Source organism: Balaenoptera borealis (assembly GCF_965194805.1).
Source record: "Balaenoptera borealis genome assembly, chromosome: 17".
Taxonomy (NCBI): Eukaryota; Metazoa; Chordata; class Mammalia; order Artiodactyla; family Balaenopteridae; genus Balaenoptera; species Balaenoptera borealis.
Genome location: NC_138876.1, coordinates 14310384 through 14765368, shown reverse-complemented (window position 1 = coordinate 14765368; position 454985 = coordinate 14310384). Strand labels below are relative to the sequence as shown.

Sequence of the window (454985 nt, the reverse complement as noted above, 5' to 3'; positions counted from 1 at the left end):
TCGGTTCTAACCAGTTTTTGTCATATCCAGTTTTTCTCAACGGCTATGTCATCCTTTAAGGGTTGTGACCTGCCCACTTCCTTCCTGTCTCACTGGGACCTAATAGTCCCCTTCCTTTCAGAGCCATGTGGGTGATAGGACTTTAAAGGGAATAAGCATTTTTTTTTTTAAACTAAAAATTGACTTTATTTTTTTTTCTATTACAAGTGCTCGATTTCATTGTTGAAAAAGTTAGAAGATTCAGAAAAGCCACTTTACCACTATGTGACTGAGGGCAAGCCTCATTGGCAATGAGCCTCAGTTTCTAGAAAGTGTCAAAGGGGATCAAAAATATGTATCCGGAGTGCATGGAGTTTGTATCCACAGATCTTTTTGCAGCATTGTCTATGCTCTTGAGAAATTAGAAACTAATTGCATGTCCATCAATAAGGGATTGGTTAAATAAATTTGGTACATCCAAACAAGGTCCATTAAAAAGTATGATGTCAATCTATCAAATATATTTGTTGAGTTAGAAACGTCTTGGCTTACCATGGAGTGAATAAAAGCAGCATTATAGTGGATGTAATACATATTTTCTCCTTGCTTCTCCTATCTACTCTCCACCAGTCTCCACCCTGCTTTGTGCCCTGGAGTATCGGCCTGTCTGGACTACTGTCAATGGGCTTCCATGCCTTCTAACTCTGGCTGGGTTGGCCAATGGGAGCCACCGACAGTTGGAGGCTGGTGGGGAGTGAGGTCAGAGTATTTATTCCTCTTGCTCCATCTCTGTTGGTTTTCCGGAGCTGACTGTCTCTCCTGACGGGTGCAGTTCCTAACTGGCAACCCTCTCCATACAGCTCTCGTTTGCAGTAACCACTCCCTTCCCTTGGCCTTCAGACCTAGGGGTGACAGTGGCTCTCCCCTGTTGTTGGGCCTGATGTACTGCACTGTTCCTTGCTGGTGTTCCTAACCTGTGTCCCTTTATTAAACTCTCTTCAATTACTCACATGGATGTTCCATCTATTTCTACCAAGAGCCCAACTAACACAATAATACAATCCCATGTAGGTAAAAGTATATCCACCTATAATCCAATAAGGGAGGTTTGAAAGGAAAACCTCCATGAAAACATTGTTGTCTTAGTGTGGTGTGATCTGGATGGGACTTTTTTCTTCTTTATGCTTTTCTGAAATTTTTAAACTTTTCAACAATAGGCAGGCATTATCTTTGATACCAGTAAAACAAATGAGCAAATAAAACAGTTGTCGTAAAGGTCAGATAAGAGCAGAACCTGAACAGTGCTTTGTGTGTTGGGAGCTGCTGCTCAGTCTTAAAGTCCCAGTGAGCGTGATGATGGGTACAAAGATATCTAAGAGATTTGCATTGAGACCCGATTTCCTTCACATAGAGATAGATTTCCCTCTAGAGAGGGGCTAGAATATAAATGGACCAGGCCAGCATCCCTGGATTTTTTATTTTGGAGCATCTCAGCAAACAGTCAAGTTCAGAGCAGCTCTCCTCTGCCTCGTCCTGCCCTCAGGTCAGTGACCCATCAGACTTTCCCTGGCCCCCACCGGTGCAAGGGGCAGAGAGAGCCAGATGAAGCCCAGGGCGATAAACCGCAGCAAAACTGCCCCTCGGGTCTCCTGGGTCAGCATGTCTCTGCCCAAATGAAAGAGAGGACTTCCAAAGGAATGCCTCCTTTTTTCATAGAACTTGGTAATGAATTAATCATTGTTCATCTAGGCTGTGTGATCCTTGGGCCTAGTAATGGTGCTAAGACAGAAATCACAGCTCTTTGCAGGTGGGGTTGAGGAGGGGCCCCAGGATAGCTGTGAAGAGCTGTTCTTCCAACACAGGAAAAAAATATCCTTGTTTTCAAGCGGCTGGGAGGGCATTCTGGGCTATTTATAATCTGCTGCCGAGCTAAGGCATTTTTGCAGCTGGGCCTGGGAGATAATCAGCACAGTTTTCTTCTCAAGCCAGGTCTGCAAAACAGACCCGTCTCCTTCGGTAGCCCACCCACCCCATCTGCCCTGGGCGCCCCCAGCCTGGCCTCCCTTTCTCAGCTTCAGTTTCCAAGAAAGCAAGGAGTGCATTTAAAAGCAGAAAGGCCAAAATACCTCAGCTCAGAGATGAAGGCAAGGATTGTGACCCACTGGCAGATGGATTTGCCTAGAACAGGCCTGTGGAATGTCCATGGAACTTGGCACAAAGGGCCTTTCAGAGCTTTGGGGAAGGGGCACATGCCACGGGCTCTGCTTCCTTCTCCCAGAATTTGCTCCAGATAGAAAAACAGGGTCCCAGGGAGAGCAAATTCCAAAGCACTCCCATTGTATGTCTTGGCAGGAGAGCGAGTGTAGAGGCAAAACTTCTGGAATGGGGCTCAAAAGACCTGATTCCTAGTCCTACCTCTCCCATGACTGCCTGGTGACCCGAAGCAAAGCCCTTCATGTCTCTGGACCTTGGTTTCCTCATCTATAAAATAGGGGGCTGGGCTTGGTGTTTTTTCACACTTTTAATTAAAGCTCATTTATAAAACAATATTGCATAGAAGTGGAGTATATAAAACAGATACAAGCAGGGTAACTGGTTGAAGTGGAGGGGGTACGGGGGTTGAGACTGGAAGCCCACTGGCTTGGCCTCCTTCTCAGTCTGACATGATGGATGAAGGATGTCCAGGAGTTTAGGGCTCCACGAGAGTTTGACCATTGCTGGCTTGGTGGTGTCTAATATTCTAAGCTTTGAAATTCATTCATTCATTCATTCATTCATCCTCCACACATATTTATGGAGCTCCTACCACATATCAGGCTGGACTTGGTGTTGGGGATAAAAAGATGAGTAAGAAAGCCATTGCTCTTCCTCATGAAGCTTGCAATCTAGTTAGGGAGTTTAGATCTTGGTTAAATAAATAATTTATTCAATACTGATATTGATTAAATATATATATATATTTAAGTTATGTATATAAATATAGGTAATATACAGAATAAATATGTATCTGGGTTGAGTGGTGTCCTCTCCCCAAAACTGACATCCTTCCCAGAACCTCAGAATGTGATCGTATTTGGAAATAAAGTCTTTGCAGATGGAATTGGTTAAGAGGAGATCATACTGAAGTAGGCTGAGCCGCAAATCCAATATGGTTGGTGTCCTTATAAGAAGAGGAGAGGAGACACGGATGGAGACACACGAGGGAATGCCGTGTGGTGACCAAGGCAGAGATGCAGCTGCAAGCCAAGGGATGCCAAGGATAGTTGGCAACTAAGAAACTAGGAGGAGGCAAGAAGGACTCTCCCCTAGAGCCTGGGAGGAAGTGTGGCCTGCTGACACCTTGATTTTGGACATCTGGCCTCCAGAACTATAAGAGAATAAAATTCTGTTGTTTTAAGCCACCAAGTTTGTGGGATTTGTTATAACAGCCCTGAAGAAACTAATAAAGATACAGTTGATTCTTACTGTTTGCGGTAGTTATATTTTATAAAGTCTCCACAAGCGCCAAATTGTGAATATTGAACCACTGCTCTTAGGGGAGATACAGGGTTAGGTTCCTGTGAGCCTCTAGTCACAACATTTTCATCAACCAATCAATACATAACCTTATTCTATGTGTGCTTCTGTTCAAAGACGTCTTATTTAATAAGTACTGTTGAGTCATTGACATTGAACTCATACCAACAGCAACACAACTCTTACCTGAATGAATCTTATCTAACATGCATCTTTTCTCCCTAAGGCACGTCATGGCCTTCTGTGCTTAGGACACTAGACAGCACTTTGGCATTGTGCTTGGAGGCCATTTTCAACTGGGAAACCACCAACTGAAAGCTCCCAAATGCAAAAAACATGGCGCAAAACTGACTGCAGAAAAGACCAGTGCTTAGAGTCTGAAACAAGAAGCAGAGTGCCACCTTGTTGGACCTCAGCTGGGAAAGTGTGCGTTGGGGGACTCAAACTTTTTACTGCTCTGCACATACCCACAAATGACTTCAAAAGCACTGGGAGTATTGATCTGGAGGTTACAAATATATTTTAGGGAGAAGGCAAATTTACAAATACAGAATCTGCAATAGTGAGGATGGACTGTGGACATACACACACACACACACACACACACATTCAAATTATAAGAAACACTGGGAAGGAAAAGAATAGAGTATTTGAGAGACGAGGGAACACTTAGCTGGTATAGTCAGATAAGTGGTGGCATTTTAAGCCGAGGCCTGAAGGTAGAGGGGAGCCAGGAGAGGAGGGAAAGATCGACCAGCAGAAGGGGCAGCTGGTAGGAAGTCTGGGGCATGAAAGCTTGGTGCATTTGAGTGAAGTGGGATGCATGAGCAAGATGGTGAATGGTATGGGGCGAGGGTTCTTCTTAAAGTGCAGTGGGACGCTCTTGGAGTGTTTTGAGCAGAAAAATGAAATGTACAAGGCAGAGCTGATGTTCTCTCTAGCAGCTCCATGGATTCACCGGAACAAGTTCTGGTTCCCCCCGCTGGCTAATCTGAGAAGTAGATTTGTGATGCTCTCAGATCCTTCTCTGGATTTATGCAGGCATATATAAATGCCAAACAAGGTGTCATGGCATGGTCAGACCTCAGATTGTTCTGCACATAATGGTACTTAATTTTTAAATCAGATCTACTAGGAATGTGATGCCTCAAACTAAGGGAGTAAGACTTCCATGTGGCCATTTCAGCTTGTACCGCAGGAAAGGGGAGGGAGATATTTTTAGCAGGGAGACCTCTCAGTGCCCCTAAACCACGCTGGAGGCACTGCCCTGCCCCAGCATTTGGTGGGCCTGACCTATCAGCTTTCATACTGAGGGTGTGGGCAGGCCAAGGTAACTCATGCTGACAGGAATGCCTGACCAGAAACTGCTCTCGGGTGTGTCCTGGAGCTGCCTCCCCTTCCCTTGACCCCAGGACTGCTGGCTTCCTGGCCTTGTGAAATCTTGTAGAAGCAGGAAGGAGCCTGAGCTCTGTGCAGGGCTGCTTGAGTTTGACTTCACGGATTTGCCACGTGCTCTTGAGCAACTTGCGTAACCTTTCCAGGCCTCACTTCATTATGTCCATCTAACATGAGTTACCATCCCCCTCGACCCCCACCAAACCCTACCAGAAGAAACAGGATGGCGTTTCTATGGAGACACTTGGAACTCGTTGGCAAGTTGTGCTCTGTAAGTGGGAAGCCCCGTGGCTGCCATTTTCTCTCCTTCCTTGAGGAGAAAGTCCCTTGTTAATCATGGAGACAATCTGAGTAAGCTTGTTCCTTGGCATTTGATGACTGAGAAAGCCCCTCTTGCTATCTCATCATATTTTCTTCCTCTTCTCTGCGGCTTACCAACACTCCCTTCTGTAGGACATGCTGAGGAATGATTATGAGTCAAAAGGAAGAATGACCAAAAAGTTATTTTTCTGGTCTGGTATTTAGAGAGAAAGTTCAACTCAAAAGTGAGCTATTCCAACCCTTGAAAGGTGAAGAGGCTCTTAGCTGAAAACACTTGGTCTTTTAATATGAAAACTGCCTGCCTGCCCCAGAGAAACTGCCTTTGTTCCTCAGTTTACCTCAACCTTCAGCCTTTTCAGTCCGCAGGGGTTTGTAGGATCCATCCTGGCCAGGAACTGAGCTGTTGTCCCTGTCCTGACATCTTCGTGTGAGACCCTGGGCCCGTCACTTACCCGCGTGGGGGCCTCCCTGTCTGCAAAGGGTGAATACGGGCAGCCCAGGCAGCCTGCTGGGCAGCGTCTCCACTTCCTTGGAGCAGGTATTTTATTGCATTCTTTTGTGCTTAAGGAATCCAGAATTAGATCCCCCAAATATGCCTGAGAAACCTTTACTCCATGGGAGCTCAAACCAAGTAATGAAAACCATCAAAAACAACTAGGCAGCCTGTGTCCTGAAGTCACCTCTTCCTGGGAGGTCCAGGAGCATCCTTTCTACTTTCCCTGAATTCTACTTCCCTGCCGTCCCCACAGGGCCATGCCCCTGGTCTGCAGAGCGCGTGTTGGCGCAGGGATGGACAATCAGACCCTTGTGTGAAACTGCACTGGGGAGAGGACACCTCTTTATAAAGCAGGGCCAAACCGCTAGCTTCTGACCTCAGAAGCAGGTCTCCTGGCTAAAATTCTCCAAAGGGTTGCTTCAAGCCTCCCAAACTCAGTTGAGGTCAGCAGAAATTAACAAAGCTGCCTCTGGGTGTGGGTGCTGGGCTGGGTGCTGGGACGTGAATGTAGGAGGACAGAGTTCCTGCCCGAGGGTCCCAGTCAGGGGAGGCAGAGAGAGGCCTCTGAGGAATCTGCTCCCGTGGAAGGTGACAAGTGATGTGATGGGATAGACACAAAGTGCTAGGAGAAGGCAGACAAAAGGCTCAGCTAAGAAGTGTGCACAGACCCAGAGCCAGACACGATTCCTGACCCAGCTGTCTATCCCACATGCAGCCTCAGTAAGAGACATCATTTCCCAGTGTTTTTTCTGCAGCAGTTTATGAAGCTTTTTCACACAAAAGAGCCCACTTGTTCCTCACAAGCACTTGGGGAAACAGACGGCACAGCAGCAGCGACTTTCTCCGCTTGATACGTGGGGAGGCTGAAGTCTCACCAGGGATGGTTCCCATGGCAGACGCACAGCAGTTAGTGATAGTCATGTAATGAGCAACACGTCCATCGATTAACTACTTCCCCCGGGCCAGGCCTGTGCTGAGCCCTTGACAAACACGATCTCTTTTAATTCTCACAATTCTGCAAAACAGGTCTTTTTTCTTTAAAAAAAAAAAAATTGCAATAAAATACACCTACCGTAAAATTCACCATTTTAACCATCTTTAAATGGCATTAAGTACATTCACGCTGTTGTGCTATCATCACCACATCGATCCACAGAACTCTTTATCTTGCAAAACCGAAATTCTATATCCATTCAACAACTGTCAACCCTCCCTCCTCCCAGTTTTTATCTTTTTGTGACTGGCTTATTTTACTTAGCATAATGGCCTCAAGGTCCATTTATGTTGTAGCATGTGTCTGAATTACTTTCCTTTCTAAGGCTGAATAGTATTCCTCTGTATATACATACACTACATTTTGTTTATCCATTCATCAATTGATGGACACTTAGGTTGCTTCCACTTTTTGGCTATTGTGAATAATGCTGCTATGAACGTGGGTGTACAAATATCTCTTCAAGAAAACAGATATTATGAATCCCCTTTTTCCAGAAGGGGGAACTGAGGCTCCGAGATGTTAAGTAATATTAAGTAATTGCTCCTGGTTCATGAATAATAAGTGGGAGAACCAGAGACAGGGTTCCTAACCATTGAACCATAATGCCTCTAAAAAACATGGATTTTAACGTTAAAAATATCTGAGTTCACATCCCAGCTCTGCCATGAACTGATTGTGACATTGGGCAAGTCACTTAGCCTCTCTGAGCTAAACTGTAAGGATACTGTTGTAAGGATGACGTGAAGTGATTTGCTAATAATAATGCTGTCACACAGTAGGTGCGGAATAAATATTGGCTTTTGTTATCACTGTAACAACACGTAGCAAGTATGCAGGAGAGCTAACCCAAGAACCCGCACCCTCTGATCCCTTGGCTAGAACCTGCCAGGTGGGCTGCATTCCTGGCCAGATGCCAGCTCTTGCCAGCCTGGCTGTGAGTTGTGCTTAGACTACTTTTGTTACCTCGCACCTGGGACAGGCCAGGTCTGCAGCCTGGACCTGCCACCCGCACCCTGTACCAGCCCAGGGCTGAGGATGTCACGGCACTTGCGTGACAGCAGGTACAAAAAAGAAAGCAGTGTCTGGGAGTCAGGAGAAGGGGGTCCTAACGCAGCGTGGCCACTAAGCAGACCCCTTCCCCTCCCCTCTGGGCCTCTATTTCCTCACTCATAGATCAAGGTTTTACAGGTGATGATTGCCATGGTCGGCGTGTTCTGGAAATGTCTAAGCTGTGACCTCAGTGTGGTGTTGTGAAGGCTTTGGGTTGAGCGGTCAGACTGTCTGGGCTCAAACCCCGGGACTGCTGGCTTCTTGCTGTGTAACCTTGAACCCGGGTCTTGTTACCTCTCCAGACTTGGTTTTCTCTTGACTAAAAATGGAGCATAAGAGCAGAGCTTGCGTCATGGGCTGCTGTGAGGATTAGGTGAGAGTACGTGCCTGGCATAACTAAGTGCCCACTAAATGCTGGCTGTTAGTTTCCTCTTATGATTATGGGAACAAATGCTTATTGGCTTCTTGACTTCTAGATGAGAGGCCAAGGGTAGTCAGAAGGGGTGTGGTGGAGCCAAAGGTCCCTCGCCTGTGAACCTCGGGTTTCCCCGTGGCAGCAGGAACAACCATAATCTATCTCAAAAGGTTGTGATGGGGATTAAATGAGATCATAACTGTAATTCTCCGAGCACAGTGCCTGGCACATAGTGAGGGCTTAGTCAATGGATATTGGTGGTAGAATTATTCCTATTTTAAAGTTTTAGAAACCTGTTTCTTCTCATAGATTGTTGGGAAGCATGTAAATTCATGTACCACCTCTGAAGGATGATTTAGCAACAGCTTTCAAAACTAGAAGTCCATTTGCCCCTCTACCGAGCAACACCACTTCCAATTGCACGAAATAGTCAGGAAATGATATATGTCCAAAGTTATCCATTGCAGCACTGATTGCAAATGTTCCCCAGTTGAGAGCTGACTAAAATAAGTTATGGGTTGGAAAACTATACAGCTATGAAAGTGATAGAGGAAACTCTTCATGTTCTAATATGAAAAGATTTCTAAGATATATTAGTTGAGAAAATTAAGGAGCAGAACACTGTGTACCACTATACAAGGCTTGTCACTTGCATAAAAAGGAGGGGAGGTATATCATCATATAAGCACATAAATGCTTGTTTATGCATTAAAAAAAAAATCTGTGGAAAACTACACAGCAGGCACTGAGTTCCTGAGAGATAGTTAAGAAGAGGGAGAATTTTCACTGTATCTTCTTATAATTATTCTTGTAACCTTGAGAATGTATTAACTATTCAAAAAATTAAGTAGAGTGAAATTTTATTAAGGAAAGAAGAAAGGGGGAGGCAGGGAGGAAGGGAGGGTGGGAGGGAAGGAGGGGGATGAGGGTGAGAGAGGGAAGGAGGGAGAGGAATTTGTTCCCAGCATCCTGGGCGGAGTGGAGTCATCAGATAGGACAGGAGAAGAGCAGGCCTGCCCAGCCAAGGAGGGGCCGGACGTGCCGAGCATCGCAGTTCACCGCATCTGGCTGAGCCTGAATGTTGATTATGATAAGGAAGGGGACGCTCACTTACCAAATAGTACCTGGCACTGGGAGAAGTCTGGCAGCCCTACAGGCAGGCTGTCTTTCAACAGGGGTATGACAGAAAGGGCTGCGGCTCGCCCTTCTTTTCAGCAGCTGCTCCCACACTCATGGCCCCCTTCTGGGGTCCCCGCCACTCCCAGAGAGGACAACACAGGCTTAGCCTGTTGACACTCCTTCTCTCCTGAGAAAAGAGCACAGACAGAAAAGGAGGAGCCTATTGCCATGTTTTCCCCTTTCATTGTCTGATTTCTTAAACTCATTTACATGGCAAATGTAAGAGCCAAGGGTACAACATTTCCTGGAAACAAAGTCTTAAGCACAGGAAAGGCAGACATGGTGATATTCATTCCCCAGACCAGCACCCCTCTGCCCTCTTGGACGAATAACATAGAGATCTGACTGTTGTCCAGGAGTTACAATAATTTCTCGTCATTGATGGTATGAATTTGGAGATGAATACAAAGTTGTATATATAGATGCATATTTCTGATTGTTTTCTCAACATTTGACTTTGTACACATCTTTTTGCCTAGGTTTTGGCACACATTACTATTATAATAATATATACACACGATATGAGTTTGTATAAAATTCATAAATACTGTATATCCATGGAAAATAATTACAAACGTAGTAGTAAATTTGTTTGTTTTCACATTCTTTATCTCACTTGATTTTCCAACACCCCTGTAAGTTAGGTATTTATTCATCACTTACTGAGCACCCATAATGTCCAAGGTGCTGTGCTAGGTCCTGGTGTTTCAGAAATAAAATGACACGGCCATGGTATCTAAAAGGTCTAGTCTAGTCACAGAGACCAACCAACACACAAACAGGTATGCAATTAATGAAATATATACAAGATGATGTGGGAGCCCTGAGAAGGGGCACCCAACCCAACCAAGTGGTGGGCAAAAGATCAGAAAAGATTTCCAGGTGAGATGTGGTCTGAACTGAGACTAAAAAGATGAATAGGATATAATCAGGCAAAATCAGGGAGCCGGTTGACCTTGGACGGTAAAAACAAGTCTTCGTGCTCTGGGAGGAGGGCATAGGGAAAAAGCAAGGGAGCGTAGGGGAAAAGATAGATAAAAAAAGAAGTTTTTGAGGGAGCGTATGGGGATGGGGAAGAGAGAGAGACCCATTTTATAGATGAGAAAACTGAGGTCCAACAGAGATGGATACTGACCACCCTTCAGTTCCCAGGTCAAGCTGCCCTTAACCCCACCCTTTCCCATTTGAGTTGAAAGTAAACCACTTAGATGGTAACTAGACTTAATGTGGTGATCATTTTGAAATGTGCAGAAATATCAAAACACTATGTTGTGTAACAGGAACTAACGTACTGTTGTAGGTCAGTTGTACTTCTTCAAAAACAAACAAACAAACAAACTCAGAAAAAGAGATCAGATTTGTGGTTAACAGAGGCAGAGGGTAGGCTTGGGGATTAGATGAAGGCAGTCAAAAGGTACAAACTTTCAGTTTTAAGATACGTTAAGTACTAGGGATGTCATGTACAACATGATAAATATAATTAACACTGCTGTGTGTTATTTGTGAAAGTTATTATAAGAGTTCTCATCACAAGGAAAAAATATTTTTTTATTTCTTCGATTTTGTATGTATACGAGATGATGGATGTTCACTGAGCTGATTGTAATAATCATTTCATGATGTATATAAGTCAGATTATTCTGCTCTACACCTTATATCTCAGTAAGACTAGAGGAAAAAATTTTTTTAAATTAAACATTTTTTTAAAAAAAGGAAAGAAAGAAAGTAGATCAGTTAGGCAGTCAAACATGGTGGTTGCAAACAGTGCCTGGTGACTTGAAGTCTTGAATTGTTATTCCACTCAGACCAATATATGGGAACCATTGGGTCAGCCGTCTTAAAGGGACCACTAGGTTCCTAACATTTTTCTTCCGTGAACTGCAGCCAAATGATGGGAAAAATTTGACTCAATCTTAGGTGGCTGTGCCTAATTTCATGTTACATATTCCTCGGGAAACTTGTCATCCCAAGACCTATTCTTTCGTGCAGGGCCTTTATTTACTGGTTTGGCTCCCTTCCCTGGGGAGTGCTCTGGCTGGTTCTCTCGCCCCAGACACACCAGGGTTGATCCCTCACACATCTGGCTCAGCACCACCCACAAGTCTGAACAAGGCCCTGCAAACCACGTCTGACTTCACGGCCCAGTGTCCCACGCCCTGGGAGATGGGCTGCGTCTGGGCTCGCTCAAGTCTGGGAACTGCAAGATCTGGGTGGATGGAGCTGGCCCAGTTCAAACCCTGCTCAGAGTTGGGCACAAGCCTCGGACATTGGGCTCTGGCTGGGAGGTGGCCCCCGGAATTTCCAGAGGAGAAGCCCTGTGGAGCGTGCAGGCAGCCGGAGAGGGGCGGGAAAGGAAAGTTCGTCTCAGCTCCCTGGGGGAGTGTGAGCAGCTCTTAGAAAGTGAGGGTGCTGAGTGAAAACATGGTGCCCAGGCTGGTGGTTAAGAAGCTAAGGGGTGTCCTGGGTGAGGGTCTCCAAAGTAGACCTTGAGAAGAGGGTTCAAGGGCAGGAGACTCATTAAGGAAGTGCTCCCAGGAAAAACCAGAATGGGAATGAAAGACATGGGACAGGGAAGAGGAATAAGCTAAACAAGGAGAGGCTGACCTTGAACCCAAAGAACCTTCATCCTTTGGAAGGATGGAATGATTTCCCGCAAAGTCCCAGCCTCCTTCTGATCCCAGAAAGAGAGCTCTGGAGAATAAGTTATACTTTCAGAGTTTGTCCCACAGGAGAAGCAGGGCCCTCACACTCCCACACTTAGGCATTGGCTAAGGGCTGCCTCAGGACATAAACTCCCAAGCACTTCCTGTGGGCAGAGTAGACTCATAGCCCAAGGGCAGGCCTGGGATGAGAGCCTCCAGTACAGACAGTCCACAGCAAAATAGGATAGAAGCTGCGGATCGGTTCTCAGAAACTGTAATAGGGAGTCAAAGGGATCTGGGGCAGGTAGCATAGGACTAAATTATATTCATGTCCCAGCTCTGTGTCTACCTTTGTGACCAAGGGCAAATTATTTGACAGTTTCTCAACTGTAAAGTGGGGACACTCATATCTCTTTCACAGGGATGTTGTGCAGGGTAGACAAGATAATGTGAACAGTGTTTAGCACAGGACCCAGTGTGTGTTAAGAATTGTGATGTCTGGATGCAGCAGATGCTCTTCTGAGAGGATTTTACTGTGGAAATTCTGGCGCTAGTCAACCTGAGATCCAGTGCCTCTGTTTCTGCTCTTGGTGTTCCCCTCCCCCTGCTGGGAACTTCTTCCTTTCCCTTCTAGGAAACCCACTGGCTCCACGGCCTCTCCAAAGCCTGGTCAGGTAAAGTCTCAGGACCTCCCACCTGATCCCATCCACCGCCTAGTTGCTATCTCACCTTGGCCTTGCTCCCCGGAAGCATCAGAGCAGAGTGCTTAAGAGCCCAGGTTCTGGAGCCAGACCGCCTGGGTTCCAATCCTTACCCTAACACAGAGTGTGCAACCTGGCAAAGCACTTAGAATCTCTGTGCCTCGCTTTCCTCATCTGCCTAATGGGATAACAATCACCGTCCCTCTTAGCTGTTGTGAGGCATTAGTGAACTAATGCATGCAAAGTGCTTAGAGCGTAGTGCTGAGTGCCTGTTGGCTAGTGTGGCCATGGGCATAAAAAAGTCCTCGTGAGTCAGATCCCGCCCTTGTTTACAGCCCCCTGATTCTTGGGTTTATAATTTCCTGATCAGCCCCTGCTATTTTCACCCTCCGGCTCTGGGTTGGGCACCCACCCTCATTGCTAGCGCTCCAAGGCCACTTCCTGTTGGAGCCCCAGATGGTCAGCACAAGGACAGTCACAAGCGTGTGCACAGCACTTTCCCATTTTCCACGCAGCACATGGCTGATTTGACCCGTGGCTCCTTTTTAAATGAGGAAACCAAGGCCAAGAACGATTAAACAACTTGCTGAGTTTGCCCAGCTCCTAAGCAGCGGAGCCCGGATTACCACCTACCAGGAAGAACCAAGAAAAAGAAAGATTTAGGGGGCCACACAGGCTACCTTCAACATGTAAAGAGCTGTCATGAGGAAGGGGGAGCAGACTTACGGTGTGGCCCCAGGAGGTGGGACTAGGGCCAGTGGGCCCTGGTGGGATAGGGCCTCCTGGCACAGGCAATGAGCTGAGGCGTTGTCTGGGAGAACTTAAAACAACGGTAAAACTCATGAAAAGTTGATATGCTTTTATTAGCATCGCACAGTAGAAATTCTAAGCAACTTTAGTGATAAAACATTCTCTTGCCCCAGGACAGACAGCTCCCACTGCCCCTCTACTGCCTTGATTGACTACTGCCAATGAGGAGAAATTATAGGGAGTTAAGTTTCAACTTTGGTAAAGAAAGATCTTTCCAACAGGTGATAATGGAGTGTATTATCTTGGGTTTGATGAATTATCCATCAATGGCAGTATACAAATAGAGACTGATAACCGCTCTTCTGGGATACCGTTCAGTAAACTACTGAATTCAGTTGCAGCGGGGCCGGTGGGAGGAGGGGGGGTTACCTTAAATGACCTTGAAGACACCATCCAATTCCACGAGTATCTGTAAGGAATGACAGTGGAGTGATTGAAGCAACTCTGTTAAAAGTTAGAAAAGGGTCTTTGAGTGAGAGAAGGATATTTGAGGTCTCCCCCACTAGGATGTGAGTAACAATAAGATAGAAATATTCCAGGGCCATCTGAGGACTGATGCCCTCATGAGCATTGGAAATGAAACCACTAATGGTCAGAATCTGGAAGGTCACAGAGAAGAGGACCCAAGTACTAGCAACGAGACCCCCGAAGGGAGCATAAATAATCCTGTCACACAAACCTAGGGCAGATTACTTAACCCCTCTGCATAGTTACCATCTTATTGGATTATAAATATTAAATAAGTTAATATATATAAAGCTCTTAGCACAGTGCTACATAGATATTAGCTATTATTATCTTTTCTTAAAAGGCCTACCCTAATGAGCTATAAGCTTCTTTCTGCTCTATGCATTGCTGTGAGCTCTCTCTTCTAGGAGGTCAGGACGAAGTTATTTATCCCATCCAAATTCCGTTCCTGCTCCTTAATAGCTGTTAATTGACTTCTCGGGGGCTAAAAGCTTTTATTTTTTTCCAGAATAATACCTCAGTGTCATTAGAATATGTTTAATATTACATATTATTTATTCATTTGTTTCTTCATTCATTCAAATACTTACTGGACACCTACTTGGTCCTTAGAAATTGATGTCCAAGGGATAGAATGGTCAGTAAAAATAGGCCGGATCCTTGTCCTCACAGAGCTGACAGTCTAATCGGGATGGGGTGGGGGGAGCGGGTGGGGGACAGAGGTCAGTTATAATAATGGGATGGATGCAGGTGAAGTCACAGCTGTGGTGGTACTATCAAGAAAAGCATACAGTGCTGTAAGTCTGTGAAATTAGGCAACACCCTGGTCTGGGGTGGAGCTTCCCTGAGCAAGTGACGCTTGAGCCAGGTCTCAAATGCATGTGTGTTAACTAGGAAGTTAGGAGAGTTCCGAGCAATGTCCTAACATCCATAAACTATCATTTACAAAGCACTGACTTTTGTGTCAGGCACTCTGATAATAACGTTATGTTGTTATTTCATCTAGCTATCACCTCAACCCTTTGAAATAGAAATTGTTTGGTCCATTCTACAGATTTGGAAAGTAGGACTCAGAGTGGTCCATTAACCGATGAAAGGTCACATATCTTATAAGCAGGATTTAAATTCAGCTTTAACTGCAGTGCCTGGGCTCTTAACCCTGAGGGCAGAACTGTCTTTGTATCTAAAGCCTAAACTATTCCTGGCATGTAGTAGATGTCGATAAATGCTGTTATATAAACGCTAAACTGAATAAAATTGTATTGAGGGGGAAGAAAGACTCCCATGGGTAGGAGAGAAGCATGGCTAGATTGTATATCGGCAGCGGGTAGAGAGGGAAGGGTTTCAGGAAGAAGAAATTTCAGTGGCAAAGCCTACAGGGGGCGCTTGGCTTGAGTGAGGATGCTGCTTGAAAGAATTCTCTTCTTTGATAGGTAGTGAGCTCTTTGGTCATTAGAAGGTACTGAAGTGCAGACAGGATGAACACTTTGCCTACCTCTGAAAATGCAGTAGGTCTAAATTATCTTTCTTACATATTTCCGTTCTGGGGCTTATCTAATATAAAGTATTCTTGCAAACAAGCACCCCAAATTCACCAGTTCCCAAAGCCTCTTACCTAAGTGGAAACCTAAGTTGAATGAGGGTAGAAGGGTGAGCTGGTAGCCACTGAAGGAAGCCAGACAGCATGACAGACATTAGGAAAGACAGCCACCACCTGAATATCAAATGACTTTCAAACCATGGCCTTAGACAGAAGAGGTGGTTGTGAGCCGCTGGGACACTGCCTAGATTCAGCATTCAGTAGGTGGTAGATTTTTTCTTATTGGGCGCTCAATTTTTTAAAATTGTTTTTTGCCAGATCATTGCTTTTATTTCATAAATGAGGGCTTTTGGTCAAACTGGTATCTGAGGGGTTGAGGAAGGAAAGATTATTTTCCTCTCCTGCCAAGAGATTGTCCTTTGGCTCTTGCAAGAGTGGATCTTGGCAAGCCCTGTGATTTCATTCCATCGTCCTCATGCAGGTTAAGTGAGCGTTGCCAGAGGCCGAGGTCCCAGGCCTTCTGTGGACTGCAGAGTCTGGAGATATGTGGTTTCTGGGAAGGGATGCCTGAACCTCCGTTCCCCTTTCCTAGAGTTCAAAAGGTAAATGTGAATATTCAAGTCACATTTGCAAATCCCAGGTCTTCAAAGCACAGAACCATAAACCTTGTACATTGTGGGCAATATCTGATCCTATCCTCGCACTACTGCATGAGGGGTACCTACAGGTGAGTAAACTGTGGGTTAACTGTGCCTGAGGTTATACAGCTGGAAAGTGGTAGAGGTTGTAGTTCCCTTCTCCTCAGAAGGAAGCTAAATGTAGCAATTAAGAGGACAGTTCTTCATGTTGTTAAGAACTGGTTCCATCAAATTCTAGTTCCATCACTTTTTGATTGTGTGGCTCTGGGCAAGCTTTTAATCTCTGTAAGGCTCTCCCTTCGGAAAAAGTCTTCATCTTAGTTCTTGGGATACTGTGATTCTCAGGGTCTCCCTTCTGGATACTGTTCTTTCTCTTCTTTTTTTGTTGGCTTGTCTTCTTGTCTCATACATTGGATGTTGTCAAACAGTCCATTTTCCTTCCTCTTTTCTTTCCTTTTTCTCTATATTCCCTTCTCCTTGGCAGTCTCAGTCACTGTGGCATGGAAAAGAGCAAAGAGAGACTTCACTCTGGCCTTTTAATCTTCCACTTGGATGACACACCACTTGTGCTCACATTTCATTGGACAGAGCAAATCACTGGTCCATATCTAACTTCAAGATGGATGTACTCTTGAATGAGAGGAACCCCAGGTGAGGAGAGCATTGGGTATCTCTTTTGGAGCCGTCTTATAAACACATCAGAGTCCTCAACTCTGCCTCTGTCTAGAAGATTTACAAATATGTATTTTTTTGTTCATTAGAAATCTTACAACTAATCATGCTTCCTTCTTTGCTTTGGCTGCTAGTAAGTTCAAAGCCAAATTTGCTGTCCACCTCTAGCAATTTTACAGGAACTATGGCATAAAGGTTATATGTTAACCTTATGGCTTAAATTTAATTTTATTTCATGTCCTTGTGTTTTCCTTTGTCTACTATAGTATTTTTAAAAATTTTGTTGTGTAAATTTGTGTATGCCACTCAGATCATTATTTGAATGAACCAGGGTAAAAACAAATGTATGCATATACACCTACCACACATCCGTACAATAGTTCAGCGCTCATCTCTCAGAAGAAATACTATTACTTCATTTCTCAGAAGTAATTTATCACTGGGTGTCTCCACTGGATGTCCTACAGTTACCTCAAATGCAGTATGCTCTAAATGAAACTTATCATCTTTCCCCTAAATGGTCTCCTTTACTTAAATTCCTCTTTCCACGAATAGCTTAACCATGTGTGGACGACTGAAAAAAAATCTAACAATCTTTCACCCCACCCTGTACCCTCATCCTATTGGTTTATCTTTTACAACTTCTTGACATCCAGTCAAATGAGTCATTCTATGCTCTCCAAATATGCCGTGTGTTTTTCCATTACCATGTCTTTGCTCATGCTAGTTCCTCTGTTAAAAATGCCCCCCACCAACTCCCCACCTGTAGGAATGCTTCCCATGCTTTAAACCTCATCTCAGCTGTCTTTCTTTTATAATGTCCGGCCCCATCAGCCAATGAAATGAGAGTATCCTTTCCTTCCAATCTCACTGATTGCATTTGACTTAATTGACCTTACACTGTGCATTTCTCATATACTTAGTTTAGCTTCGTAACATTTAGGAGCTCCTTGGGGGCAAAGACCATGCCTTACTTTGCTTTGTTATTTGCAGCACCCAACTCTTTCTGGCAAGGTTTGAATTGCCTTGAGCCTGAAGTTCATCACAGGTGAACTTGACTTCATATCAAATGGGAGCAAGTGTATGCCTGGCTCCTCCCTCTCCTTCACGCATCACACCTACAAGCTCTTCAAGCATCTCCTCCCAACGTATCCTACACCTATTCTCTCTTCATAACTTCTGCTCCCTTGGCTCAGTCTCCATCATCTCTCACAGGGGCAATTACAGAAGCCCCCTAATACCGCTTCCTGTCTTCAAGGCTGGTAACTCTAAAATACATATCCCTCCCTCGGCTTAAAACTTTTCAGTAGCTTCCAAACGGCAGTGAGATGAAGTCCAAGCTTCTTTCATGGCATAAAGCGTTCTACATAAGCTAGCCTTGCCCATTTCTGCTGTCTTGATGCCTCTCAGAATCTGTACTTTTTCTGGTCATACATTCCGTCCCAACCCTACTTAGGAAAATAGGACCAGCCATGTGTTGGGCATTTATTGTTTTTGTCTGCTCACTCCTTCTCTCCTTCTTTGGGTAACATATCCTACCCTTCTAAGAACATAGATGGCATGTGACCTATGCTGACTAGTTAGAGGATTTCACTCTCTTCCCCAGCGCCCAGTCCAATGATAGCCTTTCCTGAGATTTTCAAAGTGGAGTTGAATGAGAGGTTTAGAGCTCAGAATTGCCATTTTACACCCTGTGAAGATAAAGAAACCAACTCAGAGAGACAAGTAGAAACAAGATACTGGGAGCAAGTCCTCCACACAGCCCTGAACACCCTGGCTCTGGTTTCCAGGCTGATGCCAAGCCTGTTTGCTCAATTCTCCTTTCTGTTCCATGAGCCACCCCATGAGCCTTCATTACATGTAAGCATGTGGTTATTCTTTATCTTCTCCACTAGACTGTAAGCTCCATGAGTGCAGGAACTATATTTATTTTGTTCTCCACTGTCTCTCCAACACCTAAATTAATTGAAGGGCAGGTCTGTGGAGGAGAGTAGAGGGGTACGAACTACCAGGTGGGCTCCCAGAGGCCCATCCAAGGTGGACTTTGCATGGCCAGATACGTGATTCAGTAGTAAAAGAAGGAACTGCCTCATCCTCCTCTGTACTCTGCGTAGACAAGTGATCAGCTCCAGGTGAGACTTTCTTTCTGGTAACGGACTGGAACTTTGCACTTCCATCCGTAATGGGCAGACATCATCGTGAAAGTATAATTTTTGAGGGGAGGTAATCTCATTATTTATGAGACCTGAGTTTAGTTCCTCAGAATCCTTCTCCAGCTAGGCACCAAGTTCTCAAGGGTAGGTATATATATCCAAGAGAATTGAAAACATATGCCCATGTAAAAACTTGCACGTGAATGTTCATAGCACCTTTTATTCACAACAGCCCCAAAGTGGAAGCAGCCCAATGGCCATGAACTGATGAGTGGATGAACAAAATGTGGTATGTCTATACGATGTAATATTATTCAGCATAAAAGGAATGAAGTGCTAATGCATGCTACAACATGGATGAACCTTGAAAACGTGATGCTAGGTGAAAGAAGCCAGTCACAAAGGACCATATGTTATATGATTCTATTTTTATAAAATGTCCAGAATAGACAAATCCATAGAGACAGAAAGTAGATTAGTGGTTGCTAGGGGCTAAGAGGAGCAGAAATGAGGAGTGATTATTAATGAGTATGGGTTTTCTCTTTGGCGTGATGAAAATGCTCTGGAATTAGATAGTAGTGATGGTTACCCAACCTTGCAAGAATACTAAACCCACTTAATCATATGCTTTAAAGACTGAATTTTATTATATGTGAGTCATGCCTCAGTTTTTTAAAGATCTTAAGGGTAAAAGTCTGACACTTTATATTTTTTGTATTCTATATAGACTCTCATATCATTTCCTATTTTGACTGGAGCTTGATGCTAGATTTTTGACTTTTGGTCAAGACTCTCTAATGCAGCCTTGCCAGACTGAATATGTGTTAGGCCTAGGAAAGTGTCAGGGAGGAAACTGGAACGAGGCACTGTTTAGTTGTCCATAAATAAGAAAAATAAGACAGCTTCATTGGAGGGAGTGAAAAGGGGACCCAGAGCTCTCATCATCTCCTCCCCAGCAACACTCACAGCCTCAGCCCCGTGGTCTTAGGATCATCAGGACTCACCCATCATGTTCTTAGCCCTGCCTATTAGAGGCCCTACACAAAGGTCCAAATTCCCAGGTCATCACCCAGACTCTGTACAGTCCTGGATTTTGCCCCATCTCCCATCTTCCCGCTTCCCCGTGCATCTTCTGAAATCCATTGATCATAATCAGCAAAATCTTTTTATCACTGAACCTCTTCTCTCTGTTTTCATTATGCTCTTGCTCTAACCATGACCTGGTGATTCCCTGAGGACCAGCAACTCTGCAGGTCATGTGAAGAGATAATACCGTTCACCACCCTCCTGGTTGCAGTCTTCACCAGACCCAAGTGACTTCCCATAATTTCCTGAGGATTCTAGTTCTTAACCCACTGTCATTCTCTCCATCACTACTCCTAACCTAACTTGTGGTGATTTCAGTGTCCATGTAGATAAATAATGCTTCCAATGCCCTTGGCCTCTCAGTTTCTTGATTTCCTCTCCTCCAAGGACCTTATATCTTAGCTACCCACTGCCATGCTCATACCCTAGACCTTGTCATCATCAGTATTTGCAACCTGACTACAATCTTAATTTTATCCATCCCTCTTCCTGATCACCACCTCTGACTTTTCCAGCTCACTCTGTCTGGTATCCAATGTCAGCAACTTTTCAGCATTTTCAGCATTGTCAGGATAGGGATTGGTCAAATAAACCATGGTCTGCTGAAAAGTACAGCACTTGCAAAGATTGACTACAGGGCCAGACAACCTGGGATCTTACTTACTCCCGCCCACTACTAGCTCTGTGACCTTGGGATAACTATTTAACCTTGATAAGCTTCAGATTCCTATAAAACAGTGATGACAGCAATGGCCGCAGACTCATAAGATTGTTTGAGGATTATTATGAGATACTGTAAAGTGACTAGCATAGTGCTGGACCTATATGGAATTCTTAGTAGAAGAGAGTGATTATGTGGTAAACATCACATGTTTTGGTCAGTCTAGCAATCGTTCTTTTTCATACAGGAATAGCACCCCAACTTTACTTGAGAATCATCTCTTTTCCTGGCGTTGGAAGGGACTAATCCCTAACCCTACTCCACGGGAAGTCACAGGAAGCCAGTCCTGGCCAGTGGGAGCATTCCAACCCCTGACCATAGTGAATAGTGACTGATTCAGGGATGGGCACATAACTAAGCTGGGTCCATGAGAGTCTCTTCAGGGGCTTTTTGTTGGAACAGTTGGGACAGAGAGGTCCTCCACTGGATGTGGGGCTGGTAGGACCTAAGCAAAGCCCACCTGAGAGCAGCCAACACAGAGGCATGTGGAAGAGAGGGACTGAGGGAGGCTGAGATCTGAGTCCTTGTGTCCAGCCATGTTTAAAATCTGCCTCTGGACTTGCAGTTACACAGGGCAATAAATCCTTTCCATGGTGCTTAAGCCAGTGTGAACTGGGCTTCTATCTCACCCAGAGTTATGACTGTTAGATTTTATAGGGAAATACTAGTCTGCCATCAAAAATGATGATATAAAGCCGTACTGGGACACACAGAGATGCTTATTAAATATTTTTAATTGAAAAAAAACAACTTAGAGAATAATAAGATATCAATAAGAATGAGAATCAAGGAGATTCCATTTTATAAAAAATATGTAACTATACAAAGAAGTCTGGAAGGCTCTATGACAATAGGTTAGCAAAAGATATCTATGTTAACAGTTATATATGCTACATAGCTTAACTCTGGATTTCTGTGGGTGGTGGGACTGTAGATAATTTGTATTTTCTCTTCTTTTTTGCCTGTATTATCTAATGTTTTAACCATGTGCATAGATTATTGGTTCAATATTTTAAAAGGAAGTTTCCCAAATGAGAAAAAAAAACAGCCCTTCCTTGCCACACCTGTAATCAGAGCATTAAATTCTGTCTTTCCTAGGGGCCTCTCTCAGGATCCTTGAGGGTGTCTGGGACTAGGTGAACCTGTTCTGTGGTTTCGTGGCTCCTAGGTGTGCCAGGCCTTATAACCTTGAACTGATGAGAATCACAGAAGCACCATTTACAAGTTTAAATGGTCTTGGGGCAGTTGAGAAATCAGAATTAATCAACTGTGCCCTCTTAGGAAAGGGGCAAACAGAGTGATATGTGTACAGAGCTTTCCAAAGGGATTAATCGTGGCTTTGGGAATTGTGTGTGGCGGTGGGCGGGACTATGGGAATATTTACATGTGGTATTATTATCCGGCATGCACGCTGCAGCCTCTTCACTGCTAAATGTTGTATGTCATCAGTTTCCTAGAAGAGAAAGATAGTTTTGCTCACACTTTGAGGGTGGAGATGCTCGGGACCTAGAAATCTTAAGTGACTCATTGAGGGGTGCACAGCAAGAACTGAGTTGTGATTTAGGGTTCTTGACTCCGTGCCCTATCTGGGTGCCAATCATTTTCTTTACGGGCTGCTTCAGACATGCACAGGACAGGCCTCCCTCCCCTTCTGTGAGCATTTTTTTTTTTTTTTTGGTCACACCACATGGCATGCAGGATCTTAGTTCCCAGACCAGGGATGGAAACCATGCCCCCTGCAGTGGAAGCGAGGAGTCTTAACTGCTGGACCTCCAGTGAATTCCCCTGTGAGCGTTTTTTTTTTTTTTAATTAATTTATTTATTTATTTATTTATTTTTGGCTGAATTGGGTCTTTGTTGCTGCACACAGGCTTTCTCTAGTTGTGGCGAGCTGGGGCTACTCTTCGTTGCGGCACACGGGCTTCTCATTGCAGTGGCTTCTCTTGTTGCAAAGCACGGGCTCTAGGCGTGCAGGCTTCAGTAGTTGCGGCACATGGGCTCAGTAGTTGTGTCTCGCGGGCTCTAGAGTGCAGGCTCAGTAGTTGTGGCTCACGGGGCTTAGTTGCTCCGCAGCATGTGGGATCTTCCCGGACCAGGGCTCGAACCCGTGTCCCCTGCATTGGCAGGCGGATTCTTAACCACTGCACCACCAGGGAAGCCCCCTGTGAGCGTATTTTAAAAAGTCATGTCAAAATAATTTTCCCCGGTTTTTCCTTTTAGAAACACTCAAGTTCTCTCCTAGAGTCTATTCCTGTCTATGCCCTAACTCAGAAAGCTAGATTCTCATGTGCCTGCAAATGTCTCTGGCTCCAAATTGGGATTACTGCCTAGAAAAGTTGCTACATTGTGTACATGGGGGAGGTTTCGCATTCTGGGGGTGTGGTGAGCCCTCCCCCAGTGGTTTAGCTCATCTCCATCCTATGCGCCCCCCGCCCCATTCCCACCTCAGACCACTGCTGTCACTCATTCCCTCCTCCGTGCGCTCAGTGCTCTAGCTCCCTGGATCCTGCACTGTCCCCACTTGCCATGCACACCTCCTAACACCGAGTGGTGGTTCCATGGCTGGGATACCATCCTGGGTTCTTCTCTACCTGTTCATCCTACATTTTAGCTTCTCACAGAGTGCTCGCTCGGTGTCAGGTTGCTGTTCTAAGACTTGACAAATGTTGACTCCTCACAGGAACTGATACTGATACCATGCTGATACCATGATTATTAGCCCATTTTACAGATGAAGAAACTGAGGCACAGAAACTTGCTCAAGAGCCTAGAGCTAGCTGGTGCTGGAGGAAGGATTTGAATCCAGGCAGCGGGCTCCATAGTCCGCCCTCTTAACCCCCCTGCTTTGTCACTCTCCTATAGATGCTTTTAGCCTCCTGCCCTGTGAAGTCACCCTGATATGTGTTTTGGGAATTGCCCACATCCTGCTTTGTGCTTCCAGAGCACTTTGTTGGTCCCTCAAGGATTCCTTTGTCTTTGGCAGGGTTTTCATTAGCCTTGGTCCCCTACCAGCAGAGAGCTTTGCAAGGACTGGAATTTGGTGTGTCCATCTGTATATCCATGGCATTTTCACTTCCAGATCCTTTCCAAGTCTTTTTTAAACACTGGAGATGTGAAATACATGTGGGCTAAAATGAACTGAAATTTAGCGAATTAGAAGGTCCCATAACAACTAAACCCTTGAAGACAGTCTTGGTGAGATGCTTCCATAAAAAGTTTAACTTAAGCACAAAAAAATGCATAATTCTTATCCATCCGAGAGCTCGGTATTTTCTTTTGAGGATTACTCAGTGTCGTACTTTTCCTTCCATTTCTTCCAACCTTTTAGACATTTCATGACATGAGAGAATCACCCATAAGTAGATAGAGAGTAATGAAAACACATCGAGTCATAGCATCTCCATTCTTGCCAGTTCTGTGACTTTCGGAAAGTCACTTGAGCTTCCTGAATCTTGGTTAGGACATAATTATACTTAGTGACCTGACACTGCATGTCAGGCAGCTGGCCTAGGGCTTGGTTGACAGTAAAAGCTGTATAAACGTGACTGTTGTCATCATTATCTCCATGGCCTGGCTGGCAACACCAGGAAAAAGAAAAGGAAACAGCAATCTCTGATATGTTTCTTAACACTCTGGAAAAAGGGTGAAGGAGTATAAAGTGAAGATGACTGGTCAAAATGAGAGCACCATAATAATGAATTTTCTTTTCCCTTGCAGTCTTCAGTTCCTTCCTAAATCAACAGAAATGGGAGAAAAATATCTGCAGCAGTGTAATGTCCTGAAAGAAACAAATGCCTAAATTCAACTAAAACCACATTTACTCATTCAGTGCACAATTACAAAGTACCTATACTATGTGCCAGGTACTGAGCTAGGTGTGGAGTTACAGAGCCACCTAAGACATAGTCCCTGTCGTCAAGGAGCTCCCGGTCTGGTGTGGAGACAGATATGTAAGTGAATAACTCAAAATCAGAGCCAACTCCAAGGATTTGCTTTTATGTTAGAGAATTTATGGGAATGTAGAAGAAGGGCTATCTTGAAGGAAAGCTTTGTGTGGGAAATTGAGGTTTAAATTGGGCCTTAAGGGGAGTATGTCAGTCAGAGTTGTTGGTTGCAAGCAACAGAAAGCTTCTCTAGCTAGCTCAAACAAAAAAGAGGAAAGTGTGGGAAGGAGACCAGGGACTCAAGGAATTGTCAGGAGGCTGAAATGACCAGATTTGGAAAACAAGCAGAATCAAGGGAGCTGTGGAAGATGAAGAATACGACCCCCAGCAGAGATCACACAGAAGGAATGGGCTAATTTGGCTTTGATGCTGCTGAGAAGATCCTTTATCACTCTCCCAAGGTCAGAGTCCCAGGACAGCATGTATGACAGGCTGAGCAAAGTCACATGATCAGCCGCTGGCCAAGCCAGGGTAGGGGTAGAGAAGGCTTTTTAGTGGGAGTTGCCCGTTCTTTTCCATCAAGACCATCCACGTGGAGAATTCCCCTGGGGGGATCAGTATATATATGTGTGTGTGTGTATATATATATATATATATATATATTTTTTTTTTTTTTTTTTTTTTTAATAAACAAAACTTCTTTAAAGGTAAACAAAATCAGAGAGAATCAGTATTCTGAATGTAAGTGATGCTGGGAACCAGACAGCAAAAAAAGACAACCGTCCTTTATGGGAGGTAGGATTCCAACAGTAAGTGGCCGGGCAGCAGAGGCAGGCCGGGAACAGAACAGAATCTGCAAAGGTAAGGGAGGAATAAAGTTCATGGGAGGCACTTCAGGGCCGTCAGGGTGTGGCGCAATGCGGTAAGAGTTACATTGAAAGACAAAGGCAGGTAGGTTGCGCCCAAATCACAGAAGGTCTTACAAATGCCACGATTAAAAGTCGAGACCTTATGCTGTAGTCAAGCGCAGGGGCAGAAGTCTTTTGAGAAAATAAGACATGCCTGGGAGAGAAGATTAGTTTGAGGCTGTGTTTCTCATCTGTTTTCTCTGCGCGCTTGCACCGTGCTGAGTGCACTGTAACGACAGCAGCGAAAACTACGGGAGAACTTTGAGGGAAGGAAACGAAGCAGCGCAGCCTGCGGAAGCCCCCACCCATCAGACTCTAAGTGCGTGAATTTTTAGGAGTTGGCCCTATATTCTGGCTTGGGGGGAGGAGGGGCATGTAACCCAGCTTTAGCCAATCAGAGTATCCCCCCACCCCCCGCCATAGTGATTGGCTTAGGTGTAGACACATGTCCTAAGGCCACAATGTCAGCGGCAGTAATTTGGGGCGCGTTGGGAAAGAGGGCACCTCTTTCTGCAGAGTTGCTAAGTGGGTATAAGTTACAGTGGAGCTGCTGCAGGCCGCCAGGCCCGCCTCATTGGGAGACTCTGCCAGATAATGACGCCAATGCAGAGGAGCGTGGAGCTGGGATGGAGAGAGAGAGAGTGCTGGGGTTCTGGATCCAGCCGTATCTGACCTAGATTTCCCAGAGATCAGTCTTCAGTTTCTGGAACGAACACGTTCTTTCTAGCTCCTCCTCCTTTCGTTCTCTCCTTTCTCAGTGAGGCCACTTTGCGTTGCTTTTGTTACTTGCAACTAAAAAAAAATCTGAACTCATAAAATTCTCTCTCACAAAAAAGGGGTGGAGTCAGGTGAGTAAAGGAGGGAGGCCTGAGGACTAGTTGGGCGCAGGAGAGGTCTTTGCCGAGAGATGTCTGAGGCACCATAGCCAAAGGCAGCGTCTGGTTCCTTTGGCCCCTCAGTCCAGCGCATTTAGATAGTTTTAAAAATGGACTATGTCACCTTCAAAAGGGGGTGCTTGAAGTATCTGATCGCTTTTTTTCATAGTATGGTGATGGGACTTGGCAGGTTCTCTCTCTCTGCCGTAGTTTTTTTGTTTGTTTTTAATTTATTTATTTACTTATTTATTTATGGCTGTGTTGGGTCTTCGTTTCTGTGCGAGGACTTTCTCTAGTTGTGGCAAGCGGGGGCCACTCTTCATCGCGGTGCGCGGGCCTCTCACTATCGCGGCCTCTCTTGTTGCGGAGCACAGGCTCCAGACGCGCAGGCTCAGTAGTGGTGGCACACGGGCCCAGTTGCTCCGCGGCATGTGGGATCTTCCCAGACCAGGGCTCGAACCCGTGTCCCCTGCATTGGCAGGCAGATTCTCAACTGCTGCGCCACCAGAGAAGCCCTGCCGTAGTTTTTTAATGAACATGGAAAACTCAATGTCAACATAGAGGATAAGTTAATAATAGTGGAAATTCAGGCCACGCTGGGGGAGATATTTAGAGAAATGAGGTCACGTCCCCAGTGCTCCTCAATGTATAACACTTGGGAGACCACCCTCTCAATTTTCATTCAGGTCAGAAGTTACACAATGGCGGCCTATGAACCATAGCTGGCCTACAGATGGATTGTTTGGCTTGCAAAATATCGCACACACACGCACAAAAGTTCACCAGTGTTTAAAAGTCAAGATATTTTACATTTCTGGATTCCCTTGAAAAAAAACGGGAAGGTCTGTGCGCCCTGGACGCATTTTGCTGCCGGCAACTCTAGGCTGGGTTGAGGAGCAGCTCCCCCTTTAGATGGTATGAGCACCCCAGTCTGCCCCAGCCTCCCCCAGCTGCTGTGTTCACTTAGGTCACCTGCCCGTCTCACCTGTAAGCATAGGATTCACTGGAAGTATCGCAAATTCTCCCGGACCCTTAGCTTTGGCTGAACACCTGCTTGTGAGTTAATTTCACTACTGTTGGTAAAATAATTCCCTGGAGCTATGAAGAGACAAGTTCAAAATCCTGGGGGGTGGGGGGTGGGGGGTGGGGGAGGCGGGGGCTTCATCCTTAACACACACACTAGTAAACATCTTTGAGCTGGAAGCAGAAGTGAAGGACGTGAGGAGAAGAACAACTAGGAAAATGATGCCCTTGTCTTCCTTTGGTTGTGTAACTCTACAGCCAAAGAACAGAGACCTCTGGGGTCAGAGTGCCTGACTTTGAAACCCAGCTTTGCCAGTCATTGCCTGTATGCTCTTGGTCATGTTCATCAACTTTGCTGTGCCTCAGTTTCCTCCGGTGTACAAAGCCCTATATTCTCTGTATCTATAAAATGTAATACATTCTCTTCTCATAGGATTTATGAGTTATTATCTTTTGAGTTATGAGTTTATTTATGAGTTATTTGAGAGTGAGGATTAAATGAGTTAACACACTTTGGAACAGTGCCTGGCACACAGTAAACACTCAATAAATGTTAAAGTATATGTATATATTATATAATGTTTATATATTTATATGTAGATTACATATTAATTTTAAGGCTGTGTTAATTGAAATATTTATCATGCAAAATTTATATGTTCTACATATATTTGTACAAAGTACATTTCTGTGAAGTAAATCCTTTTTTAAAAAAAATTAATTAGTTTATTTATTATTGGGTTGTGCCGGGTCTTAGTTGTGGCAGGCAGACACCTTGGTTGTGGCATGCATGTGGGATCTAGTTCCCCGACCAGGGAATGAACCTGGGCCCCCTGCAATGGGAGCGCAGAGTCTTAACCACTGCGCCACCAGGGAATACCCAGTAAATCCTTTTTAAAATCAGCTTCCATTACAAAAAAATAAAGTATGTTTTTGTTTTTGTTTCTGTTTTTGTTTTAAACATCTTTATTGGAGTATAATTGCTTTACAATGGTGTGTTAGTTTCTGCTTTATAACAAAGTGAATCAGTTATACATATACATATGTTCCCATATCTCTTCCCTCTTGCATCTCCCTCCCTCCCACCCTCCCTATCCCACCCCTCTAGGTGGTCACAAAGCACCGAGCTGATCTCCCTGTGCTATGCGGCTGCTTCCCACTAGCTATCTATTTTACATTTGGTAGTGTATATATGTCCATGCCACTCTCTCACCCTGTCACATCTCACCCCTCCCCCACCCCATATCCTCAAGTCCATTCTCTAGTAGGTCTGTGTCTTTATTCCTGTCTTGCCACTAGGTTCTTCATGACCTTTTTTTTTCCCCTTAGATTCCATATATATGTGTTAGCATACGGTATTTGTTTTTCTCTTTCTGACTTACTTCACTCCGTATGACAGACTCTAGGTCCATCCACCTCACTACAAATAACTCAATTTCATTTCTTTTTATGGCTGAGTAATATTCCATTGTATATATGTGCCACATCTTCTTTATCCATTCATCTGTCGTTGGACATTTAGGTTGCTTCCATGTCCTGGCTATTGTAAATAGAGCTGCAATGAACATTTTGGTACATGACTCTTTTTGAACTATGGTTTTCTCAGGGTATATGCCCAGTAGTGGGATTGCTGGATCGTATGGTAGTTCTATTTGTAGTTTTTTAAGGAACCTCCATACTGTTCTCCATAGTGGCTGTATCAATTTACATTCCCACCAACAGTGCAAGAGAGTTCCCTTTCCTCCACACCCTCTCCAGCATTTATTGTTTCTAGATTTTTTGATGATGGCCATTCTGACCGGTGTGAGATGATATCTCATTGTAGTTTTGATTTGCATTTCTCTAATGATTAATGATGTTGAGCATTCTTTCATGTGTCTGTAGGCCATCTGTATATCTTCTTTGGAGAAATGTCTATTTAGGTCTTCTGCCCATTTTTGGATTGGGTTGTTCGTTTTTTTGTTATTGAGCTGCATGAGCTGCTTGTAAATCTTGGAAATTAATCCTTTGTCAGTTGCTTCATTTGCAAATATTTTCTCCCATTCTGATGGTTGTCTTTTGGTCTTGTTTATGGTTTCCTTTGCTGTGCAAAAGCTTTGAAGTTTCATTAGGTCCCATTTGTTTATTTGTGTTTTTATTTCCATTTCTCTAGGAGCTGGGTCAAAAAGGATCTTGCTGCGATTTATGTCATAGAGTGTTCTGCCTATGTTTTCCTCTAAGAGTTTGATAGTGTCTGGCCTTACACTTAGGTCTTTAATCCATTTTGAGTTTATTTTTGTGTATGGTGTCAAGGAGTGTTCTAATTTCATACTTTTAAATGTACCTGTCCAATTTTCCCAGCACCACTTATTGAAGAGGCTGTCTTTTCTCCACTGTATATGCTTGCCTCCTAAAGTATATGTTTTAAGGAGAAATAATTTGGTAGAAAACTTTTGCTTAGAAGACAATAAGACGATGACAAATCTCATGAGTCCCTGGGCATTGCTATTATCTGCATCAATTTTTTTTCCTTCATTAATTACAATCCCTATAAATACCTACTTTTGATGAGAGTGTAAATTGCTACAAGTTTTTTAAAAAATGCAATAAAACATTTTCTTTAAACGTAATAAAACACTGTAAGCCAGTAGCTCCTGAACACCAGAGCTTCACCATGTGGATAGTTATTGAACGGGATAATATTAAAGCCCATCACGGGTGTTACCTCTCTATCAAGCCAGAGTTTGAGTAGTTGAGCCAGATTCACAGAAATAGCATTTTTTACACAGAATTGGTATGTTCCAGTGAACAAGAATGTAAAGTAACTTCTGTAATGGAATCCTTTTCTTTTCCTATTAGTAGTATCTAATAAAAATAAAGTATGTGTTCCTAGGGTGTAAATAATTCAGATAGAAGAGTTTGGCTTGGAAAGGAATTAGACAATGTAATGCTTAGTGCCCAGGTGTCTTGGCGTTTACCTGTGTGGAGGCAGGAGAGCCTCTTGTAGCCCACAGGCTCAGAAATCAAAGTCTGGGGTTCACGGACTCCACCATTGATTGGTTGTGTGATTTTCGACAAATGGCTTAACCTTGCTAAGCCTCAGTTTTCTCATCTGCAAAGTGACAGTGACTGTCTTACCCACTTCCAAGAGTAATTGCAAAGACTAAGTGAGATGATTCGGGAAAGAGCCTTGTTCAGGGCCTAGCCCTCAGCAATTGGTTGTTTTCCATATAGAGCCTGTGTTGCTGTAATTTTCCTTTGAAGCACTTTTATGATTCCAGGATCATATCAGTCATGCATTCCTTTCCCTCTTTTCAGGGGTAACAGAAAGGTCTCTCGTGCCTGGTAACATGCTGGCAATGACATAACTCCCTGCACTCTCCCCACCCCTGCTTTTTCTTTGTTCTTTAAGTGCCAATAATGGTATACTGTATTACCATATGATGGCATTAGAGGCTTCTCATTCATATGTGATGTTTGGGGTTTTGAAAAGCTGAAGTTTCAGATATTTTTTTAACATATCTTTTCTTACAAAAAATTAGATGTGTGAGATTATTGTGTTGGAGGTTGGGTTCCATGGGAAGCAGAGTCTGAGATGGAGAATTTGCATGTGGGATGCTATGGGGATCAATGGCTGTGGAAGCGTGAAAGCAGCAGAATTGGGCAGAGGGGAAAGTGGGTCTGTGATCCAGTCAAAACAGAGACCTCCGCCCAGCCAGGGAGACTCCGCAGCTGAGGGTGGCACTGAGGAGTTGTCCTCAGTTGGGGCAAAGGACCCAGCAATTATAGCCCTGTGTTAAGCAGTCATGGCATGCAGGCCGCTCGGGGAAGGAGCTGTGACCTCGGGTGAGGAGCTCTCTCCACCTAAGGACCATTGTGGCAGTCAGGGGGTGGAGTGGGGAGCCCAGCGGAGCTGTCTGTTATTAACACTCAGCCACCAGAGAAACGATGCTTCAGTCCCGAAGGAGAGGGTCTGGATGGTGTAACTCAGAGTCCCCTAAAATCCACCCTGTGCCACTGAGACTCTTTTATTTAATATAAAGGAGAAGTGAATGGGGTGAACTTCAGGCCCTACTACTGTCGCCTGTCCCAAGGTAGCACCTAACACTCGTAGTTCCCTTTCTCCACTACCCATCCCAGATCACCCTCGCCCTCAGCTAACATCTCTGCTGATCCAGTTGGCTTACCTGGTGGAGTGACAGACCCTCGTGCAAGTGGTCTGAGCCCCTGGACACCCTGCCCTTCTCTGTGACTGTTGTATTTGTCCACGTGCCTTCTAAATTGGGAAGTCTTCCCTGACGGGATAGGCCCCTGAATCTTCACAGAACTTATTTCCTGCCTTCTTGACCACTTGCGGCTTACCAACATCTCCCATGTATTTGCCACTTCTTACTCATCTGGTCTGATTAACACGATGTCATCAGTACCGTGAACCAGTGTGACACACTTTGAAACGTCTAGACGGTCCAGGTCACTTTGGCGTATATTGGCTCAGTCCTGATGCTCATTTGGCATATAGTCTCATTCCTCCCTATGAGGCCAGATTGTAAATGGATACTGCTGTCCATTCCAAGTGAATGCAGACTGCTTTTCATTCTCCTTTCTAGTAGGGATCAAAAAGAACGCATTCACTAGATCAATGGCAACATACTGTGTGCCTGAGAGCATGTAGTCTAATCTAATTAAGATCCTATTTCTGACATGGCAGTTGCAGTTGAGGCCACTGTTTTGCAGAAGGCCACTGGCATCCTCCGGGATGCATCTGGCTTTGGAGGCGTCATGGTAGGGATCACTGCCTCTCAGCCTTTGGGTCTTTAAGGGAGGCACTAATCTCTGCTCACCTCCCGAGGATACAACGATATTTTGGATTATTTTGGATTAACCATGTTGGCTGTGGGGAGGGCCAATTTCAAAAGCTTCCACTGGATCTTTCCCATTATAATAGCTCTTACCCCACAAACCAAGGAACCAACGTGGATGCTCAGTGAACTGCCAAGTATAGCTATTAAAATTACATATTTGGGGACTGACCGCTAGGTTTGTCCATGGACATACTGGACCCACAGTGAGCCAGACTCAATTTGTTACCTGGTCCCCATAAGCCCCTAATATCCTGAGGGGCCAGCTGACACTTCAGTTCTCAGATACCAATAACTTAGACCTGTGTCCAACAGTCCTTGAAATATTTGGATATCTGCCTTTCCCCAAGGTAGGATTACTTGAGTAAATGGCCATAGGTCTCCATAGCTCTATATGGGTCACCCCTCGTATGGTCAACCATCCTGGTTTTCCCAGGGCTGTCCCTGTTTAAACACTGAACAACATCCTGCATCCCTGGAAATCCCTTAGTCCCTGTGCAAAACAAAATAGTTCGTCACCCTAGACTCCCCCAATTCCCGAGGATGAACTACCACCTTGCCACTCATTATAACAACTGCATCCACCTTCCTTTGTTGGTTAAACATTACCTGGCCTCTATTATTTTCGAATCGCTCACCCCCAGGGAGCCCAGTTCTGTTACTGCATCTCCTGTGGTCAGCTTGGGTCGTCAGAATAAGGTCACCACCGAGCTTCTCAGAAATGCCAGTGACCCTTACGCCAGAACATTTCCTATCACTTTGCTAGAGTTTCCTCTCCTCAGGAGGTTTTCAGACCTTAAGAGTAGGTCCCTTCTAACATGCCCACTTCTTGAAATTTTGATTCCTTCTTCCATACCTGCCATGGTGATTTGGTATTTCTCTGTCACTTGGTGTTGGCTATTGCTTTTTCCAAGCTTCCAAGGGCTATTCTAGTGGTATGCTAGCACCATCTTTTATAGTCCTTGCCAGGATATTAAATCCTGTATCATGATAGAGTGCTCTCACATTGATAAACTCCACCTTACCCAACCTGATATTCTGACCCCCTGGATCCAGGACCCTCAGGATCCAGCCCCCACGCTCTTGCTTCTGCCTGTACATGTTGGCTGCATCATGCAGTCAGTTCATTGAGTGGATAATTCCATTTCTCCCCTAGTAGACTCAGGACTCCCCTGTCTGGTTTATGTTGTGACTTAACCCTAACAGCTACTGGTCTAGTGCTAGGAGGAAAGTGGAGGTAGATCCCGAGGAGGGTGAGTTACAAGACGGGGAGGCCTCTGAGTCATCTCCTAGGTTGGGGGGATAGCCTTTAACAGGGAGGAGTGGGCAACTTCTGCAGGCCAGAGGGCTCCGGGGTATCTGAGGATTCCAGATTTTCAAATGCGTCAACATCAGTGTCCCTGTCTCGTCTCAGGGTCCCATTCTTTCTTATCAGAGCCTGACTTGGGCATAGCAGACCTGCCTTATTTGGGAGTTTAACCTTCTTGGGAGCTTGACTCCTCTTATGATTAAGCCCTGGTCCTCATCTTCAGCTCCATATTCTCTCCTGGCTGTGAGAGATGAGGGTTTCTTATTTGCTGGCAAGAGGCTCTCTGGCTTTCACACTTAGCCTTTAATTGCTAATAAACCACCACTAGCGTTTTATCATTTTTTTTTCTTTTCTAAAGCATCCATTTTCTCCATCAATAGCTACCCAATTCTGTTTTATTATACTTATATAAAATATAATTGTCCACATATTTCTCAGCCTGATATATTGTCCCCATGTGGTGAACCATCCCAGTTCACAGCTGGGACTGTGTTAATAATTGCACTGGTGCACATGTGCCAGGGGGTCATGGCTCCACCCACCCCCAGGATGGAGTTCTCAGAGCCTGTTTCCTAAGACCATTCCTCAGACTATTCTGGCACAGGTTGCCACACGTTCAGTTCCATGGGAAGCAGACTCTGAATTGGAAACTAATTGAAGAGGGCTCTCGGGGTCAAGGGCTTCCAAAGGGAAGAGAAGAAAGTGGCAGCGGGCAAAGGGAGGAGTTGGTCTGTGTTGCAGTCACAGCACATGCCTCAGCAAATCCCACAGGACTCGCAGGAGCCGAGATGGTCTTGTACTGGGGCAAGGGAGACAGGCATTTATCCCTATGCATTGACCAGTCGCAGGATGCAAGTTGCCACCAGAAAGGTGACCCTCTTTATGGAGGAGGGGCTCTCAACACTCCCAGTATCTCTGGGAGTGAGGGTCTCAGTCCCTAAGGGAGATCAGGATAGTGCATCATGGCGTAGTGTTTACCGAATGTGCTGAGGATCGGGTGGCATATTGAGCAAATCTGTGAAATGTGGAACTCGATAGGTTCTCAACTGGATGGGGCATCCAGGTTCATTTACTTGCACTAATGCTTGTTGGGTCACTGTGGATTTAAAAGTGAAAAGGCTACATCTCAGCTCTGGAGGTGCTTTGTTTGGATCTGGTGGCAGACACTGGCCATAAAAAGGTAACTTCAGTGTCACAGAGGATTGCTGGTTCAACCCTCTCATTTTATAGAAAAGGAAACTGAGTCTCAAGGGTGCAACATTACGTGACAAAGGTCACAAAATGAGTTGATTGCAGGTGTGAACCAGGACCCACACCTCCTGATTCTCAGGCCAGGGCCATCAACCCTGCCCAACATTGTCCCCATTAATTTGCTTTGAAATTGTTTAAGGTCAGTCACATTTGCAAATGCAAACAGTGGAAAATAGTTAAAGCCAGAATGGGGAGGATTCCTCATTGCAGTTGAGGAAAATCCAGTTATTGGCTGGGATTTTCTATTTGGGTTCTCAGCATTGACTCAGTTTGGATTCCCCAGAGCAGGGGTTTCCCTGGTCATCTTGGCTGCCATCTTGGAGAGGTGAGATTACTGAACAGTGGGGGCGAGGGATGTAGGTGCTCTGGGCAATAACAGCTTTGGAGAATATCCTGGATTGAGGTAACGGGGTCAGAAAGACACCTGTGGGTAAACGCCCTGTCATGCATGTACTGATAGCATCTCAAACCCTCCGGTGGTCAGGTGGAGCTTGGAAAGCCTCCGCTGGCGCAGCAGGACGCTGATGCTGTTACATGACAGGTTGATCTCATCAGCCTGCTCTTGAGGTTGGCTTTGGGGTGAATCATCTCAATGGCCGGAACAAGCAAGTAAAGCCAAGTTCACCAGCTAATTGCTCCATCTTCATCTGCATCTTGCCATCATGGATGGAACTTTGCCTTTCACCCAAGAGATTTGAGGTCTTACCACAATCAGTCCCACCAGCCACTGTCCCTTTCCTCAAGCTGTTGACTTCTTAGGCTCTATCCTTCCTTCACCCTCACAAAACCCTGCCCTTCTCTACAGATCTCAGCAACATTTAATAGAGTGACGAGACTCTAAGAGGAAGTGCTTCCCCATGTTAGGCTTAATTTTCTACTTACAGTTTTTCTATGACCCCACATTTATATATAATATGTATTACACACATTTATTATATATTTATAATAGATATATTAAACATATTTATATAATATTAGAGCATAACATGATTCTATATTAAACATATTTATATAATATTAGATCATAATTTTCAATACATATAAATTATATTTTATTACAGTACAAATATATATTACATATAAATAATATGTAACAAATATCTATATATTATATATCATATATTTATTTATCATGTATTTATTGGGGACCCAGTGACAACACTCAGCTGAACTCACCCATTAAGTCCCACCCAAAATGTCACTTCCTCCTCCATGAAGATGTCCCCCAACACCCCCAGACTGATGTATCCTCCCCTCTGTGTGCTCAGTGCACCTTGTGTGTACCTTCCTGAACACTTATCTCAGTCTTTGAATCACTTCCTTATTTTTCTATCTTTTTATCACTGGACCAAACTCTTTCCAATTACAGTTGTATCATTTCGATCAGATGATCCTTAGTACCAAGTCCTAAGTCCTCAGAACTCTAATGACACTCAGTAGATGTTTGTAGAATGAATGAAGTTAGTACAATGCCCAGCTCATAGAAAATGTTAAGCAAACACATGCTGAATGAATGAAGAAGGAACAAATTGATAAATGAACATAGTCTGGGCTGAAAGCAGATCTGTCCCTCACAAGCATTTGCAGGGCCTGGGCAAGAGGACAAGTTGAGGCCCACATACCATATGTCTAAATAATTTCAGAAAACAAGCTGACTAACAAACTTAAATAAAATGCTCCCTTCCTCCTACCTTGGTAAATACATCTTTACAATGAAAAGTCAAAAGATACATGAGAAGTTATGCATTTTGTGTGACTAAAAGTAGGCAAAATATCAAAGATGTCCTAACTATAATTAATATTGCAAATGTTTAGATATTTTGTTGAGGAGCTGATGGTGTTGAGATAAATAATACAAGCATATACATAATTCATAAATTCTTATACAGCTGGTCTATACCATTTATTTTTCTTGCCTTCATTTCAGCAAAAGCACTGGGGTTTTTTGTTTGTTTGTTATAATCAAGTCTTTCACATAATATATGTTCTGTTGACAGTAATGGCAGATTGCATAACCTTTCTTGGATCACTGAAGTTTTTAGATCTTTTTATATAGAAATTAATTTCAACTTAGAGAAGCACAAATATATAAAGTCCTATGTACAAGAATATTATGTGCAGCAGCAGCTTATTGCAGTTAGTGGTTTACAGTGACAAAAATAGAAACAAATGGGCCCATCACTATGGGAATGGTTGAATAAATTTTGGCATAGCTGAATACATTATGCAGCCACTTAAAGAAATAAATGAGTCATATCAGTTGACTTGGAGGGATTTCCATGAGATATTCCCAAGGAAAGCCATATGTAAAGAAATGTGAATAATTCATCTCATTTCTATAAATAGACAATGACAGAAAGCTATGTGTGTATGTGTATTTTTACATATTTATATATGGTTTACTTGAAAATGGAGAAGAATATAGAAGGAACCACATTAATTGTTAACCTGGATTTTCTATACGTGTGTGTTGGAGGGGGTGATGATGCAGGTGTAGAAGAGATGCAGATATGAAAAGAAAACGTAAAATCTGGCTAAAAAGAATACTCCATGCTTGATTTGATCTCAGTTGTTCAATATGCTGTATGTGTGTGTACGGAAGATAGGATATTGGGGGAAATTTTTACATCTATATTTACTGATATGGAGGTATAATAGATATGTAATTGTCCAGAAAATACTGAGCCATCCTTCTATTTCATTCATAGCAAATAAACAAAGTAAAAACCCTGTCTATATGTGTCTGTGCTTTTAGATGGATGAACAAGGAGAGAGATGTCGAAAGACATGTACCAGGCCATGGTATATGTACTAGGGACTGGAATAAAGGGTGGAGTGGGAGAAAGATAGTTTTTTCTTCATACATCTGTTTTTTTGTGTGTTTTTCTTTTGTTTGTTTGTTTATTGAAGTATAGTTGCTGTACAGTATGTTACAGGTGTACAATATAGTGATTCACAATTTTTAAAGGTTATACTCCATTTATAGTTATTATAAAATATTGGCTATATCCCCCATGTTTTACAGTATATCCTTGTAGCTCATTTTATACCTAATAGTTTGTATCTCTTAATCCCCTACTCCTATATTGCCCCTCCCCCTTTCCCTCTCACCACTGCTAACCACTAGTTTGTTCTCTATATCTGTGAGTCTGCTTTTTTGTTATATTCACTAGTTTGTTGTGTTCTTTAGAGTCCATAGATAAGTGGTATCATACAGTATTTGTCTTTCTCTGTCTTACTTATTTCACTTAGCATAATGCCCTCCAAGTCCATCCATGTTGCTGCAGATGGCAAAATTTCATTCTTTTTTATGGCTGAGTAGTATTCCATTATATATATCTATATCTTTATCTATATCTATCTATCTATCTATATATATAGATAGATAGATATAGATATATATATATGAAACTACTTCTTTATCCTTTCATCTGTTGTTGGACACTTAGGCCGCTTCCATATCTTGGGAATTGTAAATAATGCTGCTATGAACGTTGGGGTGCATGTATCTTTTCAAATTAGTGTTTTTGGTTTTTTTAGATATATACCCAGGAGTGGAATTGCTGGTCATATGGTAGTTTTTAGTTTTCTGAGCAATCTCCATAATGTTTTCTACAGTGGCTGAACCAATTTACATTCCCACTAACAGTGTACAAGGGTTCCCTTTTCTCTGCATTCTCACCAACATTTGTTATTTGATCAATGGAAGAGGATAGAGAGCCCAGAAATAAACCCACACACCTATGTTCAATTAATCTACCACAAGGGAGGCAAGAATATACAATAGAGAAAATACAGTCTCTTCAGTAAATAGTGCTGGGAAAACTGGACAGCTACATGTAAAAGAATGAAATTAGAGCATTGTCTAACACTATATACAAAAATAAACTAAAAATGGGACTTGCCTGGCAGTCCAGTGCTTAAGACTCCGCGCTTCCACTGCAGGGGTCACGGGTTCGATCCCTGATCAGGGAACTAAGATCCCACATGCCGTGCGGTGTGGCCAAAAAAACTAAAAAAGAAACTCAAAATGAAAGAAAGACCTAAACGTAAGACTGGATACTACAAAACTCCTAAAGGAAAACATAGGCAGAACACTCTTTGACATAAATTGCAGCAGTATTTTTTGGGATCTGTCTCCTAAAGCAAAGGAAATAAAAGCAAAAATAACCACTTGGTACTCAATTAAACTTAAAAGCTTTTGCATAGCAAAGGAAACCATCGACAAAACGAAAAGACAACCTACTGAATGGGAGAAAATATTTGCAAATGATCTGACCCGTAAGGGATTAATATCCAACGTATATGAACAGCACATATGACTCAACATCAAAAAAACAACCTGATTAAAAAATGGGCAGAATAACTGAGTAGACATCTTTCCAAAGAGGAAATGCAGATGGCCAACAGGCACATGAAAAGATGCTCAACATTGCTAATCATCAGGGAAATGCAAAGCAAAACCTCAGTGAGAGGGCTTCCCTGGTGGCGCAGTGGTTAAGAATCCGCCTGCAATGCAGGGGACACGGGTTCGAGCCCTGGTCCGGGAAGATCCCACATGCCGCAGAGCAACTAAGCCCGTGCACCACAACTACTGAGCCTGCGCTCTAGAGCCTGCGAGCTACAACTACTGAGCCCGCATGCCACAACTACTGAAGCCTGCGTGCCTAGAACCCGTGCTCTGCAACAAGAAAAGCCACCGCAATGAGAAGCCCACGGACCGCAACGAAGAGTAGCTCCCGCTCGCCGCAACTAGAGAAAGCCCGCGCACAGCAACGAAGACCCAATGCAGCCAAAAATAAATAAAAATAAATAAATTTATTTAAAAAAAACACACAATGAGATATCACCTCACACCTGTCAGAATGGCTGCATCTGTTTTGTTTTACTGGTTACAAGAAGTATGCAAACTTTAATATATTGCTTTTATAATTTGAGATATAACAAATCAGGTCTTTTCTAAAAAATGGAAGTCCTTGGAGACCTGGGCTTCATCCTGATACTGCCACTTATTACCTCCATTTCCTTAGGCAACTTCCTAAACCTTCGCAGTCCTCAGTGTTCTCCTCTGTAAAACAGGGACAATAACACTATCCAGCGCATAAAGTAAATAGGATTAATTCAAGGAAAAACTTAGCATAGTAGCCAGCAAACAGGAAGCACTTCCTTAAGTGTCTGCTATTATTACTACTACTATTCTCATTATCACTCCTCCTCCTCTTCCGCCTTTTACAAGAAGAGTGTTTGAACCAGATGTAGGGGGATAGCAGCTGGAGAGCACAGCAGAAGCACTGAAGTGTGAGTAGCTAAAGAGGCTTTTTATACGACGTCTGTAACCACACTGCTGGGTGGAAGGAAGCTGTTAAAAGCCCCAAGGTGGTCACATAAAACTGAGATTAAATAAATGAAAAATCAGTTTTGCACATTTGACTTTGGAACCATGTAAATATTTTATATTATTAAAGAATTAAAATTTGAAATTTCATTTCATAGAAAACTAAATTTAAAAAGCAGTGTATAAATGTCAAAAGTGAAATGAAATAAATGAACCTAATTGTGCATCTGGCTGGTGTTGTAATCACTCAGAAAGGAACTAGTTCTTTAAAACTCACCGATTTGACTCTACATCACTAGTGAGATACACTCTAAGGACAGAAATAACTTCAAAAAAATGTTTTAGCTGCTTCCAGTGACCATGTTATTGGTGGTAGCATTTGAATTGATATTCTGAGCCTCCTAAAGACAAACAGGAACTCACACTCAGCCACACCCTCTCCCACCCACCCCAATCCTGTTGCATATTCACTAGTTGTTTTATTTGGATAACATGATCATCTATGTCATTTCACCAGATCATTTGACAAGTGTTACCCCCAGAAAATTCAGAATAAGTCTATGTGCAACCCGTAAACACAGTCCCTAATATTCATGGCATATGCTTACAGGGGCCATGATTTCAAAATTAGATTGTTTTAGTTATGGTTTTTTTCCCTTGGCTGTGTGATGACAGGGTAAATAATGATTGAAATATGAGTGTTCTCATATGTTTTCCCACCCTCTGCTCATTAAAGAAGATTCTGACTTGGACTACTTAGGTCCTTGTCCGCCTCCACCCTCCACGGAGGACCTGGTCTCGCTAGACCAGCTCTTGGGCTTTTGTGATGGGTAATCATAAGACGATGGAGAAGACAGGAAGACGGTAAGATGCACATGGGAAGCAGAGCTAGGAGTCATTCATGGGGGATTATTGAGAACATGTGCAGCTGTAGTGTGTGAAGACAGTGGGCATTAGGGGAGAAAAGTGTTTGATAAATACAGGTTATTTTGACATTCATTTTTTGCATGAACTATGTTTCTTTAACCATAACTCTACTGAACTGGACCACATGGATCATGAATTTATAAATGATACAGTTGCAATGAACAGAGACTTGCCCAAGTTTCTCAGAAAAGTTGCGGAGAGGATTTTAAGGACACAGAAGGGCTGTGATTGGGATTGGGGCATGTCTGAAACAGAAGCAGTTCCAGGGATGATCTTCTCATGGGCTCCATTGTCTCATTCGTATGGCTCCTCTGCTTCCTTCATTGTTCTGTTTTCCTCATGCCTTTGGGTAGCCTCTCGTTACACCTGGCATCTGCTCCCACATTGCTTCTGTTCGCCCATGGCTCACATGACGGTCCTGCTCTACTACTGAATTAATGCCTCACGAGGGGGAATCTGATGAGCCCAGCTCATCTTTTTGAGTTGACCCATTCCATATGTGATAACTTACACTACAATTTGGCTGCCTTGGGTCTGGTACATACTTCTAATCTAATCAGGTTCATTCAGAAGTGACAGGCTCAGTTGGAGGAAAATTTGGCCTCGGTGGCTCTCCCCTGAGCAAGTCTGTTGGTGGCACAGATTCTCCTTGAAGTGGTGTTAGATGTTGGCAAAGTGAGACGTGATGGTCTGGTCCCGGTATAATGGAAAGTGCAAGCCTGGATTCTGGTCCAGGCTCTTGTCTAGTGTTGTCACTCTGAATGTCATTAACTTCTCTGTACCTCAGCTTTCTCATCATGATACCTCCCCTCTCAACAATCACAGAGTTGTTAGGAGGACTAAGTAAAGTCATATGTGAAAAGGATTGGAAAATATTTTGGTACTTCACAAATGTAATAATACTGACATGTTTCTTTAATACCAAGATACACATTTTTTCATTTTATTACTTTTAAATCAGAATATCTTTCAATTTATGCCTTATAATTGATTGGAACATTTAATGCTGTAGTTTTGTTGTTTCCCCAAATGTTACAAAGTCAATGGTACGTCTTAGAATCAATGGCATGTCTTACAGTAAATACAGTCTCTGTTAGTTTTCTATCACTGTGGACCACAATTTAGCAGTTTAAAACAATGCCCATTTGTCCTCTCACAGTTCCTGTGGGCTCGCCTGGGTTTCTCAACTCAGTCTCACAAAACTGAAATCCAAGTGTTTGCAGCCAGGGCTGCTGTTTCCCCTGAGGGCGGGGGTCCTTTTCTAAGCTCACCAGTTGTTGGCAGAACTCAGTTCCTTGCAGCTGTAGGGCTGAGTCCCTCAGCGTCTTGAGGCCGCCCACGGTCCCCTGCCATGCGGCCCTCTTCAAACATGGTAATTTGCTTCTTCAAGGACCATGGAGAGGGTGTCTGCTGCTTCGAACCTCTCTGAACTCTTCTGCCTCACTTAAAGGGTTTACCTGATTGGGTCAGGCCCACCAGGATAATCTCCCTTTCGATTAGCTCAAAGTCAACTAATCAGGGACATCTGCAAAGTCCCTTCACGGTTGCCACGCAGCAGCATGACCTAATCACAGGAGTGAAATGCCTCATACTCTCAAGTCCCGGCCACCCTCAAGGGGAGGGGATTATCCCTAGTGCGGACACCTGGGGGCAGGAATCCTGGGGGCCATCTTAGAATTCTACCACAGCATCTAAAAGTCTAGGAAATATGGCAGTGTGATGAGGAGACTTTCCTTTTGTGTCTTCCTCCTCCACCTGAGCACTGAGTATCCAAAATGACTCTCAGATGCCCCTAGTGGAAAACTTATTTCTCACTCTTTTTGTAGCCTTTCCTACATTTCCCTCAGAGAGCCAGGTGTCCAAGGGGGCGAATAAACTTCAGCTGCTGGGATAGACAGCTGGTGCCGAATGCTGCCCTTTGAGAAGGATTGCCCAGTTGCATTTGGGGTTCCTCAGAGAATTAAGTCCCGATGCCCCAAGGCACTAATTGTAATGAATTCACTTCTTTCTTGTGCATCTACAGTGGGACGAGTTGTGTAACATACTTAGGAGACTCTGATGAGAATCCTCATCAGAATCAGAGAACAGTTGGTTCTGATGAGTAGCTCTGGTTGAGATCAGGTGGCCTGACCAGTTGCTGTCGTTCGCCATGGGTGCTGGCGAGGGGAGTAATAGCGTGGGTGCCGTGAATTTGCCATCCCTGCTTCCCTGCCTTCGGGATTTGGTGCATCGCCATCGCAGACCAGCTCCTGTCCTTCAGTATCTCCCAGGTGGGCGATTGCACTGCACTCCACTGCAGCGTACACAGAACATATAAGGGGGGGGGGGTCCTTCTAATGGCTGACGGCCGAAGAAGTTTCCCACCTTGCACTCACTTCCTAACTTTACTGTGCTTCTTCCTCCTCTCCCTTCCTCCTAGTGTTAGTAGAAGGAGTCAAACAAAGATCACATCCCTAAAGCTAAAACTGAAGGCACTGGTGATCTTTGGGCAAATCGTGACTATACATCAAAGCCTTGCTTTGCCTTTAGAGGGTCCTTAATACGTTATTGTTAGTAATGAAAATGCCTTGACAACTTCAATCAAATCAAATCAACAGAAATCATCCCACTTCTTTCTTTAACTAAAACCAACAGTAACAGTCAAGCTTATTCACACCACCCTGTCTTGTAAATACCTGGAGTATTTGTTTTGTCTGCACGTTCCACTAGAGTGTGAGTTTCTTAAGGGAAAGGGACTATATCTTGTTTTCTGTGTCATTCCTACTGCCTGGCAAATGGCCTATGTATAGTAACCTCTAAGTAAGTTCTCGATGGGATGAACAAATGAGTGAATGAATTTACTAAACTCCTTCCGGGTACTCAGGACCAAATAGCTTCGTGTTTGTTTGTTTAATAAAGTCCAAAGGTGCCACCTCTCTCCTCCCTTCATCATCATAAGACAGTTTAGTCTGATGGCAAGGACAAAAAAAAAAACAACAACCGTGGGAAGAAGGTAAGTGAATTACACCAGGATCTGAGAGGAAACAGATAATGCTAGTGATTGTTCTTGTCAGCTTATAACAGGCAGGATATAAATACATGTTATAGAAGAGGAAATTCAAAAGAGACACAGGGAAACAGATTCGAGATTTTGAAAAATAGCATATTCAGGACCTGCTTACTCAGAGGCAGTTAGACTATGACCCAGGGCAAATCATGCTTCGCTTTGCTGTTATTGTTTGAATGAGTTGAAATTTCATAAGCCTGGGAGCCCCACCCCTTCCTGCCTATTTCATTGGAGCATAAACTATTTTTCAAGGGGTGAGGCTTGGGTTAAGGATGAGTGCTGTCCCCTCATCATAAGCCCAAATTCACAGAGGCAAGTGCTGTCTTTCTTCTCGGGGACTCCACCCCCCCATCTAATCTTTTTTGCTAAACTTTAATTTTCAAGGCATTCATGGGACATAAAACCCTCAATTCCAGCTTTTCATTAGACATACCACTGACACATTTATTTTGTTTTTGGTTTTTTTTTTTTAAAGTAGTTGCTTTCATCTAAAAAAAAAAAAAAGTAGTTAACACGCAGACAGCTATTTTGAGTTCAGGAAAATGACTTCCCTTGCCCATGGCATCTTGCAAGCAGAAGAACTCAAAGTTCTTTAGCTATCATGTGGGCTAGGTGGCTGCTACCCTAGATGACAAGATGGGGTCTGCAAATTGTGCCTCCAAACACTCCAGGGATTCAGAGGCCAAAGCTCTGCAAAGGAAACTGTGGGCCTGATGGTGGTGTCTGATTAAACTCCAGACCAGACAGATGGGGTCTACAATGGAAACCCAAGTGCTTGGCCACCGGGGAGCTAGCAAGCTTGGCAAAGCACAGGAAGAAGACACAGAGAAGATTCTCAGCTCACTCCCTCGAACCTTCCACCTCAACATGTCCCAGTTGCTGGACCTGCAGCCTTCTAGCTCTGGAAAATGCGACTGCCTCCTGTTCCTGAAGAACTCCAGGAAAGAACCCAGCCTGTTTGGTCTTTCTTAACTTGCTTGCAGGGTGCACATCCTGGCTAATTCACAAAGCAGAGTCCTTGCCTACAAGCGTTACCCTCTTGGATAGGAGAAAGGTCTGTGCACATTAGATGGCAGATATCTAAAAGCTTAAGTCAGTATTTAGGCTCCCAGTCTCTGATGCATCCCAAAGTGACTGGAGAAGGGCTCAGGAAAACTTGCTCAACTGACTTCTGGGGCTAAAGAAAGGTTTTTCTAGAATGGAGGCCACATTGACACTCAACTGCCTTTGGGACCAGGCAGCCAGTAAACGAGAGAGTAGTGGGGGAGATTATGACAGATGCAGACTGTTCCCTGCCTACAGGCTTCACATTCAGTGGTTTGTTTGTTGGTTTAAATCATTGGCCGGAGAAATCGAACACAGCTGCAGCCCATCTTTGGTTACTAGGCCAAGAGTCTGCAACACTCTGCCCAAGTGCTCTTCTGGACAGATTGGATGTGTTGTGTTCCCCTGCATGGCCTTGAGTTATAGGGGGATCAGACAAGCCCTCGATCCACCCCCACCCCAGGCCCCACTACCCACTCAGTGACTTTGGACAATTATCTTCTCCTCTCTGAGCCTCAGTCTTTTTATTTGTGAAATGGAGACAATGCCCACCTCATAAACTCAGTGCGTGAGGATGAGGTGAGATTCTGTACTGAGAGCATTTGCTGCTGCGTCCAGCCCACACTTAGAAATGGCAGTGAACCCACAAGCCACGCTCATACATCGAGCCCCCAGTACAAAGCCATCCTGGTGTCCAGCCAGGTCACGTCTGAAGTCAGCCTTGGAGCCTCAGTTTGCACACCTGTCTGGCTCCTCACCTCCTGACCCATTCCTCTTCCTGCTGGCCTCATACTCGCTCCTGGGCCCCAGCTGCAGATCCAGCTTCTTGGCTGGACTTGGGGCTCCCTCCTGGAAGAGGGTTTGTATTCGTTTGTATTGTATACCTCAGCCATCCCTTCAAGAGGTATTTGGACCAGAATCAGCTATGCTGCCTCCCGTCTAGGTTCTGAGGTGCCCAGGCTACATCACCCATGGGTGGGGGACACCCATGGTGAGATGGAGGATTGTGAGATGGAGGACGGACTGAAGGTTCAGCACAGAGGGGCTCTGCTCACATGACCCTTCTTGAGGTCCCAGCAGTGGTCAAATTCTCTGTGGCTCAGATGCTCTCTCCTTGTTCTTCTATTTTTCCCTGACCAAAACCCTACCCATGCCATCGGTCTCAGCAAAATCCCTTTCTCCGAGAAGCTGCTGTGAATGAATATTTGTGTCCCCTGCCCCCAAATTCATATCTTGAAGCCCTAACCCACAAGGTGGTGTTATTTGGGGGTGGGGCCTTTGGGAGGTAATTAGGTTTAGGTGAGGTCACAAGGGTGGGGCCCACGTGATGGGATTAGCACCCTTATAAGAAGAGGAAGAGACAAGAGCCCTCTTTCCCTCGTCATGTGAGGACACAGTGAGAAAGCAGCTGCCTGCAAGCCAGGGAGAGGGCCCTCATCAGACAACAAATCTGCCAGCACTTTGATTGTGGACTTCCCAGACTCCAGAACTATGAGAAAGAAATGTTTGTTGGTTAGGCCAGCCAGTCTATGGTATTTTGTTACAGTAGCCTGAACTAAGACAAAAGCTTTCCTTGGGTGACAATTATTAGCCCCCCTTCAATTATATTCTCTCAGGAAATAGTCTATGTGTGTCTTTTTCATTGCATTTATTATAATTTGTATTTATACAAATTATATACTTGAGTGAGGATTTGTTCAATGTTTTCTTCCCCTATATTTTTTAGGCTATATTAGGATATAGAGATATATTATATATGAGAAACTCCAAATGATGTAACAGAAGTTTATTTTTCTCTCAGGTAAAACTTGAAGTTGGTATAGTGTCTCTGCTCCACAGAGTCACCTATTTTGCCATCCCTAGGTGTCACCTCATTTATATGGCCCAAAATAGCTCATAGCCATATCCTCATTCCTGCCCGTGGAGGGGACAGAAGGGGAAGGGGCAGTGACACCCTTTCCTTTGAGGGCTGGAGCACAGTGCCTGACGTATATTGAGCATCCAGTAAATCACCTGTGGCCCTTATACTGCTGTGTCACCCCTTACCCGTCCTAGAGCCCAGCGCAAGGAGTGTCAGTCACTATTTGTTAGTGGATAGCTACATAAATAAGGAAGTATCTATGCTCTGAAAAAGCCACACAACATTTTCTAAAGAAGAACTGGTGTCTGCTGGATCTTCTTCCGGCTTCTGGTTCCTACTGGTGCCTTCTCCACGGGCTCCTCTTTCCCAGGAAACAGCCTCTTCTTCTTGGATTGGACAGGCTGACATCTGTGAGATGACCGGTGGCTGATTTTCAGAGCCCAGCATCCACACCCAGTTCAAATGTCACCTCTTCTGTGAAGCCTTCCCTGACCCTCTTCCTCCCACTCGCTTCCTGCCCAGGAAGGCCTGGAAGAATGAATCACTTCCTCTGTACTCTTGCTGCTCCCTGCCCATTTCTGTTTGAGCTTTTATCCCACTGGAAATGGAGAGAGCTTGGGCTGCTTCCATTTGGTATCACTGAGGTACAAGCCTATGAGGCTTGTCCTTCTACCCTCAACTATTCAGAGCCTTTGGCCATTAAAAAGAAGGTTTTCTCTACAAGATTATCAGAATGCGATTGAGCAAAGTCTTGAGGGCACACATGGGCACCACTTTTGCTGATTAACAGAGGACAGTATGCTGGTTGCTAGTAAGAAGTTCAGAGGCCAAGGAGAAGGACAAAGAGTATCGATCCCCAGCACTGGCGATCTGTGGTGCTCTGAGGAACAGAAAGGGCACAGGCTACAGACACTGCTCAAGTTTCCAGGAACTCCCTGGTTCTGATGTTGGGTGCTGTTTGCTGGATGGAGACCAGCTGGGTCTAGAATGCTGGCTCCTTTATATGGTGCCTCTTGGTTGAGAGCTTTCATCTTGGGCCCCAGAGGCTCCACTGACATCTCCCTTTCAGGGTGCCCCCAAAGACTCGTTTCTAGGCTGGGAGGAGGAGGGGGAAGCTTTACCCTGTTTCCCTTTGGATTTCTAAACCTCCAGTTTCCTCAAGGACAGGCTTTTGACAAAACACTCAGAACCTTTCTCTCTAGTTCTTCTGTATCATCCCTGTGCTGAGGCACAGATGCAGCCCCATCCGTTTTAGAAAGGAAAAGTGGTCACAAGGCAGCAAGAAGCTTGAGTGGATGCTTGGGGGGAAATATGGGTTAAGATGTCAAAGATCTTCTACCTCGTCACACTGTTTCGCTATTGTTTATGCTCGTCTTCCCCGCTAGACCGAAAGATGCAGGATGCAGGCTAGAACTGTGCATTGTTGTTTTTGCATTCAGGGCCTGCGTTAGGCCACATTTTTGCTAAATATTAAATGAATGGCCATAAATCTACATGACAGTTCTTTGTTGGAAAGTGGTCATCACTTATATTTATAAGCACTTTCCAGATTTGTCTCCATTACTTTAATCCTCAAAACAATCTCAGTAAGGAAAGGTGGGCACTATTCTTACTTGATGGAGAACAGAGAATTAAGAGACTTGCCTAGGGTCCCCTTGTCGGCTGAAAGCAGGGCTGAGACTGAGACCAAGGTCTGCTTACTTCAAGACCCACGTTCTTTCCAGTAGGAGAGTGAGCAGGAAAGGGAGACAGAAAGGGTATGGGCCATTATCGGAACCCTGGGTCCCCTGTTAGCATGCTCAGCTGTCCTTTGAAATAAAGTCCCTTATTTCAGGGTCAGATTGAAGCCTGTGGTCAGAGAATAATCTAGAAAAGGATGCTCATCCTGAATAATGCATCACTTGGTCACAGTGGCTAATAGGAGCCTTCACCAATTTAGCATAAAGCAGTTCTTCTCCAACTGTTTGGTCCCCTTTACGTTCTTAAAAATTACTGAAGACCTAAGAGAGCTTTTGTTTATATGGGTTGTGTCTATCTATATTTGCAATAATAAAAATTGAAGCTGAGGAATTTTTAAAATATTTATTAATTTAAAAATTAAAATTTAGTGTAAAGATCATTTTACAGTTTTATATCTTTAATGTAAAAGATGCTTTTGTCATTGTTGTTAGTTGTTTTTCTGTTTTTTGTCTCCAACAAACATCATCTTCCTGTCCCCGATGGGAAATGAGTCCCAAGTGAAGGGGCCCAGAACCCACTTTGGGAGTTGGAGGCAGAGACTTGGGAGGTCCTCAAGCTCAGACTCCCCCACTGGATGTGAGATACATTTGAAGGGCCCATACCCGTCCCCCAGGGTAGGTTAGATTTCGTCTTCTTGGCTGCAGGACCCTGGGACCCCTGTCCTAAGACAGAAGTTTGGAGGCACCCCTGACCCCCTGGGAGCCAGCAGTGATTAGGGAAGGCTGATCCTCACCCCTAGGAAATGTTAGAGATTTGCTGGGGTCAGCGGGGTCAAACTGGGACCCCAGTTTGGGGAGGGAGTTGTTAAGAGATTGAGGAAACTGAGAGCCCCACCAGACAAGAGCTGCGAGTGAGGGGAAGCCAGCGCTGGCTGGGGCTCAGCTGTCCATTACACTGTCTGGCTTAATGGAAGACAGCTGGATTCTCCAACCTGCCTCTCCGTTTAGTCTCTTCCAACATGTTTTTTTTTTTTTTTTACTTGAAATGCATTTAAGATGTCCAACCTCTCACAGCTAGGTAGTGGGAAGGGAGGAGTATTTTAACAGCCTCTTCAGATAACTGTGGACATTCCTCTTCGATACCCACAAAACTCGACAAGTGGAAGTTTCCTAAAGATTAGTTGCAATGTGGAGTCTGAAATTATATCAATGAATTGTTCATATTCTGTCATATTAAAACCCATTGATTGATCTTACACTTTGAATGGATCTTTGACCCGTGCTGATTTGTGCCATCATGCATTGGTCACTTGGAAGCTATTAGTGTACTGAATTATACAACTCCTCTACGTGTAAGCACATTTCTTTACACAATATCAAACAAATCACATTTATTAATATTACCGCTGATATCATCAAAAAAGTCTTTAAGTATTGGAAAGCTGTCAGGCTCATAGCAGCAAGTGAATTTTTTCCCCCAAAATTCTGATTTTCACTCAAAAGCTCAAGTTTTATCATTAGCAACAAATATTGTCAGTTGCTTTCCTTTGTGTGATGGGCTTACTTTGTTCATTTGTTAAGAAAATGTCCGCCAGATACCTAAGTCTGAATAACTATAGTTTGTCAGTCATTCTCTCAAGTACAAAATTGTATTCCACGGGGGAAAAAAGAGAGAACAAGTTAGCTTGCAACTCATATATTTGCAGAAGATTTTTCCTTAAGACAACCATCTTATTTTGGTATGCAGCAGAAATGCTCTTTGTGTAGTTCCCATTTAATTACACATTAGTGTGAAACTGGCTGTTTTCTCCCCTGTGAGTGCATGGGGGTGAAGAATACAATGACAACCAGTATAGGTTGGTGCCACTGCCTTGGTTCGTGCTAAGATACCAGCAGTTTCACTGTCCCCCACCCCGCCTTTGCTTTTGCACCATCAGTTAAAGTGTCAACACAGCAAAAAGCAAGTAACATCTTAGTTTTATTAGGGAAATAGCTTTGACCTTGAAGACCCTCTGAAAAAGGTCTTGGGGATGCTGGGGGTCCATGAACCATCATTTGATGGTTAAGAACCACTGACCTCAAGCAATAACTAGCAGTAGAAATTCAGAGTCAGATGGTAGAGGAGAATAATCATTCCTCTTGATATCAGGAGATTTGTGTTTAGTCCCAGCCCTTCTCTGGGTCTCAGTTGTATCTTCTGTAAAAGGGGGTAATAATATCTTCCTTACAGAGTTGTTGTGAGAAGTAAGTCATGATGATGTAGTGAAAGTACATTGTTGTGAATAAAAAGAACTAGATTCTTTCAGAGTCTATGAGTATCCTTAGGGAAGGGAGAAGCCCAGGCCTTGGGTCATGTTGCCAAGATGGCCTCTGCTGTGCTCACGTCAGTCAAGCTAGAAGGGAAAGGAACTTCTACCCCATAGTGTACTCTCCAGGGAATAGAAAGTACCTTGAAGCCTCTTCCCTCTCTCACTCCTTTGCCCCCCACGCTTGAATCTCAAGTGGGCCCTCAGTTCTACCCAGCAACCCTACATTTATTTCATCAGTTTACTCTTCCACTGTCCAAGACAACCACAGGAGAAAAACTATGGGCTCTAGGGCTAAGCAAAGAGTTCTTAGACTTGACACCAAAAAGCACAATCCATAAAAGGAAAACTTGATCATTTGGACCTCATCAAAATTAAAAGAGTTTGCTCTGTGAAAGACCCTGTTAGAATGAAAAGACAATCTGTACCCTGGGAGAAAATATTTGCAAGTCACTTATCTGACAAAAGACTTGTATCTAGAATATGTAAAGAACTTTAAAAAATGAACAGTAGGGCTTCCCTGGTGGCACAGTGGTTAAGAATCCGTCCGCCAATGCAGGGGACATGGGTTTGAGCCCTGGTCCGGGAAGATCCCACATGCCGCGGAGCAACTAAGCCCATGCGCCACAATTACTGAGCCTGCACTCTAGAGCCCACGAGCCACAAGTACTGAAGCCCACGCACCTAGAGCCCGAGCTGCGCAACGAAGAGTAGCCCCCGCTTGACACAACTAGAGAAAGCTGCGCGCAGCAACAAAGACCCAATGCAGCCAAAAATAAATAATAAATAAATTTATTTTTTTAAAAAAAAGAACAATAAAAGTGTTAGAAAATAAAACAGAAAATGAGCAAAAGACCCTAAACAAACATTTCACTGAAGAGGATATATAGATGGCTAACAAGAACATGAAAAGATGTTCATCATCATTACCAGCAGGAAAACACAAATTAAAACCACAATGAGATACCTTGGTTGTGATGTTGTGCTATAGTTTGGCAAGATGTTACAACTGAGGGAAAATGGGAAGAGGGTCCACAGGATCTCTCTGTGTTATTTCTTACAACTGCATGTGAATGTATAAGTATCTTGAAATAAAAAGTATAATTTAAAAATGAATAGATAGATGATGTCACAGCCCTGCTCCAGACCTCGAAGAGTTTCCTGTCACGCTTGGAAAAAATCCAAACTATCCAAATCATGTCTAACAAGTCCAATAGGGTCTGGCCCCTACCTTGAATTTCATCTGCTACCATTCTCTTCCTTAACTCACTCTTTTCTTGGAACACAGGCTTTCTTGTGATCCTTTGAGTTTCCAAGCTTATTCCTACCTCAGGGCCTTTGAATGTGAAGTTTCCTCTGCTGGGAGCCCACTTTCCCCAGATCTTTGTATGATTTTCCCTCATCACTCCGATCTTGATCCGATACCCAATAGCGTGCCTTAGAAAATCCTTTCTCAACTACTCTATCCAAAATAACACCCATATTCTCTCTCTCTCTCTCTCTCATGTTACTCTGACAGTTTATTATATATGTATTTGCTAACTTGTATACTGCCTGTCTCCCTAACTAGACTGTAGCCTCCATGTGGGTAGAGTCCTTGCCTATTATATTTCCCACTGCAACCCTACAGGCATGGCACATGGGAGGTGCTCAATAAATCTGTCAAATGAATGAATAAATATAAAAATGGTGAGTTGACATAGGTAAATGTTTGCTTTGCCACACATTATTCTGTACTAAGCTCTCCTTACATTCCTTGCAAAGCAAATCTGCTGAGGCCTGGGACACTAATTTTTCCATAAATAGAAAGACCTGGGTTTGAGTCTCACCTCTGACAATAGGGTGGCCATGTGAATTTGAGCAAATCACCTCAGCCTTTGGAGTCTGCTTTCCTCACCTGGAATAAGGATTGCCCTAAGGAGCCTGGGGATAATAGATGTCAGTATCTCTTTCCTAAACCTGCTCCTCCTCCTGATTCCCATCTCAGCACATGGGACCACCATCCACCCATGTGCCCAAACCAGGAAGCTGGATGACTCAGTCTCTGTGCCTTCCTTCTCCACTGCCCCACACCCAAGCAGGTGCCAAGTCTTAACTAGTCTTCTCATAAATCTCTCCCACAGTTCCTCCACCTCTGTCTGTCTCTTCTCCAGTCAGCATCTCTTGCCTAAACCATTGCAATATCCTCCCTAATTGGTCTTCCCCGTATCATCCATACCACTGATGAAATAATTTTTCTACTATGCAAATCTGATTATATCAGTACCTTACCTAAAACACTTAAATCATTCTCCGTCGCTTTCCGGATAGAGAGCAGATTCCTTACCTTGGCACAGATCTGGCCCCTGCTCATCTCTTTTTTTTAAATAAATTTATTTATTTTATTTATTTATTTTTGGCTGCGTTGGGTCTTCACTGCTGCACACAGGCTTTCTCTAGTTGCGGCGAGTGGGGGCTACTCTTTGTTGCAGTGCGTGGGCTTCTCATTGCGGTGGCTTCTCTTGTTGTGGAGCACGGGCTCTAGGCGCACAGGCTTCAGTAGTCGTGGCACACGGGCTCAGTAGTTGTGGCTCGTGGGCTCTAGAGCGCAGGCTCAGTAGTTGTGGCGCATGGGCTTAGTTGCTCCGCGGCATGTGGGATCTTCCCGGACCAGGGCTCGAACCCATGTCCCCTGCATTGGCAGGTGAATTCTTAACCACTGTGCCACCAGGGAAGCCTTGGCCCCTGCTCATCTCTTAATTCTGTTGCTCATCGCTCCCTAATACTTCCTGTAAGCTCCAGCCACATGCTGAAATGAGCCATTCTCAGCCCCCTCTCCCTGACTTTGCACATGTTGTTCCATCTCTCTGCTGCCTGGCACCTCTGAGACGGTCAGGGCTCAGCTTAGCATCACCTGGTGGCAGCCCTGACTTGCCAGTCTGTTCAACATCCCTCTCTATACTTCCATGATAACCCATGGGCACAGGGCTTAACACACTAGGCACTTAATAAATGTTATTCAAATTAATCATTTGTGTTAGGCATTAATAAGAACGTTAAACGCAAAAATCACCCATTTTCAGAGCTCCTCCAGCTCAGTGGGTGCTCTTGGCCAGAGAATGAAGTCTGGCTTCAAAGAGACATGGGATTGAATCCCAACTCTGCCATCTAGTAGCCAAATGACCTTGAGCCTTAACCTCAATGAGGAAAATAATGGGGCTTCTACAAAGTGTTGTCATGAGCATCGAATGAAATCATGCAGGAAAAGCACAGAGAATATGGAGCTTGGCACATAGTAAGCATCCAGTGAGTATTAGTATACCTCCCTCTAGTGGTCTTGGCACAAGAAAAGAAGGCCAAAAAAAAAAAAGAAAAAGAAAGAGGATCAAGAGGCGCCAGGGGAGTGAGGATGGATGAGGAAGAGTGGACAGGGGGAGCTTGGTCTGAAGAGCAGGAAGGGAAGTGGGCAGGAAGCAGCTTGAGGGAGTGGATGTCACCTTTTATAAACAACCAGAGCAGCTGACATTGAGGGGACCGGGTGGATATTCCCAGCCTGCCGGTGGATCTGAGTGCACCGTGGCATTTTCCAGAGTTAGAAGAAGTAGAGGCTGAGGCTCACCTCCAACTTGAGGTAATCCTATCTAAAGGCCATTTCCCTGCCTTCCTTCCACCAAGACATCACAAGCACCTGGCTGATGTTCAGCACTGCCGCGCTGAAGGGTGAGCGCCAGGTTGAGCGCTGAAAGGGAAATCCACAATGGTCAGCTTGGGGTACTGCAAAGAGCACTGGCTTTGGAGTCCTAGTGGCCTGGGTTACACTCTGGGTGAGCCAAATACTAGCTGTGTGACATTGGCTTCATCATCTAACTCTTCTGACCTTCAACTTTCTCATCTGTAAAATGGGGATAAACTACCTACTTTGAAAGGTTTAGGGGTATTGAGATAAAGATGGAAAATGTTTAGTATAAAATAGTCTAAATTGCAGTTCCCTCCCTCTCATCCAACTTGCTCAGTTTTCTTTTATTCTTAGCACTCTGATCTACTATTTCATAGGATTTACTTGTTTATTTTCTTTTCTGTCTGCAATAGAACATAAACCCCAGGAAAGCAGGGACTTTGTCCAGTGTCTTGTTTGCCACTGTAATTCTAGCACCCCAGCAGTGTCTGGTGGTGCTGAATAAATGAACAAATAAATTCTATTCATTTAATCTCTTCCACTAGAATGTAAACTCCCTGACAACAGGATTATATCAGTTATTTATTGCTGTAAAACAAATCACCCCAAAACTTAAAACAATGAGAATCATGATATCTGTGGATCAGGAATTTGGGAGGGGCTCAGTAGGGTGGTTCAGCTCAGGGTCTCTCCTGAGGTTGAACCTCAGATGCCAGTGGGCTTATAGTCATCTGAAGGCTTCACAGAGCCTGGAGGATCCATCTCCAAGGAGGCTCACGCACGCGGCTGACGGTTTCTGCCAAGTTGGTTCCTTTCCCCATGGACATTTGTCAGGGCTGCACTGACTGTCTTCCTGACGTGGCAGCTGGCTTCCCCTAGAGCAAACAATCCAAGAGACCATGAAGGAAGCTGAAAATGCCTTTATGACAGAATCTTATGCTACAGGGCATTAGAGTCACATGTCATCCCGCCATGCTCTATCGGTCACACAATCCAATCTCAGTTCAGTTGGGAGGAAACCATATGAGGACGTGAATCCCAGGAGGTGAGGACCATTGGGAGCCATCTTGGAGATTGGCTACCACAAGGATAGTTTGTCAGTGTGACGCCAGTGCCTGATACATGCTCGGCATTCAAAAAGCATGTGTTGAATCTGTGAATGGACACTTCTGTTGCCATGCTAGGCATTGCAAGGAACTCAGGCCATGCCTTCAAGGAGCTGGCCTTCTAGTGGAAGAGATAGATACATAAAGAGATATTTATAGCTCTGTGTCCCACAGTGGAAGATGATCTAAAAATTCCAGGGAGGTGTCTTCAGTCTGCTGCAGGGCAGGATGAGGGAAGAGTTCCTGAAATGGGTGATGTGGGCAGGGTTCTGCAGGGTGAGTTGAAGTATCCAGGGGAGGAATGAAAGGAAGGAAGTTCCAAAGAAGGGGGAGAGCAGATGCAAAGGTCCAAAGAAAGAAAGGGAGACAGAGGGAGGGTGAAAAGGAGAGAGAGAGAGATGTATCATCAGAGTTGTGTTTATTCCCCCTTTTATATCCATCAGACTTTCATTAGTGCCCTTGCCTATAGTAATAATAGCATTATAGAGAGAGTCATAATAAGAATATAATAATAGATACTATAATAATAATAAACAATAATGAGGGAAGAGTTGAAAGCAAATGACGGAATGACGTCTTGTTTCACTATCTCGCAATTGTGTCTAGTCAACACGTGTGGAGCACCTACCAGGGGCCAGGCTCTATGCTAAGTGCGGGGAATGCAGAGATTAATAACGTGGATGGCTTTGGTTTGTAAGCAGCTAAGAATATGAAAGGATAGGGCAAAGGCACATGCCTTTGTAAGTACAATAGTTTGTAAGTATTGTGATGCGTTTCAGAATACTGTAATATATATTCCCTGAGAGGCACATGGCAAGGACTCAGAGAGCCAAAAGAGGGCGCTATTGCAGACACTTGGAGGAAGAACCAGCTGAGAAAATCTCAGACCAACCTGATCCATTGTCAGCATGGTACAGTTTTTTTTCTAGACGGATTCAGTCTTTTGCAACACCTTTCCTGCATGCCTTCATCACCCCTCACCCCCAAGGGGCTCAGGGGAGAGCCCCTGACCTAGGGTCGGGGGGTAGTGGCAGAGGAGTTACACGGGGTCTGGACGCCCCTCCGGTTTGCTGGTCTTCTTCAGCAGTGTCAGATGTTGCCCAAGGGGTGGAGACGTGTGAGGAGGAAAATAGGAACGGCAGCAGCCGGGGTCCCCGAGCCCCAGCTCCCAACATCTTGGGCTAAAATGATGACTTCATATTCATTCTCTCTGGGGCTTCCTCTGCATCCTTCGTCCTAAGGAAATGAAAGTCCTTCTCACATGTTCTCCCCTGGCACCCATTGCCAAGTACAGCAAGTGCAGGAGCAAGCAGTTGCTTCATTTTAAAGTGAAGTGCATTGAAGCCAGGAGGCAATGGCAGACTTGTTCAAGCAGTGAGCTGGGGAGGGAGGCAGGGCTTCCGTGCACCAAAGCCAGGGTGAGGAAAGGCCCGGGAGATGGCCTGGGAACAGAGTCCCGAAGGAGGAGCCCGAGGAGGGCCTGGAGGAGCAGATGCCTGCCCCACAAGGAGGGGACCGGCCGAGGCTGCGGGGCGTTAGAGGAGAGCCTGGCAGAGCCTGGGCTGCAGTCCCACCTGGTACGTCCCACCCCATCCTGGATAGACTCTGGTCTCACAAGACTCCTTGAGGAGTCAAGGAATTTAGAACCCAAAGGACAAAGGCCAGTTCCTCCCACCTCTCCTGAGCTCCCTGTGGTCTCAGGGCAACCACTCCCCAGGCTCTGAGGGCCCCCAGCACCGCCCCCCATAGCGCAGCCCAAGGATATCAGCTGGCCCCCCGTGAACTCTTCTTTACACTAAGGGACACCAACTTCACCCCGGTCACTGTCGCCCACACCACTGAGACAGTGAGAAACCCCCCTCTCCAGGCGGCATGAATCAGTCAAGCCACAGTTCCCACAGTAATAATCTCCATGGAGCACGGGCACACTCTGTCCCTGCCCTCACCCATGGTGACAAATGAGGTCATCGTATGTGGGCCCGGCTACAGCAAAGCTCAAGGGAGGAAGAGGTCAGTTCTCCAAGAGGTGGGGGCAGGATGCACTCTGGAAAGGCTTCATGGAGGAGGCGTCCTTTAAGTTGAAACTTGGGAGATGTGTCTGCCGAACAGACTGGATGGGGAAGGGTCTTAGGGAAGGAAACAGCTTGAACAAAGAGCAGCAAGACACACTGGCACCTTTGAGTAGCTGTAGGAGACTCCACTGGGGGGCGGGTGTCAGAATGGAGCACGGGGAGTGATAAATCTGGAGAGAGGCAGAGCCTAAGTCACAAAGGACCCTGTGACCAAGTTGAAAGTGTGCACTTTGCCCTGAAGGTCAAGATTTGGGGAGTCATTGAAGGGTTCTAAACCAGAGAGTAACATTGGAGCAGGCTTTCCCTTTTAAAGGCTGTATGACCCCAGACAAGATGCTTAACCTCTCTGTGCCTCAGCTTCCATATTTGTGAAATGGGGATAATGAGAGTATCTTTTTCATAGGGTTTTAGGTTTTAAAAGAGATTATACGTGTAAAGAGATTATACATGTATAGAGCTCAGCACGGTGATTAACATACAGTAAACGCTCCAGGAGTCATAAACTCTTATCATTGATACATTTTTGAAAGATCACTCTAGTTTCCAGGTGGAGAACGAAGTAGAAAAGAGCAAGAATGGACCAGGGGGACCACATAGGAGGCTCTTGCTACAGCCCAGGTGTGAAGTGATGATGGTCTGAGCTAACACGGAGGCACTGGGGAAAGACCACAATGAGCTGGAACGGGAGATGTTGAGAACCTTCTGGAACGTGTGGCTCTTGGTGGTGAAGGAGAGATGTGGATGTGGATTTGCCTGCTAGTCACCGAGGTAGAAAATACAGCTTGGGAGACCAGGAAGGGGAGCGGGATAGTGGTTGTTGGTGTGTTGAGTTTGAGGATGTTGACTCACTGGGAGACCTCAGCTGGAGGAAGGTCACCCAGGGAACAGAACTGAGCGTAGGCAGCACAGAGCTGGCATCTGAAGCGACCAGAGAAGACAAGATGGCTCAGGGACTGTGTGTAGCCTTGGAGAGAAGCTTGCCAAAATCTTTGAGGAGGTGGGCTGACTCCTCTTCTCACCCACAACCAGAGTGGGAACTAAAGAGACGCTTGAAGTCCTTGGCTGTATCGGCCGTTAAGAATGCTGGGTTTTCTGCAAATTAAAGTTTATTTTCCAGGCCCTAGAAGTGGTTGAAAATAAAAGTGAATCACGAACTTTTAATGTGGTCTATTTTCCACATACAGATCTTCATATCTTGGGGAACAGGACCCCTCTAATATTTGAAATTTGAAATGGGGCATTGCCACATCCCACAGTTTTAACCCCATGCCCTCTGTGGTCAAGGTCATGAGAGAAGTGCTTCCCTACTCTGCTGAGCCAGAGCCCACCTGTCTTTCTAAACCCGACACACATGCCATTCTTCCTCTCCCACCCAAGGCAGCCAACGTGGAAATAGTTCTGAATTATGTTCCACAGCAAAAGCAGTGAGATGTGATTTTTGGTAAAATAAATCTCTCAACTCTGCCTGCACATTAAAATTACCTGTGGAGTTAAAAAACAAAAACAAAACGAAAAACCCTGTCTGGGCCCTTTCCTGGAGCTATCAGCATCCCTGGGTAGACTTGCTGTGAGGCCAGGATGGAGAGCTACCAGGGACCCGTTTTCCTTGACTGACTAGCCTGGTCACTGATCACTGGGGAGATAACAGCACCACAGACCTGGGTGAAGAAGGGCAGCCCCACTGCACACCCCAGTCCCCAGGTTCACGGAGAAGCCACTTCTCTATGTGGCAGGCCCTCAGTGATAGCAGCTCGCTCTAGCTCCATTTGTCAGGCCGGATGGAGCTGGCTCGTGTTAGCTCTCCTCATCTTTTCTAGACCACTGATGTCTGAAATTACATGGAAAGGGCTAAGAGCTCAAGTCTCAGCTCCTCTTTATCCCAGATCACATCCTGCTGTGATGAAAACCTCCCAGGAATCTTCTTTCTGGCTAGAGTTTCCCTCCAGGGATCTTTGTCAGATGAGCCTCTGGCACTTCCTTCTGCCTTGCTGGCAGTTTTCATGTCCCACCCTTGTCACTATTGACATTTGGGGCCGGATCATTCTTTGCTGTGTGGGGCCGTTTAGCAGCATCCCTGGCCTCCACCCACTAGATGCCAGTGGTCCCACCCCCTCCAGTTGCAACACCAGAAATACCTCCCACCATTGCCAAATGTCCCCTGCACAGCCAAAATCTCCTTTGCTTGTGACCCACTGCTCTAGGGGAAGAACTCTCTGAGGGCGGGTTTCATGTCTAGTTCGGCTCCTTATTTCTTCCAGTGCTTCGCACAGTGCCTGGCACTCCGTGGGTGTTTGCTCGGTGACTGTGAGATGAACTTTCTTTGTGATGGTTCATGTTTGTAGATGCAGAGGATGGAGAGCTTTGTGAGCGTTTCCCTCTATTGTCTCTCCTCCTCCCATGCAAGTATGTAGCAGGCCCTGTGCTTCTTTGTCCCTGGAAAGACTTGTGCCCGAACTTGTTACCAAAAATCCATGAAGGTGAACAGTCTTTGAGAACAAAATGATTTCCTCCAGATTAAGAAGAGATTTCCAGAGACTTGGGCAAGAGGTAAGAGAAAAGTCAGTGTGTCCTGAGGCTGTGGCTGGAAAGGATGTACCAGGAGACATGATCTTGGGCAGAGGCCCACGGCTTGGCCAAGACCTTGGATCCCAAGTGTGGCACAGAAGCGGCAGAGACCACCTGGCCTGAGATAATAGGCATCTGAGTGGAGGTAGGGGTACTGGTGACCAGCAGGACCCTCTGGAAACCTGGGCACTATGTAAGATCTCAGATCCCTGGCACAAACTCTGGAGGACTCAGGGAAGAGAAACGCCAAGAATGACTGAGGCAGTATGAAGCTGGAGATGAAATCAAGTTGATTTATTGAAAACAGAGAGATGCCAGTATTTCTGGCACACAGGACTTTCGGGCTTGAGATTTGTACCATGGTTAAGTATGGAGTGCCAAATTAGTAATAGCTAATATTTATTGAATGCTTATTATGTACCAGACACTGTTCTTTCAGGTTTTAGTGAATTGTCTCTTTTAATTTTCACAATATTCCTATTAGGAGGTTCCACTATAATCACCAATTTAGGGATGAGGAATTGATGACATAGTCTAGCTGTATGACTTGCTCCAAGGTCTGGTTATAAGTGGTGGAGGCCGAATATGTAATAACAGTAGCAAACACAAGTTAACACTTACTGTGTAAGGAACCATATAATGGGCTTTACATGTAATGATTTATTTAATCTTTACAACAACCTAATGAGGTAGGGTATTATCACCATCCCCATTTTATAGAGAAACAAATGGAGAAATAGAGATTAAATAACTTGCCCAAGTCTTCCAGCTCATAGTCGGCAGACTTGGAATTTGAACTTGGAAAGCCTGGCTGCAAAGTTTGTGCGTCCAACCACTCATTAGTGCTTCTGAGACTCCAGGAAGGACCCATGCTCTTAACCATACTCTGCTGGGTGGGCACCTGGATATTCGCAAATGATCAAGTGGTAGAACAGGATTTTAGTAGGAACCAAAGGGTGGTTAGAACCAAAATGGCTTGTTTATGTTCCAAAGAGAAGAATTAGGCAAAGCTATGAGCTGTTGGCTGAGCTCTGGAATTTCCAACTAATACTGAGCTGGAGACCAAGGCACCCACCCATCAAGTCATTAGCTTTCTTTATCTCTACAATGGGGACATCAGTGCTGATCTGAGGCTTGGTCACTGAGGCTAGCAACTCCTTGTAATATGCCTACCAGAGACATTAACCATCTGGAGCCTGTTAAGAGGAGAACCCATGTCACAGAGGAACAAAGGGAGGAATTGAGAATGTTCAACTGGGAGAAATCCGAGGGGGAACACAGATGTTTTCAACAACACCGAGGATCTGGGGTCAAACCAAGCAGGAGTCTGGATATCTCCCGATGCTTGACGGTTTGCCCTCAGCCACCTGGAGTGTTTTGGGTCATGCTTGATCCCTTCAGGTTCCATAGCAGGCTCCCCAAATACAATGAGCAGACTTTGTTTAGACCTTGATTTTGAACTAACAATAAAGACAGTCATTGGGATTTTTTTGTTTGTTTTTGTTTTAGATAACCAGAGAAATATAAATTTGGAAATGATATTGGGTGATATTAACAAATTCATGTTATTTTTTAATAGGTGTGATACTGACATTGCAGTTATGCAGGAAAATGCTCTGTCCCACTCCCACCACCTACTGTTTTTTTAAAGATCTATTTAAGAGTGAAATGACCTATTATGTAGAGTTTACTTTAAAATACTTCCAAAAAAATCGGTTGGGCTAGATAAAACAAGTGTGGCAAAAGGTTGATGGTTGTTGAAACTGGGTGATGACTACGTAGTGCATTGTAGTCTCTATTTTTGATTATGTTTGGAAATTTTTATAATAAAAAGGAAATTTATTCATGTGTCATTTTTACCCATAGATATTTTGAATTAAGGAATACAGAGGTCAGGGGGCTAAATTTGACTCTGAGATTTCTTGATGATTCATTTAATAGAATCCAGTGGCCAACACACGTGTAAAGGCAGAGGTCCGGGTCTAGGTCACTCCTACACTCATTTCTGCACTTGCTTAAGCCTCACTTGAGGTGTTTTATGCACACATCCCAAGCAGGTTAGGGAACATTCTCTAAAGGAACTTTGTCCCAAGCAAACTGCCTCGCCCCAGTTATTTCCTTATCAAGGACATCCTCATTCACGGTGACATGAAGGCTTCTTGGCAGGCACGTTTATCCCCAGAGATGACCCCTTCATCAGAAGTCAAATTTAGGTTGGCCCTCAATCACACGGGAGAAGTCAGCCATAGGGTTGGAGATCTTGAAAACTTGGCAATGAGTCATGTCCTGCGTCAGTCTTTCTTCTCCATTGACTGCAGAGACTCTTAGTGCCTGGGACAGAGCTTTGCATGTAATAGTCATTCAGATACTTCAGTTACTACAGATAGAAGTTCTTGATTTTAGGTATACATAACAGTGTTCATAGTATGGTAACTTTTGTATAAGAAAGGGGGTAATAAATATAAGTAAATATGCATGTAAACATGTATAAACACATATTTACTTATTTATTTATATTTCCAAAAAGAAACAATGAAAGGATAACCCCCAAACTAATGAAAACGGTTATCACAGAGGAAGGGGAGGGAACAGGGTAGAGAGATGAAATTGAAACTTCTTTGGCAGTACCAGTTTCAATGTTATGTTTTACATGATTAAAAAACAAAATTGAACTTAAAAAAAACCCCAACTACCTGGCTACCTGTTTTGACTTTGGAATGATGTAAATGTTTTACATAAGTTTAAAAACTATTAAACAAGTAAAAAGCAATCTCTAAAAGCTGAAAACCACTGAAATAAACAAACCTAACTATATATCAAGTTGGTGTCATAGTCACACAGAGAAAAGAATAACTTCAGAAGACTTTAAACTCAGTGCTTTGGCTGTATATCCCTTGCTCAGTAGTCTTTACCTTGGGGCACTTTTGCTCCTCCCCGTCCAGTGGATATTTGGCAACATCTGGGGACATTTTTGTTGTCACAACTGAAGGGTTGCTACTGGCCTCTAAGTGGGTAGAGGGTAGGGGTTATGATGCACAGGGATATTCTAAATAAAGATAAAGAATATATTGTAAAGGCAAAAAGAACTAAAAGTTGTCTTTTCAAGATCACCATATCCATGTTCTACTAACAATATAGGTGTCGAAATGTTTATAGGTACACTGTAAGATAAAGCACGTAAGTGATTATGTCATTGTCATTAGGTTTCAAGATTTTGAGCATAAAAGAAAGAGATACAAGTACAAAATCAGAGATATTAAGTTAAAATGCTATAATCTTAAATGTTCCTGTGCCTGGTGCCTCAGTGGTCCTTGGCCTTTCTCTCTCCACTGGGCAGCTCATCCTCCAGGGCCCCTCTCCAAAGTGGGTTTTGGGTTCACAGCAGAGCGGTCTCAGGGTGTAGACAAACTTCTTACAAAGTGGCTGGCATCCAAGAGGCAGACAGCAAAGCCCCCAGGCCAGTTAAGACTATGCCTGGGCGTGCCGCAGCTTCTCTTGCACTGGGTTCTATTAGTCAAAGCAGCCCCAAGGCTTCCTGGTTTCAAGGAGGTGGTGAAACACGCTCCACCTCTTGATGGAGGGGCGGCAAGCTCGTGGCACAGAAGAGTGTGCAGGATGGGAGATACCGTGTGGCCAACTTTAAAAAAACACGATCAATGATGACGAGGCAGGGCCCAGCCTCCCCACTGGTGGCTACAAACAGGGCTTCTGAATCCAGGCACCTCAAGGAATGTCAAATTCCCAGCCCACCTGACCAATTTCCAATCTACCTGACAGCTTATCAGCCCTTTCAGATTCATCAAGAATCTTCCTCAGGCTTCCCTGGTAGTTCAGTGGTTAAGAATCCGCCTGCCGGGGCTTCCCTGGTGGCGCAGTGGTTGAGAATCTGCCTGCCAATGCAGGGGACACGGGTTCGAGCCCTGGTCTGGGAAGATCCCACATGCCGCGGAGCAACTAGGCCCGTGAGCCACAATTACTGAGCCTGCGCGTCTGGAGCCTGTGCTCCGCAACAAGAGAGGCCACGATAGTGAGAGGCCCGCGCACCGCGATGAAGAGTGGCCCCCACTTGCTGCAGCTAGAGAAAGCCCTCGCACAGAAACGAAGACCCAACACAGCCATAAATAAATAAATAAATAAATAAAAATTGTATAACTTTAAAAAAAAAAAAAAAAAAGAATCCACCTGCCAATGCAGGGGACACGGGTTCGAGCCCTGGTCCAGGAAGATCCCGCATGCCGCGGAGCAACTAAGCCCGTGCGCCACCACTACTGAGCCTGTGCTCTAGAGCCCGCGAGCCACAACTACTGAGCCCACAAGCCACAACTACTGAGCCCACAAGCCACAACTACTGAAACCTGTGCGCCTAGAGCCCGTGCTCCGCAACAAGAGAAGCCACCGCAATGAGAAGCCCGCGCACCGCAACGAAGAGTAGCCCCCGCTCACCGCAACTAGAGAAAGCCCGCGTGCAGCAACAAAGACCCAGAACTCTGAGTTACTGCTGATTTCCAGACACGGCTCCATTTCCTCTGAGGGCAGTGTCGGGGGCCTGAGAGAGGAAATCCACAGCAGCCTGTGCACTGGAGGATGCTGAGCTTGGAAATCCCAAACCAGGTTTTCTTCCTGATCTGAATCCTAACGGTGAATGCTGCCTGCAGGCTGCTGATGAGGGGGAAGGGGCAGGGACAGAAAACCATCTCTCAAAATCACTCAGCGACTGTACTGCCCCTGCTCCACTCTGCCTTCTGGCCCACATCTGCCTCTCAATCATCCTGCCAGTGGGAGTGGGGAGAGAAGACAAAACACTGGAAAACTGGAGCAAGATGGGTACTCGGGGAACTCAGGAAAGGTGGGTGCAGGAAGGATGGTGGGACGGAGGGACGCAACTTTACAGGAACAATGTTGTCCAAGTGCTTTATCATCCCGGCAGCCACTCAAACCCGTGGAGACCAGCAGCTTTGCCTGTGTAGTGCTCATGCTGGGAAACTTCTAGGGGTGAATATATGGGTGAAGGGAAGAGCCAGCTGGAGAAAGTGGGATCATTTGGGGGAGCGGAGGGACTGTCGACAGGAGTGGGGTGCAGGCCGAACACTCCCCAGTGGGGCTGGTGTGGAAGATGGCCGGCCTCTGCCCTTCACCCGTATATTCACCTCCCTCCAGGGCTAAAAGATTTAGCTTTAACCGTGCTTATTTCCTGCCAAGCCCAGCACCTCTCTTCCAGCCCCACACTCAGAGGCTCAGCCCTGGCCCTGATCAGAGTAAGCACAAGAGCGTGAGAGACTCTTTTGGAGAGGGAGGCAAAGAGAAAGCAGATGAGGAAGAGAGAGGAGCTTCAGTCTGAGCTTTGTCCAGCTCGGGGGCAGGACCAGGGGCAGGACCATGGGCAGGAACATAGCACACAGAACTGGACCAGCATCAGTTTTGGAGAGTGAATGATGCTCTTTTGTCTCCATGTGGTTTCCACCCTGGCCTTCTCTGGTTCTCTGTAGTAACAGTGAACTCTTGGTAAGGGGAAGTTGAAGAGTTATAGCCTGGGTTTTAACAAATATTATTAAGTGAAACTAAAAGTAGTAGTTCCACCCACCCAGGTCCTGAAGAGCACTGTTGCCTCAGCTTGTGGCCAGATGTCCCGGGCATCTTTCATTTTTTGGTTGCCAACTATACCTTCCCCTTTGCACCTGATAGCACCTCCCTCAGTTTCTTTTGGGAAGCTGACTCTTTCGCCCTTTATGTGGTCCTAGCCAGGTCCCCTAATCATGATGCTTTACGCTTTGGTACATAAATGACTCAGGCTAACCAAAGAGCTCCATCTCCTGGGCATAATGACTGCTTCCGTGTGGGCATGTGACATAATCTGGGTCAATCAGGAACTACCCTAAGATTTTATGCATGGATGCTGGAAGAGATCATGTGCGTCCTCCTCCAAAAGCTGTCAGGACTCTGTACGCTTAGGAAAGTTGGTGAAGCTTGCCCGAGTGAGAATAAACCCAGAGGACTGCACAGCTGAGAGATGCGAGAGTGAGAGAGGGAGAGGAATCTGACGACACATGTGTGTCCCTAGTGGGGACTCTAAGGAGCTTTAGCAGAAAACTAAGACTTTGTCCCAAGCCTTTCTCAAGCACCACTATCCAGAGTTCTCTGCCAGAACTAAGGATGTTGCCTTTCCACTTAAGCTTCTTTTTTCTGCTGGATTCAGGACAGTTGCACTTAGATTGAGACACGGGGGCTAGGCAGAGCATGGGGGTCAGTAAACAAAGTTTTCAGGCTAAACCTATGCTAAACCAGATCATGGCTATAGTTATTTGCACATGAAGAGAATTGGAAGGAAATAGACTAAAGCCTACTTGGGGTTTCTTGGGGAATTTTATTGCCTGGGAAACTACCATTCTGCCCTTTACAAAGCCCTTGACCCAGAAGCAGGTCTAGGCTCCAACCCCACACCTGCAGGAAGGAACTGTGTCCCCAAGAGGGACATGACCTTGAACGCTGTTTCACATGAACCAGGCAGACGCTTCCAAAGGGAAAAGTCAGAGGCCACGGAGCGTGTCAGCCAAGGGAGGTTCCCCTGAAGAGCAGAACCAGGGTTGCCAGATGGACCCACCAAGCGACTCACTCACTGGCAGGGATGACAGTCTTTCCAGTCCCTGCCTGGTATGATTTGATCATTGCTATGGCCCAGCGACTCGTGTGTTTTCTTTTCATCCCCCTTCTGAGTGGGACTTATTATTGCAGTTTTCCTCTTCCTCTGCAGCCATTGTATATTGGGTGTGGAAGAGTTGCAGGGAGATCACTTGTCTCTTCAAGTTGTTGTGACACCAGGAGCTACACCTGGCCCTGACTGCTTATCACTCAGGAGCTCCTGGTCTTTGAGCTGAATCAAAACACTTGGGATTTGGTGCTTGTCTCCCTTAGACAAGGGGTAGATGTGTCTGTGTGTGAGGAGTGCCTGCAAACACTTGGTGGCCAAAAGCGTGGGTGGTGGCAGAACCCTTAGGCACCACCCCGTGCTCGTTCTTCCCTTCTTTTAGACTCATAAGACTCTTGATTCTTGGGTGCCTGGCCAGCATATTTCCAGCCTCCCTTGCTGCTAGGTGTGGTCAAGTTCCCAAATGAAAATGAGCGGAAATGATAAAAACAACTTCTGGGTCATGCCCTTAAAAGGAAGAGGCGTATCTCCCTTCCCCTTCCCTTACCCCACCCTGCTGCTGGAATTCACATGTACCTGGGAACCATTTTGGACCATGCAGAGTAAGGGTGATCCTAGGAACAGCTGATTCTGTGTCAAAATTTCAGAACCTATAAAAACTCAGCTGACCAGAACACAATCTTTTCATTTTTGAGGCTTTTATAAATTCAGCAACTCTGTCTGGGAAAGTATAGAAATCATATCCTATAAAAATTACTGTAATACTGGAAAGGTATAAAAGTGTTAGCCTTGGGAAGCTGTAAAGTTAAAAGTAAAGATTACAATGAAGAAAATAAACAAATTTAAATTCCTGGTATTAGCTCTTTTACTACTGGTTTTAATAATGCAAGTGTATGCAGCTTTTCAGATGGGCTACCTATGGGCTACCAGTAAGATACCTTTCTTGTTCTCACTCTTGCTTTCCATCTCTCTGTAACATTCCTCATAGAATTAGCCAAATATACTGAATGTTATCAGAAGTCTGGGGCCATAAAGAGCTGGATATGTAGCTAAACACATCTGTAGTGCAGCTCTTACCCCCAGAACTCCAAAAAGAAATGTGTCCCTTTGGAAGTACTATCTCCAGGGTAGGAGACTGACAGAGTTAAGGAGCTCATTTCCAAGGCACCACAGCCTCTGCTGTGGGAGTACTTTGCTATGGGATTATATCATCATTTCAAGAAGAATTTATACCAACAATCCGTGCACTCAGTTGAAAATATGCTCATAGACCTCCTCTTAGTTTTTGAGCCATATATCAGCAGCAAGTCCCCTCCTCATACAAGAGGAGGAGGAAACAGTAGTTTCCCTCACATCTATGAGTAGTGTCTCCCCTCTGGCTTTCCAATGTCTCAGAAAACATTTCCCTGGAGTATAATTATTTCTGTAATCAAAGTGACATGCTGTGCGTGTGCTGTCTCCTTCATAAGGTGTTTAGAGCACGTAAAAGAATCTGATTTATTAGATTCGTAGTTTTAATTATTTGTTTATATAACAGCTTGATTACAAATTTGTAATCAATGTTTAAAAGTCGGGGGAAATTTAATGTTAATTTTTAATGCTTTAGTCGATTATGTGTAAATAGTGAATAAATATTTAGAAATGTGAATGCTAAATATTAAAAGAAATGTTGTTTTAGAGGTTAATGAGTTAGTACATGCATTAAATAAAAGACAGGTGAATTTTTCTCTCTATTAATAGCCACTCAGACATTAATGCTATGCCTAGCCAAGATGAGGTGTTATAAAAGCTAGTTTATTAACTTTTGAATTTCAGTTTCCTTATCTATACAGGCAAGGGGTTGGACTCCATCATTGCTAAGGTTTCATCCATCTCTAAGATACTGGATTATTATTAAAATTCAGGAACTCTTTTGCTCATGTTTATACCAGATTTTTACCATCCCAGAACAATCAACCACACAGATACATGGAAGTCAGATCCTCCACAACAACTTACACCTCCAGCATGCCTTTCATTCTTTTATAATATTACAGCTGCCTCTGTGTAAATAGACTGTCAGCATTTCGTCAAGGCATATGGCTCATTGATAGGTTTGCCAGGCACACTCACAATCAAAACTCAGCCGGTCTCGTGACCAGCTTCAGCACGTCTTGGCTGCTGTCAGTAAACCTCTTATCCTGTGCACTAGCTTCCCACAGCAATGGAATAGAACAGAACTGCCCACTTCTTCTGACATTTTCCATCAAATTTTTACAAAGGTTGAACATTTGAATAGTGCTTCACTGTTTACAGAGCAACTTCCCTTTCTCACAATTACCCGTGTTTTATAGATGAACTAAAACTCAGAGAGGTCAAATGACTCCTCAAAATCTCACAGCTAGTAAGTAGCAGGGCAGGACTCGGACCCAGGTAAGTCTGACTTTAAGCCCAATGGCTTTTCCGTAAAAATAGCCCCAACTGATAGCAACATCTGTGGACCACATAGGGTGGTCATGAAAGCTGTTTTCCCGTTTGCTAAAATAGAAACACTGAGTAACACTCATTCCAGTACCTTCTCTCCACTATATTAGTTCTTGACCAAGGTTGTCTTTAATTTTTTTATTTTTTATTTTTTTATTTATGGCTGTGTTGGGTCTTCGTTTCTGTGCGAGGGCTTTCTCTAGTTGCGGCAAGTGGGGACCACTCTTCATCGCGGTGCGCGGGCCTCTCACTATCGCGGCCTCTTGTTGCGGAGCACAGGCTCCAGACGCGCAGGCTCAGTAGTTGTGGCTCACAGGCCCACTTGCTCCGCGGCATGTGGGATCTTCCCAGACCAGGGTTCGAACCCATGTCCCCTGCATTGGCAGGCAGATTCTCAACCACTGCGCCACCAGGGAAGCCCAGAGAACAGTCCTGATAGAGTTGGAAAGACCTTGATCAAACCTTAATTACGCTATTCACATAGCATTGACGCCGTTTGGAACTCTGGAACCATCAATAGAATGGTCCTTCAGGATTGTCCCAAGTTCAGCCAAGATGAACAGGCCAGTGTAGAGAGATCCATTTCTTGAACCCTTTTTTCCATCTCCAAATTCCCATCACATTTACAGCCGTTCAGCCTGTTTGCTGTGACCCTGAGCTCAGGAATGTGGCGGGACCATAGTCTGGGAGCTGGAATATGCAAGTTGAAAGAATTTTTTAGGAGACTTCTCTTCTTGCTTCTTCTCCAGTTCTGACAATAGATCAATGCATTTCTCCAGAATCTGCCATGAAAAACCTTACCTGAAGCTGTCAGGATATCTGTCAGGATCAGATATCACCTGCTATATCATAAAAGTCCTTCAGAGTTATCAGGAACTTTTCTTCCCTGGCACCTGCCTCCTAAATCATGACCCAAACAACTCTGTCTGCTGTTCACAGCGGAAGGAGAAGCAGCCATTCATCCCATTCTTTTCCTTCCTGCCCCCAAATGATCAACTTCCAGCCCCTTTTTCTCCTCTGGAGCTTTGTTCCAGGTCACAGCCAGCAACTGTGGGTTCAACCACTCCCTTCCTCTGAGGAATCCTGTTGACAGAATACATACAAGATGATGCACCCTAACAGCACAATGACTAGGTGTTCTTTGTGGTTTGACACCTTGACCTAAACTTTGCGTTAACTTTCTCAGATTTTGCCTCTTTTCTAGGACGGTTCCACCAAGCTGCTAATGTACTCGGAAGCTCTTCCTGCAGAGCCCCTAATAGGCTGCCCCCTACTGGAGCCTGTCTCCCTCTGGCTCTGTCCTGACCCCTCTCACAGGCTACATCCACTGTGGACGGACATTCTAGCAACTGGGGAGGGGCTCAGTGCCTCACCAGCAAACACCACCCTCCCTAGGAGCCGTGAGGAGTCATGCCACAGGTTGGGAAGTGGCAGGAGGGATGGGTTGGTGAAAAGTAGGAGAGTACAGAAGGTATGGCTGGTGGCCTAACACAAGTCTGTTCGTATAAAGCTTATTCAACTTAAATTTCCAGTAACTTCATTAGAAATTCTGATGACGACAGTGGTTTTCTAAGGAAACAGAAACACAAGTGCAAAAGGCAATTCTCAGGAAGGGAATTCCATGACTTTTTTCTACATGAATATTTTCATGTGATTTCATGCTTAGAAACATAGGGAAGTCCCAACATGGATGCTGTGTCCAGCATTCTGGGGACAGGAGGAAGAAAACCTAATGTATTTACTGTATGCCAGACCCTGTTCTCAGCACTTCCCCCATGTTAATTCCTTTAAACCTCCTAACACCCTATGAGATAGGTTCTATTACGATCATCCCCACATGATTGATGAGGAAACTGAGGGATACAGGTGTTAAATAGCTTGCCCAGGTGGCAAGTTTGCCAGGTGGTTACAGAGTGGCAAAGCTGGGTGTCATATGATATCACTATTTTTCTGTATGCAAAGTAATGTCCATTGAGTACCTAGGTATTCAATCCTCTAATTCTCTAATGAAACTCTCAAAAATCCTAGGTAAGTATTATCAACTTCTGTTTTACAGATAAGAAAACTGAGACTCAAAAAAAAAAAATTTAGTGACTACCAATGTCACAGAGCTAGCAAGCCAGGATTTGTTTCTTTTTGTTTGTTTGTTTTGGGTTTCTACTTTTTATTTATTTTTTATTTTTAAAAATTTTTGGCTGTATTGGGTCTTCGTTGCTGCGTGCGGGCTTTCTCTAGTTGTGGTGAGCGGGGGGCTACTCTTCGTTGCGGTGCGCCGGCTTCTCATCGTGGTGGCTTCTCTTGTCGCAGAGCATGGGCTCTAGGCGTGTAGGCTCAGTAGTTGCAGTGCGTGGGCACTAGAGTGCGTGGGCTCAGTAGTTGTGGCGTGCAGGCTCAATAGTTGTGGCACACGGGCTTAGTTGGTCTGTGGCATGTGGGATCTTCCCGGACCATTGTTGGAACCTGTGTCCCCTGCATTGGCAGGTGGATTCTTAACCACTGCACCACCAGGGAAGTATGTGGTTTCTACTTTTTAAAAAAAATTTTATTGAAGTATAGTTGATTTACAATGTTGTGTTAATTTCTGCTGTATAGCAATGTGACTCAGTTATACATGTATATGTTCTTTTACGTATTCTTTTCCATTATGGTTTATCACAGGATATTGAATATAATGCCCTGTGCTATACAGTAGGACCTTGTTGTTTATCCATCCTATATATACTAGTTTGCATCTACTAACCCCAAACTCCCAGTCTTTCCCTTCACCACCCCCCTACCCCACCCCTTGACAACCACAAGTCTGTTCTCTATGTCTGAATCTGTTTTGTAGGTATGTTCATTTGTGTCATATTTCAGATTCCACATATAAATAATATCATATGGTATTTGTGTTTCTCTTTCTGACTTATTTTGGCAAGCCAGGATTTGAATGCTGAGATGGAATTCCACCTTTTAAGGTGGCTAAACAACAGAAAGATACTACTTTCCCAAGGAGATGAGAAGCAGTGACTGTTTTCTGTACAATTGTTCTAGGACAGGCTTGTGGCCAGAAGTGGGAATGAGCCTGGACAGTGAGGGTGGGCACTGCCCAGTGTCCCAGCAGATGGCTGCCTCCGATTCCAGAGCCTTGGCCAGCAGCCTGTCTCTCTTCACGCCATGACCTATTTTTGCTCACCCACTTAGCTCTCTGGCCTATTTCTTTCCTGAAGAATTATTTCATAACCTTCGCTGAGTAACTATCACATGCTGAGCATAGCATTCGTTAACTTGGAGATGAAAAAAAAAATGTACCTTCAAATGATACAGAGCAATATTCTCAATCCAGGTAGAAAAATCAGAAGGAAAATTAAGAAGATTCTTGGACCTTCCCTTTCCCTTGCATTCAGGTTGGCTTCCTTTTTACAACATCTGACCCAGATCATTGGCGATTGGGGGCCTGGATTGCTAGACCCGCTTTTCAGCTGGTTCCTCTGCATCCAGAAATTTCCACAACCTATTAGGTTAAAATTTTTTTCGACCCTGCTTTTCAGCATTGCATCTTAAGTACGTCAAGCTGTTTTCCCATTGCCAATAAAACCCACTGTCCCTGCCGGGTCCTGCTGCCAAAATCAAAGAGTGAGTCAAAGAGTATTGGTAAGTGATATAGAGGTGTGAATTTGGCAATGTGATTGGATACTGTTGGAAGAGCTGAGCTATAAGATGCTAGGACAGAGGGGCTGCCTATACAACTAAATGGGTGTAATTAGATGTAAAAGCTCCCTTTTTCTCTCCTTTCTGTTTCTCAAGCCCAAACCTGCTGGTTCTGGTGTTTCTTCCTTTTTTGTTTTTTTTTTTTGTTTTTTTTTGCTGTAGGCCTCCTACCCTACTCCTCAAGGTGTCTTATCTCTGGCTCCACCTTATTGCCTCATTCTCCAAAGAGAAATCCATAAATCTTAGGATTTTATACAACATGAGGTTACAAAAACAGCAAACATAGGGAAGTTAAAAATCTCACAAATTTCTTATGGACATGGCCTCTTGTCATTAGCTCTTGGCTCCCTCACAAATGTTGATTGGAAGCCCAATTGGACCAGGGCTCAGCTCTGAAGGTGGGGCTCACTCACAGTCACTCTCCTGGCCTGACTCCCACCCTGGGATTTCAACATCCAAATCAGAATGTCTTACTCCCCCTGCTGGAAACTCTCCCCAGGCTTCCCGGTGCTTAGAGCAAGCTCTGCGCTCCTTTACCTGGGCCTCCAGGCCCTTCAGGTTTTGGACTCTGTTCCTCCAGCCTCATCTTTACCACTCTCCTCTTTATCCTGTACTCCACCCGATCTGGTCCTCTCGCTGTGCTTTGAACACCTCCATGCCTCTCCACCGCAGGAGCTTTGCACAGGCTAGTCCTTGCTCCTAGAACACCCCCATCTGTAAGGATGATTCCTTCTCATCTGTGGGTCTCAGCTGAGACAGCTAAATGCAGTGTGTGATTCTGAACTGGATTCTTTTGTTGGCATCACTGACATAACTTGAGTAGAGTTCTGAGAATTAGATAGTAGTCATTATCAATGTTAATGTCCTGATTTTAACGCCTATATTTTGGTTATGTAGAAAAATTACTGAAAAGTCATACTGACAAAGAGAGGTGATTGCGGTAGCTTGTCTCCAGCATGGCTGACCACCACGAATTCTTTCTCCCCTATACACGCAAGCCACAGTTGCAGCCTGCTCCCTTAAATGTGTCCTGACTTATGACTGCTTTGATCAACAGAATACTACTGAAGTCAGGCTGTGTGACTTCTGAGGCTAGGTCCCAAGGAGTCTTGCAGCTTCTGCCTGTGTCTCTCAGAATGCTTGCTCTGAGGGAAGCCAACTGCTATGTAAGAAGTGTGAGTACCCTGAAACCACCATGCTGTGAGGAAGCCCAAGCTAGTCACATGGAAGGATCAGGTAGAAAAAGATGCCCTCTGACTGTCACCATCTGAGGCATATGAAGTAAGAACTGCCCCACTGAGCCCATCAGGCCCAGGACTCTGAAAGATAATAATAACTTGTTTTAACCACTATGTTTTGGGTTTGTTACACATTTGTATATAACAAGAACAGTGGTTATATTTGAATGATAATGGAACTATGATATATATAAGCTTCTTGTTTCTCTCTCTCTCTTTTCTTTCTTTCTTTTTTTTTTTTTTTTTGCATTAAGCATATGTTAAATTTGTAATTAAAGAAAACACTTATTTTCCCCTAGCACTTTGGGTTAAGAGTAGCATTACCTAGTGTACCTCCCAAGATATGGCTGTATCCACTAGGCAGAATGAATTACTCACCGTGATATCCATAGCATCTAACACAATGGATGGATACAGCAGATGCTTCATATTTGTTGAATAATTGATGTATGGGGAGCACACTGAATAAATTCCTTCAGGATAAAAGGCTGTTTATTTATTCATCCATTTATTTACTTAGAGAGATTTATGTTAGTCTGGCATCATGCTTTTTTTTTTTTTTTTTTTTTTTTTTTACAACTAGTTCAGTGCTCTCTTTAAAAGATCTCTTTCAAGGAGCTTAAAGACACCAAAAAGTGAGGCCATGTGTTTAAGGTATGATTTATCGTCTTTTCCCCCCTATACATTTATATCTTCATGTGATTTTTCTCCTCTGCTTCCTTCTGTAACTTCTAGTCTATGTGGACATTTTGCCACCATACCTCTCCCTTTGTACATGCCTAAGAAAAGGTAGCACAAAAAAATAAAATTATAAACCAGTATCTTTTAGGAATAAAACTTAGATGAAATACCAACAGCTCAATTCAATCAATATATAAACAGACTAATACTTATGATCAAGTAAGATTAATTTCAAGAATACAAGGATAACATAACATTAGAAAATTGGTTAATATTAATGAGTATGTTTCATAGATCAAAGGAGAAAAATATGATCATCCTAATTTTAAAAAAAAATTCTTAGTAAACTGTATCTTGAGGAATACTTCCTTAACATCATAAAAATTAATATTAAATGAACACTTACTGAGATATAGTACAGTGCATTAAGTTTTAGGGACTAAAACATTAATAAATAAGACAAGTTTCTGCTTTCAAGAACCTGAAACATGTACTATTGATCACAAAATATTACCAGTCTCCTTTTCTGCAAGTGGACCTTTGATCTCATAACTGGAAATTAATCCAAAAGACATATTTCAAATTAAGATATTTTCATAATGTTTACTGCAGTATAATTTTTAGTAACAAAATCTCTTAACCTTAATGTCCAATCATAGGGGGATAGTTATGGAAATATCTTTGTATTAGCTCAATGGAATATTATGCATTCATTAATAAGTTTCATTCAGTACCCACAATGTGCCAACAACCTACCACATAGACTAAATTAGTTCAAAGACAATGTAGTAATGTTGAACACTGTCTATGCAGTAAAACTAGCTGTAAAAAGTATAAGAGAGTTTCTCAACATTTTGGATCAGATAATTCTTTGTTGGTGGGTGTGGGTTTGTCCTGTGCATTGCAGGTTGTTTAGCAACATCCCTGGCCTCTACCCGTGGGTCAGTAGCACACCCTCCTGCTTAGCTTTGACAACCAAAAATGTCTCCACACAGTGCCAGATGTCTCCCGGGGAGCAAATTTGCCTTTGATCAAGTATAATACATATTCAACATATAACACAATTTTCCATATATAGTTTTGTCTACAACTATATAAAAACCTATATGTAAATGAAAAAAAAAGTGTAAGAAACAATGAGGGAATAATATTTGCTGTGATTATTGATGGAATTCTGGTTATAATTTCTTTTCTCAGATTTTCTAATTAAATTTTAGCAGTAGATACAGCCCATTTTTTCTTTTTAAACATTTTTTTGGGTTTATTTATTTAGTTATTTAGTTATTATTTATGGCTGTGTTGGGTCTTCGTTTCTGTGCGAGAGCTTTCTCTAGTTGCGGCAAGTGGGGGCCACTCTTCATCGCGGTGCACGGGCCCCTCACCATCGCGGCCTCTCTTGTTGCGGAGCACAGGCTCCAGACGCGCAGGCTCAGTAGCTGTGGCTCACGGGCCCAGCTGCTCCGCGGCACGTGGGATCCTCCCAGACCAGGGCCCGAACCCGCGTCCCCTGCATTGGCAGGCAGACTCTCAACCACTGCGCCACCAGGGAAGCCCCCAGCCCATTTTTAAGATGTGCCTTTTGAACAGATTTAGGAAGAGCTTTCAGTCCAGGAACAGCAGCGGTACTCGGTGGCAGTGCCAATTCACCTTGGTGGGTGGATGTGTGGTCTTAATTTCCCTTATGTATCCTCTGAGTTCTAGCAGTCCGCAAAGTGCTTTTGGCTAGCTGTGCATCTCCCTGCATGTGTGTATCAGGACCACTGATTTCTACTTATAGCAGTTCCCAGATGACTTGGTCTATAATTTCTGGTGCACCTTTGATACCAGCTGTGATGGTTAGTTTTGTGTCAACTCAGTTGGGCTACAGGGTGCCTAGATATTTAGCCAAACATTTTTCTGGGTGTTTCTGTGAGGGTAATTTTGGATAAGATTAACATTTAAATCAATAGACTGAGTGAATCAGATTTCTCTCTGTAATGTGTGTGGACCTCATGCAATCAGTTGAAGGCCTGAATTGAACAAAAAGGCTGACGCTCACCTGAGTAAGAGAGAATTCTCCTACCTGACAGCCTTGAACTAGGACATTGGTGTTTTTCCCATCTTAGACCCAAACTGAAACTTGGATGCAAACTTGGGTCTTCCTAGGTTCCAGGCCTTTGGACTGAGACTGGAACTAAACCATTGGCTCTTCTGGGTCTCCAGCTTGCTGAATCCGTCTGCAGATCTTGGGACTTGTCAGCCTCCAGGACCAGCAGGAGATAGTTACAGAGATAGATAGATAGATAGATAGATAGATAGAGAGATAGATAGATTTGTTATAATATAAGGAATTTATTTATTTATTTGTTTTATTTATTTATTTACATACTATTTGCCCTGTTTCTCTGGAGAACCCTGACTAATACACCAGCAAAGTTTCACCTCCAGGTCCAAACTGGGCCTTTCCAGAGAAGTCCAAACAAGATGTCACCAGCCTTGTAAATCCATCAGAATCAAACACGAGCCCCCACTAGTCTGGTTTCCACGTCTAATTCTCAAAAGGCTTTGAACTTAGGGGATTTCCCTGGTGGTGCAGTGGTTAAGAATCCGCCTGCTGTCTGGAGCCTGTGCTCTGCAACAAGAGAGGCCGCGATAGTGAGAGGCCTGCGCACCGCGATGAAGAGTGGCCCCCGCTTACCGCAACTGGAGAAAGCCCTCACACAGAAACGAAGACCCAACACAGTCATAACTAAATAAATCAATAAATCCAAAGTTTAAAAAAAAAAAAAAAAAGAATCCGCCTGCCAATGCAGGGGACATGGGTTCGAGCCCTGGTCCAGGAAGATCCCACATGCCACAGAGCAACTAAGCCTGTGTGCCACAGCTACTGAGCCTGCGCTCTACAGCCCACGAGCCACAACTACTGAACCCGCATGCCGCAACTACTGAGGCCTGCATGCCTAGAGCCCATGCTCCACAACAAGAGAAGCCACCGCAATGAGAAGCCCACACACCGCAACGAAGAGTAGCCCCTTCTCGCCACAACTAGAGAAAGCCCGCATGCAGCAACAAAGACCCAACGCAGCCAAAAATTAATTAATTAATTAATTAATTTTAAAAAAAGGCTCTGACCTTGGGCTGGCCCACCATGTTGCTTATCACTACTCAGATCTGACCTTTCTCAATGGGTGAACCCACACTAAGCCTTTGTGCTCAAGGGGAAAGGTGACCTTTCCCTTTGCTTCTTCTTTTACTCTAAAAGACATGATTTTGGCAAACTGTCTACATATACCCTAGAAACAACTTCAGCTTGCTTTTGTATTGATTTCACTTCTCCACTTTCAGTGTTGGGAAACGATGGAAATCGGAAATCAGCAAGAGACAGCAATGCCCTGCTACGTGACTGAGAGAGGACAATTCTTTCCTAGCCCATTGAGCTTTTTTTTTTTTTAGAAATGCAGCAAAAATGTATTCTGACAGGTGCCTTTGGCTCCCTTTGCAAACACAGCTATATAGAGTAGGCTCAAAAAAGTGACAGGATGTTGCTTTAACTGCACTGGTGATGGAGAACGAGTTAGACAGGGCACAGCATACACTGACACAACAATCACCCAGTCACAATTGTGGCCTTAGGATGCCCATGAGCTTTTGGAGGCAGGCAAACTTGCTTCAAGTTTCCATATATCTAAGTGTTCCCAGACTATGTTACTTTGTGACACAGGAGGGAGTTGTTACCAACCAGTCTCCTTTGCCCACCTCACAGCAAGCCAAACGCTGAGATACTGAAATTCATAGCTGAGAAAGAGTTTATTCACAAGGCAGCCAAGAGACGAGACAGGAGAACAAGTCTCATATCCACCTCCCCGGTGAGGAACTTGAGATATTTATGGAATAAAGAAGCAGGCTGGTCTTAGGCACAGGGAAAGGGGATTGGAGGTAGGGAAAAGGTAAGATAATTGGTGTCCTAAGCAGGCATACCTGGGTTACATACTTCTTCATGGGACACATGTTCAAAATTAGAGGCACTTAGCATGATCTGAGGGTGAAGTTTTCAGCCCTCTGACTTCAAAAGGTCATTCATTGGACAGCTGCACAGGCCCAGTTTTGTGGTCAGTGCGCCCAAGCAGTGTTGGCTGGCTGGAACTGGGCAGCAGCTGATTCCAGGTTCCTGGAAAACAACTTAAGTCTCCTCCCGCCCCGTTACTATAGTGACCCATACATCGGAGGCATTGTCTATAAGGGTGGTTAAGAAGTCTGGTGACCTCTTTGACATAAATCACAGCAAGATCTTTTTTGACCCACCTCCTGGAGTAATGGAAATAAAATAAAAAATAAACAAATGGGACCTAATGAAACTTAAAAGCTTTTCCACAGCAAAGGAAACCATAAACAAGACAAAAAGACAACCCTCAGAATGGGAGAAAATATTTGCAAACGAAGCAACTGAAAAAGGATTAATCTCCAAAATATACAAGCAGCTCATGCAGCTCAATATCAAAAAAAAAAAACAAACAACAACCCAATATACAAGCAGCTCATGCAGCTCAATATCAAAAAAAAAAAAACAACAACCCAATCCAAAAGTGGGCTAAATAGACATTTCTCCAAAGAAGATATACAGATTGCCAATAAACACATGAAAAAATGTTCAACATTACTAATCATTAGAGAAATGCAAATCAAAACCACAGTGAGGTATCACCTCACACCAGTCAGAACAGCCATCATCAAAAAATCTACAAACAATAAATGCTGGAGAGGGTGTGGAGAAAAGGGAACCCTCCTGCACTGTTGGTGGGAATGTAAGTTGATACAGCCACTATGGAGAACAGTATGGAGGTTCCTTAAAAAACTAAAAATAGAACTACCATATGACCCAGCAATCCCACTACTGGGCATATACCCTGAGAAAACCATAATTCAAAAAGAGACATGTACCACAGTGTTCATTGCAGCACTATTTACAATTGCCAAGACATGGAAGCAACCTAAATATCCATCGACAGATGAATGGATAAAGAAGATGTGGCACATATATACAATGGAATATTACTCAGCCATAAAAAGAAACAAAACTGAGTTATTTGTAGTGAGGTGGATGGACCTAGAGTCTGTCATACAGAGTAAAGTAAGTCAGGAAGTGAAAAACAAATACCGTATGCTAACGTACATATATGGAATCTAAAAAAAAGGGTACTGACGAACCTAGTGGCAGGTCAGGAATAAAGACACAGACATAGAGAATGGACTTGAGGACACTGTGGGGGAAGAGGAAGCTTGGACGAAGTGAGAGAGTAGCATTGACATACATACACTACCAAATGTAAAATGAATAGCTAGTGGGATGCAGCCACATAGCACAGGGAGATCAGCTTGATGCTTTGTGACGACCTAGAGGGGTGGGATAGGGAGAATGGGAGGGAGGCTTAAGAGGGAGGGGATATGGGGATATATGTATACTTATAGCTGATTCACTTTGTTGTACAACAGAAACACAACATTGTAAAGCAATTATACCCCAATAAAGATATTAAAAAAAAAAAAAGGAAGGATAAACTCAAGAAGTCTGATGATATATTACCTAGGCTTCATGAAGCTCGGAGGGTATGCACTTAAAGAAAAGAAAAAACAATTAAAGCAGGCTTAATGAGTAAAGGCAGGTTATAAGCAGAGTAGTTTTTAACAAGCTGTTCCATTATCTGCTGTTCTGTAAGACACACTTGAGGACTTCTGTTAAGGCACCAGCTTCTGTTAACCCTATGGGATATGGTTCCAAAGTCTGTACTTACATGCTAAAATTATGGGATCATAGGACTGAAGATATTGTTCTTAGCTGAACCCAAAGAATTCTGACCAGGGTCATGCTGTTGAAACAGGCTGGGTAACAATGGAAAATAAACGTAGCCAACCCATGCTTAATTTTCTTCTCTGTCAAATCTGGGCAACCTATTTTGTAGGGTGTTTGTGAGAATCAAATGAAATAATGATAACAATGATAATAGAAAATACTTACATAGTACTTATTACATCCCAGGCACTGTTTTAAGCACTTTTACGTGTATGAACTTATAATGGTAGTAAAAAATTAAAAATTATAAAAGCATTCTGCAAAAGTAATGTGGTTAGTATTAGAAACATAATTACTAATCAGTGTTATCTTGCACTTTTGCATAAGTAACTATATCCAGAAGCAAGTTCTTGCCATAACAAATATTGCAGTGACCACTGAGATATTAATGGTGACCAGGAAACAAAATGATCTAGCCAGCCAGATGTGGCAGCCTATCCTCACTCTAGGAAGCCTCATGGCCTTAACCACATGCTAGAATCTGCCTTTCCCAGCAGAAGGGCATGGACACTGGTAATACCCAAGCTGCTTGCTGCCCAGCTGTCAGACCATACATTGTCCAGGTTGTCCTTTCTGACTATTTTCACCAGCTCTTACTCTCTGTCCTGTAGAAGCCATGTCATCTTTCCTTTCTTTATTCTTCATTGCATCTTCCAAGTACTGGTCATCTTTCTTGAGCTTTGGGGTCCAAACTGATCAGACACAGTGGCACAAAACAAAGAGAGAACTGGTTCCTCATTGACCCAACCAGGTCTGTTTTTTGAACTGTGTTACTCAGAACTGAAAAGGCAGTAACTTTCAAAAAAAGAGATGAAGATTTATGTCTCTTGCTGAAGAAAAAAAATGAGCAGGGCAGTGTGCAGTATACCTGTCCCCTCTGTCTCTTCCCACTGATTAAGGTCAACATTCATCCAAGTATTGCTGAGACAGTCCTGGTTTCCAGTTATTGTCTCAGAATAATTATTCATAGAGCTTCTCTCACTTTCTGAAGTGTACTGGTTTGGGCAATAAATCATATGGTTACTTTATTTATGAACCACCGTGGAGTGCTGCATCCTGATGTAGCACAAGACACGCTAAGAGTAGGGGCTGGAAGACCAGGGCTCTAGACCCACCTACACCACTGGGCCATGGGCTTGGGCAACTCACTTACCCTCGCAGAACCTCAGTTTTCCGGTCTGCAAAATGGGCATGGTTCCCGCTCTGTTCTCTTCACAAACTTGCGATGAGGAATAGGTGGCATTTTGGTATGAAAGCACTTGATCAGCTTTGCACTACCACACAGATGAAAGTTCTTTTTATGATGACAATAGAGATCAGATTATTTCATCCTATTATCTAATACCTCACTAGGAGTTTTCTCCTTCATGCAGATGAAGAGAATCCATTTTAGAATAGGGACTGTCATAGGTAACAACTGACTTGTTCTGCACATGAACTTGACATTATGCAGGTGTCACATTGTAAAGTGCCACACCCTTTGTGGATTTCCCCTCCCCCCTTTCCTCTCCCACCCTAATAAAGAGTCTCCATGTAATTCATCCCAAAGGAACATGGTTGATCTTTCTGGATACTAATAAACAAAGAACTTGATGGTCCCAATCCTTTGTGAAAATTCACATTCTTGGTCATTTGGCCTGATGTTTCCTAAGACATTTATTCTTTTGTGGCAAAGAAAAATCTCAACACTGATTGCCAAACGTTGGTGATCTGAATACACAGGATTTCCTGATAGAATTGTTTTCTAGTGCAGAATCCTATCTTCACCTTTTCACCCATATGCACTTCCCACAGAGATGGTGGACAAAGAGGTATGACTTCCTTCAGGGACATGACAGTCTTGTCTGGGCAGCTCCACTAGGACTTAGGACCCATGAGGTTCCACTAGTGAGAAGGGGTCACCATTCATGGAATATATCCCCAGCTTTGCTTGCCAGAAGCAGGCAGGCACCCAGGGCATCAGCTTTATTTTATCTGTACTATCTGAACAATTAGTGGCCCAGTGCCATTAGAGATGTCATTTGTCACACTATAAACTTTGCAAAAGAACACAAAGGAAGCAAACATGGAGAGCAGAACAATGAACAGTAAGTCAGAGATGCTCTTTCCTTAGATCTTTCAGGATGCGATTTAATGAAGTCATTTCTCAGGATTTCATCTACAAGTAGAGAAATCCAGTGAATGAATTCAAAAGCTTTAAAGATAGCCTCTCAAATTGAAGTATTTATTCTTCTCCTTCTTTAGATGTGAAAGAGAGATGAAGAGGAAAGAAAACGCATTCATTCATTTAATAAATATTTATTGAGCTTCCAGGTACGTTTTCGATGCTGGGAATACAGTAGTAATTAAATAGACAAAGAACTGCCTCATGCAGTTAACATTCTAGTCAAAGAGAAGGGGGAAAAGCAAAGAAACAAGTACAAAACAGAATGTCAGGTAACCGTAAGTGACTGGGGTGCAATTATTAGACAGGGGTGCCAGGGAAAGACAGAGTGGGTAATAAATAGCTCCCTGCTTCCAGTGTTACCTTTGCCTTCATCCAAAGGGCTTCATCTTTCTGCAACTCCCTGAGGAAGAGGTCTTTGACTGAGTCCCAAACCAGGCCCTTGATATGCTAAAGGACTTTAAATAATCCTCTCTCAAGACAAAAGCTTGGTAAAGAACGCAATTATTGTCTTGCAGCAAAATCTTATTTTTGAATGTCAAAAGCTAAATATTACCCCAGTCTGTCTCTTTGTAGTCCCTCAATAATAAGTTGTGATATCCCCCCCAAGCAGATGAATGGCTCAGGTGAACTGAAAAAAAAGGTAAAATGCATAAGCACATGAATAATTTGCATAAGCACCCTCATAATTACTAAGCTCCTACTGAGCCACAGACACTATGCCAGCTCCTGACAGCACAATGTAAATAAGATACGATGCTTTGCCTCAAAGACAAGTCCAATGGAGTCATCTATAAGATGACGATCTGGGACCAGATCGGTGTTTCTGAACAGGATGCTTTTGCATTTGGGACAGGACAATTTTTTGGTGTGTAGCATCTACCATCCTGTGCTGTGTAGGGCATTTAGCATTCCTATTCCTTGCAGTCTTAGTTTGCTAGGGCTGCCGTAACAAAATACCACAGACTGGATGGCTTAAACATCAGAAATTTATTTCTCACCGTTCCTGGAGTCTGCAAGTCCAAGACCAAGGTGTCAACAGGCTTGATTTCTCCTGAGGCCCCTCTCCTTGGCTTGCAGATGGCCGTCTTCTTGCTGTGTCCTCCCATGGCCTTCTCTTTGTACACTTGCATCCCTGGTATTTTTTCCTTCTTCTTATAAGGACATTAGGATTAGGGCCCCACCTTTATGACCTCATTTAACCCAAATTACCTCCATAAAGCCCTGTTTCCAAATACAGTCACATCAGGGGGGTTAGGGTTTCAAAGCATGAAATTTGAGGGGACACAATTCAGTTCATAGCAATTGGCCAACTAACTACTGGTAGCCCCAACCAAAGATAACCAAATATATTCTCACATATTCTCAAATGTTTTCTAGACTCCTAAGAGGAATTCCTGTTCTATGTTCTACAATGCTGAGAATTTCCACATCTACTTTACATAGTTACAAATACCTGTTTGCCTGCCAATTTTGGCTGTCATTTTCTGATGACTGGGAGATGGTTCTCCGAGAAAAGTGCTTTCTTCACCAACTCCAGTAGAAATGCAATGCAGTACTTATATCATTAGGTAAAACTGATAATATCAACTCTCTTTCAGAGTTTGCTAGCCCTAAATTAATATACTATTAAACACATGCAGATAGACTTAAAGTGTTATTTATATAGTGCCTCCCTAGACTGAATACATTTTTTTTGACAAATGAATATCATAAAAGTCAATAGCATCTGTTTTGAGATCTAAAGCAAAAAGTATTTAATGAGGAGTGTAGAGGGAGGAAGAGTCTGAGGGCAATAACAGGTGAGTTCTAGATAGAAGGAGAAGACAAAGCATGACCCTCCAGCCAGCTGAAGTTAAGACATTAAACACGGTAACCAGGAAGTCTTTTGCATGTGATTTCCATATTAATACCAGCCCCATGTATCGAGTAGTTATAGTGCCAAGCATGGTACTATGAACGTTCCATATATGCTATTATTTGATTTAATATTGCTAAAAGCCAGTTAAAATATAAGGATATTTCTGCAGCTCTTCACTCTTCCTCAACGTCCTCTTTCCCCCTCCATACACACACCTCTTGATCCAATTTGGAGACAGAGATACCGTGAATGAGAATGATGGTGCAGTGGCCTAGGAAAGTGACAGTGGGAGAGCTGAGAAGTGGACATATTTGAGACTTATTTAGGAGGTGGGATCAGCAGAATTTAGTGACTTCGGGTTGATTACGGGCTAAGGGAAAATGAATAGTCAAAGATGGTGCCCGGGGCAACTTTTTGCCGGGAGATGGCATTCACTGCAGAATAAAATACAGGAGAAGGAATGGGTTCAGGAATTCAAAAGAGATCTATAGGGCTGCCATTGGGCAGGAAAGATTTTTGTTGAGGGCCTTCACTCCCTCTGCTTCCTAGGGGCTTTGTAATTATCTTAAGCTCTTTGTGTCAGTTTCCTCAAAATGCGAAAAGCTGGAATACTCATTCCTACATCATACAGGATGGTTGTGAGGATGAGGTGAGAGAACATACGTGACAGTGTCTGGGGCACGGAAGGCATTGATCAAATATTCTTCTTCTTCACCTTCTTTCTTCCTGCCAACTCTGGGTCTGTGATTCTACAGATACCCTCGAGTACATCAGCATCTGTAGGGATGGGCTGAGAGACAAAGGGTAAAATGCAGAGGCTGGATGAGGTAACATCTGGTATATTGGTAGATCAAATCTGAAATTAGAGTTCAGGTGAAGAGTTGGAGATAGGAGGCTGGTATCCAAAAAGAGCAAGTGGGAAAATGTCCCAAAGAAATGATGCTGCTTTCACAGTTCTGACTGGTAACCACTCTGCTTTCCAGAATTTGGTGTATTTAGAAATGAATGAAGTGCCCTTAGCCACAGACCAGGTTTCATAATGTGTACTCACACCTCACATTTCCAAACGGTGTCCTTCTCTTCTGGCTTCCTGCATAATTTGAGACCAGTTTTCAGCTTTCTACATTGTACAGCTCTGTGGCTCTAAGACATAGAACTGGCCCTAAGAACTAGCATCCTCCTCCATAGCCAGGAATGAGGCCTGCTTCATCTTGATCTTCTGTCTTCTGGAGGAAGATTGGTTTGCAGTAGGGTAGGTGCCAAGATGAGAACACTGGAGACAACTAACCTTAGAGAAAATCTGGCCAAAGAGGAGAGGTGACCCTTAATATTCTGGAGACTCTCTCCCTCTCTGTCTCTCTCTCTCTGCCTCTCCCTCTGTCTCTGTCTGTCTCTCTCTGTCTCTCTCTCTCTCCAGTATTTAATTCCAAATGGTTCATATTAGAGAGTATCCATGCTCATAATCCACTCAGGTTTATTTTTGTTAAATCTAATTGTTACAAATAGCACCTTATGTTTGCACAAATAGTCTTTGAGATTATACAGGGATGGGTTAATCTGCAGCATAATTTATATTTTGTGGCAGTCTCACCAAACAGCTGCCTCTGGAGCCACCTGCTGACACAGTTTAGGATCCGGAGCATTTAATGTGACTAAGGAAAGAGTCATCCGGGCTAATATGAGAAAGGCACAATCTACACCCTGCTCTGTTGATCCCCTTGACTTACTGTAACACCAGAAGCAAATCCCTACAGACATTTCTTTCCCCTCGCAACCCACACACCCAATCCTCCCACCCACCTTCAAAAAAGATGTTGCAATTTCCTTGGTATCTATTTCAATAAGGCAATCCTCTGTATTGGGAATCTATGGTTCTTGGGCTTCTGATATCTTTGGTGCTCTGTGCCAGCTCCTACTCCTTCCCTAAGCTGAGTCTCTACTCCATTAGACTCCACCTCAGAGGTGCTGAGTCACAGGTACTTGGAGCAGTGATTGTTTCAGTAGAAATTCTCTGCACATATTCCCAGGCCAAATAATGCCAGGAGAAGTGGAAAGGGGAGTGACAAAGAAAAGGAGCCAAAGATCTGCTGAAAGCACCAGAAAGCCCACCACTAAAAGTAATGAGGATAATCCTCAGAATGGAGAAGATGGTACCCAAGTTACTTCGGCTTAGATAGTAGTTCAATTTCTTACTAAAGAGTCACAAATCTTGTATGTGAGGCAAAGAATTTAATGATTAGGACATCACACTGCTACTCACCACATGGCTGTGTACCATCTACCAATCAGTGATTCCATCATTTAAACCACCTTCTCTTTTAAAATGCAAATATCCCTGCAAAGGCTAAAACCTGGCAGTGGACAATTTAGATCATACAATCAGATCAGCACTGTATTACTCAACAAAATACCAGATACTGAGTGGTTATGGTTCTGGAGGTTGAAAGTCTGAGATCAGGGTGCCAGCGTGGTCCGGTTCTGGTGAGAGCTTTCTTCTTGGCTTGCAGGCGGCTGCCTTCTGACTGTGTCCTCACGTGGTGTGGAGAGAGAGGGAGTGGGGTGGGGGGAGAGAGAGATATCAATCTTTGGTGTCTTATAAGGTCATTAATCCCATCATGAAGGTCCCATTCTCATGACCTCATCTAAACCTAGTTACTTCCTGAAGGCCCCGTGGCCAAATACCATCACATTGGGGGTTATGGCTTCAACATATGAATGAAGCCGGGGGGGGGGGGGGGGGGGGGGGGGGGGGGGGGGGGGGCGGGTGTGTGGCACAATTCACTCTATAGCAAGTACCAAGTTTATCTCTCAGGCACAGGATTATTCGTGGGCTTTGGAAAAGAGGAGAGAGGATTTTTTTCCCCTGGTGGTGGTGGCGGTGGTGATGGTGATAGTGGTGGAGAATCAGCAGTGGTGGGACACTTTTCACCATCTTAGGCAAGCAGGAGGATGCAGGGAAAGAGGGTGGGATTGGTAGGTAGGAAGGTTCCTGTTGTATAACAAAGAATTTGGCTGGTCTTTGTCCCCAGGTCCTGGGAGGGAGCCTCTAAATACTTGGAATTTCCCAAGTGATAGGAGTGTCCCCTTGGACCACACCTGGGTTTATGCTAATGAGGAAACTCCTGGTGGGACCCTAGAGAGCTTATGTAAATGAGATGATGCAGGTTGGGGTTTGGCACACTGAGGAAGACCAACTATGTGATTAGAGGGGTAGGGCTTTTAACAACATGATATCAGTACAACCTCAGAGAGGGGAAGGGGGCTGAAGATTGAATTTAACCACACGAGCACTAATTTAATCAGTCATGTCTACATAATGAGATGCCAATAAAACATCTGGACACTGAAGCTCAAACAAGCTTCCTTGGTTAACAATACTCTGTGTATTTTTACACACTGATGTGTCAGGAGAGGGATGTGTCCTGACTCCACGGGGAGAGAACACAGAAGCTCCATGTCTGGGGCCTCCCAGAGCCTCACCTTATGCATCTCTGCTTTTGGCAGGTTCTGATTTGTGTCCTTTTGCTATAATAAAACTGTAATAGCAAGTATAGCTCTTTCCTGAGTTCTGTAAGTCATTCTAGTGAATTATTGAAGCTGAGGGGATAGTGGGAACCCTAAATTTAGTCAGGAGTGCTGGTGACCCCCTAATTTGGGACTGGTGTCTGAAATAAAGGCAGTTTTGTGGATGACTAAGCCCTTTACCTGTGAACTTTGGCCTGACTTGTAACTATATTCTGTGTATTACAAGTGTCAGTATTGCAACTCCCCAAGCAAACAATGGCCAATTTTGCAATTTTGCTGAAGGCCTCAATGGGGCAGGTGTTTCACTGGAAATGAGCCTGGGTGAAACTCAAAGGTGCCATTGACCACACCTGGCCATAAACGTCAAACTCCCCTAAGAGAGCCTCCTTCCCCAGTCTGCTTCTCAGGTTAGTCATTTTCCCTTTCCCTTTCCTCTCCAACTCTGCACCACACCCAATGGGAGAGAAAAAATTTGATGAGAAGAAAAAAGGGAAGATATGGGCAAAGCCCTAACCCCTTTCCCCTACCCCATGCCTCCACTACTTTCACCCTCCACTGCTAGGTTACAATGTGTTGGCGACTGTGGTGTTAGTGGATTCCCTATCAAACAACAAGAGATCACAAATGTTCACAAGGATGTGAAAAAAGGGGACCTTTTTACTTTGTTGATGGGAATGAAAACTCGTGGAAAACAGTATGGAGGTTCCTCAAGAAATTAAAAATGGAACTACCATTTGATCCAGCAACTCCACTTCTGGGTATATATCCAAAGTCAATGAAATCACTATCTTGAAGACATATCAGTACTTCCATGTTCATGGCAGACAGTTTCAACTGTTATTCTCATTGGTTTTGGTGCCTGGAAACAGCCACAGTTTAAGAAAGGCAGAAGCTCACTTGACTAGTCCCCTGTATCAGCCAGCCAAGGGTCAGGGCAATCTATTCAAACTCCTGTTCAAGTTGACCCTCTCAGGAAGTCAACAGCAGGTAACACTAAATATTTGTTGAATAAATGAGTGAAAGAACAAAGGAAATAAGAGAAATGAGAGGGGAAATAAAAGAACTGGATGAGTTTTCCAAGCTTCAAAATAGGATATGCCCTCAATGCCTTCCAGATCTTGTATCCTAAGGAGTTCATTTAACCATTCAATATTCCCTGCCTCCTACTATGTGCTATGTGCTTGGAATATAAGAATCAGACAGGATTCCTGTGCTCAGAGAGCTCACCTGTTCACCTGGGTAAAGGTATCTACACAGCCTGCTGCATCATAAGACAATATGGTAAGCAAATTCATTCATTTATTCATTCTTGAATCCATTTAAAGATGTTTACTGGATGCCATCCTCAAGAAGCTTGTAGATATAGAAGAAAAGCCATTCTTTTCTGCTCCCCACATTCCTGCAGCCCCATAAAATAAGAACTTCCATTTTTTGTGGAAATAGCAGAAAGTATCTTCTGCTCTTTATTCCCCTGCCTCAATCCTTACCCCTTACTCATTTATGGGGTCAGGAAAAGCAACTTATTTGAGAGGTGAGATAGGGCAGAAAAGACTGAACATGTGTGTGTGGTTCAATCCACCATGTGCTAAGATTTTCCAGTTCATTTTCCACTTGCTCTCTGCTTCTTGTGCATATGATCAGTAACATTTCTGGGCAGGGTTTTTCTGCCCTGCAACTGGGAGAGTAAGCCCATCTAATGCATGGGAAGACATAGAAAACCTTGGACCCAAGGCCAAAGTCTTGGGTCCAAGAAAGTACATGATAAGAGGTCTTGGGAATCCCCAAATTTTACTGGCAGGAAACAGGCTATGAAAACTCCTCAGCCACAAACATGGGCTACTGTTGAAGGGAACCAGAATATGACACCCCAAAATATGCCTCTTTGACATAAAAATTGTTTTAAGCTGAAGGCAATTAAGAAAGAGCAAAGGTAGGAAAAGCTCTCTCTACCCTCCTCCTTTTCTGCTGAAAGGCAGGATATAAATTCTCCTTCACTGGAGATGACTCTAGACTCTTATCAGTACCAGAGGAATCTACAAACAAACCTTACTCCATTAGGTTCCTCCCATATATTTACTTTTTCACAGTTCACTGCCCTTCGAAGCCTAAACTGCTTTCCTTTGTCTTATCATTTCTCTACTGATTTATTGTGCTTTGTTGAAGATGCTATGTAAGCCAGAGATCTATGCCATCTCTTTGAGTTACTCTTTCCCTGAGTCTCTCCCATGTATGTATGAAATGTACATATTAATAAACTTCTATTTATTTTTATTTTGTTAATCTGTTTGCTTTTTTGTTTTGTTTCATTTTTGTTTTTGTTACAGAGGCCCCAGCTGAGAACTTAGAAGGGGAGAAGAAAAATGTTTTCTTCCCCTCTCCTACACTGGCAACAAGATAATATCTAAATTTTAGGACCTTTCTGTTCAGTCTTATTTCTGGCCACCATGCTCTTCCTACTGGATGCCAAACTGTTTGTGGTTCTCAGAGCACAGCTTGTTCTTTCACACCCATGTGCCTTACTCTCCCCCACAATGTCACTGCTCCTGGCATCCCTACCCTCATCACTCTCCCCAGCTCCCATCTGTCTGTGCAGAAAATGTCCACTCCTCATTTCAGCTCAAGTTTCATCTCCCAGGCTCAGCCTCCTCTGACTCTGTGCCTTTCAGTCCCGGATGACATAATACTTTCAGAAATCTTGAGGCTTTTGTTATGTCAACATATATTTCGCTCACACTATTAGACAAAAGCAACACCCACAAATCATGAGATAACCTGTTTCCACCTTGGCCTCTTTGATGGTTGCTGTGGGAAAGGCCCTAGAGACTCTTTGAGAGAAGCTCTTCCATACAAACCCTTAAGATCCTTAAAAGGTCTTTTGTAATTTGCTGACCCTTATTTAGACCATTTTTTTCCCCCTAGGAGCACGTGATATTTGAACGTTTCCCAGAAGCTATTTCTTAATTTTAACATGTTCTCCATCTGGAGAGGCTGAGATGAGAAAAGAAATTTTTTTCAAATACAGCAGGTTCTAACTCCTATATATTCAAGGGCTGGTACTTTAATTTACCTCTCTTCTCTCACATTTTATCATAGGCAGCAAGAAGAGGCCATGTGGCACTTTTAATATTTTATCTTGAAATCTCTTTAGCTAGAACAAGGGTCAGCAAAATACTACTGATGTGTAGGCTGTCCATTTCTTTGTAACTAAAGTATTATTGGAACACACTGGTGCCTATTTGCCAATTTTGTAGACTCGTGCCTTCATGCAATTATGGCAGAGTTGAGTAGCTCCTTGAACATGAAATAATTACTATCTGGCCCTTTACAAAACGAGTTTGCTGACTCCTGACCAAGATTGTTTAGTCCACTAGGTATATTTCTTATTTTCGATGTTGGCACAGATGACAGTGTTGCCAAATTTCTTCCACTACATAACAAGGACCTCTTTCCTCCATCTTCCACTTCTCCTCACTTTCCTTTAAACCCTCACTGACAATCTCCTCAAGATCCTTAGGCTTCCACTGACACTGCTCAAGAACCTTCCCTTTCCTGCTTGCCACCTGTTTCCATAGGCAATATCGCATGTTTTAGGTTTTTGTTAAAGTAGTACCACTCTTCAATGTACAAATATATTCTGATTGTCCATAGTTGCATAACAATTCATTCCAAAACCTAGGAGCTTTGAGTAAAAATGATCATTTTATGATTTCCTCTCATAGTTCTGGGGGAAGACTGGACTCTGCTGGCTGTTCTCATTCGGGGTCTCATGTGGTTGCAGTATGATGTTGGTTGGAGCTGAAGTCATTTAAAGGCTTTCTCACTCAAGCCAGAATAGCTTCACATGGCTTCTCCAAGTGACCTGGGCTTCCTTGCAGCATGGTGGCTGGGTTCTAAGAGCAGGCATCACAAGAGAATAAGAATGAGTCACATTTCGTCACTTCCCTCAGACTCTACAGTTTGAGACAGTTGTACAAGATTACTCAGTTCAAGGAGAGGAGACACAGAAGCCATTACTGGACATAAGGAGTGTCAACATCACCTTGCAAAAATAACATGTAGATTGGGATACACTGTGGTGACCATCTTGGGAAAATACAGTGCTACACACCCTGCCACTCATCTACAAGAAATGTCATATTTCTCTACTTTTCCAAATCGTGGTTTGCCTTGGTGCACCCCACTGACAAGGGTTGGTGGAAAGTTCAAATTCACTCCTGTTCTTGTCTTCCCTTGAAGTTAAACTAGAGCTCTGAGTCTTTGTACAAACCAGAAATTTTGAGTAAAGTCTTTTTCTGTCCAGTGGTTGGTGTTTGACAGTTTACCCATGGCCAGAGTATTCAATTTGAAGACAAGCAGCAGTATTCATTCGGCACCGAACTCGGACTGTGGTGCTGGTCCCAGCCACCTTACTTGTATCACTCAGCCATTCTCCCATTGGGAATTCTGTCTGCAAGCTAGCCAAAGGTCTCTGCCACTCAAGGGAACTTCTACAAACTTTGTCCATGTGTCCCCAACCTTAAATCCATCTCTGTAGCTTCCTTAGTAGTAGCTTTCATTCTTAGTTAGTTTCCATTGCAGAGAACAGAATCTCCTTGATTTGACATAAGGAGAAGAAGATTTGCTATAATCATTAAATGGCTTTTGGAATCCTTGGGAGGGCTGAAGAAACAGATTGGGGGCTGAGCTTTCAGGAATGCCTCTCAAAACTGCTGCTTCGGGACTTCCCTGGCGGTCCGGTGGTTAAGACTCCCCCTTCCAATGCAGGGGGTGCAGGTTCAATCCCCGGTCGGGGAGCTAAGATCCCACATGCCTTGTGGCCAAAAAACCAAAACATAAAACAGAAGCAATATTGTAACAAATTCAAAAAAGACTTGAAAAATGGTCCACATCAAACAAAAACAAAAACAAAACCCTGCTGCTTCAGCTACTGCCATTACTTCAGGTAAGTCTGGTAAATGTAATTTTAGCTTTCTGACTATATTAGTTTGCTTGGGCTGCCATGAAAAAAATACCATAGGCTGGGTGGTATAAACAACAGAAATCTGTTTTCTCATAGTTCAAGATCAAGGTACAGTCAGTGTTGGTTTCTGGTGAGGTCTCTCTTCTTGGCTTGCAGATGGCCACCTTCTTGCTGTGTCCTCACATGGCCTTTCCTCTGTACACATGGGGATAGAGAGATCTCTGGTGTTTCTTTCTCTTCTTATAAGGACACTAGTCCTATTCAATTATGGTCCCACCCTCACAACCCCATTTAAACTTAATTACCTCCCTAACGGCCCTATCTCCAAAAAAAAAAAAAAAAAAAAAAAAAAGTCAACTGGAGGTTAGAACTTCAAAATATGAATTTTGAGTGGACACAATTCAGTTCATAACATCAACTCTCCTCTACAGGGAGCTGTGATCAAAGAAAGTTGGAATGGATATTGAGCACCAAATTCGTGTTATTCACCACAACTTTTAAAAAAAGACTAAGTGATTTATTGCAGCATTATATGTAGTAGCAAAAGTTTGAAGCGACATAAGGGCCCACGGATAGGGAACGAAGTAAACAAATAATGGTATATTCAGACAATGGAATACTAAGCAACTGTAAGAAAGAATAAGGGAGCTCTATGATGAATATCTGGAATAGAAAACTCTGTATGACATGTTAAGTGAAAAAACAAAGCTTAGAACAAAGTAAATAGTTTATGCCAACATGGAATTACATATATATACACACACAATTTTATATATCTACATGATTTTATATATATATAATTATATATATATAAAATCATGTATATATACATGAATATTTATCTGTTCTCATTTATTACCTATGTGTGTATGTATGTATGTATGTAGGTACATATTTGCTCATATGCATAAAATATCTATGGATGATGAACATGAAACAGACAACACTGGGTGCCAGTGGAGAGACTTGGATGGCTGGGGTCCAGGATGGGAGAGGACATTTCATTGTGTGCTTTGTTTTGTTTTTTTGAGAAAGCAGATTCTGAGGTAGTGTTTAGCGTCCAAGGCGTTGCTTATGGAGTGCCTCTGGAATCTACACCTGTGAAGGGAAGGAAAGGAATCAGGAATGAGCCGAGGAGGTGGTTGAATTGTGATCGGAGGCTGACAATAGCTTCTTCTACCCACTCTACCAAGAACCGCGGAGCTGAAATTGTTCATAAGAGTTGTCTGGTTTGGGCCAAAAGAGCCAGTCTTTTGTTCTTTTGCCTTGATCAGTCATTGGATGTGGCTGCCCTGGGAGGATTGTGAGCTTGAGAGAGGCTGTTCTCTGCAACGGAAGCAATCCCTGAGGCGGCCTCACAGCTGTAAGCTTTCTGCTTATAGCGCTTACAGGGGTTGGGCAACAAGTCCTTCCTTAAAAGGGGATCTGAGTGATGCATCTCTGTGTCCGTCAGTCAAGGTCTATACGAATAAATTATATGTACAGTTGTTGTTGTTGTCATTCACTGATGGTCTCCCCCACACTATTTTGTGTATTGTTGCATCCTCAGGGCCTAAGATAATACAGTAACAGGCTCATAGTAGGCACTCAACAAATATTTGTTAGAGTCGACACTGTGCCATGTTCTAAGACAGAATGGTGAGCAGAAACAGAGATGAACTCTGTCCTAACGGAGCTTGACATTTGTTGGGGAGGCAAAATAAGAAATCAATCATGCAAATAAAGTTGCAGTCATAGGATACGCTACCGCGGAGAGGAATATGGTGCTAGAAGAGCACAAAATAGGTATCTGACCCTGTCAGGAAGGGTGTAGAAAGCTTTTGTGAAGAAGTGATGTATGAGCTGAAATCTGAAGGATGCATAGGCTTTGACAGGGTAAAGGAAGGTGACAGAATCAGATTTATGTTTTGAAAGATTACTCTGGATTCACTGAGGAGATTGGAGGAGAAAGGGCAAGGATGGACCCCTGTAGGACTGTTAGGAGGCTACAGAAATCCTACAGCTGAGGGGTAATGGTTGCCCCAACTGAGGGTGGCCCTGGTGGCTGGGAGGAGTGTCTGGATTTGAGAGCTACGTGTGAAGTACACAATGGATGAAGCTTAGTTATGGACTTCTGTATAAATAGATGGGTGGTTGAGAGAGAATATTGGAAGAGAAACAGGTTTATTTTATTTTATTTTGGATTTGTATGTACGTGTGGGAGAAGAAAGTGAGAGAAAAGATTCTGGGTTTTGATATTTTGGTTTAGAGATGTTACTGAGACGTGTAATATGAGATGTCAAGTGGGCCATTAGTTATAAGTGTGAAGAGCTCAGAAGTGTAGCCTGGAGACAGACATTTGTGAGTTGTTTGTGTAGGGGGATTATAAAATGTGAGAATGAATGAGATTGCCTAAGCAGAGAACATTCCAGAAAGAGGAGAGGGTCTAGGATGGCCTTGAGGAACCTCAACATTTAGTGAAGAGCAGGCTTGTACAAGACACAAACAGGACTGACTGGAGATGTTGGAGGAAAATGAGAGTGCAATGTCCCCTCAAAAGAGTGTTTCTAGAAGAAAGTCAGCAGTGTCAAAACTGAAAAAGGACTTGGGAACTAAAAAATACTAATGTGCTGAGAACACAGAAGTCATTGATGATCTTAGTGATTTATTGTTTTTACTGCAGGAGAAATGAGTTAAAAGATGAGTGGGAAATGATAAAATGGAAACGTCGTGCGTTAAAAAAAAAGGAAAACTGAAGGACTGTTTTGGTATGGAGGTGGGAGAGTCAAGAGTTTTGTTGATAGTGTAAGGCAGGGGTCCCCAACCCCCGGGCCGCAGACGGGTACCGGTCAGTGGCCTGTTAGGAACTGGGCGGCACAACAGGTGAGAGGAGGGCGGGCAAGCAAACAAGCAAGCTTCCTCTGCTGCTCCGCATCGCTGCCATTATCGCCTGAACCATCCCTCCCCCCAACCCCGTGGAAAAATTGTCTTCCACGAAACCAGTCCCTGGGGCCCACAGGGTTGGGGACTGCTGGTGTAAGGATCCCGTGAAGGTGGGAAGTAAAGTGACTGGTAGTAGAGGACTCATTTTCAGTGCCAAGCACCAATGCTCTGTTGTAATAGGAAGGAAGGAAGAGATGGTTGCGGTGCAGACTTAGTAGATTTGCATGTTTGATGTGTGGGAGATGAAGGCTTCCGTTTTCTCTGTAATGAAAGAGGAGAGTTTAACTGCTTCTCTAAGTGTTATTCATAACGTTGCCTCGTAAACTAATTGTTTTATTTGTGGATGGATGCCTTAGCTCTCTCACTGTTTCACAGATAGCTAAATATACCTCCCAGTTCACAGCAGTGGGAACACACAGAAGGCGCTTAAAATACTCGCTTCATTTTAATTCTAATGATGATGAGAAATCTAATGATGGCAAAGAAAAGTATAAGCTCCAATTGGGCCCCTATGATAAGGCGCCTGATAAGCGTGAGGGATGAGAATCAGAGTTAGCAAAAGACAAAGGCCACAAGGAAGAGAAATCCACCAGGACGCTCCTTCTTGTCCGGTACCCTAAGGGTTAAGATCAACGAGAACAGGCCATCACTGTTTCCTAGAGAGGCCCCGGCGAGCCCGCTGGGGGAGATGGGGGTGCTTCCTGTTTCTGTCTTCCGGGTTTGAGAGGTTAGGAAAGTGGGTTGGTGGGGTCAGAAGCACAGGGGGCCCTTAATTCCGGGACGGCTGGGCTTGCTGGGGGTGCGGGGCGCCTTGTGTGTAGCCCCCAGCACAGTGAGTTCCTTCTCGGGTGGAAGGGAGCCGAGGGCTGCGGGCAAGAGGAGCGAAGCTGCGCCGCCCAGGAGAGGGATGTCAGTCCCGGAGAGGGATGCCGCTGCTGTGAGGGGCGAAGGCCCAGCCAGCATTTCTCGCTGCACGGGCCACTGCACCAACCTCGCCTGCGGGGTCCCTTGAAGGACCGTGTCGACTGGAGATGATCTGCTCCCCCGGAGCTCACCCCGTAGTGCACCCCATCCTGTGCTCCCTGCCAGCGCTTCTTAAAGCTAAGCTTCAGACAGTGCATTTTCTTTGGAAGTCTTTTTAATCCAAAGCACCGCCCCATCGTAATCACCTCTTTGCTCTAGGACAGTGAAAACAGCCTTTCTCTGTGGAGTGACATTTTTTAAAAAATTAATTTATTTTAATTTTTTTTGGCTGTGTTGGGTCTTCATTGCTGACCGCGGGCTTTCTCTAGTTGCGGCCAGTGGGGGCTACTCTTAATTGCAGCGTGCGGGCTTCTCATTGCGTTGGCTTCTCTTGTTGCAGAGCACGGGCTCTGGGCGCGTGGGCTTCAGGAGTTGCAGCACGCGGGCTCAGTAGTTGTGGCTCGCAGGCTGAGTAGTTGTGGCTCGCGGGCTCAGTTGCTCCGCAGCATGTGGGATCTTCACGGACCAGGGCTTGAACCCGTGTCCCCTGCATTGGCAGGCGGATTCTTAACCACTGAGCCACCAGGGAAGTCACTGGAATAACATATTAAGGACAGCCTCTTAATACCATTTATGGCCTTGAGTTTGCTACCCTTTTGCTGAGAGGAACCTGAGGGCTCCTGTTACCAAAATTAATAGTTTCTTAGCAGGGAAAATGGTAGCATGGGTATCTGTTACCCAGACTCTTGCTTCTTTTGTAAAGACTTAGATAGAAATACGTAACTCAGACAGCAAGACATATTACTCCATTTGAACAACTTTCCTTTTTTTTTTTTTTTTTGCATTCAGGTATATGTTTTTTTCCCCCACCTAAACACTGGGCATATTTGTAATTTAGACTGAGGGTGCTTAGAGAATGCCAGCTTCCTTTGGCATAAGGTCTAGGGATGTGAATTGGCTTCCTAAAAACACAGTCAATATAGGAATTCCCAGTGGTCCAGTGGTTAGGGCTTGGCGATTTCACTGCTGGGGCCGGGTGTGGAGAGTGGTGGTGGAAATCAGTATATTCCAAAATAAGGGTCCTGATCATTTGCAGGTTGGGGTTATGCCCAGCTCTGCTTTCTGCTCTAGTTGTTTACTGTATCAGATAAGAATGTTGAAGTCAGTGTCCAAACAGGTTTGGGACTGAATCCTGCTCTACTACTTTCTGGTTGTGTGCCCTTGGGAAAGTTTCTTAATGTCTATTTTGTTCACCTACAGCATGCTGGTATTTGTTTATACACTTCAGAGGGCTAAGAATTAAATGAGACACGTATAAGGTATTTAGTTCACTGCATGCCACATAATAGGCAGTAATAGGGTGAAAATTATAAGTACACCATCTTTTGTTTTCCATATGTGTGCCTTCTGTTAAGCTCCCATTTTTCCTGAATTGTGCTATTCTTTATATCCTGAAAGGCCAAGTCCATATATAACTGCCTTCCAGTGAAAGGTCACATTTCCAGTCCCATAAAGTAGCTCAGGGATCGTAGTTGGGTCCAGAAGATAAAGTTTAGGCTGAAAAGGATATTGTGATTATGATAGAGAGGAAGAGGCAAGGAAGAGTTTCCTCGTTGGCCTTCCTTTTATGTTTAGAGATTATTGGCTATAGTTATTCTAGCCCTACCTTGTCTTAATTTCTTGTTACTAGTTAAGTAAATCCTAACTTTCTTTTGAAATTGACTTCAAAGGTTTCATCTTTATGTCAAGGACCCACTTATTCTTTGTAAACTAAACAGGGTGATTTCTCTTTAGCTGCTGCTTATACCTACATATTGCTTCCTTAATGTCTTATTATTGGTGCCTTTTCCAAAAAACTACTTCATTTTTTCAATTAAGAGTGTTTCTAAATTCCAAGTGGACAGTGAGTATTAGTATTCATTCTGTTTTTGAAGCTTGATCCTCAGACTTTAATGTGAAGGTTTAATTTTTAAATTATTTCCCTAGGAAAGGTAAATCAGGTAAACTCGTAATTCTGAATACTTGCATCTGAGATAAGATTGTCTAAAAGGATTTCTAAGGCCCATGTTTCTTATTTTTAGTATGGTCCACAGAACATTCTATGCTTAACAGTTGTTATGTTGCAGTGGTTGGAGAGGAAGGAAGAAGGAGAAATGTTAACAAATGCCTTCAAGCATAACCTGTTTCCTTCCACAGGATTTCTGATCCCTAACCTGACTGTGACCATTGTGATGGAACAAGAGCAAAAACTGTTGGTCTCAGATTCTAATGGCTTCACAGAGAGGGAGAGTTTGAAAAGCACTTTTACAGGTGAGGGATCAAGAAGATCTGAATCCTTTGGAAATTCGTTATACAATGTGCTGTAGAATGTGTAGAAAGATCAGGGCATTAGAATGAGACAGACTTTAATTTGATTCCCTACTCTGTCACTTACAAGCTATGAAAACTACAGCCTCAGTTTTCTCATCTTTAAGAAAAGTGAATAATAATATCTGTCTCACATATTTTTTAGGATTAATGATACACTACATGTAAAGCTCCTGTTCTTGCTAAGTAGTGGGTATCATTGTTATTTCTATGTTTGCTCAGATTTAAAAAAAATTTTTTTTTTAATTAATTAATTTATTTTTGGCTGCGTTGGGTCTTCATTTCTGCGCACGGGCTCTCTAGTTGCGGCGAGCGGGGGCTACTCTTCATTGCATTGCACGGGCTTCTCATTGCGGTGGCTTCTCGTTGCAGAGCACGGGCTCTAGGCGTGTGGGCTTCAGTAGTTGTGGCGCACGGCCTTAGTTGCTCCATGGCATGTGGAATCTTCCCGGACCAGGGCTCGAACCCGTGTCCCCTACATTGGCAGGTGGATTCTTAATCACTGTGCCACCAGGGAAGCCCCTGTTTGCTCAGATTTTAACTAAGGTTTTATCTAGTTTTCACCTCAGATAGTGTTCTATTCATCTTCTCCCTTACTTTTTTCTTTTAAGTCTTTATTTTTAGCTTGATATCCCCTGTGGCAATTGGTGAGAACTGTTCAGATACCTTATTAGTGTTGTTGTAAGTACAAAACGTTCGTCTACTTGATGAACACATAGAGTAAAAGAATTAAAACTAGCTATAAAAACTTTTTTTTCATATAAAATAGTTTACGAGGTTTGAGTTTGTTATTCCCTCTCTTTCACCGTGATTCAGAATTTCTTTCCCCTGGCAGAGACTAGCGAATGTGTTTAGACTATTTGTTTATTCTTGCAGGAGATGAAAGTAAGAATAATTTGGAAACTGTTCAACACAGTAACTCTAAGGCAGATAAAGAGAGAGCCTCAAAATGGTCTAAAAGTGACGGCCCACAAAATTGTAAGCATGAGGACACACAAAAAATGCCATTGACATGGTCCCAGGGACGTGAAACTGAGTGTGATGATTCCTGTGAGAATGATGGCAACTTGGAGAATCAGGGAAATTCTACAGGAAAAGAGGAGGAAAAACCCAATCACTGGGCATGGGACCCAGGACAGCATACCAGGGCTGCCGTCCAGCAGAATTCATCCTTCAGGGACAAACCCTACAAATGTTCTGAATGTTGGAAAAGCTTCAATAATAGTTCTCACCTTCGAACTCACCAAAGGACCCACTCAGGAGAAAAACCTTATAAATGTTCTGAGTGTGGGAAATGCTTCAGTAACAGCTCTCACCTGATTCAGCATCTGAGAACACACACAGGTGAGAAGCCCTACCAGTGTGGCGAATGTGGGAAAAGCTTCAGCAACACCTCCCATCTTATTATCCATGAAAGAACTCACACGGGAGAGAAACCCTATAAATGTCCTGAGTGTGGGAAGAGTTTCAGTAGCAGCTCTCACCTTATTCAGCATCACAGATCACATACAGGTGAAAAACCATATGAATGTCCAGTTTGTGGGAAATGCTTCAGCCACAGTTATGTCCTAGTAGAACATCAGAGGACCCACACTGGAGAAAAACCTTATAAGTGCCCCGACTGTGGGAAGAGTTTTAGTCAGAGTTCTAGTCTGATTCGCCACCAGCGGACACACACAGGTGAGAAGCCCTACAAATGTCCTGAGTGTGGAAAAAGCTTTGGTTGCAATTCTACTCTAATAAAGCATCAGAGAATACATACAGGAGAAAAACCTTATCAGTGTACAGAATGTGGGAAGAATTTCAGTCGAAGTTCAAACCTTATTACACACCGGAAGATGCACACAGGTGAGAAATCCTATGAAAGGTCTGAATATGAAGAAAGTATGAGTCAGAACTGCAGTGTGATAGACGAATGCAGAATCCAGCCAGGAGAGAAACCATATAAATGTTGTGAATGTGGAAAGAGTTTTGGCCTTAGCTCCCACCTCATAAGACATCAGAGAACACATACAGGAGAAAAACCTTACAGATGTTCTGAGTGTTGGAAAACTTTTAGTCAGAGTTCCACCCTGGTGATTCACCAAAGGACGCACACAGGAGAGAAACCTTATAAATGTCCTGACTGTGGTGAGTGCTTCAGTCAAAGCTTTAACCTTATCAGGCATCGGAGGACCCACATAGGAGAAAAACCTTACAAATGTATTGACTGTGAGAAATGCTTCAGCAGAAGTGCCTACCTCATTCAGCATCAGAAAATTCATATAGAAAAGTCTTTTGCGTCTCCTGAAGTTGAAGATTTTCCTCATGAATGGACTTGGAAAAACTGTTCTGGGGAAATGGCTCTTATCTCTTCATTTTCAGTCCCAAATTCATCTCCCTCCTGAGTCCCAAAGTCTGTTTTTTTTTTTTTCCTTTCTTTTCTTATCGGAGCATTACAATTAAGGTGTTCTCTGATCACAGGGTTATAAAATTTCTTTGGTTTGTTTGCCAAAACATTTGGGAAAAGTCAACCTCCCAGCTTAGAGGTTGGGAAGACCCAGATCATCAGGTCATCAGATCTGCCCAGTGAGAGATACTGTCAATGTTGGAGAGAAAGAAGAATATTTTTTATTTAAGGTAAGATAGGAATAGCTCCAAAGAAAAACATGGAGAGAAATCCTGGGAGACTGAAGATGAGATTGTCATTGAATTTCCTTATTTCCTGTTACCTGATTGGGTGGCAACAAATCATTACTGTCCTCGGGGATTTACCCAGACAAAGATTCCTTTTGAACAAATAATGTGATTTCCTGGCTATTTTGTTGGGTCTTAAGGAAGAAAAGACTAATTTTTTTTTCAAATGTGTTTTTATTTGCTGAAAATTAACTTTTACAGTATCTGGAACTGCACTGTCTGGTACAATAGCCATTAGCCACGTGTGGATATTTAAGTTTAAGATGAAATGAAATTTAACATTGACTTCCGTAGTCACACAAACCACTTGCTGAGTGCTCAGTAGCCACACATGACTGGTGGCTGCTGTATTAAATATCACAAATAGTTCTTTCAAGATCATCATTCTTGACAGATCTAGTTCCTATAAGACTGTAAGAAATGTGCTCTGGGGTTTCTGCTCTCCAAGAGGAATTTCAATATAGAATAGAAATGGTATAGAGTTGTTTTTATTTTTTTAATTTTGGCCGTGCTGTGTGGCTTGTGGGATGTTAGTTCCCTGACCAGGGATTGAACCTGCCTCCTTGGCAGTGAAAGCGTGGAATCCTAACCACTGGACCGCCAGGGGATTCCCTGGGATAGAGTTTTGAAGGCACTCAGTCCAACAGTTGGCTATTCTGATGATTGTATGTTTTATATTCGGCCATCTCAGTCATCTAGTGACATGATCCCATTGTCTTGGCCAAAGCCAGATTAGGACATAGGATTCTTGAATTCTTTTTTAAGGTTTTCTGTCAAATGGTCCTTTCCCCTCAGTTTTACTATTCTGTAAGTCCCCATCAGATCAGAAACTGGGTTCTTTTTCTAATAATTAACTCACTGAGTCTGAGCCAGTGTCCAGGGACAGTTTGCCATTGGAGCCCCAAATTCCTTAGTTCCGACCTTGATAATTTTCTTTTGCCCTTTGGCTTATGTGGTGTGTGGATCTGGTAACTGAGACATAATCCTCCCTGCTCGTCTGTCCAATGGGAATGGTGCTTTGTAAAGTATTAAGACATTCCCTATGCCCCCACCTCCAGTTCTTCCTGCAGTGCAAAAAGTAGATGTACAGGAAGGTCAGGACTTGCCTAGGATTTCATCTTTTTTTTGGAGTCAAAAATATATTTTATGAAGAATAGGTAGAGATGCATATTAGGAATGTGGAGCCAGAAGGGGCCAATTACAGCTGCTGCAAAGGGCTGTAGATCACTGGTGGGTAGCTGAATTGCATGGGGATTATTTCTTTCGTGATTGTGGTGCCCCTGATACTGGCGAGGCAACTGTGTCTTTCTATATTGTGATAGGATTTAAAAATGAAGCAAAAGCTAACAAAGGTATTCAAGAAGTCTTTGGGGGTGATTTTCTGCTTTCAGAAAGGGGGAGAACATTATTGGGCATCATTGGCTTTAATGTGACCCTTACCTAAGCATACTTTTACCTATGTATGTTACATAGTATTACCCAAATTGTCTTAAACTGTAATATCTGAGGATAAGTGTTCATAGTATTTTTTACCACAGACAACTGAGAGTTTGATTAATGTTTGATAAGAGTTTGATTAACGATCAGTTGCAAGGCAATAGCTGATGAGGTGGTGTGCAATCATCGATCCCATTATGTGTGGCAAGTAACCACTCTGAACCTGTTTCCTCAACTGTAAAGCAGAGATAATGCCTACCTTGTGGGGTTTCGGTAAGGGTTAAATAAATGTAAAGCAGCTAGCACAGTGCTTAAAATATAATGGGTCTAAATAAATGGTAATTGGTTATTATTAATGGAAACAAATTGAAAAATATCCTCCACACATTTTCAGAAGCAGCAATACAGCCCCAAGCTTTCCTACTTGGGGATTCTTTATGACAAACCACAGGAACTCTGAGGAAACAGGTAGTATAAAAACAGAAGACTATATTGTGTTTTAAGTTTGCAGACTGTTGAAAACACTTTTATTTGATTCAGCTAATTGAATTTTTTTTGTTGTTGTTCATGAAACAAAGGATTCTCTTTAAGTCAGGAAAGAACAAAACAGCAAGTTCAATTTCAGTTAATTTGCATCTGAAAGAGATTAACAATTGGTACAATTTATGTCTTATCACCATCCCTACACTATGTTTTATGACTGCCCACAATTATATAAAACCTACTGCACAAACCTCGATGTCTGCAGGAGCATAGACATTCACATTTTAGATGGGTTAAGATGGGCTTTATTAGTAAAACAATTAGTAAAACAATGATTCTTACAAGAATCATTGTCTCTTTGGATTAGAAATTAGGAAAACAGAAGAGAGATTTGTCACCTACAATGGAGAATTTAACATAGTCAAATTTAATCCTATTAGATGCCTTTGCCTCACTTTCATTAATCAGCGAATACGTTCTTTGTTTAGCTCCCGAAGAAGTAAATATTCTGTATTCTCTATTTTTCTTGCCAGCACACAGGATTCAACATCTGATTAAATAAAGCATTCTTTTTTACAAGTGATGTGTTTCATAGTTTCTTTTTAATTAAAGAGAAGACTCCTTCCTGTATTCATTTTTTCCTACTCACAGTGAGGGCTTATATATTTTTTCCCTACAGTGGAGTGGGGAAATTCATGTTAATGCATATATTCACAAATGTAGCAGGGAACTCACTCCCCAGCTGCTTTATAGCCTACAAGGAGGTATGTAAACGTATGTCTCTATTAAGTACCTGAGATAAAAGTTTGCTTCCATCATTCTAAGCCATTCAAGTTTGATCTACCAAATGGTCTTCTCCTTGGTGCTGTAGAAGTTTCCTTATTGATGGTGAGAGGTAGTAGAGTATGGTATGTGACAATTGCTCCTTATACATTAGTCCCACATATTCACCTTTGCCCATCTCTCAGTTTCTGGTAATCATTGTAGTGATAAAACTCATTGCTTTTTATTCTGTATTTGAGTTTGTGTAATTCCTTTCAAGCAGCATAATCATTCATTCAACAAAAATTTACCTGATGCCTAATATGTGTCTAGCAGAGGTCAAATGACAGTAGGAGGGACAGATGTAAAGATAGATTAATAGTAGGAAAATGTGCAGCTTTTCAGATGACTCCTTTCTCCTTGCCAACTCCTAAATTATATTTATTATGCTGAACCCTCCATCTTCAGATTTAATAATTTGATAATCTGAGGAGCTAGAGGTAACTGTAGATTAAAGTGGGTTAGGTTTGCTCTGAAAATGCAAGCTTGGTGAAGTTTGACACAATACTTTCTTTGCACATAGTGGTGCTCACTAGTTACTGAGTGGGTGTCATGTGCTTATATGTTTTATGGTAACGTCCAAGAGTATGTCCTTCCAGGATGTGTGTTTCTACTAGACTGTCAACTCCTTGAGTCAAAGAATGGATTTCATTTTTTGTAATCCCAGAGCCTGACACAAAGCCTGGCATGTGAAGTGTTTGTTGGTTTTGGTTGAGGGGTATTCACCAATGGATAAAATCTACTGGATTAGGCTGTATAGTCTCAGTGTCCCCCTGGGCCCTATAACACCATTGCTTGCCCAGTCCACAGAGGCTGGGGCTGACTTGGAAATGAAAGTGACTGTCCTCGGAAGCTGGGCCTATCCTTACACTAACCCTAGAGGACCCTAAAATGTCCCAATTGTTCAGAATCTTATGGAAGTAAGACCCTGGGCTTTTGATTCAGACTGTCTAGGAGAGGTTTAAAACTTGTTTCAAATTCATGTTTCAGTCACTTAACTAGCTTTGTACTGTGTACTCACCTTGTAAGATTTGGTAAGCAGTGAATGAGGTGAGGAACCTGACATAGAATAGGTGTTAAGGAAATGTTTTTCTTCCCTGTTCACCCTCATTTGCTCATAATTTTGCCAAGTATAGGCTCTAGGCATGGAAATGTTTAATCGTTTTTTGGATTGATTGTTTCTAGGTTTCTAAAATAAAGATATTAAGAACATTTAGTTCATGGCTTTGTTGTGAGGGTCAGTGAGATAATGTATATAATATGCTTAGCATTGCTGATACCTAGTAATCACTCAATATTAGCTATTGTTACCATCTTAAAGTGGCTCGAGACCACAATGGGTCTTTGGATTATCTTTGAAGTTAACCTCAGAGACAATCAAGTCAAGGCTAAGGATGGTCCGAATGCTTGCTTGTAAAGATAACAGATGGAAACAGAATCTTGGTAATCATGACATCGTGGACACATAGTCACTTACAAGCAGAGGTAGCTTATGGGTGCTAAGATAGCTAGCTTGCTGATCTAACATTGCTTAATTGGTAAAATCAGTAGATCTTTTAGGATCTGACACAGTGAGGAATGAAGTGGAAGCTTGGGTTGAAAAGGGATCATGATTAATTTTGACCCATGCTAAGTCGTATGGATAAATGGTCAGATTAAAGAAAATATTGACTAGACTGACAAACACAGGTGAAAAAAATTTCCCCTTAAAAATAGCTTACTTTCTGATCATTAAATTGTACTTCTTTGTATATTTTACAATTAGCAAGTATTAATGTAGGAAATACATAAAACTATGAAGACCAAAATAAAAATGACCCATAATCATTTTCTCCAGAGATCACTCACCATGGAAGTTCTGGGATCTTTCCCAATAACCTCTTTTCTGAGCATGTATCTGAATAAATATTTTTTTAAAATGTATAATATGGAGTATGTATATAGTATTGTCTTGATTTTTCCCTAATCATATCATTTTCCAACTAATTGTTTTAAATTAGTTATTAGGTTTTTAATGGCTTGATAATATTACACTGAATGATGTACCATAACAATTTAAGTGTTCTGACATTGGATGTTTATATTGTTCCCTGTAATTTGTTATTAAAAATAACACTTTTTTGAATAGGGTTTTTTTTGGCTGTTGTTTTGTTTTGGTATTGTGGTTGTGATTGTTTGGTTTTGCTTTTTTGCTTTTTGTTGGTGTACAAGTCTTACTGTCCATCTCTGTTTTCTTAGAGTGAATTCCTAGAAGTGAGATATTGAGTCAAAGGGCATAAATTTTTTAAAGGTATATTACTTAATTGCTTTTCAGAAATGTGTATCAATTTAAATTGCCCCAATAAAATAATTTTGTTAAACATCTTATGGAGGTAATGGGGGAGATAAACATGTAATTCAGGACAAATACATCTAATTGATGAAAACCTTTTTTTAAGGCAGCTTCTTTGGATATGGATAATCCTTTTCCTTTTTTTTTTTTCTCATCCCTCTTACCCTGTCTTGGGTTAGGATCAGCTGAGAGTCACTTTGGGTTGAAACACTTTAAGAACTGCTTGGCAGTATGAAACTGGAAATCAATTACAAGAAGAAAACTGGAAAAAAAAACCACCTCACAAACACATGGAGACTAGAAACATGCCACTAAACAATCAGTGGGTCAACAAAGAAATCAAAGAGACAGATGAAAATGGAAACACAACTTCCTGAAATCTATGGGACACAGCAAAGGCAGTTCTAAGGGAGAAGTTCATAACGATACAGGTCTACCTCAAGAAACAAGAAAAATCTCAAACAATCTAAATTAACATTAAAGGAACTAGAAGAAGAAGAGTAAGCAAAGCCTAAAGTTAGTAGAAGGAAGGAAATAATAAAGATCAGAGTGGAAATAGATGAAATAGAGACTAATAAAACAATAGAAAAGATCAATGAAACTAAGAGTCGGTTCTTTGAAAAGAAACAAACTTGACATATCTTTAGCGAGGCTCATCAAGGAAAAGAGAGAGCCTAAATAAATAAAATCAGAAATGAACGAGGAGAAATTACAACCAATACCACAGAAATACAAAGGATCATAACAGAATTCCTTGAACAATTATATGCCAACAAATTAGACAACAAAGAAGAAATGGATAAATTTCTGGAAATATATAATCTTCCAAGACTGACTCATGAGGAAATAGAAAATCTTAATAGACCAATTACTAGTAATGAAATTGAATCAGTAATATAAAAACTTCCAACAAGCAAAAGTCCAGGTCCAGATGGCTTCAATGGTGAATTCTACCAAACATTTAAAGAAGAGCTATTACCTATCCTTCTCAAATTATTACAAAAAATTGAAGAGGAAGGAATATTTCCAAACTCATAGTACAAGGCCAGCATTACCCTGATACCAAAACCAGACAAAGACACAACAAAAAAAAGAAAATTACAGGGTAATATCCCTGATGAACATAGATGCAAGAATCCTCGACAAAGGGACTTCCCTGGGGTGCAGTGGTTAAGAATCCACCTTCCAAGGCAAGGGATGTGGGTTTGATCCCTGGTCAGGGAACTAGATCCCACATGCATGCCACAACTAAGAGTTTGCAAGCCACAACTAAGGAGCCCACCGGCCTCAATTAAGGAGCACACGTGCCACAATGAAGGAGCCAGTGAGCCACAACTAAGGAGACCGCCTGCTGCAACTAAGAAATAAATAAAATAAATAATTAAAACAAATCCTCTACTAAATATTAGCAAACCGAATTCAACAATACTTTAAAAAGATCATACACCATGATCAAGTGGGATTCATTCCAGTGATGCAAAAGTGGTTTAACATCCACAAGTCAGTCAACATGATACATCACATTAACAAAACGAAGGATAAAAATCATGTGATCACCTCAGTAGATGCAGAAAAAGCATTTGAAAAAACTTAACATCCATTTATGATAAACACAAAGTGGATATGGAGGGAACATACCTCAACATAAAGGCCATATGTGACAGACCCACAGCTAACATCATACTCAACAGTGAAAAGCTGAAAGCTTCAAGAGCAGGAATGAGACAAGAATGCCCATGCTCATCACTTTTTATTAAACATAGTATTAGAAGTCCTAGCCACAGCAATTAGTCAAGGAAAAAAAAAAAAAAAAAGGCATCCAGATTGGAAAGGAAAAAGTAAAACTGTCACTATTTGCAGAAGACATAATACTATATACAGAAAACCCCAAAGACCCCACCAAAAAAACTATTAGAACTAGTAAATGAATTCTGTAAAGTTGCAGGATACAGTATTAATATACTGAAGTCTATTGCATTTCTATGCACTAATAACAAACTATCAGAAAGAGAAATTAAGAAAATAATCCCATTTATAATTGCATCAAAAAGAATAAAATACCTAGGAATAAATTTAACCAAGGAGGTGAAAGACCTATGCTCTCAAAATTATAAGAAATGAGGAAAGAAAGGTAACACAAATAAATGGAAAGATATACCATGCTCATGTATTGGAAGAATTAATATCAATAAAATGTCCATACTACCCAAAGCAATCTACAAATTCAATGCAATCCCTATCAAAATACCAATGGCATTTTTCACAGTAGTAGAACAAATAATCCTAAAATTTCTGTGGAACCACAAAAGACCCCAAATAGCCAAGCAATCCTGAGAAAGAAGAGCAAAGTTGGAGGTATCATGCTCCCAGACTTGAAACTATACCACAAATCTATAGTAATCAAAACAGGATGGTACTGGCACTAGAACAGGCACATAGATCAATGAAACAGAATAGAGAGCCCAGAAATAAACCCACACTCATATGGGCAATTAATCTATGACAAAGGAAGCAAGAATATACAATGGGGAAAAGACAGTCTCTTTGATAAATAGTGTTAGGAAAACAAGACAGCTACATGCAAAAGAATGAAATTGGACCTCCTTGTTACACTATATACAAAAAAAAAAAGAAAGAAAGAAAAGAAAAAAAAATGGATTAAAGACTTAAAGGTACAAACTAAACCCATGAAACTCCATGAAGAAAACATAGTAATCTCTTTGACCTTGGTCTTAGCAATATATTTTTTAAAAGTATGCTTCCTCAGGCAAGGGCAACAAAGTAAAAATTTAAAAATGGGACTACAGCAAACTATAAAGCTTTAGCACAGAAAAGGAAACCACCAACAAAACAAAAAGGCAAACTCCTGAATGGGGGAAGATATTTGCAAATGATATATTTGATAAGGGGTTGATATCCAAAGTATACAAAGAACTCACACATCTCAACGTCAAAAAAACAACAACCCAATTAAAAAAAAATGGGCACAGGACCTGAATAGACATTTCTTCTGAAGAAGACATACAGATAGCCAGCAGGCACAAGAAAAGATGCCCAGTATCACTAATCATTAGGGTAATGCAAATCAAAACCACAATGAGATATCTCCTCACACCTGTTAGAATGGCTATTATCAAAAAGACAAGAAACAAGTGTTGGTGAGGGTGTGGAGAAAAAGGAACACTTGTGCACTGTTGGGAGTGTAAATTGGTGCAGCCACTGTGGAAAATAGTGTGGAAGTTCCTCAATAAACTGAAAATAGAACTACCATGTAATCCAGCAATTCAACTTCTGGGTATTTATCCCAAGAAAATGAAAAGATTTTCTTCAGGGGCTTTGATTTGCCTGAACAGGAGAACTGCTTGAACCTTTATTGAAGCCATTTTGGTTTGCATAAGCAACCAGTCAAAGAGTTTGCCCAGAAGCTGGGCAAGTCTGTGCAGAAGATCAAGAGTTTCACCAAGTCCTTGGATTTGCTGCAAATGACAAGATTTCATTATTTTTTATGGCTGAGTAATATTCCATTGCATATGTACCACATCTTTATCCATTCACCTATCAATGGACCCTTAGGTTACTTCCATATCTTGGCTATTGTAAATAGTGCTGCAGTGGACATAGGGGTACATATATCTTTTCAAATTAGTATTTTCATTTTCTGCATGGATCTGGAGGGTATTATGCTAATAATACAGGCATACTTCATTTTATTGTGCTTCACTTTATTGTGCTTCACAGATAATTGCATTTTTTACTAATTGAATATTTGTGGCAACCCTTCATCAAGCAAATCTATCATCACCATTATTTCAACAGCATTTTCTCCCTTCATGTCACTGTGTCCCATTTTGGTAATTCTCACAATATTTCAAACTTTTTCACTATTAATATATTTGTTTTGGTCACCTGTGATCTTTGATGTTACTGTTGCAAAAAGATTATGACTTGCTGAAGGCTCTGATGACGGTTAGCATTTTTTAGCAATGAAGTATTTTTAAATTAAGGTATGTACATTGTTTTTTTTAGACAATGCAATTGCACACATAACAGACTATAGTATAGTGTAAACATAACTTTCATATGCACTGGGAAACCAAAAAGTTCATGTGACTTACTTTATGGCGATATTTGCTTTATCTTGGGGGTCTAAAGCTAAACCCACAATATCTCCAAGGTATGCCCGTAAGTTAGAGAAAAACAAATACTATATGATTTCATTTATATGTGGAACCTAACAAACACACAAAATAAAACATAAATAGACTCATAGATATAGAGAAAGATCTGGTGGTTGCTGGGGGTTGGGAGGTGGAGGACAGATGAAATAGGTGAAGAGGATTAAGAGGTACAAACTTCCAGCTATAAAATAAGTCATGGGGATGCAATGTGCAGTGTAGGGAATATAGTCAGTAATATTGTAGTAACTTTGTATGGTGACAGATGATAACTAGACTTATTATGGTGCTCATTTCATAGTTATAAAAATATTGAATCACCTGTATTCTAATGGCTTTATGAGCAATATTCAAGGAGAGAAAGAAAATGAAAACGAAGTTCCAAATTCATATAATTGGCTCCATCACTTGCAACTAGAATTTGCAAAAGATTACCTAAGTGCTGAGGGGATGTAGAACAATTAAATGAGTGGTGCAAAGTCTTTTTGGACAAGGTGAATGGTGAGCAAGAAAGTTTTGATCTAATGTGTTTCTATGTGTTACAAATCAAAACATCAGTGAAAAGGGAATTGCTCAGTTTGGTACCAAGAAAAAAAAATGAAGTAAGGAAAGGTTGTATTCAATACATTGAAAAATGTGTACTATATACCAAGTGCTGAGTGTACAACTGTGAATAAGACATGGTCCTTGCCTTAAGAGTTGAATCTCTTGGAAAAGGTGTATGTAAGTCGATGATTATAATACAATTGGTGGCTGCTGTGACAAAGAAGTGGAGTTATGAAAACTTGAAGAGAAAGAGATGATGATTAACCTGGGTCTTAAAGAATGGACAGTTGAAGAGAGGAGGGAAAGCCTTTTCCCTGCATCAAGAATAGCACTTCAAAAGGCACAAGTTTAAGCCTGTCAGGCCAAATGAGACCAACGGAGACTACCGAGGTGACTAAATGATGGAATGAAAAGACCAAATGTGCTTTTTGTTTGTTTTAAAGGTTAACTGAATCTTTACCTTAAAGGAGAAAAAAAATGCATTCTAGTCAAACATTCCTAAATTCCTGAGCCAGATTTCCTGGGCTTGGATTCAGGCTCTGCTATGTATTAGCTGTGTTACCAGTTCTCTGTACCTCAGTTTCCTTGTTTGTAAAATGGGGCTAAAAATAGTACCTGCCTGATAGTGTGGTTGTGAGGACAAAATTAAGCTAATGTATGAAAAAAAGTTTTAGAATGCTGCGCATACTATAAAAGTGTCAGCTCTTGTCATGATTACGAAAGTATTATTACTTTCTGCCAGTAAGTGGGTGATTTTGTGTCATATTTCATTGCCTTCGCTTCAGGTTTGAGTGACAGATTTTTGTTTTTGAATAAGTGCAGCCAGGCCAACATTCAAACATACTTAAGTGATGGTTTTATAGCATTTAATTCAGTTCAGAAAGTATAGGCATTCAGAACGTGCCTTATGCTAGGTATCACAAATGCTCTTCTTGCCCCCAGTTTGGAAGTGGATCTTGGACTGTACACACATGAAGAAAGTGACTTTCAAAGGATTAAAAAGTTATCTACTTAGGGAATTCCCTGGTGGTCCAGTGGTTAGGACTCTGCACTTCCACTGCAGGGGGCACGGGTTGGATCCCTGGTCAGGGAACTAAGATCCTGTGTGCCATGGACAAAAAAAAAAAAAAAAAAAAAAAAAATGTTACCTACTTAATATGAAAAAAATCCTCTTATGATAATCTCTAGTACAGGGTAATCAAGTAACAATCATCCTGGTGATAGTTGTATTCTCTTCTACAAGAGTCAGCTGACCAAGCCGTCTGTCATTTTAGCAGTATAGGAACTCACAGATACCAACAAGCAGTTTATTGAAGAATTATCTTCAGGAAAACGATTTCCCACACGTTAAATTGATTTTCTTTTCTTGAGTTGTTTTTAATTTGATGTGTATTTCAAGCAGCTGAATTTGTTGATACCAGTGAGGAATGTCAAGGAAAGAATCAAAGTCTTGGTTTTATAATGGAGAAAAGTTAAAGAAGTTATTGATTAAGAGTATTGGGGAAACACAAGATTTGGAGACCAGGAGTTTAACTTGTGGTTTCATCACTTATAAACTGTGATTTGGCCAAACCACTTAACCTCTTTGTTTCATATTTGTTATTTTTTAAATCAAAGTGGTTTTGAGTGTCAAATGATGCCTTGAAAGCGTTTTGACACATAATTATTTCATTAGCAGATAAAACATAATATTTGGGGTAAAAAATGATAAGTACTACACTTACATAAACTTAGTCAACTGCAAGGAACTTTAGATTTCATGAAGACCTTGCCCTCTCCCTTCAGAGGTTGACTGATTTGACTTGTCCAAGGTCACAAAGCTGGTTAGTGGCAGCCAGAATCTAGGTCTCCTGATACTAGTCACCTGGCCTTCCTACTACACCACTGACATTCATCATTCATTCATTTTTATGGATGATAAATTAAATGCAAAATACTGTGCTAGGTGCTGTGGGTGATTCTGATTTATCAGACACAGATCCTCCTTCTCTCAAGGAACATAGGAACTAGTGGGGTAATAACCGTAAGTGTATAGTCAGAGATTGGGATGATAAGGTATGAATAAACTATTATGTGACCTGGTGAGGATCAATGGAGACTTGGTAGAAGAGGTGACAATTCAGCCGTGCTCCAAATGGCACAAAGGATTTGTACATAAATCTTAGGGTTTAAAATAGGCAGTCCAGGGTTACAATAAGGTGAGCAAAGGCCTCAGTAAATTCTAGGAAGTTTCATGTTTTCATTACAAGGGCCATCTCTCACCCTGCGAATCTTGTAGATTTTATTGTTCCCTCCAGAATGCTTGTCCTGGAAACAATTCATGTAACTTGCCTGGTGGCCTTGCTTGATTCACTCCAGGCCGAGTGAAGGACTGCTTCCCGTTTCCATGGTTCCCTGCCCACCCACTTTCTCAGGGCACTTATGACACATCTCTAGTATTTTACTTCTTTGCCCCGCACCCTCCTCCCTGTTTCTGATCTTGAGAGAACAAGGGCTACGCGCACAGTGTATCCTCAGCCTGAGTACAGTGAGAAGTGCACAGCTGCCTGACAATTTGGGGTGAAGGAAGGGAACACCTGGCATATCCTCTCCTTTCTTCCTCCAGCAAACGCCTGCCTACTCCTTCCAGATTCAGCTGTGAACATCACGTTCTCCATGCACCTGTAGCTGTTTCTACCGCCTCCCAGCACACAGTAGGCACAGGACAGAAAGCCTGTGTCTGATTCCTCTCTGTGACACCTGGGCCTGGCACGTAGTAAGCGTTCCACAAATGCTCGCCGGATGAATGGAGACCTTCCGACATTAGGCGGCGGATCTATGGCGGGGTTTCCTTGGAACCAGCTCCACCTCTCTCCGGGTAGAATCCCAGCGGCTGGGACCGCGGCACTCAGGGCATGACCCCCTCCAGCCACACTCCCTCTCGAACCAGCCAATGTCTTCCCATCCGCCCAACGGGCGGCGGGCCCCCATCCCCACGCCCCCACCCCACTCCACGCAACCTCGTCCCAGCTCCTCTCTGGGCGGCACCTCGCGGGCCGCGCCGCCTACGATTGGCCAAACACGGCATAGCGCCATCTCGGCCTACGGCGCGGTGCGCGCCGTCATTGGTTGGCGGAGGCGGAGGGCGGTGACGGTGGGCGGGGCCCCGTCCTCTGGTCCCTGGCCCAGGCCTAGCCCATCCTCCGCGGAGGCGCACGGGGCCTGGCCATCAACTCGGGCTCCCGGCGGTTACTCTGGTTACTGCCGAAGCGCCGCGCTGGAAGGCTGCCGCCGCCCGCGAGGGATGCTGCTGAGGAGTCGGTCGGGAGCTCCCGCCGCCGCCGCCTCTGCCCTCTAAGGGTAGCGCTGTGGAAACTGCCGTGCAGCAGCTGGAAGGTTCGGGGGCTGGTTCCTCGGGAGCCGCGGTGAGGTGGAGGTCTCGAGGTAGGGGCTGCGCTTCCCTGCCCTAGAGCCGCAGTCTCCAGTCCGAGGCCATCTTTGGTGGGCGAAGGCGGCCCCGGCGAGAGAGGAAGCTCACTCCTCACCGCCGCAGCCCTTGCGCTTTCCGACCCGGCTGGGCCATCGCTGTCGGACGAGGCGAAGCCGCGTTTTTCCCAGCGCGAGATATTTCTTTGATGTTTCTCCCCCTGTTCCTCTTCTGAAAGGGCACCTGCTGCTGGTGAGGGAGAAGAGCAATTTTACTGCACGACGAGCCAGCAACAAAATTTAAAACATCATCTGGAATAGCCCCCAGGACCCTCCTCGCCTTACAAAAAAAAAGGGGGGGGTGGGTGGGAAATACATGGATTGCTTGAAAGGGGAGAGTCTGGTCGGGAGCTGTTGGAGCAGGAAATTTTTAAATACTGTTTTTTAAATCCTGGAGAACGTTCCCCTCTTCTGATACTTTTATACTAACTTTATATGATTTTGTAAATTAGTCCGATTTGAATTGTAATCCTGTGACGGTGTTTACTGGACTTTGGCCGGTCCCCCGCGCTACTTTTGGCAACACATTTTGGGGAGAACATCTAAACACCAAAACCCTACCAGAAAAGATCGGATCTGAACATTGACCCCGTGTCACCGAAGAAACCTTTAAACCATGTGGACTTTTCTTGGCATTGCCACTTTCACCTATTTTTATAAGAAATGCGGAGACTTCGTCTCTCTGGCCAACAAGGAGCTCTTGCTGTGCGTGCTGGTGTTCCTGTCGCTGGGGCTGGTGCTGTCCTATCGCTGTCGCTACCGGAACGGGGCCCTCCTCGGGCGCCGGCAGAGCGGCTCCCAGTTCGCGGTCTTCTCGGATATTCTCTCAGCCTTGCCTTTCATTGGCTTCTTCTGGGCTAAATCCCCCCCTGGATCAGAAAATAAAGAGCAGCTCGGGTCTAGGAGGGTAGGTTGAATTCAAAGTGGGCAAATGAATGAGTGTCTTATATTAAAATTCGGACTGGGGTTACTCAAATGTAAATATTCTAATTTAAAGGGCGAGAGGCTGCAGGTTAGATACTGTGGTAGGAATTCTCATATAGCTGGTTTTTTTTTTTGTTTGTTTGTTTGTTTTAAAAGCTCTTGACTGTTCCTTGGCTAAATCCTTGAGGCTCTTAGGAATGATTGAAAAACCTTTGTTTCATTTAGTGTTGGTGGTGCCAATGCTAAATAAAATTGGTTTGATTATGGATGTTGATTTGATTATGAAAGTTGAAGTGTTTGCATCACTAGGACAGAATCACCATCTGTGATGGAAAAAAATTTTTTTTCAAATTTAAATCCTTTGGTAAGGATTATGTTTGAACCTGGGAAGAAAGAAACCCGCTGCAGGTTAAGTCTGAGGCTTATAAGAAGGGACAGCTGCCTGGGGAAAGTCACAGAACAGTCGGAAGAGCTGGCAGAGTAAAATGCTCAGTGTTTTAAAGTCTTGGGCAAAACACCCTGCTCTCCCCACGTCGGCGGAGCCTTCAGTAAATCAAGGGCCTAAATCAAGAGACTAATTAGTGTGTGCAGTTCAGCCATGTTCCTAAATCAAAGGTGGGTCTTCAAATACACGTGAAGTTATGACGATCCCTGCAAAGACAGCAGAGGAGGACAGTGGTGGGAGATGAGGGGGGAAAGGTTGTCGAGGCCAGAACATTTCGGGTTTGTTGCCCTTGGGTGTTTATACTTTTTCCCAAGAGCACTGGAGGATTCTAAGTATGGGAGTAATGCTATTTGATTTTTACCTTTTAAGAAGCACATTCCAGTTTCTGTGTGGAGGATGGATTGTAGGAGTATAAGAGTGGAAGCAGGGATGTGGGGTAAGAGACTCCAGCAGTAGGCCAAGTAAGGGACGACAGTGACTTGACGTTAGGGTGTGTGGCCTACAAAATAATTCACTCTTTGAGGGTTCTGGATCCCCATCATTTTCCTGTATCTGCAGTACAGATCAGCACGGTTTGCAGAGGAGGTGGGGGCTCGGTTTAGGAGTTTTGCTTCACCACTGCTGACTGTGAGACCTTTGGCAAATTGCTTAGTTTCTGTAAGGATCCGTTGCCTCTTTTAGGTGGGAACAGCACTAACCTGGCTGGTCGTTAGCGAATTGAATGATTTAATGTTTGCAAAATGCCTGGTTCATAACCGTGATAAATAGTAGCTATTAACATTAGTCTAAAGGTAGTCTCCGTCTGTTAGGAACCTTTGGAGTGGTGCTGAATTCAGTGATAGGGTGGGTGTGGGTTGGAGGAATGGGAGGGGAGGGAGAGGGAATCTTTAATCCTCAAATTGACGTCTTTGGTATCTTTGTCTGAGATAACGTCCCTCAAGGTCACTGAGCACTGGTCCAGGTGGCTGGAATGTTGTCATACCGTAGAGAAATTTGGGGGTAGGAAATTGGATTACCAGCAGTCACTGTTGGTTCCACTTTGTGAATACCTCCGGGTTTCTGCTTATTTCCTAAATACCTGGGAGTTGGTAGACTGTAATGAGTACTAAGTTCCCATTAGTGGGAACTACGAATCTACTGACCAGGCTCTGAAAGGCGTAACTTTCTCCAGAGTTCCCCTTCCAGGATTGTGTGTGTGTGTGTGTTTAACAGGGAAAATTTAGGAAGAAAAACTAATAACAAATGGGTAAGATGACAAAAGGGGCTTTTCTTGCTCTCAGAACAGTAATTTAAATATAGACAGTTGCTCTGGCCGTTAAGAAATACTGAGAGTAAGAGTCGACTCTATTGTGAAAAGATAATTTCTCTAAGAGAAATTATAAAAAAATAGAATGGACAGGAAGGCCCCAGTCCATTATAGAAGCTGAATGAATATTAGAATCACAGAGAATTAAAATTCTAAAGGATTTTAGGTTTTATCTCCTTCCTTTTTTATTAAAACCCTGTCAAAATGGCATTAAAACCCTGTCAAAATGGCTTTTAGTCTTAATCGATAAGGTCAGAGAACTCAAGGAAGATGGTTCCTTGCAACTCTGTATCTGAAATGTATTCATATTTGTGAATCCACATACCAAGAAAAAGTACTTATTACAGTATTGAATTGGTACTGCCCTGGCGGTCCAGTGGTTAAGACTCTGTGCTTCCAATGTAGGGGACGAGGGTTCAATCCCTGGTGCAGGAACTAAGATCACACATGCCGCGCAGCGCACACGGCTAAAATCAAAACAAAAGAAACAAACAATATTGAGTTATTCATTAAAAAAAAAAAGTAACAGGCACTGTTATGCTCAGTGGGCATAAATCTCTCAAAACAGGCCTTTTTCATCTTCTTATAATCAAAGTTAAGGTTTTTACTGTCAGCCCAATGAGTGATAGGTTTAATGTTTGTCCTTATTCCTAAACTGGAGGGCCACTTGTTTGACTAGGCTCTCTTAAGAGTATCAGGATAGGGGAAAAGGGAGGTAAATTAAATATATTCTTATATGTAAGGACTAAAATTGTGAACAGGTCGAATCCCAAGGGACAGAATGAGTTATTCTCTTGGAAGTTTAAGTTAAATGTTCTCAATTAATAGATCAATAGCCAGGATTTGACAGTTTTTGTTATATAAAAGTGATTTTAGATTAAGGTAGATTTTTCAGATGAAAACCCAGAGGGAGAAAATAAAGATGAATAGTTGAAATATCTACAGGGTGCTGAATAATTTGCAACATGAAGTCATATCAGAAATTGTGCATGGGACTTCCCTGGTAGCACAGTGGTTAAGAATCCACCTGCCAACGGGACACGGGTTTGAGCCCTGGCCCGGGAATATCCCACATGCCGCGGAGCAACTAAGCCCGTGCGCCACAACTACTGAGCCTGCGCTCTAGAGCCTGCGAGCCACAACTACTGAGCCCGTGTGCCACAACTACTGAAGCCCGCGCGCCTAGAGCCTGTGCTCTGCAACGAGAAACCACCGCAATGAGAAGCCCGCGCACCTCAACGAAGAGTAGCCCCACTTGCCACAGCTAGAGAAAGCCTGCGCGCAGCAATGAAGACCCAACTCAGCCAAAAATAAAATAAAATAAATAAATTAATTAATTTTAAAAAAAGTTGTACATGATTTGCATCTGGTAGATGCTCAGTATATATTTGAAGCATTGAATAATTAATGATAGAATTTTCCCTGTAAGTCTTTGAAGCCCCTTGTAAACATTTTTTATATTTGGCCTATTATGGATTTATAAATATGTGACAGCATTTTCTAAATATGTTTGAATGATGGAATATAATTTAATTTTATTGGGATATTACTATATGTTTTTGTTTAACCAATATTTTGATATCATTGTTTTTTATATATGATCTGGATTTAAAAATGTAACAGTTCATTTGGTTTGATAATGCTTAGGGTATAGTTTTTACCTAAGATGCAGATGTCCAGTGTGTCTATATAGTAGTAGTATGATTTAAAGATAACAAATGTGGCTACATAATTCACTTTTATTTTAAAAAACAGTGCAAAAAAGGAACCAGTATTTCAGAAACAACCTTAATAGGAGCAACTGCCTCTACGTTGATATCTTCTCAAAATGATCCAGAAATTATCATCGTGGGATCTGGTGTACTCGGCTCTGCTTTGGCGGCAGTGCTTTCCAGAGATGGAAGAAAGGTGACAGTAATTGAGAGAGATTTAAAAGAGCCCGACAGGATACTTGGAGAATTTCTGCAGCCAGGTGGTTATCATGTCCTTAAAGACCTGGGTCTTGAAGGTAGGTTCATAGTGATTTTTAGGAGTTATGTGGCATAAGCAAGCACTCTTTGCTATGACTGGTAAAAAGGTATTCCATTTTATTTTCATGCGTAAAAGTTACTCTATTCATTTAGCAACAAATTTGCATGAAAATGAGAGCAAAGGAGAAAATAAACATGAGGAGATATGAAGTAGCCTTAGTGAGATAAATGAAGTGGCTAAAAAATTGTAATGGTCAAAATTGAAGACTGGAAAACCAGAATGAGGGCATGAAATTTAGTGAAAGGTGAAGGGAACTATCATTTGTAGAGTGCATATGGTGTACCTGTTATAGAACCTTTTTTTAAAGCATCATTCATCCATTAACCCAGTGCTTTTTAAATACTACTCATTTAGGAAATACTTACATTTGCTGTATGCTTTGTATGAGGTGCTGTACTGGGTGCCAAGGCTATACTAGTGAACAAGACAGATCAGCTATCACTCTTGGGAATCAAAGTATAAGATATAGGCCCAGGCTGTGAATTGAGAAAGAGCTTGCTTGGCATGTAGGGTAGGCAGTATGTTGTAGTAATTACCAGCATTGATTCTGGCACTAGATTGCCTGGGTTTGACTACCACCTCAGGTACATAAAAAGCTGTGTGATCTTGGCTAAGTTACTTAACCTCCTGTGTATTAGTTTCCTCATCTGTAAAACTGGCACACTTAAAAGAGTCCTTGTCTCATAGTTTAAGAGGATTAATTGAATTCATAAAGACAAAACATTCAGAACAGTTCCTGGTGTGTAGGAAGCACTATGTAAATGTTTGCTATTTTGTTCAATGAACTGAAAAGGAGACCAGTGTAGCCAGAAAGTATTGGGTAATGGGGAAAGGAGAGTGGCTTGAGATTAAGGTTGGAGAGGTAGGCAGCTGCCAGATCATGCAGGGCTTTGAAGGCAGTGGAGCAGGAATATGACAGGATCCTGTTTACGCCTCTATAAAGGCTTCAGACCTTTGACAGCTACTCACAATGACAAACACATCTTATATCCTGACTCAGTACCTACAAACATACCTAAATCTGACTGCAATTTTACTTTTTAAATACTTGTCATGATTTTACCCAAGTATACAATTCACAGCTCGAAAGTCATTTCACAATTTACCATTGAGTCACATCCTGCAGTTTGTAGAATGCTGTTTTAAAAGAATGTGTGGATATGGTGTGGTGAATAGCCTCCAAGACTGTGGTGGTGGGGTAGCAAGAGTCAACTCAAGGAGTCTAGTGGGAGCTCATTGCTAAGTCCAAATGACAGATGATGGTGTTTGGACTAGTATGGTAGAGAGGATGTAAAGAGAAGTGGACAGATTCATGACCAAATTAAGAGGCAGGAATGGCATGACTTACTAAAGGATTGATGTGAGGTATGAGAGAGGGGGTGTTAAAAAATGATTCCTAGGTTTTGATTTGAACAACTGGTAGATGGCGGTGCTGTTTGCTGATAAGAAGACCTAGAGAGGAACAGGCCCTGGGAGGAAGTTGGGAGACCTGTTGAGATATCCAAGTGGAGATGTTAAGTTGAATATATGAATCTCGAGTGCAGAGGAGTGAGTGATTTGAGCTGGCTGGAGTAGACATTTCAGAGATGTCAGCATATTGGTAATACTTAAAAGCCACAGCAGTGATGGAGACCAGCTCAGGAGAGTGTGCAGGGGGAAAAGAGAAGACAGAATAAACCAAGTCCTGGGAAACTGGTGTTTAGAGATTGGGCAAAAGAAGATGAGCTTGCCAGGGAGACTGAGCAGGAGCTGGCAGAATGGCAGAACAGAGCCAGGAGAGTTTGGTGTCCTTAATCCAAGAGAGGAAAATGTTTCTAGCTGGAGGGAACGGGTACGTATCAGGAAAGGAAAGGAGCCATGTCATGGTTTGCTAATGAAGGGTCAGGTAAGATGACCCTCAGGTAGAGAAAGGGCCATTGGATTTGGCCATTTGGAGGTTGCTTGTGACATTGACGATGTTTCAGTGGAGTTGTGTAGACGAAACCTAGACTGAAGTGAGTGGGAGATTAAAAAATTTGAGACTAGAAAACTACTCTCGAGGAGTTTTTCTCTAACAGAAAACAGAAATGGCAGAGGTGAGATGCAGATGTGAGGATAAAGGAGGGTGTTTTTTTTTTTTTTTAATAAATTTATTTATTTATTTTTGGCTGCATTGGGTCTTTGTTCTGGTGCGTGGGCTTCTTGTTGTGGTGGCTTCTCTTGTTGCAGAGCACGGGCTCTAGGCACATGGGCTTCAGTAGTTGTGGTGTGTGGGCTCAGTATTGTGGCTCTCGGGCTCGAGAGCACAGGCTCAGTAGTTGTGGCGCATGGGCTTAGTTGCTCCGTGGCATGTGGGATCTTCCTGGACCAGGGCTCGAACCTGTGTCCCCTGCACTGGCAGGCGGATTCTTAGCCACTGTGCCACCAGGGAAGTCCCCAAAGGAGGGGTATTCTGATACTAGATAGAGCATGTTTGTGTGGTGACAGAGAAGATAAAGTTGAGAGGGAGGCGACTAAAGGGGTTACATTCATTCCTTCATTTAACAAATATTTATTAAGCATTGGCCGTATTGTAAGTACTGTTCTGGGTGCTGAGGCTACAGTAGTGAACAAAACAAAGATTCCAGCCCTCATAGAGCATACATTCTAGTTGCTAGTGTAGACGGTGGTGATAAAAGATGAATAAATAAAAATTAGAGTATATGTTATGGTTATAAGGGCTTTAGAGAAGAATCAGAAAAGGGAGATAGGGAGTTGAGGGTGGTGTGTAATTTTTAAATAATGAAGTGGGAGAAGGGAAAGCCTCGCTGAGAAGATGACATTTGAGTAAAGGACTGAAGGTGGTGAAGGAGTAGCCCTAGGGCTATCTGGAGGAAAGGACTCTCTCTCCAGGCAGAGAGAGAATCAAGGGGAAAAGCCTGGTGGGAGGAGTGAGCCTGGCCTCTTTGAAGAGCGAGGAAGGAGAATCGTGTTGACTTGAGTGGTGTGAGTTATAGAGAAAAGGTCAGATGGGCAATGGGGGCTGGATTCCATTGTGGCCCATTATATGGATTTGGCTTTCACTCCAAAGGGAAGCCACTGGAGAATATTAAGAAGAGGAGTTATTAGATTTCACATTTTAGAAGTATGATTAGAAATATTATTTTAAAATATTCTTGTTATTGTGTAGACAAAAGAGTAGATCATAAAGTGGCAAGTCAGAAGCAGGGAGACCTGTTAGAGGATTATTGCAGAATCAATGAGAGTTGTTGGCTTGGACCAGGGTTGTAGCCGTAGAGGTGGGGGAAGTGGCCACATTCTGGGAATATATTGATGTTTGGAAGGAAGAGTCAGTAGGACCGGCTGATGGATCAGATGTGAGGGATGAGAGAAAGAGAGGAGTCATGGTATTTAAATGAGACGAGACAACATTGCCCAGAAGAGGTCCAAGACGACCCCTGCGGTCAGTGAGGTGAGCAGGAGCCAAAAAAGAGGACCGAGAAGGAGCAGATGAGGAGGACAAGCAAAAGACTGCAGGGCTCTGGACCCACGTGGAGAGAGTGCATTGTGAAGAAGGGAGGTCCGCCTCTGTCCTTTTAAGTTTCCTAACCATCACCCTCCATGAGAGGGTCACTTGAGGCAGATGTGACAGTATCCTGAGACAGGATTTTGTTACCTTTATTGTTGAACATCAGGCAACTGGAAATGCCCTCAGACTAATGACTGGATATAGAATCATTTAGAAATCTAGCCTCAGGGGATATGTCCAAGGTTGTGGCAACAAACCTCAATGGGTTCTTATAGGTAGTTCATGTAAGGGTGAGGAGAGCCATGCAAGAGGGAGGGGAGCCACTGAGGTATTTTAGCCAGTCCACGCATCATGCATACCTTTAATATCATAGCAAGAGTCCTTTTTAACATTCATTATGCTGTCAGTTCCCCCTCAGGTGTGATGAGCTATGGATAATAGAAGCCCTTGAAATAGTTACTTTTTGGAGTGTAGACTTTTAATATAATACCGACTGACCCATCCTGGTGTGTGGGTTTTTAATAAGTGAATTGATTGCCCTTTGGCTTAAGCTTAATATCTAGAACTCTTCAAATGAATACATTATAATTTAAATGCTATAACTTTATAATAAGTCTCATTATCCAGTGGGGAACCTCCTCCTCACCTCACTTTCTTTAGGATTATCTTGACTTTTCTTGGCCTTTTTGCTTTTCTATATATAAAATTTAGAATCAGGTTTCAATTCCCATGAAAACAAACCCTGTCAAGATTATGACTGAAATAGCACTAAATGTCTAGCTCAGGTTTAGAAAAATTGTCTTGGACTTCCTATCCATGAATGTGGTATACTGTCCATTCAGTTAGGTCTTGAGTGTATTTAAATAAAATGTCATAAATCTTGTTTGTCTTTTGTTATATTTATTCCTTGACTCTGATTTATATTTGGACTTCCATAAGCGATACCTATTTTATTATGCACTGTATACTCATTTTGAGGTTCAGACTTCACACTAGGTCATGGTACAAAGTTATGATTGTTTTTCTTATGGATGACTCCACCCATGGCCTATGGTAGATGGCTTACTTCCATGCCATGTCTCAGGGCGTTGAATTGAGTTTTTCTGGTCTCTGTCGTATTGACAAGAAATTTACGTATGGTGCCAAGTTCCAACGTCCATTGCACGTGGGGGCCCCTACCTCCTATCCAGGAGTGGTCCTTATAACTCCAGCCTTTTAGGCTTGTGGTTCTGATACCCTTATGCTGTTGCCTTTAAAACTTGCTCACTGGTTTGACTTTGAAGTTGCTTTTCATTTTTAGCATATGCAGTTTTTTTGTTGGTTTTGTTTTTTAGCTTGCCTTTTTATAGAAAGCAATTCTGCATTTTTCAATGTGGAAGAGTTTTCCATGCCAGTTTATCTGATATGTTGATAGTAGTAGTCTAATATTGGAGCTATGTGGTTAATAGTTAGTGACAGCTCTAAGTCCCATCACTGTCTTCAAAGTTATTAACTAGTATTTGTGAAGCCTGAATTTCATTAAGGTTTAGGGTGCCATCTTCTTGCCTGCTTAAGAAAGTAAAAGTGCCAAAGTCTGTCATATTCGATTTCATCAATAAAGTAGAAAGAAAGATTTTTCAAGAAATCTTAAATTAGACCTTATTTATATACTTGACTTAGGATAATTTACCCGAGGAAAAATTTTACTGTGCTACTATATGCTTTTCACATCGTCTATATACTTTTCACATTGTCTGTTGTGTTCTAAATTGGACTGTTTTAGCATTTAAAGTTCTTCCATAATATAATTATGGCTTAAGAAAAACAAGCTATCTCAGTAGCTGACAAAACAAAAGTAGAAATACTAGATGGGCTTTAAACATTTAGGTCAGTAAAGACTGGCAAAGAGATCCAAAGTGAATACACTGCTAATTGGCAGCTTTTAGGATATATGTGTACTTTTCTCTGAATGAATTTTAACTGGAATAATTTAGAAACCATACCAAAAAACTAACTTACTTTGGTCCTAGGTCAGATGTGTGACAAGTATTCATCCAGCTTGTCCCTGACTGGACTTTAAGTGTGACTAAAAAGCATATCAGAAACTATTTATTTTGATCTTAGCATAGATAGATATGTGATAAAAATTGTTTATTATAAAGTTTTCCTATCATCAGAAATGAAGTTATTTTAATGTACTTAATCCCTAATATATTTTAATGTATTTAAATATATATTATGTGACTAATATACATGCTAAAGTCCACTTTTTCACAGAAACATATTTCCAATACTGTTAACCATTCTTTATCATAATTTTAAGCCTGTACATAGTAATTTCTCGGTTCATACTTAATAATATACTTTACCTAACTTAGATTCATATTTAGGTTATTTACAGTTATTCTTATTAGAGGTAACACTGTAGTGAACCTGTTTTTGTATACACCTTTAATAATTATTAAAAATATGAATTATACCTTTAGGATGAATATCTTAGATGGATTACAAGACTAAAATTAGGATGCTAACTTCTTCGTGGTTCTTGATAATTATTGCTGTACTTATTTTCTAAAATGTTATTACTTTATTAAATGACCAGTAATATATAAATTTATCCATTTTATCTTTATCTCACTAGCAATTTTGAGAGATTTGGTGTCTTATTGTTTCAGTTTTATTTCATTGATTTTTTTAAATCAAGTTTTGAACATTTTTCCTGATACGTTCAATGTTTCTGTACTACTTAGTGTGAATCATCTATACACTTTTGCCCATTATTGTTAGGGTCTTAATATTTTTCCTATGAATTTTAATGAGTAAATTTTACATGTAAATATTTACCTTTTGTGATGTTACGAATTTGCTAAGCCTTGTCTTCCAGAAACATTAAGATTTCTGAAATAGTTATATTAATGTCCAGTTCTCCAAATGGTATCATAGCTTTATGAACACAGAAACTCATTTTCAATGGTCCATGTCCTCTTGGTGCCTGGTGTAACTCTGGGCATATTACAAAATTGATTTTTTCGACCTGAATTGTTTTGCAGATACAGTGGAAGGTATTGATGCCCAGGTTGTAAATGGCTACATAATTCATGATCAGGAGAGCAAATCAGAGGTTCAGATTCCTTTCCCTTTGTCAGAAAACAGTCATGTGCAGAGTGGAAGAGCTTTCCATCATGGAAGGTTCATCATGAGTCTCCGGAAAGCAGCTATGGCAGAGCCCAAGTAAGACTACAGCTTCAAATACATGATGTTAAAGAAACACATTTAAACTTGGCCTTCGTACAAATACTATTTTATACATTTTCAGAAGTGTTTGGGTATGGGTTAGAACATAGCTATTATATTAAAATAAACCATAAGTTAGCAGAATGTTAGCTCTTCAATGCCTTTGTTAAGAATATCATATAGATAACTTTCCTTTGAATGACATAGAACTATTGAGAATTTTCCTTTGACTAAATATATGTGATCTTTTATGTGGTTGGAATTTAGAGGGTATGGTTGTTGTAATTAAGGTTTAAGTTCATATGTGCCCATTTGGGAGTTGGGGTTTGTGGTTATGGTACTTTTTATTAAAAGTCAGAGTTAGAGAACTTCAAGAGAAGATCCCTGTTCCATTCATATTAAGGACCTAGACTGACAGAACTGGCTGCTTCTCTCTCTCTTTTTATTGAGTTATAGTTGATGTACAATATTATGTAAGTTACCGGTGTATAGTATAATGATTCACAATTTTTAAAGGGCTTCTCCTCTTAATTATTAACTTATATTTGTCTCTAGCCCTATGCATTATAATTGAGGTTTAAGTTTTAAACATGAGAACCCTCATGTCATTGGCAAAGGCTTAAGTGTTGACAAAGCAAGTGAAGTGAGTGGATTATTCTTAGAACTGAAAGAATTTGATATCTATGGAAGTAGAATATGTTCATTGTAGAAAAATGGAAAAATACTCAAAAATATAAAGAAGATTGTAAAAATTATCCATGATCCTTCTAACTAGAAGTAACTACTCTGAATAATTTGGTAGATAAATTCCAATTCCGTGTATGAATTTGTGTGGGTATGTAAAATTTTTCTGCATGCATTTTATTTTTTAATGAATGAGATAAAACCTGTTACTTTTTAAAATGATTTTTTTAAAAGCATTACATTAGTAATATGTATTCCATTTTAAGAAATTAGAAAATTAAGGGCTTCCCTGGTGGCACAGTGGTTAAGAATCCGCCTGCCAATGCAGGGGACACGGATTCAAGCCCTGGTCTGGGAAGATCCCACATGCCACGGAGCAACTAAGCCCGTGCGCCACAGCTACTGAGCCTGCGTACCACAACTACTGAAGCCCGCACGCCTAGAGCCCGTGCTCAGCAATGAGAAGCCACCGCAGTGAGAAGCCCACACACCGCAACCAAGAGTAGCCCCCGCTCGCCGCTACTGCAGAAAGCCCACGCACAGCAACGAAGACCCAACACAGCCAAAATTAAAATAAATTAAACAAAAAAAAGAAAGAAATTAGAAAATTAAAACCACACCAATTCTAAAATCTATTAATGATCTCTTTGCTTTTCATCATTCCAGACCTTTTTCTATGTACATGTGTGTCCATATTACATGGGTAAACTGGAGGTAAAGAAAAGGGAATTTTTCATTCCTTACTTAAATTGTTCAGTTGTGCTACCAGAGAATTTATTTCTGTTTATTTATCTTTTAGCACAAAGTTTATTGAGGGCACTGTGCTGCAGTTACTAGAAGAAGATGATGCTGTGATGGGAGTTCAGTACCGGGATAAGGAGACTGGAGACATCAAGGTGAGATGTATCAAATATTAGCTCTTCCTAAGAGATTTTTATTTTCTTTTTCTCCTACTCCTTTAAGAAAGTAGGCTCACCAATTTATTATTCATCAAAGGGACTGAGATCTCTCTAAGCCCTCTGCACCAAATTGAACACATTGTTCTTTAGAGCACTTCAGAATGCTGTTCAAATAACTTCAGAAACAAACACCATGATTTTAACTGTATTAAAAACTGAAATGAGAAATGTACCCTAAGAGAGAAGCAGAGGGGAACTGGAAGATGCAAAAAGGAAGGATTCAGCATAAAAGAAATAATTAGAATAAAATAAACTATTGTTTAAGTAAGAAAGGCAAAAAGTAAGAGAATGTCTGGGGAAATAGCAGAATAAAATAGTTTGCTCCTGTTGGTTTAGTAAAGAAGAGAAAGTCAAAGGCTTATCTGTTGATTCTTCCCAGCTGCTCCATAGGGTAACCACGTCCTAGGAATTATACTCTAATGGGGGCAATTACAAGATAATATAAATACATACATCCACGTGTACAAAAATTCTTCTAAGCCCTAGCCACTAACTGAAAGCACTATGTGCAGTTAGAAAATTCTAGAATAAAAGAATGTGGTTAGTCCTTGGAATTTGTAATGAGATTCAGTCCTCTATGGGCTGTGCTTGCTTTGTAGCAGTTTCCCCCAGTGTCCATCAAAGTAGCTTAATCCCAGATGGTTTGGATGGTAGGGCTTTGGAGGAAGGTGATCCTCAGGGACTCAAGGGGAAGGGTCTCTAAGGATTGGTTGTGCATTACCTTCAGCCCATGTAACAGCTCCTTCAATAGCATTATCTTCAAATACTCTGTAATGCCCCATAATGTATTTAAATTTGTTCATGTACCTTTTAAAAGAATGTCCTTTTCACTGTGTATTTCTAACCATTTAGCTGAGTATTCTTTGTTTTTGTTGTAGGAACTCCATGCTCCATTGACCGTTGTTGCAGATGGACTTTTTTCCAAGTTCAGGAAAAACCTGATTGCCAATAAAGTTTCTGTTTCTTCACATTTTGTTGGCTTCCTTATGAAGGTACCATAGGAATGCAATTGTAGGAAATAAAAGCAACTTGAAACTTGAAAATTATTAAAATATTTTATTTATTTATTTTTCTAGAATGCACCACAGTTTAAAGCAAATCATGCTGAACTTATTTTAGCTAATCCGAGTCCAGTTCTCATCTACCAGATTTCACCTGATGAAACTCGAGTACTTGTTGACATCCGAGGAGAAATGCCAAGGAATTTAAGAGAATACATGACTGAAAACATTTACCCACAATTACCTGGTAAGAAATAGTATTTCACTGCCATTGTAATCTACTGTCTGCAAGCAAGTCTCACAAAAGGCCCTTCATTTCCAGTTCTCACTGAAGCTTTGTCTAAATTAGGCCAAAGATAAGGATGGCAGGTGAAAAATTCATCCAGTCAGTCAGCTACACTGGAGCTGAATGAACTATTTAAACTAGCACATAAAAAAAATCTCCAAGTAAAAAAAATAGTTTCAATGTATTTTTTCTTAGTAATAATTATAGTTTTCTGAATAATCATTAATAGTGGCATATATGGTATTTTTTAAGGTAGTCTGGATAGCAGTCTAGGTATGTGAATTCTTGAAATAGCTCTTATACTTAATTACTTCTTGTGCTTGGTTTTTGTAGAAATGATAGCTACCATATATTGAATGTCTACCATATAAGAGGTGTTTTACTAACATAATTGAATGTCTACACAACTACCCTGTGAGGCAGGCATTATCATGATCCCCATTTTACAGATGAGGAAACTAAGATTCAGAGAGGTTACTTAGCTTCTCCAAATATAAACCTTTAGTAAGTGGCAGAGCCAAGGTCGAAAGCAGGTCTGTCTGGCTCATACATCTCTGCCCTCAGAACATGAGGGCTATAGGGGTCTTTCAGACATCTTTGTAAAACACTCATTAAAATTATTATTTTTTGAGAATAGGAAGATGTAAGAAAGAAATATAAACAAATTATTAAGAATATTGATAAAATTGAAGGGAAACCCTGCTTGCCAGTTATGATATGATTATAGTAATAGCACATTATCCTTGGTATGAGTACGTTTTGTTTTAATATTCTGTTTTTTAAGTTATTTTTTAAATTAAGCAAAGTTATTTTTTAAACTAAGTGAAAGCACTCTATTTAATAATTAACAGAATATTAACAGAAATTAAGGTATACATGGACCAATTTAGATTTTTAACAATGACATTTTCAGCACTTCAATACATTTTCACTCAGTTAAGCCATTTTTGAAGCTTTCAGATGGAAAGAATGAGTTATGCATATTTATGCATATTTAGGAAAAGGATAGTTCATAATGTGATATTTTTAGCATTTTTTTTTATGTAGATTTTTTTTCCCCAATCCGAAACTTAGTTGCAGCAGACTGTGTAGTTTTATGCTCATATTAGTTAAGTTATGGAAATTCTACTCATTGTAGGAAGGAATAGTTTCAGCATAGGCATTCTGCTCCTATATTCCCAGATTACGAATTGTATGAAAAGAAAGTTTATTTTCTATACAAGTAGAAGCACAAAACTTTAAAACTGGGATCTCAGTATCTCAGAGATAAGCTAATCCAGCTGTTTCATTTCTAGATGAAGAAACTAAAGCTGAGAAAGGTAGTGCTCTATACATCTTACCCTTTTTCTACTGTACATACCTCCTGCTCTTTGTGAATTGGTGGTATATTTCATCTGATCTTATAGAATATGGTGGTGACAATAAATTAGGTGTTAAATATATGATACCTAGCATTTAACATTTGGAAGAGAGGTGGGTGGTTTTTCTCCCTGTCTCATCTCATCTGATTTGCTTCACTTTTCCTCAAGTTTTCTGGATCACCCAGCTCTATGTTTATCTATTTACATTAATTTTCTCTTAGATTCCTTAGTAATTCCTTAGCTTGAATAACTAGGTGCTTAATGAACGATTTTATTAATAATTAGTTCTTGAATTTTTGCAAGGGATATATGTAACAACCATAACAGATGTGTAGTAGGTATTTGTTTATTCTTGATAAGAAAATGTGATAACTTGAAATTGGAATGTTATAAACCATTTATTTGGTGGGGTGGGCTTTACTGCAGATCACCTGAAAGAACCATTCCTAGAAGCCACTCAGAATTCTCGTTTGAGGTCGATGCCAGCAAGCTTCCTCCCTTCTTCACCAGTAAACAAACAAGGTATTATTTTATTGGACTGATTTTATAAAAGATATTCCAAATATTCAAATTCATTACTCCAAATGACATGTATGTGGTACAGTTTGTAACATGTGGTACGGAAACTTGATTACTGTGGAGTAATGCATTAGTAATACCAAAATTAGTTTTATATCTATTATTTAATATTGAGTACATATAGGTCACTGTTCTAGTTATTGGAGATACAACAGTTAATTAAATACAGTCCTTAATCTAGAGAAGGCAGTTTTCTAGTGAGAGATATAGACAGATAATTTCAGAACACTGCTGATAAATGCTGTAATGAAAGCCCACTCATGGTACCCCCGATTCACTGTGAAGGGGTGGGGTGTACAAGGCAGGGAGGGGAGCCTGTGAACTGGGAAGGGTGATTAGGGAAGACATTGCTCTGGAAACAGAGCTGGACTTGGGGCACGGAGGGTGAGTGGGAGCTCATCAGGTGGACAGTGAGATGAGGGGCTTTTTCTTTTTGGCTGCGTTGGGTCTTCATTGCTGCCCGCGGGCTTTCGCTAGTTGTGGCGAGCGGGAGCTACTCTTTGTTGCGGTGCGTGGGCTTCTCACCGCGGTGGCTTCTCTTGTTGTGGAGCACGGGCTCTAGGTGCACGGGCTTCAGTAGTTGCAGCACATGGGCTCAGTAGTTGCGGCACGTGGGCCCTAGAGCATGCGGGCTTCAGTAGTTGCGGTGCACAGGCTCAGTAGTTGTGGCACACGGGCTTAGTTGCTCCGCGGCATGTGGGATCTTCCCGGACCAGGGATTGAACCCACGTCCCCTGCACTGGCAGGTGGATTCTTAACCATTGTGCCACCAGGAAGGTCCCGAGAGATGAGGGACTTCTAAGTAGGCAAAAGCTAGGATGGCCGAGAAATGGTGGCACTTAAGTGAACTCAAGTAGCTTCCTATGGCTGGAGCATAGGATAGGTGTCAGAGTGGTAGAAAGGTAAGATATTTATTTAAAGTTTAGTTTTAATCCTATAGACGATGGAAAGTCATTGAAAAGTTCTTTTTTATAATAGCTTCATTGAGATATAATTCACAAATCATATAGTTCACCCATTTAAAGTGTACAGTTCACTAGTTTTTAGTGTATTCATAGGTCTGTGCAACCATCACCACAATTAGTTTTAGAACATTTTTATCACACCAGAAAGAAACCCTGTACCCATTAGCAGTCACTCCTCATTTCCTCCCAGTCCCCAGGCAACCATTAATTTACCTTCTGTCTCTATAGGTTTGCCTCTTCTGGATATTTCCTATAAATGGAATCATACAATGTGATCCTTTGTAACTGGCTTCTTTGAGGTTCATCCATGTTGTAACATGTATCAGTCCTTCATTTGCTTTTATGGCCAAATAATATTCCATGTATGGATACGTCAGTACTACATTTTGACTATCCATTCATCAATTGATGGACATTTGGGTTGTTTCTACTTTTGGTTCATACCTGTGTATGAGTTGTTGTGTGGACATTTATTTTCATTTTTTCTTGGGTATATACCTAGGAATTGAATTGCTGGGTCTTATGGTAACTCTGTTTAACGCTTTGAGCAACTGCCAAACTGTTTTCCAAAGTGGCTGACCCATCTTACATTTCCATTAACAATGTATGAGGGTTCCAATTTCTCCACATCCTTGACATGTTATTATCTGTCTTTTTGCTCATAGCATCCTAGTAGATGTGAAGTGATATCTCACTGTGATTTTGATTTGTATTTCTCTGATGGATAATGATGTTGAACATATTTTCATGTGCTTATTAGCCATTTGTGTATCTTCTTTGGAGAAATGTCTGTTCAGACTTTGTACATTTTTTAAGTGGGTAAATTAAAAAAAAATTTATTAAGTTCTAAGAATTCTTTATTCTAGATATAAATCCCTTATTAGATATATGATTTGCAAAGTTTTTCTCTCATTCCATGGATTGTCATTTTGGTTTCCTTGATGGTGTTCTTTGAAGTTTTTAATTTTCATGAAGTCCAGTTTATCTGGTTTTTTCTTTTGTCACTTTTTTTTTTTAATTTTTATTATTTATTTATTTTATTTTTTAGCTGTGTTGGGTCTTCGTTTCTGTGCGAGGGCTTTCTCTGGTTGTGGCAAGCGGGGGCCACTCTTCATTGCGGTGCGCGGGCCTCTCACTATCGCGGCCTCTCTTGTTGCGGAGCACAGGCTCCAGACGTGCAGGCTCAGTAGTTGTAGCTCACGGGCCCAGTTGCTCCGTGGCATGTGGGATCTTCCCAGACTGGGGCTCGAACCCGTGTCCCCTGCATTGGCAGGCAGATTCTCAACCACTGTGCCACCAGGGAAACCCCTCTTGTGTCACTTTTGATGTCATATGTAAAGTCTTTGCTCAACCCAAAGTCATGAAGATTTACTCCTATATTTTCTTCTAAGAGTTTTATAGCTTTAGCTTTTACATGTAGGTGTTTTGATTCATTTGAGTTAAATTTTATGTATGGTGTGAGGAAGGGGTTCAGCTTCTTTTGTATGTGGATATCCAGTTGCACCAGCCCCATATGATGAAAAGACTATTCCTCATTGAACTGCCTTGGCAGTCTTGTCAAAATTTGACTGTAAATGTAAGAGTTTATTTCTTTCAACAGTATTTTGTAGTTTTCAGAGGGTAAGTTTCACATTTCTTTTGTTAAATTTATTCCTAAGTATTTTACTCCTTTTCATGCTATTGTAAGTGGACTTATTTTCATTTTAAGATTCTTCATTGCTAGTGTATAGAAAAAAATTGACGTTTGCATATTTAACTTGTATCTTGAAACCTTGCTGAACTCATTTATTAGTTCTAATAGTTCACTGAAAAGTTTTAAACAAGGTAGTGGCATGATTAGAGTTTTGTTTCAAAGATATTACTCTGATATGTTGTGGAAGGTGGTTTGGAGGAAAGTTCAGACTAAAGCCTATAGTAAGGCTATTTAATTATTCCATGTAAATGATGATGAAAGGCCTGAATTAAGGTGTGGCAATAAAAATGGAAGGTAAAGAATGGATTTGGGTAACATCTAAGGTGAAGAATGCATGAAACTCAGTGATTAACGGTAGTAAGAAAGAGTGAGGTCTCTTGATGGGTCCCAGGTTTCAGGCTTAGATAATTTTGCCACCTATTTGCTGACATTGGAAATACAGGGAAAAGTGTGTAAGTTTAGGGAAGTGTGGAGAGATGATGAGTTCACTTTTGGACATAGTGTGAAGGGCTGGTAGGTCATTTGAGTGGCCGGGTGGAGCCCCATTGAAAACGGGAGTGTGGAGCCCTGAGGAGAGGTGTGAACGGGAGCTGTCGCTATACTGTGGTTCCTGAACATAAACAGCTATCGTTTGCTATGGAAAAACATGCATCATAAAACTACCAATCATATGAACAAACTATACTGCAAAGCAGAATGAAAGCCAGTGCCAAATCGATATAAACAGCATGCTGTGGGAACATACCCTAGTTGGTGGGATTGGGAATGTTCCATGGAGAAAGAGGAATAAAAGCTGGTTATAGTTTGTGGTTTTTAGTGAAGGTATTAGACTAATACATAAAAAACTTGGATTAATATTTAGAATATACCTTTTCATAAATATATGTGTATTCTATAATTAGTTATAAATGTAGTATATTGTGACATTACAGAAAAAAATTATCCATAATTCTGCCACATCGCCACTATTATTATGGTTGGCTATTGCTCTCAGAGACAAAATTAAATAAATGCTTTGTTTAACTGTCCCTCTAAGTCATAGGTCATTTGCCAGGCTGACAACTGATGGGAACCTTAGTCAGGAGCTTGGTCAGGAGGTGTATCTCGAGTCAAAGTGCGGAGCTTTCTGCTTCTGTAGTTTTGTTTTAAGGGGGCCTAATTTTCAGCTAAGATTCAGTCAAGGCTTATTCTCTTAAATTAACTTCTGATGGTTTTGGAATATCTGCCTATTCCCTTAGAACCATACAGACATCTCTCTATAACATGCTGGCAGCAAATATTACTGTGAAACGTCAACGACCTCTCGATTTTTTTCCCTCGTGGAAGGCTTGCTTTTTATGCGTGGATGCCTGTACGTTCTGGTTTTTCATGGAAGAGGCCTTATAAATATTTTGACATTGACTTAATCTTAGGGTCACATGTGAGCTTCTTGAGGGCAGGGACCATGTTCTTGTTCTCACTGTATCCCCAGGGTCTGGCACGTATTAGTTACCCAATAAATATTAATTGAATCAACTCTTGAATTTTTGCCTGAATAAATTTTAGTCATGATTTAGTCCCTTGTATTTTCACATTCTCATTTACTAGCTCACATTCAAAATGTTTATAAATTAACAGAGTAGTCTTTTTGTTTGTCTTAAAGGATGCTCCAGGATGATGTCATAATCTACTTTCTCTCTTTTTATAGGTGTTCTTCTTTTGGGAGATGCATATAACATGAGGCATCCTCTTACTGGAGGAGGAATGACTGTTGTTTTTAATGATATAAAACTATGGAGAAAATTGCTAAAGGGTATCCCTGACCTTTATGATGATGCAGCTGTTTTCCAGGTAAGATATTATCCTTTGACAAAAATGTCACAAAACAGATTTCTTTCTGGGGCCTAAGAGGAATGGGGCTTTGAAGGGGAGGTCTGTACCTAGGAGCCTGGTCTTTAGTAAGTGATTCTTAAGCAGTCTTATTCAGGAGTAAGAACTTGACTTGTCACCTATGAATCTTTTAGAATTTCTGTACTTGGATATTATATAACATTGGATTACATGGGCCACTTAGCTTCAGAGATGTAACTCATTGCTCTGGAGATGTTTTTTTTTGGTGGGTGTGTAAATGTTGAACAAGGCATAATTACTTGTACAATAGTCCTCAGGATACCTATCATCAGTTTAGGGGATTATAAACATTAGTCTGTGCTCTTTCTTTCTCTTTCCCTCTACCCCCTTCCCCTTCCTTCCTTCTTCCCTTCCTCCCTCCCTCTCTCCCTTCCTTCCTTCCCTTTACCATATAATAAGTGATCTTTTTTCTTTTTAGGCCAAAAAATCATTCTATTGGACAAGAAAAACGTCTCATTCCTTTGTTGTGAATATCCTTGCTCAGGCTCTTTATGAATTATTTTCTGCCACAGATGGTAAGTGCAGATATTTTTAAAAGAATATTGCTGAAGTGCAGATTTTTAGCACAGGAAGGGAACTTAATTACAAAAAAGTTAGTGATTAGGCCAGAAATAGAAATGTTTCCTGAGTTTGCTAACTTCCAAGTCGGTAGTCCTTTTTAACTCAACCCTTGAGCAAGACTTTTTCAATCATCATGTATCCATCACTTTGTGTGGAAGGCTGTTACTTCCGTAGACAGCCTTAATAGCAATACCTCAATAATGTGTCGTCATTCACCCCTCTGGTCCAAATCAGATGCATAAGATTGTGATGCAAATCTTATGCAAATGTATGAGACTGTGACGGAAGATCTTTCTGGCCATGAATTAAAAGGCAATATAGTTGTTAATCTTTTTCTTCCTGAACACTAGTTTCAATTTCTTTTCAAAGTCGTATTTTGTAAAATGAATATGAGCTTCATATCAAGCCTAGATTTTGTCTCCTGTTAAAGTGCACAAGCAGAAATGTTCCCACGCTTTTGTTTTTGTTTCCATATGAGGTGATGGTCAATCTATACATTAAGGAAAACATGATTTAGCAGAAACAGTGGCAGAAATGGAGGAAAAGGCATCTGTGCCACCTCCCAACCATGGCCGTGTACAAATTAGTGAGTGGTAGGTTAGTAAAACTAGACCTTTAGGTTTTCAAGAATAAATGTAACTTGAATCTCATCACCTCAGGTGTTTACAACAAAGCTGTTTCTATGACCTGGCTGAGGCCCTAGCGATCCACACTTTGGTGATCTGATTACAAAGGACGATGCAGTACAAGTGCTTCCTGCAGCGTCTCTAGCCATCATTCTTGCTAAAAGCAAAGACAACTTATTGTGATTTGCCAAGCAAATCTCTCTTGCTAGTTGAGCATGGAAGTTACAATGGCTGGTTGGGCAAGAAAAGAACTAAATTTGGAGTGTTTCTAAGCTCTTCTTTCTAAGCTTTTCTAAGCTCTTGAGTTTCTTACATGATGAGTTTGAATCTGCCGACAAAACAACATTAAAAAAGTTACGGAATAGTGGAGGAGGAATGAGCTTTATTGGAGTAAAAGGTTACCTGTCGTATCCTTTTTCATCTTTTGTAAAGAACAATCTAGGCATACTTGAGAAGAACATTGGTTCTGTACTATTAAAAAGGTTATTGATTGATTATATTATGTTGTGAGGGTTTAATGAATTATTTCGAAAAGTATAAAAAATGTACACATATAAGGCATTATTATTTACTCTTCACAGCTGTTCTTTTTACTTGATAATTTACTGCTCAGAGATATGGATCAGGCATCTTAGAGACTGGGGATCTGGTTTCTAGAACTGTGTATTTATAAGAAAAGTTTACAAAGTAGTTTGCATCATTTAATGAATTTACAACACAGTCAAGGAAATAGCTTTTAAATAACTCTAAGACCTACATGTTTAGTAATTATTTACTAGCAGAAAAAGTTTATTCACACTTAAATTACTATGTGTAATGTTACTTATGAAATTTAAAGGAAGTCTTGGGTTGCTGAAATGCAACTAGATTTTTTAGAAATTATCTGTAAGGTGTAATAAATGTTACACATTCATTTTTTCTGACATTTCATTAATACCCAACATAAATGTGTGGATAATTTGATCGGGAGTAATTTTTAACTTTTATTTTAGATTCCCTACATCAACTAAGAAAAGCGTGTTTTCTTTATTTCAAACTTGGTGGAGAATGTGTTGCTGGTCCAGTTGGGCTGCTTTCTGTGTAAGTTGTTTCAATGACACAGAGGAAACGGATGTTCCAGGTTTTCTTAGGACAGTTGGGTTTATGAATGACTGCAAGTCTCTCTCCCTTATGCCTTTTGCCATTTTATCATTCAGTAGTATCCCAAACAAAACGCAGCCCAGAGAAATGAAAAAAGGCAATATTTAGTGCTGCATTTTTGTTCTAGGAAACAGGGTTGATTCTATGGGAACCATGATTAATAGAAGTTTATATTTAGAATTTAATTTTGTTGGGACTCATGAAACTCAGTAACAGTTCTGATGGTGCAGACATATGTAGAATTATTCTTGGAAAGTCTGCAAAATGAAATTCTTTTAAGATTTTTCTCCCTCATCTGCTATCTTAATGTCAACACTGTTATCTTTTGAAAAATCTAGACTCAACAAGCCAGGCCATCCAGCTATTTCAGACTGAGATCTCAAGATTAGTGAAAGAAAACAGCTCAAAACATACAATTTAATAAACTAAGAGGAGTTACTGGCTTCTCTGACAGGGGTGAAGTCTAAGTAGTTTCTTGTAAGAAAAAAAAATTTTAATTTGTCCCTTAGCTGGCAGATACAAGCTTGTAAAGTCTCCTAAAATATAGAGTGTGTGTTTACCTTTACAGATGATATATAATTGGAACCTCTTTATGAGTCAACTTTCATTTCCAGGTCTTACTAATATATATGTATATATACTTTTTATCTTTCCTATTACAGATTGTCTCCTAATCCTCTGGTTTTAATCGGACACTTCTTTGCCGTTGCAGCCTATGCCACATATTTTTGCTTTAAATCAGAACCTTGGATTACAAAACCCCGAGCCATTTTCAGTAGCGGTGCTGTATTGTACAGAGCGTGTTCTGTAATATTTCCTCTAATTTACTCAGAAATGAAGTACTTGGTTCATTAAGCTTAAAGGGGAACCATCTGTGAATGAATACTGGGAACTTCCCAAGTCTGAAGAGACTTGGAAGAGATGTACATAGCACAGTACTATACCGCTTCTAAAGTGGGGAACTCTTGGACCAAGATTGGGATTAATTTGTTTTGAAGTTATTTGTACATAAACATGTAAATATATACTTTAATTTGCAATTTCAAATGAAGGGTAAAATAAGATAGATATGTAAAAGAAATGATTGTTACCATAAATTAGTGCTAACACTGAGGAAGTGCAGTTTGTCTTTTGAATTCAGTATTTGGGATGAGTTATTATGGGACATGCAAATAAAATGAAGAACGAACTCTCATGTCTTTTTGTCTCGTGCTGTGGACTTCTTTACGTAACTTCATGAAAAAGAAACCAAAGTGGGATGGAAAATGCGGAGGGAAACCTATTCTGTTAAATAACTCCTGACGTTGGGGAAGTTGGCCTTAATATCTCTGGACCTTATTTTCCTCATCTATCCACCTGTCTTTCCTCACTTATCCAATTGGATAAGGTTCTCTTCTGAGTTCTTGGAAAATATCACATTTATATGGAAAGGCAATCGAGGGCTTTATATAAATTCCACTGTGTAACATTAATAAGCCAGGCTAGGCTTATTTCAAGAAACAGTGAATGAACAAATAAGCACTTGCAATATCTGGCATAATGCCTTAAAATCAGTTAGACTTTACTGAGTTTACAGTACATTTGAAGAGATTATGGACATTCAGAAGAGTATCATGAGACTTAAGTAAATCCCCAAATATCACTAAAGTAAATTGCTTCCATTAAAAGAGCAGTAAAATACGACCGGGAATTTTAAGTAACTACTTCAGATTCTAATGATCAGGGCTAAAATTTTATTTATAAAATAAAGCTTTTATAATTAACATTTCTCTTGTTCAACTTTTAAGTTGAAATTTTTTCAGTTGAGGAAATTTTTCACTAGCCAGATCACTTTGCCTTGTTTTAGCACAGTGTATGTGGACTCATTTGCTTGGTTTTGTGAAATTCCCCTCTGATAAATGGTACACTTCAATCGTCTGGTTAAAAATACACTTTCTTAGATCTGGCCTTTTTATTAGCAGCTGGCTTTCTTTGCGGGGGACATTTTCACAGAGAACTAAAGCTCTCACTTGATGCAGTTACTGCAGTGCATCTGATTACAAATGAGAAACAGCAAGATAGTTTTGAGAAGTGGACGTACGATGGCCACAGACTTACCGGCCGAGTTCATGTGTCAGCTTCGGTGGGTGAGACTCCCAGACTCCTTACATGCCAGGCAACTTTCAGTTCACTTTTAAAATTCCTCCCTGGGTTTCCACCAAGCTGGGCTGATAAGCCTTCTGCTTCCCTCTGCTGACTAGATGCTTCTAAAAATCCTTTCTACAATGATGGTGAAATGAAGCATATAAAGTCATTTTTTTTCTCCTCCAGTATCTTAGGATTTGAGACCTTCTGACAAAAGAAATAACTTATCATAAAATCAGAAAACTGAAGGGAACCAGAGAAATGATTAGCCCTGATTTTATAGATGATGCCAATAGGCTGCCTTGGGACAAAGTTTAACTAGTGGCAGAATCAGGACTCAAGCTTTGCCTCCTGACTACAAATTAATGCTGCTTTTCTTACTACTTGCTAACTGACTGTCAAGCACATTTCAGATACTGGGTGTTTTTTGTTTGTTTTCGCTTGTTCCTCTCCTCCCCAGAGGACACAGCTATATGGTCAGAGTTAAAACACCTTTCTTACTCTTATCCAAATTGCCACAAGAGGATGACAGCCCCTCTTTCAGGGTAATTTTCATTCAGAAGTGATTTAGGATTTTGGAGGAGTTAAAAGCTAATGGCTAAGCTGTTACTAAAAAAAATAGGGGGTGGGGACTTGGGGTGGGGCTCAGGGCTTGCTGAGGAAGGAGCAGCTGAAGCTGGGGAGTCCTACAGAAGGGCTGCAGGGAACCCCCAAGGTATCTGGATTGGAAGAGGACATTGAGCCTCAGACATTATTAACAAACTTCCATGGTACGTGGTCCACGGATTGCACGGTCTCTGCATCCGCTACTAGTGTGTCTGTCACCATGTGCCTGCCAGCCTGTCGTGGACGTGACCATGGACACAACACGACCTACCGGGCTCCTCTCTTACCTTCCAGACAAGGTTTTTGCAGGGTGAATATGTGGTGTTTGAATCATAGGCTGAAGGATGACTTTGGGTACTGGCAGTACTATTTTACTGAAAATCTGGAGTTGCACAAATAGTTCTTTAGAACATAAAACTAAATGGATTTATACACAACAATTACACTCAGCATTTATAAGAGGCAGTACAAAATGTGTTCTGCTTCTACATGATATAAGTTGCATATAATACCATGATTTAAATAATATTAATTATATTAATTAGTTCCGTGAAATACATCTTACTCAGAACGTCTGATGTTTCCCACAATAAAGGGAAAAAATGCAGTTCTTGGAGCAGTTGGGTTTCTTTTCATTTCCAAGTTCATTTTAGTGACGGTGGGAAGATTTAAGGATAATCCTTTCACTGAAGACGCAGAAGTCAAAAAAAGTCACAGGACTGTTCTGAACTCATCAAAAATGAAATTAGGCACGTGTGCTTCAGCAACCTAAAAAAAATAAGAGTTAACTGTTTCATAGTGTTATAAGAAGCAATTCAAATTTTTCCATATGAAAATTAAAGACATGAAGACATCCTTTGGAGCAAGGTGAATCACAGGGAAATACTGGACCACTAACTGAAACTGCCACCTTCTGCTTCTGGTGTCCTACTGCTGGTGTCTAATTTCTTGGCACTGCTGACATCTGAAGGGATGCTATACAGCTCCCTGTCCCCCCAACCCCGCCCCAGACGTGAGCTCCTTGGCTGTTAAAGGCACTTGGATCTGCAAGGATGCACACGCCTCTGGGAAGTACTAAGAAGTAGTCTCAGGTCACCTCATAATTAACTGATGGCCAACCTCAGTCACTTGCCAGAACGGGACATCTGGCAAGTGGCTGAGGCCAGAGGGGGAAGAGGAGGAAGACCCTCAAAGGCAAGCATTCCTTAACTGTGCTGGGGAAGCCCTCAGAGGGGTGGGACTGGGTAAATGGGGTGGAATGTAGAACTAGGTGATCTCCAAGTGCTGTAAATTGGTAGTCTTTAAGAGCAGTGTTTAATTTTTTTCTGACTATAAAGTTATCACCTGCTAATTAGAGGAAATTTAGCAAATGTAGAGAAGTATAAAAAAGGAATAATCTCTAATCTCCATTCCTTAAGAGAAAACTAAAACTCCTAATTATTTTGTATCAAATTCTTCCCGTTTACACACACACACACACACACACACACACACACTCAAAACTAGAATCACATAATCTTGTGTCCTTTACCTCTGCTAAATTTTATGTTCTCAACATCTTTACATGTACATCTTGGTGAACTTTTGCATATATACCCAGCAGGTAAATTTCTAGCAGTGGAATTGCTGGGATCAGTAAGATATTACAAAAGTTTTTTTAAATAAAGTCAAATTGCCGTCTCCAGAGATAAGCAATTTACATTCCCATTGATAGTACTGAGAAGTCCCATTTCTTTGAAACTTTCCCAAGCACTGGGGGCCCAACATTTTACTTTTTACCCATATGATGGGTGGAAACAGTAATTTTACTGTTATTTTGATTCATGTCCCTTTAATGTAAGGTTGAACATCTTCACAAATGTTTACTGGCCACTTGTATTCCTTTTTCCTGAAAACTGCCTGTTTCCTGAAAACTCCCATTTTTTTTTTTTTCTGTTGGATTGGTTATCTTTTTCTTATTGATCTAGAAGAGCATACTGTAAGTTAGAAAAAAAAGTTCTTTTGTTAATAGTTTTCCCAATTAAAAAAAAAAAATTTGAGACATCTGACAGAATTGTTTCATTACATTCAGCACTTACAAGAGATGAAATCTCTAAATCCTTTGTGGCTTCCTCCTTTGGTGTTACATATAGGATGTTCTAAGAGGTGATACATATTTGTCTAAAACTTCTGCTGATTTATTGGTTTCATTTTTCATGGTAACTATTTGTAATCAATTTTGATACAAGGAAGATGTGAAGAGACTAACTTGCTATTTTTTAACAACGTAATGAACTAACTGTCCCAGCACCACTGACTAATATTTCCTATCTCCCCTAATTTGAGATGCCACTTTTCCTTATACACTGTTGTATGTGTTAGGGTTTGTTTCTAGGCTACACATTCTAGTCAACAGAAGATCTACTGAGTTTCATACCAGGACCACATTATTTTGATTTTTGTAGTTTTAGAAAAGTATTTTAATATACAGTATAATATGTTTTAGTATCATCTTTAAAAAAAATTCCACTTTAGCCTAAGTTCTATGAAATTTTAAAAAATTCTCACCCCCCCCCCCAAGTTATAAACATTATCTGGGATTTTGGTTATAACTGCAATAAGATTATAAACTAGAAAGAACTAATACTTGAGTTTCCTCATTCAGAAACATGGACTTCAAAATTTTATAGTTTTTTCCTAAATATTCTTTCATATTTCTTACAGAGTTTATTATTCCTGGCTATGTTATTTCCTTGCTAATTCTGTCAATAGGATCTTTTTCACATTATACTTTTGAATTGATTAGTGTATTTACTTAGTATATTATGTAATCAGCTTACTTTCTGAATTCTTATTGTTTTAATAGTTTTTCACAAGTTTCTATCGGGTATTCAAGGAAGACAAATTCACTCTCAATAAAACAAATTTGTCTTCTCTTCATTGTGTGTTTTAAATCTTGCATTTCCTATTCTGTTGTCTGGAACCTGTACAACAAAAGCAGCAGTGAGAGTCAGCATCACCACGTAACTACTATAGTCCTGACCTTGATGAGAATGCCAGTAGCATTTAGAATTAAGTCTGACCTTGCTAGTTAATTTTAAAAGCATCATCTTTGGTTTTTGTTATAAAAAAGTAACTTTGATTCCTAACCTACTAATTTTTCAAAATCAGAATGGCTTTTCAGCATCTATTGAAGGTTTTTTTATATTTCAGGGTCAAGCTCTCCACTCTCAGCTAAAACTTACCAAAGTGGAATTACTACTGAGAAAAGAAAAGAGTATCTTAGGAGGTAGAAAGTAATCTGTCATTTTTGGAAACGGTGGTTGTATAGCACTTCAACCATGGTGTGAACTTAGCCAAACTTGCTGTGGGAACCAGGTTATTGTGGAGGTGAAAAAACAAACCACACAATCATTCTCTACCCTGACCCCTTAAGGAATTCTCCCCTGGAGAGCCCATCTTAGCTCCTCCTGAACAGGATGAGTTGCAGACCGGAGGAGGGTGCGGTAGCGGGTGAGAAGAGGAAGGAAGCTGTGTTCAACCCTGTCTTCTCGCAGAGCACTGAACACGTGGAGCGGGGGGAACATCTTAGAGCCGAGCCGGGGGTAGAGCAGGGCGAGGGGCTCAGAAGTGTCCACTGGGAATGAGCCCCTGGACTTCACTCCTCATGGGCCCAGGGCCATGCTTCATACGATCTTTCTACAAAAAGGGCATTAATATTGTTCTTTATCTACTGCTTACCCTCCTGGGTAGCTTTGTGTACCGAACATAATCCTCCAGAAATAGAAGGGCACCCACAACGTCTGCAGGCATTTCTGGTATCTTCTGGCTGCAACAGAGAACAGTCTGGATCGATTAACTGCTTTGTACACAGTGGACCCTCAGTCAAAATACTGAAAGACTAAAAAAACGACAGATGACTAAATGAAGCCAAAGAAGAGACAAATCTACAGCACCTCCTCCTGAGTCACAGCAAGCCAGATATTGCTGGCCTATCTTCAGAACACAGCCCGGAGGATGGAATCTAAACTTCTCTGAACGGCCTACACGGGCCTTCACCACATGGTGCCTGCTGACCCTTTAGGGTAGCAGAGAAGGAGACTCAGGGCCCAGCACCTCATGCAAATAACTTGTTTCTATCCCAGAAAAGCCACCTTTGGGGTGGGGGAGGGGAGAACTAAAGGTTTACAAGCTTTATATCACGTAGGAACTTCCGTGCAATTTGTTCCATTACACACCAGGAACTCGTGCTATGCTGCCCACGAGGTGCCCCCTGACGTGCCACTGAAGGGTGGAGCCGTCCCTGGGCAGCGGCCCAGCGGCAGGACACGGGCTCACTGAGGTCTGAGCACAGCGCCCAGGATGGCAGAGGGGCAGGCCTGTACTTCCTTCCCCACGGACCTTGCTGATGGTGGTTATGACTCATTCACAGTGCGTGCTCCCGGGGCTCCTCGGCAGAGTGACTAAGGATGGGCACACCTTTAATTGCCCCAAACAAGGAGATGTGCCCCGACCTGCTTTACAGAGCAAGGTGAGCAGTCAGTTCCTGTCTCTACTAGGGGGATAATAAGAGGAATTTGCCATGAGAGGTTCCCAGCCCACTCTGTAACATCAATTCCATTTTTTCCTGGTTGGCCTTCTGTACCTTGTACACTGCTCCACTGTGGAGCGGATAAACTGGCCGATCAACGCCAGGAACTGTTCTGTGTACCGGGAGTGAAACTGCTTCAGCAGGGTGAGCAGTCCCAGCACGAGTGGAGGCCAATCCACGGGGTCGGCAGGTTTTCGGCAGACCATGCCTGCAAGGACCAACAAATTACAAATTACCACCAAGTGAACTGCTTGCCTTTGGCAACATTCATTTAGTATGAATGTTCGTGAATGTCAAAATGTCTAGGGCCCACGTCATCACTGGCAGATGATTATGTGAGGGAATGATAATCCAGGATTACATTTTGAATTAGGCCCAGGATTTGGTGGAGGTTTCTAGTGGTCTGAAGGATTCAACACCCTAAAATGGGTACTAATTTTTATAATTACCATCACTGTTTCTTTTGGATTATATAATTAATGGATGCAACTGTAGAAAAATTTAAAGATATAGGTAAATGTAAATGAGGAAGTAAAAATTACCTAGAATCGGCTTCTGTTAATGGAAGCATGGCATACTAAATACCTTGAACTACTCTCTTAAATGAAAACATTCAAAATGCTGGATAAAATTTTAAAAGTATCTTTAAATACAAGGTTAAATGTTACACAAGAAAAGAATGTGCAGAAATCAGGACAGTCGAAGAAGGAAATATGTCAAGTGAGTGAGTGAGTGCCAAAGCTGGCCTTTTCACTAAGGATTTCTGCCCAAATCTGGAGACCTTGACCTTCTGCCTGAATGGTTGCATGGGGAACAGGAGACAGACCACAATGTTAAAAAAAAAAAAAAAAAAAAAAAAAAAAAGTTGGAAGACTTACATTGCTAGATTTCAAGACTTATTATAAAGTTACAGTAATCAAGACAGTATTGGCATAAGGATAGATAAATAGATCAATGGAACAGACTAGAAAATCCAGAAATAGTCGCACCCTTAAAGGATCAACTGAATTTCCATGAATATCCAAACAATTTAATGGAGAAGGAGAAGTCTTTTCAAGAAATGATGCTAAAAATGGATATCCTTATGGGGGAAAAAAATGAACCTTGACCCCTACTTCACACTATACATAAAAAGTAATTTGAAACAGACCACAGACCTCAACTGTAAAAGCTACAAGTACAAAGTTTCTAGAAAAAAACATAGGACAATATCTCTGTGCCTTTGGGGTAGGCAAAGATTTCTTAGAATACAGAAAGGACTAATCATAAAGAAAAAAACGGATAAATTGGACATAATCAGCATTAAAAATTTCTGCTCATTAAGGTCACCAGTAAGAAAATGAATAGGTAAGTCATTTTGTGAGAAAAAAATTCACAACATGTATATCAAAAAAGGACTTGTATCCATAATACATAAATAACTCCTACAACTCAGCGATAAAAAAGCAATCAGGGACTTCCCTAGTGGCACAGTGGTCAAAAATCTGCCTGCCAATGCAGGGGACGTGGGTTCGAGCCCTGGTCCTGGAAGATCCCACATGCTGCGGAGCAGCTGAGCTCGTGCACTACAACTACTGAGCCTGTGCTCTAGCGCCCGCGAGCCACAACTAGTGAGCCCGCATGCCACAACTACTGAAGTCTGCGTGCCTAGAGCCCGTGCTCTGCAACAATAGAAGCCACCGCAGTGAGAAGCCCGTGCACCACAACCAAGTGTAGCCCCTGCTCGCCACAACTAGAGAAAGCCCGCGCGCAGCAACAAAGACCCAACACAGCCAAAAATAAAAATTAATTAATTAATTAATTTTTAAAAAAAGCAATCAACCCAATTTAAAAATAGGCAAAAGACTTGAACAGACACTTAACAAAGAAAAATATAAAGAAACAAACAAACAAAAAAGATATAAAGAACAGCCAAAAAGCACTTGAAAAAGTGCTCAACATCATTAATCATCAGGGAAAGGCAAGTTAAAACTATAATGAGATATCATACACACCCATTAGAATGGTTAAAATTAAAAAGACTGAGATGGCCAAGTGCTGATGGGTTGTAAAATGGTACAACCACTTTGCGAAAAGGATTGGCAGTCGATTAGAAAGTTAAACTGGTCAGACAGACACACAGATCCCATATTTGGGTTTTTGTGAAGACTGGAAAAAACTTACTTAAGATGCCAAAACAAGTTATCTTGATTTACCTAACCCAGGCCTTGGCAATTCCAAATTACTCAGTGCCCACTGTAAAAGACTCTAGCCATACTCAGAACATGGAGAAATAGTCCTTTCCAGGTGGAGAACAAAAGTGATGTTTACAACAAAAACTTCCTCTGAATGAGCACCACAGAGATTCTTCCTTAAAAGACAGACCAAAGCAGGCGTGCGTTTCTTAGATCAGTCTTGAGAACAATGCTTACAAGGTTAAATAAATGTTTTTAGGGTCCACAAACATGCTGATGTTCCTTCCTCAGTCCTTTTCTTTAATTTGATCCCCGACTTAACACATCAGCCTAATTCATGAAAAGAACTGTAGCCAGGGGACTTCCGTGGTGGTAGAGTGGGTAAGACTCCACGCTCCCAATGCAGGGGGCCCAGGTTTGATCCCTGGTCAGGGAACTAGATCCCGCACACATGCCGCAACTAAGAAGTCAGCATGCCACAACTAGAGTCTGCATGCCGCAACTAAAAAGTTCCCACATGCCACAATGAAGATCCCATGTGCTGCAACTAAGACCCAGAACGGCCAAAATAAATAAAATAAATAAATAAATATTAAAAAAAAAAAACCTGTAGTCAGATATAGATACATTTCTAAGACACTTAACAGTTTTGTTTTGTTTTGTTTAAAGATCTGGGAATTCTGATCTTCCACTATCACTATCCCATTGGAATAGTGACATGTTTCCTTCCCATAAGCAGTTGTATAATCAAGGAGCCTGACCTTAACCATACATGCAATGAAAGAAATATTACCTAAGAACGAGACCACTGAACAAACCATCTTAATGAAAACAAGGTATCTTCATGCACTGACAATTCACCATTATAAAGAAGCATATATTCTTATTTTGTAATAACACAGGGACAAGAGAGGGAGGTCATGAATCTCTGAATCTTGAGATGAACTTTTAAGTCCATCTTGGGATGGTTCTTTACATTGATTTTGACCAACATACAGAAAAGGATCCAGCATCAGATAAGCACCTGCTCTGTGAGAGGTACTGTCATAGGTATTTTTGAAATCTGATTGGCCTGAGAGGTTAAGTAACTTGGCCAAAGTCACACAGGTGATAAGTCATGAAGCCAGAATCCAAACACACATGTGTTCCCTCCCTCTTATGGCAAGGACTTCTGGGCGCCACCATGCCCTGCATTCTGTGGCTGTAACAGGTATTGTTATTGGGGCTGTGTCTGGAATCAAGGAATCTTTTTGAATGAGGGAATAAAAACCTTATAGAGAATCTACATCTTTATCCTAAAAAAAACCTTTTGGAATAGGAAGGGAAATACTTGAAGGAAGAAATACATTTTGGAATTGCTGGTTAAAAAAAGTATATGGTTACATTCATGGAAAAGCTCTTACAATACTTTTAAAGTAAATTAAACTCTACAGCAGACTCTAAAAAATTCTACTTAGATATAAAGTTTGGAGACACAGGAAATACCCGGGAATCTTATAAAAATGTTCAAGATAAAGTCAATGACAAAAAAACATTGGGTTATATTCTTGGACAGGACGAATATACTGATAGCCTTTGTTATCTATTGTTTGTATCAAGTATTTTCAAAAATAAAGTACTAGATATCCCTGGATTAGTCTCCTGTATGTAACTATATTTTTACTCTTCATACCAAAGTTCCAGATACACAGTAGGCACATGACACTTGTTGAAAGAATAGGACATTAACCAAAAAGAAGTTTCTTTCCCACCATAATCAGCTCCTTAAAGAAAAGAGAGAAGCAAAGGTCCCACACATTTTACAAGTTGGATAATCAGCCACTGTAAATTAAAGGTGGATTATACTTGGTTGATATTAAATCCACCGTCTGCATCATATTTCAGAGGCCCAAAGACACGGATTTTATAAACACGCAATTAACTATGAAAGACCCCATGTGTGACATAGCATTCTATACCAAGAGTTGTTTGGTTAGATGTTAATCTACCGTTATTGTTTCTTACTGCAAAGAATAAATGTCATACAGTACCTAGGTTTTTGTTGTACTGAAGTTTTGGCAACTGGGCGATCAAAAATAGAAAGTTGACAACCGGGAAGTAGGGTAAGCGCTTTGTTGTTATGTATATCTGGAAAGAGAAAGGGAAGAGATGGTTTCTTCACATCACACAATACCACAGAACACATTTTCAAATGGAAAGCTGCCATTTTATTTCAGTTTGCTCTTCTGACTACTGAAAACTAGGATGGTTCCATTAACTTGCTGCCTTCAGAGTTTTATTTAACACCACTGACCGTTCCCCCACCAAACACAGATACCCACTTGACAATTAGCCCTTTTGGGATGGGAACAATTTTGCTTAGAGATTAGCAGTTACCTCCCCCCTGAATCCTGTTCATGTCAGCAACAAAAGGAGGGGAAAAAAAGGCGATGAGCAAGAAAGTCAAGGCAAAGCTGGAAGGAGGGCAGAGGGAGGGGAAGAGAAAGCGGGAGAAAGAAGGAAGGAAAGAGCCACATAGCAGCGCGTGGCAGCGCGTAAGCAGAGAGCACGCAGCTGTCTCTCTGGCCGGCGGCTCTCCCCCAGGCAAAGCCGCACGGCAGTGTCTGGACGCAGCATCATCCCCGTTCACGGGGCAGGAAGCACAGTCAGAACACTCCCAGCCGCCTCCCTCCTCCCAGTCGGACTGGTTCCCTGGGAGGTGGGGTGGCATCCTGGCCAGGAGCGCCAGCTCTGGTCAGACTGCCAGGCTCCGTCGCTGGCTAGTGTGGAGCCCTGGGAAGCTATCAACCTCTGAGCCTCAGGACCCTCCCCCAACAAGGGCACATTTAATGGGACCGCTTTGAGATCAAGTGACAGCACCCACGGTGGGGTTAACACAGTGCTTGGCACGTAATTACAAAACGTTAGCTGCTATTTAGGTTCATAATTTTTTACCCCAAACCCAGGGGACTGTATAGATTTCACAATTTCACATTACAATAAAGATTTTAGAAAGGTAATATAGAGTCTAGGGTAACAACCTGTAATGAAAGTTATCAGTATTTCGGCATCAAAACATGAAAATTCACAGGAGTATAAACAGCCTCAAGTCAGTTTGGGACAGGTTTTGGCACCAAGTGAGATCTGGCACCAACTTGTGGAAAAAACTTTCAGTTCTCAGAGGTTTATGGAGATCAGAATTGCAGAAAAGAACTTGTGGCCCCAGACCGTGATTATGATTACTGTCAGCCACAGAGGGAAGTATCTTTGGGCAAGAAGCATCAATGCCACCATTTAGTTGCAATTCAAATACCAAACCGCAGAGAAACCTAAAACGAATCTCCTATAGATATAGCACTTTTCACTTTTCAACGAGTTCTGACAAACACTGTATCACTTGATTCCCACAGCCCCAAGTCAGGCAGGGAAGGTGTGATCTTCCTCGTGTTACACGTGGGAAACGGGAACCCAGAAACGGTGGGAACACAAGAGAAGGGAGGCTCCAGGATGGGAACCAGGTCCTCCCAGTACCTGAGCACAGTGATCTGGGCCAGATCGCCTTAGGTACACCCTGTCCCCCAACGCACCATCATACATTTTAATCGCTAACCTTGTTCAGTGGGTTGTGGATGCCAGCTGCCTCCAGGTAGGCTGTGATTTCATATAAGAGTGTGTTATCTTCTTTGGGGTAAGGAAGTGAAGGGTCCTGATAGTGGGCTTCAATATCTGCTAGGAGAGCCCTAGATGAAGGGAAAAAAAAACAAAAACAAAAACAACAGTGATAAATATTAGAGATAAAATGAATCTAGACAACAGTTAATACAAGCTATGATCTTCCAGGGATTCAGTGTCCTCATTTGTAAAACAAGGGCTTGATCCTTCTAATTCTCAATTTCCATACCTGTGATTGGTTATAAATGGAAAATTTGACCTAGAATTACATTAGCTTTTGGAGTTCACCCAAATCAAATGCTTTCACCATTCCAAGTTTCATGAATTGACTGAACTATTTTCACTACCTACTTTGTCAGAAGCACTGACTTTGTGACCAAGAAGCACAGATTATTTATCTTTAAGCAGGAGGCTCAAAATGAGAGCAAGCTGCTGCAGAGGCAAAGGGTGCGGCTGTGCACCAGGACGCGTTCTCACAGCCACACCTGGGCATCAGTGCGCTTCCACCCGCCCTCAGGAGAATTAGTGACTCAGACCTGTGGAAAGCCAGGTGTGGATTTTGGTAATAACTGCCTTCTCAATCTGTGCAAGTACCTAGCATGGTGTCTGGTGTGTATTAAGTGATCAATATATGTTGGCTGAATAAACGAATCTATCAAAAAAAAAAAAAAAAAAAGTGAGAGACAGGCCAAGACAGATTTGATTACCTATGGGAAGAAAGCCTGTAAATTCAGAGAGCATTCTCACTCAAGAAGAACTTAAAAGAGTAGGTATTGAACAAGAAACTGGAATGCTAATTGATGATGAACAATCCAGGCCCACAGCTGGCTGTTTCAAATGCCGGCACTTACTTATTGAGATTCTCCAAAGCAGCTGCCAGATGTTTGGAGTCAAACCGACACGAATAATTTAATTCATTGGCAATCTGCTGTCTCAGAATCTGCATCTGCCCAACCTGTGAACAAGCAAGAGAAAGAACAGGTAAAATACATAAGCATTTCAAAGTGATAGTGAGGAGACAAACAAAAAGATGACAATTTTTTATTGGAAGGATCACAACATTCTCAAGAAAAATTCAAGGATTTCCTGGACTGGCTTTATGGCTAAGGCCAGCATCATCCCTAATGGAGCAGAGGACCCTTCAAGAAATGTCTGGAGAGATTCCTGTACACCAACTTCAAAATAGCCCTGACATCTAACAGTTTACAAAGTGATCCATTAATGCTCAGTTGTCCATGGATTAAAGGTGTGTGTTTTGAAGCTCTATTTTTGATCTTTTGGAATAAATTCTCCATGTTCAGTAGCCACTAATGAGAAGCCCTACTTCCTTTATTTGTCCTAAACTGAAATTTCTCAAGTCCTAAGGATGTCCTTTCACTCTAATATTCGGTCAATATAAGCCTGTCTACATCACTCAGGATTACAGATCAAGAAATAGTCTAGGTAATAAAATAATCTACATACAATCTTCCAAGAAGGCCCTTCTAACAATGATAACCCCAAATCCAGAGGTTCTTAACCTTTTGTTGGCACCTTGGACCTCTTAAGGAATCTAGTGAAGACTATGGACACTGTCTCAGAATAATTCTTTTGAATGTACGAAATAAAACATACAGGATAGGGGGCTTCCCTGGTGGCGCAGTGGTTGAGAATCTGCCTGCTAATGCAGGGGACACGGGTTCGCGCCCTGGTCTGGGAGGATCGCACATGCCGCGGAGCAACTGGGCCCGTGAGCCACAATTACTGAGCCTGCGCGTCTGGAGCCTGTGCTCCGCAGCAAGAGAGGCCGCGATAGTGAGAGGCCCGCGCACCGCGATGAAGAGTGGCCCCCGCTTGCCGCAACTGGAGAAAGCCCTAGCACAGAGGCGAAGACCCAACGTGGCAATCAATCAATCAATCAATAAAAAAATAAATCTTTAAAAAAAAAAAAAAAACAAAAAACATACAGGATAACAATGGAAGCCAATTGTAACAAAATGTAATTCGCAAGCTATTAAAAGAATGGATTTGTGACCTGGAGTTATGCTAACATGGTGGATCAACCATTGTAATTTCCAAGTAGTGATGAGCATAAAGGATATTTGGAGGTATCCATGGCGACTGTCAGGTGTTAGGGAACTATCTTTGGGTCAGTTTGAGGTAAGAGTTCAGCTGGCTCTGACAAGTTCAATTTGTTGGTATCATAAAGTCAACAGTATACCCTAACTTTTTATGCAGTAAATTCCTTTTCTTTTCTAGAAAAGCTATCCCTAAAAGATTAGCAAAGGGGAGAGGAAGAATAGGAAAGGAGGTTGTTTAGTAATGACGGCAACAATAAAGAAGATACGAACACATTTCCTCTGAGTTGTTGGGAGCAGAGAAAGGAAAGAAAAAAAATGGTCTTCTCTAAGAGCGAAGAAAAGGTATCATTTAGATAAATGGAGCTTATAACAGTTAAAAGTGTCAAACGACCTCGAATGTACTACCTTCGACCACTGTTCTTACGAGGCTATTCTACTTATGTCAAGAAAATAAAAGTCAATCCAAAAAAATGTTATTTGTAAGTAAGAAATCTTTTATTAATAGCAAACTATTATTATTTAAAAATCGGAATAGGGCAAGGCCACGAAAACAGTGGGTTCTTCCAGGCCACTCAAAAATGTCCCTCCAACCTTGTATCTGCCCATATAATTCCTTGCTTAATTCTAGATACTCTATGTCAAGGATTCCCTAGAAAATACCAATCTGGAAATGGAAACAGAAATAAAGGCAGTTTTATGTAACTTGTTCTTATTTAAATAAGATCCTGGAGAGGTTAAGGAGCCTAGGAGGTGATAAGCTCATTCTACCTATTTGTTCGCCTATTAGAGAGCTTTGGACTGTCACTCTTTCTCTGTGATTTCTCTAGAGCTGCACTGACCAAGACAGCAGCCACTGGCTGCCTGTGGTTGTTTAAATTTAAACGATTAAAATGAAATAAAATTTGAAATTCAGGCCCTCACTCCCCACAAGCCACGTTCTAAGCGCCCAACAGCTCCATGTGGATAGTGGCTGCTGTCACTGTTGAACAGCACAAGTATTTCCATGCTGTTCCAGATTATTATGCCCATTTAGTGACTGCAGGTTCCCTAATTCAAGACAAAAAGACAAATTGGTCCTTGGGGGTTTTATGTAAAGATCAGTGATTTAGACACAAGACTTGGCTACTACTGAATTACCAGCAATTATTGATACAACTAACAGTGGTCCATAATAGTCACTGGGAAACCTCCGAAGCCTCTTCTAAGCATCTCTGTAATCTCTCTTGGCTTCCTACAGAGGTGAGACGCAGGCCAGTCCAGACTAGGGTGGCAAACTGACAGCAGCTCATTAATGAACTTGTTACATAAGGATGGAGTATAGCTGAGGGAGGAAAACTTCTATTTCCTTCTGTGAAAGCACCTCTTGCCAAAAGTCACTTCAAAATGAAAGTTTTCTTCAGTGAAAGAAAAACAATAAATAGGCCAACGAAAAGCATAGTCAAGAACAGCCAAAGATCAAAAGAACTTAGAAATAATGACAAACTGAAGTGTTGTGTTTTTGTTTTGATGGCCAAAGAAAGAAGAGTGGCTTTCTTTGGGCAACCAAGTTACAAGAAAATAATAATTAAAAAACCATAGCCTTGCTTCTCCCCTCTCTCCCACGACATACCTTCATGATAGCTTCCAGATAAGCGGTCCATATCTTCTGTGTTTTGGCAATGGCGGAAAAATAAATTTTATTCGAATTTGCTGAAAGGTTAAAATATGATTTTTCTATTTAGTAACTTTGGAAAGGCTACAGAGTTCTCTCTACCTCAGCCTCGTTTTAGAACACTTACCTACAATGCTTTTTAGGGGGCTGAGGGCATTCATGAGGGTTTTTAAAGTATCCTGCACAGTTCTGTCTCGCAAGATAATTTTCTGAAACATGCTGAGGAAATTCTAAAACAAGAAGGCATGATCGAAGAGCAAAACATAATGAATAAATACTCCAGTTAACTAAAATGCTATGTAGAACACAAACTAGCCTCATTCACACAATGCTACAAATAGGATGATGGGGAAGCAGCAACTTCCGGTTCCCATCAGAAACACCCCGTTAGGAGGGGCTGCTGGTTCCCAAGATGAAATTCACAAGAACAGTCCACCCATAAAAATACTGTGCTGGGGGCTTCCCTGGTGGCGCAGTGGTTGGGAGTCTGCCTGCCGGTGCAGGGGACACGGGTTCGAGCCCTGGTCTGGGAGGATCCCACATGCCGCGGAGCAACTAGGCCCGTGAGCCACAACTGCTGAGCCTGCGCGTCTGGAGCCTGTGCTCCGCAACAGGAGAGGCCGCGATGGTGAGAGGCCCGCGCACCGCGATGAAGAGTGGCCCCCGCTCGCCACGACTGGAGAAAGCCCTCGCACAGAGGCGAAGACCCAACACAGCCAAAAATAAATAAATTAATTAATTAATTAAAAAAAAAAAAGTTACTTAAAAAAAAAAAACTTTCTGTGTAGTCTAGATTTAAAACACTACTTACAAAATTTGATTTATAAAAAAAAAAAAAAAAAAAAAAATACTGTGCTGGCCAAAGAAACTCCAGTTTATTCTCAGTTCTTATCTATTTAACAGGAGTCATATATACATGCCTGATATCAGTCTAGGAAAGCACAAAAGAAAGGTTAAACCATCTACTCTCTTCTCCGCCGGGGTAGAAGAAAACATGCATGAATGCCAAAAGGCTCACCTGTAACTCTTTGACAATCATAAAGCACAGAAGCCTGTCTAACCCGTTCAGACCGAAAGTCCCCAAGGTGTTCTGGATTTCTGAGAAGAGGCGGCTGCTGGTCACCTCTTGATGGGTTTTCATATCATACCAAGTGTTCAGCTGGTCAATGTGGCATGTCGTTCTAAAACAAAAACAAAACACACTCAAAACCCAAAAGCAGCTCAGAATTCATCCTGAAGGGATGTGGGATGCAATAGGATTAGGGGCACTGGATGGGAAGAACAATGGTTTCATGATTTGCGCTTTAATAACCTCTGCATCTAGGCACCCAAGACATCTCACGGTGAACGTTCACTGGGCCAGGAAGGCAAAATTCAGTTAAATCACCTCTTCCTGCCCTTGCTATGTCACCAGCTTGACCGCTTCATTTCCACTGGGTTGGGCTGTTGTTTGCAGTCATGTCTTGAGGACAAGGCTAGATTCGGCCATCAGGCTGGAAGGCTTTAGAGCCCCGTTGTCTCTCTGGAGGGTCTTTCTTTAAATATCCAGAGACTAGGGACAAAACAGAGCCTTGTGTCATTTCCAATTTGGTAAGAAAGGAACTTTGAATCCTTGTGTCCTCACATCTGAGACTATGATGACAAAGCCATTTCCTCTTTCCTCCCAGTTCTGGTCATTGACCAGCGATCCCCTTTTAGACCCAGGAGTGTGACGATGGCAATGATAACAACCAAAATCATGTACCGAGCGTTTCCTATGTGTCAGGCGCTGGGCCAAGGCCTTTCCGTGCGCTCACTCTTCATCCTCAGAATAGCTGTGATGTACGAGCTGTCTGACCTTCATTTTATAGATGAAATAACCGACGCTTCCAACACCATGCCCATAACCACCATTTTAATGGTTCTCAAATGTTGGCATAGGGACCTTAAATCACTGGTAGAGCATGTTAAAAAACAGACGCCCAGATCCCGTTTCTGGAGAGTTGGATTGGGTAGGTCTGGGGTGGAGTCCCAGCCTCTACCTTCAACAGCCTCCACAAAATGATATGTCCCCAATCCTAAGAGCCAATACATATCTTTACTGAAATGAGGCTTGGGAGGGAATTAAAAGGGGCTCGGGAGCTAGGGGATTTTAAATTTGGAAGTCAACGGAAGAACAAGATGACTTCCAGAGCCACAGCCTACTTTCAGGCTTCCAAGTGTCCTGCTTCCACCACTCAGTGCTGGCACTTTGAATGCGTCAGTTGAGAGGCTCCCAATTTTGATGATGAAATCATATATGACATGGAAATCCCAATCATGCTTAATCCTTTCTGCCAGTATTAACACGGCACTAAGTGAGTTAGGCAGACAGTTTCTAGGAGGGCTTCGGTGATCAACCCATGGGTGCCCAAGAGGAGTCACAAAGCGTTTCGGATCATTTACACTTTCTGGCCCATGAGGCATAGACAGAACTCATTTCTGCTGAAGGTGACATCTGGTTTGTCAAGCTTCATAAGTTTCGAGAGACAAAATCAGCCTGAATTTGAAGGTAGTATAAAAGAAGACATGTGATAAGGGCATTTAACTTACACAAAGTCAACTATGCACGCACAGCTGAACTGAAAAAGAAGAGAAATCATCTTTCCCTGGGTAACCACACCAGGCGGAATGACTGAGCAAGCACGGCCCAGGGGTGAACATAAGACAGCAGGCAGGAGCCTGCTTTCCCCTTGGTTGGGCTTAGTACCAACTGCTTCATCAGAGGCTCAACTGAAAAAACATGAGGAAAACTAGCTCAGCTGGACTTCTGAGACAGGCAGCGTCAAGCCTCCACTGTGGTGCCCACCTGAAATATTCTCAGGGCTGTTTTGATTATATGAGATTTTCACCCATGTGACTGTATATAAACTGGGAGTCACTGCTGCAAGTCTGCCCTTGAATGACACATGCTTTAACAGTTGGGCTCCGGAGTCAGAGCACCTGATGTGTATTCTGGGTCCACTGTTTATTAACTTCTGGGCAAGTGATCGAGCTTTTCTGTGCCTCAGTTACTTTGTCTTTAACATGGGACGAATAACAATGCCTACCCCTTAAGACTGTTGTGATGAGTAAGTGAAGGGATGTGTGCCAGGGGCTAGGAAGAGTGCACAAGGTGAGTGCTCAAGAAATGCTGGTCCTGGGACTTCCCTGGTGGCGCAGTGGATAAGACTCTGTGATCCCAATGCAGGGGGCCCAGGGTCGATCCCTCGTCAGGGAACTAGATCCTACGTGCACCGCAACTAAGAGTTCACATGCCGAAACTAAGGAGCTGGTGAGCCGCAACTAAGAGCCCACATGCCACAACTAAGGAGCCCACGTGCTGCAACTAAGGGGCCTGCCTGCCACAACTAAGACCTGGCGCAACCAAATAAATAAATATTAAAAAAAAATTCTGGTCCTTACGCAAAAGTGCCTGGGTGGGGCTAAGAAACAAGGAGGTCATCTTAAAAGGTCAGGGTCTGAGCTGGCAAGTGCAAGAGCCAGTGACTGCAATGCAGGAGTGTGTCATAGGTACACAGGCACAGAGGAGCAATTTGGGATTTTAAAAGTTTTAATAAACCAGAGAGTCCACAGACCCAAGTGAGTAAAATGTTAGCTGGAAAGCAAGAGAAGCATAGACTAAAATAAGAGGTGGCCGAACAGACCTTATAATTGTTTACATCTATATGTCTTTGGACTGGGGTCTTCCTCAGTCACACTGAGGAAAATATGCAGTCTCAGAAAAAGTGAAGTTAATAAACCCATTAGAAAGGCTCCAACTGTGGCAGGAACAAGGGTGTGATCTAAGTAGATGTGATATACGTTTAGAGACACTGTCCATGGCGTTCAAAGCCCAGTGGAATTCAGATACACCTACTTTGGGTCCGTGATCCTCAAGATTTCTCTGCAGAGTCTACCAATAAATGTTACGGACTCATCCACAGGGGTAAACTTTGGTATTGGAATGTGTGTGGACTGGTACATACTTTGCCAGTCTTGAATCTAGAAAAAAAAAAAAAAAGAACCCCAAGAACATAAATATTTAGTACATCTTTGATAAGGTAACCTACTTATCCTTTTCCCACATAGTTTTACAAAGACAATATTGCATGAACAGTGAATATAAATGTTCCTTGATTTTGAAGAAGAAATTTTAAAAATTGTATTAATAGCCTCTCAGAAATGCCACATATAATATATATAAAAGAAAGAAATATCTGTGAAAAAGTGAAGTGATTGAGGAGAAGTGGAAAAAGACAAGAATTCCTGGCCTTCTGTCTCATAAGTTAACATGTATCAATGTAATAATAAAATCAAAAATATAAGGCTGGAAGATACATAATCTTTTGAAAATGTCACCTGAATCATGTCAGTCACCTAATTAAAAACTAGCAGAGTGGCTCCTTGTTAACTACCAACTAAAAATCAATCTTCTCAGCAGTGACACTTAAGAATTTGGTGCTCAAATAACCCAATAAAAAAATAGGCAAAGGACGAGTAGACATTTCTCCAAAGAAGATATATAAATAGTCAATAAGCACATGAAAAGATGCGCAGCATCATTAGTCATGAGGGAAATGCAGATCAAAACCGCAATGAGATACCATTTACACACACTGGGATGGCTATAATTAAAAAAATAAAAAAAGGAAATTAACAAGTGTTGGCGAGGATGTGGAAAAACTAGAACCCCCAGACACTACTGGTGGGAATGAACAAATGGTGCAGGTACTGTGGGAAACAGCTTGGTGGTTTATAAGTTAAATGCAGAATTACTAAATGACCCGGCAATTCTGCTCTTAGGTATACACTCTGATCAAACCCAGCTGACCTCCTAAGTCTTTGGAACTCCTGATCACTCGAGTTTTAACGACTACACCAGACAGCTTCATTCTGAAGCCATTTAATTAAGTCTGCTTTCTCCTTAGGACAGTAAATTCCGAGAGGTGAGGTGTCATATAAACTTTTCTGTGACCCTCACAGCTCCTGAAGGTACTCTGAAGGTATTCGTGACTGTGTAGTGGTTATTGATTTTTAGTAACTATTTAAATCAACTTTGTTGTTGGCACTTCTGAGGTTTGGGGCATGTATGGGACATGTCAGAAGTAACAAATAGAGTCAAGAATATTAAAATCTATTTAGATACCTTTGTTCTTAAGAAGTTATTACACTCTTGTTCCACATTGTAATTTATAATACGAGATACTTCTTCCTGCCAAATCTTCAGACCGTAAATGTTGACATAGTCCTGAATGTATTCAAAAGAACGATGGAACCCATCCATGGTAGCTCCCAGCTCTTTCAGCTTTGGCATCAATTCACTTGGCTGGGCAAAATAAGAAACAGAAACCTATTATATTGGCATAGACTGTCAACCCCTAATACCTACATTAGACTTTAAAGGATACCCCAAGTGAGAGACTGCAGTGACGGTTTGGGACAGCTCTGGAAATACTCATTTCCTACCTCATCTAGGAGGAATGGTAATTTATGCCAGACATCCAGCAAAGAATAGATTTCATTCATTTGGAAAGAAAGCCTCATATAAAAGAATGTATAAAAACTGAATGTCAGTGACTTCTCTCATATCATTTGATGACTCTAATCTTAAGAGTTAAAACATTTTAAATTGAATTTACTGACGTGAAAGGTACTCTAGATGTAAATTTCAGGCCTATTCTTTTTCTCTTGAGAAAAATGACCATATTCCCAAAAAGATCAAGCAAAAGAAAAAATTACAGCCTTTATAGTGCCAATCTGTTTTAGGTTTAACAAATTCTTTTCGCTATGAGAAGGAACCCGGAATCATAAACATCAGTTTAATTCTTAAACTTGGGGATCAACAGGTGAAGGAAAGGACTGGTTTTAAAAAGGATTTTCTTATAATATGAATGGATTATAATATAGGATCAAAAAGCATATCAATTGATTGTACTGAACATGATATAGTAGATATATGTTAGAAGGTAGGAAAGGTCTTGTTCATAACAGTTAAAAATGGTGTTCTAGAACATTTTGCAAGCCGAGTAGAGGGAAAGGACAGACCCACTTTGGTGATCTGGTACCTTGGCTCGAGGGTTGAAGATCAATCCCCTATGAAGAGCAAAAGCCACCCGCTTAACCAGCTCCTTCCTTATTCCATCCTCCAGCAGTTGTTTTGGGTCCACCTAAGTGCAAATCGAAAAGCAATAAATGCCAGGAAGGAAAAGCTCAGTCCTGAAGAAATCCGGAGGAAAGATAGTTTCCAGAATCCGTAGGGGAGCACTTTCCTATCTCATTACTTGACAGTTAGGATTTCTTTTTTGATTTTGTGCAGCTTGGATGGAATTATTAAAACCTGTCACCTCTGTAGGACTTGGTTTATCTCAGTAAAATTCATGATAATTTTACAACATGACATTTCAAAGATGGTGGGTATGGAAAGTTTTAAACTGCCTCACATTTTAATCATTTCATTAAACGTTAAAAGTGCCTCATCACCAGAAGGAGGTGGTAGATTGAAGGGCCTGCATCTGAATTCAGTGCACATGTCTTCTGTGGAAGTTATCTAAGGGCATCTATAGTCATATGAGCAAAATCAAGTTTGGGGTTGGACCACTCTGAAGATTTAACAATTCTCTTTTCTTTCAGCATTCTTGGGATGCTGTTTGTAATTAGGGAGATAAAATAGGAAGGCAACTCTGCTATCTAACTATACAGCTTATTTTGCTGATTCTTTTTTTCTGTAATGAGAAAGCTTTCGTTATTCCCTAAAAAACAGTCTCCTGTCAAATCCATAAAACATCAAATAGTTTTAACACACTCCTTTGAATTCCCTGAGACTTGTTTTACTTTTAAATTTGTCAAGAGCTATTATTTTAAAAGTTATAAAGACAATTGATGTGTTCCATCTGGGTTTGATGATATTTAAATTTCAAGGAAGATAATTGGAATGAAAAAGTTGCTGAAAATACAAAAGCCAGAGGAACCTGTTGGACTACAGCATGACCATGCAATCAGTAAGAGCCAGACTGTGTAGAAATAACAGGTCAAAGGCCTTGGGTTCTTCAATAGACAAACTGTAAGGAAAGAAAGGAATGAGGGAGAAATCTGAGGAGTAAATCAGCCTTAAAAGACGTATATTTTTTGAATGGCAAGTGTGAACTAGAGTGTCTAGAAATTTATTTTTGGATAATAAAACTAAACAGAGAGACTGGGATTAGGTCAAGGCCCATGAGGAGGATCCTGTGGTGGGAGCTGGCTGAATTATATCTCTGGGCTTGAGCGGTGGTGAGAATGAGTGGTCTTTACCTTATAACAACCAATCAAGCTACATAATCGTTTCTGTAGTTTTCAGCATCTGTGCTCTATTTTACAAGAGAAAGGTAAATTATAAATAAACACAGTCAATGAGAACAAAATCAAAGAAGTAACATGAAGTTTCCAAAGAAATATTCCTTATAAAAACAGATTTAGTGGAAAAGAGTTAAATGTTTTATGAATCTCATGGTCTTAAATGGCTCTACCCAATTCTTCCTAGACTTCCACCAATCTGTGGAGTGCTCCCAGGGAAGGGAAAGACCCCTTCACACAGCCCCTTCCTCACAGTTCTGTCCACACCCTCTGTGGTTAACAACAGTTAATAGTTTTCATATGGATCCTCCAGACCTTCCTCTATTAATTTATATACGTATATGTCCTTAAATATATTTAATTAAAAAAACTATATGGGATCATAATACATACATATACATACACACACTGTTCTGCAATTGCTTTTTTCACTTTACGTTTTGGAAATCTCCTAGTGGCAAGTTACTTTTGAATGGCAGCAAAGCAATCCACAATATGAATGCACCATGATATATTTAGCCATTCTCTTACTCATAAAATGTCTAGGTTAATTCTATTTTTTTGGCTACATCTAACAATGAACATTATATGTATATCCCTGTGTATATCTCACTTGTTTTAAGTCATATTAACTAAAGTGAATTTAAACTCTTTGTAAGGGTTTGAAATAGATCCTCAACATTCAAAGGTTAAAGATTAGTGAAAGCCACAGGATCCCACAAAAAGCCCTGAGTTGTTAAACTGGCAGAGACAGTCTACTAAGTTTGAATGAGGTCAAGATGATATTCCCTCTGCTTTTATTATCTGAAAGATTCTGGCAAAAGATTTACATTTTTCTTAAGCAATCCTTTCTTTGATAATTCTTGCTAGTTACTAGGTTTTATTATACCCTACCGGTCACTCTGCATTTAAGACTAACCTGGTCCTAGGATGTATCATCATTTAAGGATGAGTTAGGAGGGATAACCTGTGTGTGTACTCTCTGAATGTCAACTGAATTAAACTGGCACCAGGCCTAAAGCATGTTCAATAGATTCTATTAATATTCCAGGGCTACAATGGTATTTCTTTAACACATTTCCAGAAACCACATGGTAAAGTTCTGTTTCTATTTAGGTTCATTTCCTATATTTTCTTGGATTTCATTAACACAAATGTTATATCGATGAAAATTTTTTTAAAAATCAGAAATGTTAAGATTTTGCTGATATCAGACAAATGGAAAAATGAACAAAAGCACCATGAACTGTGTGAGTGGGCACATCACTAGTCATTTTAGGATTACAAATTAAAACCGCAATGAGATACCACCTTAGACCCCTTTGGAGAACAAAAATTAGAAAGTGGATAATGGCAAGTATTGGCAAAAATGGGGGAAGATACACAGGAAACAAGTCATGTGAGGAGGCACTCTGGCATTATTGAGACAAATTAAGTACAAATGTGCCCTAAGACTCAGTGACCCACTCCTGGGCAAGCAGATTTCAGAGCAATTCTTACACAGGTCTGTGCTAGGAACATGTTCAGAGATGCTCATCTTGACATTGTTTACGATAACAGGAAGCACAGGTGTGAAAATGAGTGGCATAGGTGTCTGTGCCCTGGGGAACAGTTAAGTAAAAGGTGGAATTCTCTGCAGCAGTAAGAAGTAACCAACTACCAGATCCACAGCAACATAAATTAACTTCAAAGCAGTGACTAGTGAGAAAAGTTGTAAAAAGAATGAGACTTAGAGAAGAATATGATTTAAATAAATCAAAACCATGTGCATACATAAAATAACACCACTTGCTAAAAATAAGGATACTTGCATATTTATGGACAGAAATCAAACATATAGAGTGGATGTTATGGGGCATGGGAATGGGCGTGGGCATCCAGGAGAAGAGAAAGAAAAAAAATAAGAGAGTAGCTTGCATGCATCAGTGATGGCAACGGCCTGTGGTCAGAGGGGTACAATGATCTCGGCTCTCTGCACCTGGGGTGCGGTATAAAAATACTAAAAAGAAAGAAAGGTTGCAGGCAGGGAGGGGAGAAACAGTGACTGAGCAAGCTACTTTGCCTAAGGGAATTGAACTATTTTGTTTTCTTTGTTATTACAAAAATTCAATAAAACAGATTTTTATTAGAGTTAAGGAACTCCTGGGTGTTATGAAAAATAAGGATTATAATGCTGTCTCTTCCTCTGTCAATAAATGAGTAAAGTGAAGATGTGAAAGCTGCATGTGAAACAGCGAGAGGCATAAGATGGTAACACTACCCCCACAGGATAAATTCTGCAATAATCCAAAGGACGAAGACTCTTACTACGGGGCCACAAAGGCCAGCATTAAGGCCATTACCTTGATGATGCCGACCAAAGTTGTTTTCATCATTAAGATGCCTTCAGTAAAAATGGAAATAGCATGAGTAAGCTTGGCAACCTTTAACAAAGAAAAAGAGGTTAATGAAGTACTTCTCATAAACGACCCATCACTTCTATGGGAAGCTAAAATAATTGACTAACAGTTCTGGAATGGGCAAAGACAAGAGAACAAGCGTGCAGCTTTAGGACACCTGTGTATACACGTCCCGGTCAGAAATGAGGTTCTGCGGTGTTGACCACTGTTAGACATACTGGGTGACTGAGTCAGAAGATGTTAAATCGTTCTTTACCCTTTGACCAATCATTTCCCCTTCTTTGGGCCTCAGCATTTCATGCATAAGATGAAAGCAGGACTCAGTGATACGGATGATCCCTTCCAGAAAGAAAAGGCTCAAGGAGATTCTGAGAAGGTAATCTCCTTCTGCTGGCATCTACATTCTTTTCAAACAACACCAGGAGACATTGGTAAGGTTGACTGAGGCTATACTTTTGAGTTAGAATCAATGTAGAAATTCTGAGCTTGACAATCTCAATTCCTGATGTAACGTTTGGAGTTGTGTCAGAGGATATGAAACTGATGCTTGTTATCACATTTTCAAATTTCACTTGATTTTATTTTTCACATCTTTAAGTTCAGGGAAAAAGAAAAGCAGAGGTGTTTTGGGAAGAACAATTTCTAAGGCTGCTTAATTGTGGAGTGGCCTTAAAAGTCTGGCTGCAGGAAGTGGTTCATGGAATATGGATCATTTTGAACCACTGATTTTGTGTACAAAGCAGGAACTTGAATGGGAAAAGTCTAGGCAATGTAGCCCAAAGAGAAAAAAGGTTGATGTGCTGAGACTATTCAAAAGAAAAGTAACCCGCTGAGCTCTACTCCCTCTGAGAACATTCTGGCAGGCGAGGCCGTGAATGACACCAGGACAAGTTAACCAATGAAGGTATAATTGCACTGAAATGGCAAAACCTGGTTATTGTTGAGAGTGTGGAAAAATATCAATAAATCAGAATTGATCCGGTGGTCCTGGGGATATGGCAGGTGACACAGAGCTGTGCTATTTCATGGTTTGGGGGTTTAAACATCAAAAGGCAGAAGTCAAAGGGACACAGCACCTCGTATCGTGGGCCGAGCTGGGCATAGTCCCTCAGCTTGTCTTTGTCCAGCCGGGTCGGCACTTCAATGATATCGTGGGTCTGAAGCTTTATGATCTTTAGAAGGGAAGTAAACATGCTTTCCGGAATTATCTGCAAAACCTTTAATGAAAGGGAAAAGAGGAAAAAAACAAATGAACCTCTATTTTATTTCTTAGCTGCTAAATGGTATGGTGACAGTAGGCACGGTGCCCGTGTCTATGAACAGCCCTTCGTCTGCAGGAAGGGATGCTAAGGGCCTCACAAGAGCTATTTTAACAACTGCTCTCAGGCACAGGGCTACTTTCCTTCAAACATTAATTGCTCACAGGATAGAGAGCTAATTCTCATAGAAATGATGCAGAAGATGTATCATTTCCACATTACAAATTTCTAAAAGGCTGAGGTTCAGAGATGTTATTAAGTAACATGGCTGTAGAGCCCTCAGCTAGTATGTGACACGGGAAAATTTTGAATCCAGGCCTGTCTGGCTCTATGCTACACCATAAGTTGTTGAAACAAGGACCAAAATGCTCCTGAAAACTTTGATTAAGTTCCAACTAGAATGTGCTGGATCTAGATCTGGCTCTTTTACCAACTATGACTTCAAAGAAGTCACCAAGATCTCTGTTTCTCAATCTCTACACCTATAAAATGGGGGTTAATACCATCAGCATTTAAAAAATAGGTATGAAAGTTCTTTGAAAGTAAAAACACAGCTGCACACCCACAGTACCGGTAAGAATAAGTTTATTTTCAGGTACTGCAAATTTCTGGAATTAAATTAAGAATAAGGGAAAGGTATACAACACTATTATGTATAAAATAGATAAATAACAAGGACCTGCTGCAGGGAACTATATTCAATGTCTTGAAATAACCTATAAATATGTAAAACTGAAGCACTTTCCTGTACACCTGAGGCTAACACAACGTTGTAAATTAACTATACTTCAATTAAAAAAAAAAAAGGATAAGGGAAAGGAACACAGGTGTACTTTTTTCAGGGTCCCAAGCACATCGTTTGTATTTAAAACAGCAGTCAGTTTGCCCTTAAAATAAACATCACCTTGATGCATTTCTTACCTTTCTCACATAGGACACCAATTCGCCAGAATAATATTGAGAAACACTGAGAAGGTCAGGGCTATTTGCTTGATTAATACGGAGAAGGGGCAGGTCAAGGGCAGAGGCAAGCTGGAAGGAAAATAAGATATATCTGTTTCTCTGTTTCAAAAAGTCCTAGAGGGCTTCCCTGGTGGCGCAGTGGTTGAGAATCTGCCTGCCAATGAAGGGGACACAGGTTCGAGCCCTGGTCTGGGAAGATCCCACATGCCAGGGAGCAACTGGGCCCGTGAGCCACAATTACTGAGCTTGCGCATCTGGAGCCTGTGCTCTGCAACAAGAGAGGCCGCGATGGTGAGAGACCCATGCATCGCGATGAAGAGTGGCCCCCGCTTGCCACAACTAGAGAAAGCCCTTGCACAGAAACGAAGACCCAACACAGCCATAAAAAAAAAAAAAAAAAAAAAAGTCCTAGAAATCTCTCTTTTTCCAGAAATAGTAACATACAACAAAACTCTTGGGCTTTGCCCAAAAGAGAGCAACAACTACTGAACTTCATCAGTGTCATTCATAGTTTCTGACAAGATACAGTTTTTAAAATGAGAGTCACCTGCTACGGCAGTGGTTCTCAAACTGTGATCCCTGGACCAGCAGCAACAGCATCGCCTGAAACCTTGTCAGAGATGCTGATTCTCTGCCCCGTGCAGATTCACTTAATCAGAAACGCCGGGGCTGGGGCCCAGCAATCTGGGCTGTGACAAGCCTTCCAGGTGATTCTCCTGCATGGTCAAATGTGAGCCACTGAGCTACAGAAGGCAGCTACTCCTCTATGGAAATCAGACATTCTGATTGATGGACTACCATATTGAGTCTAAACTAAGATGACATGGCTTGTAAGAAGTGCCATTATTTTATGCACTGCTCAAAAAGAAAAAACATGCTGACAACTAAACTATGATATGCCATCAATTATACAACACATCCCAATTACAGAGATGTTAAAATATGAAAGTGCACCTCAGAATTGATACATATGGTAATTCCATCAGAAGACATTGAGTAAATTATTTGTTCATTTATCACGAAATGAAATTACCTTGAGAGAAGGGCCAATCTATGCCTGTGTTGTTTAACATTATTCCCTAACCTTTAGAAGAGATCCTAGATTGTAGCAGAGGCTCAACAAGAATTTTTTTTAAATGAATAAGTAAAAGGATTTTATTCATGTCTAGGGAATAAAGGACCCATAGGACACACATTTTTAGTATCCTGTAAAACTTTAAAAACATCTATTTCTTCATTTAAAAACAATTTTCTCTAAGACACTACAACTTCTATTATTAATTCAAACTTTATTTCCGGCATCTTTTGCAACTATGCTCTCATGAAAAACTTGCTAACAATTTTCAGTCTATAAAAATACTTAAATTAACCAACTTTCTAAAAGGGTGAAATCTTGAACTGAATTAATGAATGAGGTAATAATGAAGGCCAACTCTTCCCTAGTAACTGAGAATGCAATCTTACTGTTATCTGCTTACCTTTAGGAATGTAGCTCTGAGTTTAGTGACCATGGATGGGTTTACCCTTATGCTCTCTTGCATGATAGATGTGAAACTGTAAAAAGAGATAAATGGTAAGGAAACATTCATAATGGCCTTCATTGAGGACAAATGCCAGGCTGTCCACATTACCTGTCAATTAACTGCCAAGCAAAAGAAAGGTCCCCAACGATCTGCATTGTGATCAGGACCTCCTCTTTAATGTTAATGGTTCGGATCATTTGGTGGAGAAACTTGCGAGTATCAGCAAGAAATTGACACACTTGAAGATTTGATTCCAACTGGTGAAATTCTTGAACCTGAGTTACATAAACACACTGGATTTTAAAATTCTGAATGGCCTGTATAGTGTTCACTTTTCCTTGAAAACACTTCCAATAAAGCACACTACTTACTAAGAATGTCTTGGCAAAATTTTAATTTCAAATTATAATTTCAGAAATGTATAAGCCAAGTCAGAAAACAATGCATAATTTCTGAGATTAGAAAATGTTCCACTATTTCTTATCCTGTACATGTATGACGTAATAAGCGAATACTCCCATTTTCCATTTCAGTATCAATAAACATGTATTGGAAAGTCCTTCTAATTCTGAAGATTTGCAGGATTGTTAAAAAACAAAATAAGTCACATCACAACCAAGGTGCTGGCACTTGCACATTTTTAAGTTCTTTTGATGGGCTCTTTAAAACAAAATAATGATTCCACAGCGTTTTGACATTTTAAGTACATAATTCAAGGGGCCTGGGCTGTATGTCAAAAGAAATAATGCAAAAGAGAAAAAGTATCAGAGATTTACAAAGTTGCTTATAGTGGTACTATAGACTAGAAAATCCAAAAAACAACCAAAATAGAAATAGCACAAGTGAGCAATTGTTCTGGAATAGCTAGGGAAACTGGCATGCTAACAATGGAGCATTATACTGTGTTGCTATAATAGTGGCCATCCTAAAATCCTTGCAAAAATAAGAAAGAGCCTATAAGAAAGTCTTGCAAGTGAAAAAAGTATTAATGTACACTTATATCAATTGGAAAGGGTTCCAGATGAGGGTGGATGATGTTTCATATAATATATATGTTTATTGTTCTGATGCTTTTATTTTCCTGGTTAAACATACAATTAAACTTTTAAGAGTGTGGAGGTATAGGAATTCCCTGGTGGTCTAGTGGTTAGGACTTGGCCCTTTTACTGCCGTGGCCTGGGTTCAATCCCAGGTCGGCAAACTGAGATCCCGCAAGCTGCGTGGTGTGGCCAAAATTAAAAAAATTAAAAATAAAAAAAAGGATATTATAAAAAAAAGGAGCGTGGAGGTATAATTCCTTTTTTTTGTACAATCATTTTTAAGTAGATAAAAGAAAACTTTTTTTCAGAAAAAATACATCACTTTAAAGCATATGATCGTTATACAACTATTCTCATTTTTGTGTATCCATCCCTTTCCAGGTTTTCTCCCCAAGGCACACACTTTTTACAAACCTAAAAGTAGCACATGCAATGTAATTTTGTTTTTGCTTTTACCTCCTTACCACAGTTTTCCCAATGTTTCTATACTGTCTTCATAATTTTTTTTCCAAGACTGCATGTTCCCGCAAATTGAAGTATCATAATTTTTACTACCATTCTCTTTATTATTGTCATTTAAGTATTTTCTCAATTTTAGGGCACTGTATATAATATTACAGTGAACACATTAATTTATATTGCTTTTGCTTCTGATAAAATATTCTCTTAAATATATTTCCAGCAGACTGCTGGGTAGGTCAAAAAGTATGATTCATGATCCGAGAACTGTCATTTAAAAAGACTTTCCTTACCTCTTCCAAAGCCTGTATTAGTTGCACAGTTTTTCTGCCCGCAGCAGTAGAATCATCATAATTTAAAGACAATATTTGTTTTGAGATCTCTCTGAACCAAGCTTGAAGATTTTCTATTAATACAGAAACAAGAAAAGACTGAAATTTCTACTGAAATCCCAGAATTCCTGCAGTGGTGGCTTTGAATTTAATTAAGTAATCCTTTACAAATCTAGCTCTTAGTCACAGAGCTTTTACTATGTACCTAACATTGGTCTTAGGAATTTTCCAAACAATAACAACAAAAATGCCTCCGGCATGTGTCCTAGTAGAAGAGATAAAACTTTCTATATAAATAGCTTAGTTTATAACACCTGGCAGAAAAGGGTTAAACGCCCAAGTTTTGGGTGGGCCAAAAAGTACCTTTGGTTTTTTAAGTAAAAATAAAAGACACATTTTTCATTTTCACCAAGAACTTTATTGAACAACGTAATCACACTTTTGTTCCACTACTTTCTGCCAATTTTCAGGCAACTTCATAATTCCATCTTCCCAGAACTTTTTATGGTTTTGAGCAAAGAACTGTTCCAGGTGCCTTTTACAGTCTTCCAAGGAACTGAAATTTTTTCCATTAAGAGAATTTTGTAAAGACCGAAATAAAGGGAAATCCAAAGGTGCAATGCCAGGTGAATACAGCAGATGAATCAGAACTTCCCAGCCAAGCTGTAAGTTTTTGCCTGGTCATCAAAGAAACATGTGGTCTTGAGTTATCCTGATGGAAGATTATGCATTTTCTGTTGACTAATTCTGGACGCTTTTCGTCGAGTGCCACTTTCAGTTAGTCTAACTGGGAGCAGTACTTGTTGGCATTAATCATTTGGTTTTCCAGAAGGAGCTCATAATAGAAGACTCCCTTCCAATCCCACCGTATACACATCACCTTCTTTGGATGAAGACCGGCCTTTGGTGTGGTTGGTGGTGGTTCATTTCGCTTGCCCCATGATCTCTTCCGTTCCACATTATTGTACAGTATCCACTTTTCATTGCCCATCACAATTTGTTTTAAAAACGGAACGTTTTCATTACGTTTCAGTAGAGAATCGTATGTGGAAATACGGTCAAGAAGGTTTTTTTTGCTTCACTTATGTGGAACCCAAACATCAAAGCGATTCACATAACCAAGCTGGTGCAAATGACTTTCAACTTTTTTTTTTAATTGATTTATTTTATTTATTTTTGGCTGCCTTGAGTCTTCATTGCTGTGCGTGGGCTTTCTCTAGTTGCGGTGAGCGGGGGCTACTCTTCGTTGTGGTGCACGGGCTTCTCATTGCCGTGGCTTCTCTTGTTGCGGAGCATGGGCTCTAGGAGCACGGGTTTCAGTAGTTGTGGCACATGGGCTCAGCAGTTGTGGCTAGGGGGCTCTAGAATGCAGGCTCAGCAGTTGTGGCGCACAGGCTTAGTTGCTCCACGGCATGTGGGATCTTCCCGGACCAGGGCTCGAACCCATGTCCCCTGCATTGGCAGGTGGATTCTTAACCATTGTGCCACCAGGGAAGCCCAGACTTTCAACTCTTGATTTGGATATTTTGAGTATGTCGGCTATCTCCCATGTGGTAAAACGTTGATTGTTCTCAATTATTGTTTCAATTTGATTGCTATCGAATTCAACCGGTCTACCTGACTGTGGAGCATCTTCCAGAGAGAAATCCCCAGCACGAAACTTTGCAAAACACTTTTGACACGTTCGATCAGTCACAGTACCTTCTCCATAACTGCACAAACCTTTGTGTGTGTTTCAGTTGCGTTTTTTACCTTTCTTGAAACATAATATGTCGAAAATGTTGCTTTTTTTCTTCCATCTTCAATATTAAAATGGCTATTCAAAAATTCACCAATTTTTATAAGTCTTTTTTTAAATGCATGCTGATGTGACAGGTGTCACATACAATCTAACAAAATTGTTTCGAATGAAGTTTAAAGACAACTAAGTGCTACTAGAGCCACCTTACGGAAAAATCTGAACAAACCTTTTGGCCCACCCAATAAATGTTGTAAACTGATGTGTGCAAAGACGGTAGTGCAGGTGGGGAGGAGTCAGGAAGGAACTGAAGGATGTGACACAGAGTTAAGAGGATGGGTAGAGGTCAGGACAGGCAGAGGAAGGGAGAGGGAAAATCTGTCCCTAGATGAAGAGACAGACATGAGCAGAGTCTTTGGGGCAAAATGACAATGGCGTGTCTTGGAGGGCAAAGAGGGACCAACATGCAGGCGGGTGAAGTGTGAGTGGTGAGTTGTGGGGAGTCTGAATGGATTAGGTGGCGCCATTTGCGCTCACAAACCAGCCAGGCATTTCTCAAGGCAGAGATGGGGAAGGCCATTAACATGCTCTGAGGACCCTCAGTGAATCAGGCCAAGTTTTAAGCTTAGTCTCATTTAATTTTCACAAAAATCTATGGAGTAGGAATTAAAAGCCATTTCTCAGATGAGGAAGCTGATGCCCAGAGATAATTAAGAACCCTCTGCTGCGTCACACAGTTACTAAATGGAAGAGCCAGGACGTGCAAACCGTCAAAGGCTTCGCTATTTTCACCTCACCAAGTTGATTCTGTAAAGGTTTTTTGTTTTATCAATGGAATGATTTCACTTTAATAAAAGCACATAAGGGCTTATAATCTAAGTTATTTTAAGAATTGACATAAAGAACTAGCTATAATTTTAAAGATTTTTTGTAGGACCGAGGGACAGCTACGGAGTAGCTGAAAGGACACACGAGGTAATGAGTGAGATACAGGCTCTGGACCTTTGTTACCCTCGGCAAGTGATTATAAAATAATAAAGATGTTTATCTCACAGGGTTGTAAGGATCAAATGAGAAATATCTGTGAAAGTACTTCCTAACTGAAATATGCTATAGAGCCAAAAAAGTATAAGATATTGTTCTGAATAACCTTTGAAACATTGCTGGTATTTATAAGAACTTAAAAAAGACTAGAATACAGATTAATGTGTCTGATTAGAAAACTAATCTGGTTAAATTGGTCCTGGTGGTTCTTTGTTTTTTAGATACAATATGCTGACCTGCAAAACATGTTGCCAATTTATATCACACCATTAGAAACTGCTCTAGTTTTTCCAATAGGAATATTAATGTAATTTGGAAATATTTTTTGACCAGCAACAAATAAATCAAATACAATAGTCATAAGCTTGTATTGATTAACAATAGTGAAGCTATTTTAAATAAAAATCTATATTATTCATCAATTCTACTATATAATTAACTTTATCGGAAATAAATTTGACAGTTAAAACAAATATTAAGCATCAAAAAAAAATAGTTTAATTTGTCATCTTAAAATTCAGAATGGTCTTTCAGGGGCAATTTGAACGGATCCTATCTATAGGAAAGGATCCTTCAAAAATTTTAAGTGATACCACAATTTTCCTATAGATAAAATTTCCTAAAAGTAGCAAGATTAAAATTGTTAAAGTAAAACTTGAGCTATGATGTTTCAGAACAGTCTGCAGGTCCCCTCTTGTGCCACTAGATGGCAGATGCTCCAGTGAAGAAGAACCAAATAGGACTGGAACACAAGACTCTTAGATATCATTTATGTTAGCAGTCATTAATATTCTTGGGTGAAGTAACCTTCTGAGAAGATCATGAAAGTTATGCCCCCGTCCCCATGCACATAAAATTACACACTAATGACACACCAGTTTTGCATACTATGGCGGTGGGGGGAGGATATGACTATAAAATACTATTTTATTTATGAACCAGAGTACAAGAACCCATGATTTAGCCCAACCTCCTACTTCAAAGATAAGAAACCTGAAGTCCAGAGAGAATATGAGATTGCCCAAGGGAGCACAAGGCTAGAGCAGCCAAAACTAAACTTCTGATCTTCATTAGCAACATCCCAGCATACAATGAGGACACAGTAATGACTTTTTACTCTGCTGGTTTCTAATAATCTGTGTATACTTTTCAAACACACCAATAATTCCTCTTCAGCAATTACCATTTTTCTCCACTCTGGTTAGGGGTTTCACTCCTGAAAAGACATCAGCAAGCTCCGTCATCCGCTCTGAGCCCTCCTTCTTGTAATATTCCCATTTGGCCTGCTTTTCTGAAAGCATTTGCTTGAACATCTGTTGAAGAGACAGAAGAGATTTACCGATTTAAGAGAAAATCCAGCTTAGGCAGTTTACTAAGAAAGCCTGAGCGAAACCCAATTTATTATAAAAATAGGTGCCTAACATCAGTCTGATGCCACCTCTTAAGCATTACTACTTCATACAAATTGGGGGGCAAAAGCTAGACCATCTCTAAGACAGTGGCTCTCAGACCAACTGAGGCAAGGCGAGTGTTGGTTCTGAACTGGCATTAATGTCTGGGGCTAGTTCCTGAGGCCACCTGATCCAAACACCCAAAGTTACTTTTACAGAACCTGGACATTCCCAGGCATCTGTGATTTTTATTATGTCCATAGAGGCTTTTTTAGGAGTAAGACCAAGCCCAGAATTTCCTTGACTGAACTCAAATCCTCAAGGTCCTTAGGTCAACCTTGTTAAAATGCAAACTACCACCCTACTTAGGCCCTTTTCAATAGGTTCTCATGGCTTTTAAGATGAAGACTAACACCCTGCAAGGCCCAGCGCAGGCTGCCCACCTGTCAACCTTACTTCCTACCACCTTTCTCTTGCATTCTCTCCCCTGCAGCCAACTGGGCTTTCAGATCCTTGAACTGGCCAGGCTCTTCCCTACCCAAGAAGACTTAGACATATTCTGTCCTCTCGCTGGAATGTTCTCCATCACGCTCCCCCATCTTTGTCTTAGCTAACTCTGACAGGTTCCTTCCTCAGCTCCCTTCTGAAACTCTTGCTTCTCTTCTCAGGGAAGTCGTCAAAGCTAGGACAGGACCCTTTATTTTAGGTACCCAGAGAACTATGCTCCTCTCCTATACAGCGTATACCTGTTTCTATTCATTTTCATTTGTGTAATTCTCTGATTACTGTCCGCATGCCTCATTAGACTGTAACTGCCACCATCTGGTGCATTTTTTCTATCACTGTATCCCTAATGACAGTAGGCACTAAATGCTTGTTGTTTAATCCTGTCCTTTTCCTGTAAGAATGATCTCAGACAGCTAGAATCTGTAGCCTGAATCAGAGACACAGCTACAAAACCCTAATCTTTAAAAAAAATTTTAAGCATAAAATACTAAGACTTTGGTGATCATTCATTCAATATTTTTACCTCTTTGAGTATAAACTCAAATTGTGCAGTATCCAACAGCAATTGAAAGAGGATCTTGGGATTGTACCTAGAGTCTGTTAGAATCTGGTCCTTGATTTGACGAAGGCGTTTGTTGTTTGGGTCACAGGCTAGACATGGGAGAAAAGAGTTTCCAATTTATTAAATGTGTAGAAAATATCTATAATAAATAAGATGAATTCTTAAATACTTTCATTTCCCTTTTAAGCATTTAAAAAGTAATAAGCAAAATGTATATCAATAATAGGTAGTAAAATAAATTATATTACACCCATGCTATGGAGTACGCACAATTGAGCTGTTAAATATGACACTGAATCTGACATGGAATGTCATCGTGATGTACTGTTGAATGAAAAAAGCAAACTGAGAACAGTGTTTCCAAATTCTGTAAGCATCGTGTGGGTGGTTTGTTATCGACTGTCCAGTATGATGGGTTGAGCCTTTCGGCACCATTTCCTAAGTGTGTGGCCTCCTTGTGTCCTGCTTGAAGCTGCTTTTGTTTTAAGCATTGATCTCTGCCATTCAACTATGGACAAGGGTGCAGAAAAGATTTAACACAGCAGGCCCGAGACTGCCATCTTCAAAAAGCCTTGTTTGCAAGGCCGGCTCTTGGCTGGCATTAGGGAATTTGGATTTTGGAAGAGTTCCCACCATTTTGAGAACTGTAAGAATGGCCCACCATGCTTTAACTCTTTGTACAATGTGGTTTATTATGAACACCTGCTTTCCTCTGGGAGTTTGGAATTTTGTTACCTGCCAGGTAGAGGCTGCCTTGATGAGCCCCCAATAAAATCCTGGGCACTGAGTTTCTAATGAGCTTCCCTGGTTGACAACATTTCGCACATACAGCCACAACTCATTGCTAGGGGAATTAAATGCATCCTGTGTGACTTATCAGGAGAGAACTCTTAAAAGCTTGTGCCTGGTTTCCTCTAGACTTCACCTCAGGCACCTTTTCCCTCTGCTGATTTTGCTTTCTATCTTTTTCCTGTTACAAATCATAGCCATAAATACTACTATACGCCAAGTCTAGTAAAGCACTGAACCTGGGGTGGTCTTGGGACCACTGATACAACAGGGAAGCAAGGCTACCCACACAAAGATGTGGCACCTCCAAACAGGAAGAACCAGACCTGAGACCATTCTGCTCTTTGTAAAGGCATGACTGGCACTCAGAGCTTTCTGGATTATCCACCACCTAGACCCAGAGAGGTTATGGCTACAAGGCCAAGTTCACAACATTAGGCAGTGATGACCCAGGGATAAGACACCAGATGTCTTGATTCCCTGGTCAGCCTCTCAGTTGCCAAGCTAAATCATTTCAAATAAAATAAACATTATGTTAAAAACGTATATAGGATAAAAAATACTGATATTTGCTGAAATTGGTTTACGGGGTCAATTATTTATGTAAGAAAGAAAAAGAAAATAGGATAAGGTAAAATGTTTACAAGTAAAAGCTACTTAGACTGCAAATAAAGTCAAAATAAAAACTTTAAGACAATAAACATTGTCAGAAAGTTCACAGCTGATAAGGTACAAGGACCCTGATAGTTGCTCTAGTATCACCTGTGTTCACTCCTGCTTTCCAAGCCCTCCCATCAGCATCTTAGGAAGTCCGGCATGTACAGAACGACCATGCTTTACAAGCACATGTCAGTGGTGTTTTTGGTGCTTCAGTTACGGTGAAGCCTGAGCAAGGCTATTTTACATATTGATTTCCAAGTTACTCCATCAGAAGGAGACTCATGACAACCTGGAGGAGGGCTCAGTTTTCATGGGGAACTGCAGAGTTCTGAATTACCATGCGTTCTCCAGAACTCCCTAGGAAGAAATATATTGGCACTGATGACATTGATCACACAGAGACAATTTTTCAGCTTCATGATTGCCTAACTTAAAAAAAAAAAACAGAAAAAAAAACGAACTTGGAAGGAGTTCCACTTGTCTTTATGTTAACTCTAATTCAACAAGAAATCTTCTGATATTAATTTGCTTTCATTTTTGGATAGGAGACATCACCGTGCATTAACAATTAGCTCCAGCAAGTTAACAGGAGGGAAAATGAGAAATCTGCGCCTTCCTTTCTGCACGCCATGGCCAAAACACCATAAAAGCTAAATAAGCAGTTACTTTTCCCACATATGACTCACAACCAGATAGGCAAATCATTTGATTCTTGTAAATTCTGACCTTGTGCGATCAGGTCAGACAATTGCCAGCTCAGAAATGGAAACAGATGTGGCGGATGAGAGAAGCAGAGAACCCTGGCAAGCCGAGGCTGTCCCTGGCAGGGGCACAAATCCAGGAGACCACTGGCTTCCAGAACGTAGGCACGGCTGTCAAGCACAGTCGTCCAGAAGACGAAGAGGAGGCTGAGTCACTAGAAACCCACAGTTGCCTTTATGATAGGATAAAGAGAGGGCTCGAGTTGTTTATATGCTTCAGAATGTAAGACTTTTGGTAAAGAAGATTACAAGCTGAGTCAATGTAGTAAAATCCTCAAATTAGGACTGGATTTTATGTTAAACATAAACTCGACTAATTAAAGACTAGTCCATTAGATGATTCGGCCCTGTATTCATGCTGAGAGTAAACTGTAAATTGGAGAGAGATCTAGGCCAAGAATCGAAATGATGAAAACAACAAAACAAAACAAAACTGGAAAGCAGCATTTGTGGGAAAGATTTAAGAAGCTGGAGATTTCTGGCGTGAAGAGGGAAGGCTGAAGAGCAACTCCACGTTTTCAAAGAGATGAAGGATGAGGAAGTCCACCTGCTGTTCTCACTGCTGACCTCTCACAGGATGCAAAGACAGGGGGCAGCTAGAGGAAGCGTCAAGGGCATCTTGCCTGGAGGGTTTGGGAGACGGGGCTACTGTGTTACCGAGGGAGGCTGCAGGATTATCCGGCGTGGACAGTTTTTCTTTGAGAGACACAGTCTTACTTGAAAGAACAAGGAGGTGTTGAAAGCGGGACCAGGGTAGGTGCTCAAGAAAAGTTAGTTGAGTTAAAAACAAAAAGCAGAGGCTTGGCTTTCCAGAGCTGCTGAATGACACCACTCTTAGGGGAAGGAGTATGCAGCTCTGGATGAGGGAACTCTTTAGTAATTAATATTGATCGAGCATTTACTAAGTATGAGGACTGCGTCAGCTCCAAATAAGCTCAGGTATTAGTCCAACCTACTTAATTTTCTACTATTAATCCAGGGGTTTTAAACTCATAGGCTTAGGGAATTCCCTGGCGGTCCAGTGGTTAGGACTCTGCAATTTCACTGCCATAGGCCCAGGTTCAATCCCTGACTGGGGAACTAAGATTCTGAAAGCCGTGCGGCAGAAAAGCTCCTGAGCCTGATGGCCAATAGGGTCTCAGAGAGGATCATGACCCAGAAAAGATTAAGACCCCATCTACCATAATTAAGCACCAGGGTCTAGCCAGTTCCTCAGCAAAGTGGAGCCATGTTTTTCTGTCCTTCCAAAATCATACTTTTCTTCCATCATTGCCCCAGACTAGACTTTCTTCTGCTTTTTACTATAAAATCCTATCAAGGGCTCGTCAGCTCCTGTCCCCTCTGTGGAGCCTTGTTAGACCGCCTCTGCCCTTCCACCCCAAGCAATGTTTCTCTTCTGCTCTGGGCTCCGGACTCAAATCCTACCAACTATTTTACACATCTGGCTGTTAGGTGCTGCCTTGGCCCTTGTATTAGTTTCCTATTGCAGCTGTAACAAATTACCATAAACTCAGTGGCTTAAAAATGACACAAATTTATTCTCTCATAGTTCCAGAGGTGAGAAATCAGAATGGGTTTCACTAGGCTAAAATCAAGGTAGCAGCAGGGCTGTGTTCTTTTTTGGAGGCTCCAGGGGAAAACAGTTTTTTTGTCTTTTCCAGCATCTAGAAGCTGCCTGGACTCCTTTGCTTGTGGCCCTTTCCATCTTTAAAGCCAGCAGTGGTCTACTGAGTCTTTTTCATGATGCCATCTGTCTAGTTCTGACTCTTCTGCTTCCCTCTTCCCAGTTTAAGGATACTTGTAACTATGCTGGGCCCACTGGGATAATCTCCTTACTTTAAGATCAGCTGATTAGCAACATGAATTCCATCTGCAACTTGACTCCCCCTTTGCCATGTAATATAACATGCCCACAGGTTCCAGGGACTAGGCCATGGACATCTTTGGGAGGGTGGGGTGGGAAGCCATTATTCTGCCTACTACAGATCTGCAGCTATACTTTTTCACATGTAGACATCTGATCTCCTCAGTCTGACCAGTGACAAGCTCCTCAAACTTGGGAGGTAAATTTCCTCATATTCCCAAGCACCTAACAGGACATGACACAGGGGCTGTTCAAGTGGGCCACTGCTTTATCCAAATTGACACAAAAATGACTAACTTAGAAAAGCAGCTTGATTCTCATCCAAGGGCTAAACCACTTTACATCACGCAACAGATCTGGGTTCGGAACGCCTTTATATGGATGAGTACAGATGGTCACGCCTTTTCGTGCGTTACCTGAGTCTGCGGTGTGAAGCATCAGCCATCGAATGGTGACGTTGCAGTCTCTCAGGCAGTTCAGAAGCCTTGGGATGTTATCCAGAACCAGATCCTCCCTCAGACAACCTTCTTTCAGGAACTGCTGCGCTTGTGCGTGCGCCCTTTCGCTGACAGTCGCGTATCTGCTTGCCTGTGAAAAGAAAAAAAAACCTGAATTACATTTCAAAGAAAGAGAGAATCACTTATCTTGAAAGTGAATCACACTCAAAAGAATCCCTCGACAAATAATAACATTTCTGTATGAGACAAATAGCACACAGACTGTAGTTGATAAGGCTCAAAGGCAAGTGGCTTATTGGACATTTTTGAAAAGAGCACTGGACTTAGAACTGAGAGACTAACATCTAGAAATATTGGTGTGATTTTGGATTTAACCTCTGAGTATTGGTCTCTTCAAATGTAAACTGGAGAACTGGAGTGGGTGGTTCCTGGTGTCGCTTCTATTCGTAACTTGGATGGAAAGAGACACAAAGGCAGAAGCTAAATTGACCGTTCTTCCTGTTAATATCGACAAACGAGGCAGAGCAGAGCAGAAATACTCAAAAGGTGAGTTTCTACGTATAAAAGCTTAACAAAAGAAATACATCTCAGCATATCAAAACTGACCAGCCTTTTTGGAAATTTGGTCATTCTGCTTTACCTAAAGCAAGAGTTAAATGGTAAACATCATTAACCTAGTCAGGTTAGTTTAAAACAACCACAAGATGTGGCATTGGAAGCCTCTGAAGAACTTCTTGCAATGTCATGAACGAGAAGATGTGATTTTGGAAAGGAATTTTAGTCATGAAAAATTAATGCTCTGAGGCCAGTAAGTATGGAAGCGCCACTTTCTCTAATATATTTCTAGGGGACGTGCCAAAATTGAAATTATTTTGTGCATTATTTATGAAATTCAATTTGTTTGAATAAAACATGCTGAAGTTCCTTGAGTATTATTCTATGCACATTTGGAAACTCAAAAACTCAGACAGACAGGTTGAGGAAGATAATCACTGTTTAGAAATATCAAGTATGCTCCCCAATAAAAAGATTTTATTTTGATTCTTACTCAGGTATTTATTTCCTTCTGCCCTGGGTTCTCATCAGAGAGACAGAATATAGCCATTTCAACTTTAAGGAGATGCCTGTCTTTAGTCTTGTTGCTTACTTCACACACCAGAAATGATGAGCTTCAATTACAGTGAAAGGGTATATTGTCCATATCCAGTTACCATCTTCAACACTCATCCTACTGATGAAAACATTAAAATTCTAGCTACTAGTGAAGGGAGCTCTGTCCATGAGGACACAGTCTTTAAGCAGGAGTAAATGAAGTCACCTGGGGCCAGATGTCACACTGGTTCATTTTAGGGTGTTGAATCTTCCTCAGGATCCAAGGCTCCAATTTATACAGCCCACATAAATTAAAAATCTACAATTACCTCTCTTATTCCAATGTGCAAAATTCACGTTTCATTAATCCTTGCACTAAAATGTCTATGTGGGCATCTTCCAAATCGATTAGGAAATCTACTTGGCTCATTTCCTATGCCATTAAAGCAGGTGTGCAGTTGTTTGAGAATCCTCCCAATTAGGCAGAACCTACCTGTTCTCTGACGTTTGAAAGGTCCAGGGTATTGTTTAAAGCAGTTTTTGCAGCTTTGTAGGGTTCCCAAGCATCTGCTAGATTAACTGTGATCCCCATGTAAATACTAATTACCTGAAAGAGGAGACAATCGTTCAGTATTTGTTAAATATCTACTCACTTCAAGGCAAGGGGCTGGGAAAATACAAAGTTATAGAAGACATCACCCACTCCTTCAAGTTTAAATGCCATTCCAGTGAAAAACCAAGATTTTCCAAATATTCAGGGAAGTGTTTTTCTTATGAGCACTTGGGAAAAAGAGTGACTATTAAATGTTGCTATTCATGGGAAAATAACTAAAACAAGGTTTTCCTTTCAAACTGCTGTGTGTAAGATTCCTAGATGAAGAAAAATGAAAGGGGAAAGAAAAGTAGACACTTTGACTGGAGTAGTGGTTTTCCCAAACATTTTCATCTCACCTTTATACTCTTAAAATCAAACTAAACTTGTCCCCCAAATTTTTGTGAGCAGAGTGGCATTGTGTTTCACATTTATTCTTTTTAAAATTATATGCAATCCCTCTTTATCCCTATTAATATTTTCCTTTAAAACTCTTTGTGGTCTAATATTTTCTCACTAGATTTTTATTGGTTGGCATTTGTCTGGCATATCATTTATTTTATTTATTTTTTAAAATTCCTTTATTTTCAGTGTGCCAGGGTGCTTTTTCAGGAATGTATCTTGTAAGTATCATGTAATTGGACTTTGACCTTCCTTAATACTAAACGTGTTTCTGAGTACAGCATTATGGACAGAACCTCTTTGTTAAGCTTAGGCAAATGAAGCCAGACTCTCAGAACTTTCCTCTTGGCTACTCAACTCCCAGCACATGGCTATGATTCATCTGTGGATAGGAAGCATCACCTCCTAATTGTAGGCTGCTCTTCTCACCAGTAAAGCTCCTCATTCAGGTCCCTCATAATAGCTGGTAAGAAGTGAAATAAAATCTGCTCCCTGAGAATGTGATCCAATTCACTGTACTTTGTTAAAACCTCTATGTGCAAAGAAAACATTTCATACATATTAAGTACAATGTCAGTTTTAAACCTTTAAGAATTAATATTTTTAAGTGAAATAATGTTTAAAAAGTTATAAGCACATCCTTGCAGTAATGTAAACCTTGGCCCCATCAACATTAGCTTATAGATAAAACTTACTATAAATGTGCAATTCCTATTCACAAAGTGACAAATTAGATAAATTCTGCTAGCTTAGATTCATAAAATAGAAAAGAATAAAGAAATGCTTATGTAACTTCGTTGCAATCTCAGTAGCTAAAGCGAGATACATTTTAACACGAGGTTTTACCTTGAGACTATACATTTAAAGAAAAAAAAAAACACAAATGGGAGCTTCAGGAAATTTTACTGACTGATTTATTCCTTCCTGATTTATGAAATACTCAACAGACTTAAAGTAATTTTACTTAAGTGAGTTTATGTTTCATTATTTCAACATTATGACCTTTGGATTACAGGCCAAAAGAATGGAAAAATCAGTTCTCCAGCAAGTTTATCATAGAGAAAAAAAAAGACTAATAGCAATACTTGCCCAATTATCTGGAAAGTATTTATCCACTATCTCTCTCATTTTTGCTTGATGGGTATGAAGAATGGAAGGCTCAAAGTAGAGAATTACATACAACATGGCGGCCTGATTTGCCAGAGCTGTGCTCCGATGTTCTGGCAATGGATACGCTGAGACCTGCAAGACAGAGACCAGACCAGGAGAGGCAGATGTTAGCAACAGCTGAACTTACATGTGCCAAATAAATGACCTAGTTCTAGGACACATCAGCCTCTCAAAAGTCCGTCTCCTTTGAGGATCCTGGGCACTGGAAACAATTCTCAGATTATGGCATTGGGAACCAGGACCTTCTTTCTTATCTCTAGCCACATGACATTCTCTTGACTATCCCTGACTCTGCTGCAATTCTAACTCTTTTCCCTAAAAAAAGAAAAAAAATTTAACCCTGCGTCTCCCACTAGTTGTCCATTTCTGTGTCTCTCCCATCACAGACAAGCTCTTAGAACTGGCAGATTCCACACTCACTGGTGCTCTCACTTCCTGTTTATTCTTCAACTCACTGACATTTGATCTCCACCATCACCTCAATGGAACTCCCTAAGGCCACTCATAACCTCACAGTCAGCTAGTTCAATGGACTCTTTTTAGCACTCTCACTTAAATTCTCTGAGGAATGAAATTCTCTCCTCCTTTGGTTTCCCAGACACCACTCTCTCTTCTCAGTCTGCTTGCTTTGTGTTCTGCTTCTCTCTGTCTTTTACATGCTGCTGAGTCCCAGGGCTCCATTGCCTCACGTATTAGGAATCTCTGGCTCCACGTAGTACACAGCGCCTCGAGGACCGTGAGCAGAGAGGGAGGAAATTATTACAAGGACAGACACAGCAACGTCTCATGGAGCCCACAGGCAGGAATGTGGTCAGGTCTTGGGAAGCGCCTGGAGCTTCGAACCAGAAAGGCTTCACTGTTTCTCCCCTGGATGTGTTTGCTCAACTTTTCTCTCTCTCCAGACTGTTCTCCATCACATGGCAGAATGAGGCTGCCCAAACTCCAAGTCTTGCATGTTGTGGGTAAACCCCTGTCCAGAAATTGTTTCTCAGGCCCAATTCCAAATTACCTGGAGACAGGGAATCTAATCCATCTTGGGTCAAGTGACTGGCCCTGGTCCAATCAGCTAGGGACAGGGGAGGTGGAGGGCAGAGAGGGGGTGGACAAACAGCACAACCACAGCTCAACCCCTGTGCTAATAGAGGTCACGGGGCAAGGAGAAAACTGAAACACATTGCCTTGAGACATGGACAAAATGGACCGCCTAAGAGGCAGAAGGGTTAATAGAAGAGTTAACGAGAGGCAGTAAAGAAACAGCGTGGGCTTTGAAATCATACAGGCCTGCATTCAAATTATGGTTCTGTTGCCTACTTATGTGATGTTGTGAAAATTATGTAAGCTCTCTAAGCCTTGTTTTTCTCAACAGCAACATGAGGATAGTGCTGTCTATTTTGAAAGATTATTGTGAAAAATAGAGAAAGCAGTATTCGAAAAAAACCTCCTATGATTCTGGTTCATGTTGAATTCTCAATAAATGGAAACAAATATTATGGAGACCTGGAATCTGCAGGTAGCTCCTCATTTTGAGTTGTCTTAAAAAACCAAACAAAACAAATAACAACCAAAACCTCTTTATTTACACTTAACATGTTCATACAAAAAACTAGCAGGCTACCTAAGAACTGTACAGAACAGGTGTGCTCTGTAATAAATGATATCCAGTTATCATAGGTCCAACTCTTTACTCTCTTTTAGTAAGAAAAAATATATATAATACATAAAATTATGTTTTCTTTAGGAAAATGAAGTCAAATGGTAACTTTCTCTGGTACCATTTTGAGTGAGTGAATGATACACATACTGGAGAGGAAAGTGAGCCTTTCCAACCCTGCTCATGCTGCCTCATTTGCCTGGGCTGCCCGGACATCCCCTTTGTCACCTGTTGCAATCTTGCTGCCCCTGTCACATGCTTCACGACACTCTGCGCTTCCCCTAAGATAACACCCATCTTGGTTTACTGGAATTCTTTTGTCTGTCTTCCTTCTTCAGCTACAAGCTCATTATGAGTAGGGACCAGGGCCTGCCTTCTTCAGCAATGGATCCCCAGCACCAAGCACACGGACAGCCACATACTGCACACTCAGCAATCATTTCTTAACTGAATGCCTAAAAGAATGCATCTTCTTTCCAAATATAGCTCAAATTTCATCTCCTCCTTGAAATCTCTAATTCTGCCCTAATTAATATCCCTCTTTCCTTAACAATTCCAAGGCACAACTCAGAAAGTTTTAAATCGTTTCTAGCTGCTTTTACTCTTTTGAGGAAGGAGAAAAGAAAGGAGCAATTGAGGAGGAAGGCGAAATCAGTCTTTTAAACTATTAAGATAGATTTAATAATAGACTTAATCCCCACCTGGTTGTAAATATCATCAGATCTTAGCCGACCGATGACCATGCTGATGAAGGTCTCGTTGATAGGCACCCTCTGGAAGTAACTCTCAGGATAGTTGGGTGGTCTTTTGGCTCCTGGTTGGCTCGAATAACCTGTACTTCGAAGCAGCTTACAAATATCATCCATATTCGAATCAGCAGAAGATCGAGCAGCACTGAGCCGTGTTCACGATGGGAAATAAAGGGCCAAACAAACCGCATATATTAGAAATGCAAAGTCCAGCAAAGCAGAAGAATTTCAGTATAACTTGACTTTGTATAATTTTAGATATGACTGTAGGTCAATTTATATCCCTAAAATTCAAAATTATATTTTCAAAAAGTCTGTTGTAATATACCAAACTGATAAGATGGGTTCCTGTATGTATGTACAGTTTTATGTGAAGGTCCATGATCCATTTCCCAAAATCCTTGGGGCTGGATTTGTTTCAGAATACAGCACTTTTCAAATATAAGAAAGTAATATGATACATATATCATGTATGATATAATACTCCAGCAGGGTCTTAGATGGCATTCCATGATCAAGATATATTAATATTTCTACAGTAAAATTTATGAACATTCACACAAGTGAGATAAATAAAGACTGTCCATAGCCTCATGTCTGCTCCAGTCAGGTGCTGACTCCAAAAGATTTCAAGTTAGGTCAGGTTTTGCTGCCAACGTAGTTACTCTGTATGCATGTTGTGCATGTGTGTATGTTCATATATTTTTGCCAGAGTTCTTTGGATTTCAAAATTGTGGATAAAGAATGTGCACCAATTTCCATAAACTTAAACAATAATTTTAAAAAATTCTATCAATTTCAAGTGGGATATACTAACTGCTTTTTTTTGGCAAGATGTACCTTCTACAGAGATTTAAGCAGAACATCTGTGATTTTTCTGGTGGCTTGAAGTAGTAATCCCCCAAAGAGACTCAATCTTAGACTCGAAGATGACCTCCTATCTGATGTAAGAATCTCCTTTACTACTGCTCTGACTTGTAATTGTTCAGTGTCTCTTCAGTAGTGGATCCTCACATTCTAATGAATTAGCCATTATACCCTAAGGGACAAAGCCGGATTGTCAAAGCTGGGCTTGATTAGCAAATTTTTTTCTTCTTCTTCATGTTGTTTACTGTTTTTGTTTTTCCAGGTACTTTCAGAAATAGAGGCAAGACCATTCATAGCCCATTTTAAAAAACATGGATGGTAAAACTGCTCATGGTCAAACTGATGTGAATGAATTACACATGTTGGTGGATACTCTCCTCACATCCTGATAAAGCTAAAGGAACAGGCTAGCTGAGCAGCCTAATTTACTGCTGAGAAGGCAGCAGTACCAAGTGTGGCTGAAAATACAGCATCCCCAAACAATCCCTCTCTGTTGAGGATCTGCCTCTTTGCCCTATTTATTTTGTCCTAATTTGTAAGTTTGAAAATGTTAATTCTAGCCTGCACATCTGTAGCCCAAGTTCCTGACTCCTGCTTATTGACTGTTTCTTCCCCGAATCTTGACTATTTCTGACATTGACCTTGTATCCAGATTCTGACTCATTTATTTAACAAACTGAAAACTGTACATTAGGGACTGAAATCACAGTTGGTTAAGGTGGGTCCTGTTTTTAAGACCCTGCTTCTTGAAGTCATAGCTCTGTAAAGACACATGTAACACATGGTTGGGATGCGTGTTACTGTTTGTTCTGTTGTTGGTTCTACATATACATGGGTAAGAACTCACTTTCAACCTGGCCCTGAATGATAACTTTTCAAAATGTATCAACCTGAAAATGATAACAGAAAACTCATTCATTTCCTTACATCTGCCAAGGAGTAGTATTTGAAAACCTGAAAACAAAATTCATTAGACTTCCAAAATTCCCAAATTTATCTTTCAGGTAAGGAAAATTCACATTCCTTTTAAAAAAAACTGAGGTATTATGATGGACATGATAAGCTATATATCTCTAATAATCTATAATAAATTACTCTATATATACTAGATTATATGACATATAATCTATTATAATGATGATATAAAACACAGATTGTTATATTTCTACATTATGTATTATACTTAGAAGTGATAAGAATCTTACACTTTTGCATTCTAGATCATATTGCTGCTGTTCACAATAAAAGGAGGATGGAAACCTACACTGTACTTTACCAATGGCAGTGCTTTTGGAGGGTGTAGTCTTAGCCCAGGGATACCTGTATCGATAGTAAGAAACGAGCATTCTCTCTCTGATTTCTCCTTCAATCTTTTGGTCGATGACCAGGAGCATAACTCCATATAAGTACAGTGCTTCACACTATGACGAGAAAAAGACAACAGCCAAGTTCACAGGAGTACACATGCTTATGGAGTGAAGCTGATAATGTATAAAAGGAGAACTCTGCTCCGGTTCCTCCTAAAAACTTTATATTGCAAGGAGAATGCAGGTTCCCCCCAAAGGGTTCTCACCTTCTGTACAGAATGAGCTTTGAAAAGTTTATGCAAGATAAAGTTTAATTTACAATGACTATCTTTCAGTTGGTCTATTTTTCATATTTTGCTTGGGATACCAAAATGGATTCCCAATATTATGAATACATAATAAGTCATTCACTTATTTAACAAACATTTCTTAAGTGATCATGATGTACTAGGTACCAGGCTAGATGTCTGGGATGCAGAAGATAAAAGAAGATAGTATTGTTACACTGAGGAAGCTCATAACCTGCACATAATCTTTATTCACTTGTAGCTCTGCTCAAAGTCTACTATGTTCTAAATTCAGACAAAGACCTGCCAGTTAGAAGATAATTATCAGTTTATTTTGCTTCTCCTTAAAGAAGGATACACTGTATGTATTTGTGACTTACAGGAAAAAAAGTAACGCTAAGTTTGACATTTTTGATTTTTTAATTTTAAATGGTCACTACTACTTACTAGAAGTTGTTTTCCATCTTCATTGAGAAGCACCGTTTCTAAGGTTTGCTGAATATAAACACCTTCATTGAGATCATCTAGATATCTAGAAATGAAACCCCAGAGCAAGTTATTCATTGATAATAAAAATGTTAATTCCTTTGAAGAAGGACAGTAAAGATTTTTAAAAGATTAGGCAAGATATCAGGCATTCTGGCCTTCAAATACTTTGTGGCCATTCATGCTCTTAGGAACAGATTTGTGAGCAGGAACTCATAGTGATCAGGGCCACAGATTATTTATGGCCACTCCAAGTAAAAGGAATATTCCATAGTCTTGATTTATGAATTACAGATATCTTGGGAATAACGGCATAAGAACATGGACTAGTTAGTTTAAAAGCTAATGAGTAATGAATTCTTAAGGGCTAGAAGGAAGACAATATTGTCTGGTGAGGGATAAGAAGGAAGGCTATGGTTACCAATGCTACAAAAATAAGTTCCTTTTTTTTTTTCACTTCTCATATATAATAAACTAAATTAGGATCAAGATCGAAAGCCAACTGACTTGGTACAAAGCAAGATGATTATAATACTTAACAAGAGCAGGAAATTATATTAAAACTCTAAAATACTTAAGATGACCAGTGCCACAGGAAGGAAAAGACAATTATCCACGGTATAAGCTAGTAAATTTCTTAGTAACTCAGAAAGACATACACGTTCTAGTCCATCCCTTCTCCCTCTCCACTATTTACTATCAAAATAAGCTATGACTAAATTAGTCAATACCTGTTTAAGTCTACAATATATTTATGCACACTTTGAAATGCTAAATAAAATCTGGTCACAATTTCTGTGTTGTTTTCCCGAAACTCTTCATCTAAATCCTGTAGCTCTGGCTTAGCTTCCAGTTTGCTTTCCCATAATTCTGGACCCTAAGAAGAAAAACACATTTATGTGAAACATCAAGAAAAGAGTCACAAACCAATAGAATTATTGGTAACAATTTCAAAATAGTCTTTTAAAAATTTGTTCCTCATAGTTTTGAACTTCAGCAGGTTATTAGCATAGTGGATTTTGGGAAAGGGGAAACTGAAGTATAATTTTCAGCAGCTTATATGAAATCATATTCCCATTTTATAGCTAAATCTACCTGCAAATTTCATACTCTTGGGGCATGGTCTAAATGGAATCTACCAATGGTCTGAGGCTTACAAGTTATTCTGGACTTAAAGAAAACTTTATTTTTGAAATATTTGAACACAGGAAATTGTATAAATTTTTTATTATATTCTGTACTTATACCAATAAAAGTTAATGCATCTCAAAAAAAAAAATTTGTTCCTATGCCTCAAAAGGGATACCAAAAATTGAAAGCAGAGGAACAGAAAGTAATGAAGATATCAGAAGCATAGATATAAAATCCCTTTTAAAGAAATGGACTTGAATTGCAACCACAATTGACATGCTTTTAAGTGTGGGGTACTTCAATGTGAAATACATTATACCAAAGTCATCTTTTTAAAATTTGATTATATTGTGTTAGGGCTTCCACACAGTATGTTTATATTATTTTAAAGTTAGCTGATACTAAATTTGGTTGAAAAGCTTTTCTTTTTAACTCCTCCTCCATAATTATTTAACCTCTCAGAGTCTCCTGGTTTCCAAAGAAAGCATGCTTTTTGTAGAAAAGACTGGTAAGAAAAGCTGTTGAGGAAGATTACCTTAAAATAGCTGAAATCAAATATAATATCTCCATATTTCTGTTGATCAGCTCGGTCTTTTAACCTGAATACAGCAGGAATAAACTCAGAGAGCCTCAGAAGTTCAGCAATGATGGCATTGCCACAGGAAACAATCCTTAGGATTGCTTGGCCACAGAGGTTATTCTCAGCCAAAAAGTCCAACATCGTGAGGATAATCAACTACTCTGTGCCCAGCCACAGGGAAATGTGTAACTGGCTTCAGAGCAGGGGTCTGTAAATCATCAGATGAAACCAGGTCTGCAGAAACACAGGCCGCTCCATTAAAGGACCTGCATCCAAAAAAAAAAAAAAGTATGAAAATCTCCATTTTTTTAAGGAACCGTGTGAAACACACACACAATATTTTTCTTCCAAACTCACTGAAAAAAAATTATAACACGTGAGTTCTGATATGGAGGGAGGCATTTATTTTCCACCCTTCATGTTTTCCTTGTAGAGGGACTTTGCTAAATTGCTACTTTTGGCCTCTTTCTCAACGCTTTATTCACTTCTCTCCATGAGAAAAGACCTGATGTAGCTGATCCCTGAGCTTGGGAGAAGGTTCCAAGGTGCCCTAAATTGGGAACAGATTATTAAATTTTCCTTATAGGAATTGTACCACTTCTTTTACCTTTGGGAAAAGATAACTATGTCCTAAAATCTACTAGAATTAGATGAGGGAACAACCTTTAAAAATGTTTTTTCAGGGAATTCCCTGGCAGTCCAGTGGTTAGGACTCCGTGCTCTTACTGCTGAGGGCCTGGGTTCAATCCCTGGTTGGGAAACTAGATCCCACAAGCTGCGTGGCACAGCCAAAAAAAGAGAAAAAAAAGTTTTTTTCATATGTCAAGTATGGGAGGTCCTGTTATTGAGACTAATATATGCCTGAGAAATGTGACAGGGTGATTCTAAAAGTAAGGACAACTATTTCACACTAAGCAGTGGAGAAGTTCTGATTAGGAATGTATCTTCAAATGATACCATCAAAACTTCTGACAGTAAGTTTTATGCTTAACAAAATTGAGAGTAAAATTGCAGAAACTCTGTATTCAGTGGACAAACCAAGAACGAGTCAAAAGCTGACTTCATCAAATCGTGATTTCGATAATACAGTGTTTTGTACTCCACAGTTGTCTTTCATAGTATGATCTTTAAATGGGTAATTTTTGCAAAAAATTTCTAAGGCATCATTCATTTTTCCAAAGGGCTCCCCCAATTCTTTTTCACCTCATTATCTTTTGAAGTGTTAATTGTGTCATAATCTTTGTTGCATTTCTCTCCTCTAATTGTTAATTTAGCTAGGTCATCATTTGTGAACTTCATGGAAGCCTGAATTATTTTTCAACTTCATAAAGGCCTGTGACTTCCCAACATTTGCACTTTCACTTGGCATTGGGATCCTGCTCTATCAACATGATGTCAACAATTAAGAAAACTGACCAAGGGACTTCCCTGGTAGCCCCGTGGTTAAGACTCCGTGCTCCCAGTGCAGGAGGCACGGGTTCGATCCCTGCTTGGGGAACTAAGATCCCCACATGCTGCATGGCCTGGCCAAAAAAAAAAAGGAAGACTGACCAAAAAGTAAGAAAAGTAAGAATTTACTGACCGAATAGACAGTTTTGGACAAGGATATCTGAATGAGGACTAATGTTACAAGTGGTCAGTTTATTAAGATGTCAACTTTTATTCTCATACGTGGTCTAAGTTTAGAGACTCAAATAATGAAGCCCTCACTGTACATGAAACCAGAATGTGGAAAGACTTCTGACTTCCTCTGTAGCCACAGCAAAACATTCCTCAATGCCTGTCACACATTTTTAAAGTTCACCCACGTGATGAGCTACCTACTGTAGTTATCTATTACCTGGAAGCTTTGTATAACCCTTAAGGGTTTTCTTTTTTCCTTTTGGAAGTTTCTATCATTGATTCAAAATTTAGAAATGTCTTAATTTACTGGGATGTGTGGCAGCAACTGTTGGCTCCTCAACAGTACTTCCCACTCACCTACTCCTTTCTTATTCTAGAGGACAAAACAGTCAGATCCTCAGTTTCCCTCCCTTGAAGCCAGGTTAGACACGTGACTCACTTTTGACCAATGAGATAGAAGAAGTCTATGGTAAACTTCTAGGAAATATTTTTTTTTCTCCAGCTACAAGGAGAGAGGCACGTCAAGAGAAATTTCTCTTGTTGCTCTGGCTATCCCTTCTTCTTGCCTTTGAGTGTGGTCCAGTGAATATCTGGTGCCTGAAGCTGCAGTAGCCACCTTGAGACCATGAGGTAACAGGCCTAAGAGAAAAAACGCCAAGAACCTGCAGACTGTGGTGTGGAAGGAATCTAAATTCTTATCGATGTTACTGATTCCTTGATTCAACTGTGGCACTACCTACCTCTGTAATCCTTGTTAAATGGACTGCTTTTATGGTTTACCTAATGTTAATTGGGTTCTGGATTATATGCAGGTGAAAGCATTTCCAATGATACAGATTCACTTATTCAGCAAATATCTACCCAGTGCCTACTATGTGCCAAGCACTGTTTTAGGACCTGAGGCTACCGTAGTGAACATAACTAAGTCCCTGCTCTCATGAAGCCTACCTACTATTGGGAGTGGGAAAGAGATAAACAAATAAATGTATTACATATCAGGCTTTGATAATGCTGTAAAGAAAAGCATGACAAAGGGATGGAGCGTGTGTTATTTTACATACAGGAGTTTGTAAAAGCCTCTCTGGTAAGATGATATTTGAGCAGAGACCAGAAGCAAGTGAGGGACCAAGCAGTAAAGGTATCTATAGCCTCTAAGATGGTCCCCAATGACCTCCACCTTCCTGTTCATTCCCTGAGTGCGACTTACTGTCTCCCATCTAAAGAAGGGAATATGGTAGATGTGAAAGATACCATTTCTGAAATGAGATTGCAAAAAAGACTGTGACTTCTGGCTTGGGAGCCCTTTCCAGCATGTGTGTCTTGGGAGAAGCAAGTTGTCAGGTTGTGAGACAGCCCTGTGGAGGAGCCCTTGGGACGATGGAGAAGTCTGCCAACCACCACTTGAATGAGCTGGAAAATGGATCCCCCCAACCCCAGTTTGTGTTCACAGCACAGCAACCTCCCAAGAGCCCCTGAGCCAAAGGCACCCAGCTAAGCCACATAGCTGATTCTTGACCACAAACGTTAATAAGACAATAAATGCTTATTGTTTTATAGCCACTAGGTTTGAGGGTAATTTGTTAGTTTACCGATAGTGATCTAAGAGAAGGGCATTCCAGGAAGGGGTTACAAGTAAGTACTAAGGGACAGAAGCAGAGGTAGGGTAGGTGGAGTTGGGTCCCATAGCAGAGATTACTGAGAAGCCACTACAGTTGTCCATAACTCTCTCTCATGAGGGTTGTGTATAATACACATTAAGGCATAAATTAGTAACAAGTCTGTTCAGTTTTCTCTGTGATGCTTGCTTGTTAAGCCACGTTGATCTCTAACAGGCTGAATTTCAGATTATTTCATTCCATTTTTCCCACTGAAACGGCCTGCCTTGGAAAATAAGACAAGTGAGAAAATAAAGGAAAATGAGAACAAAAGTCACCTGAAGTCCTCTGAAGACCACTAAACTAACCCACGTCTCAGCAGGATGAAACTTTAGACTCAATTCAGAGGAGGGCAGGCTATGATGAACAGGTCTAACTGCTACCATTTGGATACCAAGATAGGACAGACAATGTGGCCAAAGAGAAAACAGCTTAAAGCAAGGCAACATGACCTGCCTTCTTTCCCAACAAACAGACAGACAGATATACTCGGCGCCTGCACGCACGTGGTCAGGGAGGCTTAGGCCTGGGATAATGACTTAAGTCAAAATTCTTGTGTGTCCAAGTCTTATTTTAATCCTTTTTACCTAAGAGTTACACTGTAGGCAACTTTCAAAATATTATTTGGCTAAAGTCTTTGGTAAATAGCCTCACTGTTGGCTGAAAAACTGGTCCTAAAGAACAGAATCTAAGAAGCATAATTAAAGATGCCTAATCATGTTGCAGTGAACTCAGAGGTAGGTGGCTTTATAGAAGATGTTAAGACTTAGTTGAGATTAAAAAAAAAAATCACTCTAGAATGAGATGCAAATAACCATGGTAGAAGAAGCTATATTAAATCTTCCTTTTTTTTGTTTTAAATTGGGGTATAGTTGCTTTACAATGTTGTGTTAGTTTCTGCTGTTCAGAGAAGTGACTCAGCTATACGTATACATATATCCCCTATTCCCTCTTTTTTTGGATTTCCTTCCCATTTAGGTCACCACGGAGCACTGAGTAGAGTTCCCTGTACTATACAGCAAGTTCTCATTTGTTATCTATGTTATACATATTAGTGTATATATGTCAATCCTAATCTCCCAGTTCATCTCTCCCCCGCCCCCAACAAATCTTCCTTTTAGAGGTTCTCCTGGTGCTAGGGATGAAGACAACTCATGAAGACCAGCTTTCTCAGTACAGCCTCTCTTACTATTTGACATGAAATGAAACCAAGAGATCCCACTCAATTTCCTAATTTTGTTTTTACAAGGCACCCAGAAAAGTGGTTGTAACTTCATTTTCAAGAATTTGGTACGGAATTATGATCTTTAGTTTGGAAAGTAATCCTAGACAAAAGACAACATGCTTTCAAGGATAAAGCATGGCAACATCATACCAATTACCCAATGAGTACAGAACTGAATTCTGAAAATTAAATTGCCCTGGGAAGAACCACTCTTTATCCTACTCAGAGGACAAAAGAAGACTGATCTATTTTAATCCTTTTATAAAACCTCAGTTCCATAAAGAAGGAAGCACTGGTCTCCACCAATCCGTTATCAGGAACAAACTATAGCGGTTGTTGATCTAAAGTGACTGGCATATCTCTTCCAGAAAAGTTCTAAAATGAGCCTAATCACTCTAGTCTGAGAATCCTGAAAAAGAAAGAAGAAAAACCGGAAGGTGTTCCTTGTTGTGGGCAAAGGCAGTAAAGCCTCTCCCTCCCGCTTCTCCCAGCCATCACCTAAGCTGGAGGAAGCTCCACGCACTTGGAATCAATCAGGAGACCCGGTTCCATTACCGGCTCTGTGTTTTTTTGTTTTTTTAACTGTACGACCACAGACAAATTAGGACCCTCGAAACTCTTTTTTGAAATCCAAAGGACTTTGGCATGTCATAGGTGAGGGAGTTAAGGTGCAGAGAGTAGCAATGACTTGCCCAAACTCACAGCCCGTGGTAGAACTGGAATTCAAACCCGGGTCCGTCAGACCGTAAAAGCTTCCACCAACCACTCAGGTTTCTGGAGAGTAAATGAAGAAATCACGACGTCCACAGAGCATTGCTCCCGGAAACTTGGAAGGATCAGATGCGGACTAAGCAGCTGAACATCACTTCCTAAAGCGCCAAAGAGGCGTGGAAAATTGTTTCCACCTGAGTGGAGATGCAGAGCCTGGACTGCAGCAGCAGCTCCAGGAAAACCCTTAGTCCTCCACGCCAGGCTCCCTCATCCAGACCCCACCCCATGCCGCAGAAGCCCCCACCACGGCCAGCGCGGCCCAGCCCTGGGGCGGGGGAGGGGACGGGGGACGTGAAGGAGGGGGCGCGCGCACACCGCCCCTACTCACCTGTCACCCGGGCCGCGCCAAGGCGCACGCGCAGGGCCGGCGGTCGCGCGCGGAGTCAGCACCCCGGCCCCCACTCCTCCGTCTCCGCAGGGGTCCTCTTCCACCCCCAGGCCTTATCCAGAGCCGGCCGGACCCCGGCTTCCGCCCCGAGCTCCCTCGGCCGTCACATGACAAAGGGGCGGAGAGCGGGGCGGGGCGTCACGTGACCACTCGCCGGCGACGACTGATGACGCCTGAGCCCGCGCTCGCCGTTTCAGCGACAGGATTAGGGAGTTAAGGAAGTAGTTGGGGGTCTTGGTGTGGGGAGTCCAGGCGCAGCCAAACGGAGCTACATCGGGCAGCCAGGTAAGGCAAGAGCGGGGCGTGGCGATGGGGAGGGTGATGGGGGGTGTTGCCTCCCTCTCGGGCTCTCCGCCGGTGCCCCGAGCTACGGTCTGTGGACCTGTGTTGTGGTCCTGGTTCTTTTCACGCCACAGCAATGAGGCTGGGGCGGTTTACCTCCCTCTCCAAGACGCCATCTCTCCATCCTTGGGCTCTATGTGTGTGGGGCAAAGATCACGAATTCTTTTTTGATTTTTTATTGAAATACAGTTGATTTACAATGTGTTAATTTTAGGTGTACAGCAAAGTGATTCAGGTAAATATATATGTATAATTATATATATATAGAGAGAGAGTGATTCAGGTAAATGTATATATATATATATTCCTTTTCAGATTCTTTTCCTTTGTAGCTTATTAAGATATTGAATATAGTTTCCCGTTCTATACAGTAGGACCTTGTTTTGTCTATTTTATATATAGTAGTGTGAGATCACGAATTCTTGATCTAAATAAATCTGGTTTGAGCCGGCTTTCAAAGCAGGGCCTTGGGCAGATCCTTTAAATAAACTCTCTGGGCGTCAGTTTCCTTTTCTCTCCTAGAAATGGTTGTGAAGATTAAGGATAATGAGAACGAATTGTAGGGGCACCAGTTTATGGCGTGCTATAGGGAACCTAGAAATGGTGGTTTCTGTTACTGATGTAACTCTCCTAAATCTTTACTGGTCACCTATTTCGTGTGAGGAGCTGTCTTATGTTATGTGGAATCTGTCAGAATTCTAGTTTAAGTTGCTCCCAGGGTGAAAGAGTGGCAGATATGGGAGCAAGTAGTTATGATGGTTTTTAAAATAGAAAGGGAGAGGGAGAGAGAGAAAGAGGGGGATAGTGGTAGCATGAAGGAGAGAACAAGCAACTGAGAGGGCTTCATAAAGATGTAACCTTGCGTACTGAAAAAGAAGATACAGCTATGGCTGAACTTGTATAGGGCCCTGTGGATTTAACGGAGGTCAGCACAGTATCTAAATTATTTGCTCTATGCTTACCACTTGTTGTACAGAAGGATGAGAGGAGTATTTTTATTTTTACATTAGCTAATAATTGGCCTCACCTACAGAGAATCTTATAGACCTGCTCTGGTCTGAATGTTTGTGTCCTCCTCCTACCCACACCCCCCAATTCATATGTTGAATTCCTAAAGCCAGTGTGATGGTATTAAGAGGTAGAGCCTTTGGGAAGAGCTTAGGTCACGAGGATGGAGCCCTCCTAGTAGGCTTAATACCTTTATAAAAGAGGCTCCAGAGAGCTCCCTTGCCCCTTCTGCCATGTGAAGACACAGAACTAGAAGGCCCTGGCCATGAATCACCGGATGAGGGCCTTCACCAGAATGCGACTATGCTGGTGCCTTGACCTTGGACTTCCCAACCTCCAGAACTGTGAGAAATGTTTCTGTTGTTTATACGTTATTGTGTCTGGTATTTTGTTACAGCAGCACCAACAGACAAAGGCAAGGCCTGTTAGGGAAGGCAACATAACATGCTAGGGAAAAGCTCAGGAAGTGCATAACCTTGTTTTAAACTTTCTTTGAGACCATAGGTACAGAGAACAAAACAGTCACAGTTCCCTGGGGAAGGCTCCAAAGGGGGTTAGTTTAAACCAGTGTTTCTCAACCACTGCACTGTTGACATTTGGTGCCAAATAATTCTTTGCTGTGGGGGGCTGTCCTGTGAATTATGTACTTAGCTGTACTTAGTGGGAGAAATAGGGAGAAGTGCGTTTAGTCCATCTTTCGCCTCCAGCCATTCTCTTTGCTTCTCGATCTGAATCGTTCCTCTTGATAGTGCAGAATTAACAGACGGACGTTTTCCCCACCTCTCTGCAAGTGTAAAGTTTCATTGGCGTAATGTGAATTTTGCATTCATATAATAAGGATGGCTACCATGCAGTAGACACTTTCCATTTATCCTGGATTATATTAATCCTTATATACGTTGTGTCTTAGTCAGCTCAGGCTGCTATTAAAAAAATACCATAGACTGGTGGCTTAAGCAACAGAAATTTATTTCTCACAGATTTGGAGACTGGAAGTTGGGGACCATGGTGCTGGTATGGTTGGATGCTGGTGAGGGCTCTCTTCCTGGTTTGTAGGCAGCCACCTTACTGTATCTTTACATGGTGGACAGAGAGAGCAAACCCTGGTGTCTCTTCCTCTTCTAATGACACTAATCCCATCATGAGGGCTCCCCCCTCACTTAAACTTAATCAACTCCCAAAGGCTCCATCTCTATATATCATCACATTGGGAGTTAAGGTAAACATAAATTTGGGGGGGACAAAGTTACCTCAGTGTTCTCCATACTTGAATTATTTGGGGTGCTTCATAAAAATAATAGTTTCCTCCATGTCCACTAGAGACTGATTCAATAGGTCTGAGATAGTATCCATTAATAACTATATTTTTAGTAAGTATTTCAACTGATTCTTAAGATCAGACAAGTTTGAGAAAACTACAAAATTTAATTTCGGGGACTTCCCTGATGGCGCAGTGATTAAGAATCAGCCTGCCAATGCAGGGGACGCGGGTTCAAGCCCTGGTCTGGGAAGATCCCACATGCCGCGGAGCAACTAAGCCCCTCCTCCACAACTACTGAGCCCGCGTGCCACAACTACTGAGCCTGCGCTCTAGAGCCCGTGCTCCGCAACAAGAGAAGTCACCGCAATGAGAAGTCCGTGCACCACAACGAAGAGTAGCCCCCACTCACCGCAACTAGGGAAAGCCTGCGCACAGCGACGAAGACCCAATGCAGCCAAAAATAAATAAATAATAAATAAATAAATACATTTATTTGAAAAAATTTAATTTATTCTTACAATAATGCTGTGAGATAGATGTGATTATCTCCTTTTTACACGGGAGCAAACTGAAGATAGAGAAGTTAAGCAACTCAACCAGAGTGATGCAGTTTTAAGTGGGGTGGACAAGGTGGAATTTCCAGGCATTCATGTCCAAGGTCCGTTCACTTATGCGCTATTCTGTATTGCTGCTCACAGTATTGTATGAGTAACTTGATGGTAATATTTGCTCTCATTTTAAAAGATTATATGCCAGACATTATTCTGAGTGTTTTGTTATACATATGAACTCACTCAGTCCTCTCAGTAATCCTTGAAGTCAGCACTGGATCATGCCCATGTTGCAGAAAGGAAAAGTGAAGCATTGAGAGGTTAAATAACTTGCCTAAAGTTATTCAGCTACTTAATTGGCAAAATCAGTCTTCGAACTCATGTAGTCTGGCTCCAGAGGCTACAGTGTTTAACCCCTACTAGAGTTTTTAGTCATTAACCCCTACTAGTATCACCTCCATATTCTACTCTATAACGTAACTGATGTTTATTTTTAATATAAATGTGTTTCATGTTATCTTTAAGTAAAATTAATATTCCAGGAAGATATATCATGTTCATACTGTGGCTTTACTCCGTCTGGCTTACCCCCTGGTGTGTGTATGTGTGTGTGTGTGTGTGTATACACTTTGATAATTGTGTTTCCAGAACAGTGCTATCCAATGTAGTAGCCATTAGGCACATGTGGCTATTTAAAATTTGTTTTGATTTTGCATTATTTTAATATAGCAAAGCATTGACAAGAATAATAGGCAACTTATTTGATAAATTTGGTTTTATAAAAATATTTGTTGGGCTTCCCTGGTGGCGCAGTGGTTGAGAGTCTGCCTGCCAGTGCAGGGCACACGGGTTCGAGCCCTGGTTTGGGAGGATCCCACGTGCCGCGGAGCAGCTGGGCCCGTGAGCCACAATTGCTGAGCCTGCGTGTCTGGAGCCTGTGCTCCGCAACAGGAGAGGCCGTGATAGTGAGAGGCCCGCGCACCGCGGTGAAGAGTGGCCCCCGCTTGCCACAACGAGAGAAAGCCCTCACACAGAAACGAAGACCCAACACAGCCATAAATAAATAAATAAATAAATACTTAAAAAAAAAACAAAAAACAGAGGTTTCTCTCAGCCAAGGGCAAAATAGGAAATCAGAGAGATACAGCAGAAGTCAGCCAACACCCTGTTTAAAAAAAAAAAAAAAAAATTTGTTGAAAAGAGGCAAAAAACGGTATGTAAAAATATTAGTGATGAAATATTTACATATATCTATTTCAAAAATTAGAATAGAAAATATTCTCCATTTAGAAGCATTACTTCTGAGATTACCAGGTTCCCTGGCACCTGTAGTGTTTCACAATTTTAAAAAAATCATGGTCTTCAGAGAAGAGTCATTTGAAGGTGTCAACAGTTTCACATTCATAAGCATGACATGCAATTTTGAAGAGAATCGCAGGAAATTCTATGAAAAATTAAAATAATAAGACCACATTGAGATAATATATCTTCAGAAAAATACTGGTGTCATAGTATTAAAGACAGATATGGCTAATAAACTGATTAATGAATGTAAATATGTACCAAGAATAACAGTTTCTTTTTTTTTAAAGTTTTGGTAATCAATATAAAAAGATTTCTAAATCTGTTTTAATGCATGTAGATATATGTTACTATTATTTTTCAAAAGTGTAGTTGACTTCCAATATGGCTATTTAAATTTAAATTGATTAAAATTAAATAAAATTTAAAACTCAATTCCTCAGTCATGCTAATCACATCAATAGTCATGCTATTATGACTCTCAGTAATCACTGCTAATCAATAGTCACACGTGCCTAATAGCTTCTGTATTGGACAATGCAGATTATAGAACATTTTTGTCATGGCAGAAAGTTCTATTAGACAGTGCTGCTCTAGACAGTTTAGACTTACACTAGAATCAAGATTGACTAGAAAACTGAATACTTGAACCATATCGTTTGATCTTTGCAGGATTGTGTTTTTTGAGTAACAGTTGGTGTTATAATAGGTATACCCCCAAATCTAAATGGCTTTGCACAATTGAAGTTTTTTATTTCTTTCATGCATGGAGCCTGATTGGTGGGCAGTTTTCCTCCAAGCAGTGAAGTAGGAACCTAGGCTTCTTCCATTTGGTGGTCCTCTGTCTTCAGTATGTGGCTTCTAAGGTCATTGCTTGTCTGTTTCAAGCTGACAAATGGGAAAGAGTGTGGAGATAGAGTGCCGTTTTCATGGACAGGGCCTGGAAATGGCTTCTCTTTCACTGCCTTGAATTCAGTCATACGGCCACACCTAACTGCAAGGAAGGCTGCAAACTGTGGTCTAGCTGTACAAGCAGGTTGAAAAGGAAATGGGTTTGGTGGGCACTGAGCTGGAATCTGCCACAAGTGTCCTGTCCTTAGCTTACCCTGAGACATAATCTAAGAAACAGTCCTCAGAAGCTTACTATTGCTGTATCATAAGAATATTACTAAGGACATTTTTCAGTGTGACTCTTACTATCTCATACGTGATGATCCATGCTGCCTTGGTTGCCATGGAAAGCCTTATTTTTCTTGAGTTCTTGGCGTACTTTATGGAGAAAGAGAATTCTGTAATTTTCACTTTTTGTTTTGCTTGTCAGGAAATCTCATAGCCGAATTTGTATTTACAAATATAGTGCTGTGTAGAATCAAAGAATCCTAAAGCTTATATGATTACATCCTAAATTTTCTCATGTACTTGGTTTTCCCTTTAATCTGTTTTTTGATCCTGATTTTTATGAATTTACATGTTTTCCATCTTATTGCATATGTTTGTGTTTATATTGTGTTAACCATCCCAACTTGTTTGGTGTAATAAAGTGAGATTGTAAATAAATACTGTCTTTCACCAAAACACACATATTCAAAACACCATTATTGTTGTTTTTTTAAAATTTTTTTTTATTGGGGTATAGTTGTTTTACAATGTCATGATAGTTTCTACTGTACGGTGAAGTAGAGTTCCCTGTGCTATACAGCAGGTTCTCATTAGTTATCTACTTTATACATATTAGTGTATATATGTCAATCCCAATCTCCCAATTCATCCCACCCCCACTCCTTTGTCGTTATTGGTTTTTCATTCATATACATGGTCATGTCTTCTCTCTCTCAGTGTGAAATTTTAACACCACAGAAACTCCCAGAAGATAACATAATGAGAACCCTTGTTCCATCATCTGGATTTTAACATCTGTAACATTTTGCCATATTTGCTTCAGGTCTTGATTTTTAAGATCATTTAAAGAAAAAAAACAGATAAAGTTAAAGTCCCCAGGTCTACCTGGACCTTTATCCTTCATTAAGACTGTCTATGCTATGTTCCAAAAAATACTTACTGAATATTTGTTAATTGAATGATTTGAATTGATGATGAGTTGTATTATGGATGTTTGTAGTAGACTAACACCTCAAAAATAGAAATTAACATCTTAAGTGCCTTCTCTGTGACCTTCCCTTTTTATACCCTGTGTCGTTTTCAATGAATCTAATGATTGACAGGCCTATTTGTTGAATGAATGGATGAATTTAATGAAAAGGGACCAATAATTGAGAAACTACTGTAGTAATCCAGTTGTGAGGTAAACATGGTGGCAGTGGAGAGGATTGGAAGGGCCACAGATACTAGACAGCTCAGAGACAGTTAAGCAATCTGTCCATGGTCACTCAGCAGTACAGTGGCAGAACCTGAATTCACGCTGTATCAGTATGATTTCTGAGAAAATACCTTTTTTGCTACCGTACAGCCTTTCCTCTAAGCCTGTGTAAATTCTCTCCACTTTTCTGGATGGTTTCAGTGGACTGAATTTCAGGTGGTTTGTGAATTAAGCAAAGATGTCTTTTTGTAGGGAGCTTTACGTAAGTAGTCCAAAGCTTAAAGAGTTGGTGGTTGAAGATACAGATTAGGGAGTGTTTTAATACGAAGATAATAATTGAAACTGTTACAGTGGGTGAGCTACCAGAAGATAAGAATTTACAGACAAATTCTGTTTTTTTCTGAAACAATCTGGGATCTCACCAAGTCTATAAATCTTAGAACCCAGAGGAACTGTCAGAAATAAAAGTTTTCTTATAATTTTCAGAATTCAATATGTATATGTGTCAGATAAGTTAAAAATTACAGGTTTTCAAAATTCTCCCTTATTAAACTATTTTATTGCTACTATTTTCATTTTTTGGAAGAATGCTTTATATGAGCAGTGTGCTTTTTCTGACACACTTATGATACACTTATGTAGGAACTGTGCTGTTGTTGAATTCTTTAAAGAATCTGGGAATCTTTTGGAAGACGATGTTCCCCCTCCTTTATATATTGAAGTACATCTTCTTTATATATTGAAATGCATCTATTATGTTTGGTGGCCCAGATGATGGGACAATGCTTTGATATCGTTTCAAGTGATATAGAATGTAGATAATTGTGTAGCACTTGTGGGGTACTTGATACATTCATATAGATGTTTATAGTGGTTCTGTTTTCCTATGCAGTTATTATTCTTATTCATAAATTTTGTTTCATTGTGTTTGAAAACTTAGGTAATAATTTCAAGATGCCAGGGCGTTCCACTTCAAGTTCAGGTTCAACTGGTTTTATATCCTTCAGTGGTGTAGAATCTGCACTCTCCTCCTTGAAAAACTTCCAGTCCTGCATCAGCTCTGGAATGGACACAGCTTCTACTGTTGCTTTGAATCTTGTGGAAACTCAGAGTAAGTAATAATTAAAACTTATTTCTTTTGTGTCTATTTTGACGTAACCCTGAGTGGTGGCATTGCTCTAGGGATGCAAGATACCGCTCACCTTTTGGGTAACCTTGGGACAATCATTTAATCCCTCTGGACATCTGTTTTCTCATCTTGTTTTACGTACCACATAGTGATGTACTGCGGATGAGATGAGATTGACTCATTCATATGTGTTCAAACCCCCATGAGCCACTAGAGACTGCACTAGAAATTTATGGGCTGAAACATGAAGGTATCTGACCTCAAGGAACATACAATCAAAAGTATGTGACATTTGTGGGACTTCCCTGGTGGCACAGTGGTTAAGAATTCGCCTGCCAATGCGGGAGACACGGGTTCGATCCCTGGTCCGGGAAGATCCCACATGCTGCGGAGCAACTAAGCCCGTGCTTCACAACTACTGAGCCTGCGCTCTAGAGCCTGCGAGCCACAACTACTGAGACCACACACCGCAACTGCTGAAGCCTGAGTGCCTATAGCCCGTGCTCCGCAACAAGAGAAGCCACCGCAATGAGAAGCCCATGCACTGCAACGAAGAGTAGCCCCTGCTCGCCGCAACTAGAGAAAGCCTACGTCCAGCAACAAAGACCCAACACAGCCAAAAAAAAAAAAAAGTATGTGACATTTGTGAACTGTACAGTATACAGCATTATGATAGTTATTTTCCAGTAATTTAACTATATTTTGTTCATGCTTAATTACTCAGTAGACAGACTAAGCTGATGCTAGGGGTACTGGTAAAGGAAGGCCTCTACAAAAAATGAGAGAAGTTCAGTTTTGCTGAACTTGACCACAATTTTTTGATGAGAAGATCTAGAAAGATGTTATTTGCTTTGTTTGGATTAAATTTGTTTTTATTTTATATTATATATGGAAGCAGGGGAGCACCATAATCTTTTTGTTTTCCTTTTAATATCACTGTTTTTCAGCAATTTGATTGTGATGTGCCTTGTTGTGATTTTCTTTGTTTATTCTGTCCAGTGTTCTTCGAGCTTTATGGATTTGTAGGCTTACACTTTTGATCAAATTTGGAAAAAAAATTCTGCTGCTATTTCTCTCCCCTCTCTTCTCCTTCTGGGGCTCCAGTTACATATACGTTAGGCTGCTTGGTAATGTCTCATAAGTCACTGAGGCTCTGGTGATTTTTTTCAAGTCTTTTTTTCTCTCTGACTTTAGTATGAATAGTTTCTTTTGCTGTGTCTTCAAGTTCATTAGTCCTGTCTTCTCAAGTGTCTAATTGACTAAATCTATCCAGGGAATTTTTAATTTCAGAGACTGTACTTTTCAGCTTTAGAAGACATGGAAAAGAACTAAATGGAATCTTATTTCTCTCTTCATTGTGCTCATGTTTTCCTCTGTATGCTTGATCACATGGAGCGTATTTATAATAGCTATTTTAGTATCCTTGTCTGCTAATTCTGTCATCTCTGTCTGTTGCCACTTGTGTGTATTATGTTGTTGAGTTTTTGGATTTTGTCATCTTCCTTTAAAGAGTATTGACCTTTGTTTTGGTTGGCAGCTAAGTAATTTGCGGATTAGGCTGATCCATCCCAGGCTTGTTGTTACACTTTGTTAGGGCAGGTCCAGTGTAGCTTTACTTGAGGGCTAATTTAGCCTTGTTACAAAGCTTGGTCTTTCTGGAGTCTCTGTTGATTGCCCAGAGAGTTCAATGAAAAAGCTCTACTCTGCTGGATGGAATTTGAATGTCTTCCAGTCCTGCGTGAATTCTGGGAATGGTTCACTTCACAGCTCACAGCAATTGTTCCTCTTCAGCTTAGGATTCAGCATCAGACTCAAGGGGATCTGTGTGTAGATTCCTCAAGGGCTTTCTCTGCGTGCCCCCTCCCAGTGCTCTGTCTCGCAAAACACCTGCTGCTCACCCTCCCTGAACTCCAGCCTCTGTCTTCTCAGTCCTTTAAGACTGCTGTGCTCCGCTTGGATTCCTCCTCCCTTGTGCAGGGAAGAGGGCAATTGGAGGACTTAACCTCGCTTGCTTTCCTTTTTGCAGGCATCCCAATTCTGCTCTGCCTATTGTCCCACTGCCTGAAAGCAGTTGCTTCATATATTTTGTCCAGCCTTATAGTCACTCATGGCAGGAAGTTCAGTTCCATACTAGATATTCATTCACAGCTGGCAGCAGAAGTCACCCATCATCTTTAGTGGGTGGCCTCTAAAGGTCTTACCTCTGTCCAGCCTGGTTTGTAGTCTCCTTTTGATGGTGATGGATATTTGGCTTTGGTAGGTAGGCCTGGGTGAACTCATAATAAGATCTTAAATCATAAGAGAGAAGAGCTGGTACATAACCTCCTGGAGGATTGTAGTCAGTTTTTTTCAGGATTTGCTTTGAAGGCTTCTTAGTATTTTTGATACAGAGTTCATTTTTGTTTGTTTTTGTTTTATTTTTTTAAAATAAGAAGTACATTTTGATGCAAAATGCAACATCTGTTTCATTTAAAAAGAAATATAAGCATCGTTTTTTGAGAGATTCATGCTCTAAAGCAGGGATTGGCAAAGTTTTTCCATAAGGGGTCAGATAGCAAATGTTTTCAGTTTTGTGAGCCATGTGGTCTCTGTTGCAACTCCTCTGTTGCAGGTCTGACAATTATTATAAAAATAGTTTTGACCCTGTGGACCTTGTGGAAGGGTCTTGGGGACCACATCCTGAGAACTGCTGCTTATGAACCTGAATTGGAGTGCTTATGAGTAGGACTTTGGTGACAGGAGAAACTCCCTACAGAGAGGATGCCTAGGATGACCCCCACTGGAGTAATAGAGCAAGAGCTTGTTAGGAGAGCAGTTTTCACGTGACGCCCGACTGAGGTGCCGTCTGAGGACCCAGAGAGTAGAAAAACACCGGGTATTTAAGTAAATTTGAAAGTAACTCAGCCTCTAACAGTAGATGAAAGACTTTTAGGAGAAGAGCCAATATTGCTACTTAATTGCAGGACTTGGAATCAACCTGATATGGGCTCTAGTCCCAGTTCCAGCTTTAGTTCTATAACTTGCTCAAAGATAGGTAATTTCTTTGAACTTCTAATTTTTTATCTGTGAAATAGAGATAAAAATGCCCATTTTATAAGGTTGTTGGAGTTAAATAAGATAGTATATGCAAAGTGCTCTTAGTGTAGTGTTTATTCAATAACTATCAAAAAGTATAGCCAGCAATTAGAAATTTAAGGGCCAGAGCTTAGAAGGGCCTGTGATGTGAAGAGGGGAGCAAAGGTGGATGAGTTTGTAGTCTATTTAAGGCTTTTGGTTTGCATGCTGCTAAATCAGTAATTCATGTTAGCCAACACTACAATGATTAACAAAGGTTTCTTCCTTTAGGTTGTTTACAGTTTAGCTGGGAAGGAAGACATATACATGCTATTCGAACATTAAGTGAACACTGAGGGCCTAAACATTGAACATTAAGGGCCTAAAAGAAGTTAGGACTTTATTATTGGATGGTTTAAAGTAGAGGAGGAATGTGGCAAGATCCAGGTCTAGAAAGATAACCTCATGGCAATACTGAGGCTGCTATGGAGGATGGAGATACCTCAAGTAGCTAATGAAGTTATTTCAGTAGCTCAGGTGGAAAAAGTAAGTTCAACTAAGATATTATAGTTGAGGTGAAGAGGATTCGATTTGTGTGCTTTGTATCTTATATTATGCCCCTACATTGTGATATAGGCAGGATAGTGTAATGTAAGAGTGCAGAGGTTTGTGTACAGAATGCCTGGGTTCTTGTCGAAGCTCCATCACTTATTATTTTTGTGTCCTTGGACAAGTTTTGTAACCTCTGTTTTAGATTTCTGATTTGTAAATGGCATTATTGTGGGGATTAAATGAGATAATACAAATTACATAGAGCAGTCATTAATACTTAATAAGTGCTCAGTAAATGTTAGCTATCATTTAGTCATTTGGTTTGCATTTGAGTTGACTATTTTCTTGGGCAATAGTCCATGGACTGGGAGAAATTAAAGTGCAGAAGAGCAAGTGGGAAAGTCCATGAACTATCTTCAGAGCAGAAATATTCCCTTTTCTTCTTAGCCTTATAAGATTAGACACACTTTCTGTTGACCTTTTGGGTTGCCCAGTTTCATCACAAATTAGAATGAATTTTGACAAAATAGGTGGTAACAATCACTTAGGGATCATTTTTTCACTTTGCACTGCAATTCTCTTGTCACTATATTATTAAATTATTGGTGGAGGGGATTCCTGCTGCCAAGAACTTGGGTGGTGATGTGTTTTGTTTTGTTTCCTGTTGGTTGCATATTCCTATACAGGTGCTTGCCCCTATTCAACTTTCTAGCATATTTGAAATTATCACCTTTTCCCGTGTTACGTTACAGCATATGGTGTCTGGGCAATTAGACTCTTGCTGCCACCCTATCTATTAATTTTTCTCTAAATTTATTGGTATTCTAGTAATTCTTTATTTGAACTAACTGGGAAATGAAATTTGTTACGTTAGGAGATTTTTCAGGTAACCGGAGCTTATTTTTCAGATTTTAAAGTTTATTACGTACTTTTCTGTCTTCTTAAGCAGAATGTACCGACCTAATTTATCAGAGCTGTAGGTATCAACATCATCTTTAAGCAACTGAATTTTCATAAGCCCTTTAAGTTTAGTCAAGTAAACTTGAGGAATGGCCCTTTCCTAAAATGTTAGTGTACCTCAGGTTGCGTCCTCTCTCTTCCTGCCCGTGTCAGGGTGTGTCTTCAGATGGCCTTCAGAGGTTTGGTTAATGTTCTGCGATTCCGTGGAAAATGTATGTGCCTGAGGATTGACAGTTCTTATCAGATTCTCGCTGAATATTTGTGAGGAACGTTTGGAAGAAAAGAGTAAAAGGATGTATATTTAAATTGCCCAAGGGTCCAGCAGATGAGAAAACTTTGTTGGAGAGCTTCTGGATTTTACTCTCTATATTGCTTTTCTTTCTGTGACTTGCTGAAAGAAACAGAGCAGAAAGACTTCAGTTATTATGGTCAGTCAGGTAATTGGATGTTTGTTGAACTATTCTGAGGTACGGTGATGATAATGATGGCCATAATGATCAAAAGATGATAATAGCTTGATTGGTTACACACGTCTAATGTATGCAGGCACTGTGCTGTTTTCACAAGTGATATCTCACTTGGTCCTAACTAATCCTTCAGAGTAAGGACTGTTGTTATCCCCACTGGGTACATGAGCCACTGAGGCTTAGCGAAGTTAAGTGCTCTCCAAAGGTCACACAGTTACTAAGTGGTGGGAGTTGAGATTTGAGCATAAGGGATTTGATTGCAGTTTCTGCCCTTAACCATTACACTTTATTGAAAATTGATTGTGTTCGTCTGATGGCATTTGCAGCAGTTGGATAATATTGAAATAACATTTAGTGGTATTTAGCTCAGAAAATTTTGGTTATTTTGTTGAGGTTAACATTATCTGATTTTTCTTTTTTCTCCCTCTTCTTCTTCCTTTCCTTCTTGCTTTTGAATTCTGAAATGAGGTTGCATGCTTTTTCTTAAACAGCCCATCAGCTTTTGTCCTATTCTGCTAGTGAGGTTCTCAATGACTTGCCTTGGACATTCACGTGTTCCCTGGACTTTGGTGTCTTCTACTTGTAAAGGCAGAGTTGAGTCTGGTCGTGGAAGGAAGAAGCTGGGACCTTTTGGGGTCATTGTACTGACCCTAGTCTGTCTATTTCTGGACTTGTTGTAATGGCAGGAAAATCAGTTCCTTTTTGGTTAAGTGATGGTGGTCAGGTTTCCTCTCCATGCAGCGAGTTGCGGTCCTGACTGATAGAAGTGATACAGTGAATTGATTGCATGATAGTCTGTTCTTTCATGTATCCAGAATTTGTACTCTCGTTAAGAGTCATCATCTTTTTTTTTTAATTATTTATTTATTTATTTATTTTAGTTGTGTTGGGTCTTCGTTTCTGTGCAAGGGCTTTCTCTAGTTGTGGCAAGCGGGGGCCACTCTTCATCGCGATGCGCGGGTCTCTCACCATCGCGGCCTCTCTTGTTGCGGAGCACAGGCTCCAGACGCGCAGGCTCAGCAGTTGTGGCTCACGGGCCCACTTGCTCCGTGTCATGTGGGATCTTCCCAGACCAGGGCTCGAGCCCGCGTCCCCTGCATTGGCAGGCAGACTCTCAACCACTGCGCCACCAGGGAAGCCCCGAGAGTCATCATCTTTTTAAACCTGATTCCTTTTTTTCTCACCTTGATCTCCACCTTGGCAATAAACAGAACTTTCACTTTGTGACAGTTACTTTAGAGTTAATGATGAATAAAGAACAGCCATCAGGGGCTTCCCTGGTGGCGCAGTGTTTGAGAGTCTGCCCGCCAATGCAGAGGACACGGGTTCGAGCCCTGGTCTGGGAGGATCCCACATGCCGCGGAGCAGCTGGGCCCATGAGCCACGGCTACTGAGCCTGCGCGTCTGGAGCCTGTGCTCCGCAACAAGAGAGGCCGCGATAGTGAAAGGCCCGCGCACTGCGATGAAGAGTGGCCCCCGCTCGCCACAACTGGAGAAAGCCCTCACACAGAAACGAAGACCCAGCACAGCCAAAAATAAATAAATTAAAAAAAAAAAAAAAAAAAGAACAGCCATCAGAGTTAAAAATTACATGGCCTTAGAAATTTGTGCTTCTTATGAATAACTGAACTTTCAGATTTGCAAACCTTAAGCATTCAGTTGAGTGCATACTTCTGAATCTGGATGCTTAGGTGGGTAATATTCTAGTTTTCCCCCTGATATAAGGCATTCTAAAAATCTAAAAATTTGAGGGATAGAGAGAAAAAGAAAAAGAAAATTATGAACACCCATAACCCTATCACCCATCACCTAATTTTATGAAAAAGGAGTAATTATTTTACTTAAATCTTTTATGTTAAATTTATTTTGAAAATTACTTAATGGTTTGAGAAGCCAGCACGTACTGACCTCACATTCTCAAGACCTATTTTCTTAGGAAGATCCACATTATGGATTTTCATTATGCTGTAATAAATTTCTCCATCTAGAGAACTGCTTCTTATAGCCAGGACTCTAGTTAAGTGGGAAGGTTTCTTTTTGGCCTTGCTGTTATACTTTATTCCATAATTATGTTATTGAGTAGAAGCAGAAATTAGAAGAAAGTAATAATAGTCGGGTGGTGGCCACAAAGACAATAAAAATAACAACCATAAGAAGCCAATGTTTGTATTTCTTATATAGCTTTTAAAACTGGAGTCAATTATAAAAGCAAAATATTATTATAACTTAAATAAATGAAGGCCATTGAAAATTATGGTATCTGTAGTGTTAAAAGTATAAAGGCATTGCCTACAGAATAGTAAAAATCCAGCTCTCTCAAAAAGCTCAGTTGTTTTGCCTATATCTTCGTATTTCCCAGGTGTAAGGAAAAACTGCACTGTTTCTACTCTGCTACTCACAGTGCTTGTGACACTTCTAGCTCCACTTCCCACTCCAAGCAATTCTCCAATTCTCCATTTCTCCAACTGGGTGTCCTACAATTCAATTCAGTTCTGAGACTGTTTACCTGGAGTTAGTGTCAGATCTCACAGGTTAAGCGCTCAGTCCTATAAGACTGCCCCTACTGCCCTTGGGTTCTATAATTTGCTAGAGCAGCTCACAGAACTCAGGAAAACAGTTTATTTACTAGATTACCGATTTATTATAAAAAGGTGCATCACAGGAACAGCCAGATGGAAGAGATGCAAAGGGCAAGGTAAGTGGGAAGGGGCACAGAGCTTCCATGCCCTCTCCAGACTTGCCTCGCTCCCAGCACCTCCGTGTGTTCACCGACCTGGAAGCTCTCTGAACCCTGCCCTTTTGGGTTTTTATGGAGGCTTCATTAAGTACCCACGCACGAGCAATTAAATCATTGGCCATTAGTGATTGAGTCAATCTCCAGCCCTCTAATCATGTGGTTGGTTCCCATGGCAACCAGCCCCCATCTTGAGACTATCCAGGTACCCCTAGCCACCAGTCATCTCATTAGAATACAAAAAGACTTTTATCACTTTGATGATTCCAAGGGTTTTAGGGGCAGAAACCAAATATATATTTCTTCCTATTATGTCACACCAGGACTGTGTGTGTTTGTTCATTGTAGTGGCATATTTGTAGACTCTACAGTTAATCAAGTGAAAAGAACTTCCGATGAAATACATTTTTGGAGGAGATTGAAATATGCTAATAAAAAGAATCACAGGGAAAATTTTCACAATGATGTATATATTAGGGCAGTGCAATAAAGTGAGAAAACAGCCTTGTAACATCAATTAAGGTCCACAAAAAGATTTACCAGAATAAAATTTCCTGTTCCTTTTCCTCAATCCCTCTCCTTTGTCATCAGCAGTATTCATATTGATAATCCATTAATGCCATTTTGAGGCTGAAAGGAACCTTAGCGGTTAGGTGATCTCTGATGCTTTTACTCACTGGTTCTTACTTCAGGGAATGGGAGCTTTTCAGAATGAGTGAGGTTTGTCAGCCTCTAGGGTTGGGCAGAGAATAGGAATGAGGAAATGGGGGGGTGTGACAGCCCTCCATTCTTCTCCCCTACTGGTTATGAGTACAAAATGAGTACATTCCCTCTCTTCTTAACATTAATAAAATTTAGACTTGCTTTCAGATTGTGTGCTCAGGAAGTTGCCTATAAGCACATGATCTGAAAATCTGAGCATGTGTTTTGTCTGGCATGATTAGGTCCTTGAAATTTAGAAGGGCAACATGTCCTCTTCTCAGAATCTCTAACCCTTTGCCCTGCTTGATTTTTCTCCCTACTACTTACGTCACCACACCTTCTCACATACTATATCATTGGTATAGTTATTTGGTTTGTTGCCTGTCTGCCCTGTACGTAAGCACCGTGACTGCAGGGATTTTTGCCAGGTGCCTCTAACTCCCCCGCCCTCGCCCCTGCTGTTGCCTCTATCAGCACTTGGTATATAGGAAGCACTCAAGAAGTGAATGAATATATTTAAAACCTAGTAGGCAAATTAATATAAAAATTTCCTCTAATTGAGTATCTAGCTCATTTATATATGCACACAGGTTCATATCCATGGGTCCATAGATCCACTCCATCCCTGTATAGACCCCATCTATATAGCCGTATATGCGTAGTGTATATACAGTAGTGGGTGGTTTTGCCCTCAGGGCACCTTTGGCAACGTCTGGAGACATTTCTGGTTGTCACAACTTAGAGGCAGGTGGTGAGTGTGCTACTGGTCTCTACCAGCCTCTAGGTGTTTAGGTGTCGCTAAATATCCTACAATGCATAGGACAGCCCCTGGGCAACATCCAGCCTAAAATGTCAGCAGTGCTGAGGCAGAGGAACTGTGATATACACATATGCACATACGTATTCATTAACTCTGGTAAAAGGAAAATATTGTTTTTTGTCCAGAGAGGTTTTGAAATTTGCCTAGTAGAAAGCATAGGCAATACTAGGGGTTCTTTAGGTAAATAATACCTGAACTTTTATTGTATGTACTGCTTGCTATCAGTTAGGGATTTTTCTCTGTTTTCAGAGGTTCTTCATGTTCTCCTTATATTTTATATTTCTTTTTTGTGTTTATTGTATTTCCCTGTCTGGTCTGTAAGGTCCTTGAGGGTAGGATTCATCTGTAGTCATCCTCATACCCCACCTTCAGAGCCTGGCAGAGGGCTTTGTACATTTTAGGTCGTCTGCAAATGCTTATTGAGTGAATCAATCAATCAATCAATCAAGTAATTAAGGAATTTGGGTGTTGGGTTGAAGCAGCCATAGTAAGAGAATTAACCCCACTCACAAAAATGGGCAAATGCCACAAATCAAGCTGTTCTCATCAACTGGAGAGCTGGTCTTTCAGGTTACCAGCATGCCACGGCGCATTTCTCACATTGGAACGTATTTGCATTTGGTAGATATGGTTGGTAAAAGACTGACCTGAATGCTGGGGGAACTTCAGGGTCAGCCTTTTCCTCAGCTGGTGAGATTCCTGGTACTGTTGACTTGTGTCTTCGAAATACGTGTGAGATGTTGCTATTAAATGTATCACTACCATAATTGTATTGTTTAGTCTTGACCTGGGAACATGCCTCACCTTCTGATGTAACCGTTTCCCAAAGTGTTGAAGTGGGTGAGGAAAAGAGAGCCGCCAGAGCTGACTATAGGCAGATACTATTAAATAAAGGTGCATGCGGTGAAAATCACTGAAAGGGGTAGTCTTATCCTCACTCTACAGATGGGAAAATGAGGCTCATTGAATTGAAGTAACTTACCATAGGGCACGCACCGAAGTGGCAGCCAGGGAATTTGAATTTGAAACCAGTTTGGCCTGATTTCAGCCCCTTGACCTAGATTAATCTGGCGCCCCTTTCTCTTTCTGATGGCCCTCAGTTGATGGCAGTAATCCTTTCTAGCTGTTAGTGATGTGAGAGGCATTTTTTGGGTATATTTTCTCTACTTCTTATTGCAATTATATGAGGTTTTACCTCTTTTTTACAAATGAGAAAATTTTAAATTCAAAAAATTAATTAGTGAACAGTAGAGCATTTGAACTGGCAAAGTAGTATGGCACTTAGCCCCATACAGTGGCTCAACACAGATTCGTCTTTGCAATGATAGCGACAACGAGGAAAGTTCTTTTTAAAAAATCAGTTCAAAGATCTTTTTCTCGTGTTTAAAAAATTATTATTATTATTTACATTTTACTTTTGACCCATCTTTCTGTGACATATTTTTATGAACTCACCTGTGGGTAGAGGGAAGTTTTGAAGAGAAAAAGGAAAGAAGAGTTTTGTCAGAAACTCATCCTATTACGGGCATTTGCTCTTAAAACGTTAGAATTAAATAGTTGGTCTCTGTGGATATCTAAATTTGTATCTTGAAAGGACAAAATCAAAATTAATCAATAGAGCAAGTCTTTGAAATTTCTTTATATTTTATGCCGCCGATATCAATGTCTGTGATGTTACCTGTCATATTGGAGGCTTGGTTTGGCATGGTTAGCCTTTCAGAGTTGATTTTTTTCTGTTAACTGGTAAGTTTGCCGTTTAAGCCATGGAGTAAGGGATGGTATATACTTAATTGTGACTGTGTGGACCAGTGGCCATACAGGGCATATATCTCTTGACCCAGTTTTCTTACTTCAAGCATATAACTTTTTAATTATGAATAAATAGATATTTATTAAAAGGGTTTTTTTGTTTTCTGAGGAAGAGCATAATTTCAAGTTGAATTTAAAGGAATGCAAACATCTAGGTGCATTATGGGACTTCTCTTACTCAACCCCAGTTTAAGTTGTTATTTAAAGTAACCTAGTTCTCCTCTAAGACCTAAATAGAAAATAAACAGTTTAGCAAGTAATCAAGAGAAAGGTTTTTCTCTTTTCTCTTGATTACTTTATAACATAGTTGCACAGGAGCAAATGTAAACATTGGACCCTATTATCATTAGGGTAGGTGACTCAATTTAAAAATCACTAGTGTTCTACCTCCTTGGCTTTTCATGTGTTCCCCCTTTTCAGGTGAGCCCCCTTAAGATGCTGTAACCTGATATCCTGATACCAATAAATGCCTTTTCTTTGTTTCACAGGGCTTTTTGCTTTTTTATTGTATTTTTGTTTTGTTAATGTGTTTGGTCTTTAGAAATTAGAAATTGAGCACTTTTGTTCATTGATGAACCTAATTTTTTAAGACTTTGCACTTAATTTTTGTGTAAGGACTGATTAACCCAATGGTTCTTTTTTTTTTTTTAATTTTATTTATTTATTTATGGCTTTGTCAGATCTTCGTTTCTGTGTGAGGGCTTTCTCTAGTTGTGGCAAGCAGGGGCCACTCTTCATCGCGGTGCGCGGGCCTCTCACTATCGCAGCCTCTCTTGTTGCGGAGCACAGGCTCCAGACGCGCAGGCTCAGTAATTGTGGCTCACGGGCCCATTTGCTCCGCGGCATGTGGGATCTTCCCGGATCAGGGCTCGAACCCGTGTCCCCTGCATTAGCAGGCAGATTCTCAACCACTGCGCCACCAGGGAAGCCCCCCAGTGGTTCTTAAACATGGGAGGGAACCACTTAGAGGGCTTGTTGAAACAGATTGCTGGGCCCCACTGCTAAAGTTTCAATAGGTCTAGAATGAGGCCAAAAATTTGCACTTCTAACAAGTTCTCTGGTGATGCCAATGCTACTGGTTCAGGGACCACACTTTGAGAACCCTGGTCTAATCATTATTTCCCCTTTGACAGGAGAAACCTATGCCACTAGGTGGCACCAAAACACTTCTTATGAGGTAGCCATTGAGGCCTTACTGATCTGTGTGTGTTGATTGCAGGGTTCAGGATTGTGTAAGAAGTACAATCACTAAATTATTGGAATCTAGTAGCTTGGAGCCTGAATTATTCCATATATCTAAAAATACAAAAATTGTGCTGTTTCTATCAGACCAGAAAAACTGTAGGGCTATTAGGATCACAACATTTTAAGATCAGCTCTTCCAGGAATGAGGACTAGACTGCTCATTTCCACTAGCTTTATTTCTAGTTATCCAGGTTACTCAGTTCATTTACCAGCGATAGATGCAGGCCCTGTCACAAAAGAGAAAGAAACATCTCATATTTATTATTTATTATTCTGAGTTAGTGATCTTGATTTTGTTGTTGATAACATTTAAAAACCACTTTAAATTCTATCAGTGGGCCAAATGTATGGGGCACAGTTTTGGGATATTAAAAAGTGTGAAATGTGTTTTCCTCTCCTATTGAATTCCTTAGTCAGAAAGTTGAGTAGTTTCCTTTTTGAGAGCTATGGAGAGGAAAGTTTGAGCTGTGGTTGGCCTCACCTCACCTCGTGTTATGGTGCACTCTCACTCTGTAAATTTCCAACCATTCCCACACCTCCAGATTTTCTTTCTTCCCCAGACTGTAAAAACCTGAAGGTTGGCTTGGTTTCTACACATGATGGAATGTGTGGAAATAATTGCTTGCTGTACTCTCCTATTTGCTAAGCTCTCCCATCCACATTGGGATGTCACTTTTTGAAATAGTAAATGAGTCATATTTTAGTTTTTAAAACAGAATACGTATAGTACCTAAATACTGCCTGGGTTTTTCTAGATGCTTGAGAATAATCTTTGTGTTGATTCTATTTTTTCTTTTCTTTTCTTTTTCTTTTTTTTTTTTTTTTTAAACCTTTGGAGCAGAGGCATGGGTTAGGTTTCAATGACCTAATAGGTATGAAAATGACTACTACAGGAAAAACCGAAGTGGAGTCACTCGATCAGATTTTAAAATTAGACTAGCACTTTATCATATATCTTTGATCATTGAAAAGAATTAAGACTAGTTTAATTCTAGGCAAAGATAACAATTCATGGCAGAAGTAGAACAGGCTTTAGGATCGTTTTTGAAACATCAGGTCCTTTTTAAAAGACATAAAAGTTTGTCTTTGCCTAAGCAGAAAGGAGCTTTTATTAGGTTGGTGATTAACAGGTGAAACCAATTTGATTATTCCAGAGAAGATTTTTTAATTATCCAGACCTATTTCTCCCTCTTCCTGTACTTTACACCTGAAACTAAATGTGCGTTCTGTATAAATGTAAAGTGTTATTTGTGTGTAGCAGCACTGTCCAATAAAAATATAATGTGAGCCGCATGCGTAATTTAAAATTTTCCACTATCCTCATTACAAAAGGTAAGAAAAAAGAGGAGGAATTAATTTTAGTAATATATTATTTAATCTAATGTGTCTAAAATATTATCTCGACTTGTAATCGTTATGAAAATTGAGTTATTTTTATACTTACGTTCTTTTCTCAGTCCTGACTAACCTCATTTCATATGCTTAATAGCTACAGTGGGAAATGGCAGAGGGCATTTCACTTTTCAGTGACTATCAGAGGAGGGCAAAAAATTGTAATGGTAGTTAGATCGTTTAGTTTTGCAGCTTTTTAGCCATTTTGGTGAATATTCACATTGAAACATTGAACCAGTTGGTAAAACAAGATAATACTATCTATTGATTTCTTTTCCTTTTTTTTTTTTTGTACTTGTCAGTCCTTTACCACTGGCATGATTGGTATTTTAGGTTTTTCCCAAAATTGTTTAACCCCCTTAAAATCACTTACTTCTCCAGAGCCTATTAATATTTGCCTCTTTTCGAAATGTCACATCCTAATTTGACTCCATACCTACAGTACTTCCATATTTTGTAACTGATGTGGTAAATTAGTTTCTTGCTAGTGTTGAGCAAGCTAGAGAGGCTAAGCCTCTTAACTTCAGCCAGAATATACTGGTTGCTGTAAACAATTAGGCCTGTCAGCAGTTGACCTTGGAAATGCTAATTTGCTTATCCCTGGGTTCTGCTTCAGGCACTGCCTTTCCCTCTGTGGGTGGGAGTTATGAACCCAGTTTGGAGAAGAACTAGAGGCCCTTGGGGCAAGCTCCAAACGGATGTGCTTCTTGCTTCACTTCTGCATGTGACCAAGTTGCAAGAGGCATTCCTTGCATGAATTTCTTTGAAGACCTTTTAAAGTCGGCACTTATGCCTAGACAGAAATTGAGAGGAAGCTTCATTGACATTTGGATCTACCCTTCCCCTGCATTCTAGCACCATCTGCCATAATGAGGTGGATTAAAAATGATTCCATTACTATTTCATTATATCCCTTGATGGGATTTTACTTATGATAACTAACCTAGCTTTCTTTTTAATCCCTCCCGGTTAATTGGTCCATTTTTTATGGCTAAATAATATTCCACCCTTTGGATATACCACATTTTGTATATGCATTCATCAGTTGATAGACGCTGGATTGTTATTATTAATAAATTATTTTTTGGATATTATTAAGAAATGCTACTCTGAACAATTGTGTACAAATTGGAATCTCATTGTGGTTTTGATTTGCATTTCCCTAATGGACAATGATGTGAAGCTTCTTTTCATGTGCTTACTGGACATTTGTGTATCTTCTTTGGAGAAATGTCTATTCAGATCCTTTGCCCATTTTCGAATTGAGTTATTTCTGTTTTTGAGTTATAAGAGTCTTTATATATTCTAGATACAAGTCCATTATCAAATATATGATTTGTAATTTTTTCCCCTTCTGTGAGTTGTCTTTTTACTTTCTTGCTAGTGTTCTTTGAAGCATAGAAGTTTTTTATTTGAGGAAGTCCAGTCATCTGTTTTTCCTTTTGTTCCCTCTGTTTTTGATGTCATACCTAAGAATCCATTGCCAAATCTGACGTCATGCAAATTTATTCCTAATTTTTTCCTAGGAGTTTTATAGCTCTAGCTATTATATTTAGATCATTTTGAATTAATTTTGTATATGGTTTGAGTTAGTGGTCCAATTTCATTCTTTTTCATGTGGCTGTGCAGTTGTCCCAGCACCATTCCTTCCCCACTGAATAGTCTTGGTACCTCCTTGTTGAAAATCAGATGACCATTGACACACAAGTTTATCTTTGGACTCTCCATTAATTTTATTCCATTGATAGAATTCTGTATGCCTATCCTTATGCCTGTACCACACTGTCTTGTAGCTGTTGCTTTGTAGTAAGTTTTGAAGTTGAGAAGTATAGTCCTCCAACTTTGCTCTTCTTTTTAAAAATTGTTTTGGGTCTTTGGGGTCTCTTGTAATTCTGTATGAATTTTAGGATCAGCCTATCAGTTTCTAAAAAGAAGCCAGCTGGGATTCTGATGAGATTGCATTTATTTAGATCTTATTTAATTTCTTTCAACAATGTTTTCGGAATATTAGTTGTACATTTCTTCTGTTAATTTATTCTAAAACATTTTATTCTTTTTGATGCAATTGTAAATGGAATTATTTTCTTAATTTCGTTTTCATATTGTTCATTGCAAGTGTATAAAAATACAATTGAGTTTTGTGTTTTGAGCTTGTATCCTGCAACCTTGCTGAACTCGTGTGTGTGTGTGTGTGTGTGTTTATTTTTTTTAGTGGATTCCTTAGGATTTTCTTTATGCAAGGTCATGTCATCTGTGAATAGAGATAGTTTTATTTTTTCCTTTCCAATCTATTTGCTTTTTATTTCTGTTTCTTGCCTGGCGCTAGAACCTGCAGTAAGTTATTTACTTAATACTGAATACAAGTGGCAGGAACAGACATCCTTATCTTGTTCCTGATCTTAGGGCAAAAGCGTTCAGTCTTTCATCATTAAGTGTAATGTTCTCTGGAGAGCCCTGCAGTGTCCTTGCAGCACCCTCTATTGAGAAAGCTTAACATTACGCTCACTGTAAGGAGAAGTGCTTAAAACAATTTCATTCATTATCACAGAGCATGTATAAAAAGATAAATTTTGAGCTGAGAGGCAATAAATTGATTAACTGGCACAGCACACAAATAAGCAAGCGGAATAAAGCTTTAGAAGTGCTGTGATAGAAACCTGTGTGCAGGAATCAATGGCGGCATCATGGAGTTAATAGTAGATTCTAGCTGAGGACCGTTAGGAGAAATTTCATGCAGAAGATGATGACAAAAGATGAATAGTGCCTCCTATAGAATGGGAGAGGGTATCTCTGAGGAAAGCAAAGGTGAGAAGTAGTCCAAAGAACTTGGTATCAAGATCTGTGATGGATCTGGGGTTTTTACCCTACTTGGACGCTATCAAGTTAGCCTGCCACAGTTTCATGGATGCTGGCGGAAGACAGGAGACTCCTAGGTAAGAGACAAAGGCCTTTCTTGTTGTACATCAAGCCATGTGAGTATTATGGTCCTGTAGGTTCACTCCCAATCCGAGTCCTTACAGGGGTGATATGGAAGAGCCCAGGGCAATACTGCGGTGGCCTTGGGTTGGAGCTGAGGAACCTTGAGCTTGGGGAACCCAGATTTTTATAATGGGCAGTAAACCTGCCTGACTTTTGCTCTGGAGGAAGACATTATCTTTATTATACTGCCCTCTGCTTTGGAGGGAGACACTATCTAGTCTTCCAAAGCTTTGTTCATTATGCAGACATCCTTGAAAAGATAGTCTGGAACAAAAGGGCAATTCATGCTTCTGCAAGATGTGCAGAGATGTGTGAGACCCATGAGGAATTGTTTCCCAATGCCTGGCAGATTCAGGGAGATACAAGTAGTTCAGATTGAAGATTATCTTCAGTTTGGGCCTTTCTAAGATTTTTACCACCATGTGTTATAGCTTTAGTACTATTACATCGAGAAGATGTAGTACATCTCACAGTATAGTAATAAGGCCTTGGTTACTGCCAGGTTCCTTTCATCTTTCCGTTTCTTCTTTCCCTTTTTTCCCTATTGGGCAGCAAAATACTTTGGTTGGCTAGGCGGAATAATTTAGGACTTGAAGGACCAGTTCTGGAATCAAGTAAACTGGGCTCAGACTCAGCTATGCTAGTTAATTACATAGTGACTTTAGGTTTTGGTTTCCTCATCTGTAAAATAGGGGATAATATTGTAAAATAGGAACTAATATCTAATGAATATTTAATTGTGTGCCCACAAACATCTCCCTTATTCCCACCTTATTTAGGGTTGATGTGAGAATTGAATAATGTGTTTAAAATGCTCTCCACAATGCTTGGCACATAACACTCACATTTTATTGGTCAATTACCTTTTTTTTTTTTTAATTAATTAATTTATTTATTTTTGGCTGTGTTGGGTCTTCGTTTCTGTGCAAGGGCTTTCTCCAGTTGTGGCGAGCGGGGGCCACTCTTCATCGCGGTGCGCGGGCCTCTCACTGTCGCGGCCTCTCCCGTTGCGGAGCACAGGCTCCAGACGCGCAGGCTCAGTAGTTGTGGCTCATGGGCTTAGTTGCTCTGCGGCATGTGGGATCCTCCCAGACCAGGGCTCGAACCCGTGTCCCCTGCACTGGCAGGCAGATTCTTAACCACTGCGCCACCAGGGAAGCCCAATTACCTTTTTTTATTAAACACATACTAACTCTTATTTTTATTTATTTATTTATTTCTTACTATCAGCTATAGTTTTTATTCAGTCTCCAAAGAGTCCAAAGAGCTATTTTTATTAGATCTTTTTTTTTTTTTTAAACTGAGGTATAGTTGATTTACAACGTGTTAGTTTTGGGTCAATTACTTTTTGACCAATACAAATAACAACAAAAAAATGTTTTTGTTAGTAGTTATTTGGGCCCTTTGCAGAATAGAAAGATGGATCCTTTGGAGCTCTTGGTTGAGAATTAGTATTGTATAAAACTAGTATTGTACAAATTTAGTATTGTAGAAATAGCCCTGAGTTAAAAATGCAAGTTCTCTTATCTACTAGCTGTGTAAGTTTGAACCAGTTACTTCACTTCTTTGAGCTTCCTTTTCTTTGTGTGTAAAATATGGCCAATATCTCCTTTTCACGGTTGTTCCTAGTTCGAAACAGTTTATATTCTTTGTCATGCCGGATTTACTTCTCACCTTGGCTGGTCAGCCTGTAAACACTTACTTTGACTATAAAGAGAATGAGTGAAAAAATGACTTTAAAGTATATACCTTCCTATTGGGATGGAGAATGGCACTGAGAGCCTGTGTTGAGTGAGGGCCAAGTGTGGTTGTGAGGGGGAGGGGGAGAGGGAGTATGGGCATTACCTTCTTAGTAGGAAAAAAGTGACATCTATGATGGTTTCGGAAGCAGAAATGTGTTCTAGTTTCAGAAAAATTAGTATGGGATTTAATTTCAAGCAAAAAGGATCAGAGCTCCTTTGGGACAGACTAAAATAGACATTTAAACCAGTTACAAAGAAAGATTATGTAATCTGTTACCTAGAGGATGCAGTTTTTGTTAGTGCTCTCTACTCCCTTAGAATGGAGCCTTCCAGAGTCCTTAGGTAGTTTTGGAGTTTGTTGAATTTGAAAGAATTACTCTATATCTGCCTTATCTTTCCAAAGAGCACTATGCACTTGTGTTTAGATACTTACTAATTGGGAAGCGAAATACCAATGCTAGTCCGGTAACGAATCCTACCAGATTCACATATCAAATTCCTATAATACCCAGAAGGCTTCTCATAGACCCAGATGGGTGTCAGAGATTACCATGCAGGTCTAAGAGATGTTTCACATGCTCAACTGTGAAGCACTTTCTTTTCTTTACTGTTTTATTTTTTGGTTAACTGATTGTATGTTCCATTAATTTACCTCTCATTCAGGTATTTAACGAATGTTTGCATTTTCACTCCAATGATACTGTTTTTGCTTCTCATCCTTACCATTCTTGGCAATATCACCGGTGGGGGAACCTCTCAAAACATAATCAAAATCCTTCACATAATCTGTCCCTCACATTTTAGTACAGTTATAGCACAAGTGGAGCAGATGACTGCCATGTGAATAGGGATTTCAATATACTTTTGTTCTATATTTATTTAATGCTTTTAATTGGTCACAATTGAGCACCATGGGAGTAGATTTCTCAAAAGAACCTTCAGAAAATATATTTGCCCAGATTTGAATTTATCAGTTACAGTTAAACAGGTGACTGATTTAACTTCTCTTTTTCATTAAGAGTACATTTTAACTCTGGATCTGGAAAAGAAATGAGGTTTTAAGGGATAGGACAGGCACTCATACATTTATTAGAGGTATTGAGTATTTCTCATGTGCTGTATAACTGCTCTCCAATGATGGCCCCCAGCAAGTCTTCCCATCGTTGTGCTTGCATGCTATTCCTCGTATCAAGAGATGGAGCTTACTGGGGTAATTTGTTAAGGAGCAAGAGATGAAATTGGTACCAGGAGTAGAGTTTAAACCCACGTTGGCATATGCCCTTATTGCTGTAAAACAAACTACCTTGAAACTTAATGTGTTAAAACTGTAAACTTTCTTTTGTTAATGTCTCACGATTCAGTGGGTTGACTGAACTGGGCTGGGAGGTTCTTCCACTCCATGTGAGGTCAGTTAAGATGGCAGCCATTTGGGGGCTCGACCGGGTTAGAATTTGCAAGGTGGCTCCCATAACATGGCTGGCAGTTGGTGCTGACTGTTGACTGGATGCTCAACTGGAGTTATTGACCAGAGCATTAGGGTTCTCCTTCATGTAGCCTCTCCACATGGTTTGGGTTTCTCCCAGCACAGTAGCCGTTCCCAGGGGAAGGAAGCAGAAGCTGCCAGACCTGTTAAGATGTGGGCTCAGAAGTTCCAGAACATCACTTCTACTGTGTCTAATTAGTCAAGAGCAGTCACAGGACCAGCCTCAATTTATGGATAGAGAAAATAACCTCTACCTCTCAGTTAGGGGGTAGCATTCATGTGAGGACCAAAAGGATTAATACTTCCTGTGCTAGGTGTTGGCAGTATAGCAGTGACTAAAATAGACATGGCATTTGTGTACTGAGCAGAGGCTGGAGAGAATAGGAAAGGGCCAGAACAGGAATAGAAGGCTCTCATAAGTCAAATTAAAGAGTTTGGACTTTATCTTTCGGGCAGTGAGAAGCTATTAAAAAGTTTTTTAAATCGGAATAAGATAATTTGTATTTTGCATTAATTCTCTGGCTATAATGTGGGAAATGGCTTCCTAGGAATGAGCCTAGAGGTAGACCAACCAGTCAGGAGGCTGTTGCGGTCCCAGGCATTAGATAGTAGTGACTTGGACTAGGAAGGTGGCGTGGGGTCTGGGCAGATTCGTAAGAGACAAAGGAGGGATAATTGATGAAATTCAGTGATCTACTGAATATGGAGATTAAGGGAAAGGAAGGAGTCAACAGTGATACTCAAGTTTCTGACTGAAGCATCCCCATTAAGAAAGGCCCGGTTTCCTAGCCTGGTGGCCATTATTTTGCTATTGCTGTGGGAACAACTTACCACAAACTTAGTGGCTTAAAACAACACAAATTTATTATCTTACAGAGCTGGAGGTTAGAAGTCTGAAATGGGTCTCCCTGGGCTAAAATCCAGGTGTTGGAAGGGCTGTGTTCCTTAGTGGAGGCTGTAGGGGAGAATCATTTTCTTGTCTTTTTCAGTTTCTAGAGGCTCCTCACATTCCTTCCATCTTCCAGGTTAGCAATGGCCAGTCAGGTCTTTCTCATCCCGCATCACTGTGACATTGACTCTCCTGCTTTTCTCTTTCACTAATAGGGGCCCCTGTGATTATATTAGGTGCACCCAGAGTAACCCAGGATAATGTATCTCCCCATCTCAAGGTCCGTTGATTAGTAACCTTAATTCTCTCTTTGCACGTAACATACATACTGACAGGTTCTGGGGATTAGGAAATGGACATCTTTGGGGGGCTGTTATTCTGCCTCTGACAAATGGGAACTGGAAGACAAATTTTGGGGGGGAAATGAATTCAGTTTTAGACATGTCTCCAAGTGGAGATGACCAATAAGCAGTTGGTCTTTGAGTTCAAGGTAAAGGTAGGATTTGGAAGTAGCCTACATGTGGGATTTGAAGCTGTGAAATACATATTTGTTTCTGAGAACATGTTAAATGAAAAGAGGGCCTGGGCCAGCATTCTGGGGGGGTTGGTGCGGACAGAGGAGATTGAGGAGGAGCTACTGGAGGGTAGGAGCAAACCTAGCAGGATTTGGTTTCAAGGAGGTTGTTGTATCTTTGCCTGGAAAGGATCCTTAAACATCTTTTTTAACCTACTTCTATTACAGATCAGGAAACTGAGGCCCAGAGAGAGGAAATAACTTGTCTAAGATAGTTGAACTAGTTGACAATTTGCTTCTTGATTCCTGCTTCAGTATGTTTGCCACACTGCAACCTGAGTCTGTTTAATCTTTTTATTTTGAAGATGGTGTTGAGAAAAGATTTCGCCTGTGTGTGTGTGTGTGTGTGTGTGTATGTGTTGCGTTGGGATTCTGAATACCAAGAGAGAAAGTTGCAGTAATAATGTTATCTAGCTAATGCCTTAATTATAATGCAAGTAAATTCTTTATACCAAATAACAACAGTTAAGAATTATTTTTTTAATCATGTAGACTTTTCTCAGTGTAGCTTCACCTCTTTTGGCTGTCTCTCTTTCACCTCATTTTGTGTGTACGTGCTCGCTCTCTCTAAATAAACTTTTTATTTTGGAATAATTTCAGGTTTACAAAAAGTTGCAGATAGCGCAGAGAGTTCCCATATACACTCACCCAGGTCTCCCAGTTGTTAAGATCTTACATTTCCATGGTACGTTTGTCAAAACTAAGAAACAACATTGGTACATTACTATTGACTAAACCAAATAGGAAATTCCAGACTTTCTGGATTTCACTAATGTCTTTTTTCAAGACATTGTCCAGGATCCAGTCCTGGCTATCATATTGCATTTAGTCACCATTTGCATTTAGTCACCATCTCCTTAGTCACTTCTTAATCTGTTTCTTTTTTTTTTTTTTTCCATTTTTTCTTGGTTTTTATAACCTTGACAATTTTGAGGAATCCTGGTTAGATTTTCTGTAGAATGTCCCTCAATTTGGGTTTGTCATGATTAGATCTGGGTTATGTGTTTTTGGCAAGAAGACCACAGAAGTCTAGTGCCCTTCTCATCACATGATACCAGGGGATACATGTCATCAACATGATTTACTGGTGATACTGACCTTCATCACCTGGCCCCAGTAGTGTTTATCAGGTTTCTTTACTGCAAAGTTACTTTTTTTTTTTCTCCTTCTACATACTGTTTTTTGGAAGCAAGTCTAACTCTGCCCACACTCAAGCGGGGAGAGTTAAGCTCCACCTCCTAGAGGGACAAGTAGCAACCTAAATTATTTGGAATTCTCTTATAAAGAATTGTATTTTCCCTGTCCCAGCCCCCAAATCAGCTGTTTCTCCAAGGAGTTCTGGTTCCTTTTATCAGAAAATGGTATTTAGAAACTAAGATCTGGGCTCTGGGTATGCTTGTTGCTACCAGAATGTCACTGCTTCTAGGTCCTTTCAGCAGCAGAGTTAGGAAGTATATGTATATATACTAACATATGTGTACACACATAACTGTCATTATTTCTGCATCTGTCCATCTGCATTTATATTAAGGTAACCATGTGTTCATACTGATGTCTTCAACTCTAACCTAGTACCACATGCTTAAATTGTAGTAGTCTTCTTCCCTTGTTTATCTGTAACTTCCTTCTTCAATGTTAAGAGATCTGGTTCCCACTATCCACCACCGTTTACTTATTTGTTTACCCCAATATACATGTAAAGCTGTTTCCGAATTATTAACCCATACCTCCATGATGGACAGCTTCATCAGCTAGCATACAATGCTTATGTACAGTTCTTTTTGTCTTTAGTATTAACAGTTTTCAGTCAAAACACCGTTCAAGGTTACTTGGGTCAGCTCCTTTTTCCCCCCACTTCCTTCAGTGAGCTTATTATGTCAAACATCTGTAATACAGTAAAATTCCTTTGTCATAGTCTACATTCCATCCCAGGATCCTTCCGATCCCTGATTGTTGCTTTGTTGTTGTTCTTGTTGTTTTTGTATGCATTAAGGTTTTGTGAGTTAAATTCATATAGGTTTTGACACTGCAGTCTCTGTCTGAAAATGTGTACTATACTGAAGACATGTTTGCTGACAGCATTGTTGGAAGTGTTATTCCGAGACCAGGACTACGAATGAGACCATAGTCACGTTTATAGGTCAGCAGCCAGGGTTAATGAATCTACCGTGTTCAGAGGTCAGGAATAGCCCATATATCAGGAGCCCTCAGTAGTCACAGGTTTGGAGGTGGTAGGGTTTAGAGGATTAGGCATATCTCAAATACAAGGTAAAGAGTTATGTTATGTCATTGAATCAGGACACAGATATTGGAACTTAAAGTGATGGCAAGTGGAATCTACATGAAAGGACCATATTAGGTGTATGTGGTACACAGCCAACAGGAGCAGCGCTGTGGTAGCTGCAGTGAGTTCTGAAATGGAAAAAATGCTTGGAGATTGTAAGTACTTGAAGGGAGACATTCTTTCTCTTTGAAACCTATACAGAAATGTTTCTCAAACTGTAGTCCTCAGCAGGCTGTCTTAGAAACAACTGGGATGCTTATTCAAAATTGCAGAATTGGAGCTTCTGGAAGCAGAGCACAGGAATCTGTATTTTAAAAAAGCATCCCAAGCAATTCTGATACATCCTGAAGTTTGAGAACCTCTCCTCCTGTAGTGAGGGTGAGATGCCTTGCACAAAGTAGCTGTATACTTGTGTTTACAAAGTGAATTGCAGATGAGTTCTGATGCCTTCTGATCAGAGAGCCAACTTGGCAAGTAATGTTAATAGAAATACCTAATGCATATTGAGTGTTCATTCTGTGCTAAGTGCTTTTAGAAGATTAGCTCATTTAATTTGTATGGAGAAGATACTATTATTATCCTCTTAACAGAAGATTGATAAAATTAAGGTTTAGAAAGTTTGAATAACCTCCCCAAGATGACAAATAATTCTTAAGTGGTAGATTCAGAATTCAAACCCAGGCATTCTGCCTCCAGAGTCCATGTTGTTAATGATGTTTGAAATCTCTGCTTTTAGGAGTTCATGCCAGCCATCCCCATAGTTTCAGAGATAAATTAACCCATCTAAGAAAGAATAAGAGACTGTTAAAGTCACACTGCCATTTTGGTGCTTCAACAACTAAAAGTTTGCATGTGTTCATATTTTGCTGTTCATATTCGGCTCTCAAGGAAGCGGTGTTAGAGTTATATTCCTGAATCCTGAGAAGAGGCATGTATCCTAAAACAATTTTAAAACTGTTTAAAAATACTTAAAATAATTTGACAATGTCACATGAATGTAAAAGTACAGTACATAGAGCATAAGAGTAAGATCACAGATGTATAGACTCTTAGACCTGAAATGGACTTTCAGGTCATGAACTCCCTCTTATAGTGAGGGAACTGAGACCCAGAAAGATGAAGTTATTAACTCAAAGTCTCTGAGCAAATTATCGACAGCCCCAATTGTCCTGATTCAGTTCAAGACCATCTCCTCTTTCATTCTGTTTCTTGAGTATCTTTGTGAAACAATTAAAAATTTTATAACTAGAATTATTTTTCAAGTCCATTCCATTTAGATGAACCTAATTAAAAGTTGCACAGGTGTTCACTGGGGGTGACAATTTGTGGCTGAAATTAGAAGCAAATCTAGTAAATTTGCAAGGAATGTTGGATGCAGTTGCAAAAATAGATGTGAATAAATTACTGCGATATTTAAGTAGAAAAGTTTGTTTTAAAACAAAGGCTTTTGTAGAATGCGTTATTTATGGGATCTTACATTCAGTTCTGGTCTTCTAGCTTAATAAAGGGCCAAAAATAATTCAGGAGTATAAAAACAGGAAAACAGCTGGCTGAGTTATAGATTTGTTGAAAACATGGATTTGAAGTAACATTTCCTTTTTTGTCTTAAAATTCTTTGAATTCAGAAAGAATCTCAGAGAAAAGCAATTTATCATTTTAACTTTAAAACATACATTAGAACAATGCATCTCAAATTTTACCAGGCTTCAGCATCACCTGGAGGACTTGCTGGTCCCCTCCTCAGAGTTTCCAATTCAGTTGTCTGGTGTCAGACCTGAGAGTTTGCATTTCTGACAAGTTCCGGGGAGATGTTGATGCTGATGTCAGGCAACCACTCTTTGAGAACACTGAAGTCAAGAAAATGATTTACAATAAAAAGCAATCATACTCTGGTGAGGTAATTACAGACTAAAAGCTGGTCTCTTTGTTGTCTGTTACATAAAAGATTTCTGTTGATTCATGTTTCTATCTTTTACTAGTAAAACCGTAACGATGACACTGAGAGACATTATAATGTTATGAGGTCCCTTCTGAGTCACTGTGATAAAATTAAATTATATTAAATGTGGTTTAAATTATATGGTTAAATGTACTTTTTTGGTTATATAGTTGTCTGAAAATTAGGAATCTGTGTGTGGAGTATATTAAGGGAATACTTTAGTCACTCCATATGCTCACCAACACTTGGCCTGGGTACTCTTTAGCCATTCTGTTAGATACGCAGTGGTATCTTACAGTGTTTTAATTTGCATTTCCCGGGTGACTGATACTGTTAAGTGCCTTTTTGTGTGCTTATTTGGTGTTCATCTCTGGTGAAGCGTCTATTCAAATCTTGTTTCCAGTTGTTTGGGGCTATTTTTTATTTTTTATTTTTTTTGAGTTTTGAGAATTCTTTTTATATTCTGAATACAGTTCTTTATCACATATATGATTTGTGGTACCTTCTCCCAGTCTGGGCTCTTAACAGATTATTTTGAAGAGCAGAAGTTTTACATTTTGATGGCGTCCAGTTTATCAATTTGCTGTCGTATGGATCGTGCTTTTGGTTTTTTATCTAAGAAATCTTTGCCTAACCCAAGTTCCCAAAGATTTTCTGTATAATTTTTCTAGAAGGTTTATCATTTTACATTTTACATTTAAGTCTGTGATCCATTCTGACTAAATTTTTGTATATGGTGTAAGGTAGGGGGTATAGATCAAAGTTTCTGTTCCTGGTTTTTTTCTTTTTGCATATGATAGCCAGTTGTCCCAGCATCATTTCTTGAAAAGACTATCCTTTCTCCACTGAATTGCATTTGCTTCTTTGTCAGGTCAGTTGTCCATATATGTTGTATGTTTGTACTTCTGGACTCTGTTTTATTCTATTGGTCTATCTTTATCCCAGTACCATGCTATCTGGATTACTAAAGCTTTATAACAAGTCTGGAAATTGGATAGTGTTAGTCCTCCAACTTTGTCGTTTTCAAGGTTCTTTTGGCTATTCTAGGTCCTTTGCATTTCCATATAGATTTTAGAATTAGTTTGTCAATTTCTACAAAAGGTCTGCTGAGATTTTGATTGATATTGTGTGCCCTGCAGCCTGGAAACTCCCTCAAGATAGTAAGATGGGCCAATTATAGGTCTCACCTCATATGGTTCCAATCACTCTCCTTCCTTCTTCCTTGCATAAGTCTGTTGTCTTGCAAACCACTTTTCATTTATTTTTATTTTGAATTTTTTGGGTGTTTCAGGCAGGAGAATAAATTTGGTTCCCATTATTCTGTCTTGTTCAGAAGTGGAAATACTATGGTAGACTTTTGATAAACAAGAGTAACGTCACTTGTACTTGAGAATTTGTTAACAACATGGGAAAAGGATTAGAGGGGAAAAGATACTGGAAAAGGAAATCATTAAGGAAGCAAACCAATAATATGAGAAAGAAACAATAAAGATTGAAATTAAGGCAGCTGTAGTTGGAAAGGAGATAATAGTTGACTTGAGCAGGCAGAATTGATCGAACTAGGGAACTAGTTAAATGTATTATGTGCTAAAGAGAGGAGTCAAGATGACTTCAGGGATTAGGTCTTGTATATGGTTTATTTGTGTTTGGATGCAGAGACTGAGTGCCTGTATGTGGGATGTGATTGATTGGACCCTCCCATTTTATAAATACTACTGCAGTGTTCCAGAGCCACTTAGTTACTCATTTAATATTAATAGTTCTTTATTTCTTACTTTGCAGTTCACTGTAATTGTCATCCAGAAACCGATACATTAGTGGGAGATACTTCCCATTACAGAAGTAGTTTACTTCATCCAGCAAAGAGTTCTCTGAGACATTTCTAGTCAGTTTTAGGTGTTTATAGATTATTATTTCTTTGATAAAGAGGCTTTTTTTTGAACTCTTGAATTTTATTTTTTATACAGCAGGTTCTTATTAGTTATCCATTTTATACACATCAGTGTATACATGTCAATCCCAATCTCCCAATTCATCCCACCATCACCACTCCCGCCACTTTCCCCCCTTGGGGTCCATACGTCTGTTCTCTACATCTGTAGGCTTTTAAAGAAGGCAAGACAGAAACAGTATTTGGAGTCATTACTGATTTAAGTCAGGCAAAGTGAAAATAAAACATCTTAGAAATGACGAGATAAGTAATGAGAAAAATAAGAATGACCTTATAAAATCTCTGAGACATCTTTTCAGGATCTTGTACTACGTGGAGGTACAAACATAAGGAAAAATGCTGATTAGATGGGACAGTTACTATAATGCTTGTAGTAAATTATGATAGACTTATTTTCTGGAGCTGTCAGTGATTTAAGATTGATTTGCCATTGTTTTCATGAAATCAAATATATGTTACTTCCCAAAAATAATTAACATAGAAATTATCCTCCAACAGATAGGAATGTGGAATACAGTTGTTCCCTCCTTTTGTGATTGTGGCCCTTCCACTCTTAAGGAAATGTTTCTCAGAACAAAATACTTCTCATTTAGACCAACACTTGAGAGTTAGGTAAATGACAGAGATGACAGTCCCTGTCACCATAGGTCTTATGATCTAATAAACTTCTTATCATATCTCCTTGAACTTAAATTTATAGTTTTTGAGGACTTAATTTCTGTTTAATTAAAGTGTTCCTTAATTAACTTTCTATTTTGAAGTAGGCTGACCCCATTTGTAATTTTTTTCTTGGTTTAAATTTATTTGAAATGAGTACGGTGATATGCTGGCCTAAGGTAGTTGCTATTCATTAACCTTATTTTGAGTAGCCATCTCATTTTATGAACTTACTTGATGGTTTTGTTCTTGATCATCCTAGTTTCTCTCCACTCCCCCATCCCCTGTTTTGTTGTTGTTTGGTTTTGTTTGTTTGTTTGTTTGTTTTTGACCAGAGCAACTGCCCTGATACAGTAGGGATGCTTTCTGCATAGATCTTAGGAAGGCATTCAGCAAAGTCTTATGACATGGAAATGGGTTATGCCAAAAGGATGATGATTACTGATGATAACTGCAGTTAGGGGAATGGACTCTGTTATTTAATCGACTCTGATTTGCATCTTCCCTCTGCAGCTTGTTATTTGTATGATGTTGCTTCAAGGTACTTAACCTCTCTGAGCCCATTTTTTTCTTCCATCAAAGGAATGACAGTGTCTTATCCACAGTTATTGCAAGGATTGAATGAAATGATGCATGTAAATTGCTTAGCATAATGTCTGACACATAGTAAATGCTCAGTAAATGTTAGCTATTATTTTATTTAACTTCTTGGAAAAAAAACTAAGGTAAGGTTGTCAAATTTATGGATCACAGAAAATAGGGGAAGCTACCTGATATTTAGATGACATTTTGAAATTCAGAAAGACCTCCGCCTCCTGAATAAAATGGAGTAACAGCTTTCAGAAACATGAAATTTGACAATCTTAAGTTTTGAATCTTAAATTGAAAAATTCAATGGTACTAATATAGGAAGGGAGAGGTCTGGCTTAATAGCAGTTCCTGTTGAGTTTTTTGTTTTGTTTTGTTTTGTTTTGTTTTTAATTGACAAGGTCAACCCAGGATCAGAGTGGTACACATGTAATAATAGTATTATCATAGTCTTAATTGGTTAGCCTGTGGCTGTAATTATTGTTTTTTTATTCTGGAGTCCATCTTTAAAAAGGGACACTGGTACATGAAGCATGTTTAAATGAAGGCAGGAACTTGAAGGAACTTGATGATCATTATTTTGATGAAGCAGAGACTCGCAGAGTAGGAGATACTTAATAGCCACCTTCAATAGTCCTTCACATCTTTGAAGGGCTGTGAGCTGGAAAAGTTGACTCTGTGTGGCCCAGCAGGTGGCTCTTCTGTAGCTCTGGAGTTGAGGGCGGGGGTTCAAGTTCTACTGACACTGAGGCATGACTTCAGTCAGTGGCATCACTTAACTTCTCTGAGCCTCAATTTCCTCAACCGTATAAAACAGAAAGTAAAATAACTACACAGAGGTTATGAGGTGTAAATGAGTGAATATGTGTGGAAGAGCAATTCAGATTTATTGTTGTCATTGCCTAGAATTATTCTAGGGAGGCCCTGAATCAGCTCTCTCTTTGGACCAACTCTAATAATTAGAACTGCTCAGCAGAGGAATAAGCTTTCCCATAATACCAAGAGCCAAACAAAGGCCACATAGTTATATCGGGGCTTTTTAGAAATTTTTGTGTAGAGTGGAAATTTGTAAGAGTTCCTTGAGGGAAGATACAGTGTTTATCTTGTTCACTGCTCTCTCCAGGGCACCCAACACAGCGCCAGGCACATGGTCTGTGTTTCGTAGGTATTTGTTCAATGAGTGAATGGAAGTTCCCCCATTAACACTCATATTGTATTCTTTGTTTAGCATTACTCTTTTCTTGTATTTAATATGTTTGTGTTCTTTTCCCAGAAGTTTTTGTTTGCCTTTATGTTATTTTAGAATGGATATTTTGACACTAAACTGAAGCAGCCACTCATGGTTCTTTCTATTCAGGCACGTTTACTGGCGACTAGGGCACAGGGAGAATACTGATATGATTTTCAATGTCAGGCATTGTGAGATTTGTCTTTCTCCAAGTATGGCCATTTTAAGTTTCTTATTTCTCTGCTTCTGTGAGTATCTTAATTTCTGTAGACCTTTTTAAGAGAGGATGCCTTATACATAGAATATTTCCATGGGATTGCATTCCCAAGCACCTCATAACAATGATTGTCTCTGGGGAGAGAATTTGGGGATTGGAGACACCACATTATTGTCCTGTTTGAATTTTTCAACCATGTGCTTAATTACTTTCTTAACTATATGCTCTATTACTTTGCAAAAGTGAGGTGACTCGATGACTCCATAATTCAATAGATACTGGACCATTTGAATAAGCTTTTCAGAGAATTTACGCTTATATCTCTTTGCTAAGTTCTTCATTGGGCAGTTTGTCTTTTTCTTGCCCCACTGTGTTTCTTATTTTTTATTTTTTTTAATAGATACTAGCTTAAGTGAAATAGAAGGTTTGTATTGGGGAATATTGCAAAGTACACATAGTTAACAGTAAAATAGCCTTCTTTTATTTAGGGTCCACTATGTTTAAGACATCCTGTTGGGTGCTTTACCTACATTCTCATTTAATGTGTTCAATGTTCACATGAGGTTTAAGCCTCACTTCCTTTGGTCTTTGCTGCCATAAATTCATGCCAGAGCTTTGATGTTGAACCAGAAGTCAAAGCCAGGCTTTGTTTCTTAAGCCTCCTGGGCCTTCAGCCCTCCCACTGTAACTAAAACTTGGGCATAGTCAAGGATTTGAAAACCAGAGAGAAATGGTTGTCATTGAAATTAAATATGTTGGCTGGGATGCTGCTGTAAATACTGCTTGCTGCCTTGAATTCACTGTTTCTTTCCCGTCTGCCAGGGATTAGATAGGAACAAATGGACAGGAAAGGTATAGAAAAAGGATTTAAATCATGTAAAAGACAGACATGACCTTGAAGATCCGAGGGGCTTATAATAGCTAGCCAAAAGAGGTCTGTGGATATGTTTTACAATGATACATGCCCATAGCCTGAGATTCGTAGTGCTTTTGGTGACTGGTAGAGACTAGACTGTATCCAGAGATTGAGTTCTAAGTTTAATTCTTCATAGAATTTACTTCAATCAATATTTTGAGTTATACCTTTACCATGGTGGTTTATAGAATATTAACTACACATTCTAAGGAAATATCTATCTATATAATGAAAGATGGTCTCCATTGCTTTGGGGTAGAATTATTTAAGTCAGTCAGTCAGTCTCTTCTTCACTTTCTCTCACTCTTAAAAGAAGGTAATATTTAGGAGAATTTCTTTAGCCAGAGAACCGATTATTCATTACTCCATGACTTTTGCATGAAGTGCGTTTTACTTATTTCTATGCAGTAGTTCAGACACTACTGCACATGCCTTCCATGCTTCAGGGCAGACCTGAGGGCAGTTCCTAAGTCTACCATTTATTAACTGTGTGACTTGGGACAAATGATTTAGCCCTAGTGAGCATCGGTTTCCTTATCTTGAAATGATGTTTACTAATACCGACTTCACACTGTTGTGACAAAGGATGAGTAGTGTGTTCTTAGTGCCTGGCACGTAGTCAGTGTTCAGTGAAGATTTAATCTATGCCTTCTCTGTTCATCCCCAGGGTTTTTGTTTGACCGTTTAAACTGTAAATCAGCCTAGGTGGAGAGGACCGAGGGCATTTATTTAGACTCTGCACAAGCCAGTAAACATCTGATGCACGCTACCCTTCCAGACACATTCACCCCCTCACTTGTTAAACCTGTTAAACCTTCTGTGGGCAGGCTTAGCTGCTCCTTCTTGCTTCTAAGCATTTTCCCCTCTGCCTGGCCTGTAGTAAGTGCTCAGTAAGCATTTGCTAGGTAAGTGAGTTTCTGGACAGTAGTGTGTGGGTGGGTAGGATAGTGGATTGTTGACAAAGCTTCTCATAGAGCGTTGCAGTCTTGTGAGTTTAACTTCATCCTTTGGTCTCTAGTTAGTAGAAACAGCTGAGAGAGTTAAAGAGATGATCTTCACTTGATTCTTTTTGGTTCTAAGGGCAAAGTGCTTTCAGCATTTAGACTAACTACATTTGCAGAGTAGTTATCCATTCTGTAATAATTATAATGGCAGATAATATTTTGTCAGTGCATACTGTGGCCCAGGCCCTGTGCTGATCATTTTAGCTACATTTTCTCACTTAGTCATGTTGTGAGTTAGATACTGTTATTGCACCCATTATACAGAAGAGGAAACTGAGACTCAAGGTTACGTGCCAAAGACTACACAGCTAGCAAGTAACATAACCTAGATTTGAATGTAAATGGACTCCAGAGCTGGCTTTTTGAGTTACTGTATAATACAACTTCCCTCTTCTGTATGACTATGATAAGAAAATTGTATAGGGGGGTAAAGATGATTATAAAGGTCAATATTTCACAAAGATTTCCCCCATATTCACTGAGCTTATAAAAGAGCCAGTTGCTTCCTAGTTTGTGTCATAAACTGTTACACTCTTCACTATTATTTCTGGTGGGAGGCAGTTATGTAATGTGGATTCAATTTTAATTTTACCACACTAATATCTGTGTGGAGGAATAATGGTGACTAAAGTACAGAGTAGTGAGAAGTAAGCAAGTTTCTATTAAATATTGCTCAAGCAGTGAATAAGTCATTAAATTTGACTTCTGATGAATATATAATGATTGCTTAATACTAGGCTGCCAGGAAAAACACACACACACCCACTTACAGAGGAAGGTGTGTGTGTAATATATGTTGCTTGAGATAGTTGGAGCTATATTTTAAAAGAAGAAGGGGTTTTTTTCCACAGAGGGGGGGAGAGGCAATATGGTTTATACTGCCATTTATTTGAGTTCATCCAAAAAGAAGAAATTTCTTGCTTACAAAATATAGAAGAATCAAGTTTTAATTTGAAGAGTTTAGGAAATACTTATTCCCTGTTTCAGAAAGTAAAAATCTCCCTGTGTGCCACCTATTCTAGGAAATTTAAAACATAAATCAGGCGATTTCTGGCCTCCTCTCCTTCCTTCCTCCTTTCCAAAACGGACACATGTACTTTATGGCACTGAGAATTTATCAGATCCTTCTGAGTGTGTGATTCATGTGGAATTGGAGTCACAACCCCTGAAGAACACTAAATGACTGCTTTGCCTGAAAGGTTTGGTATATTACTAATAAAATGCATGGTGTTGAATTTATTCAGCTATATATAATTGGTATTGTTCCTGTTCAGACATGCCTATACATGACTTTGTAGAATAAAAAACACCTGCTTCTGTGGTTTTTGTTTGGTTAGGACAAAATTTCAGGAAACAACTTGACCATGGGCAAAACTGCAGTTGAATCAGGGACAGAAAGTTGGAGAGGATAAGTAGGTGAAATTTGTCTTGAGGGTGTGCCGCCTGAACACATACACCTGCACACGTGTCCTCGTTGTAAAGGTAAAGAGGTCTTATGGACCAAGAAGGCATGAAGCGTCTGGTCCTGTTCTGGAGCTTAGGGAGAATTCTGGAAAAGGACCCTGTGGCTGAAATCATAGGCAACAGCAGAGCAAAGGAAAAAGACATCCAGTAGTGTAGAGAGGGAGCCTAGAGATAAAGCTGGGATGGACATGCTAGGGGAAGGAGGAGGGTAGATGTCTTCATCTTCATGTTTGTTTCACTGAAGGCAGTTCTACTGAAGACTTGAAGGACGTTGAGGGAACTTATTTGGCTCTGGGTCCTGTGTGCTCCCGGACCTGCTTCAGCTGTGCTTCCCAAACCTTAGGGCTAGGCCTCAGGGAAGAGAATTTATTTCTCTCCAGTGCATGGCTTAGGCTGCTCTTTAGGACAGCTGTGGCTTGGGAGGGGCCTTAGAATAGTTGGTCAAGAAGCTGCATCTCTTAGTGGCATCAGTTATTTTCCATTCTTGCTGAACTGGTTGCTGGTATGGAAGGAAAGCTTGACTGGTCTGTTGACCGTGCCCATCTGGACTTGGGGAAGCCAAGATAAAGAATCTTCTTTATCCCCATTTTTTAACTAGTGGCCAAGAAAGTGGCATTATGTGGAGCAAATAAGGTGGGAATAGACACTAGACAATCTTGGAACTCACCCTGGATAAACTCTCATGAGTCTGAACTGTGCTACATAAGAATTACCATATTGTTAAAGGCTTAACTACCTATTGATACCTTGTTTAGCCACAGGGGACCTGAAATTTGTCTCACCTGAGTCTGCCTACATCTGTAAAAATAGCTAGTCTCCTCCCTTCCTCTCCTCTCTCAGCCCTCTCTCTTCTCCCTCATTTTGCCCCAGTCTTTCACTTTTGAGACAACCCGCATTGATTGCTAGTTTCCATGTAATTGTTTTGCTTTCGTACGTGTTCCTGCCTCAGCCATTATCTTCCTCTCATTGAAGTCTCATGAATTTTAAGTTGAATTTGATTGCAACACTAAATCACCCATTTCTGCTTAATGTTCTTTATGTAACAGGTACCTTTAATGCCTTATTCAACACTTCAAAATGAAAGAATAGTAATAGTTCTAATATTGCTGTTAGTGCGTTCTGACGTTGAATAACTGATGACCTGTCTAATGATTAGCGTGGCTGCCTAGATTGCATAATTACAGGTTTGTTTGACTTTAGGAGAATCATATGCAGGCCAACTGCATCCATTCAGATACTTCTTATGTTAGATAAATATCAGAGCACTTTAGTCTAAAAAGAGGTCCTCCTTCAGCGGTTATCATTCTTTAGTTTTCTAGGGCTTGCCAATGCACAGGAAAAAAGAAAATGAAACAGAGACCATCTTTAAAGAATGGGTTTAATTCTATGGCCCTTCCTGGTCTGAATAACACTCTGTAAGTTCTTCAGGCGCTATTAGCAGTCCACAGTGTTTGGGACAGTGCTGAGCAGGATTGCTGGGTACAGACGAGGCAGATTTGCCACGGTACTGGCCTACTTACAGAGACAGTTATAATTTTTTAATATGAATCAAAGATTATCTGTGCCCTCTGGACTTAATTTGCTGGGGCAGGGGTTAGGGGGACGTATTTCAGCTAGTTATTGAACTGACTTCTTGGAGCAGTTTCTTAATCAGAGTGCCAGATGTGTCACACCGGTCTCACTGAGTCTCCGAGCTCTCCCCAGGAGACCTCCCCACATACTTATTGGCTTGTAAATGAATGTTCAAGTGTATCACTTCGGTTCATTTGATTAACACAAACAAGGGTTGATTGTAATAAATTAATGCTCATTGAATGGCACATTGAAGAAACAAGAATATTCCTAGACTCTCAGACCCCGCTTGGCCAGGGGAGGACAGTCAAAGACACGGATAGTAGAAATGGTTTTGACACTGGGCTCCACTCAGAAGTACCTCTGCGTGTGAAGCCGTCCAGGGCTCTTCCCTTGCCCTGAAACAGTTCTCTGCTGCTGCCCTTGCGTGGCTGCTACTTCCATCTCTGTTGTTGCTGGTGCTCTTGGCCTGGTACAGGTTGACTTAACAGCTGCTAGAGCTGACTTAGTTATTCTCCTAGCATTGCATTCAGTGGGTGACTTGGTTACTTTTATAGCCCCTCCAATTAGCCTTGCTGATGGGAAAGATCACTCTCTTCACCAATGTTAAAACTTAGCAGTCTTCTAAAAGGGGAAGATCATTTTCTTTTTGTTATCGCTTTCCTCTACTAAGGAATTTGGGAAAGCTTTTCCCGGACTGGGCCCGATCGCATTTGAGTGGCGTTGGCCAGTGTCCTACTTGGAACAGACCACCAGGAGCTGGGATGAAGCTCAGGGCCATGACTTTCCCCCCAGTCGTCCCCCCCCACCCCAAGGGTTTGTTCCCTGGATATCCATGGAGGAGTTGGAGGTGCTGGTCCTTCTCACGTTGAAGCACCTTTTAGCGCAGGAGGCTAGTATACATACTTTGCAGCTAGAAGGTCTGAGTTGGAGGCCTAGCTCAGCCACTCACTACCGTTGTGTCCTTGAGCAGGTTACTTCAGCTGCTTGGTGTTTCGGTTTTCTCATATATAAAGTGGAGCTAAAACTACCTTTCTCTTAATGCTGCTGTGAGGTTTAATGTAAACACGGTATGCTAAGTAGTCTTGGCTCATAATAAAGTGCTTACTAATTGTTAGGTACAGCTATTATTATTATGTATATATATTTTATCATTGAAGTTACTTTTTGGCTTGCAGAGGTGTGCTACAGTAGTATTTGCCTCTCTGAGATTGTCATTCTGTGAATTTTAACATCATTTTTGTCATCTCCCCCCCCCCTCCACTCAGCGCTGGTGCCAACCTTTTTCCTGTGGAAAAATCACACTGAAAATAGAATAGGCAAATAAGTTTATATTACATGTCTTCTTTACATTTTAATTCAATTGAATATCAGAGGCAGGACAATTTTTAGTTTGGTGAAAGTTTAATTTTCAAATTTATTATATGATGGCCATATAAGAATATTGAAGGAAGAGTTGCTATAGTTCTTTGTTGGAGCCATCATTCTTGCCCTCAAATGGATTAAAGTCTGTTTGGAAAAATGAGACAAATTCATATAAGAGAACAAGATTGTTTATGGTTCAAAGTGCCAAAGTATCAAGTATAGTTGTTAAGATAAATTAAGTGAGATCCTTCTAGGCTGGTAGAGTTTAAAAGCAGGTAGGGCCTGAGCTCAGCCCTTGAAGGGTGTGTAGGATTTGGTTGGTGTGGATTTTTAGGAAGGGCTTTCCCTGTGAGAGTGGGAGAATTTTGGTAGCGGGGTTATATACTGTGGAGTGAAGGAGCAGGGAACGTCTAGCTGGTCAGTCTCTCTGCACCTCCCCAGCGCCCCAGCCACTTTTTAGTCAACAGACAACTCCCTGTTTTAGGTGTTTATCCTCTTTTCCTCCTGAGTTCCTCAGGGCTTTATTTAGCCTCTTTGATGCAACACTATGCTCTTTCCCCACCTCAGTTCTTTAGTGGAACAGGACACATTCCCTGTGCCTTCCTTTGCCTGGTATTTCTGAAACATGAACACAAATAACATACTTAGAAAGAGGCTTTATTGTAATAATAAGGGAGACAGGGGTTAACAACTGCTTGATATGGATGTTCTCATGACCTCTCTTCCAGTTGCCATTGTGGGAGTCTCTTGTCTTCCGTCTCTAGTCTCTCCAAGCCCTTTTCCCCAGCAGATGAAAACACTGGCTTGAGCCTGAAGTTATCTGACTGAGCATCACTTCCAGGTGTGGTGCGGTGCGGTGTGGCTCTCGGTTCTTCTCGGGAGTAGCTTCCTGCTCTCCTCTGGTGTTTTCCCTTTGTCGCCTCAGGCCGCACTATTCATCACTTAGGTTCTTTAGCTTGTCCCAACATTCTTGGGCCCTGGAGCCTTAGCTGAGGCTGCATGTCCACAGTTGGCCTCCTCAGGCACTTCCCTTAGGCTTCATGCCATCAAATACTGACAGCCATCGCTCACGTTCTCCTTTGCAGGGAAGGTCTCCTTGGCCTTGTATTTAAAATTGTTATCTGGTTCAAGTCTTGCTGTTGTCTATGGGACCTTGATAATGAGAACCCTCATCCTGCTTACTTTGAAAACTTTAATGTCGAAGGCATATTTCTAAGTGCTTTAAAAAATTAACTCATTTAATTCCAGAGGGAGGTTGCCAACATTATGTCAATTCCTACTGATTTAAGCCCCTGACAAATTTTTATTTCTCATACTTCAAAGACTTTTGCTGCTGATACATCCTTCAGTGAGTTTCTATTTAGGTTGAAGTTGCCACTAATTATTGTACTTTTGAAAAAGCAGTTTATGCTCTTAGTCTCTGCTCAGGTTACCAGCTTGACCCACTTTTTCAATGGTCCCAGTATCAGAATCCATTACACATAAAATATACTGATTCCACTAAGAAAAGGAAAAAAAAAAACACACACACGTCATCATTTCCTTTAACTAGATAAGGCTTGTGTGAAACCAGGGACCTATTTTTCTTTCTTTCTACTTTTTTTTTTTTAATTTTCTTTTTTTCATTATTTTAAATGGGAAAAAATTAAATTACAGGCCAACCCCAAACCCCTAACCAATTTATTGAAATGTAACTATATACAGTAAAATGCCTGTGTAAGTCACAACCCATCATTATTAGGATATAAATTGTTTAAAATTCTCTACCTGATCATCAAGCAATTAATAGGATTTTTAACAAACAGTTGTTGTATATATGGCAATAGATACACGTTGGTACCAGCAACAGCTAAGCAACATGTCTCTCTTTCATTGATGTTTGGACATTTTCAAACGGTCTAACAATATTATATGGAATATGACTTGAGATCTTTCTCATATACCGCTTTGTTAAAAATGTATTTAATTTGGGGAATATAAATACAAATTTTTCTTATATAAACACTGCCCCTTCCCACTCCTCAAAAAAAAAAAAAAAAAAAAAGCTTATATTGAGGTATATGTATATTCTGTGAAGTCTGGGTGTTACAAGCCAAGAGATAGTCTACCAGAAGCGTATTAACCCAGAAGATATTTTATGGAGTGTGCTTATAATTGACTATTGTAAAACTAAAGCATAATTTAGAAGTCCAGGAAAATCATTTTTTAAAAGCCAAATGTAAGTGGGTTTTATATTATTTCATGACTTAGAGATGAACTGTTGTATTGTTCTTCAGACTAGACAAGAAATACTGCCATTTGTCTGAGCTAAGTTATTTGAATGAAGAGTCTTTGAGTGTGTGCATCCCCAAATATGATTTAAGGACTCCAGTTTTATTTTCATTTCTTTCAGCTTTTTTAATGTTAACGTTTTTATTATCCTGTGTTCTCTATCTTTTCCTGATCTATTATTAAATTGTGTGTCTAGAGCTTAAAAAAAAAAGTTTAAAAACACTTTGAAGAATATTATCTTGCTTTTCCAATCTACTAGTCGCTTTCTATAGTCTCCTGTTCCCTGAGGGTCTTTTAATTTTTAAATATAGTAAGTATAGTTGTTTCATGCTCTGACTGATACCTGAAACATTTGGGGATCTGTTTCTGCTGATTTTTACTCTTTTTGGCTTGTTTTCTTGTGTTTTTCCTTGTAAGGTTTTTTGTTTTGTTTTTATTTTTTTTCCCCTGTAATCTACTCATTATCCTTAACAATCATTTGTAGGGTTATTTGAGGCCTCAGGTAAAAGTGTCTTTTCCAGAGGGGAGTACGTGTGGGTACTTTCATTGTGAGACCACCTCCCACCAACATCAGAGCTCAGGTTCCCAGCACCACTCAGGTGAGGGGAACCCAGGCTGCAAACCCAGGCTGTGGCTTGCTGATACAGTTTTTCAGAAACATGTTTGTTTTCTCTCTCTCTCTTCCCTTTGTTCTGCTCAGTGGCCAAGGCCAACCTCCCTGCAGCCTGGAGGAGCAGAGTGGGATTACTTCCGGTTCATCTTTATTCTGACGAGTGGGGACCCAGCTTACTGGGGGAGGGTATGCAACTTTGATGTCCTGCGTTCAGCTTCTCTTTTTTGGTTTTCCCTAATTTTGCCCTGGTTGTTTCTTACTATCTTGTGATTAAGGAGATTACTCTTTTTCCTATTTTATCCAATCATTTTACTTATTTATTTATTTTTATAAATTTATTTATTCATTTATTTCTGGCTGTGTTGGGTCTTAGTTGCTGCCTGCGGGCTTTCTCTAGTTGCGGTGAGCGGGGGGCTGCTCTTCACTGCGGTGTGCCAGCTTCTCATTGCGGTGGCTTCTCTTGTTGCGGAGCACGGGCTCTAGGTGCACGGGCTTCAGTAGTTGTGGCACGTGGGCTCAGTAGTTGTGGCTCACAGGCTCTAGAGCGCAGGCTCAGTAGTCGTGGCGCACGGGCTTAGTTGCTCTGCGGTATGTGGGATCTTCCCCGACTAGGTCCCGAACCCGTGTCCCCTGCATTGGCAGGCGGATTCTTAACCACTGAGCCACCAGGGAAGCCCTTCAGTCGTTTTAGTTGTCTTCAGTAGGAGGATTGGTCCACATAACCCAACCTACCGTTACTAGAAGTGGAAATCTTCCTTATTTGATCTTTAACAATACTACGAGGTTCATGTGCGGATATATAAGTGGGCTGCTTTAATGAATGAGGGAACTGAGGCTGAGAAAAGTATAGTGGTTGATTTAAGATTGTCCAGGTAGGTGGCACAGCCTGGAACTCCTGAGTCTGAGTCTACATTTCCACCTTTGAGACTTTTTCTACTGGGCGTCTTCTTCGAATTTTGAATGAAGCAGGCATATATTGAAGGCATTTTTAAAAATATGCAATACCTTTACAAAATCATTTAGATAGACCATTGACTGATAAATTATGTTGGTACAGCTTTTTCCAAATACGGCATTTTAAATGGAAAATGATCACTGCTTTCCTTTCTTTTTCAGCTGAAGTGAGTAGTGAATACAGTATGGATAAGGCAATGGTTGAATTTGCAATGATGGATCGGGAACTAAACCATTATTTAAAGGCTGTTCAATCTACAATAAAACATGTAAGTTTATACCACTCACCTGGTTATATTTGGTTACAGCTCACTGACTTAGAAACACAAATCAAAATTCTTTTCTAACCTTTAATAATTTCTTATCCTTACTGTAGTAGCTATTAATCTCTTCTTAATCAGGAAGTTCATAGAATAGGAATCTTAAATATTTTCCTGGATAGGTCACCTAGGTTTAATTAGGATATTAAATCTGTTTTAGATTTCCTTGCATTTTTTGGTCTCGAATTTTTTAGTCTAAGCCTCCTTCAAATGTGAGTAGTTTTTTATAAAATGCTACAAATTGCGTAGGACTTGTTTTTATTGTTATATTTGCTTAAGCATACAATTTAGACCAGGTTTAGTTACTCATTCTCCAGCTTTAACTAATATACAGCTATTGCAAAATTCATAGAATCAGATAATAGGGAGAGGTTTTAGAGCAAGGTTACAAATGAAGAAGCGTGGCCTCTTGGTTTTTCCAGAAGCCAAACTTGTCTTTGTTGGCTCCAGCATGTCACAGAAACAACACATAAGGCAGTTAAGGTGGGAACATAGCAACATCCTTTTCAGCAGTACTGTGTTGAGCAAGAAATGAGCAGTATGATTGCAGTAATGTTTCTGAGAAGTGCTTTGTCCTCTGAGCAGTGGAAACTCCCCTTTGAACTGATTTCATATACCTGTGTAATAGGATGTCTTGTACTTCTGGTTTCTTTATTTGCTTTTTCTTACTTATATCTATGGGAAAATTCCAAAAATAAAATGTTTTACAAGATTGGCTACTATTCAGTGAGAGATAAATTTTTGAATATGGTTTAATACTTAAGCTATAGTTAAATGAGTATATATGTTCATGGTTATATGCAGTTTTTCTGTTTTTTTTCTTTCTTTAAAATTTTTTTTCTGGTTTTTTTTTTTTTTTAATGGTTAATATTTATTAAGTGTAGCATTTGTGACTAACTTAAGAATGTCTGCTTATATCCAAGTAATACACTCATTCAACTTGTACAATTCTGGTGTTTCTAACCATTGTGACTGTCTTGGGACTGTGAATATTCCTTCCATAGGAAAATATGAAAATGATGTCATGTTAGATTCTTTAAACTAGATAGCAAAGCACTTAGACCAGAGGTTTTCAACTCCAGCTGACCCCTAGAACCAGCCAGTCCCTACCCTACACTAAAGAGATTCTGATTTCATTGATCTGGAGAAGGATTGGGGCACCAGTATTTTTTAAAAACCCATTCTGTTATGTATCCAAGGTTGAAAACCACTGCCTTAAAAGAACGAGGCTGACTTTATAGAATAAAGTTTTTTCGTTACCAAAGATCAGAGTTAGGCTTATTGTATAGATCAATCCTGCCTTGACCCTTACATTCTATGGAGGTTATTTGATAGGCTTTCCTATCTTTAACCTTGCTGTTTTGCAAATATAACAGCACAATGTACATTATAGATAAGAAAACAGATTTTGGAAGTTGAAGAACTTAATGTGGATTTTTTTTTTTTCTATTAAACCCTAGGATTCACAGATACGTAAGGTATTTTTACGTGAAGAATTGGACTTTTCCCCCTTCAAAAAACTGAGTCACTCATTAAAAAAAAAAAGAAAAAGCAACCCTCACCCTCACGCACATTCAGTAGTTAATAGCATTTCTTTCATCTTGAGGCCTCATCCCATTACACCCACCCTACTAATCAGGAAAGAATATAGTTGGAGTTTTATCCAGCTTTTCAGCCTTAACCTTATGCTAGACTATGGAGTAACTTGGATTTAGTGATTCTAATGCTTGTCGGGAAGGTCCCTGGTCTTTAATAAGAGAACACATGTTTATTGTGTTTTTTTCTCATGCAAAGTTGTGCTCTCTGTATAAGCTTGATATGAGACCAAGAATAGCAAATCATAGTTTAATAAGATTTCTAAGACCTAAAACTATATAGGGACATAGTGGGGATATGACCATTATTTTAAGGGGAATATTTTACTCTCTTTATATACTATGTAGTCTTTACATAGTATGGACATTTATGGACATTGCTATCTTATTGCCTGTTTTGATGAGGAGTAGAGAATGAACAGCAGATTCAGAGAGGCCAGAATGGTATAGCTGTTCTATGCTATAGAAATAGCAGTGGTCTAGGGATCAGAAATTCTTCCAACCCTGGTGCTTCCATTTTCTAAGTTATGATCCTGGGTCAAGAAACTTAACCTCTTGGAATCTCGTGTTCTTCATCTATAAGATTCTTGGCCTGCCTATTTCACAAGATTATTATGTGAATCAGATTAGATATTGTGTATCAAACACTTTGACATTCATAAAATTTGATGGCGATAAAGATATTATGTTATTACAAACCCAGATTTCCAAACATACTCCTGAGGAAGGTGGAACGGGATCTTTCTTAACAAGTACTTTGCTCACTTTATTTCAGGGCTTTGAAATAAAACTTTTATTGGCTTTGACCTGTCCTCCTCTGGAGTTCAGGAATCATATAGGATTAGATATAAGCTGGTAAAGTTTACAGTATGAGGTGTTTATGATCTCTAAAACAAAGAAATTGTTTTAAGTCAGATTATTAGGAAAGAATACAGAAAGTAGGAACCCCTGTTGAGTCTCATTTCACTTCTGCTCTGTCATAGATTTTTAAGAGCTGCAGTACTTCCATTCCTATATCATTTGCCAAGATTCTCATCCACCCCGTGGTCTTTCTGTTTATGAATTTTCATATAGTCATAGAAAGTTAAAAAAATTTTTTTCATCATCAAAGAGCATTAAAGTTTATCATTTAAATAAAGATCTCGCTCCTGCTCTCACCTTCACAGAATTCTGAAGGTTATACACCGCTGAAAAGGTTTTAGAAGTTTACTTTGGAACCTTAGGTGTGGTTCAATTTACCAACAATCCCTGGGAGGTCCCTTTGGCATCCAACAGAAGCTCTCAGATTGCCTTTCTTTGTCCTTTAAGAAAATAGAGCTGCTATTTTCTACAATGTCTGAAGACTTTATTTGGAATCAGTATTTATTTCAGTGCTCTGAAACTTAAAAAAAAAAAAAAAAATGGGACTTTGTCCCAGCTGTTTTGTAGAGGGAATATTAAGCAGTGAGCACCTAAGGGGGGAAAAAAAAAATTCCCAGACAGTCTATAAGTTATTTATAAAAACTTTCAGGATAAATGTGTTATATACCTGTCACAACTCTTTAAAGCATGTAGAACCGTAAACAGAAAGTCTGTATGAACTCTTTGGAGACTTTCAGTCATGAGACCACACGTGATGAAAGTGTTTTGAAAGCTATAAAATGGCACATAGATATGCTATGATACACTTACTTCTTTTATTGCTGTTACTGCTGAGGAAAAACTTCTCTCAGTTTCATGTTGAGAACAGAGTGATGTTCTGAACATTAGCTTTTGATGACCTAACGTTCCCTTCCTTGATTTCTAAGCTTTTATTATTTGAGTATCTTGAAGGGGCACAATTGGCTGGCTTTTTGTTCTCAAACATTCACTGAACAAATATTTTCTAAACATCCGTGTGCCAGATACTTCTAGGTGCAAGAAAGAGGAGGTCAATCAGCAAAGCCCATATGATCTCACCTTCAGAATGTCTGAAGCCTAGAGATGGAGGCAAACATTTAACAAAGAACAATACAGATGTTATTTAATAATTGTTGTGCTGTGTACTACAAAGGGAAAATAAAGTTTTCAAGGAGTTAATAACTCGGGGCATTTCTGCTGGCGGGGGGAGTAGGTTGGTGGTTACGGGACTCCTTCCTGATGAAGTGATATTGAATCTAATTGAATCTAAGATGAAAGTCAAATGAGCCTCAACATGGGGATCGTGATATATAACTTCCCTGTCTATGTGACTTTTGCATGAAATGGAAGCATCTTTTTTTTTTTTTCATCAGTTTCAGAGTGCCTTGATCAATCCAAAGACTTAATTTGAGAAAATTAAGCCAGAGAAAGCCGACTTTTATACATAGAAAGTTTAAAGTCTATAGAGTAGTTGAGTAACCTACCTAAGGTTGGTCGAGGATTCATTCATCCATAGATGTGAGCGGCTACCATGTGCCAGGAACTGTGCTTAGTAAAGCAAGTTATGGCAGTAGTTGATTTAAGAATAATTTCATTACCAATATTCTGCTTCTAAAGCCATTTCACTGGTCAAATGGGTTATCCCTCTTGAAGTGAGACTCTTTATCATGTATTGAATAAACAGTGGTAATACTGTGTGCTGTGTATTTCTGGTTCTGGATTTATGTGATGGTTTTAAACTAAACGTGGAGTCCATCGTGGGCTTCAGATTCCAGAGGGTGGGCACCAGCTTAATTCAAGGAATCCTCAAATCTATTCTCAGGTATGTGTTTTTTCAAATAAGAGATGATAAAGTGTCCACCACTATTGTTGGGGTGGTCTTCGCAGCTTTTTTATAGTGTTAATTCTCATAGTGAGAAAGGATGGGTCCCCTGAAGCTAAATGACAAATGGCCTAACAGGTTCAGATTAGTTGCAGATATTATTAGCAGTCAGTGGTAAAATATATATTTTCTGTGCTTTTTGATGAGCAGTCTAGTCCTAGAGTTTAGCAAAAATAACTAAAGCTTAGGATTCACATTATACTTTGCGTTTTTTTTATCGTGATACTTAATTGTGCAATTTTACTGCAACAAACTTCAAATCTTAAAAGAATTGTCAGATTTTACCTGTATATGGTTCTTTTAGTAGGTGCTACTTTAGCATGTTACTTTATGGAAAATCCAGAGTGTTGTATTTTCTTCACCTTCTTCTACTACTCTTTTTGGGCTACATGCATCTTATAGATTATCTAAGATTTGAAAGCATTTAAATCAGATTGCTGCCACATATTTGTGTGTGTGTGTGTGTTTTTTAAATAAATTTATTTATTTATTTTTATTTTTGGCTGCGTTGGGTCTTTGTTGCTGCACGGGCTTTCTCTAGTTGCGGTGAACGGGGGCTACTCTTCATTGCGGTGTGTGGGCTTCTCATTGCGGTGGCTTCTCTTGTTGCAGAGCATGGGCTCTAGGCGCATGGGCTTCAGTAGTTGTGGCACGCAGGCTTAGTAGTTGTGGCTCACGGGCTCTAGAGCACAGGCTCAGTAGTGGTGGTGCACGGGCTTAGTTGCTCTGCGGCATGTGGGATCTTCCTGGACCAGGGCTCGAACCCGTGTCCCCTGCATTGGCAGGCGGACTCTTAACCACTGTGCCACCAGGGAAGTCCCTGTTGCAGTTTTTTAAATCAGTTTTTTATAACAGTTCCTACCAAAAGCATAGGGAGGGAGGATATTTTTCTTCTTAACCTAACAGGGACAATTAGTTGCTGGATCGGTTTACTTGTGTTGTTTCTTATAAATCTGTTCATGGATATCTCCTGTGTACTGTGACTTTTACTTGCTAAGCTAACCTGAACATTTAATCTGCATTTTAAAACTAGTATGTTGAGAGTTAGAAGAGTGGAAATATACGTCACATAAGTTGTTGAAACCAACACAATCTTAGATATAATAAAAGAACAAGGTGGGTCAAAGGTATAGCTTACCTCAGCCTTGACATTATGCAACTAGTTTAGAATGTTTTTAATATATCACTTCCCTATGCCTCTTCACCCTTTACCCTTCATCAGCTGGTAAGCTTTGCCTTTTGTAAACCTTATTTTAAAGTTACCTTAACATCTTCTGCTTTAACTTGAAATCTTATGAGCTATCTTGTAAGTTGGGAGTTAACTATTTTAGTTATACCAGATTTGGGGAGCATTTCTCATTTAAAAAGCTAAAAATTTATAGTATCGGAAGAAAGTTCCAGGGCAGAGGATGTGATTTATTGGCTATCACCATCTTCTGACTGCATCTAAGAATGTACCTCACATTGTGAATCATTGACAAAAGAGGAAGGAGGGTGAATTTGTTTGGGATTATGACATTTGAGGACAGAAGATTCCTGAGCATGAGAGAAATGACTGTTGTCAGCAGAATAGCAAGAAGGTGAGAGAGGACAGTGGAATTAGTGAGAATCTCTTGGAGCCAAGTGGGAAAGTACTGCGGAGTCCCCCTCTTCTCCACTGCCCGCCCTCCATGATGGTGTGTGGTCTCTTAACACCTTTCCTGTTAAAGTTAACAGATGCTCCACATATAAGCCTTTTCATCTCTAGGAATATTGCCCAGATGTGGAAATTAACCAGGGGAAAAAAAGTTCACGTAGGTATTCACTCTTCAGCCTCTTGGCCCTGGAATGTGTGATTACTGGTAATTAATTTCTATTCCGTTCCTTTAGAACTCCCTCTGTAGTTATTCCGAAATCAAGGTTGTGTTTGGTAGCATTTTTTCTAATGCTAACAGAGAGAGTTAAGTCTGGATATAGTATTTCACTAATTGAGTTGTCTCTATAGGAAAGAATCCAGACATAAATCTCTTAGGTTACCAAGTGAAGTAGCTACTAATAGGTGAACATTCTGGTCTTGTGCCATATTAAGACTCCTTATCATGGGTAGTTTATAGAAATCCATCTTCGTGTTTTGTAGGTACTAAGTGTTGGATTTTATTCATAATTATAAAAACATTTACAGTCTACTGGGTCTTAATGTGCCTCTAATGCAGCATTTTCAGAAGTTTGCTCTGTAATACTAATTAATCAGGATGTGAGTAAGTATAATAGGAAAAAAGGATTTTGTGGTCAAATAAGTTTGGGGAGTGCTTGATTAAAAGAATTTCCTTAAAGACTCCAAAGCCTTTAATATGCTTTTATGCATTGTGATTCTCCAAAGGAGGGATATTTAGTAATTTCCTAACCTTATTTGAAAACCTCTTTGGGGGAAGCACTGGCACTCTACAGAACCCCGTTTGGAAAATGCTTCTATAGTCTCAATCCCCGTACCTTACAGTAGAGGCTAAAAGATGGATTCAGCAGTTTGTGGTAGAGATTTTGTGGCATCCAGGGAACTGGGGAGTATATCAAACCCCCTACCTGAAATGGACCTACAAGATGTTTCTATGCAGAAGATCAGGGAAAGGGCCAGGCCTCTGAAAAGACTATGTGTTATTCCAACAGTGAAAGAGAGGAAGGAAAAGTTTTTAAAAACCTTCAGTGGTTGCTTGGCTATCTCTCTTTGAAGCAAACAAGACCCCCCGTGTGGGGTATTGGTTCAGGAAAGTGGAGAGAAGGAAAAGTTTTCAAGGAAATGAAGAGAGGAGGGGATAGTTTAGGTAGAAAGGACACAGCAGCAGTGTGGACAGAAAAAAGCATACAGACTTTGAAAGACCTGGTTCAGCACAACACTCAATGCTTATTGAACACCCTGGCCTCAGTGGTACCGGGCAATTCTGGCAGGTAACTCCTTGAATTTTTTTTTTTTTTTTTTTTTGGCTGTGCCACGCGACATGTGGGATCTTAGTTCCCCGACCAGGGATCGAACCCACACCCCCTGCAGTGGGAGCTCGGAGTCTCAACCACTGGACCGCCAGGGAAGTCCCACTTGAATTATTTAAATGATGTGAATGTTCTTTAATATGGCAAACTCCTGCTTATTTCTGACGTTGGGCATAGTCCATATGTAGCATCAAACCCTTATTTTAGATAATCACTTGATCCTCCTTCCATGTCAAACTTTTCACTGTACTTGATAAGTATTAAAGATCTTGAGATGTTGGCCTTCCCCCACCATCTGGCAGTGGTGCTCATGGGCAGTGAAAGAGTGTAGGCTAACTGCAGAAGAGAGATGGGAAAATAGTTTGAACCACGGAATGGATCACCAAATGTTAAGATTCACTGTAAAATGAATGCATTTGCAAAGTGTGGAGTTGAAAGCAGTTGCTTGTTTATTAATCTCATAATTAAGTTGTTCAGTTAGTGCCAATAGTATGCTTAGTCTAATGAAGATACAAAAGCCTCTTGACATGTGTATATAAAATAGCTACAAAATAGTACTAACAGTGAAATAGTTTGACACAGACAATAAAAACATGCTTAAGAAATTCAGAGTAAGGGAGAAGAGCCTTTGCTTAAATTCCGGCTTTTCTACCCTCTAACTCTGAGCCTCAATTTCTTCTTAAAGTGGGGGTGATAGAATATAGGTCAGAGAGGTCTGGAAACGATGAAAAGTGATAGCATGAAAGCACCTAAAACAGTTCTGTCAAGACTCATTTATAAAGTTGCCCAGAGAGTTCTGTAAAGGAGAAGTCATTTCCTTTGATCAAATTTAAATAGTATCTGAAGAGGAAATTTGAGTTAAAATTTAGAGGGTAGAGTAGGCTGCAGGAAACCACTGGGAAAGGGCAGAGATGATTATGTCCTTGAGAGGTTGAAGGAAGGGCTTCTTTCCTTAGAAGGAGTCTTCTGGTAATGGGGGCGGGATGTTGGGGGGAACTTGGTGCTCATAGTGTTGTAAGCCGAAAGGATTGGGCAGAATATGGGGGAGCAGGCCAGTGAGATGCGTGGCATTTGGCCAGTTGGATGTGAAGTCCCCTGATCAATAAGTCTACTTCTGTCTGTAGCAATGAGAAAGAGATTGCTCCCTTTAACATATGGTAGTTAATGGCAATGGAGGGGGAGCCACACTAGAGATACGGACCAGACAACTAAGTGAAAACTTTGGTAATTCACGAATAACATCTGATGTTTTCTAAAGTAAACAAAAATTACTTAAAGATGTAAACAAGATAGTTCAATAAGTAGCATAATTATATACCCAAGTGCACAGAGAGAAATATTTCTTCACTTACATTTCCATCTTTAAATAATATTTGTTTATTAGTAGCACCCATTTGAACAAATATTGGGAGAGAAAAATGTATCATATACAAGTTGTCAACTCTGTTTCAAATGTGTAATCTGTATGAATCGTTGACAAATGAAAGAAAAGAAAGTGTATAAATGGAGAGACTGTAAATGAATTTAATTTTTCAAGCCCTGTGTGAGTTTGCAGTTGTACTGGTAAGGAAAGCTCTTCCATTCTGAAGTGGAGCCAGTGCCCAGTGAACTGTCATTGAGAGAATGGTGAGGATTTCTTTTTATTCTGTTTCTCCCTTAAAGCATCAAGCTTCTAGCAATAGTGACTTTCATTCTTTTGTGTCATGGCCAACCTGATGTTTTAACCACTTGAACTTTCTGAAATTTCATTTCTTTTTGGGCTTTTTTTTTTTTCCTTATTTATTTATTTATTTATTTTTGGCTGCATTGGGTCTTCATTGCTGCGCGTGCAGGCTTTCTCTAGCTGCGGCGAGCGGGGATTGCTCTTCCTGGCGGTGCACAGGCTTCTCATTGCGGTGGCTTCTCTTGTTGCGGAGCATGGGCTCTAGGCACGGGGGCTTCAGTAGTTGTGGCTCGCGGGCCCTAGAGCACAGGCTCAGTAGTTGTGGCGCAAGGGCTTAGTTGCTCCGCGGCATGTGGGATTTTCCTGGACCGGGGATCAAACGCGTGTCCCCTGCATTGGCAGATGGATTCTTAACCACTGCGCCACCAGGGAAGTCCCATCCTCTTTTTTTTTTTTTAAAGGGAAATTTGTGTCACATAATATAGGATTCTTTAAAATAGTGAAAATCCTTATGTGCTGTCCTCACCATATCAATTTAATTATTTCTTCTCTCCTTTATTTCATCTTAAAATAATCATTCAATTATCTTCTAATAGAAAATGATATTTTGGACTTCCCTGGTAGTCCAGCGGTTAAGAATCCGCCTGGCAATGCAGGGGACATGGGTTCGATTCCTGGTCCGGGAAGATCCTACATGCCGTGGAGCAACTAAGCCCACGTGCCACAGCTACTGAGCCCACGTGCCGCAACTACTGAGCCCACGTGCTGCAACTACCGAGCCCGCATGCTGCAACTACTGAAGCCCCCATGCCTAGAGCCCGTACTCCACAATGAGAGAAGCCACCACAATGAGAAGCCTGTGCACCACAACGAAGAGTAGCCCCCGCTCGCCGCAACTAGAGAAAGCCCGCGCACAGCAGCGAAGACCCAGCACAGCCCCCCAAAACTTAATTAATGAATTAATTTTAGAAAAAAGGAAATGATATTTAGAAAAAGACCAAGTCATTGTTACTTAAAATTGAAAACAGTAACCAGGAATAGTTTAATATGATTGCATCACGTGACTGATTTCCAGACGTCCTGACTTGCTTGCTTTTTACTTTCCCCTTGGCTGACCCGCTGGGGTCTCACATGCTTCAATGCCTTCCAATTGTCTCATCTATTTGTGATTCTTGGAATGTTACTGGTAGTGAGGAGCAAACCCTCTCCACCCATCAGGTTACTCTCTGTCACCCTGAGGTTTATTTTAGCCCCTACCATGACACAGAAGCCAGTAAAACCACATGAAATGCTAAATCAGAGCTCTAAATGGACTAAATGCTGGGTGTATTCAGAGCATCCCTCTTACAAAATCAGAAATTAAATATGGCTCATGAGGTGTAGTTACACAGTGTTTTAAAAAGCCTAAGCAAAAATATCATATGCTCAATTTTTTCTTAGAGGAAATACTTAACGTATTACTTAAAGCACCTATAAATAATATAGATGAAATTAGAATATGTCATGCCACATTTTCTATAATAGTAATGGTATTGCTCTGCCAGAATGTGGAATGAAAATGTTTTGGCTTTGTAAGGTAAAGTGTGTATGATCCCATTACCGTAGTAAATTGTTTGGTGTTACTGTTCAGTTTAATTATTGTGTTTTTTTCTACACCTGTCTACTGAAAAGCTGTGTTGACCTTAAGCACGTTTGCAAAATGAACCTAGTAATATCTGCATCTACCTATGACAGAGCAAGTTCTTGATTAAGAAATGAGATAACCTATGTGAAAGCACTTGAGAGGTAGAAGTGCTATATAAAGGCAAAGGCTCAGTGTTCTGTCCTGTTAACTTTTAACTTCTTTCTCTTCTCTCAAAAATGTCCACCACATGCTGATTTAAACTGGTGAACTCTTCTAAACCTCCTAAATTCAGAATAAATGGTAATAGGTGACTTGTGTTTTGTTTCCTCGCGTTTATTTTCTCATGCCACAGCTTAAACTGGAAGGAAAAAATGTGTAAGTTTTACACTCACCTTTTGTCCTTAATTTAGTCATCCTTTTGGTAAATGCTTATTTCTGTCCCCCCACCCCTGCCCCGGCCCCAAGAGTTTTGCAGAAATCTCATGTAACAGTTCAACAAGTGACTAATGTAGATTGGGCTTGCTTAGTCTCTGAGTCACTTTATTATGAAACACTTAAACTTGAACATCTATCTGTAACAATGAGGAAATAATATAAAACAATTTATACTTTCTGATCTTATGGTTTTAGTGACTAACTCATCAGGCAACAATGAAGAAGGAAATTAATGAAAATTCACAAAGCCAGACGAAATTAGTCAAGAAATCTCAGTAAATCACAATCACCTTCACTTCCTTCTCCCCTTTTCTCAGCAGTTCATGTTTCATTGATAAGAGCGTTGGGCTGGGAAATAAAGATCTGACTTCTAATCCTTGTTCTGCCAGGCTATGACCTTGGACAAGTCATGGAAACTTCTGTGCTTCAGCTTCCTCATTTCTAAAATGAGGAATAATGGTATTTGCCCTACCTACCTCACTGGGCAATTGTAGATAAAATGAGATTATAAATAGGAATGTGTTGTGATACTGCCCCCCCCCCAAAAAAAGGGAAAGGTGGTATATAGTTATTATGTCCTGACTGTCCCCATCTGACATCTCATATCTGAATGGCCACAGGCCCGAAGAGTGAAAGAGACTGCCTGAATATGCCAAAGAGGATCAGAAGGGAGTCTCTGTTAGCTCTTGGAACTGGAAAGAGATAAGATACATTCCCAGTGTTTGGATTTCTGAATTGAATCATGAAATACAGTTTCCCATAGAAATAACATTCAGTGGCTAGGTTTCCAGGCTAGCCAGTTTTTTAAAAAATGATATAATCATAAATAGTTCATTGTGATCCAATTTCTATAAACTGTAACAAAGCCCGTTTGTGGTATTGGTTTCAGTTTGGTGTTTCAGATGTTCTGGAGGACCTAGCCTATTGGATGATAGTGAATTCACTTCTCCTCTGGCTTCCCCAGTTATTTGATATTTGCCTACAGGCTGTTGATGGTTTACTTAAACCAAATTTGGAAATATCGGTTTCTACTTCAGTCCCCTGGCCCTTTGACTAAAAGAATCTGAAGCCAACTTTCTTTGCCCTAGGTAAGGGATGAGGAGCCCTCTGGGATCCCTGACCTCTTTAATGATCACAGTAACCTTCCAAGTTAGGTAAGGTGGATGATGGGCTCTGAGCCTCAGGAAGGTTAAGGGTCATGTGCAGGTCACATGCTTAGTCTTAAGAGGTGAGATTAAATCTTGGTTTTTTGATATGTCATTCAAGGCTCTTTTCATGACATCTCCATGCCTCAAGACAGATGTAGTGGGACTTCCCTGGCAGTCCAGTGGTTAAGACTTCGCCTTCCAATGCAGGGGCTGCAGGTTCGATCCCTAGTCGGGGAGCTAAGATCCCACATGACTCAGGGCCAAAAAACCAAAACATAGAACAGAAGCAATATTGCAACAAATTCAATAAAGACTTTAAAAATGGTCCACATCAAAAAAAAAAAATCTTAAAAAAAAAAATATATATATATATAAAAAAAGATGTAGTTCGTTGAATTCACTTTGAATTGTAGTTTTAGTTGGGAGAAAGAGTGTTTTTCTGTAGTCTTGGTTATAAAATATACTTATGATCTTATACATATCTAACTGTAAATTTCCCAAAGGTAAAAGTTTAGTCTGAATGAAAATGACTCTTCACACTGATTTGACATGCATAGGGAGGGATTCTGTTAGTATTAAAGAACTGCTTGAGGAAAAGAATATTGTTATATGGAACTGTTATATTGAAAGATGGAATAGTCAGTCTTTCCATAATAATAGGAAGCCTAGCTAACATTTCTCTAGTGCTTGCTATGTGCCAGGCAATGTTGAGGAACTTTTTTCTTCTTGCCAGCTTAGACTGCAGATTTGCTCATGATTAGTTTTTAGAAGCAGTGAGGAAGAAGTCTCTCTGTGGAAGAAGGCAGTGAAATGGTCAGTAAGTGGCATTTTATGGAACATGTAAAGGATGTTTCACTGGGGTAGTGGAAATAATACTGCAGTTGGAATCAGAAAACGTAGCTTCATCCTTGCTCCTCCACTGCCTAACTGTGTGACATTGGGCTAGTGACCTGTCCTCTTAGAATCTTCAGTTTCCTTATTTGTAAAAAGAGGATAATGATACCTCACAGGACTATTTTGAGGATTAAGTGTGATAATGTAGGTAAAGTTCTTAACTACGTGTGCCCTCACAGGAAGTGAGGTTTTATATAGTAGGCATTGAGAGAATATTAATTGCTTCTTTTAATCTCCGTGCACAATGCGTTTGTGAAGTTAAGTTGGAGAACAGACTGTGAAACCTGGTTTATAAATTTTTAAATATCATCCAATTTAAAGATGGTATTTTCCTTTGACTGCTGCCTTCTTTAGTGCTTCAGAGTGAACGTGCAGGGGATCAAGGAAAACAGGTTATGGCTAGAAGATCTGGGTTTTACAGGGTGGCCACCAAGTCTGGAAACATAGGTGAATATGCAATAAATGGCTTAATGATATAATATTATAGCCCATTATGAAATCGTATTGTCTATGCTTTCAGACTTGGTGGCCACCTTGTAGTTTTAGCTTTGTTATCTGTTCGGTGTTTGGTTCAAGGAAATATTTACTCTCTGTGGGCAGTGAGAATCAAATTATATAAATTATTCTCAAAAGTGCTCTATGTACTATGAAGCACCTGTTTATTGTTTTTTTCTTGTGGTACAGTGGCTTTTGATTAGATAAGATGGAGAGAATTCATTTACTCAGGAAATTTTTCTCATAGGTGACAAAATGGAAGGTGAAAGTCAGTTTGATAGCTTTAGTAGTGGGAAATAATTTCAAATGAAAGGAAGCCATATGAATTATAGAGAAGGCAACATCAGAGAATTTGATAGGTGGCTAGATGGGAATGAATGGAGTAGATAAAGGATAAGGAGCATTAATAAACCGCTGGATTATTAGTAATTCCACAGTCAGTCTTTACTGTGTTGGGTGAGATGTGATAACTGAGAGAAGGATCCGGCCTTGTATCCTTGGATTGCCCTCATTCTGTGCTATGGATATGTGGTATGATATAAAGACAAGGGATTTGAAATCAAATTTACTGTTTATCAGAATGTTAGAAGATAACTTATGGATTTTTTAAAAACATAAAAATAGATATTTTTACATTTAGATATAGATAGTTATAAGCAAAATAGATGTAAGCAAATAGATATAAGCAAAAATAGATATTTTGCTTATTTCTTTTTCAGGCCCTATAGTCACATTAAATGGGTTTTCTGATGGAAACTTGGCAAGAACAGAGGGAAGAAAACAATTAGCATTTCTCTTTGGTTACAACAGAAATGGTGAATTTGTTCCTTTGGTTATTCAGACCCTCTAGTTCATGGAGGGAGTTACTGGAGGACCCAGGAAAGACATGGAACGTGAGAGAGAAGTTCTTCCTCTCCTCACCTCGGCAAGCGTGTAATGGCTGGGGTACTCCTCAATGGCCCAGGTGCCAAAGGCTGGTCTTCTGGTCTCGAATGCTCCACGAAACTGAGCACTGCTGCCCCATTCTCCTCCCAGGTCTTTAGCTTTCTTCAGGAGAGAGAGCACCAAGTGTGTATATCCCTTCCCCTATCGTCTCCCCTCCACACACACTCACACACACACAGACTGGAGCAAGAGATACTTCTTTCATTGTTCAGATTCTAAAGCAAAATAAGCTTCAGTGTCACCAACCACTGCTGAGCTGAATGGAAAAGTTTATCTAAATGAGTATAAGAAAATCAAGATCCCCAGTCTTTAGGACTTTCCTTAGGAGCTTTGATTTTGATGGATGTAACAGAAAATAAGCAGGTAGGGGAGGGGCTATACAATACAGGCTTTGTGCATTGAGAGCTGTATTGAGAGAATTGCTAAGTCAGTCCTAAAGCAAAGAGGTTTTGAAAGAAATCATGCTAGAAGGATGGGAATAGTTTAGATATGAAAAAAAAAAATCAGTGAAATTCATTTTTGTGAAGCACATGTTTTTTCCATTAGAGAAGCAAACATTGGGACAGTTTTCCCAGTTCCATGTCCTTTGAGGAGGTGAGAGCAAGAAAGGGTAGAACCTTAATCCTTGACAGGGAAGTATAGGCCATCTGGGAAACTTCTCCTTGACTATCATTTTGTCAGTGTCGAAACTAACCTGAAAGTCAGTTTGGTTGTCCAAAGGTCTCCTTAATCATGTACTTAGAATGTTTCATTTGATAAACATTACCTGGCTTATCATGTCAAAAACTGTTGGAAGAAATTTTGAAATCACTAATCGATAGATTTAGTTTCTACAGAGCATTTATTCATTTATTTATTTGGGGACTGCTCCTGAGTTTAAGCCACCCTTCTTAAGAATATAACATCTGTGTCACAAACTCATGATGATTGTGGTAAATATCTACACTGAACACAGTTCTTTGTGTAAATACTAAGGTATGCTTAAAAGGTCCCTTTGACAGGCTGTCAGGAATTTCTGCGTTATAAACTGCATTTAGTGCGGAGAAAGGAAACATTGGGAGAGGAGAGGAAGAAAAGGAAAAAGACTGTAGTTCTTTTCTCCCCGTTCCTGTTTTTCAAAATGCATAGTGCACTCCGAGGCCATTGGTTCCATGTGGCTTCATGCTTTCAACCCCCTTTCTCCTTGTTACCTCGACCTGCCTGTCTGACATCACATAAGATGTGGGGCACTGAGAATAGAGCTTTTTTTTTCTTTTAAGTGCCTAGTGTGTTTAACACTGTACTAGGTACCTTGTATGCATCACCATGTATCCTCACAACAACTGGGTACGGCGGGTACCATAACATTCTTGTGTAGATGAGGAAGCTGAGGCTGAAAGAGTTGAGGGGATGGCCCTAGGTTACACACCTGGTGAAAAATCCAGAGGACATTGTTCAGTCATTCTCTTATTTGACTTTGCCACTATGGAGGACTCCCTCCTTTTTGAATTGTTATGTTCCCTTAACTTTCATGACAACACATGTCTGACTTTTCTTCTTGCTTCCGGCCACTTCTGCAGAGTCTGCCGGGGGACCCTACTTCACCTCTCCAGCCATAAAATCTTGGTATTCCTACCTGTTCTTTGACTCTTTTGTCTTCTTTGCGCTCTCTTCCTGAGCTTTTAACTTGAATTACTGTCTTTGTGCGGCCGAGTCCCAAATCCTTATTTCCATTCCAGAGCATGCATCTGAGAATCACACACATGAATGCAATCATCTATTTGATCTCTCGCTTCAGTGTGCTCCTTAAATTCAGCATGGCTCAGAGGGTTTTGCCCTTGATTTTCTTCTGAGATTCTGTAACTTAGGAAATGGCAACATCCTCCCCGCAGTTGCCCACATCAGAAACCTGGTTATTATCCCACTTCTCCTGGCTCCTCATAGCTCGCATTGCGTCACCAAATTTTACTGATTCTCAAATGAGTTTGCCTACCTCATCCCCATTTTCACAATCTCCAGTCTCCCGTGAATAGTTTGCTGCATAAAGTTTTGCTTTCTTCTAGTATGTTTTCTAGCTAGTAGCCCAAAAACTGTTTCTAAATTGGAAATTTGATTATTTTGCCTGCCTTTTTCACAACTCTGCCCTCTTCACTTATTCCTTATTACTTTCAGGATTAAATTCAAACGTCTTTACCTGGTCTGTAACCCTGCTTAACTTGGTAGCCTCATTTTTTGCCATTCTTTTATGCTAGTTCTTGGCATGTTCTCTTGCTTCTGGGCTTAGTACACATGATTCTTTCTGCTGGGAGTGCTCTTCTCTCACTTTCAAATAGCTAACTCCTTCCTGCCCTTCATAAACTTAGTCTAGCTCCTTTTCAACAGCCCTCCCTGACATCACCCGGTCTCTGTCCACCAAATGTATCTTGTGCTCTCATAACACCATACACTTTTGAAAAACACACCATACACTATGAAAACACACCATACACCATACACTTTTGAAAAACACACCATACACTATGAAAAACGCTATGTTTTTCATAGCGTTTATAACTATAACCCTATCTTCTCTCCAAAACCATGTCTCAGATATACAGCTGTCTTCTTTTCATTCCCACTTCATTTCATTCCCATAGGCATTTCACTTTTAACCTTCCAAAACCAGCTGTTCCTCCAGACTTCCCCATCTCAGGAAGTGGCAACTGTACCATTTCATCTAGAGAGGCCAAACCCAAAGTTGTCCTAAGTTCCTTAATGTATCACAGCCCATATCCAGTTCATCAATAAAGCCCATTGTTTCTACCTTCAGAATATAGTTAGAATCTGACCACCTCTTGCTACTTGCTACCTCTTGCTACCCTAATGTGGGCCATTGTCTCCTTTTGCCTAGATGACTGCAGTAGCCTACTAACTGGTCTGCTTCTAACCGGTCTCCTGCTTCTGCCCTTCCTCCCCTAAAATCTATTCTCATCATAATAGCCAGAGTGATCCTCTAAAAAAGAAAACCAGGTCTTCTCACTCCTCTGCTCAAAACCTTCCCATCTCTCTTAGCCTAGAGGCTAAAGGCCCCACGTTGGCCTCCCTGGTCTGGCCCCCCTTACTCCATAGTCACTTCTGACTTCATCTCCTACCACTCCACCCTGCCCTTTTTAATTTTCTTCAGGTCTCTGTTCAAATGTCATCTTTTCAGTGAAGCCTTCCCTAACCATCCATCATACAGGAGCTCACCTACCCCACCCTGTTTAACTGTTCTCGATAGCACTTATTACCATCCAGCTAATTATATCTTTTCTTTTCTGACCGTTCTTCTCAACTAGAACTAAAAGTCTGTGAGGGCAGAGCCTTGGTCTCTGTTTACCACTGTATTCCCAGCATCTAGCGCAGTGCATGACCCCTAGTGGGCACTCAGTAACTCTGTAGTGAAGTCTAAGAAGAAGTTGTCATGGATTTAGTAGTTTTGCAGACCTGCCAATCCAGTGAGTCCCAGATCCCATACTGATGAGCATTTTCTGTGCTTGTAGTTACACCACTCCTTTCCTCAGTTTCCTAATCTGTAACATAGGGATGTTCTTACCACTCAGGTTGTTTGTTTGTTTGGGGAAGATTAAATAAAATATCCCTGTGAAGTGCTTAGCTCAGTACCTTGCCCATAATAAACTATAAATTGAGAGCAGTTGTTGCTACTGATACTCTGCTAATTCTTATTAGAAGACCACATTTAACTGCTTGTCCATTAGATTTTAAATTCAGCTGTATCTTAAACTTGCTATTGTGATAATAATGATAGTGTGGTTGCCAGAGGCGAGGGGAGGGGACGAAGGAGGGGGATTGGGTGAAAGTGCTCAGAAGTGCTCAGACTTTCAGATGTAAGATACATAAGTTCTGGGGATGTAATGTAAAATAATAATAATGATAGCAATACTAGTTATTAATAATAGGAGCAATTATCATTTGAGTGCTTACTGAGTGCCAGGAAGTATTCTGTAAGTCAACACTTGTCAGTAGAACTTTCTGCAGTAATGGAGATGTTCTGTATCTGCACTGTAAAAAGGTGGCTGCTAGCGACGTGTGGCTTTTGAGCCCTTGGAATGTGACCGTGTGAGAAACGAAATTTTAAATTTTATTTAATTTTAATTAATTTAGGTTTGAATAACCACATGTGGCTAGTGGCTACTGTATTTGCGTTTCAAAGCTCTAAATTCTTTAAATGCATTAATCCATTTAGCATTCATGACAATGCAAAGACTTTGGTGGAGCTATAGATGGGGAGATCAAGTTTCTGAGAGGTTGCCCAAGATTTCACGGCTGGTATGAGGCAGAGCTGGGATTTAAAGGTTAAATCCTTAGGTAATCTGGTTCCAAGGCACCTCCTTCATGTCATTCTCAAGAATTGAAGTCCCACAGGCCAAGGGCCAAGTTGACATGTCTGTGTTCTTGTTTCAGGGAAGCTGGGAAAGTGAATTTCTGGTTCCTGCCCCAGTGAGGTATCACTCATAAGGTGGGAAATTCCCCAAACAGAGGAAAGGTTCAAAAGATTCTAGACCAGTATGGCTGCTCAGCCTCTGTATACGATTTCCTTCCAGACTTAATCTTGCAAACCGTGCAACAAGAAAATGCTTCCTACTAACATAGTGCAGCCCTCTCTCATAAAAGTGAAAAATATGCTCTGTCTCCCCCCCAAAGGGGGAAAGATATAATGTCTTAAGTTACTGTTTCCAAGTCTAGGATATTTGGGCCACACTTACTCCTTTATGTCCATACTGTTCCATTATGGTACTCTGTAACTAGTGAGCCACCAGCTTACTTTTTATAAAATGTTAGGAGGAAAGGAAAGGGAGGAATTAGTTAAAAACATAAATATGTACATGTCAGACCAAGGAAGAAATATGACGGGATACTTAGCTTTTCCTATTGGTCCTGAACCGTAGTTGGCATTTTAACTCCCTTCTCCAATACCCATTTCATGTTCACCCTCACCCAACTCCCGAATGAGGTAGGTTTTTATCTGGCTATAACACCTAGGCTTTCATTCCTGAGATATCTGTGTTCTTGATGGTTCTACCTGTATGGAGTTGTTACGGACTTTCATTATTTTTTACCACTAGACATGGCAAAACCAGGAGACAGTCCAGGTTCCAGATGCACACCTCCTTTTCCTCACTCTGTAGCAGCAATCCTGTTTACCCTTGATAATTCAGATTCAGTGCCCCAACCAGGTCTGTAACCCCACTTTTTGTCTGTCTGGTCAGTGTCATGAGAAGCTCAAAATTACTAGGTTGCTATTTAAGTTTCCAAATCAGTGAAGGCATTGTTGAGTCCCTTGGTGAAATCATTCTTCTCTTGGGTACTAAGACTATTAGACCAGCAGAACTCAAGTTGCAGCCATGGGAGAAAAAATGCAAGTTGGTCATTAGGTTTGATGAGGGGGAGAAGATTTACAGCTAATTCTACTTTCATCCCTTGGTTCCTAGGTCCATGTGTTCTGACTATCAGAGAAACAATGTCACATATTATTTACTGGTTACAGGCATCCTGTGGGACATTAACCTCATGAGCTGCTGTCTCCCAGGCAGCACTGGAACTGAATCTTCAGTAGATGATTTAGCATTTTAGGAGATCATCTTTCTGGGTAATGGGGTACTACTTGGTGAGACCAGTATATCCCATTAGCATCAACCCATTGCTGTACTTTTTATTCTAAAATCTTGAGTGAGATACCATAATGATAAATAAGGCATTGAGTAATTCTGTAGATGACAGAGGCTTGGTGGACAGGAAAGGCAATTTCAAATTCAGAATAAGTGTCTTTTCACGTGAGAGCTAACAAATGACCACTAAAGGTTGAGGATATCTGCCTGAAGTCAAGTATGTTTTCATAAAATTAAGATGAGGTATAAAAGTTCATTCTGAGTTGGTACTTGGAGGAACATGCAAAGCAAAGTTAAGTTGAAAGGGGGTTTCTAACAATTTCTAACAAACTTCCAAGGGGTGTTGGGATTAGCAACTGAGATGATGATGTCAGGCTTAGCAGGTGCCTGTCCTAGTAAGCATTCAGGAAATGTACAGTTGACCTTTGAACAACAGGGGTTGGAAATGCAAGAGTCCACTTATACACAGATCTTTTTCAATAAATACACAGTTGGTTCTCTGTATTCACTGGTTTCGCAACCTGGATCCAATCAACCGTGGATCAAAATTTCCATCTGCAGTTGGTTAAATCTGCGGAAAGGAAGCCTGCAGAATGGGAGGACCGACCATACTGTGCCATTTTATCTAAGGGACTTGAGCATCCTTAGATCTTGGTATATGTGGGGTCTCCTGGAACCAATCCCCTGTGACTGCACTATTGTTTGTAAGGAAAGGTGGTAAAATCAGTTAGCTAATTCAGAGCCCCCCCTTAGAGCTTGACTGCCCCTATTCATTCTTTCATTCTCTTCAAACAGTCCCCTGCCCCTCCCCCTCCCTCACTCCCCCCACTCTAGACAGGTCCCAAATGTGCAAGTCCCAAGGGAGAAAAAGAAAGGGGGTTTGAATGAGTTGCAGCCATCTGTCACTGACTCAGTATGACCTTGGGCAAGACGCTTAACCTGTGAGCTGCCCGTTGCTCACATCTGTCAAATTGGGATAATGACACTTGGGTATATAAGACTTTGAACCACTCAGATGAAAGATTTTGTGCAATTGCAAAGTGTTTGTTAATAACAACAGTGAAAATCCTCATCTCACCCTCCCCTCAGCATGACCTGTGTTTAAATGGAGCAGTGCATAAAAAGATTGCCTATGAAATGATGTCCTCTATATTTCTGTGGTTACATGCTCTCCTACCATCTAATACGTTTCCTTTACAGCACTTCTCACAGCTGGTGATAGTGTATTTGTTTGACTCTTTGAATAGTACTTTTTTCCTCCACTATACCCCAAACCCCATGAGACCAACAGGGACCAGGTTAGGCTGTTTACTATTGAATCTCCAATGCCTAGCACAGTGCCTGCATGTGGTAGGCATTTGGTAAATATTTATTGAATGGATGAATAAATGAATAAATAAATAATGCATATTTATATGAATTCTGCCTAGAGAAGGAAAGAAAGAGCGAGCAAACAACAACAGCAACAAAGCCCAGAGAGACATATCAGAAGTTTGATTCCTTTGCCCCCAGCCCACCCCCCCCCCAATATGGGAATCTTGTTACTGTACTGTATAAATATGTGACTCCTGTTGGTCATAATCTTACAGTGGGATTGGTGCCATGAGAAATTATTGGAGTAATTTTCAACAGCATAAATGTTTAGTAACAGATGCACATAGATGGCAGGTTGCCTCATTCAACTGCCATCTGTTAGACAACCCATAAGAACTAGACCAATGGCACTCTCTCACAGGTTTAAGTTTATTCGTTTTCAATTTTTTTCTGAAAGGCTTGAAAGAGGAAAGATGTTTCCATGTCTGGTTGGCCGCTGCCCAGTAATGGTGTATTACAACACCTTGGCAAACTGAGAAGTCCATTCAATGTGTCATAATGTTCAACAAGGAAGTGTTCCCTCTTTAGTGTTTTTGTCAGAAGTCAAACTATATAATGGCACTAGGAAACTCACTCAACTACAAATAACTGGGTCCAACAGAGTTCAGTGCAGATTGTGCAACTGACAACAGAAACGGGCATGAGATGAAGGGTATAATCCATGCTGGTCATCATTAGCGTGTGTGATATATGTATTTTTTTTTTAACAGGGCAAAGGCAGTATAGTAAACTCTGTAGAAAATATAATGTGTCTCCATTGCAATTAGGTTATAGTCAGTGAAAGCATAATGATTCTTAGCCTGGACATGTCTGTCATTGAAAACTTTTCCAAGCTTTTTTGCTATATAAAGGTGGAGACAGTGTTGGCCTATATAAATTTACCCTGTGCATGACCAGTTGGGTTGGTGGTGTGTCGTAAATGTGGGCCAACCTCCATAAATGTCTCATTGCTTAGCATAATGCCTGGTACCCAGTTGGGCCTCTAAATATTTGTTGAATGAATGTTCTAGGACCAGTTGAGGCAATTCTCTCTGGATTCCCATGAAAGTAGGTCCCGTAGCCTTAGATCAGGCTGACTATGAATTAGAACTTGGAATACTTAGCGTACAAAGCATAGTGCTTAATCACTTTTATGTACCTATAATAAACTTCTAAAGGCTGTGTGATTTCCAAAATGTAAATCATCAGGTATATGTTATTTTGGGAGCTAAACATCTAACAGTGGCTGTTTTGGAGAGAGTAAATCCATCTGAGTCTTGGTTCAGTTACAAGAGTGACTAATTTTATACTAGATTCTCATATGATTCAAAAGTGTATGAATGACTCAGCCCATTAATATCCTTAGCTCCTGTGATCTCCCCTCCCAGTGAAATAATAGCTATCAGGCAATAACGATAATGGAGGAGGAGACCTTGACTTTGCCCTGTGGCAATAAAATGATACACTTTGAGTAATTGCATATGTGTACAATATTGTTTGAAAGAAATGAAGTGTATTATCATCATATAAATATTAAAAATCTTATTTTAAAGCATGTTGAAAATAATACGTAGTTTCCGTATGGGTAAGGACCAAGTTTGCCTTTTGTTCCTACCATTATTTCTTTTCCTAAAACATTGAGCCTCTGTTCATAGGGACAGAGCCACCAGAGGTCTGACTTCATTGTTACAGTCAGCTCTGTGATTGCCTTCCTTTGCTGACATCAGAGAAATACTGCAGTCACAGGAGTGTTGGGTTCCAATTAAATGTAGCTAAACATTCACAAGTGATTTTGAGCTCAAACTGAGCAGTTAGTTGGAGAGTCTCTGGAACATTTGGCGATTTATGTGTTCTGTCCTATCACTGCTCCATGTTTTTGAAACAATTCATTCAACAAAAATCTGCATATTTTGGAGTCAGCACTTTGTGCGTGCGCATCTGGGCTCTTGCTAAAGTCCTCAGTGAGCCAATCATAGAGTCCAGCGGACACTTCTCAATCCTTATTTAGCTTGACTTCAGTGCAGCATTTGACCGATCTTGAAACGTCCTAGACTTTTGGGACACTTTCTTTTGGTTGTCTTCTTAACTCTTGCACTTTTTCTTTCTAGACTCTTCTAGCTATCCCATAAATGTGGTATTCTCCAGAGTTCTCTCCTTACTTCTTTTTTTTTTGTTTCCGTTTATTTCATCTCCTTGGTAATCCCATTCATTTCCATGGTGTCCATTAAAATCCATACCCTGATTTCTCCACCTGGGTGTTCATGTCAGTCCACAGAGCTGCGGGCCTGGATATCCAGCCACCCTGGAGATACATATAATGATAAACACAACAATAACACTTACTCCTCATTGACTGTTCTCTGTGACAGATAGCTCATCAGTGCTGTATTGTTTCATCCCATCTATTCCTCTCCACAACACTGTGAGGGAAATACTGTCATTATTTTCTATCTACAAGTGAGGAAATTAAGGTTAGATGCATTTAGTAACTCTTCTAAGGTCATTCAGTTAGCAGAAGAGCCTAATTTTTAATCTCAAGTCTAGAGCCCAAGTTTTTCATTAATACTTGGGATTAGCATGTCAGAATGGAATCCTTTACTTTCCCCTTTCTTCCCCACACCCATCCTTCCCATTATTCTCTGTCCTATTTGAAAGGACCATATTTCATTCCTAAAGTAGAAGTCTGGGAATTGCACTAAACCTCCAAAGATTGCGCATCACAATAGTACTTTGCTTTTTATGTCCAAAATATCTTGTTTGCACTAAACAGAGGTTTCAAACTCCTGACTTCAGGCTGATGTATTGTTTGGACTATACATTGTTTTAGAAACCAAAAAAAAAAAAAACAAAGGTCTCACAGAAACCTAGATTTGTAACTTTTCTTTAGAAACCTGGGCTTGCTCTCTCACGTGGCAGCCGTCACCCGGAGCTGTGCAGCGGCTTCCTCTCACCAGGGGCTGTTGCCGGCTACTTTGACACCGTCCTCACCACTGCCTGTTGTCCTACACTTCTTGGGGGTTTCCTCAGATCCTTGCGTGTCCAGCCCTGTGGGCATTTATGACCTCTGGTAAAGACTGTTGTTGTGCTTTCGCAGCTGGTCTTCTCCCCTCTCTAGTTTTTGCCCTAGTACTTGAAGGATTTTCTCAAATGAAATCTGTTATTTGCTTTCTCTTAGTGTTTCTGATTTGTGTTTCCCCACTGGCTTCTTCTCAGTCCACGAACATGTTGAAAGCTCTATGCTAAAGTTGGAAGGAAAGAGTAAGAAAATTTAACATCTACTGTGTGCCGAGTTAAACACAAACATTGTGTAATTAAGTCTCCATGGCACTGACATGGGTGTTCCTGATTCCTAATGAAGAAGTGAGAGAAACCCAAGGCCTAGAAGGACTGTCCCCAAATCCACAACTTAGGGACCCAGACCTGCCTGATCCTGAGGTCCATGTTCTTTCTCCTCCATCATGTCAGCTTCACTCCAAGCTACTGTTGACCTCTGTACAAATAAACAAGTGTCTTTTGCTGTCTCTTTCCCACGATCTGCTTCCCATCTCTTTCTCCTTCCCTTGCTGCCAGACTTTGTTCACTTGCTCACACGGAACTCTGTTAGTCCCTCTTCTCGTGTCACTACAGGAGAATTTGGCATCCCTGTAATTCAGTAGTTCATCAAGGTCATTTGAGCACCTACTGTACAACAGATAGTACACTGGGCACCAGTGAAATAATCCTTGCCCGAGAGAAGCTTCGCAAGCTAGTAGGTTGAAACAGATAAATAGTTCCAGTGCAGTGTACCAAGTACCTGGTAATTAAATCCAGTGGTTTCTTTTTTAGCCCTTATCTTACTTAAGCTCTCTTGCATCATTTTTTCCAAGCCATTTTTTCCAAGAGACAAGCGTCTCTTAAGGAATTTTCTCTTTTCCTTTCTTCTTGGACATGCCTTACTCCTGGTTTTCTTCTTTGCTTTTTTTTTTTTTTTTTTTTCTTTCCTTAAGAGGTCCTTTTGCATTTCTCTTCTCTTTTTTCACATGCTCTCTCATTTTAAATTTAATTAGTTGCCCGTATTAAATGTTAAAAATCTTGAAGTCATTATCAGTTTCTTGTCTTCCTCTCACAAAATGACTCAGCGATTCTGCTTCAAAAATAGTGTTACAATTTGGTTCAAGTTGCCAGCCCCTCTACCATTAGTTAACATAGTCCAATAACTTCTTTCTCCCTTCCTTAGTGCATCCTCTATGCTTTAACTACAGCCGTCATTAAAAAAAAGAAAGTTCTCATGGTATTATTACTTTATTCCTTAGAATATTTTAATGTCTTTCCCTGCTGCCTATCAGGTCAGGCCTCACTTCCATAGCCTGGCTCCCAAAGTTATTCACCACCCTGCTCCCAATCAACTTTTCTGGTCCTCTCTCCTGTTTAGCTACAAAGCTTAGCACAGAGAGGGCACTCACTGGGTAGGTAGGTGGTACTTAAAAACCTGACCTTTTCTCTCCCCAGGGCAGTATTAAATTCTCATTCTGTAAGTATGGTGTCTGATAAGTTTACTTCTCAGTAGTGTCTATCATTTAAAAACTATAATGGTGTAAAGATTAACAATCTGTTGGGTTGGCCAAAAAGTTCATTTGGGTTTTTCCATAAGATGTTATAAGCTATTTTTAAAATTCTGTTTTCAAAATTCTTTAACCCAGTGTATGAACTGAACTGTGTTCCCCCAACATTCATTATGTTGAAGTCCTAACCCCTAATATCTCAGAATGTGTTTGGACATAGGGTCTTTAAAGAGATAATGAAAGTTAAAATGAGGTCATTGGGGTGCCTCATTTTAATCCAATGACTGGTCCTTTTAAGAAGAGAATATTTGGACACAGACACATACAGAGGGAAGACTATGTCACAGGGAGAAGATGGCCATCTGCAAGCCAAAGAAAGAAACCTCAGAAGAAGCCAACCCTGCTGTCACCTTGGTCTCAGATTTCTAGCCTCCAGAACTATGAGAAAATAAATTTCTGTTGTCTAAGCCACCTGGTCTGTGGTACTTTGTTATGACAGCCCTACCAAACTAATACACCCAGTGACTTAAAACTGAGGTTTTGTGTCTTGTATCTAGGAGCTTTATCCGTAGGAAAGGGAATGGACTGAGGATCTAATAGATCCTCTCCTCCCACCTCAAATTTCTTTGAGGTATTTTACATTTGTCCTAGGAGAAGAGGGCCATCCTTACCTTTTTCAGACTAGGTAACACTTAGGATCAACTAACTACTCAAAGAATGGCTTTTTTCTTTCCCCTTTTGGGATTATGTATCTGTTTATCTTGAAGATACAGACAAAGCAGGAAACCATTAAAAATATAGTTTAATCCCCATTTATTGCATTGATTTAAACAGGTAATGAGCTTAGTATTTTCCAGGCTCTCATTTTGATAGCTAGAGTACAGTACGTTCTCTTTGCAATGGATAGCTACGCCAACTGCAGCATCAAGTTTCCAGAGAAGATATTTGCCGCGGTGAATTTATGTGCTTTAGAGCAGTTCTCTTGAGGTTCTGCTGTGGGGGGAGAAAGTACTCTGAATTGCTAAATTTGGTGTGTTCAGGTTTTCCTAGTCATACTTCAGGTTGCTGTGTTGTCAACCTCAAAATGCCTACCCTCTCCATCCCTCACCCCCGCACTCTTCTACCCAGCTCCTCAGCTTGTGGTGTAGTTGAACGAAGGAAATGAAGTATGCTGAGTGGGTTAGAGACTTTGTTGGAAGAGAACATCCACATTTGTTGATAATCTGCTCAGATCAGATCTTCTCTGACCATTGCAGCTTAAATAATAATTTCATACTGATCAAAGGCCTTGAGAAGGTTCACCTGTATGCCTGCCTGTAATGTTCCCCTTAACATCTCAGGTGGATGTGAGTTGACTTTATTGTATAAATCCAGAAAGAGAGCCCATAATTCTTTTCTAAAAACTCATAATTTATTTTCTATTATCTATCTACTCTGACCTCTTCATGCTACTGTCTTGAACCTGTTCTATCCAGTGTAGAGGCAGAGGATAGCCAGTCACCATGTATAATAGCTCTTATTCTTGAGATATAAGGCATTATTAAATTGTCTTTCTACCTTCTCTAGCCAAACTGAGCTTTATTGTTTTTTTAGCCTTACAGGACTTGGTTTAGATTTTTAATTACGTATAACTTGTCATTAAGGCCTCTCCATGTTTTTTCACACCTCTCTTTGATGGTGGATCCAGCACTGGTTGAGTTTCATCAGTACAATGAGTAGACAGTCATTTCCTACACTCTGTACTTTAAATATGGATTTAGGCATTTTGGTTTCATGCTTAATTTTCATTTTCGATTCAGCTAATTAAAATGCATAGCAATTGAACAAAAGAAGATTGTCTAATTCTTTCCTCCATGACAAAAGCTAATCGAAGCAGAGGACTTGCAGATAGTCTTTTGACTTTGAATGGTAAAGCACAATTCTTTCAACGTTTTTGCCTGTTTGAAAAATTTATAATAAAATATTGTGAGGGGTAAAAAAGAATAAAGATTGAGAGTTTAGCCTTGAACAGAATAGGGGCACTTTTTCCTTGTGGCAGCAGGTGGTGGAAGTTTAAGGTTGAAATCTTACCTGTTTTGTGAAGTAGGAGCCACTCTCACCTGCTGGGACCAGGGACCAGAGAAGAGGAGTGCTGAAGAGAATGAAGGATGGAATGAGCCCTCGGGAGGAAGGAGAGGGGACTGAACAGACCTAAGTAAAAGGAAGGAGCCATGATGTTCAGGTTCTGGTGAAGGTGGAGGACACAGTTGCACTGGTGTGAAATTTTTCCCCAGTAGTTGTCTGGACACAGCAAGCTAGCAGGGCAGTGAAGGCATAGCTTAAGAAAGCAAACTATGGGATGGGATGAATGATTCCCTCTGCTGTTCACTAGCAGTCTGTTCTGGAACAAGTCCCAGCCTCTCTGGTTCTCTGTTGGGGGGAATTCTGTTTTCTACCTCACTGTAGTTTTATTTGAATGAAATGAGAGAAAAATACTGTTACAAGACTGTGTCATTGTTAACATTTAACTAAAGTAATTTTATTGTCTTCCTCAGGTAAGAGAAGAACGTCCAGAAAAAATACCCGATCTAAAATTATTAGTGGAGAAGAAGTTTTTGGCTTTACAGAATAAGAATTCTGATGCAGACTTTCAAAATAATGAGAAATTTGCACAATTTAAACAACAGCTGAAAGAACTAAAGAAGCAATGTAAGTCAGCATGCTTTGCTTTGGTTTGGCTTTTTGAAATTAGGGAACTGACTGGATGACCAGTCCCAGAAATCTGATTTTATAGAGTTCGCTTATCTGCTTGGCTTGATCCTCTTTCTAAATTGCTTTTTTATTGTTGTTGCAATTCTGTATTTTGTCTAACTTTGGTTCACATCAGCCTGTCCATTTCTGAAAACCAACAGTTTCCACAAAGTGCTAAGAAAATTCCCCAGCAGGTAGAGAAAGGTACACTGTTATTATCCCACTGCTGGGGAGGGGAATTGGGACAATAAAACTGAAAGCTATTTTATTAAAATAACGGTGGTGTTTTTTCAAATTTTAAACTGCTGTGCCAAGCTTTAAAACAACCATACCTTGATTCTAGTTTTGCTGTTTTAGAGTAGCAGGAGCAGTGTCTTCTCAAATATGAGACCAGAATTCTCCTGATCCCTTCTATCTTGGTGGTAGTATAAATTCCACGTGAGTTTTAGATTTGTTGCCTTCCTAAGAAACTTTATTATACTCAGGTTTTTAATGAACATAATTTTGATTTTAAAATGAGAGTGGGGGCTTCCCTGGTGGCGCAGTGGTTGAGAATCTGCCTGCTAATGCAAGGGACACGGGTTCGAGCCCTGGTCTGGGAAGATCCCACATGCCGCGGAGCACCTAGGCCCGTGAGCCACAATTACTGAGCCTCCGCGTTTGGAGCCTGTGCTCCGCCACAAGAGAGGCCGCGACAGTGAGAGGCCCACGCACCGCAATGAAGAGTGGCCCCTGCTTGCCACAACTAGAGGAAGCCCTTGCACAGAAATGAAGACCCAACACAGCCAAAAAAAATAAAATTAATTAATTAATTAATTAATAAAAAGTACCTGAACCAGTAAATGATAATGGAGAATTATTAAAAAAAAAAAAAAAAAATGAGAGTGGAAAAAATTATTAGTTGTACCCAAAAAATCTTGTAGACAGTGTTGGCAGAAATATATATTTTCTATACAGTGAAGTACATATGTCCTTTTTTCCCCCCCTCTTTTTCCATATAGTCCACGTAACAATTTTATGTAAATTTTATTGTTTTTACACTAGCATCAACTGTTGTTCTTTCTTTTAGGTGTTTGAGGCTCTTTTATTCCTTAAAGAATTGAGGCAAATAAAGTTTTTAAAACTTTAGTTTCATATCACCTTCATTTGTGCATACACGTGGAACAGGAATGCATGATATAAGATATAAATTTACTTCGTGTTCATATTTGTACTTAGTATAGGGATTCATATTTTGAAATAGGCTTTCTTTTAAATATAAGCATTTTCTTTAAATTGATGCTGAGATCTCAAAAAATGACTGAGGAAGCTGCTTTACTTTTGTCTATTTTACAAATAACTTAAGTTTCACAATTTGGAATGTTTTGCAATCATGATGAGACTTTTGCTTTTACTGTAGATTTAAACAGTAAGCACTTTTTCCCACATTTTAAATCCGTTTTTTTGTTCTTCATTGAACAACACAGCTACCAAAATCTCCCTAATATAATTTGCACTGTTCCCCCAAATGGGTAATAATCCCCCAAACAGGTAATAATTTGTTAGTGCCTTTCTGATCTTAAGATGCTAGGGAATTAAAGTTTTGGTCTTGGTCAAAATAGCCAAATGTATTTTATTTTTCTACTTTGAGCCAGTAATCACAAATTATGGCAGATTTAGCATCCATCTGATCATAATTCTTGATTTTTTTAGATATTTTATAATACAGATTAAAGGACAAATACCCAAAAACAGAAATTTCTTCCCACTTTGTTATTGTTTACAAAGTTACTATTCCATAAGAGAAAACTATAAAGGGCTTTAGAATCATATACTCATGTGGAAACACTTTCTAATTAAGAATATATTAAAAAAAAAAAAAGAATATATAATTCAACAAAATGATTATTATTGGAATTATAGTTACTGTTTCTTTAATTCTCTCTAAAATGGGGGGTGAGGGAGAGGTTTCCCCAGGCCAGCAGTATACATCATTTGTCTAGACAGTTAAAACTTACGACAAAGTAAACTTATATTGAAAGAAGAGCTCCCTTATGTAAGGTTTCCTTACATATGATAACACTAGAATTAAGACAGCTTTCCCTTTTATTTCTTCTAAAGTAGTCTTTTAAAAAGTTTTAAAGTCTCAAATGGTAGAACAAGCAAAGTATTAATACTCTCTTAAGATGCCCTATAAGATGCGTATACTTTACTTGCAAAATGTGATTTTTTTGTGCATTATTATTAGCGCTATCATTTAAACTTGCACCATGCCTACTGGATTTCATTTCTTTAGATTTAACGCCAGTGAGGATGCTGATTAGCACCGGGCTTCTACAATTTTTGTGGAGCCAAGTCAAAGGGACTATGATTTATAAAGAAGCCAGTGAATCTGTTTATTTTGAGAGATGTTCTGAAGGCAAAGAATTAGAATAGTAATTTTTTTTTTTTTAAAGATTGGAAAAGACAAGCCAGGGAGAGATACTTGCATCTAGTTGTCTATTTTGACAAAGGCTAAAGCGTTTTTATGGTCTGCACATAGCAGAGGAGTTCTTTCATGAAAATCACCCCACATTTTCACCAGATTTATTCTACAAAGACATAAATTGCATGGGATTAAATTTTACCAAATCAGGATTTAATGAAAGAAACGCCAGGAAACTCTCAGGTGGGGGAAGTCGAGAAGGAGATTGAAATGAGGCCGTCTGCCAGGTGCCCTGACCTGAGGACGTGCTCCCACTCAGCCTAGGCGGCCCTGCCGGCAGCAATCCGTTCACCCCGCTGTAGCTCCGCAGCCGGTTCTCAGACTGTCTGGTCTCAAGATCCCCTCACATCTGACAGTTTACTGAGGGCCCCCCAGACAGCTTTTGTTTCCATGGGTTATAGCTGTTGGCATCTAATTTGAAATCAAAACTGAGGAATTTAAAAAATATTAATCCACTTCAAAAGATCAATCATAAGCCCATTACATGTTAATACAAAGAACGTTATGACATAACGTTCATATATTTTCCAAACAAAGAAAAATTAGTGAGAAGGTTGGCATTGTTTTCCATTTTTGCAAATCTCTTCAATTTCTGGCTTAATGGAAGGCAGCTGGATCCTCATATTTGCTTCTGCAGTCAGTCTGTTGTACACTGTTTTGGTTGAAGCATACAAAGAAAATCTGGCTTCACATACAGGTTGTTGGACTTGCTGAAAGGATCTTGCAGACCACCTGAAGTTCTCACTTTGAAAACCACAGATTTAGGCCAAGGATCAGTAAAGTATGGCCCATCGGCCAAATCCAGCCTACCCCCTCTTTTTCTATGGCCTGCTACCTAAGAATGTTTTTTTTTTTTAATATTTTTTAATTGTTGGGGGAAAACGTCAAGGGAAGAATAATATGTGACATGTGAAAATTATATAAAATTCAGATTTCAGTGTTTATAAATAACTTTTTGTTGGAATGTAGACACATTCATTCACATGTTGTCTGTGGGTGCTTTACACTATAATGGCAGAGGTGAGTTGTTACATCAGAGACCATTTGGCCCACAAAACTTATATTTACTATCTGGCTCTTCACTGAAAAAGTTTACCAACTCCTGGCCTAAATTAAAATCAGAAACAAGGGAAGGTTTTTGTTGTTGTTGTTTTGTTGTTGTTGTCATTGTTTTAACTTCAGATTTTTTTCATAAATACCATGCATTTGTCTCAGGTGTGTTCAGAACACCTTGTGTGCCTGCTGTGTATGAATCATTGCAGCTGGTGCTCTGAGATCAAAATAAGGCAGAGTCCCGGTACCTGGCGAAGACAATATATACAGATGTGAAATAATGTGAGAGCCATGAAAACAAATATCCAATCAAAAGCAAAGGCAAAATGTCAAAAACAAATATTGGGTTGGCCAAAAAGTTCCTTTGGGTTTTTCCGTAAGATGTTAGAGAATATTATATATCCCACAATATTATATAATGTGGGCCCTAATGGAGAGAGTCAGAATAGGAATGCAGATTTTATCTGTGTCGGTTGATAGGGGCTGCCTGGAACTGTGTGTTCAAAAAGATTCTGAGGCTGTGTTCGGGCCTAGCAGAAAAGAGTGTGCTGGAGGATTACGGTGGAAAAGAAGAGGAACAGTACAGATATCTGGTATTTACCATCCCTAGAATATAAGGGTAACAGATACATTGTACTCATTTAAGAATATGCTTACTCTAAAGGTCACATACTTCAGTTGCACACAATAAGGTTTTTTAGTAGTTATTTCCGTCTTATGGATATTGCCAGCCATTCAGTCCATCTTCTATGGATAAATTATTTTATCCCTGGGTACCCAGTGTCCTCTGTATTAGAGATATTATGTTGCCCCAACCTCACAGGATTATTACCAAGATTAAATGAGATAGTAGATCTTTGCAAACTCTGAAAGCTTACTTTAGACTTAAGTTATTATTGAGAAAGAGCTAGTACAGCATAGTGGAAAGAATATGAGTTTAGCAGCCAGAAGACCTGGGTTTGAGTCACTTAATAAGTAAGTAGCCTGGTCTCCCTACCAATGCCACCCATTTTTCTTAGTTCTAATTCTTGGAGTCATGTAAATCAAGATTGTGATTGAAGATAGTTTTTATACTTGGCGGTGGTGATGATAAGTGAGCTAGGGGATAATTTCACAGAAAACTATTTCCCTAAATGGTAATCATGTTCTTACTAACCCAAGTTGTAAAATAAACAATATGACTTGGTTTAGGGCAGACAGAACCAGACTTTGTTACATGAAATTATTTTCATTTATCTGACCAGTGTGTTCACATAATGTTCTCTCTTCCTTGCCTCTTTTACCTAAACAGTTTACACTATTACAACTCATGGTCTCCTGCAATTTTTAACATCAGGAGAACTTAATTAGGATGTGCAGACACCTCTATACAGACACTTTCTCAAGTCATCAAGTAATCTTTTTGGCGTCCTTTATTCATTTACCCATTATATGATTAGCAGGCATCAGAAGCTTTAGTGTAGGTCATCAAGGCAGACATTGAGGGCATTTGACAATAATTCATAGTTAGAAACCCTTACAGTTTAAGGGCTTCACTTTGTGTTCAAAATAGAATTTACTGTGAATCTGAGATCTTTAGTATTAAGATAAATTAATATGAAATGTAATTTTGATGGTACCTTTAAATGTTATAAGAGCATGTCTTTTTTAATGCAAATTTGCTAATCTGAAGATGTTCACCACAAATTTAACAGTATATTTAGGTCATATAGGAGATATGCAGAATATAAGATACAGAGATATTTGAATCCATGAGTGAAACTCAGAAATCAATTTCAGTGATAATGATATTTGTATCCGGATATATCTATACAGACATAGGAATTTACACTGTAATCTTGTGATTATATGGGTTCACAGAATAACTATGTACCTTCACTTGAAACATGCTCATTATAGCTCTCAAAACTGATAGAATAGGGAGTGGCCATTCACTTCACAAAAGGATTCACTCAAGGAACCCGTTAGATAGGGAGTTCTTAGGAACAATAGAATACCTTTACTTTACTGTTCCTTATGGGTTGCTTACCCCTTCCTTCAGCATCTATTCAAAGCTGCAGTGTAGTTCCATTGGGTAGGCACTTCCGTGTTTTGCCTACTGCTGTATTCCTTGAGGTCTAGGCACATGGTATGTATAGCACGGATCCTTGATGGTCACAAGAGTCTTCAGGAGAACCGTCATATACTTGAGAGCTTATGCTGTATTTAAAGGAGACCCCTGCCACCTGTGCCAGTCCATTGTTGCTATGAGTAAGGGTGGACCCAGTGTTGCCAGATCTTCAGGTTCTTTTGGAAAACCCAGAAGCTTAGCTGATTATTTTTCAGTTACTAAGTTTTTTTTTTTTTTTTTTTTTTTAATTTTACTTATTTATTTATGGCTGTGTTGGGTCTTCGTTTCTGTGCGAGGGCTTTCTCTAGTTGTGGCAAGCGGGGGCCACTCTTCATCGCGGTGCGCGGGCCTCTCACTATCGCGGCCTCTCTTGTTGCGGAGCACAGGCTCCAGACGTGCAGGCTCAGTAATTGTGGCTCACGGGCCCAGTTGCTCCGCGGCATGTGGGATCTTCCCAGACCAGGGCTCGAACCCGTGTCCCCTGCATTGGCAGGCGGATTCTCAACCACTGCGCCACCAGGGAAGCCCGTCAGTTACTAAGTTTTAAAAACACTGTGCAAAATCAGTTTGTGATCTTTGATTTTGCCTTCTCATAATACCATTTTTCAGTGCCATTTTATGCACTTAACGAGGGACATCAGCATTAATTTGGCCAATTAACAGTAGATTATGATTTCTTCAGAGAAAGGGATGGTTTTGCTTCAACACACTTCAAAGTAAGGCCAGAATGTGCATTTGACGTCATTTGGGAATGTGGAGTAGAAACCCAGTGGATTCTCTTGAAAAGCAGGTGGAGATTTTATGGTGAGGGGCCAGGTGTGGGAGTCCCTAACCCAGTTGCAGGTGAGCAGTGGAGGTATAGAGAAGATTAGCATCTTTGAAGATTGGGAAGTTGTGTGTGAGTTTTGAAGCCTGGAAGGAAAGAGATGAGGAAGAAACAAAGGTGGTGCCAACAGGGAAAATGGTTGTGCCTAGAAATCCGTTGGATGCATTTAAACTACGCCAGGTGTTGATCAACCTGACTTAATCCTGATCCCCTTCAACCTGTAAATTTCTTTGTTGTACAGTATAACTGTCTATCCAAACAACGTGTGTTGCTGGCCGGCAGTTAACCAAAGCCCAAGACCCTTTAAGGCAGGAACAGTTTCTTATTCATCTCTATGTTTCTTTTGTTCCTCATCTAATCAGAGCTCAGGTAATATTTACAGAACAGAATTATTCAACTAGAAAAAGAGGGTCAGAACCTAGTTAAGGTAGTCTGATGATAAAACTTCTTTTCCCTTCAATACTGTGTCATCAGCAAAGAAGAAAAGAAGAGGAAGAAAATTAGCATGTGTAGAGTTGGGATCTAAAATCAGCAGCAAAGGTTAACAACTTTTATTGTCTTTGAAAATTCTTTATTTTTTAAATTACTCAGAAAAGACAACATACATGACTTTGTGCTTATAACCCATTATAGTGATATGTTGGTGTAAATGTATAGTATATGTAGTAATACATAGATTTTAATATCATAGCAGCATGATGCTCAGGAATTGATGCTCACTTTTCGTGTGATTGCTTAGAACATTTAAGCAAATTTATAAAAATTTAAGTTTGCTGGCTCTTCTGTAGACATTTTTATCATCTCTGTGGCCCTCAGTTGATCTTCATTTTTTTCTTTGATGTTGATGACACCATCACCATTCATTTGCTGGGTGACCATTAATTGCTGAGAAATGCTAAAAGTCATAAGTTTCACAACAGAGATTGACTTTTTCAGGCTGGATTGCATCCCTGGCCTGAGGATTCATGCTCATTGAGTGAAATTTATCCCTGTGCTGATGTTTCATTCTTTGTGTATTTGCCTCTCTCCCTCTTCCTCTTTGAGTCATTCGGTCTGATTCTTTTGTGGCTCTCTCCTCCCTTCTGCTTTCTTTGTGTTTCCCACCCCATACGGTTTCTCTTTCCTGTAGGTCTTTACTTATGTAAGTGGTAGCTAAGTGCTACCATTCCCATCTTAATGATGAAGCAGCTTCAGAGAGATTAAGTGATATGCCCAAGGTTACAAAGCTAGTAAACAGTAGAACCAGAAGACAGGAGATGCCAAGGGTAGAGAGAGAGTATTAGGAAGAGGTGTAACTATCCTCTCTCTTCTGTTTCATAAAGTTGTTATTTCCTAGGAATTTTTACATTTTAAAGCAGATTTGAGGTACCAAATAATTAGTGAAGAAAAAAATTAATTCAAATTAGATTGATTCTGTTGTGGTAGAGTTTTAGTCAGGGCATTAAGCTATCAGGGAGCTCTTTGGTAGTGAAAAATTGGCTTTTCTACGTGTGCATTGTAATAAACAATAAAGATGCCCATCTGCTCCGCCTTCACTCTAGATTTTCCCTGGTCCTTTTGGAAAATAGTAATATTAGAAGTAATAACCAGGCTTTGTATAGTGCCTACTACATACGGTATTTAATCAGTGCTTGTTGAATTAATAACGTACAGGCATTGTTTGAGGGCCTACCTATGGAAGGTGTATGGAATTTGCATACTTTATATACATTATTATTTCTCACAAGGGGTATGGTATTTGCACGCTTTATATACATTATTGTTTATTTCTCACAACTCTACGAGAGAACTGTACCCATTTTGTAGATTAGAAAATATGCAAAGAGAGGTAATATAACTTCCCTAAGATCATAAGTGCTGAAATTCAAACCCAGGTTTGGGTGACACCAAAGTTCATGTTCTTTCCCTTATATACCACACCAACTCTTCAAAACACTTCCATGTTTTTTCTCTTTTCTCAATTCAAGCATTTCATGCATCTCTAAAAATTGATGTGTCCTAGGACTCCTGAGTAGTGAAGAGTTTGTTTGGGTCTCCCAGGTTATAGATCTACATTGATGTCCTCTGATGACACTGATGGAATCTGTTTCATCTGGCTGAGAGAGAATCTCTTGCTTAGTCACTTCCATTTAGAGATCAAGGAGTAGGAATCATCTCAGGCATTATATAGAACTTTGTATGTGCTTGATATTGCCTTCAAGGTAGCCCCTAGAGAAACACGAAGTAGCTGAAGCCCATTTTATAGATAAAGAAGTGTGACTCAAATGGCAAGTGGTTTGGTCAAGGTCACAAAGTAAGTTACAGAGTGAGACTTGAAACTAAGTCCTCCTTTTCCAGATCCCAGTAAATAGTGCCTAAGAATGCCATTTCCGGTGTGAACAGTTGCCGTGCTAGGGAGAGAGGAATAGGATATTTATTGCACCACAAGTTTAGAACAAATTCCATGAAATGGATTTCAAGCATAACGGCAATAATCCCATGCACATACATCATCCCTTTTAATCTTTGCGACATCCACGTGCGGGAGAGGAATGTGTGAAAAATGCAGGTTCTGTTTTTAGCAGGCTGAATCCTGGAGGTGGCATATTTACCCAGTGTCTCACAGTCAGGAGGTCACATGGATAACAAATACATCTCCGAGGAAACGGGAAGCTTTAGAATGAGAGATGGCTATAATTAAAGTTATTAGGGAAGAAAGGTTCAGTTATCAAGGGAGAAATGAGTCAGCAGCAAGTTTAAACAGACTGTGAACTATGGGTGTTTCTCTCCTGGTGGCTTATTTTGAGAGAGTGTGATGCCATCCGTGCCCAGAAAGCAGCCCGAACCGAGAATAGGAGTAAATGTCCTGGGGACAATGCACATAATGCTTAAGAAAAGAATTGTCTTGTCCTGTCAAGTTATTAGTCCCTGAGGCTGGAAGATTGACGTGTTATAGTCGTTAGATTAGTATGTAATGTGTACCCATCTGTAGTTGACACCCACCCCATCCCAGCCCCTGGCAACCACTGTTGTTTTTTTTTTTTCTCCATATAGTTTTTACTTTTCCAGAATGTTGCATACATGGAATCGTACAGGGTGTAGCCTTGTAAGTGGCTTATTTTCACCGAGAAGAATGCATTTGAGTTTCGTCCACAGTTTGTTGTTGCATTGCATTGCTGAGTAGTATTCCATCGTATAGATGTACCATAGTTCATCTGTTCATCTATCCAGTCATCAGTTCAAGGACATTTCAGTGGTTTCCAGCTTGGGGCCATTATGAATAAAGCCGTTATAAGCATTCATGTACAGGCTTTTATGTGAATATAAGTTTTAATTTCTCTTAGATAAATATCCAGGCATGGGACTGCTGGCTCCTATGGTGAGTATGCATTTAACTTATAAGAAACTGACAGACTGTTTCTGTTTTGTAAATAAGTTCATTTGTATCATTTTTTTAAAAATTAGATTCCACATATGAGTGGTATTATATGGTGTTTGTCTTTCTCTGTCTGACTTGTTTTACTTAGTATGAAGATGTCTGGGTCCATCCATGTTGCTGCAGGTGGCATTATTTTGTTCTTCTTTGTGGCTGAGTAATATTCCATTGATTATTTTAAATTAAAGTTACTTAAGAAACAACCAAGGGAAGACGGACACGCTGACTTCCTTTGCCCCTCCCTGGAAGCAGGAAATAAATCTCCCACTTGAAGGGTACCCTCCCTATACCAGAGGTAGAAGGCATCCTTCTCACCAGAGATAGGGAATTTAGGGCCGAGAAGTTGTGTAAAAACATCTTGTTAGGGCTTCCCTGGTGGCGCAGTGGTTGGGAGTCTGCCTGCCGATGCGGGGGACGCGGGCTCGAGCCCTGGTCTGGGAGGTTCCCACGTGCCGCGGAGCGACTGGGCCCGTGGGCCACAGCTGCTGGGCCTGCGCGTCTGGAGCCTGTGCTCTGCAGCAGTGGGGCGCGGTGGTGGGAGGCCCGCGCGCCGCGATGCGGGGTGGCCCCCGCTTGCCGCGGCTGGAGAGGGCCCTTGCACGGAAGCGAGGACCCAACATGGCTAAAAATAAACAAATAAATAAACAATAAAAAAAAATAAAGGAATTCCTTTAAAAAACAAAAACAAAAAACACCTTGTTACTCCTTCACTAACTTGCTACCCCAAGCCCAAACCCCTTTTACTTGTCCATTTCTCACAGATTTATTGTTTCCTTGTCTAAAAGGTATAAAAGCTGCCTGCTTGGGTCACTTCTTTGAGTCTTATTTTTATAGGTTCCGTACATACAAAATTAAATTTGTTTTTCTCCTGCTAATCTGTCTTATGTCAACTTAGTTATTAGACCAGTCAAAGAACCTAGAAGGGAAGAAGAAAAGTTTTCCTCCCCTACAGTACTTACATGAATTACTGAAAATTAAGATACTTTCCCAGTATTTGTAAGTTTCTTTTGATCTAGTCAATAATCCTATCTTATGACGTTAGTCCATGAGAATTTATTCCTTATGCCTGTATGTTTGTTTATATTGATGATCAGCTTCTTAAGTGATTTATTAAATCATCTTTTTCACAGTCCTTTGTAGAATTTTCCTGGGGACTGATGTGAAATTTGGCAATATTTAATATCACAACTTTTTTTTCATCCCCTTTTGAAAAAATATTATGGTGACATTGGTAAATCTAAAGTCACCCAGCACTTGTCTCTATATCCAGGAGTTTTTTTAACACAAAGATTACTGACAATATTTCTTCAGTTGTGTCTGAAAGTTCACTCAATATATTTTACTTAAACACATTTTAAGTATCTAAGGATGACTTACTGTATCTCATCTTCATTAGACTTCAGCTCTCACTTAATAAAGTTTTAGAAACTTTAAAAAAGAAACTGACAGACTGTTTTCCAATACGGTCCCGTCCTGCGTTCCTCTCGCAGTGTATGAGAGTTGTAGCTGCTGTGCACCCTCACCAGCACTTGGGTTACTTTGGTTTTGTTTTTAATTTTAGCCATTCTAGTAAGTATGTAACGTTATCTCATTGTGAATTTAATTTATGTTTTTCTAACGACCAATGATATTGAGCATGAAGTTCATTTTTTATATTTAAATTTTTCATATAATGTTCATGTTTTTCTATTCATGTATCTCGAACATTTATCCTTTAATTCATTCAAGAATCATTATAGTTTGTGGCAGTGCTTCTCAAAGTCTGTTCCCACACCAGCAGCGTCAGCATCACCTGGAAACTTATTAAAAACACAGATTTTCAGGTGCACTCAAGAGCTACTGAATTGGAAACTCTGGGGATGGGGCTGAATTTTAACAAGCCCTCCAGGTGATTCTCCACTAAGCCAGAGTTTGAGGACCATTAGTTTGCAGTAGTGGCACTTACCCATCACTGGATATCAGTATCAGCTGTGCACCTTAAAAATAAAATTAGAGCTCAGTCCCCACCCCCCAGAGATACAGATTTAGTTGGTGTCTGATGGGACTCCAGGCATTTTTTTTTAAGTTCTCCAGGCGGTGCTAATGTACAATCAAGGTTAAAAATGATCTACCAAAGGTTGTTTAGCTAGGCATTGTAGAGGACACAAATCTGACTTCTAATTCCAGATCTCATGTAGCTTGTTATCTAAAAGGGAAGATCCAAAAATACACAGCATAGATATAGGCACATATAAATTACTCAGTACTTATCTAATAAATTAAATTGTACTTGGTGTCTTGGGTTTGAATGGAAACTAACTTTATAATTCTATATCTCAGAGCCTCATTTTTGTACTCCATGTTGTACTTCGCATTCATTCGTTCAACCAATGTTTATTGAGTGTGATGGGAATGTAAGAGTGAAGGAAATAGACAAGTCCCTCTGCTTATGGAGCTTACATTCTGGTCTTCGGCACCTAGTTAGCATCTACTCACTTTACAGTGTTTAGGTGGAATACGGTACACATCTTAATAGCTCTAAAACGAAGTTGTCGATTCATATGCATAATTGATAGCCTTAACGATCATATTTTCATATTTTTGTTATATTCAAGAATTGTCCTTCAGAGTTATTTGCCTTGTATTTGTTAATATTAGTCATGAAATCCTTTTTTCTTGATAACTATTTAAAGTCATGTATTTAATCAGCTCCATTGATAACAATGTTAAGGGCAGAGGCTGTCCAAACCATAGAAAGATCCTGGAATTTGGAATCAGAAAATATACATTCAGATTCTGGCTCAACCAAATAATAGTTTGTATTTTTGATCAAATCAATAGAATTTTACATTTCTGTAAAGTGTAGGTCATATAATAATAATAATGCTTCCTAGCTCACAGAGTTGTATAGGGATTAAACCAGATATTTTAAAATGAAAAGTGAAAGTGTTTTATAAACTGTAATATACTCTCCCAAATATTAATTTCCTAATCTTTTTTTAACTTGCTTAAAGGCATAACTTTAATAATTTTTATTTCCAAAGTTATACATTTTATACATCATTAGCAGTTGGCATAAATCCTCACGTGCAAGGAAACAAGCTCAGAGTGTTTTAGTCATTTCGTAAAAGTGTTAAGAGATTTTAATGAAGGATAAAATAGGTTGTCAAGTAGTTAAGGAATGTTCTGTCACTGTCAAGGGTGTGAACAAAAAAAATGTTGATAAGGTAACAAATCATTTTTCAGTACAATATTGGTTTTGGCAACCTTTTCTTGTTAGGGAGGCAGGGAGTGAAGTGTCAGGAACAGCCCTAGTCACATAATGAACCACGCTGCGTCTGGTGAAATATATTCATCATGAGTGGACATAATGGAGCAGATGAAAAGGAGCTGCAGCTATTATGACTGTGTCCTGCGTGAGTCTTTACTATATTAGGGATTCTCTTACAGATATACTGTACATTTAACTGCAGAGGATCTGCTTTGTGTTTGAACCTGGCTATTTAGCTTTTTTTTTTTTTTTTTTCCTTAAATCACCTGGTGACTTATTTCAAATTATATTTTTTAGTGAACTAGAACCTCTGTTACACAGAACACTGGGCTAGGCACCAGGACCACAGGCAAGTAATTAATGTCTTGGGGAGTGAGAGAAAAAGCATACTGGTCACTTGAGATCACAGGGTCCTAGGACTTGACTCAAAGAACTTGGAGAGGGAATGAGAGTGGGGTGGAAGGGGTTGATGAAAGGTACTGAGTAGAGCTTTCCAAAATAAATGTAGTCACTTTATTTTTTAAAATAAAATAATAAAGTTTTCCAGGTCAGATAAATTAATCAATTTTCTTTAGTATGGGGTGCTTAGTCTTCATCATGCAGTTTGCATTTGGTTGGAATGTCACCTGAGCGAGAGCAGCACTTGTCCACGGTGATTGGTACTGTCCGCAGCACCTAGGACAGCACCTGGCATGGAACCAGTACTTCATGTATATTTGGGGAATGACTGAAGGATTGCAAAGGGGGGTTAAAACTTAGTTTATGGAAGCTTTTTTCCCCTCCGTGGGACAGATATTCCACGACAGATCCTTTGATGCACACTAGTCCTGGGAACGAGAGGATAGAGTAAGGCGTTGTGTCCCTTTTCATCAAGGTTGCTTTGGTAGATCTGGGCAACAACCGTGTTCTAAGTACTAAGTGTGGCTGCCACTTGGCTGGAGGTGTTCCCAGACTTTCTGGCAACCTTCCTTGCCCAGTTTGACCATTGGCTGCTTACTGGTGGAAGGTACTTCCTTCCTCTTTCCCTAGGGGGGATACTATTCATTGACTTCAACTGCATAAAGCAGGAAACTTTCAAGTTAGACTCAAGAATTTTTAATTCCTTCCCCCAACCATCAGGCTTAGTAACCTCCATCTCTCCTGTTCACGTGATAGCATTGATTTTTCCACCCACACATAAAACATTAAGTTGATGATGCTTCTTACGTTTGATAGTAGTATAGAGTCAAGAAAATATAGTAGTTGCTTATTTAGGTATATTTTCCTTCTGCTTTAGAGGACAGTGGTTTTATTTTACATTAACGAAAAGCAGAAGCAGAAAATTATTCCTACAAAGAGATGAGTAAGAATTTTCAGCCAATTAACAAGATGTGCTATCTAGTCCCATTGCTAGAAACCTCTGCCAAGCCCTTCTCCGTTTCTTCCTGCTGCCACCGCTACTACTGCTCAATTTCCCATTTTACTCTCAGCCTATGCGCTCCCTGCTCCAGACTGGCCTCTTGTCAGTTTCTGCCAGAGTGATGGATCGTTCTAAAGTATAGATCTGGCCATGGTTGTCCACCCTGTGGTCTTTCAGAGGCTCCCCCGACCCTCCTAGAATAAAGGCCCTTTTTGCAACCAGGTTTTTTTGTTTTGTTTTGTTTTTTTCTACTTTTTCACCACTTTCCTCCATAGCCCTTTGATCCAAACACTTGCAGTTCCCAGAAAGTATTGTGTTCTCTTTCACCTCCAGACTTTCACATTTACCAGATCTCTTCATGGAATATTCTGCTTATTATCCACCTCTCCCTTCACTTGGTTACAGCAAAGTCTACCCTTCTGCCTTAATACAGACATCACTGACTTCTTGGAGTCTTCCCCACGGTAGAGTAAGTGCACAGGTATCATGTGAGACCTTTAAAGAAGCTTTAATCTGGAGAGGGATATCTAATAGCAAAGATTAGGAAGGTTAGCATGTGAGATTATTTGGCAAGAGAGGAATTTGAAGTAAAGTTTATAGCGGCTTTGAAATAGGCTGATTGTTTTGTACAAATAGTGTGCAAAATGGAAACCAGTACTGAAGTATCCTGTTTATACTCTGATATTTGAACATGTATGCATACTGTCCTTTAAAATAAAATATTCTGTGTTCACTGCTTTAGGCGATGGTGCATGCCAGCACAGACAAACTGACTGAAATATATTAACTTTCTCATCTTGACTGACTCATTTGACTTGAATAGCAAGTTCCCCCAGGACCCCACCTCTAAAAATAGAAAGTATATTATTATGTTTTCAGAATTCCAAGCTTTGAGAAGCAGTAAGCTATTCTGGTTTTGCTATGATGGCCGTTGGCCTACAGCTGAATTCTGGTAATTGCATGAGCTGGAGACTAGAGTTTGAAGTTGGAGGAGAGGTGGAGGCCCCAAAGGGGCAGAGGGTTGGGAGAAGCGTGTTAAAATTATAGGTTATAAATTCCAACAATGTAGTTAATAAGATATACCAACTGTATCTGAGGATCAAGCTTAAGCTTTGATAATACAGTAATAATTTAAGATAACTATAATCAACTGAATATTAAAGGTACAGAATATATAGTGAGACTCTTTAAAATGTTTTTCTGGTAATTGTACTTTGGGGAGTTAATTCTAATAAAATAACCCCAAAAGCAAATTCTTTTATACAAAGATATTTCTCAGTGATATTCAATAGGAAAACTTGGAAACAATCAAGAGATTTGGGGAAATCACTTATCTAAAAAATGAAACGTTAAGAAAATGCTTTATAATGTAATATTAAATTTTAAAGCAGTATAAATATTGCATATGTATTGTGATTACCATTACTGGGTAGGAGAATACTGGAAGCCATGAACAGAAGTGGAAAAAGGCACAGGACATGATTACCAGCAAGTAATCCAGTTAGAGCATAAGTACCTGGGACATAAGATTACAAGGGTAAGTTGGGACTGATTTATGGAGTTACTTGTTGCCTTAAATAGGATAGTTTAATTAGTAAGTCATGGGTTAGGGTTAGGGTTAGGCGCATTAAGTTTTTCATTAGGTGAGCCATCTGATTATATTCAAACGGTAAGAAGATAAGTCTGGTTGTGGTATATAGGATAAATTGGGGTGGGAAGAGGTCTTGTTACAGTGGTCCAGTTCAGTACTGATGACATTCTTTTTTCTTTCTTTTTTTTTTGGCTGCGTTGGGTCTTCATTGCTGTGCACAAGCTTTCTCTAGTTGTGGTGAGTGGGGGCTACTCTTTGTTGTGGTGCGCGGGCTTCTCATTGTGGTGGCTTCTCTTGTTACGGAGCGCAGGCTTCAGTGGTATGGGCTCTAGAGCACAGGCTCAGTAGTAGTGGCGCATGGGCTTAGTTGCTCCGCGGCATTTAGGATCTTCCCGGACCAGGGCCTGAACCCGTGTCCCCTGAATTGGCAGGCGGATTCTTAACCACTGAGCCACCAGGGAAGCCCCCTGATGACATTCTGAATTACAGTGGGACAATTGGAAAAGATGACGAATGCAGGAGGTGTAGTGGAAGTAAAATCTGTAGGACTTGTCCACTCGTTTAAAACAATAATAGACGTAAGAGAATAAGGAGTTGAAGATGGCTCTGAGGTTTCTGGTTTGGGTAACTGGGGAAGAGATAATACCATGAAAAGCAGCAAGATGTCTCATGGAAGAGCTGGTCTTCAGGTGGGGAGGAAGACTCAAATGTCAAGTATATTGAGTTTAAGGGCCTGGGTTTTGGCATAGATCTTCAACAAATGGTTGGAAATGAGGAAAGCGCTGGTGTTAGACCAGGGCTAAGGAGAGCAGGAGAGAGGCTCTTCACACGTTCCTGAGCAACAGCTGGAGCTGTGGGAGTAGGTGACCCATGCAGGGGGAGGAGTCCCAGAGAGCCAAGGAGAGGAAGGAAAGGAGGAGCCAGCAAGGGATGCCCGGTGGCTGAGGGGAGGACCAAGGGGCATATGGGCCAAAGACATTAAAGGGAGAAGGAGTTTCTCTTCTTAGTATCATTTTCTTACTTTAGTTGAATTTCCTGTTACCAAGGATGCACAAACTTCTCAGTCCTAAACCGAAAATTATTCATATTTTTCGTATTTCAAAATTCATAAACTAAATTCCATAATCTAATAAGATTGGGGGACAGAATTAGCCATTGCCTTTGATTTTCTGTGTTTTTCCTTCTTGTTGGTAGTATTGATTAAGAGTTTGCTTCACTGCTTCTTTTGCCCCTCCCAGATAGGGGTGTTTAAAAATAAAGATTTTTATCCAATTTTGAAGCAAGAAACACATTGTGTAGTTTTAAAAAAAAATTCTCATGGTACATGAGGGGATGGAGATGAGTTGTATTCATTTATTAGATAATATATATTTTTTTAAAAAAATAAATTTATTTATTTATTTATTTTTGGCTGTATTGGGTCTTCGTTTCTGTGCGAGGGCTTTCTCTAGTTGCGGCGAGCGGGGGCCACTCTTCATCGCGGTGCGCGGGCCTCTCACTGTCGCGGCCTCTCTTGTTGCGGAGCACAGGCTCCAGACGCACAGGCTCAGTAGTTGTGGCTCACGGGCCCAGTTGCTCCACGGCATGTGGGATCTTCCCAGACCAGGGCTCGAACCCGTGTCCCCTGCATTAGCAGACAGATTCTCAACCACTGTGCCACCAGGGAAGCCCCCTAGATAATATATTTTTTAAATCAATCAAAACGCTAGCAATTACTTTTTATTTAGAAATTGTGCTTTAGTCATAATTGGAATATTTTATTCAATTACAATTAAACATATAGAAATGATTTGCATTGGCTGTAAAGTTCAAAACTGCTGTGGAATAGCAATCGGCATTGTGACACCACGTAAGTGTTCAGTTTTAAAAAATGGTGTTGGGTTTCCAGCTGTCAGTCAGCTTTTGTTGTGGAACAAGCCACCCCAGAACTTAGTGACTTGACAAACCATTTATTTGGATCCTGATACTGTGGATTGGCCATTTGGACTGGGCTTATCTAGGTGACTCTGCTGCTGGTCTGGCTGGGCTCACTCACACAGCTGCGGCCAGCTGCCTGGTTGACTTGGGGCTTCTTGGTCTAGGGCACCCTCAGTTAGGACAGCTTGTCCCTGCTCCATGCAGTCTCATCCTCCAGCAGATTAGTTCAGGTTTGTCCACAGAGTGGTGGAAGGGAGATAAGAGCAGAAGCAGAAGATCTCTTGAGGTCTGCGCTTGGAAACTGCACAGTGTAACTTTTGCTAGGCTATTAGTCAAAGCAATCGCCAGGCAGCCCAGATTCAAGGGATGGGAGAGTGGACACTGCTTCTTTTTTTTTTTTTTTTTGACAACTGCTTCTTAATGGGAGGAGATAGAAAGTACTGTGGCCAGGTTTTCACCGTGTGTGTGTGTGTGTGTGTGTGTGTGTGTGTGTGTGTTACTAACCTCTCTTCTCAATATGCAACCCTCAAAATAAGGGGTAATTGAAGTAACCTTACTTTTTTGAGTCATCCCTTTGATCAGGGTCGTGTTTATTCAGATATCAAAGCAACTGAAGAGATAATTTAGCATAAGTAGAATTAAATTACAACTGGTTTACTTTCGTGGTATATGTTGATTATACATTCAACAAATTTATATTCGAAAATGGCTATTTAGTGCTGGGCATTAGGCCAGGTATCTAGGAATAGAGAAAAAAGAAATGTGGTGTATTCTTTTGTTTCAAGAAGTTTGTATTCTTACAAAATGGGCAAAATTTATATCCCTTCAATCCAACAAGCATTTATTATTGATGTGTCGAGGACTGGGCTTTAATCAAAGATAGTGCACACAGCTGGCTGTGACTTTGTCCTTTTGGTGGAGCAAAGAAACAGATACTTAAAATCACTGTGATTCAAAGCAAAGTAATAAGTGCCATGAGAGAAATATAAACTGAGTGCTGCCGGGTTAGAAAAAGAATAGGAGGAGGCAAATGATCAACTGCCAGGATATGTGATTCATATAATTAACACCTGAGGAGGGAGAGAGCTTTGAAACCAGAGGGTGATGGCTTCATAGAGAAAATGAGTTTTGAACAAGACTTTGAAGAAGCGGTAGAATTTAAGTGGAGAGGTGAGAATCCTATTCAATTTAGGATTGAGTTGTGTTTTCCCAAAAAAGTAATTATTTAATTAAAGAGAGCCTTTTAAAGTGGCAAATATTAAAGAGCGTGCGATAATACTGTAGAAGACATTGTGCTGGGAAGATGGCTGGCAATTTTTTTTTGCCCCTCCAATTGTGCCGAGGCTTAATTTTCTTTCGTCTGATATTTGTGTACCTTGGTTGGAAAACTGAGTAGAGAATATTTATTTTACTTTATAAGGGCTATGCACACTTCATTTTCACTGAGTAGTGCTCACTTTACTTATATATTGATTGGAAAAGTAGAAATAAATATCGTGTGTCTCTGCTGACAAGGAAATCCAAAATTAACAAAAGTAAGGAAACCCCCATTGAGTAAAGTGGACGGGTACTTCCTACAAGCATGTCTGGATCTATTTAAGAGCTAAGTTGGTAGAAATTAATTGGGGAATTTCCTTTCCTAAATTTGACAAGTAAATTTGCTTCTCAAACTTTCTGTTCTAGTTTGTTCTATTTAAACAATTTAAACAATTTTGAGGAGGACTGATTAAAATGCATTTTATTGGGGTTATGACTGAAGGCCTCTAAGTCAGAATCCCGCCATGTTAAAAAATGCATTTTATTTAATGCTAATTGAATAGTACAATATCTAAACATATACTAATTGCCAGAGTGGTCAACATAACTGTATAATTAATAATAGACTCTAAGAATCATAATTTTATTTTAGTAAATCAGAGCCAGTATTTCACTGTTTAAATGGCATTTAAAATACATAAATCCCATTGTCTAGTCTCTCATTGCCTTGTCCTATGAAAGCAGTGATGCTTGACTAATACTAACTTGAGCCTTACCATGTGATGAATTCGTATAGAATTCTTTGAAACTTTTCTACTACCACAGTTATTTTCAGTGATGAGAATTTTGAGAATTTATAATAGCTTTTATTATTTCATTTATTTTAATAGCTGGAATATGTGTTCATTTCAAAGAGAATGTATCACAGGGCTGCTATATATTGAAAATGAGATAACACATGAAAGTATTTTGTAAACTGCAAAGTCCTATGCAGATATATGTGAGATCGTATTATTATTCTGAGATCGGCACTTATTCTTTCAGGTTCGCTAATAGTAGTTCATAGCTTAGTTCTAGAGTCACACTTTTTGAGTTCAAGTCTGGGTTTAGCCCCTCACTAACTGTGTAACTATGGATAAGTTAAAAACAAAAAAAAACTCTTTGTGCCTCAGTTTCTCTGTCTTTTAAAATGGTATAATAAGAGTATATCCACTTCATAGGGTTGTTGTGAAGATTAAATGAATTAATATATGAAAATCACTTAGAACAGTGTTTTGCACACAGTAAATGTTATATGTGTTAGCTGTTGTTTTCATCGCCAGCATTATCATCACCGCATGATGTAGAATGGATAGATAATTGCTCTTAGATACATGCTAATCAGGTTTTTCTCTGTGGAATTCTTCTACTCTATGACTTGCAGTTTCATCAGACAGAGAGCTTACTGAGATCAAGGACTGAGTCTCATCAATTTTCGTGTCCTCAGCATCTAGCATAGTTCCTGGCTCATAGTAGACATTCAGTAACTGAATGGATTATATTATATAATCACACACATGACCTATCAGAGAGAAGTACTACAGAAGGAGTGTGGGAAAGGGGGTAGCATTCGGTGTCTGTGTACTGTTAGTCTCTCTTTCTGATCCACCTTCTCTTTGCAGAGAAAAAATGGTTTCCTCTTGTTCCTTTCTGCCTCTCCAGTCTGTCCTCCTGGAAACCTCCCCAGCCTCACGTAGCTACTCCCCGTCAGGCTGATTTCACTACAGTGCCTTCTATGGGAAAGCTTTGATGACCACTGCTGCCCGAGATTGTCTCTTTTTTTCTATGCACTATATACATATATATTCCTGGCCTTTTTGACTGTTTTTATCTTCTGATTAGGTGATATATGCACATAGTGTAAAATAGACAAAGTACAAAAGACTGTGTGGTGAAAAGAAGGGTCTTTGCCTTCCTGAGAGGCAGTTACTTTTGCCGCTTTCTTTTGTTATCCCTGTTAGAAGTGTGTGTATCTGTGTGAGTGTATATTGATGGTAGCATATTAGACACGCTGTTCTAGTTTGCTTTTTTTTTTTTTCACTTAATAGATTTTGGATATTCTTCCATATCAGTACATTAGGGCTTCCTCGTTCTTTTTAATGGCTACATAGCAGCTCGTAATTTCTAACCAGTCCCCTGATGGTGGGGATAATTGTTCTTTGTTACCGACATTACTGCAGTGGATATTCTTATATATACAAAATTCCACACAAGTAGGTCTGTATCTGTAAGATAAATCCTGCGAAGTTGCTGAGTCAAAGGATATATAAATTTAAAAAATTTTACTTTGGAGGACAAATTGCCCTTCATAAAGATTATATTAATTTAAATTCCCATCAAAAATGTATGGGAGAGCCCATTTCCAACATACTGGCCAACTCAGGTGTTATTAAACCTTTTGGTCTTTGCCATGTACATTACCCAGGGAAACTGCTCTTATTCTGCTTCATATTGTTTGTTATCCTTTAGAACATTTCTGTCTATCTCCCATACGTTAGCAACTCTTTGCAATTTTGAATAATCTTATATTTTCATTGACTATGTTCCTTAACTTTTAGGAGAGTTCTACTTTCTGATGTTCTATTCCATTGACATATACTTGTCAGACCACGTATCCCAAGTTTTGGCATGAAAAATACACTCATTCTTTCATGCATCTTTGCATTGTTTCCCCCCCCCCCCCCCCAGTTAGTTACATGTCATAGTGCTCTGTGAATGTTATCCTAAGTGGGCAGAATCTATCTATTTATGTAATTTATTTTATACTATTTCCTGCCTTTGTGTTAAATATTCTAATTAACACGACAGGTGTCCGTTACTATATATACAACTCATTCTCAGTACTCAAACCCAGCCTATTTACTAGTACTGGCTTTTACCTTGTCAGAGATGCTAACACAAATTCACTTAAAGATACCAATAAGATTTCATGACTTATTTCCTAGTAGCCCTAGAGAGAGCCTTTCTGGGTCTACTCTGCAGAGCTAGGTGAGGTAGGTGGGAAGAATCTCATAAAAGATGCCTTTCTTGGGTAATGGAGAAGCTCAGGGACTTGGCTGAGCTAATGGGGTGCCCCTGCAGAGCCGAGGCCACGAGAGCCGGATAGCTGGGCAGGGAGGCCTAGTTCTTAACGAGGTTATCACGTGCACCCCTCCAGGCAGCAAGGTGAAAAGAGTAGAGCGGGCAGTGAAGTTGTTAGCCAGGCTGAAGTTTGAGGCAGGGAAGGATTCGGGTAAGTGGTTCAGTATCAAACCATTGAAAGTCATTGCCAGGGAATGAATTATTTTGACAGCTTAGATAGTTTGGAAATTTGGGATTGTTGATCAGATAAAGAGACACAGCGGGCTAGAAAGTACTGACTCACAGAATCAAACTAATTCCTTTATTAAAATAACATTTCTAACGGTGGGATGGGAGAGGTTTGTTGTATACAGTTGTACAGTTTATTACACACTACACAGAAGCACCTGGCTGAGGTGCCAAGGGGTGACTAAATACCGGTCTGTGTTCTAATCTCCAAGGCATGTACCCCATGTGCCTGGAGGAGTGTGTGCCTTTTTCTCATTCATCTGCTCATTTCAAATGCTCAGGGTAGGCAAGCAGAGACTTTGTTCCATTTGTCTCATGTCATGGACTCAAAGTGAAGAACATTCTCTAATCTGTTTTTAAAACTTCTGGGATCAAAGTGTAATAATATTTTCTGATCCAAAAATTGCTTTTAGCAGTAAATGATAACAACTGGTCATAGTTCAGTTCCCTTTCATAAAATGAGGATAGGAAAGAAGAGAACTTAAGTATTTGGCTTTAAAAGAGTAAACCCCTTTATGAAAAAGAAATCTGAGACATTTGTGCTCTTTTTTCTTTTTAAGCCTTTATTCTCATCCATACAATTTTCTTTTTCGAGAACACTGGAAGCAAAATGCATCAGGCCTTAGAAGACAGTCTCATCAGCCTTCATAGGGTTATCTCCATCCCAACAGTGTAATGAAACTAGTCCTGTTATTAATTGCATCCTCACTTGGCCAAAGGGTTCACCATTCTGAAATGTGATTTGAATGCCCATATCCTTCCTAGGCCTAAGCCTCTCTCTGGTATTTTGATAAATAAACATTTCATGGACTGGTTTGGCTCAAACTCAATGTCTTAAACAGTAGAGTCTACATAAGGCACTCATGCTGCCCCCTTTCTTTTCTCTGTCTCTGTCTCTGTGCTTCTCAGTCACTATTCTGACCATTCCCTTTTGTCTTATCTCTGGTACACTTTAACTGTGTTTCCTTGGTAGCCCTTTAAGTTTGCAATTCTTGCTTTATATTTAGGATACCCTGTGATCATAGAATTAAAGCAGGAAATTAGAAGGTAGAATAAAAATCTGCCCCTAAGAATTTAATAGAGAAGCATTTTACGCTGAATAAAGAACATTTTTATTTCTAGTTTTAAGAAATGTTTTTGAATATTTTCATTTCGTACCAATATCATACCCTCGAGCACTCTTCATATTTAATTACCGTTAGGCTGGGCTGGGCTTGATAGCAAGATAAGCACAAGGTTGGTAGACAGAATTAGGGAACTATATCAAGGTTTAGAGTACCAAGGGTCAGTAGTAGCCCGGTCACTTCCAGCCAGAATATACACAGACAGGGAGGTCAAGACAAGTCATAGGTCAGAGCAAGGTAGACAAACTGGGAGATCGTATTAGCATCCAGGGCCCATGGGAACAAGAGAACCCAGAATCTGGGCCTCTAGGACACCAGGAAATACATCAACATTAAAGGGATGAGATCAGAATTGGCAGAAAAGGACGCTGGAACCAGGCAAAGAGGCTGAGTGGCGGGGGGCCCAGGGTCCAGACAAAGGGACTAAGGGTCCTGGGTAAGGAAACAGATCACTGGGGAGTCAGTGCAGGGCACAGCATGAAAGAAAGGAGTTTGCCACAGAGCAACCTCATTTGTTTAGATTTTTCTTTTTAATTAATAGACTTTTTTTTTTTTTAAAGAGCAGATTTAGGGTTACAGAGAAACTGAGCACATAGTACAGAGATTTTTGCCTCGCCCCCGCAGCTACGATTTTTAACGTCTTGCGTATTTGTGTGGTCTGTCAGTTACAGTTGATGAACCAATGTTAATACATTACTGTCAGCTAAAGTCCACCATTTACATTAGAATTCACTCTTTGTATTATATTGTTCTGTGGGGGGCTTCAGTGGTAGAATATGTATAACATGAAATCTATCATTCCAACATTTTTTCCGCGTACAGTTCGATGGCGTTAAGTGCATTCACCTTGTTGTGCAGCCATCACAACTATCCATCTCTGGCACCTTGTCACTACCCCATAATGAAACTATAGCCATTAAATGTTACCGTCCCCACCCCTAACCACTGGTAACCACTGTTCTGCTTTCTGTCTCTGTGTATTTGACTGTTTTAGGTACCTCGTATAAGTAGAATTATGTAATACTTTTCTTTTTTGTGCCTGGCTTATTTCACTTAGCACAGTGTCTTCAAGGTCCATGTTGTAGCATGTAACAGAATTTCATTCCTTTTTAAGGCTGAATTAAGATTCCATTGCCTGTATATACCACATTTTGTTTATCCATTCATCCGTCAATAAACACTGGGGTCGTTTCCACCGTAGGGCTGCAATGCTACTGCAATGAATGTTGGTATACAAATATCTATTTATAATTCCTGCTTTCAAGTCTTTACACCTAGAAGTAGAACTACTGGATCAAATGGTCGGTGGGTTTTTGACTAATGCATAATGTCTTGTATCCACCATTATAATATCATAAAGAATAGTTTCACTGCCCCGAAAATCTCATGCTTCAACTCTTCATCCCTCCCCATCTTTGCCTCTGCTTAAATTTTAATATGCTCCTTCTGTGAAGATTTAGTTACTGTTTATATTCCTCTTAATATGGAACTTTCAAGTACAGATAAGTAGGATCCCTGGTATTGGTAGAGTTAGTGAAATCGGTGATCAAGGTTGTCAGGAAGCAAGAAATTCTGATAAATTGTTTTTCGGCCCTTAGGCTTTTAGATTGTGAAAGTTACCTGTACAGTAAACAGAGAGGTAACAAATACAGAGCTTTAGAATACATGGGTTTCAAATGAGATGTTTTGTAGGGATACAGTTTTGTAATTTATCTGTTTATTCCACAGAGATTTATTAAGCATCTGCTATATGTCAGGCCTTGCGCTAGATGCTTTCTGTGGGAATTAAGATGCCATTCACGCACGCCAGAACTAACTGGTCAGCTTTTTGACTCAAAGGGACTGTCGTTGTGCCCAGTGCTGTCATTACTGGGTGCTTTGTGTGGCTGTTTTCCAGACTTGCCTTGCTCGGATTACCATTTCTCTATCTTCTCCAGTTGCTTTCTGACCTAAGCTTTTCCACTATACTTTCTTTGTGCCAGTGACCATTTAAATATAACAAACAAACAAACATCTACAGGGATATAACGTGAAGAGGAGAAGGCTGTGTCCTTCAGGCGGCTGTGTTCATGAAAACAGTGGTCTCCACATATTTCTGATTGTTCTCCCCCATCGGGAGGAGCATATACCTCCTGATATTTTGTTCATTCATTTTTAATACACGGTCTGCATAATGTCAGTATATACATTATTAGTGAAACAAAGTTATTTTTCCCCTCATTTTTTAGACAAAAGTTAATTTTAAATAAAAGTTCGAAGAGTTTGCATACTGGGGTGCATGCATCCTACTTTGAAAACCTGGGCTGGGATAGCTAGCTGTAATATTTCTTTGCTGAGCCGAATAGCTAACCATGGTATACGACTGCAACATGGATTCTGTAGATAAAGCTGAGGATTCTAACAGCTGTAAATAGACAGGTGGATTTAATTAGGGGAAGGTCCTGGCGTCTATTTCGTAGTCACTGTGCTACTCAAGTGTAAGAACTCCATGTGCATTTGCAATAGAAATAGCATATTGTGAAAAACTGAGATTTTTTTTAGATCAGTCAGATATTAGCCATTCATTTCTCAGAGTGAGAATTTCAGATTCTTTCCATTATAGGTTATTACAAGATATTGAATATGGTTCCCTGTGCTATGCAGTAGGTCCTTGTTGTTTATTGATATCATATGCGGTGGTGCATATCTGTTAATCCTAAACTCCTAATTTATCCCTCCCCCCGCTCTCCCCTTTGGTAACCGTAAGTTTGTTTTCTATATCTGTGAGTCTGTTTCTGTTTGTAAATAAGTTCATTTGTATCATTTTTTAAGATTCCACACATAAGTGATATCATATGACATTTGTCTCTCTCTCTCTCTCTGACTTCCTTCACTTACTATGATAATCTCCAGGTCCATTCATGTTGCTTCAAATGACATTATTTCATTCTTTTTTATGGCTGAGTAATATTACGTTGTGTATATATACCACAGCTTCTTTATCCATTCATCTGTCGATGGACACGTAGGTTGCTTCCATATCGTGACTATTGTTAATAGCGCTGCTATGAACATTGGGGTGCATGTATCTTTTCGAATTAGAACAACCAGTATTCTTTAAACACCCTGTGAGTGTTCATATTACCAGACTCTGACCATTCACTGTACATGATACTGTATAATGATTCCATTTGGTATCCATAGTCCGCACTTCCTGCTGGTTTTGCTAGATACTTTTTAAGCACTTTAGTCCCCTGTGGCTGCACCATCAGAGAAGTGTAAGTGGTTGTGACTCAAATAAAATAAAATAAAATATTACAAGATATTGAATATAGTTCCCTGTGCTATGCAGTAGGTCCTTGTTGTTTATTTATAAACAACAAGGAGCCAAATAAAATCCATGAACAACAATCCACTAAAGGTACTTTAATGGTACAAACTTTTAAATGAATCATGAATAGTATCCTTTCTGTGTAGTTGGCTATTAGGGGTCTGGAGGGGCAGATAGACAGAAGGAGATGAAAGAAACGCCTAAGTTGCATTTAGTGTTTCCAGTGTTCCAAAGCCTGGATATAAAAGAAAGATGAGCATTCCTACTTAATTTATCTGGCTAGATTCCTGTGCCTAATGGCTGCATATATACCATAAACACTGTGAAGAAGCAACCATGGAAACACTTGTTTTCTTCTTGGGCTAAATTTACTCTGGGTTGAATATTAACACAGTGCCTGGCAGTACTTTAAAAGCAAAAATAGCTTAAGCGTGACTCACTCTGAGTCATTTACTGCTAGTGTGGCTATACTGCCTAGAGCTTGACATTGAACAAGTTGGCAGCCTGTATTGCTACATTTTTTTCTAGGAACTCTGAACACATTTCATTCTTGTGAATTCGCTTGTGCAAGATATTAAATAGAGTAATATGTTTATTTTGTTTCAAAGTCAAATGAATTTGAGAATGGTGAAACTAAAGTATTTTTCTTGGGCTTTCTGGAAAAGCCAGATTCTCAGAATTCTCCTGTGGTTAAGGACTTACTTTATTTTATAAAAAATTATTAAAATGTCATGGAGGTTTTGTTTTAGATGCTTGGGCTTTTCTGATTGAAAACATCAGACTGCCATGAAAATCATTGCAAAAAAACAAGCTTAAGTTGTACCAAGTCGGATTCATTAATTTTCCGACATTACTTGACAAGATGGATTGTGCCATTCAGAAAGCTTTTTCTTTTACTTTTTCTTACTGCTTCTTCTAAAAAAAAAAAAAGTACGGTGAGGCATGCAGCCTTGGAGTTGAGTTGGGTGTATGACTGTAAACTTCTCTCTTGTTATTAAAGGTTATATAATGGGAAGTTCATTGGTTTTGAAAGGCAGACCAAACCCACCCACAGGATTTCTATTGGCCCTTTAAATGCATTGCATGCCTTTCCCTGGGTAACCCGTGTGGTTGAGAAAGGAGTGACTGGCTTGTTGGCTCACTGCAGGAAAGCCTCTGAAGGTTCAGTTGATCTCATCTGGGCTGGGGTTAGGAATGGCTGGGAATCTAAAACTATATGTATGAGGATGGTTTTCCCTTGATGTTGCAATCTTTACTTTAACATGTTTTTGTGTTTAGTTTCTGGAGTTGCCTAACAATATAATTTCAATTGAGGCTTGGTTTCAGCTCTTTTATTATAAACTGTGGGGAACAGGATTTTTTTTTTTTTTTTTCTATTTAAGGGCACTATCACCATGCCTTAGGATTTCAATGATTTGTATAGAAAGACAGCCTAAAACCAAAATGAGCCTAAGCTAATGGTTGATATTTGAAATTGTTTTACCATAAAATTCTTACATGAGGAGATGTAACTCTGGCAGAGAATTTCAACATAGTTGCATAAATGGTGCTTCATATTACAACTTGTTCTGTACTTGACTTCATTGAAATTAATAAAAGGACCTCTTTCAGAAGGATCTGGTGAGTTAGCATCATTATTTAGGAAAAAAAAAAAAAAAAAGGAAAGGACTTACTCATAATGTATCCTGTGTTGCTAAGTTTGCAAAGTTAGCTATCTCAGCCACACCCAAAAAGCCCTTTCAGAAGACTGAAATCCACTTATTCATTTATGCTGGCTTAGAATTTTCTTCCAAGTAAAGTAAAACGTAAAAGAGCTGAGATCGATATGAAATTTCCCTGAGATACATAACGATTTCATGAAGAACTAACATTTGGAAATGGAGTTGCTGCCAAGTCCTGAATGTAATAATGTAGTTCCTTATTCTGTGGTTAAAGAGATCCTTTAAAGCAGGGCTTCCCGACTTGGGCCTTATGGGTGCTAAAAATATCCCCAAGGTGCTTTTTGTACCCCAAAGGCGTACCATCGCCCTGCCCTAGATCTAGAGGAGAGAATGCCAGGCCTGCTATATAGCCTTCCCTTGTGTCTTGGTCATGTGGTCCCTCTGCTGCTATATTTTGGCGGCATATAAATGAGTTAGTGATTTGTATGGCTTGAAAATTAATTCAGCAAGGTTTAGGTAACCAGCCCTTTCTGGGTTGTAAACTGAAAGGGCCTAGTCTAAATGAGTCTCAGCACAGCCCAGTAGCCACTCTGTTATTATGCAGTTACATAGATGTGTCTTTTTCCATAGAAATGTATTAATTAAAACAACATAAAGACTTCGCTCAGGGTCTAGCATAAAGTAGGCACTTACTAAAAGCTCACTAGATCTGAATTTATTTATACGGCAAATATTACAGCCTTATTTGATCCACAAAGCTTTGTTCCTTTTCTTTCATTCATTCCTGTACTCAGACATTTATGATCTCTTATTATATGCCGGAAACTGTGAGATATTTGACACAAAAAATTAGTAAGCCTTCAAGAAGTACATTCTTAACTTGGAAAGGCAGGTGTACAAGTTATTAAATACATTAGTCATATGCTTTTTTTTTTTTTTTTGAATTCTAGGTACAAGGATGTTGTTACCTTGCAGTAGTAACATTTTTTTTTAAACCAGAGACAATCATTGACCTTCTTTGAGTATTCCCTGTGTAGCCAGCCCTGTTCAAGGTGCTGTGAGTTGGGTGGTGGTATCATCTCCATTTTACAGAGTAGGATATTGAGGATATTGAGTTGAGCAATTTGCCCAACTTCATATTCGTGATTCAAACCCAGAAAATCTGGCTTCAGAGTCCATGCCCTTAGCCATTACGTAAACTGCCTCTTGTTGACTGGCTTTGTTGAGGAAAAAGAAAGAACTCTTTAGAAGTAGGAGAAAACGGGAAGTCAGCACACCAGTGATGATATGATCTCTTTTGTGAGATTTTTTTTTTTTTTAATTAGTGATTGTTTTGGAGTACTTTTGCTAAAATCTATTGCTAGAACGAAGTGGCTTCATAAGTGGGCTACATCTGAGAGAGGTTGACTGCTTACCCAGCATTACCTTTCTTAGGCTATATGTGCTAATCCCTAAAATGAGCTGAGTCTGAGAACCTAATGTTCTTTCACATTACCTCAGAGACTAAAATCAGCTCTTAAACCAGTGTTGGTTTCTGCCGTTCAGAGAGGCACCATGGGGCAGTGCCTGGAAAAAACTCAGCTAACAGGAAAGCCTTTTCCTTCAATGGAAGGCAGTGCTGCTTCTCATCTTGCGGCTCTTTTAAGCTCTCTGACAACCTTCTTCTGTCCCTTCAACTCCATTCACCTCAAACCCAACAATTCCTTTTTTATAGTCAACACTACTAACCAGTTATTCAGAGCCCTGCAGCTCTTGTTTCTGCCTTGGCTTTGTCTCAGTTCCTGAGAGCTGCCAGAGAAGTGGAAGAAGTAAAAACCACCGGCCCACCCTGTTCTCATAACCAGTAGTTTGCCCGCATCCCCTACAATGCAGGGTCTAAAGGTACAGTGAGGGAAGAAGTTTCTCCAGGGAGGTTCCCGATAGTTAATATTTGTTTCATATTGTGCTTTGGGGTACATTTGTTTTTATTTAGTAAGATGCTCCCTTTCTTATTTCTTGGTACATTTTACAAGGAAGTGTTCTCTTAACATGGGAGCATATCATACGTATTTGCTGAACAGAGCTGTTTGCAAGGACACTTGAGTTTTCACTAGAGAGGGCACAGCCTTTGGCAGTTGTAAACAGGTTATCATACTGTTTGGTGAGGTATAAAATAACACACCTTAACTAGGGATTGAATGCATTTCCTGGTACAATATTAGCGTTTTCTTATTTTTCAAGTAATGATTTCCAAAAGATGATTTTTTCATAGACTTGTTCCAGTTTTATCAAAGTATATCCTTCAGTCTCTGAAGTTGCCCCCACTCAGCACCCACATATGTAACACTTTATTTACACTTTTGATTCAGTACAACCTTTATATTTATTTGTAAAAAAGAATACATAAAATTTTCTTCAAGAAAATCAGGATCAAGCATTTTGTCTTGAGCTTTTCCTTGGCACATTAAACTGACATATTGGGAGTCGAGGTGATGTACTTTGGAAATAAATGCATTCCTACCCTGAGGACATTATGATTTCTGACTAAATATTCTCGTGGCCCAGTCTTTGTGTGTTCTTTGTTTGAAACATGTCCGATCCTGACGTTTTAAAATAACATTTTATAAAGTTGCCAGGAAAAGAAGGTGACCATACAATTATCAGAGAGTAAATTCTAATCATGGGACATTCGCGTGGGTCGTTTGTAATTGAAGACAGTGCATCCTTTGTGATTGAAGATAGTGCAAATGAGGACACGGGGTGGCCAGGAACAGAAAGTAGGGAGGTGAACAGCTGCTCTCTCTATGCTGTGTGCCCCCTCATACCTGCAGCTGGGGTCAGTTCTAGATGTTATCCTCGATGCTTGGGGACCTTGAGGGTTTGGGAAGCCAGTTTGGGCATTGCAGTGCACTCTAGTGTTTTTCTAGGTTTTCACTTCCTGGCTCCTGGAGAAAGGAATACCACTTGTCGGAGAGGGAGTAGGAGTGACTCTTGAGAATAAAAGTGTGGTTTTGGAAGTGAAGTTGAGGGGGGCGTAGAAAAGAGGGAGAAGCAGAGGAATAAACACGAATGGGGGAGAAACTTTAGGGAGGAAGACAGTGGAGAGGAAGAGACAACTTTCTCTCTCCCCCTTCCTCCTCCCTCTTCAACAATCTGGTAATTTCCACTTTCTCCCTTAGCTTCCTCTTTTCCCTGCCCTTTCAGTGGCACTGCCCTCCAAAACTTGTTCTCTCCTCCCTCTCTCTCATCTATTTGTGTCCTTCCCAGTCCCCTGTCTTCACCCGCTCACCCACCTCTATCAACTTCCTTTTAGTGGCCCCCTCCCACTTTGCAGAGGGGTCCACCAGGGAGTGCCGCATTCACAGCCACAGCTGGTGCCACCGAAATCACTCAGGGGCTCTTTTAGAATCAGCCTTTACTACCCAGCAAGCCTAACCAACCTTTCAGGTTCCCTTCACGTCAGAATGAACCCCTGTACTCATCCTCGTCCGTCTTCCAATCGGGTTGGACAGTCTCCAGATCTGTGAGACGCGAGATAGGAGAGGACCTTCCATGTCCTAGACATTGAGGTAGAGGTCTCCTTAACGGTGTCCGCATGGGTTCTGCAGGTAACCGTGAGGAAGCATGGGGATTTTCCCTCATCTGTGGAGAGGGTGACTACAGCTCAGACAAAGCAAGTAGCACGGCTGACAAGCGGCTGAGCTGGAGCCAGCCAAGTCTCTCCCCCCTCCAGAGCTGGTGCTTTGCTGCCTACTGAATGACTAGTCAAATGTTTACTTACTCTGCTTTCTGTTTAGAATTAAGGAAAACTTTTCTTAATATCTTTTTCTAAACTACAGCATTAACTCTCGGTGTTTGATCATGTCTACACAAATATGTTGCAATTAATATTAAGAAGCAGGAGGTCTTTTACTGGGCTAATAACTTTTTTAGTATTTGCAAATCTGGTTAAGCTTTAATTAGAATTTCTTGATGTTCAATCCTTTTGAAAACTACTTTTCTAACTCTACAAATGTATGGGTTGTAGAAAATTTAGATAATATGAAAGACTAAAAATTGCCTGTAGTCCCACCACTTGGAGATAACCACATATTAATGTCTTCTGTATTTCCTTAGTCTTTTTTTCTTATAACATATGTCCTTGCAAGTTTGGGATCCGTTTTGTGTTCTGATTATTTCACTCAGTATAGTGTGAGTTCATTAAGTATTTGAAAATATGATTTTTAATTGATGTCTAATATTCCATTTATGTATGTATCATGATTTTCCTCTTTGAATCATTACCCTCTGTTAATATTCACTCACTAGTAGGCTGTCAGTGGATGACAATTGATATTATCAGTTTTAATAGTTTAAAAATAATATCTTGTTCTTTGAGTCTGAAATGTCAAAAATTTACCATTTTTAAGTCATTTCTTTCTTGTTTTTAATTTATGTATTGTAAAGATTAAATAATAGTATATTTTTCAGGTAGAAGTTGTTTTCTAAAAATTACTTCAAAAGTTGAGACAAGTGATTGGTGTTTTGTTCTGGTAAAAATTTACTCCTTTTGGAAATGTTGTGATACATTTATTTATTCAATCGGCAGACCTTTATTAAATCCCTTCCAGTACAAGGTGTTAATTGCTGAGAATTAAAAGAAGAAAATCATGCTTTCTGCCTTCAAGAAGCTTGTAATTCATGCAGGTAACATATGTAAACATAATTTTATATTTAATACAAATATAATAGTAATATTTTAATGCAAAGAAATAAATACAAAAGTAAAGCTGTAAGCAGCATGCAGGGAGAACATGAAGGAAAAGTGGTTAATTCTGATCAGTGGAATAAAGGGAAGACTTCCTGGAAGAGTTGACATTTGAGCTGGGCCTTGAGGCATGGGTAGAATTTCACTTGAGACGGCAGTAAAGGACATATGAGGCAGAGGGTGTAAAATATAATCAGAACCACAGGGGCCTGAGAGCGTATGTCATATTTGAGGGAAACATGTCTTGCAGATGGGTTGGTGTGTAATGTGCCAGGGTCGTGGGGTCAGGTGTAATGGGAGCGAGGCAGAGGGCAGTAGAAGCAGCGAACCTAGAGCACGAAGGGATCAAACAATTGATGATCGATTAGTGTGTGTCTGGCTCTGTGTTACGTTCCTTCTCAGACATAGATGATCTCATTTGATTTACGTAACAGTTTTGTGAGCTATTAATATCACCATTCGAAAATGGAAATAAAAGGTCAGGAAGCCTAAGTGATTTCCCCCAAAGTCACAAAGCTCGTAAGATGCAGGGCCAAAACTCAAACCTAGGCCTGAAAGTCATGCTTTTTCCCCCCACTACTTTCCTAGGTTGAGCTAAGAGTATAGAAAGTTGTAAAAACCACATTCCAGTGTTTGGAATATTGTGTAGGTAGTGCTTTTTTTCTTTTCTTTTTTTAATGAGTGATATTATCTGACTAGTGAAGATACTTCTAGTGGCAGAGCGAAGAATGAGTTGGAAAAAGATATTGCAAGAAGTGAGGCAAGATGGAAGACTCCTGCAGAAATCCAAGCAAGACATGGAGAAGCTGAGCTACTGAAGAGGTGGTAGAAATGGAAGGAAAAGAAGTGGAAGAGATTTTGAGAAAGAATGTAAGCCCTTAGTAGACTGATGGTCTGAAGGCAGTGAGGAGGCCTAAATTAGATTAGTTGTCTCAACTTTTTAAAAATCACATACTCTAAATAGTTAAATACTTTTGAGCATGAATCCAGTATGAAAGTTTTAATATTTAACCCCCTCTCCTGTGGATTTTTCTTGTGCATACTCATTTCAGGGATCACTGGAATTAATTAAGAAGAATGGGTGTTCTGGGAGGTTGGCAGGAGGAAAGAAAGGGTAGAAGCGAATTAAGAGTTTGGTTTTGGACATGATGGGTTCAAGATGCCTGAAGTAGTGCAGTCCCTTGAAGATGCTTCATACAAAGTTGGAAGTGAGTCCTAAAGATTATAGAAGGAGAACAATACCAAGCTTATGTTCTGGTGGTTGATTGTTTTAGTGTTTTATCATTTGATTCTCAACTAAATATTTACAGAGTTTTGAAACTCTTATACTTGGTGGTCTAAATTAAAGAGTATTCTTAAAATAAATCTTTTGTGTAGTCTAAAACATGAAGGTCTTTTAGACTGTAGTTCATTCACCTATTTAGACTTCTTAGAATATTCAAAGGTATCAACCCTAAACGTGTCTTCCAAACAGAGAGATTCATCCAAAGCTCAGAATGTCTTTACAAATGGCTTACGCTTTTCAGTGACTTTCTCAAAACTATAATTCTCATTTCCTTCTGGCCATCGCTCTGTTACTGAGTTAATACCTATAAGGCCTAACCCAGAATACTTTCAATTTACTAAGACCCTCCAGTTATATGATTAAAGGCACAAATGCTGGTTGATGTTTTTGGTTTGGTTCAGTTTGGTTTGATTTTAATTACGAATACGTCAGCCAACAAAATCTTTTATCATTGATATTCAAACCATGTTTCTCTCTGGGGAAGTAGGGATGAGAAACAGCTGTAGTTCCTCTACATTTCATGAAATCCAATTAACTTGCTTCCTTTTGTCTATTTTCTGCTCAGTGTCAATATCAGTATCCTTGATGAATATTTATTGACTGCCCGAGGAATAGTAGCACTCCTGTAAGCTGAGCACATGCTGATGTGGAAAAGCACCTTTTCTCTTTTATTGCTTATTGGATAAAAGGCACAAAGGACTTGCCAGACTAGGTCAAGTTCACAAAATGAGTCTTTGGTGCATTTGGGCAAAATAGATTCTCAGAACAAGTACCTGAAAATGGAAACCTTCCTATTGGAGGAAATGACAAAGCAAAATCAAATTGATGGGTCTCCCTGATCTTGACCCTGTCTCTGTTAGACAGCAGGGGGCAGCTGCATGAGATATTAGTGCTTTTGCTGCCTCTTCTCTTCCCTGAGCTCTGTACACAGCAGCTACACAACTGCCTGGACGGACAGCAAATTTTTGAGACTCTGAGGTGCAAGATTAAGGCCTTGAACAAAATCACAGTATAGATTTGTGGTTGATAAAAATTACAGTACTGATTTTACATCTCACACATATTATCCTGGTCTCTTGTTTTTAAGTCTTTCTTCCAGAGAATTTTTGAGAAAACAAATATTTAGGACTGTTAGTCACAGAGTAAACCTTACAGTCTCAGGATGTTTATAGTTGTTTTACAGGTAGTAGCAGGATGATCCAGTAGACAGCAGGTGCTGTGCCACATAATGAAGAGTTAGTAAATATGAATGAATGATTGCTGACATCCCTTCAAGAAAACAACTTGTTTCTGTAGCTTTTCAGTGAGTTCACAGTCTGTTGCTGCTTTGTATTTGGCCAGCGTGCAACAGCACAATTATTGTAAGAGCAAAGTGATTAAAGCCTCTTAAGACCTTTGTTCTGGTTCTGCCATTTTAATATTGTTAAGTACTCAGAGACTAACCTCTTTCAGGCCCTTTTCTTTCCCTAGAACAGTTTTGTTTCTTTTTGTGTTGCCACAGAACTCTGATCATACTCATCCTGACACTTTTGCACACTGTAGGACACACCCACTAATGAATAATGAAATGTTCTAAGCAGCAACCCAATTGTAAAAGGTCGTGACCAGGATTTTATTTAAAAAGAAAAGATACTGAATAGGGTAGATTAAAAAATACCACAGTGTGAATCATGTATAGGAAGAGTAGTGTTTCATAAAACTTCTGTTTCGCTTAAACATGTTTGTGTATCCTGGGTTTGTAATGTAAAATGTATTTCTTACTGTAGGTCATAGTTAAAATCCTGTTTTGAAAAACACTTCATTGTAGCGTGAATCACATCGTCATTTAATTGTTTTATAAATCTGTCCGCTTGAAAAAAGGAATCGCATTTTCTTTGTCTTTTAGTTCCTAATACCTAGGACAGATCTGCCTGACACAGGTGTTTAGTAAATGTTTGTGGAATGAATGAAAGAAAGAAACGAAATTCACTTAACTTCTCTGAGCCTTGTATTTTTGATAAATTAGAATGTTACCCGCCAGATCTCAGAGTGTTAGTGTGAAGAGCAGCTGAGATAATGGATGTGAGAGTGCTTTATGTAAGTATGATGTGCAGAACAAGGATTATTATCTGGCATAAATTTTGTTATTGTTGGGCAGATAAGCCTCAGGAACTCTTGAAATCTTAAATCAGTGTTCTAAAGATGACATATTTATTGCAGTACTATTAATAGTACTGTATTATCCCTTTTTAGGTAAAAAGTTAGGAGACAATCTTCAAAAATTAAGTATGTGCCTTTTCTTTTTTTTTTTTAAACTTTTTATTATGGAACTGTTCAACATACAAAGTAGACACAGAAGATGGGCTTCTGTGCACTCAGCTCTACCTTCAACCACGCGGTAGCAGCTTGAGCCAATTTCGTTTCATCTGCATCCTCTCCTATCTCCCCCTTGCCACGTTACTGTGAAGCAAAGATGCATTTCTTTTCTTCTCTCCCATTCCTCTCTCTTCCCCCACCCTCCTCCCTCTTTTCTTTACCTTTTCAAGTATGTAGAAATATTCTTAACATTCTTTTAAAATAGAATCATTAGTACCAAGCAGTGCAGGTTGGGAGCTTAGACTAAAGTACTGTGGTACCGTGTGTGAATGAGCTATTCTCTGACAGGAACTAGCAGGTAAACAAGATATTTTATTTCCCAAGATTTTCATACGATGGTGACCAACTCCATTGCAAAACAATGATCACATTCCAGAGTTGTAAGTAGTTCTGGAGGCTTAGTTACACAATCACCAACTCTGTCATCTTCCTCAGAAATGTGACCTTACAGCAAAGTAAAGAGTCTGAAGTATGACAGGTCACTTTTTAAGTTTTTTGAAGTTTTGTTTTCTATCATGTAATAATCCTCAAGCTTTTGACCTCTAGCTAGGCAACAAAAAGTATCCAGCTGAAACTTTTGGAATACTGTTAAAACTATAATAAACTCTGCTTTAAGACTTACAGCCCAGGGTTATAACATGCCACTCAGCAGTTAAAATCTACTTGGAAGAAAAGAATTTTTAAAGCATCACTTATATTAGTTTATATTGATCTTTTCTTGATTTTCATAATTTTGTGATTTGGGACTTAATATGATAAAAATACAAATCCACATAATTCTAAACCCTAAAGATATTTAATTCTGTCAAATTTTATTTGCCTAGAATTTTTCTTCCTTAAAGTCAAATGTAGAGTTTGTTTTGATTTTGAACAAGGTATTGCTAAGTTTTGCCCACTGCAACCATTGAATAGTCAGAAACTTTGCATGTCTCAATTGTTTTGAGGTTTTTATGTGTTCTTGAAAAAATTTTTCCAAAATAAAATGAATATAAATGCACTTTTATTTTAAAGTATTTCAAGCCGTATTTGTACTAATACAAGGAGGTTGCCTTACACCCAAGTGGGGAGGGTTGTGGGTTGAGAGTGACAGAGAGATGGAGGAGGTGAAACTCACATGGTAAGAGTGTCACAACTCCAAAAATGTTGTAGATGGCAGATCTAGGTCAGTTTCTATCAGGGACATCACCATTCTGCCAGTCTTCCCTGATGGAAACCAAGAAGTCGTCTTTATCTTTTCCTCTTTCATTCTCTACATCCAATAAATAGATCGTTATTGATTACTTATTTAGAAAAATCTCCTGGCTCTATCTTTTCCATTCCCACGACCAGGGCATCAGTTCTGATCTTTATCAATGTACATCTGGACAATAATAGCATTTGAGAAGAAATGAACTGATCCATTTTGACCATGCCATTGTATGTACATTTAATTCTTAAAACAGTCCTGTGAGGTAGGACAGTTATCTGCATTTTTCAGATTGTGTAAACTGGGTAAGCTCTTTCAAGTATATGATACTGCTAAGCAATCTCCTTGCTCTGAGTCTTTCTCCCCCTGTAATGCATTCTGTGCAAGAATACCAAGATGGTCTCCCTAAAATGGGACTCTTAATTTAATAACTTACTTAGTAAAACCAATAGTTACTGATCTAGCACTTTACAAATTACCAGGGATGTTTCACGTTTGATTTCATTCTACACAAACTACTCCATGAGGTTAATAGTATCTCATATTACTACTTCATAAAGTAACCTGTAAAGACTTCTGTTTCCCATCAAGCCAATTTTAAACTCTTAATATTAATGACGTTCCACATTTTATGCCCTGGCTCTACATCCATTTAATCCTACCTCTCAGTGTAAACTGGAGTTAGCTTTAGCCAGGTGAATGCACTTCCTTACGGTCCTCTCTGGGTGCCATTGTAATTTCTCCCCTGATGTCTGCTCACAGCACAACTCTTGTTCACCAAGCCCACTTTCCCCCCACTCCTGCCCTCTAACTTAAACTCTACCAGTCCTGCAGGACCTATTTCAAGTCCTACCTTTTCAAAGAAGCCTTCCCCAATAATGTCTGTCTTCCTGGCTGTTTTTAGTTCTTGATACCCTTTGTCGGATATGTTTGCCCTTGAATAGAATTTAAAAATTTTCCCCTAACTATAAAAGTAATATATGCTTCACGTAAAAATATTATATAGGATATTTGAAAGTGAAAAGATCACTCCTGGCTTCCCAATTCCAGTCTGTAGAAGTAACCACTGTAATGTGTCTTTACGGTCGTATTTCTGTGTATAAGCAAGAATATGCACAGGCACATACACACACACACACACACACACACACACACCTATTTACACACATGGAGATAGCTATAGATTTAGATACATTTTATGCACCTACACCATCCTACAGCTTTTTTTTCCCCACTTAACAATATATCTTGGAAATCTCTTCATGTCAGTGAATATAAGTGATTTCATTTAAACATACCTCTTTATTGCCTCAAATTGTTTCATGTCAAATTGTTTTATACATATACATCTCATCTTCCCTCGCAAAAAGAAAATGGAAACTCCTCAAGGGCAGGAGTAATTACACATCCATTCTCTTTTCCATTCCTTTACTCTTTGGTCTTTGTGCATTTATTGCATATTTCACTATTCATGCTGTGGGAAATCCAAGATGTTTACTTCTCATAACCCCTAAGGAGTTAGGATCTAGTAGATAAGAATCTACATTTATACATAGAACCTGTAACACAGGAAGAAATTGAGAAGTGACACCAATTTTTGTTACTGGAAATACGGCTAAGTTATTTGAACAATTATCTTGCTGAAAATTATTGAAACTGTTGAGTATGTATAAGAAAACATCCTCAGAGCAGCAAAGGCCTGAAAATCTAAGGAACCATAAGGAAAAGCAAGAGTTCAGCGAGAGTTCTTTAGAGAACTAAAGCTGCTTTTACCCTGAGGACATTTGCTGATCCAGGCAAATTTGGACTTTGCCTGCCTCGTGGGTAGTAAAACTACACAGAAAGCTTGTAAATGGCTAACATAAAATTTAGCGTAATGATTTTGGGGGCAGTGCAGAGTTTCTGGGGTACTCAGAATTCTCTGTTTATTGAGCTGGTGGGAGCTCTGTGGGGTAATTTATTTTTCAAACTTAGCGTATTTGTTTTGTGTACTTTTCTGTATACATGTTATAATTTATAACAAAAAATTAAACATAAAAGAACAAGTTATAAAACAATAATATGATCTCACACGTGTGTATATTACATAAATGCATATGTGCATGTGTGGGTATATTATATAAATAGAATGTGTAATATATAAATTTCACGCATTGATAAAATATAGAAATTTATGTTTATGTGTAAAAATATGTGTTTTGGGGGGATGCAAAAGTTTGTGTGTGTGTACGCTTTTCAAATACAGAGAAAAAGATGTGAAAGAGTATTCTCCAACTACTGAAGACAACCTTGAGAGGTAGAATAGGGGTGGGGAAGAAGCGAGAAAGGAACTTATTACACTTTGTGCTTCAAACCACTGTTGTTACATTTTTAAAATAATCATTATTTAGTATTTTTTAGAAATAGATTTTTAAAAAAATATGGCTTCTGTCTCTGCCCTTATATATAAAAGTATGCTTTCCACCAGGCTCCATACCACTTGACAAAGTACCTTTTTTTTTTTTTTTTAAATGTCTTGTTCCTTTGCTAGACTGTAAGCTCTTAAAGGGAACAAGACAATTTTTATCTTTGTATTTCTTATATCTAGTTACTCTTGGTATATAGGAGAGGATCTATAAACGCTAGTGAAAAATGAATGAAAAGTGTACCTTAAGAAGAACTTAGGACTGTAGGTGTCTAGTAGATATGTTTCCTTAGAGGCTCTTGTTATACTTTTGAATATTATTTTGCATCTGGCACAGCAGTGGGCGTAAAGTTGGCACAGTGAATACAGGTCGATTTGAATTTAACTGACACTTTGTGGAACCTGTAGGCAAATGTGGAGTCCGCCATGTGGTGCCCCTCTTGATCCCAGAAAGCTGGAAAATGAAAATACTCTCTGAAAATTAAACTAAGAAATGAACAGCTAATAGATTAAAGCCAAGAGAGGCAATGTGATCTTACGAGACATAAAGACTCCTTGGGCAGAAAGATTTGACTGCAACCTAATTGAGGGTATTGACATCTTTAAAACACACAAACATATAAAATGTCCATCAGAAGAGCATTTTCTCTGTCTCCAAAGCAGAGAAAAAGAAAAGCTATTAATGTAATTGTCATGATACCTAACAAAGCACTGTCTGACCAGTAGCACCTGCCAGGTTGAGGCAAGCATCCAACCTGCCTGGCAGGTGGATAACCCTGTGGTACAGAGCTGCAGAGCCTCATGCCATTTTGCACTGGAATCCTGCCTAATTAACTCCACTTGCTCTGCTTCCATGCGCACCGAGCTTCCCTCTGGTAATTTGCCTTCCCAAGGAGATAATTCACTATCAGGCTGGTACAGACTGATGCAGATTCAGTACGCCTGATTCTTCTGTTGTTCACTGTAAATAATAAAGTCGCCTTCTTTTTTTAATACATCAGTGTCTTGTGAGTTTTGTTAGCATGAGTCTGCATTCCTGGGTCCAGTCAATGAGAATCGGGTATCAGAGTCTGCAAGGCCCATCAAGGTAAATACTACCTTGTGGGCATCTGATGGAGCGGACTGCTGGATTTCCCAGGTGATGCCCATCCGTGTCGTCTTGCTTTATGTTCCCTTTCCATTCCACACTTCACCAGAAAAAGTCTTCCCGGAAGTAACATGTTAAGAACATCTTAATAATGTACACATTTCAGCTAGAGTGTACCAAATAATACTATGTCAATGACAGTAGACCCTTATCCTCTGAGTGAGTATTATTTGTTTGGTTTTGTAAATTTCACACCTGTATGGACGAATGGAATGTATACTGTAGATGTCACATGGTGAGGACCCCCAACACTCATTTCCAGTTCTGGCTTCACAGCCTCTTCTGGCTTCACTTCTGGCTCTCATCTCATTGTCAACATTGATCCTGGCGTCATACTCAAGTCACTTCCTAACCTGGGTCTCTCTTGCAGCAGTGAAACCTAAAGAAGATGGAGGACACAATGATTTCGACCAGATTAAGGATAAGGATGCAAGTAGAGCAGGCAATGAACGAGGTTATAGAATTTTTTTCTTCCATTCTCATCTTTCCCTCTTTCCTCAAAATAGTCCCAGTAGCATTTGAAAGGGTTTCAGAATCCCACACACTGCTATGGAAAAAATAAAGCACAACTTCTCAGTGCCATGTTCCGCTTACCTATGAGTATAATGGAATGTAAACCAGATTTCAATAAATCATTAACAGCAGTGTCTTGCCAAAAAGGATATCAGAGTAGATAACAGGGCAAAACTCAACTACCACTCTTAAGTGAATCCTGGAATTTTTTTTTAATTGATTCTTGCATCAAATAAGTACACGGTTAGGTGGGACTTTGATAAATGGTAATTTTTCTCCTTTCTTTCCTATTCCTCCCCTTTCACCCCAACTTCCAGCCAGAATAATTGATCACTAAATTTCACCATAAATTTATCAGGAATGTACCCAGAGCAATCCCCAGTTATCAATTTGATTCAAAATAATATATCTTTTATTAGTAGATTAGGACCTCACAAAGATTTCAGATAGCACAGGTAAATATAGAATCTTTAAAAGACTTATTTTGTACAAACTTGGTTCTTTGAAACTATTGTTTTGACAATCACAGTTTTGTCCATTTTATACAATGGAGTTCTGCAGCAAAATAAGACACTATTGGATTATTGTGTTAAATTCATGAGGCTCCTGTATCTGTATATTACTTAGAGCTGTTCTTGTAGACTGATGTTAAATAGTATGGGGATGAATTGCTTTATAGGTTTGTGGGCCATTCCTGATTATTTAGATGCTGATTAACCAGTCAATGAACTCTTCAGGCCTTTTGACCAAATTCACCGTCCTCTGGCTTTCATTTTCTTTGGGTGCAAGATGATGCTAACGAGGAAAGGGTCCATTTTTCATACCCATGTGAGCAAAGTTTGTTTCACAGCCAGAGACAGCTTGAATGAAAGATCAGGTTTACACTGTGGACCCTACGGTATCGGAAGTTAGGCTGGGTAACATTGGAACACCCAAAATCAAGCCTATCATCACCTCTGAAGTACTTGTCCTACTTTAGTAGATTAGTAACAACATCTTATGATATGAAAGTTTGCATTTTCTAAAGCAAAATAGGCAGTATAGTATGTTATATGCTGATATGTGGAAATCAGCAAAGTGCATAATATCTTGTCAAGATTCTTGCAAATTTTGAAGTGCATAAACTTTATCCTAAATAAAGACAAAGGAATAGAGTGAGTCAGAGAAAGATGGTCACCTGAATAGTAATGAGCGTTTGACCTACTCCTCTCCCTGCCCCTCTTTTCTCATAAGCCCAGGCCGCTGCCTTCCTTTTTTCTTTCTTTCCTTCTGTTGAAGGTCAGTGTCTAGACAGGAATCCACTGGACAGAACTGCAAAGACAACTAGAGTTGTGGGACAGAACTATCCTGAAGTTAGGCAGCATTATGGCACACTGAAGATGCAATTTTCAAAACTCTACAGATATCTTCAGACTTTGACATCCTTTGTGATGAAGCCCTGACCTTTCACACGCTGGCTGCGTAAGGACCCTGTATAAAATGGCAGAGTAGACAGAATTTCTTTTTCATTCTCTGTTCTACCTTTCTAAATTCTTTTTCTGGCATCCTCTGGTTTTCTTCAGTCCTCCTGCAGCTGTCTAACTTCTCTGATTCTTGTCCCTTTTCAGTAAAAGGTTCACCATAAGCCTTGATATCATTAAGTCAGTCTCTGTGTATATTTGTCTGTGTTGTGTGTATGTATCTACATTTTGTTTTTGTTCATTTGTAATATACTTTAGAATATTCCTTTCTAACCAAATAAACTCCAATGGTAATATTTCTTAAGTTTCTAGGATTATTGACTCTTCAGGCAGTCTGAAAGTTACCCTCAAAAATGTATATACACGTAGAATGTTGGGTGCAATTTCATGGTGTTCATGCCCTCTTCGTACCTATTTATGGATCCCAACTGGGTTCAGAATCCCTGTCCCATGATGAAATTCCAAAGTTATCTACTTGCATGGTCACTGGTGATATTTGAAAATACATTCATTCACCAGATACTCATCGAATGCCTACCCTGTGCCAGGAACTCTGCAGGGCATTGAGGTACAGTGAACAGGACATTGGCGCACCCATCAAAAGTTACAGTGTAGTTGAGGAGACAGACAAGTAAACAGACAACTACAATACAGAATAGGTGCAGCAGCAGGGAAAGTACAGGATACTTCAGAGAGCACGTAAGATGAATGTTTAATTCAGTTTTGGGGCATCAAGAAATTCTCAATACAATGATACCTGAGTTGTTCTTCTAAGTAGAAGGAATGCTATGTACAAAGTCAAGAGAATTATAGACTTATATGCCTGTTGAGAACTTTGCGTTTGATTTTAAAGGGCCTTAAGTTGAGGGATGGTAAGTACTGCTATAACTGAAAAAGATAACTGACTGTAGCATGGAGAATGAGTTGGGGGAAGCAGGACTGGAGGCTAGGAGACTTCAGTAGTAACCAGTAGACAATAATAGTGACCTTAACAGTGCCGGTGAAAAGAAGAGGATGAGTTGAAAGGATATGAATTAGAAACCACAGAATTTAGTGATTGAATTCATTCCTTCAACAAATATTTGTTGTGCTGCTGTGTGTTGGACACTCTGTAAGGTATGGTGGTGAGCTGTAGAGACACCATCTCTGTCTTCAAGTCTAGTAGTCATGACCTCCAGGCTTCTAGATTGGACAGCTCAGTGAATGTTGATGCTGTCCTCCAGAGATGGAATAGACGTGTCTCCGACTGAAGGTCCCTAGACAGAAGTTGCTTCTTCAGCTATAAGTGCACCTGCTGAGATCCCAGGATGTCCCTGCAGTTGTGAATTGCTGTGTCTAATGAGAGATGTAACTGACGGTAGAATGTTTCCATATGAACAGCGTTCGGGGAGAGGCTTGAGAACCACTGATAGAGATGACAGTTGGAGTCAGGAAGTGGATGAGATTACCCAGGAAGAGTGTATTGAATGAGAGGAGAGGAAGGGTGAGGATTGGACCTGGCAAAACAATGGAGAAAGAAGAGGAACCCAGTGAGAAAGCCAGGGGTATGTGAAGTGTGTTCCAAGATGGAGCCAGTGGAACAGATGGGAGGAGGAGGAGCAGTATGGCAGCAGCAGTCAGCAGCAGGGTAGGCTTCTGGTTCAAGATGATGACCTGAGCTTACAAATTACATTTCACACGTTCACCACCGCCTTAGCTAGAGGGAATCATGAATCTTCACATCACAGGTAGCCAGCAAAAAATAATGAAATTTTATGCTACGTGAATTATATCTCAAGAAAGCTGTTATTAAGTGAAGAGAATAATAATGATGAAGAATTCAATCTTTAAATATATTCTAACAAAATTGTTGTATTTAAAAAAAGAATAAACTATAAGCATCACATGTGTGCGGGCGGGGTAGAGTGGAGTGAGGGAGAAGATGTTATCCACAGAAGAAGGAGAATACATTTGTATCCAGTTACCTGGTAGCACTATATGCAAAAAGCAACAGAGCATCACCTTAGACATCCAGGGGAAAGGGTTGTTACTCAAATTTTACAGCCAGCTGAGGCATCTTTTCTTGAAAGGGCATCAGAAAGGTCATCTTTGACATTGAATGATTTGCGGAATATCCCACTCATGTACTTGCCCTGGAAAAAAGAAAATTATGCGAAGACATGTAAGCACCAAATAAGTAATTAGCAAGAATAAAGAACCTGATAAGGGGAAGAAATGATAGCAGGGTGTTTTTTTTTTTTTTAAGTGGTAGGGAATTAATTGTGAATAAGAGTTGTTAATATAGTAGTAAGCCATAGTACTAATGATAAAGGAGTCCTCAGAAAAGAATAATGTAACAGACTAATAATAATGGGGATCTGCTATTATAAAGTGTTTCAACAATTTGGCAAGCAGAAGGAAGATGGAAGAGTGCAAGGAGATTTCAGAAACTTACTTTCTTATTGGCATCTATTAAGAAGTACAGGATATGGTGGTGCAGTGGTTAAGACTCCGTGCTCCCAATACAGGGGGCCCGGGTTCGATCCCTGGTCCAGGAACTAGATCCCACACGCATGCCTCAACTAAGAGTTCACATACCACAACTAAGGAGCCGGCGAGCTGCAACTAAGACCCAACACAACCAAATAAATAAATAAATATTTTTTAAAAAGGAAGAAATACAGGATAAAGAAAGTAAAGTCAAGCAGTACTTGAGTAGAAAGAGGATGAATAACTTCCGAATCAATTGGCTAAAAATGAGGGGGAAAGCAGAAGTTTTGGAAGCATAAAAAACAATATAGTTTTAAATTAAAACTGAACTTACTACCACACAGTGACTACGCTGTTCTGTTAAAAGACAAGGATTCGCTTTTTTAAAAAAATCCAACCATAATATGATCCTGAGGCACACCTTTAAAAGGAAAAATGAGAGGTCTATAACCATAGATGCAGAGGGAATTTTTAAAAAATAGATTTGAAAGGAGTAATATGTTTAACCTTATGACAATTAAATCTGCAAAATGAATGACTGAAAATAGATTTAAAACAAAAAATAACCAAAATTGACTCAAAATGGCCAAAATTGTGAATGACGTTTACAAAAAGAAGATTAAAAGAAAGATTCTTTGCTCCCCAAATGTGCAAATCCTAGACATATTTATCGTTAAATTCTGTCAGATCTTAAAGGAACGGATATTTTCTGTGCTAGTTAATCTATTTTAAAGCATGGGAAAATGCGGAACATTTCCCAGTTTATTTTAGGAAACTAGGATGACTTATGACCGAATTCCACGTTTTGTCTTTTTCTTAAAAGTTAAGAACACTTTCACATAAAACTAGATATATGAAATCTTAAGTCAAATATTAGCAAATAAAATCTGGCAGCATATTGAAAGAACTGTACATATGATAAAGTTGGATTTGTTTCAGTAATGTAGCATTTATCATTAGAGAATCAATTAATTAGTAATCATGTTGAGGTCAAAAGAGGAACGCCTCTTCCAGCCATTTATTTCTATGAGCCAAGCATTACTCTGGTGATCCAGCAGTGAACCGAAGTAACCAAGCCCCTTTCTCTGTGAAACATAAGTTCCGCTGAGGGAACAATAAGAAATAAACAGACAAATATTGTAATAAGCACATGTAAAATTTTGGTGTGCGATAGATTTTCAAATCAGTGGGGGAAAGTTGGCTTATTCAAGAAAAACATTTGGAACCATTGATAATGTTTTAATGACACTACTTTAAATCCAAAGTTTATATTTTACATTAAAATACATTCCAGATGAATTGAAGGTTTTAATGTTAAAAATTGAAGCCAAACTATCAGAAGAAGTAATCAATGAATATTTATATTGCCTCATGTTCTGTTAGACCTTTTCAATCATGTCAGAAGGAAAAGTGCTTGGAAAGATTAATGAACAGAAGGATAATGTCGCTCTGTTTCTGAGACGACAAGGACAAAAGCAACTGCTTCAAACTTGCAAACATTCAGCAAAGCATAACATTTGGAAGATGTATTTGAAAGTTTTATATACAAAAAACTGAAAGTTCAAGGGGTAAAACCCAACATTATTACTTAATACATTAAGTTTTTGCAGCCAAAGTCCAGCTGTACTAATAAGACTCACGAACATTTTTCATGTGCTTCTTGCAAGCTAGATGTTGTTCTGATGCTTTACGTGTATTATCTTATGTAGTGCTCACAACAATCATCTGAAATAGGTACAGGTAGTATTTTACATATTTTACAGGTATGGATGCAGAGACACAGGAAGGTCTTAGTAGCTTGCCCTAGAGCACCCAGCTAATAATTGGAAGAATCAGCTTTGCAACCCAGCCTAGGGCCAGCGTCTACTTTCCTAACCATTATGTTGTACCAAACACGTCTCTTAATTTTCTGATTTATTAACATTATCAAAAAAAACAGATTCAGGGAGGAGATAAATTTAACTTAATCTGTGTGAAGAATAAATTTGGATGATAGCTTTTCAACTCACAGCTGAAAATCCACTGGGAGCTTGTGAGGAATACTTTTCTCACATATATGCAGTCTGTGCTGGAAGGTCTTTGTGGCAAGTGTTTAGAACTGAAGTTTTATTCAGTTGCCAAAATAACTTCCAGAAAAATCACTTTGAAGAATTTTTGCGTAAAATATTTCTCTGTTTACTCCAAAACAAATTAGTGGACTTTGAATGTCACTCATTTCATCCACATATATTTGCAAGGCTGGTTTTTCTCCATCCGTGACTATGAAAGCAAAGTGGTTTGATCAGCATGGCCCACGTAGAATTCTCTTTCCCACACCACTTAGGTTAGAAGGCAAACATTTTCATCAAGCTGGAATACTCAGTGCTTATGTTGATCAGAGCTTTTAAGCAAAAAATTTTTTCCCTCAACATCAAACACCCAACCCAACTAAAAAATGGGCAGGACTGAGTAGACATTTTTCCAAAGAAGACATACAGATGGACAAGAGGCACATGAAAAGATGCTCATCACTAATCATCAGAGAAATACAAATCAAAACCACAATGAGACATCCCCTCACACCCGTCAGAATGGCTGTTATCAAAAAGACAACAAATGCTGGAGAGGATGTGGAGAAAAGAGAAGCCTGTGCACTGTTGGTGGGGTTGTAAACTGGTGCAACCACTATGGAGAACAGTATGGAGGTTCTTCATAAAATTAAAATCAAACTACCGTATGATCCAGCAATTCCACTTCTGGATATTTTTCTGAAGAAAACAAAAACACTAGTTCGAAAAGATATATGCACCCCTATGTTTATTGCAGCATTCTTTACAATTGCCAAAATATGGAAGCAACCTAAGTGTCCATTAGTAGATGAATGGATAAATTACATACACACACACGTATAATGGAATGTTAATCAGCCATAAAAAGAATGAAATCTTGCCATTTGCAACAGCATGAATGGACCAAGTGAAATAAGTCAGACAGAGAAAGACAAATGCTGTATGATTTCACTTACATGTAGAATCTAAAAAAACAAATGAACAAACATAACTAAACAGAAACAGACTCAGATACAGAGAACAAACAGGTGGTTGCTAGAGGGTTGGGGTGTGGGGGGATGAATTAAATAGGTGAGGGAGATTTAGAGGTACAGAATTCCAGTTACAAAATAAATGAGTCACAGGGATGAAATGTACAGCATAAGGAATACAGTCAATAATATTGTAATAACTTTGTATTGTGACAGATGGTAACGACTTATTGTGGTGATCCTTTTGTAATGTATAGAAATAGTGAATCACTATGTTGTACACCTGGAACTAACATAGTATTGTAGGTCAATTCTACTTCAATTTAAAAAAATATTTCCCCCAAATCTGCCATTGTTTTAATATTTTAAGTTTGGGATTAAAAAACCTATATTTTAAACATTAAAGGCAGGATTGAGATTTTTAAGTTTAGTTAAAGGTGGCATGGACTTTTGAAAAGCATTGAGAAACTATTTTATATGTATGCTTATTGCTATGGAAATGTGAAGATGCTCACAATGGATTTTTCAAAAACAGCAAGCCTTCTACATCCTCTCAGATTTTTCTAGCCCTCTAACTAATCTGAAAAGGACTGAGATGCTGTTGGAATCTCATGATACTATTGAATTTCTATTTATCCTTCTCTTTTTAAAAATAAGTGTAGTGTATCTCTATTGATAGATTGCTGTTGAAATGTTTATAGCATAAGTCTATTATTTCCTTATTGTGGATGAACATTTATTAATTAAAAATAACTCTCTTTTACTTTTTTCACTTTTATTCTCATGAATTGAGGTTTATCTGAAATTATTATAGCTATAATTTCTTCTGGTTATCACTTATTTGTCATGTCACTTCCAAACATTTATTAGTTTTTATCTTTTAAATCAGTCTGAATCTTGATCTTTAAATAGTGAGGTTTACGTTGACAGTTGACAACAATGTTATTTATAACATCAATATTAGCCTACATATACTAAATGTTTATGTATATTATAATAAAAGTATATACAATATGATCCCCATTTTTATAAAATAAACTTAAATCTCTGATATGCCATATGGAAAAGAATCTAACTCCACAGCTATTAAAAGTGGTTATCTTCGATGTTGAAACTACAAGTGGTTTAAATTTTTATTTATGTTCAAAGTTTTTGTGGTAAAAAGGTTTTGTTTCCTAATTTTAAAAAGTTTAATAAGGGAGTAAGACAGTAAACTATAGGGCAAAGACAAATGTCAACAGCTATCTTATATTCCAGCCATACCCATTAGAAAGTATAATGGAAGGGAGGGACAAAATTAACCAGCAGAGAATCCAATTCTCAATAATAATATAAAATGCCCAGAAATGAGCTTAAGAAATATGTAGATCTTTTCAAAAAGCAAACTTAAATTTTTCTGAGGTACTTGGAACAATGGGAAATTATATCACAGGCCTCAATAGGAAGACAGTGTTTTTTATTTTTTATTTATTTTATTTAAAATATTTATTTATTTATTTATTTTTGGATGCATTGGGTCTTCATTGCTGTGCATGGGCTTTCTCTAGTTGCGACGGGCGGGGGCTGCTCTTCGTTGTGGTGCGCGGGCTTCTCATTGCGGTGTCTTCACTTGCTGCGGAGCACGGGCTCTAGGCGCGCAGGCTTCAGTAGTTGTGGCACGCGGGCTCTAGAGCACAGGCTCAGTAGTTGTGGCGCATGGGCTTAGTTGCTCCGCGGCATGTGGGATCTTCCTGGACCAGGGCTCGAACCCGTGTCCCCTGCGTTGGCAGGCGGATTCCCAACCACTGCGCCACCAGGGAAGCCCCAAGACAGTGTTTTTTAAATGGAAGAGACTTGAATATGTTTAAATTCTAATGCAAAAAAGAAGAAACTTAAATTTTTCACACAAGGGAAGGAATGATATTTCTTCAAGTAGGATCAGTAGCATTTGGTGCCTGAGTAGACAAGGACCTTGAATAAAAGCTAGGAGGTAGTGATATTTCCAAATTTCTAACTTAGGTTCCTAGGCAGAAGAGGATCTCATTAACTAATAACAGCTGAATAGCAACCATTTATTGAGGGCTTATTATGTATTAGACAATGTGATAGTTGTTTTCATAAGTTAGCTGATTTAATCTTTACCACCATCTGAAAGTTATTAACCCCACTCTTTAGATAAAGAAGCAGACTTTTTTTTTTTTTTTTTTTTTTTTTTTTTTAGGAAGCAGACTTTTTGAGCAATGATAGATCAATCGCCTGAGGTCTGACAGAAGGCTAAGTGTCAGAGCTGAGATCTGAACTTGGACCTATAGTCTAAAGTCTTTTCTTCCTACAGTATACTCCACTATGCCTTAACCACCAGACAGAACCCAGAAGGAGAAGCAGGCTTTGGGTTAGGACCATGAGTTTGGTTTTTTAACATATTGAGCTTAAGAGATTAACACAATATCATTTTGGAGGGAAACCATTGGAAATATGGTCTGGAGTCTGGGGAAAGACTCAGCTACAGATGTCCTTACCAGGAGGTGGTTGAACCCTTGCAGATAGCTGAGATTGCCCAGGGGGAGGGAGTAGTCAGCAAAAGAGAGGATGGAACTAATTCTGGGAACACCAACCTTTAAGAAGCAAGTAGAGAGAAGCTAATGTATGAAACTGGAAAGGGATAGAAGAAAGAGGAACAAGCGGGTAAAATAAACACACTGTACTTCATCAGTTTTAAGACAAGTGTTTTTGTATTTTAATATCTCTAAGATTGGCATATGTCTTATTATCATCTTATAATTGATGGATTTTTATTTTTTTTATTTTTTGCTTACTGTATAAAATAATGGGACATTTTATAACTGAAGGAATACAGTTGACTCTTGAACAGCACAGGTTTGAGCTCAATGGGTCCACTTACACTTGGATTTTCACCTGGACAGGGGGTCGGTGCCCCCAACCCCGACATTGTTCAAGGGTCAACTGTATTTTAATGTGGTAGTTAACTTAACAATCAATTAAAAATCAATTGTGTTTATCCATTTCTAAATTATTTTAGAATGAAAGCATATGTTTCACCTGTATTGCTTATATAAGCAGTGCATAAATTAGATTAAATGGATAGTTACACGTGGAGTGAGCAGTTCAGAAGTTCAGGACTCAAGCCCTGGAGGAGAGCAGGGCTGTTCAGATCATCCTCACCTATCCCTTGGGCAAATCTCTTTACTGCCTTAAGCCTTGCTTTTCTTACCTGTAAAGCAAGGATTCACAAATGATACCTGTTTCTAAAGATTGTTGTGAGGAGTAAATGAAAAATACACATAAAGCGCTTAACACTGTGCCTGGCAAATGAGTAAGCTGTCAGTCAACTGTAGCTATCATTACTGTATTCTGTATTGCTATTTCAGATTGCAAAGAAATAACTGTCCTTCTGTTCCCACCCCAGGGTACTGCCACGTCTCTTTATGTAAAGCTAGGTTCCATCTGAAATAGGCAAATATGTTGGAAGCTTATGTAAGCTCCATGTTGCCTTGTCTTGAAGAATGTTCAACTGTTACCTGCTAGAGAATTTAAATTAGCAGGTGTACACAGATTCTGAACCATTTTGTGCCCAACCCAAAGCCTTGCTTATAGTTGGTACATAAAATACTGTGATAATGATTAACCCCGAGGGGCAGCCTTTCTTTTTGCTCTAAACAAAAAAGATGCAGCCTTTGTGGATGGGTGTTTGGGAATTCCTGCAATATGTCTCAGATGAATTGCAAGAGTTTTATGTTTTTCTTTTTTTTTTTTTTTCCAGTTTATGTCTGATCTGTTCCTGGGGATCTTGTTGTTTCTCAGATGTTGTATTGGGCAAGATGTAGTCACTGCATAAACATTGGGTAGGGAGTGCAGATAATGTTATAAATATACCTCTTAGTTTGTGTAGTAAACCAGCATCCCATGTGACTTATCTTTATTATTTATTTATTGCTAAATTAGCATTGCGCCCTTCCTCCACATTGCTTAAAATGCAGTCATATGGGCAGTCTGATTTACAAGGTAATTGCATTTAGGAAGTTACATTTCCTAAATGTTCTGCTAGGCAGGAAAAGAACTCCGAGGGAAAAAAAAATTCATTCCTTTGGGGAAAACTGATACTACTTTCTTGGTAAAATGCTTCTATGTATTCAGTGAATTGAGAATTCCCACCATTTTTTTTTTTTTTTTTTTGGTAGTTTTAGTCATTATAACTTGTATAAGATTATCTAGTGTTTTGGAAGCTCCTCAGCCTAGAAGAAATTAAATCTTTTCAGGTCTAACTGTGTGTTTCTGAAAGCTATAATTAGTTATCTCTCTGTATTCAACAAATTAATTCTTTTTTTAATTTGCTCAAAATTCAACTTTTAGAATTAGGCTTGTAATTTGAACCTTATTAATGTCAAATTATTTCATTTCCTTTGACTTTAATAATTACATTTAATAATTCAAACTCGAATACCTCAGTTCACATTTGTGTTTGAATCAGTCATGTTTAAAGATGCCTAATAACTAGGGTTTATGCATTCTTGCATATTCTGTTTAATGTCTAGATGCATGTCAGTGCATAGTATTTGAGTCATCGGTGTGCCACAAAACATTTTACCAAGACACATAGTGCATCATCAAATGATTGAATTACACTGATAGCTGTAAATGGGACCCAATTTGCAAAAGTAAATAGTGTCCTCCTTTAAAAGAAAGAAAACTAACAATGCTCATCACCCGGACTCCGAGGTTTAATGAACTCTGACTTGCTAAAAGAAAGAAAGTGAGCAAATAAATAGCATGTACTTCCCACAAATAATAAATTATGAAGCATTGCTATTTTTTATATAACTGACCCACACAGAATCTTTGCCATATTCTTTTGTCTATGCGCCTCAGGTTTTTTGTTTGTTTTGGTTTGATTTGGTTGGGTAAAATGAAAGACTATAATTTGACTAGCTTATAAATCCCTCCAACTTCTAAAATGCTGTAGGACTAATTTCCTTTGAGCCTTATTCCTCTTGCTAATTGATGTTGTTGAGTGGTCTGGAATCAGCCTCCTTGGTGCAAGTTATTGTGAAGTTCTGTGAAGGTAGTTTGGTCCAGGAATGAATATATTCATTCAACAGACACATGGCATGACCGTGAGTCCTAAAAGAGCTCATGGTCCAATAGAAGAGTATGGTGGTTTTAAAACATGGCCCCCCAAATTCTTTGACACTCCTCCTGTCAAAAGTTAGAGCTCTGCCTACCCCCTACCCCCACCCCACCCCCCTTGAATCTGGGCCCTGTGACTGCCTGAAGATAGATTATAGCAGAAGTCTATTCTGTTTCTACTCAGAAACTATATCAGTTTCTGGGCCCAGGCCTTAAGACACTAGCAGCTTCCACTTCCTGTCTCTTGGAACACTCACTCTTGGAACCCAGCTACCATGCTGTGAAGAAGCCTAAATGGCCCTGTGGAAAGACCCAGGTGGAGAGGAACTAACAGGCAGCACCTGCTTGTCAGTTCTATGAATGAACCATCTTGGGAGTAGATCTTCCGGCTTCGGGAGGGCTGCCCTGGCTGACGTTGCGTGGAGCAAAGACAAGCCATTCTCACCAAGCCCTGCCCAAATTGAAGATTTGTGAGCAAAATACGTGACTAATGTGTTAAGCCACCAAGTTTTTTTTGTCAGAACAAGGAGGTAGACGTGCAAGCAATTTTGAAGCAAAGTAGAGTTACAGTGATGGCAACATGCACTGGGTATCACAGGAACACTGAGGAGAGACACCTAATCCTTCTATCAAGGAAGACTTCCTCAGGGAGATGACCAGTCAACTGAGTCTTGAGTGAGGAAGGGTTAGCCAGGTCAGGGGAGAAAGGGTGGGGTGTTCTGGGCAGAAGGGAAAACAGTGCGACGAGAAGTAGAGGCACGAAGCAGTGTGGTGTGCATGAGGAGTTATGAGCACTGAGTGTTGCTGGAGCATAAAGCTGGGGATGGGAAGTACACATGAAGTAGCCAGGAAGGTTGGCAAAGTTTGAATCATGGCAGGCTGCCAATGAAGGCATACTGTAACCAGACAATTTGGTGTTTCTGTTATTGTTCTAGGTAATACCAGAGCAATCTGATCAGAATTTGTGTTTTAGACAGATCCTTCTACGACCATGGAGAAAATAGATTAGAGGGTTTTGAAACTGGGAGCAGGAAGATCAGTTAGGTGGTCATTGCAGAAGTGTAGACAAGGACAGTGAGGGCCTGAATTAACACTATAGTGGTGGGGATGGGGAAGAGAAAATAGATTCAAGAAATATTTAGGGGGTTTGGGCTTCCCTGGTGGCGCAGTGGTTGAGAATCTGCCTGCCAGTGCAGGGGACACGGGTTCGAGCCCTGGTCTGGGAAGATCCCACGTGCCGCGGAGCAGCTGGGCCCATGAGCCACAATTACTGAGCCTGCGCGTCTGGAGCCTGTGCTCCGCAACAAGAGAGGCCACGATAGTGAGAGGCCCGCGCACCGCGATGAAGAGTGGCCCCCGCTTGCCACAACTAGTGAAAGCCCTCGCGCAGAAACGAAGACCCAACACAGCCATAAATTAATTAATTAATTAATTAAATTTTTTTTAAAAAGGAAATATTTAGGGGGTTAAAAAAAAAAGAAGTATTTAGGAGACAGAAAGGATAATACTTAGTAACCATGGAGAGAAAGAGCAAAGGAGGACTTAGATTTCTAAATTAGGTGACCAGCTAGATGCCAGTGCCACAGAAGGGAGCAAAGGAGAGCATAAGGAAGACTATACAAGTCAAAAATTAAGAGATTTAAACTATAAAGATTTGGCAGTCACTGTCACAAAGATGGTAGTTGAAATTATTAAATGGATGAGCTCCTAGGGATGAAGCCCTAGGAGTACACTGAGGTTTAAAAGATGGTCAAAGGAAAAGGAGCTCACAACAGATTTGAGGGGAAAAAATAATCCAAGAAGTTCCAGGAGAACCAAGAAAGAGTTGTCTCAGAAACCAGATGAGTAGAGTTTCAAGGAGGGGATTATCTTGTGTGTCAAATGTCATCAGCCAGTCCAGTAAGATGAGGATAGATGAGAAGTCATTGATGACTTTAACCAGGCAGGGCAAAGCCATGTATCAATGATTAAGTGAATGGGAAGTAAAAAAAAGTCACAGATGGTACAGCCAAGGGATGAAGCGTAATTGGAGAAGAACACAAGGACATGAGAGCGTTTGGTGGTGGTGCTGCTGCGACTGGTGGTTTTACGGGGATAGAAAATAGGTAAATTTCCAAGGGGCTCATGCCAGTAAAGGGGAGGAAGTTGAAGAGAGAAGAAGAAGAAAGCGTGAGGGGGGCTTCCCTGGTGGTGCAGTGGTTGGGAGTCTGCTTGCCGGTGCAGGGGCCACGGGTTCGAGCCCTGGTCTGGGAAGATCCCACGTGCCACGGAGCGGCTAGGCCCGTGCGCCACAATTACTGAGCCTGCGCGTCTGGAGCCTGTGCTCCGCAGCAAGAGCGGCCGCGACGGTGAGAGGCCCGCGCACCGCGATGAAGAGTGGCCCCCGCTTGCCGCAACTGGAGAGAGCCCTCGCACAGAAACGAAGACCCAGCACAGCCAAAATGAATAAATTAATTAATTAAAAAAATTTAAAAAAAATCCACTGATTTGGGTGGGACCTTACTTACATCTGCAAAATCTCTTTAAAAAAAAAAAATAATAAGAAAGCGTGAGGGATGAATCGGGAGATTGGGATGACATATACACACTACTACACATAAAATAGGTAACTATAAGGACCTGCTGTATAGCACAGGGAACTCTTCTCAATACTCTGTAATGACCTATATGGGAAAAGAATCTAAAAAAGAGTGGATATATGTATATGTATAACTGATTCACTTTGCTGTACAGCAGAAACTAACACAACATTGTAAATCAACTATACTCCAATAAAAATATTAAAAAAAAAAGAAGAAGAAGAAGGCGTGATTCATGCAGTAACATCCAGTTGGAGATAAAGGGGCATAGGGTCAAGGACAGTCCTTTGAGACTGGAGGAATACCATAAGCGTAGATGTACATGGTGTTATATGAGTTGGACAGGGCTGCCACAAGCTTTGCGGTGGGGTGCCAAGGACCTTGGTTGGGTGTCCCCAGAGAATTGTAGAACAGCAGCGTTTTAGTCCTTGCTGGTCTACTCCTGTTACAGCAGCTCCCACAAATTTAACGGTAATAATTATCATGAAAATAGTAGCTTCTGTTAATATGGGCTTTGTAGTTTCTAAATTGGTGCTCTCAACAGCTGTGAAAGAAAGATGGATCATGTCATTCCAGTTTATAGACTAGAAAGTGGGAATCTCAGGGGTTAAGGTCATGCTGCTAGTTAGTGGCTGAGATGATAATAGAAATCAGATTCTCTGACTCCTAACCTTTTTCACCTATGCCACACTGCTGTTTTGAAGCTAAAACTAAATTGAGTTCATCGAATCCAACCTCCCCTTTTACAGATGAAACAACTGAGGCAGCAGCCTGGTAAAGTGAAAAGAATGTGGATATTGCAGGTCAGGTTTTCTGGGATGCCAACTCTGAGGTGGAGATTAGCATGGAGGAGTTTGTCAGGGAGTGCTCTGGGGATCAGCACCCCTGGACGGGAAACGAAGGAAGCAGGACTGGGCAGAGGGAACAGGCAGGCTGTGATGATACAGCCTCAGCAGAAGCTTCCGCCGACCTGCAGGGAGTTCTGAAGATGGATAACCCTTCAGAGCTGTCCTGAGTGGGGGAAATGGGGCCAGGCCTTTATACCTTATTGACTGGCCATTGGATGCTGGTCACCCCAGAAGGGGGGCATAATCTTGGGCAAGGTGACTCTCTTCAGCTAAAGTGGTCCCCAAAGGAGACTGAGAGCAGAGAGCTTTCTGCCAGCGTTACTCCTGGCTGCCTCATTCCTAAGGAGCAACTTTGGAGTCAGCCACCCATGAGTTTGCATCCTGTCTCTGCTGCTTCCTAGCAGCTCTGTTAGCTAGTTAATGTTAGGCAGATTCTGGGTAAGCTTCTTTAACCCTCAGGATCCTCTCCTGTAAAATAGAAAAAAATAATGTGAGAACTCACTAAGCCTTGATTTCCTTATTTGTGAAACAGGAAGATAATTGAACCATCCTTTGGGGGAGAGTTGTTAATAGGATCCAATGAGATCGTAAAGTTACCAGAGTACCTGTCACTTTTAGAAAATTAGTTTTTATTATCACACCGTAGTTCGGTGCCAGATACATAATACTTGCCATGAAAGTTGCTCCATAAATATTTTATTTAAAAATGTTCCAGAAAGACTCAGTGACTTCCTAGAGGCCAAAGTCAGAGCTGGAATGCATCATACTACACTACTCTCGAGTTTAGGCTTCAAATCTGGGAATATGGGAGGAGATAACTCTGTGGTGAGTCAGAGTGTGACTGTGGAAGGAAGTGGGCCCTTGAATGTGACTTTACCTGGGAGAGTCATTGCTTCGGCTAAGTCACTGGTGGTAGCCCAGTGTGCAGATGTGTTTTTCAGAATGGAACCAAGAGGGTAAAATTAAAGATGAAGTCATCTGAGTAGCAGCACCTCACCAAAACAGCAGTGTGGCAAAAAGATGATTACAGTGTGGTTACTGTGATTCATTGGGGCTAAATATAATAATATCTAATAGTATATATATATGCCATATATATGTATACATATAATATATATATATAGTATATATATATATGCCATATATGTGTGTGTGTGTGTATATATATATTGTGTGTGTGTGTGTGTGTGTGTGTGTGTGTGTGTGTGTATATATATACATATATGCCATTTTTGTGCATCCCCAGCAGATCTGGATTCCAGTCCTGTGGGCTCCCTCACTTACTGGCTTCTGGACCAGGGATAATTCACTCTCCCTCTCTGGGCTTGAGTTTCCTGTATGAAATGAGGATTTGGATCTAGGAGAGCCCCGTCCTATTCTCTCATGGTTTAGTTCTTTACTTCCAAGTATACCGCACCGCACAGATACGTTAAGTCAAGTCAAAGCACGGCTGCTATTAGCCCGTAGATGAATGCTCTTACCCCACAGGTGCAGGGGAGCACAGGGTGCTGAGGACGCCTGCAGACAAAAGCGCTGGCAGAGAAATCCTAGTATTTACATTTTAGTGAAGAAGGGGAGAAAAATCTCTGTTTTGTGGGCCAACCCAAGTACTCCACAGTCATCGCAGAATTATGTTCTTACCTGCAATTTTTTGTGGAATTATCCCACTTAGTTGTTGGACGTTTGTTGACAGTCACCGTTGTGCTGGGTACTGTGCAGAGCAAGCGTGTGTAAGCTGCACCCCAGCTTTGTTGATCTGGGGAGAGCACGCCAGGGTGGCCCAGTTCGCAAGGTTGGAAATGCTGCACTTCTGGTTTTCTATCAGAAAACCGTGTTAGGTGTTCAAATGTAGTCTAGGTCCAACATCATAAAGCCTTCATTGTTTCTGCAAGCATCTGTTTTTCCCTTTTTCAGTTTGGCTGCTGTGCTCTGCTGTTAACTATTTTCATGTAACTGGGTTTATGACGAGTAGCTTTTGAAATATTGGCAACTAAACTCTCATTGGAGATTCCTCACACTGAAGGCCTTTGAATGTAACTCTTTTGTTATTATCTCGAATTCTGGAAATTTAATCTGTATACTTACACTTTTGAATTTTTTCTTGCCTGACCCATTATACATTTTCACAGAACAAATATTTAATCCGTACGATTTTGTAACCAAGGGATTTAGAGATTAGCTTTGAAAATAGGCCAGGGAAAACCATCTACTTTGGTTTAAAACTAATCAGGTACGGAAGTTAAAAAAAGCAGTTTAGAAGCTTTTGAAAAGCATTTGTGAAATCAATTTTATGTAATTTTATGAAAGCTGCTGTCTGTATAGCTGATGTATGAGTCAAACCCTCACTTAGTCTGGCCACTCCTCCTCCATCCATTTATTATTATTCATCCATCCTTTTATTATTATTATTTTTTGGCCACGTCACGCTGCACAGCATGTGGGATCTTAATTCCCCGACCAGGGATTGAACCCATGCCCCCTGCATTGGAAGCATGGAGTCTTAACCACTGGACCTCCAGGGAAGTTCCATCCATCCGTTGTTTATTCTTTCATTCACCAAATATTGCTCTAGACACCTGGGGTAACAGATAAATAAGACAGCCAGGGTTTACTATGTGCCAGTTCTGTGCCAGGTACTTTGAAGCCTGGGGACTCAATGCTTATAGCTCCACAGTCTGGTGTAATGGATGAGCCATTTACTGAGAATCCAGTTGTTTTCCTAAACTTACTGGTAAGCTGTATGACTTTAGGTAGGGCCCATTCTGTGTCCGTTTCCTCATCTCTGAAGTGATAATGCTCACCCTATTTATTTTATAGCTTTGATGAAAGAGTCAAATAAAATAGTGATTTTTAAAGAGCTTTGAAAAAAAGTATCAGGCATTATATAAAGACAAGTAGTAATTTTGAGACCATGGTAGTGGCTGTGATCATTTTGTTGCCTCTTTGAAAAGGGCTGAGGATAAGTACGTATTTGTTGTTCTCCGGAACTAGATCTGTATGTTTATGATGGTCAGCCTTAGCAATTTACTATACACAGACAACTACCCTATTTTCTGTCCATGGGGCAGAGACATCATAATGAGGTAACTGGAGGAATGGTATCTATAGCTAGTAAAGCTTATTTGCAAATATTATTCAATCCATATACTGTATTTAAAATTTTAAAGTGGCCAAATATAAATCATTACCTTAATTGCAGTTTTCCAAGGATTTGTACAGAAATGTCCACTTGGTCCTATAATGTTTTGGGAGGTCTTTTCTCTTAGACATTGGAATGCCCATTTATCCCTGTTGGATCATGGAATAAATCATCATATGAGGAAACTAAAAAATTACTTCTAGCTTCATGTTTGATTTACTGTTAGGTTTTACGTCTACCATGTTTATGTTCTGGAATGCAATAAGAGGTCTGATCTTTCCTGGAGCAAACCCAATCCTAGGTGCACTCAAGAATCCCTCTCAAATATTAGCTCTAGAGTATGGAGAGATTTTTGTGTTTTACTCACTGCTGTCTCCCCAGTGCCTAGAACAGTGCTTAACAACTCACACTCACTAAAGTTATTCTTAATGAATGAAAGCCTCAGTCTACCTACCATGTAGTGTTCTGGTACTCTGATACCCCCAGCTAGATGGTTTTTTGAAGGCAAGGGCTATACTTTGTCTCTGGATTTCCAGTGTCTGGCACATATTTGATGTTTAGATGCTGGTCAAATGAACACACGGACAAATATAACCCAGGACCATGATGGATGCCCCAAGATCAGGACTTCCCAGTCTCTCCCTTGCGTAAGCCCTGAAAGCAAGAATGGGACTTAGTCCCAGCAAGTCTGAGGCATAGCCCAATGGCCTGCTACAACTGTGAAATTTCACTGAAGTTTTTTTTTTAATCTTCATTTTATGTTCACTGTAGACTTTTTATTCCATTCATGTTCTGTGCAGACTTTGTTCTTTAGTGAAGTTTCTTAAATAATGAAAATGGTGTATGGTCATAAGGACAAACAGTACCATCCATGTTCTCCATCTATGGGAGGAGAGTGCATAGGACTATATGGAGGTGTAAATGATCTTTTTCTTTTAAAGATTTTGTTTTTCTGAAGTGTGTATCAGAGGGTCCTCCTATATAGTTGGGAAGAACAGAAAAAGAAAACTCTTTCCATCTGATCATTTTCCTTTTTTTTTCTTTTATCAACTTTTTCCAGACAGAATTTTTATTTTTATTTTTATTTTTGTTTTATTTTTGGCTGTGTTGGGTCTTCATTGCTGCGTGTGGGCTTTCTCTAGTTGCGGTGAGCTGGGGCTACTCTTCTTTGCAGTGCACAGACCTCTCATTGCGGTGGCTTCTCTTGTTGCCAAGCACAGGCTCCAGGCGTGCGGGCTTCAGTAGTTGTGGCACGTGGGCTCAGTAGTTGTGGCTCCCGGGCTCTAGAGCGCAGGCTCAGTAGTTGTGGCGCACGGGCTTAGTTGCTCCGCGGCATGTGGGATCTTCCCGGACCAGGGCTCAAACCCGTGTCCCCTGCATTGGCAGGCAGATTCTTAGCCACTGCACCACCAGGGAAGTCCCTGATCGTTTTCCTTACACTTGGCCTTACTTCTGAACAATTTATGGGCATCCTAGAGAATTTCAGGTCCAGTATACCTGTTAGGGTACACAAAAAAAGAAAGTGCTGGGAGTTTAAGATTAGAAATAGAAGGAAAAATAAAAGACAGAGCAGCAATAGACTTGTTTTTCTTTCCAATTAAGTCTTAGCAGAGGTAAAGGGAGTTGAGGGCAAGGAAACAGACCTTGGAATTATACTCCAGTGTTTATTCAGAAGGATGAGGAGCGATGTCTCTGGGAATATCATAGGATAAAAACCTCTGATTCATAAATAAAGACATTGAATATTTGCTTTGAAGAAGAGACACAGAAGCAGAAAGGGGTCCCTTTCCTAAGCATATGTTTGTTTTTATTGATTTACTTTAATGAGTATAGATCTGTAGAGGGGCTTTTATTCTTATGGTATTTTAATGGAAGATTGTGAAAAATGAGGCCAGAAGTTCAGGAGCAAACTGCTGAGGGAGTTGAAAGCTAGGCTAAGAAGTCAATACTTTATCTTATAAAGGTGATGTTGAACTACAGAAGAACTTTTGAGTGGGGAAGGGCCTAGTCAAATTAATATTCTTAGAAGTTTAACCTGGTGGCATTATGGAGGAAAGAGAAGAAACTGGAGACAGGAAGAGTGCTTACTTGTGTGTTAAAACAACAAGTATCTTTGAGCAGTATTTTTGGTTGGTAAGATTAGAAAAGCAAGTAAAGGGTGGCTGTGAGGTATGTGACAGAGGACACTGGAATTAGGCACTGGGACTTAATATTGGTTGTTAGAAGGAGGAAGAGTTTAAAAAAAAGGACCCCAAGTTTTTAGCGTGAGTGCCATAAAGAATGGTCAATCTATTACCAAAAAATGCAAAAGGAACTGTTTGGGGTGTGAAGGAAAAGATGATATATTCAGTTTCAAGCATGTTTTCTTTGAAGCAGTGGTGTGATGAGCAATTAAAATATCCCTTAGGTTGTTGAGGGTACAGACTTGGAACCGGGAAAGCAGGTCAAGGCTAAAAGTGAATTATTTAGAAGTTGTGTATCCAGATATAATGTTGGTGTTTTAGCAGGAACAACACAGAGGGCTGAGATGGACACACATCCATTGGCTAAAAAGAGGAAGAAATGTCATAGGAGGAATGGTCTGAGATGGAGGAGGTGCAAGGTCCCATAGTCTTGCAGGAGCCAAGGGAGGAAGTAATTTCAGGAAGAATGATGTGGCCAGCAGTGCCAGAGCCTGCAGATCAAAACTAATGAGTAATCACAGGAGTCATCTTGAGCTTAGAAGATGAAAATTGAGATCCAGGAGGAGGAAGAGTGTCAAAAAGTAGGAAGCTAAAATAAGAGGTGATTCTCTTGGATGACCATTGCGTGAACTTTAACTGACGTTAACTCGATAGATGACACTGTTCCTGGATGACTGGTGGACATGTAAATCGCTCGTATTTGATTAATTTCAAAGACTTTTTAAAAATTGGCAGATATTGGGGAGAGAGAGCATGTCTTATTTTTTGTGTATTTTTAAGTTTCATAATTCTCTTTTTTATTTCCACAAAATATGAGCTTCTTGTGCACAGCTGTCTTTGCTCATTCTCCAAAATGGATTAAGATCCATTAAGATTTGGTGCTCTTACTTTAAGTAAGAGAAGCTGATTTATGTATGACTGATTTGGTTTTATGTGTCCAGTAGCATTCCAGAGCCGGGAAGTAAGATGCTGTTTTTCATTCACTTTTTCTCCTATATCTGGGGAGCAAACAAAACCATATCACTTTAAAATTATACTCCTCTGTATGCCACTCACTATTTGGTTAATGTATTTCCTGTCCCCGTCAAAACTTTGATGAAGAGTTTTTTTTTTTTTTACAGCGGGGGTTCTGATAGGTGTGAACATTCTATGATCACAGCTTCCTACAAAATCATTAAGGGTCTTGTATTATGCTTTGAGTGTTTGCTTCTTGGCAATAGTTCATGGAATCTGACCAAATCTAAAAGCTTAAAGGGCAAACTTGAATCATTGAGGTCTGTCTTGCAAAGGATAACTTAGTTCAATTGAGTCTTAATAACAAGATATTCTGTATAAGTTATCATCATCATCATCCGTATTTAAAAACATCAGTCAAATTCGTTGCTCAAGAGCCTTTCACCAAGCTGAGAGCGTAACAAAAAAAGTTGACATAACTGGTTACCATGTCCTCCGGAAGCCTTTCAGTCCGTCATTCATTTAACATTTATTGGGTACATATGTAGTTTATGGCAGGCTGAGGTAAAGGCCAGCCACTGCCCTTAGGGCTCTTCAGGACTAGTATCTTTACAAGTAACAAGAGTATCATCATAGTGTAGTAGATGTAGTAGCAGTAAGCAGCGAGCTAGCTATAAGGGAGAGAGTGACTAGAGGATCATAGGAGAGAGGTAAAAAAATGAAGTTAGAGACAGTGTAGGAAAATTCTTTTATCACTTGCAAAAGAATCTGAATTTTATCCTGAAGGCAATGGTGTGTGTTGAATTGTTTTATACAGAAGCAAGTCCTGATTAGCATTGTGTTACCTGCGGGGTAGGATGACCAATCAGTTGAAGGGAGAGGGAAAACTGGAGGCAGGAAAACGGATCTAAGACTGTTGTAGTCATTGTGGTAAGTGAGGAGGGTCTCATTTAAGGCACTATCAAGATGGGCCAAGAGGGAAGTAATTGAATTGGGGAGAGATTTGGGAGATGGCAGTAACCGGTTGGATGGAAGAAATGGGGAGACAGGGTAGAGTCAAGGACAAGTCTCCAACTTAAATTCCCCAGGCAATGTGGGGGGACAAAAGACAGAGGTGTCAGCCTTTGGCTATCTCTAACAGGAGGGAGATTACAGCCAATGCGTCATCCAAGGCTGAGTCAGTCCCTGACATGAATCCTACCTGTTCCGTTGAAACCAACGATGAAATGACTTTGGCCTCTTAAAACTGAGACCTTTGGAATAGTGCTGAATAGGTATGAATCAAGTTTCAAAGGTAGGAGCCTTAGAGTTCCTACATCAGGGTTCTGGAGAATGTATAAAAGTGCTTGCTTTTACTGCAGTGGGATACCCTTCTGATAGTGGCTTTCGGTCCTGCTTCTTAATACTCTGTAATCATATGTACGTTTTACGTTTCACCCTGATAATGATTATTATACTTAGCACTTTGTATCTTCAAAGAATTCAACCACACTGAATAATTAATCTGCATAATATCCCTGTGAGTTAGTAGGTGGGGATTATTGCCCCATTTTCCAGATGGGAAAACCCAGAGAGATACTCAGTGACTTGCCCAAGGCTATATAGTCTCACATTGACAGAACTGATATTTGAGTCTTCAGCTGCCTTTATCTTATCGTACTCATACTACAAGTTTATTGTCAGTCTTAACTTATTAGACTATGTTTGTCACTTCACTTATTCAAAAATCTCAGCATTTAAATCTAGAGAAGGGCAGGATACAGGAAAGAGTGAAAGTGGCAAAATGACTAAGCCCTGCATGTGGGTGGTGGGAGGGCAGGGGTTACTGGAAATAGTAATTATAACCAAGTCTCAACTCCAGTGTAGCCAGGGAAAGAATTTCCATTTTCCAATGACATGCAGTGAAGCGACATCATTTCAGCTAACAGACCAGCCAGGCATTGTGTCAGGGAATCTCCTGTGGCACTTTGGTGTAACACTATACACAGCAGCAAGAAAACAATTATTATAGAAATTGTGTTTTTTATATAAATATAAAACTGTTGGGCTTCCGTGGTGGCACTGTGGTTAAGAATCTGCCTGCCAGTGCAGGGCACACGGGTTCGAGCCCTGGTCCGGGAAGATCCCACATGCCAGGGAGCAACTAAGCCCGTGCGCCACAACTACTGAGCCTGCGCTCTAGAGCCCGCGAGCCACAACTTCTGAGCCCACGTGCCACAACTACTGAAGCCCGCACGCCTAGAGCCCGTGCTCCGCAACAAGAGTAGCCACTGCAATGAGAAGCCTGCTCACCGTAACGAAGAGTAGCCCCCGCTCGCCGCAACTAGAGAAAGCCCACGCACGGCAACGAAGACCCAACACAGCCAAAAATAAATAAAATAAATAAATTTTTAAAAAAAGAAAAACAACAAAAAACTGTGTGGTGTGGTGGAAAGAAAACTGACTTTTCAGCTAGAGCTAGACAGACCTGTGTTGAAATCTCTTCCAAGACGGTGCTGGATGACACTGGGCCAGATCCTTATCCCACAGCAGTGTAAGAAGGATTAGATGATGATGTATGTCAACTGCCTGGCATGGAACCTGACAATTAGGGCTTCATTAATGGCTGCTGTTATTTTTATTCTCATTCAGAGGCAAGATGTAATGCTCTAAGGGCCTTTTGATTTTTCTGTTGAATGACTGGACCAGGTAAATTCAACTCTTGAGGAATGACAGCCTCTTAAAGAAGCCAGTGAAACATTTTGATATTGAGTCAACTAGACACAGTATCACCCCTTGTTCACTGACAAATATGGGAAGGTAATTTCGGTAGGTCAGTCATCAGTGTGTGCCTTCCAAAACATTATAGTCATGTTACAGTAAACTTTATATTTGTTGCGTCACAAAGATTTATTGAAGTGATAAAAGTTATTATGGAAAACAGTGTGCAGTAACTATGGTAACAGTTATTTGATCTCACAGTAATTGGCTAAGCATTTAGTTGCACAATACTTTCACAATGCCTTCCTGGTTAGTTCATTAAACAAAATTAGCTTTTGTTTGAACTGCCTTTCTACAGCATCCTAAATTTGATTTTAGTTCAAAAGAATTGGAAAGTGTATGTTAAAACTACCTTTCCGACTTACAGTTTATGGACATACTTGAGGTTGCAACTGGTTTTTATTTAATTCTTTATTTATACCACAGTATGATCGTGATTCATCAGCTTATCCTCTGAAGTGTGTCTTTCAGTTTAGTAGAGTGGGCTAGGAAATGCGTGGTGAAGTTAAGAGACCAGTTTCTGAATTCAGGCCCTGTTTCTGACTCATTGTGGATCGGGGTCAGCTTGGTGCCCTTCCCATGACTTAGTTTCTATACCTGTGAAATTGGGTTGCTGCATTTTAAGTGTTAGAATCCTGAGCTCTCATGAATGTGGCCATTTCTTGGTAACCTGCTGGTCCTCTGACCACCTACCTGGAGCTAGTAGGGGCCCAGGTGTTCTCAGGTGCACCCCCCCCCCACCCCGGCCCCAGGTGCCTCTGCTGCCCTGACTAGCATAACTCATGCTGCATTCAGGCTCCTCTCCTTCTGCAAGATGGATTGTACCGCAGATGAGTCACCGAAATGATGATGTCATTCTCAAAGGACTTCCAGAGCTCTTGAGACCAGGGCCTCTCAAACTGTGTTCAAGAAAGGCGTATCTACACCCCTCCCCACTCACCCCCAATATACAGGCAAAGCATAACCCATACTTTTTGGCAGGTGAGAGATCCTGAGCACAAAGGGAAGCTTCAAGCTTTCAACATTTCAAAACAAAAGTAATGAAAATGAAACCAAAAAATGTTTTAACTTATTTACTAAAATTGAGAGGGTTCCAAAGTAAATTTAGGGTTTTTAAAAATTCAGTGAAAGTTCCTTGTATTAATTTCATTTTAATTCCTGTCAACTTAGTGATTTTATTTTTAGTTCAGTTAATTTTTTAAAGACAAGACTAGCTTTTAAAAACTAGTTGCTTTTTGGGGCTTCCCTGGTGGCGCAGTGGTTGAGAATCTGCCTGCTAATGCAGGGAACACGGGTTCGAGCCCTGGTCTGGGAGGATCCCACATGCCGCGGAGCGGCTGGGCCCGTGAGCCACAATTACTGAGCCTGCGTGTCTGGAGCCTGTGCTCCGCAACAAGAGAGGCCGCGATAGTGAGAGGCCCGCGCACAGCGATGAAGAGTGGCCCCCACTTGCCACAACTAGTGAAAGCCCTCGCACAGAAACGAAGACCCAACATAGCCATAAATTAAAAATAAATAAATAAATAAAAACTAGTTGCTTTTTGAGTTGTGAGGCAAGCTCTTCTCTCAATTAACTGGATGTCACCTACCAGTTTTCCATTGGGCAAATGTTTCAGGGGCCATGACATTTCCAGTTCTGTGCATATTTAATTGCCTAATTAGTTTGATTTCTATATAGGATAAATGCATCTTCAGTTTATCACTGACTAGGGTTAGAATTCTAATGATAAGAATCTGCTTGTGCTTGGTTGGTCCTGAAATTTTTTTGGCCAGTCTGAAGACAATAAAAATAATAAATGAATGATAAGTTATCCCAGGTGGCTTCAGCACCTGACTCACTTCTTTTTTTCCCCCATCTTTCCCATTTTTGCTTTTATCCTGTATGATTTTGGCATCTATGCTGGAAGGACTCTTCACACCTCTCTTCTCTTTCACATATGCTTCCTTCCTCAAAGAATAATATTTTTCATTCCATTTAGAAAAAAATTTTGATGTCCTTTGATGCAACTCTCATTGCAGCTTCTGTGAAACTTGCCCCTATTTCTCTCCCACCCTGTTCCCTGTCCCCTGACTCTCCCATGTCATTTGTACCTAATTCTTGGGGCATACTTCATATCGTACATTATTACTTTGGGTTAAAAACAAACTCCCCCAGAGGTAAACCACTCCTTATTCCTCCCTGTATCTTCTCATGGTATCTGACATGTAAGACCATGCCCATGGACAGCCAGCCAATGAATTAGCTTCATTTTATTGGAAGACCTAGTATTTTTTTTTAACATCTTTATTGGAGCATAATTGCTTTACAATGTTGTGTTAGTTTCTGCTGTATAACAAAGTGAATCAGCTATATGTATACATATATCCCCATATCCCCTCCCTCTTGTGACTCCCTCCCACCCTCCCTATCCCCCGGCTCTAGGTGGTCACAAAGCAGCGAGCTGATCTCCCTGTGCTATGCGGCTGCTTCCCACTAGCTATCTACTTTACATTTGGTAGTGTATATATGTCAGTGCTACGCTCTCACTTCGTCCCAGCTTACCCTTCCCCATCCCCATGTCCTCAAGTCCATTCTCTTACGTCTGCGTCTTTATTCCTGTCCTGCCCCTAGAAGACCTAGTATTTGAACACAGGACTCTGTCTCCAAAACCCAACCTCTTTCACTTTTTCTAATCCATTGGCTCCGTTTTGGTGACTCAGCCCAACATGAATTCCACACTAAGCCAATTCATTAAAGCAGTCACCACCACCCTATATTCCTTTGATCTCTTGGTCTTCTGCTGTGCTCTCAGTCAGCCAGAGGTCTCCCTCCCCCTGTGGGTCTCCTGTCCTGCTCTAGTGCTCTAGATCTCTGCTAAAGAAATCACACAGATTCTTCCAGACATGGCTTTTTCCAAAGACAGGCTGCCCAGGTTATTTAGACAGAGAATGTGCAACCCACCCCCAGCCCCTGCAGTACCTGCGGCGGACATTGACAGTCATGAGCACATTCTCGATACAGCCTTCCAGGAAGCCATTACCAATGGATGAGAATTGAGGTAGGAAATAAAACCTATTTGTCACTCTGATCCACTCCCTGACTTGCTGCTGCTGAGTCATTTTCCCACTCTTCTCTATGAGTCTTACCACTAACGAAGGAACTTAACACCATAAAACCCTCCTCCTTACTCCTGAAAAACTGGGTGCCTGATTGTTTTCTGGACACACCTTTTCCTTGCTTTTGCTCTCACTGCTTCTTCTATGTGGCCCACCTTCCTCCTATCACTGTCGGTAGTATAATTAGTAACAGAGTAGTCCCGTTTTATTGTAAGTTCCATGAAGGCAAACTCGTGTATTGTTCTTCATTGTCTATACGGTGCCTGATAGAATACACATGGTAGAAACTCAACGAGCATCTGAATAAAGAAAGAAGGAAAGAAAAACGGAAGGAAGGATGGATTTGGCACAGGTAGTGTACTGCACATATATCTTTTCATTTCCTTTAATGACCCAGAGAAGTCAGTATTATTAGCTCTATTCCAGATGAGAAGATGGAAGCGCATAGAAGTGACTCTGCTAATAAATGGAAGAGCCTGTGAAATGTCTTTCACAGACCTGCCCAAATGCCGTCTCTTCTGGAATGCCTTTTATTATCCCTTCAGCCACGGCCACAGCTCTACACACATGTAGGGGACCCCATTCACATAGATGACACTGTGAATGGCACCCCCTGGAGTTGTGCCATTTGGTGGCTCTGGTGATAGCTCCCTCCTCTTTGTTTTCATGGTACTTGAGGTCTTTCTAACAACAGTTTTCACACTCTGCCTTACATCCTATATTAAAGTCCTGTTTCCCCTACTAGGCGATGAGTTCCTTGAGGGGCGGGAAAGTGCTTTCTGCATCTGTGTCTCCTGTTGGACATCCGCAAAGTGACTGTTGAATGGTCGGACATCCTGTCTGCTGGTTTACTGAATTTGAACTTCTGTGACATGAGCTCTATCAGCCATCCTCTTCCTCCCTCTGTGCTCCCTCCCTCTATGCTCACCCTGTATCTTTCCTTCCAGTTCCCGAGGAAGGCGTCTCCTCCTCAGATGGCCTCTCTCTAGCTATTACGGTCAAGGCCATCACAGTATTCATTAACCGCTAGGGGCACAATGACTAAATGCTATTGTACTTTTCAAGAACCTCAAAAATGTTGGCGATCTCGAAAGAAAAATTATTGGCTCTAAAACACAAAAAAGTACAGGATCAAAAATAAGTGTTAAAGCAAACAAAAACCAAATATTTTGTCATCCTCATAAAATGTTAAATTTAGCAGTGATTACTGAGAAGTCATAGCAAACTATAAATTAAATGAGTAAGCCGATGGCCAAATAATTTAAAAAACAAGACTACAAAAATTCTTGCAAAACTATTTTGGCAATAAAATTATTTTTAATTTGGGTTATGAATACAGCTTTTAGTATGGTTGATACAATGTTTTGGCGGGGAGGGAGAGGGTTCCAAAAATTAAACATACTTGAGATCTTAAAAATAAATCGTCTGGGTTTACAATGCTACACACATAGCCCTAGAAGTATTTGCTGGATTTTAATTGATTGCAGTTAAATGATGGTGGTTTTGTTGTTATGGAGGGAAGGAAGCATGAATATTTTGTTATCTTACTTTTATTCTGTTTTGTTCTACTTTATCTTATTGATGAAAAGAAAAAAAAGTGAAGGGAATTCTCCCGTCTTATGCAGAATGAGTGCCACATTCCTATGTAGATACTCAGCAATCTTTGGGGCTCTCAGGTGGTACCAGTAAGAGCTTCCTGAATGCTCTGTCCTGGCCCTGCTCTCAGGTTTACTTGCCATCCTGTCTGGTTCCTTGTGAGGATAGGAAGTCCAGGGCGACACAGAAGTCTTGAGGGCAGAAGGCTGGAGTTAATGAAGCAAAGGGCTGGTGAGGCCAGGATGTGGGAGCAACTGGGGAGCAGAAGTACACGCCATGCTCACACATGTGGGGACTGACCTCTCCCCTTGCCCGTCACCGTCGGCGTGACTCAAAGTGCTGACCTGAACCATTGTTGTAGATGCTGATTATGCAGCTACCCTGTGGACAGTATGGTAGAGGCATTTCGTCAGCAGTGAGTGAGACGGGCTGGGACCTGGGACCCTTTGCTGCAGTGCTGCAATTCTTGCACCCAGACGCAACTTTTCTCAAGCCCCAAAATACAAAGAAACTGTATGGGACTAAAAATAACTGCGTGCATGCACAGTTGGGACAAATTCTGGACCCAAAAGATACAAAAAGACCAAAAAACCCAACTGCCGCTTTTGAAGAGCCTGTAGCAAAACCAGGGCATCAGGAGCAAAAGCAGGGTACTGCACATGCCCCCCTGCACACACCACCACCAGAGGGGTGAGCAAACCACCCCTACCCTCACCGTGTATAAGGAACAAGCTCGCTACCCCCTCAGGGAGCAAGCAAGCGAGGGAACCTGTTGTTTGTTCTCGCTCCTGCTGCTGCAGCAGGGGCCCCAATAAAGCCTTGCCTGAATTTCTTGTCTGGCCTCTAGTCAATTTCTGTTGATTGGAGGAAGGCCAAGAACCCTGGTCGGCAACATGAGTGTTGAATATTTAAAAGTTAGGTAGATTTTTGACATGCTTTTGCTTAGACCAGGAGGGGTTTTTTTCTTTTTCTTTTTCTTTTTTTTTTTTTTGGATGTTCTTTTGTTTTTCATTCCGTAATATAAATTGCCATCCGAGAAGCTGATATTCGCTTTAACTAGTTCAAAAACTGCTGTAGACCTTCATAGCTTTCACTAGCTATGCCTAATGTTCGTATGTTATTAAGCTGGAGGTTCATACCTAATATTACCTCCCTGCTAAATCTCTAGCAAGGATTCAACTCACAGTGAGAACCAGGCTGTGATTGGAATTGAGGAACAGTCAGCTGGAGGTCAGAGCCATAGTCCAAGGTGAAAATGTAAAGCCTATTACATGCATTGAGTAGTTGGTATAGTTATTAGAATACATCAACTGTAACCACCATGAAGGGAGTTTGTTTTTTTTTTTTTAAATAAGTGGATTCATGTGATCTACTCACTGAAAGTTTATAGTTGCCAGTTAAATACATATGTATTTTTCAAAGGAAATCATCAAAAAGGACATTCCACTCTTTTTACAAAACTATTTTCTGGGTAAATATTTTGATAGATGTGGTTCAGTGCACCTGGGAGCCGAGGGAGCCATGACTGAGCCCGAGGCAGTGAGCACAGATGCAGTGCTGAGATAGATCAAGGGTTGTTTTTTTCCTCCCCGTACATATTGCAAATGGTTGATTGTGGCAGTGTGAACGTTAAACATTTTCTTTGCCACTGTCAGAAGAGTGGTTTCCTTGTGAAAAATGGTCTTATTATTTAAGAATGATAATGACCATGCTAAGACTTCTCTCAAATAAATTTACAAGGGAGTATATGACAATTCAAGCATTTTGTTAAGTAAGAGGCCTAATTAGAATCAAGTTACTAGACTGGAATGAGTAAAGTCTGCTAAACTTGTACCAGATACAACCTAAGTGTTTAAGGTTGGAACGTTTACCAAGCTGTAAGGGCAGAAAGATGCATTAAGAGGGGAAGATTGCTACTTTGATTTTTCTTTTTTTTTTTTTTGAAGCTTAGAGTTGAAACACTAAGCAGGGTTAAATCATAATTTATAATTTATTAAAATAATCAAGTACGTCATCCAACTTTGTTGTTAGCAAATAAACATGCACATTTAAAATGTTGGCTGCTTGGGGACTTCCGTGGTGGTCCAGTGGCTAAGACTCCGTGCTCCCAAGCAGGGGGCCTGGGTTCAATCCCTGGTCAGGGAACTAGGTCCCGCGTGCTACAACTAAAGTGCAACTAAGACCCGACGCAACCATATAAATAAATAAATATTTTTTAAAAATCTTAAAATAAAATGTTGGCTGCTTGCCTATCTTCTCAGTAAATCAGTTGCGTGAAGTGACATTTTTAAATTGTTAACACTTTGTTTTTCCTTTGAGCTAAAGTCTTGGCTTTCATCAGCCTTAAAAAAATTTGCCCTTGTGAAGGTGGCATTGTTTATTTGCAGAGAAATGACATAGTACACCCAGCACAGTCTTCTATACTCTTCATAAATTCGCAAGCAATGGCTCGAACTCTGTACCAACGAGCATGTATTTCATTTGTCACTTTTTGTTTTCCTCCTGGAGTATAAGTTCCTTGAGGGCAGGAACTGTCTTTATGTCCTCATGTAGAGGTGGTTGAATAAATGTTGAAGGACTTACTGCTAAGAAAGTGACAGTTTTCTTGAATACCTTAAAAAGCTATCCGGGAAACAAATGGTAAAGATGATTTTTTTGAAGAAACCAAGAAAAACCAAGGTGTCTTTATTAGCGACACAAGCAGGAACATGGGTCGTGTGAGTTAGTTAAAGGAGTCAGCCTTCTTCCAGTCTACCTTTGCTGGAAGTTGGTTCATTGTAAACTTAGTCTTGTGTTTCTGTTGGAGAAGAATAAGTACAAACATTCCCTCAGAGAGAGCCTGCATAAATTCAGCGACTGAATTTGATTTTCGAAAGAGTATTTCTAAACTGATGAAATGTCCTTTTAAAACCATTTACCTAAACTGTTCTGATTGCAACATCTGCTAAGCCTATTATGTTCTTTTATTAAACAGTTTTATTGTTCTGTGTGCAAACTGCTTATTCAAAGCAATAAAGCAGAGTTGACTGCAGACTTTCTAACAAGCAGGGTTTTTTTTTTAACAGTGAAAGAAACTACATATTCCCTATCATTATACATGGTATTAAAACAAAAAATCCTATTCAGAAAGGATTCTGTTAACCTCCTTAAGAAAAAGAAGGTCTCTATTTGAAGTCTAACTGATTATAATATAAAATGTTACCGAATATGTAATTCTAGCAGTGCTTTTGGCTCCTTAAATGTTTTTTTAGGTTTTTGTTTGGGACCTAGACAGGAGAAAGCACTTAAATGTCTGTAGATTCTTTTTTTTTTTAATAAATTTATTTATTTATTTTTGGCTGCGTTGGGTCTTCGTTGCTGAGCGCAGGCTTTCTCTAGTTGCAGCGAGCAGGGGCTGCTCTTCATTGCAGTGCGTGGGCTTCTCATTGCGGTGGCTTCTCTTGTTGTGGAGCATGGGCTCTTGGCGCACGGGCTTCAGTAATTGTGGCTCGCGGGCTGTAGAGCTCAGGCTCAGTAGTTGTGGCGCATGGGCTTAGTTGCTCCGCGGCATGCGGGATCTTCCCGGACCAGGGCTCGAACCCGTGTCCCCTGCATTGGCAGGCAGATTCTTAACCACTGCGCCACCAGGGAAGTCCTGTAGATTCTTTAACTAAGGCACAGAATTCAACAGTAATTCACTGACTAATTGAGGAAATATTTTTACTACATTATAAAATCCAAAATTTGGTAAGGGAAATCTCATTTTATCCTGGTGTAGTTTATCTGTAATTATATTTGGATTGAATAGACATGTTTAATTTAAGACTTTCTCAAATGCGTACTTGCCTCCCTGGCTGCTGCTCTACTAAGCTCCAGTCTTCCTAAATAGCAGCACAACTGCAGAGACCACAGAATTTTTCAGGAAGAAAATCCTGCCCACCCAGAAGGGGTCAGTGAGTGCAAATGTCAACATTTTGCCTATAACCCATGTGACAATTATAAGCAGATTAAGGTGGCCTTAATCAGAGTTTTGACCAGTGACAGCCTTTCTTCCTTAAAACACGTGAGTGAGATATAGTTAGCTATTTGCCCACACTGTGCAGAGCGCTGCAAAACAACAGCATGGGCCATTTGACCTGGAGCCAATGAAAGGATGCTGGCCCAATTTGTAACTTTTGTGATGGTGCCGTAATGCTGGAGACATTCTAGTTTTGGAAACAACTAAACCGAGTTGAGAGAGAGCTGTCGGTTTATCTGCAGCAAAGATGAAATCTCAGTCACTAAATGACTAAAATTTCAATGTACTTTACAGCAAGGCTGTCAGACTAGTCTGTTGGGTATACCAAAATGGTGATTTAGAATCTTAGAAGGCTCTAGTGCCCTTCCAGATCTTCCTTTACACTCTATCTAGCTCATAGTTTACAAACTCAGGACCCTACAGGGGCCAAGGAGGAAAGTAAATGGGTAGAGCTGGTCCCATTGAAATTGGCGAGCTAGAGAATAGATGCCCAGTCTAGTGGCAGAATTTGCAGTTTTTCTAGAGCACTTGAAAATTGGGACTTTTGAATGAAATCTCTTAATTTTTAAGTACTGGCTGCTGATTGGAAATTTAAAAGCAACATGTAGCCGAAACAAAACTTGTCTGCAGGCAGTATGTGATTGGTGCATATTACCTCTGCTTCACTAATTTCCTTGATTTGAGAGTCAGAACTTATCCTTTTGATTTTGGGCTTTTGTCTCTTAATTGTAAAACGCAGATATAACTCTGAGAAAGTCAGCACTTGAGCATGTCAATGGAGACTTGGTAATTTCCATTGAATTCCACTCAGCGCGCAGTTCCTATGCGTCATCTGTGGATCGCACATGGTGCTCAGGCACCGACAGTGATGCTCTACAGCCCACACCTTCAAAGTATCCGTCCGCCGTGCAAGAGCAGGATGACCTGTGTTACGCAGGACTTGGAGCGCCAGGGTAGAACCATATTAGGCAGCCCTGGACTCTCCTTCTTGCAAAATTTTTACCTACATTCTGGATGGAAATTATGAGAACACTTTTGATGAGGGCAGCTATGCCATTGTAGGAAGGCCATCTAGCATAGCTGTTGAAAGAGCAAGTCATAAAGCAAACTACCTGAATTAGAATCTTGGTTGTGCATCTTGATAGTTGTGTGACCTTGGGCATATTCTGTAATCTCTCTGCCGTCTCACTTTGCACATCTGTAAGTGGGGATAGTAATAATATCTGTATCACAAAGTTATTATGATGATGAAATAAGGTAATGTTATATGTAAAGCTCTTAGCACAATGCCTGACACGTAGTAAATTATTAACTACTGCTACTATTGTATTTATTTAATTTAAAAAGCACTGAACTCAGAATCAAGAGAACTGGGTTTAGGCACCCACTCTGCCTCTTTCAGTAGCTGTGACCAACTAGAAATCAGTCAACCTCTGTGAATATCAGTAAGATTAGGATAACGTGAAGATTAAATGTAATTATGTATCATAACACATAAAGAGATACACAGATGAAAAGTATTATTTCATAGTGGGAAAGGGCCGTCAACATAACAGCATGGGGAGGGGACACAGCACAATCAATGTGTAGATCATAGGGGAACCCAAGGCCGATTTTGCCTATTTTTCAAAAAAAAAATTTTTGTTTACTTTGGGGTACTTCCACTTGTAAAAAAAATACCCCCTTAAGGAGAGAATATTTCCCCAACCCTCACAACTCCTTTATTCAACTTGCTTTAGAAGAGGTCCAAACTGTGCCTAAGACTTAGGATGATGTGCAGATACAGAGCTAAGGCTATAATCCACATGAGGGCATGAGAGATCTGGCGGAGGCTCAGTATATTGAGACCAACCAATCCATTAATCCTTGTCTCAGAAATGAGGAAACAGGATTAGAGATTCCACCCATATCCAGGACTGTTGAACCAGTGATCTTTGTACCACCCCCAAGATACTTAAATTCAGTTGTTTTTAGGATTTCAGCTGTCTCTCTGACTTCCCACGTTTTTGAAGACAGCTTTCAAGTTTGTTTTGGTATCTTTAAATGTCTTGGGGAAAAAATGACATAGTGGATATGGGGGCACCTACAGAGCTTCTGTGCCATGCTCAATGGATGTGACTTGAGTCTGAATCTAAAGAGAGGACTTTACTGCATCACTTTATTCTGTGGTAATGTTAGTGTAACTACTAACAACAACAGCAACAAAAAGTGTAGTACCACAGTCCAGGGAGCACTTTCTTTTTGTTTTGTGAAAAATAAAAAATAGCTTAATACAACCAAATGAAGATAGATAGATCAGAACAGTGAAAACCCTGTTCCCGTCTTGGAGCTTGTGGAAAGAGAGCCTCATTTGTACATATTCTATTTATAGCTAATGTGCTAATGGGCTCGGAGATAACACCTGTGTAATTTATTTTTAAAAATCTTACTGAAATCTCCATCTCGGTAAGATTCTAGGAAAGAATAGCAACAGCTGGCCTCACATCTGCTTGAATGATGCCATGTGAAAAGGATTCTAAATATAGTTGGAATTGGAGTCAAATGTACGTCTATGCTGTACTACAGAGTATCAATGGAACTAGATCTGAAGGAGCTTATCATTAAAATAACCTAAAACTAAAATGGTATGATTTGCTCTGGAAAGCACCAAATATTTATCTTAAGCAATCTTTGCTTAAGGTAGCAAACTTGAAATATAACTGGTCCATTCCCACTTGCCAGATGGAGAGAAATACCAGAGCTTAGAGGAGTAAAAATAATCACATCAGCCCAAGAAAATAGCTTTTTATAAGCTATTTTTCATCACATTTGATAGCTCAAGAATGCCTTGTTTCTATTTTTCTCAGCCCCCTTGAATTTTATAGCACCTGAGTTAGCAACTCTTGACATCCTTACTTCCTTCCCTCTCTTTCTCTCTCCCTCCCTTTCTTTCCTTTTTTCCTTCCTTCCTTCAACAAATATTTCTTAAATACCCACTCTGTGCTGAGTAATTTATTACACCCTGAGGAGCCAGAGGGAAAAAAGGATAGATACAGTTTTTACTCTCAACAGAGTTTTTAAGTGACATAGTAGATTTTATACTTTAAAGATGGAGGCTTAGATAACACTGTACTTGTAAAGCTCTTAGTAAGTATCAATAAATAACAGCTATATGTGAAAAGAATGCAAGATTCTACGAAACCTGTAACAACAGGTCCAATATAATAGCTACTATTTATGGAACACTTATAATATGCCAGGAATTCTATACACAGACACATACAAACACACACACACACACCCTTACACAGATACTTACCCAGTGTTGTGTTTAATTATTACAACGTTCTAAGGGTAGATGTTATTATCCCAATTTACAGATGAGGAAACTGAAGCTCAGTGAGGTTGGATTGTCCAAGATTATATGGTTAATAAGTGACTGAGCCAGGATTCAAACCCAGCTCTGTCTTGACTACAACTTGAGCCGTTAACCATTAGGATGCACTTTGAAGTCTTATTTGTACAGTCTCCATTGCCTGTTGCTGCACACTGACCCCAGACACCCTGCCACTAGTAGCACTAGTTTCCCCACCCTCCAGTGCCTGGAGTAACTAATTTGTACTTCCCTATCAATACCTAAGCTTCTGGCTTCTCAGAATCACAGGGCTACCAGAAAATCAAAAGGAATTAATCATCAGCAAAAGTTGAAGGTCTTTGCTTTAACAGTTACTTTCCTTTGTATTGATACATGACTTCACAGTGGTAACGACAAAAACTATTCAATGGGCAATCTCTTCCAGATTTGCCCAATTTTCAGAGACTCCAAATAACATCATTATATGTGCCTCATGCACCGTATATTTGCGTAGAGCATTATGTTTTACAAGACACTTCCATGTCTAAGAACTTGCTTAAGCCTCACATTCTGGGCTACAGCATCACCCTGGCCTAGAGCACAGAAATTGCTCCAAAGTCACTAGTTTCTAGCAAAGCTGAGACTCCAACTCAAATCTGACTCCTTTACCTCCTAACAAAATCATGTTTGTGTAGTGACCGTAATCCCCTGGATGGAGGGATAGTTTTCATTGTTTATCCCAGAACTTCAGGAGACACCGATGAGGAGGTAAACTTTCTCTCATCTCACTACCTGAGTGCTTCTCTATAGGGCTTTATTGAGCGTGTAAGAAACTTTCAGATTGATAAGATACAGAGTTTGTCTCTTGCTCTCTGATGTTGCTTCAAGCCCAGTGTCACTGTTTCATGCCTGCTCTGTTGCTTCCCACAGATGCCTGACCCTACGACATACTGCTTGACAACTCTCCTGGCTAGAGACAGTTAGAAGCTAAAATTTGTTAACATGGATTACGTAATTAGGACAACTTTCTCCTCTGGGACCTTTTCCTTCCCCAGTTATGTCTCTTCCCCAGTATCATTAGTCTCTCCATCTCTGCCGGCTTTCCTCTCAGCCTGGAGACCCACTCGAGTCTCTCCATCTTTACAATGATTGATAGATAATAGAGAGAGGCTGAGATCACCCTGCATTTGCTGATGCATCTTTCCTTGCTTCCCCTTCTCCAGCGAGCTGCTTAAAAGAGTGGTCTGAATACCCAGGGACCACTTCCTCTCTTCTTTCACTCCTCCATCACGACAACCTGGTCTCCTCCACCGTGCCAGTGAAACCTCTCTGGAACAAATCTCCAGCAACCTGCAGATTGCACAGATTTTTAGTCTGTATCTTACTGAGTTTCTTTGCTTTGTTTCAAATCTTTGATGACTTAATGCTGCTAGAAGTGCATTGCTCCTTACTTCATCTCCTTTGTTGAACTTCCTGACCCCTCTGCCTTCAACTAAAATATTTTTTAGGATTGTGCCTCTGGCCGCTTGCCGTCCTCTCTACTGACTTCCCTTGTGTCATTTCAGTTATTGTCGCCCCCCCCCCCCACCTTTATGCTGCTGGGTGACATCTCCAGCCAAGGTCCTGCCCTATTACCCTTCTCTCCACTTGGGTGACGCAGCACTGCAGCTTCAACATGGCCTTTTATCTTCAAAAATCAGCTTTTCCTCCTGCAATCCCTGCCTCAATTAATGGGTCATCAATTCAAGTAAAAAACCTAGAGTCTTAATAGACCAACTCCCCTCCTTCACTCCCAGTAATTATATCTCAATTATTTTGCCTCCTAGATAATTTCTCAAATCTGCTGTCTCCCTATGCCCTGGTCCTTTCTCCTGGCATTTGTCTTATGTTCTTCCTTGTGTCCGAAATGCTTCTCTCACTTTTGTTTTTATTATTGTTAATGTGGTTAGTGTCTTCTTATTCATTCTTAAAGACCCATTATAAGCTTTATTGCCCCTTTACTTTATGCACATATCTGTCTTAACACTCTCCAGATACCGTTTATCTGCCTTTCCCACTAGGCTGAGCTTCTTTAGTACAAATACTATGCCCTAGTCTTATTCATCATCATGCTCCCAGAGACTACAACCTAAAACTTACTAAGGCCTCAATAAATATTTGTTGAACTGAATCAAGCTTTCTAGAGTAATCAGAACACGTGAACAGCATTGGGAACAGGAGCTTTGGAGGAAAATATAGACAATTATCCCAAGCACCTTGTTCGTGCAGCTCTTACAAGACTACTGGATATTAACATGTAGACCCTCTTCTCTCCCCCATCTTTGCCTTGTACATGAACTTTATATGCTCCTTTCTCTTAGCACATCTGTCTCTGCCTCTACTCGTAGTCTGCCTGACTCCTGCTTATTCTCTTGGGCTCAGCTCAAAGGCCGACCTCAGGATGGATTAGATGCCTCTCATCTGTGCTGGTATGTCTAGCGTGGCGCTTAGCAGAGGGCATTACGGTTTCCTGTTTCCTTGTCCGTCTTTCCCAGTAAACGGTGAGCTCATTTAGGACAGAGACCAAGTCTTACTCCTTACGTTCACAGTGCCTGACGTATCTCTGAGGAATAATGCGAGAATACACTTTAAAAGTAGCAGATGTTTGTGGGTGTGCTGTTTTGAAATCTCTCAAGTATATCCATCCCTTTCCCTGCCCATCCCCCTCCCCCAAATATAAAGCTTAAGTTTCTTTTCTTGAGTAAGACCTTAAAGCCATGTATTTTAGGTGTGTTCAAGTTCTGGTGTCTCCAGTTAACAGTTGTTAATCAGACTAGCTGATCAACTACTGAGCTTAAATCAAAACATTCATTATCAAAGCCTTTTTGTTTATGAGTACAAATACACCATTGATGTTTATAAGAAGAATTATTTTCTGCCCTGAATGTTAACTAGCCACAAAAGCTGGTGTACACATGTGATAGTGTTTTTCACAGAGTTTAAAGAATGTTGGCCTTTGATGTTCTGCCCTTGAATGGAAATGAGCCTACTTTTTAAAATCACTGGTGAGGAAAATGGGAAACTTCTAGGCAAACACCTTAGAAGCATTGTTAGCATTTGTAAGTATTAAAATCCAACAGATGCATTGTTTATAACATAGGGGAAAAGCTACCTTTTTTGGAGAATAGCTCCTATGTCTTATGCTATGAAAATGAATGAGATTAAATAGAATCTATTAATATTTCATATTAAATAGAAATGTCTCAGTTAAGACATGATTGAAAGCAAAAGACCCTAACACAAGATAGCTTCAGCAAAAAAAAAAAAAAAAGCTACAAGGAAGGAAGGGTGTTTCATGGGAAAAGGGATGAGAACCAAAATATGAAGTGGGCTCTTTAGGTCTTCCTCAGACCATAAAATCTCCCATCTCTACTTCTTTACGTGACTTGCTTCTTTTTTCTCTCTCTCTCTAGACTAACTTTCTCAGTTTCCCTGGCCATCTGGTGGAAGACGGCCACGGCATAGCCTTCTAAATTATATATCCTCTTTCATTTCAGCTGAAGAGCACAGACTGAATTAGAATCTCTCAGTTCCAATTCCAACCTCTCAGAAGAGAGATGTTCTATATAGCATAGGCCAGAAGTTCACTGTGGTCAAGGGGACAGAGCCATGTGATACATACGTGGTTACCTTGGCACCCGTATGAATGCAAAAGAGGCAGTTCTCAGGCAGGATGGGCCATTACGAGCTAGACAGACAACCCTGACTACCACCCAAAACCAAGGAAGCATGAAGTGAAAAGTACAACATAGTAGCACTCTTCCCAGTATATATCATTTTTAAGCTTATTGCCTGTTTCCTCCACCAAACTATATGACCCTTGAGGCCAGGTACTATATCTTAATTATGTTTAATCTTAATCTTCAGTTATGTTTAATCCTAGTACCTGAAGCAATGCCTGACAATAGGCATTCAGTTAATATTTACTGGATGAACAGAAACAGATATAAGTTCTGCCTTCATGGGAATTACAGTCTGGTAATGAAAGTGGGCAATAAGCAAACAAGCAAATAAAAAGCTAGGGGCTTCCCTGGTGGCACAGTGGTTGAGAGTCTGTCTGCCAATGCAGGGGACACGGGTTCGAGCCCTGGTCTGGGAAGATCCCACATGCCGCGGAGCAACTAGGCCCGTGAGCCTGCGCGACTGGAGCCTGTGCTCCGCAACAAGAGAGGCCACGACAGTGAGAGGTCCACGCACCGTGATGAAGAGTGGCCCCCACTTGCCACAACTAGAGAAAGCCCTCGCACAGAAGTGAAGACCCAACACAGCCAAAAATAAATAAATAAATAAATTAATTAATTAACTTTTTAAAAAAGCTATATGGTAGTAAGCATTAAAAACGTTTTTAAAAGGGGAGAGAGAGAAAGGAGTAGTTAGCGAGCAAGAATAGAAACTTTCAGAAGGTCGTTGATGTTGTTAAAACCCAAGGTAGCTATACCAACTTTGTTTATTCATCCCAAGAGGCTGGAGACAGTAATCATAAAAGATTCCATTTACATTTCATTCCATTTATAACTTTAATACACACAAAGAAATTGTGGTTTACATTAAATACATGAGCTACTAAAAGATTGCTATAAAGAACTATGTGAAGAATTATAAATAAATGTGGTTAATGTTTGCTGATAGCTTTTAACTTTTATCTGACAATTTGTGATTGTTCAACTCCTAACTCAGAACTTGATATAATTATAAAACAATTCTCTGAGATGGTGAGTGATTAATCAAGTGCACAATTAGAGATATACGTTGGCCAGCTCTGCAAAGAGATCTGGATTAAGATTACAAATAATCCAATGCAAAAGACATGTTCTCTAAAGAAGAATGTGGCAGGATCAGATGATGATCTTTCAATCATATCAACAAAACACCAGGATGTGTTTTGTGGATATGACTGAAAGATTGTATCCAGTGATTTTAGTGATAGTAAAAGAGACTAAAGGAGAAGGGATGTAGGAAATGTGTTTTATTAGTATGCTTGTTGCCAGTATCTAACAGAGAAAGAACTATTCTGGAAGCAAACCAGCTCCCCTAAACAATAACTAACAAAGCCTTTACCTAGCTATATTAATTAGAGTAACAGGTGCTTCTGTATAAACAGCTACAGAACCCCAGTGGCTTATTATTATATATTTTTCCCTATGTAAAGTTCAATGCAGATTGGATTGGGACAGAATGGGTCTGGTCCATAAAGTTACTCAAGGACCCAGGCTCTTTCCACCTTGTGGCTCCTTCTGAGTCCCCTCAGGGGGGACTGGTCCATGGAGAAAGAGTGAGATTGGGCCAGATCTAGACAAGGAAGTGCAGATCACTTACACTCACATTTCGTTGAGTAGGACTGCATCACATGTACCACACCTACCTATGGAAGGGCTGGAAAAACATACAGTTAGGGACCCAAGAGGAAGAGGAGAATGTGGATATAGGTGAACATTCCCAGTGTCTACCACACTAGCAATATGTAGATTCAAGAAGCTGTGGAAACATGGGGAAAAAAATGTCATGAAAAAGCCCTTTGGGGCTTCCCTCTTGGAGCAGTGGTTAAGAATCAGCCTGTCAAGGCAGGGGACGGGGTTTGAGCCCTGGTCCAGGAAGATCCTACATGCCGCAGAGCAACTAAGCCCGTGCTCCACAACTACTGAGCCTGCGCTCTAGAGCCCACAAGCCACAACTACTGAGCCCGCGTGCCGCAACTACTGAAGCCCACGCGCCCTAGAGCCCATGCTCTGCAACAAGAGAAGCCACCGCAATGAGTAGCCCGCGCACCGCAACTAGAGAAAGCCCGTGTGCAGCAATGAAGACCCAACACAGCCAAAAATAATAAATAAATAAAAATAAATTTTTTTAAAAAGCCCTTTGTATCTCCAAAAGAATTTTGTTGATAAAATTTTAAATTTTTTCAAACAAGTTGTCTTAAAAAAAAAAAAAAGGAATTTAGGAACTGTCACTCAGAAGCCTCATACCACTGGTATTATCGTTGGCTTCTATAGGCCACTTATGTGCTTCCCTGTCAGTGATGGAAGATCCAGAAGAAAATTAAGAGCATACAGATTCTGAAAAGTACCATATCTAATCACAGTGTGGTAGTTCTCGTCTTTCCGCCCAAAGCACAATTATGATAGTGACATACCCATCAAAGAATATCATCTCCTCCAGGAGGGTTTTACAACATGAAAAACAAAATTTAACTGTTGGCTGGCAGGTCATACTTGCTGAAAACCTGGGGTAGCATTTCCCAACCAGAAATCTGGGAAAGAATGAGATTCCATCGTTTTACTTTGACCTGTCCCAGTGGGGCTGGCTTATATCTGATACCATATGCTCCTCTCTATGATAACAGTAGCTATGCCTGAGTTCTGTTTCAAGGATTCTGCAAATCTAAACTCTATTACAATAATAGCTTACACTATTGAGATTTACTATATTCCAGGCATCATTTGAAGTACTTTACATCTTCACAGAAATTCCTGTGGCCTGTACTATAATTATTCTCATTTTGCAAAGAGTGAAACTGAGGTACAGAGATGTCAATGAGGAGCAGAACTCGAATTTAAATCCAAGCAGACTAGCTCCAGAGCTCATCCTCTTAAACATCAGGCTAGAGTATAGGAAAAACCCAAAATAACAACCACAAAAGACCACCTGAGGGTTCCCTGACAATAAATAGGAAATAAGAGTACTGTCCCACCTTGTACCCTCAGGGGCCTTGTCTGTTAATCCATGTTGGAAGTAACCCCTGCCCAGGAAGTTCCAGATTTTATTCAGGGAAATGCAACCCAGGCAAATGAAGAGCATGAATCTTTTTGTAACCAGGAATGACTGACTAAAATTTGGGAGACAAGATTGCATTTTAGATGCCCCAGATTTAATTTGGCATATAGCTGTATTGGTGCTGATCAGCTTTCCCCGTGTAGGGCAAAGCATTCTTGGTTTGATTTTTATTTACCAACTCCAGTTGGTTATTTTTAAATGTATTTGAATTCCATTCAATAAATCACAGTTGAGCATCCACTATGTAGAAAGCTTTATGCTAATTATTGCAGGGAATACAAACAGGAGGGATGCTTAATCATCAAGGATACTGGTTTGTAGAGGTAGCAGGATTACCTTAAACATTAGTGAGGTCCCTGAAACTATGAAGGCCATTATTTAGGTCTTGAGCCTTTAGCTGATAGGTTACACGTTGACTGTTGTGACAGAAATTACCCTTGCTGTAGTTGGATGACCATATTTCCTTCTGTCTGATGTGTTAATATTCCTTTTTTTAACAGCTTTATTGGATATAATTCACCTATCATACAGTTCACCCATTTAAAGTACACAATGCAGTGGCTTTTAGAATATATTCACAGAGTTGTGAAACCAAGCACCAAGCACAATCAATTTTAGAACATTTTCAAAAAGAAGCCCTGTATCCATTAGCATTCACTTCCCATTTTCCTCCAACCCCCTCAGCTCTAGGCAACCACTAATCTACTTTCTGTCTTTAATAGATTTACTTCTTCTGGACATTTCATATAAATATGCATATGTGGTCTTTTGTGACTGGCTTCTTTCACTTAGCATAATGTTTTCAAGGTTCATCCATGCTGTAGCATGAATCAGAACTTCATTCTTTTTAGTGCTGAATAACATTCCATTGTATGGATAGAACACATTTTATTTGTCCATTCATCAATTGATGGTCATTTGAGTTGTATCTATTTTTTGGCTGTTATGAATAATGCTGCTATGAACATTCGTGTACAAGTGGACATATGTTTTCATTTTCATTTCTCGTGATATTTGGGAGTGTAAATGCTGGGTCATATGGTAACTCTATGTTTATCCTTTTTAGGAACTTCCAGACTGTTTTCCAAAGCGACTACGCCATTTTACACTCCCACCAGCAATGTGTGAGGGTTCCAATCGCTTCACGTCCTCGCCGACACTTGTTATTATCTGTCTCTTTGATTGTAGCCATCCTCGTGGTTGTGAATTGGTATCTCATTGTTTTGATGTGTGTTTCCCTGACGGATTAATATTGTAATACTTATTTTACCAACCCAAGGCAAAAGCTTCAATCTTATGCTTTCTTATGCACATAATGGAAACTGCCTTACATTACTGGCTTGACTTTCTAAAACAAAACCATTGTTCTATGCAAGACGAATGTCATTTATGGGGTTTGAGTTATACCTGAAAGAATACAAAGTGAAATGACATGGAATTCAGATTATGAACTCATATGGGAAATTTGTTTTGCAGGATGAATTCATTCACAGTGTTTTGAGACCTTTATCTAAGCTACTCAAGTACTCTTATGTGACATTTGCTGGATAATCTAGACAGCACTTTGGTTAAATCCACAGTGTGATGTCATCCAGTAAACGCTTGAAAGTGGAGATGCATGTCTCCACCGGTTTTATCAGTCTAGATTAGCAGTGTGGTTCACAGCACAGTGAACTTTTCTCCTCTGTGATCCATCAGTCTGTCTCTCATTGTGGGCCAATAATCTGTCACCTGAAACTACTTAAAATAGGTTGGACTTTCTTGAATGTGTCACGTTGCTGTGATGACATTGGGGTTTGGCTGCAGAAGAGGGGAAGCACTGTTTTATGACTTTCGGTTGCTTCCATATCCCTTGTTTCCAGTAAAAGCACTGTGATTTTTAGCCTTTGCTTATATGCCTAGACTTTACTCTGTACCAGTTGTACCTTTCATCTCTTTGCCTACTGAGGCTCCTTCTGTGGTTATCTTTGTCTTTCTGTCAAAGAAAAAAAAAATGCGGGGCTTAGAAGGTATCAGGGTTTCACCATCTTGATTTCGCCAGTTAGCAGATATGTAAAAAGAACATCCCCAAAGGCCATTTGGTGAGAAAAGAAAAAAAATAGAAAGTTGATCAGAATGAGAGGATGCCTTCTTCAGAGAAGGTCTCAGGATCCCTCAGAAAGCATCCCCAAAAAAAGAGATCCTAATGGTATCCTGGTCATCCTCCCTGACCCATAGAGAGAATGACCACATAGATCCAGATTCTCCCCGTTAGGCTCTACATGCCTGTTTCCAGTTAGCACATCTTGGAGAAGGTCTGGGAGGAACAAAGGAGGGAAGGAAAGAAAAAGAACTAAGAGTGGATAATTAATCCCTTCATAATATATCATCATATGTTCTGCCTTATTTGTTCCTTAACTTTTAATATGCATTTTTGTAGCTTGGTTTGGGGTGGAGGAGGGGAGATTGGAAGTATCAGCCAGGCTTATGGGCAGAGCTTGAATTTTGTCTCCCCCCCAAAGTAAAGGGAAGTAATAACTTTATACATTTATAGAGCTGGGTATGTTTGTTTGTTGAAGCTTTAGTAAATTCCGTTTTGAGCATTCTATTAATTAAAATATTATTTTGACTAAAACTCAAGCATATGATGACCCAATGATAATTGTTGCCTCTAATGAAGATCTTAAACTACCCCGTATCCCTGCCTATGTGCCTTTAGAACTATCGAAGAAGAACTAAAGAGTGTTTATTAAAGTAAGAATTATAGTTTAGAGTCTTATTTTTGCAAATGATTAGCCCTTGAGTAATAAAAAATAATACTGGCTAGCACTCACTGAGCATTGGTTTATGTGCTAGTGTATACTAATAGCTTTATATAGATTATCTCATTTAATTCCTTCCATAGCCCTCTGAAATAGGTGCTGTTATTATATCCCCATTTTACAAACTGAGGTTTAATGAAATTTAGTGCCTGCCTTATCCAGAGCTCGCACCCTGAGCTCTCCAACAAACAACTTCCCCTGTGTACATGCCATATTAATGAGTACTATAGCCTCCCCTTTCCTCAACCAAATCACATACTAGAAATAGCAGAAGGTGAGTAGAGGGGTGGGCAATGGAGAAATGTGAGAGAGAATATGAATGAATGAATGAATGAATGAATGGGATAGCAGACCTCAAATAGGGAAGAAAATTGATGAGTTTTGCTGTAGTAGAGTTTGTTTTTTTGTTTTTATTTTTGTCATGGTAGTTTTTTTGTGTTTTTTTTTTTAAGAACCTTTTTTTTTTTTTTTTTTTTTAATTCTCTTATTTATATGTTGGCTGCGTTGGGTCTTCGTCGCTGCGCACGGGCCTTCCTTTTAGTTGCAGGGAGTGCGGGCTTCTCATTGCGGTGGCCTCCCTCACTGCTGAGCACTGGCTCTAGGCACGCAGGCTTCACAACTAGGCACGCCACAACTTCAGTAGTTGTGGCACTCAGGCTCAGCAGTTGTGGCTCGCGGGCTCTAGAGCGCAGGCTCAGCAGTTGTGGCGCATGGGCCTAGCCGCTCCGTGGCATGCGGGATCCTCCCGGACCGGGGCTCGAACCCATGTCCCCTGCATTGGCAGGCGGATTCCTAACCACTGCGCCACCAGGGAAGTCCCTGTCATGGTAGTTTTTATTAAAGCTTTTAAGATTTCATTTTTTTTTTTCACACACACACACTGTATTTTATTTTTACAAGAGATAAATAGACTGACACCAAGCATTGTAAATGGATGACCACAACAAAAGCAACAATGATTGCAATTTCCAAACACGAAACACACTCATACTATGTCATAATGTTGAAATTCAGTCCAGTAATCCTCCACTGTAACAAAGCTTCTAAGATTTCTTTTCCATCTTTTACATTCTTGCACACAAACGTGAAGCAATAACTGCTTAGGAGAGGCAAACCCAAGGCTGGTTATTCCTATAGGAAAAGGCAAGGTGTATCTTTCATGGAACAAAAATGGATCCGAGATTTTGCTTGCTCTTTTCTGTTAAGAAATTAGAATAAAAAAGAATATTATACTGGTTTTCCTTCAGAAAGCCACGCACCTCTGATTACCTATTTTGCGTAGAAAATATAGGGTATATTTAAAAATTCAGGAAGTATTTTCTTTGTCTTTGCAAGCATAAAGTTATTTATAATCACTTATTTAATTAAATTACTATGATCACTTTGCTGGGCCATTTTACTGTGATATCCTAAAATCAATGAATTAATTAACATCTCACATTCACACTCTCTCACACACACACACACACACGCTTACACACACACACGCTTCCTACACACCCATTTTTAACAGCCTCTATTTCATACCATTCATGCTTTTTACTCAAGGTGTGTCTGAGTATAAAGTAGCTGAAGTAAGATTCCTATAAAAATGGCTTGCCAAAAGGCAGCTCTTTAAGCCGATAATCTTCTCCAGTGTAAAACAGACTCCCCAGAGTTTATCTCCCCCAGCCCTTCCCCTCTCCTGCGAAGGTAGCCCTTTTTTAATCTGCTCTATAAAATCTCCACTAAGTAGTCATCTTTGATTGAGGTACCTCCTGGGACAGTCAGCTCCTTCCATTTTCAGGAAGTTCTAAGTGGTGAAAATGATTTCCTTTGTTGAGCCAAATGTTGTGTTCTGTGATACCTGCCTTTCTCACCACTGACCTTTCTGGAATGAAACAAGGTGCAAACTAGGGTGGAATATCTTAATTAACAAACATTTATTTATTATTTACAATAGGCAATTATGAAATGTTTCAAAATAGTAATATGTGTGCTTTGTAACGTTAACCGTCGATGTGGGAGAAAAAGCACGGGCTTTGCAGTCAGATAAGAGCAGAAATGATGCTGACTGTAGGCACTGTTGCAAGCACGTTCTGTAAGTTAGCTCAGTTAATCCCGACCACAGCCCTCTGAAATATGTACTACTGATGTCCCCGTTTCTACAGATGAGAAGATTGAGACACAGAGTTAAGAAACTTGCTCAAAGTCACCGGGCCAGTAAGTGTGAGAGCCGGCATTTGAAATCAGGCATTCTGGCTGCAGAAACCCCACTCTCAGCCCCTAGGCTCTGCTGACTCAGCCAGAGTATCTAGTCCTGCGGCTGTACCTTATAAGCCAGGCGATGCAGGGAGTTTCCTTAAGCCGCCTTCACTTTAGTTTCCTCATCTCTAAAAATGAGCAAGATAAGAATTAAATGGAAGAAGAATTAAATGGAATACCATTGAACATGACATGATGTTCTTAACATCTGTGGGTTTGGTTTTGCTTTTTTTTTTTTTTTTTTTTTTTTTAAATACTTAGTGGTATGTGGTTTGCTGTCACCGGTTTGAGACTCATGTCAACGTTGCTTCAGAATAAGCAGGGTGGGTTTTTTTTTTTTTTAATTAATCTTCTTGATAACTACAGAATTCATTACAGAATTAGTCAGCATGGGTAGGATTAAGTTTGGGGTGATATTAAAGAGTCTGACTTCATAATCCCAAGGGGGTTGTTCCTCGAATACTTAAAATGCACTTCCTTGCTCCATTTATCGCTGAAATATTTATCTGCATGGATACTCAAAGCAGCACATTTCATGAATAGCTGATGCTAGTAACGAGGAGTGTGTCATTATTTTTCCCTCTATTTCATAGCTCCTTTACTCTGACCCAGTGAACTATTCTGAAAGCAAACCTTTAAAAATATGAATAGCATCACCTGCAAACATTTTGAATTTTTAAATCTGTACACGGTGAGACTCAGGAGGTTATAAATATTTTGGTTGATGTGGGTTATCATCTTAAGTGTTGGCTGAATCACGAGGAGATAATTTATCCTTGTGCTGCCTTTTTGAAAGAGAAAGGAAGACCCCTAGAGAAAATGTCACAACTCCTTTTATGCATTTATTTAAGGAGAATGAGGGGCTAATTAATTTCATCGAGAACAGCTGGAGAACTTTTGAGTGTATGGCAAGAGAATGCCATGTGGTTTGATGACTGTTACTCTGACCCCATAGTCATGCCTTTCTTGAACTGTAACTGGGTCACTTCAAGGGCTTTGTCATTCAGATCTCACTCCAAGCCAGATGGAAGATAACAAGGCAGATTCAGAGACGTCAGAGGTCGTGGTATCTCAGTAGAGTGACACTGTTCTGTCCAACAGTCGTCTGTTGAATTTAGTCATTAGGCACTGCGGAGACGAGCATGCAGTGGACGCTGTCCCCACACTCAAGTGTCCAGTCTGTGGGGAAGGCGGGAACAGGTGGTTTCAGTACAGTTCAGCAAACCTTATGGTGGAGGGAGATACTGGGTGCTTTGAGAGTAGAGGGGAGGGCCACCTAATCTAGCCTGGGGGAGGGGGCGTGGGCGTGAGGATGGGGCTCATCCAAGAAGGCTTCCAGGGGCATGGAGTGCTGAGATGAGTTGTAAGGATGGATTAGCACGTGCCAGGTGAAGAGGAAGAGGACCTTCCCGCTGGCTTCTGTAGCCTCTTGAGCAGTTCTTAGTCATCCTACCTAACCAGCAGCGTCAACTCCAAATAATGTCCTGACTCACTGACTTCAAATCCTATCTTTATTTGACTGTTAAAGAAAAAATTCATTTCTGTGTCTCAATGATTAGCTGATTTTGTGAAGTATAAGTTATAAGAAAAAAACAAACAAAACCATTTGGGCCTTTTTGTCCCTGAAATGAACAGTCTGCCTTACCCATTTGGCCTGACCTCCTCCATCGTAACTTGAGCAGGATTGGCTGGGGAGTGTGCTGGAACTCCAGCGGCACGGGCTGGTGGAAAGGGGGCCCTGGGGAAGATCACCCGCCTGTATGGCTGGCAGCCCAAGGGAATTGTAGAATCAGCCAGAGTCGGACAGTAAGCACCATTCAAAGTAGTCATCAGCCCTGAAGGTTGGTCCCTTGGCCAAAAGTAATAGTAGGCAATAGACAGCCAGCCTACATCCCTTATTAACTTGGTGACCTTCAGCAAATCCCTTCGCCTCTCAGTGCTTTGTTTTCGCTCAAGTAAGGACTAGTAATGGGGGTGAGGATTAAATGAACTAATTCATAGAAAGCACTTGGAACAGTTTCTTGTCAACTGTTAGCGGACAGAGTCCAGTTCTCTTTGAAGGGGACCTAAACATATCGATACCTGTGCAGTTTAGTGAGGTATTTAGTGCTGAGCTTGAATTCTCTATGAGGTATTGGTTGACCATCCAAGGCAATTTATTCATTCATCATTCATTCAGCACGTATCTACTGGATGTTTCCTAGCTGCCAGGCACTGCTCTGAGCACCTGGGGAAAAATGAGAGGCATCAGTCCATGCAAAGGAATAGTCCTAGAATGTTCCAGGAATGGCCAAGAGGGCCATGTGGAATGAGCAAGGAGAAGAAATATAGGAAATGAAATCAGAGTGGCAACAAGGGGCAGATCTCACAGAGCCTCATAGACCATTGTGAAGACTTTGACTTTTACTTTGAGGTCAATATGGAGTGAGAACTAGGAGGAATTCTAACAACTACTACTGTTTATGGAGCTTGTAGAAGTGCTTCACCTGTGTTATCTGATTCGATCAGAGAGAGAGAACAGATTAGAATGATGATGTAAGGCGAACGACACTGTCCCCAGGGAGGAAACTGAGCTAAGTGGGGTTAGGGAGGCTGCCTGGAGCAGTATTGGAACCCAAATCTGTGTGACTTCATGATGCTCTACTGTAACTGAATGAGCGTATGGATGTGTTTGCCGCCAGATTGGTTGTACCAAGACTGATTTCAGAATCTACTTGACCACTCCACAAGACCAGGGCCCAGGAACTGGGTAGAAACTCGGTGTCCGTGCTTTCAAAGGACTCCAGAAATCAGGGACGGAGAATCGGAGTGCACGGTGCTCACCCCACAGAAGTGCTTTTCTGGGACACCAAGCAGTAGGACGCAGTGTCGAAGCTCCAGCCTCACACTTCCCAGCGTCTTTGGTTTTTCCAATGGATAATGTAAATGTGGTCACTCCACATTTCAAGACCCTGGTGTGGGTGAATGCTTTTTAAGGGCAGGGCAGGGTAGAATCAAAACCCAAAATACCAAAGATTCAACTTCCTGTTCCTAACCACATTAGACCAGAAAATGAGGCAGCTTTCAGAGCAGGTGTCCCCACCCATGAACCTGCAGTTCAGCTTTGACTCACAGGAGCCTGTGGGAACTCAGACTCCTCACTCTGAAAGAAGTTGTTCTCAACTGAATGGACACCCCCAAAGTCAGGTTGAGTGTTCAAGACCAAACTGCAGTGCAGAACGTAAAGGACAGACAGAAGTCTTGTTGGGAATGAGATCATTTCTTTTGCAATTTGTGAGACCAAATAATGACCTACACAATCAGCTTCTTAATTCATATTCAGCTCTTTTGAAATCGGTGATGATTCTTGAAGGAGCTGAACCGTAAGATAAAGAAGAGGGGATTAATTTTTTCCAAGTGTATAAATTAGCCACCTAATATGTGCAAATTAAGTGGTCTCTGCCCGCCTCCAGCTGTTTGGGAGGGACAGATAATGTTCAGTTATGGTGCACTCTATCTAGGTGTTCTGTTAGCCCTATATTTCAATTGCTATACGTAGATTCAGCTGTTCACACTCAGCAAAAATGGAGAGAGACAAGGGCTACAGTGAAATAGTACAGGAGATGCCCATCAACTACTTAATCTTATATCAGCCAAAGAAACAGCACTCTTTCCAACACGGAAAGAGATATTGATCTGCTTTTCTAAGAGATGGTCAAGTTGGCTTTGAGTCATATGAGATTTTTATTTTATATTTGACTTTAGAGTTCATTCTCTAGATAAGTTGTGAATTCATTGTACTGGCAGATATACAGGCTAGAATCAAACCTGATTGTGAATTCCAATCTCTGACAAGATTTAGACACAGGCAAGTTGTTTGACTTCCATTAGTGGCTAGTGAATAGCCTCATTTTCCAAATTTATTTTTTTCATTAAAAACTGGCATTGTTGTGATGAGTAAGTGAAAAATATATATAAAGATCTCGACAAGTCATTTTGTGTAAGTGATAGTCCCACCCCGTTCGTAAGAAGTGTAGATGGATGTGGATTGTACCTCTGGGAGCCAGTAAAGGTTTTTAGGCTGGGGAGTGACATGATTCATGTAGGTTTTAAGGAAGATGACTTTGGTGTCACTGTGATGTGTGAGCTAAATGTAGAGAGACTTAAAGCAAGGAAATGAATGAGCGAATAAATGGTGACAAAGACAAGGGCCTGGGTGGAAGGCTGTGTCAGCGGAGATGCAGGACGAACCCAGATTGGAGAGGTTTTAAACATAAAATGGAGAGAACCTGGGGACTATTTGAATCAAGAGGGAGTAGAAGCCTCATCGGAAGTAAAGGATGCCTTTGAAGTTTTCTAGCTTATGGAGATACTGAATTAACTAGTGTAGAGAATAATAAAAGGCACTATTTTCTTGCAGACTGAAGCTATACACTTGGCACTGAGCTAAGGAATTTAATACATCATTTGATTTAGTCATCATGCCAACTTTATGGAGTAGGTAATATCGGGCGATTTGACTGTTGTAAAAATTTAGACTCAGAGAAGCCCGATGCTGTACAACCAGTCAATGTCTCCCTAGGATTTGAACATGGATTTTTCTGACACCAAAGCCTCGCTTGAAACTGCAGCAAGAAATAAGCCTTTACTCCAGAGAAGGGGAAATGGAGTAGGGTTGGGAGGGTGAAGATAAAACTTAGTTCTGGAAACGTTAACCTTGTGTCACTTATGTCAGCCAGAGATATCTTGAGGGCAGTTGGAAAATCAGGCCTGTAGCTCAGGGGAGGGGGTGGGGGGAGATAAAGAAATTTGTGCGTTGTTGGCATATGGTTGGCATGGGGGAGTGAATGAGGTCACCCAGCAAGGGATGTATAGTTAAAGAGAAACAGACCCTGAGGAAATGAAGGTGAGACGTTGAATGCTCACCTAGTTGAGGAGTTTAGAAGCACTCATATACCTATTTGCAGTGGAATTTTTTCTGGCCAAAGTGTAGCACTGTGCTCTGGTGTATAAATTTGACTGCCTTTTATTTTTCATTAGTTAGATACTGAGTGCCACTACGTGTCAGTCATTATTAGAGGTTGGTCCCTGCCTTCACAGAGCTTGTAGTCTAGTTGAGAGCCATAAATGAAAAAGCAATTAAAGAGTAACAGGTCATTATCAATTACAGTATAGGTTTCTGTGTTATTATAGAATGCTCTTTTAGGGTCCTGTGAAAGATTGGCTCCAAAGCTAGACTTGGGGATCAATAGCCAGGGAATTAGGATCACAGGTTGTGATATGGAATAAGTTTATCATTAAGAAACAATTGCTGGACCTAAAAATAACTAAAGATTATATCTCTGGAGAAATACTTGAGAATGATTACAAGAAAATTTGAGATAATATGTACTGAAATTATTTTGCTTACAGGTTATACAGGAAGCTGGGTTTTTTAGGTGTGTAAGGCAAAAATTAAATCTACGAAAGATGACTTCTGCAAGTCTTTGAGGCAGGCTGAGTCACCATCTCTAAGTCAGTCTCCCACAGACAGTTTTTTCTCAAGGGTTGCAATTTTTTTTCAGTTGAGCACCAGATGAAATCGTTGGCTTGCCATGAGGAGCCATGTTATACTAGAAAACACTTATCTTTTAATCACAGACTTGCACGCCACACAACAAGACCTGCACAGTAAGGGAGGCACACGGGGAGCTAGCACCACGGAGAGAGAGCTGGCTGCTGCCGCCCACCCCATGCCCCTTCTGGGACCCCACTGTCCAATCTAAATCCTGTCTCTCGGTCTCTTTCTCCTCCCCACAATGCTTGAATCTCTGCATATAAAATGATACAATGCACTCCACTGTAACAAATATTGAGAGTCAAATGGGCACACTGAAATTTCTTAGATTTTTTTTTTTCCTGGATGTATAATTGCTCTGACACCTGCATAAAATGTGGAAATAGAAAATTTGTTTTCCATCAGAACAGGAAATTACCAAGCCTTCATATTGTACCGTTAAGTAGCTCAGTCTCAAATTACAGCCTTTACCTTGATATTCATTCTTCCTTTTGAGAGGTTATCTAGCATAATGGTTAAGAGCACAGCCCTGGAGCCAGACTGTCTAGGTTTGAATTCCTAGCCCACCAGTCACTGACTTTGTGACCTTGGGCAAGCTACTTAACCTCTCTGTGCTTCCGTTTCCACATGTGTAAAATGAGGGTAATAATAGTACCTACATCCTTAGGGTTATGTGAGGAATATAAGTTAATATACATAAAGCACTTAGAACTGTACCTGGCATATACATAGTAAGCCCGTGTACCTGGCATATGTAGTGAGCAATCCATAAAGGTTTGGTGTTAGTGTTATTACTATATTATGCTAGTGGATAAAACAGCATGTTAAGATGGTAGCCAGGCCATTGAGGATAGATTTCCCCAACCCATTGCAAATCAGTCACAGGTCAGCTCTCCTTTCATTTAGTGTGGAGGGAAGAGTCCAGCATTTATCTCCTCTTATTCTCTTTTAACATTGAGGATCAATGGTCCATGATAGAACTAACTGAGCGGGTAGTCAATTTCAAGCCCCGTAGCCAGAGACAAGGAACTTTCTCTCCTTTAAAATAGAAACCTCCTTCCTTCCAAACACATGTGCAATGGCTATGTTTAGCAATCTTCCAGGAGCAGGATGGGAAGATAGCTGAAGGCATGGTATATGGCGTGGTGCCTCGTGTATAAGGAAGATGGGCAGCCAGCCAACCAGCCATCGTGCTGTCTCTGTTCCGTAGTGTGTTGTCAGATCAGAAGGGGGATATGACTCTTTTCTCTCTAGCTGAACTTTTCTGTCAGTCCTACTGAGCTGCCAACTGAAAGCCCCTGGTTGACACAGTTCTTGGGCTCCTTTGTCTCAGAGCAGCAGAGAACAAATCCTAGATTTTTAAATAGGTGGTATGAGCTCCAGCTTGGAGTCAGCTTCAGACCTCATACTGTGATGCCATAGAACATCTCCCTGCTAAACCCCTTCCCTAACTTGCCCTAAGATCCTCTGATACTGACCTCCTTACAACAGGAAGCTGCAAAGTTGTGCACTTGATACAGTTAGTAGAATAGAATCATCATCTTCTTGGACTTATTTCTAAAACCCCACACAGTGGAGTTATAAAGGGCCTTTTGACCAAGCAACAGTGTAGTTTACTCCCTGGAGGATGTGTCAGATCTTGTTTCCTTTTAATTGCTTAAGGGTTAAAAACCATTACTGTGGTCACAGGGGTCAGACAGCAGAGTCTGTGGGCTGGATCCAGCCCACAGATGTGTTTGTTTTGGCCCACATAGTTGTATATACATATAACAGTTAGTTGCAACATACAAAAATTGGGAGATTACACATAACAATCTGCATTTCCAACTTTTTATTTTAAATATGCCAGATCTGACAATGCTGGGTCTTCCCTCCTTCCCATGGGGAACAGTTTGCCTGAGTGGGAGAGCTGCCCCTCGTCAGCCCCTCCACTTTGCATGGTCCCCACCTGGCCCACATCCTTTACTCTTGCTCATTTCCTAGCCCCAGAGGCGTTGACGTTTATAAATCTCTTAGAGCCTGGTGCCATTTTCTTCACAATATAATCCCAAATGAAAAGTGAAAAATCTTCTCATTACATTCCATGACCCAAATGTAACAAGATGCTAAATACTGAGTCTCGGGCCTTTGCTCTCTGATTTAAGACGAAGAATCACAAGTAAACCATTCATTGTGTCATTTATTTAAAAATCACACAGTTGACAATTATCCTTGCCTGATGTTTTCCCTGAGTCAGAGAACAGTCTTTTTGTCCTCTAACCTTTTTCATGGTAGCATTTTATGCTGTTCTGGTTACTACCAGTAATACAGGCTAAACAACAACCCAAAGTTGAACCCTCTGGCCTTGTCCTTAGTCATCTCCTTTTGGCTGCTGAGAGATTTGAGGTTATAGGCTGGCTCTGGGGAAGAGAACGTGGAGATCTAGAGGGGAAATAAGGTACACGTTTCACTTCCACTGAGTCATGGGGCCACATAACACAAAGGTGATGTATGCCGAAGTATTTGTAAATTGCTTTTACTGGGAAGTCATTTGCCTCTCTCTCTTTCTGAGCTGCATGGCTAGCCCCTCCCGCATGGTTCTGCAGGCCCCCCATTCAGGCGAGTGTGCATACCTCAGTTGCTGAAATCTGCCCCAGCTCGAATTCTTCTTCCTTTGTACCACTTCTTTATTCTGAAGATGGAACGAACGAAGAGTGCATTTCTTGTACCACCTGCCAGCCACCTGAGGGCAATTAGAGCGTGCTAACATGAGGCCAGCGCGCGGCAGTCCATGAAAGAACTGTGTCATGGAAGTACAAAGCATTGTTATTACCGTGCAGAAGCTTAATCAGTTTGCAAAAATGCATTGAACGCTGGGGGCTTTGGATAAAAAAGTCATATGTGAATATTAGTCGTTCATTCCATTGTCATCACTGTTTCAGTTTACCATAGAGATGTTTTATTAGTTCCTTTAAATTCCCGTGACTCCAATTTCACATGAGGTCGTGGTCTCCTCAACTGAAAAGTTTTTAGTAGCTTTGGTAGGTCTGAAATTTCGGAGTATTGAGCAAGGCCTACACTGAGCTAGAACATGATCTAATAAGATTGGACTGTCAAAACAAGAAGCACCAGTCTGTGATTACAAGGTTTTTAAGAAGAAAATGTTAAAGCTCTGCTGTGAGAACCTCAGAAAGATAATAAAACAGGTTGGAAGCCAGTTTCTTTTTCATTTCTACTCTGATAGGTGGGACATCGCCCTATTTAAGCAGCAGCAACTGCAGTGGAATGAAGTGTGATTAAACAGAAACAACAGATAGTATCTTTCTATTGGGAAACTCTAATTGTGTAATCAGTAGGATGAAGCATCAGAAAATGCTTGAAACGTTTTGTTAGAGCCCCAAAGGATACTCAGAGAGGCTAGCTCCAAAATGCCCAAATAGAGAAGATACATCACTGGTTAATAACTCAGATTGGAGTCAGAAGCGAGTTCCATTCCCAGGCCTCCACTGTGAGATTTGAGGCAAGTTATTTAACCTTTTTGCTCCTCAATTTTTTTTAATCCCTAAAATGGGAATTGGAACATTATAGAATTGTCATGGGGATTAAAAGAGATAATGTGTGGAGACTTATTGGGGCAGTACCTAGTAAATGATGAGTGCCCAATAAGTGACAGCAATTGCTATTTGGTTACATGGAAATTCTCAATCACTTTTTATTTTGGATGTTCAATATGGTTTTCGAAATAAAGGCTGATATCATAGTTTATTTCTAAGTTTTCCATAATTATGTTTAAATCCCCAGTCGCTCTCAGCCCCTTTCCTTAGTTTTCTGTATACTTACCAGTATCTCGTTCATTCTCCAGTCATTTTTCACTCTCGGCCAATACCATTCTCATGAGTAAATGCTTAAGACCCAATCTGAATGGAGGTTTAGGCTGACTCTGGGACTGAGTCACTGATCTATTTCAGCCTTCAGGAGCTTTTCTTTTTTTGTTTCCTGTTCATTTACTGAACATTATAATTTTTGTGTCATTCCTTCTGCTGAATTACAGTGTAGCAAATGACAAAATGTTTATGAAATGCCTTGTGTTTGTAATCACTTACAATAAAGCATTAATAGAGAGTATAGTTTTTTGATGAATTTATATAGACTACAAGGGGGAAAACCCATTGCTCATGGTGTTCTCATCTCTAATATGTTACATAATTACTACAACTGAAAGTAATTGATTTTACCAGATTCACTGGGGGTCAGAGTTACATCCTGGTAGTTATTACCTTCAAACTATCTTCTTTTTGTAACTTGGGGGAGGATTTGTGCTGGGGACCCTACTGCTGCAGCATTTGCCCTTGCAGAGAACTTTGATCTGAACACCCACAGCTCGAGGCAGAAGCAGATCATTCCTTTCCTCTACCAACTAATAGAAACCTTGACGAAAAGGGCGCTCCTCAATTCTGGATGAAATTAGGCATCAAATAAGAATTCCCTTCAGCTCAGTTCTTTGCTTCATTTAAAACCCAGAGTCTTTGTAGAAGTCTAGGGGGAAAAAAAGTACACAAATTGTTATTTCATTTTTCCCATAAAATCTCCAAAGAAGGGAATCTTATTTTCACCTTAGACTCTCAGAAACATGGACAATAGAACCAGTTCATTGCTCCAACATAGTTTATGATGTCACCAGAAATTCTTGATAAAACTGTCAGCATGAGTATGCCATTCAATTCATAAACCATGCTTTATTCGTGCTTTGTTGTGTAATATGTCAGCATTTCCCCTTTCTTTCCTGTAAATTGTAACTTTTCTGGTGATTGGCATTTAAAGTCTTTTCCTGATTAAGGAATTGTCAGCTGAAATCATCAGGGATTTCCCCTTAGCTGTTTTGAAAGAAGTCTGAAGAATTTAATGTGTTGCTTGGAAATTAAGAAATTTGGAATGGTTTGTGTGAATCTCAATGGTGAAATAGAATCAAGAGAGGATTGTTTTTCTTGAAAATAAGATAGAGTTACAGAAGGAATTAGAAAAACTTTAGAAATAATCAAGTCTTTAAAACATTTAATAAACTGTAATATCTCTGTTCTGTGCTTTTCAAAAGATGTACTTATTACACTCTAGGAGCTATACTGAAATAGAAACATTAAAATAAAATTTCAGATGCTTGGAAAGTGGTTTCTTAATTTAATTTCTTGATTTACTTGGAGTTAACAGAAACCTTTTTTGTTTTAAGACATTGTTAGAAAACTTTCTGAAGTGTCAATCCATGTTGCATCCATAGTGCCACCAGAACAAGGATGGTGACTGGGGTAGTATTAAATATACTAGACAGGACAAAAGGAAACAGATCTATTTCAGGCACAAGGGTTATGTAATGAGATTTCTGCCCAGTGACAGGATGGGGTGGGGTGAGTAGGAGACAGCTGGTTGGTGTGATAAAGAGTGGGGGGCCTGTTTGAGAAGAGTGGTTAGGGAAGGCCTCTCAGAGGAAGTGACTCGAGCTGAAACAGAAGGAATCGTCAGGGATAGAGCACAGGGAAGAACTCAGCAGGTACAAAGGAAGAGGAAACAGCATGTACAAAGGCCCTGGGGCTGGAATGAATTGTTCCAGAAACAGTGAGGAGGCAGATGTAGCTGGAGCATAAGGCAGGAGGGGTGAGGTAGGACCTGAAAGGTAGGAAGGGGCAGCTCTGATAAAAGTCCATCACTGGGAGAAAAGAATTAGCAATTGTGTTCATTTTATGAAAGCTTCTTACTAGTGTGTTTCAGAATTATCCCAACTCTAAGTATGGCATGTGAAAAACACTGTGAAGAAATAGTAAAAGCCCGTATGCCAACTCTGAGCCAGCTGCAACTTCCAAATTTGTGTTTGATGACAGATAGGCTGTACTCTTAGCTGTAAAGAGCAGGACCTCGTGACTTGCCAGCTACACCTCTCTTGTCGTCAACTTCCACATAAACTAAGGACACTGAAGCAAATCCTCAAAATCAGTTTTGCTTTGTGACTGCTCTTCTGCATTCACCCTAAACCCCAGCATTTGTGCTACATGTGCCCCCTGTAGTTAGGAATAGTTTCCTAACGCCCCCTGTTCCTTCACAGACAAAGTGGGGCACAGCTAAGTGTGACGACAAAGAAAGGGGAAACCCCACAACTTTACTTTCCTTCTCTTGACAGGTTAGAGATACTGGTTTTGCAGGACAAAATGAAAAATCCAAGAGACCCAAAATGATAGACCCAAGATTCAATTTACCAGCAATTACCAATACCAAATAGTGGCAGAAAGCGACTGATGCTTTCTTACTCTCATCTTCCAACAAATACCTCCTGGGGAGCCCTGTGTGAGCAACTTACTATACCACATTTCTAGTTATTTAGAATAGCGGAAAGTGAAAAAGATTGGCATGTGGTATTCAAAGGCATGGGGTATTCAAAGACTGGTATTTGAATAAGGTAGCAAACATACAGAGATTTGAGTTGGATGGATGTAGGAGATGATTTGTTCAAAATACTTTAGCAACTAGAAGCAAAGCTTTTAATGCCTGAGTGGATATCGGAGCAGCAGGCCAACTCTTCTGTGCCATTAAAAGCTCATACAGATTCCATAAATCAGTAACGTGCCTTTCTAAGCTTGCAGTTTCCTTTCAAGGAGACTTGCATTTTTAGACACTCAATCCCTCCCTGAAAATAACCCAGCCCAGGTAGTGGTTGTCTGCCAGTTGTCTTTCTTATGCCTTTGGAAGTGGGGCTGTGATCCTGGCAGTTGCTTTCTTTTCAGTAGCAAGTGCTGTATAGGGACCTGTGGGCTTTCTTTTAAGCTACTGAGTTCCTTCACTGTGCACCATGCCTGAGCACTGTGCTAACTATTGGTGATACCGCGATTAAATAAGATGCTAGATGGGGTCTAGATGGAGAAATGGGCAGAGTGTGAGAAGTACTATAGGAGCAGAGGTGCAAGCAAAGTGGTATGTAAGGGCAGAGTGAGAGCAACTGATTCAAGAAGGGAGGTGAGAATCAAGGAGGGCCTCAAAGGAGTAAGTAGACTCACATGGATGGGTTTAAAGGAAGAAGATATAATTAGGCACAGGAAATCACATGAGCCAAGACAGACACAGAAGAATGACCATGCATAGCATGTTCCTTCATCGACTTTTCTCATGTGACTAGACCTTTTTCCTTTTTCCTTTTAGAGGGTGCGTTGGGAGCAGATAGAAGGAGAGTTACAGGGATAGAGGGACTGGGACAAGCAGAGTGGAGGAGTGTAGGGGTCAGGAGGCTCCACATACGAGGAATATATGAGGTTTAGAGTCAGAAAGACCTGGATGGCCCGTAGGCGGTTCCCTTACCTCAGAACTCCAGTTGCCACATCAACAATGTGGGAAAGCTTCTATCTGGGTTCCTCTGAGGATGAAATGAGGTGCATGGTCTATAGCATAATCTGTAGCATAATCAAGGGCTGGACTTGGAGTCAGAAAGACCTGTGTTCAAATCACGCTGCCTTCTTGTGTTACCTAAGTAATTGTGCATGTCCCTGACCCTCAGTTTTCTCACCTGTACAATGGGAATAATAGTATCCTCCTCATGGACTTAAGAGGATTCAATTAGCTAATTCATGGAAAGTGCTTATTAGGACAGTGCTGGCTACATGATAAGCATTAAATGTTAGCTCTCCTCCTCCTTCACCACCACATGTCATAGACCCTCACAAAGGTTAGCTCATTTTCCCTATGGAAGTATAATAGTTTGCAGTTTTCAGTCCCTTGGTAATTTATTCACTCTAACTATGCTAAGAGAGAACTTGGCCTATTTAGCAATTATATTTCCTTGGAAGGGGTCTTCCTTTCAGGCCTCACTGCACTCATTTTCCTTTGTTGGACAGTAGCCTCATTTTTGCCAAATGCCTGATGGTGACAAGTGTCATCCCCAGGCAATAAATAGCATACTTTCTTCTCAGATTCTGTTCTCCTGGTTTGGTAGTTTCTACACAGTTTTACTACCTTTAACAGCACATGCTTAAGCTGAGTACAACTCAGCTATGTATATCTAAGTTCAATATTGTGGTAAGTATATGGCCCAAGGCCCTGCTTTCAAGTGGCTGACTGCCTGGTTGGGAAAATAGAACTTACAGAAAACAATTAGGCAATTTTATGAAGAAAGTATGACAAGGTACAAAGTCTATTCTAAATATGTTTATGACACTGGCAGTAAGTACATTGGTCATGGGAGGCAGGGTGGGTACAGCGGGGGAGAAGTTGCTGGAGTTTTTAGGGGAGGCACCAGGCTTTAGGAACTATCTTATAACCAACCAACATGTCTGAAAATAACCATCAGTTTTGGTTTCATATCATCCCTCCAGCTTCCCAGCAAACCCTAAAGATGCATCCATCCTGGGAAAAATAAGACTATGATTTAAAGCCAGTGATTCCCCAAAAGATCCCTTTTTTATACCTCTGCTCTCCTCCATGCTTTGAAATTCTTGTTTACCAAACTGTATTTATAAGTAATCATCTGTATTTTCTGTGTTTTATTAATCAAAGACAGTTGCCCAACAGAGATCTTAATCAGCATAAGAAACATGAACTCAGTATAGCAAACTGTTATCTAATTTCAGTTTACTGAAAAAAAAAAAAGAAACTAAACTGTCTCACTTATTAATTATGAGTTTAGGATATAAACTCCTGTTACTGTCATGTACATGTGTATATCCAAGAGCTATGAAAATTCCAGAAACCATACAGGAAAAGATTGATAACTTGGACTACATAAAAAAAAAATTGAAAATTACTCATGGCAAAAAAACAACAGCAACAACAACCTGAGGAAAGTCAAAGAGAAACCATCAACTGACTGAAGGGGAAAATTGTAATTCATATGGTAGAAGGTTAATTTCCTGCACAAGTTCTTACAAATCAATAGGAAAATGAAAAATCAATTTTCTAAAAATTCAAAGGACATAAATAGTTCCAGAAAAAGCAGTACTGGTCACCAGTAAGCATATAATAAGATGTTTAACCTTGCAAAAGAAATGAAAATAAAATCACTTTTTTGCCTATCAAAGAGGTAAAGATGTACACATTTGATAATACTCCGTGTCGTAGAGTATATGGGAAAGTAGGCATTCTCAAAAACTGTCAGTAGTAGTATTGATTGTAAAACCTTTTTGGAGGGCAGTTTGGCAAAATCATTTGCACTTAAAATGCACCTACCGTTTAACGTAACAAAGACACCTTAGATAATTTATTCAGCAAATAAATCCATTCACAGAACCAAAGGTATGTATGCAGTGATGTATATTGCCACATCTATTATATCAGCCAAAAACTAGAAGTAAGACTTCAGCTTCTGATCAAGATGAGGTAATACAGACCACATTTACCTCCACCTGAAACTTTAAAAAAGGAAAAAAAAGGACAAATTATATGAAACAATAGCTCCTAAGACATTGTACATCACACATCAGAAAGCAATGATCTTTGAAGACAGGAAAAGAAAATGAACCACTGATTGCTCCAGCTTACTGCCTGGAGAGAGTCTCCAGGCCATAGTACAAGAAGCAGAACATAGGCAGATCCCTGTTGTCTCCCTTATTGGAGGAGATGTAGCTAAAAGTCCAAGGAAGCCAAGATAGTTAGTCTAGAGTAGAGAGCTGCGCAAAGACAGAAACTTGGAGACCTGAGGAGGTCTCCCTTGAGTATTGAGTACAGAGGAGTGCATGCATATGAGGAAATGACCCAAGGCCAGAGAAAGAACAATCTAAAGGATCAGAGAGAACAGTGCCTGGAACTCACAGAGGGATGGGAATAATGTCTGTTCTCAACAGCCAGAAAGGACAAAATTTCATATTGGGTATTGGGGTATTGTTAAAGTCTTGCCTCAGTAGTGGAGCAAAAATTAACCATAGATTAAACACAGCTCTGGTCGCCCTGAACAAATCTCAAAAGCAAGATCCCAGAGGACAAAACTGTTTCCAGTTAATTTAACTGCATCCCAGAGCAAAACTCAAGAATGTTTATTAGAAGACAAAAATAAATGTCACCCCACAATGCTTGGCATCCAGTCAAAAATTAGCAGGCAAGCATAGTAGCAAAAAAAACAACCCATAATGAGGGGGAAAAAAATCAATCCATTGAAACTGATCCAGAAATAACATAGATATAAAAATAGGTAGGCAAGGGTATTAAAATAATTGTTATGACTGCATTCCATATGTTCAGAAGGCTAGAGGAAAGATTGCCCATATGAAATAAGGAGATACTTTTTTTTACATCTTTTTAAAGACACAGATGGGATTAACAACAACACAGACATTGCAGAAGAAAAGACTAATGAACTGGATGACATAGCAATGAAAACTATCCAAAATCAAACATGCACACAACACACACACACACACACAGACTTTAAAAAAGTGAAAAAGGCACCAGTGAACGATGGGAAAATTTCAAGGAGTCATATATATGTGTCATTGAGGTTCCCAAATGAAAGGAGAGAGATAGGAAGACTAAAAAAATATTTAAAGAAATAATGACTGAAATTTTTCCAAATTTGTTGAACGCTATAAACTCATAGATCCAAATTCAACAAACCCCGAGCACAAGAATACATGAAAGAAACTACACCAAGGCATATTGTAATCAAATTGCTTAAAACAAGTGATAAAGAGAAAAATCTTAAAAGCAACAAGAGCAGGAAAGGATGCATTACATACAAAACAACAAATATAAAGATGACAGCACATTTCTCATTAAAAAAAAAAAATACAAGCTAAAAAACAGTGGAGCAAAATATTTAAAGTACTGCAAGGAAAAAGACTGTCAATCTAAAATTCTTAAAAATATCTTAAAATATCTTTAAAAAATGATGAGATAAAGACTTTTTCAGACACAAAATGTGAAAGAATTCATCAGCAGGACCTGCATTACAAGAAATGTTAAAGGAAATCCTTCAAGGGAAAAGAAAATGATACCAAATGTAAAGCTGGTTCTACACACAAAAAAATAAAGAGCACCATAAATGATAGCTATATAGGTATATATCAACATTTTTTTCCTTATTATTTTAACCTCTTTAATCATTAACTTTTTTTTTAATAAATTTTTTTATTTTTATCTTTGGCTGCGTTGGGTCTTCATTGCTGCGTGCGGCCTTTCTCTAGTTGCGGCGAGAGGGGGCTACTCTTTGTTGCAGTACATGGGCCTCTCATTGCGGTGGCTTCTCTTGTCGTGGAGCCCAGGCTGTAGTTGCGCAGGCTTCAGTAGTTGTGGCACGCAGGCTCAGTTGTTGTGGTGCACGGGCTTAGTTGAGTTGAGTTGTACTCAGCTTAATCTGCAGCATGTGGGATCTTCCCGGACCAGGGCTCGAACCCATGTCCCCTGCATTGGCAAGCGGATTCTTAACCACTGTGCCACCAGGGAAGTCCCTAATCATTAACTTTTTAAAGCAGAAATAACAACAATGTTTATATCAGATGTAGAAATAAAATATAGAATATATGACAATAGCACAAAGGCCAGGAGGGGAGAAATGGAAGTATACTGTTTTAATTCTCTTATAATATAGATGGAGTAGTATAGTAGTATCATTTGAAGGTAGACTGTGATAAGTTAAAGATATGTACTATAAAGCAACCACTAAAATACCACAACAAAGGATTATAGCTAATAAGTCTACAAAGAAGATAAGGTGGAATCATAAGGAATACTCAATTAATCCAAAAGTTACTAGCACCCATCCCCCTCCCCCCCAAAAAAAAAGAAAAAGAGGAAAGAAGTAATAAAGAACGGATAGGACAAATAGAAAACAAATAGCAAGATGGTGGGTTTGAACTCAATCATATCAATACTCATTAAATATAAGTGGTCTAAGCATAGCAGTCAATAGACAGGGATTATCAGACTAGATATAGAAGTAGACTCCAACTATATGCTATCTATAAGAGACTCACTTTAAAAAAAAACAAAAAGAAAATCACTTTAAAGACACAAATAGACTAAAAGTAAAAGAATGGAAGCACATGCTGACACTAATCAAGAGAAAACTGATGTGACTATATTAATTAGAGAAAGTAGATTTCACAGCAAAGAATATTACCAGGGATAAAGAGAGTCATTTTATAATGTGAAACAGGTCAGTTCATCAAGAGGGCATACATTGATGCATCTAATAAAAAATCTTCAAAATTATTGAAACAAAAACTGATAGAACCACAGGGAAAAATAGGTGAATTCGCAATTATAGTCAGAGATTTCACAACAACTGATTGGCAAGTACTCCAAAAATAGGTAAGGATACAGAAAACTATCACCAAACTTCACCTAATTGACATTTATAGAACTTTCCACCTAACAACAGCAGAATATACATTCTTTTCAAGTGCCTATGTGGTATTTACTAAAAGAGACCATGTCTCAATAAAATTAAAGGATTCAAGTTACAAAAGTATGTTCTCTGACCACCGTGGAATAAGTTAGAAATCAGTAACAGAAAGATATCTGGAAAGTTTCTAAATATTTGGAAACTAAATACTTCTAAATAACCTGTAGTCAAAGAGATCAAAGGGAAATTTAAAAGTATTTTGAGCTAAATGAAATGAAAACGTAACATATCAAAATATATGGAGTGCAGCTAAAGCAATAGAGAGAAATTTGTAGCCTTAAACACCTGCTCATATTAGAAAAGAAGGAAGTTCTCAAATCAGTCACCTCAGTTTCCATGTTAAAAACTGGAAAAGAAGAACAAATGAAATCAAAGGTAAGCAGATGAAAGAAAAAATAAAGATCAGAGTGGAAATTAGTCAAATAGAAATTAGATAATCAGTAGAAAAACTCAGTGAAACTCAAAGCAGTTTGTTTGAGAAGATCGACACAACTGATATACCTCTAGCCAGACCAAGGAGGAAAAAACAAAGCGAAACAGAAAGATTATGTTAATTACTAGTATCTGGAATGAGAGATGTTACATCAACATAAGCATTACACGTATTAGAAGGATAAGTGAATATTATGAACAACTTTATGCCGATTAATCCAACACCATAGATGAAATGGACAAATTCATTTAAAGTCTCAAACTACCAAAGCTCACTTATGAAGAAATAGACAACTTAAATAGTGCTGCATCTATTACAGAAATTTAATTGCAGTTAAAAAAAAAATTTCCACAAAGAAAGCTCCAGGCCAAGATGGCTTCATGATGAATTTTACCAAATATTTAAGGAAGAAATAATACCAATTCTACACAAACTTTTACAGAAAATCAAAAAAGAAAATACTGGGACTTCCCTGGTGGCGCAGTGGTTAAGAATCTTGCCTGCCAATGCAGGGGACATGGGTTCAAGCCCTGGTCCGGGAAGATGCCACATGCCACGGAGCAACTAAGCCCGTGCACCACAACTACTGAGCCTGCACTCTAGAGCTCTCGAGCCACAACTACTGAGCCTGTGTGCCACAACTATTGAAGCCCGCGCACCTAGAGCCCGTGCTCCGCAACAAGAGAAGCCACCGCGTGAGAAACCCATGCACCGCAACGAAGAGTAGGCCCCGCTCACCGCAACTAGAGAAAGCCTGCGTGCAGCAACAAAGACCCAACACAGCCAAAAAAAATAAATAATTAATTAATTAATTTTAAAAAAAAATACTACCCAACACATTCTTTGAGGTCAGCATTACCCAGATACCAAAAACAGTTATTACAAGAAAGCTACAAATCCAATGTTCCTCATAAACATAGATGCAAAAATTCTAAACAAATTTTTAGCAAATGGAATCCAAATATATATTTAAAAGATAATACATCATGACCAAATAGGATTTATTTCAGAAATGCAAATTTAGTTTAACATTTGAAAATTGATAAGTGTAATTTACCATATTAACGGATCAATAGATGCGGAAAAAGCGTTTGACAAAATCCAATATTGATTCTTGATAAAAGCTCTCAGCAAACTAAGAATAGAAGGGACCTTCTTAAACCTAAGAATGGTGTTTATGAAAAACCTGTAGCTAAAATCATAGTTTGTGGTAAAAAAAATAACTGAAAGCTTGTCCTCTCAGGAAACAAGCAAGGATGTCTACTCACCACTTCTGTTCAGCATTGTACTGGGTATTCTAACAAGTGCAATAAAGTGAGAAAAAGCATAAAAAGCATCTAGATTGGAAAGAAAGTAGTAAAACTCTTTATTTGAAGATGACATGATCATCTGTGCAGGAGATCCAATGGAATCTCCAAAAAAGCTACTAGAACCAATAAGTGAGTTTAGCAAATTTGCAGGATACAGGATCAATAAATAGAAATTATATTTCTAAATACCGGCAATAAACTATCAGAAATTGAAAATTATTAAATGCCATTTATAGTATCATCAAAAAATATGAAGTACCTATAAATGTATCTGACAAAAGTGTGCAAGAGCTGTACACTAAATACTACAAAACACTGCCGAGAGAAGTCAAAGAAGACCTAAATAAATGGAGAGATACACCATGTAAATGAGCTGGAAAACTCAATTTACTTAAGAAGTCGTTTCTCACCAAATTGATCTGTTGATTCAAGCAACCCCAATCAAAATCCCAAGGGTTTTTTTTGGGGGGGGGGGGGGAGAGGGCGTGGATATTGACAAGCTTGTTCTGAAATTCATTTGGAAATGCGAAGGACCTAGAGCAGCCAAAATAACTTGGAAAATGAGGAACAAAGTTAGAGAAGTTATTCTGTCTGACTTCAAGACTTTTAAAGCTATAGTAATCAAGAAAATGTAGTAAGATAGACACAGTTAAACAAATTAATGGAACAGAATAGGGTCCAGAAGTAGACCCATACACAAGCAACCAATTAATTCTCCACAAACATGTAAAAACAATTCAGTGAAGAAAGGATAGTCTTTTTCAACAAGTGGTCCTATAGCAATTGACTATCCATATGTTTAAAAAAAAAACTTTGAAAAGATATTGAAATGGACAGAAAGTATTGAAGTGAACAGACACTTAAAATATGCTGGTGACAAGTAAGTACATGTAAAGTCTCTTTAGTCATTAGGGAAATACAGATTAAAATCATAATGAGATACCACCACAAACCTATTAGGATGGCTAAAATTTAAAAACAAAACAAGACACAACTGACCAAGTGGTAGCAAGGATATGGAGTATGTCAGCTGGTGGGACTGTAAAATGATACAACCACTTTGGAAAACAATTCAACAGTTTAGTTAATGTATACCTACCATATGATCCAGCCATCCCATTCCTAGGTATTATACAAAAGCATTGGAAACATATCTTCATACAAAGACTTCTAGTACACAGATGTTCATAACAGCTTTATTTGTAGTCATTCAAAACTGGAAACAATCTAAATGTCCATCAACTGATGAATGGGCAAACATTCTATGGTATATCCATAGAATGTAAGACTGCTCAGCAAAAAAGCAGGAACAAACTTTTGATATATGCAGCAAGGAGCCAGGACAAAAAAAAGAGCACATACTATATGATTCTTTATATAAAATTCTTTGCAGTGCAAATTGATCTAAAATGGCAGAAAATGGATCAGCTGTTGCCTGGGAGTGGGGAGTGGGAAGGGGTGGAAGGAAGGGATAACCCAGGGCAAAAGGAAATTTGGGGAATGATTGATTCACTATCTTGATTGTGGTGATGGTTTCACGGATACATACCTATGTCAAACTTATCAAATTATACACTTTAAATATTAGTTCGTTGCATGTCAGTTATACCTCAGTAAAAGAGGGGGACAGGAAGCTACTTAAATGTTATTTATTAGGGGATTCATTAAGTGAATTCTAGATACCTATAAAATAAAATATTAAGCAGCTATTTTAAAAATGAAGTCAACTGTGTGTGCCAATATGAAATGATCCCCCAAATATATTATTAGATGTAAAAATCAAGGTGCAAAACAATATATACTAACATAGGTTCTCTTTTGAATGAACAGTAGACGTGTGTGTGTGTGTGTAAGGGATTTCTTGAAGTATACACAAAAACCTAACAGTAGTTATTTCTGAGGATTGGAATTGTGGGCTGTGGACAGGGAGGGAGTCTTTTACTTCTCATTTTATTCACTTCTGTTGAGTTTTTAACCATATGCATGCATAATTTTTTAAAATAAGTCTAAAAAGAAAACTCTGGTTTAAAAGAGCAAAAGAGAAAGGAAAGGGAAAAACAAAAATTGGGAATTATTGATTAAAATATAATCACCACCACCAAAAAATATATATATATATATAATCACCAAATGAATATAATTACCAACTGAAAAATACTTGTTTTTTATTCCTTTGAACCATTACAGAATGTTGCCTTTAAAGGAGACTTTAAAGATTATTCCGGGTTAAGAAATTGATTTTATGGGTTTGTCCAAAATAAATATTTTATGCCTCATTTCTTGGTCAAGTTGAAGCGAGAGAGTATTATTTTTCAAAAGGCCCTTTACATTGAGCTAAAAAACAAACGTCTTAGTATTGTGTGCGAGGGACAGCTATATTACAAGAAAGCAGGTGCAGAAGTAAGGAGGTTGGGGGTATTTTTTATACAAGTATTGGGCACAGAATGTCCAGAAATAAAAGGTGTTGAAAGTAATATTTCTTTAGGAATATTATAGATTGGAACGTTTGACCTGAAGGACTCATTTCTCCAGTATGGATAAGTAACCACGAAATATATGTATATAATTGTCAAAGGATTTAAAGGCAAAAGTGTATTAGGTAACTAATTATCATAGGGATTATTACAAATGGGTTTAACAAAGGTTCTCAACATCTCTAAATGTGTCTGAATGGATTATAAATAGGTAATCTGGGAACTCCCTTTGAATCTTTTGAGATTGGTATGTATTAAAGAGCTCCTCCTCAATAAAAGATTGCCGTATTTGTGACATGTTCTAATTATGGGTGAGGTTTTCCAGCACAAGGAAATACATTTTTAAAAACTGTTTGCTTTAGTGAAACTAACTTTTAAAGAAATAGCACTGGTCATTTTTTCAAGTTTGTTAGTCACTTTTAAGAGGCAGGCATCCCCCAAAGACCCTTCACTGGCCCTTTTCTACAGATTCTTTTGATCTTTTTAAAAATTCTCACATTGAAATTGACTGTCAGAATCATGTCTGCAAGTAGCATGTTCTAAACCCAATGGTAGAGACCTTTGTGATGCATCTGTCTTTACAAGTGATTCCTAAACTGTTTATAAGATCATGCATTAATACAAGGGTGAAGTGGAGCTAAGTATAATAATGATATTCCCCATTTAAAGATCAATTTCCATGCCTGTCACATCAGCTTCTAGTGAAAAGAAAATAAAGTAAACGTGTATAAAAGCACATGGAGAGCTATGAACCTGTGAATGACTGAGCACCTCGAGAGCCGGGACTGGGTTCTGTGCCCGGCAAAGGGGTATCTTGACGCACATTTTCCTTGGAGAAATTCGGGATGCTGAGCCCTATTGGTTTGGGAACTTGATTAGCTGCCAGGCCAGAAGTGGTGATGAGTAGTTCTCTCCTCAAAGCCCAACTCAGGGATTTTCAAAATGTGGTCTTGAGGATCCTCCATATGATTCAGAGGCTGGTGCACAGAATCTCAACCTTACTGTTTGTTTTCTTGCGTGAATCAGTGATAGGATATCCCTCATCACTGTTTCATCAGAAACAGTATCAGTCTTTCCATTAATTCCAGTCAGTTGGGTTTCCATTTTCTTGTGGTTTTCCTCTTTCTTTTTAGTGGCGGGGGAGTTACAGTCTTCAAATGTTATAGTTAGAAATAATATTCCAGGTCATCGAGTTCTAACGCTCTCATAGATGAGGAAATGTCTGGTTACTGCGTCAGCAGGACCTGAAGTCAGATCTCCTGACCCCAGCTCAGTGCCTTCTCTGCTACCTATGTCGTGCCTGTCCCCTCAGACAAACAGTCTGCAGGCCAAAGAAAAGTGAAGAGCATTGTTCAGACTCACCCAGGATTGAGCTGTGAGCTTAGATGCAGAGAAAACCACTCTTGAATCATGTTGCAGCATCAAGGATGTTCTCAGTAACATCGCCACCTGGGAAACCAAGTCTGAAGTGTAGCAAGACCAGGCTGACCTCAGTCCACATCAGGGCATCCTTTCTTAATAGGTTCTCTCGGTGAGACAATAAAGACGTTCTTGGAAGTGTTTGAAAACCCAGCGCGGCCTTGCTTTTGCACCCCGGGTTTGTTCAGCCCCGGGAACTGCAGTAGCTCAGCACTGCAGGAACCCTAGGCTGTGAGCAGGGCTATTCAGCTTGGCTCTTCCTTCAAAGCTGCCACAACCCCTTTGAATTGCCATTGTCTTTTAATATCCTGTTTCCTTTCTTTTTAGTTAACAAGAACATTTCCTTTTGAACAAATACTGTGCTTTGTTTAGTTTGGAGTTAGGTGTTTATGTGGATTTCCACTTGGAATCCACATCAACCTTTGATTATAGACAACTTCATTGCCAGATGATCTTATTCTCCAGCAGCACACCTGTCCAGCTTGTTCCAATACCACTGGACAAACTCAGAGTCTGGAGGCCCTTCCTTATCTTGTGACCCCATCACAGTATAGAGAGTGGTAACGAGTGTGGCCTCTTGGACCAGAATTAGCGGTGGGACATTGGACAACTTTACCGCTCTGTGCCTCAGTTTCCTTGTCTGTAAAATGGGTATATTTGTAACCAGCCTCATAGAGTTGTAGTGAGACACATGATGAATTGGGTTAATTCACACAGAGTGTTCACTTAGCACAGGGCATGGAACTCAGTGAACACTCAATAAAATGATGGGGGGTAGAGGTAGTGATGGTGGTGATATTAGTAGTAAGAATGGTCATCATTAGCACTTCTCTCCAGACCCCTACAAAAGAACCACCGTTACCTAAACTGTTGACTTTGGGGCCAATGAGGTTAGGAGTTAGTCAAAAGTGGGTAAGCTGAACCGGGAGGAATGATGACGTAGGAACAGGAGTGGATGGGTTGCTTTAAGGATTTGGAGCATGTAGCTTTCAGAGGGGTGGAAATAAAGCTGCTCTCTTGCTAGGGAAAAGCAGAACTCGTTCTGTGACCCACCATGAGAAGTATGGCAATCTGCTCCACTGCCCTTTTGATAATCTCCAACCTCGGGAAAGAAGGCTAGTCTCAGAGGAACACAGATCTGCTCCAGAGGTTTGAGTAGTTCACGGACCAGTGATAAGCTGGCACCTGGAGGACTCTAGATTTAATTCCACATCTAATGACATTCATTTCTTCAGCCTTGAATGTATACTAGGTGCTAAAGAAAACAGTTTAGATCTAACCCTTTAGAGTTTCACATCCCAACAAGAAGGGGCAGTCCACATGGGAAGCCTGCGGGTCTGGGATTTGGATGAGCGGTGGGCGTCCTGACACTGGCTCTGAAGAGCATGAGGCCTTGAGCGCTCACCTCTCTCCAGGTCCCATCTGTAAAGTGCGGGGTTTGAACTAGATGACCACAGGCTCCTTTCAGTTTTAATGTAATACTGAGTCCACTAAAAGAGAAACCCAAACCTTGTTCCCTTTATGTGTTCAGTCTTTGAGTTTGTGCTGACACTCTCAAAGAGGTGGTAAAATGTCTTATATATAAAGGAAGAAAGGTTTCTCATAATTTTGAACAAGTCATTAGGCTTCTATGACTGTTTCCTCACCTGTAAAAGGGTTATCAGTACCCAGGGCTCTCCCTCATAGGGTGCCTGTGAACATGAGATAATAAAAAGATTGTAAAACGCTGTGTAAATGTCAAGAGCCGTGTAATGGGAAAGAGTAACCTCAAATAGGGTAGGAAAACAGCATGCGAAAGACGAAAACTATAAATTTTCTTCTTCCTGAAGTTTAAAAAATACGTATTTTCCGCTTTGCTTTTTAACAGAAGACAACTGAATGCTTTTTGTACACTTTTCTATGAATACTTTCTAATAGCACAGTTTGGGGGCCGACCTTCAAAAATCAGACCGTGTTCTAAGAAGTTACTTCAACAGAGTCCAAATTGGGTTTCAGAACCGAAATCCCCTTGGAAAGAATTTAAGACAGGCTTATTGTATATTTTTTTTGAAGTATACTTGGTGTACAATATTATGTAAGTTACAGGTGTACAATATAGTGATTCACAGTTTTTAAAGGTTATACTCCACTTATAGTTATTATAAAATATTGGCTATATTCCCCGTGTTGTACAGTATATTCTTGTAGCTTATTTTATCCACAATAGTTTTCATCCCGCACCCCTACCGTGCCCCTCCCCCTTCCCTCTCCCCACTGGTAACCACTAGTTTGTTACTGTATTTCAAATTCCAATCAATAATGAAGTTGCAGCCTACAGTCTGGTCCACCTCTTGCAATCACAGATTTATTTGCAGGGGTAAAATTTGGAAAGTTTAGAAAATGATGGAGGATGTCTGGTCTCTAGGGTGCTTCTTATAAGCTTCAGTCAGCTATGGCCTTTAGAAGGACAAATAATGTTCCCTAATTCATTTATTTGTCACCTTTCTCTCAAGAGATCAAAGCTGCTTTGTGGACTTAAATCTATTTAATTCTCACAACATCCCTGCCATGTAAGTAGCTCCTATCACCCTCACTCTGCTGATATGGAACCCACAGCCAGATATGAAAACTGCCTTTTCAAGGGCACTCACACCATCAAACCAACATCAAGAATGGGAGGTGGATTCAAATTTTCTGAATTATATTTATTATCTTCTTTCCATTTGTCCAAATTCCTCTAAGTGAAGCACATCTGAGAATTCCATAAAAGACATACTTCTGTCTCCAATTCATAGATTCCTAGAAACCTGGCAGATTTGCTGAGCTTTCCTATTCAGTGTTGGATGTTCTAGAAATTTTGACCTAAAGCTTATTAGATATTAAGGTCATGTTTGTAGTATTACGTGGTTTATGGAGTCAAATCTACCTGGGTTTGGCTAGCTCTGTGAACTTCAGTTTTCAACAAAATGTGAATACTTGCATCAGAGTTGGTTCAGTGAAATGGAGTAATGTGTGTAAAATGCTTAGCCCGGGGCCTGGCTCACATAGTAAGGCTTCAATAGATAAGAGCGCTCAGACTACAAAGCAAACCGATTCTTGGGTTCGTTCTTCCCTTGTTAATAAGACTTTCACTGAATCTTTAAGCTTTCGTCAAGCAGATCCAGATGTATTACAGGTTTTTGTTTTAAAAAGAAGCTTCTTAGGCTGCTATAGCAAGCCTGTTGCCTTTTCCCGTTCCTCTTCAGCCTTTCAGGCTGGTTACGCAGGACTCGCTGCACTTTAGCTTGGATTTCTATCAAAACAAGGTTACCTCTTTACTGACCCTGTGAGTCTCATGAACCAACATTTGATTTCAAAATTCTTTGGGTTTTCTTGCATGTGGTAAGCTCCCATGTAATATGCTTGGAAATAGTCCAGTTTGGGCTCTCCTCAAGAGACAAAGAGAAGGATTAGATGATCTAATGGGCCTTGGAACTTGGAAGAGACAAAGTTGTCTGAATGGAACGCTAAGCTGTGACTCCAGTGTCATAGGCATTTATAGCTGCCAGTGATCTTTGTTCCCATAGGGGGGCACATGCAGAAAATAAAGTGTACTGAGCCCCACTCCAGATCCATGGAATAAGAATCTCCAAGAGTGGACCTGGGAGTCTAGATTTGTTTCTAATATTGTTTTCTTTGTCGTCCTGATACCCTTCCAGGCTTGAGAACCACTTCTCAAGGCCATTTTCCAGATGAGGAAAGTAAGGCCCCAAAACTGCCGCCTCCAAGATCATACACATGGCTAATGGCAGAAGCCTGCCTGGAACTCAGGTCTCCCTCCCAGTCAGTCTAGGGTTTTTCCACTGCTCACGCGGACCCCTGGGTCCACTGGTGACTCAGGAGGAGTGGATGGAGCTGTCTGCGTCTGTACTTTCTCATCTGTGTTACAGAGATAAAAACTCCTGACCTTACAGGGCCACTGGGAGGTTAAATTAGTTAAAGGGTATTCAGTTCACTTCGCTCTTCACTCAGAGCCTGTTCTTTAGACTGAAAGAGTGCTAAATTAAGCCATTTTGCAGAGAGGTCTGAGTCATCTAGTGGCAGCTGTCTGTGCCTCACTGGAGGTGCTTTGATCATTGTCATCTAAATGCATGTGTTAAGTACTGTCTGTGGCACCTCGCTCCAGGCTGTGCTAAGTGAGTTACCCAGATAATGGTCTCTGCCCTTGAGAACAGTGCTGAGGCTAAGGGGCCTAAAGTTTATTCACGCAGCAGCAGAACAACACAGATAGGCAGACAAGACTGGGCATCCGAATATACCGAATTCAGAGAATCTAATCTTCGAGCCTAGAGGGAGCTTGGAGACATCCAGTCTGCCTCCCTGGCTTAGACAAGTGAAGTGCCTTAGCCCAGGTCACATAGCAGGTTGGGAGCAGGTTACCTGATCTGACCAGCATTCTCTCCACCTCCCCATGCTGGAGCAGAATTGTTTTTCTCAAGGGTTGGAAGGTAACAGTGTCCATTATATTTAATCAGGAAAGTTGGGAGCTGGCATTTCAAGGACATCTGGAGATGAGAGAGCTCAGAATGTGGGCATAGGGGATGGTGGGCAGAGTGTGTGTGAGAAGGATTGGGCCAAAAAGGATTATGAAATAACTTGAAACAACCTAGAAAGAAGTCTTGAAGCAGTAGGTGAGGTTCATGGGCCTGTTTTGTACCACAGAGGGAAGTCACAGTGTGACCGTGAGAGGAAGGTCAAACACTCAAAATTACTGCCACTAAAAGGTCTGGGATGGGGTGGGATGGAGTGGTTGGGTGATGGGAAGCAGCTCTGGAAGTTCAAGAAAAACCTTTTCCCCCATTTCTTGACAGCTGTCATATGTCAAGGCCCATATCTAGCATTTTACGCAAAATGTTTTTATCCTCAGAGCCACCCTACCACACAGGTGTTGTTTTCCCATTTACAGATGAGGAAACACACTCAGAAGGATTGGGTAACTCGCTCAAAAACACCAAAGTACTGAGGGAGGCAAGATTTAAGCTCATGTTGTCTCCTTCCATGAGGTCTCTCTGAGAACACTGAGAGGAAAGTTATAGACATCCAGCCAGGAGGTAATTAAAATTGTCCCTTTTTGTCTGTAAACAAAGAAAGGAACAATAGAGGGGATATTGCACAGGCTGAGAGGTGGGAAACCAACACCAGCTCTTGGAGTAGTCTGAATCATGCCCCAGAGAGGACAAGTGGAGCATGGCTAGAGGTTACTTATTTGTCAGATCATTAACATGGGACATGATACAATGAGATAGAGGAGAGGAAGACTCAGAGAAGAAAGATAAGCAGATGTCATATAAAATAAGAGTTACTGATGATTTAGGGTGTTTCAGATTGAGGACTAAGCATTGCTCAACTGAAGGGGAAAGTTCAAAGTGAATAGGTTGGTTGATGTATCCTCTAAACAAATAATATAGTGGCCCTGGGTGAGCTAAATCCTCAGAAAACATCATTTATGGCCCTGTGTGCATATGGCACTGTACTAAGACACTATAACAAGGAAGTGAATAGTCAGGACTAGGAAAATAACAAACTAGGAGGGGCCGTATATTATCACACAGCACCTTGTAGTGGAGGGAGAAGAACAGGGAAAGTTAAGCCCTGACAGGACCTCAGTGCCAGGAAGAGGGGATCATTGAAGTGGTTTTGAAGAAGATACGAAAGAATTGAGGCAGAAAACAAAAGCAAACGCATCCAGTCCCCTGGAATCCAAGGGAAAAGAAAGGGAGAGAAGACCTGATGGGTGCTTTATTATGTGCTGCGTACATTAAATAATCAATTTACTCAAATTAAATAAGGTATTCAGTTAAATTCTCAGTCCTCACAACAGTCCTGCCAGTTGAATGTTGTCCCATTTTACAGATGAGGAAACTAAGGCTCTGAGAGGTGGTGCCTTTCCAGCGATCAGACAGCTAGGGGAGGCAGGATCCACCTAGATCTGCCTCTGAAGCCCTTGCTCCTTCCTCACTGCCCCAGTCACAAGTTGGCTAGGAGACGGTGGGGGGGACTGGTTATGTGCAGAGTCGGAAGCTATGAAAGGATGATGAGGATCAGAATGGATGCAGAGAAGTGACGAGGAGGCTGGTGGTCTCGCTGAGTGAAACTGCTGCGGAACAGAAATGGGAGATGTTGACCGCAGGGAAATTCACGTGGTCAGGTTCACGGTTCATTTGCCATGTGTGGCATTTTACTGTCTGGAACATGGAAGAGTAAATATTAGCTGCATCCAATTTGTGCTTTTGGAGAATGTGAGTTCCTTGTTTGAAAATTCTTTGCAAGCCACATTTTAGTCTTTGGGCTTCCAGATCGGTACCTCTTCAAATAATAGTTCCAAGAAAAATACTGGCTCCAATGTGTGGTTTTCACATTTTTAAACTGATGGTCCTGTTGGCTACCTAGACATTCACACCAGCAAGACATCTGGAAGTTATGGGAATCCTTTCCCCCAACTAATACAGTGATTTGGCCATCTATGTTCAGTAATGTCCCCAGGTCTGACCTCCTTGCCCTTTTCAGTGACCGGTGGGCTACTTAATGTTTGTGAGATTATGGGTTTGTGTGAATTGCAACTAATTGGTGAAAAAATAATTATAATTTGGGGAAATGAGGTTTGTCTATATGAGGACTTTGTAATCTGGAGTATGAAAAGAAGAATGGACAAATGTTTTGTTTTAAAAATACCTAAGTGTCTGTGGCATAGTAAGAAGTCTGGGAAAATGTATTTCAGCTACTGACTTAATTTCTGTTATTGTTGCTGACGTACAGCCCTGCTCCTCCTCTGAGTATGTGTCAGGTCTGAACATAATTCTTCTTTGTAGTCCATTGACTCTTGGAAAATAATGCTGTGATTATAAGGCTTCCTGAATACTGTTTTCAAAATGTTAGTAATAACCGCATTGTACCTATCTGCTATACTTGGGTAACCATCTCTGTTGCTCAATTTATACTTAACATTGGTCATAGTGAAACATGTTTTCATCACTTGAAATCCAAATTTTATTTGCTAGGTTAGTAATGGCCACTTATTTCTGTAACATAAATTAGGATGTTGTGCAAGTTTGGTTTGCAAATAGGTTGGCTCTTGAAGGCAACAAGTTTGCCTTGGAATTAGTATGAGGAGTCATTTGAGTTGACTACCTGAATATTCATGAAAATCTTTGTTTTTTTGGTTTTCAGATAGTGGTAAACTTTGATAGTGATTATAAGGATAAAGGATTTAAAACTGGAATGGGTTTTTAGAACTATGGAGTCCACCTTCCTTCCTATTCTCATTCCTTTATTTTTCAGGTTGGAGAAAGAACAAGGTCAAGAACAATAGCTTAAGTGGCATGACCTGCCAAGTGGCAGAGCCCAGAACTTTCAGTCATTCCCGTTTACTATCCACCAAAGTACTGTTTTCCTCTAACTGGCAAACAGTTCACTTGAAGGCACTGTGTTTTTCTACCCTAGATGTTGGGTTGGAAAAAAAAAGAAACTGCCTTTTACATAAAAGCTCTTGAAAATGTTTCTCATACATCAGATCAGCAGAACACAAAAGTTTCTTCCTGCCAAATTTCCCCAAGTCCTCTCTGCTTGAATTTTCTTCTCACTTTTCTTTTGAAAAGCCGTGTTCCCTTTGCACTTAGGAATAACGAATCTTATTTGTTCTGACAACAGTATGCAAACATCTATTGCATCAAAATTCCCAAGCAGAGTAAAAAAACCAACAGTCCTTTTCTGAATTTCATTAGCAATGGCAGCAAACATTTCATCAGAACCTCAGAAGCAACACAGAGAAGAAAAGAAAAATCAAGTTAGCAATTATATAGTTAACATTATACAGGATGAAAGCCTGCATTAGAAAATCCTGAGTGCTGTGAACTCTACTTTTGAATCGGCCTTCAGGCTGTCTGTCCTTTCAAAATGTGGTGCCTGTTGGCAGAAATAGGATTTGAAATGAAATTCATTACAGGAGTAATAAATACAGTGTGTATGGTGAAATTGAATGTTTATGGAAAAGGTTTTTTGATAAGGACTGAATCAGGCCATCACAATGCTCAAGACATCTTTGGACATGAAATCAGACCAGAGGTTTTTAAGAGAGTCTCTGAAAACTTATGTATAGCTCTAGCCCTGAATTTGCAGTTGACCTGAAGGGGCAAGGGTGAGCAGACAACTGGGGAGAACACAGAGTACCTCATCACAAGATATAACTTATCCCGAGAAATCTTGTCCAAAATGTTACATGTTGATAATTCACATACAGAGAGGAAAATTTCTAACAAGCGCCCTGACACCTTGCTGCTCTGGAAGGCTCACTGCTTAGCAGTGTCTGGTGTCATCCAGGTCTGCCTCATGTCCCATCCACTCCCAACTTCCTCTCCCCCAGCATCCCTGAGCCAAGCACTTAGAGTTCTCCAAATGTACCTGGACCTCTCTTGCCTGTAGGCCTTGCAGGAGCGCCCCACCCCGCTTGGAATCCCCTTTCTCCTCTGGAAGCCATTGCTGAAGCTCGTAGAACTTATTCCACTGTATTTTAACGGCACTTTCTCCCCTGACACTCGACAGTGAGTCATTTAGGTCAGGAGCTCTGCTCGGCCTTACTGATGTTGGTGAACACAGGACCCACCAAGATGACAGGCCCTCAGTTCATGGTGGTGGGTGGGTGGGTGGAAGAGGAAGAAGCAAGCAGACAACCTCCTGGGTAGCTTACATTTTAGGATGCACTTAAAAAATAATAATAATACTGGGGAAATATCAGTAATATCAGAAAACCTGACTTTAATATTGCTTCCTTTAGTGTAATATACATAATAGGGTATCTGTACATATCACTGGAGTTGCTGCTCTTAAACCCATCCGCTGAGGATGATGGAATGGCAAGCATTGCTTTCTCTCACCTTTTTGCCTTTGCTCATCTTACCTCCTCTTCCTTCAAGATTCTTCCCAGCATCACTGTCCCTCCTGCAGTCGTGTTTAGAAGCCTCCCGGTAAGCTCCCCCGGACCCCCTAAGCTCACGTCCATCCTGGTACTCAGGCCACCAGGATAGAGTCATGTGTTTTGTGGTCCATTTCAACCCCTGGCCTTTGCATCCTCCTCGCCTAGGAAACAGGAGTGGTCGGCAGACATTTACTCAGTGAAAGTTACATGAATCATTCCTTGAGCCCCCAAATGAGGAAGAGAAAATAGATTTTCTTGACATTTTATTCCCAATACATAAGCTTTCAATACTGTAGTCTCTTCTTACAACCTAAGGTTTAACCCTATTTAGGGCTACAAGTTTCAGTTATCTGACAGCTGTGAGACTGCTACCAGACTGTCATCCTGAAACTGGGTTAAAATTTGAAAGCTCTTTACCGTGTCCTGACAATGATTAATTAAGTTTAATTGCCATTTTTGTATTAATTCTGAAAAAGTAACTGAATTCGTTCTGAAAAATAAGAGAAACCAATCATATTTTTAGCACTTATTCCTTTCTAGTTTGCCATCATCTGTAAGTCTGTTGTCAATTGAAGCACGTTTGACTGTATTCCATTCTCCTCACTTGTTCTCACTTTGCCGGTTTCAGTCTCCTTACATGTTGAATCATATTTTTGGAATGAAATAGTCATAGGCTTTTTTATCATTAGCTATTTTACAATTTAATTTAGAAGAGGGAACAGAATGATAAAATTAAATACGAGAGGCCCTCTGTGTGTCGTGTCATCAAGTAACCTCGTCTACTTTTGGTAACAAAAATAAAATTCCCTTTAAATAATTTCTAGCTCATTCTGAACCAACTCTGTACAGATGAATGGCCTTCAGACTGTGTGAAGATTATGAGAGAACTCATCTCTCCCTCACGATGAGCCCAACCAAGTTTTTCCTGACAATTAAAATTTTCCTTTTCTTAATTTCATTCCATCGCTCCTAATTATGACCCCTGTAATTAGTGTGCCGATTACCTCCCCTGCACAAAGTCTCTTCCTCCTTGATGTTCACCCTTTATGTATTTTTAGGCTCCTCCTCTCTCAGCCCCTGAATTCCCTGCTACCTTTTCCCTCACGGGGCTGCTGGTTGAGGGACTCAGAGTGAGTCTTCTGCAGTCACTTAACCAGCTGTCTCACCACGTTTGGCTTTTGTCTCAATTTTTAGCTAAGGAAGAGAATTGTCCTCAGGGAAACCAGAGGGCTATTGTACAGCCTTGTCCTTCTGCAATGTTGGGGTATGTGTGCTAATGAGTTGATGCTCTCTCACTACTTCCTGCACAATCCAGATCAGGTCCACACTCTAGGCTGGAGACTGTGGCTCAAACAGCATCACCCTCATTAGAAGCTCAGAAAGGTAGTTAGCTGAGATCTTTCCATCTGCCTATAGAGTTTGTAAAGCAAGTTCTGAGAGCCTTTTTGCTTCTTTCCTTCCTTCCTTCCTTCCTTTGTTTCGTCCCTCCTTACCATCTTTCACTCCCATTAGTGCTACCTTTTGGAGCTCGTGAATGTCCGTAGACCGTACACTGTAGCACTAGAACTTGGACCCCCCCCAAAGTCTTTGAAAATGAACAAGATCAGCCAGTCGCCCTGATTTGCCCTTTCAGAAACTGTCTCCAGGGTTCTCCTTCCTCATGATGTTCTTGTTACTGCCTGGATGTATTTGTTAGGTCCTTTTTTCTAGAGAGGGCAAAACATTTCATCTCATCTTCACTGTATCCTACTGAAATAGTTGAGAAGAGACAGTGTTCGCCTGAAGGAACTTCAACACCTATCCCCCAATTTATGGTAGAGCCACGTGGTACCTAGATCTAGACTTAACCCACCCCACGGAAGTCCATGCCTTACAGAGCTCTTCTCTGGGTCTTGCGCAGAACCGCTTTTCTGCAGAAGAGCTAGGGGGTGAATGGTGTAATTTTTAAGCCGCCCTTGAGATTGGATGCCAGGTATCAACCCTGAGCCCCTATCATGCGCCACGCACTGTGATGCAGAGATGATGGGCAAAGGTGGTCCCTGTCCTTGAGCGGCTTACGGATTAGGCAGGGAGACAGTGGCAGAAACAGGTAATTACCGAGGATTTAAGTTTGGGAGGGATGAGGGAGCCCCTGAGTGAGAAGCTTTCCCAGAGGAAGGCAGTGGCCTTGGTGAGATGCTCTCCTGGGCTGCTGCTCAGTTCTCTGTGTTTCTGCGTGGCCCAGCCCAAGTTCGTAGCCACCTCAGCCACTGTCAGGCCCTCTTCTGCCTCCCTTAGCGAGCTCGCTCCTAATTGCCACCTGCCCTGGAGTATGTGAGCTCTCAGTGAGAAAGAAAATTTATCCCTCCTGACATCTTTAGGTGTGGATAAGGAAAAGAGTAAATGTTCCATGCTAAGCATATTGTCAAGTGCTGTGAATGTCACAGACGAGGAAGTTTTAAAAGTGTGATTTCTCCATGTTTACAAAACGAACAAATGACTCAGATCTATTGTACGCATTCACAAGAGCTGTGTCCTAAGCTGCTCCCGATTTTGAAGTCATGTGTCTTCTTCCTTTGCACGTGCGGAAGGTTTTATAGAGGGTGGAAAGTGGAGGAGGCGGGGGCGGGGGGAGCAGAAAGAAGGCTTGGCCACAGGACTTGGTTCTAGGTGTGTGAGCGCCGCCAGGGCCTTTCCTCGGGCTCTGTGGTGTGGAAGATGCCCCATAGCCCTCACCCCCTGCTTCCTTTCTTCTTTCTCTCTCTCTCCCTCCCTCCCTCCCCCTCCTCCTTCCCCTCCTCCTCCTCCCCATTCTCCTTCTCTTTCTCCATCTCTCTCTCTCTCTCTCTCTCTCTCTCTCTCTCTCTGTCATTTTTCTTCTTCCTTCCAGTTGGCAGGGATTTTTTTCCCCTTTGGTATGTTTTCTGTTAGGCTAACTTCAGACAAGACCCTGAAAACTGAAAACAGATGTCGAGGTGGCCCAGAGCGTCTGTGGGTTCATCGCTCTCGGAAGCCCCGATTGGCTCTGCGCACTTTGCAGGCTGGGAGCCGGGCTGCGTTTTGGGTGGCTTCGCTGACTTTGCGGCTGACAGGATTGTTGAGCCTCACTAGATCTGGTCCCTCGGCCTCTCACCTTTTTAAATTTCTTCCATATGGAATGCACTTTGGGGATTATTCCCCTTTCTTTTTTCTATTCTTTTTTTTTTTTTTTTCTTGTTTAAAAATGACTACACTGTGCCACCATAAAGAAGGATTTTTAAATGGATCAAAAATAAACCTTGATACTCTTTATCAGATGCATGTAGAAAGGAAAAATAAGCATATTTAATTAATGCCAGATTCTGAGGCATTTTGTAGCTACCATGCTGGGTAAATCCTACCGAGTAACATACCTGATTAGACTTGAGGCCTGCCCTCACTTAGTAAGACAAATAATTCCCCCTTCACTGAGCTTTATCCCACAATGGACGTCTTCAGTGCCTCTTTACCTTTTATCGTCTGAAGATCAAAATTTATCATTTATTTCGAGAAGCTTTACAAAACAAAGTATGATATTGGTGCTGGCTTTATTCTGTTATTAAAGTCTTGCATTCTACACAGCAATTTCATTTTTGTTTTGTCTAGAGCTTCGAAATTAGAGGAGATGGAAGAGAAGATGTTATATAAATTACATTGTGAGGGGAGCAGATAAGTTTGAAATATTACAACTGTCATTAGGATAATAAATCTCGAATGTATCAGGGATGGAAATGGTGTCATAGTCCCTGTCTTACCCAAAGCTGAAGTGTTGCAGTTTTAAAGTTGAGCAATTAAAAATTGTAAAGTTCCTTTTTAAAATATTATGATCTCTAGACTTGATTTCGTTATCTGTTTCAGTTTGACAAACTGAATAAACAAATCCATCCATCCCCATTGCCATCAGTCCTACTTTCTTCTTAAATATTACTTGGTCTCATAAACAGTACCGGTTACAAAAAGTACAAATGAAATAATTATTCTTCAAAAATTAAAAAATGCCCTACTGCCAGTTCACATATACAGTAGTTATGCCACCAGGACACAGTGGACTGCAATATTTTGTCATATTTTCTTTCAGTCTTTTTTCTGTACGCCATATTTAAGATAAATTAATCACACTACATATATAGTTTTAATTTCATTTTTTCCACCTCTTGTTATAAGCATTTTCTGATGATAAAGATTGTTCTTAATTTCTGTCAGATTTTGAGTGGTGATGTCACAGTTCATTGAAACTCTCAGTCTGTCAAATATCTAGATTTCCCCAGTGTTTTTCTCTGTTATAAAAACTGCTGTACTTGAATGTCACTACATGTACACTCTGGCTAAACTCAATAAACTTAAGATGATTTACACATTTTTCATAACTGATGATTATTGTACTTTCCTCTGGGCAAGGGAATAGAATCAGAGATGATATAAAGACATAGTGTGGAATAGTTTATTTCTTGGAATACGACCTCTATCATCTTGCTTTTTGGTAGTTTGCTTTTGCATTCTCTTTTGGAACAGAGAATGGAGAGTGGAATGACCTAGACGGTGTAAAATGGCTCCCTTTATGGAAAAAAGTAATTAGATCAAAGACCAGCTTGTCTTATTCTAAAATATTTGCCTACAGAACAGTCTTCTTTACCGTTTTCGTCTTATTATTGCTGTCAGTTTATATATAACAATAATCAAAGCATTCTCTTGTTTTGGCACCCAGTCACTCAGTGGACATTTATTAAGTTCCAGCACCTTGCCTGGCTCCCTGAGAATATGAAGATAAATAAGGCAGAGTTCCTCCCCTCGAGGAATTCATAGTCTAGTAGGGAAGATAGAGAAGTAAACAAATGATTACAGCATCTACAAAGATATTCTGGGGGCTGAAGGAGGTATCACCTCTGCTTTGGGGCTTCACAGAGGAAATACTTGAATTAATTTAGTCTTGAAGTGTGGTCACAGGTTGCTAGGGAAGGGCTAGCAGAGGTGCAGAATAGCCTGGCAAGTGTGAGCAAACTGTAATGAGTTTGGGATGGATATGGGGAATGGGATTGAGGAGGGAGATGAAGATGCTCTGGGCCAACTAATGGAAAGTCTTGTTGTTGTGCTTAGGAGGCCATGGCTTTAGAAAGATGAGCTAGGGTGTAGAAGGAGTTGGGGAGAGACTGAGGCAGAGAGATAAATAAAGAACTTTTGCAATATTCTAAATAGGAAGGCTGGGGACTTGAATTAGGACAGCAGCAGTGAGCATGAAAAGAAGGAGACAGAGTCAAGGTAGTTTAAAGATAGAGATTGGAAAGCGTATAGGAATAAGTTGCATCTACTGTGTTGGGTACCTGGATAGGTGGTATTTGCAGCCCTCTAAAATAAGGAAACATAAGATGGACCCAAATGGGATTTCTCATCTTCTGATCTTTGCTTGCTTCATACTCTTCCGTGGTTCTAAACAATTGAGAGTTGTATACCTTCTCGATGCTGGCAAATCAGTTTTCCTATCATGTGGTTTTCTAGTTAACTGCCCAAAGCAAAGAAATAGAATGTGTGCATTCGGTGGTCTGCTTTTGCTTAGAAACCTAGAGATGGGCATCAAACCTTCTCTGTACTTGCATAACAAGTACTAAATGCATGTACTGAATTTGGGGATATTTTCAGTATTTATTGACTTAAAGTGGATATTGTATGACCAGATCTCAAAGGATTGGTTTTTGTCCCACCAGTAGAATGCACCAGGTTCTGATTACTTTAAAACCCTCGTATTTTGACATATGACGTATTTTGACAGTATTTAAAGAAATGGAGGCAAATTAATACATGATGTCAGCTGAGGACAAAGACCGTGTCTAAAACAACAGCAGATAAATTAACAAGTGCATGATAATGTGACAGGGTACATCTTATGAAAATCTCAGCTCATTTGGAGGTTATAAGCTGAAACTCTTTATTCAGTTTACTTTCAAGATCTTTAGAGGAGTTTGTTGAAAGAGCTGTGGAAGTGAAAGCGGCCAGGAAACTAAAGATGTTGATAGTGCCCGGTCAGCTAACTACAGCTGGGCTAATTTAGGCCTCCCTCTGCCCTGGGCATGGAAGGGCTCATCCCATTCAGAATCCCGGGGTCGAGCAATCTTGTGGTTTCTCTTCGGGTGAGTCCATAGCACATCGTTTTTATTTAATAGAGCATATATGTTGCAGGTACCCACTCTATGCTAGCTCCGTGGGAATTCTGAGTAATAATATTAATAATCATAACAATATTTATCGACCCCCTGCTATTTGCCAGACACCCTTCTAAGAATCTTCCATACATTAATTCATTTAATCCTCATACAGCTCTATGAAGTAGGTTCATTCTCTGTGAAGTAGATTGTAAACTCCATTTTACAGCTGAGAAGATGGAAACAGAAAAAGGTAAAGTAACTCACCCAAGAGCACCCAGCTGATAAAGTGATGGGACCAGGATTTAAACCCAGGCAAGCTGTCTCCGAGCCCATGTTCCTAAACACTCTAATCCTCACTGCCTGAGTGTCCTTCCCTCTTCTTATCACACCTCCCTGGAGAGCCTGGCTTAGTCATCACTTTCTCAGGGAGGTTCACCTTGATTCCTCACCCCACCTTCCGAGATCTTCTGGGTTACTTTTCTTCTTTGTACAAAACATGTTTGTTATTTCACTCATTGCACAGAATATAAGTGTTTGTATCTGTCTCTCCCACCAGACGTGATTTTGATTTTAATCCTCTTCATATCCACGGGCATTTGTGTAGTGTTTGGCACAGAGCAGGTGTTCAATGAATACAACTTGAGTTGAGTTGTTTTGGCTTGAACACACAATGCTTGTCCTCAAGGAGCTTTCAATCTACCTAGAAAAGAAGTTCCATCCACATGAAACAATTGAATAATGAAGAAATTTAAGCTAAAAGAGTATGGTATATACAGTAGGTGTTATAGGATTTCAAAGGAAGGAGATTAGCTGCAGGGATTGGGTTAGGTTGAGTTTGGTTGGGTTGGATTGTGTTTGGTTGGACTGGATTGGATTGGACTGGGTTGGATTGAATTGTATTGGATATATATAGCTTCTTCCAAATGTGTAGAATCTGAGATGAATATAGATTATAGCTAACTGAAGAAGGAAGAATACTGATCAAAATGTTGACCTGAGGTAGCTGCGAATTCAATGCTCATGTTTAAGGGGGCAGCAGAGTTGTTTCAGACGTTGTGAGCTGAAAGATCCTCCTCATTGTCACAGATCAATTATGAGCTCCTCAGAGAGGCTGACCCTGTTCGCTCCTGGGAGCTTCCTTCCACAGTATCTTGTATGTGCATAGCCCTCACAAGACTGCTTTGTGTTGTATATATCTGTCCTGTGTGACTGAACTCCCTGAGGGCAAGGATTATTTTTTGCCAATACCAAGCATACAACCTGGCACAAAGTAATGATAAAAATAACAATAGCAGCAACAATTTACAGTTATATAGCATTGGTTTATAATAAAATGTATACATGATAAATAACGTTTATCGGATCCTTACTATGTTCTATCCATTGTTCTGATTATTAAGTCAATCTACCTTTGCTGAATATTTTTTGTTGAAATTGTGTCTGTTGAATTTTGCTATCCTATGAAGATTATAACACCTAGGAAATTTTTAATTCTGTAGGCCCTTTCTGGACATGATCTGCATTTTAATTCTGCAAAAGCTGTTCACACACAGAAGAGTCTTAGCTCTTAGCCAGTGCCAGAGAGTTTCAAAACTAGGATTCCCTCAATGGTAACTTGACCCAACCAAAGTGCTAGCATTCAGGACAGGCCACTCAACCCAGGAAGAAACTAAGAAGCATTCAGGACAGGCCACTCATCCCAGGAAGAAAGTAAGAACAAAGCTAGGTACCCATTAGTAGTAGAGTAGACCCCAAAACAACGTGCACGCACACACACACAATCCTGTTAATTCCAAGCCAAAGAGACTGAGCCTGCTGACCCACTTCTTTTTCCGTTTGGAGTCTAAGACATGTCCGAGTTCACAGATGAGGCCCCTCATAACCCCGCCTGTGGGCTGCTTGGTGGGGCAACAAGTCGGGAGTTGGCACAGACACATATGCAGACACTGTGACTGCAGAGCTTCCAACTTAGAATCAACCTTCTTTTGCAGGTTAGGGAGGGGATCTCCCATGTACCAGCTCAGCCACTCCAAATACGCCATCCCAGAACAGTGCAAGTAAAATAATCCAGGCAGTCCAATAAGCATTTCAGGCGGGCAACAAATATTTGTAAAATATTTGCTACTAACTTTTAAGAGAAAAGTGCTTTTAGAAAAATGTCGAGGCTTAATTGAAAAAGCACATAGCAATCAACTTTTATTCCCAGCTGGCGTAAAACTGTCTGTCAGCCAAATTTGGGTTGCCTGAAGACAGACAAGTGACTAATATTAGGGCTGTGTGTGGCCAGGCCCAAGTGTATTTTCTGACCACAAAACCATGTCTGGATTCTCCTTTGTAATTACCACACGGCCTGCTATAATTGTAACATTTACTTGCTGCCTTTGACATGGAATTCAGGGTCCAAGGCTGTACCCCAAGCTAGAGTGAAGTCCTCTGTGTTATTTGCCTAAAACCTATAAAATCATCATTGTGTGAGACGTGTGTGTGTCTGTGTTGCCGCATCTGTTAAATATGTTAAGTATATCCTTGTGAAAAGTATGCCCACTCCTGCCTTGTTGGATGAAGCACTTTACTAGTGGGATGCTTATTGAACGTGCTACCACTACATGCCAAGGACATTTTAGAATCTAGGGAACAGCAATGAACAAGACAACGAAGTCCCTGCTTTCCTGGAAGAGGACAGGAGTAGGGGAAAGTAGAAGAGAGGGAGACAGACAAGAAAGTAGCACTTAAAGAGATGCGCTGTGCAGTCACAACAGAGCGATGAGGTAGAGGAGGGCTGGTGTCTTCTTTAGCTTATGAGGTCAGAGAAGGCCTCTCCAAGGCGACAACATTTAAACCAACATTTTAAAATGACAAGAAGGAGTAGTACAAGCAAAGATCCAGAGGGCAGAACATTCCAGGCAGGTTAGTATAGCAGCCAAATATGAGAAAGAGCTTGGCATGTTCCAAGTTCACGGTGGGTGAGAGGGGGACTGGTCAGAGGAGCTGGCTATGTAGGCCCCTGTAAGAAGCAGGCAGGGGTGGAGGGGAGGAGGTGGTGACCCCTATAAGAAGCAGGGATTCTAGTTAGGAGGCGCCTAAAGAGGTCTGGGCAGAAGGCCGTAGTGGTTTGGACTAAGATGCAGTAGAAATCGAGAGAAGAGGCTAGATTTCGATTTAGGGAATATAGTTGAGACCCAGTCAACAGAACTTGCCAGTGGTTTGGATGTGAGGAATGAAGGGAAAGGAATAATCAAGAATGATTCCAGGGACCTCCCTGGCGGTCCAGTGGTTAAGACTCCACGCTCTCAATGCAGGGGGCACTGGTTCAATCCCTGGTTGGGGAACTAAGATCCCGCATGCCGCATGGCATGGCCAAAATAAATAAGATAGGTAGGTAGGTAGATAGATAGATAGATAGATAGATTGATTGATTGATTCCAAAGGTTTGGGCTTGAGCACTAGGAGGAGGACGACTGAGATGAGGATTTAGCTGTTCACTGGTGGTCATCACTGACTAACCACATCTTGGGATCCAATAACTGCCCTCACCGACCTCCTAACCTTACATCACTGGGGAATATTCGTAGACTTTTCGAAATCCTTGATTGTTTACTTAATTACTACTACAAGCATTTTCATGTCTTCTCCTTTTGGTTTTTATTTTATGACATCAAAAAAATCCCATTCAAGTTACTAACTCAGTCCTGATACATCCCTCCTGGGTGCTCTGTAGATATTAGTTCCTGCCCAGGTTTCTCTCCTCAGCACTTTGCTTGGGTGCCCTGGGCCCGGGCATGGATGTGAGGTGTGGGTCTGAGATCTGCCCATCTGGGCGGAAGCTGACAGCTGGCGCGTATACTTCTGACAACATGCCTTGTTTATGTATATGGAAAACAGTGTGACTCATCATCTTGTTTTTCCTTTTTTAATCAGAAATTTTTTTGAGATCTCTTGAATACCAAACAGATTTAATCCGCTTATTTCTTTATTATAATGCTGATATTTTCTACTTTTGCCTTAAAAATATTGTGGAGGCTTCAGTTTTCTTGTCTATTCAGTAGGAATAACAATAAAGTTGTTCTTCATGGGTGTTTTGTGCAGATTAAATGAAATAATGTATATAAAGTGCTCAGCATAGTAGCTGCTATGTAGCAGTCAGTAAACTTGAGGTATTATTATTAATAAAATAATAATCTGGGGGAGGGAGGGATGGCTCCCAGAACCTATACACTGGTTTTAGTATTCAAATTAAGCAGGCCAAGAAAGTAGAGCTATATACATTGATTTACTGTACTAACTCCCTGCATGACTTTGGACAAAACCTATAATGTCTTTGGATGTCCGTTTTCTCCAGGAAATGAGAGAATAAGGATAAATAACCTCAGTTTAAAACTTTTGTGATTCTAGTAGACAATCTGTATTTTTTCTCTCCAATCTTCCTTTCAGCGGGCTTATCAAAAAGTTTTGTCTTTCTGTATAGATTAGTGTAAGTGGTATTTATTGCCAGATGTGACCTTTTGTTTTAGCACACTGTAGAATCCCAACGTTAATATCACTTTCTATAAATATAGATTTCGGGTGAGGAAATGTTCTAGCTCAAGAGAAGTTTAGCTATTGAGGCTCTTTCTCTTTTTAGACTCTCGGTCCTTGGGCTATTACTCACCGTTGGCATTCTTTCCCAGTCTCACTTATGTCACCTTCTCCTTTCGTGATCGCTGCTGTTGATAGCCACCTACAGCTTCTAAGTTCCCCACTCAGCTTTCCCTAGTGGTTGGCATTGCATTTGAGTTGTGCTTTCTTGCTTCCTCTACTTTTTGAAATTTAAAAATAGAAAATTAAAAAAAAAGAAAAACCCACAGTCTTTCACATTGGCTGAACCCTGTTATTCATCCAACAGATTTTCTGGTGAATTCCACAGTATAACATATACAGTCAGAAATCTATCAGTTCAGAGTAAGCCCTGTAAGAAATGGACAAAGAGATACTTTTATTTTGACTGTCAAACGCACAATCAGAAATGGGTGGCAGCAGCCCGCAAGAGGAGGCTTTGGAAAGTGAATCAAAGAATCAGAATAGCTCTCAGCTCTGCTCCTTGACTTTTCTCCTTACCTGTCCAACTTTCCTGAACCATCGTGAAGAATCATTGGGTTGATAAGAGGACTCTTTTAAGAGTCTGACTCTTGCGCTATTCATACCAAAGACAGGTCCTGGGAAGCACAAAGACTCTTCATAGATCGAAGGAAAATTATTTCAGAAGCCCCAACTCACATCATAGCAAACATACTAAACTATGGCAACTTCCACATTAAATATAATTTTATTGCTGGCAAAATTTTTTGAAGATATTTTTACAATTTTGCTTTGGAAAACGGTTGGCTACAAGTAGGTGATTTAACCTCTAATTGGCTATTAATTTCTCAGCAATTATCTTAGCATACTTGGGAATTATTAAATTAAAACCTAAATCCAGCGTATGTATTGCTTCCAAAGGAAATACTTTTGATTACCAAATCAACAATTAATGAAGTTAACCCAACATTACATTTTGTAGACCTTTAAAATTGATTATTTTCCGTTTTGTAGTTATCCTGTTTTGAAACCAGTAAATGGTTTTCAAGGTCTCAGACCTTTTTATCGACCCTTGAAAAGCTGAAAGGCCCCAGGCATTGTACCTTAATGACCAATGGTTAGAAAATGCTCTGTCTGGGAAATCTTAAGCTCTGAGGGCTTCACTCTTGCCTACTTCAAGGAATAAGCGCTGTTTGGGGGACATTTCTCTAAGAAAATACAACAAGCTGGCATATAAATAGCACTAGTTGCTAAAACAAAGAGAAACCCCTACCAAAAAAACAGAGTAATTGGGGGCAGAATCCCTGGGTTTCAGCCATAAGTTCACTGGGTGACCTTGAACAAGTGCTCTGTGGCCCTTTTCCTGCCCCCAGTAGTACTTTTCCAGCATATACTTCATCTGGCCAAGGGGGAAGGCCAGGGCCAGCAGTTGTAGGAACTAAAAGATGTGCAGAACCATCTCAACTTAAGAAAAGGGTTTCCCTCACACATTAAAAGCGAGGCACTTTTTAATGTCTATATTCAATATTTTGCCAAAATGAAAGAAGGAAGGGAAGAGAGAAGAGAGAAAGGGAGGGGAAAAAGGAGGAGGAAGGACTACACTGTCACTGCACTGTTACACTTGTGTTTAAAACACTACTGATCTTTGATTTCAGTGCAGAATGACAAGTCTGCCTTCTCCAGAAAGAAAGGCTTTCATATGAGATTCTCTCAGTACCCCATTCAGAAGCCATCTATTATCTAGTTTCCCTTGGTGAGGGGCAAGGACCATGAAAAGAACACAGATACTAGAATCAAATAAGTTATATTCAAAGCTAGCCTTACCACTCATTTACTCAGCAGTTCTCAAAGTGTGGGCCAGGAACCCCTAGGGTACTCTGAGAGCCTTTCAGGGTACCCACAACGTCAAAACTATCTTCATAATAATACTAAGATGTCATTTGCCCTTTTCACTCTCTTTCTTTTCATAAGTGAATTTTTCCAGAGACTATGTGATGTGCTATCATGACAGACTGGACGCATACACAGATACCAAAATCCTACTATCTTCTATTAAGCCACACATTAAAGATATTTTCACAAATGTAAAACAATGCCACTCTTATCTCTAACTTTTTTTTGTTCTGGAAAATATAATTACTTTTAATTTTTTAAATGTCATTTATGTTCACATGTCATGGGATTGTTCTTTTTAAATGAATTAATAAATACATATTTTTAAATTCCTAAGTCGTAGTGTCTAACATGGCAAATCTTGATAAATATAAACCACATTTTAAAAGTTTATTGGCATCCTCAATAATTTCTAAAAGTACAAAAAGGTTCTAAGACCAAAAAGTCTGAGAATCCCTGTACTGTCCAACAGTAACTATCATTTATTGAATGTGTCTTCGTGCCAGGAGCTGTGCAGAGCACACTAAATTCTTCACCTCTTAATCTTTGCAATAACGTTATAGAGACGTTAAAAACAGACCTTGCTAGCACTAGGTCTCACAGCTGGAAGTGACAAAGATAACCACGTCCTTCTGACTCCAAAGCCACATTCTTGATTAGTGAACAGTACTCCCTCACAAATTCACTCTCTGTAACTTTGAAAAAGTTATTTCGCTGCTCCAAATCTGTTTCCTTACCAAACATGGGCAGGGTCCTGCCTCCCCTGCAGGAGTTAATATGCATCCAAGCGCCTAGCACAGGGGCTAACACCAAGGAGACCCTTCCATCCCTTCCTGTCCTTGACAGGTTAGACCAACAAGACTCAGCAACTTCCCTTTTTCCCTCTAGATGGTCTTCAAGCAGACAGAGAGGCTGACAGCACGGAAGGAGTTGATGAAGATATGATTGTGACCCAAAGTCAGACCAACTTCATCTGCCCCATTACACAGGTACTGTTTTCTCCTCCTTCCCCTGAAAGAAAAAGCGATTCACTTCATAGAGGCAAAGGGTTCCTGTTTGCTTTCTGACTTCATTTCATGTCTAGAGTTGAGGAGGGAGGAAAGGACAGGGATGAGAGTTGAAGAGTATACCTGGGAAAGAGTTTTCAGTCAATGTTGCCCTTAGGGATCTAGGAATAAATTCCTGGCCCACAGGCCAAGTGTCATTGGTGCCACTGGTCTCCCTGCATTTTCTGATGTGGTCATCTGCCCTAAGAGTTATCTAGAGCCATGAGATGGGGAGGTTAAACCTCGGAAGCCCCAGGTCTAGGCAAACATAGCGCCAAATAATTGTTGGCTTGGAGAAGTTACTGGAAGCTGATCACTATCATTCCTGAAAGCCTGATGTCTCCTTGATTGCAGTTGGAAATGAAGAAGCCAGTGAAAAATAAAGTGTGTGGCCACACCTATGAAGAAGAAGCCATTGTTCGCATGATTGAGTCCAAGCACAAGCGGAAGAAAAAGGCCTGGTGAGTTGCCGCAGGAAGGGAAGTGACACCTTCCCAGGGGGTGGTCAGTCCGAGGCGGTGCGTTCACGCTGGAGGAAAAGGCACTTAAACTTCTCCCGTGAAGTCCATTCAGCTGGAGGGATAGTGTCAACATGGAAAAACAGGACATGAGGGAACAAATTAGTAATCTGTTCAGGAAGAAACTGAAGGAGCTTCAACCACACCTTCAGAACACGAGAAAAAGGAATTGGATGTAATGTTAATCATTAGATAACAGGAATTTTTATGAATTTGTGCTGGAGCCTGAAAAAAGTAGAGAACTGTCATACCGAGAGATTTCTTTTCCCCTTTCTATATGCACTTACCCAAACAAGAAGGAATGGTTAAAAAAAAATTTTTTTTTTTTTTTTTTGCATCCTGCAATACAGGTAGTTTGTTTAAAAAATATATTAAGTCATCATTCTAAGATAAGAATTCGTATCCAGTTGGTCTTGATGATCAAGATTTGATTGTCCGGGAAAATTTTTCGTATCTTTAATTACGTAAATAACTTCCCAAATGGTTTAAGTAAATTCATGGATGACTGCACTGAGAAAAAAATGTTTAATTGGAATGTTTAGAGAATCCTTCTTTTATATATATATTTCTACCCCTTTCTCTTACACATACACACACACGCACACACACACATGCACACATGCTCCAACCCTGGAGGACCATGGCTCTGTTTCTATAATTAAATAGAAGCCTGGGTTGGCTAGCCTAGCTTTGACTTGGTTGGCATTTCTTGTGCTTTTATCACAGATTTGTGGAAGGAATGGAATTGCAGGTGTGACCAGTTCTCAATGGACTTGTGATAACAGTCCCTTTGATGTGTGGCTTGCTTCTCCATCACCCAGAAATTTGCTGGTCCAGACCTAGAACTGGAATTCCCCACCACTCCTCATCTGGGTGTGGACTTAAAGATAGGGCATTTGAGACTGCAGATATCTTGATGGTCATTCAGTCAAGTAGTTTGCCCTATTTATTCTAGAAGAACTGCCTAATGATTACAAAATCGAGATTGTTTGAGCACATTTTTATCTGTTTTGACTTTCCAGCTTACAACTGAGATATCATATTTCCCTAAGGAACCTTTCATTTTCCCTTGTGAGTGTAATTTTCTTTGTTTCTGGACTTCTAAGCCTTCTTTTTCTCCTAACTTTTTTCTATGTTTATTCTCTGAAAAACAAAATTTTAATTTGTTGACATAATTGCTACGAATAGGTATTCCCAGATAGTTCTACGTCACAGCTCTTCTTCCTTAAAGTTTGTGACATTCTCCTCGAGTCAGATTTGAAAAGGGCAGGCACTGATACAAAAGCACATTTCTCCCAAGTCACAGGATGGCTGGGAGCAACTCCCAGAGCAGGCTCACATTTAAATGCATCTTCTTGATTACATACTTTGACTTTCTAATGTCCTTTGCCTTTTTTGAATTGTAAATGATGTTTGGAAGCACTTGAGTAACACCCGTCATTTGGAAAAGGTGGGTATTTTTCTGTCATACTTCTATAACTTGGGTGCAGATTCCACAAACTCTGCAGGTTCTCATAGCTTAGTAAGAACAGTTAAGTCCAAGTGGAGGAAGTCTGGAAGGACTACAGCGAAGGTACTATTTTTGCTGGGCCTTGAAAAATGAGAAGGATTTCAGAGAATGGTGAAGAAGACTCTTTCTAGCCAAGAGGCTCGCCCTATTCAGAGTCTGTTCCACTTGGGGGAGAGTAGGTACAGCAACAGTTATTGCATGTTAGCCGGTGATTAGAAGGATGTTCTGGACAATAGCAATAGGGGAGTGGTGTATGTAAGTTCTCTCTCTATTCTATACTCATTGTAGAGGGTGTTAAATGTCATGATTTCATTAGTTTCCTCATCTATAAATTGATGATAATAGTTGTAGTTGCCTCATTGGTATGTTTGAAATTTGAATAAGATATATGTAGAGCACTTAAAGTACCTGTCACATGGTCAGTAAACTTTATCCCATCATCATTATTCTCATCATCATTCTTGCCACCATTATTCTGTAGGCATGAGAGAACATTGCAGGGTTTTGAGGGAATAAAGCAAGTCAACCTGGGTTTTAGGAAGTTACTCCAGTAGCAGTTCAAGAGATGGATGAATAAAGGCATGCGGTGGAGATGTCAATTTAGATGCTTTTGCAGTAGAGTAAGTTATAGATAATGAGAGCTGGGATTGAGGCAGGAGTCATAGGTGGAAGGAAATGAGGAGGCACATGGTCGTAGAGGTACGATGGACAGAATTTGGTAGCCGGAAGTTGAAGGGAACAAGTGGAAGGATGACTGACATTTCTAAACTGGAAGGATGTCTAGAAGGATGGCAATGTCATTAGCCAACAGAGAGGTCGTAAGGGGAACACATTTAGGAAGGATTATAAGAGGCACAGTTTGGGTCATGCTGAGTTTGAGGTCCTAGCAATACAGCCATCTGGAAGTATCCAGGAGGCACAGAAAATGTGAGTGTTTGAGCTCGGGAGAGAGCTCTGAGTGTGAGATGTTGACTGTAAGGTTATTGATACAGAAGAGTCAGACCAGCACAGGTACAGCTCTGGACCAGATGTGACAGCCAGCTGAGAACCTCCAAGGATGGGACCTTGGCCTGGCTCTGAGCAACGCGAGGCCAGGATCTAGCTCTGCTCTGCTTACCGTGTTCCCCCAGCACCTAACATAGACCCACAAAAAAGCATTTTGCCATTTTGAAAGGGCAATCAAAGGAAGAAGACTCCAACAAAGCAGTCTGAGACGTAGCCAGGAGAGAAGGGATGAGAGATAAGCGAGTTGAGTATCACAGGAGCCAGTGCTGGAGTGACAGGATCTTGAGGATGAGGTACATTGTATTTGGCAACAGGTTAGAATCCAGTGCCTCTTCAAAGCCTACTCCAGAGGTTCCTGATTAAACACGAATTAGTGTTGTTTCCCAGGACGCATGTTAGGGCAATGAGCAGTTCCGGGTTCCCTTTGTTTAAAAGTGTCTGTGACACATCCAGTCTGAGGAATCTCAGTTTTTCCTCCTTGTTGGTTCCAACTATGTTTTGTCAGACAGGAGTTCCAGGTACATTGTGTTACTGGCACTGACTCCATTTTAAAGTCTCCATTGTTGAGACTTTAGCCCTAACTAAATACAATAGTTAGAATAGTTTCTTTTTTTTTTTTTTAATAAATTTATTTATTTATTTATTTATTTTTTAGCTGTGTTGGGTCTTCGTTTCTGTGCGAGGGCTTTCTCTAGTTGCGGCGAGCGGGGGCCACTCTTCATTGCACTGCGCGGGCCTCTCACTATCGCGGCCTCTCTTGCTGCGGAGCACAGGCTCCAGACGCGCAGGCTCAGTAGCTGTGGCTCACGGGCCCAGTTGCTCCACGGCATGTGGGATCTTCCCAGACCAGGGCTCGAACCCGTGTCCTCTGCATTGGCAGGCAGATTCTCAACCACTGCGCCACCAGGGAAGCCCTAGAATAGTTTCTTAAAACACATCTCTTAATAATCAGGCTGTTTATTATCTTACTAATAAAGCTGCCTTATGATTTTCATATTAATAAGACATTTCCTATTATCCATAGTCATTTCTTTCCTTTTTTGTTTAAGAACAGAGGCTATATTAACAAACAGTCACATTTAAGAGCACGGAGAGTACAATTAAGTTGAACAGAAAGGTGTCGTTGAATAGCAGAACTCCAGCATTGCGCTTGGAGGCCCTATTTTAACCATTTACCAACAAGTCCATTAACCTCTCAGAGCCTCAGTGTCTTCATCTGTAAAATGGAAATAGCGACATCTCACAGAATTTCAGGATCAAAGGAACAGTGGGGAATTCCAGTCCAGTTCTGGACCAGCAACTTTCTTGGCAGTGGAGAAGCAAAGCACTTAGGAGAAAGCTCTTTTTGGACTACAGCGTGCTGAACAAATAGCAGTCGGGTTATTGAGGTCAAGACTGTTCATGTTTGTATTACTTACCTCACTGCTTAGTGACACATTATTTTAGACTCAGAGGATGTAGGATAGAGTTACACTCTGTGTTTAGGTATGATGGGAATCCATCCCACTCACATTTCCAGACCTGCTTTCTAGAGCTGGGCTGGACTTTGGAATTCTTGGGGCCCAGATCCAGGAGCTCGTAAGACCCAGAATCCTGTACTTTTCAGCTGATGCTGAGGCCAAGGGTCCCCACAGCCTCTGGGACCCCCTACGACTTGGTCCCTTTGTTCAGCAGACACTTACACGCTTGCCCACTGCTGCAGTGGAATGTTCTGCCCTGTCAGTGACCCCAGTTCAGGACCCAGCCTCTCCTTCCAGGCCTGTAGGTCTGACTCTTGCACAGCAATGACGCGAGAGCTTAAGACTGGGTGTTGCCACGCCTATCTTGTTCACCAGGATGTCGTGGGGATGAATGCACTAATGCTTATAGAGTGTTCTTTCTCCAGGGGAGGAGTGCCCTGATTCAGTATCATGTCATTATGACCTTGTCTTATCCTCTTTAGAGACTTGTGTTTGTTTATTTGAGACGGGGTGAGAAACAAGGTTCTCCTGCATCGACCTCTCCTCCGGGAAGCCTTCCTGGAACCCCCATTTGTGCTGCGCAAGGTGCCCCAACCCTGTGCTCCCACGACGCCTGCCTCCTGCCAGCATTGTAGGTGGGCCCGGTTCTTCTCCACAAGGTTCTAGAGAACGGAAGTTGTGTCCTAGAGCAGGAACCAGCTTATTGAGCACCTGAGTGAATTCCTGGACCGTTGTCGCACGCATCCTACTCATTCTCACAACAACCCTATGCTCTGCCTTCCTAGAGGAAGAAACTGAGGCCCATTAATGACATCAGTTGCCCAGAGTGTCACAGCCAGGAGGCTTGAGCCCAGGTCTTTTTCACCCTTGAGCCTGTAGTTGTGTCTTTAGGCCTTCTGGCTCCCGTTGGGAGGGCTTTTTGGTTAATGCCTCTGTCCCCTGGGCTGATACCCTAAGTGAGCTCAGACCTCTTTGTGTGACACGGGTGGCCCTGGGATAATGTGCATGCAGCTCTGCAGCTGACTGGTGTGGTTAATCCCACCACACATTCTCAGAATGCTCTCATTTACTGACTAAAACCACTGATGTCATCAGGAAGTCCTCCCCACCCCACTCTCCACTTCCCTAAAACAGCTTATTCACTGTCTGACTATTGGTGCTAAAGACTTTGTTCTGTGAAGCGGGGGGACTACAGCCTGGCAGTCAGTGCGAATGATCAGTGGGTTGATAAGCATTAACTGAGGGTCATCCCAACCACCGACTTCAGGTTGCATTTCCATGTCATGGAAGTTGAAGTGATGACAAATGCCTTTGCTGAAGTCAGGAAAGTGTCCATATCCTTTTCATAATCTCACCTTATTTACTTTCATACTGAAAGAAAGAATTCACTTTGAGACAGCAGGGTGTTTTAAACCAGTGTAAAGCATGTCTCAAGCACCTCCAATCCTTCCCCTAACGCAAAGCCAAATCATCATACCTGGGCCAAATCACCCCCATCATCTTTCATATGATTGCCTTTCTTTAATCACATTTTAACACATGTCCCCAACCATACAGGACACATTTCAGTATTTTAAATATAAATATTGTTAGCAAGCATATTATTCATTACATTGATTAATGCTCCTCTAATATAAAGATGCCTTGGTCCAGAAATCAAGACCAAGAAAAAGTTTCACTTTTGTGTTGAACTCTTGAGCTTTCTACTGCTGGACAAATTAGAGCTCCCATGATCTGCTTTCTTCCCCTTCTGGTTTATAGCTTTTGTCTTGAATTTGTTATTTTTGATCTGTGCTTTTTGGAGGGTTGTCTCAGATCACTGGGCCAGAGCTCTGTGTGGGGCAGGAACCTATATTTGTATTTTACAGCTGGGTGCTTAGAACTAGCACAGGGCCAATCACATAAAAGGGTCAAATGAATGCACGAATGTGCGCCCGTCTGCGTTGGAGGTATGCAATCTATAGACAGATCAGCAGCTTTCATCAGGAGACGGGTGATAGTCCTAGGAGATGGTGAAGGGAATGAAAGTTATTGAGCTCTGTGTTGCCTGGAGCCCTGTGAAATTGGGATTCTGCCCCTTTTGTAAATCTGAGGACACAGAGGCTCCAAAAGGTAAAGTGAGTTGCCGGTGGTCTCATAATAAGCAAGTAGGCAGTGGAGTTAGAACTCAGACCTAGGTTGGCTTGACTCCAAAACTGGGCACTCTACTCTACCAGAGTCTGGTTCATGTTGAGAAGAAATCAGGTGACTTCATCCAGCCCACTGCCTTCAGAGGAGACCACATCCAAACAGAACCGTGACTCACCCACTGATTTCTTCAGCCACAGCTTTTCCCCTGAGTCCCCATCAACCCACTCAGTCTCTCCACTGCGAGGACTAGTGGGCATTTCAGAGGGAACATGTAGCAACCAGGACTCCTGCCTGACTCCATCCCAACCCGGTTTTCCAGTTGTTGCCGTGGAGATGAAGGGTACCACCAGTCCCCTTCGGCTCGGGCCAGACTCTGCACAAAGCTCAGCTCTTTCCTTTACCCTCCACATCGGGTCCGTCAGCAAGTCCCATAGGTTCTGTTTCCGGCTGTATCCCAAAGCTGCTCACCGCTACACCCTCATCCAAGCCGCCCTCTCTCTGCTGGCTGCTGCACAATCCCCCTCTCTTCCCTGCTTCCCCTTTGCCTGTGTTCTGTATTAAACAGCCAGAGTCATGTTTTGTAAATGTAAGCCAAATCCCATCCCTCCCCTATCTCCACCCCTCCATTGTTTTCATATTTAAAATAAAATCCAAAGCCCCACACGCCCTCCAACCAAATCTCCAAATGCCCTCCCTCTTGCCCTGGGCATTCCAGCCACACTGACCTTGCTCTTACTCCCGGGCACCAAGCGGCTATCTCCTCGACTTCTACACATGATGCTGCCCCAGCCCAAGCCTCATGCAGCCCTTGTTCTAGATAAGACCTCCCAGTGAGCCTTGCCCTGACCCCCTCTAGATAAGCCCCTTAGCTCACACTCTCTCCCTTGACCCTCCTCTTTAGCCTTTGCAGCACTTAATGCCGCATGAACTCACAGCAAGCATCTATGCGGTTGAGTTAGCGAAGATCTGTCTCCCCCACTGGAAAGTGAGCGCTGTGAAGTGGGCATTGCCCTGCCCCCGGTGCTGGACAGGCCCTGGCGCAGGTGGGCACCCGGTGAACAAATGAATGAGTGCACATTGGTCCTGATTTTTCAAGTGTGCTCCTTTTTTGGTAAAATGTCCTCCCTTAAACACTACTCAGCCATAAAAAAGAATGAAATGTTGCCATTTGTAGCAACATGGATGGACTTGGAGGACATTATGCTAAGTGAAATAAGTCAGAGAAAAACAAATACTGTATGATATCACTTATCTGTGGAATCTAAAAAATACAACAAACTAATAAAACAAAAAAGAAGCCAACTCACAGATACAGAGAACAAACTCTAGTGGCTATCGGTGGGGAGAGGGAGGGGGAGGGGCAAGATAGGGGCGAGAAGAAAAAAAAGGGGTTATTATGGGATCATATGAAATCACCTGTGTGAAACTTTTGAAAATTGTAAAACACTATAGAATTTAAAGAATCTTTCATTCAATTAAAATAAAAAATGCCTTCGTTTAAATTCTTGCCTGTGAGAGAAGTTTATGCTGAAGGCATTAAGGTGAAGTGGCCTGATTTGGTTTTCTCATCCCTCACAGTTGCCCGAAAATTGGCTGTAGCCACACAGACGTGAGAATGTCTGATCTCATCCAGGATGAGGTGCTGAGAAGGGCGATCGAGAGTCACAACAAGAAAAAACATCGTCAGTCCAACTAGGAAGGGCCCCCTGCCTGCAGGGAACTCCGCAGCCTACCTCCTACCCCAGCCATCTGTAGAGAGCGATGCTTGTCAGAGCATCTCGACTGGTTGCATAGCATACTTTGGGGTCAAATTGAAGGAAGCCTTTTTCTATGTTACAGTAAACATTCAAGCATATTATATTGTTTATTTTTAAGTGTTCTGCAATTTTAAATAAAACTTTGATTATCTGTGTGTGTCCTATCTGTGCGCCTCCCGAGGTGTAAATGCTTCCAGTGGTAAAGCCTGGGTGGTGCCAGACTTCTCTATTTCTAATCCTTCAGACTGTTTTTTATTATAGTTTTAACAGAAAAAAAATGTCTTGGAAGGCATGTTTGAAATGCAAACGCATAGAAACACCCCCAACTGCAAGCATTTTCTATCAGGATAGTAAAGAAGAGCATGAGAGTGTAAAGCAAAGCCAGCTCCCTTACCTATATTTACTTTGTATATTGACAGTTCCAAATATGTAAATGCTTTTGTCATTCTGATGGGCACAGAATGCTCCAGTAGCTGGCTTATCAGTGCGATGATAATTGATGCCATAATGGAAACTCTGCTTCAGCCTTCTGAGATCCTGAAGCGTCATCGGAAGCAACCACGTCCTGGCTGTTCTCTGCCTTGCTCCGTGGCTTTCGGTAAGTGGCTTCAGCCCCCTGGGGCTGGGGGGTCTTCAGCCACGAAATAAAGATATTGAATAAGATGTTCTGTACTGTCCCTTCAGCCCCGAAAGTCTGTAGACTTATGACCAGCAGGGTCTTTAAATTGAATAACATTGATTTATATTCCATTTGTATAAAAAGTGCTAATCGATTCATAGTCTCCATAGCAGCCTTTTATCAACTAGAATAATCAATTAAACCTAACGAAGCATACCCTGACTACACTAGGAAACCAAGAATAACTAATAATGGCTAACATTTATTGAGCACTTACTGTATACCGGGTGCTATTCGAAGCACTTTACATATATATTAACTCCTATCATTTTCACAGCCTGATGAGAGAGGTACAGTTATTATTCCCACTTTACAGATAAGTAAAACGAGGCACAGAGAAGTGAAGTGACCCGTGGAAGGTCACAGAGCCAGTAAATGGCTGAGCTGGGATGGGAACTTAGATCATCTGGTCCCAGGGTCTGGATTCTTAATCGTATGCTCTCCTCCTCCCTATCGATTTATTTAGAATCTAAAAATATACTCCAAGTCCACATTTAAAAATGGAACCTTTTGTAAATAAACAAGCATATACATGTTTGTGCAAAAAAAAAGTTCACTAAAATGCAGGAAGTAACTGGATTTGATATCTAATAGGCAGTAAAGGCCATGAAATAATAACACACTTGAGTTTCAAAGCATAGTCTAAAATGGCACAATTAATTTGGAAAACACTTTCATGAAATTCAGAAAGGAGTATGACATTCAGTTGTCTACAAACTAAGTAATTTTGCATTTCTTAAGGTGCTTTACCTGAATCAGACTTCCAGAGGAAATGATTATGTTTAAGCCAGAACAAACATACTTTTCATGGAATGTGGTTCTTTTGTGAAATAATTTGTTTCCTAAACAGATAGGGGCAAGCATGAAATGCTTGCCCAAGGTTGGATTTGCATTTTCCCCTACTCTTTCTAAAGAGAATTCTGGAATATTGGTGTGGACACTGATATCGGTTAGAAAAATGCAAACACCATTCTACTACGGAAAAGGTATTTGTATCCTGTGACATTTTTCCTTCTTTAGTCTCCAGAAACATATACTTGTCCAGCCAATTAACGAATTTGAAGTTTTATATAAAACTTATTTTTATCTTTGAAGATTCACCATTTGGTTGTCATTATCAATCTGGTATATTTGTTAAATTGCTATTACAAGAGTTTTCCAAAAAAGTGAAACCTTTTCTTCAAGTGAAATCGTATTTGTCTTACTGAGAAACCCAGTAATAATATGACAGCTGAAAGGGGAGCAGTTCTAGTCAAAGAGGAGGTGGGAGTTCCATCCCCTTTTCCCCAGGGCAGCCCCAGTGTTATCTGAGATCACCCAAGTCCCCGTGAGTGACATTTGAAAACCGCACCAGATATTGTAGCTAAATCATTTCTTCGGATGACTGGTTTAGGACCTGGATAATTGTGTGAACATGGCATTTTAAAAAAATTGCTAGTTCCTTTAAGAAATTTCCAATTGAGTAAGTTTAAAACATTACCACAAACTCCAAACAATAAGATGATTTCTCTCTCACCTTATATAGAAGTTCAAACATGGAGTGTCCAGTTTGAAGCAACTCCTGCTGGGAGCACTGCTCCCAACTGAACATGCCCCAATTCAAGTTTTCTGTGAGGACAGAGAAATTACAGGACTGGGGGAACCGAGGCCACTGGGAACTGATCGCTGGCCACACACCAGGCTCAGGTCTAAGTGCCTTAAACATATCACCTAAGTGAATCCTCCCTACAACCCTAGAGGGAAGCGTTATCACCCCATTTTACAGATGAGGAAACTGAGGCTTGGCGTCATTAAGTCATTGGCCTGAGGTCACTGGCTTGTGAGTGGTGGTGGTAGAGCTTATACTGGGATGGAACCGTGAGTGCAGAGGGAGTGCTCTCACCCACTGGGCTCCCGCTGGGCTCCCTGCCCCAGGGCCGTAGAGGATGCATAAATGATCAGCAGACCTGCACTTCTATCCCATCTTCCTTATTTCTGCTCCTGAGACCGCCATTTCCAGGGGAGGGGGCACCGTTTTCCAGTCATCGGTGCATTTTGCATAGCCCAGTGCTCCTCCCCTCCTCCCCTCTGCAAACACCCCACCAAGTCCAGGCCCTCCCTCCTGGCTTCACACTTAGACTGTTTTCTAGCCTTCCAGCTGGTCTCCCACCTCACATCTGCCCCCTCCCATGTTAATCTACTAGAATACTGATTGGGTAATTCTATATCCTTTCCTACCGAATGAACTTCAGGCCTGGCCTTCAGGATTCTACCCACAGACCAGCCCCACTTCTGTCTCCCCAACACTTCCGTTCACCTGCTCTCTTCATGGCAGGGTTTCTTCCAGAAGTAATGGCATATCCCTAACCAGCACATGCAGATGACCTTGGGCAAGTCACTTTACTGATCCAGGCCTCAGATTTGTCACATAAACTAAAAGATTTGGACTTCTTGCCAAGGTTTTCTTAAACCCTAAGATTCCTCTTCAGTGAATCAGTCCTATGCAAAGTATATGGCCCTTTTGAAGGAAAACAAGCTGACTTGGAAATTAGAGTATATTTGAACCCAATGTGTATGTTGCATCTTTAAGTATTTATTCAGCAAACACTTTTTAAGGCCCACTTTATGCCATGTTTTGTGTTAGTCACTTTGGATACAAAAATATTCCTTCCAGAGCGCTTCTTGTCTAGTTGGGGTAGACAGTTATGTAAAAAAATAAATTGCATAAAGGGTTATGTGAGTGCCATGTATGGGGGACAGTAGCACAAAGAAAGGAAATACAGGAAAATTATTGAGTAAGTAAAAATTGGGTTTTAGTAAATCAGGTCACAAGATTCAAAAGAAGTTAATCAAAAGTTTGTGAAACCTTCTGATTGGGATATGGGGGATAAATCCTGAGGGTGGATGACCCAGTGGCACTGGAAATCTGTTATGTTTTGGAAATCTGCCTTCTATCTTGTGTCAAACTTTGTGGAAGGGAGTAACTATTCTGAAAAGAAGGCAGTTAAATCTGAGTGGGAACAGGAACTGTCATATATTGCTGGTGGAAATGCAAATTGGTGCAGTCACTGAAAAGTTTGGCTTTAAAAAAAAATGTTAAACATGAATTCACCACACAACCCATCAATGCCAGTCCTGGGTATCTACCCGAGAGAAGTCAAAACTATGTTCACACAAAGACTTGTGTGTAAATGTTCATAAGGAACATGCTTTATAATAGCAAAAAAGTGGAAACGATACAGATATCCAACTGGTAAGTGGCTAAACAGAAGCGGTGGGTCCATACAAACGGAATACTATGTGGTTATAAAAAGGAATAAAGTATCAATGCTTGTAACATGGTTGAACATGGTGCTGGTGAAAGGAGCCAGTCACAAAGATCAAATATTGTATGAATCCACTTACATGAAATGTCCAGAAAAGATAGCTCTATAAAGACAGAAAGTAGATTATTGGTGGCCTGAGGCTGGAGGTGAGGATGGAATTGCTTTGGGGTGAAGGAAGTGTTCTGAAACCGGATTGTGGTGAGGATTACACAACTCTAGATTTATTAAAAGTCATTGAGGGCTTCCCTGGTGGCGCGGTGGTTGAGAATCTGCCTGCCAATGCAGGGGACACGGGTTCGAGCCCTGGTCTGGGAAGATCCCACATGCCGCAGAGCAGCTGGGCCCGTGAGCCACAACTACTGAGCCTGCGCGTCTGGAGCCTGTGCTCCGCAACAAGAGAGGCCGCGATGGTGAGAGGCCCGCGCACCGCGATGAAGAGTGGCCCCCGCTTGCCGCAACTAGAGAAAGCCCTCGCACAGAAACGAGGACCCAACACAGCCATGAATGAATGAATGACTAAATAAATAAATAAATAAATAAATAAATAAATAAATAAATGAAATTAAAAAAAAAAAGTCATTGAATCCAACACTTGAAACAGGTGAATTTTATGGGGTATAAATGATATAAATCAGCTGAGGGAGGCACTGCTTTACAGGAGAGGGAGGGGAGGCCATTTGAAAAGACGGGACGGCTATAACAGCCATTGATTTCCCCAGTTCAGCTGGTAACCACATCTCTATCAATATTCTGAGAAGCGATTTTGCATCTTAAAGATTAACGTGAAATAAAAAAGAGTTCTATTCAAGCCTCAAGAAATCCAAGAAAAAAGAAGCAATTACTTAAACAAAAAAATCTGTTAAGGGTTAATGAGAGGGTAAGATTAAATAGGATTGACAACAATAAGGAACTTGATTTTACCTATTTCTATGTCTTAATCTCCCAATTGTAGATTCATTTTATCCGCAGTGATCACTAATAGCAATCAATAGTTCTAATTAGCTACTTTTATTATTATTTTTAAGTATAATGGAGTGAAAACCCTGGCTAGTTCCTTTCTCTGTTCATCCTGCCATTGGGAAGGATGAAACTGAGTCCCCAAAAACGACCCCGTAATCATTTAGTGGTTGGCAGAATGACCCCAACTTATAACAAGACCATAAACATTTATGACCACAAAAAGGAACATTTAGTGGGGATTTTTTTTCATGAACAAATACAGAATTTGTTTTAAAACAAAAAGAAAAAGCAAGACACACTTACGAAAGGAAGCGCAGCCCAAGGACCATCCTCCGTCATAACCAGAATACAAACCAGAAGTGCAGTGCTGTTAAGAAAGAAGTCAGAAGGCTGCTGGAATGTACGGGGAAAGCTGTCGTTCAGAGTCAGGGAAGACTCTGGCCGTCAGGCTTTGTGTGGGCCCTGAGCTGATAACGGCCCCCACGGTTCACAAGGAATGCGGCGACACTGATGAGTCCAGAGATCAGCACAAACAAGGCTCAGGATGATGAAACATGGATGCTATGCTGGAAGGCACTGGGATGTTTTTGCCCACAGAGAAAAAAGACTGAGGCTTCTGTTTTACACAAAACATGGGACTTTTTGAAATATTGCAAGACAATTGACAATAAGCTCCATAAGAGGGCCAACTAAAAGTTCGTTGGTACTCGGAAGAAAAAAATTACTGTTAGCATCTCAGCACAAGAGCTCTTATCCAGGAAACCATGGATCCCCAGGAGACTGTGAATAAAATTCAGAAGGTTTACGAATTAGTACGGGGAGAAAAAGGACATCTTTACTTTTACTAACCTCTAATCGGAATTTGATTCCCTACAATTATGAATGCAGGCAATGAACTCCAGTAGAATTAACAGTATCTGTGACTTCATCACCAATAAAAATGACATTTTCACATAGCATTCTTGCTGCTGTAAAGATAAATTTATACTCATCTCTTCTTTTAAAATACAGTACTTAGTTTCCTTCTGACAATGATGGACTAACAGAAATTGGATTTACCTCCCACCTTTAACAACTAAAAACCTGAACAAAGTATGTATGAAATTGTGGTTTTCAGACATTGGATGCTGCCCTTGCTTCCTGCCTAAAGAGTTCCCAGGCTACCATAGAGGGAGAGGGACCTAGCTGGAGCCTGGAGGTCTGTCTGAGTTGAGGAGACAGAGTTGAAGATCAGGAAGGCCAAGTAGCTAGAATTCGCAGAGCAGAGAGCTGCTTGGAGATTGAGCTCTGGAGACCTGCAGAGGGTCCCCCTGGAGTCTTCAGCTGAGTCATCATCAGCTCGTGGCTGTGAGGAAACTACCTGAGGCTGGGAAAGAACCTCCCAGAGGATCAGCGGGAACAAAAACCAGAGCTCACACAGGCCCAAGATGTTCCTTCTCCCACCAGCCAAAGTGGGGCAAAGTTAGCCCTGGACTAAAGGATGCATTTATCTGCTTAACAGTGCTTATAAGCAAGCCTCAAAAGCAAGGGTAGGCAACTTTTTGTGTGAAGGGCCAGACAGTAAATATTCTCAGCTTTGCAGATCACTTGGTCTCTGTTGCAATCACTCAACTCTGCCATGGTAGCACGAAAGCAGCCACAGACAGTACGGAAATGAATGCTAGTGGCTGTGTGCCAATAAAACTTTATTTATAGACACTGAAAATTTAATAAAATTTTCACATCACAAAATATTCTTTTGATTTTTTTCAACCATTTCAAAACATAAAAACCATTCTTAGCTCATGAGCCATACAAAAACAGAAAGGGAAGCCAGATTTGGTCCCTGGACTGCCAGTTGTTGACCTTTGATCAAAAAGATTGAACTGTCTCTGATTAACAGTGTCCAGAAAAAGGCTCAAAGATATTTAAAAGAATATAAAAGAAATAAAAAAGCCAGCACCCAGCAATGTTAAATTCACAATGTCTGGTATCCAATGGAAAAGTTCCAGGCATGCAATGAAGCAGGAAAATATGATCCGTAATGAGGAGAGAAATTATTCAATAGAAATAGACCCAGAAATGACACAGATAATAGAATTAGTAGACAAGGGCATTAAAAGAGCTATCGAAAAATATACTCCATGTGTTTTAAAAAAGTAGAGGAAAACACAGAATGTTGTGGAGAGACATGGAAGATATAAAAATGACTAAATCAAATTCCTAGAAATAAAAGAATATATCTGCAGTGAAAATTACACTGGGTGGGATTAACAGCAGATTAGACACTGTAGTAGAAGAGATTAGTGGGGTTGAAGATACAGCAATAGAAACTATTCAATGGAAACACAGGGAGAAAAAGGTCACAGAAAACAGTAAACAGGGCATCAGTGAGCTGAGGGACACCATCAAGCAAACTAGCACACATGTATTTGGAGCCCCCAAAGGAAGGAAGACAGATAGGAAGCAGGAAAAGTGAAGAAATAAAACACAGTACTTACTAAATCTGCTAGATCTCATTTACTGTGTTAAAAGAGAACCATATCTACTAGATCACAAATTCATTTTTCAAAATGGTTCCATAACTATATTTCAGTATTATTGGTTTCCTTTGTAATCTTATGCTTTTAAAAGCATTGTTCTAAACGGGGGTGGAACACTTCACTCAACCACCCAGGAGTCCAGGGCACATTGAAGGTCTACAGCCCTGTGGACACTTGTACCTGTCTCTGTTGTGGCCCTCTCCCACAGTTCTGGGGCATCCTCTGGCGGGGTGTGCTGTATTCACACATCTCCAGCCCCTAACACAGAGCCTTGGCACCTCACAGATGCTCACTGATTAGTAAAGAGGACATGGAGAAAAAAAAAGACTGTTCTCTATGTCCTTGGAAGATTAAATAAGAAGGAGTGTGCATAAATTAATGAAGATATATTTTCTCCCAGACCCATGGTAGTTAGCGTCTGTCAGAGTTCATCTGACACATTTCACATACATTATCCCATTAATCCTCCCAACTGCCCTGGATTCAGATAAGGAAACTGATGACCAAAGATGAAATCTTTTCCCAGGTCTCTGAGCTTGTGAGTGATGGGGCCGGGGTTGGAACCAGAACCCCCAAAGCACATTCTCCTGTGTCAGGGCTGTGGTTTGACAGGAAAGAACTGCTGGGTGAAGGCAGACCAAGTCCTGGGCCAAACCATGAAGTAAGTGTGTGAAGTCCCTGAGGGAACCAGCCTTAGTGGTTCAGATCCTCTCAGATGGAGTCCCCAGAGTCTTCTAACACTTGGGTCTAACTCCCTTTTATTAGGCCATGGGCCCTCAAGGAGGGGCGGTGGGTGGTGATGAATCAGATATTGTGAGAGGAGGTCCCAGCTCTTGGTCTTGCCTCAGCTTCTCACAAGATCTCTAACTTCCTTCAAAGGAGCCTTCAGGACCCCTTTCTTGATTCTGTTGGTAAGCAGTAGAGGGTGGGGTATTGGAGGCTGTATTTGTTTCAGGCCGCATGTCACCTCCATCCAGCTTCGGAAGAGCACCCAGGTCTTGCCACCCGAATCTGGTTTCTATCCAAGACCAGTAAGTGTTTTCCTCCCTGCTACCCTTCACCAAAATGAAAGATAAGCTCCTACATCACTGGAATGATTCTTCTGCTAGAGGTAGAAGTAATACTATGAATATGTAATTCAAGGTTGGTTGGAATACAATCCAGCAAAAGTGTGGAAACTTCTCAGAACAGAGGGTCAAGCTTCAGCACCCCTGGGTGTCGGAGATGGTGGTGAGAGCTTCCTTGCACTTTATCTCATGCTCTCCAGCTGCACTGGGTACCTTCTACCTTGTGACTTATTGTGGTGTCTCATCTCCCTCCCTCGACTGCGTTCTGAGGGTGGACTCCACATCTGGACCATGTATATTCCCCAAGCTTCAAGGTTTCTCAAAGGGAGGGCCAGGAACACCTTTATCCAGGGATTTGAAGAGCTTGTTAAAAATGCAGATGACGACTGAGTCAGAATCCTGGGAGGCAGGTCCAGGAATCTGCGTTTTAACAAATTCTCCAGCTGATTGTGATTCACACTTCACGTGAGGACTGTAGGCATCTGATCTATAAGGAAAGGCCCAAATGAATTCATGTTGGGTTAATAAAGCCAAACAGAATGACATATGTATACACAGTAGAGCTACAGCTATCTAAATACCACATTCTTACGTCAAAAGCTCAAAAAAAGACCACAGGTAAATACAAAGAGTTGTACATCTTTTTCTTTCTTTACTTTAAAAAAAAAAAAAAATCATCTGCTGAGTTGAAAGCTTGATGACCCACTTCATCCTGATTCTATGCGTCATGCCCTCCCTGCCATTTCAGATTTCACTACACAGACTCTTTTTAATTGCCCCACTTGGTGGCATCTGTTCATCTCTATCCCCCAGGGCCCCATATACTGTAAAGTCTCAATTAAACCAAAACAAACAAAAAAACCATCTTACTCGCTTTCCCTTACCAATCTAGCTTTCATACACGTTGAAAGCTTGGGAATGGACTAATGTGGTTCCAGAGAGAGAAATCTCTAACCCTCCCCTCATCTGGATCTAGGCTTGGTCCATATGTTTGGCATGAATATTGGATTCTCCAAGAAAGTAGTGTTTCCCAAACGCCAATAGTTCAAGCTCCTCCATTAGTTTTGCCACACTCTCATCACCTGTACTATCATTTGCTTAATTTTTTACTTTAATCAAGCCAACTTAAAAAAAATGTTTAGCCTCCTCCTAAGTAATAGTATACATGAAATTGCGGGTTTGATGTGCTAAGTATCTTTTAAAACATATTAAAATAAATAGGTAATTCTTAAAATAAAAGAAATAGGTATCTTGAAGCAGCTACAATCATCCCGAGTGGCCCTTTGGGAAACTCTTGCACAGAGTGGGGCTAGGGGTCCAGGCCAGGGCCCAGAGCCTTCCCACACTCACCAGGGTTCTCTTAAGAACCACCCTCCACAGGCTGCCAGCGTTGAAATCAAGTCCCTTGAGAGGACACTGACACCGCTATGAAGCTCTGGCAATTAATCATCAAGATGTACCCGCCCACCCACTGTGGTTGGGATTTCAGCAGGCACTGCAGAAAGATGGCCCGAGACCAGGTTTGTGCTGACCCACAGATCTGAGTTTCACATGAGAAGCGTGAGCCCAGGAACAGGGCTTTCTGAGCCCCTGGGGCTGCCTGGTCTGGTTCACGCCCCCAGCGCTCAGCCAGGCATTCCTGCTTCTCCCCCGAGTCAGTAACCAGGAGCTTACCCACACGTCCCATCTGTTTCCTGAGGGCAGGTGACATCCCTGCCAGCCGTGGAAGCTTCGTAGGGAGAAGCCAGTTCTTGGCACCCTAGAGCACTTGTATTCTACAAATCTGTTTTTCCTGTGGATCCGTGTTTGCCTTGGAGGCAACGTCCTGCATCTCACCACATGTCAGAGGTGACTGTTTAATACCAGCAAAAGAAAACAAGCTTCACACCGCACCGAGCTAAAGGTGAGGCGACAGCTGGCTGATGGTTGATGATTCACCCAGGTGGACGCTGAACCAGAGGCGTGAAAGGGACTGCCACCCAGGGCCCGTATCAAGTCACAGATGAGAACCCCGGCTTGGCTGCCCCCGGAGCGAAGAGGGATTGCAACATGTTTTTTGCTAACCTCAGCTCTGCAGAGCAGGGCACTCGGGGAGTGAGGTTTAGGGAAGTCAAGCATCCTTCAGAGTTTTTCCCAGAACAGCTGGGCTTGTCAGAAGACGCCAGTTCCAATTTCACTCTCTTTCTCGCTAGCTCTGTGACCTCAGGTGACTCCATGAAGTCTGCTGTGTCTCTGTAGCTTCACCTGTGAAAAGGAGGTCTTGGGGCTGTCTGTCCAGAGCCAGGGGGACAGTGCATGTAGAAGGAATTAAGCACTAATGGCCGAAGCCTGGCTGGATGCTTGGGGAACCAGGGAAGCCTGCCTCAGCTCCTGTTCCTGCTTTCAAGACAGTTCATTTGAATGTGTGTGAATGCATGAAAATTAAATAATGCAAAGTACCAACCAAATTTATAATGGGTTACCTTGGGGGCTGGGATTGGGGGGTTTGGACCAGGTTTGAGGGTGGGGTAGTTCATTTTTCTAAAATAAACATTCATGTCTTTATAATTCATTACATCTTTTTCAAGGATAATTCTAGAGTCGAATTGTGCCACCAGCTCGGTGAGGCAGACACAATCCTTCAGGATGTAAGAGGAGTGACAAAGCCCTGTGGGCATCAGTGGTCAGAAAAGACTTTGTGGACCGGGGAGACTCACCTTGGGCCATGAGAAAGGGACAAATTTGGATGGACGGGAGGGAGCAAAGGTCATGGGCACCAGCAGAAGCAAATGCCCCGTGTGGTCCCAGTGGGGCAGGAGTGAGGGGAGGTCGGATGGATGAGAGCCCACAGAGGGAGCCACTGGACGCGGGTCAATACGTATTTACTGTCTGAGTGTGCAAGGCCTGTAGCAAATACTAGGCATGTTAGCACTTGGTGCAGTTAAGAGACAGTGGAGAAAGAAAACTCTCAGGTTTAAAGAGGGAGGGAAGGGGGCTTCCCTGGTGGCACAGTGGTTGAGAATCTGCCTGCCAATGCAGGGGACGCGGGTTCGAGCCCTGGTCTGGGAAGATCCCACATGCTGCGGAGCAACTAGGCCCGTGAGCCACAACTACTGAGCCTGCACGTCTGGAGCCTGTGCTCCGCAACAAGAGAGGCCGCGACAGTGAGAGGCCCCCGCACCGCGATGAAGAGTGGCCCCCACTCGCCGCAATTAGAGAAAGCCCTCGCACAGAAACGAAGACCCAACACAGCCATAAATAAATAAATAAATAAATAAATAAATAAATAAACCCAAAGTTTAAAAAAAAAAAAAAAGAGGGAGGGGAAAAAAGTTCAAACCATAAGCAAAAAGACCCAGGGACAGTTAAACCACAGAACATGTAAAAAGAAGCTGTGCCCAGGGATTTAATAAAATTTCCACATCTTAAAAGTGCACTGGGTGGGGTCTGGGAAATGAAAAACAGTCATTTGTGTCATCCTTTTCTCTCCCAGGGAAACCAACTGAGAGCCACTCAAAGCTTGGGCTTTGGCTGATGGGGGAAGTGGTGAGGGAGCACAGATAAAATCTGACCCCTCCCCTCTCAGACCCAGGAGCTTTGCAGGAGATGCGCTTGGACCTCACAATGGATGCCAGCTTGGCCGACACCTTCCAGGGGACACACAGGGGGTTGGGGGCTTATGTCCTGGGCTGAGTCCCCATCCAGGGCCCCAAGCCTGGCCTTGGGATTTGGCAAGAGTCCCTGACCTCTCAGCCTCCACCCGTGAGATAACAGGACAAGAACCCCTCACACCCTTGAGCAGAGGTTGAAAGGGTGAAATGAGTCAGGGTACTGTTCTCTGTCCTTGTTGTTTATTCACAGCTCAGATAAGACACTTGGGCATGGCCATGGCTGTGAGACTGTTTCTTAGGGAGAAAGAATGCTTTTGCTGTCAGTTCCCCCACAGGCAGCCTCCCGTTTGGACTCTTGGCGCCGAGGCAAAGCCTGAAACTCTGGGAGGGATGCAGGAGTTAACAAGCTCCCGGGGGTAGCCTGGGAACCACCCCACACAGGAGTTCCACCCAACAGATTTACCGAAAAATTCTTGACCAACGTCCGCGGGTTGGAGGTTCATGCCAAGGACTTAGCCAACACTACCGCTTTGGATTTGCAAATCTGCCCTCTGAATTTGAACATGCAGTTGTCGAAATTTGTTTTCTGAACTATGTGTGTGTGCACACAATGAGGAGGGATGTAAAAACACACACCCTTCTTAGATATCGTCTGTTCTTGGAAATGCTAAAGCCGTCTACCGAGGGAACCCAGCAGTAGCAATTGCAGATGCCCGATCTAAGAGTCTGAATCCCAGCTCTGCCATTGACTAGATGTGTGCTTGGAGCAAGTTTCTTTGTGGCCCTCGGCCTCAGTTTGCACATCTGTAAAATGGGGGAGAGGTGTTTGTGAGGATAAATAAGGGAATGTATGTAAAGTGTGAAGGTGGAGCCTGGCACGTTATAAGTGCTCGATAAATAGGAGCTATTATGAGCAGTTTTCATCCCATAAATCTTTACTGAGTACCTTCTATGTGCCCAACATCTAGGCTCTGAACAAAACAGACAAGAAGTGAGGGAGCTGGGCAATAAACAGGCAGAGGAGCAAAATGCATAGTGTGTGAATGATGACAAGGGCCGAGGAGAAATACAGAGCAGGACCAGGGACAGTGTAGAAGCTGCAAATACGGTAATTAGGACAGGCCGCAGGAGAACGTGCTGTTTAGGCAAAGACAGGGGAGAGGTGAGGAAGCCCTAGCCACACGGATGCGGGTGTGAGGGAAGCGCGGTCCAGCGAGGGAGCCCCCCACCCCTGCAGCAATGCCGCTGTTGCTGCAGCCCTGGGCCTCCATGCCCACTGGGGTTTGTGCGGGGGAGCTGCGTGCTGCTCGGGGCTCTCCCGGGAAGGCTTTGTCTCAGCGCCAGTTGTTTCCCTCCGGCCCAGTCCATCTATTCCGTCCCATCAGTCTATGGCTTTCCCCATCACTCTGCCAAACAGAATGTTCCGCCTTCCCTGAAGCTCCAAGGCCCTCACCTGGCTGTGGCCTGTGCAGGTGCTGCTCTGTTAGCCTGGACCCTTCCTTGTGCCCTCACCGCCTCTCCTTTTCACCTGCTAGCTCCTCCTCCTCCTCCAGCTCTCAGCCTAGCTGTTCTCTCCTCCACGAAGCCTCTCTGCCCCTGCAAACCGCCCCCCACCCCCGCCCCACCAGAGTCTGCGTGCGGTACTTTGTCTTTGGTTTCCCCCCGCATCCTGTGCGGTCCCCATCCCAGCTTGGACACAGGGATGCGCTAGACTGTGGGTTCCTTCAGAGCAGGGTCTCGCGCTGCCATGTGGCGGGGTATTTGTGAAAGGAGCACAGGAGAGCAGGAAAATGTCTCCTCCCCCAGGGCCTCCAGCCTCTCTTAGGAGCTCTATCAGGACCAACCCCCTCTAGGTCTCAGGTAAAACTTAGCCCTTTGGGGTAGCATACTTTGGGGGGGCATCTCCTTTTTCCTCCAGAAGCTTCCTGATAGTGTGGGTGGAAGAAGAAGCACAATCTTCTCCAGTGGTGGGGGGAGTGGAGAGGGAGCGGGTCCTTCTGGGGTGGTTCATCAATTACATTCCCTCAGTATGGGGGGGCGGGGGGCAGGGAGGACTGGTTCCAGGATCCCCAGGAATACCAGAATCTGAGGATGCTCAAGTCTCTTATATAGAATGGTACAGTACTTGCATATAACCTATGCACATCCTTCCGTGTACTTTCAATCATCTCTAGATTACTTATAATACCTAATACAAGGTAAATATAAATACGATGTAAATAGTTGTAAATACCATGTAAATGCCATGTAAATAGTTGCCAGTGTGGCAAATTCAAGTTTTGCATTTTAGAACTTTCTAGAACTTTTTTTCCCCAAATATTTTCAATCTTTGGTTGGTTGCATCCACAGATCCAGAACCCGTGGGTACTGTATCTGGTCCACAAACCAGCCAAGGGATTTTCTTAATCGCTATGGGTGACATGAAGGAAATTACAGAGTTCAGAATTATCTTGTCTTTCATCAATATCAAGAGGAGCCCTGAGATTAGTGAAAATGGAAGCAAAAGCTCAGAAAAAATCTAGTGAAAAAACAGTGAGAGAGAGAAGAAACTAAGCCATGGGGAGTAGCTCTGTGAGCCGAGAACTGAGCTTTACTTCGGACCTGCCTCAGGCCAGCGCCTGCCGAGGTCCTGAGGAGGCACAGCTTGAAAGGTCCCTGTCCTAGCAGGGGGGGTGAGGCATGCATCCAAGTGGGTGCAAATGAGTCTTGTGAAGGGCCCAGAAGGAGAGTGTCTAGGTGGTGATATTTAGGCATTGATGTAATTTTTACTCCACCCTTCCTGGGGGGAGGGGGCAATGATGGACTTGCGGCCTCAGAAAGGGCTTCTGGAGAGGTGTCCCTGCTATTCTAAGTTGGAACATCAGAGGTCTTATTCCACGAAATGCTGAAGAACCAAGGAGGATGGGTTCCAGAACAAACTTAGACCTTGGTGACTGTGTGGTACACCAACCACAGGCCCCTCCAGGACCAAGGCATTTGTTTCCCCAGCTGCCAGGAGCTCGAGCTGCAGAGCTGAGGCCCTCTGCCTTCCCCGGGGCAGCTGGTTGACAGGGGATCACAAAGGGGCCAACTTTTTAAGGCCACCCCAACTCCAGAGCCTCTGTTGCAGGTGCATTACTCATCTCCCTCTGCCCAATGTGCTTCCTTTGCCCCCCGCCCCACAGATGTGGTTCCCAAGAGTGCTCCCCGCAGCCTCCCCACATGCAAATCTCTGTCTCAGAAACTGCAGGGAACCTGACACAAAGCAAAACCTGCATCTCTGAACTGTTATGTACACGGTGCGTCAATTCCATGAGGGGTCCCACCGGCAGTGTGGGCTGGCCTGGGAACCTGTGGGACTGTCATTGTATACCTGGGAGAAGGCATTCAGAGGGCCACACAACTGACTTTTAATGGCTTTTGAGGACAGAGAGGGTCCAGGCCATCACTACTCCCTGGGAACATGTGGACCCTAGGATTTCCAAGCTGGAAAAGTTCTCTCTCTCTCTCTCTCTTTTTTTTTTTTGGCATTTCTATCCAGTGATCGGCAGCCTTCACCATCTGGAAGTTCTTCCTTACTTCAAATTGGAATCCCTCCTTCTGTGATGTATCCCCATTTCCTCTCCCTTTTCCTTTATGGAGCTGTGTTCTTGCCAAGAAAGAAAGTTAAAAGGGAATAAAGACATATGGTTTTCCTATTCAGACTGACACCCACAGTTTAGGAGAGTCAGAGGAAAGAGTTCAGAATAGGGCAACAGAAATACATTTGCATGGATGGCACCAACATCTGAAACTCATTTTTTTTAAAAGTAACCTAAACAGTGAGTGCTCCTTTTTGTCCAGTTTATTAAACTCTGGAGTACTAAGAATATATTGGAGACTCTACTCAGAGGTGGCTTGGTACAGAGAGCTGTGGATTTGCAGTTTGACATTATGCATTAAAAGCCTATTTGCCAGACTTCCCTGGTGGTGCAGTGGTTAAGAATCCGCCTGCCAATGCAGGGGGCACGGGTTCGAGCCCTGGTCCGGGAAGATCCCACATGCTGCGGAGCAACTAAGCCCGTTTGCCACAACTACTGAGCCTGCGCTCTTAAGAGCCCGTGAGCCACAACTACTGAAGCCTGTGCGCCTAGAGCCCGTGCTCCGCGATAAAAAAAGCCACCGCAGTGAGAAGCCCACGCACCGCAATGAAGAGTAGCCCCTGCTCGCCGCAACTAGAGAAAGCCCATGCGCAGCAACGAAGACCCAACGCAGCCAAAAATAAATAAATTTATTTTAAAAAAAAAGCCTATTTGCCATATTTGCCTATTTGCCACCTGCTAGCAATGTGACCGTGGGAAAGGCTCTTTGCCTTTGAGCCTCAGTTTTCCTTATTGTACACCAGCTACACCTGCCTGGGTCACAGGCTTGTTGAGAGAGTTAAGTTTAGGGCATGAAAGAGCCCAGTAAACCAGGAAGCACTATTGTAGTGTGAAGAGTCAAGACTGAAATCCTGAACAATTTCTTGAGCAATGACTTGGTACAAAGTCCCACCACATCTTTCTTCTTTTTGAGAAATTGACAAACTAAAATTCGTATGGAAACGCAAAGGACCTAGAAGACCCGAACAATTTTGAAAAAGAGCAAAGTTGGAGGACTAATACTCCCTGATTTCAAGTCCTATTATAAAGCTACAGTAGTCAGGACAGGGTGGTATTGGCCTAATGATAGACAAATACATCAATGGAACAAAAAGAGAATCCATAAACAGACCTACACATAGATGAATAACTAATTTTTTTTAAAAAAACAAGGGTGCAAGTGCAGTTCTGTGGAGAAAGGATAGTCTTTTAAATAAATGGTTCTAGGGCAATTGGATGTCCATATGCTAAAAAATGAACTTCGGACCATACCTTGTGCCATATACAAAATTTAAATCAGAATGGATCATAGGTCTAAATGTGAAACCTAAAACAATAAAATTTTTAGAATAAAAAACATGGGAGAAAACCTTTGTGTCCTTGTGTGAGGCAAAGATTTCTTAATTGCGACCTCAAAAGTATAACCCATTAAATAAGTGGATAAATTGAACTTCATCAAAATTTTAAAACTTCTGCTTTTTAAAAGACACTATTAAGAGAATGGTAAGCTAAGCCACAGACTTGGAAAAAATATTTGCAAATCATATATCTGATAAAGGACTTGTATCCGGAATATATAAAGAACTCTCAAAACTCAGTAATAAGAAAACAAACAAGTATAAAAAATGGGCAAAAGATTTGAACAGATCTTTTATCGCCAAATACAATAAACAGATGACAAGTGAGCAGGTTTGAAAGATGCACAATATCATTAATCATCAGAGAAATGCAAGTTAAAACCACAGTAAGATACCATGACTCATATATTAGAATGGTTGTCATGGACTAATGTTTGCATCTCCCACAAATTCATATGTTGAAGTCCTAACCTCCAGTGTGATGGTATTTGGAGATGGGGCCTTGGAGAGGTGATTAAAGTTAGATGAAGTCTTGAGGGTGGAGCCCCCATGATGGGATTGGGGCCCTTTTAAAGGGATGAAGAGACCAGGGCTCGCTCTGTTGCTCTCTCTCTCTCTCACTCTCTCTCTGATGTTTGAGGACACAGTGAGAAGGCAGCTGTCTGCAAGCCAAGAAGAGAGTCCTTACCAGAACTGGTCCATGCTGGCACCTTGATCTCAGACTTCCAACCTCCAGAAGTGTAAGAAAATAAACTTCTGTTGTTTAAGACACCCAGTCTGTGGTATTTTGTTATGGCAGCCTGAGTGGACCAAGACAGTAGCTAAAATTAAAAAGACTGACTAAGGGTTGTCAGGCAAGTGGAGCAGCTAGACCTTTCATACACGTGAGAATATAAATGGTGCAACCACTCTGGAAAACAGTTTAGCCATTTCTTACAAAGTTCAATCATACCTACCGCTATCCAGTCTTTCTCCTCCTAGGAATTTGCTCAAGGGAAATGAAAACATAGGCCCACACAGAGACTTGTCCACAAACATTCATAGCAACTCTACTAGTAATCACCACAAACTGGAAACAACCCAACTCTCCATCCACAGGTGAATGGATAAACAAACTGGGGTGTCTCTATCACACGGAGTACCAGGGCCTTGGTCAGGGGTCAGTGGGGCGTCAGTGGGTCAGATGCCCAGCGCTCAGGGTGGAGGCCTGAGGGTGATATTCCAGGTGGGCTGACTCTCTGACGTAGAGCTGGCCCAATCCCGCACACCTGGACCTCAGAGACTGCCAGGCCTGGAGCAGAGGTGGCAGCTGGTGGAAGTCTGAAGCATGGGTCTGAGTGCTGACCTGGCCACTACTTGCCCTATGACCTCGAGCTGATCCCTGAATCTTTCTGTCACAATAGAAATGTGATTCTAACTCAACTTCCTCTGGGATTCCTCTTGACCCCCTGACCCTCCCGTCAGAGCCTTCCCACGCTGGGCTGTGTCTGCCTTGTTATCGGGTTGCTCCATCATGGCAGCGACCTGCTTGTTCACCAGCAGCTGGCACACAGTTGGTGCTCAACCCGTGTTTGCCAAGTGAACGAAACAGCCGCTATGTGCTAGGCACTTGGCATATGACAGCTCATTTAATTTTCTAAACAATCCTGCAATGTGGGTCTCATCGTCCCCACTTTAGAGATGAGAAAACTGAGGCTGAGTGAAAGGACTGAAGTTATCCAGAGACACAGAGCTATTAAGAGGTGGTGCTGGAATTTGAACCCTGGCTCATTAGACTCCAAAGCTCCTGAGTTTGCTGCCACACGGAGCTCCCCCAGCCTCTGAGGAGGGGACGACCCTGCCTGCCTTTCCCCCCACCCCCACCGGCTGGACCCATGAGACAGTCTAGAGAGTGCTTGGCAAGGCTCACCTTGCCCCCAGCGGGGTTGCCCCTTAGAGAGCTTTGTGGCCGGAGAGGGGGTGAGCTCACTGTGTGGAGTGCAGTGTGTAAGGCTGGTGGCCGGACTGGTTTGTGTTTGGGGTGTGCCACCCGTGAGCCTGGTTGGGTTTCTCGCAGGTTCCCACGGAGCTCAGCTTCTTCTGGGAGGTATCTGATGCTCTCTTCCTTGATGGCTGACCGGGTAACGACTCCACTCGCCCCTCTGGAGGCCTCAGTCTCCAGCCCGACCGAATTACTCAGGGGAAGTCAAAGCTCATCATTATTTGACTAATCCTCATGTGGCAACACACTGGCGACTGTTTTTTTAGCCAGAGGCAGGGCCCAGCCCAAGTAAGAGCTTTCTCCCTGCAGCGTTGCCCCGTCTGGGTCTGCAGGCTGAAAGCAGGGTGCTTCCTCCTTCCCAAACCCTGGGAACCTGCATCAGCCCATGTATTAGTTCCCTAGGGCTGCTGTAACAAATTACTACAAATGTGGTGGCTTAAAACAACAAAGATTGATTCTCTCACGGTTCTGGAGGCCAGAAATCCAAAGTCAAAGTTCCAGCAGGGCTCTAAGAATCCTTCCTCGGCTCTTCCAGCTTCTGGTGGCTCCAGGTATTCTTGGCTTATTGGCTGCATCACTCCAGTGGGTTCCGCCTGCCAATGCAGGGGACACGGGTTCGAGCCTGGTGCGGGAAGATCCCACGTGCTGCAGAGCAACTAAGCCCGTGCGCCACAACTACTGAGCCCACGTGCCACAACTACTGAAGCCCGCGCACCTCAACGAAGAGTAGCCCACGCTCGCTGCAACTAGAGAAAGCCCGCGAGCAAGACCCAACGCAGCCATAAATAAATAAATAAATTTATAATTAAAAAAAAAAAGAAAACACCCAGCTACAAAAGACCACGTCTGATATGATTCCATTCACTTGAAATGTCCAGAATAAGCAAATCTATAGAGCCAGGGCCTGCTCCCCTACAGCTTCCTTACATACTTTTCCCCGAAGGTTTTACCAACCTACATAAGGGGCCCAGGGTTGGGCTACAGCAGGTGTAACGGAGAGCCTGTGTCACCTCGTGCAGGTCACCTCCCTCTCCTGCCATCTACTTCCTCATTTGTAAAATGGGAATAATCATAGCTGCCTCAACCCTCAGGGAGGTGGTGACAGGTGGATGGTATCGCAGAGTGAAAGGGTTTTAGGGCCTGTAATTACCATTTTTGATATGACTCCACTTTCCAGGGAAGTACCCAGGAAGACATCTGAGCGGGAACGTGACAGCTCCGTGTACCTGTCTACTTGTTTCTCTATCTCTACTCCAAACTGTCGGCTCCATGAGGGCGAGGACTGGGCCTTTTTTGGTCATTAACGGATGCCCAGTGCCTGGCATGGTGCCTGCACACAGGAGGTGCTGCAGAAATACTTGTGAGTAGAAGAAAACATGAATGACTGTGGCAAAGAGGATCAAAAGAAGGAATAAAAATCATATAATATGTCCAATGGGTGTCTACCCACCTCTCTGATCACTCCTCCCCTGCCTGCCCCGTGAATGCCAGGGCCCCTCGCTTGCTTCATTCATTCACCAGCTCTTCGTTTGTTGGGCGCCCACCACGGGCTGAGCTGAGCTTGACATCAGTAGATGTCAAAGGTTTTCCTGACTGGTTGTCCCCTTTCTCGAATGGATGCACGTCCACCCTGCCCCACATCCTCATCAGTGTTTGATGATCCGCGCGCGTGCACACACACACACACACACACACACACACACACACACACACACACACACATATTTTTTAGGCCACTCCATGCAGCATGTGGGATCTTAGTTTCCCGACCAGGGATCGAACCCGTGCCCCCTGCATTGGGAGCACGGAGTCTTAACCACTGGACCCCCAGGGAAGTCCCAGCACTTGATGATATTAATCCTCCCTTTCACTTAAACAATTCTAAGAGGCAACTTTTAAAAGGCGTGATGTTCTCTATTTCCTAATGTTCATGAAAACTGACACATAAATATGAAAATGAAAAGGATGCATTCAAGCGCCACCTCGAATCAGGTGGTGCAGCCCTGGAGGGACACCTGTATCCCTTCTGAGGACCTGCCCCTCCCAGGCCGTCCCTTCTCTGCTCCATCCTCAGGGTCTCCCTGAGTCTCATCCACTCCCAGGCTGCAGGGAGCACCTACTGTGTGCAAGGCACCCTGGGGGCTCTGTACAACCCCCAGCTCCGCCGTCAGCCCCGCCCTCAGCTCAGGCTTTCCTGAGCTCTGGCTCTCACAGCAGACACCCAGGAGCTGCCGGCACAGTCCTGTACAAACACAGGCAGACCTCGGAGGTATTGTGGTTTCGATTCCAGATCGCAGTAAAAAGAATATCTCAATAAAGCGGGTCACACGAACTTTTTGGTTTCCCAGTGCATATAAAAGTTATGTTTACACTGTACTGTGTAATGCTATTAGGTGTGCAATAGCATTATGTCTAAAAAAAGCAACGTACATACCTTAATTTAAAAATACAAAACAAAAAAACAATAACAGTCACATCAAAGATCACTGATCCCAGATCACCATGACAAATATAATAACAAGGAAAAAGATGAAATATTGCAAGAATTACCAAAACGTGACACAGAGACACAAAGAGAGCAAACGCTGTTGGAAAAATGGCGCCGATAGACTTGCTTGATGCAGGGTTGCCACAAGTCTTCAATTTGTAAAAACACAGTATCTGCGAGGACGATAAAGCAAAGTGCAATAAAATGAGGCATGCTGGTACCTCAAGGAGATTTGCATCTCCAGCCCCACCTCCCGACGCAGCTGGAAAATGGGCTTGCCCTCCAGGTGGGGAGCCAGTCTCTCAGCCCAGCCAGTCAGGAGCTGTGCTCCCCTGGGTCCCCTGCTCCTCACTCGCCCCTCCCCACACGAGGCACCCAGATCCGGGTCCCCTCCTCTCTGACTACCCCCTTGCCAGTGCCACTGCCTTTATGGGATCCTTGCCCTCTCCTGCTGGCTGGCCTCTGACAGCAGCTCCTAAGGGACCTCCCTGCTTCCAAGACTCCTACCCCTTTCTGTCCATTCCCTCGAGGCAGCCAGAGTTAGACCTAGAATCACAGATATGGCCATCCAACCCTCCCTGCCTGTTTCCCAGGGCCCCTGGGACAAAGTCTACAACTTATTCTGACACTCAGGCCCCTCCAAGTGTATCCCTACCCCCTCCCCATTTTCTCCTGTTCCCCTCCCCCTCACCAAGCCAGCCATGCTGCCTCCAAGGCTCTGCTCAGGCTGAGCCCTTTGCCTGGAATGCCCGTCCCAGTTTCTGTGTGATAACCAGAATGCAGCTCAGCTATCACCTTCTCCAGGAAGCCTTCCCTGATCTCACCCTGCCTAAGCCCATCTCAGCTGGGTTTATTAGGTGGCCCTGCTCTGAGCCTCCAGGGCCCCCTGCTCCTCTCCACGCTCTACTGAGCTCATCTGCAGATGACTCCAGGGGCCTGGCTGTCCAGTCTGTCTCTATACCCCTGAGTCTGGCAGGTCAGCAGCGGCACTGAATTGAGCTGAAGCCCTCTCCTCTGCTCTGGGATCTGACCTTATGTAAGGCTCCAAAGCTGCCATGGCAGGAAACAGGTTGTCACCACGGCCTGAGGGACACTGGGGCCAGCCAGGAAGAGAGTGGTTTCTTGGAGGGAGGGGAGGCGGGGCGGTGGAGAGGGGGACCTTCTCACGTCCTTAGCAGCTAGCTGGAATGGCTCTGGGCGGGCAGGCGCCTGTGGGAAGTATGACTGGTATGCAGGCTCCAAGCTGCTCCCGCCCTCCACCCTCCCCCTGCATCTCAGTTTACACAGGTCTGGCCCTGGGGGGCAGGGCTGGACCCCACTCTCCCTGCCAGGCACTCTGAGGGGCAAGAATCCCCATTTTTCATGTTGTCACAGAAGAATGTCCTCGATGCTTAGAATACCTATTCTACCTTGGTCCGAGGTGATGAACTGAGGCCACGTGGGCATGGCCGGGCACAGGGCAGTGGGGAGGGGTTTTGAGACTGCCCTGCTCTGGGGTCATCTCAGCCCCCATGGATGCTGGATGGGCAGCCTGGGCAAATTAAACGGAGACAAGAGAGTCTGGACCCTGCCGCTGGCCTTTGAGCTCTGGGCTAGGGACTTGCCACATCTTTCCTCATTAATCCTCACAAAGGAGCCCTAGGCGTTGAGTGATCATTTCAGGTTCAGGAAACTGGGTCAGAGAGGTTAAATCAGCTGCCCCGCTGGAAGAGGGCAGAAAAGACAGGGCCATCTGCCTTTCAAGCTCTGTCCTTTTTAATACGCTTTTTAAATAAATAGGAATAGGACTTCCCTGGTGGCGCAGTGGTTAAGAATCCGCCTGCCAACGCAGGGGACACGGGTTTGAGCCCTGGTCCGGGAAGATCCCATGTGCCACGGAGCAACTAAGCCCGAGAGGCACAACTGCTGAGCCTGCGCTCTAGAGCCCATGAGCTACAACTACTGAGCCTGCGTGCCACAACTACTGAAGCCCGCATGCCTAGAGCCCGTGCTGCGCAACAAGAGAAGCCACCGCAATGAGAAGTTTGTGCACCGCAATGAAGAGTAGCCCCCGCTCACTGCAACTAGAGAAAGCCCGTGCACAGCAACGAAGATCCAACACAGCCCAAAATAAATAAATAAATTTATAAAATTATTTTAAAATAAATAGGAATAGTGATAATATAGCCTTGTTAAAAACAACAGACTAGTATACGTATCTGGGAAGAAACAAAAAGCAAGTTTGGATTTTGAAGAGCTGCCATAAATTATTCCCTCAAGAAAGAATCACCCAGCCCTCCCCCACCCCAAATTCACGTGGCCTACACCCTTGGCCCATCAGGGAATCTTCTCACGAGTCACTCAGTGGAGGCCTGAGCTCTGTGGCCGGCCCCCTTTCACGTGTGACAGGAAGCTCCGGTTACCAGGGCCGTGGGCCATACTAGTTACCACCAGGGTCACATCACCTGGGATTCATCGGTGTCAGGGAACAAGCCCAGCGCGCTCTGGCTGGGAACCTGGGCTGCTTGGTGACTCTGCCTCTACGTGGGTAAGTCCTGTTACATCTCCTAGCCTCAGCTTCTGCAGAAATGGTGTGAGGTTCAAAGGCAAGGAAGTGTGGGAAAGCCCTTCGCAGACTGCAAAGTGATTGACAAGAAGGGAGGGGTACTGATGTCATTATCACCGGTTGAGGCCCTGAATGCGCTTCCTCGTTCCACCTGGCTTCCAGGAGGTTCCCTGGGAGTCTAACAGTGGCTCAACACTTAAGTGAAGGAAGGACAAAGTACTGAGGTTCTCATAAGGTGTTAGAAACACAGTTAATTGGGGAAATATGTAACTCATTCAGAGGACACCTGCCCCCTCCTCTGTCACCCAGGTAGCTGAGCAATTGCTGGGCCTCTGAGCCACTCAGGCCTGGGGTGCCCTGTGCCAGCTCAGCCACCAAGAGCAAGACCGACTTGTCTGTCTGGCACACGACACCCAATACCTAGGGCCCAGTATACTTCTAGGGGCCCACGCAAATGGTTCAATTTTCATTTCTTTTAAAATCAGAAGAAAAAATGAATATGTCCATCATTATACCAATGTAGTCATAAAATATAACGTTAATTGTTAATTTATTTTATGGAGGAAGGGGCCCATGGAGGCAAACTGCCTAAGGCCCATGAAAGTCACAGCGAGGTCCTGGCAGAGAGCAGTGTCTGGGGAACAAGGCGAGTCCTTTCCTGGTTTGGGGCCACTCAGCTTGTGAAAGTGGTTTGCAAAAATGGTCCCAATTCTTCTCACTACAGAGGCAGTCTGTTTTTCCAGCCCTTGAATCTAGGCTGGCACTCTCAGTTGCTTTGGACAATAGCTGTGGCACAAGTGCCATGGAGTGAGTTCTGAGCCTAGGCCTCCAGAGGTCCTGCAGCTTCCTATTCTCTAGCTTTCGGAACCTCAGGACCACTGTGGGAATAATCCTGGGCTAGCCTGATGGGTGATGAGAGACACAGACTCAGGTCCTTTGTCACTCTGGCCACAGCCAGCTAAGCCCTGGAATCAGAGCTGCCCAGCTGACTCTGGACACTGAGTATGACCAGCTGAGATCGACAGAAGAACCGTCTAGCTGAGCCTGGCCCAAATTGCAGGCTCACAGAGCTGGTAGCTAAATAAATGCTCCTTTTAAGCCACTATATTTTGGGATGGTTTGTTATGCAACAAAAGCCTAATTAATGCAGCTGCCTTCTGCCCCGAGGAAGAACTTTTGAACGAGAAGGGACAGGCTGTCATCCCATCCTCTAATCTAAGTGGGACAAAGCCTAAGGAGTCAACTAGACCAGTGTTGTCCAAAGGAAGTGCAATGTAAGCCACAGATGTGAGCGTGTGTGTAATTCTATTTTATTTTTTTGGTGGGGGGCTCTTTTTTTAATTGAAGGATAGTTGATTTACAATGTTGTGTTAGTTTCAGGTGTACAGCAAAGTGATTCAGTTTTCTTTCCATAATAGGTTATTCAGATTCTTTTCCATTATAGGTTATTACAAGAGATTGAATATAGTTCCCTGTGCTCTATAGGTCCTTGTTGGTTATCTATTTTATATATAATAGTGTGTATCTGTTCATCCCAAACCCCTAATTTATCCCTCCCCCACCCCCTTTCCCCTTTGGTAAACGTAAGTCTGTTTTTCTATGTCTGTGAGTCTGTTTCTGTTTTGTTAATAAGTTCATGTATATTGTTTTTTTAGATTCCAGCATGTGTGTAATTTTAAATTGTCTAGGTGACATATTGTTAAAAGTACAAAGAAACAGGGAGATTAATTTTATTATTCATTTGTATTTTATTTTTTAGTTACATAGAACTACATTTATTCAAATGGAAAGATGTCTATACAATAGTGGAAAAGGCAGGTTATTAAACAGAAGGAAGCCATAGCTATTTAAAAATTCTCCCCCCGAGTAATTCTAATTTTTAGTTTAGGTTTCGAACCACCCCCAAGTTGAACCCCTTTCTTTCAGAGATGGGGCCAACTGAGGCCAAGAGAAGGGAAGTGACTTAGTACAAAAGCTAGGAGGAGGCCCAGGGCTCCCCAGCCCCCAGACCAAAGCTTTGTTTCCCAGACCCTTCCTCACTGAACCAGGAAAAGGAATGGGGGCCGAGGGCTTCCCTGGGTTTACAGAGCAGTAACTCTAAGGGAGCCAGCAGCTGAACTCAAGGACAGGGGAATGAGCAAAGGGAAAAGTGGGTGGCACTCCCTGATTTAAAGCTGAGATGAGCACTGTTATGACCCTTATTTTATAGATGGGGAAACTGAATCACAGTGTGGTTAAGTCACTTGCCAAGGTCACACAGCTGGAGAGGGGCAGTCATGACTTCAAGATAGGCAGGACTCTGGAATCCTGACTGTCAAGTGTTCCCTAAAGCTACCCACATTCTTTCTTACCTTCTTCTCTCCCTTTTGGGCCCTGAGTACAGACACTCATCTGCAGGAGGCGGTGGCTGTCGGGAGGGCTGAGAAGCGGGCCAGAGGAGAGCGAAGAGACAGGACCAGGGGGGCTTCACAGTTGCTGAACACTTGTGCTGGGCCAGGTAAGGTGATGGGTGCCTTAGGGCCACCATCTCATTCCGTCTCCCAGAGCTCAGAGTCAGTGGGAGGTTGGTGCTTTATCTTGCTTTACAGAAGAGACAGGTGAGGCTCCCAGAAGTTAAGGATCTTGTTCTCCATACTGAGCTGCTGTGGGGCAGAGCTCAGAGGCTGCCTCGGAAGGGGCTACACAGGCCAGGGGCTCTAGGTGAGGCTCCGAGGGAGGTGGACTCTGGCCTGCCCTTCTCTGTCTCCTCCTTCCCACCTGAGGCACCCAGCCATGGCTGAACACTGCTAGGGAGGGCAGAGAGCAACGGGGTATATGCGCTGTAGGTGGCCTGCGCTGTCCCCACGGAGGGCTGGCCCCATTCTGCTGCCTCGGGCCAGGGACCCCTCCCTCGTCTCTCTCCCTGCTTCCTTCTTTCCACCACCATTCCAGTTAGCCTCCCTCCCTCCCTCCCTTCCTTTCTTCCTATCAACAAAGGGTAACTGAGGAGACACTGGTAGTTGAAATAGATGTGGTTGCTGGCCTGATGGCACTTGTAGTCTGGGGCGGTGGGGAGTAGGGGCAGGCACTAATCAAACAATTGCACAGATAATTTTCCTATGATGGTCAGTGACATAGAGGAACTGTAATCATTGGATGCTGGGAGCAGGAGTAACAGAGTGACTCAGCTAATTTAGATTGGGGGTTCAGAGAGGTCTCTCTGGGGAAGGGACATCTCAGCTAAAACCTAAAGGATGAATGGGAGTTGGTGGGGAGGAGAAATGGGCAGGTGGTGAGGAAGAGGCTTTTAGAAACAGACTCAGCATGTGCAAAGGCCCTGAGACAGAAAGTGGCTGCCATGTTTATATAGAGAAGGTGTGTCTGGAACATGACTAGGAGATGAAGTTAGAGTAGGCAGGGCATGGAGGGGTCCAGACTTTATTATATTTGACAAAGACTTTTGGTGAATGCTCTGAGAAGTAGCATTAGGCCACCCCATTGACCATCCGCTTTCTCTCCCTCTGGCTTCGCTCTGAGCCATTGACCATTGGGGTCCAGCCAGAAGTGCTGTCCTTGATGTCTGTGTTTTTTGTGCCCACAGAGGGTGCACTGATTCATTCAAGTTCCGCCACTCCAGGCAAGTGGCAGCACCTGCTCTGGAAACCAGGCCACCTCGTTTAATTCCAGTGGCCACTCACGTATGTGTCCCGCCTTGTGGGAGCAGGCTGGCAGGGTGTCGAGAGCCTCTGTAAATCTGGACTCATGTCTTCCTTCCCCAATGCAGTCGCATTGTCCATGCCCGCAGGCCCTCCCTTGCTCCACAGATCTGTGTTCTCCATCACTCCTGCTTCTCAACCCTGCCCGGCAACCTCCTTGGTTTCCCAAGTACCCTCTCTTCTGCCCACAGAAGCGATTTCAAACTTCTCTCCTGGCCATCGGGCTTCAGAATTGCCTCGGCCCCAGTCCCCACTCTTGCACGTCTCCCCATGCCTGGCACATGGAGGGTGTTCGGAATATACTTTCAGGGCATCCCTGAGTGCGGGGCAGAGGCCCCCTGGCTCTCTTCTTCTCTCTGCCCCGGGTGAGGTGGAGCTCAGGCCTCCCGGCTCCGGAAAGGGACACCTCCTTTTGCCAAGAATCCCCCCTCCTCTATCTGTGTCCCCTACTCAGGAACTGCTTCCTTTCTGTTCCGCAGTTACTCACACTTATTCTTATGCAGAGAGAGCAACAATGGACCGCAATTAACCTAGTGCTTCCTGAGAGGAGTTGGCTGAGGGCTGTGAGTCACCCTCAGGGCAGTGCCAGAGAAGGCTTAGCCTCCCCTGCCTCCCCAGGGGGAAGCGTGTTCAGACCCCACATCCTGCCTCTCCCCGGGGAAGCGAGGCAATACGGTGTGAGGACTGTAAGAGGTAAAAGTGCCGGCTTTGCAGCCTGATGGATACTGATGTCGTAGGGCAAGTCCTAACTCTGTTCTTACTAGCTGTGTGACCTTGGCCATTTAGCTTAACTACTCTGAAGCCGCTCGGGAGGGAGAGACTGCAGAGCCCACCTCACAGGGCTTGGTGAAGTCTGAGTGTCCTCATGCCCACAAATGATCTGCCACTTTGAGGGGGCTCATGACAGGAAGGCTGTGCAGACGTTGGCAAGGGTGATGATGGCTGATACGATGATGATGGTGGTGCTTGGAGCCATGCTCTGTGGATGTGGGAGGCCACCGATGGCCTAGGGACCTCTGGGAATGTTCTCGATGCCTCCCCCCAAATCTGGCTTCTGCCCAGGCTCATGGGACACCATGGAAACAATGGCTGCTCTGGGGTAGGTGACTTGGGCCTCCTGGGCACTGCCCTTGAAAGGGGTAGAAGCTGCCTCGGGGATGTGAAACGCCAGGCAAGTGGACTCCACGGGCTGGTCAGAAGGCAAGGAAGAAAGAGCGTCTTCTCGAGGGAAATCCCTGCTGCAGCCCCAAAAGAGAAGGTGCAGGGGTGCCCCCTCGCTATCTAGGAGGTGGTCCATAATCTCCCCCAATTCCCACCGAAGCATCCACTGGCCCTGGTGGTGTCACTTATTCTGGGGACACCCTCCCTGGGGCAATGACAGTTGAATCTCCTCTCAGACGGTGTATTTTGGTTGAAGATGGGAGATGCCATGGTCTACCTCAGGGTTCCCTGCCCCTGATCTTAGGTTCCAGGCATGGAGAAGGAAAGAGAAATTGGCAAGAAGGTGGGCAAGGTACATTTTTGAGCAGCTCAGTCCAAAATGTTTATTGTGTCCGTTTCTCATTTGGACAACTCTGCCACAAGCCCATTTTACAGAAGAGGAAACTGAGGCTTAGAAGTAAGGATTTGAACCAGTGACAGAACTTGGGCTGACCTCTGGCTCGTCCTACTCTAATGTTGATGGCAAAATTGAGCTCTAGCTTAACTCTCAATGAAATGACAGAAAAAAAAATTCAGAAAACAAAACAAAAACACCCTCATATTCATTGGAGCTGTCCTCTTGAATTCCCAGTATTTTTTTTTTTTTACTAAATACAATTTTATTTTTAAAATTTTCTTAAAGATTAAAAAAAAATTATTTTTTTTCCTTTATTGAGACATGATTGATATACAACACTGTATAAGTTTGAGGTCTATAACATAATGACTTGACTTACATACATCATGGAATGACACCACAGTAGGTTTAGTGAACATTCGTCATCTCATGAAGATACAACATTAAATAAATAGAAAAAAAATTTCTTTTCCTTGTGATGAGAACTCTCAGGTCTTACTCTCCTAACAACTTTCAGTTATAACGGACAGCAGTGTGAATTATCTTTATCATGTTGTACATTGCATCCCTAGTACTTGTTTATCTTACAACTGGAAGGTTGCACCTTTTGACCACCTTCCTCCAATCTCCCCTTCCCCACCTCCCACCTCTGGTAGAGACAAATCTGCCTCTTTTCCTATGAGCGAGTTTGTTTGTTTCTGAAGCATAACTGACCTGCGACACTATGTTAATTCCTGGTATACAGCAGAGTGATTCCATATTTCTATACATTTCAAAATGATCACCATGATAATTCTAGTTGCCATCTGTCACCATACAAAGATATTACATTAGTAGTGGCTATATTCCCCACATTGCACATTTCATACCCGTGACTCATTTATTTTGTAACTGTAAGTTTGTACCTCCTAATCTCCCTCACCTATTTCTCACTTCCTCCCACCCCACTCTCCTCTGGCAACCACCTGTTTGTTCTCTGTATCTATGACTCTGTTTCTGTTTAGTTATGTTTGTTCATTTGTTTTGTTTTTCAGATTTCACATATAAGTGAAATCATACAGTATTTGTCTTTCTCTGTCTGACTTATTTCACTCAGCATAATATCCTCAGTGTCCTTCTATGTTGTCATGAATGGCAAGATTTTATTCTTTTTTATGGCTAATATTCCACTGTATGTACATACCACATCTTCTTTATCCATTTACCTACTAATGGACACTTAAGTCCCTCCCATATCTTGGCTATTGTAAATAATGCTGCAATGAACATAGGGGAGCATATATCTTTACAAATTAGTGTTATCATTTTCTTCAGGTAAATACCCAAGAGTAGAATTGCTGGATTGTATAGTAGTTTTATTTTTAACTTTTTGAGGAATCTCCATATTCTTTTCCATAGCAGCTGTACCAATTTACATTACCACATTACATTACTAGGGTTCCCTTTTCTTCACATTCTCACCAACACTTGTTATTTGTTGTTTTTTGGATAATCACCATTCTGACAGGTGTGAGGTGGTTTCTCATTGTGGTTTTGATTTGCATTTCCCTGATGATTAGTGACGTTGAGCATCTTTTCATGTGCCTGTTTGCCATCTGTATGTCTTTCTTTTTACTTTTTAAAAAACTTTTTCAGATTTTATTTTTTGCTTTGCTATTAAATTTTTTTAATAAACATACTCTTCATATTTATTTTATATTTAAGGATCATTGTCAGTTCATTCACCATATTTTATTTTAAAAAATTTTTTGGCTGCGTTGGGTCTTCATTGCTGCACACAGGCTTTATTTGCGGTGAGCGTGGGCTACTCTTCATTGCAGTGCATGGGCTTCTCATTGCAGTGGCTTCTCTTGTTGCGGAGCACGGGCTCTAGGCACGTGGGCTTCAATAATTGCAGCACTGCGGGCTCAGTAGTTGCGGCACATGGGCTCAGTGGCTGTGCCGCAACAGGCTTAGTTGCTCCGCAGCACGGGGGATCTTCCCGGACCAGGGCTCAAACCCATGTCCCCTGCATTGGCAGGTGGATTCTTATCCACTGTGCCACCAGGGAAGTCCCTTGCTATTTAAATTTATTTTTTAATTTTACTTTAATCTTTTTTTTTTATTGGAGTATAATTGCTTTACAATGTTGTATTAGTTTTTGCTATTCAATGAAGTGAATCAGCTATATGTATACCTATATGACCTCCCTCTCTCTTGGATTTTATCTATTTTTTAAGGAAATAAAATGTTAGAGTTTCAGCTATATACCCATTCTTTCTCCCTTCCCCCTCCCATGTTTATCTTCTTTTACTATACAGTATTTATCCATAAACGATTTATACCATTGTTTTATGTTTTGCAGTTCACATCAATGACATTATACACCACACATTATTTTGCACTTTGCTTTTTTTTACTTAACGTGTTCGTGAATTATTTCGGTTTACGTGTGAGGACTTATTTCATTTATTTTATCTGCTATAAATGCACCCATCATATAACTAGAGTTTCTTTATCCACCCTTGATGGAGGCATTGTTGCTTCTACTTACTCCCTTTAAAAATAGGGCTGCAGGGCTTCCCTGGTGGCGCAGTGGTTGAGAGTCCGCCTGCCAATGCAGGTGACACGGGTTCGAGCCCTGGTCTGGGAAGATCCCACATGCCGCGGAGCGACTGGGCCTGTGAGCCACAACTACTGAGCCTGAGCGTCTGGAGCCTCTGCTCCGCAACGAGAGAAGCCGCGATAGTGAGACGCCCACGCACCGCGATGAAGAGTGGCCCCCACTCGCCGCAACTGGAGAAAGCCCTCACACAGAAACGAAGACCCAACACAGCCAAAAATAAAAATTAAAAAAAAAAAAAAAAAAATAGGGCTGCAGTGAAAATCTTTGTGCACACCTTCTCCTGTCTATGGGTAAGAGTTTCTCCAGGGTCTTGCAGCCTCCTTGAACACAGGGATTATAGCCCTCCCCTCCCCCAGCCCTGTCTCGAAATGGGCACATAGCAGGTTCTGATATTTGGATGCTTGTTTCATAAATTTATTTATTTATTTTTGGCTGCATTGGCTCTTCATTGCTGCGCGGGCTTTCTCTAGTTGCGGTGAGCGGGGGCAACTCTTCGTTGCAGTGCGTGGGCTTCTCAATGCAGTGGCTTCTCTTGTCGCGGAGCATGGGCTCTAGGCGCGCAGGCTTCAGTAGTTGTGGCGCACGGGCTTAGTTGCTCCGCGGCATGTGGGATCTTCCCAGACCAGGGCTCGAACCCGTGTCCCCTGCACTGGCAGGCGGATTCTTAACCACTGTGTCACCAGGGAAGCCCTGGATGTTTATGTGTTGAATGAGTGAATTCAAGAAGTTCAAGGCCACCCAGACAGCACACATAGGGCAAACTTTGCTATCTGCTTCTCTAAATCCCTTCCCTTTTCCTCCTTAACAGAGCATGCCAGCCAAGTAGTGGATTGCCATTGGCCTAAACCAATCATGAGAATCCTGTTCCTGCTTTCCAGCTCCCCTAGTGGCTGGGAGTGGCCACGTGACCCAGTTCTGGCCCATGAGATTGAAAGGATGTCTGGATGGGAGTCTGTGGGAAGGCTTTGCTTTCCTGGTGAAAGGGGGCTCTGAGGCCCTTGGCTGAAGATGGCCAGGACAATATCTCCTGCTCCTGGACCCACACTGCTTTGCAATGTGACTTTGCTGCTCCTCCATCAAGAGGTGGAGTTTATTTCTCACCCCTGTGACTGGCCTTGTGACTTGCTTTGTTTGACCAAAATGTAAAGGGCATAACATTGTGGGACTTCCAAGGCTTTGAATTTCCAAGAACTTTGAAGCAAACTCTTGTTCTCTTGCTATTCTGAAACCACCATACAAGGAAGCCTCAGCAAGCCTCCTAGAGCAGGCAGGGGCTGGCAAACTATTCTTATAACGGGCCAGAAGGTAAATATTTTACTTTTTTTTTTTTTTTTGGCAGCACCTTGGCATGTAGGATTTTAGTTCCCCAACCAGAGATCGAACCCATGCCCCCTGCATTGGAAGTGCAGAGTCTTAACTACTGGACTGCCAGGGAAGCCCCTAGATAGTAAATATTTTAGACTTTGTGGGCCATTCAGTCTCGGTCACAACTACTGTGCTGTTGTAGCGTGAAAGCAGATAATACGGAAAGGAATGTATGTTCCAAACAACCTTATTTACAAAATCAGGCAGCAGGGGCATAGTTGGCTAACCTCTACCTTGGAGAATGAGAGAGCAGTGGAGGGAGATAGTTTCTTACTGCTGCTGTAATAAGTGATGTAACACAAATTTACTGTCATACAGTTCTGGAGGTTCGAAGTCCAAAATTGGTCTTACTGGGGTAAAATCAAGGTGTTGGCAGAGTTTGTTCTTTCTGGAAGTTTCAGGGAAGAATCCGCTCCTTGCCTTTTCCAGCTTGTAGAGGCCACCCACATTCCTTGGGTAGTGGTCGCCTTTCAGCAATAGCATCACTCTGACCTCTGCTTCTGTCATCACATATCCAATAGCCAGCATCAAATACCAGATATTTGAGTTAAGCTATCTTGGACAATATAGCTCCTACGGAGCCATCAACTGACAGCTGTCACATGAGTGAGCCCAATAGACCAGTAGGAGAACTGCCAGCTGGTCCCAGCCCAAACTCTGACCCTCAGAAACATGAGCTAATAAATAATTGTTTCCAGCTACTAAGTTTTACGGTGGTATTTTAAGTGACAATAAATGACCGATACAGAAATATTTGACACCAATAGTGCCACTGTTTTGTGCCCTTCCCTCCTTTTTCAGCCTTGAGGGTAGGTGTGATATCTGGAGCTGCAGCAGCCATCTTGCAACTTGAGGGAAAGACCAACAGAATCATGGTGTGTATGGCTTTGACATCACTGTGCTGCCAAAATAACAACAGTCCTTGTTCAGTTTTGAATTTCTTTTTATGTGAGAAAATAAATCTGTACTTATGTAATACTATAATTCCAGCTACTTGCAAACTAAATAACATCTAACTAATATATGGCAAGTTGTCAGGCCTCTGAGGCAACTAGGAAAGAGTCAGGGATAGCTAAGAATTAAGAAGGCAGAAAAAAAAAAAAAAAAAAAAAAAAAGAAGGCAGAAATGATGTTTGATGGGGGAATTTCGAAACCTGGGTCCCAGTCGTGTTCGGTTTCTTCTGAATCTTGACCTGCCATCAGCATAAATATCTGGAGAACCTCCTCCCAGTGGAGAGAACTTGGAAAGGACCCGAATGAGGAATGTCTGAAAGACACCTGGGTTCAGACTCACTGATGAGACTTGGAGCTCTTGTCCCTTGGCCGTGTCTTCTTGAAGAGAAGTACTCAGGACAGTTACAAAACTCTGAGGCCTGTGTGTATTTACACTTGGACCCTTTCACTACTCTGGGCAGGAAGATTTCTAGCCTTAGGTTGTTCTCCCAAAGGAATTGTTGCTGGGACTGGGGAGTGGCTGGAAAGAAGCTGCACTTGACTCATAGCAAAGAGTCAATGGAGCATACAGGTGAAAGCCAGGTGGTTGTTTCAGCAGGAAACATCCCAAAGCAGGACCAGGGCCAGCCCAGGTCCCCTTCTGCTTCTTCCTCCTTTCTAGAAGGTTCCAATTCCATCTGTGAAGAACCTTCCTGCACTTCCTTCCAAACACACACACACTCACACACACACACACACACACACACACAGGAAATGTGCTTTCTCTCCTTTCATCTCCAAAAGCTCTTTTCTTCTCCATTTTGTAGATAACAACGATGGTTACTCATTAATGACTGCTTACCATAAGCCAGGCCTGTGCTAAGAGCCTCATTGGTATTAGCTAAGCAAATCCTCACAGCAAGCCTGTAGGTGGGTTTAAAATTGCTCATTTGACAGATAAGGAAATGAGCATAGTGAGGTTAAGTGACTTGTCCAAGGTCACACAGGCTGTAAGTAGCACAGCCAGGATCAAAATCCAGGCATTCTGATTCCAGAGTTCAGACTCTTAACCGCAACCCTCTCTCACCTGCAGAGGAGGAAAGTAAGGCTCAGAGAGGTTAAGTAACCTGCCTGATGTTGCAGAGCCAAGATTTGCACTTGGGTCAGTCTGGTTCCTGTACTTGTTCTCACCCTGACACCTCTGTTTGCCTCTGAACCCTCCTGACAGCATCACCCATCACCCCCAACTGTGGAGAAATGAGCACTAGACCCAGAGTGTGGAAGTCAGATTTGAGCCTTACTTCTGCCCTTTCCTCATCCGCTGACCTTGCGCAAACCGATGTTGTTGGCTGTAAA

The 454985-nt window shown here is 41.2% G+C and overlaps 4 protein-coding genes and 2 long non-coding RNA genes across 34 annotated transcripts; 3 read left to right on the top strand and 3 right to left on the bottom strand.

Moving 5' to 3' along the window:
* The first annotated feature begins 96488 nt into the window (after window positions 1-96488).
* Window positions 96489-115891, top strand: ZNF572 (zinc finger protein 572). Of its 4 annotated transcripts, none has more exons than XR_014236253.1 (4): window positions 96489-97269; window positions 99597-99710; window positions 100644-102386; window positions 107697-115891. XR_014236253.1 is itself a non-coding variant. In XM_082363088.1 (2 exons), exons 1-2 carry the CDS (start codon window positions 99518-99520, stop codon window positions 102152-102154), a joined length of 1704 nt encoding a protein of 567 aa, XP_082219214.1. In that variant the 5' UTR covers window positions 96489-99517; the 3' UTR covers window positions 102155-104942. The 4 variants fall into 4 exon arrangements, 1 of the variants encoding a protein (XP_082219214.1); XR_014236254.1 differs by having other exon boundaries at window positions 96489-98719; XR_014236255.1 differs by having other exon boundaries at window positions 96489-99710.
* Window positions 115440-140053, top strand: SQLE (squalene epoxidase). Of its 2 annotated transcripts, XM_082363086.1 has the most exons (11): window positions 115440-116610; window positions 120134-120386; window positions 126926-127106; window positions 128593-128689; window positions 129631-129744; window positions 129829-130000; window positions 131827-131922; window positions 136325-136467; window positions 136946-137042; window positions 138707-138794; window positions 139517-140053. In XM_082363086.1, the coding sequence occupies exons 1-11, from the start codon at window positions 116320-116322 to the stop codon at window positions 139707-139709; spliced, it is 1725 nt and encodes a 574-aa protein (XP_082219212.1). In that variant the 5' UTR covers window positions 115440-116319; the 3' UTR covers window positions 139710-140053. The 2 variants fall into 2 exon arrangements, with proteins under 2 accessions (XP_082219212.1, XP_082219213.1); XM_082363087.1 differs by lacking the exon at window positions 138707-138794 and having other exon boundaries at window positions 116016-116610; window positions 139517-139689.
* Window positions 140054-140384: 331 nt separating this feature from the next.
* Window positions 140385-196854, bottom strand: WASHC5 (WASH complex subunit 5). 10 transcript variants are annotated; one of them, XR_014236248.1, is made up of 30 exons: window positions 196688-196842; window positions 191041-191351; window positions 190106-190251; window positions 189336-189420; window positions 188615-188715; window positions 186380-186572; window positions 183947-184099; window positions 182357-182470; window positions 180730-180901; window positions 176201-176328; window positions 174963-175092; window positions 170959-171071; window positions 169275-169441; window positions 169122-169197; window positions 167602-167712; window positions 166498-166638; window positions 165365-165445; window positions 161756-161857; window positions 160837-161016; window positions 159568-159692; window positions 156709-156871; window positions 155818-155920; window positions 155649-155728; window positions 152831-152934; window positions 151918-152047; window positions 150359-150455; window positions 146209-146362; window positions 145305-145392; window positions 142150-142352; window positions 140385-141185 (listed from the first exon to the last, which is right to left on the bottom strand). XR_014236248.1 is itself a non-coding variant. In XM_082363054.1 (29 exons), exons 2-29 carry the CDS (start codon window positions 191224-191226, stop codon window positions 142296-142298), a joined length of 3480 nt encoding a protein of 1159 aa, XP_082219180.1. In that variant the 5' UTR covers window positions 191227-191351; window positions 196688-196854; the 3' UTR covers window positions 141940-142295. The 10 variants fall into 10 exon arrangements, 8 of the variants coding, with proteins under 8 accessions (XP_082219180.1, XP_082219182.1, XP_082219186.1 ...); XR_014236249.1 differs by having other exon boundaries at window positions 140385-141113; XM_082363054.1 differs by lacking the exon at window positions 140385-141185 and having other exon boundaries at window positions 141940-142352; window positions 196688-196854.
* Window positions 196855-196888: 34 nt separating this feature from the next.
* On the top strand, window positions 196889-419530 carry NSMCE2 (NSE2 (MMS21) homolog, SMC5-SMC6 complex SUMO ligase). 16 transcript variants are annotated; one of them, XM_082363147.1, is made up of 8 exons: window positions 196890-197032; window positions 204469-204639; window positions 245245-245351; window positions 273979-274132; window positions 316373-316456; window positions 410842-410942; window positions 411354-411460; window positions 415975-419194. In XM_082363147.1, coding segments are annotated over exons 2-8 (711 nt in total). In that variant the 5' UTR covers window positions 196890-197032; window positions 204469-204482; the 3' UTR covers window positions 415976-419194. The 16 variants fall into 16 exon arrangements, with proteins under 16 accessions (XP_082219274.1, XP_082219272.1, XP_082219273.1 ...); XM_082363137.1 differs by lacking the exon at window positions 415975-419194 and adding an exon at window positions 419201-419530 and having other exon boundaries at window positions 196891-197032; XM_082363149.1 differs by lacking the exons at window positions 316373-316456; window positions 415975-419194 and adding an exon at window positions 278172-278284.
* Window positions 217782-245238, bottom strand: LOC309614591. Its single transcript, XR_014236307.1, has 2 exons — window positions 222540-245238; window positions 217782-222234 (listed from the first exon to the last, which is right to left on the bottom strand). It is a non-coding gene; the product is annotated as an uncharacterized lncRNA (long non-coding RNA).
* Window positions 363591-410828, bottom strand: LOC309614578. The gene is made up of 3 exons (XR_014236294.1): window positions 408155-410828; window positions 364996-404206; window positions 363591-363882 (listed from the first exon to the last, which is right to left on the bottom strand). It is a non-coding gene; the product is annotated as an uncharacterized lncRNA (long non-coding RNA).
* Window positions 419531-454985: the final 35455 nt, after the last annotated feature.

Bases quoted from the DNA above. Each gene is read 5' to 3' on its own strand.
- ZNF572 (XM_082363088.1), top strand. From the start codon at position 99,518: ATGTTGCAGTGGTTGGAGAGGAAGGAAGAAGGAGAAATGTTAACAAAT. The intron at 99,711-100,643 runs GTGAGGGATCAA...TTATTCTTGCAG, and splicing joins TTTGAAAAGCACTTTTACAG to GAGATGAAAGTAAGAATAAT.
- SQLE (XM_082363086.1), top strand. From the start codon at position 116,320: ATGTGGACTTTTCTTGGCATTGCCACTTTCACCTATTTTTATAAGAAA. The intron at 129,745-129,828 runs GTACCATAGGAA...TTATTTTTCTAG, and splicing joins TTGTTGGCTTCCTTATGAAG to AATGCACCACAGTTTAAAGC. The intron at 136,468-136,945 runs GTAAGATATTAT...TTTTCTTTTTAG, and splicing joins ATGATGCAGCTGTTTTCCAG to GCCAAAAAATCATTCTATTG.
- WASHC5 (XM_082363054.1), bottom strand. From the start codon at position 191,226: ATGTTGGACTTTTTGGCTGAGAATAACCTCTGTGGCCAAGCAATCCTA. The intron at 169,442-170,958 runs GTAAGGAAAGTC...TATGTAACTCAG, and splicing joins TAATACAGGCTTTGGAAGAG to GTTCAAGAATTTCACCAGTT. The intron at 167,713-169,121 runs GTAAGCAGATAA...TTTTCCTTCCAG, and splicing joins TCAGAGCTACATTCCTAAAG to CTTGCCTCTGCCCTTGACCT.
- NSMCE2 (XM_082363137.1), top strand. From the start codon at position 204,483: ATGCCAGGGCGTTCCACTTCAAGTTCAGGTTCAACTGGTTTTATATCC. The intron at 204,640-245,244 runs GTAAGTAATAAT...TTTCTTTTTCAG, and splicing joins GAATCTTGTGGAAACTCAGA to CTGAAGTGAGTAGTGAATAC. The intron at 410,943-411,353 runs GTACTGTTTTCT...CCTTGATTGCAG, and splicing joins TCATCTGCCCCATTACACAG to TTGGAAATGAAGAAGCCAGT.